This window comes from Odocoileus virginianus, chromosome 31 (assembly GCF_023699985.2).
Source record: "Odocoileus virginianus isolate 20LAN1187 ecotype Illinois chromosome 31, Ovbor_1.2, whole genome shotgun sequence".
In the NCBI taxonomy this organism is placed as follows: Eukaryota; Metazoa; Chordata; class Mammalia; order Artiodactyla; family Cervidae; genus Odocoileus; species Odocoileus virginianus.
In genome coordinates this window covers 26,709,932-27,187,585 of record NC_069704.1, presented here as the reverse complement: position 1 = coordinate 27,187,585, position 477,654 = coordinate 26,709,932, and the positions used below count along the sequence as shown (strand labels likewise).

At 40.3% G+C, this 477,654-nt stretch overlaps 9 protein-coding genes, 3 long non-coding RNA genes, 1 other non-coding gene and 3 pseudogenes across 24 annotated transcripts; 5 read left to right on the top strand and 11 right to left on the bottom strand.

The window, feature by feature from the left end:
- Nucleotides 1–10,904: 10,904 nt before the first annotated feature.
- On the bottom strand, nt 10,905–91,327 carry IARS1 (isoleucyl-tRNA synthetase 1). Of its 5 annotated transcripts, XM_070459463.1 has the most exons (36): nt 91,220–91,312; nt 88,627–88,683; nt 85,811–85,895; nt 84,245–84,371; nt 83,377–83,533; nt 82,997–83,116; nt 81,146–81,228; nt 78,304–78,421; nt 71,842–71,989; nt 63,500–63,587; nt 63,078–63,138; nt 59,859–59,954; nt 53,666–53,788; nt 53,088–53,179; nt 52,393–52,491; nt 50,114–50,240; nt 48,793–48,866; nt 48,191–48,385; nt 45,613–45,699; nt 43,847–43,930; nt 42,598–42,742; nt 41,114–41,234; nt 36,967–37,058; nt 36,104–36,181; nt 35,231–35,352; nt 34,692–34,794; nt 34,374–34,457; nt 31,034–31,208; nt 28,461–28,573; nt 23,598–23,693; nt 22,745–22,921; nt 21,899–22,004; nt 19,811–19,936; nt 17,337–17,480; nt 16,487–16,639; nt 10,905–11,497 (listed from the first exon to the last, which is right to left on the bottom strand). In XM_070459463.1, the coding sequence occupies exons 3-36, from the start codon at nt 85,818–85,820 to the stop codon at nt 11,415–11,417; spliced, it is 3,807 nt and encodes a 1,268-aa protein (XP_070315564.1). In that variant the 5' UTR covers nt 85,821–85,895; nt 88,627–88,683; nt 91,220–91,312; the 3' UTR covers nt 10,905–11,414. The 5 variants fall into 5 exon arrangements, with proteins under 5 accessions (XP_070315564.1, XP_070315567.1, XP_070315566.1 ...); XM_070459466.1 differs by lacking the exon at nt 85,811–85,895; XM_070459465.1 differs by lacking the exons at nt 85,811–85,895; nt 88,627–88,683 and having other exon boundaries at nt 91,220–91,327.
- On the bottom strand, nt 87,789–87,921 carry LOC139032488 (small nucleolar RNA SNORA84). The gene has a single exon (XR_011485041.1). It is a non-coding gene; the product is annotated as a small nucleolar RNA SNORA84 (small nucleolar RNA).
- Nucleotides 91,328–96,709: 5,382 nt separating the features above from the next.
- Nucleotides 96,710–118,488, bottom strand: NOL8 (nucleolar protein 8). 4 transcript variants are annotated; one of them, XM_070459469.1, is made up of 17 exons: nt 118,403–118,488; nt 116,871–117,078; nt 116,153–116,215; nt 114,470–114,548; nt 112,913–113,048; nt 112,402–112,470; nt 109,373–111,244; nt 108,045–108,158; nt 107,448–107,570; nt 107,069–107,159; nt 104,220–104,358; nt 103,510–103,587; nt 100,595–100,866; nt 99,255–99,381; nt 98,628–98,698; nt 97,807–97,886; nt 96,710–97,157 (listed from the first exon to the last, which is right to left on the bottom strand). In XM_070459469.1, the coding sequence occupies exons 2-17, from the start codon at nt 117,007–117,009 to the stop codon at nt 97,107–97,109; spliced, it is 3,504 nt and encodes a 1,167-aa protein (XP_070315570.1). In that variant the 5' UTR covers nt 117,010–117,078; nt 118,403–118,488; the 3' UTR covers nt 96,710–97,106. The 4 variants fall into 4 exon arrangements, with proteins under 4 accessions (XP_070315570.1, XP_070315569.1, XP_070315571.1 ...); XM_070459468.1 differs by lacking the exon at nt 118,403–118,488 and adding an exon at nt 118,149–118,359; XM_070459470.1 differs by lacking the exon at nt 118,403–118,488 and adding an exon at nt 117,877–118,056.
- LOC139032433 (uncharacterized) lies at nt 108,138–113,043 on the top strand. Its single transcript, XR_011484974.1, has 2 exons — nt 108,138–108,214; nt 112,235–113,043. It is a non-coding gene; the product is annotated as an uncharacterized lncRNA (long non-coding RNA).
- Nucleotides 118,489–118,520: 32 nt separating the features above from the next.
- CENPP (centromere protein P) lies at nt 118,521–344,010 on the top strand. Its single transcript, XM_020883150.2, has 8 exons — nt 118,521–118,895; nt 130,678–130,859; nt 133,059–133,147; nt 146,324–146,412; nt 175,143–175,239; nt 341,729–341,808; nt 343,237–343,328; nt 343,681–344,010. The coding sequence occupies exons 1-8, from the start codon at nt 118,789–118,791 to the stop codon at nt 343,809–343,811; spliced, it is 867 nt and encodes a 288-aa protein (XP_020738809.1). The 5' UTR covers nt 118,521–118,788; the 3' UTR covers nt 343,812–344,010.
- OGN (osteoglycin) lies at nt 178,544–194,340 on the bottom strand. Its single transcript, XM_020883147.2, has 7 exons — nt 194,233–194,340; nt 192,970–193,218; nt 191,471–191,567; nt 184,607–184,765; nt 182,573–182,775; nt 180,407–180,502; nt 178,544–179,598 (listed from the first exon to the last, which is right to left on the bottom strand). The coding sequence occupies exons 2-7, from the start codon at nt 193,141–193,143 to the stop codon at nt 179,428–179,430; spliced, it is 900 nt and encodes a 299-aa protein (XP_020738806.1). The 5' UTR covers nt 193,144–193,218; nt 194,233–194,340; the 3' UTR covers nt 178,544–179,427.
- On the bottom strand, nt 199,732–212,067 carry OMD (osteomodulin). The gene is made up of 3 exons (XM_020883145.2): nt 211,850–212,067; nt 205,688–206,641; nt 199,732–204,685 (listed from the first exon to the last, which is right to left on the bottom strand). The coding sequence occupies exons 2-3, from the start codon at nt 206,625–206,627 to the stop codon at nt 204,357–204,359; spliced, it is 1,269 nt and encodes a 422-aa protein (XP_020738804.1). The 5' UTR covers nt 206,628–206,641; nt 211,850–212,067; the 3' UTR covers nt 199,732–204,356.
- On the bottom strand, nt 225,170–251,194 carry ASPN (asporin). The gene is made up of 8 exons (XM_020883146.2): nt 250,937–251,194; nt 243,931–244,197; nt 241,284–241,396; nt 236,884–237,097; nt 235,771–235,881; nt 229,692–229,785; nt 228,823–228,961; nt 225,170–226,467 (listed from the first exon to the last, which is right to left on the bottom strand). Exons 2-8 carry the CDS (start codon nt 244,172–244,174, stop codon nt 226,270–226,272), a joined length of 1,113 nt encoding a protein of 370 aa, XP_020738805.1. The 5' UTR covers nt 244,175–244,197; nt 250,937–251,194; the 3' UTR covers nt 225,170–226,269.
- LOC139032500 (U4 spliceosomal RNA) lies at nt 252,861–252,934 on the top strand (annotated as a pseudogene).
- Nucleotides 265,624–303,957, bottom strand: ECM2 (extracellular matrix protein 2). 3 transcript variants are annotated; one of them, XM_020883137.2, is made up of 10 exons: nt 303,807–303,957; nt 294,294–294,606; nt 291,582–291,770; nt 288,427–289,005; nt 286,084–286,199; nt 283,977–284,112; nt 278,473–278,630; nt 276,157–276,296; nt 272,319–272,645; nt 265,624–268,458 (listed from the first exon to the last, which is right to left on the bottom strand). In XM_020883137.2, exons 2-10 carry the CDS (start codon nt 294,580–294,582, stop codon nt 268,290–268,292), a joined length of 2,103 nt encoding a protein of 700 aa, XP_020738796.1. In that variant the 5' UTR covers nt 294,583–294,606; nt 303,807–303,957; the 3' UTR covers nt 265,624–268,289. The 3 variants fall into 3 exon arrangements, with proteins under 3 accessions (XP_020738796.1, XP_020738797.1, XP_020738798.1); XM_020883138.2 differs by having other exon boundaries at nt 288,427–289,002; nt 303,807–303,956; XM_020883139.2 differs by having other exon boundaries at nt 288,427–288,936; nt 303,807–303,956.
- On the bottom strand, nt 317,470–318,175 carry LOC110130873 (large ribosomal subunit protein mL42 pseudogene; annotated as a pseudogene).
- On the bottom strand, nt 326,377–343,189 carry LOC139032432 (uncharacterized). The gene is made up of 3 exons (XR_011484973.1): nt 341,575–343,189; nt 335,617–335,655; nt 326,377–328,435 (listed from the first exon to the last, which is right to left on the bottom strand). It is a non-coding gene; the product is annotated as an uncharacterized lncRNA (long non-coding RNA).
- On the bottom strand, nt 343,843–392,380 carry IPPK (inositol-pentakisphosphate 2-kinase). 2 transcript variants are annotated; one of them, XM_020883141.2, is made up of 13 exons: nt 392,148–392,380; nt 383,478–383,525; nt 381,316–381,411; nt 377,999–378,065; nt 375,068–375,189; nt 374,091–374,180; nt 368,873–368,931; nt 368,382–368,454; nt 364,758–365,037; nt 362,788–362,938; nt 361,975–362,077; nt 349,137–349,216; nt 343,843–346,499 (listed from the first exon to the last, which is right to left on the bottom strand). In XM_020883141.2, exons 1-13 carry the CDS (start codon nt 392,226–392,228, stop codon nt 346,274–346,276), a joined length of 1,476 nt encoding a protein of 491 aa, XP_020738800.1. In that variant the 5' UTR covers nt 392,229–392,380; the 3' UTR covers nt 343,843–346,273. The 2 variants fall into 2 exon arrangements, with proteins under 2 accessions (XP_020738800.1, XP_020738802.2); XM_020883143.2 differs by having other exon boundaries at nt 362,788–362,876; nt 364,891–365,037.
- On the top strand, nt 349,406–349,814 carry LOC139032337 (jupiter microtubule associated homolog 1 pseudogene; annotated as a pseudogene).
- A 140-nt stretch (nt 392,381–392,520) lies between the features above and the next one.
- On the top strand, nt 392,521–403,331 carry LOC110130876 (uncharacterized). The gene is made up of 3 exons (XR_002312004.2): nt 392,521–392,627; nt 400,852–401,024; nt 402,916–403,331. It is a non-coding gene; the product is annotated as an uncharacterized lncRNA (long non-coding RNA).
- BICD2 (BICD cargo adaptor 2) lies at nt 402,992–457,113 on the bottom strand. 2 transcript variants are annotated; one of them, XM_020883136.2, is made up of 8 exons: nt 456,736–457,113; nt 426,151–426,363; nt 412,912–413,064; nt 410,745–411,179; nt 409,120–410,127; nt 408,720–408,871; nt 406,934–407,144; nt 402,992–405,111 (listed from the first exon to the last, which is right to left on the bottom strand). In XM_020883136.2, the coding sequence occupies exons 1-8, from the start codon at nt 456,973–456,975 to the stop codon at nt 405,106–405,108; spliced, it is 2,418 nt and encodes an 805-aa protein (XP_020738795.1). In that variant the 5' UTR covers nt 456,976–457,113; the 3' UTR covers nt 402,992–405,105. The 2 variants fall into 2 exon arrangements, with proteins under 2 accessions (XP_020738795.1, XP_020738793.1); XM_020883134.2 differs by having other exon boundaries at nt 402,992–407,144.
- Nucleotides 457,114–477,654: the final 20,541 nt, after the last annotated feature.

Below are 477,654 nucleotides of genomic sequence, written 5' to 3'. Positions count from 1 at the left end.
ACAGTGGAAGTGACAAATAGACTTAAGGGAGTAGATAGAGTGCCTGATGAACTGTGGACAGAAGTTCATGATATTGTACAGGAGACAGGGATCAAGACCATCCCCAAGAAAAAGAACTGCAAAAGAGCAAATGGCTGTCTGAGGAGGCCTTAAAAATAGCTGTGAAAAGAAGAGAAGCCAAAAGCAAAGGAGAAAAGGAAAGATATACCCATTTGAATGCAGAGTTCCAAAGAATAGCAAGGAGAGATAAGAAAGTCTTCCTCAGTGATCAATGCAAACAAATAGAAGAAAATAATAGAATGGGAAAGGGTAGAGCTCTCTTTAAGAAAATTAGAGATACCAAGAGAATATTTCATGCAAGATGGGCTGAATAAAGGACATAGTGGTAGGGACCTAACAGAAGCAAAAGATATTAAGAAGAGGTGACAAGAATACACAGAAGAACTGTACAAAAATAAAACTTCATGACCCAGATAATCATGATGGTGTGATCACTGACCTAGAGCCAGACATCCTGGAATGCAAAGTCAGGTGGGCCTTAGGAAGCATCACTATGAACAAAGCTAGTGGATGTGATGGAATTCCAGTTGAGCTATTTCAAATCCTGAAAGATGATGCTGTGAAAGTGCTTCACTCAATATGCCAGCAAGTTTGGAAAACTCAGCAGTGGCCACAGGATTGGAATAGGTCAGTTTTCATTCCAGTTCCAAAGAAAGGCAATGACAAAGAATGTTCAACTCCTGCACAATTGCACTCATCTCACATGTTAGTAAAGTAATGCTTAAAATTCTTCAAGCCAGGTTTCAGCAATACATGAACCATGAACTTCCAGATGTTCAAGCTGGTTTTAGAAAATGTAGAGTAACCTGAGATCAAATTGTCAACATTTGTTGGATCATCGAAAAAGCAAGAGAATTCCAGAAAAACATCTATTTCTGCTTTATTGACTATGTGAAAGCTTTTGACTGTGTGGCTCACAATAAACTGGAAAATTCTGAAAGAGATGGGAATACCAGACCACCTGACCTGCCTCTTGAGAAATCTGTATGCAGGTCAAGAAGCAACAGTTAGAACTGGACATGGAACAACTGACTGGTTCCAAATCGGGAAAGGAGTACATCAAGGCTATATATAGTCACCATGCTTATTTAATTTCTATGCAGCATACATCATGAGAAATGCTGGACTGGAGGAAGCACAAGCTGGAATCAAGATTGCCGGCAGAAATATCAATAACCTCAGATGTGCAGATGACACCACCCTTATGGCAGAAAGTGAAGAAGAACTAAAGTGCCTCTTGATGATAGTGAAAAAGGAGAGTGAAAAAGTTGGCTTAAAGCTCAACATTCAGAAAACTAAGATCTTGGCATCCGGTCCCATCACTTCATGGCAAATAGATGGGAAAACAGTAGAAACAGTGGCTGACTTTATTTTTCTGGGCTCCAAAAATCACTGCAGATGGTGACTGCAGCCATGAAATTAAAAGACGCTTACTCCTTGGAAGGAAAGTTATGGCCAACCTAGACAGCATATTAAAAAGCAGAGACATTACTTTGCCAACAAAGGTCCATCTAGTCAAGGCCATGGTTTTTCCAGTGGTCGTGTATGGATGTGAGAGTTGGACTATAAAGAAAGCTGAGTGCCAAAGAATTGATGCTTTTGAAGTGTGGTGTTGGAGAAGACTCTTGAGAGTCTCTTGGACTGTAAGGAGATCCAACCAGTCCATCCTAAAGGAGATCAGTTCTGGGTGTTCATTGGATGGACTGATGCTGAAGCTGAAACTCCAGTACTTTGGCCACCTGATGTGAAGAGTTGATTTATTTGAAAAGACCCTGATGCTGGGGAAGATTGAGGGCTGGAGGAGAAGGGGACCGACAGAGGATGAGATGGTTGGATGACATCACTGACTCATTGGACATGAGTTTGAGTAAACTCCGGGAGTTAGTGATGGACGGGGAGGCCTGGTGTGCTGCAGTCCATGGGTTGCAAAGAGTTGGACACAACCGAGCAACTGAACTGAACTGAACTGATCCTACTGGAATAGAATATATTTGTGGGTACTAGTGAAATACTGTAGATAATTGGATCTGTTGGCCTAAGAGTGTTACATGTGTGCTTTGAGCACAGGAATTACATATATAGTTTGAACATTATCACAGCACTGTATATAAGGTTACATTGGTTGATTTGTTTGTTTTGGGGAAATGAGAATAAAATTTGAGAAAAGCTTCAGTTTATAATGTCACAGTAAATGTAAGACTTAAGTGCTAAGATTTAACATTAGAGTTAAAGGGAAGTGTAGCTTCAGCTGGGCAAGACAAGTACCTAGGGATGAGCTCAATAGAGGAAGGAAATAATGACCAATACAGATTCAACTAATAGGAGCTTAATAGGATAAGACCCTGATGTTCTTCACAATTGCTTATTAAACACCAACTATGTGCCCAGCTCTAGACAAGCAATCAGAAGAGTAGAACATCTCATTGTGGGCTCTATAGCTTGGTTTCTGTCTGATTTTATATGTCCTGTTCAATCAATTTAATCTCCCTTCTCCTTTCAGATGAAGAATTTAGACTTGAAACCACAAAAATGGGAGTTTCTGAAGAATATTTCTTCCTTTTTGAGATGTTAGATCAGTGCATATATGTCCATTCCAAACTCCCTAAATATCCTTCCTCCCATCCTTCTCCCAAGCAACTAAAAGTTCATTTTCTAAGTCTGTGGTTCTGATTCTGTTTTAAAAGTTCATTTGTATCATTTGTTTTCCAATTCCACATGTAAGGGGTATCACATATTTTTAATTTTTTATTAATTTAATTGGAGGAGTCATATGACATTTCTACTTTTCTGTCTGACTTACCTTACCTGATACCTGTATTTAGAATATAGGAATATAAATGAGCATTCAAGATTGCACTCAGGACTATGGGAAAAAGAAGAGAAGGGAATAGAATGGACAGAGCAAGAGTGAGCATTTGCTTTACAGAGAGTGGCCATGGAGGCCCAGCAGAGGCTGGAAGAAATGAGCAGAGGTGCCAGAAATAGGAACAAAGACTAAATATATGTTGATTATAAATCACAGTATCACGGGCCCCCAGTGACAAAATGGTGGTCAGTTCTTTGGGTTTTCTTTTTAGTCTTGTACATCCTGCACTTAGAACTGAAGAGGCCAATGACCCAGGGATGCCAGGGAGTGCAGACAAAACAAACAAACACACAAAAGCTCTAGCCAAAGGACCAGAAAAGAGAAAGCCTAGCAAGACAGAGAACTTTTAGAGAATAACCTCTCTATTCCAGCAAAATACCATAAAATACCATTACTAGGGGCTTCCCTGGTGGTTCAGATAGTAAAAGCATCTGCCTGCAGTGCAGGAGACCCCGGTTTGATCCCTGGGTCAGGAAGATCCCCTGGAGAAGGAAATGGCTACCCACTCCAGTACTCTTGTCTGGAAAAGTCCTGATGGATGGAGGAGCCTGATGGGCTATATATAGTTCATGGGGTCGCAAAGAGTCGGACTCAACTGAGCGACATCACTTTCACATTACCATGGCTGCATCCCATCACACCAGGAAAGTCTGGACTTCTACCCTCAAATCACTTTGTTATAACAAAGTATTCCCAATCATCCCCTTTCCTTACTTACGAGGATGGTGTCAGAGAAGGCTGAGTAGGGTTAGGGTATATTTCTTTCAACCCTTTGGTAAAATTTATTCTTTTATTTATTCTTCATTTTTTATTGGAATATAGTTGTTTGACAATGTTGTGTTAGTCTTACTATATAGTAAAGCGAATCGGCTATACATATATTTTCTCTTTTTTGGATTTCCTTCCCTTCTAAGCTACCATAGAGCATTGTGCAGAGTTCCCTGTGCTATATAGGTTTTCACTAGTCATCTATTTTATACATAAATTTATTCTTAAATATTTTATTGGTTTTGATACTATTATAAATATGGTGATTTTCTTTATTTCTTTTTCATATAATTCATCATCAGCTTATAGAAATGCTAGCAATTTGTGTATGTTAATGTTGTATCCTGTAACTTTACTGAAGTCATTGATTGGATCTACTAGTGTCTGGGTGGAGTCCTTAGGATTTTCTTGTCAGTAATTCCAACATTTGTTTAAACTTGGTATTGGTGTCAGTGGTTCATTTGTCATGAGTTGTGATTTTCTTAGTTCTTAGAATAAAGATTTTCTGTTGCTAGGAGGCTTAGGTTCCTATTTAAATCTTTTATTTTAGCAGGCAGGTATCCTGTTCTGTTTAATGTGCAGGTTTTAACCTCCTTTTGTAGATAGTGGTTCCACTGACAGTTTAAATTTTAGCAGCTTTGTGGTGTCATTTCAGTCTGCTTTTGAAAAAGGAAATGGCAACCCACGTCAGTACCCTTGCCTAGAAAATTCCATGGATGAAAGGAGCCTGGTGGGCTACAGTCCATGGGGTCACAAAGAGTCGGACACAACTGAGCGACTTCACTTTCTGTCTTCTTTAACTGGTGCCACTGGGGCTTTTTGCTAGTGCTGCCTGAGGGGATAAAAGGAGTCTTCCCAGGTTGGGATGCTGGGTCTCTCTCTGGGATGAGAGGTTTTTGGCCTCAAGGAACTAAGATGCTTCTCTATTCTAGAGCTGCCTTATCTTTGCACTACAGACCACATGCTTATTACTGTGAGACATTCCTCTCCCCCCAAACCCTAGCCCTCTCTCCCTTCCCACACACACTAGTTACCCTAGTCACCCTGGTGTCTCTGGCAAGAGATAGGTTACTCAGGCCAATCAAGACAAGAGGCTGCCTTGTCTGGGTGCTTTGGCAGGATGCCCTCTACTGGTTACCCCTTGAAATGCCAAGGTCTCTGGGAGGAAGTGGGGCTTGTTGTTTACTGCTTAATGTTCCAGAACTCCTTGTTGATGGTGCTGGGTTTGTCTCATACACAGTAAGTCCCCTACATACAAATGAGTTTCATTCAGAGAGCTTGTTCATACGTCCAATTTGTTTTTAAGTGCAACGAAGTTAGGCTGGGTACCTAACTAACACAGTAGGCTATATAGTACTATACCATAATAAGTTTATAATACTTTCCAAACAAATAATTTGGCTGGCATACGGGACCTGTCAACTCATGAAGGATTACTGACTGGAAGGAGAGGAGGTGGGAAATGGTGGAGTTGAAGGATGGTCAACAACAGGAGATGGAGGGCAAGCTACAGTTTCACTCACAGCTGATGTTGCTGGCACAGGTTCTGGTTCCTTGCAGGATTCAATTTTATCTACCCTCTTGAAAAAATGATGCAGTGATGTCTGGGTGGTAGCTCTTTTCCTCATCATCGAGGGCAGGGTAGCATGGGTTGCATTCTGAATGGCTGCTGCAAATTTCATATTCCATCCTATGTTCCTGTGTCTCAAAAACTAACTGCCTCCTCAAGGAGTTAGTAAGCTCCTCATGTTGCACAACAGTACTGTGAAGTACAGAAACGCACAACCACTCGCAGAGTATGCGTGCAAGGGACAATGCACGCCAGACACATGAACTAGCATGGTTGGACGTGCAAATATGTGTCACATCTCTGAAAGTTTACAACTTGAAGCTTTGTATGTAGGGGACTTAGTGTAGTTTGAGGGACTGTTTGATGTGAGAGGAACGGACTACTTGACTCTCTTCTATGGCGAGGGTGGATCACCATCTTCTGTTCAGTGGGGAAATTAAATCCTACCACTTAGGTTGTCCTTCCAGTCATGAGGTTCCAAATCAATTCACCTTTTCTTAACACTTTTGACAGTTTTCCTTTGTTCCTTTGGTTGCCTCCTTAGTTATTCCCATGATTTATAGTTAGAGGAGAAAAAAAAAAAAAAAAAAACCCAAAACCAAACAGGTCTATGCACTCTTGTATGGACCTGAAGTCTGTGTTTAACTTTTAAGAAACTGATATTTTCCAAATTAATGGTATCATTTTATATTCCCAACAACAGTGTATGAGGTCCAGTTTCTTTCACATCCTTGCCAACACATGATATTATCAGACTTTTAACTTTTAATCATTCTAGTGGGTATGTAATGATTCCCATTATAGCTTCAATTTCCAATTACCTGATGACTAATGATGCTGAACAATATTCATGTGCTTATTTGCCATTTGTATCCCTTCTACAGTGAAATGCCTATTCATCTTTAGCCAAATTAAAAAAAAAACTGGGCAGTTTGTCTCACCATTGTTTAAGAGATCCTCACATATTCCAGGTTCAAGTCCTTTTCAGATATATTTTACAAATATTCTCTCAGTCTGTGGTTTGCTTTTTATTATCTATAAAATATCTTTTGGAGAAGTGAAGTCTTTAGTTTTCTAAGTCCTATTTACTCATATTTTCCTTTATAGTTTTTGCTTTTTGTAACCTATTTAAGAAAACTTTTGCCTTGCTCTAATAAATTATCACAAACTTAGGTTAAAACAACACAAATTTATTATTTCATATAAGTTGGTAGGTCAGAAGTCTGGTGGACTTTGATGACTTCTTTGCCTTGAGCCTCACAAAGCCAAAGTGAAGGTGTTGACTGTCTAGCTCTTATCAGGGCCTTCTGGGAAGAATCTATTTCTAAGGTCAGTCAGGCTACTGGAAGATTCTAATTCTTTTCTGCTGCAGGACTGAGGTCTCTGATTCCTTGCTATCATCTGGGACTGACCTTAGCTCCCAGAGGCCCTTCTTCTCCAGTTCTTGCTCATGGACCCCGACATCACTGAGCCACCAACAGCATAGCAAATTCCCATATTTGGATTTTTTTTTATTGGAGGATAATCGCTTTACAATGTTGTGTTGGTTTCTGCTGTATAACATGAATCAGCCATAAGCATACATATACTCCCTCCCTTTTGAGCTTCCCTCCCACCCACACCCATCCCAGCTCAGCATCAGGCCGAGCTCCCTGTTATATACCAGCTTCCCACTAACTATCTATTTTAAACATGGTAATGTATATATTTCAATGCTACTTTCTCAGTTTGTTCCTTCTTCCCCTCCCTGCTATGTCCACAAGTCAGTTCTTTATATCTGTGTCTCTATTCCTGTCGTGGAAATAGGTTCATCAGTACCATTTTTCTAGATTCCATATATATGCCTTGTTAGTTGCTCAGTTGGGTCCGACTCTTTGTGACTCCATAGACTCTAGCCCGCCAGGATCCTGTCCATGGAATTCTCCAGGCAAGTGGAGTGGGTAGCTATTCCTTTCTTCAGGGGATCTTCCCAACCTAGGAATCAAACCTGGGTCTTCTGCATAGCAGACAGATTCTTTACCATCTGACCCACCAGGGAAGCCCCCAATATGCTTAAATATAGATTTGTTTTTCTCTTTCTTCACTTGTCATGTTTGGAAGTTATTACCTCCCCTTCTGTCAATTTCTCTTGCCTCCAGTGAGAGAAAAGTTCTATGCTTTTAAAAGCTGTGATTAGACTGGGCCCACTCAGATAAACTAGGATAATCTCTTTAAAGTCTATTAACCTTAATCACACCTGCAAAGATGTGACCCTGGGCTTGTAATATACTTACAGGTTCCAGAGATTAAGGTGAGGACATCTTTGGGGGACCGTTTTACTTAACCATAAAAAGTCATTAAGGTTTTCTTCTAGTTTTATAATTTCAGCTTTTACTTCTGTTATACACTGTGGTAAAATATATTTTGCCATATTTTATATTTGTTGTATTTATGTTTTGACTTATGGTCCTTTTGCAAGTGGAGAGGTGTATGTGTATGTGTCTATTCAATCCACTTGTTACAGCACCATTTTGGAGAAAACATTACCCCTTTCCCACTGATGTCCTTGGCATCATTAAAAAAAATTAATTGAAAACACATAGATCTATTTCTGGATTCTCTGTTTTGCCCTAATGCTGTATTTCTTATCTTTCTGCCAATTCCAGTCTTAATTATATGGTTTCATAAATCCTATAATCAGATTATTTAAATCCTCCAAGTTTGTACTTCTCTTTGAAAATTTGGGTCTTAAATCCTCTGCATTTCCATATAAAATTTAAAACCAGCTAGTTAATGTTATAAAATTCTTCTGGGATTTTGATTGGTATTACATCAAATCTTTAGATTAACTTGGGATAATTGTCAGCTTAATATTATCTTTGGATCTATGAATATTATTATAAACTGAGTTGTTTTCTTGAAATTCTAATGTTGAAGTTCTAATACCCATGTGATTGCAGATAGAGCTATTATAAAGTAAATTAAGGTCACAGGTGCCAAGTAGCTTCAGTCGTGTCTGACGCTTTGCAACCCTATGGATTGAAGCCCACCAGGTTCCTCTGTCCATGGAATTCTCCAGGCAAGAATGTGGAGTAGGTTGCCATTTCCCACTCCAGCGGATCTTTTTGACCCAGGGGTAGAACTTCGTCTCTTACTTCTGTCTCCTGAATTGGCAGTCTGGCTCTTTACCACTAGCAACAACTAGGAAGCCGGGGTCATGGGGCTGGGTCCCTAAATCCCATAGGACTAGTGTCCTAACAAGAGACACTGGGAGTTCACACACACAAAGAGGCCAGGTGAGGATGCAGTGAAAAGGTAAGACCCTCAGGACAGACTAAACCTGCAGACTTAGTGATACTGGACTTCTAAACTCCAGAACTGTGAGAAAATAAACTTCTGCTGTTTAAGTCACCTGGTCTGTGGTATTTTGTTACGGCAGCGCTACCTGACTAATATGAACATGACATATCTCTTTCAATCATACAGGCTTTATTATCTCTAAGCAATATTTTATAATTTTCAGGATACAGGTACTACACATCTTTGGTCAAATTTGTCCCTGAAGTATTTCACAGTTTTTGATGCTATTACAAATAATTTTAAATTTAATTTTCTTCCACTTATTAACAGAGTTTCCACACACTCTACATCCAGCTTACCCTATTGCTAACTTACATCTTACATTTATCATGGTACATTTTCACACTTGATCTTAGCCAAAAGGCTGAGAAGCGATTATCATGGTACATTTTCACAATTATTGAACCAACAATGATACAATACTGTTAACTAAACTCCATACTTTATTTGGATCTCATGAATTTTCCCCTTCAGATTTTTTTGTTCCTGGATCACATCCAGGATGTCACATCATATTTAGCCTTTGTCTGCTTTGTCCCCTTTGATCTGTGAATATCTCAGATATTCCTTGTTTTTGATGACCTAACAGAGCCAGGTACTGTCTGAATGTCTCTCAGTTTGAGTTTATGGTTTTCTCATGGTTAGTCTGGGGTTCTAAGCACTTTGGAAGACAACAGAAGTAAAGTAACAATCTCATCAAGTCCTATTAAGAGTATATGCTATCATAACTGATGATGCCGACCTGTCCGAGGTGTGTGTGCCAGTTTTCTAACTGCAAAGTTGCTTTTTGTTCCCTTTCCACACTTTATACTCTTTTGATGTAAATCATGAAGTACGGCCCATTCTCAGGGTATGGGAAGTTAAGGTGTACCACCTTGAGAGGGAACATCTATATAAATTATATGGAATTTTACCAAGATCTGTCTTACCTCTCTCATTTATTTACTCAATCATTTATATCAGCATGTACTCACTGATGTTTATTTTATACTTCGGATTTTAATTCAATACTAAATTGCATTTTTGTTCAAACTGTTCCAGCTTTGGCCACTGGAGGCTCTTTCAGGTTGGCTTCTGACCCTCTGACATTCAAAACACAACTTAGCTATTTTTTAAGGATCAAGTTCAGTATGTTAATTATATTCACACGGTGCAAAAGACCCCTAGAACTTTTCAAAACTTGCAAAACTAAAACGATTCCCATTTCTCCTTCTCTGTAGCACGTGGCAGCCATCACTGTGTTAAGTTTCAATGAATCTGACTACTCTAGATAATCTCATACTAGTGGAATCACACAGCATTTCTCTTTTTCTGACTGGCTTATTTCACTTTGCTTACTGTCCTCAAGGCTCGTCCTTCTTTTCCGAGACTGCACAATGTTCAATTGTGCACTGACATTACACGTCCTTGTCCCATTCATCCCTGAGTGGACATCTGAGTTGCTCCCTCTTGGCTACTGTGAATATGTTGCAATGAACCTGGGTACACAAATACTTCTTCAAGACCTTGCTTTTAATTCTTTTGGATATATACCCAGAAGTGGATTGCTGGATCATGGAAATCATACCTGTTCTACTCTTTTCCATAGTGATTGCAACATTTTACATTCCTACCAACAGCGCACAAAGGTTCTCCTTTCTCCAATCCTTGCCAACATTTGTTATCCTGTGTGGTTTCCTCCAACTTTGTGGGTTTGGATTTGAATGCATTTATTCTAGTGGCTAGAGCCACACGATTCACAGTTCCTTTCAGGAGAATCTGATGTAGGGAGTATAGTTGGCTGACAAGCCTCTAGCTACTGGATTTTCAGATCAATGGATACATTTGTGCTGAGGCCACAGTCCCCTTCAGTCACTGACTAAGCAAGACATGGTCCAAAGTCAGGTCATTTCTGCCTAACTCTGGACTTTTTTGAAGGCTCTACCTTTGTCTTAAACCCACCCCTTTATCTTTCATGTATGAGAAAGATACCCTTCTCCCAATAGATTCTTACACATCTAATTTTGTCTTGGCATCTACTTCTTTGACACAGCATTTTTGGGAAGAAGTGAAATTAGATATTTAGTTTACTACCATAATTTAACTATTAGGACAATTGCTTCAAATCACCCTCTTTAGTTTGCTGACGTTAACATGGTCATAGCCCTGGAAATAAATTGGTGCCAAATGTGTTTCAAAAGTAATCTGAAGAGTTTTAGAAATAAATTTCTTTCAATGAAAAGGAAAAAAAGATATTTAGTCTAGTGTCTTAATACAGAAGTAACTATTAAGTTTTGAGTCCTTTAAAGATGGGAGAATGAATTACTTCTAACATATTTATTATCTGAGAGAAAATTTATTGTTCTGATTTACTGAAACTTAAAATATTCCATCAGACTACCCATGAAACTCCAGGCAGCAAAAAATATACAACACTGTCCATTCCTTTAAGAGGTTTCACACAAGTTTTAAAAGGCCACAGAACTATATATAAATATATGAGTGTGTGTGTGTGGACACACACTATACCATTTAAACTACTTCTATATTCTATACGTAAAATTTCAAGTATAGAAGCATACCTTTTAGAGCTGAGGTAACACCAACTTTCTCTCAACATAAATGCATAGGTGTTTAAGGTTAAGTGTGAATACTGTTAAGTGTCAAGTCATTTGATCAATTCCATTTTGATTTTAGATAAAAAACAGTATATTATACATGCATCTGAACGAAACATCTTCAATATGTCTGTGTCCATGTGTGTGTTTCAGTGGCAGAGGGAAGAACAGGTATATCCAGGGACACGCTGACTGAACCACAGATAACTGAATGTTAGAAGTCTGCTGTAGTTGGTAACACAGAAACATACACAGTCTTCGTATTCAAAGTCTTCATAGGGATTTCTTCTGTAATTTCTAGAATGGAAAGAAGAAGTTTTAAGGAAATAATTTTTCTATCTATTTTGGATGAATATTAAAAAAAAATGTTAACTACCTGGATAGCAAGATATTCGGCCTTACCTTAAGGGAAGCCTAAACTTTGTCTCAGCTACTGGGGGGTACTTTTTCCTGAGTGACAGGAGTGTCTTTTATTATATATTTTGTTATATATTGTGAACACACCTGGTAGTTTATGCTAATGAGATGACAATGAGATGACTCAGGGTGGAGTTGGCCACACCAGAAAAAACAATCATATGAGCAATTATACCTATGCATTGAAGTCTTAATATAAACTCTGGACACCAAGACTCAGTTGAGCTTCTCTGGTTGATAATACACTGTACATACTACTGTCATGCTCTGGGGCTAGGAGGAGGTAACACTGTCCCTGACTCCCTGGGGAGAGACATCTGAAGTTACATACTTGGACTCCCTCCCAGATTTGGCCCTGTGCATCTCTTCCCTTTGCCTGATTCTAGTTTTTTTCCCTCCTTTCCCTATAATAAATGTAGTCATGAGTACAACAGCTTCCATAAGTTCTGTGACTCCTGCTTGTAAATTATCAAACCTGAGGGTGAATTTGGGAAACTCTCTGAAATGTGCAGTTGGTGCCAGTGACCAGAGTGTTGTCTGAAGTCTTTTGTCTGCCTAACTCCTAATACATGGGGTTAGAAGTTTTAGGCAGATTTCTGGAGGACTGTGTCCCTTAACTAATCTTAACTCATCTGAGTACTGACCAAGATGTACCTACACCCTCACTCAAACAGTATTTTCTTTCTTTTTTGAATGCATGAACTCCTTTATTGAAAATATTGAGCTAGCATTGAGTAGTGCATTACATACACTCAATATCCATAAATGAAGGGTCACACATGTCTGATTGGACAATATTGTCAAACAGTATTTTCTATGTCTACAGAAAAGGCCTAGACTCAATTCTAAGCAAGTAGCTCAGAGTCGTGGTTTCTAAATACTCACACCTTACAATAGGAAGAAGTGTCAGTTCCAAGTTTAGGGAAAAAAGAGTACATGATAAATGAAGGACACTTACAATGTCAGAAAGCAAAAAGTTATCAAAGACTGAAGGCTCAGGTCAAAAGATACGGGAGAATTTTTATCTTTAGTCATAAAGATAAAAAATTTGAGCATCCAAAAGTATAACACAAATGTTATATATCAAAACACACTGAATACATAAAAGCTCAAAGAAAACGGGGAGAGAAAGGGGACAGAGAAAGAGAGAGAGAGAAAACAAGAAAGCCACAACTACTGAGCCCGTGAGCTCTGGAGCCCACAGGCCACAGTGAAAGAGCCCACGCGCGGCAGCTACTGAGCCTGAGTACCACAACCAGGAAGTCCGCCTGCCGCAACTAAAACCCACCACAGCTAAATCAAAACAAAAACAGTGTCCCTGTATACTGGATAGTTTAGAAAGCCACATGCATGCCCAGAGCAGTATGCATACAGAGACACCTGAGAAGATCCTAGGCGTTCGAATCTGATAAAGATAAAAGGCTTTTGTGGCCAAAGGTGGCTGACTTTCAGGACTGCAGTGCAAAAAGAAAGAGAAGCCTAGGGCAGGGCCTGGCAGAGTTGAAGGAGTGGCCCAGAACAGAGCCAATCTTTAAAGACCAGGAGAAGTGGGTATTTTGTTTTTAAACTTTTAGTTCCTGGAGGTCAAAAAAATCTCTTGTCAAAATATTAATAAAGGACCTATATTAAAACATAGTTTGGAAAAGTCATAAACAGATGCTTATAGCCTTTAACCATCAAAAACAGCAAACCCTGGGGAGGCGAACCTGATTTCCAGAGTTACCACATTCAAATATCCAATTCTCAACAACCAAAAAATTACAAGGCATACAAAATATAGGAAAGTATGGCCCATTCACAGGAAAACATAATTAACAGAATCTGTCCCTGAGAAAGTGCAGATACCTGAACTTAACAGATAGACGGTCTCAATCAACTGTCTTAAATGGAAAACAACAGACTAATGGAAAGGCCAATGGAAGCCACAGACAAAGAACTAAAAAACCAGGAAAACTATCAACAAAATGAGACTATCAATAGAGAAATTATAAAAAGGAATTAAACAGAAATAGTGGAAATGAAAAGTACAATAATTAAAATTAAAAGTCACTTGAGGGACTTCCCTAGCAGGACCCTGGTCCCTTCTGATGCAGTGGGTGAGGGTTCAATTCCTAGTCAGGGAGCTAAGATCCCACATGCCTCATGGCCAAAAAACCCCAGAAAACATAAGACAGAGGTGATACTGTAACAAATCCAATAAAGATTTATAGATGGTTCACATCAAAAAAATATTTTTAAAAAGTCACTAGAGAAGTTTAACAGCATATTTTAGCAGACAGAAGAATCAGTGAACTTGAAGATAGGACATGTGAAATCATCCAGTCTGAAGGAGAAGAAAAGAGAATGAAGAAAGTGGACAGAACCTAAGAAGCCTGTGAGACACAGGCCAGGTGACCAACATACACATTATGGGAGGTTCAGGAAGAAAAGAATATAAAGAATATTTGAAAAAATAAAAACCAAATCATGAAAGCAGCAAAAGAAAGGCAAAATACCAGGGACCTTCAATAAGATTACAAGATTAATTTCTAATCAGAAACCATGGGAGCAACAAGGCAAAGGGGAAACATATTTAACGTGCTAAAAGAAGAAACTATCAACAAAGAATTCTCCATTTAACAAAACAGATTTTTTCTTCTTCTTAATCTTTTCTTCAAAAATTAAGGAACAATTAAGACATTTTCAAGTAAATAAAAATTGAGGGAGGAGTTCATTACTACCAGATCTGACCACAAAAAAATGCTAAATGGATCTTTCAGGTTGAAATAAAAGGATTCTAGACCGTAAATCAAAGTCATATTGCTGTTGCTTTTAATTTTTAAGTCCACTTTTAGTTTTCTACATGATTTAAAAGTAAATACATAAAACACGATTAAGAATTTATGTTTTGGAGCACATAATTAGAAAGATATAACTCCTGACAAGAATACAAGTGGGGACAGAGCTGTATAGAAGCAGAGTTTTTGTATGTTATTAAAGTCAAACTGGCATCAATTCAAACTAGACTATTATAAATTTAAAATGTTAATTGTAATCCCCATGGTAAACACTAGCATCTTAACAGAAAAAAACACAAAAGGAAGTGAGAAAATAGTACAATAAAAAAATCAACTAAACACAAAAGGTGCAATAATGGAGGAAATGAAGATAAAAAAGGTACAAGGCTCCTGGAAAAAATTTTCCAGTAAAATGTGAGGGTTTCTTCCTTATCAGTAACTATTATTTTTCTTTTTAACCAGAGCCTAACTGACCTGGAGAAAGAGAAACACCCATCTCTAGGCCCTTTCAGCCTTCCCATCTCACCTAAAGAGGAAAAATTAAGCTGAGTAAACATCTGCGCAGGTCACAGCTCAGAGGCATAGGCTCACTGAAGACTGAAAACTAACTATAAAATTATAGAACGCTTCTGCCCCTTCTCCTCCCCACATACTCTACTACAACATCGTATGGGCTCCTGTATTACAGCTAAAGGATGTGCAAAGCTCTGACCATATTTAAAAAGGAATCTCCAGGGAAACCATAAAACAAAAGAAGGAAATTGGAGCCTCTGGAGCCTACAGCAACAATAAACAATTATAGCCTAATTCCTAGAAGATAAACATAAAACTTTACAATGAAGGCCTACCTTACCTCAGCTTCCTTTCCTCCAAACATCATGTACTGCTATCAACCAAATATTACAAGTTATTCTAAAAGGGAACACAGTAGGAAGAGATGAAGCAAGCATCACCACTAGACTCAGATGTGGCAGAGATTTTGAAATTATCAGATTGGGAATTGAAAATAACTAGGATTAATGTTAAGGATGCTAATAGAAAGGGTGGACAACGTTGAAGAACAGATGGGTATGTAAGCACAGAGATGGAAATTCTAAGAAAGAATTAAAAGGAAAAGTTAGAAATCAAAACACTGTAACAGAAATGAAGAATGCATTAGACCAAAAAGTTTATACTCAAGAACAGCATATTCAAACTGCGGAAAATAAAAGATATGACTGCTTTGGGAATGACAATGTCTAGCAACTTTCCACCAGTGCTGTGAGACACAAATCTTGATTTAGAAACTTCAATAAATCCCAGGCTATAAGGCTGTAAAAATAAAAGGAGGAAATGACAAAAGGTTTTGGGATAACAAGAAGGATGGCTACTAATCAGAGAAAAACAGATCCCATTAAGGGAAGCTATTTGAGGAAATGATTCCAGTAGCATCAGCATTAAAATGAACACCCATGTGAAACAGCGGATTATAGAACAGAACACAAGGGGAGGGCAAAAATGTCAATAGAGAAATTGTCGGAACAGCCACAGAAGCCGAAATCACAGGAATGAATGATATAAGTGGGAGTAAGAAAGAAAGAGAAAACCTATCTTTAAAGACACTAGCCTGTGTCTTGTCCTGACTCTCTGTCTTCTGAATTATGGAATGGAGAATGTCAACTAATGACCTAACTCTTCCCATTTTTATGCAGCTCACTGAGAAAAGGCATGCTTTATAAGTTGTAAAGGAGGAGGCACAGAGTCAGTTATGTTTCCTTCTAGCTGTTATTTTAAGATACAGTGATCATTTTGATTCTCAGGGAAGAGGACAATTTTGGGATCAGCAAACAAACTAACTTACCTAAAAGCGTATGTTTTTAATAATATACCATTATATATTTTTAGATTATTTCCGAAACAAAAAGTAATCATCCTTTAAATTATTATAACATTCACAGTATGGAAAATTTCTGGAGATAGCAAAAAAGTAAAAGTAAACAATAGCATTATCTCTTACACATATAATCTATAAATGATTGATGGCATCAAAATCTATTTTCAAGAAAGTAAACACAAAAATGAAAGAAATTAGCATGTTCTAAAATCTCCTCACCTTCTGTCTGAGTCTCATTCAGAAACAGCTTTAGCTTCCTGCTCCGGAGGCCAAACATCTTGGCTGCTTCATACAGAAGACCTTGGTGGGTGAGCCCATTCTGCCCAAGTGGATTTTCAAGCAGAAGAGTGCCTACTGTTCCCATTAAACACTCTACAGAAAAATAAAAAAAGATTTAAATCCTGAGAGTTCACCCTCTGGCTGGTGGATCCCTACTGGAGGTGGTGACCAGACAGCTCTACCGGACAGAGCTAAAGGCTTGAAAGCCAGAAGTGGGTACGAGAGTGGGATTAATTGTAGAAACAGAAACAATCTTAAATATTTCACTGGGGGAGAGAAAGGGAAGAAAAAACAATTAGTATAAGAGCCCAGGAGTTTAGGGAAGAGATATTCAGTAAACAGTCAAACGAAGCACGTGAAGACAGTAATAAGCATGCACAATGAGGACCTTAAAATATCAAGGAATAACAATTACCGATCTAGCCTGCTGATTAAGGTGTGGATACTTACAACAGTTCTCAGAACATATTTCAAGAGAAAAGGGGGGAAAATTAAAAATTACAATGGTCTAGCATTTAAACAATTCAGCTTCATTTAGGCATAATTTTTACCTAACCGATTTATCTCATTTCCTAACCATGTTAAGATGGATGGGTGTTCTACATAAACACACCAAAGAAACAAGCCACGTGTCCCCCAAAGAACTGTGGGAGTCTACATTTTAAATTACTAAGTTGAAACTGACTTGAAAAATCCATATAAATCAGAAAGATTGAACATTAAAGGAATCTTAACACCTAGCATTCCATTACCTGCCCGTGGAGTGTTCACAACTGGGGGAGGTACGCACCTTGTGGATCTGCATTCAAGAGCTGTAGGTTGATATATTGACAGAGAAGAGTACTAGGACTGTCAATCACAGACAGCGCTGATCCTGCAGTCACACACAGTGTTTTTCCACTAAGATTCAGTAAGTTGGTTTGGTTTTTTATTTCTAAAAATAACAGCAAAAGTAACACACAAAAAAATCATTCTTTTAGGGAGAACAGTTCAGAGTTGAAGTCATTCACTTTTTCTAACTTAATTATTAAACTATCATGTACCTTTACAGTGATGCTTTCCACTTAATTTATTAAAGAACACTGCCCTTTCTATAAAATTAGACATCAATGATATGCACATAGTAAGAAATCTTAATGTTGCAAAATAGCATAATATTCATAACTTATAAATAAAGCAAACTAATTCCCCCCTTTAGTATTTTTTTCCTCCATACTATGCACGTTCTCAGTCACTCAGTTGTGTCTAACTGTGACCCCATGGGGTGTAGCCTGCCAGGCTCCTCTGTCCATGGACTTTTCCAGGCAAGAATACTGGAGTGGCTGCCATTTCCTACTCCAGAGGATTTTCCCAATCCAGGAATCAAACCCGTTATTCTTGTGTCTCTTGCATCGGTAAGTGGATTTTTTATCACTGTGCCACCTGGGAAGCTCCATACTATAAGTTCCTTTTAAAATTTCTTCCTATATAAACTTACTATGAAAAGAAACCTTATGTCAAAAAAAATTATGGTCAGAAGGTAAACTGACTAATGAATATAGTCAACTATAGCAAGATACACAGAACAGACATAGTGTAATTTCATTTATATACAATTAAATATGGTTTCAATGGTAAAGAACCCGCCTGCCAATGCGGGAGACGCAGGAGACGTGGGTTCAATCCCTGGGTTGGGAAGATCCCTGGAGAAGGAAACTTGTGTCCACAAGAAACTGGACACAACTGAGCCCACCCCTGCTAAACACTGCTTAAGGCAGATTAGTCACAGTTACTATGTTCCTAAAGGTCTCAGCGTTCACAGGCTGCCACCTGCTGGGTCAGAGGGGACAGTAAGCAGCCCACACTAACCCCTCCGGTAACCTTCCAACTTTCGAGCCAGGTACAAGAGCAACTCTCTAAAGCTCTTCTCCAAGTCCACTGACTGTCAGTGTTAGATGTGGCTAGACAGATGTGTGTTCCAGTCTTTTTCTTTCTTATTCTACAATGACTTGAGACAGAGATCCAAGCTGTCCACTGGGTCAGAGATTTTTTTCCCAGATCCTCCAATGAACCATCTGTCTTTCAGACCTTAATTTTCCAAGTTTCCCCCATATCAAGTTTGTGTCCCTTACTCAGCCCTTAAATGATACAACAGCAAATGGTTTTCATGTTGCTTCTATCAATTTACAATCCAACAGTAATGACAGTTCCTATTACATAATATCCCCGACAATATCTGATATTATGAAATTTTTCTAGTTTTTTGCCAATCTGGTTACATGTAACAGAACCTCATTGTGGTTTCTACTATTGAGGTATAGCAGTGTTTTCTTTATTGGCCACTTAGATTTCTTCTTTTAAGCTATTTAGACATTTCAGAAAATGAACAAATTTGTTAATTGAGTGTATTAGTTTCCTATAGCTGTTGTAAGAATCACAAACCGGGGAGGGGAGTGGTGGAGGGTGAGGTAAGCAAGACAGCTTAAAACAACAAAAATGTATTGTCTCACAGTTTCCTGAAGGTGACACGTTCAAAATCTGTCAATAAGGCCATGCTCCCTCTGAAGCCTGTAAAGGAATTCTTTCTTTTCTCTTCCTAACTTCTAGAGGTTCCCAGCAATCTTTGGTGCTTCTTGGCTTGCAGGTTTGCCTAATTCCAATTTCTGCCTCTGTCACCACATAGCCTTCTCCCTGTTTCTGTCTTCACACGGCCCTTTTCTTGTCAGGACACATACTGGGGTAGTGCCCACCTTACTTATTATGTTAACTAATCATAATACATATGCAATGAACCTACTTTTCAAAGGTCACATTTGAGTGCACTGGGGGTAGAGAGGAGGACTTCAACATATGTTTTTTTTGGGTAGAGATGGTGGGGTGGTAGTATCACAGTTAAACCCATGACAGTAGGAGGAAATGTACTTATAATTTTTTAAAATTTTATGTAGGCTTGTCTGATTGAGAACTTGGACTTAAGATACAGATACCATGTTTAATAAAGTTAAAACTCAAGAGGGCAGTCTCTGAAGCCTAGAATATATCACATGGCTAACAGGAAAGACAGCAGGATTAGAATCTTCATCTGTTAAGTTCAGTGTTCTATCAGCCATATTACACAAAGGAGGCCCAGAGACATGGCAAGCAGGAACTACTGTAGAGGCTAGCCCTGACTCAGAGTTAGGAAAAAGGCGAAGGTTATGTACCGTAACTGTTACCAACTTAAGATCTTCACTGATTCACCTCATGTCAAAGGACACAGATGAATACCTTTGACTTTCCACATACCTGTTTCACCATGGAAGACAGCCAGCTCTGTATTTTTTACACCAAAAATGCTAGTAACAACATTCTTCAGTTTTACAAGGTCCAACCTATTATCTCCTTTTGGATTTTCCAGAAGTAATACTCCACCTAAAAAGCCACAAATATAAGTGAAACTGGAAAAAAAAAAAGTTAAATTTGAATGAAAAGTCAAGGGGAACATCATCTGTATATTTTTTTTGGTCAATGTCTATTCATGTCTTCCGATTTTCTAATTAAATTTTTAAAAACTGCTGAGTTTTGAGAGTTCTTTATACATTCTACATACATACATCGTTTATTGTATATGTGGTTTGCAAAGATCTTCTACTAGTCTGTAGCTTTTTTTAAAATTATTATCATTTTCACAGGATTCTGAAGAAGTTTGACTTCCCAGTTTTTCTTTTTATGAATGGGACTTTTGTTACTAAGTCTTAAAAACTCTTTGCCTAGTCCTGAATCCTAAAAATTTTGTTTTCTCCTAATTGTTTCATAGTATTATACTTATGTCTGTAATCCCTTTTAATTTAGTCTCTGGATAAGGTGTAACACTTAGGTCTAGGACAATTTTTGCATATGGATGTCTAACTTCCTGGAACCATATAATGAAAAGACTAGTCAATTAAATCACTTTTGCTGGTCTATTGAGTGCAGCATTATAACAGCATCATCTTTTTGAATTTGAAACACCTCAGCTGGAATTCCATCACTTCCACTAGCTTTGTAGCAATGATTCCTTAGGCCCACTTGACTTCACACTCCAAGATGTCTGGCTCTAGGTGAGTGATCACACTGTTGTGATTATCTGGATCATTAAGACATGTTTTGTACAGTTCTTCTGTGTATTCTTGCCATCTCTTCTTAATGTTTTCTGCATTCTTAGGTCCATACTGTTTCTGTCCTTTATTATGCCCATCTTTGCATGAAATATTCCGTTGGTATCTGTTCACTTAAGAAGGCTTTCTTATTTCTCCTTGTTATTCTTTGGAACTCTGCATTCAGTTGGGTATATCTGTCCTTTTCTCCTTTGCCTTTCACTTCTCTTCTCTTCTCAGATATTTGTAAGGCATCCTCAGACAAGGATTTTGGCTCTTTGCATTTTTCTTGGGGCCAGTTTTGATCAGCACCTACTGTACAATGTTATGATCCTCTGTCCACAGTTCTTCAGGCAGTCTTAACAGGCCCAATCCCTTGAATCTATTTGTCACTTCCACTGTATAATCATAAGGGATTTAATTTAGGTCATACCTGAATGGTTTAGTGGTTTTCCCTACTTCAGTTTGAGCCTGAATTTTGCAACAAGGAGTGTGTGGTAGTGGAGCCTAGTTTATTCTGTTTAATTGGCTGGAGTAGAGCATTTATGGTCTAGAAGTTTTTTGTCTTGCTAGGTTGCCACTCTCCTGGTCCCCCAGTGCAGAGAGAGCACGATTTTCTGTGTGCGTGCGTGCGTAGTCGTTTCAGTCATATCTGACTCTTTGTGACCTCATGGACTGTACCAGAGAGGCTCCTCTGTCCATGGGATTCTCTAGGCAAGAACTGGAGTGGGTTGCCACGCCCTCCTCTAGGGGATCTTCCTGACTCAAGGATCGAACCTGCATCTCTTATATTTCCTGCATTGGCCACAGGGTTCTTTACCACTAGTGTCACCTGTGAACATTTTGTCGGGGTGTTTGTATTCATGCCCATTGGTCTTTCATGGTTGCTAGTTTCTTCAGCTCTGAGTCTGGGATACATGAAGCAAAAAGAAAAACCAGGGAATTCTCCATCTTCTTACTTGATCCCAAGATCCTTAGTTGGTCTGCCTTCTTCCCTCCACCAGTAAGAGTCTTCTTATGCTTGTTTTTATGTATCATGTCTAGGGTGTTTTGCTGTACTTTGTGGGAAGAACAGGGAAAAAGTATGTCTACTTCATCTTCCTAGAAGTGGAAGTTCAATCATTTACTTTTGTGGATTCATTACATGACAATTAGAAAATGGTACTCAATTTTACCAATTCTCTTATAATAGCCTTAAAAACATTCATAGGTTTAACTAAAAGACAAAATACAAGCTATGGAATTCATTTACTCTTACCTTGCTCACTGCCATTTGTACAAATGTTAAGATTGACGTATGCACAAGCAGGACCAGGCGTGGCAGATCCTTTGGTGAGTGTAATTTCCAGGTCAGACCCTTTTAACTAAGCATGTGAAAAAATGTGACTGGGTAACTATAGCACCTGATCACAGTGTCACCAACTGAGATAGCAACTATTCAGCAAGAATAAGAGCTCCACACAATTCTGAGAGCATATTTAATCTAATTACTACAACAGCCAAGAGCTACACTTCCCCCCGCTGTTACCTTGTTCTTTCCCATTGAAAACACAGTCACATTCAGGGCCTGATTGTCTGTTCCATTTGTCCCATACAAAATAGGATCGACACAAGGAACATACGACTGAATGAATGACTAACTGATACAGAAAAGAATTTTTTACTTTGAGACATATTTCTGAATTACTGGCCAATATCTTTCATATCTTGGTCAGATTTTCACAGTTACATCTAACATGTACCAACAAGAAATGAAACTGTAATTCTATGTATAACTTAATACCATAAAAGTAAACTGCTTTTCAAGTCAATTGCTGTTTACACAACACTAATGTTTATAGTTTTAGATAAGACAGCATCATAAAGTCATCTAACAATTCGTATGTATGTCCTGGTTACCTTTTCCAAGAGAATAGCTCTAATTTTCTTTCTTCTCTTTTAGACCTCACTCTCTAATCCTATTCACTATTCTCCAGAGCAATACTTCAAGAATAGTACTATACTAATTGCTACCAGGGGAGAGAACATTAAGATACGACTACAAAAACTTAACATAAAATTTAATCCTAAATCATTTACTAGTTCAACAGAATTCAGAACTTACCTGCATTTTTTCTTGAATAAGTATTTCATCTGATATAGGAACTGGATATGGCTTCAAAGGAGACTTTATGGTGGCAAATATGAAGTCTGTGTGGCTTTCGATAACATTATTCAGATACTTTCCCTCAGAAGTTGCTTTATAATAAACTGTTATTTCATCAGTTGGAACCAGACTGCACTGAAAGCATATAAAGAAAATGTAAAAGGGAAGCACGCTTGTCAATTAAAACACAAAACACTGTTAAACAGAGCTGATGATCCCATACTGAATCATTACGGAAGGGTACAATGTCCTGACAAACTCTCTGGGAAAAAAAGCAAGAATTCACAAAGCTTTTAATTGAGACACAGTTCATCAGCAAACCATCACCTGCTGGAGTGGCTACTCAGTCTCAACAGCCTGACCAGAGGAGGACGACCTGTGGGGGGCCCTCCCTGAGACAGAAACTCTCTGGCTCTCTCACCCAGTAAGGGAAGGCCATGGGTTTTGTGCACCTGCTCTGGCTCTCAGCTTTTTGAATGAGGAAGAACCACCTCATTCCATCCAGATCCAACAATCTCTCTCTCCCCTGAGTTAAGAACCCTTCCACACTGACTGCACTGCTACTCTTCTTCAGAGGTGTTTGCTGTCATCTCTGATAACCGTATGTGCCAGTCAAGAGGACTCTCTATCCAGAAGATGGTTTTGTGGAAGCCCTAAGGAATTGGGCCTAAGAAGTATAATCTGAATGGATCATAGATCAATGACAATCAGTAATAAATTACTGTGGTTTACATTACCTGTGTCTCCTCGCTTTCCCAACAACCAAAACAAAATTCCAAACAATAGCTTATCTTTAATCTCACAAACTGACCTTTTTGCGAAGTTTCTGGATACGATTGATGACTTCCCGAGCCACTCCTTCATCCACCATTGACTGGTCAGGGGTGACATCTAAAAGAACCAAAACCTGTAGGAATGAACAGTGTACACCATGACAATCAAATATAGAAAAAACAGCTCTTTCAAACTCAGCAAAATAGTGTTTAAATTTTTAGAAGTCTATAATGCAGCACCATTCAATCACAAAACTGAGCCAAAGACATGAAATTAGTCTCTTTATAGTTTGAGTCCTCCATTGTAAACAGTTATTTCCACATCTGCAGAAAAAGGTGCAACTTTTCAATTTTCTTCTGAAGGGTGTTGCTCACAGGAGATATCCTCAGATGTCCTGAGACCAACTTAAACCACTTCAGTATTGAGAACTGCCTTGAGAACCCCATGGACAGTATGAAAAGGCAAAAAGATGTAACACCAGAAGATGAGCCCCCCCCGGTCAGTAGGTGTCCAATATACTAATGGGGAAGAACAGAGAAATAGCTCTAGAAAGAATGAAGAGGCTACGCCAAAGAAGAAACAATGCTCAGCTGTGAATGTGTCTGATGGTGAAAATAAAGTCTGATGCTATAAAGAACATATTGCATAGGAATCTGGAAAGTTTGGTCCATAGGTCAAGGTAAATTGGACATGGTAAACAGTAGATGGCAAAAGTGAACGTTGACATCTTAGGAATCAGTGAAGTAAAATAGATGGGACTGGGAGAATTTGATTCAGATGATCATTATATCTATACTGTGGGCAAGAATCCCTTGGAAGAAATGGCATAGACCTCATGGTCAATAGGAGTCCAAAATGCAGTACTTGGGTGCAATCTCAAAAATGGCAGAATGATCGTGGTTCCCTTCTAAGGCAAACCATTCAACATTACAGTAATCCAAGTCTATGCCCCAACCACTAATGTCAAAGAAGCTGAAGTTGACCTCTTCTATGAAGATCTATAAAACCTCTAGAACAAACACCAAAAAAAGAGGTCCTTTTCATCACAGGGGACTGGAAAGCAAAAGTAGGAAGTCAAGAGATACCTAGAGGAACAGGCAAGTTAGGCCTTAGAGTACAAAATGAAGGAGGGCAAAGGCTAACAGAATTTTGTCAACAGAACACACTGGTCATAGCAAATACCCTCTTCTAACAACACAAGAGACAACTCTACACATGGATATCAACAAATTGTCAACATTGAAATCAGATTAATCATATTCTTTGTTGCCAAGGATGGAGAAATTCTATACAGTTAGTAAAAACAAGACCTGAAGTTGACTGTGGTTCAGATCATGAGCTCCTTACTGCCAAATTCAGACTTAAATTGAAGAAAGTAGGAAAAACCACAAGACCATTCAGGTATGACTTAATCAAATCCCTTATGATTATACAGTGGCAGTGACAAGTGGATTGAAGGGACAAGATCTGGTAGACAGAGTGCCTCAAGTACTATGGATGAAGGTTTCTAACACTATACAGGAGGTGGTAACCAAAACCATCCCCAAGAAAAAGAAATGCAAGAAGGCAAGTGGTTGTCTGAGGAGGACTTACAAATAGCTGAGAAAAAGAGAAGCAAAAGGCAAAGGAGAAAGGGAAAGATATACCCAACTGAATGCAGAATTCCAAAGAATAGCAAGGAGTGATAAGAAAGCTTTTAAAAATGAACAATACCATGAAACAAGATGAAAATAACAGAATGGGAAAGACTAGAGAACTCTTTAAAAAATTAGGTACCAAGGGAACATTTCATGCAAAGATGGGTACAATAAAAGACAGAAATGGTAAGGACCTAACTGAAACAGAAGAGATTAGGAAGAGGTGGCAAGAATACACAGAAGGACTATAGAAAAAATATATTAATGACCTGGATAACCATGATGGTGTGATCACTCACCTAGAGCCAGAAATCCTGGAGTGTGAAGTCAAGTGGGTCTTAGGAAGTATCATTATGAACAAAGCTAGTGGAGGTGATGGAATTCCAGTTGGGCTATTTCAAATCCTAAAAGATGAATGCTATGAAAGTGCTGCACTCAGTATGCCAACAAATTTGGAAAACTCAGCAGTGGCCACAAGACTGGAAAAGGTCGGTTTTCATTCCAATACCAAAGAAGGGCAATGCCAAAGAATGTTCAAACTACCATACAATTGTGTTCAATGCTAGCAAGGTAATACTCAAAATCCTGCAAGACAGGCTTCACAGGTTCACAGTATGTGAACCGAGAAATTTCAGATGTACAAGCTGGATTTAGAAAAGGCAGAGGAAGCAGAGATCAAATTGCCTACATATGCTGGATCATAAAGAAAGCAAGGGAATTCCAGGAAACCATCTACTTCTGTTTCATTAACTATGCTAAAGCCTTTGAATGTGTGGATCACAACAAACTGTGAGAAATCTTAAATAGATGAGAATACCAGACCATCTTGGCTGTCTCCTGAAAAACCTGTATGCAGGTCAAAAAGCAGCAGTTAGAACAGGACATGGAACAATGGATTGGTTCCAAATTGGGAAAGGAGTATGGCAAGGCTATATATTGTCAAACTGCTTATTTAACTTATATGCAGAGTACATCATGTGAAATGTTGGGCCAGATGACTCACAAGCTGGAATCAAGATAGCCGGGAGAAATATCAACAACTGCAGATGATGCCACTGTAAAGGCTGAAAAAGAGGAAGTAAAGAACCTCTTGATGGACAAAGAAGAGGGTGAGAAAAAGCTGGCTTAAAACTCAACATTCAAAAAACAAAGACCATAGCATCCGGTCCCATCACTTCCTGGCAAACAGACGAGGAAGAAATGGAAAGCGTGACAGATTTTATTTTTTTGAGCTCCAAAATCACTGTGCATGGTGACAGCAGCCACGAAATTAAGAGACACTTGCTCTTTGGAAGAAAAGCTATGACAAACTGAGACAGCATATTAAAAAGAGACATCACTTGGCTGACAAAGTTCTGTATATGCAAAGCTATGGTTTTTCCAGCAGTCACGTACAGATGTGAGAGTTGGACCATAAAGAAGGCTGAGTGCCAAAGAGTTGATGCTTTTGAATTGTGGTGCTGGAGAAGACTCTTCAGAGTCCTTTGGACAACAAGGAAATCAAACCAGTCAATCCAAAAGGAAATCAACCCTGAATATTCAATGAATGTACTGATGCTGAAGCTCCAGTACTTTGGTCACCTGATAAAGAGCCTACTCATTGGAAAAGACCCTAAATCTGGGAATGATAGAGGGCAGGAGGAGAAATGGGCAACAAAGGATGAGATGGTTGGATGGTATCATTGACTCAATGGAGATGACTTTGGTCAAATTTCAGGAGATAGTGAAGGACAGGGAAAGCTGGTATGCTGCAGTTCATGGGCTGCAAACAATCAGACATGACTTAGCAACTGAGCAACAATAACAACAACATGTAACTCTGCTTTCTGTCTAATAAGTAATATCAACTCTGCTAATAAATAAAATCATCCATCATGAAGCTATTACAGCAGCATAACTTTTCATAATAGATTCACTACAAACAAGTGAACTGAAGACCTCAAAGCAGCCATCTCTTGTTTTCTTTAACCATAACCTATTCTATCCACTGGTTTGTGCAATTCAAGACACAATTTCTATAATGGGCCACAACACTTTTTAAAATTGCCACCTTCTGTCAACTTTATCCACTATTTCATCTTCTCTGTCATAAAGGTTGTCAATGTTGATGTTGTAATAATGACAGTATCACTTCTATTATAGAAGGGAATATATACATATGAATTAGGCACCATCCCCATTTACATTTCTGAGGACACTCAAAGACAACAAACTTGCTCCATTTTATGAAAACACACAGGAGGTAAACTGAAAACCGATGAGTCACGGCAGGGTAACCATGCCCACAACACACAAGTCACACTAAGAAAGTCAGAAGCATCACACGACAACACTTCCGCAAGCATAGCCAAGCTCTTCAGGCCTCTCTTATTTGGCTGTGATCAGAAAAGACGACACCTTCTTGCTGGTTACAAACCTTCCCTGGGCCCAATTCCTTCTTTCGTAGTTTTCTCACTGTCAGCTCCTTACACATGGAGCCCACAGGGAGTTCTGTCTACATCATATTTAAGACTCTGTGTATGGCAGTTCCCCAGCAGTTCAGTGGTTAGAGCTCAGTACTTTCACTGCTGGGGGCCCAGGTTCAATCCCTCGTTGAGGAATTAAGATCCCATAATCTGCACAGTGCGGCCGAAAAAAAGGACCTCGTGTCAAGGTTGACTAGACTCACACGAGGTATTCTCCATCATCCCCCATATGTGCAATATTAAGCACAGAGGAACTCCAGCAGGTCCCTTACTCTCACATTGGAGATCTTACAATCTGTCTGTCTGGAGAAGTCTGGTCAAGAGTGAAGAGAGATGCTGTGATCCATCACAACAAAAAAACCCAGACCCCAGAATCCACAACTGTCTGTACATCCTCTTCAAGGGATGCTCTCTAACCACTCCCACTTCTACCCAGACTTAGCCCTTCTCTGTACTTATTTCTACCAGATAACTTACCAAGTAGAATAATAAGAACAGACTTACTTTTCTATCTCCATGACTGACCCACTCCTTGAAGGGCAGGATTACATCTTTCACATTTTTGTATGACCTGGCACTTATTGGCATGCATAAAGTCACAAAATATCTATTTATACATCCATTAAAGAAATGCATATGTCAAGAAGCTATAATAGAGAAGTTTAATAAGGCCAATCTAAAATAAAAGCTATTTTACCCTAAGAAAAGCTGCCAATACTGTCAGGAGGAGCATAGCTATTTTTTCCTCTGATGTTCGTATTTTTTGTTAAAGAAATGTTCTAGGGAATAGAAAAATACCTGGGCATCCGAGTGTGCTTCAAACTGTGTTGTTCCACCTGTTGCCTGATCAAAGGTGTACATGAGGCGGATATCTTCTTCATGCAATTCATGGCCTTCCACAACAATGGTCCCTAATGGAAAAGCAACTGTCACTGTTACTCAATCAGTAACCCACTCCTCAAGCTGCCCTGCTACCAATATACTGTGCCACTCTCTAATAAAAACTTCAATTCATCAAGCTACAGTCTTTAAGAGGTTATGTCTTTCTGACTCATGTTACTGTTGTAGTCAAGGATGAGATAAACTTTCCTTAGACTACACCATGCTATCTTAAGGCCATTTAAATCACCCATATCTACAGCTGTATATAAGTACCTAGATTCAAAAACATGTGCCAGAGGCAATGAATGAATCCTCATCATAAACATGAGCAGCAAGCTATAATGAAGAAAGCACAGCCTGTAGAGTCAAACCAGACTTAGGCCTACCACTCAAAGGCGGTAAAACCCTGGTGTTCTTCTATCTGCCTATCCGGGTACACTCAGGGTGAAAACAGGTAGACAGTGTGAAGGTCTGAGCATCATGCCTATTCATGGTAGGCAGAACATATAAACAGCTGAGGATGGCAATTCCCATTTCCCATACCGTTTACTATAGTAATTCACAAAACAATCTTCTGGGTCTTTGAGCAATGGGCTTTCATTTTCACTTTATGTCACTGTATTCTAAAAACTGCTTTTCATCAATATGGAACAGTTCATTCAGAAACTGCAGTTTAAAAACTACAGGCTTCAGTTTCAAATAAAGCTTATTTCAGGAATTTTTAATATTTTGGCTAATTGGTGAAATAGCTTGAGATTTATGACCTGAATGCTGATCAAAGATTTTGTTAATTTAACAAATCAAGTTGAATTAGTACTGATTCAACTTTTAGTTGCAAGCCTCTAATGTTTTATAAATTTTATCTAAAAATTTGGGGACTCTTATGGACATTTCCCCCAATTTCCATAACTACTCATCTGAGTTATGAATCCTTAAATCTTTCATGACACTTCCATGCTTATGATTTTCAATTTCAGAAGGAACCCAAACATTCGAACACCTTGTACCCTAGGGTTGCTGCAGGAAGTCAAAAAGCTGTAATTAGACCATATATGATTCTAATCATGGCAGAGGTCAGGACTCCTGGGCACCTGGAACAGCTTCCTAAACATTTCCTTCAGCACGCTTATCAAAAATATGATTATATCCATACATCTTTAGTGTCTACCAGCACCATGAGGGTAAGGACAATGTCTATCTTATTCAACTCTATGTTCTCAGCGTCAACAAAACAGAAGGGCTTTAAAAAATATTTGCTGAATGAATGACTCCACTCTTGCTCAACTGAGAACAAAATATGTATTCCAGATATTTTAGAGAAACATTCTAAGTTCTGACACAGTTTTGCAAGAAGCTCCAAACCTCAATTAAATCCTTTTCATTAAAAATACTTAAGTATTTAAAAATTAAAATTTTGAATTAAAATTAAAATATAACTTTCTTCTTTGAATATCTTCTGGTCTTCATTCTGGCAACTCAACTCATCTTTTTCTCTACAAGCAACATCTAATAAGGGTAACACTCTATACCACTGGCTGGTGAATCTGAAGGGTTTTGCTCTCTCATTAGGGTAGATTTTTCTAGGCCCATATTAGCACTTATAGAATTCAATGCTAACTTACGGTTTACCCATCTGACTCAATGATTTCAAGTAGAAACCTAGCTGAAAGTGAAAGCCGCTCAGTTGTGCCCGACTCTTGCAACCCCATGGACTGTATAATCCATAGAATTCTCCAGGCCAGAATACTAGAGTGAGTAGCCTTTCCCTTCTCAGGGGATCTTTCCAACCCAGGGATCGAGCCCAGGTCTCCTGCGCTGCAGGCCGATTCTTTACCAGCTGAGCCACAAGGGAAACCCAAGAATACTGGAGTGGGTAACCTGTCCCTTCTCCAGCGGATCTTCCTGACCCAGGAATGGAACTGGGGTCCCCTGCACTGCAGGGGCAGATTCTTTAACAACTGAAAGCACCAACAATAAAAGACTTGTTAAAAAAATACCAGGTATCCACAGGAAGGAAAATTTTTGCAACACTTACTGAAATAGCATTTTAAAGACTGACAAAACACAGAAATGTTTATAATGTAAAGTGAAAATGCAAAATAAAAAGGTAAATGAAAACCAAATAATATAAATATTAAAAAGTGAAAAATGTGAAATAAATTATAGACTGATTTCCATTTTGTAAAGCTATAATTATATGACTACATATGTATATAGGATGAACTAAATCAGAATTTTAACAGTGAACTAAATCAGAATTTCAATCTACATTAAAAGGATGGGTGATGGGTTATGGGTCATTTTTATTCTTTTTACTTTACAAAAAAAATAAATTAGCAGAATTATTCATAATAAATATTTTTATGAACAGAAAAAAAAGTTCTAATTTAAGGGAAGGCTCTAACAGTAGAAATCAAAGAGTAGGCTAAGTATGAGATATCCATCAGGTTGAGGACACAAATGGTGACCCCAAGGGAACAGACACCCACCATTCTCCTGGAACTGCTCCAGCTCTTCATTGCTCAGCTGTTTGATGGATGTCATCACCATCTTGAAAGCTCCTTTCAGACGCTTCCCTAGGACCATGTGATCTGGCTCTGCCTTTAGGCGAATGCCATACTTGTTTTTATCTGTAGATAATGTAACTTTTCGAACATTCAATTCCTATATTTCATAGACATGCAAAAACAAAAATGAAACAAATGAAAATATGTCCACAAAAATTTGAATACAAATATTTATAGCAATAACCAAAAAGTGGAAACAACCCAAATGCTGATCGACTACGAAAGGATAAATAAAATGTGGTATATCTACCTAGTGGACTATCATTTAGCAATATAAAGGAAAGAAGCACTAATCCGTGCTATAACATGAATGAACCTTGGTGCCTAAGTCACAGAAGCCAGACATAGAAGCCCACATATTGTATGATTTCATCTACAGAAAATGTCCAGAGTGAGCACACCCAGAGACAGAAAACAGATTTGTGTTTGCCAGAGGACAGTAGAACCCTGAGGGGAAATGATGCATGAATGATAATTTGGGGTTTCTATTTGGGGTGATGAAAATTCTACAAAATTGTGGTGATGACTGCACAACCCTAACTCAATAACAAGAACTGTAGCATTAGAAATATGGACTTCATGTCTCAGGGGTAACCGTTCCTTGAGCAGTTTAACTATCAATTAATTAACCAGAAGAGTCAGTTAATCATAGTATTTCATGTCTCCATCATGCTAGCAAGTTAAAGAATACTAATGTAGTAGGAAATGGTGACTACACAGTAGGAAATAAGAAAATGAAGTATCATGGACCTGTCAACTGAGGCAAATTATATGGAAATGTTTTGCCATTATACATTACTATATTATTTGATCTCAGAGTGCTCAAGATATTTAAGTATATTCTATTTTTATCCATATCTTAAGCATGTTACAGAATTTATATCTTAGTTATAACTTCTTAAATTTCTAGAGTTTTATAAACTCTATTTATCCAGAATTCTCAAGTAATTCAAAACCAAATATAAAAATTATTTTCTATCCTTTTTCTTTTCTTTTTTTTTTTTTAAAGAACAAAACCCCATTCATTTTTCACATTATCTATATGGTGAAATTTTAACTTTTGAACATAAAATGTTATCAATGATGACCCAGGCCGCCTTAAATATTATCTTTGAAAGGAATAAAAATGAAATTTGAAATATATATTTCATTTAAAAACGCCACAGGATAAAGCTTTCTGGGAGTACAACTGACAAGACAGTTTAAACTTCTGCTCCACTTTTAAGAACCTATCCAACATCCACACTGTCAACTAGCAATTGGCACTTGCCATCTACTTATCTGGGCTTTACAGGTGGTACTAGTGGTAAAGAACCTGCCTGTTAACAAAGGAGATGACATAAGAGACAAAGGTTTGATCCCCTTGGGAAGACCCTCTGGAGGAGGGCATGACAACCCACTCCAGTATTCTTGCCTGGAGAACCCCATGGACAGGTGAGCCTGGTGGGCTACAGTCCATATGGTGGCAAGGAGTGGGACATGACTGAAGTGACTTAGCACACATGCCTCTACCTGTACCTGTACGACGATTAAATCGTGCTGCTGACCTTCAATAACTCCCTGAAAGGAGTTCAGGGTGGACAGCAGAAATGAGACATTCTGTGCTTGGGGAAAAACTGGCAGGACAGGTCTTCAGATAACTATTTTTAGGAGCTGATTTTATGAGTCCAGTTCTTGTATCTCCCCATGGAAAGGCCCCAAAATCCTTCATGGTGGTAACTGTTCCTTGTGACTAGCAAAGCTTCCCCAGACTAGCAGAAACCTTCTGGAAAAAAATGTACCTGACTGCATGTATTCCCCCTTTACCAAAATCACATATATACTGACCTTTCCCCACTGCCTCTTAGGAGCAGCTTCTCAGAGCTATCTGAGATGCTGTCTCCTGGACTGCATCCTCATTTTGCCCCAAATAAAACTTAACTCGCAACTCTTATGTTGTGCATTTTTTAAGTCGACAGTTAACGACATATTTGCGCACACACACACACACACACACACACACACACACAAACTTTTATTTATAATCCGAAACATATATTTCCAACAATACTAGAGTAACTAAATAAATAGTGATGCAGCCAGAAAGTGAATACTATGCATCTGGCAAAAAGAATAAATTAGATCTCTAATGTTTTGTTTTTAAAGGGAGAGTTCTTTAAAAATATTTATTTAAAAATTTTATTTATTTATTTGGCTGTGCTGGGTCTTCATTGTGGCATGCAGGATCATTAATTGCAGCACATGGAATCTAGTTCCCTGATTGAACCGGAGCCCCCTGTACTGGGAGTGTGGAGTCGTAGCCACTGGACCACCGGGCAAGTCCTAGCTCTCTGTTTTAGCATGAAATGTTGTTTAAGTAATACTATAAAGTGGAAACAATAAGTAAAAAACTACATATATGATCATCTCTATTCATAAATAAAACCACTGATGTGTGTATCTGATGTTGTTTAGTTGCTGAGTCATACCTGACTCTTTGCAACCCCATGGACTATAGCCTGCCAGGCTCCTCTGTACATAGGAGCATCCTGGCATAGGTTGGGAAAATACGGGAGTAGGTTGCCATTTCCTTATGAAGAGGAATCTTCCCGACCCAGGGATCAAATTCAAGTCTCCTGCAGTGGCAGGTGGATTCTTTAGCACTGGGCCACCTAGGAAGCCTGCATGGGTGTAGATCTATGTACAAATGTGTCTACATGTATGTAAAATGCTAGGAACAACCCAGCAGGAGATACCATAGTGAACATCCCTGCAAGTGGGAAACGAGGCACCAAGGAGTGGCCAGGGTGAGAAGAGACCCTGTCCTGTACCTGATGCTACTGTTTATTTACAACCAGTGTTTACTTGATACTTGGATAATTTGAAGGAACTAAGCTTTTTCTTTTTGTTAATTATCAAAAATTACTTTGGGGAAGAAAAGCAGATGAAGGGATAAATGATCCGATGAAGGTGAAAAATTCATGGACTTCCTTGGTGGTCCACTGGTTAAGACTCTGTGCTTCCAATGCAGGGGGTGTGGGTTTGATCCCTGGCAGGAAGAACTAAGACGCCACATGCCCCCAGCATGGCCAAAAAATAAATACAAATTCATTAAAAAAATTTTTAAATTACATTGCAAAAATTCATGATGAATCAAAAAGCAAACTGTAAAATTCCACAGATGGTTGCATTTTTGTATATACTGATAAAGAATACTAATCAAAATAATCTTCCCAAGGACAGAAGCCTGTTTGGACCAAATCACACAAATCAACTGTCTTACCTCAATGATATATTTCTCCAAAGACTTAATTTCATTAAGAGCTTCCAGATCTTGATGGATAACAACAATTTCTTTCAAAGGATACTAGAAAGAAAAGGGAAGGGAAAGTTCACTAAGCATCCAGTCTTCTAAACTGCAGAAATATAAATGTTACATGTTCTATCTGAATTTCAAGCTCTAGACTAAGCAGGCTTAACTAGTATTAAGTCATTCACAGCCTTACTGCAAAAAAATTTATAAGCCCTTTATATGAAGAAAAGGCTCAAAGACATAATTCTCTAGATCTGTGCAATGTAAAATAGAAATAAAATCTCAAACCTTTATTGGAATAGTTTTGCGGTCTCGAATCACTCGGCCAAGTTCAATCACAGACTGCATTCTAGATACTGCACTCTCAGTTTTCTTGTCGATCAATTCCTCACTGATTGGGAGAGGTAGGAACATAAAAGATATTAGATTTAAAAAGAGAAAATCTCGAAGAAGAAACGTGCTTAGGTGAGGAAGAAAGTTGGACAAGAGGTGAGGGTGTGGTTAGGCTTCCCAAGGGAGGCTCTTGGGAACACAGCGTGACTGCTTTTGGCAGTCATAGTGAGAGGCAAGCTTCAACCTGATGTTCAGTGCATAGCAGCTCCCCAAAACGATACCAAAGGCCTACCCACACCCTGCATGCCACAACTCTACAGGGGATTCCACCCTCAGCATCCCTCTTATACTCATTCTATAGCCTGAGGAACAGCTCAGCTGGAAGGCATGGCATGGGTGAGCTGGAGCAGGGAGCTGGGGCCCCCACATGAGTGCATCTCTAGCAGCTCTCCTTCCCATGGCCCAGGTAAGGCTTGGGTACATTTGATTCTTACCGAACATGGGGCAGCATGAGGTAGTGAATACTGAACGTGTCCTTGTCCTGGACAGAAACAGGGTCAATCAGTGTCTTCAGATTCTGATACATCAATTCAGTAAGAAAAGGGGTATAGGGGGCCTGTATAAGGACAGAAAACATTATGTCATTCATATGTAGCCATCATTAACTGATCTCAGAGTCAGAAACAACTAAAACATTTTAGAGAAATGACATGGGAATATGCACAGAACCGGACATGAGGTTAACAAAACATGCCTATGAAAATGACCTCATTTTGGACTGGGTGAGACAGACACTCAGAAACAAAGAAGTAGGACTACAGACAGAAGTGTCCCAAACATCCTTGAAGATGTCCATAATAAAAATAGGAGCCAATGACCACATGCCAGTTAAGTCAACTGCAGAGGAATGAATACTCCTAAAATCTCAGAAATCTTCATCTGTAAACTGGGGAAACTCTACCTGCTTAATAGGAAGAAGGAATGAGCTGATACATGAGACACCAGGTGGAGGACCTGGTATAAAGCAGGTTCTCATTCCATGTATGTTTAGGAAATAAATAGAAGCTTATAACATTAAGCTGAAAGAGCAGAAATAAGACACAGCAAACTAAAAGTGGAACTTTTACTTATACATCATTTAATGAATATTTCAATTGGTAGGAACATGTCTCAAGTGAAATACTGTTTACAATATATGTATTTGTTTGGTTAGCTATTAGCTCAAGACCTTCCCTGATACTCACAGACAATTACAGAACTTTAAAATACAGAAAAAAATAAAGAACAGATACAGAGGACAGTGCAGCAACTGGGCACCACAAGCAGCCCACAGGACTAGAGTTTTAGAATGGGATCAAGCATCTTACCATAAGTCTGCACAAAGAAAGCAGAACACTAAACAAAGTCTCCAGGGCCATAACACAATCCTCTACCCCATTTTCACCCTAAGAATAAAAAACACACACATTAAACTGTTAAAATCAATAGGACATTGTAGAGGGAAAAAAAATAAAAAGGTAATAAAAAGGGGAAAACTCAGCCATAATTAAGTTATCCAGAGATAACATAACTACTTTAAACATTTTAATGTCCTTCTAAACATATGTGCATACACACACACACACACACACATGCACGTGTATGTAATATATTTTAACAAAACAAAATTACTGTTTTGTTACAGGATTTTATCATTAACACATTTGAAGGTAGTACTGATGGGCAGTGGTCTGGGTGCACCTCACTCCCTGTTATGGAGCATTGCTGTTTATGCATAGCTTAAGTTCTGGGATAGGCTCCATGCTTCACTCATCCTATATCCCCAAAGGCTTAATGAAGAGTCTCGTCAACAAGGAACTGTCCCTCTAGTGATAGAAGCGATGAAGTGCCCATCTGAAGATCACAGCTGTACCAAACAACACTTGCAAAATACATGCATGAATTATTTGATTTTAACAAGTCTGTTCAGTACAGTCCTAAATGGCCTGAGACTTCCCCTCTAATATGTTGTGTATAATTGTGTTTTGAAAACATGTGAGATGACTTTTAAACTTAAGGACTCCCCTATCCAAAAAATGGCAGTACAGTTAATATGCAACATAAGGAAAAAGACAGCTTCAAAATGTGAGAGCATTTGAAAACGCCCTTTTTCCTTTTGGCTGTTCTCATTTTTCCTCAACTCTCATACTTCCTGCACTTTCTGCTATTCCCAATAGAAGCCTGCACTTACCTTTAATCTTCTACGGTTCATCCGAACATACCAATTGGTCAAAATATCCACAAACTTGACCAGGCGAGGAACCACAGTATAGAGCCTGTAAGCTGAAAGTAAGACAACCAATCAGACAGTGAGAACATACAAAAGTCTTGGGAGCTTAAGACAGGGCTGGATACAAGAAAGAGCAAGTAGGCCCTGCCATTCAAGGGCTATCACATCTCTTAGGGAGATAGGTCAGTTTTCATTCCAATCCCAAAGGAAGGCAATGCCAAAGAATGTTCAAACTACCGCACAATTGCACTCATCTCACACGGTAGTAAAGTAATGCTCAAAATTCTCCAAGCCAGGCTTCAACAGAACGTGAACCATGAACTTCCAGATGTTCAAGCTGGACTTAGAAAAGGCAAAGGAACAAGAGACCAATGCCACCATTAGTTGGATCATCGGAAAAGCAAGAGAGTTCCAGAAAAACACCTGCTTTATTGACTGTGTGCAAGTCTTTGACTGTGTGCATCACAACAAACTCTGGAAAATTCTTAGAGATGGGAATACCAAACCACCTGATCTGCGTCTTGAGAAACCTGTATGCAGGTTGAGAAGCAATAGAACTGTACATGGAACAACAGAAGGGTTCCAAATAGGAAAAGGAGTACGTCAAGGCTGTATATTGTCACCCTGCTTATTTAACTTATATGCAGAGTACATTATGTGAAATTCTGGGCTGGAGGAAGCACAAGCTGGAATTAAGATTGCCAGGAGAAATATCAATAACCTCAGATGTACAGATGACACCACCCTTATGGGAGAAAGTGAAAAAAAAGAACTAAAGAGCCTCTTGATGATAGTGAAATAGGAGAGTGAAAAAGTTGGCTTAAAATTCAACATTCAGAAAACTAAGATCATGGCATCTGGTCCCATCACTTCATGGCAAATAGATGGAGAAACAGTGGAAAGAATGACAGACTTTATTTTTTGGGGTTCCAAAATCATTGCAGATGGTGGCTGCAGCCATGAAATTAAAAGATGCTTGCTCCCTGGAAGAAAATCTGTGACCAACCTAGACAACATATTAAAAAGCTGAGACATTACTTTGCCAACAAAAGTCCATCTAGTCAAAGCTATGGTTTTTCCAGTAGTCATGTATGAATGTGAGAGTTGGACTATAAAGAAAGCTGAGTGCCGAAGAATGGATGCTTTTGAACTGTGGTGTTGGAGAAGACTCTTGAGAGTCCCTTGGACTGCAAGGAGATCCAACCAGTCCATCCTAAAGGAGATCAGTCCTGAATATTCATTGGATGGACTGATGTTGAAATTTCCAATACTTTGGCCACCTGATGCGAAGAACTGACACAATTGAAAAGATCCTGATGCTGGGAAAGATTGAAGGCGGGAGAAGGGGACAACAGAGAATGAGATGGCTGGATGGCATCACTGACTCAATGGACATGAGTTTGAGTAAACTCCGGTAGTTGGTGATGGACAGGGAGGCCTGGCGTGCTGAGTCCATGGGATTGCAAAGAGTCGGACACGACTGAGTGACTGAACTAAACTGAACTGAACTGCTGCCCAACTTCTAGTTTCCTGGCAGACCAGGACCCAGTCAGGAGTGTACATCCTCAGGTCATACTAATGCTGCCTAAAGATGGCAAGGGTTCCCTGGCAACAATCCCATTCATTTATATCACTCAAGAGGGAAAAGTGGACATGGCTAATAATACATGTTTCAGGGAGTGTGGTAAGTTGGATTCGCATACTCATTTCCATTTTCACTCATGTCAATCTGTCCAGTAGCTTGACAGTCATATGACCCTTATTGTATATGTTTAAAAGTGGGCAAAGTCCTTTAGGAAGACTGATAAAACATTCAAAATTTCCTGGACAAACCATCCAATTATGCCAAGTACAGAGGCATCAACTGTTCCATGAAGAGCTATGTATCAGCTGAGGAACTGAAGACCCCTCCGAGGAACTGAAGACCCCTCCGTGAACCACCTGACTGCTCTGGCCTCTTAAATCCACTGGAGTGCTGTACCTGAGTAGCAGCACCTGGCAACCACAGGATGCTCTGGGAGGGTGGTTTATGTCACCAGGGTGCACACAGGGATGCCATTTTTTCTCCACTGCCCATCGACTTTATCAGACCCACATACACTCAGACCCATCTCAGGTATCCTGGTTAATAGTTTCTTGAATTTCTCACCTTGACTTACGGTTGTCTATCTCCAACTTTAAGGAAACCAACATAACCTACCTTTTCAACCTGTCTAAAAACAAATTCATTGTTGTTAGGTAACAGAAATGTGGAGAAATGTCAATTTCATTACTGTGTTTCTGAATTTCCTAATTTTTCCAGTCTACTTATTTAATAAAGTGGATCTAAAAATAAATTTAAAACATATTAGTAACAAGTACTACTTATTAAGAACCTGTCATCTGCTAGCTACTGTATATATAGTTTCTATCTAAGTCTTACAAAAACTATTACCAGGCACTTTTTGGAGATAGAAATTGAGGCTCATAGACTAGACGATGCTTCCCCCAGGGAACAAGTAGTGTACAAGTTGGGATCTGAACCCATGGGCATCCACTACTGAAGCCTGTGATTCCTTGGACCTGTGTGGTGTCTGTGGAGGGGTAAGGCCACTAGATATCCCCTCAAGACAATCTCTCAGGCCTGGGAGCAATACATTTCTACAACAAACAAGCCTTAAAATTATATTTGAGAAGTAAAAAGAAACATTTATTTATCTATTGCTCTGCCTCTCTCTCAAAATTTTTATAAAATTTCCTCTATGTTTAGAAAACCACACACCTATGGTCAATTAATCTTCCACAAATGAGACAAGAATACACAATGGAGAAAAGATAAGTCTCTTCAGCAAGCGGTGTTGGAAAAGCTGGAAATCACATGTAAATCAATGAAATCAGACACTCATTTACACCATACACAAAAATAAACTCAAAATGGCATTAAGACTTAAATTAAGATATGATACCATTAAACTCCTACAAGAGAACATAGAAATGGGAATAAATACAAATGGGATGTAATCACACATAAGCTTTTGCACAGCAAAGGAAACTATGAATAAAACAAGACAATCTGTGGACTAGGAGAAAATATTTGCAAACAGTGTGACTAACAAGGGCTTAATTTCCAAAGTATACAAACAGCTCATACGAAAAAAAAAAAGGGGGGGTGTGGAGAATGGGCAGAAGACCTAAATAGATATTTTTCCAAAGAAGACATACAGATGGCCAATAGGCACATCAAACCATGTTCAACATTGCCAATTATCATTTACATCAGTCAGAATGACCATCATTAAAAAAGCCCTCAAATAACCAATGCTGAAGATGATGTGGAGAAAGGGAACCTTCCCCTACACTGTTGGTAGGAATGTAAACTGGTAGAGCCCAATGGAAACTGTATTGAGGTTCCTTAAAAAACTGAAATCCTAACTTGAAAAGATTCATGCACCCCAATGTTCACTGCAGCACTATTAACAACAGCCAAAACAGGGAAGCAACCTAAAAGGCCATCGACAGAAGAACAGATACGGAAGATGTTCGTGTGCACACACACACACAGAGGAATGTTACTCAGCAATAAAAGGAAAGAAATAATATGAAATAAAGCCATTTGCAGCAACATGTATGGACCTAGAGAATATCATACTAAGTCAGGAAGAGAAAAACAAATACCATAAGATATCACTTATACGCGAAATCTAAATAAAATATCATACAAATGAACTTATTTACAAAATGAAACAGACTCACAGACATTTAAAAAAACAAACAAACAAAAAAAAACCTTACAGTTACCAAAGGGGAAATGGGATGGGGAAGGGATAAATTAGGAGTTAGGGATTAACAGATACAAACTGCTATAAATTAAATAAACAACAAAGTCCTATTGTGTAGCATAGGGAACTATAATCAAAATCCTATAATAAACCATAATAGAAAAGAATGCGAAAAAGAAAAAAATATATATATATCTGAATCATTTTGCTATACACCAAAAACTAATGCAACATTGTAAATTGACTATTCTTCAAAAAAAAATTTTTTCCCCATGTTTATAAAGAAAAAAAAATTTTATAATTACTCTAGAAATCTTTATTCCTGGGAGGAAGGCCGAAAAGAGACATACCTGCCATTTCAGTCTCAAAGAACCCAATGAGCGACTGCATAAAGGACAGGATCCACCGGTCTGTGATGTTGGTACTTTCTTTAACCATGTTCTCGTTGTAAAGGAATTCCATTTCTTCTTCCTAGAAGTGACAATTATTGAAACTTTTTGCATACATGGGGGAAACCACTGTAAGGAAACGAACTCTTTAAATGATTTAAACTGAAAGAACTAGCCAAACAACAACAAAAAATCACAAAATACAGACTCTATGGGCAATCTAAATTTCTGATTCTTAGCAGTATTTTCCAAGTAAGTGCTAAATTTGGAATGTTAAGTCCTCAATTAATGAAATACATTTCTGAATGAACTAAAGAGAATTTAGGAACATTTTTTTAGGAAAAAATTTTTCCTATCATCAAAGGGTAATTATGAATTAAGAAATATTTCAAAATGCTGTCAGTAAGTATAGTGTTTAGTTACCTTAAATCTGAGGAAGGATAGACAGTAAAACTGGGTAGGAATGGATAACTATCTATAAGCTGAAAATGAATACTAGGAGTTAATATCTGTGCTTAATTTATTTTACCCAGAATGCTCTACTTACCTGCTGCTTTTTCCTTTGCAAATCCTCCTTGATCCTTAAGGCCCACTTCACCTGTCCCTTCTCAACAGCATCACCATCAGGGTGGCAAGGCAGCAACCACACTGACTCTTGCCCTGATTTAAGCACCCAATGCTGTAGTCTCCATCTTTTTGCTATGCCCAGATGAGCCCCAGGGATCAGTGGTTTAACCCAGTCTGTTTTCTTGAGTTCCACACAGGCAAAGGTCTGCAAAGTAGACCCACTTCATGACTACTGGCCTGAGAGGTGATGGGATCAAAAAGAAGAACAACACTAGGGCCCGGAGAAGACCCTGTTCTTCCTGGGGGTCATTAGCAGACCAAGATGAACCAGAGGCAGCAAAACATATGGGGACTTCTCAGGGGATGCTTCCCAAGTCAGCAGGTAACTGCTCTGAGACACCTTCATGTATATCACAACCATTGTTTTTCATCCCTGCAACTCAATGAGAATTTTTCTTGGAGTCTCAGCCCAAATGCCCTCATGAAGTGGCCTTCCTTGACCACTCAGAGGCAGCAGCCTTTACGAGGCACTCACTATGACAGTAGCTGACTCTTTACTTACTCTCTCATCATGAATTTGGCTGGCTAAATGAATATCAAATGCAACTCATCTTAAACAGGTGAAGCATCTGTGTCTGGCAGAGGTGAGCATCTGCCGAAATGGCAAAGCTCCAGTCCTGTTCTCCTGGGCTCAGCACAGCCCCCAGACAACCGTTGCACCTTCACCTATGGCCTCTCCAATGGCTCCGAGCCGCCCCCCACCATGGGGCCTGCTCAGCCGAGTCTCTCATGGAACTCCACCTCACAGCTCAGCCCCGACTATCTTTTGCAAACCTCTATCACTGGGGCGGCCCCCGCTCCCAGCACTGCAGCCCTACCTTCTGCAGCCTTAGGACGTTCTGGATGAAGAAGCGATAGGCGTTGAACCAAGGGAGCAGGACATCCTTCAGCACATCTCGGACACCCTCCTCCTTAAAGCGGAGGTTTTCTGCTCTCACCACAGGGGAGTTAATCAGGTACAGTCTGGAAGAAGAAAAAACTACACAGAAACGGAATGGAGACAATGAACCAAATGCTACTGACATGTTGATAGGGTAATACCCATATCAGCACTTCTTCTGCAAAATGGGGACATTATAAATACTTTTCAAACAGTCCACTCAAAACTGACAAAGTTCTCACTTTGTGTAAGAGACCTAGAAAATTCTAAAGGGGAGACCAAGAGTGCCGCACCAAAATATGGCACTGGACTGACCTAGAATCATGTCCTGGGCTGGTTTTGGCACAGGCCCCAGAAGCATGGCAGCACCAAGAGGAAGTAACCAGGCCCTCCTCCCAGGACAGTATGTTTAGGCATCACACAAGCATTTTGCCAACATAGAGGGGCTCAGAGGGCAGAGGCCAAGGAGAGTGTTAAACACCCTGCAGGACAGCCTTCAATACAAAGAATAATCAGGCCAAGGTGTCGTCTACGCCAAGATTGAATCTAACAGATAACTGGGGTTGCAGGACACTGAATAAACTGTTCCCAGGCAACATGGGAACTGTGAACATGCTTGCCCAAAGGCCCTGGGTGTGGGTCTCTGTGTTAGTAATAGGAGGATGCAGAACAAGATCTCCGTGGTTCCTTTTAACCTGAGCACTGAAAGTTTATGACTCTATTTCACACAGTATCTTTCTCTAAAAAATTTTCAGTATTAATTTTTATTTGCTCTAGCATAAATGTACCTCATATGGTTATCTGAGGAGTAAGTGCAAATTAGAAATAAATGATATAAGAGAATTTTATTACCAACAAGACAGAGAATCTACAGAAGTGAGGCAGAGGCACCAGCAACTAACTTGGAAGTACCTGTGCTACTCAATAAAATATAACACAGAGTCTCATCTTCCAAAAGACCTCTAGATTTAGAAACATCTTTACAATTTAGAAAACCATCTTGGGGGTTTAAAGTCAATAACATACCATTACAATTCCATGTAACAGATGTGCATTTTTTAAAAACAGCTAACTGTAAACCAAATTAACAGAATGATTAGTATCACTGAAACCATGATTGTATCATGAAATGTCAGATGCTTATGTAAGAGATGACAGATACACACAGATAGAGGACCGGTCTGTACCTGAGGGCATCAGCACCATATTTATGAATGACTGAAAGTGGATCTGGATAATTCTTTTTGCGTTTGCTCATTTTTTGACCATCACTTGAAAAACAAAAGGGAGACATCAATTAAATAAGTCAACATCACAGTTTATATATGGTTACAGATTATCTACAATTTGGAATACGTAAGTGCAAATGGGACACAAGCTACTATTAAGGCACAACAATAAGGCTGTTTTGTTAATATCTGTGTAAGCTTCTTTCAGACTACTGTAGTGAGTAAATGGAGAAGTTTCAAGATAAATGGCAGCAGGACGATATGAGAGTATGACAGTTCAAAAACATAGCTTTTGCATTTATCCCAGAGAAATGAAAACTTCTATTTACACAAAACCTATGCAGAAAAGTTCAGTTTTATTCATAGTTGGCAAACACTGGAAACAACCCCAATGTCTTTCAGCAGGTGAAAGATCAAACTGTGGGTCATCATGGAACACTGCTCAGCAAGGGGAAGGAACTATGGATACATACAACCACCTGAGGGATCTCCAGGGAATTACACTGAGCAAAAAAAGTCAAGCACAAAATTGGATATGAATCCATTTATGTAACATACTTGAAATGACAAAATTACAGAGATGGGCAATAGATTAGTGGTTGCCAAGTGGTGGGGATTAGGGTTGAAGGCTGAACTGGGTGGGGTATGAAGGGGTAGAGTAGGTATGGCTATAAAAGGGCAATAGAGACATCATCCTGTGATGCTGAAACAGGCCCAGTATCTTGACTTGTGCTGGTGGATATAGGAACCTATACACGAAATACTGCATGCAATGGCAAATGAGTGTAACTGGGGAAATCTGATTAAGATTGGTAAACCGAATAACAGCCTGATCTTGACAATGTGCTATGGTTTCAAGAAACATGACCACTGGGGAAACCAGGCAACGCACATACGTGGTCTCTATTAATTTTCACAGCTATAATTCAGTAAGATTTCTATTTTTTTTTTGAAAGCACAGACTGTAGAGGCAGACTGTGTAGGTACAGAACTAGAATTTATCACTCTTTTGCAGTGTAACCTTACTTCTTCTGCACCTCAAATGCCTCAAATGTTGAACCAGACAATTAAAGGACCCTTTTCAAATGGCTCTGGGAGTAAATGAGTAAAGATGTATAAATGCTCAAAACAGGGCCTGGGACAGTGCTAGGTGTCATCCCTCACTTTGAAGGGCACATGAAGCAAGATATCTATGTAAAAGGATTTATTTTCTTGGTTTTGTTTTTACTTTTAATGACTAGAGGCAACAGAAGCAAAGGAAAAAATAAGAGTCCTCCATTATAAGCCTCCAGAACTAATAGCATCTTCATATATTAAAAAGAGGACAACTAAAACTACATTAAAGGACCAGTTCACAGATTAAATAAGAGCTATAAGCAAAAGTACTTTATAAAACTCTAAATGACAAATGTTATTTTATCATTAGTAGTATAATGGGACACATGTCCCCTCCTTGGTCCTCCTCCATTAGGCTTAGTTCTTAATGCAGCCCTTCTCATAAGATAGAGGGATATGTAGAGATAGAATGCTACAGGTGGAGAAGGACAGAAGTTGGATGAAAACAGAAAACAGAAAGAAGTATAAAAGTAGAAGGAAGGAAAGAATAGGAACAAAACTGTGCATTCCTAAATTCCTCTATTCACAGAGAATGGTTAGAGCCAACCAGAAAATGCTGTGAGAACAGAGGAACTGGAACTCATCATTATACAAGGGAGTGCACCTGCCTTGCCAGGACAAGTCCATTCACAATCACATTTTTGAATGGTGGCCGTCCAAAGAGAGATGTGGCTAGCACCAGCAGGGTGTAAAACCTGGGGAAAAAAAAACACACAAAGAAACAGTTTAATAAAATAAGAAACAGAATTCATGCATAGGAAAGAAAACTGTGTTTACTTATTGGACTGAATTTCTATTTTAGGTAAGTAACATTTCTTGATAAGCACTTAAAGCAATGGTTCTTAATCCTGATGATATCAGGATCATCTTGGGAGCAGTAACAATTAAGGACAGGACCCACTGTAGACCAATCATGTTAGAGCTTTTCACTAGGAATTTATTTAAATAAAACTCTGGAGTGAGGTACTGACTCTCTGCTGGGGACAGTACTATCACCTTCCTTGGGGAGCTAGTTGGACAGCCACAGGCAGAGGTGGGCAATGCTGGGTGTTCTCTCAGGACCTCCCAGAAATGCCAGGCTGAAAATCCAGAGACGTATGCTGCCTTTATCACAAGGTCATAGGGGACAGCCTGATGACAAAAGATGCAAAAAGCACTCTTATCCAAAAGTCAAAAGCTAGACTGTAGGAACACAGAAAATGTTTTCATTATATCAGATGTCATTCATGCCATTTATTTGCTAGCTAGATTGTTTCCTAAAAGAACTACATCACACACATGTAAGCTGTCCCAGGGTCATCTAGGACCGGATTTTGCAGCCGAAGAACATCACCAGACACAACTGATGAGGATGGGAGACCAGATGCCTTGAATAAATGATCGGATATCCCCTCCTCTGAGGGCAGGTCAGTAGGACCATAGTTCTTAAGACAGGTTGACCACGCCTGACAGAAGCGGAGGGAGGCAATGTGCACATGTGGACCCATATAACAGCTTTGCACAGTTGCCAGACCTAGAAATTCCTCAGAGAAACAACTTACTGGTGAATCATCTGGCTCTCTCTTTAAGAATAGGAGCTTGTGCGTGATAGCTGTTCCTATAGAAAAATGGACTGAAAGCTAAAAATAGTACATTCCAGAACATTAAGGCTGGAATTCCAACAGTAGAGTAGTAAAGACAGAAAATGACACCAGCATTCCTTAAACACTCCTTCAGAAACATTACTAATAAAAGTATAATAAGAACGTGGGTCAGTCCAAAAACATTGTTTTTTGTTTCTTTTTTACTTCTTAATTTATTTTTATAGAATCTGAGCTGGCTGAAGAGTGTCAGGGTTCAGCAACAGCTCAAGGAAGGATGGAATTATCTGCTGGTCCTCACCTCCCTAGGTCAGGGCGAAGGAGATTTTCTGCCAACAGTTGTAACTCCTCTCAGCTTCCAATCAATGCCCGTGGCTCAGGTAGGGGGATAAGGAGCGAGGAGGGGGAAGCTCCTGAGGCTCCCACATTGCTTGCTTCTCCCTCCTCCCCTTTCTCTTTGCTTCCCAGCAGAGCACAGCTGACCTGAGCCAGCAGTTGGAGGGAGGTGGATGGGACAGAGCACCAAGAGGAAGGGGTCCTCAGCCCAAGGAGGAAGGGACCTAGCGCCCCACAACCCTGCACCTACCCATGGGAGGAGATGACGGGACAACTGGTATTACTGTTAGTGGTCACAACATTTAGTTCCCGCCTGATATCATGGGGCAAACAGGACTTGACCAGGTTATACTGAATCGCAGCCAATTTGCAGTCTTTAGATTATGGCTAAAGACCAAAGTGTGTAAGTCAAAATGATCTATGAGGTCAAATTCATCTCCCAAGCTCTCCCACAGGAGACAGACTGATATCCCCAAAGAGGACAATCTTGTCACCAACAATACAGCAGGGTGGGTAGACAGTCCAGCCAGGCCTCAGACCTCGTGTCAAAGACTCAGATGCAGTTGCAGTATATCTCACTGTTGGAATGGAATGGCTCAAAATGGCTGGCAGGAGCCCCAAAGACATACATGTAACTGTCCAGCATTGTGGCCCACTTTCAGGAAAGCATCAGATAAAACCAGGGTCCTCCTGACCTGCCCTCAGAGGAAGGGGTATTTGTTTGGTCTTAGTTGTAGCACATAGGATCTCTGATCTTCCCTGCAGCATGTGGGTCCTTCAGTTACACAAGCAAACTCTTACTCCCATCATGGGCTTTCTTCCTTTTTTTTTTTTTAATTTTAAATCTGGATCTTTCACAAAGTTAGGAGGCTAGCCTTAATACCTGAGTACATTTTCAACTATTCCTCAATTTTGTAGCAACCTCCCCAATATCTTGTATGTAAATACCCACTAAATATTTCATTAATGATTTGAAGTAAACTAAGAGGGACATATATTGTTTTGTATCACTTAAACTTCCAATATAATAAATCTCTGTATTCAAAAATGTCAAAGAAATAATTCAAACTCTAAAACTACCACAGTAATGTAGTGAGAGATACCTTCTCAAAAGACACTTCTATGGTATGTGGTGGTAAAGCCCAGAGGGCAGGAGCAGAGGCTATCTTATCTGATACAATCTCCCCAGCACCCAGCTGATTAATACAAAGTAAAATACCTGCTAAGTTAAATCAAATCAATAAATCACTTTAAAGAACAAGGAACATACCATCCTCTGGTTTGGTCAATGCCTTCAGCAATGAAGTCTGCAGGAAATGCATCCTCAAACTCCCTCTTGTTTTCAAATGGATAATGAATTTGAGCATATGGCATGCTGCCACTCTCGAACCAACAGTCAAACACTTCAGAGATGCGATGCAACAATCCCTTTCCACAGCGTGAAGGAATGGTCAAATGGTCAATGCTGGTAAACAAAGAAGTAAATGAAGAAGTAGCTGCTTCAATTAATTTTAAGCAAAACAGAACATACAGTTTAATTGCCAAAAGGAAACATAATGCTCTCACAGCTCTCTTATATGCATCTGCAAACAGAAATACTGGCAATTATCACAGGCTTTCAGAAAGTGTCATCAGTGCTCAGTCTGGAAGGTTATATATATTAAAGTCTCCTGATATCTAACTCAAGGACAGACACCACCTTTCCTCAATATGACATGAATCATCAACAGCAAAGTAATTTAGCAAACTAGTGTTTGAATTCTACATGGAGCTCTATGATCTGTAACAGAAACCATGTCTTAACAGGCTAAGACCTAGCCCGATACTCTCTGAATGACAGAACTGAAGTGAATCAAACATGCAGAAACTGACCTCTCTCTGTGGAGATCTGAGATCTTTGTTCCTGATAGTTCTTCCAGTTCTGCTATTGACCCAATACATACTACCTGTCAAAGATAAAAGGCCTCAGAGTCAAAGATCACATGTAGTTAATTTATGTAACATTTATTTTTAGGTTTAGAAACCTTTCATCTTCACAACAGTTATCATCAATGTGGCTCCTAATCAAAGACTGTAGGAAACTGTCTGAATAGGTGAGCAGACTTCAATTCTTTGCTACCTATCCCTATATCACAGAAATTCCCGAAATAAGAGAGCATTTCACAGCCATCATCTCAAGTATTTCTTGAGGATTTACTATGTCCAAATCTCTGCCAAAAATAATAAGCCTAAGTGAAATGCCTAGACTATTGCTCTAAGGCATCTGGGTTTATTCCTGGCACCTGAATTTGGCTTTTTAATCTAAACCTTCTCAAGTCAAAGTTGGAACTAATTTATTGTGTATGAAGTGGACCAAATAGTCAAGATTAAAAGATATTAGGATTATGTTCATGCAAGAAGGCTGGGAAAGGAACCTGGCAGGGGCTATTCATAATGGGGAGTCATCAAACAGGAGTCAAGTTCCTGACTTACACCAGCAGGAGCTGCTGTAGTTCACACCCAGAGGACATCTGCTATCTAATAACACACAAAGCCTTCTCTTTCTCTGCCCTTCCCGCTCAGTTCTGAAAAGCCCTCTGATTCAGTTATTTCACTCTTGCCTTTCAGGTCCCAATCAGAGATTTACTGAGGTCCCTAGGCTGTGGCTCCTCATAACCATTCTAATGCTCTTAGTATTCAACACAGGAAATACATCTATATGTCTGTTATTATTTATTTACACACACACATACAAACATTTGATTTTATAGACTAAAGGTCTGTAATCCTCTGTTAATTTTTTTTAAGTTGTCCTTTTTATCACTAAAAGCTTGTTTCAATATGCTGCCACTTAGAGCAGGGCATGGAGTCTTCTCTGTTCATCAAAAACTCAGAGGAAGAAAAGAATCTAAGTAACACAAGATAAACAATGTGAGGATTTCCCAGAGACAAATACAACTTGCATTCTTTGCTTTTACACAAAGGAAAATTTAAAACTATATTTAATTAAAGTAAATATAACATAAATTAAAAACATATTCTTATTTATGTCATGATTTTAGGAAGGAATAAAGAGAGAAAAAAAAACTGATGAAATAAGAAAGGAATGAAGTAATAAAGAAACCATATTCTTTTACCCCACACTGAGATATATGAACGAGGTGCTTCTGCAAAAATCAAGACAAGGATACACTGCCCTCCTGCCTTGCCTCACCTCCTCGAAGTCACTGCTGACCCACAGTGGGATAGGAGTGCCCCAGTATCTGTTTCTGGAAATTGCCCAGTCACGTGCATCTTTCAGCCAATTTCCAAATCGCTTTTCTCGCACAAACTCTGGAACCCTGCAATAAACAGATCAGATCACATCAAAACATTAGTAAGTAAACTTATAAAATTACATCTGCATAAGTCTTTGTATTATCCTTTGTGAAACTAACACTCTGGAATCTGTGCACTCACTTCTAGGAGAATGTTTTCTACAAGGACAGTACCAAAAAACCCACAGTGCTTGTTTCTGCTGTGAATTCATCCCCGGGAAGATGCTCTGTAATATGAAACTCCACAGCACATAAGCTTCCCAGTCCTGCTCTCCAACTGCAGGACTGCTGCAATTCTTTACCTGATCATCCTGATCCTACTCAGACTAGTCTTCCAGTCAACCACACAATAGTACTTTTACTAAAAGTCACTAGGTAAGGGCTCCTAATCTCCTATAAAGTAAGAGTGCGAACGAGTGGGGCTATTTGCAGTTGGTGGGCAGCTGCCTCTCCAGGCTCACCTGCAGCCCTTCTGCCACTGCACTTCAGGGTCCAGCAATAAGGCAAGTTCCGCAGAATGTAGCTGCTTACCTCACTGCCTCAGCCTGTGCCAGCCCTCCACTTTAACCTTCAACTTGCCACCCTCCTTCCTTTCGTCACCCCCTTCCCCAAGGTTCCTACAGCTTCTGACTGGTAAATGACTCCTTATTCTTTAAGGTTCAGCTTTGCAGAAAATCTTGCCAAGCTCAAGGCTGAGTTAGGGCACCCTTTGGCTCCAAAATATCCTATATGCTCAGGCACTGCAATTAACATCCTAGGTCAGTTTATAGGCCTGTACCCTCTCCCCACAATTCCCAATGAGGCAGCCACACTAATATTCCATACTGAGCACTCCAACAGGAAACTAAAAGGTAAAACATGAAAAAAACTACTTTCTCTTGAGAAATCAGGGTCAAGTTACTAAGAAATATACAATTTCCTCTTACTGCAAAGAGATTCTCTCCATTCTTCCAAAGTCAAATGCACTATTTCTTACTTTCCGCAAGAACTTCTTGGGGGAAGTAAAAAATAGTGACTACCCTCAAAACTCTCAGTGAAAAAATGTTCTTCTGGAATACAAAGATTAAGACTTATATCATTTTTGCACCTACAGTGTACCTGCTCTGTCACCCAGTCACGTCCTACTCTTTGGGACCCCATGGACTGTAGCCTAGCAGGCTCAGTTACCAAGTTAACTGTTGACTACTTCAGTGCCTGTGTTCAGATAACCCTTATTTTTACTTAATAACGGTCCCTAAGTACAAAAGCAGATAACCCTTATTTTTACTTAATAATGGTCCCTAAGTACAAAAGCAGTGATGCTAGCAGTCTGGATACTCTTACTGTGCCTAATTTATAAATTAAACTTCATCACAGGTATGTAAATATGTACAGGAAAAGCACAGTATATAAGGTATAGAGTTCAGTTGTTGTTTCCTCACTAAGTTGTGTCCAACTCATGACCTGTAGCCCGCCAGGCTCCTCTGTCCATGGATTCTCTAGGCAAGAATACTGGACTGGGTTGCACTTCCTTCTCCAGGGGATCTTCCTGACCGAGGGATCAAACCTGTGTCTCTTGCACTGCAAGCAGATTCTTTACCACTGAGCTACCAGAGAAACACATTTAGGATTCAATACTATCTGTGTTTTCAGACATCCACTGGGGTGGTCTTGGAACATACCCTCTATGGCAAAAGGGAAGAACTACTGTAACACCTCTCTGCAGTGTAGATGTTAGCTGAGAACAACAAGGATTCTATCCTTGCAGTGTTTATTTATGGAGCCAGGGTACACAAGCCATCACCGTATTTTAGGAACTCAACAAGGGTCAAAAATAAAGTATTAAATGGCTTCTATAGTACCTCCACTGATAAATTTTTATCTTGAAACTGATTATCACTGAAAGCTAGGGGACCCTGACAGTTTTCCAAAGTCATTCAGATCAAATGAATGGCAACTTCTCATTTTCACTGTGTTAAGAAATATACTCCCCAACATGTCTTATCATGAGAGGGATTCTACTTCTGTTATACAAAATTATTTAAATTATTTTGTGTTCCTGAAGAAACAAAACAACAAATAGCTATTACTGTACAATTAAAGATGGCTTTTAAAATGATTCTAATTTGGAGGAAGTGTAAACCAACACTAACTACATGAGAAAGGACATTGTGAAGACACACATTTAACTGCTCACCAGTAACACAGGGCATTGTTCCTCAGCAGCTGACCCACCATGTGCTCCACCCTAACGAACCAGCTAGGCACTGCTTTGTAAATGAGCGGCGTGTCTGACCTGGGAAAGCGAAAATGCAGAATGTGGCTGGTCAGACTGAGGTATGCAGGGACCCAGAGTAAGACTGATCTTTAGTTTCTTACTCACATCGCCATCATGTATTAGGCCTTCTACTGCAAATACAAGTGTCTATGTCATCTCCCTCCACAATAGGTGGAAGGTAAAACTTAACAAGAGAAGAACTGTAGTTCTGCTTGTGAGACAGCTGTCTAAGAGATGATGTCAACCTCAGCAAAGAGGAAACAGGAATGAAACATGATGCCACTGAACATTCCATTTAACCCACATCTTCACAGTATGATGTCTTATATCACATGACAGTTCTCACAAATTCCATTAGAAAATTTTAGAGATACATCTCATCCTAGAGAAATGTGATCTCAACACAAAAGATAGTGGTATAGATCTATTTTTCTAACACCTAAAGATAAAATAACTATATATGTGAATTCATAAAATTCTCATTAAAACAAAAATGAAGTTTTCAAACATTAACTCGAAAGGATACAAATGAGATAGGAACCATGAAGTGACGAAATGGGTACACATATCAAGTATATTCACAAATCTGAAGCTCTCGCTATATTTCATCTCACCTCCAACAGAAAGGGTAGCTATGGGTGAAGGTGCTGGCAACAAGAAGTCGACCTTGTTCCTTTAGAGTCTTGATGATATTTTTGTCAGCATCCTATTTTTAAAAAATTAAAATCTAGCCATTAAAATATCTCACATACTTACTAATGCAATAAAATTAGGTATATTACTAAAATCTGTTATTTTGTTTCCTTTACTGTGAATAAAACACATAAATAACAAAAGTATTAAAAAAAATACTTGATCTACATTTCAGCTATTGTGTAACATTAAATACTTTTTTAAAGTATGTTCCAGACCATTCAAGGTAATGAAATTTTCAATTAGCAGTGATTACCTCAAGGTCACAAAGCTGCTTCCTTAGTCACAAACTAGAGTTCATTTTTTCTGATTCCTACCCTTGAAATTATAGCATGCATCCTCTGAAGATATTAGACCTTGGAAGCAGCTGATCTAATTTTATATGCTGAAACAAAACAAAACCAACCTCCTGGGGGAAAAAAAATCTCAGATACAAAAGCTATTTAACAAAACGAATTAATAAAAGAAGTAGGATGAAATAAGCCACATAGATACAAACCTTCACATACTGTCCAGCAAAATCTGTCACTTCCGCTGTAAAACAGCCCGAGGCATCCACAGGGCAAATAGGGAGAGAGTCTTTCTGAATGATGTTGAAATCCATACAGACCCGATAATCATCCTAGGGAAAATGAGAAAGTAGGAGGAAGGGAAGTACAAAACAGTTAAGTGTGGATGTGGCAGGAGAGAAGCATGTGAGGCAACAGATTTACAGAATTTTTCAGTATTCTGACTTATAAATGTAACCAACTTTTCTTATCCTCTCAACTGAAGTTAACTCAAGGATCATTCAGAGAATCCAGAGCCCTACAGCAGCATTTTAGATCTGATAGAGTGCCTGAAGAATGATGGATGGAGGTTTGTGACATAATACAGGAGACAGGAATCAAGACCATTCCCAAGAAAAAGAAATGCACAAAGGCAAAATGGCTGTCTGAGGAGGCCTTACAAATAGCTGTGAAAAGAAGAGAAGCAAAAAGCAAAGGAGAAAAGGAAAGATATACCCATTTGAATACAGAGTGTCAAAGAATACCAAGGAGAGATGAGAAAGACTTCCTCAGTGATCAATGCAAAGAAATAGAGGAAAACATCAGAATGGGAAAGACTAGACATCTCTTCAAGAAAATTAGAGATACCAAGGGAACATTTCACGCAAAGATGGGCTTGAAAGGACAGAAATGGTATAGACCTAACAGAAGCAAAAGATATCAAGAAGAGGTGGCAAGAATACACAGAAGAACTATACAAACAAGATCTTCATGACCCAGATAATCACGATGGTGTGATCACTCACCTTGAGCCAGACATCCTGGAATGCAAAGTCAAGTGGGACTTAGGAAGCATCACTACGAACAAAGCTACTGGAGGTGACAGAATTCCAGTTGAGCTATTTCAAATCCTAAAAGATGATGCTGTGAAAGTGCTGCACTCAATATGCCAGCAAATTTGGAAAACTCAGCAGGGCCACAGGACTGGAAAAGGTCAGTTTTCATTCCAATCCCAAAGAAAGGCAACGCCAAAGAATGCTCAAACCACCACACAATTGTACTCATCTCACATGCTAGTAAAGTAATGCCCAAATTTCTCAAAGCCAGGCTTCAACAGTACGTGAACCATGAACTTCCAGATGTTCAAGCTAGATCTAGAAAAGGCAGAGGAACCAGAGATCAAATTGCCAACATCTGCTGGATTATCGAAAAAGCAAGGGAGTTCCAGAAAAGCATCTATTTCTGCTTTATTGACTATGCCAAAGCCTTTGACTGTATGGAAAACAACGAACTGTGGAAAATTCTTCAAGAGAATACCGGACCACCTGACCTGCCTCTTGAGAAACCTGTATGCACGTGAGGAAGCAACAGTTAGAACTGGACATGAAACAACAGACTGGTTCCAAATAAGGAAAGGACTCAAGGCTGCATATTGTCACCCTGCTTATTTAACTTATACGCAGAGTACATCATGAGAAACGCTGGGCTGGATGAAGCACAAGCTGGAATCAAGATTGATGGGAGAAATATCAATAACCTCAGATATGCAGATGACACTACCCTTACGGCAGAAAGCAAAGAAGCCTCTTGATGAAAGTGAAAGAGCTCTAATAAAAATAAATGAAAAAAAAAAGTGAAAGAGGAGAGTGAAAAAGTTGGCTTAAAACTCAACAATCAGAAAGCTAAGATCATGGCATCTGGTCCCATCACTTTGTGGCAAATAGATGGAGAAACAGTGGAAACAGTGAGAGACTTCATTTTGGGGGGGCTCCAAAATCACTGCAGATGATGACTGCAGCCATGAATTAAAAGACGCTCACTCCTTGGAAGAGAAGTTATGACCAACCTAGACAGCATATGAAAAAGCAGAGACATTACTTTGCCAACAAAGGTCCGTCTAGTCAAAGCTATGGTTCTCCCAGTAGTCATGTATGGACGTGAGAGTTGGACTATAAAAAAGCTGAGTGCCAAAGAATGGATGCTTTTGAACCGCGGTGTTGGAGAAGACTCTTGAGAGTCCCATGGACTGCAAGGAGATACAACCAGTCAATCCTAAGGGAAATCAGTCCTGAATACTGTGATGTTGAAGCTGAAACTCCAATTCTCTGGCCACATGATGCAAAGAACTGACTCATCTGAAAGACCCTGATGCTGGGAAAGATTGAAGGTGGGATGAGAAGGGGACGACAGAGGATGAGATGGTTGGATGACATCACCGACTCAACGGACATGAGTTTGAGTAAACTCCGATAGTTGGTGATGGACAGGGAGGCCTGGCGTGCTGTACTCCATGGGGTCGCAAAGAATCAGACACAACTGAGTGACTGAACTGAACTGAACAGCACGGTAGGAAGCGAGATCAGTCGTCCCAGCCATTACCGCACAAACCCCTAATAGAGCAGAGTATCTACTAAGTAAGAAGAAAGATGACATATGTGAATATATTAGAACAAAATCAAATTTGATTTATAAAAGCAGCATGTATACACACATACATGTATACACAAAGCAGAAGAACAAAGAAATATAAGTCATGTTTAGTACTGGACAATGCTTGATGTGCTTCTGGATTTGCATCCTGTCAAGGAGTGCTGAACATATGATAAGACTTACCGAAATTCAGATTATCCACTTTATGGGAATTCCCCAGAAGTTCAGTGGTTAGACCTTGGTACTTTCACTGCTAGGGCCCAGGTTCAATACTTGGTTGGGCCACTAAGATCCTGAAAACTGCAAGGCTCAGCATATATAATTAACTAATTAAAACAACCCCCTGCCCCAAACTATTCACTTTACAAATTAACACGGGTCCCAGCCAGCCTGGGTACACCATGATGCTTTAGAAGTATACTTTGAACAATGTTAACAATAATCCGGGCAAATAGTTATAAGTGCTGTATCAGACAGTGCTCTGAACACCTGACCACATTTACATTAGCTTATTTAAACCTTTACAACAATCCTGTGAGGAAGGCAGATAGCTGTACTAGGTTTTCACCATATGCTCCCCTCAGACAACCTAGGAACTATCTCCATTTTATGAATAAAGAAGCTGAGGCACAAAGAATTAATCCAGCTGCAAACTGGCAATGCTCAGATTCAAAAGCAAATAGCCTGGCTCCAGAGTCCAAGGTCTTTACCTCTTTGCTATGCTGCTTGAAATCTAAAATTAAAGGGATTATCTAGACTAAAAGTAGAACTACACCCTAGTTTGACTCCAAAATAAGCTGGAAAGACAGTATGGTTCCCCCTGGGCCTATGTTCAATTCTCGTTACGCTGAGAGGCTGTCTGGTGTGAAGTGACATGTGAATGTGCTAACAGCAAGGGAAGTGACATCCTGGTCATGAAGAGGACCCTGAAAAAGAAACTAAACAGCACAGACAGGGCAAGCCCCAAAGCCCAGCATTTTAAATCATTTAGTATAGAGCAAACAGTCCTGTACAACTCAACTAGCTAAGAGCAGCATTCCTGAACGGAGCCAGAATGATACTCAACATGGTCATGGAGAAGTCCACAGACTCTGCAGAGAGATTATACAGTACTCTGTCCGGCTAAGTCGCAACATGGAAAGTCTCTTGGAAAACATCTACCAAGTTCAAAGGCTGAAATTTAAAGATCCGATCTTCTATAACATTAACCTGCCTGGCATTTAGAACAGAGAAGACACCAAGCAGTTACCTCTTCATTATTTATTATCAGTGGAATAACCACAACAGTTGACTCTAAAATTATTATGAATAACGGAAATTCGATCAGTTTCCAAAACTCAATAAATAGTATTATCAGGAATGTTTCCTTTCCATTTAATTTGAATACTGACCAAGAATTGGGTAATATTAAGCAACTATTCCTTTCATTTGATATAATGGCACAGTGGCTATGTTAAAAATCAAAGTCATTATAAGTCAGAGATGCATATAGAAGTACTTGCAGATGAAAGATAAACGTGAAGATTTGCTATAAAACCCTCCAACCAAAATAAAAATGGTGTTGGGGGAAGGGAGACGTAATGATAAGTAAAATGGAAATTCCAAACTGTTGATGATTAATTTTAATGATTAAAGCAGCTGGATGACATGAATCTAAGAAATTACTGTATTTTCGTAACTTCTGTGTATGTTTGAACATTTCCATAGTAAAAATCCCAGCAAAGGTTTAGTATGGAAAAAAAAAAAAAAGACCAATAGCGACCAACAAGCTTCACTGCCTCTCTCACTGACAAAATGATCAAGTCAAAAGGAATTTGTTACGTCCCCAGTAGGGCCTACACTCCCTGCAGTGAGTGGACACACTCTTATAAATGTCAGGTACTGTGCTAATGCTCTAAATGGATGATTCCATTTAATCCCCACAAGTTACCCAGATAGGCCGGTACTACCACTGCATGTCACACAGGAAGAAAAGGAACTCAAGACAGGCTAAGTTACTTACCTACAGATGGCCTGTTAGTGGCACAGGTGGCCTGTTAGTGGCAGGGCTGTGAGTTAAAGTGTGGTTTAGTTCTAAATGTGTGCCCTTCATCCCTATGCTCTTTATAGTTTTATTCATACACAAATTACATTAAAAAAAAAAATTACCCTGGGAAAGACTAGAGAGCTCTTCAAGTAAATGAGAGATACCAAGGGAACATTTCATGCAAACATGGGCTCAATAAAGGACAGAAATGGTAGGGACCTAACAGAAGCAGAAGATACTAAGAAGAGGTGGCAAGAATACACAGAAGAACTGTACAAAAAAGATCTTCATGACCCAGATAATCACGATGGTGTGATCACTCACACTTACCTAGAGCCAGACATCCTGGAATGTGAAGTCAAGTGGGCCTTAGGAAGCATCACTATGAACAAAGCTAGTGGAGGTGATGGAATTCCAGTTGAGCTATTTCAAATCCTGAAAGATGATGCTGTGAAAGTGCTGCACTCAATATGCCAAATTTGGAAAACTCAGCAGTGGCCACAGGACTGGGAAAGGTCACTTTTCACTCCAATCCCAACAAAAGGCAAAGAATGCCAAAGAATGCTCAAACTACTGCACAACTGCACTCATCTCACATGCTAGTAAAGTAATGCTCAAAATTCTCCAAGCCAGTCTCCAGCAATACGTGAACAGTGAACTTCCAGATGTTCAAGCTGGTTTTAGAAAAGGCAGAGGAACCAGAGATCAAATTGCCAACATCCAGTGGATCATCAAACAAGCAAGAGAGTTCCAGAAAAACATCTATATCTGCTTTATTGACTATGCGAAAGCCTTTGACTGTGTGAATCACAATGAACTGTGGAAAATTCTGAAGGTGATGGGAATACCAGACCACCTGACCTGCCTCTTGAGAAACCTGTATGCAGGTCAGGAAGCAACAGTTAGAACTGGACATGGAACAACAGACTGGTTCCAGATAGGAAAAGGAGTACATCAAAGCTGTATATTGTCACCCTGCTTATTTAACTTATACGCAGAGGACATCATGAGAAATGCTGGGCTGAAGGAAGCACAAGCTGGAATCAAGATTGCTGGGAGAAATATCAATAACCTCAGATATGCAGATGACACCACCCTTATGGCAGAAAGTGAAGAAGAACTAAAGAGTCTCTTGATGAAAGTGAAAGAGGAGAGTGAAAAAGTTGGCTTAAAGCTCAACATTCAGAAAACTAAGATCATGGCATCTGGTCCCATCACTTCATGACAAATAGATAGGGAAACAGTGGAAACAGTCGCTGACTTTATTTTTCTGGGCTCCAAAATTATTGCAGAGGGTGACTGCAGCCATGAAATTAAAAGATGCTTACTCCTTGGAAGGTAAGTTATGACCAACCTAGACAACATATTAAAAAGCAGAGGATTTAGCCCACTATTTTCAGAAACCAGCTCAGGATGAAAAGGAATTTCAGATGCAATTTTTTTCTCTTTGAGGGGAGGTATCTACACAGTCTGAACAACAGTGAGAAACATCTTTCTGTAGTACACATACACACACACACGACTTAGTGGCCAATGACATTTACTTCTCAAAAATACACTTGCAAGAGTTAAACAACCCAGATGAATCAGGTGGAGAGGGAGGTGGGAAGGGGGATCGGGATGGGGAATACATGTAAATCATGGCTGATTCATGTCAATGTATGACAAAAACCACTACAATACTGTAAAGTAATTAGCCTCCAACTAATAAAAATAAATGGAAAAAAAAAAATAGTTAAACTACTCACAGCACCGAAGTAAGGAGCTTGGTGCACAACCCCAGTGCCTTCTTCCTCTTTCACGTAGTTGTCAACAAGCACAGTAAAAGCACCTCTCTCTTTACACTGGAAAAGAAAGGTTATCGGGCTTGAAGAATAAAATAAAACCATATCCTAATATGAATTTAATAACAGTTTTTGGTAAGACCCTGTAAAAATTTTAACATTTAATTTTTGGAAATAGAATGGACAGAATAATTCAGATTGGGAAGAAACATGCCAATTCAAATCATTTCCATGAATAACAGTTCACCATTTATAAATGAAATAGTTATCTAAAGTTATCTAAATTTTTAGATAAAAATTTCTTCCTTAGTCACAAAACTTCTTTTTCATCAGTTCTTCCAACCTCACCCCTGCCGCAATATGCAGTTTATCTTAAAATGACTCAGAAGATGTGCTCCCTCAACGATTCCCTTCCTCATGCATTTCCAATCATTGAAAACACTTTGCTGCTGCTCCTTCTCCTTTCAGGTCAGCTCAGGTTTTTCAGTAATAAAAGGTAAACTTTGAAAGAATCAGGATAGGAGCCAATTTACAAGTTCTAGATACAGGTACTCCAAGTACTGTAACACTGAGGGGAATTGCTTTCAGTTTAGTTGATTAACAACTAAAGTCAGGTTTATACATATAAGACTATAGACTTACTTTTTCTACCTTCGTCTCTTAGTATTTCTTTTCACATACCCTTTGTTTCAGTAAAGCTGACCCTGTGCTTTCTTATTCCTCTGCCTTTATAAAATGTACTTTCACAAATGATTTTCACATTTAATCCTATAATACTGTGAAAAAGGCATTGGCAGTCCCATGTTTTAAAAATATTCTGGTTGTCATTTCAGTTTCACAGATGAACAAACTGGACAAAGATGGAATTATTTGTCCAGATTATACAACTAAGTAATGATGAAGCCAGGCCTTCAATGATGAAGGCCTTTGGGTTCCAAATACAATTTTATATTCAACTACATCACAGCTCTAATTTTTTGGCATTCACTTAAAATTGAACTTGAAAAATAACTGAATTTTTAATTGCTATACCCAAATCACCTGGAAACATTTTTGGTGTGGTTTGATAGGTGCTTAGAGGTATGTCTTCAATAGTTTAAACTTGTAGAGATAATATGTGTATCCTAAGAATCAGATGTAAGAACAGGGAATACAAAGGATCTTACTGTTTCTAACTGTAGACAAAGAAATGCTGCATTGCGTTCCTATTTCTTGAAGCCCAGTTTAAGGTATTACCCCTGCTGAATCTTAGGGGGCAGGGTATGAACTGGGTTAGCATTCACACAGAGAAGCTATAGAGCTGCCTTTCACAGATAGCATCTATTCTCACGGCTCCCACTTAAAACTTCAGACCATGGCTATTTTTGGTACACACCAGGTGATTTTTGTCTTAAAGAATTTGCAGCATCGTTCTAAAACTCACAAATGTTCTAGAAATTTTATGAAGCTAACTGAACACATATGTATTACTCTTAAAAAACTTAAATCAGTATGAACTGGATGCATATTCCAGAGAGACTTGTGACTTAACCCAAAGTTCCTATCTATTGTGTCCATGTACATTTTCTGAAAGGGCTGAACTTTCCACAGGTTCTCAATAGGGTCTTCCCAATAGGGTCTATAATTCAGAAAGATCACTGATATAGTGCAAGAGTTTTAAGACAAATAAAAACAAATATAAAAAAAAAAAAGCTAAGATACAGAAGAGAAGAATGTAGTAATGGTATTTTTCAGAGGGAGAAATCAAAGAAACGTTTCAGAAAATGCTTTTCCCAGAGGGCATCTGAGTTTACTCTTGAAGAGTGTCAAGTTGATATGACACTAAAGAAAGGTGAAGGTTTTTTAAAAACAGGAGGAAACCTTAATAAAAACAAAGGCAGGGAGGGAGGAAAAGAAAGGACAAGTTTGATGTATGCAAAGGATATGCTTAAATCCACATTAGGAGATATGGTTAGGGAACAGGACTGCCTTTTGTCAAGTGGAGAACGCCTAGTGAAAGACCAGGTAAAGCTTTTGGCAATCCATTAGCAACAACACGCAATGAGGAAGAATGCCTTTAGTTAGGAGATAAGAAATAGGCAAAAACACTCAAGTGCACAAAGGTATAGGCACAGGTGTTGCTGTGGACAAAGCCCAAACTGCAGAGCTCACCTGCATTAGTCAAACTCTTACTATCTCTACACTGAACAAGAATAGAGGTAAGTAAATATTTTATCCCAGGCTGTGATGTAAGGTTTTGCTGGCTAATGCCACGTCCGACTGAATATAATTTCCAATGTGTAAAAGCGGGTCTGACAGTGTGGCTCATTATTTTGCTCCAACACCTATAAATAAGAACCAATACAAGAGGTCTTCCCTGGCGGCTCATATCTGCCAATGCAGGAGACATGGTTTCCATCTCTGGTCCAGGAAGATCCCACAGGCCTCAGTGCAGCTAAGCCACAACTACCGAGGCTGTGCTCTAGAGACCAGGAGTTGAGACTACTGAAGCCTGCACACCTAGGGCCTGCGCTCCTCAACAAGAGGTCCATGTGCTGAAACTACCGAGTGGCCCCAGCTCACGCAACTAGAGAAAAGCCCGTGCATCAGCGAAGACCCAGGAAAACCATAAATACACAGATTAAAGAATCAACAGGAAATTCCTATTGTTTTCATTCTTTTGTTGTTGCTGGAGTTTACAACTACAGCCGTGGATTCTGTTGACAGAAAATGAAAAACCACATAAAATAGTTCTGTGACGCTGATGAAAGTTAAAGTTGCTAAATGTCTGAGCTTAAAGAACTTACCTCACAAATTCCTTGAAATGAAGCCTTACTTTGACACAAAGTTTTATTCTGAGCACTATTTTAAATTTGTAAAAACAAATCCCAAACAACACCTGACCTCAATTACTTTCCTGGGTGATAATAAGCAATACAAAACAGACACATATAAATCTTATCAAACATAACTGATTTTATACATAATTTGAGAAAACTATTTAAAATTTTATATAGTATTTTAGTTATTAAAACAAGAAGGCAATACGAACAGAACTTGATTTTTTAAATACCTAAACAAAATTTTTTTGAATTCAGGCACACTTATATAAACAATATAACCAATGAGACAACATGAATATCACTCCGGTTATCAAACACAGAGGTTGTGGAGAGTGCCTGTGGGAGAGGCCTCTAAGCTTACCTTTAGAAAATAGTCAAATAGGGGCCTGTATTTCTTGCCTCTGAGAGTGGCACCAGGAAATCTAGAAAAAAAGAGAAGCAAGCTCACAATTAAAATTATCAAAGAAAAAAAATAAAACATTCACGTTAATGTATGGCAAAAATCACTACAATATTGGAAAGTAGTTAGCCTCCAACTAATAAAAATAATTGGGAAAAAAATTAATAAAATTATCAAAGAAATGAGGCTGCAGCCACATCAAATTACCATTTCTTTCTGATCTCCTTGTTCCTAAGTCATTAGTGCCAGAACATGTGACTTGAATATATTTGATTAAGCTTGAATCACTTTTTAAAGTTGAAGACAGACACACACACACACACACACACACACACACACACACACCCCACACACACAGATACATCAATGATTTGTATATTCACCTTTCAAGGATCTCATAGTCACTCTCCAACTTATAGAGGGCTGATAATCTGGCTTCCATTAAAATGTATAATTTTCCTCTGACAGCATCTATGAGAGCAAGGGAAAATGTGGACTTCAGTAATATGCATTGATATTTTCTAAATAAAAAACAGAACACAAGGTTCACCAATCAGAAAAGCTGTATACAGGCAGATGAATGATGTGACTGAAATCTTAGCCAAAGGGAATTCAAGGGTGTCAACGTTCACTACACCATGGCCATGACCCACAGGTGCCACCAGTACACTTACAAACAAAATGCACTCGCCTGCAAAAGCAGTAGACACCACAGGTAGGTTCTATGGTGGAAACAGCTCTTTCCTGACAGATATCATTGGAAACCAACTGTTGGTTCTTAGATTCTCCTAAGGCATAGCTAAATAATGGTAAAAGCATTTGTTTTCTGACTACCAATCCTTTTCCATTCCTTTCTCAATATTATTCCCTGATAGTACAAGCTACTGTGAATCAAACTGTCTTGTAAGATGAATTTCTTTCTGGCTGTGAGCTTTTCTTTCTTTCCTTAGTCTCCCCCTGCTCTCCATAAACTGCTGAAACCTGAAGATACCAGTCTGTATGGGAAGGGTCTCATTAGATTATGATTAACATGGTAACAGAATATTCGAAAGGTACAAAGTTTTCAAGTTCTGGTACCAATTCTATGTTATGATGTATTTGTTGTTAGGTTGCTAAGTCATGTTCAACACTCTGCGACACCATGCTACAGCACACCAGGCTCCCCTGTTCTCCACTGTCTTAGAGTTGGCTCAAATTCATGTCCACTGACAAATTTCCAAATATGCTGGCAGCATATTTGTTAAAGTGCAGCACTTTTACAGCATCAGCTTTTAGGATTTGAAATAGCTCAGCTGGAATTCATCACCTCCACTAGCTTTGTTTGTAGTGATGTTTCCTAAGGCCCATTTGACTTCACACCCCAGTATGTCTGGCTCTAGGTGAGACTATCTTGAGAGCCAGACATCTATAGTAGTATTATCTGCATATCTGAGGTTGTTGGTATTTCTTCCAGCAATCTTGATTCCAGCCTGTAATTCATCCAGCCTTGCATCTCACATGATGTACTCTGTGTGCTTATAAGTTAAATAAGCAGGGTGACAATTTACTGCCTTGTTCATACTCCTTCCCCAATTCTGAACCAGTCAATTATTTTATGTCCAGTTCTACCTGTTGCTTCTTGACCCACATACAGTTTTCTCAGGAGAGAGGTATGGTCTGGTACTCCCATCTCTAAGAATTTTCCAAAGTTTGTTGTGATCCATACAGTCAAAGGTTTTAGTGCAGTCAAGGAAGCAGATGTTTTTCTGGAATTCCCTTGCTTTTTCTATGATCCAATGAATGTTGGCAATTCAATCTCTGGCTCCTCTGCCTTTTCTAAACTCAGCTTATACATCTGGAAGCTCTCAGTTCATATATTTCTGAAGCCTAGCTTGAAGGATTTTGAGCACAACCTTACTAACATATGAAATGAGTGCAACTATATGGTAGTTTGAACATTCTTTGGCATTGCCCTTCCTTGGGATTGATAACCGACTTTTTCCAGTTCTGTGGCTGTTGCTGAGTTTTCCAAATTTGTTGACATTCTGTGTAGCACTTTAACACCATCATCTTTCAGGATTTTAAATAACTCAGCTGGAATTCCATCATGTCAACTAACTTTGTTTGTAGTAATGCTTCCTTTTAAGGCCCACTTAACTTCACACTGCAGGATGAATGGCTCTAGGTGAGTGACCACACCATCATGGTTATCTGGGTCATTAAGATCTTTTTTGTGTAGTTCTTCTATGTATTCCTGTCACCTCATCTTAGTCTCTTCTTTCATTATGTCCTATATTTCCTTGATCTTTCCAATTTTCTTGACGAGATCTCTAGTCTTTCCCATTCCATCGTTTTCCCTCTATTTCTCTGCACTGTTCATTTAAGAAGGCCATCTTATCTCTCTGTGCTATTCTCTGGAATTCTGCATTCAGTTGGCTATATCTTTGTTTCCCTTTCTCCCCTGCCTTTCACTTCTCTACTTTCCTTAGCCATTTGTAAAGGCTCCTCAGACAACCATTTTGCCTTCTTGCATTTCTTTTTCTTTGGATGGTTTTGTTCAGTGCCTAGTGTACCGTGTTACAAACCTCCATCCATTAGTTCTTCAGGCATTGTGTCTACCAGATCTAAGAGATCTAATCCCTTGAATCTAGTCATCACCTCCACTATATAATCATATGAGATTTGATTTAGATCATCCATGAATTGCTTAGTGGTTTTCCCTACAACTTAAGCCTGAATTTTGCAATGAGGAGTTCATAATCTGAGCCACAGTCAGCTCCAGGTCTTGTTTTTGTTGACTGTAGAGAACTTCTCTATCTTCAGTTGGAAAGAATATAATCAATCTGATTTTGGTGTTGACCATTTGGTGATGTCCATGTGTAAAGTCATCTCTTGGGTTGTTGGAAAAGGGTGTTTGCTATAACCAGCATGCTCTCCTGACAAAACTGTTAGCCCTTCCCCAGACTGGTTTTGTATGCCAAGAGCAAACTTGCCTGATACTCCAGGTATCTCTTGACTTTCTGCTTTTGCATTCCAATACCCAAAAACGAAAAGGACACCTTTTTTTTTTTTTTGGTGTTAGTTCTAGAAGATGTTGTAGGTCTTCACACAACCAGTCAACTTCAACTTCTTTGGCATCAATTGTTGGGGCACAGATTTGGATTACTGTGATACTGAATGGCTTGTCTTAGAAAAGAACTGAGATCATTCTGTCATTTTTGAGACTGCATCCAAGTACTGCATTTCGGATTCTTTTGTTGACTATGAGAGTTACTCCATTTCTTTTAAGGGATTCCTTCCCACAGCAATAGATATAATGGTCATCTGAATTATATTCTCCCATTCCTGTTCATTTTAGTTCACTGATAATAAGAAATATGCATTTGGTCTTAGTCTCTGTTCTGGCATGGTGCCTGCTCAGTCGCGACGTCAGCTGTGTCAGACTCTTTGAGACTGAAGACAGCAGCCCACCAGGCCTTTCTGCTCATGGGCTTCTCCAGGAGAGAATGCTGGAGTGGGTTGCCGTCTTCTCCTCTACGGGATCTTCCAAACCCACAGCTCAAACTCATGTCTGCCAGTATCTCTTCCACTGCAGGTGGATTCTTCACCTACTGAGCCACCTATTCTGGCAGAGCTCTTAAATCTCTTAGAATTTATTAAATGATGGGAGCCATAAATGTGTCTTTTGTTGATAACAAAACATGCTATGAGGGTAGTATACCCCAGTTCTGGAGACAGAAACTTGAGACCCTTCCAGATCTCTCTATGCACTTCACTTGACCATTTGAGTGTATCCTTTACAATCCCTTTTTATACTTAACTGGTAATCTCAAGAGTACAACGTTCTCTGAGTTCTGTGACTTACTCTTCGGACCCAAGGAGGAGGTCATGGGTTGGTTAGAAATCCAGGTGACAACCAGAACTCATGACTGATATCTGAAGTGTGGGTGCAGTAGCAGAGGGTAGTCTTGTAGGACTAAGCTCTTAAACTGTGATATCCTACTCTTCTCCAGACAGCTAGTGCTTAAATTGATTTAACTGTTTGACAGTGTTGAGAAAACATATATTGGAGCTTCCTAATAGCAATGATGTGCCACTTCGTTGAATCTCAGGTTCCTGGGCATACTGAGTAAAGGTACAATAATCTGAAAATTAAAAGAAATTTTTACTTTTCATCTCTCTGTATAATGTTAATTTTTTTGTGTTAACTTCACCTTGTTAATTTTTTAGTCAGAAAAATGCTCGAGGTTGTTTTTCTGATTATGTCCAATAGTTTTTAAAAAACGTTATTTTTATTCCAAAAAGAAATGTAATTTTTTTTCTTTTTTAACCATTGTGGCAAAAAGAATAAAAAGCTAGGAATAAATCTACCTAAGGATGTAAAAGACCTTTATTCTGAAAACTATTTGACTGATGAAAGACATCGAAGGTGACACAAATAGATGGAAAAATATACCACATTCTGGGACTGGAAGGATCAATATGGTCAAAATGATTACACGACCCAAAGTAATCTACAGATTCAATGCAATCCCTATCAAATTACTAACAGGTATTTTATCAGATCAAAAAATTTTAAGATTTGTATGGAAACACAAAAGATCTCAAATAACCAAGCTATCTCAAAAAACGGAGCTGGAGGAATCAGGCTCACTGACTTCAGACTCTACTATAAAGCTACAGCAATCAAAACAGTATGGTACTGTTATTCTCTATTTATTTTAGAGTAGGGAAATGATGTTAGACAAAAAGCAAATTTGACAGATTTTCTCATTTGAGTTCAAACTGAGTTCAACAAGCAGCAGTTCAAAAGGCAGCACAGACAACTTACAACCTCAACAACAAATCTGGCCCAGGAACTGCTAATGAATGTACAGTGCAGTGGTTGTTCAAGAAGTTTTGCAAAGGAGACAAGAGCCTTGAAGATTAGGAGCATAGTGGCCAATCATCGGAAGTTGACAATGACCAACTGAGAGCAATCATCAAAGCTGATCCTCTTAAGCTGCATGAGAAGCTGTCCAAGAATTCAGAGTTGACCATTCTATGGTCATTCAGCATTTGAAGCAAATTGGAAAAGAGAAAAAGCTCATTAAGTGGGTGCCTCATGAGCTAACTGCCAATAAAAAATTGTCATTTTGAAGGTCCCTCTGCTCAAGAAAGAGTCAAATTATTTCAGTTTTAGAAATATACTGGAAACTAACTGACTTTGTTGTGCTGTTTGAAACTCATTATCAGATTCTCCTTTCAAAATGGATCTTGGTATATAACACCATACCTATGTATTCACCACTAGACAATTATTTCTTAGAGGCTTTCTGGGTTTCTAAGAAATTTTATTGATAGGCAAATTTTCCTGGGGTTATTAGCACATACAAGTGATATAATATACCTAGTACAGATTTCCAAACAATAGATTATAAGACATGTGACCAGAGAGTTCATGCTACCTCCCAGCCCCAGCAGCTTTACTATTTTAGTAAACATTTCTTTCTTATATAACATGCAGTATGTTAATTAAGTTATAACTTTAAATTATGCCCTGATTACTAATAGTGATGTCTATTTAAAAATCAAAGAATATTTTTTAAACTGTAATCCATTTAGGCATGACAAGTAATTTCCTAAAAATATTTTAGACATTATCTAACATTGTATCCAACTCAGTTTTCTTCATGAATTAACTGTGTGCTGTTTCTAGTGTGACCCATCTACTGTCTGTTTATTTACTGAATACTTATCTTGTTCCACATAATGGGGTATTAAGGGCATAGCCCTAAACAATACCTATCCAGGTCCTGCCTTCAACAAACCCCGGCAGTTAGGATTTTTTTTTGCTATTTGCTAGTAACAACATCCTTGGCAATTCCTGGGCAGTACAGTGATTAGGACACGGTGCTTCCACTGCCAGGGCCCAGGTTTGATCCTTGGGTCTGGGATCCTGTAAGCCATTGGCAGGGCCAAAAAACAAACAAACAAAAAAACCTCAACTGTATCATGATAATCTCTCTCTGTAGCTAAATAAAATTACTCTAATAAATGCCTTTTAGAGGGAATAAACCTCAATATAACAAAGGCCATATATGAGAGGTCCACAGCTAACATCACATTTATGGGGAAAAAGTTGAAAGTGTTTCCTCTAATATCAACAAGATAAAGATACCCACTCTCGACATTTTTATTTTAGTACTGAAGTCCTAGCCAGAAGAGTTAAGTAGGAAAAACAAATAAAAGAAATCCAAATTCGAAAGGAAGAGGTAAAGCGCACTATTTTCAGATGACATGATAGTACATATATAAAACCCAAGACTCCCGTCAAAAACTTAGAACTAAAAAATAAATGCTGTAGTTGTAGGATACAAAATCAACATACTGAAATTCACCGCACTTCTACACACCAATAATGAACTATCATAAAGAGAGAAAATAACTGTCATTTACAATTGTATCAGAAAGAATAAAATACCTAGGATAAGCTTAAGAGTAAATGAAAGACCAAGACACTGAAAAGTTTAAGACACTGATGAAAGAAATTGAAGACACAAATAAATGGAAAAGAATTCCGTATTCAGGGACTTGAAGAACTAATAGTGTTAAAATGTCCATACTACTCAAAGAATTCTAGATTCAGTGCAAATCCTGTCAATATTTCAATGGCATTTTTCACAGAAATAGAGTCAACATTCTTAAAATCTGTATCGACCCACAAAAGAGCCTGAAAAGTCTATTCACTCTTGAGAAAGAAGAACAAAGCTGAAGGCAGAACACTTATTTATTTCAAACTATATTACAAAGCTCTAGTAATCACAACAGTATGGAACAAAACAGAGAGTTCAGAAATAAAAACTCACACAGATATAGACAATTCATTTACAACAAAGGAGCCAAGAATATACAATAGGGAAAGGAGAGTCTCTTCAATAAATAGTGTTGGGAGAACTAGATCACTCTCTCATGCCATATACAGAAATTAACACAAATGAATAAAAGACTTGGACATAAGACCTGAAACCCTAAGATTCCTAGATGAAAACATGGCTGACTGGATTTCCCTGGTGGTCCAGTGGTTAAGACTCTGCAATTTCACTGCAGCGGGCACAGGTCTGATTACTGTTCCTAGTTGGGGAAGTTTCACATGCTGCTCAACGTGGGGAAAAAAAACCAAATCCCCACAAAACATATATGATAAACTCCCTGACATTGGTCTTGGCAAAGTTTTTGCTTGTTTTTGACCTGACAACAAAAGAAATCAGAAGCAAAAAAAAAAAAAAAAAGTGGGACGACTTCACACTAAAGCTTCCGCATAGCAAAAGTAATCAACAAAATGAAAACGCAGCCTTGCAAGAAAATGTATGTATATCAAATATCTGATAAAGGGCTAACGTCAAAAATATATAAAGAACTCATGCAATGCAACAGCAAATGAATAAATAAATAAATGGGTAGAAGATCTGAATAGATGTTTTTCCAAAGAAGACATACAGATATCCAACAGGTACATGAAAAGATGCTCAACATCACTAATCATCATGGATACGCAAACCAAAACCCTAATAAGGTATCACCTCATACCTGATGGAATGGCTCTATTCACAAGAGACAAGTGTCGGCAAGGATATGAAGAAGACAGAACCTTTGTATACTGCTGATGGGAATGTAAATTGATGTAGCCACTATGGAAAACAGTATGGCAGTTACTCAACAAAGTTAAAAATACATATGATCCAGTCATTTTACTTTTGGGTATTTATACAAAGAGAATGAAAATACTAACTTGAAAAGATATCTGCAACCCCTGTTCACTGTAGCATTATTTACAATAGCCAAGTTTTAGAAACAACCTGTGTCCATCAGTCAGTGGATGGATGGTGAAGAAAATCTGATATGTATATATATATATATAATGAAAAGCTATTTGGCTATATGAAAGAATGAAATTTTGCTGTTTAAAACATCATGGATAGATGTTAAGGCCATCAGGCTAAGTGAAAGAAGTCTAAAAAAGACACTTATCATCTCACTTTTCTGTGGAATAAAAACAAAATCAAAACAACAAAAATAAACCTCATGGATACAGAGAACAGACTGGTGGTTACCAGAGGCAGGATATAAGGAAGAGAGGGTGACAAAATGAGTAAGGGAAGTCAAAAGGTATAAACCTCCAATTATAAAATAAGGCATGGGGATAAAGTTTATAGCATGGCAACCACAGTTAACACTATATTGCATATTTGAAAGTTACTGAGAGAGCAGATCTTAAAAAGTCTCGCCACAAGAAGACAATTCTGTAAGTATGTCTGGTGATGGAATTAACTAGACTTACTGTGATGTTTATTGTCCAGTGTATACAAACATCTAATTACTTTGCTGTAAACCTGTAACTAATATGTGCTAAGTTGTTTCAGTTGTGTCCGACTGTTTGCAACCCTATGGCAGTAGCCTGCCAGGCTCCTCTGTCCATGGGATTCTCCATGCAGTACTTGAGCGGGTTGTCATTTCCTCCTCCAGGGAATCTTCCTGACCTAGGAATCAAACCCAAGTCTCCTGCATATCCTGCATTGGCAGGCAGGTTCTTTACCTGACAGGGGTGTTCCTTACCACTAGTACAACCTGGGAAGCTTGCAACTAACAATGTATATCAACTATACTTCAATTAAAAAAGTAAAAAAAAAAAGGAAAGAAATGTCAGCTTTCATGCATTAAAATTATTTTATTCATATCAATCATAAAGAACGAGGCTCACACTTACCTTTAATCTTCACATATTGCAAGTCGGGATTAACACACAAGGCAAGGTTACTAGGAAGAGTCCAGGGAGTAGTTGTCCAGGCAACCAGAGAAATATTTTCATCTTCCTCCAAAGGGAAAGTTACAAATATTGAAGGATCTTGAACATCCTGAAATCAAATTAGATAAAATATTCTTTAATAAAATTCATAATAGCAGACTTGCAAGAAAAAGGAACTGATCCTAAAGAATACAATAATTTGATTTTCAGAATAAACTGAGCTTTAAAAAAAAATCTGCCACATTTGTAAGAAGAAAACACAAAGCAGGAAATTCCAAATACATTTTTATATAAAGAAATGCTTTAATAATTACCTTAGTAGTCACAACTAAAATACTTAAAGTTTATCAAGAGGGATATATAATGGAGATTTCACTATTACAATGATCTATTTTATAAAGTCCATAAAGAGTCAATAAAATAACCATTTTGGAAAACAGCTATTATTTATTCAAAAATATATTAATAAAAATTTCACTGAGAATTGTGTTTTCAACTTTTCAGGAAATCTGAAATTATGTCCAAAATAATCCTTAGTACACAATTAAAGCATGACCAAAGCAAAAAAAAAAAAAAGAAAGAAAATACTAAGTGTTGGCAAGGATGCAATGTAATCTTAACAGTCTAGTGGAGGTATAAATCAGTATAACCCCTTTGGAAAAGTCTTTAAGAGTGGGAGACAATGAACTATAGTCCTTGAGTCAAACCTGGCCACTACCAGTTTTGTGTACAGCCCAAGAGCTAAGAATGGTTTTGACAGGACTGACAGACCATGTGGCTTACAAAGTCTAAAATGATTACTATCTGGTCCTTTACAAAGTTTGCCAACTCTATACTAGAGCTAAATGTAAGTATATCTTATGACACAATAATTCCACTCCTGGGAATGTAAGCAATAGAAATGTCTATATATACTCCCCAAAACTCAAGTTCTAGAATATTCATTAACAGCCAATAACTAGATATTACCCAAATGGCAATCAACATTAGAAGGGATAGGGACTTCTCTGGTGGTCCAGTGGCTAAGACTCTGTCCTGCAATGCCAGGGAAGCATGTTCAATCCCTGGTCAGGAACTAAGATCCCACATGTCATGGAACAGCTAAGCCCACTTGGCAACTACTGAAGCCCATGAGCCACAACTAGGTAGTCTGTGAGCCTCAAAAAAAGACCTCACATGCCACAGCCAAGACCTGACACAGCCACATAAATAAATGAATTTAGCCATTAGAATAGATAAGCTAAATACTTGGCAGTAACTAAAATGATCTACAACTACACACAACACGGATGACTTTCAGAAACACAATCTTGAGAAAAAGAAGTCGGACAGACAAAAAAGAACAAACTGTACAACTGTATTCATATTTAGCAAAGAATCAGTGAACAATGAGGTTGGAATGAGGGCAGTAGTAACTACAAAGGAGTAGGGTGACACAAACTAAACTGAAAGGGCCATGAGAAGGGAGAGCTTTTGATAGATTACTTGATCAGGCTCCTTCTTAACTTTATCGGGGCACTGGCTTCAAATATACATTCATTTTGTACAAGTATATGGAATAGAGCAAGGAAATGGAAGAGCAAAAAAAATGCTGTCTTATGAAGTCAGGAAATAGGTACTAAGGTATACAAATATTAATTTTAATAAATATAGTAATGAACATAAAAAACTTAAAAAATAATAAAGCCACTAAAGGAAAACTTAAAATAAAACATTAATGGTGATTTCCTTTGGGTACTGGGATTATAATTTTCTCCTTCTTCTTAATATCTTCTATGGCTTCTAAATTTTCCACAATGAGCATAAGCTTCATAAACAATCACATCAACCAGACTTCTAGAAACTAAAAATTAAGACAATATAAAAAATAAGTATTTTTATATATCATCATTTAGTTTGTGTGTGTATGCTCAGTTATCTTTTGAGAAGTCTGGAAGGATTTTCTTCATTAACTCAATTTACTTCCCTACAGCCTGCTCTTTCCCAATAAGGAAATGTATCTATTTACTTATAGATGAGTATAAACTTTGAAAACTCTAGGACCAAACTACTATAGGAAACTAACATGTAAAAATTTAGTTACCAAAGAAAACTCCAGCACAGTACACAAGGATTTGTATTACAAAATGTTTGGAACAACACTGTTACCATTTGAAAAAAGAAAAAAAAAAAAAACCCTAGCTCTCTGAACAATTCAAACATCTATCAAAAGAATGAATAGATAAACTGTAACCTATTTGTTAGATGAAAGGGTCCAGGAGATGTAAGAGATGGGGGTTTGATCCCCGGGTCCGAATCCTGGATTCCTAAGATTCCCTGGAGGAGGAAATGGCAACCTACTCCAGGATTCTCATCTGGAAAATTCCAGACGGAGGAGCCTGGTGGGCTACAATCCATGGGGTCACAGAGCTGGAAACAAATGAACACACACACACATGCAGCAGAGGTCCCCAACCTCTGGGATCCAATCCCCGATGGTCTGCGGTGGAGGTGATGTAATCAGTTCACTTCAGTTCAGTCGCTCAGTCAGATCTGACTCTGCGACTCCATGGACTGCAGCATACCAGGCTTCCCTGTACATCACCAACTCCCGGAGCCTACTCAAACTCAGGTCTATTGCATTGGTGATGCCATCCAACCATATCATCCTCTGTCATCCCCTTCTCCTCCTGCCTTCAATCTTTCTCAGCACCAGGGTCTTTTCAAATAAGTCAGTTCTTCGCACCAGGTGGCCAAAGTATTGGAGCTTGAGCTTCAGCATCAGTCCTTCCAATATTCAGGACTGATTTCCTTTAGAATGGACTGGTTTGATCTCCTTGTAGTCCAAGGGACTCTCAAGAGTCTTCAACACCACAGCTCAAAAGCATCAATTCTTTAGCACTCAGCTTTCCTTATAGTCCAACTCTCACACACATACATGACTACTGGAAAAACCATAGCTTTGACTAGACAGACCTTTGTTGGTAAAGTAACATCTCTGTCTAGGTTGGTCATAGCTTTTCTTCCAAGGAGCAAGAGTCTTTTAATTTCACAGCTGCAGTCACCATCTGCAGTAATTTTGGAGCCCAGAAAAATAAAGAAAGCCACTGTTTCCAGTGTTTCTCCTTTTATTTGCCATAAAGTGATGGGACTGGATGCCATGATCTTAGTTTTTTGAATGCTGAGTTTTAAGCCAACTTTTTCACTCTTCTCTTTCACTTTCATCGAGGCTCTTTAGTTCTTCTTCACTTTCAGCCGTAAGGGTGGTGTCCTGCATATCTGAGGATATTGATATTTCCCCTGGCAATCTTGATTCCAGTTTGTAGGTCATCCAGCCTGGCATTTTGCATGATGTACTCTGCATATAAGTTAAATAAGCTAAAAACTAAAGGTGATGTAATAATAACAGAAATAATGTGCACAATAAATGTAATGTGCTTGTATCATCCCCAAACCATCCCCTTACTTGGTCTGTGGAAAAACCATCTTCCACAAAACCAAAAGGCTGGGGATCACTGCTACATTGTTGTTCATTCGATAACTTGTGTCTGACTCTTTGTGAGCCCATACAGCACATCAGGTCTCCCTGCCCCCTCTATTTATTACAGTTTGCCCAAGTTCACGTCCATCGAGTCAGTGATGCTATCTAACCAGCTCAAAAAACAGCAGTTAAAATTAAACTTAAAGCTACATGTATAAATAAGAAGGAATTTTAAAAGATAATGTTTATTTTAAAAGGCAAGGTTCCAAATAAGAACAATGGATGATACTCAAAAACATATATAAAAACAGTATATACTGTAAATAAATACTTATGTATCTAGTAAAAACATAAAAATATGCATAATTAAGAAACCCTAAATTCAGCATAGTGGTTACCTATCAGGATATAAAGAAAGAAATGGAAAAGAGAAAGGTGGTATAAATAAACAAACTGTGGTAGATTTAACCTACACAGTATTAGAACAAAAGATCCATAACTCTACAAAACATGGATGACTATCACAAGCAATGCTGAGAGAGAAAAGCCAGAAAGAAAAGAATACATAGTATATCTTCCCATTTCTTCAAAGTACAGAACCAGACAAAACTAATCAACAGTTACCTGTGATATCTGATATATTTGAAAAAAATAGATGCATTTAGTGCAACCAATTTTATTTTTAATTTTTTTGGCCATACCACAGGACTTGCAGGATTTTAGTTCCAAGACCAGGGACAAAACCTGTGCCCTCGGCAGTGAAAGCTCAGAGTCCTAACCACCGATTTGCCAGGGAATTCCCTAATGCAACCCATTACTTGGTATGCTTAAGATCTATGCATGTCCAAATAAAAAAAACAAATACTGACCTCTATTATATACAAAGAAAAAAACAAACACAGAAACAAAGTACTTATATTTATAAAATGCAGAGGACAGAGAAAATGTTAAATCAGATTATGAAGTTGTAATCATTAAAACACAGATCATGGGAAACTCTACAAAGCAACACCAGTTTCCCAGACACTGCAGATTTGTTTCCCAGACTTTCCCAGATTTGCAAAGGTGGGGGGTGGGTGGGGGGCGAGGGAAGCAAAAGAAAAACACAAAAACAGAAATGGAGACCTACACATTAAAAAAGATCTAAGAGACAACTATTACTGAATATGAACTTTCCTCAGGTCTGGATTAAAAAACAAACAACTAGAAATAACCTTAGGGGGAAAAGACGCTATTTATGAGACAAATAGAAATGTGAACACTGATGATATCCAGCAGTTAAACAACTGCAGAATATTTAACATTAAGAATATTCAAAATGATTGATGTGACTTTTTAAGGTGTGACAATAGTACTATGGTAATGTTAAAGAAAGATTAATTTATTAAAGGTACATAATGGATTACTTATCAATAAAATGACATGTCTATAATTTGCTTTTGAAAAAGCATCTGGGAGAAATAAATGAAGTGTGTAGATGGGGCAGGACTGGCTATAGAGACTGTTGGGGATACATGATAGGCACAGGAGAGTTAGCTAATTATTGTCTACTTTTGTGCATGCTTGAAATTCTTCACATTAAAGTGTTTTTAAGAAGGAAGAAAATACAGCAATATATTCAGATCTGAAAAAGTTTAAGTCTTTGGTACTCAACAGTTATTATATTAATCTCTACATTTTTATGTGTTTAATATATTTTATTTAAAAAATATAATAATAGGAGTCCCTATGAACAATCCAATGAGATGTTGAAAGCATTCTCTAAGATGGAAAATGCATCCGAAGTGCAAGTTTTAATAATTTCCAAGCCTAAGTCATGAAATAAGAATTCTGAACAAATCAAAGTCCTTTAAAAACAAAGAGGACAAGATGTTAAGTAACATCAGAAATAAAACCACTACTTGAATACAAACATGTGAGAACAGATACCTCTTATTTCTAAAGACTTACAGTTTTTACTATCTCTCTGGATAAGGTAAAGCAGTACACTGACTCCCTTGGACTGCAAGGAGATCAAACCAGTCAATCCTAAAGGAAACCAATCCTGAATATGCACTTGAAGGACTGATGCTGAAGCTGAAGCTCCAATACTTTGGCCACCTGATGCAAAGAGCTGACTCAGCAGAAAAGACCCCGATGTTGGGACAGATTGAAGGTAGGAGGAGCAGAGGATGACAGAGAGCAAGATGGCTGGATGGCATCACCGACTCAATGGACATGAGTTTGAGCAAGCTCTGGGAAATGGTGAAGGACAGGGAAGCCTGGTGTGCTGTAGTCCTTGGCATCACAAAGAGCTGGACAGGACTAAATGACTGAACAAAGTACACTGTGTAAATATCAGACATGTTTAAATTCTTATACCAAAGACAGCAAGTTATTTCATTCATCAAAGCAAAGATCGTAACACATCACCAATGGCAAATCAGATTTTCTTTCAAATACTTTTAACAAATAAATGATATTACAAGGTCTTAGATGAGGCATAAAATAATCCTAAGCAATAAGCCTTATGAAACAGTGACTTGAGGAAAATAGAGCAGAGCTGGACTTATTAAACAAAGAGAGGCATAAAAACATGGTTAAAATAAGCAAAATCTATCAATCAAAATCTATCCATTAAGACCAGCCGAGGGCTTCTCCAGTGGCTCAGTTCATAAAAATCTGCCTGCCAATGCAGGAGAAGCAAGAGACATGGGTTTGATCCCTAGGTGGGAAGATCCCCTGGAGAAGGAAATGGCAACCCACTCCAATATTTTTGCCTGGAAAATTCCATGAACAGAGGAGCCTGGCAGGACACAGTCCATGAGGTCAGAGAGAGTCAGACAAAAGTAAGAGCACACGTACACACATCACATTAAGATACATCATTTACATCACTCCCCAGGCTTAACATTCCACACTGGGACTAAGTTACCATTTAACTTCTGATTACATAACTTAATGTCCAATGCCATCTCACATACCTTGTAATTCTGGTGAGATTCAAAGTTGGAGAGGGGAGTATTGCACGCAGTGGAGAAGGGCATGACTTTCACACCTCTATAAACAAGGCCTTTATCATAGAGTTGTTTGAAGATCCACCTGACAAGTAAAGAGAAAGAATTTTTCAAAAATTACATCGCCAAAATCCTGTTTTCCCAAATACAAACATCTATGCCAGTTTAGTTTCCATTTGCAGAGTATCTGACAGGCAAAGAAGTAGAAACACAATGTCTCTCAACTGGTGAATAGCTGGTAAATTATAACAGATCAGTATAATGCAATATTATGTAGACATTAAACCTGGAGAGGGAAACAATAATCCACTCCTGTATTCTTGCCTGGTGAATCCCATGGACACAGGAGCCTGGCAGGCTACAGTCCATGGTGTCACAAAGCGTCAGACACCACTTAGAGACTAAACAACAACAACATAGACATTAAAAGTGTTGATACAGAAAGATGCTCATGACTGGATGTTGACTGAGAAAAGCAATTGACACCATATTGTACAATGAGGTACCATTTATGTAAAACTGTGCATATCAGTATACATATTTACATTTTTAGAGATGCTAAAAAAAATAGGTTTCCACCAATGTGTTAACTTATAGTTGGGATTTTAGGTTGTTTTTCTTCATACTTTTCTGGTGTATTGCTTAAATTTCACTATAATGGACAGTTTTACAAAGGCTTAAGTAGAAACAATTGGGATTAGGATCAGATATCTCTCCTATAGTCAGTCAAGAATTTTTATTGAACACTTAAACATGTTGCTTTAAGCTAAGTGCACCAAGACACTGCAAAACAGTCATCCCAGGTTCTCCTGTGGTACTAGTCACCTTTCCTAGACGGATACAAGAATGGATTTGGTGGGAATCCTTACTCAATTCTGCCTTTATTTAACTCATTTTTGTAGTTTGAGTCCTAAGTACTCAGAACAATAAATGAATTAAATTCTCTCCCATATGGTAAAATACATTTTTGTGAAAAAACTATGCACAAATTTTCATGGTATTCCTTGACTTTGAATAAAGTCTGAAAGCCTGGTGTCTTGTAAAAAATTTCCCAAATTCAAACTTTAAATTATAGACTCTGATTCACAGTACATTCATAGGAGACCAGAGGAACTGTCAGATTTGATATTAAGATCCAGATTCAAGCCTAAGAGCCATATAACTCGCTGAGTGATCTCAGCAACAAATCACAGTCACTTGCCTTTACCTCCAACAGGGTCTAACCCCAAGTCACAGGACTTTCTGAATCATCTGGGAAAATTGATATGGAAGTATTTTATATATACTCAAAAGTACCAACTCAATCTACATTATCACCATTAACGCTATCATTTAAAATGTATCACCTACTAGTATTTTTATATTCACGCCAGGTTTATGTGCCTTATTTATATGCCAACATGTTCCTCCGCAATAACTAACATTCTAATACTGAGAGGCTTTGAATGATGTTCCCGATTGAAGTATGTTTTAATATAAATAAAGAAGTATGATGCAAAGCTGCACTGTCTACTATGGTAGCACTAGCCATATGTGTTCATTTAAATTCATTAAAATTAGAAGCTCAGTTTCTCAGTCATACTAACCACATTTAAGTGCTAAATACTTAAATGCTGATCTGGAGCATAAAGAATACCTTCTTTTTCAGATATTTAACAGAAACCCTGCTTTTTTAGAATGCACTAGTCATGAGAACTCCACCTAGTCAGTGAAATAGGAAGAACCTCTTTCCAAAGTTCCTGCCTTGCCAGAGAATTTAATCAACTTCCACCCTTGGATATATGGGTCTGGAGATGCACTCACAGGGGTACATTAGAGTCAGAGGGTCTGAGAACTGCCCTAGATATCTAGCTCCTCAAAGGGCATGTGCCAAGCATGTGCAACAGATATTGACTAACAGAAATGTAATCAGGGAGACAGGAAGACAGTAAGAAGCACAAGGACTTCAGTGCAGGGAACCCCCCCCCCGCCCCCCCCGCTAAAGAAAGAATCCTACAAAAGATCTCTGCAACTCACCTGTAATTATACATAACTTAACAAAAGTAGGACTTCCTCAAGGTCTGAGTTATGTACACAGGGCATTCTGTAGCCATAATAATTGTTTGCAAACTAATGATATGTAATGATTCTCAGACTACTGTAGGAAGCTCCAGTTAAATTACCTATCAAAACTGGCATTGCAACAGTTCTTATTTACAGTTAAAGGAAGCAAAATTAATTTTGAATCTGTTAGGAAACAGTGACTGCATATATAATTTCTCTCAGTAAAAAAGTTCAAGTACACATCAAAAATTCAAGTATCATTAATACCTTCTTAGAATCTAAAATATACTGAATTCAAAGATAAATTCAGGGGTGGAAGGAATGAATAGTACTGTAGAATTTCGGGGAATATAAATACTTTGTATGATACCAGAATTATGGAAGTATGTCGTCACACATCTGTCCAAATCCAAAGAATGTACAGGAAGAGGGAACCCTAATGGAAACTCTGGACTTCAATTGACTATGATCCATCAATACAGGTTCATGAACTGTAACAAAAGTACCACTCTGGTGGGGGATGTTGATAACAGAGGAGGCTCTCTATGTGTGGAGGCACAAAATATGTGGGAAATCTCTGTATCTTCCTCTCTTTATCTTTTTAGAGCATTTTTTAGGTTCCTAGCAAAATTAAGTCTTTAAAAACAAAGAAAAAACAAACCAATTCCCAAAGATTTCAGGTAACTATGAAACAAGCTGATTCATACTAGAGCACCTCTCTACTAATGCAACAAACAGTCATATTTATACCGTCAAATAAACTTACCAGACAGATTCCATGAATTGTGGATACAGAGTTTTATAGTCATTGTCAAAATCAATCCATCGGCCAAGCCTGGTAATAGTAGACTTAAAGCATGTGAATATTAAAAAGATAGGAATATTAGAGTTTTTAGACAACGACATGTTATTACATAGCAATTACCATCATTATATATGATGATTGTGGAAGAACAATCAATGGTTCAAGTAAATCTATATTGTAAACAACACATAAAAGGCTACCAAAGCTACCACATGTCAAACACTGCAGATCTAACTGTTGCTGGCATGAATCATCAATGGTTGCTGAAATTAATGAGTCACAGTATGATAAGAAACAGGGTACTTACTAATTACAAAGGAAAACCCGAAACTTGACAATGGAGAAACTTAACAGAATTGCCTTAGTGAACAACATTAACAACGCCAATGAGACATATCGACACCACGTGCCTTCTGATATGACAGACTAAGAGGGCTTGATGTTACTTCTTAGGCATTTTTGCCCAAAAAGTATAACCTAAACTGAATCATGAAGAAATATCAGACATTGAGGGAATTTCTGTATTCTCTAAAAGGCGACAAGGTCATGAAGACAAAAGACTAAAGGAATGTTCCAGATTGAAGGAGACTGCAGAGATACAACTAAATGAAATCTGTATTCCCAGACTGGATCTTGCATTAGAAATAAGAATTAGTGGCCAACTGGTTAAATCTGAATAGGTGTATAATATTGTATCAATGTTAATTTCCTGATTTTGATAATTATACCATAGTCATTAAAGGTGTTAGCTTTTGGGAAGTGTGTGTTTGCTATAGAGGCTCTTTATACTATTTTGGGGGGAAAAAAACAGCCCACATGTATATTACAACCATCAGGACCTTCCCCTATTAGTGACCAAGCAATAAAGGTAGATTCAGGAAAGTTAGGTTAGGAGAAAATTATGGAGCTTTGATTTTTAGGTTTATGAAATCAAATTTCATTAAACAATAAAAATAAGTTTTGAGCAGAAAAAGCATAATAAACAGTCTTGAGAGAAATAACTTGGCAAGTTAAGTAGAAAGAACATGAGCAAGAGACCAATTATTAGATTGTTATAGAAATGAAGACAATGGTGGCCAAAAGACTAGGTTGTAGGAATGGAAAGAAATGTCTAGATAAGAGATATTAAGAAAGGTTTGTGACATTTGAACAGGTCATGATGACTAAAATTTGAAGTCTGGAAGACTGATACCACTGGTAGGAACAGCAAATTTGAAAAAGTGGTAAGATCATGAAGATGGAAAAAAATAAAAGCCAGATATGTTTTTGCATTGTACAGGAATCTGTACCGTTGTACAACAATCTGAGAGGCAGGGAGGAAAGGGGGAGTTGAAGACCTTTGTTTCTAAGCCCATCAGAATTAAGAGAAGACAAGACCTCTGCCAGACTTGACAGTTATTATACTTAAATGAATCAGCTATGGGAGCTCTCTGACTAGAAAAGCAGCGGGCAAGATGGGAATCAAGCTAATATAACAACCAGTCCAAATGTGAATTATTTTTAACATCTGAATTTTAAAATTGCAACATTCAAGTTAATCTGTTTGCTAGGATAGCATGATTCCTGTCATACACTGTGGGTAGGTAGGAGATTAAATTTGGAAGATCAATCACGAACATAGAAATCAGAAAAAAGAGGGTTCAGCTTAACAGTTTAGGTAATGAAGTTGAAGATGGAAGCTAAACAGTCCTTTAAAGAGGATAGTCAACCTTGGGTGCATGTCATAAAAAGCACAAACGATCATAAAGTATTTCAACTCCATTTTAAAAACTAGTTTCTAAAAAAAATTTTACTTAAAACAGCCAATTATACCTTCCATTCAGTAGAGTATCGCATCACAATTGCTCGGCACTGACTGTTATACTCTGCAATTCCCAATTTGGCTACATCCTCTGGTCCTCTGATTCCCAGGGTCTTATCAATTTCGTATTCCTGAAAATTTGCAATAAGATTGTTAACATCCCTGCCCTATGAAATAAACGCAATTCAACAAAGCTAGAAAATAAAAGGGATTTTAAAAAGTTAGTTCTCAGAAAATCTATAGAGAAAATGAACTATACATAGTATTATTAGAAATAAGGTTGAAGAATATCTGATTATAGCAAAAATTCATAATTTAACATATTATATATTGAAACATAATGCTTATTTTAAAATATCAGAACATAATACAGCTGATAACTCAAACATACCACAGGTAAACCATGACAATCCCAACCAAATCTTCTGTCAACGTGAAACCCACTCTGGTGAGCATATCTTGTAACTATATCTTTAATTGTCCCTGCAAGTATATGCCCATAGTGAGGCAGTCCAGTTGCAAAAGGAGGCCCATCATAGAAGGTAAATCTAAGAGGTAAGAAAAATTTGTTGTTACTTTAAAATAGACAGCAAAAACTAAGACAGCATTTTACTAGAGACAGCTCCGGTAACAGTAGTGTCTTTGGCGAGAAGAAAAGCTGCAAGGCTAGGAAACTCAGACATAACTGATTAGATGTCTACTGGAGGCCTTGTATTCAAAAAGGCTAAATATGACCATTTGGAGAGACCTGCATTAGACCATCCATTCTTCATGTATTAGTTCTATGATCTAAAGGAAACTATTCATCCTGATTGTAAGTTAGATCATCTATAAAATAGGGCAAAAAACACCTATTCTAAGGTTTTTTGAGCAGAAGAGACACATGAGAAAAACAGTAATTAAAAAAAAGACTGGTTTTTAGGTGAATAAAGACTAGAGGTAGGAAGAACCCCAATAGAAAGTTACTACACTACTTGTCTAAATGATTAAATGAGAATGGTGGTGATAAGAAAAGTGGAAAGGAAGAGACTTGACATATAAACTGTTTGGAAGACCTCAATAAGAAATGGAAACTAATTAATAAGATAATTATTAATAATTATTACTAATTGATAATTAATAAACTAATTAATAAGAAACTCTAGTAGTTAAAAGCTCATTCATTCAACATATATCTACTACTGAGATATATAAAGAGGTAGGAGATTCTGAGAAATGATTATTTTTAGACTATACCTTTACCAAAGAAATTCACATACTTTGGCTTATGTTTTGATTGCTTTAAGCACTCCTGGAAACAATTAAAGTCGGACCAAAACTGCAAGATTTTCTCTTCTTCAGCAGGAAAATTGATGTTTTCTGGAACCTGCTGAACCATTTTTGTCACTGCAAGAGAAATCAAATTTTTTATTCTCAAAGAAGAAATCTAGGAATAACAGAGTACCATACATTAAAATGAATGTTCCTATCACTAGCAATGCTACTACATGGTACATTAAACTTTTTAAAGGTAAAGTTCACATACCATAAAGTTCACCCTTTTAAAGTGTACAATTCACTTTTGCCTTTTTCTTTTTAAAGTATATACACAAGACTGTGCAACCACCACCACTCTCTAATTCCAAAACATTTTCATCACTACTCCCTCCTCTTCAGCTTTCCAAAAAACTGTCAACATTAGCAGTCATTCTCCTTCCTCTTCTTCACTATCTGGTGACTGTTCTGCCTCCTCTCTAGATCTTCCTATTTTGGACATTTCACATAAATGAAATTACGTACATACAGACTACTGGGTCTGGCTTCTTTTACTTAGAATTATGTTTTCAAGGTTCATCCATGTTGTAACACGTACTCATACTTCATTTTTCATTTATGGCTGAATAATAATTCATTTTACAGATATGACACTTTTTCTTTATTAATTTCTCAGTTCATGGACATTAGCATTGTTTTCACTTTTGGACAGGGCAGTTTTTATGTGGACATAAGTTTTCAGCTCTTAGGTAAATACCTAGGAGTGCAACTGCTGGGTTATGCTAACTGTGTTCAACTTTTTGAGAAACTGCCAAAATGTGTTCCAAAGCTGCTGTGTCATTTTACATTCTCCTAGCAGAGAATAAGATTCCAGTTTTTCTACATCCTCACTCCTTATTGTCCAACTTTGGATTATATGAAATCCTAGGTGGTATAAAGTAGTATCTTATCATGCTTTTGATTTCCATTTCCCTAATGATTAGTGATGCTGATAGTGATGCTGAGCTTATCGGTCATTTTATACCTTCTTTGGAGAAATGTCTGTTCATCTTTTGCCTACTGTTTAATTGGACTATCTTTTTACTGCTTAATTGTGAGAATTCTTTATACAGTCTAGGTACAAGCCCCTTATCAGTTACAGGATTTGCAAAGAAATTTTCCCATTCCATAGCTTGTTTCTTATTTTCTTCATGGTATATTCTTTGAAGCATGAACACTTTTAATTTTGGTGAAGTTCAGTTTATTTACTGGTTTTGTTACTTGAACTTTTAGTTTCATACCTAAGAAATCACTACAGACAACAAGGTTGTGATGTTTTAGCTCTTACAGTTAGGTCAATGATCCATCTTGAGTTATTTTTGTATATAGTATTAAGTAAAAACATATGGTACTTTTAAATTTCAAAATTTATGTCCAATTCACACTCATTTATTCTTCAACTACAGTATAACATTTAGTAACGGCAGGCAACACATTTCTTAAAAGAAAAGAAAACCTTGCCAATTGTAATGATACTAAAAATTCATTAATAATCTGAAAAAATAAATCTCAAAGTAGGTAAAAATTCTTACCTACATTCATAAGACATAAAGTACTTCTGTTGAATCAACCAAATCTTTCTGAGGCAAACAGGCAAAACCTTAAAAAATGTTAAAGCTAAAAAGATAAGAATTACATTCAAATAATTCCAAGATTATTTTAATTTTACATTTTACCAATTGTGCTACTTACTCATGATTTTTGTAAAGGACAAATCCCATGCCTCTCTGATTTAGTGCCGAGTGAGAGGTCTTAGTGTCTTTTTCAGAAGTTAACAGCCTCATTCAGAAATACCTGATCAGTCTGGGTTTAACTATTTAGTAGTTTAACTATCTAGTGGGCATCCTTGAGCCCATTTCTCCTCAAAGCCTATTTATTCTCACTTTATAATTTTAATAAGGTTGGTGACCAGATTTCCAAGCCAACATCAGATTACAATGGGACAAGAACTCTAATAATGAGAAAAATTTGTTAAGAACTCAAATAACAATCTGAGATAATTGACTCTAGAAGCACAGAAACTGACATACGTCAACCAATTCTGAAAAATCAAAGCCTAAGCACCATAACTGAACTATGTCATAAAAAAAAATTTTTTTATTAAAAAAAAAAAAGCTACATATATAAAGCAATGGTAGAAATTATGGAATTTCAAAGATCTAGCCCTTACTATGTTAACACATTTTTATTCTATTTTATTTGACAGAGAATGTGAAGAGACTAACTAAAGGACTAACCATGAAATGGCAAATACACAAACTGATTAAAAATAAAATTAGGGAATTTAATTAAAATTATATGGAAATTCAAGATCAGGGAAAATTTAAATCATGCAGATCCTTGGTCTAAATTAGCAACACCGATTCAAGATATAACTATGAGCTTCCTGGCAGCCAAGACAAGGGATTAAAAAATCAAAAGGATATTGATTTTGCACATAAGTGAAAATCTATAGAAAATGAGATTTATGCCACAGAGGTCTGAGTCACACACAGAAATGAGTGATCTGTTTAATTAAAGTTTGTTACAAGCAGTATTTCTCCTTTTGCCCCTCTTTCATTCATTTTTGAGACGTGAGCGTGCCTATGAGTTTTATATATATAGGAAAAAAATAAGGAAAGAACATGTGTGCCATTTAACTCAACTATCCATTTTCTGATTAGAGTAAGCCATTTACATGCGTATGTGCGTGCAAAGTCACTTTAGTCATGTCCAACTCTGTGCGACCCTATGGACTGTAGCCTGCCAGGCCTCCTCTGTCCATGGGATTCTCCAGGCAAGAATACTGGAGTGGGCTGCCATGCCCTCCTCCAGGGGATCTTCCCAACCCAGAGACTGAACCTGCATCTCTTATGTATCCTGCATTGGCAGGCAGGATACACACTTACTACTAGTGCCACCTGGGAAACCCCAGATTGTGCCATTACATGTCATCAAACAGAAGTTGAAAGGCACTTTGGATCTTCAGCTCTTGTCATAACTCACAGCCTTTCAAGGATGGAGAGAGGAGTTAAAGTCTGTGCATTTACTGATGTAGTAGGAGTCCTACTGGATCAGTGACAACTTTATTAGAGGCCAGTTGCAACTTAAAGAGGTAATATCTGAAGACTAACAGATCTTCAGATATCAACACATTTACATCCGTCACTCTTAATGCTTGTCAAGGCTGGTCCTATTATTACCAGCATCTATAAAAGTTGACTGGAGTAGACTCACCAGCCCTTCCTCAGATTAAGGAGTCCAAATCTACATTTTAACAAGACCTGAGGGGATTAGCATGCACATCACAATTTAAGTCCTCCTCTTAAACTGTTCTGCTATTTCATTTATCTGAACATTTTTCCTTTTTTTTTTTTTTTTAAAGAAAATGAGTTAAGCTTTCTGTGAAGATGGCTTTAAAGTTTTATAAAATTTCCAGTGAGCCTCTACATCTCCGAAGATTAAGAACCACTGCATTATTAGGCCAAACACAAAGACCCCATGTAATGGCACTGACTATCCCAGGAAGCGTCCTGTATCAGTGACCGGGCTATGGCGGCTGCTGAGGAGAAACAGCCTCCATGCATATATCACAGGATTGCTCTGGCCCCTCACATCCACTGGAGAGCTGTACCTGCACAACAGCATCCAGTAACCACAGGGCTTGTGGGTGAAAGTGGGTGCAGAAAGAGGAGGGGGATTAACCTTACCAGTCATGCTCAGGGAAGCAATCTCCTCTTCTTCCTTTTAACTGTAATTCAAGGTCTCCACTATCTTCCCTAGTCCATGACTCCTTCTGACCTCTTTAGCCTCAACATCCTCTTCAGCAATTTCTAGATACCCTTTTTGACCTTTACTTGTGGTTACCTCAACATATCTTGGAAAAGCACACCAAAAAAATTCAAAAATAAATCTCATGATCTTTACCACACTTGTTCCCATTTTTAATATCACTGTTCTAGTAGTTCCACTATTTCTTCCCCTTACCTGAAATTTCTGAGTCACCTTTAATACTACCAGATGATCCCCACATCCAACAGATCACCAAGTTACATGGGTTTTACTTCTAAGTCTATTTCTCTATTCCATCTTTCTCATTCCCAGATCTTCATAACCTGCTACATTAAGTCAAATTTAACCCCAGTGGTGGGTCCATCTCCAGCCTTTTTAAAAGCAACTTATATCTTATTAACATATAAGCCAGAAAGGCATGCATTGGAGAAGGAAATGGCAGCCCACTCCAGTATTCTGGCCTGGAGAATCCCAGGGACAGAGGAGACCGGTGGGCTGTCGGCTATGAGGTCACAGAGTCAGACACGACTGAAGCAACTTAGCAGCAGCAGCAGCAGCAAGCCAGAGATATACTTACGCAAATGTGTAAAATATGTATAAAGATATCAACAGAAGCACTTCTATAGACAAATATCTGAAAACAATTTAAATACCCATGAATAAGTAATAGACTAAAATAAATTATGGTACATCAATACCATGCAGGCAGTAAAAATAATAAACCAAAATATGTAAGCATACATATTAAACATACTGAAAACCAGTGAGTCACAGCTGCTGATAGTAATTTATACTATATGCATTATTTTCAAGTGATTAGAAAATATACAAATATATACTAAGTCTATGTTTAAGCAATTCTGTACTTAATTTAGAAGGTTACCCACCAAATTTAACAATGGCTACCACCAGAGAATAGGATACAATGAGGAAAGTGTGAAGGAACAGATTTTTATTTACTTCATATTACTCTGTTTTGATTATTTTTGAGTATGTCATTAACTTTATCAGGTTTCCCTGGTGGCTCAGAAACTAAAGAATCTGTCTGCAATATGGGAGACCCAGGTTTGATCCCTGAGTAGGAAAGATCCCCTGGAGGAGGGAATGGCTACCCACTCCAGTACTCTTGCCTGGAGAACTCCATGGACAGAGGAGCCTGGTAAGCTACAGTCTATAAGGTCGCACAGAGTTGGACACGACAAGAGAAAAATAAATACATACATCCTGCACACCATCTTCCTAGTGGAAAAGTTCTGGAAGTACCATTTCTCTACTAAAGTACATTTCTGTATTAAAAAAAAAAAAAAAATCCAGTGGTTCCTTACTCCCAATGGTTTCTGTTCAGGCTTTTCACTGGGGCACGATCTTACCTACAATTCTTGCTCCTGACCTTTCCTTTACTCTTACAAAACTCAAGCTCCGAACTATACCACATTCTTAGACACTGCTGAGAAACAAAACTTCCGGCTGACATAACTGCTTTCCAGTTTCAGGCCTTTTCTCTTAAGTACTCTAGCACTACTTAGCATAAATGTACTCTGCTCTATGGGAATTTACCAATCCACCTTCTTCAAAATTAAATATCCCCCTCCCCAGAATCTGTTCCTCTCCCACACATCAAGGTTTATTTATATTGCATGCCCCATGTCTCTCCAATTCAACTGCAAACTTGTTGCTGGCAAAAGCATTTCACTAACCTCTTACTATTTTGTGTCTCACTGTGTACTTACACAGCATAGGTGCTCAAAAATATTTAAACGAATCCCTTTGTCAGCATCCTTAGTGATACTCCTCCCAACTGATTTTCCAATCTATCCCACTCCATGGGCTCCTCTTGGCAGGAATGATGATTAAGAGGGTTGGCTTTGGAATGTGACAGTTTTGGTGCCACAACTTAGTATGTGGCTTATAGGAAAAGTTATTCAACCTTTAAACCTCAATTCCATCATCTGTAAAATAAAGGTTGTAAATACTCGCAATGCTAATTTAAGATTAAGTGAAATCACAGCCATCACTTGCCACCTATGGAAACTATTACTATTTCTTTGTCCACAAATGCTACTCTTCCTGCCTTTGCCCGGTCACTAAACCATCTTCCCAAAAAGAATTAGAGTGCAATCTACATTGAGCTGCCTCCTGTTCCCTATAATTCACTCTTTAATAATTACTTATGAAAAGGATACTTAGTCCACTATTTTACCGATAATTTTTAAAAGCTCATCTTATTTACTAAAATCTCTCAACCAATTGCTTTGCCTCTAGTTTCATCCTGCCTTTCTTCTCTGCAACTCCTGAAAGAAGGCAAAAACTAATATTGTCCCACCTAATAAAAAAAACTCATCTTCTTTCGTGGATTCATTTGAAACACCACTTCACTAAAGAAGAAAATCATAAATTCATAAGGCTGGAAGTTAAGCATCGTCTCCCACTTGTTCCTCACCACGAAGCTACAGTGAATATAGCAACTCCCCATCTCCTGAATCACGTACAACGTAAAATCCTTTTCTACATTATACTACAGTTCTCTGCACCTACTCCTCCAGTTACTATTCATTTTCAGGGCTAAATCCACTGCGGTTCCTGAGAAGCCTTCTTCTCCCACCGAAGAAGCGGTCCTCATCTGGGCCCTTGGATTACGGTTTTAAAGACTGTTACACGGGAGACGCTGTGCTTACTTCCCTCTAATCACAGACACCCAGCAATACACGCTCATTATGGGAACTTAAGATTTGATGTGTTCTTATGAATACCTAGACTTTCAAGTAATTTCGCCACCATCTGAACTTCTCCAGTAAGCTCGATCACACTAAATTCTCTCAATCACTCAACGGCTCAAATGTTAGCTACCAGGATCCCAGGCTGAAGCTGAGTAACTTGCAAGGTTTGTAATGCTCGGTCGAACCGCTGAGCCAGTACTAGTACCTGGTTGGACTCTTTCGCACCATTTAGACCGTCTCCCAATCTTTTCCTTGGAAACGGATATGCACGTACTAACCCATGGCCCCCAATAAACATTGAAAAAAATTCTGGTGAACCAGAGGGGACCGTGGGTCCCCGTGGGCAGGAAGGGGCGTATCTGAGGGGCCCGTGGGCAGGACAAGGTGACCTGGGGAGCCCCGCGGGCAGGACAGGGAGTACCCGAGGGGCCCCACGAGCAGGACCGACCGTACCTTAGCGGCCTCCAGGACGGCGCAGCTCTGAAAGAAACGAGTCTGCGTCTTGGCCGGGTGATGCAATGTCCAGACAGCGTGAGGCTAAGAGGAAGAGGCCTGGTTTGCCACGGCCAATCAGCGACCGGCATTTGACACCCATCAACAAGCCGGGCGCCGATTGGCAACGTGGTGCCCCAGTCACGCCCACCCGGCCGTTCCTAGGTGTGCACTGGGAAGGTTGCAGTATGATTCCCGGGCGTGACGGCTATGGCTTGCGTTCTTCACGCAGGTAGGGCAATGGTGGAGGACGCGACCGTTTTATAGAATGGACACGGATGCACACAGGAAACATGTTGTGCATTTTGACAGGGCGTTGTTACACAAGATGTTTGCCTTCATCGGTGTTCACCTCACTGTATACAGAATAGATGTGCATTTCCCCACGGGTAAACCAAATGCAACGCCAGGGCCTCAGTTACGGTGTGGAGCCGTGAGTGAGCAGTGTCAAGGCTGCTTTACTAGGTGATATTAAGGAAAGCAAGCCTAGACATTAAGGCAATATTTTTTTTAGTGTAATGGAGACCTGCACCAAAGCACCTTGGAGTCTGCAAAACTGCAGTCTTGGAGCAAAGACCAGGCTTGTTAAGTCTCTGAGATGGGTCACAAATATCTTCCTGTGGAATGTGCTCAGGTCTGTGCAACTCTTTGCGACCCCGTGGGCTGTAGTCTGCCAGGCTCCTCTGCTCATGGGATTTTTCAGCCAGAGGAATACTGGAGTGGGTTACCATTTCCTCCTTAAGGGGATCTTTCCCACCCTGGGATGGAACCTGTGTCTCTTGCATCTCCTGCATCGGCAGAAGATGCACCTGCACTCCTCACTACCACCACCTGGGAAGCCCATTATAACACGCATTCTGGATAATTATGCTCCTCACTAAAATTCTTGACCTGCCTATCTTCAGAGGCCCTCCTATATCTCAGGGAAATACAGAGGCCACAGAACGGTCTGAGAGGAGCTGAAGCACTAGAGGTCAGTGCAGTTCACAGAAACCTTTCCTTTCTCCTGAGTGCCATCTACAGGGTTTTCATGAATTGTATTGCAGAAATAATGGTAAACAAACATACAGAGAGATGTAACGAGAAAGGAAGAAAATGCCTGACAACCAGCTTTATAACTATTACATCTTAATGATTCCTGAATTGAAAACAAAATTATTTGTCTATTAGTCTGCTTACTTATGTATTTAATATCACTGATTTGAGTCTCCCCAAGCACCTTTTGGGTATGTTGATTAAAAACCAAAGGGAATCTAAAGCCATGCAAAGGACAGTTGATCACAGAATTGGAGCCAGACTATGAAGAAAATTTCAGCCCTTGACAAATTGAGAGTAATTCAGTGTATAACTGCTTACTATAGCCAATAATACATCCGGGAGTGGCCTGTGGGTGTCCAGGAGTCTCTGGAGGAGGCATGGTCGGTGGTGGCCTGCTGTAGGGTTGGGGGCACTGAGTACAGCAGTACATGCATGGGATCTTTTGAGGGAGGTCACCATTATCTGTATTACCTCCACCACAGTTTGGCTCCACATAAATAGCAGGGAGGGAACACAGCCCCACCCATCAACAGAAAATTGGATTAACAATTTACTGAGCATGGCCCCACCAATGAAGCAGGACAAAGGCTAAGAGTTTTGCCAAGAGAATTCACTGGTCATAGCAAACACCCTCGTCCAAAAACACGAGAAGTCTCTACACACAGACATCACCAGATGGTCAACACCAAAATCTGGTTATATTCTTTATAGCCAAAGATGGAGAAGCTTTATACAGTCAGCAAAAACAAGACCAGGAGCTGACTGTGGCTCAGATTATGAACTCCTTATTGCCAAATTCAGACATAAATTGAAGAAAGTAGGGAAAACCATTTGACCATTCAAGTATGACCTAAAGCAAATCCGTAACGATTATACAGTGGAAGTAGGAAATAGATTTAAGGGACTAGATCTGGTAGACAGAGTGCCTGATGAACTATGGATGGAGGTTCGTGACTTTGTACAGGAGACAGGGACCAAGACCATCCCCAAGAAAAAAAGATGCAAAAAAGCAAAAAGCAAAGGAGAACAGGAAAGATATGCCTATTTGAATGCAGAGTTCCAAAGAATAGCAAGGAGAGATAAGAAAGCCTTCCTCAGTGACCAGTGCAAAGAAATAGAGGAAAATAACACAATAGGAAAAATTAGAGATTGATTCAAGACAATTAGAGATAGCAAGGGAACATTTCATGTAAAGATGGGCTCGATAAAGTACAAAAATGGTATGGACCTAACAGAAGCAGATATTTAAGAAGAGGTGGCAAGAATAAACAGAACTGTACAAAAAAGATCTTCACGACACAGATAATCACGATGGTATGATCACTCACCTAGAGCCAGACATCCTGGAATATGAACTCAGGTGGGCCTTAGGAAGCATCACTGTGAACAAAGCTAGTGGAGATGATGGAATTCCAGTTGAGCTATTTCAAATCCTAAAAGATGATGCTGTGAAAGTGCTGCACTCAATATGCCAGCAAATTTGGAAAACCCAGCAGTGCCACAGGACTGCAAAAGGTCAGTTTTCATTCTAATCCCAAAGAAAGGCAATGCCAAAGAATGCTCAAACTACCACACAACTGGACTCATCTCACATGCTAGTAAAGTAATACTCAAAATTCTCCAAGCCAGGCTTTAGCAATACGTGAACCGTGAACCTCCAGATGTTCAAGCTGGATTTAGAAAAGGCAGAGGAACCAGAGATCAAATTGCCAACATCAGCTGGCTCATCGAAAAGCAAGGGAGTTCCAGAAAAATATCTACTTCTGCTTTATTGACTATGCCAAAGCCTTTGACTGTGTGGATCACAACAAATTGTAGAGAATTTTTCAAGAGATGGGAATACCAGACCACCTGACCTGCCTGTTGAGAAATCTGTATGCAGATCAGGAAGCAAGTTAGAACCAGACATGAACAACTGAATGGTTCCAAATAGGAAAAGGAGTATGTCAAGGCTGTATATTGTCACCCTGCTTATTTAACTTATATGCAGAGTACATCATGAGAAATGCTGGGCTGGATGAAGCACAAGCTGGAATCAAGATTGCTGGGAGAAATATCAATAACCTGATATGCAGATGACACCACCCTTATGGCAGAAAACAAAGAAGAACTAAAGAGCCTCTTGATGAAAGAGGATAGTGAAAAAGTTGGCTTAAAGCTCAACATTCAGAAAACAAAGATCATGGCATCCAGTCCCATCACTTGATGGGAAATTTATGGGGAAACAGTGGAAACAGTGTCAGACTTTATTTTGGGGGGCTCCAAAATCACTGTAGATGGTGACTGCAGCCATGAAATTAAAAGATGCTTGCTCCTTGGGAGAAAAGTTATGACTAACCTAGAAAGCATATTAAAAAGCAGAGACATTACATTGCCAATAAAGGTCCGTCTAGTCAAGGCTATGGTTTTTCCAGTAGTCGTGTATGGATGTGAGAGTTGGACTATAAAGAAAGTTGAGTGCCGAAGAATTGATACTTTTAAACTATGGTGTTGGAAAAGGCTCTTGAGAGTCCCCTGGACTGCAAGGAGATCCAACCAGTCCATCCTAAAGGAGATCAGTCTTAGGTGTTCATTGGAAGGACTGATGCTGAAGCTGAAACTCCAGTGTTTTGGTCACCTGATGTGAAGAGCTGACTCATTTGAAAAGACCCTGATGCTGGGAAAAGTTGAAGGTAAGAGGAGAAGGGGATGACAGAGGATGAGATGGTTGGATGGCCTCACTGACTCAATGCACATGAGTTTGAGTAAACTCAAGTTTGAGTTGGTGATAGACAGGGAGGCCTGGCGTGCTGCAGTCCATGGGGTCACAAAGAGTCGGACACAACTGAGCGACTGAACTGAACTGATAGCCAATAAAAGGACAGAAAAAAACCTGATCTGAGAATACGTGTAGGGCATTCCTGAGATAGTTTAATTAAGAACATTTAGGTTATTAACTAGAAGTTGGAATGTGTTTTAATTTTCACATTCCTCAAATTGCCACCTTGTTCATTTTATCATCTGTCCAGACAGCCCAGATTAGAGCAGAACAGAGGGTTTCCAGACAGACTTGTTCATGGGGAAAACAGGTGAGGATTATAGGTCTAATTATTTTAAAATGATGTCTAAATTTAATGTCTAAAACTGAAAAACCAAGAAATCACAGCATAAACATTAGGTAGAAATTCAGAAATAATATCAGAGGAAACCAAATTTCTGAAAATGGATATATCTGGGGAGCACAAATTGGTGATGCACAAGGCTACCTGATGCTCCATTTGTCTGCTCTGGAGATGGAGGGTATAACAGATTCAAACATGGCCACAGATTCTGAACACTCTTTGCACTGAGATGTGAGGATCTATGTCCCCGCACTTTTGGGGGCTCAGAGTCTGTTTTACCCTATAAAATATATTGGAAAATAACTGAGCCAGTTTCTGGGCTAGGATTTAAGACATCTGCTTCCTGCTCCTAAAATAGAAACAGGAAGAAAATGACTTGCTATGAAACTGAAAGTTATGTTGCTATGCTGTGAGGAAACTAATGGACAGGCATTGAGTGAACAGGCCATTTTAGAAGTGGATCTTTAGTGCCAGCTGGGCCACTCCCATGACACTATATGGAGTAGAGATGAGCAGTCCCCAAAGTCCTGAAAAAAGTTGCTTATCTGTGAGGAAAATGAACAAGTGTTAATAGGATGACTTGTTATGCAGCAATAGATAAGATGGTACAAATATAATGAACATCAAGAAAAGGTGGAGTTATTTATCTTGCTGAAGGGTGGTTGCCATTTTTCATGAAGTCTGAAGCCTTGGAAACAGGAATTCTGAATGACTCTTCAGTTACTTAGCTCCTTAGACCCTGTTTACTGAGCACCCAGTTTAAAACAGACATAATTCTAGGTCGTACTGACATAACAGTTAACAAACCAGGTGATATCCCAGCTTTCACAGAGTTTATATTTGATGAAGATATAAATCAATAAATATGTAATTTCAGATACACCCATTATGGTTCAATGATAATCCCCTGGGACTTTATTATATAAAGCATAATTTTGTACAGAGCCCAGTTTGATAAGAGGCTTATCTGTCTTGAATCCTAGCCATGTTAATTTAATGAGGTATTAAATCTGTTTCCTTATCTGGACCCAGGGCACTGACTGCTAACTGTTACTATGTTATCTTTCAGGCACCTCGATTTTTCAAAAGCTTCTAATCTAACTAGAATTTGGGACTGACGGGTCTGCCTCCATGAATTCCTGGAGGCTAAGGAAAGGAAAACTCTGCATTTAGCGTTCTTTTCTGGTCCTCACAGAACTCTCCCATAAAGTTGGTCTGAAATGTTCTGCATTTCAGTTAGCTTATTCATCAGGACACAAATACAGAACTGAAGGTTGACTTGTATTCAACCTCTTAGACAAAAACCACAAAATGGAGGTAAGGTGTATTTAATACAATCAGAAATATTTCAAGTATAATTTACATGAAACATAACTTGGAAAATATAAGTGCTCTGATGCATATATTTTAAAACCTCATGTCAAGAAATGTCCATTAGTTATTGAAGATGAGGGCAAATATATACAAAGTATTTTGAGGGACTATCGTATGCTTCATTAAAACAAATGTTCAGGTTGTTTGAAGTAATTAGGTAAGAACAAATTGGAAATCTACAGAAAAAGAAAGCAATCAGAATGATATCCACCAGGTAAGATTTAGAATACTCCTTCAGTCTGAATTCTTTGCCAGCTAAAATCATTTTCTAGATCACTCCAATTTCCATGGTGAGACTTCTTTACATTCAGTATCAAAACTAATGATGACATTTATTATTTTGGCTTCACTCTCCTTTTGGCATCTTTATGTTTCTTCCGACAGTCCTAGAAAAACATAAAATCAAAAGCCCTTGTTAGGTGTGGCATGGCAGGTTCATAAATAAGACAGAATGTGCATATTGTTATTTTGAGAGTAGACTCTGCAGTCAAAGTCTCCAATAATTCCCTCATGTTACTTATATTATTTCTTATACTTCCTCCATTTTTCAATAAATTATTGGAAATTCATGAAGCCATAAAATAAAAAAAAAAAGCCTTTGTTAAAAATAAAATAAGTTTCACAGTGTTCAGTAACTATAGAAAGTAAAATTTAGCTTATTCAGTGACTGGGTTGTAGAAATCATTTTGGAAGTGCTCACATGTATGTGGAATGTTCAGACTTTTGGCTTTATGTGCTTATAATGGAAACTGTAATTCAGTCTTTAAAAAAATTTCATCATTTCCTGTTACTTAAGCATGATGAGAACTCAGATCAGTCACTTAATGGAGCCACTCTTTAGTCTCCTTTCTGCACATGGGTGGATTTAATTAAACAATTAAAACTTCCCTTCCAGCACTATTAATTGTGAGCATTTAAATCATGTTTTCAGTTATCTCAAGTTTCATGCCTTCCTATATTCCTACACCAGGCAAATATTAACACAAAGGTAACATCATATCTATTTCAGGAGACAATTAACATGGCGATACTCACCATACGCAAATTGTTTGTTCTGATCTCCCAAGAATTCCTGCTAATATTACTTCCCACTCCTCTCCAAAATAAGTCAGAACCTAGAAGGGAAAATAAAGAAGGGCAAGGCAGCACAGGATTATTAAAATAGACAATATTTTAGTGCTGGCATTATCAAGGTCTTCAATTCTAGTTAACACGATTCCTCACCCCCAGTTTATGCTAATTTTAAAAAATATTTTATTCTTTTAGAAAATGAAAATGTAGAATTGCTAGGATTTTTACTGTTTATAAACCATTTACTATGATGTAACTTAGTTTCTGTTTGTGTTAGGCTTCAGAAATGAGTTCAACAGCCTCAACATTTTCATGTGAACTTTTTTTCTATTTTTGTTTTACTGAAGTATAGTTAATTCACAATGTTGTGTTAGTTTCAAGTATACAGCAAAGTGATTCAGTTACACACATACAGTCTTTTCAGGTTCTCTCCCATTACAGTTTATTACAAGATATTGAGTATACTCCATGTGAACTTTTTAGGGTACTAAAAACGTACGAATTTTGTATGTCTAGCATCTCAGCAAGCCCCTGGAATAAAACAAGCCCTTGCTGAGGATAGCGAGTAAGTTGAGGTGATGAATGGGAAGCTTTCAGCTTTCCAAAGCTTTATGTCAACAAGCTTCTGTCTAACAAGACGGGGCTAAAGCATATCACATTGCAAAGGATCAGAATTTTTCCCAATCAGTTCTTACTTGGATGCATGTTAGTATTAATATATCAGAATACACTATGTGTAAATAGAGATGTACTATATATACCATTTAATCAAAAAAATGACTTACCATGAAGTCTCTCATCATTCTTAGAGAAAAAGAAAAATCGAGTAGTCTCTTTCTCAGGTAATGATACTTCTCTGAAGTGAGAAAGATAGAATTGGCCACTTAATTTCAACATTTAAGAAATGTTCACACTGTAAATATAAATGAACTATGCCTTAAATATCTGTGCTTTGTGTCTTGCTCATTTTTTCCCTGAGTCAAAGTAATACCACCCTTTCTCTATTCAATATTCTTTGCCGCTACCTGTAACTTCGGTAACAAAGATTTAAGTACAAGCTCTATCTTCCCCATGCTGATTGTTAACACTCTCACCCAACCACTGCTACCCGTTTTGCTAGTGTTTCCTATGGGGTAGCAGCTAACAAGATGAAGCATCCTCTTCCAGACTAGGGACGTCAGTGGCAGGCTTTCTTCCCTCTGCACAGCATATCTTGAGATTTGCTATCCAAACCTCAAGGAAAAGAAACATGCTCCCAATGAAAAAAGACTACAGAACTCTCTTAAGGAGCCAAAAAAAAGAAAACTGTCTTGAAAAGCTAAATTTAAGATACTTCTATAATATCTCTAAAGCATGTCTAACTCAGACTTTATAAATTATGAACTATATCTGGACAGAAACACATTACTTACTCAGGGCTCTGCTTTTTGTCATCTGTTTCTTCAGTAACATCTTCCTCTTCTGAACTGCTGTCTTGGAAACGAGGGTCTCCCTGCCAGGCTATCTTCCCAGGTTTTACTGCTTCAACTCTATAGGTCTCTATGTCATCAAAACAATGAAAGATGATATAACTGTAACCTAAAGCCCATGTATTTTTGGACACATTCACTTGTTTACTTTCACCATGCATACATATTTCTACATTTTGAATATCTTAATCATTAATTCAAAACATGTAATATCTTTTTGATTTTCAAATATTGGGAGAAACTTTTATTTTTTGGCATTGCTAGAGTGATCTCATAAGGAATACAGTAATACTATAAAAAGATATTAAAAACTGAAGGCTTACAAATGAGCAATACAATTTACAAGAAAAAGCAAAATAAGTGTGACACCTGTGCTAGCACTGAGGTGTCTAAGCTACAACATGATGCAGTGAAACCAGTTTGCCTTCCTGCTTATTCATAAAGGAGACAAGGAACATATCTTTAAGTTTTCTATTTCCCAAACTTACTTCTAAAACTGCTGAAAAAGCTGCTGCTAAAAGATGTGGATGGTCACTTCAAAAGTCCTCATAATTTCCAAAGCACATAAAACACATCTCCCAGGTTGCTCAGGTATCTTAGCAATCATTTCAAGGCCAATTTCTCACACTTGGCTCTCAAAGTTAGAAAAATTAAAATATCTATATCATACCAACTCTGTTCAACAGTTTAGGACTGACCTTGGTACTCAGGTGTTTCAAACTTTTAGACTATATGTAGGACTTTGGAGGTAAACCTCTTGAAGTGGGATGGAAAATTATATACTGGTGCTATACTTTTCTCTAGGTTCTGGCAAATCTCCAAGGATAAAGTTTGAAACAGCTGGTATATTGATGACACAGCCTATTTGTTTAGAGCCAGGGTTACATATTTCTTCTCCTAACAAACAGCACTGGCTTTCCTGAAATTATGGCTTCTCCAACTGCATCAAAAATGTAAAGCTATTTAAATATACGACTTCTTAAACATATTTAAATATATGACTATTTCTACTCAACAGAAGAAGGAATGTTGCATATTATTCTCTGGCTTCCCTTCAAATGGCAGCTATCCAGAAGTTTGCTTCCAAATTCAAGAACAATTTCTTACTGTGTTAAACATAGCTCTAGGCACATTACATTTATGGTTATGTAATGCTGACTGAAATACTGTTCGTTTAGATAGAGAATACTGCCTTCGGCTAATGTTAAATCATCACCCTTACAGGAGACTCAATTAAATTCATACTGCATGAAATGAAAAAGTAAAAACAAACAAAAATGTACCTTCCTTTTCATCTTTGGCGTCAGACTCAAAAAAGGAAAATGTGAACCCGCCGGTTTGTTCATCCCGAGTCATCAGAGCTGGAGTGTCCTGGACTACCTCAGCTTTCTCTCCATCAGAGTCCTCATTCCAAGGTGTGTTATCTTCCTTTTCACTAGTATCTTTTACAGTTTGGAATATTTGTTTTAAATCCGTAGCAATGTTATAATACATTTCTTTAGACACCTCAGGGAGTTTCTCAGCTTCCTCCCTTTTCTTCTTTCGTTTTGCTTTACTGCGTTGACATATATAGAGATCACAAAAAAAGTCAATGTTTGGGAAAATTCCAGAAATCAGGAAATAAAAATACCTTATATAACATTAGTCCCATTTTTCCAACCACCAAGAGGATCCACATATACAACTCACAAGGGCAGAATCTTAACCTAAAAAGCTTTTTATAGACAAAATTAATTTCAGACAGCTCCAAGTATTAAACATGAATCACATTCTCCTCTCTTACCCTCTAAACTACACTTCAGAAATTACACCTAAGATATCAGCTATGAGTAAGAAAATTACTTAACTGCAATGGACCTCAGTATCCTCATTTGCAAGATGAACCAGGTTAAACCACATGACTTTTAAGATACTATCAGACTGTAAAACTGTGAGTTTTGACACTGGCATTAAAGGACTTAGCCATAATTCTGTTGTAGAAGCGCATTATGAATATGTCAAGTCTAGTCGGTCTGGGATGAAATCTGTTTCCATCAACCTGCTCTACATTTAGGAATATGTTTTTGTTTTTGGTCTTAACCACAGTTACACAGCAGTCTCCAATACTGAGTTTTTAGATAGTAAAAGATTAAAATCCTTTTTTTCCACTAGAGTCTATTCTATTTATTAGGCCAAATATTCTGTTTTACCTAAAATAATAATGTCGTAAATGATCATCTTACTGGTGGAGACGATCTTATACAGAAAAACTTTTAATACTTCATTAAATAAACCGTAGGCTGTAAGTCAAATATGCCTCCTATGAAACTGAGCTCCAAGATCAATGAAACACAATGTAGTGGTTTTAAAAGTGGTCCAAAGGTCCTTTGATACTTCAAGAAGTGGGAGTTAATTCCTCCATCCCTTTCAGTGTGGTCTGTTCTTAATGACCTCTTCTAAGGAACAGAGTAAGGCAGATGGGATTGTGTCCAGCTACTGAAATAGGGCTATAGAGTGCACTGTGGCGTTCTCCTTGCTATCTCCCCTTTCCTAATCACCGGCTTTGGAAGAAGTCAGATACCATGTTCTGAGGGCACCCAAACACCCAAAAGGAGAGGTCAACAAAGCAAGGAACTGAGGCCCCCTGCCAGCGGTCAAGAGTGTGAACCATCTTGCAAGCAGGCTGCAAACTTTCAGAGACTATAGCCCCAGGTGACATCTTAACTACAACCTCTTGAGAGCCCAAGTCAGAACTACCTGGTGAAGTGCTCCCAAATTCCTGACCCACAGAAATTGGGACCTAATAAATTTTTAGTTTCAAGTTCTTAGTTTTGGGGCAATTTTTTACATAGCAATACCTAATTGATACATATTTTGGTCCCTAGAAGTAGGGTACTGCTATAAAAGTCCAAAATGTAGGAATGACTTCAGAGCCCACACAATAAGCAGAAGTTGGAAGGTCAGTGAGGAGGGTGTTAGCAAAAGCATGAAAATTCCCTGAAAAAACTGTCAGTAGAAACTACATGACAATTGAGGCTTCAAGTAAGGCCTTGCAAAAAAGTGAAGTAAACTCTATTGGAAAATGGAGGAAAGGAGATCATTGTTACATAGTGGCAGTAGGCTTAGCAACACTGTCGCCTCTATTAACTGGGAAATAAAAAATGAACCTAATGAGTGGGTGATCTAGCAATGGAGATGTCCAGGAAGGTGTTGAAGGTATTTTCTGATTTCTTCTTGCTGCTTACAGTAACATATAAGCAGAGAAAGTGAAACTAAAGAAAGAAGTTTTTTTTAATAAGGAGCTAGGACCTCATGGTTTTGAAGACTCCTATTCTCTAGAAGGCAAATAACATAAAATTTAATATCTTCTAAGCAAAGAACAAATCTATTTTCTCAGGAAAATATAGTGTAAAGCAGGTTTTGGCAAAGTACACCCATGGATGAAATCCAAGCCGCTGCCTATTTATGTATGGACTGCAAGTTAAGAATAATTTTTGTAGTTTGAAGTGACTGGAAAACACTATATAAAAAGATGGGCTCATAATATGTACAAATTACATGAAATGCAAATTTCAGTGTCCTCCTAACAGTTTTATTAGAACACAGCCTACCTTATTCGTTTCGTGTATTATGTGTGGCTCCATTTCTGCTGTAAGGACAGAGGAGAGTCACTGCAAGAGAGACCATCTGGCTGCAAAGCCTAACATATTCACTACTGTTATCTGAAGAGAAGAATGTGTACACTAGTCTAATTATTAGTATAAAGCAAAATTCTTTGTTGAGAACCTAGATATAGCTCAGCAACTCCAACTGTTAAAACAAGAGCGCTTCTTATGAGTTTAAAGGTATTATTTCTCAGCAGTCCCGGCAGGTTTTTGGCTTTTGTCTAATGAAGTGAATCCCAAAAAGATTCACAGGAGACCCAAATACTTTTAAGACAATTAAAGGAACAGAAACACCACTAGATTTGACAGGTAGGTACAGAGACATTCCACAATGAGGAGGCTTGTATGGTCTGAATGTGATTCTTTTTAAAAGAAACTTAATTTTGGAATAACTTTAGATTTATAGAAAAACTAGAAACAGATTTATAGAAAAACTAGAAATAACCTTCACCTAGTTTCCCCTCATAGTAGCATCTTACATAGATATGAAACAATTGCCAAATCTAAAAGATTAACACAGATACCTTACTAGTAACTGTAGCAGTTTAATTTACCTTTCTTTTGGTTTATCATCCTGCTTTCTTTCGTAAGTGGCATGGTCATGCCTTGTTGGATCATAATGTATGATGTCCCTATTTAAAAAAGGAGAGTGGTAAGTTGGAAGGGACAAATCAGAGTATAAATCCAAAAAACTAATAGCAAAACATAATGCAAAACCAGGACAATTCCACTTTTGAACAAGACAAAGGCATAAATATCAACTAAGTATATCAGGAGCTCCTTAGAAGCAATTATATTTTAAATTACCCAGTTCTGAGGGGATCTTCGAAAATTTTTTAAATATTATTTTAAAGCAGGAAAATATATATAGATAAAATGATATACTATTGGGATTTATATAAAATACAAATTTTCAGTGGGGAAAGTAGGGGGGAGTGAGTAAAAGTACAGAAGAGAAAACTGGTCACATGTTAGTGATTGGAGAAGTTGGGTGATGGTACACAGGGATTTCATTACACTAGTCTCCCTAAGTTATGTATTCTCCATAATAAACTGTTACATTTATTAATATTTAAACAGTTGTCCGTTTTTCAGTAATAATAAATACAGAAAAAAATTTAGATTAGTTTCTTGAAGTGAATGACTAGGTAAGTATAATATTAAGAGTCTGATACATATGCTAACTGCTCTCCCCAAGAAGTTGAAAATGGCCTAATTTTGTGGCAAAGGAAGAGAGAAGAGTGAGATGAAACATAAGACATACTTAAATTTCTTAGCAGCTACTGATCCTTTGCTTGTAGAATTGCTTAAGCTGATCTGCAAAACACTCTGCACAACATTCAGGGCTTTCAATTTTTCTGCAGCAAGCTCTTCCTCCTCAGCAGTTTTTTTTTCATTTATTTCTTCGAGGGAAGAGGATAATTAGTAATCTTCTGGCAAACATAACTTGAGAAATCTCAATAATCAAATATTTATCAAGCACTTAAACATGTGCAAAGCACATTAAGATAGGAAGAACAAAAGCTAAACCTTGTTTTGCTAACCTCTCTGTCCCTAAGCCCCCGATGTCACAGTGAATCCAGAAATTGCATGACCAGCAAACAAAATTTCCATTTCTACTTATAATTATAAAAATGAAATATGAAATTAATGGCTTTCAGTGGCAAGTCTAAGTTTTTAAGGTAAAGATTGACAAATGTAATAGAGCAAGACAGTAATTACAAAACTAAAGTGAATAAAGATTCTTTGATTTTTTTAACAATCTAGAAATTAATCTAAATTACATGTAAATCTAAAAGTGAAAGACAGTGAAAGGTGGTAATTTTACTGACTATTAACACCATGTTAGCAGACAGTTACTTTAGCTTTTAAACTCAGTAATAAATATCAGAGGAAGAGAGACTACACACAGGGCATTGTGGAATCCTATAAGCTGGCTTTCTTATTTACTAAAAACAGACAAGTATCAGGGAACAAAGTTAAACATTTAACAGCCAGTTTGGATTATAAGAGAAAACATAAAAGAAGTCTGAGCCTTAAAGACCTTTTCAAATTACTGTAGGATATAAACAACTAAATAACAGAAATTAACAGAATAAAACACTGATTTTCATAAATTTTCTATAGAGATGGCCCAAAAGTATCTAAGGGTTCAAAAGAGGTAGGGATTATGTTCAGTTGGATTAAGAAATGTTTTACAAACTGGGTATAGTCTAAGGTAGGAAAGACAAAGTAGTCCCCTGAGGAAGGAAGAGAGCATGCTAGGGAACAAAATGAACATGTACTGAAATAAAAAACTGCACAGAGTTTACACTGCATTAGGCTAAACCATATGAAACTGCTCATGTTCAATGATTTCTGACTTCAAAAAGTGGCAATTTTAATTTTATCCTAATATTGACAATTAGGCAGTAGAACAGAATGTTAGAAGAGCTCAGTGTATTGGTAGGCTGCTTACCTGTAGGACGGTCTTTGTGCAACATACAAAAAATTCAGTCTCAAAAGTTCCCAAGGAACCTCTGATACAGGCTCTTCCCAAGGTTCTGTAAGACCCTATGGCTTTAGCCTTTTTTTATACATGAATATTTTCCAAATGTGGGTAATCTTTGCTCCTGACTTTTCTGCTGAGCTCCCAATTATTCTTTCCTCAATGCCTGATGGATATTTCTCACAGGTCTATCTAAAGTTGAAAAGCAGAACAGTCAGGAGCAAAGATGACCCAGATGTGGAAAATATTCATGTAAAAATGAAGGCTAAAGCCACATGGACTACAGAACCTTGGGAAGAACCTGTATCTCAAAGCAAATGAAAATTTAGGAACCAAGAATTATGAAGAAAACAAGGAAGTTATAGTGCAATAGAAGCAAAGGGAAGAGAACATTTCAAGAAGGATGATCAACAGTAACAAATGCCACAGGCAGGCTGAAGAGTGACGCTTGAGAAGATGCCACTGCATCTGGTAAACCAGTTATTCACAGCTTTGAGGGAACTCACTCTAAAGAGTTATAAATATGAGACAGACAAAAGTGGCAGGAGTTAGAAAGCAACATCTATAGCTTCTTGACTAATCCCAAGATTCTATCCATTCTTACTCAGATGAGTGAAAAGTTCTGAAACAATAAGTTGGTATGGATCCTAGAGAATTTACTCTCAGAATACTTGTTTTCAGAAATGTATAATATACATAATAATCACCTCAAAGAATTCAAAGTATCATATCCAGAGATTGTACTTTCAATAAAATCAACTGCTTCTAAATTAGATGCAATTTATTTTTCATTTCAAACTTAGAACTGAAAAAAAAAAAAGGGAATGGCAACTAAAACTGGCAGGGTTGAAGAAATGGTTTTTTTAACCTATGAGACCTAATTATGTCTGTAGAAAGAGCAGAGAGATAGAAGAAAGTTAAGTGTGAAGATGCAAATGAGAAAGGAGGGAACAGGAGGTATAAATGGAGAAGATCAAGATGCAGATTAGATAAACTCAGGAAAGAAGACAAAAGAAAGGACAGAGTAGTTCTGAGATTGGAAAGGAAAGCTGGGAGCTACTTGAAGTGGCCTCCTCTTGGTCAAATAGGAGATGAGGTCTTTTGCAAAGGATAAGAACAGAAGATCTTGTAAAGAACATTTGGAACCGCTGCTGATGCTTCCGATAGCATCAATGCTGTTAAATATATGCAAATAAGAATGAATTTAAGTAGAGTGACATTCAATGATACATTGCTTTAAAAAATCGGAACCGAGCATGAATTCTTTAAGTAAGCCAAGTGGGATGTACCTGTCTTACACAACCTCACAAGGACCTGTTGACCTATTGCCAGGTAGGGTCCTTGACTTCTAAGACCAGGAACGGGATGAGGGAAGATGGTACCTCTGGCAGATGCTATTATTCCTGTCTTTTCTGGCAGCTTCAGGTAATTAAAATTTTATAAATAAATTAGTATGTAGAAGTGTTACATGTATATATAACACACCATGTACACATAACACTCCGTGTGTTATATATACATAAAACACTTCTCTATGTGTTAAGTGAAGATGCTAGATGAGTTTATTTCTCAAGGTATGCCAGCTCTGACATCAGGACTGTTTGTTTGGACAATGAGTCATTTACCTTCATGTTCGTCTTCACTATCACTTTCTAGAAATCGGGAATCCATGCGAAATCTGTCATCAGTGCCAAAGTGAGACTGCAAATTCATGAGCTAAAGAAAAAACACAAACACAACTGACAGTCGCATTCCCAAGAAATTACTTATAAACAAGACCCTCCAAGTGTACTTCCCACGCTGTGAAATTTACTACATTAATGCTTGCGTAACCTCACCTACCCATGAACCAAACAAAGAGGGCCATGGAGGACTCAATCTCAAAATAAAAACCTTAATGTTAGAGTTTGGGCAAGGTCTGCCTTCATTAACCTAGATTTAAGGACTATGTTGAAAAAATAAAAGAGCATGTTGCAAATTTTTTTATTTTCAGTCTTCACTAACCTTCTGTCCAGCTCTGCCCTCAAACTGAGGTTTAATTCTGAACCTGTTATTGTCATCTTCAGAACAAGATTCCTCATCATCGCTGCTGTCAAAGAGCTTCCCAGAGGCTCTACCCATGGACTCCTGTTGCACAAGGACAGAAATGTTTATCAATAACCAAGACAATCAGTATTTCTCTCATTATGCAATTTTCCTCCTTACACTTAAGAAATGACTCAAAATGATGCATATCCCAGGAAACAGTGTGGTGGTTATAATGGAAACTCTTGACTCAGTGATATTTACATGGCCCCTTGGGTCTCCAGAGGCTCCTAATGCAGCCTGAAACAGGGGCAGTTATTATATGTAAGAACATTTTCTGCATGGTTTCACTAATATTGATGTCACTTTGCAGAGGACAAATTTATGTGGGAGAAAATCTCTAAGGCCCCTGTAGCATCCATGCGTGGTGGTCTGGGGAGTTTTGTGTTTCACTGTGGCTCCCAGAGGAAATTTTATGTTTAGTGCAGCAGTCGTGGGCAGGTTTTGGTATGCAATATGTAGAAATGGATCTGCACAAGTAAAGGCATGCCCATATGGACATTTTAAATTTCTTACTTTTACCAGTTCCTCTCCTGGATGGCTTTGCTCCCGAGTGGATATCTCCTCTGTTTCACTTTCACTATTGGAACCAAAGATGATGTGCGTTGGCTTGTCCTCTGGATGACCATCCTAGAGTGGTTATCAAAAGCATTACCTTTAAGACAACTTCTCATCTCCTTACCCAAGTAAGTCTATTTCCCACCCTATTTTTTCTCTAGTGAATGCCGCCATCATCCCAAGATAGAAACTTCTCACTTCCCATTTCCAGTTGATCACCAAGTCCCATCAGTTGGGCCTTCCTGCTATTTAAAAAATATATTCCCAGTCACTGCCTTGGTTCTGGCTCAAAACCTCCTAAAGACTGTCTATCCCCGTTCCTTTATTTGTCGCATTTGATTTGTTGTTCTCACCACGTCCTGAACCGTTTGCCCCAAACAGAAGTTGGCAAACTTTCTCTGTCAAGGGTCAGAGAATAAATATTTTAGGCTTTGCAAGCCACATATAGTTTCAGTTCTATATTCTTCTTTTAAAAACTCTTTAAAAATGTAAAAACCATTCTTAGCTAGGAGGCTCTTTTAAAACAGGACATGGGCTCATTTGCCAATTCCTGTTCCAACACAACTTATCTTTCCTCCCTTGCTTTCAGTCCTTTAGTCTTTTCCCAGACTTAAGAATAAACTCCAGCCCTGTAGCCTACTTATCTCTCTCACTTCTCACCACCTTGTACTCTATTTAGTCAGTTATTGCAAATATTCACTTTTGTACAAACTGCTGCCTTATCTTATAATGCCTTTCCTCTCTCTTTCTACCCTTTTGCCTCTGCCAGACCAATTTCTACTGAGTTTTTCCCACTAGACTCAGGTCAGCTGGGGAAGTACCCACTCCCTGGCAATGCCAACAAACTGGTCTGCTTCCTGTCAGAGCACGTAGGCATACTTCTTTCCCATTGCATGGAACCAAATTGTGACCCTCTGTTCACCACACTGTGAGCCAATACAGCCTGATAGTGATCTTTTCTATAAATCGAACACTTGCTGTAAAGGCCTGGAACTCTGTAGGAACTTAACAAATTCTTGAAAAAATGAATAAAGTCCCATTATAGTAAATCTTCATAAGACACGACTCACTTGACAGGAGATATATGTGGCAATTGAGATGTATTAGTACACATCACTTAACCATATCAGTAATATTTTCTAAAGCAATATCCAGATATAGTGTACAGACACAAGGACATAAAACACAAACATGCAGCTCTAAAGGGGCCTGCCTACCTTTGTGGGAAAGAAAGAGACCAGACCTGGAGAGTTCTTAGTAAATTCCTAGACTGAAAATATACTCACCAAATTTGCCAGAGCATTGTGAACCAGCTTCTTTTGGACTTCTCTGGCTTTCTGCCTTGCCTCTAAGGCTGCCAAACGTTTCTGATTATCTTCAGCATGTTTATCCTTAGCATTAACATCTGATGAACTATTAACAGGAAGTGGGAAGTCAGGTTTGCTTCCCTGGGAGTCTCTCCTTGAGAAAACCTCTGGTGGTTTCTCAGGGGCCTGGGAGCTGCACAGATCAGGCCTTCTTTCAGAGCCTTCTCCTGACTGCCCAGTCCTGTGGCAACAGTCTTCATCAAGGCCTCTGCTGGGAGTCTTAGCACCACAACTTAGGGATTTCTTATCTTTCAGTGGCAACAGACTAGAAATAGGATTTCTATTTCTCTTTTCTGAACTGTTAGGGGACACTACTTTGTGACTCTGGCTCGCAAAAGACTGTCTCTTTTGAGGCTGAATTTGGTTTGCATCATTTGCCTCCTTTCCATGTTGGAAAGGAGTCTGTTCATTTGATAGGCCATTAGCACACAGGGACCATTTTCCCATGGACATGTTCCTCGGTTCCTCAAGTTTCAAGGAAATTTGATCTTTATTAATATTATTAGAGGCAACACTCTCTTGCAAGGATTTTTTCACTGATTCCTTTCCATAGAGACAGCCCACTCCTTTGAAAGCCTGAAATTTTGGCTTTAAGGTATTTTCCTTTGGTTTCTGTTTTCCACGTGGGTTCTCTCCTCCTTCTAAAAGAGAAGCCACAATCTCCTCAGGGTGAATACACTGCTGGCCTCTGCGGAGGTCACCTGGAGTCCTTTGGCTCTTGGAGGCCTTGTCATGCTTGGCAGTGGTTTCCTGGCCATTGCTCTCAGTCTTTTCTTTTGGAGCCTCCTGGTTACTGCCAGCCAACTGTTCCAAATCAGCCAAAGTCAGATTCACACGGAGACAGTTTCCCATCAAGGTGTTATACTCCTTATCTCCTTCACACTCAGTTGATTCTGATACAGAACCAGCATCTTCACTGCTACTGGACTCAATCAGAGATTTACAACTAAGAGGCTTAACTCTGTGACTGAGGGCTATCTCTACTTTGTTTTTTCTTTTTTGTTCTTTAACACAGCCATCAGAAAGATCATACTTTTTTCTGTTTTTCAAGTAAGTCTTCTTGTCCACAGACTTTTCTCTTTGTGAAAAATCTACACCGTTTTCGATCTTACCAGAGCTTTTTTTCATTGCAACGATTTCATCTGTATCTCCTGAATCAGAGTCACAACCATTTTCCATAACATTATTTTCACTGTTGAGGCAAGAGACACTGTTTTTGAGGCCTAAACCTATTGAAGTATGAAATTTGTGAAAATCAGATTTAAAATCATCCCTTACAACTTCAAAGGGATCATTTTCAAATTCATTTGCGGACCATGTAGTTTTCTCTAAGTTTTCCTCTCTTGCAATCATTAGTCTCAATTCATCTTCAGAATCAATATCATCATCAGATATGCTATTTCTGTTTTTGGTAGTTTCTAAACCAGAAGTCTGAAAAAATATATTTTTAAATTTCTGATGATCAAAATCAGTTATATTGGGTGATTTAGGAGTAATGGAATTATGAGGTGTTTTTTGTGCAACTTGTTGTATTAAATGCGGACTCTCCATTACGCTACTAGGTTTTGATCTCATGGTTAGAAATGCAGTAGAACCCTCATTCTTCTGCACTTTTATTATCTTCTTGGCAGGGCTGTGAAAGTCAGAGAATTCTCCTCGCCGTTTCTTACTCATGGGATCATTCCCTCCTTCCAGTTCCCAGGTGAGGCTGGATATAGGGACAGCATTTGTGAAATCCTCCCCTATCTTCTTTAAGTTGTGGCAGTATTTTGAGGGATCATACTTCATGATGTCACCAACAGTCAAGGAACAAAAAAAGGCACTAGGTTTTAGAAAAACCTATCAATCTGGTGAAGCAAAAGAATACTGTTTAATCTTAAGCAAATCATTGATTCATTTTACCCTCAGTTTCCAATCAAACAAAAAAGGACTTCATTAGGTAACGCAGGGTCTTTGGAACTGACATGTCTATGGCATGTCCAGAGTGAAAACCAACGATCATCAATCACTATTAACTGGAAGAAATTACTTGGGTTGTATATGTATATTACAACAAACTGACTTAAGATTATATTCTAGGTACTTTTCTATATGTCTGAGAAATCTATTCACTGCTAACATCATAAAGCAGAGTATAGAGGGGAAGTCAGAGGGGGAATAACTAGACACTGAGCGTTGGTTATCTCAAACCTGAGAATCAAAGATTCTCCAACATTTTGATCACTCCTGTCTTTTTAATGCAGGCTCATCTTAGACCTGATTCTCTTAGCTCAAACATCTACTTCACATTTTACTCACTCTCTGAATTCTTGCAGGTCTTTCTTAGAAGGCTAATAATTATCAGATCTGTTTTGTGCTAACCCTGTCCAGAAAGATTCTAGTCACTGTCAGGGGCATTGGCTGATTTCCTAAAATATACGAATAGATAAGTATAAGCTGCTTTAATCTCTCACTCCTGAAAAGTTCCTTTGTTCACTTAGTAACTACTGAATACCTGACTAATTATATGTGAAGTGTGTCAAATAGTGTCTATTATCTCTTGGCTTTACACTGTCCTTTCAAATCCTCCTCTCTGCTGTCCAAAGGCTACTTTTATGACTGCACTGTGTTCCCTGGCCCTTCCTTAGTTCCTCTGGAAATGGCTTTGAATCCATGACAAATGAGAGGAATGATATATAAATTAGTAAATAAAATTGCTGGCTTAACAAGCATCATTTGTATCACTTACTTGTATAAAACGTCACTACATTTTCTCATCCTCTAATTGTTTCATACATGTAGGTAAGTGGATCTTACCTTACAGAGAAATTGGGAACATAAAAACTCTTAAACATCTAAAGATTTACTGACAGCAGCAGCGAAACTCCAAAGATACGAAGTTAACTTCTGCAAATATCCATCACTGTAGTCAACAATAATTTCTCTGAAAGGCCAACTGCTAAGGATATTTTACGTTTACGTTCATTCTTCAGATGAAGGACAGGTAAGACTCTTCCAAATTTACTCACAACCCAATTCTAAAAGAAAAAAAAGGATATATTTATTATACTTGTCACAAACAGAAAAGATTAACCATTCTGCATAAATATAACTTACAAAAAAAGAATACAGAAAGAAGGAAAATTGGGGCAGTTGTTGATCCCATATAAATCACATAGGATGGTACAGAAATAACAGCCATTAAAAAGGCAAACTTGGGACCTGATTGGACTCCTCACCACCTCTATTCCCCTCAGGAGACTTGCCTCCATGTGGGTTTTTATTTCTCTTTCTAAAATGGGGGAAACCTGTGCTTTCCCAAGAGCTGTAAAGGCACTTGGAAGATCATAAAGCACTATTCATGTTAACTGCTTCAAAGCAAGAGAGAAGAAAAAAGCAATTGCTTTAAACGTGATGTTCATGGTCATTTGGTCTCAGGAATTGGTTCCTAGGCTACTCAGCCTACCAGGAGTGACATACTTTGTGTCCTGGTACTTCTGTTCCTGGCACAGCTTTCACATGGAAATCCACCGTTTTCATCTTTTCTAACAAGCTGGTGTTGCCTGTTGTTGATTTTCCTTTCTTTGCTTTTGCTTCTTCTCTCTCTTGGGCCAATCTGAATCAAAGAAAAAATACAAATAAGAGAGTTAAAATAACCAATCACACTATTAACCACACTTCTGTCTTGTTTTCTCATACTATAAAGCTGTTTAACTTCATAGGTATCATTTGGGGTCTCTCAGCTTTTCCCTTTCAACTTACGTACTTTTGGCATTTTATCTATTTTTAATCCCTTCTCTTTGTTGTGAGGAAAAGGTCTCTTCTTTCAGAGTCTAATCTGCTAAATCTTGAATATTACTACTCTCATAATGAAGAGAATGCAGAATAGAATGCCAACTCAACCTCCCAATGCAAACTCCCTATCTGATTCAGGCCTGGTCAACTGTGCTGACCGATTCTCATTGGCCTCTTTGCCTCTGGTGTGGCTCTTTTACGTTTCAACTTCCAAGATTCATGCTCCACAGGCAGATGTGCACAGGCACTCAAAGGCAGCAGCACTGCATGCTCACCCTGCTCAGGATGAGAGCCCCAGTTCTTGCCTATAATAGGCACCAACGTACTGCTGAATCAAAGCCGCATCGCTCCCCTGTTCACAGAGGCCGACAGCTGAAGAACAAAATCCTCACCTTCGTCTCCAGGCTAGTTCCACAAAATTTGATTTAGACCTTATTTTTCCTTGTGTCATTTCTTTGCCTGAGAAAAATCTTAAAACTCTCTTGGTCACTTTATTTGTACATTCTGAAAATGTCTCCTATTTTGAAAGCACCCAAACTCATACAATCGTTTCTCCCTAAGGATACTTTTAGAATCTTAAAATGCTTTAATAGTTTTTACATTGCCTTGTTCTTAAATCTTAAGCATAATTAATCTTATGCATCTCTTACAGGGATCCCTATTATCTTTATGTTTTTGTATGACACTTTCATTAACAGTTTAAAGTTAATATAAGCAATTTGGTACCATCTATTAAAATTTTAAGTGTGCTTAACTCCATGAGATAGCAACTCCTTTTGTTGACATACACACCAGAGGGACCCCTGTACATATATAGAAGATATCTTCAAGGGTCATCTGTTATCAAGAGGAAGTGGAAATGGTCTAAAGGTCCATGAGTGGGGGATGATTAACTAGACTGTGGGACATTTTCTAAAATAGTACTAAATAGGTATTACAAAGAAGGGGGAAGACCTACATCATCATAAAAGGTTGTGTCTAAAAAGCTGCAAAGAAGTACATATTTTTATAGGTTAAAATATCCATATATAAGAACATTACATTATCTTCTTTGGTGGGGTCTGGGGTCATAGGGAATCTCAGTTAAGAAGGATTTTAGCTCTACCTATACTGCATAAATTTGCTAAAACTGCAATAATATATGATAGTTTCAAATCAATTAAGTGAACATATAAAATCACTTACAATATTAAGAAATTAGTGTGTTAATGTTTGGATTAAATCAAATACAGCAAACCTTACCTGTGCAAAAAACTTTCCTTTGCTAGCTGAATTTGCAGTGTCCCACCTTTCCATTTTGTTTTATTTAAAACAGACATACCTATAAAGCAAAGAATTAGTACCCAAGTACGTGGCAATGCAAAAATATATTTCAGCATGTGTTTTTACTAATTAGTACGAGAAAAAGAAAACCTGTTTATCACAGACACACAGAGGAAAGAGAATAAGGAAAGTGAGACCGGAAAGAGGCGGCTTAGGTCCCATTCTTATCTTGACCACTTATTAGATTCTTATATTCCCTATTGTCTCATATAACTTGAAGATCTGAATGAGGCAAATGTGCAAACCTTAAAGCAAAATATAAAGTAATGTCAGAAATCTCTGGCAAATGGTTGGTATTTATTTAACATATCATTGTTATTTACCATACTAAAACTATAGATTAATGTAATTTTCTTAGGGAGAATCAGAGGACACTGGAATCCTACAGCTCCTCATTCTTATTTATCACCTCATACTAATTATCACCGCATAACTTGCAAACATACTAGCACAAGCAACTAAACTGTGTTTGAACTACTGTACCACAGTAGCTGATTTTTCTCAGTATCTGCTATCAGCTTCCTTAATAATTATCACTAAGAGAAATTTCTGTGAGACAGGTACTATGCTAAGTACAAAAGTATTATTCAATTTCATATTCATAGTAATATTAAGAGACAAGCAATATCTTGGTCATACATCAGATAAACAAACTGGGTCTTCTACTTTAAATAAAGCTGCTAGGTCACACAGCAGAACTGTGTTCTTAAAACTGCAATGTACTTGTCATGTTTCCAACTGGACAGATGACATTACAAAAGGCCGATGGCCTTCCTTCTCTATGAGCATGCTTCCTACTCAGTGTCTTTTGACCTTTTGGTCTCCAAATAATTAGGATGTATTTCTACATGAGTGGCAGTATGAATTACCTCTCGCTCTTTGTTCACTGAAGGCCACAGCTGGTCCTCAGTTTTCTTAACCTTATTGATAGATAATTCATAATTTCAAGGATTTATAAGGGCATAATGTAAAGCCCTCTTTTTTTTTTTTTGTATTTTTTTTTCATTTATTTTTATTCGTTGGAGGCTAATTACTTTACAACATTGCAGTGGTTTTTGTCATACATTGAAATGAATTAGCCATGGATTTACATGTATTCCCCATCCCGGTCCCCCCTCCCACCTCCCTCTTCACCCGATCCCTTTGGGTCTTCCCAGTGTACCAGGCCCGAGCACTTGTCTCATGCATCCAACCTGGGCTGGTGATCTGTTTCACCCTAGATAATATACATGTTTCGATGTAAAGCCCTCTTCTAATAGCATTTATTAACAAGAATTATTTGCCTGAGAAATGAAGACCCTGAGGAGCAGGGTATGGCATACTATCCAGTGGGATATAGGTAACACATAGTTTCTATTAAAGCGTGGTCCTTTGTCCACAATATTTGAGAATGCCACTTTTGAGCAAACTCATTGGTAATGTGCTACCATAAGTCATGCATTATGGAATGAATGTAAATCTCGAACTGTAGAATATCAGAATTCTATTCATCATGGTTGTCCCTCTCAATGACGTAAAAGTGGCTGTTTAGATTTAGAATCAAAGTTATTCCAAATTACACAGTGACAGGAAATGGCAAATGGTATAGAAAACAGTCATTACATTTTTTCAGGTCTGCTTCTGTTACTCTGATGTTGATATACGCAAACACTTTCTGTGGGTTTCCTAAAAAAGAAAAAAAAAAAACTTTAAATTCTCACCCAGAGAATAATGTAAAAATGACTTCTAAATTTAAAAAAGACCTCTTAGAAACTTACTCTTTCCAAAAAAAACCTTGTTTATTTTTCATTGGCTACAAAGATTGCAAATTTTAAAGCATTATTATCTAAATATTTTAAAAGAAAATATGTACGAGAAAAAGGTCAAGCAGTCAGTTAAGGAAACATTTTGCATGTTTATATGTTAGTGGTATTCTAACAGGACACTTAGTAGTTATTAGAATTTTAGCTCTGAAAATTTAAAGCAACATGTTTCAGAAACTGGATGTTTGGGAATTCCCTGGAGGTCCAGTGGTGAGACTTTGGGCTTTCACTGCAGAGGGCAGATTCAATCCCTAGTCAGGGAACTAAGATCTTGCAAGCTACATGCTCCCTCCCCACCAAAAAAAGGGCCGGGGGATGTTTGGGAATTTAGAATTTTTTTATTTCATACATAATACCTCCAGGGCATATGTGCTGGGATGGGGTTAGTACTATACTATCATAATGAAATAACATCACTTTCAGTGTTCAAGGCTAACATTCATCTTTAGGGGTTCCTTTATTTTGTGATATTTGACTTGATATTTGCTTTAATTACCTATGAAGAACTCTCAATTTACCTTGATCATCTTTCCGAGTGATGATCTCCACATCAGAAACGTCTCCAAATCTGCCGAACTGATTCTGCAAGTCTGCCTCAGAAATATTCTGCCCAAGACCACCCACAAAAAGGCGTTTCATTTCTCTGTTGGCTTTCATCAAGGCTGGACAAACACCCAGGGTGTTCTCGTGGAAAAAAATTTCTACCTAGAGTTCTTTCCCTTAAATCTGAAACAAACAAACAACAACAACAAAATAAAACTCATACCAACCAACAAACCAAAAAACCCTCAACTCCTTTCCCTGAAACTTCTATGCCAACTGGTTGCCTGGATTTGTGCTTCCCTTCCTATTGTATTGTTCCCAACTTTATTCCTGAAGACTGTTCACACACTACATCCTTGTTCTCCATGAATGCATTTTGGAACAGTACACAGACACGGGTGCAGATGGACATCCCTCTCAATGACCACAATATTACACTCTACTCCTCCTGAGTTTACTAATCTATACTGTTAGGTGTTTCTTCTTTATTCACTCACTTTAATAAACTGACAGAAATGGGATGGGACATATTAACCTCTACAGGATCTTCCCAACCAAGGGATGGAATCAAGCTCTCCCAGACTGCAGGCAGATTCTTTACGCTCTCCATCTTCAAGCTTCTCATAGTCAAATGAGAAGTAAGCAAAGGCTACAACTGCAATACTACATTACAACAGAAATACATACAAAGTGGTTTTCAGGCACAAAAAGAACAACGGATATCAAAGCTAATACAGATTTTTTTCTTTTTAACACTATGAGCCAGCGTTGCATGAAGTAGTTTGCAGGCACCTTTTTTCAGATTAGCAGGAGAGGTGAAGTCATTTTCCCAATGCCATTCAGAGAATTAGCGGTGAAGCTAACTCAAATCTAATTTCAGAATCCGTAATTCCTAACACTGTACTAGGGAGCTTGTTGGATTAGAAGGGACTCAGGAAAACTCTTCCAGAGATACTGGGATTTAAGGCCTATAATGCCTACCTTGCTTAGTGCCCAGCTGGTGCTCAGTTCCCAACAAGACCCTCCCCACCAGCTGACAGACTCCGCACACACGGAACCCCAAAACAAACGCCAAAATGCCAGAGCATGGGTCGAGATCTAGGCGTGAGCCACGGCCTATATCTTCCGGGTAGCTTCCTCTGTCCCAAACCTACCCACCCCATCCTTCTTTCTCTGAGAAGACCTGAACACGAGCACGGTGAAGGTAGACCAATTAGCCCCTTCCCATCCCAGGCCCCAAGCCCCGGGCTCACCACTTCTTTTTCTACATCCAGCGCGGCTCACAGGTCTAAATTCTAGTCACGTGTCCCAACAAGTACCCTATCTCTTTCTTCCTACTGGACTTCCAACCCAGCCTCCTGAGGTTCCAATACTACGCTCAGTTTCCCAGTGTTCTTTATTTCGTTTCCAGTCTTCCAGGCAATCGCGATGACCCCGTCCCCTGCCTCTAAGTCCGCAAAAGATCCCAAACTAAAATTTGCTAATTCATACAGAAGAGGGTTATCACCTTATCGCCTGGATACGGTAGGCGGAAATGAGGAAGGGGAAGAAATACAAAGAGGCTCCCTCTTCAGGTGCTCGCGGAACCGCCTCTTCCGTGACTGGGGCTCCAAGCCGCCACCAGGTCGGGGTGGGTAGCTGCGTTCTTGGGCTTCGAGAGGGATTTCAGCTCTCTTGAAGCGTAAGGACTGCTGGAGGACAGCTGTGGAAAAGTGCGCAGGGTTGGCAACGAGCCGGAGACACTTGCGTGACCGAGTTATAGGCGCGGGAATTGCGCGTCGTTCCCTTGCCTCCCCCGCCGAGTTCCGGAATGGTTCGCTCCAGGAGCGCGCGAGGCTTCAAGAACCAGACCTGGCGCGCCCAAGTCAGGCAGCTTCGCGTCAGCACAGCTCCATGGATTCCCAGCGGGCAAAGGCCCGCGCCTTAGAAGCCGAGATAACTGCCTTGAGGCGGGCGTGCATAGAGACACAGGCGCCCGAGGACGACGACTCTCAAGTTCGGTACGTGGCATTCCTCAGACCTGCTGAGGCGGGTGACGATCTCTTTACTAGAGGCGCCCCGGACCTCCCTATAAACTTTTCCGGAGCACTTTACGTGGGCTGGAACTCATCTGTCTGTAACAACAGGGGTGCAAGTGATAAGCCCACGCATGGGCTCCGTTGTAAACGTATTACTATATATTAATTGATTAAACCGCAGTCATTTCATTTTAAAGTATTCTCTTTCTCTTACTAGTAACAATCAGGGTGAAAGTCTTGGTTATCTCCTTAGCAATCTTCCCTTTACTGATGATGAGCAGTATCTAGTTGTTCTTCAGTCGCTCAGTCCTGTCCGACTCTTTGCGACGGCATGGACTGCAGCACGCCAGGCTTTCCTGTCCTTCACCAACTCCTGGAGTTGGTTCATACTCATGTCCACTGAGTCAGTGATGCCACCCAATCATCTCGTCCTGTGTCGTCCCCTTCTCCTGCCTTCAGTCTTTCGCAGCATCACGGTATTTTCTAATGAGTCAGCCTTCTCATCAGGTGGTTAAAGTATTGGAGCTTCAGCCTCAGCATCAGTCCCTCCAATGAATATTAAGGGTTGATTTCCTTTAGGATCGACTGGTTTGATCTCCTTACAGTCTAAGGGAGTCTCAGGAGTCTTCTCCAGCACCACAATTCAAAGACATCAGATCTTCAGCGCTCAGCCTTTTTTATTGTCCAGCTCTCACATCCATACATGACTTCTGGAAAAAACATAGCTTTGACTATATGGACCTTTGTAAGCAAAGTAATGTCTTTGTCTTTTAATATGCTGTCAAGTTTTGTCATAGCTTTTCTTTCAAGGAGCAAGTGTCTTTTAATTACATGGCTACAGTCACTGTGCACAGTGATTTTGGAGCCCAAGAAAATAAAGTCTGTCACGGTTTCCACTGTTTCCCTATCTATTAGCCAAGAAGTGATGGGACCGGATGCCAGGATCTTCATTTTCTGAATGTTGAGTTTTAAGCCAGATTTTTCACTCTTCTCTTTCACCTTCATCAAGAGGCTCTTCAGTTCCTCTTCACTTTCTGCTTTAAGGGTGGTGCCCTCTACATATCTGAGGTTATTGATATTTCTCCTGGCAGTCTTGATTCCAGCTTGTGCTTCATCCCACCTGGCATTTCGCATGATATACTCTGCATATAAGTTAAATAAGCAGGGTGACAATATACAGCCTTGACATACTCCTTTCCCAATGTTGAAAATTGTTGTTTTCAAACAACAGTCTGTTGTTCGATGTCTGGTTTTAACTATTGCTTCTTGACATGTCCAGGTTTCTCAAGAGGCAGGTAAGGTGGTCTGGTGTTCTCATCTCTTGTGATCCACACAGTCAAAGGCTTTAGTGTAGCCAATCAAGCAGAAATAGATGTTTTTCTGTAATTTTCTTGCTTTGTCTATGATCCAGTAGATGTTGCCAGTTTGATCTCTGGTTCCTCTGCCTTTTCTAAATCCAGCTTGAACATTTGGAAGTTCTCGGTTCACTTACTCTTGAAGCCTGGCTTGGAGAATTTTGAGCATTTCCTGGCTAGTGTGTGAAATAAGTGCAATTGTGTGGTAGTTCGAACATTCTTTGAATTGCCCTTCTTTGGGATTGGAATGAAAACTGACCTTTTCCTGTCCTGTGGCCATTGCTGGGTTTTCCATATTTGCTGGCACATTGAGTTCAGCACTTTCACAGCATCATCTTTTGGGATTTGAAATAACTCAACTGAAATTCCCTCACCTCCACTAGCTTTGTTCATAGTGATGCTTCCTAAGGCTGACTTGACTTCACACTCTAAGATATATGGCTCTAGGTGACTGATCACACCATCGTGATTATCTGGGTCATGAAGATCTTTTTTGTATAGTTCTTCTGTGTATTCTTGCCACCTTTTCTTAATATCTTCTGCTTCTGTTAGGTCCATAACATTTCTGTCCTTTATTGAGCCCATGTTTGCATGAAATGGTCCCTTGGTATCTCTAATTTTCTTGAAGAGATCTCTAGTCTTTCCCATTCCATTGTTTTCCTCTATTTCTTTGCATTGATCACTGAGGAAGACTTTCTTATTTCTCCTTGCTGTTCTTTGGAACTCTGCATTTAGATGGATATATCTTTGCTTTTTTCCTTTGCCTTTAGCTTCTCTTCTCTCAGCTATTTGTAAAAGCTCCTCAGACAACCATTTTGCCTGTTTGAATTTCTTTTTCTTGGGAATGGTTTTTTTTTTTTACTCTTTTTTTTTTTTTTTTAATTAGTTGGAGGCTAATTACTTTACATCATTACAGTAGTTTTTGTTATACATTGAAATGAATTAGCCATGGATTTACATGTATTCCCCATCCCAGTCCCCCCTCCCACCTCCCTCTCCACCCGATCCCTCTGGGTCTTCCCAGTGCACCAGGCCCGAGCACTTGTCTCATGTACCCAACCTGGGCTGGTGATCTGTTTCACCCTAGATAATATACATGTTTCAATGCTGTTCTCTTGAAACATCCCACCCTCGCCTTCTCCCAGAGTCCACAAGTCTGTTCTATACATCTGAGTCTCTTTTTCTGTTTTGCATATAGGGTTATCGTTACCATCTTTCTAAAGTCCATATATATGTGTTAGTATACTGTAATGGTCTTTATCTTTCTGGCTTACTTCGCTCTGTATAATGGGCTCCAGTTTCATCCATCTGATTAGAACTGATTCAAATGAATTCTTTTTAATGGCTGAGTAATATTCCATGGTGTATATGTACCACAGCTTCCTCATCCATTCGTCTGCTGATGGGCATCTGGGTTGCTTCCATGTCCTGGCTATTATAAACAGTGCTGTGATGAACATTGGGGTGCACGTGTCTCTTTCTGATCTGGTTTCCTTGGTGTGTATGCCCAGAAGTGGGATTGCTGGGTCATATGGCAGTTCTATTTCCAGCTTTTTAAGAAATCTCCACACTGTTTTCCATAGTGGCTGTACTAATTTGCATTCCCACCAACAGTGTAAGAGGGTTCCCTTTTCTCCACACCCTCTCCAGCATTTATTGCTTGTAGACTTTTGGATAGCAGCCATCCTGACTGGCGTATAATGCTACCTCATTGTGGTTTTGATTTGCATTTCTCTGATAATGAGTGATGTTGAGCATCTCTTCATGTGTTTGTTAGCCATCTGTATGTCTTCCTTGGAGAAATGTCTGTTGAGTTCTTTGGCCCACTTTTTGATTGGGTCATTTATTTTTCTGGAGTTGAGCTGGAGGAGTTGCTTGTATATTTTTGAGATTAATCCTTTGTTGCTTCGTTTGCTATTATTTTCTCCCAATCTGAGGGCTGTCTTTTCACCTTGCTTATAGTTTCCTTTGTTGTGCAAAAGCTTTTAAGTTTCATTAGGTCCCATTTGTTTATTTTTGCTTTTATTTCTGAAATTCTGGGATGTGGGTCATAGAGGATCCTGCTGTGATTTATGTCGGAGAGTGTTTTGCCTATGTTCTCCTCTAGGAGTTTTATAGTTTCTGGTCTTACATTTAGATCTTTAATCCATTTTGAGTTTATTTTTGTGTATGGTGTTAGAAAGTGTTCTAGTTTCATTCTTTTGCAGGTGGTTGACCAGTTTTCCCAGCACCACTTGTTAAAGAGGTTATCTTTTTTCCATTGTATATCCTTGCCTCCTTTGTCGAAGATAAGGTGACCATAGGTTCGTGGATTTATCTCTGGGCTTTCTATTCTGTTCCATTGATCTATATTTCTGTCTTTGTGCCAGTACCATACTGTCTTGATGACTGTGGCTTTGTAGTAGAGTCTGAAGTCAGGCAGATTGATTCCTCCAGTTCCATTCTTCTTTCTCAGGATTACTTTGGCTATTCGAGGTTTTTTGTATTTCCATACAAATTGTGAAATTATTTGTTCTAGTTCTGTGAAAAATACCGTTGGTAGTTTGATAGGGATTGCATTGAATCTATAGATTACTTTGGGTAGTATAGCCATTTTGACAATATTGATTCTTCCAATCCATGAACACGGTATATTTCTCCATCTGTTTGTGTCCTCTTTGATTTCTTTCATCAGTGTTTTATAGTTTTCTATGTATAGGTCTTTTGTTTCTTTAGGTAGATATACTCCTAAGTATTTTATTCTTTTTGTTGCAATGGTGAATGGTATTGTTTCCTTATTTCTCTTTCTGTTTTCTCATTGTTAGTGTATAGGAATGCAAGAGATTTCTGTGTGTTAATTTTATATCCTGCAACTTTACTGTATTCATTGATTAGCTCTAGTAATTTTCTGGTAGAGTCTTTAGGGTTTTCTATGTAGAGGATCATGTCATCCGCAAACAGAGAGAGTTTCACTTCTTCTTTTCCTATCTGGATTCCTTTTACTTCTTTTTCTGCCCTGATTGCTGTGGCCAAAACTTCCAAAACTATGTTGAATAGTAGTGGTGAGAGTGGGCACCCTTGTCTTGTTCCTGATTTCAGGGGAAATGCTTTCAATTTTTCACCATTGAGGGTGATGCTTGCTGTGGGTTTGTCATATATAGCTTTTATTATGTTGAGGTATGTTCCTTCTATTCCTGCTTTCTGGAGAGTTTTAATCATAAATGGATGTTGAATTTTGTCAAAGGCTTTTTCTGCATCTATTGAGATAATCATATGGTTTTTATCTTTCAATTTGTTAATGTGGTGTATTACATTGATTGACTTGCAGATATTAAAGAATCCTTGCATTCCTGGGATAAAGCCCACTTGGTCATGATGAATAATTTTTTTAATATGTTGTTGGATTCTGTTTGCATAGCTTTTCTTACAAGGAGCAAGCATCTTTTAATTTCATGACTGAGGTCACCATCTGCAGTGATTTTTGAGCCCAAGAAAATAAAGTCTCTCACTGTTTCCATCATTCCCATTCTATTATTTTCCTCTGTTTCTTTGCACTGATCACTGAGGAAGGCTTTCTTATCTGTTCTTGCTCTTCTTTGGATCTCTACATTCAGATGAGTATATCTTTCCTTTTCTCCTTTGCCTTTCACTTCTCTTCTTTTCTCGGCTATTTGTAAGACCTCCTCAGATAACCATTTTGCCTTTTTGCATTTCTTTTTCTTGCAGATGGTCTTGATCACTCACTCCTGTATAGTGTCATGAACCTCTGTCCATAGTTCTTCAAGGACTCTGTCTATCAGATCGAATCTCTTGAGTCTATTTGTCACTTCCACTGTGTAATCATAAGGGATTTGATTTAGGTCATACCTGAATCATCTAGTGGTTTTCCCTCCTTTTTTCAGTTTAAGTTTGAATTTGGCGATAGGAGTTCATGATCTGAGTCACAGTCAGTCCTGGTCTTATTTTTGTTGACTGTGTAGAACTTTTCCATCTTTGGCTGCAAAGAATATAATCAGTCTGATTTTAGTATTGACCATCTGGTGATGTCCATGTGTAGAGTCTTGTCTTATGTTGTTGGACAAGAGTGTTTGCTATGACCAGTGCGTTCTCTTGGCAAAACTCTGTTAGGAGCTAAAAAGAACTAAAGAGCCTCTTGATGAAAGTGAAAGAGTGAAAAAGTTGACTTAAAACTCAACATTCAGAAAAGTAAGATCATGGCATCCAGTCCCATGACTTCATGGCAGATAGATGGGGAAACAATGGAAAAAAGAGTATTCACTCTCAAATGACAGTGCTATTTTCCCTCAGAAAAGAAGAGAAAACAAAGGCAGAGAAGAAAGGGAAAGATATACCCAACTTAATGCAGAGTTCTAGAGAATAGTAAGGAGAGATAAGAAAGCCTTCTTAGGTGAACAATGCAAAGAAATAGAGGAAAACAATAGAATAGGAAAGCTAGAGCTCTCCAAGAAAATTGATGATACCAAGGGAACATTTCATGCACATGCCCTGGAATGTGAAGTCAAGAGGTCCTTAGGAAACATTACTATGAACAAAACTAGTGGAGATGCTGGAATTCCAACTGAGCTATTTCAAATCCTGTAAGTATGCTGTTAAAGTGCTGCATTCAGCATGTCATCAAATTTGGAAAGCTCAGCAGTGGCACAGGACTGGTAAAAGTCAGTTTTCTTTCCAATCCCAAAGAAACACAATGCCAAAGAATGTTCAAACTACCATACAATTATGCTCATTTCTCATGCTAGCAAAGTGAAAGTCACTCAGTTGTCCAACTCTTTGCAACCACCGTGCACTGTCGCCTGCCAGTATCCTCTGTCCATGGGATTCTCCAGAGAATACTGAAATGGGTAGCCATGCTCTTCTCTAGATTGGTTGCATAAAAGGATCGTTAACCTAAATTTCTGGTTAACTTCTCCAGGCCACATGATAGAGTAGTAACCATTCCCTTCTCTAGGAGATCTTCTTAATCCAAGGATCCAACCTAGGTCTCCTTTGTTACTGGTGGATTCTTTTCCATCTGAGCTACCAGGGAAGCCCAAGAATACTGCAGTGGGTAGCCTATCTGTTCTCGAAGGGATCTTCCCAACCCAGGAATCAAATCAGAGTCTTCTGCATTGCAGGCAGATTCTTTACCAGCTGAGCTACCACGTAAGCCCACATGCTAGCAAGGTAATGCTCAAAATCCTTCAAGCTAGGCTTCAGCAGTATGTGAACTGAGAACTTCCCGACATACTGGCTGAGTTTAGAAAAGGCAGAGGAACCAATGATCAAATTGCCAACATTCACTGGATCATAGAAAAAGCAAGAGAATTCCAGAAAAACAGCTACTTCTGTTGCCAATACACATAGACGTTACTCAGGTTTGATCCTTGGGTGAGGAAGATCCCTTGGAGAAGGGTATGACAATACACTCCAGTATTCTTGCCTGGATAATTCCATGGGCAGAGGAGCCTGGTGGTGTACAGTCCATAAGGTTGCAAAGAGTCAGACAGGACTGAAGCAACATAGGACTGGAGCACTCTGCTTCATTAACTACACTAAAACCTTTGACTGTGTGGATCACAAGTAACTGGAAAAATTTTAGTGAGTTGGAAATACCAGACCACCTTTACCTGCCTCCTCAGAAACCTGTATGTAGGTCAGGAAGCAACAGTTAGAACCAGACATGGAACAACAGACTCATTCAGAATTGGGAAAGGAGTCTGTCAAGGATGTGTATTGTCGCCCTGCTAATTTAACTTATATGCAGAGTACATCATGCAAAGTGCCGGTCTGGATGAAACACAAGCTAGAATCAAGATTGCTGGGAGAAATATCAATAACCTCAGATATGCAGATGATACCACCCTTATGACAGAAAGCGAAGAGGAACTGAATAGCCTCTTGATGAAAGTGAAAGAGGAGAATGAAAAAGCTGATTTAAAACTCAGCATTCTAAGAATGAAGATCCTGGCTTCTGGGCCCATCACTTCATGGCAAATAGATGGGGGAAACATTGGAAACTGTGAGAGACTTTATTTTCTTGGGCTCCAAAAGCACTGTGAACATTGACTGCAACCATGAAATTGAAAGAGGCTTGTTCCTTGGAAGAGAAGATGTGACTAACCTAGACAGCATGTTTTAAAGCAGAGACATTACTTAAATCAGTCCTTAATATTCATTGGAAGGACAGATTTTCTTTTTTCTTGGGCTCCAAAATCACTGCAACAGATGGGGAGAAAATGCAAGCAGTGACAAGTTTTATTTTTTCTTGGACTCCAAAATCACTGTGAATGGTGCTTGCAGCCATGAAATTAAAAGATGCTTGCTCTTACATAAATCATAGCAAGATCTTTTATGACCCACCTCCTAGAATAGTGGAAATAAAAGCAAAAATATATAACTGGTACCTAATTAAACTTAAAAGCTTCTGCACGGCAAAGGAAACTATAAACAAGGTAAAAAGACAGCCCTCAGAATGGAAGAAAATAATCAATATGAAACAACTAACAAAGAATTAATTTCTAAAATATACTGGGAGCTCATACAACTCAATAGCAGAAAAACAAACAACCCAATCAAAGAGTGGGCAAAAGACCTAAACAGGCATTTCTCCAAAAAAGACATACAGATGGCTAATAAACATATGAAGAGGTGCTCAGCATCACTCATTATTAGAGACATGCAAATCAAAACTATAATGAGATATTAGTTCAGCCCAACACTGGAAAAGACCTTGATGCTGGAAAAGATTGAGGGCAGAAGGAGAAGAGTGTGTTAGAGGGTGATATCACCATCTCAATGGCCATTAGTTTGGGCAAACTCTGGGAGATAGTGAAGGACAGGGAAACCTATTGTACTACAGTCCTTCGGGTCACAGAGAGTCGGACATGAATGAGCAACTGAACGATATCAAGTTCAGTCTACCTTGCAGATAGAAGAGAGATGGTTGAAAGTCTGATTTACAAGTACTGGCCTAAAAGAGCTGAGATTAATTATCAAACATTTTTCTAGAATGAGAGGATGCATATTTCGAAGAGCAGAGGCAAGATTGTCAGGATTTTCTTCTGACATTGGAGACAACATGCATGTACAATGAGAGACCCAAGATGTAAAGTGAGAATCAGGATAATCATGCCCCAGAAGGCAAGGAAAGTATGTTGTAAGACAGTGGAAGTCAACAGTGTAGAAATGTGGCTGAGAGCCTCATGGCAATAAAGGATTACAAAAAATAAAATACAATTTAGCTCAATTATTTGCTGAAATTTTACTCTTTTTCAAGGAAAATAGAGCTATATATTCTCAGTGAAGAATATCTGATTACAGTGTTGTTTAGAGATCATACTGTTTGTATTTCCTCTGTAATTTTCCTCTCCCCATACTCTTCAATGTCCCAAGAATATCTTTCTTAGTATAAAATGCCCAGTGATGCTCCACTTGTTTTAGAAGCTAAAGGTTTATTTTGTTTTTAATTTCAACATATCTTTTTAAATAGTTTGAAATGTCCTGGGATAGCAGATACTTAGGTTGGAACACTTAAAATATTCCAACCTAAACAGACATTTTAATTCTGCAAAGTATTCCTATTATAATTTATTTTATCAGTTCAGTTCAGTCACATAGTTGTGGCCGACTCTTTGTGATCTCATGGACTGCAGCACTCCAGGCTTCCCTGTCTATCATCAACTCCTGGAGGTTATTTAAACTCACGTCCATTGAGTTGATGATGCCATCTAACCATCTCATCCTCTGTCATCCCCTTCTCCTCCCGCCTTCTATCTTTCCCAGCATTAGGGTCTTTTCCAATGAGTCAGGTCTTTGCATCAAGTGGCCAAAGTATTGGCATTTCAGCTTCAGCATCAGTCCTTCCAATGAATATTTAGGACAGATTTCCTTCAGGGTGGACTGGATGGGTCTCCTTACAGTCCAAGGGACTCTCAAGAGTCTTCTCCAGCATCACAATTCGATAGCATCAGTTCTTTGGCGCTAACCCTTCTTTATGATCCCACTCTCACATCCATACATGACTACTGGACAAACCATAGCTTTGACTAGATGGACCTTTGTTGGCAAAGTAATGTCTCTGCTTTTTAATATGCTGTCTAGGTTGGTCATAGTTTTTCTTCCAGGGAGCAAGCATCTTTTAATTTCATGGCTGCAGCCACTGTGCACAGTGATTTTGGAGCCCAAGAAAATAAAGTCTCTCACCATTTTCAATGTTTCCCCATCTCTTTGCTATGAAGTGATGGGACCAGATGCCATAATCTTAGTTTATTTTATAGGTTTTTTAAAAAATATCTTTTAGTATATTTTGTAGTTTTTTTCTAATATGTAGAAATATGATATTATAACTTGGATCAGTTCAGTTCAGTCGCTCAGTTGTGTCCAACTCTTTGCAACCCCATGAACTGCAGCACACCAGGCCTCCCTGTCCCTCACCAACTCCTGGAGTTTACCTGAACTCATGTCCATTGAGTCGGTGACACCATCCAACCATCTCATCCTCTGTTGTCCCCTTCTCCTCCTGCCCTTAATTTTTCCCAGCATCAGGGCCTTTTCCAATAAGTCAGCTCTTCTCATCAGGTAGCCAAAGTTTTGGAGTTTCAGCTTCAACATCAGTCCTTCCAATGAACACCCAGGACTGATCTCCTTTAGGATGGAATGGTTGGATCTCCTTGCAGTCTAAGGGGCTCTCAAGAGTCTTCAACACCACAGTTGAAAAGCATCAATTGTTCTGCACTCAGCTTTGTTTATACTCCAACTCTGACATTCCATGACTACTGGAAAAACCATAGCCTTGACTAGACGGACCTTTGTTGGCAGTGTAATGTCTCTGCTTTTTAATATGCTGTCTAGATTGGTCATAACTTTCCTTCCAAGAAGTAAGTGTCTTTTAATTTCATGGCTGCAATCACCATCTGCAGTGATTTTGGAGCCCAGAAAAATAAAGTCAGCCACTGTTTCACTGTTTCCTCATCTATTTGCCATGAAGTGATGGGACCAGATGCCATGATCTTAGTTTTCTGAATGTTGAACTTTAAGCCAACTTTTTCACTCTCCTCTTTCATTAAGAGGCTGTTTAGTTCTTCTTCACTTTCTGCCGTAAGGGTGGTGTCATCTGCATATCTGATGTTATTGATATTCCTCCCGGCAGTCTTGATTCCAGCTTATACTTCTTCCAGCCCAGCGTTTCTCATGATGTACTGTGCGTATAAGTTAAGTAAGCAGGGTGACAATATACAGCCTTGACATACTCCTTTTCCTATTTGGAACCAGTCTGTTGTTCCATGTCCAGTTCTAACTGTTGCTTCCTGACCTGCATATAGGTTTCTCAAGAGGCAGGTCAGGTGGTTTGGTATTCCTATCTCTTTCAGAATTTTCCACAGTTTATTGTAATCCACACAGTCATAGGCTTTGGCATAGTCAATAAAGCAGAAATAGATGTTTTTCTGGAACTCTCTTGCTTTTTTGATGATCCAGTAGATGTTGGCAATTTGATCTCTGGTTCCTCTGCCTTTTCTAAAACCAACTTGAACATCTGGATGTTCATGGTTCTTGTACTACTGAAACTTGGCTTGGAGAATTTTGAGCATTCCTTTAGTAGTGTTTGAGATGAGTGCAGTTGTGCAGTAGTTTGAGCATTCTTTGGCATTTCCTTGCTTAGGGATTGGAATGAAAACTGACCTTTTGCAGTCCTATGGCCCCTGCTGAGTTTCCAAATTTGCTGATATATTGAGTGCAGCACTTTCACAGCATCATCTTTTAGGATTTGAAATAACTCAGCTGGAATTCCATCACCTCCACTAGCTTTGTTTGTAGTGATACTTCCTAGGCCCACTTGACTTCACATTCCAGGATATCTGACTCTAGGTCAGTGATCACACCATCATGATTATCTGGGTTGTCAAGATCTTTTTTGTACAGTTCTTCTGTGTATTCTTGCCACTTCTGCTTAGTTGCTGCTGCTAAGTCACTTCAGTCGTGTCCAACTCTGTTTGACTCCAGAGATGGCAATCCACCAGGCTCCCGCATTCCTGGCATTCTCCAGGCAAGAACACTGGAATGGGTTGCCATTTCCTTCTCCAATGCATGAAAGTGAAAAGTGAAAGTGAAGTCGCTCAGTCATGTCCGATTCTTAGCAACCCCATGGACTGTAGCCAACCAGGCTCCTCCATTCATGGGATTTTCCAGGCAAGAGTACTGGAGTGGGGTGCCATTGCCTTCTCCATCTGCTTGGTTAGGATGTTTTATATTGAGATTAATGGCTGCAGTGTTAGTAACCACACTAATTTTAAGAAAAATCCTACTAGTGTTTTAATGGGAAGAGAATAAGAAGGGTAAAATGGGAATGATTTGAAGAAATTTATAGATGTTAGTTGAAACACTTGTTAGTAGTTTCTTCATTGGAGTAACTATTTGTGTTTTGTGCTTTTTAGGAAATCATTTCAAGAAACATACCAATCTGATTCTGAAGAATGGAGATCGTCAAAAGATCTGAGAAGTCATCTTGAAAGTTTAGAATCCGAACTTCAGTTTCTAAGTAGACTTACTGGTATCAGTATAAGAAATTACTGCAAGAAGACAGAAGATTTAACTAGCACTGAGATGGCAGAAAAGAGTAAGTTTTTTTCTTTTGGCTGCACCACATGGCTTGCAGAATCTTAATTTTAGTTTTCCAATGAGTGATTGATCCTGGTCTCACAGCAGTGAAAGTGTTGAGTCAACCATTAGACTAGCAGGGCGTTTCCAGAGCAAGCATTAATTTCAATCAGCAAGTAGTGTTGAGGTTTACCTTATTATGCATAGAAAATTAGTTTTCTTATCATTGAAATAAATTGTGCATGGTAACGATTTGCATGTTGTTTGTCAGGTGTCTATTGAACTTTAGAGTGTGTGTAATATTCTTAAAAGCTGCCTGACATAGATATTAAAGAAGAGATGGTCTCTCTTTAAGTACCTGAATAGTCAAGTAACAGAGATAAGTGATTTTAAGGAAAACAGCACTATTAGTTTGTAAATCTTAGCTGTTGTTCACTACTGACATGAGAACTGTGTCACCTCTCATACTAAGATATTTCACGAACTGGATCATTTGGCAGAGGAGGGTTTCTGGTCCCAGTGACTAATGTTATATTACTAAGAATCTGTGATAAACTAACAAGTAAAGAGAAGCTAATTCAGCTCATAGTTGTATGTTGGGGTCTTTGTTTAGAAGAAGGAATCATTTTATGAAATGCTTCCTGATTTTCCTACAAAAATAACCCTCCTGACTGGGGAGAGGAAGAGTGATACTTCGAAGGTCGTGAACAGCTCACTTCAGTGGAATTACATGTAGAAACGAGTAATGAAATGTAGACACTTCAGGTACTTGAATAGTTGGAATACAGAGAGTATGGAGAGTGAAGTTTTACTGTGCAAAAGTCTGTCTTTCTATTTTGAGTCCCAGGTTTACCCTAGAAGATACTTAAGTGGTGGTGCCCATTCAGAATGCCTGTAAAATTTTTTAGCTTGTTTATTTCTTTATTTTTGACTACACTGGGTCTTTGTTGCTGCACGTGGGCTTTCTCCAGTTGTGACCAGCAGGGGCTGCTCTCCACTTGCTGTCCATGGGCTTCTCACTGCAGTGGTTTCTCTTGTGGAGCACAGGCTCTAGAGGGCATCGGCTCAGTAGTTGAGGTGCATGGACTTAGTTGCCCTGTGGCATGTGGAATCTTCCTGGACAGGGGTCAAACCTGTGTCCCCTGCATTGGCAGGTGAATTCTTCACCACTGGACCACTAGAGAATTCCGAGAATGCATTTAGAATGGGCTTGTTTCAGAGCTTTTCCCGTTGCTGGCTTAGATTTCAATTTTCCTGGCTCTGCCAGGTTAGTTTCAATTTTTCATATAATATCTGGCTGATCCATCTGATTTTCAGCTTACAAAATTAGTTTACTCTCATCTTTTTCTCTTTATCCTTGTAGAATTGTGCCCTTCTGGTAGAAAGGCCAATACAGGGGTAGATTAAGAGGTACAAACTATTAGGTATAAAATAAGCTTTAAGGGTATATTGTACAACATGGGGAATATGGCCAATATTTTATAATAACTGTAAAGGAGTATGACCTTTAAATATTGTGAATCACTATATTGTCCACCTGTAACATATACTGTATAGCACCTATACTCCATTGAAAAAAAGAGCAAATTGTGTCCTTCTTAAAATAACTTCATTAGAAAAATATAATAAAGTCAGAATCATGGTTATCTCCTTTCTGAGACATAATGTATAACTTGGAAAAGGCATGAAGGAACTTTATGCGATACATTGAATTTCTGTATCTTGATCTTGGTGGTGGTTACTTGAGAAACACATGTAAACATGTGTTTAAGTATCATGCTGTATACTTAAGAATAGGGCATTTTATGAGTTTGAGTGTATTCATGTTATACCGAAAAAGTACTTTTGCTATTTTAGTAAAGTTTTGAGAGTTAACTGAGATAATTGCGTGGATTTAATTTATTGTCTAACTGGAGCCAGACAATGTTGAAAATATGAAAAATATGAACAGTTATCATAATTCAAATTTGTCTAGGGTTATACTATCATATTTCTATTTCTTACCTTAATCTTTGGTATCATTGAGAACTAGAAAATACAAGTTATCTTTAATCATATTTCTCAAAGGTGTACATCCTTCCAGGTATTTTCAATGCAAATGCTAACACTCTCACACATAAACCCGTGTGTATTATAGATAGCCACACAAAATTAAATAATTGATATTTAAAGAAAATTGTTACTTGCAAACAAAAATTTTTGTTTTTCTGATTTATAGGTATTAAAAAAGTTTTGCAGAGACACAGATTATCAGGAAATTGCCACATGATTACGTTTCAGCTTGAATTTCAGATTCTGGAAATCCAGGTAAATTAAGGAACATGTTGTGGTAGATATCACAGATTCTGCTGCTATGAAATAAAAATACCCCACACCCCAGTCTTCAGCAGTGGCTGAGTTGAGGAGACATTTCTGAGCCAGGACCCCTTGTAGTATGTTTGTACAAAGTGGTACCATTAAAAAATTTTTTTTCTTTTAAATAAGAATACCCCAGCAACTGCATATGGTAGTATTATTGCTGAGAGCATAGTCTTTATTGAAATAGAGGTAATGAGATGTTTGTGGGATTCCAGTGTGAGCCCTGAGGTCGTATGAACAGTCTTGGATGCCCTCAGTAGTCAGCTGATATCTCAGTTATCAGTAATCTGTTAATTATTTATTGCTGCTTAACATTTTCTCCAAATTGAACAGTTTAAAACAACAAAGAGCATTTATTATCTCACCATTTTCTTTGAGACAGGAATTTGTGAGTAGCTCAGTTGGTGTTCTTCCTCTGGCCTCTCCTATAATTGTGGTCGTCTGGGACCACCACAATCTGAAGACTGCTCAGGGCTGGAGGATTAGACTTCAAGATGGTCATGGTTATGCCAACAAGTTATACAGGACTACTGAGGCACAACACTGGAGGAAGATACTCTTGGCTAGGATTTTCACATAAAATCAGAAAGCAGACAGACAGAATGTTAACATGCAACCCCTGGTCAGCATAGGGCAGAACAAGACTCAGACATCTTCAAAGTCTGGCTCCAAGAAAAGTTGGATCCAGGCATAATTTTGAGAACTAACCAAGTCTGGGCATGTGCTTTGATAGCAAAAAAACAATGTCAGTCAGTTTGTTTTATGAGTTTGGGCCTATAGGGAGAATGTATAGAGGAAAGAACAGATAAGGACAGGCAAGTTGCCTTGGCCTCAGTTCATCAGATAACTGAAGTGAATGTAGACCAGTTGTCACAGCCAAGTCATAGGGATAAGCTGCTTGCATGCATTCACAGTAGTGTGCCCGGATTCCTCATGCTTATCTTCAGCTACAGAAATAGCCTCAAGTTGTGCCTTTTTGTATGCGATAGGAATTGCTGCCGGACATTAGAAGTTACCCCCAACTAGTCATGAGTGATTGGGTCAAGGTATCTGCACTAGAGGTTTTGCCTCTTGAGAACTGTTTGCAGTCTATGTCCCTGGTTGTCACCACTGACCCTGGCAGGCTGAGAACTGACTAGGTCTCTCATCTGATGACAGAGTTTCCAACTTGCTCCCACGTCAGAATATCTCTCTTTAGTCTGCCAAAGTGACCTAGAACATCCTCAGTGTGGCATTACCTAAACCAGTTGAGCAGGATGTCAGGTACATGGGTGATGAGTATCCTTTCACTGTTGGCAATTTGGCACCAGGCCTTGGAGCCTTGCAAAGCTCTTAGAATGATACTATACTTCTGCATGACCTCAAAGATCATCTGCTGAAGACTAGAATAAAATATGGACCCAATTGAGTTGATCTCGTTTAGGATGAACAGCCCGTACCAGGACTCCAGACTCCTCAGAATTCCTGGATGTTGTCCCATTTTAGAAGGATGCATAGTTGGACCAACTGCCTTTTCTTTCTGGTTAATATGATCCTAAACTCAGAGTGGTGATATACCAAATGTTTACCTGCATTCTTGCCTCCATTAATGGCCAGGCCTGTAGATTGTGTCAGGTTGGCAGAATCAGAGCTCTGAGATCTAGCTCCATGTCTTAAAACGTCTGCACTATCAGTGTATACGTGTCCAGAAAACTGTTTAGGGGCATCCTGTTAGGTTGGTGCAAAAGTAATCGCAGTTTTCCATTGTTGAACTTTGCCGTTTGATATTGGAATGCATTCTTAAATAAATATGGTTATGGTGTACATCATTTTAATGTGCATTTCTCACTTTATGTTTCTTTGCTAATTGTTACTTGCTGTTTATTTAATATTTATTTTAGACTAGAACAATGATATTAGACAAAAAGCAAATTTGAGGAGTTTTTTTATTTGCGTTCAAAATGGGTCATAAAGCAGAAGAGACAACTCATAACATCAAAAACACATTTGGCCCAGAAACTGCTAACGAGCATACAGTGCAGTGGTGGTTCAAGAAGTTTTGCAAAGGAGACAAGAGCCTTGAAAATGAGGAGCCTAGTAGCCGGCCATCAGAGGTTGACGATGACCAACCGAGAGCAGTCATCGAAGTTGACCCTCTTACAACTACATGAGAAATTGCCAAAGAGCTCAATGTCAACCATTCTATGGTCATTTGGCTTTCAAAGCAAATTGTAAAGGTGAAGAAGCTCAGTAAGTGAATGCCTTATGAGCTGACCGAAAATTTAAAAAACCGTTGTTCTGTAGTGTTGTCTTAGCTTATTCTATGCAACAACATTGAACCATTTCTCAACTAGATTGTGATGTGTGATAAAAAGTGGATTTTATACAACAACCACCAGTGACCAGCTCAGTGGTTGGACTGAAAAGAAGCTCCAAAGCACTTTCCAAAGCAAACTTGCACCAGAAAAAAAGTCATGGTCACTGTTTGGTGGTCTGCTGCCCATCTGATCAACTCCTGCTTTTTAAATCCCAGCAAAACCATTGCATCAGAGAAATATGCTCAGCAAATTAATGAGATGCACCAAAAACTGCAACACCTGAAGCCAGTATTGATCAACAGAATGGGTCCAATTCTGCTCCCCAACAATGCCCAAATCTGTGTTGTACAACCAATGCTTCAAAAGTTGAACGAATCAGACTACGAAGTTTTGCCTCATCTGCCATATTCACCTGACCTCTTGCCAACTGACTACTACCTTCTCAAAGCATCTCAGCAACTTTTGGCAGGGAAAATGTTACCATACCCAGCAGGAGGCAGAAAACGCTTTCTAAGAGTTTGTTGAATCCCGAAGCATAAGTTGTTATGCTACAGGAATAAACAAACTTATTTCTCGTTGGTAAAAATGTGCTGATTGTAATGGTTCCTATTTTGATTAATGAAGATGTGTTTGAGCCTAGTTATAACAATTTAAAATTCACAGTCCAAAACTTCAGTTACTTTTCTATCAACCTAATAGTAGCCTTGGGCTTCTACAGGCTTTTTCTTCCATTGTTGTTCATCTTTTTTATAGTCACTCCCTGGGTTATCTGGAGAGAAGCCAGATTGCTGGTAAAATTAGGCTCATCCTTGGGAAGTTGTTGTTCAGTCACTCAGTCGTGTCCGACTCTCTGCAACCCATGGACTGCAGCACGCTAGACTTCCCTGTCCTTCACCATCTCCCGGAGTTTGCTCAAACTCATGTCTGTTGAGTTGGTGATACCATCCAACCATCTCATCCTCTGTCATCCCCTTCTCCTCCTGCCTTCAACCTTTACCAGCATCAGGGTCTTTTCTAATGAGTAGGCTCTTCACCTCAAGTGGCCAACGTATTGGAACTTCAGCTTCAGCATCAGTCCTTCCAATGAATATATCAATGAATATCAGGGTTGATTTCCTTTAGGATTGACTGGTTTGATCCCCTTGCAGTCCAAGGGACATGTATGGGAAGCTGTACATGAGTCCAGTTGGTAAAAAGACCATACTCTGAAGTTGAGATGAACAACCTACTCAGTGCAGCTGTACATTCCAGAATAGGTTGTGACCAGAAGTTGATTGGTGTGCTCATTAGTGGGGCTTTGGTCTGAGAGATAAAACAAAATAAAATATTTTAATTTCATTTTGTTGAAGTTGCATACTTGTGGTCACTTTAATCCTTTGAAGGAAAGCATCAAGTGGCAGTTTGGTCATATCAGAAGTCAGATCACACTTAAGATTTCAATTTAGGGACATTTTTTAAAATAACGTGATGTGCTTCTGAAGAATGGCTATTACTTGACTAGAGGCATTCCTGGCATGAACTGGGACTGCAGTTCCCACAGTGGCTTGACTTGAATGATCCTGGGAGGCCACCATGAAGTCACATAGACAGGACCAGAGCCCTGTGGGGCCTGCCATACAGGCCTGCTCCCCATGCTATAGTGGCTACACTCCCTACCTCCTACCAGACAGTAGTGACACCAGCCCAGACCGCACCTCCCGATCAACAGTGCTTTAAGCTAATATTCTGGTCCTCATACTACCAAAGCATGATTGAAAATTTTGTAACCATTTTGTAATGGCCTGCAGTTACACTGTTAGCTCATATGCTTAATGAATTAAAATTAGTTGTGCTCCATATAATAGGAAACTTAAAAAAAAAAAAAAAAGGAAGATTCAGAATACTAGAAGTTTATTTTGCTTAAACAAAATTGCAAGATCTGTTTTCAAGGGCTGGTATGGTGGTTTTATGACCCTCAGGCCCTGCCATCACCCACGTGGGTGCTACATTTTGGTGCAGTTATCACTTCAGCATTTCAGACATTGGGAAAGGGCTGGGCAAACAGGGGCTCACCTTTTCCATTGAACAGCATTTTTTAGAAATTGTAATACCCATCATTTTCACCTGCATTCTAATGGCCAATAAATAAATGCAGGGGAGGCTGGAAATTTAGTCTTCATTATGCATGGCCATGTGGCCAATGGACAAATTGGAGCAAGAAAGAAGTCCACATGTTGGGGACTACCAGCAGTTTCTGTCCCATATACTTTAGGGGATGCAGGGAAAAAAATCTAAGGAGAACAGTTTATATAATTTGAAAGACTTAGAACTCAGTAATCACTGAATCTCTAAAGGGACCTAAGTTGTCATTATATATATTTCAAAGTGTGTAGGTGCTTGTGAACTGCTTGGTTTTACCTAATTTGCTACAGAAAGAGCATGCTGTCCCAAGCTATGTTAAGAACACTCTGTTTCTCTCTATACCTTAGAACTATATCTCTAGTGGAATCACCAGGTTAAAGGAGATGTACATGTAAATTTTGATTGATAGTACCAACTGCCTTCTAAAATACTTTTTCCATTTTACATATTGGGCAGATTTTTATAGTTAGACTGATAGAAAAGCAGTGGTAAAGAAATAGCTATATTTTATGTTCTAAAACATTTTTAAAAACAAAATTTCCACTAGAGGGAGATGTTTAGCTATCAGAAAGTTTAAAAGTAACCTAACTAATAAATCTATCTTACTTATAGAATATTGTTATTATAAAATCATGGTAGTACAGTGTTAGAAACCACAGGTGACCTAGAATCGTATAAATAGGATGTTGGGACCAAAAGTAAACTGTTAGATTACCTGGGTCAACCCTGTTACTCTATGGGGAAATGCACCCACAATGTTTGAATGATTATGCACGTTGGCACAGTTCTTGTCATATGCAATTGGAGCATACAACTCTTTTCTCCAGATTTACTGTCTGATGTAGTTAGTGTTGTTGTACTGTTTGTGAGGAGTTGCAAGAATATTAGAATCAACATGTACCAGCATTCATGGTCCATGTAGCACAATAAATCAAATGGGTGGCAGTTTGTGGAGTAAGAGACAAATTGAATGTATTTTTGTAATTACTCTCCCTGAAACCCAACGAACTGGAAAAAATGATCCCCAAAATAGGGAACTTTTGAAACTAAAAAGAATATTTGTCTTGGTACAAGTTCAACTACTGGGAACTATAAAAAATAAAATTGACAACTTGGGTAATCACAAAGGTATGTGAGACAATTAAAAACAATGGCAGGGTTGAACAATAAGGTTCACCTCCTACACAGAGCCAGCCCTTCAAAACTGAAGAGGTGGCTGTTTCATCTAATGCATACAAACCAACAAAGACAATCTGGTAAAATGAAGAAAGAGAGTAATATGTTTGAAACAAGAAAGAACAAGATACAACCTCAGGAAAAAAACCTTAATGAAGCAGAGATAAGTAATTTACCTGATGAAGAGTTCAAAGTAATGGTCACAAAGATGCTAACCAAACTCAGGAAAGGAATGCATGAATACATTGAGAACTTCAACAAAGATACGGAAAATATAAGTTCCAAACAAAAGTCCCGGAGCTGAAGAATACAGTAACTGAATTGAAAAATATGTTAGAGAATTTCAACTGCTGACAACATGAGAGAAAATAAAAGATCAGTAAACTCAAAGACAGGGCACAGGAACTCAACAGATCAAAGCAACAAGGAGGAAAAAGAATGAAAATGAAGGTAGCTTAAGGGATTTATGGGATAAAATGAAGCATGCTAACATTGACATTATAGGCATCCCAGAAGGAGAAGAGAAAGGGTACAAAAACGTACTTGAACAAATAATGGTGGCAATTTAACTTCCCTAAGCTGTAAAAACAGTTCTTCAGATCCAGGAACCCCAGAGAGTTCCATGTTAGAGAAACCCCCCAAAACCCCACGCAGAGACACATTAAAATCAAAATACCAAAATTTGAAACCAAGAAGAGACTCTTAAAAGCAAAAACAAGAGAAAAACAATTGTTATATATAAGGGAACCCCCTAAAAACTTTCAGCAGATTTTTTAGCAGAAACTTTGCAGATCAGAGGAGAGTGGGAGGATGTATTCAACGTGCTGAAAGAAAATAATTCCCCACCAAGATTAAATCTGGCAAAGTTATGATTCAGAATTGAAGGAGAGATAAAATAGTTTTGCAGATAAGCAAAAGCTAAAGGAGTTTATCACCACTAAACCAGCCTTAAGAGAAATGTTAAAGGGATTTCCTTAAGCTGAAAAGAAAGGTCAGTAAATTCTTAACAGGGAAACATGAAAGTATAAATCTCACTGGTAAATGTAAATATATAATTGTTGTTGTTCAATTACTAAGTTGTGTTTGATTCTTTACGACCCCATGAACTGCAGCAGGTCAGGATAGGTAGTGAATTAATCACTTATAAAGCTAGTATGAAGGTTAAAAGACAAAAGTAGTAAAAACAACTAACTACAATAATTATTTATGGGATTATGGCTGAGTTCCTTTGCTCTCCACCTGAAAATACCACAACATTGTTAATCGGCTATATTCCAGTATCAAAGATATGAAACCCAAAAATAACAGAAGGAAGGGAATAAATAACATATATCAGCAGAATTGCCTGGCAGTCTTGTGGTTAGGACTCTGCAGTCTCACTGCAGAGGGCCTGGGTTTGATCCCTGGGAACTAAAACCCCACGAGCCATGTGGTTTGGCCAAAACAAGGAAAACTCGGAACATAGATCAGAGCAGAAGAAAATGAAACTAAAAAGACGTTGGAAAAGATCAATGAAACTAAGAGCTGGTAATTTGAAAGGATAGTCAAAACTGAATAAATAGACTCACCAAGAAAAAGAAAAAAGACTTAAAAATCAGAAATGAAAGAGGAGTCATCACAGCTGCTTCCACAGGAACACATAGGATCATAAGAGACTCCTGTGAACAATTACGCACCAACAAATGGGTAAACAGCTAAAAACAGCCTTCCAAGGCTGAATCAGGAAGAAATAGAAAATCTGAACAGACTGATTACTAATAGGGAGATTGAATCAGTAATTTAAAACCTCCCAACTAACTGAAATCCAGGACCAGAAGGTTTCACTGATGACTGTACCAAACATTTAAAGCATTAATACCAGTGTTTCTAAAATTATTCCAAAAAGCAGAGGAAGAGCACTTTGAACTCACTGTATAATGCCAGTATTACCCTGATACCCCAAACAGACAAGGGCACAAGGAAGAAAATTAAAACCCAATGTCCCTGGTAAACATAGATGCAAAAATCCTTAATAAAATTAAAACTAAATTCAACAATGCATTAAAAGGATCATACATGATGATCAAGTGAAATTTATTTCAGGGATGCAGAGATTGTTCAAAATTTGCAAATCAATTGATGTGTATACCACATTAACAGAAAAATAAGGATAAAAAATTAATATGATTATCTCAATACATGCCAAAAAAGCATTGGATTAATGTCAACAACCATTTAGCAAATTTAATCATTTCAACAAAGTGAGTATAGAGGGAATATACCTCAAAATAATAAAGGATATATATGATAAGCTCTATACAGTCAGCAAAAACAAGACCGGGAGCTGACTGTGGCTCAGATCATGAACTCCTTATTGCCAAATTCAGACTTAAATTGAAGAAAATAGGGAAAACCACTAGATCATTCAGGTATGACCTAAATCAAATCCCTTATGATTATACAGCGGAAGTGAGAAGTAGATTTAAGGGACTAGATCAGGCACTAGAGTGCCTGATGAGCTGTGGATAGAGGTTTGTGGCGTTGTACAGGTGACAGGGATTAAGACCATCCCCATGGAAAAGAAATGAAAAAAAGCAAAATGGCTGTTTGAGGAGACCTTACAAATAACTGTGAAAAGAAGAGAAGCGAAAACCAAAGGAGAAAAGGAAAGGTACTCCCATTTGAATGCAGAGTTCCAAAGAATAGCAAGGAGAGATAAGAAGGACTTCCTCAGTGATCAATGCAAAGAAATAGAGGAAAACAACAGAATGGGAAAGACTAGATATCTCTCCAAGAAAATTAGAGATACCAAGGGAACATTTCATGCAAAGATAGGCTTGATAAAGGACAGAAATGGTAGGGACCTAACACAAGCAGAACATATTAAGAATAGGTGGCAAGAATACACAGAAGAACTGTACACAAAAGATCTTCATGACCCAGATAATCATGATGGTATGATCACTCACCAAGAGCCAGACATCCTGGAATGTGAAGTCAAGCACGCCTTAGAAAGCATCAATATGAACAAATCTAGTGGAGGTGATAGAATTTCAGTTGAGCTATTTCAAATCCTGAAAGATGATGCTGTGAAAGTGCTGCACTCAATATGCCTGCAAATTTGGAAAACTCAGCAGTGGCCACAGAACTGAAAAGGTCAGTTTTCATTCCAATCCCAATGAAAGGCAATGCCAAAGAATGCTGAAACTATCTCACAGTTGCACTCATCTCACACGTTAGTAAAGTAATGCTCAGAATTCTCCAAGCCAGGCTTCAGCAACATGTGAACCATGAACTTCCAGATGGTCAAGCTGCTTTTAGAAAAGGCAGAGGAACCAGAGTTCAAATTGCCAACATCCAGTGGATCATCAAACAAGCAAGAGAGTTCCAGAAAAACATTGTTTCTGCTTTATTGACTATGCCAAAGCCTTTGACTCTGTGGATCACAATAAACTGTGGAAAATTCTGAAAGAGATAGGAATACCAGACCACCTGACCTGCCTCTTGAGAAACCTATATGCAGGTCAGGAAGCAACAGTTAGAACTGGACATGGAACAACAGACTGGTACCAAATCAGAAAACGAGTATGTCAAGGCTGTATATTGTCACCCTGCTTATCCAACTTATATGCAGAGTACATCATGAGAAATGCTGGGTTGGGGGAAGCACAAGCTGGAATCAAGATTGCCGGGAGGAGTATCAATAACCTTAGATATGCAGATGACACCACCCTTATGGCAGAAAGGGAAGAGGAACTAAAAAGCCTCTTGATGAAAGTGAAAGAGGAGAGTGAAAAAGTTGGCTTAAAGCTCAACTTTCAGAAAACTAAGATCATGGCATCTGGTCCTATCATTTGATGGGAAATAGATGGGGAAACAGTGGAAACAGTGTCAGACTTTATTTTCTTGGGCTCCAAAATCACTGCAGATGGTGACTACAGCCATGAAATTAAAAGACGCTTACTCCCAGAGTCCACAAGTCTGTTCTATACATCTGAGTCTCTTTTTCTGTTTTGCATATAGGGTTATCGTTACCATCTTTCTAAAGTCCATATATATGTGTTAGTATACTGTAAGGCGAGGGTGGGATGTTTCAAGAGAACAGCATTGAAACATGTATATTATCTAGGGTGAAACAGATAACCAGCCCAGGTTGGGTACATGAGACAAGTGCTCGGGCCTGGTGCACTGGGAAGACCCAGAGGGATCGGGTGGAGAGGGAGGTGGGAGGGGGTACTGGGATGGGGAGTACATGTAAATCCATGGCTAATTCATTTCAATGTATAACAAAAACTACTGTAATGATGTAAAGTAATTAGCCTCCAACTAATAAAAATAAATGGAAAAAAAAAAGGAACTTAATTAGAAAAAAAATAAATAAATAAAAGACGCTTACTCCTTGGAAGGAAAGTTATGACCAACCTAGACAGCATGTTAAAAAGCAGAGACGTTCTTTTGCCAACAAAGGTCCGTCTAGTCAAGGCTATGGTTTTTCCAGTGGTCATGTATGGATGTGAGAGTTGGACGATGAAGAAAGCTGAGTGCCAAAGAATTGATGCTTTTGAACTGTGGTGTTGGAGAAGACTCTTGAGAGTCCCTTGGACTGCAAGGAGATCCAACCAGTCCATCCTAAAAGAGATCAGTCCTGGGTATTCATTGGAAGGACTGATGTTGAAGCTGATCTCTAATACTTTGGCCACCTCACAAGAAGAGTTAACTCATTGGAAAAGACCCTGATGCTGGGAGGGATTGGGAGCAGGAGGAGAAGGGGACAACAGAGGATGAGATGGTTGGATGGCATCACCGACTCGATGGGCATGGGTTTGGGTGGACTCTGGCAGTTGGTGATGGACAGGAGGCCTGGTGTGCCTCATGGGGTCACAAAGAGTTGGACACGACTGAGCGACTGAACTGAACTGATAGAGTCCATGGGGTCACAAAGAGTCAGACACAACTGAGTGACTTTGACTTTCACTTTATGTCTACAGAGCCAAGACTATAGAATGGGGAAAGAAGAGTTTCTTCAATAAATGGTGTTGGAACAACTGGATAGCCACATGCCAAAGAATGAAACTGGATCACTCTTACATCATACACAAAACCTAACTCAAATTAACAAGTAACAATATTAACTCAAAATAGGTTAAAAATTTGAATGTCAGACCTGAGACCGTAAAAATGCTAGAAGAAAACGTAGATGTTAAGCCTCTTGACATCACTCTGGCAATGACTTTTTAGATTTGACACCAAACGCAAAAATGAACAAGTGGAACTATGTGAAACTAAAAAGTTTCTGCACAACAAGGGAAACCATCAACAAAATGACAAGGCTGAATGGGAGAAAATAGTTGCAAATCATATCTAATAAGGTATTAATATCCAAAACATATAAATTGTAGGCTTTATAATGACAAGATAATTTGGCTATTCTAATGGGTAAAAGGCCAAAATCCAAAACACACACACATACTCAAACAGACAAACTATTCCTCTGAGATTTTTTTCTTTCCTTTCTTTTGTGTGTGTGTGTGTATCGAGGAGGGGGGGGTTATCATAGCTTTATATGAGATGTAGTTCACATAACATAAAATTCATCCATTTAAGGTATACATTCAGCAGTTTTTATTCTGTTCAGATTTGTGCAACCATCACATCCAGTTTAGAACTTTTTTATTACCTCAAAGAGAAACCTCATCTTCTTTATCACCCCTCGTTTTCCCTTCTTCTGCCCAAACCTAACTTATCCATATCTTTTGTCTCTATAGATGTGCCTATTCTGGCATTTCATAAAAAATGGAGTTGCATAATTTTTGGTCTTTTTTTGACCAATTTCTTTTACTTAGCACCAGTGTTTTCAGGACTCATTCATTCATGTTATCACATTTATTGTTACTTCATTCTTTTTTTCTAGCTGTGTTGTGAGGATGTATCAGATTTTGCTTCTTCATTCATCAGCTAAGAAACATTTGGTGGTTTGTTTTTTCCTTTTGGCTGTTATGGATAACACTTCTGAAACTACTCATATATAAGTTTTTCAGTGGACATGTGTTTTAATTTTTCTTGTGTATATCTAGGTAGAGAATTACTATGGGACTTCCTTGGTGGCTCAGTGGTAAAGAATCCACCTGCTAGGCAGGAGACCACCTGCAGTGCAGAAGACTTGGGTTCAGTCCTTGGGTTGAGAAAATTCTCTGGAGAAGGAAATAGCAACTCACTCTAGTATTCTAGCCTTGAAAGCTCATGGACAGAGGAGACTGGTGGGCTTCAGTCCTTAGAGTAACAAGAGTTGGACACAACTTTGCAACTAAACCACCACCACCAGAAAATTACTGGGTCAGATGGAAGTACAGCTATGACTGTATGTTGAGCATTTTTTCATAAGTTTATTGGCCATTTGTATTATCATCTCTGATGAAATGTCTGTTGAGATCCATTGTCCAGTTTTTAATTGGGTTATTTGTCTTTTTATTATTGAGTTGTAAGAGTGTTCTGGAAATTGGTTTCTGATTAGATATGGTAGTAGATGCCCATAGTCTACTTTAACTACAGCTGCTCCTAATAATTCCCACTATATTCTTGAGCAGCTGAAAAACTAAACAGAGATTATAAGCAATTAATATCCATTTCTCCAGCAGCTGAAAATACTGAAAAGTCAGATACACCCAGACAAATGGGGAAGAATCAATCATTTATCTGTTCATCCTGTATCCTTTGGAAATAGCAGAAATTGTTGGATCTACTCCTGTAAACAAAAAAGATCCACAGAGTACACAGCACAAAGATGGTACAGAGTTTGTTCATCATCATTTAGGATTCTTGCCATGAAAGGAATTAGAAAATGGAGTTAAAGTCTCTTTGAAAGAATGAATCCAGGAACTGCAGGAACATGCTATATTGTAACTGTTTACATTCTTAAATGAAAGCATTCAAAGAAAACTGAATAAAAGGGAAAGAGAGCTGAGAGAAAGAAAGGAAGGAAGGGAGAATAAAATGATTATAGTGCTGAGAGCTAAATTAGGAGTAGCTAGGAGTAGAATATGGAGGATAGGCTTGAGAAAAATCACTTACAAGTACAATTGAAAAGATGAAAAATCTGGAAGACAAAATGAAGATGTGTGTCATTTTTCCAAAAACAACCAAAAAAGTGAAACAGAAATGATAGGTAAATATATAGTATGAGAAAACTTGCTAGAGTAAAGGAGAAAACCTTGATTTTACATATAAAATGGATAACTAATAAGGGCTGTAACATGGGGAATTCTACTCAGTACTCTGTAATGATCTATGTGGGGAACGAATCTTAAAAAAACCAAAAAACTGTGGATGTCTGTGTGTGTATAACTGATTCACTTTGCTGTGCATGTGAAATTAGCACAACACTGTAAACCAACTGTACTCCAATAAAAAAAAATTTTTTAAGTAACCCATATTTGCAGTACTTTTTATTGGTTACTATTTGGCGTATTTTGAAAGTAATTTTTTCTCCTTATTTAAAAGTTGACTGTGCTTTGATTTAAAAAAAAAAAAGCTTTATTTTTTGTTCTTATTTTAGGATAAGGAGAGTTTATCTTCTGTTATTACTGACCTCAGCATAATAATGGAACCCAATGAATATTCAGAATTAAGTGAATTTGTGTCTAGGTAAGGTATTTACTTTTTTTAATAAGGATATTTCTTTCAGATTACAATTTTAAGTTTACCTATTCTTTTTGTTGATAAGTAAATATCAAAATACCGCTAAAAGCATAACACCATTTTTGGTCCTGATGTGTAGGCACTGTGCTAAGGGGGAGCATGACATCTGTTAGCAGCTGATAGGAGGCCAGAGTGACTGGGGGTGTGGGATAAGATGCAGTTAGCAATGTCTGTAAGGTCCACATTATGGATTTTGGAACTTGACCATAGTCCTATGACAAATGTAAAGGTACGGAAAGATTTTAAACAGAGCCTAAGGGAGGCAAAATTTTGACATCTGGGAAAAGATTGTTCTCGATGTTGCAGGGAGAAGGGATTTAAGGGGTGCAAAATTGGATACAGGAGGATTGGTGACTAGCCCATTAAAACAGTTCAGGGAAACAGAAATTTGTAGTTTGGACTAGATTAATGGTGGTTGAGATAGAGGACTGGGTGGATGGGGTATATTTAGGAAGCACCATTGAATAGGCGTGATGTTGGTTGAAAAAGAGGGGTCAGGAGTCACTGACAAATGATAATTCCTTTATGATGGTGATTGCATTTGTTGAGATAGGAAAAGTGGCAAGAAGAGCATGTCAAATGAGATTGTGACTTCAGTTTAGACATGTTGAACATAAGTGCCTTTGAAACACTAAAGTAAAAATAAGAAGTAGGCAGCTAAGAAGAGATGTAAGTAGTAGATATAAACACTGGGGTTTTCTACCAGTGGGTAAAGTTAAAACTTTGAGCAAGAATGAGATTGCCTGTGGAGAGAATGTAGAAAATAGGGAAAGGATTGAAACTAAACCTTGAAGAATTCTAAAATGTATGTTGAATAGATTTGAAGGATCCTGCAAAGGATTTAGAAAACTGAAAGATGGGAGGGCAAACCGGGAATTTATTGTTGACCTTTGACAGTTGGATTGACAATTTTTCTTACACATCTTTAAAGAAATCTTTCCAATGTCTACTGGAGTACATAGGTTGTGAAAAGAAGTCTGCTATATTGTTTTTGTGTATGCATGCATTTTTGGGGCTGCTTTCATATCTTTCTATTAATTTTTTTTGACAGTTTGTGCTATTTCTAGAGAGTGTTTATGTGAACATTTCTAACTATATCTTTTGAGATACTTTTTCTTTCCTGTTCTGTTTCTTCTCCAACTCTGATTACTTACATGTTAAAACGTTTGATGTATTACATTATCTTCAAGTTCTGAAGTCTAGTCTGCAATGAGCTCACTGAAGGGATTTGTCATCTCTAAAGTACTTTTTAAAAAATTTCTAGTGTTTTAATTTGATTCTTAATTTTTTTCTTTGCTTAAATTCCCCATTTTTGATGAATATTATCTAGCTTTCTTACTAGATCTTTTAATTTATTAATCATAGTTATTTTTTCCTTTAATGCTTTATTATGGAAATTTTCAAATATAGGTTCCTACTGCTTTCCAAAAATAGAGCATTCCTATGAAACCTTTTGTAAGCCAAAATAGTGTAAAGCAAAGAAGCTGTTACCTCTGGACAGTTTTTGCTAATAGATGTGCAGAATAAGTCAAGATATAGCACAGATAGTCACAGACACAGTTCAAAGTTTGATGCTGAGATTCTGAGTGTGGTTTCTGGGGAAGGAGCTTGGTGGTACCAGTCTTGCTGCTCAGGGTGCATGTTGGCTTACTGCAAAACAAACCCTGAATGCTATTCTTACTTTTCACCTTTTTTTGTAAAAGTGAAGATTCTTTCAGATTTCTTTTGATTATCAAGAAGAGGTAATAATGTAAATCTTTGGTAGAAGTAAAGTGGTGTGAGGCTTCCTTGCTGGCTCAGTGTAAACAGCCTGCCTACCAAAGCAGAGACATGGGTTCTGGTCTGGGAAAACCCCACATGCTGTGTAGCAGCTGAGCTCGTGCACCACAGCTGTTGAGCGTGTGCTCTGGGGCCCGGGAATCACACCTACTGAAGCCATGTGCTCTAGAGCCCGTACTCCACAAGAGAAGCCATTGCAATGAGAAGGCTGCACACTGCAGTGAAGGGTAGCCCTTGATCCCTGCAGCTCGAGAAAAGCCTTCATAGCACGGAAGACCAGGCACAGCCGTAAATAAATGACAAGTGAAGGCGAAAGTCGACCACGTGGACTGTACCGTCCACGGAATTCTCTAGGCCAAAATGCTGGAGTGGGTAGCCATTCCCTTTTCCAGGGGATTTTCCTGACCCAGGAATCGATCCAGTGTCTCCTGCATTGCAGGCATTCTTTACCAGTTGAGCTACCAGGGAAGCCCCATGATTAAATAAATAATTTAAAAATAAAAAGTAAAGTGGATTGACTCAAACTTTTGAGAAGTGGAGAGATACATGGATCTATAAAAATAATATTATAATTAACCTGCAGCTATCCATTAGGCACTTTCAGCAATTATAAATATTTTGTGACTCTTATTTCATCTTTCTTACATGTTTTAAACTTTGAGTTTAGAAATAATTATAGACTCACAAGAAGCTGCAGTAAAAACCATATATAAGGAAGATTCTATATACCCTCATCCAGACTCTGAGAGTGGTAGCATCTTGTATAATTGTAGTATACTATCAAAACCAGAACATTGATATTAGTAAAATTCAGAGAGCTTTTACAGATTTAGATTTATAGTTCAGTGGTATTAAATACATTCATAATGTTATACAGTCATCATCACCATGCATCTCCATGACTCTTTTCATCTTGTAAAATTGAAACTCCATACCCATTAAGCCATAGCTCCCCATTTCCTTCTTTGCCCAACTCCTAGCAGCCACTGCTCTTATTCTTTCTCTGTGATTTTAAATCATAGTTATTTTAAAGCCTATATCTAATATTATCAACATTTGAGTCATCTTTGAGTTCAATTCTGGTGACTACAGAACTATTACTGTTAGTTACCATTAACTAATAGTAATAATATTGCTATCACTATGTTACTGTTGTCACTGTGAACTGTTGTCTACAATAGTTCATCTTTTCTTGAATTTCTGTGTCTCATAATTTTTTTATTGACTGATGTACATCAGTAATTTCAATAGAGACTGAAACAAATAGTATTTATGCCCAGAAATGGGCGCATTTCTCTTATCAGGCTGTGAGTATGGGGTTTAATTCAAGATAGTCAGCAGTTGAGCTGGTTTGGGGTTTTTATTTCTTTTATTAACTTTAGTCACTAAAGATTTCAGATTCTTCCAACAGTGAATTCAAACTCAACTTCAAATTCAGTTCTTCCTTATGTTTGGAATAGAGTTTAGGGAGCTGGAAGGTTTTCATCAGTGTTCTAGCTTTACTCTCAACTTTTAGTAATTCCTTCAATAACCTCAGATATGCAGATGACACCACCCTTATGGCAGAAAGTGAAGAGGAACTAAAAAGCCTCTTGATGAAAGTGAAACAGAGTGAAAAAGTTGGCTTAAAGCTCAACATTCAGAAAACTAAGATCATGGTATCTGGTCCCATCACCTCATGGGAAATAGATGGGGAGACAGTGGAAACAGTGTCAGACTTTATTTTGGGGACCTCCAAAATCACTGCAGATGGTGACTGCAGCCATGAAATTAAAAGACGCTTACTCCTTGGAAGGAAAGGTATGACCAACCTAGATAGCATGTTAAAAAGCAGAGACATTACTTTGCCAACAAAGGTCCATCTAGTCAAGGCTATGGTTTTTCCAGTGGTCATGTATGGATGTGAGAGTTGGACAATGAAGAAAGCTGAGTGCCGAAGAACTGATGCTTCTGAACTGTGGTATTGGAGAAGACTCTTGAGAGTCCCTTGGACTGCAAGAAGATCCAACCAGTCCATCCTAAATGAGATCAGTCCTGGGTGTTCATTGGAAGGACTGATGTTGAAGCTGAAACTCCAATACTTTGGCCACCTCATGCGAAGAACTGACTCATTTGAAAAGACCCTGATGCTGGGAGGGATTGGGGGCAGGAGGAAAAGGGGACGACAGAGGATGAGATGGCTGGATGGCATCACCAACTCGATGGGCATGAGTTTGAGTAAACTCCGGGAGTTGGTGATGGACAGGGAGACCTGGCGTGCTGCGATTCATGGGGTCGCAAAGAGTTGGACACGACTGAGGGACTGAACTGAACTGAACTGATACATCTGTATCTCAGAGGGGAATGTTTCTCCCTGCATTTGACACTCCAGCAGTAGGTGTTGATGCTTGTTACTTGGTGCTAGCCTCATGGTGGGAACAAAGGGAGATCTATGTTCCATGGTTCATCCTTAATATTGGGCAGATCCTATGGACCTACACCTTGGAGATTGAGAACACCAGTTTTCCTTGCTGTTTCCAGTGCAGCCAAACTCAGCCTGAGTCTAGGGTTGGTCTTGGATGGGAGAGAGTTCCTTGTCCTTCCCACCCACTCCTGTGGTGACAGGATTGTGCTTGGTGTTAGTGTAGGATCCTGCACCCAAAAGGTTTTGTACCCCTCCCATGGAACAGTGGTATTTAATTTCTGTCCTCCTTTACAAAGCAATGGATCTTTCTCTTTGTAACCTGAGCATTTTCTGCCCTTCCCCCAGGGTCAAGTGGGTTTGACTTTTATTCCTCTGTTGGAAAAAAGGGATTTTATTCTTGCATTGCTCTCCTGCTGCTTCTTTAGCAATTTAGAGTTTTTGCTTCCTACCAGAGAAAAGTTCTGGCTTCAGTTTGAACCCCAGCAGCAGCTGATCACCTGTTTGTGCCTGTGCCACTGAGGAGAGCTCTTGCTGGGCTCCTGCCATGATCTTTCTGGTGGAGTTCTTTTATGCCTGGGGTTCCCATCTGTTCCAAAATGACATCCACCCCACAATTGTCCTTTGAGAATTCACAGAAATTTTAGCTAATTTCTTGTTACCCACTTCTGTGGTGGCTGCTTCCCTCCCCTGTGTTTAACCAAGGGTGAATAGTATGTGTGTCCTGTTTTCTTCTTTGAGGAAGAAAAATATTAATTTATTTGGTTGCCTTGTGATTCAGATCTTTGATGGGCTCAAAAAGGTTATGATTTTATAGATTATTCAGATTTCCGTGATTGTGGCCCTCTCTGAAAATTTTTACATTTTTAGTAGAAGTGGAACTGCTTCTTAATTTTCTCTGATTCTCAATCTAGAATTTGGGACATACTATCTTTTTATCTTCTGTATCCATCTTACTCTTTTTTTTTTTTTTTTCATTTATTTTTATTAGTTGGAGGCTAATTACTTTACATCATTGCAGTGGTTTTTGTCATACACTGAAATGAATTAGCCATGGATTTACATGTATTCCCTATCCCGGTCCCCCCTCCCACCTCCCTCTCCACCCGATCTGGGTTTTCCCAGTGCACCAGGCCCGAGCCCTTGTCTCATTTATATTTTCTGTCTCTTTATAACTTTGTGCTTATTTCTGATTGTTCCTCAGATATGTATTTTGGTTCAGTAGTTATTTCTTCATTTTCTGACTAAACTCTTTTAAAAAACAATTTATTGGAATGTAGTTGATTTACAATATCAGGCTCCTCTGTCCGTGGGAATCTCCAGGCAAGAATATTAGAGTGGGTTACCATGCCCTCCTCCAGGGAATCTTCCTGACCCAAGGATCAAACCCACATCTCTTACATTTGCTGCATTGGCAGATAGGTTCTTTACCACTAGTATCACCTGGGAAGCCCATTTTATATATAGTAGTGTGTATGTCAATCCCAGTTTCCCATAATCTGCTCTTAAACCCGTGTCCATTGAGTCTTTTTTTTAAATTGAAATATAGTTGATTTACAGTGTTGAGCCAATCTCTGCTGTCCAGCACAGTGACTCATTAAACGCATATATACATTCTTTTTATATTCTTTTCCATTATGGTTTATCACGGGGTATTGAATATAGTTCTCTCTGCTGTGCATCCCTTGTCCTCTGCATTTACTAACCAACTCCTAGTCCATTCTTTTCCCTCCCCTCTCCCACCTGGCAACTGCAAGTCTGTCCTTTATGTTTGTGAGTCTGTTTCTGTTTTGTAAATAGGTTCTTTTGTGCCATATTTTAGTTCCCACATATAAGTGATATCGTGTGGTATTTGTCTTTCTCATTCTGACTTACTACACTTAGTATTATGATAATCTCTAGTTGCATCCATATTGCTGCAAATGGCATTATTTCATAATTTTTTGTGGCTGAGTCGTACTCCCTTGTATATTTTTATCACATCTTTCTCCATCCATCTGTTGATTGGTTTTTACATTGTTTCCATGTTTTGGCTATTGTCAGTAGTGCTGCTATGAGCATAGTGTGCATGTATCTTTTTTTTTTTTTTTAATGCATTCTCATTTATTTATTTTTGGCTGTGCTGTGTCCTCATTGCTGTGTGGGCTTTTCTAGTTGCGGCATGCCCGTCAACTCTATAGTTGTGGTGTGCGAGCTTCTCATTATGGTGGCCTCTCTTGATGTGGAGCACAGACTCTAGGGTGTGCCAACTTCGGCAGTTTTGGCTCTCCCATTTTAGTGCACAGGCTCAATAGTTGTGGCACACAGGCTTAGCTGCTCTGCGGCATGTGGGATCTTCCCAGGTAAGGGATCAAACCCGTGTCTCCTGCATTGGCAGGCAGATTCTTGACCGCTGAGCCCCCAGGGAAACCCCCATGTGTCTTTTTTAATTATAGTTTTGTCCAGGTATATGCTTAGGAATGGGATTGCTCTATCATATGGTAATTCTGTTTTTAGTTTTCTGAGGAAACTCCATGCTGTTTTCCACAGTGGCCGTACCAACTTACATTGTCACCAATGGTGTAAGAAGGTTCCCTTTTCTCCATACCCTCTCTAAGATTTGTTATTTGTATTAGTGATGGCAATACTGTCTGTTGTGAGATGGTACCTCTTAATTTTGATTTGCATTTCTCTAATAATTGATGATGTTTGAGCATCTCTTCATACTCATTTATCCATGTTGTTGTTTAGTCACTAAGTCATATCTGACTCTTTTGCAGCTCTGTAGCCCACCAGGCTCCTCTGTCCATATTCTTGCTGGATTTCCCAGCAAGAATACTGGAGTGGGTTGCCATTTCATTCTCCAGGGGATCTTGCCGGACCCAGGGTTTGAACCCCCGTCTCCTGCAATGACAGATGGATTCTTTACCACTGGGCCACCAGGAAAGCTCTTTGCTTATCCATTGATTCTATAATTTCACTGACAATACTTGTCATTTGTAAAAGTTCTATGTGTCTGATTTTCAAATTTTCTTATCTATTTAAAAAATAATCTTTTTTTAATGATTGTTTTTCCATGTAATTATTCTAGGTGATCTCCTCACATGTATATTCCAGTAAAGGAGATAATTATTGTTTCAAATTGTCTAATCAAATATTAAAGCCGTCCACTCACTAATCTTTTAACCTCACTGTCAGGACCAGTCATTCCTCAAAGTTCTCTGTGTGACTTCTTTCATAATTTTTCTCATTTCTCTTCTTTCTTCCCTTTCTTCCTTTTCTGTCTTTCCTTTCTTCCTCTCCTTTTTGCTTCCTTCCTTCTTTCTTCCCTCCCTCCCTCTCTCGTTCCTTCCCTCCTTTTTTCTCTTCTTTCATAATTTTTTTAGTATATTTCAATTATCATACAACAAAATTGACTTTCTGTCGTAGAAGTCTTGTCAATTTAGCACAAATGTAAATTCATAAAACTGCCACTATAATCAGAATAAGTAACAATTCCATAATACTAAAAAACTCTCAAGCTCACCTTTTTAGATATGACCATTACTCCGCCTTATAGGCATTATCTTTGGTATGTTCTTCATCAGTAGAATTTAGCCTTTTCCAGATGGAATCACATGGTATGTAAACTTTGAAGACTAGTTTATTTCACTCAAGCTAATTCTGTTGAGATTAATTCATATTTTTGTGTGTATCAATAGCTTTTTCTTTTTATTACTGAGTAGTATTGTATTACATGCATATTCCACAGTTTGTTTATCCATTTACTCACTGAAGGACATTTGGGTTGTTTCTAGATTTTGCTGTTATGAATGATGCTCTAAATGTTTGTGTGAAGGGTTTTGTGTGAGCGTAAGTTTTCATTCTTCTTAGGCAGAGATGGGCAAACTTTGATTCACAGATCATTTGCTTTTTCTTTTTTAAGAGTCAGGTCAATTATAATTTATTTGGCTGTACACCATGCAGCATGCAAGATCTTAGTTCCACAACCAGAGGTCAAACCTGTGCCCCCTGCACTGGAAGTGTGGAATCTTAAACCACTGGACCACCAGGGAAGTCCCCAGCTACCTGTTTTTATAAGAGAAGTTTTATTGAAACGCAGTCATGTCCATTTCTTAAGTATTGTCTGTAATTACTTTCATTGTAAATTATCAGAGTGAATTAATTTTACAGTATTATAATACAGACCGCATTGTCTGCAAACTTGATGTAGTAAATTACTATCTGATGTTTTAAGGAAAGTTTATTGATTTCTGCTCTAGGATGAATACTTGGGAGTTGGACTGTTGGGTCATGTGATAAGCACATGTTTTGTTTTGTTTGTTATAAGAAACCGTCAAGCCATTTTCCAGAGGCTTTTACCATTTTGCATTTCCACCAGCAACATATGAGAGTTCCTATTGCTCTGTATGGTCTCCAGGACTTGGTATGCATGTATTTTTTAATTTATCCATTCTAGTAGAAGTGTAGTAGAATCTCATGTTCCTGCACATGTTTTTTTGTTATATTGCTTCTTTAGGTTGTTTTTCACTATTGTTTTGAGAGTTCTTTATATACTCTGCATATCTGCATACAAGTCCTTTATCATATATGAAATTTCTAAATATTTCTCCCATTTCCGTAGCTTGTCTTTTCATTTTTTAACAGTATCTTTCAAAGAGCACAATATTTTGGTTTCAAGATCACAGTTTGCCTTTATTTTTTTTTTTTGCTCATGTTTTGATATGATGTCAGAAAACTTTTTGCCTAACCTCAGGTCGTGAAGGCGCTCTTCAAAATCTTTAGAAATTTTTATAATTTTACCTTTTATACTTAGATCTTTGATTTATTTCCATTTAAGGTAATTGTTGATCTGTTTGGATTGGGATCTACCCAGCAGTTTTTGTTCTCTTTGTTTTTTTCTTATATTTTTCCCCTCTATATCTTTTCTGGATTCTTTGAATATTTTTTAAAATTCCACTTTAATTTGACTTTTTTCTATATCTCTTACATATTATAAGCATATATATTAAAATAATATATCTAAATGTGTATTATGTGTGTATTTTATATATATGTATATATGTATATAACTGGTTGATATAGGGATCACCATCTACTTAGAATAAATATTTTACTACTTCAAATAGAAATTTTGTACTAAATAGGTCCCTTTACACTCCTAGCCATCATATACTCCTACATACATTGTAACCCCATCAGATAATATTATAATTATTACTTTCTGGGTTTTAATATATTTTAACAGTCTGATATAGCTATGCAGATTTTTATGATTTGGGTTGTTTTTATTTATTTCTGATATTACCAGTTTCCCTCTAGCATCATTTCCTTTTGAGTAGGTTGAGTTAGACAAATTCTTTTCATTTTCTTTCAAGAATATCATTATTATACCTTCATTTATTAAAGATATTTGCACTAGATATTGAAATCTGAGTTGACTTCCTTCTGGCCTCCATGGTTTCTGTTGAGAAATCTATTCTCTTTGAATCTTTATTACTCTATATGGCATGTGTCTATTTTCCTCTAACTGATTTATGAAGTTTTCTTTTTAATTTTCAGTAGTTTGGTTATGATACATTTAAGCATGGATTTCTTTGAGTTTATCCTCTCTGTGGTTTTTTTTGAGCTTCTTGAATTTGTAAGTTTGTATCTTTTTACCTAATTTGGCAAGTTTTTAGCCATTATTTTTCCAAATATTTTTTTCAATCAACATTCTTTCTCCTTTTATTCTGGGTCTCTGTCAACATGAATATAAAATCTTTTGGTGTTGTCCTACACGTCCCTGTGGCTCCATTCATTTTATTTAATTTTTTCCTTCTGTATTATTCCGATTAGATTGTTTCTGTGTGCTCACTACAATCAGGATATTAAACACTTCCATCAATGCAAAAATTCCCTTATACCATTAACCCGTGGCAAAACCTGCTCTGATCTTCATTACTACAATTTTTCGTTTTATGAAATGTCAAATAAATGAAATCATGTAACCTTTTGAGATCAGCTTCTTTCCTTAGCATAATGCCCTTGAGATTCATCTATCTTTTCATTTCTGAATAGTATTCCTTTGTATGGATAATATTTTATTTATACATTCATCTACTGGAGGACATTCAGGTTATTTCCAGTTTTGGTGATTATGAATAATACTGCTCAGTAGAGGTTTTTATGTGAATTTAAACTCCTTTTTCTAGAGTAAAAACCAGAAGTGGGGTTACTGGGTCATATGGTAAAAATGTGTTTAAATTTCTAATAAACTGCCAAATTGTTTACAAGAGTAACCATGCCATTTTGCATTCCCACACGGGTATGAAGGTAACTGATAGTATTTTAGTGAATTAAGTTCTGATAATCTAGACCTAGTATTGGCCACCCAAGATGAATGGGTCATGATGGAGAGTTCTGACAAAATGTGGCCCACTGGAGAAGGGAATGGCAAACCACTTCAGTATTTTTGCCTTGAGAACCCCATGAAAAGTATGAAAAGTCAAAAAGATAGGACACTGAAAGATGAACTCCCCAGGTCAGTAGGTGCCCGATATGCTACTGGAGAACAGTGGAGAAATAACTCCAGAAAGAATGAAGAGATGGAGCCAAAGCAAAAACAACACTCCACTGTGGATGTGACTGGTGATGGAAGTAAAGCCCAATGCTGTAAAGAACAATATTGCATAGGAACCTGGAATGTTAGATCTATGAATCAAGGTAAATTGGTAGTGGTCAAATGGGAGATGGCAAGAGTTGACATCAACATTTTAGGAATCAGTGACCTAAAATGGACTGGAATGGCCATTTAACTCAGATGACCATTGTATCTACTACTGTGGGCAAGAATCCCTTAGAAGAAATGGAGCAGCCATAATAGTCAACAAAAGAGTCTGAAATGCAGTACTTGGATGCAGTGTCAAAAACGACAGAATGATCTCTGTCCATTTCCAATGCAAACCATTCGCTATCACAGTAATCCAAGTCTGTGCCCTGACCAGTAATACTAAAAAAGCTGAAGTTGAACAGTTCTATGAAGACCTGCAAGACCTTCTAGAACTAACACCCAAAAAAGATGTCCTTTTCATTATAGGGGACTGGAATGCAAAAGTAGAAAGTCAAGAAACACCTGGAGTAATGGGCAGATTTGGCCTTGCAGTAAAGAATGAAGCAGGGCAAAGGCAGCAGAGTTTTGCCAAGAGAACACACTGGTCATAGCAAACACCCTTTTCCAACAATACAAGATAAGACTCTACACATGGACATCCCCAGATGGTCAGTACAGAAATCAGATTGATTGTATTCTTTGCAGCCAAAGATGCGCTATACAGTCATGGAGCTGACTGTGGCTCAGTTCATGTACTCCTTATTGCCAAATTCAGACTTAAATTGAAAAAACTAGGGAAAACCACTAGACCATTCAGTGATTTGACCTAAATCAAATCCCTTACGACTATACAGTGGAAGTGACAAATAGATTCAAGGGATTAGATCTGATGGACAGAGTGCCTGAAAAACTATGGACAGAGGTTTATGACGTTGTACAGGAGGCAGTGATCAAGACAATCCCCAAGAAAAAGAAATGCAAAAAGGCAAAATGTTTGTCTGAGGAGGCCTTACAAACGGCTATGAAAAGAAGAGAAGCGAAAGGCAAAGTAGAAGAGGAAAGATATACCCATCTGAATGCAAAGTTCCAAAGAATAGCAAGGAGAGATAAGAAAGCTTTCCTCAGTGATCAGTTCAAAGAAACAGAGGAAAGCAATAGAATGGGAAAGACTAGAGATCTCTTCAAGAAAATTAGAGATACCAAGTGAACACTTCATGCAAAGATGAGCACAATAAAGGACAGAAATGGTAGGGACCTAACAGAAGCAGAAGATATTAAGAAGAGGTGGCAAGAATACACAGGAAAACCATTCAAAAAAAGATCTTCATTACACAGATAAACACGATGGTGTGATCACTCACCTAGAGCCAGACATCCTGAAATGCAAAGTCAAGAGGGCCTTAGGAAGCATCACTATGAACAAAGCTAGTGGAGGTGATGGAATTCCAATTGAGTTATTTCAAATCCTAAAAGGTGATGCTGTGAAAATGCCACACAATATGCCCACAAATTTGGAAAACTCAGTGGCCACAGGACTGGAAAAGATCAGTTTTCGTTTCAATCCCAAAGAAAGGCAATGCCAAAGAATGCTCAAACTGCCACACAATTGCACTCATCTCACACATTAGCAAAGTAATGCTCAAAATTCTCCAAGCCAGGCTTACACAATAGATGAACCATGAACTTCAAGCTGGATTTGGAAAAGGCAGAGGAACCAGAAATCAAATTGCCAACATCCACTGGATCATCAGAAAAGCAAGGTTGTTTCAGAAAAACAGCTACTTCTGCTTCATTGACTTGCCAAAGCCTTTGACTGTGTGGATCACAACAAACTGAAAAATTCTTCAAGAGATGGGAATACCAGACCACCTTACCTGCCTCCTGAGAAATCTGGATGCGGATCAAGAAGCAACAGTTAGAACTGGACATGGAACAACAGACTAGTTCCAAATAGGAAAAGGAGTACATTAAGGCTATATATTGTTACCCTGCTTATCATGAGAAATGTGGGACTGGATGAAGCACAAGCTGGAATCAAGAATGCCAGGAAAAATATCGATATGCAGAGGACACCACCCTTATGGCAGAAAGCGAAGAAGAAAGAGCCTCTTGATGAAAGTGAAAGAAGAGAGTGAAAAAGTTGGCTTAAAACTCAACATTCAGAAAACTAAGATCCTGGCATCTGGTCCCATGACTTCATGTCATATAGTGGGGAAACAGTGGAAACAGTGACAGACTTTATTTTTTTGGGCTCAAAAATCACTGCAGATGGTGACTGCAGCCACGAAATTAAAAGACGCTTGCTCCTTGGAAGAAAAGTTATGACCAACCTAGACAGCTTATTAAAAAGCAGAGACATTACTTTGCCAACAAAAGGTCCCTGTAGTCAAAGCTGTGGTTTTTCCAGTAGTCCTGTATGGATGTCAGAGTTGGACTAGAAAGAAAGCTGAGCACCACAGAATTGATGCTTTTGAACTATGGTGTTGGAGAAGACTCTTGAGATTCCCTTGGACAGCAAGGAGATTCAACCAGTCCATCCTAAAGGAAATCAGTCCTGAATATTCCTTGGAAGGACTGATGCCGAAGCTGAAATTCCAATAGTTTGGCCAGCTGTTGCGACAAACTGACTCATTTGAAAAGACCCTGATGCTGGAAAAGATTGAAGGCAAGAGGAGAAGGGGACGAAAGAGGATGAGATGATTAAATGGCATCACTGACTCAATGCACATGAGTTTGAGTAAGCTCCAGGAGTTGGTGATGGACAGGGAGGCCTGGTGTGCTGCAGTTCATGGGGTCACAAAGAGTCAGACACGACTGAGTGACTGAACTGATTCCTAGGATTTTTTTTTTTAAGTTTAAAATTTTTATTCCCAATTTCTCATTGTGCTTACTTTATCCTTGCTTGAGAAAGAGACATTTGGAGTTACTTTACTTTTTTAACTATTGTAGTTGCAATTGAAATGCACCACTGCCAACATTTAGTGAAGGAAGTCCATGACATCTGTTTTACATTTAGTGAAGTTTGAACTGTGCTTGGGAAAATAGATAAATTGCAATAATTCCTACGGCTGTAAGAGCCAACACATGCATGCTCTCTTTGTCTCTCTCTCACCCCCCCCCACACACTTTCTAAAATGGTATACTATGGAGATATAAAATGGGAGTGAGGAAATTGTGACTTAATCCACTTTAAATACAGTTCTTTTTAAAAAGTTATGTAACAGAACTATCTTTTTCTCTCTTTCTTGAGTATCGTGTGTGTGTTCAAACTTTCCTGTTTTATTTCTTGGCTCACTCCAACATCACATGACTGAGCACTTATTTTTTGCTCCCACGCTTGATGAAGATCAAAATGTCGTATCAGTTTGGCCTTGTAAGCTCTAATGAAACAACTACTGCTTTTTATAGGCTTCCTTGATGGTTCAGTGATAAAGAATCCGCCTGACAATGCAGGAGATTCAAGAGACTCAAGTTTAATCCCTGGGTCAGGACGATCCCCTGGAGAAGGAAATGCAGCCCACTCCAGTATTCTTGCCTGAACATTCCCATGGAGAGAGGAGCCTGACGGGCTTCAGTCGACGGGGTCGCCAAAGAGTCAGACCTGACTCCGTGACTAAACAACAACTGCTGTTTATAAGCGTTTGTTCTTTGCAGAGTAATTTCTTCTCTCAGACATTAGAAAATTATTAATAATATTATTTTTATTGTCTTCCCGAGATATTTCAACTACATAAGGTCACTTTTAACCCTCTACTTAGATTTAATACTTCACCACTACAAGTACTGTCTGGAAATACTTATAGCCATATAGATCTCTTTCTCTCTCTTTGTGGTATAGATTTTATAGGAATTACATTCATATCATGCACTGAAAACCCTATCAGACAACGTTATAGTTTTTTACTTTCAACCTTGATATATAACTTAAAGAACTAAAAAGTGGTAGATTGTTATATTTAACCAGGTTTTTACCATTTCTTTTGTTCTCTTAGGTACTTTGGTGTGCAATGTAAGAATAGAGATGTTCTCTTCTGTACTCATAGTGCAGTGAATGACTCTGCAAACTGACTGTTGAGATCCTTTAACAGACTGGAACATGGTGGTCCAGAGTCGACGATAAGAAAGTAAAAGAGAGAAAGAGGCTGATATTCCTTGGTTTATGCAAAAAACCAATAAAGCTTTTGACACAGAGTTTGCACTGCTTCACATAGGCACCAGGCACCCTCTCGAGGGGGTGAAGGCTGAGAAAGTGAACTCAGTGGGCTTCTGCGCTCCAAAGAATTAGCCAGAGAGAGAGAGAGAGGAAAGAAAGACACGGGGAACCAAGCTCTGATGAAGCAAAGGTGTTTTATTCAACATAGTGTGGGTATACATACTGTCTTACAAGGTAGCTATTTTCAGCAAAGATAAAAATCAAAAGTCCCCAAAAAAAAAAATCAAAAGTCCAGACTTACAAATTATCAAGGAAACATAAGGTGATTCATATCAAAGAGAGAGGGTTGTTAATAATCATTTTACCGTATGGTTCATAAAAAGGAAGAGGGTCGTAAATAGTTACTTATCACCATATGGAGAAACTAACGAAGGAAATGCATGCATCCCTCAGCCCCAGGAGTAGCATGCCACTCCTCTAAATTCCTGAATATTCAGGAATTAATAGGGAACAGGGGATTCATGACAGATCCAAAACAGCACACAGGAAGCCTCCTGTTAAATGCTTCCTGACAACTGACGTTTTTAAAAATAATTTCTGCTCTTTGTATTTATTTGTTTGTCTGTATCAGGCCTTAGTTGCGGCACACAGGATCTTTGTTTCTTCATGTGGGATCCTCTGTTGTGGCACACAGACTCTATAGTTGTGGCATGCAGACTCCATAGTTGCAGTGCAGGAGTGCCAGAGTCTGCGGGCTTGGTTGCTCCATGGCATGTGGGATCTTAATTTCCCAACCAGGGATCGAACCCACATCCTCTGCATTGCAAGGTGAGTTCTTAACAACTGGACCACCAGGGAAGTCCTCATAAACTGACATTGATATAGTACTTTTATCTATTTTGCCATCCATATTTCAGTTTAGTTCATTGATCTGATTATGTCCTCTCTTGTGTTTTCTTTTCCTCTGCAGTACATGATCCAGTCTAGGGTCAAGTATTGCATTTAGTTGTCATGTCTTATAGATTTCTTTAATCTGGAGCAATTTAAGAGCACTTTATGACTTTGCCATCTTTACAAAATACAGATCTTTCATCTCCCCCCAGTCCTGCCACATATAGAATGTTTTTAATTTTATCTTGAATTTTTTCTCATCAACTGCTCTTATGTATTCTTAGACAAAATACTGTATAGGTGATGTTTTGTCTTTTTCAGATATCTGTTACTCATAGGTGATGTTAATTTTAATCATCAGCCAAACTGTTACTCAGTTCTCCACTATATCATCACTGCTTTTTTTTTTTGCCTCACAACTAATAGGCAGTCTATGGGGAGACACTTTTTGACCATGCAGATGCTACTCTTCATTAAAATTTCTGCCTATATTTAGCACCACCTGGTGATTCTTATCTGATCTGCTCTTTACTATGATGGTGCAAACTGATGATTTTTCAGTTCCAGCACTTTACTTTACATTTCTCAATAGACATTAGACCTTGCTTAAGAAATAAATCTCCCTTCACCCTGTGTATGTGTACATATGTGTATATATCTATTTATTATAGATATTTTATCATTTTTTTATTTTTCTTAAAGATGTATAATTCCTTACTCCTATATTTTTGAACACTTCCTTACATTTTGGCATTAAAAGACTTTCCAATCTTAAAATATACGTCTTCTGCCCCAGAATGAAAATTTAAAAATAAGTAAATACATGCGTGTTGAATATGTATTATGTACTTTGTACTGTATTAGTCTCTCATAATACAATTGAACAATATTAGATAGTGATAAGTGGTATTAGGGATAATAAACCCGTGCCCTCCTCCAAGTAATCTTCCCAACCCAGGGATTGAACCCAGATGTCCTGCATCGCAGGCAGATTCTTTACTGTCTGAGCCACCAAGGAAGCCAATAATAATATAATTGAACAATATTAGGTAGCAATAAGTGGTATCGGGGAAAATAAAGTGGGATGGGAAATAGGGAATATACATGATAAGTGAGAGCTATTCACTTTTAAATAACATGGTCATGGAAGGCCTTATTTAGAAGGTGCTGGTTTTGTTGTTCAGTTGCTTCATCATGTCCAACTCTTTGCGACCCCATGGACTGCATTGCAGCACACCAGGCTTCCCTGTTCACCATCTCTCGGAGTTTGCTCAAACTCATGTCCAGTGATGCCATCCAGCCATCTCATCCTCTGTCATCTCTTTCTCCTCCTGCCTTCAGTCTTTCCCAGCATCAGGGTCTTTTCTAATGAGTTGGCTCTTATCATCAGGTGGCCAATTATTGGAGCTTCAGCATCAGTCCTTCCAATGAATATTCAGGGCTGATTTCCTTTAGGATTGACTGGTTTGATCTCCTTGCAGTCCAAGGACTCTCAAGAGTCTTCTCCAACACCACAGTTTGAAAGCATCAATTCTTTTACAAGGTGACATATGAGTAAATCAGGGAGCTAACCTTGCCTTATTGTATCTTGCTGGTTATCAACTCTAGGTACGCTCTAAAAATGAATTATATGTTGCCTTGTATTATAATCACTTAGTGTGTATATATATGTTATCTTTAGTTTACAAATATGTGATAACAAGGACAGTGTACTGGTATATAACACATTTTGTTGATTTTAAACTAATGACTAACACCTCTGAATTAGGAAAAATATTTAAACTCTGTGGAGCTCTTTCTTCATCTGCAAAATGAAGGAACTGGATAAAATTATTTGCAAGCTTCTGCCCCATTCCAGAAGTTTGTATGAAGGATAACAAATCAAAGAGTAAAAAATATTTCTGAGAAATAATGGAACTTACTGGAGTTGGAATAATAGAACTATGAGAAGAACATCCTTACGCTATTAATAGGTCTCTTGTTTACAGCATGTGATTGCCAATATTTGGGGAATGCTTCTCAGCAAAACTGAATCTACAGTTTTGTATTCCTCTGGGCCACCCACTCTACATGGAATTACTTCATCTTACAGATCGCCTATTGTTTGATATTACTGTGGCATAGATTCCTAAACTCCTTCAGTAAGAATATGTGCCCACCACAATTTTCAATACACTCAACTGATCTAGTTACAGGGACTCTTTGAGAATGAAATCTATGTGCCAGATGCCTTCTTCACTCTTTTGCTGTTGTTTTTGAAAAAACAAAAACATAAAAAGTTCTAACTGGAAGAGATTTAGCACAAAACTACTCAGATTAATCATTTTACAGGTAAGCTGAATGGTAATTACACAAGCATGCTCTTTTTTCATATGCCTGAGACAATTTTAGGTCATTTTCCAAGAATCAATTCAATTAATCCCCATGCTGACTTCCACAAACTCTGTTTGCTCTATGGAGTTACTTACTATTCCAAATTTTAGTAAGTTCACCAAGATTACTTTAAAAGTAGCTTTCAAAAAAAAAAAAAAAGTAGCTTCAGTGATCAATTTTTACTCAGTGATCAAGTTCAGTTCAGTCCAGTCAGTCAGTCATGTCTGACTCTTTGTGATCCCATGAATCCCAGCACACCAGGCCTCCCTGTCCATCACAAACTCCAGGAATCTACCCAAACCCATCTCCATTGAGTCGGTGATGCCATCCAGCCATCTCATCCTCTGTCGTCCCCTTCTCCTCCTGCCCCTAGTCCTTCCCAGCATCAGGGTCTTTTCAAATGAGTCAACTCTTCACATGAGGTAGCCAAAGTATTGGAGTTTCAGCTTCAACATCAGTCCTTCCAATGAACACCCAGGACTGATCTCCTTTAGGATGGACTGGTTGGATCTCCTTGCAGTCCCAGGGTCTCTCAAGAGTCTTCTCCAACACCACAGTTCAAAAGCATCAATTCTTCAGCACTCAGCTTTCTTCACAGTCCCAACTCTCACATCCATACGTGATCACTGGAAAAACCATAGCCTTGACTAGACAGACCGTTGTTGGCAAAGTAATGTCTCTGCTTTTAAATATGCTATCCAGGTTGGTCATAACTTTCCTTCCAAGGAATAAGCGTCTTTTAATTTAATGGCTGCAAATTTGTCACTTTCATAGACATATCATTGTAGCTTCCATGAAGACTAGTTTGGTGAGATCCCTCTGAGAAGCAGTTCCAATGTGTTCTTTAACTCATGGTTACAGGATTATTTGGCTGAATGAGTGTGGAGAGAATAAACCTCTCTACTGCTGTTTATATTGTCTAGGGTAGTCTTTTCCCTATCTACAGGAATCAACAGCTTACATGTGAAATAAACATCTATGCTCATATATACTACCTGGCTAATGTTTAAAGTTAGTAATAAATGCACAGGAAACTATTTTAAAATATTTTTTAAAATTATTTGAGTATGGTAAGTCCATCAGATCAGAAAGATGATTACCATTGGGAAGATAGTTTGTTTCTCACATTTCCTGCGAGGAGGTGTACATCATGCCACAGGTGCCACTAGAGTAGGTCAGGAGTCAGTGGGAGAGGGGGAAACTGGTCAGCTGTGGTTTCTGAGATAAGGAAAAGGTGAGTCAAGGTGAACAGGCTTACACTGGCTAGTTTGAAAACTTTCAGGAGGCTCTGGGTCATAAGAGCTGTCACTAGATGCCTCTGGTACCGAAGCCTAGGCAAGCGTATAGGGGTATAGCAGATATAAAGGAGGTGGTGAGATGTAAGTTCTGGACTGGTTGGATCATGGTAGAAAAGCACGCTCAGGAGCAAGTTGTTTACTATCTCTCGGAATGGGCTAACCTTGGGAGGTATAGTTTCCTCAGGGTTATCAAGACTTTAGATGTCAAAGCATCAGAATACGGAAAATAAAAAGACATGATTAATGCAGAGCCCTCTCTGAGTCCTTTTAAAATTGAAGGCATAGATGTCAGTGAAACTAACAGTAAGTAAGTACCTTTGAAGAGTCTATCCTCTGTAAAAGCAGCAACAAAACTGGCCAAAACTGTCATGATCAGATTTTTTGGAATTCTGGAAATAGACCATCTTTGCATGCAATGTTTCCAAGAAAATGGTCAGTTTTCTTGAAGATATCTCTAGTCTTCCCCCATCCTATTGCTCTCTGTTTCTTTGTGTTGTTTACTTAAGAAGGTTTTCTTATCGCTCCTTGCTATTCTCTGGAAAGATTAGTCTGAAGTCTGAAGCCAAGAAACCTGATTCCTCTAGCTCCATGTTTCTCTTTCTAGATTGCTTTGGTTGGCTATTTGGGATCTTTTGTGTCTCCATACAAATTTTGAAATTTTTTTGTTCTAATTCTGTGGAAGATGCCATTGGGTAATTTAATAAAGATTGCATTGAATCTGTAGATTGCCTTGGGTAGTATGGTCATTTTGATATTGATTCTTCTAATCCATGAACATGCTATATCTTTCCATCTGTTTATGTCTTCTTTGATTTCTTTCCTCAGCATCCTACAGTTTTTGAAGTATAGGTCTTCTGTCTTAGGTAAGATGCAGCAGTAAATGGAATTTCTTCTTTAATTTCTCTTTCTCATCTTTTGTTGTTAGTGTATAGAAATGCAACAGATTTCTGTGTATTAATTTTGTAACTTGCAGCTTTACCACATTCACTGCTGAGTTCTAGTAGTTTTCTGGTACCATCTTTAGGATCCTCAATATGTACTATCATGTCATCTGCAATCCAATTTGCATTACCTTTACTTCTTTTTCTTCTCTGATTGCTGTACCTAGGATTCCCAAAGTATGTTGAATAACAGTGGTGAGAGTGGACATCCTTGTCTTGTTCTTGATCTGACAGGGAATGCTTTCAACTTTTCACCATTGAGTATAATGCTAGCTATAGGCCTGTTATATATGGCCTTTATTATGTTGAGGTATATACCCTCTATGCCCACTTTCTGGGGATTTTTTTTTTTAATCATAAATTAGTTCTGAATTTTGTCAAGAACTTTTTCCATACCTATTGAGATGTCCCTTGGACTGCAAAGAGATCCAGCCAGTCCATCCTAAAGGAGATCATCCTGGGTGTTCATTGGAGGGATTGATATTGAAGCTGAAACTCCAATATTTTGGCCACCTAATGCAAAGAGCTGACTCATTGGAAAAGACCCTGATGCTGGGAAAGATTGAGGGCAGGAGGAGAAGGGGACAACAGAGGATGAGATGGTTTGATGGCATCATTGACACGGTGGACACGGGTTTGAGTGGACCCTGGGAGTTGTTGATGGACAGGGAGGCCTGGTGTGCTGCAGTTCATGGGGTCACAAAGAGTCAGACACAACTGAGCGACTGAACTGAACTGATTGAGATAATCATATGGTTTTTATTCTTCAATTTGTTGATGTGGTTTATCACATTGATAGATTGGCAGATGTTGAAAAATTCTTGTGTCCCTGGATGAATCACACTTGATCATGGTGTATGATCTTTTTAATGTATTGTTGGAAAAGAATAGCTAGTATTTTGTTGCGGATTTTAAATCAATGGAACAGGATACAAAACCCAGAAATAAGCCCATGCACCTATGTTCACAGTCAGTCTATGACAAAGGAGGCAAGACATTGGAAAGACAGTCTCTTCAACAGTTGGTGCTGGGAAAATTGGTCAGCCACTTATAAGAAAATGAAAATAAGTCATTCCTTAACTCCATACAAAAAAATAATCTCAAAATGGATCAGAGACCTAAATGTAAGATTGCTGCTACTGCTAAGTCACTTCAGTCATGTCCGACTCTGTGCGACCCCATCTCTGGGATTCTCCAGGCAAGAACACTGGAGTGGGTTGCCATTTCCTTCTCCAGTGCATAAAAGTGAAAAGTGAAAGTGAAGTCGCTCAGTCATGTCCGACTCTTCGAGACCCCATGGACTGCAGCCTACCAGGCTCCTCCGTCCATGGGATTTTCCAGGCAAGAGTACTAGAGTGGGGTGCCATTGCCATGTCCGAAATGTAAGATTGGACACTATAAAACCCCTAGAGGAAAACATAGGCAGAAAACTCTCTGATATAAATCACAACATCTTTTTTGATCCATCTTCCCGAATAATGGAAATAAAAGCAAAAATAAGCAAATGGAACCTACTTAAACTCAAAAGGTTTTGCACAACAAATGAAACAAACAGACAAAAAAAAAAGACAACCCACAGATTGGTAGAAAATACTTGCAAATGATGACCAATAAGGGATTAGTCTCAAAAATTTACAAATAACTTACGCTGCTTAATAGCATCAAAACAAACATCCCACTAAAAAAAAATGGGCAGAAGACCTGAATAAACATTCCTCCAAAGAGGACATACAAATGGCCAATAGACACATGAAAAGATGTTCAACATCACTAGTTATTAGAGAAATGCAAGTCAGAGCTACAATGAGATATTACCTCACACCAATCAGAATGGCTGTCATCAAAAAATCCACAAACAACAAATGCTGGAGAGGGTGTGGAGAGAAGGGAACCTTCCTGCACTGTTGGTGGGAATATAAATTGGTTCAGCCACTATGGAGAACAGTATGAAGGTTCCTTAAAAAAGTGAAAATAAAGCTACCGTATTGACTCTGCAGTCCCACTCCTGGGCATATACCTGGAGAAAGACATGATCCATTGGAATACATGCACCCCAATGTTCATTGCAGCACTGTTTACAATAGCCAAGACATGGAAGAAAACTAAATGTCTATCAACAGAGGAACGGGTATGGAAAATGTGGTACATGTATACAATGCAGTATTACTCAGCCATTTAAAAGAGTGAAATAATGCCAGTTTCAGCAAGATAGATGGACCTGGAGAGTGTTACACTGAGTGACGTAAGTCAGACAGAAAAAGAGAAATATCATATGATATTCTTTATATGTGGAATCTAAAAAGGAACGATACAAATGAACTTACAAAGCAGAAAGAGACTTAGTACTTAGAATAGGAACTAATGGACTTATGGTTGCTGGGTGGAAGGGATAGTTAAGGACTTTGGGAAGGTCATGTCTGCATTGCTCTATTTAAAATTAATAACCAACAAAGACCTGTTGTACAGCACATGGAACTCTGCTCAATGTTATGTGCCGGCATGGATGGGAAGGACTTTGGGGGAGAATGGATCCATGTGTGTATATGGCCGAGTCCGTTTACTGTCCACTTGAAACTACGACAGCATTGTTAATTGGCTATACCCCAATACAAAATAGAAAGTTAATGTTTAAAAAAAAATTAAATGTAGGCAACCTCTTTTTTTCTAAACTCCTGTGGCAACTTACCTGCATCTCTCTTATAGCAGTTATCACTTTCTACTCTACATTATATTTATGTTCATACCTGTCTTCCTCACTAGATAATCAGCTTTATAAAGTTAGAAGCAATGTCTGCTCCATATTTCTACCCCTCAAGTACTTAGCACATAGTAGTTCCTCTGCAAATGTTTGTTTGATGAATAAAATATATCAGAGTTGCCATCGTGGGGGAAAAAGTATGGCCCATGCACAGGGAGAAAAAGCAATCAATCAATAGAAATTGTCCCTGAGGAAGCCCAGACTGGATTTACTAGGCAAAGACTTTAAATCAACTGTTTTAAATATACTCTAAGAGTTAGAGGAAACTAAGTGAATGATATCTCTGACAGTAAGTTTTCTTAATTTTCTTTATGTGAGAATGTCTTTACTTTTATTCCTGAAGAAGATTCTTTCTGGACATAGAATTCTAGTTTGACAGTTCTGTTCTTTCAGCACGTAAGAAATGTTGTGCCACTTGCTTCTGGTCTCTATGGTTTTTGATGAGAAATAGTTATTCAAATCATTGTTCCCTTATCTGTAACGCCTCATTTATCTGGGCTTGCTTTTAAGAACTTTTCTTATGATCATCATTTCTCTGTGTTTAGACATCTTTGGGAATCTGTAGGTTTATTTTTTTAGTCAAATTTGGGAAGTATTCAGTCCTCTTTTCTTCAAATTACTTTTTCAGTCCCAGGCCCTTTCCACTGTCCTTCTGAGACTGATGATGTGAAGGTTAAATATTTTGTTATTATTTCACAACTCTGATAATATTTTCTCTTTTTTTTCCTCCAATCTTTTTTCTCTCTGGCATTGGACAATTTCTGTTGATCTAAAGTTTCTTTCCCCTGCCATCTATCTCCATTTTGCTGTGGAACCCTTTTGATGAGATCTGTATTTGTTATTCTGTTTTGCAGTTCTGACTTAATTATTTAATTCCTCTTTTTATTTTTATTTCTTTGTTGATATTTTCTATATATGTATTTCTTTTAACTGTGTTCATGATTTTTATGTTGAATTTTAAGAAGTGACTCATTGGAAAAGACCCTGATGCTGGGTAGGATTGAAGGCAGGAGAAGGGGACAACAGAGGATGAGATGGCTGGATGGCCTCACCAACTCGATGGACATGAGCTTGAGCAGGCTCCGGGAGTTGGTGATGGACAGGGAAGCCTGGCGTGCTGCAGTCTGTGGGGTTTCAAAGAGTCGGACACAACTGAGAGACTGAACTGAGCTGAACTTCATGGTTTCCCTTTTCCCTCTCTTTTTTTTTAACTGCATCAAAAATTTTATTGCCTGCTTTTTGAAAACTTTCTCTTAAGTAATAAACCACAAAAGAAACTTTATCATGTCCAGTAGATTAAATTGCATGATTTTTTCTTCTCATATTAATGCTATTTATTAGTACTTTTATACAAACATTTATTTTTATACAATTCCACTGTCCATAATGCAACACAGTTTTCAACAAAGGTATCTAAATATACAGTTTTATCTCTAACTGAATTTTCCTTTGGCCAAACACTTCTTCCAAGTAAATGACATATCCCAAAATACCCTCAGTTGTGTGTCATTCAATCTCTGAAAAATACTGTTAGTCATAATGAATATAAATATTATATATTTCTATATTCAGACAGATTACTAAATTATTGAAGGTGGATATTTTTATTACTCTGTGACTTTCCTCTCTGCTTCTCAAATCTCTCTTTATATATATATATATATATGTATAAATTTGTTATTGAAGTATAGTTGACTTACAATGTTTCAAGTGCACAGCAAGGTGATTCCGTTATACAAATACACATATATTATTTTTTAAATTATTTGCCATCATAAGTTACTACAGGATATTAACTATAGTTCTCTATGCTATACAGTAAACCTTTTTTGCTTGTTGAATATCTATTTTTTAATTAGAAATCTAGCATTCTAGTCATACTAAGCCAAACAAGTGGAATCAAAATGTCATAGATTTTTTTAGTTAGGCAAAAATTTATAAGTTTTCTAAAATATATATTATACATTTATATATATATATATGTATACAAAAGCTTTTCTGCTATGCTTGATAAAGGCTTGAGAAAGAACATCAAAATTAAAAAAGAGATGGAGAAATTGAATAACATAAACTAAATGAAATGGGAGCACTGAATATGAAATAGAAAAAGTGAAACAAACTAGATAAAAGGAAAAAATCATCATATAGTCCAGTTGTTTTTAAACCTGATTGTTCATTAGAAACATATCTGGAGCTCTGGAGGAAAAAGGTAATACCTGAGCGTTTGCATTTTTCAAAAAATAAGATAATTCTGATATGCATCTGGATTTTAAAAAGTGATTGCAGGGTTTTCTATTAGATCCTAGTTTTGGCAGTCAAACGTGACTGAGCGACTAAGCATAGCATTGGTAGTATAGAGTTCTATTATTTTTCTGTTGACCAAACATAATATAATGGTATTGAGTAGTAGTTACATAGTCACAATAGTAAAAGATGTTTATTAGTTTTCACAATCAATAGCCAGACAAAAAATAAAAGATAATTACAATTGCAAGCCATAATGGAAACATGATTAACTTAACAATATAAAATAATTAACATACAACTTGGGGTAGAGGGTCAAGCAGAGTGATGTGGTAGGTGGAAATGTATACATGCACATGTTTTCATCCACTCTTTTAATCCATTTACATTTAAGGTGATTATCGATGTGTATGATCCTATTACCATTTTCTTAATTGTTTGAGGTTTATTTTCTGTAGGTCTTTTCCCTCTCTTGTGTTCCTTGCCTAGAGAAGCTCCTTTGGCATTTGTTGTAAAGCTGGTTTGGTGATGCTGAATTCTCTTAACTTTTGCTTGTCTGGAAAGCTTTTGATTTATGCATCATATCTGAAGGAGAGTCTTCCTGGGTAGAGTATTCTTGGTTGTGGGTTCTTCTCTTTCATCACTTTAAATATATCATGCCATTCCCTTCCAGTTTGTAGTTTCTGTTGAGAAATCAGCTAATAGCCTGACGGGAGTTCCCTTGTATGATATTTGTCATTTTTCCCTTGTTGCTTTTAATATTTTATCTCTTCTTTAATTTTTGTCAGTTTGATTACTGTGTGTCTCAGTGTGTTCCTCCTTGGGTTTATCCTTTCTGGGACTCTGGACTTCCTGGACTTGGTTGACTATTTCCTTTCCCTTGTTAGGAAAGTTTTCAGCTATTATCTTTTCCAAAATTTTTCTCAGGTCCTTCCTCTCTCTCTTCTCCTTCTGGGACCCCTATAATCGAATGTTGGTGCATTTAATGTTGTCGCGGAGTTCTCTTAGGCTATCTTCATCTCTTTTCATTCTTTTTTCTGTATTCTATTCTGTGGCAGTGATTTCCACCATTCTGTCCTCCCAGTTGTATAGCTGTTCCTCTGCCTCAGTTATTCTGCTGTTGATTCTTTCTAGTATATTATTCATCCCTGTTTGTTTGTTCTTTAGTTCTTTTAGGTCTTTGGTAAACATTTCTTGCATCTTCTCAATCTTTGCCTCCATTCTTTTCCTAAGATCCTGAATCATCTTCACTATCATTATTCTGAATTATTTTTCTGGAAGGTTGCTTATTTCCACTTCATTAATTTTTTTTCTGAGTTTTTATCTTGTCTTTTCATCTGGAACATTAACTTTCTGCTTTTTCATTGTGATTAACTTTCTGTAGTGTGGTTTTTGTTTTAGCTACTGGGAGGCTGTGCTTCTTGTTTCTTCTGTCTGCCTTCTGATGTATGAGGCTAAGAGGCTTATGTCAGCTTCTTGATGAGAGGGATGGGTGATGGGAATAACTGGGTCTTGCTCTGTGGGCAGGGACTTACTCAATAAAGCTTTAATCCAATTATCTGCTGATGGGTGGGGTTGCACTCCCTCCCTGGTAGTTGTCACTCTTTGTGACCCCAAGGACTACAGAGAGCCAGGCGTCCCTGTCCCTAACCATCTCCTGGAGTTCACCCAAGTTCATGTCCTTTGAATCAGTAATGCCATCCAATCTTCTTATCCTCTGCCACCCTCTTCTCCTTTTGCCTTCAGTCTTTCCTGGCATCAGGGTGTTTTCCAATGAGTCAGTTCATCTGCATATCTGACATTGTTGATATTTCTCCCAACAGTCTTGATTTCAACTTGTAATTCATCCTACCCCGAATTTCACATGATGTACTCTGTGTGAAAGTGAAAGTCACTCAGTTGTGTCCGACTCTTTGTGACCCCACAGACTGTCCATGGAATTCTCTAAAGCAGATTACTGGAGTGGGTAGCCTTTCCCTTCTCCAGGGGATCTTCCCAACCCAGGGATCAAACCCAGGGCTCCCACGTTGCAGGCAGATTCTTTACCAGCTGAGCCACAAGTACCCTGTATAGAATTAAATAAACAGAGTGACATTATATAGCCTTGTCATACTCCTTTCCCAGTTTGACCAGTCCATTGTTCCACGTCTCGTTCTAACTGTTGCTTCTTGACTTGCATCATGTTTCTCAGGAAACAGGAAAGGTGGTCTTGTATTACCATCTGTTTAAGAATTTTCCACGAACTTTCCACAGTTTGTTGAGATCCACACGGTCAAAGGCTTTAGCATAGTCAGTGAAGCAGAAGTAGATGTTTTTCTAGAATTCCCTTACTTTCTCTGCAATCCAGTGGATGTTTGCAATTTGATCTCTGTTCCTTTGCCTTTTCTATATCCAGCTTATACATCTGTAAGTTCTCAGTTCATGTGCTGTTGAAACCTAACTTGAAGGATTTTGAGCATTACCTTGCTTAGCACATGAAATGAGCACAATTTGTGCTCATAGATGTCCTCCCCATACAACTACTGTACAGTAGTTTGAATATTCTTTGGCATTATGTCTCTTTGGGATTGGAATGAAAATCAACCTGTTCCAGTCCTGTGGCCACTGCTGAGTTTTCCATATTTGCTGGCATACTGAGTGCAGCACTTTCACAGCATCATCTTTTAGGATTTGAAATAGCTCAGCTGGAATTCCATCACCTTCACTAGCTTTGTTTGCAGTAATACTTCCTAAGGCCCACTTCGGGGCCTTAGGAATATTTCCTAAGCCAGCCAGGATGTCTGGCTCTAGGTGAGTGACCACGCCATAGAGTTTTCCTGGTCGTTAAGACTTTGTTTGTATAGTTCTTCCATGTATCCTTGCCACCTCTTCTTAATCTCTTCTTCTGTTAGGTCTTACCATTTCTGCCCTTTTTTGTGCCCATCCTTGCATGAAATAATGACTAGGAACTAGTGACTAAGACCATATATATTCTTTATTATACCACAGATCATCAAATGAGGTACCAAGGAGGATGTGGCATTTGTGTGATATCTTGAAAGATGGGTAGGATTTAAACATTTGAAAATGGAGAAAAGGGAATTCCAGTCTGAGAAATCACACAGGGGCACATACTCAAAAATGCAGAGTTTGGTATATAGAAGTATATCAAGCAAGTACTTTTTAAGTTTTAGTGTCAGGTCTGTAAAAAGCAATAACAAGATAAAACCAGATTGGGGAGGTTCATTTAATGATATTTATTAATCATAGAACCTTTTATTTCTACAGAGCAGAAGAAAAAAGAGATCTGCTTATGTTTTTCCGAAGTTTACGCTGCTTTGTGGAGTGGTGTGACTATCGTAAGCACACATTTAAACATTTCAAGGTAGAGTCTAAAGTTTTTCAATTTAAACATATATGGAAAGTGAAGCTGATGTCAATTTGGGGATTTAAGATAACATTCTTAAAGTTTTCAAAAAATAGAAAATATTTTTATTGGCTTTTGGAATTTGCATTTATTTGCAATAAATAGAGGAGGAATGCTTCTGTACAAGTCAGTGAACCATTTTCATTGAAAGAAAAGTAATTATAGTCATTTATTTTATAATACACATTTTGAAAAAATTAATCTGTCAAGGATACTTGAAGTAAAATGCCAGATTCTAGTAAAGAATATAAGCATAGAAGCCTTATAATGTCATAATGTAATCTTTACATCCTGAATCACTCTCTGTATTTAAGCTTCTTATTTATTGTATATTTCAAGTTTAAATATGAGGTCTGATTCTTATAAAGTAATGCTTCTTAGGTCTGATGCAGATACATTCAACAACATTTTTAAAACTCCCTGTTTTTGTTTGTCATAACTAGAATTATGTTTGGCTACGTTGTAGTCCTCCAACTCATGCTTAGTTGGATAGGATCAAATTATTGACAGAATTATTGATCAAATTATTGACACAGAAATCAGTTCTGAGAGAGTTCACATGAATAATATGGCAAGGTTCAGGTTTCCTCAAAATCCTGAGTCATGACTTTTGTCATGACTGTTGTTTTTATGACTGGTGCTAACACTCATTTATTTTGGATTCTTTTTTTAAATCATCATCATTTGCATTTTAATTTGGTTGAGCTAATCTGTCAGGCATAATATTTTCTTTAGAATGAATCTTGCCGGTATTTGTACTATGCTGTGGTTCCTTGAGGAGTCCTCAGGATTATGTTGTTTACTTGCAGGTGCTCTTGAACAAGAACAATTAAATAGCTCTTCTTCATCAGAATTGGTAAAATAGAGTAATGATTGAGAAGCATGCTGGCAGTTACAATAAATAATATCATATGGCCATTTACTTCTACATTAGGATGAGTGGTGGGAAATCTGAGCACCAGTTCCATTTTCAAGCTGATTTTCCTCTGCATGTTGTTAAGGCAAGTGTAGAAGTATAATTGGTGTGCTTTTCCTGTAGCAGATAAAGTGCTTATGTGAACTGGTCTTTGCTGGTGACAAGGTTGTTAGAATGGGAAGAACAGTCACGTGGTTGTGCACTCATCACCAGTGTTTATCTACAGAATGTTTTAATCATCCCAAACTGAAAACGTTGTCCCCATTAAACACTTAATTTGTCATTCCTCTGTCCCCCAGCTTCTGGGAACCATCATTCTATTTTCCATTTCTGTGAATTTGACTAAGTATCTTTTTTTTTTTTTGACTAAGTATCTTGTTCAAGCAGAATCATAAAATTTGTTCTTTTTGCCAGAATATTTCATTTAACATACTGTCCTCAAGATTTATTTATATTGTGGCATGTGTCAAAATTTCATTCCTTTTTTAACCCTGGATAGTATTCTGTTATGTGTACTTACCAAATTTTGTTTCATTCATCTGTTAATAGACACTTCATTGTTTTCACCTTTTGGCTATTGTGAATAGTTCTTCTCAAGTCATTGGTGTACAAATATCTATTCAAGTCTCAGTTTTAATTCTTTTAAGTATATACCTGTAAGTGGAATTGCTGCATTGTATGGTAATTCTTTCTTTCAGCTTGCACCACTTTACATCCCCAACAGCAGGGCATGAGGCTTCCAATTTCTTCACATCCTTGCCAACATTCCTTATTGTCTGGGTTTTTGTTTTGTTTTTGTTTTTATTTTGTTTGTTGTAGCCATACTATCGGGTGTAAATTGGTATCTCTTTCTGGCTTTGATTTGCATTTCCTTCCCTAATAATTAGTGACTTTGAGTATCTTTTCATGTGCTAATTGTCCATTTGTATATCTTCTTTGGAGAAATGTCTATTCAAGTTCTTTGTCCCTTTTTGCATCAGGTTTTTTGTTGTTGTTGAGTTGTAGATATTTTTTATGTATTTACCTCATCAAATATGATTGACACATACTTTCTTCCATTCACTGAATTGTCTTTTCATTTTCTTGATAGTGTCCTTTGATGTATAGAAATTTTTAATTTTGAAGTCCAATTTATCTATTTTTTCTTTTTTATCCTGGCTTTTAGTGTCATATCCAGGAAATTGTTGCCAAATTCAGAGTCATACAGAATTTTCTCTTTATTTTTAGTAGGAGTTTTATAGATTAACTCTTTAAGTTTAGGTGTTTAATTCAGGTTGAGTTAATTTTAGTGTATGTTGTGAGCCAGCAGCCCAACTTCATTCTTACACAAGTGAATATCCAGTTTTCCTAGCACCACTTGTTGAAGAGACTGTCCTTTCCTAATTGAGTGGTCTTGATGCCTTTTTCAAAAATCATTTGATTGTACATGCAAAGTTTTGTTTCTGGTCTCACTATTCTATTCCATTGGTCTATATGTCTGTCCTTAGCCAGTATCACACTTTTAATTACTGTAGCTTTGTAGTTACATTTTGAAATGAGGAAGTGTAGAATCCTCCAGTCTTGTTCTTTCTTTCAAATTTCTTTTGACTATTTGGAATCCCTTGAGATTCCATATGAATTTTGGTGGGTTTCTCCAGTTCTTCAAAAAATTACACTGAGATTTTGATAAGGATTGTTTTGAATCTATAAATTGTTTTGGGTAGTGTAGACCTGTTAACTGTTCCATCTTTCATTCATGAACATAAGGTGTTCTATTTATGCGTCTCTTCTTTAGTTTCTTTCAGGAATGTTTGTAGAGTAAAATATTTTACATTTTAATCCTCTGTTTCTTTCATTATCAGTGTCAAGAATAAAGCATTGTCTATTTAAGGTAATGGAGATCAGCATATTTTTTACTTTTATTATTTTATTATGAAATGAAAAAACACCAATAATATTTGTTCTGGAAATAGGATAGAGACCAACTTGATTCTAATTTATAATTGATGTTGGAAACAATGTTGGTAATTTTTATATACACAGTTCAGACTTATTTCTAAAGCACTGGTAATTTTATATGCAACCCCAAAGCAGTGTGGAAGCTAAGAATTTTGAATGGGGTTTGGGCAAGAGGAAAGTAATTTCAGGAACTTCATTCTGGCAGCAGTGCCATTATAAATCATCACTATTAGATTGGAGATTAATTCTTATCTTTAAATATATCAGTTAATCATGGATCTTTAGAAAATGTTGCTGAGATGCTTTCTTACACATGAATGGCTTATTTTCATGAACGTCGATGTGTATGGGTGGTTGGGAAGGTGGTGTGCAGTAGTAATGCCACAGAATTTTCTTTGTTTTCATAGCTTATATTTGGATAAATTTATTGATGAGATTCATTCGTATAGTATAAAAAATATTTTGCAGTTACATCATAATTGAAAGACTTTACGTTGGAGAACTTTATGTCTGTATTCTGAGAAACAGAGTGGACTTTCAGTTTTTTTATAGGCATACTGATTTTGATGTGCTTATAGCTTCCTAAAATGTTTTGTGGTGGACTTAGAATGTTGATTATTTAGATTAAATAAATTTTTGTACTACTTTACTAAAGCTTTTAATTGTGTGACCACAGAACAGAATAATTGAACATTACTATATTAGCTCTTTGTCAAGAGAGTAAAATTATGCTTTATTTGGAAAGTTTTGCTTAGGTATGAGACTATACCCTATTTCTCAGGCTAAGTAAAAATATAGTAGCTGCCTTAAAAGAAAAAAACAGAGTTCCTACTTCATAATGAATAATGTATAAATCATAAAAGAAAGAAAAGTGAGAGATCCTTAGAAATATTCAGCTTTTCAGTTTTTGGAACATATGCTTTAAAAGCTTTAGGGATCCAGTGAAAACCAGGAAAGACAGTTGAAAGTTCCTTGGACCTATCCTTTAACTTTGTGACGCTTCTTAATTTTGGGTATTTATATAAAAACATACCTTTTAAGTGGTACTCTATTACAAACTACAGGGATTTTGTAATTCTGTTCAAATATTTTCACATTTCTGTTTTGAACTTAGTCAATCTTACTTTTTACTTGTTGTTATATATAAGACTTTTTTTTAACATCCTTGCTTAAAACATAAGTTCCTTCAATAGTCAGATACAAAATTAATATTAAATATTTATGCTCCTTTAGACATTGTTGAGACAGATTATAAGTATGTGTGTACTTTAGCTATGCTGCATTGATGGTGGTTAAATGTATGACCCTACAGGCAATCTTTTTAAGCAGATAAAACTGTTGGGATGTTTTCCCAGGATGATGGGGTTGCCCTCCAAGCGTATCTCTTCAATGCGATCCCGAATATAACTGGTGTCATTAGCCTTGCAGAATGTATCATCTGTAATTGAAGTTATGTTGTTAAACTGGAAAACAAAAGGAAAAAATTGTTTATAAATCCTTTGTATGCTGTGTATTGAGGTCTGGCAGAATATTTTATCTGTCGATAAAAGAAGTGATTTTTAAAATACTGTACATACTGTATATCCATCTTCATGATAATAAAAAAACCCTGTCTGAGCAATCTGAGCCTCCCTTTTTAAAGTCTACAGTATCACTTTGGAAGAACAGACTACTTGCTTTTTCTAAGAATAAAACTCAGGTATGTAACAAATTTCTGAGTACAAATAAGATTATACTAGCTGGAAAAAGTATCCTGTTGTAGAGTGTCAACTCAAAATGGGTACTGTGTCCTTAAATATACTTTAAAGAAGTAAAAAGAACAAATGAGAATTCTTGTGATGGTGAAAGACCACTTTTAGTTTCTTTTTATTCCCTCTTTACTTTTCTATTACCTTTGATGTTGGACAATAAAGTCAGCTAGGAAGTCTCCAAAAGCAAGTGTTTACTGCTATTTGGAGAAAGAAACATAAACCACAGGTCTCACTGTCCCCTAACTTTTCAAATCCACATGTCAGATTAACTAGGAGATGCCAGGTGCACACCTGGAGGCAAGCCATACTATAAGAGCAGACCTCATACCTGGTGTTACTGGTCCTTTGGTTTTGCTCTGAATAGAACTGTGGCTTCTGGGCAAGAGAGAGCATTTGACTAAATACTAATGCTTTTGATGGGCAACATTTACATATAAGTAAGTGAATTTCCTAATGAATCGTAAGATTGACCCATAGTAATTTGAATTAAAGTCTGATACTGTGAAAGGAGCAATCATACCTGAAGATGAATTACACGCAGACTTTCTGGTAAATTAAGAGGCACAGATTCCAAAGCATTGTGATCCAAGTAGAGGAAGGAGAGGTTACTCAGTTTCTGTAAGGAAAAGGTGCTTTTGCTTGAGTTGATATCTGAGATCAGTGCATTTCTTCACAATTCAAGCTATATACACATAAGTATAAATACACAGATATAGACATGTAGCAATACTATTAATCATTGGTATGGTAGTTTTTGATTTGGTGGGATTTTTTGTTTGTTGTTTTGTTGTGTTGTTTTGGTTTTACAAGTAGTGTATCTCAGTCCTTTGAAAAGGGCAGTAGAACCCTAATGCATCCCCATGTCTGTCTACTCAATCTCACATCTGAATACCCAGTCATAGCCAGCCTCAGCCTCAGTCAATTTCTGGGGCTCTTTAAATTTGTCTTTGGAATAGGTGATGATGCTAATGCTTATGCAGGATTGTATTTGGATCCTGGCACTGCTATAACCTCTCTTGAACCTCCAGAACTTTCCATTTCAGCTCCACCAACTTGTAGTAGAATGAATATTCCTAAGAGATGTGTGTGCTTGTTAGTAAGATATCTTCCAAAGCAATGTATTAAATACGTGGCTCTGTATGATTTTTTTTACCCCCCCAAGGGATCTACATTAGATTACTCTTCATAATCAATAACCCATTATTGTGTATAATTTTGTAGTTTCAAGATACAGTTTCCCCTGACAGTAATGTTTTACCTTACTTTTGATATACATCCTATGGCAGAATTTGGATTTGTTTTTTTTTTTAGAATTAATTTGTTGTTATTTTAATCCTTTCTTAAGCATCCTACATGTGTGCTTAGTCACTCAGTCATGTCCAGCTCTGTGTGACCCATGGAACCCACCAGTCTCCTCTGTCCATGGGATTTTCCAGGCGAGGAATACTGGAGTGAGTTGCCATTTCTTACACCAGGAGATCTTCCTGAACCAGGGATCCAACCCCAGTCTCCTGCTTTGGCAGGTAGATTCCTTACCACTGCACTACCTAGGAAGCCCTTTTAAGCATCCTGCAATCCGTCATGTAAGAATCAAGCTCCTGTCCTCCACAGTGGACCTCTTTACATGGATTAGAGTGACTTGATTTCACCAGTGGCTTTTGCAGCCTTGGGCATTAAGCAAAACGAGAAAATAGCTGACTTTATCATTTTGTTGCCAATTTGTCATGAATCCCTTCTGTAATCCATGTGTAAAATCCAAAATATTCAAATACTTCTTTTGTAAATGTTGACCAGCTCCTGTAGGTCTTTAACATACCAGTTATTCAAAGGTTTACCTGCTCAAATTGGGTATGTTCAAATTACAAGCATCTTTTTGTTTGTTTTTAAAGTAAGTCCAGTTTCTGAAAGTCCTCTTAAGATTCCTTAACTTCTGAGCAACTGTTAGGAATTGTCAAAAGGAGCTACAATCCTCTATTTTGAGCAAGGTCTTCTGTTGCTAACCAGTAGCATGATTATCAATCTTTTATGTGGGATTTCTTCCAGGACTGGGAATGAATACTTCAGATCAATGGAAGTCCTGGGCTGAGGTGATTACCTCTCTGTAGACTGTGCATCTTGAGACAACCTGGCTAACTAAATCAAAGTAAATCACCTTCCCTTTTTCCTGAACATTTATTTTCTTGAATGACTAAATTAAGAAATATATTTAATTTTTACTACATACAGAATTTTGTTTTAGGTGCCATCATGGAATTCAAAAGAGTATCTTCATACAGAATTCTATGGTCTAATACTTTTAAGTATTAAAAATAAAATTCAGTCTTTAGAGCATGATTTTTCTGGTGTTTATAAATTACTAATACTGTAGGGAAGAAGAAACACAGGAAAATTTCCATTTTGAGGTTTTGGAGACTCTTGGTGCCATGAGTCTTTGTCTATATAAATAAATATTTGCTGTGTAGGGAAAGAGATGTGACACCAGGTAGTCCCGTGAAACAAAATAAAGTTATTTTAAGTGAAGTACAGGCATAAGCTAGACTTGAATAAGCCTAATAATATCACTATTTATTATGTAATAGTTTTAAAACAAAATTCTAGGCTATAGTTTCTTTTTATTTTATCATGTTATTATTGGCTGTATAATGATGATATTATACTGTGCTCAGTCATACTATAAAATACTTACTTTGAATGCATTTGCTTTGATTCCTCTGCTCTTGATTTTGTTATATTTTGCATTAAATAAAGTAAGCTTGGGAGGGAGAACTGGAAGCTTCAGTAGTTGATTTTCAGCTAGTGTAAGTTCTTCTAACAGAGAAAGTTTTGAAAAAGTACCATCTTCTATGTCTTCAATCAAATTTCCCGTAAAATCGAGTCGTCTTAAGTTAGCTTGAAGGAAAAATATGTAAACAATACAGAAAAAAATTTTAAATACATGAAGTTAAATTCTTAATTGTGTGGACTGAGGAAAAGCATTTATTTAACAGGTATTTCAAATTTCTTGTATTTTTAGTGCTTTGCAGAACATGTACAATTAGTAGCTCAGTAAGTGTTATTGAATGAGTACTCCGCATATACTCAGTGCTTGACACTGATAGCGTTTCTCACTGGAGCTCTAGAATTTCAGGCTTGGAAGTGAACTTCTCACTGGGGTTCTAGAATTTCAGGCTTGAGAGGGAACTTCTCACTGGAGTTCTAGAATTTCAGGCTTGGAAGGGAACTTTAAGTTAATAGAGTCTTTCCATCCTTTTTTATTTAAATTCTCAGTATGCTCAAGTAATTTGAAAGAAATTCTTTGTTGCAAATTATGGAAAGCAAACATTATGTTTGATTGAATAGAATCATGTAAATATTTTTGGATTTCTTGCCAACCTGTTGCATTGTGATTATGGGCTTGTTTTGTTTGTATTAGTTGCTCAGTTGTGTCTGACTCTTTGCAACTCCATAAACTGTAGCCCATCAGGCTCCTCTCCTCTGTCCCTGGCATCCTGTCGAGGCAAGAATACTGGAATGGGTTGCCATTCCCTTCTCCAGGAGATCTTCCTGACCTAGGGATTGAACTCAGGTCCTCCTACATTGCAGGCAGATACTTTGCCATCTTAGCCACCAGGGAAACCCCTGTGATTGTGGCTATATTATCTTAATCTCTCCATGCATTATTGGTTAAAAACAACAAAGGCAAAAATGTTCCCTAATTGGTTAACATGGTACATACTGAGAGAGAAATTCAATATGTGTTTGTATGTATGCATCACTTTTGTTCTGTCTAGGATGATTAGGAGATATGGTCACTTCTCACTATTCAAGGTAGTCATCTATAAAGTCGACACAAATGCTGAATTAGTGAATGTGGAACCATTGCTCTTAGGGAATATACAGGATTCGAGCCTTTCATCACACATTTTCATCAGCCAATCAGAAAATTTTATATGTGTTTCTTTTTTAAAGGCATCTTACTTAGTATATACTGTTGCTACATTAATATTAAACTCACAGCCAACAGCACTGTAACTCGCTTAAATGAAGAGTACTTAACACGTATTTTTTCTGGAAGGCACATCACAGCCTTCTTGCGGTTAGGAACAATATACAGCACTTCAGTACTATATTTAGGGAGTGTTTCAAACAGCATAAAAGCCAAAAAATGAAAAGTGAAAAATACTGCACTAAGTAGACCGTAAACAAGGTTCTTGTTTAAAGCTGAAATAAAGGACAAAGCATCTTGTTCCACCTCACCTGGATGACTCAAATTTTTGCCAGTGTGCACATGCCTGTGAATAACCATGAAAGTGCCAGAAGTATTTATTTTGGGGTCACAAATAAATTTTATAAAGTAGGTGAGTTTGAAAACATAAAATCCACAAATAATGAGAAACAGCTGTATTCAATCCATTGGGAACTACCAGTGACAGCATGAATTCAGTATGGTTAATCTTGTAAATGTGTAGTAGAGCCAGTGTGCATTTCTTGGTATAATTTTCTTCAGAAGCCCTTGATGAAATTGGAATATAGAAAATTTTTCTGGGATGAGTGATCCAGGACTTGGATTTGACTGCAGACATAGTTGCTCTGTGTGGCTACCCTCCTGGCAGGATACTTAAAATACCCCAACAGTGACTATCCCACATGTGATAGGCCACAGGTACCTAGGAACTTGTGTTTATATGAGTTAAATAACCAACATGAGTTAACATTAATATTTTATTTAAAATTAACTTACGTATGTCTGCAAAATCTTTGGCAGTCAGCTTTTTAATTCTGTTGAATCGTGCATAAAGATAGGCTGATTCCTTTGGCAAAGGTGGTACAGCATCAATGTCAACTTCTTCACAGTATACAGAGCCACTTAAACAAACACAGAGCAGGCATGTCGGCATTTCTGAATTGGGAAACAAAATCATAAAACTCAATAATTTAAAAATATGTGACCTCTAGTATTAAAATTCTTGCTATCATGAGTGTTACTATTAATTTGAAAAGATACTTTACACAATTATAAATGATAACAGGAAAGATGTGGCCATATTAGCTAGTGATCTATATTACATCTGGTAACTCAGCATAATTTTATTTTAAATTCTGTAATACACCATCTCTTTTATTCTCCTGTCTGTTTTGGCAATGATCATTTAATTGCTGAATTGACTGACAGTTACATTTCTTCATTTGCATATCAAAAACCCATAAAGCTGGATTTAAGGTAAGCACAAGCTTGATTCATCACACTTGGGGTAGTGCAAACACATTTCTAATGAGTTTGTTGTTCAGTTGCTAAGTCATGTCCTCCTCATTGCAACCCCGTGCACTGCAGCATACCAGGCTCCGGTCTCCTTCACTGTCTCCCGTAGTTTGCTCAAATTCATGTCCATTGAGTTGGTGATGCTATCTAACCATCTCATCCTCTGCCACCCCCTTCTCCTTTTGCCTTCAATTTTCCCCTGCATCAGAATCTTTTCCAGTGAGTCAACTCTTCGCATTAGGTGGCCGAAGTATTAGAGGTTCAGCTTCAGCATCAGTCATTTCAATGAAACTAATTAGTAAAATAAACAAAGTATGAACTTGGAGTCATAGAGAATTTTGAGTTTTAGCTTCGTAATAATCTCCTCCAATCTCCCTTAAACTTAGATTCAAGTAAAAGTCATTTCCAGCAACAACAACAGCAACAAAAATTTGGAGTCATTGTAGGTACTTTTAGAATGCCATTGGACTCTGTATCATTCATTGCATTTACTTGTCATGCCTTCAACCTGGAAGAGTTCCTTAGTCTTTGTTTTTAATATCTTTTTACTGTTTTGGAAATTTTTGAATTTTTAAAAAATTTATTTTCAGGGCATTTATTTTGCAGAATGTTTTTCAACTGGGGTTTATAAAAAAGGTTCCTCATTTTTGGCAGGAATACTACAGAAATAATGTTGCATCCTCTGTGTCATGTATCTATCTCATTCCTTACAATGCTGTCTTGGGTAACTTGATTCAGTTGGTGTCTGCCATGGTTCTCACCCTGTAAAATTACTGATTTTTCTTTTGTAATAAGTGTGTACCTTCTAGAGAAGTACTTTGAGATTCTAAACATCAGGTTTGTTATCAAACTTTCATGTTTTAAAACTCTAGTTTTCATCTATCGAAGAGTCTTACTTGAATCATTTATTACTGGGATAGTTGCCAAATAATAATTTTTCTGATTCCATCATTTCTTCTACATTTGTTAGTTCACATTCTGATATGAGCTGGAACGTTCCCTCCTTATTTACTTTTGTCAGTATGAACTTATGAATTCCTTATCCCATGGGTCATATGTCACTGTCATATTTATTTTGATAATCAAATTGCCCCAGATTAGTCAACAAGAACTCCTAAACTCTGTTTTATCATCCCATAGCCTTTTTGTTGTTCAATGTTATACAATAAATTGTACATATTTAACTTGCATAATGTATAAGTTGGATGTCCATCACCACAATCAAGATAATTAACATATCCATCACTCCAAAAGTTTCCTCATGCTCTTTGGTAATCATCTCTCCCTCACAGTAACCACTAATATCCTTTCTGTTATTATCTTAATATGTTAATATTATGAATATATTAAGGACCAGAAACTTAACATATTATTTCTGAAACTTTTATATCAAAAAAATGCAGTATAGACTCTTTTGTCTGGCTTCTTTAACTCTGCATAATTATTTTGAGGGTCATCTATTTTTGCATTATCAGTAATTCATTTCTATTTGTTATTGAGTTCATTCCAGTTTATTCCATTCTGTCAATAGACACACTTTATACAGTCATCTCTTACATATATTTGGGTTGTTTCCAGTTTGCAGATTTCAAAGAGAGCTACTATGAACATTAATGTATGGACTTAATGCTTTCATTTCTCTTCTATAAATACCTAAGCATAGAATGGCTGTGTCTTATCATACATGTATATTTTACCTTTTGGAAAAAGTCCTAAACTGTTTTCCAAAGTCATTGTGCCATTTACATTCTCGTTAGCAGTGCATATAAGTTCTAGTTGCTCCTCATTCTTTCCAACATTTGGTATGTGTGGTTGGACTTTTTTATTTTAGCCTTTCAAGTAAGATGTATTGTGGTATTTCATGTTTGAATTTACATTTGCCTAATAACTAACGTGCTGTTCAGTTCAGTTGCTCAGTTGCGTCAGACTCTTTGCGACCCCATGAACCATAGCACGCCAGGCCTCCCTGTCCATCACCAACTCCCGGAGTCCACCCAAACCCATGTCCATCGAGTCGATGATGCCATCCAACCATCTCATCCTCTGTTGTCCCCTTCTCCTCCTGCCCTCAATCTTTCCCAGCATCAGGGTCTTTTCCAGTGAGTCAGCTGAGCATCTTTTTATATACTTATTTGCCATCCACAGATTTTTTTGTATATAGTGAAGTGTCTACTCATGTCTTTTGCTTGCTTTTTAAATGCATTTTGCATTATTAGTTTTGAATTATATGTGTTGTATAGATATAAGTCATTTGTCAGATTTATGTTTTGGAGAAAATGTTTTCTCCAGTTTCTGGCTTGTTTTTTTTTTTTCTAATCAATGTCTCTTAAAGAGCAAACATTTTTTATCTCAATGAATAATAATTGACTCCCTTATAGTTCATGCTTTTTGTGCTGTGTTTAAGAAATCTTTGCCAACCACCAAGTTTTTATTCTGTTTTCTTTTAAAAGTTGTATAGTAAGTCTTGATATTAGGTAGTATAAATTCTCCAAATTTATTCTTCTTTAATGTTATGTTTCTTCTAGGTTCTTTTCATCTTTATATAAATTTTAAAGTCAGCTTGTTAATTACTTAAAGCCTGCTAGCATTTTAATTGGGACTGCATTGAATCTACAGATGAATTTGGGGGAAATTGACATTTTAAGGATACTGAGTTTTCTGGTCCTTGAATACAATGTATCTCTATCTATATATTTAGGTCTTTTAAAATTTCTCTCAGCATTATTGTCTGAATTTCAGTGAATAAATCATACATCTGTCATATATTTATACATATGTATTTTTTATATTTTGATTAAAAAATTAAATGTCTCTACTATTCTCTGAGAGCTTACTTATTTTCTGGCATGCTGAGATGTCCCGTACCAATCCTTGCCCATTCCCTGCCCCAGGTCTGAAATCAGCTATTACTTCAAGAAGTACTGGTCCATTTCAGTGGAGAATGGTATTTAGAAACCAAGATTTGGGTGTGCATGTGCTCATTGCTGCTGGGATCTCATTGTTTCTAGGATCTTTCAGCAAAGAGGACTGGAAATATATTTATTTTTATTTTGCTCTCTTTTCATATATAATACAGAGAAGGAAATGGTAACCCACTCCAGTATTCTTGCCTAGAGAATCCCGTGGACAGAGGAGCCTGGTGGGCTGCTGTCCATAGGGTTTCACAGAGTTGGGCACAACTGAAGCGACTTAGCATGCATGCATGCATTGGGGAAGGAAATGGCAACCCACTCCAGTATTCTTGCCTGGAGAATCCGAGGGACAGAGGAGCCTGATGGGCTGCCATCTATGGGGTCACACAGAGTCAGACATGACTGAAACAACTTAGCAGCAGCAGCAGCATATATAATACACATATACACATGTATAAGTATTTACACATGAACATACTACACATGTACACACATGTAAACATATATAATATAATGTACCACATTCTCATATAAAAACATAAACATGTCATATGCATATATACACATACATACTCACACAGGGAAGCAAACATGTCTATATCTTTTTCTGTGTATCTGTATACAAACCAGAAGTTGATGCTGATCCCTTTCATTCCAGTCCATTCCACTTCATCTCCATAGTGTTCCTTCTAGCCTTCCCCCTCACTGTATCTTTTAGCACTCTTCTCTGATTGGGAGAAACCTGACTCTCCTGATGCACTTTGCATTTACTTTACTCAGTCCTGGAGCACACATTAAGTAGTTCCGTTGTTGTTAACCTGTAACACTATGGAAAACAAACCTACGCATCGGGATTTTACTATTTGTCTACTGAAAGTATACATCAAAGTACTGAGTTATTTCAGTAGATTTCCCTTCCTGTAATGTGTTATGTTATTCATTTGAAATGCAATTTAAGTTTGTATTTTTCTGTTTGTTTGTCAGTTTGGGTTCTTTTTATCATATCGTTGTTGATTTTATTTATGAATGTACTGTATTTATTTGCTTATGTGAACATAATGTTGTTCTGAAATCAAACATGCACAAAAAGTGTGCTCAGAGAAGTGCTGCCACCTTTTCCCCATACCCGAAGTTCCTGTCTCCCCCTCCTTCCACCCCTAGTCCATCTGTAACCCATAGGTAAATAGTCTCAGCTTAATTGCCCTTCTCGAATTTCTTTCATACAGCTGTATCTTTTCTTATATCCCTTTCATTTTTAGAAGAGATAGCATACTACTGTAGATACTCTTTTGCACTTTAGTTTTTTTCTTCTAGAAATCAGTCCATATTCATTATAGAAATCTTCCTCATTCATTTTTATCACTTCATAGTATTCCCTTGGTAGATGTACCATACTTTATTCAACCACTCTTCAATTTATGGATAATTAGATTGTTTCCAGTATTTTGCTGTTGCAAGCAGTGCTTCAGAGATTTTGCATAGTATTTTCTTACTTTTGAAGGTATATCTCTAGGGTAAATTCCTAGAGGTCAGTTGCTATGTCACAAAGTAAATGTGTATTAGGTTTCATCAGATATTACCAAATTCCTCTCCATTCTACCAATTTGCATTACTATCAGCAACATATGCCAGTGTCTGATACCCCACAGGTTTTGCCAGTGGAATAGATTAATATATTGTCACACTTTTGTCAGATAGGTTAAAAAATTTTATCTCAATTTAAATTTACATGTGAGATTGAACACCTTTTATGTGTTTAAGGGTCATTTTTATGTCATTTTGTGAATTGTCTGTTCATACCTTTTGCCCATTTTACCCATGAATTTTTGATCAATTTCTTTTTCCTGGACTTTTACTTGTTCTTTATAAATTAGAGATATTAACTCTTTACAGTGGTGTATATTGAAAATATTTTTCTCAGTTTTAAGTTGTCTTTGGCCTCATTTATGATGATTTTTGCCATGCAAATGTTTTTCATTTATGGAGTCAAACTTATTGGTCTTTTCTATTATCATCTCTGGGTTTTGAGACATCCCACAGTCAAGTAATCTTCTACTATTTAAATGGTTTCACTTTTTACATTTAGACCCTAATTTATTTGAAGTTTATTTTTCTGTATAAGAGGGATATAATTGTATCCCTTTTCAAGGTTGTCCCAGACTCAGTTTTTAAAAATATCATCTTTGGTACTTGCCTGGTGATCCAGTGGTTAAGAGTCCCATCTGCCAATGCAGGGGACATGGGTTTGATCCCTGGTCTGGGATGATGCCACATGGCACAGAGCAACTAGGCTCATGAGCCACAGCTGCTGAGCCCATATGCTACACCTACTGAAGCCTGAGCACTGCAACAAAGGGTCGCCCCATCTGCAACTGGAGAAAACTCAGAGACAGCAGTGAAGACCCAGAGCAGCCATACACACATAAATAACTATTTTTTAAAAATAAAAACGTCATCTTTGCCTCAGTGATTAAAGTTGCTCCCTTTGTTATTTACCAAATTCCTATATGTATTTCTTTCTGTCTGAGGACATTCATTCATGTACCAATATTATACTTATTTTAAGTATGGAGGCTTTAAAGTATGTTCTGATAGGTATTCATGCAGATCTGATTTTCCATCTGAACTTGAGGATCAACCTTACCCAACTTCTGTTTTGGTTCATTTTAATTTTATTGTAGCACTATAGAAATTAGTGTGTGATTTTTTTTTTCGTATTGTCACGTGAAATAATGGTCTGTGAGAGAGCAATAACAAACCAAATAGAAACTAATAAGTAGTACTTTGTAACTTGTTATTTTTATGTTTTCTATTGTTTTAATTGAAATGTACATTATAATTACTTATATATATAACCATCTCTCCTGTGAATTTCTTAACAGCAAAAATGAGATTTTTATTTACTTTATCCTCAGACTACATGTGAAAGTGAAAATTGCTCAGTTGTGTCCAGCTCTTTGCGACCCCATGGACTATACAATCCATGGAATCCTCCAGGCCAGAATACTGGAGTGGGTAGCCATTCCCTTCTCCAGGGGATCTTCCCAACCTGGGATTGAACCCAGGTCTCCCACATTGCAGGCAGATTCTTTACCAGCTGAACCACCAGGGATTGCAACTAACTGGAATTTGACAAGAATTTCTTGAATTGATTTTATTTAGATAGAAGCACACACTTTAAAGAGGCTAAACCTAAACTGAACTTTGGTTGTTCTTGAATGTTCCTATTCCATGTTTTTCACTTATGATGTGGAATGGCAAATGGTGAAAATTCACAATATACCTGTTTGACTTTATCATTGGAGATAAAATTCCACTGTTTGGAGTTACTGTATCCTGATGCAATTTTGATAACTATAACAAATAAAGTTCCATTGTAAGCTACTTTTTAAAGCTCCTTTTAAAAATAGGATAATAGAGTATTCATACTTACCATCATTTTCTTTCTTGGGGGGTAATGGCGTTATACTCTCATCTTTTTGTAATTGAAAACTTTTCTCATTGGGTACTATTATCATAGTTTCTTTTTCCTATTGGAAAAATAAACGTTTATTTACAATTATTTACAATTTGGTAATTTTGGTATTATTTACAATTTGGACTGTAAAACTGAGGGATTACAGGCAGCGTTCTCCCATAAATGTTCTGGTTGAACGGTCCCTCCACTCTCCATTTGTCTATTAAGTGCTGTTGAATTCTGGTCCACTTCACAAATATCTTGGTCCCTGTGTTTGTAGTTAGACTCCTAAAGCAATGTAAACAGAAGAAGCAGAGAACTTTTTTATTTACTACTTTTTAGGGACCAGGAGATTTTGAAAGTATTCTTTAAACTGATTGATAAGATTGAAATCAGCCATGTGAGCCAACAGCTTGTTATAATAGGCCTTTTTTTTTTCCCCTAAGCACCTGGGAAGCATGACTATATATACATATATTTATATACATATATGATAATAATAATACTAGCATATTAGCCAACTTCATTGAAAGAAATTATAATACTAACATTTGCTCATCTGTACTGAAAAAAAAGAATCTATTGTAACTGTTCACTCTTAAAACACTTATCATCTCATTTATAGTAGAGAACTTTTCAAGGAATCAACATTGTGAAGTATTTGGCTGCATCTCTCATTGTCCATTGTGTGTGTGTGAGAAAGACACATACAGACACACAGTAGGCAGGCAGCAGATCCTTACATGCTGTATTAACTTTGTCTTTCCCCAGTATTCATTTCTGTGTTCCAGTAAAACCACAAGTAATTACTTAGTCCCTGTACAAGCAGAAGATGAAAAATGTGGTATGAGAGTCACCCCTGTAGACAATGACAGTGACAGTTACTTGGTAAAATGATAGAGCCTAAATTGTTGAAATTGATTGAGAATCATGCTCCATATTAGTAGTTTTAATTTTTTGATACTGTGTAGTTGACATACGTGAATTATTATGAAATCCTGTAGATACAAAACAAGCAGTACTCTTCTATTTATGTACTTGAACTACTTCTTCCTAAAATAATAAACCTTAAGCTGGTAATCCATCTGTATTTCTCCTAATACACATTTCTCCTATTTTATTTTAATATGCAAATAAAAGGCACTATGTATCATGACTTAAATGTAAATCTCTGCTGATGAGAGATCATCTTTAAATTGAATTTTCCTTAAATTTTATATTTCAAATTTTAGTTTTCCTTAAATTTTATGTTTTGGTTGTTACAGATACTATTTGGTTATCATAGAGTCTATTAATTTGGGAAGCATGCATACTTGAAAAATATAGTTTTAGGGACAGTTATTTTGAATTGTTTTGAATCATTTCAAGTGCTTTTCCTTTCCTCTTACCTTATCAGACACAGTGAGAAAAAACAAAAACATGCATTTAAATGGGTAACTATTTTAGAAATTAAATTTAGAGTAGAAATAAAATACCTTAGTACTTTTTCCATCCAGGTATTTATCCTCATAATCTTGGCTAAAAACGGTTTCTTCAAGATTATCTGTTCCATAATCATAGATAATGCGTGAATCCTGCTGAGATGGTGGTGCTGGCTTTATCAGAGGCACAAACAGGAACAGGAGAAGTGTAGATTGCAGAGTCTTCATTTTAATAGAAATTAAGGTGACTGAAAACTAATAAGCTAGTGGCCTGCTGACTGTGGGACAATACTCTCTTTTTCCCTGGAAATAAAAATGCAGACCATAGAAGCAATATTTAAAAGCTTAGAGGACTTTTTGGCAGGGTACACGCAGCAGGGGCCAGCGAACAGTGTTTAACCCTTTGTGATCTTTAATTAGATGCTAAAAGTTTTTATGTATCAGTGATATTCTGAAAAATAGTTTCAGAAAATGGTTTTAGTTCTTTTTCTATCAAAAATCCAAGCAACGTTGATAATTTCAGTTTTTTAATAATTAGTTACCTTGAACAAAGGTATACAATTGAAGTCTTCTTAGAATACCTGTGATATAAACAGTTAAAATGAAGACCCATGATCCTGTCTCATGTGAGTTAAAAATATCATATTTCAGCTTTGCTACTTTATAAGAACGCCTGATTTGTATTGGTATGAGCAGAAACAAGTTCCAGGAACAGTTTTAGAACTTAAACTTTAAATTTAATATTATGAAAAATAGTCATTAACACTTTTAGGTGATCCAGAATATTGAAAAAGCCATAATTTCAAATTCCTCAGTTTTATAATTTCCATAGATATAATTATTTTTAGTTAATAGCATTTATTTTAAAATTTAAGGTATGAAAAATACAAAAAATAGTTTTGCAGACTAGAAAAATAATAGAACTTTAATCAAAGATTTCAAGGGAATGAAATAGGAAAGATTCTTTTAGGCTCACCACTGGATTTTATCTGGTGGTGTACATTTTATACTTTTTCTTAAGTAACTTCAGACAAAATCACTCAGAATTGCTGGTGCTGCATTTTAGATACTAGTTTGTCAAAAAAGTCAATGGTTGAAATTAAGCATAACATGGTTTTGTGACTTTTACAGCACGCTGTTCTTGCCTGCATGGACATTCAAGTTATGCGGTGATATACTTAAGTGCTTGTTAAAAAATAGTTGTCCGAGGTAACTGAAACTTACAAAGATTAAAGATTGCCTTTACATTTACTAAGATTGTTAGATGTCACATTTTAACAAACAATATTTAAAATAATAGGTGAGAAAAGAGCCTACCGTTGTAGCTGTTTTGAAGTTTTTTGTGGTTTTCCTCAATAGATGGTCATGGCTCGCATTAGCCCCAAGTGGGAGGGTGAATGAGAAAAGCTGTGGAGTGATTTCAAACTGTTGAATAGAATTTCAGGGCCCAACAGCTTTACAAGCAGTTTCCATGTGGTAGAGGTCTTTGCCAACATTCTTTCTGCAGGGTGAAATGCAGTGTGTTGTACTAGAGAACTAAAATATTTGTAACTGCGGTACTCAGATTGCTTCCACTGATTATCATAAACTTCTGTTATTTTTTACCTTGTGTAGTAAGTACTCATAACACAAATTATTTTTTAGCTTAGTCATTTGAGGCCCACTTCCCCCTTTATTTTGTTACATGTAACAAAAATTCAGCTGTCAGAATCAGCTTTTTAAATATAAATGTTAAAATTTGGGATTTGATAGTCAAATATATTTGTTTGCTGAATGAAGAAAATAGTATTAATTCCCTTACTATTATTTTTTCTGAAGTTGAAGTGGTATTTAGATAACTGTGTGAACATCTTTAAAAATTAATTTTATCACTGGTACTTTTAGCAATCAAAGGAACCTTTCTTTCTCTTCTCAGCTGAAATTTCAGTAAGTGTGGATATGAATATTTGGTTAAAAAAAAAAACTAGAAAGTGAAAGAATACTGGTTTGTTTACTTTTCCATTCAAAATTGACTTTGGAGTTTTTTGAATTAAAGCTTGAATAAAAAAAAAGCTTGAATAAACTAAGACGTGAATACTTACATTTTTACTTGAATGTGAATTAGCTTTAAATTTAGTTGTGATATTCTCTGATATGGGTTGATTTTATGACTTTAAATTATTTGAAAATATCGATTTTATGACTAATATCTAGTAATGAAATAGCAGATATTGATTTGTTTTCTGTTGTGTGGCAGGTTTAATGGGATGTTGAGAAGTGAACTGAAAAGATGTTGAATAAATTTAGAGAATCTTAGAGGTTCATAGTTTACTGTGGTATACAGTTTGGTACTTTGTACTACAGAAAATTATTTTGTGGATTATAACTTTTTTTTTTCCTTGAAAAGTTATGACCAATGTGTATAGTTTTATTGGCATTCATTCATTTGTTGTTATTGTTCAGTCCCCCAGTCATGTCTGACTCTCTGCAACCCCATGGACTGCAGCACACCAGGCCTCCCTATCCCTTACCATCTCCCAAAGTTTGCCCAAGTTCATGTCCATTGCATCAGTGATGCCATCCAGCCATCTCATCCTCTGATGACCTCTTCTCCTTCTGCCCTCAGTCTTTCCCAGTATCAGGGATGTTTCCAGTGAGTCGGCTGTTTGCATAAGGTGACCAAAATACTGCAGCTTCAGCTTCAGCTTTAGTCTTTCTGATGAGTATTCAGGGTTGATTTCCTGTAAGAGTGATTGGTTTGGTCTCCTTGCTGTCCAAGGGACTCTCAGGAGTCTATTCCATTACCACAGTTTTGAAGGCATCAATTCTTCATCTCTCTGCCTTCTTTACCCAGCTCTCAAAACCGTATGTGACCACTGGGAAGGCCATAGCCTTGATTATACGGACCTTTGTCAGCAGAGTAAAATCATTCATTTAGTAGAAGTTTATTGAGTGCCACTTCTCTGCCAGTACTGTAGAAAAATAAACCCAGACAAGCAAAACTCATTTTCTCCCTTCAAGGAGGAAGAGTGTGTAAGTAAGCAAGAATGGCAGCAAACAAGCAATAGAAGGCACAGTGAGCAACCTGCTACACAGAAATATTCTGCAGTGATCTGGGAAAGGGCAAAGCCACTGAGGCGGCCCCAGTCTTACTTCTGTAGAGAAAGTGAGGGGTAGTCAGGGCAGGAGCAGACCAAGGGAGAATTGCTGTAGGAATGGGAACAGCATATAGGTGGGGAGGATAGATCATTAAGATAATTTATGATTAGTTGTATATGGCTGGAGCTTAGAGGGAGAAAGAGAAGTGTTTAGGGGGGTGGTACACATTAAGAGATCAGACAGGGTACTTGAGGTCAGATTAAGGAAAAGTCTTTTGTACCTTGCTGTGGTGTTTGACTTTTATTTGTATTCAGTGAGAGACTACTGAGAATTTTTTTTAAGCCAGAGAGTGACATGATTCTATTTTCATTTTGGAGATAGCCCTCTAATGTTGCATTTCTGAAGAATAAGACTACTTACCTATTTTATTGGTTATTTATTACAGGTATAGTGATCTAAAATAACACACCTTTATTATCCCACAGTTTCTGTGGCTCAGGAGTCCAACTATGGCTTTGCTTGTGCCAAGTTGTTTCAGATGTATCCAACTCTTTGCAACCCTATGGACGGTAGCCCTCCAGGCTCCTCTGTCCATGGCTTTGCTTATATCTCATCTGCAGTCTCTGTTGGCTAGGGCTGTGCCCTCTTTCCACTGGTCAGTAGGTAAAGGTGTATGAGCCCATGTGGTTGTTGGCCACAGCTCCATTCAGAATGTGGGACTAGGGGCCTCAGTTTCTTGCTTGATGTTGTTTGAAGGCCACCCCCAGTTATTTGCAACGTGGCCTCCACCATTGGGCAGCTCATATTATGGCAGATTTCTTCTTCACAGCCAGAAAGGAAAATTAGTGTTCCAACAAGATGAACAGTACCATTTTTGTAGCAATCATGTACCTGTAATCATATATGCTATCTTTTTGTAGTATTTTGAGATCAGAGGTCATATCCACATTGAAGGGGAGATGACTGCACAAGAAAGATTCTAGAAATATTCAGAGTTACACCGAAAAATATGTATGTTCCCTCCCAGAGTTAGCCAAACTAAAGTTTGAGAGCACAGTTCCCAAGACCATCCTCATTTCTTATACCAACTGCAAGTTTGAGAGTTTCCCAAAACCACCCTTACATTTGATAATTTGCTTAAAGGACTCGTGGAACTCATAGAAAGCCATTATTTCATGGTTATGGTTTATCACAGAGAAAAGATGCACATAAATATCACCCCAAGGAAGAGAGACAGTAGTCAGAGTCTAGGAGGGTTCCACATATAGAACTTGTATTGTTCTCAGGATGTTCTCATCAGTGCCCTCCCAGCATTGATGCATGACAAGGAACATGGGTATTGCCAACCAGGAAAGTGCTATTGAACCTCATGGTTCAGCTTTTACTGGGGCTTCATTACATAGGCATGATCAATTGAGTATTCCACATGGTTGAACTCTGCCCCCAGTTTGACTGATACTACATGACCCATCCTAAACCACGTGGTTGTCTTTCTGGCATGGCCAACCTAAGACTGTTGGGTTTGGCCTGTCCCAACCTAAAATCTGTTGTTGTTGTTGTTGTTGATCAGTTGCTAAGTCTTGTCGAGCTCTTTGCACCCCCATGGACTACAGCCCTCCAGGCTTCTCTGTTCTTCACTATCTCCCAGAGTTTGCTCAAACTCATGTTCATTGAGTCAGTAATACCATCCAATCATCCCATCCTCTGTCACTGCCTTCTCCTCCTGCCCTCAGTCTTTCCCAGCATCATTGTCTTTTCCAATGGCTTTTCACATCAGGTGGCCAAAGTATTGGAGCTTCAGCTTCAGCATCAGTCCTTCCAGTGAATATTCAGAGTTGATTTCCTTTAGGATTGACTGGTTTTATCTCCTTGCTATCCATGGGACTCTCAAGAGAATTGTTGTTGTTCAGTCGCTAAGTCATCTTGTGACCCCATGAACTGTAGTACACCAGGCTTCCCTGTTCTTCACTATCTCCCAGAGTTTTCTCAAATTCATGTCCATTAAGTATAACCCCCATTTTAAACGAAGATATAGATAATTCCTAGAAGCTGAACAAGGCCCAGACTGCTCTTTGGAGTCAAATTCTTTACTACTCCATTTCCAGTGTAAAATATGTTTCAAATTTAGATGGTTTTCTACTCCAGAAAGAACTATTTAACTGTCACTGCACAGTAATAAAAGATGAATGCCTTCAAGGCTCAAGAGCAGGCACTTATCCAAAATTGAGAGGGTTATCTCTGTGGAGTTCTTTTTGTTAACCCTACTACATTATCCTTGATATCTTTGTAGGGTTTTATGTCTTTGAAGGTGTATCAGAATTTTACCTTGTGTAATCATTGCTCCTTCAGTGTGTGAAAGACTTCTGACTTGTTTCTAACCAACATTCTGGGCTTTTTGTGGGAAGTCTATGATTTGAATCTCCATCTCAAATACCTGCTTATGCCTAAAGCCTAGTCATTTGGTCAAATGGAATAGAGATGGGAACCCAAGTACTTTCTGCACTAGAAGGCTAAAACTTAAAGGGAGGGGAATTATGACTCAATATAAATAAGGGTTAATGTTTATAATGGATCATATTTGTGATTTTAATTTTTCTGAGTAGTCTATACATAAGTCTCCATATAATAAGTTTGCAACCTAAACATGCAATGACAGACATATCCAGAAATGCTGTGATATTTACTTGCTGGGCATAGCAGGTTATATTTATTTAGGAAATTGGACATAAAAGAAACTGGATTTTTAGCTGTTCTGATTTAATTTTGTTTCCAGCTGCTGTTATTCTTCATTTCCAAGATTTAGAAAAGATGGATTTGGAATCAGGAAATTGGAGTTTTAGTTCTAGCTTTCCTTGGACTTCTTTGCTACAGTAAAAGTATACAGAAGAAACAGGTTTATTTTTTTCAACTTTCATACCATGGAATTGGTTGAGTGTGTTATATGATATGCATATATCTGCATTTTGGTTTAGTGGTTCCACCTTGAGGAATAAAATAAAAAATATAGAGTTTTCAGGTTATACTAAAATACATGCTAAACATTCTCAACCAGTAGATTGTAAGCAAATTTATTGAATATACTTTATTTTTATTTCCTTTTGTAATATATTTGTTAAGCTTGGGTTCGTGGTGTCATTTGAATTTATTCATTAGTGGGCACAAAGACAGAAAGTTCAACCTTAGAGCTAATATAGCTGATATTTTGAAGTGTAATGAGAAAATTGATGAATTTTCATCTTTTTCTTTCCTGATGTATCAGCTGGTTTTGTCTGTAACTCTGGCAGGAGGTAGAACTTTATTCTTCTGCTCTGCAGAAAGCATGGGTGGTTATTTGTTTTGTTTTCTTTTTACTGAGAACTGCTTGGAGTATGAGTTCCTCTGGGTGTTTTTGAGTAATGTAAGATGGTTGTTCATCTGCCTCCCTCTGGGCCCTGCAGCTGGAGGACATTTTGTGACATATTTATATGTACTTGCCTTTAAAGGGAGAGCAGAGTTGGCCTCTTTGATCTCTTCTGTCTAATAGATAGGAAGAGTTTCACCTTACTCTGGCCAGAGGAGCCAGGCAGCCAAATGCCTCGTGAAGGGTCTGGGAAACTCTGCTCCCCATCTTTCTAGGTTATCTAGAGGTGCTTTGGAAAGTTAAACCATCAAATAATGACTTGGAATATGTTTTTTGTGGATATATGATTTTAGATCTCCTCTCTCCCTAACGAAACCTTTAGTAAATGCTCTCTTGTTTACTAATCTTTTGTACAAATAGAACCTTGGAAGGAACCTGAAAGATGCAAGCTCCTTTCTAGAGAGTGCACTGAGGCATGTGAAGCACAGCTAACGGCTCAGGGCACGTAGATGCAGTGGGAGGTTGGGCTGGACGTGCTGCAGTAGTAGTTACTGCTTGTAGGATACCTGTAACTGGCATGCACGTGTGTGTGCTCAGTCGCTCTTTGTGACCCCCCAGGCTGTAGCCTGCCAGCCTCCTCTTTCTGTCGAATTGTCTCGACAAGAGTACTGGAGTAGGTTGCCATTTCCTCCTCCAGGAGATCTTCCCTACCCAGGGATCAAACCTGCATCTCCTTCGTCTCCTGCATTGCAGGCATTCTTTACTGCTGAGCCACAGGAAACCCTTGTAACTGGAATGTGCTTTGTTAAATGCTATGGTATGTATATACTATCTCTACATGTCCTTATAACAGCTCTGTGAGAACCACTTTCCTTACAGAAATGCAGAAAGAGAGACTTCAAGAAGTAACTCACTCAGAGTCATCTTACTTAGCTGCACGAGTGAAGTCAGGCTTCTACCAAGGTATATCTGATTTCAAATTCCATGTTACCATCAAGTTTTTTCTTCGCTAAGCCTGCTCTTAAATGTATCTTCTTTTGTCAGTTTAGGAGGAGATAAAAATAGGTGCTCCAGAATTCTCAAAATTTGGAGTGTTTTAACTGTACAAGAAGCAAAACAACTAATTACCTCATCTTTATGTTAGTCTCACCTTGGAACCTTATTTTCTTCACCCCTGCCAGTCAGTCACTACTCACACATCAAAGCACCACCTCTACCTTGAAGCCTTCAGTTGCTTCACCACATCCTGGCCAGAAGTTAATATATCTGTGTACATATGAAGTAAAGTGTAAAGTTAATATATCTGTGTTCATATCAGTTTTCAGTTACTGCCACATTTTCTTTCTTTCTTTCTTTCTTCCTTTTGTTAGAATAAGTTATTACATCTTATTTTCTTTGTTAAATTTTTAAATAACAGCTTTATTGAAATAATTCACATCTCATACAACTCACTTTTTTAAAGGGTGCAATTCAGTAGATTTTGGTGTGTTCAAACTTGTACAGTCATCACTACAGTCAATTTCAGAATATTTTCATCACCCAAAAAGAAATTCTCTATCCATTCTCAGTCACTGCCTAGTTCCCCTGTTTCTCCTGCTCCCCAACCCCAGGCAGCCAATAATCTTTCTGTGTCTATAGTTTTGCCTGTTTTAGACATTTCATATAAATATAATCATGCAATACATGTTCTTCTGTGACTGACTTTTCACTAACTAGCATAATGTTTTCATGGTTCATCTGTATTATAACATGTATCAATATTCTTCCTTCTTTTGACTGAATAATATTCCATTGTGTGGATATACCACATTTTGTTTATCCTTTCATCAGCTGAAGGACATTTGGGTGTTTTCTACTTTTTGGCTATAAATGGATAATGCTGCTATGAACATTTGTGTACATATTTTTGTGTGACCACATGTGTTCAGTTTTCTTGGTGTATATCTAGGAGTGGAATTGTTGGCTCATAGGTGACTAACTGAAGGACTGCCAGACTACTTTCCAAAGTAGCTGTACAATTTGACTTCGTCACCAGTGGATTCCACTTTCTGTATACTTATTGTTATTCTGCCTTTTTGCTTTCAGCAATCCAGTGAATGTAAACTATCTGGTTGCAGTTTTTTTAAATTTGCATTTTCCTGATAGCGCTCATTAAATTTTAAATAGTCTTCTCTTTCTCATCTCTTAAAACATTCACAATATGTTATCCACAAAATTCCATATGTTAGCTCATAATAAATGTTTACATTTGTAACCCTATTTTTTAAAATGTCAGTAAAGGGGGAGATGGTCCTTAAAGTTTTTTACCTCTTTTGAAAATGTGCTTTACCCACATCACTAACATTTTACTCTTTACTGTCACAGCTGTTGTCTTACAGTGTCACAGATGCACATATCTATTCTGTTTGACCTCTCATTGCTAAGCCCTACATGCCAAATGACTTGATGAATGTTTATTAAGTGAATGAATGGGGTATTGTTCATATTCGTTCTGGATTGTTGAGCTAGCCCCTAGGACACATGGGTAGTCTGTTTCTCCTAAATGTTAATAACCTGCTCAAAGGTATAAATGAACATTAGAGGCTTCATTTTAAACTTGTCATCTCCAGAAAGACTCACTGCTAGAAAACTGCTTTTAAAATATTGTTCTAATTGTCTGATCTTTTTGAATACTGTTTAAAAAAAATTTTTTTTAGTAGTTTCCTATATAGGCAGTCCCAGATTTGTGTTTATTCCTTACCTGAAGAATTCTATAAAATACTAACCTGGTAAATCAAGAAAGTTCATCATAGAAGTTATAGTTCATTACAAAGCATACTTAAAATGCTTCAAAATGATATGTGATTATTAAGGTTTTAAAGAAGATATCAAAACCTGTCACTCAAATTTCAAAGGAATTCTATTCAACTTTAGCACTATGTACATAAACATTGGCTGATATACATATATGTTTCTAATATTTTGTGCTAGGAAAATAGAAGTGTTTAATAATGCTGATATACTTTCTTGTGCTAACATTAACTTAATCTTGTGAATAGAGCAATTATTTATTAGCATATTTTTATGTAATTAAAACCTTTCTCTAGTGACTTTATTATAAAAATACTTATCCCAATTAAAATGAAACATAGAAAAGATTGTGTTGTATAATAGCTGAAATTTGCTAAAATACAAATTGTGGTGTTTTTCTGGCATCCAAATGGGTGTCCCAGGTGGTGTCAGTGGTAAAGAATCCGTCTGCCAATGTGGGAGACATAAGCGATGCGGGTTCTATCCCTAGGTCAGGAAGATCCCATAGAAGAGGGCACGGCAACCCACTCCAGTATTCTTGCCTGGAGAATCTCCGTGGACAGAGGAGCCTGGCCAGCTACAGTCCATAAGGTTGCAAAGAATCAGATACGGCTGAAGCATCTTAGCATGCACACATGCTGCTGCTAAGTTGCTTCAGTCATGTCCGACTCTGTGCGACACGATAGATGGCAGCCCCCCAAGCTCCCCCGTCCTTGGGATTCTCCAGGCAAAAACACTGGAGTGGGTTGCCATTTCCTTCTCCAATGCATGAAAGTGGAAAGTGAAAGTGAAGTTGCTCAGTTGTGTCCAACTCTTCGCAACCCCATGGACTGCAGCCTACCAGGCTCCTCCGTCCATGGGATTTTCCAGGCAAGAGTACTGGAGTGGGTTGCCATTTCCTTCTCCGAGCATGCACGCATGCAGACATCCAAATACAAGGTTTAAGTTTTTGTTGCTTTGGTGCTCTGAGAGAAAAGTAAGACAAGTTGATTTCAAAGGCACATGTATCCCATTTTTCATTGCTGCACTGTTTACAATGGCTAGAACATAGAAGCAAGCTAGATATCCATTAACAGATGAGTTGATAAAGAAGTTGTGGTTCATATACACAATGGAATGTTACTCAGCCATAAAAAGGAACACCTTTAAGTCAGTTCTAGTGCAGTGAGTGAACCTAGAATCTATTATACAGAGTGAAGTAAGTCAGAAAGAGAAAGATAAATATCGTGTTCTAATGCATATATACAGAATCTAGAAAAATGGTATCGAAGAATTTATTCACAGGGCAGCAGTGGAGAAACAGACATAGAGAATAGACTTATGGACACGGGGAGAGGGGAGGAGAGGGTGAGATGTACGGAAAGAGTAACATGGAGTCTTACATTACCATGTGTAAAATAAATGGCTGATGGGAATTTGCTGTGTGGTTTTGGAAACTCAAACAGGGGCTCTGTGTCAGCCTGGAGGGGTGGGATGGGGAGGGAGGTGGGAAGGGGGTTCAGGAGGGAGAGGATATATGTATACCTATGGCTGACTCAGTTTGAGGTTTGACAGAAAACAGCAAAATTCTGTAAAGCAATTATCCTTCAATAAAAAATAAATAAATTTAAAACAAACAACAGAAAAGTAAGACTAGTTGATTTCATGAATTTGTGTGCCTTGAATCCTTAGTTAGGATAACCTCTTTTGAAAATCAAAGCTATCATTCTATGCTATAAGTGGTAGGACCAGGGTGGGTGGCTGTCATGGTGATGATAGCCAAATAAAAGTATGAAAGCTTTTCTGGAGATTAGATCAAAGAAAATAGTCTATTCCTTAAATGAGTTGCTGCCTATTACATTAATATAACCTCTTGGCATTTAAACACTATACTCATAGTGATTTAAAGTGCGTGGTTTACCATTGTTAGCTTCTAATGCTACTTCTTTCATCATTTTTAGAAAAATTACTGTGTAAATAAATGAGCATACCTGTTTTTTTTCTCAGCATGATAATTTTATGTTCAAAGTGTAGTTTTTGATCCTACTTGTCATTCTAATTTATATTTCTACAAGATTTGTATCATTTTGAGTAAGTTCTAATCCTATATAATGATGCAGATGTTATCAACAACCTAAATTCAATCTGATCTTAGTATACTAAGTACTCAATTCTAACTATATTACTATGAGCTATGCATATTTAGCTAAATTTATATTGAATAATAATATCTTATGAAGTTATAAATGTATACCTATATAGTTCCTTGCCATTCTTGACTTCCATAATAGTTAGCATCAATGTTTTCTTCTGTTCCTTCTTCTTCTGGGCCTTCATGATGATCATCATGATCTTCACTATCACCATCATCTGGAAATCTCCTGAAAACTTGGGTCTTCAGTTGTATCGTTTGACCATTAGTGCTTTGTTGTTCACCATAATAAATAGTGTGTATATGAGGGAAGCAGAGGAAAATGTATGAGCTTATTGGTGCTTTCAGCTTATTTTGATCTACGCGAATGTATGTTAAATGGTGGTAATGTAGTGGATCAACTGATGGACACATCACTGTGACATTGATATCTGAAAAATACAAATTAAAAATTAATCCTTCTGTATTATATCCATAATACTATAATGGGCTTTATTAAAATACTTATTAGATTTAATTATTTTTATAGTAATCAAATAATAAAATGAATAAAATGAAACTATAAATGAATTTTATATTATCAAAATAAATGATGGCTTCCTTGGCCATTAAGTAATTATTTAATTACTAAATAAATTATTCAAGTAATAAATTCTTAGCAGAAACAATCTCAGAAAAAAAGTGAAAATCACATATAGTTCTACTATTCAAGATCTCATATTTCTTTGTATACTCTATAGTATTTCATATTTTTTATATACTTTATAGTACATATTCTCAAAGTTCAAAGTAATAACATTTAATAGAAAAGACTATAAACCTTGAAGTACAAATTTCTCTGGGGCCTGTTTCTGCCATTTCCCTAGCCAGCTTCAAAGCAACCATTTGTAATTTGTAGCACCATGTAAAGCATGGGTTTTTAAAGATCTGTTCTTTAAAAGAACAAAATAAGATTTTTTATGTCTTTAAAAGACAATAATGGACTTCCCTGGTGGTTCAGTGGTTAAGAATCTGCCTGCCAATGCTGTGAACACAGATTCGATCCTTGGTCTGGGAAGATTCCACATGTAGCGGGGCGACTAAGCCGCTGCACCACAACTCCTGCACCCACACTAAAGCCTGTGGTGCTCCAGCTAGAGAGTAGCTCCCGTTTGCAGCAGCAAAGACCCAGTACAGCCATAAATAAATAGATAAATCAAATAGGTAACCAACAAGGACCTACTGTCTAGAACAGGCAACATTACTCAATATTTGGTAGTAACCTAAATGAGAAAAGAATTGAAAAAAACAGATATTTGCATATGTATAACTGAATTCCTTTGCTATACACCTGACCCTAACACAACATTGTTATTCATCTATGCTCCAATATAAAATAAAAACTATAAATAAATAGTAAAACACAGACACACACAAAATGAAATTTTACATACTTTCAATTTCATTATTTTCTAGGTATAGGTGTTCTAAATTCCTTGGAATATAGAATGCTTGCTTCAGTTTGTTGTGTCCAACATTGAGCTCTATAAGGTTGGAAAGATTAAAAATATTATGTGGAATGTCTTGTAGTTTGTTGTGTGATATTCTTAGAGCGTGAAGTTTCGGAAGTTCGTTGAAGTAATTTTCTGGTATAGAAGATATTGAATTGTTTTCTAAGGACAGATACATAAGTGAAGAAGGCAAACCAGGAGGCATTGATTCTAATCTGTTATTACACAGGTTGAGCTGCATCAATTTTTCCATTTTGGCAAGTACTTTTGCTTGTAACATAGAATCATCAATTTGATTAAAACAGAGATCAAGCATGGTCAGGTTTACAAGCCCATTCACAGCATTTGTCTGCAGTCTGGAGATTTCATTGTAACCTAGAAAAATCCTTTCCAAAGACTTAGGAAGAGGAAATGGAAAGTCTTCTAAATTGTTATGCTGTAGGTGAAGCTGTAGTAGATTTGACAATTTAGCAAACACACCATGATCAATCTTTTGAGATTTAATTTTATTGTGGCTGAGGTTGATTTCTTTAAGATGAGTGGCATTGATAAATGAATCGGCAGTCACAGCCTCAATTTCATTGAACTGAAGATAGACTTGCTGAATGTGTGCTGGAATATTTGGGATAGTCTTTAATTTGCGATTATCACAGTACATTGATGATGGAAAGTTAGGTGGACAGAAGCATTCACTGGCGCAACCTAAAGTATGCTGATGAAATGGAGCTTCATAGTTTATATTTTGTTGAAATTGGAATTCAGTTTGGTAGACATCATCTGGTTCTTGGTCATAATCTTCATCCCATTGATAACTTTCATATTGGCAATATACTTTGACTCCAAGAAAGAAGAAAAGGACACATACTGAACTTAAAAAGCCCATGTTCCTTTTTTGTCCTATTATAAGACAAAAGGAAATATATAGTGGAAAAAGTGAGTGAAACATGTAGTAATTCTTATATAAATTGACAGTTATATAAAATGCACAATATCTGTGTCTGATTTGAAATATGTAAAAAAATGTCCAGAATTAATGGCTGCTGCTCAGAACAAAATTAATGTTTAAGGTGATATTTTTTTAAAAGCCTCATACTGCATTGAACCAGACTAAGTAATCATCTTTTTAGAGAATCTCGATTTGTCTTGCTTACTAGACTGTGGATTCACAATGATAGCATGACATCTTTCTACCCCAAAGTTGAGTGCTCTTTCCATATGGATGTTAGATGTTCTCATTATTTGGCCCCTTCAGTTATGTTCACTACCTATGAGAAGAGAGACTCTATATTAATTAGGAGATTATTAATACTGACCAAAATTTACCCACTGTAACTCCTGTTTGTTGATGTTTTTTTCTTTTCTTTGGAAAAACATAGAACACTCCATTTTATGTGAAAGCTTGAGATATTAAAAATAAGTATCATGTTTCCTCTTAGTGTTTTCTATCCAAGTCTGATTGTCACTTCAAATTTTCCCTGTGAAATAGTTTCCAGAATCCAATTATTTTGTTTCTGACTCTACTTGAAAAACTGCATCAAATCCTAGATATACACAATATTTACATTCTACAAAGTTTTAGTTTCTAATTGGTTATTCTATACGTTTTTCCAAATTCCCCTCCTAGCTTTTTTCTTTCCACTATTTTTTTTTTTTAGTTAGTTTAGATACACAGGTATTAAAAACACACTCTCCTAATTTCCTAGGAGTTTAGGTCTAGTAGAGAATCAGACATGCAATACAGTGAATAGGAGGGTATGTGTGAGGTAGGATTGTAAAGAAGGGAGCGCTCAGCTTATAAAAGAGAGACAAATGACAGCAGTCGAGCTGAAACTTGAAGTTGTAGTGATTGATGGGATATGTGTACTAGATGAGGAGCCTGAAAACCTTCATTTCAGTCCTATCACTTCTGACAGTCGAGTCACTTATATCTGCCTCTTGCCTCATCAGTAAAATAAGAACTATAATCACTTGCCTGCTTATCTCACTTGGTAGTTGTTATTGTCATAAATGCATATGAGGTATGCATATTAAAGTACTTTGCAAATTAGAAACTGATCCAGATGGAATAAGTATGTTATTTAGGAAAAGTTAAAAAAAATCATACCTCTTATTCTAAGGCCATTTTTCTCTACCCTTCTCATCCAGGATTTCATGAGAAGATTAATATTCTAATAGAATTAATATCTTACATCATTGTATGTAATGAAACAGCTTATGCCCTGTTCATCTAGAATGGTATTATTTTTCATCGTTGGATAAATGAAAAAATCATTTCCTTGAGAAAGGCTGCCCTAGATCCTAACAACTTAAGTTTCTTAGTCTTTTTTCTTTTCTTGTCAGAATCTGAATAGTACAGAATGTAAATATTCCTCTAGTCTCCCAGGTGCCGCTAGTAATGAAGAACCCGCCTGCCAATGCAGGAGATGTAAGACATACACGCTTGATCCCTGGGTTGGGAAGATCCCCTGGAGGAGGGCATACCAACCCACTCCAGTATTCTTGCGTAGAGAATCTTGTGGACAGAGGAGCCTGACAGGCTACAGTCCATGGGGTCGCAAAGAGTTGGACACGACTGAGCAACTTCACTGAATCTTCATAGTCCAACCCTGGTTACTTCAATTCTCCATCCTCCCATAGCCTGACTCATGCAGCTGGCAGCATGAGAGAAAATAGGACAGGGCCAACTGGCTCACTTTAAAGTCATGACCATTAGGTGCTGCCTGTTGTGACATCTCGTTAGTCCATTCCTTTTCCCTTCCTCGTACACAAGCCTCTGAAACCTCACCGTTGGTTTTGGATGGTGACCCTGCTTCCTTTTTCACTCAGAAACTATGATAGATAATCAGTACTCTTGCTTGGAAAATCCCATGGACAGAGGAGCCTGGTGGGCTACAGTCCATGGGGTCGCAAAGAGTCGGACACGACTGAGCGACTTCACTTTCACTACTCTAATGTGTTGTCTTGTGTTTAATCCTATTCCTTCCTACAGAAAATGCCAAAACAGTAATGATTTGATCTTTTTAAACAATTTTGACTTTGAAATTTGTAGTTTCCTTTTGATAATCAGTTAGACTCCATCTGTTGTTCCTTCTTATCCATTTGATCCATGTAGGACATGGCATTTAAATTAGACTTTAAAGGAATATGAGGGTTCTCACAGAGGGAAGTAGAGAAGAAAATAGGCAGATAAAAGAAATGAGCAAAAAACATGTAAAGCAACAAAGGATGAAATGTTTGGGAAGTTGTGGTTAACTGTTGAAATAGCAAAATAAGTTTGTACAACTGATCTGGCCCAGAACCTTGAGGCCTAAATTGTGATCTCAGGAATTTGTACATTGGGAATGAACACCTAGTTTAATTCATTAATATAGTTGAGCCATGGTCTTCACACTGCAGTGTTTATGCATCAAATAAGAGTCCTGGGAGGGGAAGTGAAAGAATATGGTCGTAAGATCTCATCCCAAAGGACAGTGTTCAATGCTGGCTGATCCAGACTGGGAAGCTCCCAGTGGGTATGATTAAGAGTGCTTTTTCACCTGCTAGAATTAGTGACCTTGTACTAGATAATTGTGTGTTGAAATTATTAACAAAGCAGCTCACAAATATTACTAGTGATTTATTTAGTTTGATTTGGTTACTCGATGATTGTCTTGAATTTTAGGGGTGAGACACTGTGATCGGTGAGTAACACAGAATGAAAAAGACATGAAGACATGGCTCCTTCTATAAAGAGCATTCAATTTAGTGGAAAAGAGAGGAACAACACAGTGAACCTATACTCAGACAGAGGGAAATATGGCTTGCAGCAGAGATATCAGTGCTGTGGGAGCCAGTGGCTTAACCCTGCAAGAGTGAGACAGGGAAATCTTTGTAGAAATCATTTGGCCAAGATTTGGGGAGATTAGCAGGAATGGATAATAGAACATTGTATACATATTACTCTCTGGTTGATAATATTTTACATGTTAAATTTGTAGTATTTTATATACTTATTATATCAGTACTATAGCATATCAACTTTTTAAAAAGTACTTATCATACTTCATTTAAAGTACTGCTCCATGGAGTAGAGATGAAAGTAGAAGCTAAGAGGCAGAAACATGCAACTATGCAGGATCAGGTGGTGTGGAGGGTCTCAGAGGTTGACTGTTACACAGTCAGACTTCAAAAACAGCACTACTCATCAGAACTCTGAATTTTACCCTATGTTAAGAACATCAGTAATTATCAATTAGTAACCTTATATTTGAGAATTAAAGTTGTGACTATAAAGTAGTTATGAGAAATTTGGGGGGGAAAAAGGAGACCTGGATGATACTTTTTAGTTCAGCCTTTACCTTTGACTTGGAAGACCTGAAGATGGGGGCCTTTCTGAAAATAAGGAGATTCTTCGTATTATCTGCTTTTGATCTTTTTGGCCAACTAAGAAGAAAGGTTTTTCCCTGAAGACAGTTTATCTTCTGAATCTGAGCTCATCCATTGAACCCTCATTCATTGAAGACCTTGGCTCTATAGCTCAACTTTGTCCCACTCCCTTCTGACTTACTGCAGTTTTCTGCTCAGAAATCCATTCCATCTTCATGGATATAGCCATTATTTTCTATTCCTCTTACTCCTCAACTTCACCCCTGATCATTTTACTTGTTACAGTGATCTTGTTTCTTTTCATCCAAATTTTTCATTCAGCTAATTGTTTACCAGTCATTTGTTAAGCATATTGTTATTACTTCTACCTTTGATGTTCAGCAATTTATGACATGTTTCCTATAGGATAAGTCATAGTGAAACATTATAACTCACTGTCAATCATCTCATATCCCAACTTCTAATTTTTGATAGGATGTAGTACAATGAACATTGTGGAAGTGCTCAAAAATTTGCTGAATGAATGATTGATTGATTAATTACAGATTACATCTTGTTGGTGATATTTATTACTACTAATGTTGATTGTTTCTAGGCATTTATTTCACCACAGTGATTTCTCTAAAAGAACATAGTCACAGAGAACATGGCTGTTTTCTTTTCTATTAAATATTTTTGTCACAATATACTATATTCACTTTTCTATTACCTTGTTTAATGGAAAAACAACAAATGTGATACAGAAAGTTTAAAGCAACGTGAAACATATTACCAGGCTTTTAAAAGTATTTGTTAATGTGTATTTTTCATATTATAGCTTAAAAAGTTGCAATGTCATAACATTTCTCCTACCTGGAAAACACTCGTACTTTCACCAAGAAAGTTCTAATTTAAATTACTAATCAAATTGAGATGGAATTTTGTTCTGGAAAGCTTAAAGTAATTTGAAAGCTTCATAGCATTTAATTATTTTAAATATTTGTCTCATTGGTATGCCATAGAAGCTAAAATGTAATAAGAGACCAACTCTTAGTATATAATTCAGAATTTTTTCCAAAGCAGTTTTAAATTTAAATCTGTAAAATTAAAGTTGTATACATCAGTATCACACCCAAGGCCTAAAGAAGTAAGACTCTTTTGCTGTTAAAAATATGAAAGTCTCAAGATTATTTTTAGCCATAATACATTTGAATCTTAGTTAACTGAAACCCAAGAAACTAGATCCTTTAGAGCTATAGTACTTATATTTTCTCTTTGAGGAAGAAGCAAACACATTGTAATATTTGGTTAATAGAGAAATTTTGAGAAAATGTCCAATGAAATTTATACAAATACCCATTTCTTTGCAATCAGAATCTCTAGCATTGCTCAGATGTATGACTCTAAGGTGTTTGCTGATTTTTTGTCAGCAACTTTTTTGTCAAAGTTGAGAAAGAGAAAGAAAGAGAAACAGAAAATTATTGTATTAACCTGAAAATCTTTCATTCAAAGTAAAAAATAAAAATCTAAACAAAGATTATTTATTGGGTAAACCTTAAGTTAGAAAATTAAATTTCCTGCATTACTTCTTTCCCTGAATATTTTGGCTAATCAAAATTTAATGTAACTTTTACCAGATATTGCTTACCAACATTATGCATTTATGGTGGCTGCAATCTATTTTAATGTTAAATCAAATATACTTTATTTTTAACAGCAGGAATATTTTTTTAAAAATTGAAAATTATTTTATCATCATACCTGTTGAATTTGCTTTAGTTTTCAGGGGCTGATGAATTTGCAAATCCTGTGAATGAATCAGAAATTCCTGAATTCTTAAACTGAGTCTCTTAAAAATCCACAGTAACTGTTGTGTTCAGGCAGGGCTGTCCCTTGAATTGCTATAGCAATTTAAGCAAATATAATCTGCTTGGAAAATACTTGGGTTGAATTAAAATTATGTATTTCTTTTCATTATCCAAAACTTTGTGGACTCTTAATTTAAATGCTTGTGTTCTTGGTCAGATTTATGTGGCTTACTTCTTTCTTTCCCCCTTAATTTTGGTTTGAGGAATGGCAAGAATTTCCTCTAATGTGAAAGGCAAACAGAACTAAATGAAACAGCATGTACTGATTACTGTTTTTATTTTCATTTTCATGCCAAAGAATTCTTCAAATTAAGGTTCACAGTAACATGCAGTTGAGTGTCATGGCATTTTAAGGTGGAACTCAGAGTCATCTTGAGACTTCGGTTATCTGATATCTTGTGTTCTCACCAGTGCTTTCCTTTATTAAGACAGAGAATCAGGATTAGAAATATACAGCATTTCACTTCTAGTTTATTTTAAAAATGAAATAGATTGTCATTTGTGACACAGATTAGATATATTGCTTTTCCATAAAAAGAATTATACCTTCTTTTCTATCAGCTTTCTCACTTACCTCCAAATATATCCACTAGCATAACTTCTAATAAAATATTTGAAATAGAATTATTCTCTTTGTTATGGAATTTACTCAGAAGGTATATCTCTGATTTGTCTACTTTTACTAGTACAAAAAATAATTTTATAATATTAAATAAGATGCAGTTAGGAACTTCTGTTGACCAACCATTTTTGCCTTTATTTTGCAAATGTAGGAAATTTACAAATTTCACTGAACAGTCTCTCCTGAAGAGTAGCAGTTAACTACTTAAATGCTATATTTTTATACTAATGTTTTCATATTTTAAACAGAGAGTTAACTTGTATCTCTTGGCAGTGAATTTTGAGTTCATTCTTTTGGGAGATTCTTTCAAGCTTGCACAAACTAATAAGGTAAAGTGATTCTTGAAATTTGTTTTTGTTTCCTCAAAATAGTATTTTCCATTAAGTTTTTACAAATAGCTCTCAAGATTTATTTTGTTATACTTCAGACTTTTTAAAAAAGTGTACGGTGTTTCAGGAGATGTTTTGGCAGTATTATAAAAATCTTATCTATTATTTGAGACACTGGTATGTAAAACGTGGCAAATCATATTTGGGCCAAGATTTCATCCCGTTACTGATCTTTTCCATATGTTTCCTATTAGTGTTTGTTCTTAAACCTCAGGCTTCCACACTAAGGAAGAGAGAGCAAAGCTGTATACTTTATCCAAAAATGCCTTGATAGTTCTTTTAGAAGATTAATTTAAAATTAGCAGCTTAATTTTTCTTTAATTCTTCATTTAACTCTGAGATTTGAACTTGTGATAGTGATTATGTGGTTCATGTTCTTAACAAATGTGAAAATATTTATCAATAAATAGCTAGAACACTCAGAATTAAAAGTAGTATCTAGGAAATTTAAATAAGGTTGATGATGTCATCGAGTTTTAGTTTGGTAGGGGATGGGAGAGTTGGTTTGAGTCAGACCTTAGAGGAAAAATAGAAGCTGCAAGTAATTGTAATAGTTCACTGTTTCAGTTGGAGTTTATTTTATTTTATTTTTTAATTAGTTGATTTATTTCTGCCGTGGTGTGCAGCTTGCAGGTTCGTAGCTCCTCTACCAAGGATTGAACCCTTACTCTCAGCAGTGAAAGCACAGAGTCCTAACCACTGGACTGCCAGGGAATTCCCTCAGTTGATGGTTATAATTGTAGCAATTAGGGAGAAAAGTTAGTTGAATTGGTGAAAATCTAAATTACATCCTACGATTATAATTTGATTGAAGTAGATTCAATATCTCAGAGCCAAATAATTAGTGCTGGCTAGGACAGGTCTGACTGAGACCTCGTAATTATGGTAATAAACCATAATAAACATTTTCAATTCATTTATTCATCCAGCTAATACTTGTTGAACACCTACTTTATTCAAGGTAATTTTAGTTGCTGAGGACCTAGCAGCTAAAATAGTCTCTTTTTATCATGGAAGAGGAAGATAGAAAATAAACATATATCAAGTGGTATGGAGTGCAATGGAAAAATGAATGAGCACAGAGGTATAAGTCAATAGTTCTGACACTACTGTGATGTATGCTGGAAAGGAATGCTAATGTAACTGTGGCAGAACTGCTGGAGGGAGCTTAACTATCGACAAGTTGAGGTGGTGGGAATGAAAGGCACCAGCTGTTTTAGATCTCATTAACACTTGACATTTTCTGACTGTTTCCCCAATTAATTTGGTATATGAAGGTATTACTTTTGATTTTAATTTCCATTTCCCTTATTACTAAACAGGTTGAACATTTTGTCAAATGTTTTTCAGCCATTTGGATTTTCTCTTCTGAGATATGCCTGTTAATTTTTTTTTTTTTGCTTACTTTTCTATTATGTTATTTGTCTTTCTGATTGATTTTTAGGGTTTCTTTTTTTATATATTATGGATACCTATCTTTTGTTATATTCATGACTGTGTCATTTTTCAGTTGATTCTCCTGGGTTTATCAGGTACATATAAATCATATGCAAATGATATTGTACCTTCTTTCTTATTATTTTTGAAGGGATAGCTTGTATTTCAAGAAGACATTTTGCAAATCTTTACTATTCAGACAACTGGACTGTTGGTTTGTCTTTCTCTCAGTTAACGACTAACTAAACCACATGAGATAAAAAATACAATTCAAATCAATAAACCACACAATAAGAAAACTGGGGGAAAAAAAAAAAAGAAAACTGGGAGACACCATAGAAACCTCATCATATAAGGAAGTATAGAGAGAATAATTTTATTTTTCTTCTAAATTAATTTCTTTATTTTAATTGGAGGCTAATTACTTTACATTATTGTGGTGGGTTTTGCCATACATTGACATGAATCAGCCTTGAGTGTTCATGTGTCCCCCCATCCTGAACCCCGCCCACCCAGAGAATGTAAAATACATATTTCCACAAATCATGAGAAATCCAGAGTCTAAACTGTTTAGCTAGAAATTGGGGGTCAAAATAAACCAAATTCTCACCAAAAAAATAAAGAGGAATTTTTAAAGGCCAGTATACTATTAGCCACAAATGGCAGAGAGTGCAAAGGATCACTCAGAGGCTCATGGAGCATCCAGTACTCTCCACCCTCACACAAATTTCCAAAGTAGTATATACAATTAAAAAGCAGTTGTGATAGTACTGATGAACCTATTTGCAGGGCAGCAGCAGAGATGCAGACATAGAGAACAGACTTATGGGTGTCGGGGTGGGAAGGAAGGAGAGGGTGCGAGGAATAGAGACAGGAGCGTGAAAGCATATGCACGACCAAACAGACAGATAGCCCGTGGCCATTTGCTGTGTGACTTAGGGAGCTCAAACTGGGCCTCCTGTAACAACCTAGAGGGGTGGGAAGAGGGAGGGAGGTTCAAGAGAGAGGAGACATGTATATACCCTTGGCTAGTTCATATTGATGTACAGCAGAAACAAAAGTAATGTTGTAAAGCAATTATCCTTCAATTAAAAATGAATTTTTAAAAAGTTGGCTTGCCAATGCAGGAGAAGCAGAAAAATAAAGTTGTTGTTTATATAAGCCACTCAATGTTTTGTTTTGTCTTTATTTTCACAGACTGGGAATAAAGTACAAAACAATAGCATTTTCAGATTCAGGAAGAAGTGATAAGATGTGTTTCCCTTTGCCAAATTAATGAGAATGTGTTTTATTTTGTTGTTGTTAAAGAGGATGGGATATGTGGATCCAGAATTCCTATTACTTATGTTTACTGAGTTCAGTTCAGTCGCTCAGTCATGTCTGATTCTTTGCGACTCCATGGACTGCAAAACTCCAGGCTTCCCTGTCCATCACCAGTTCCTGGAGCCTACTCAAACTCATGTCCATCAGGTTGGTGATGCCATCCAGCCATCTCATCCTCTGTTGTTCCCTTCTCCTCCCGCCTTCAATCTTTCCCAGCATCAGGGTCTTTTCCAATGAGTCGGTTCTTCACATCAGGTAGGCCAAAGTATTGGAGTTTCAGCTTCATCATCAGTCTTTTTCCAATGAATATTCAAGACTGATTTCCTTTGGGACTGACTGGTTTGATCTCCTTGCAGTCCAAGGGACTCTCAAGAGTCTTTTCTAACACCACAGTTCAAAAGCATCTGTTCTTCAGCCCTTAGCTTTCCTTATAGTCCAACTCTCACATCCATTCATGACTACTGGAAAAACCGTAACTTTAACTACAGGGACCTTTGTTGGAAAAGTAATGTCTCTCCTTTTTAATATGCTGTGTAGGTTGGTCATAGCTTTTCTTCCAAGGAGCAAGCGTCTTTTAATTTCATGGCTGCAGTCATCATCTGCTGTGATTTTGGAACTCCCAAAAATAAAGTCTGTCACTGTTTCCATTGTTTCCCCATCTTTTACCATGAAGTGATGGGACTGGATGCCATGATCTTAGTTTTCTGAATGTTAAATTTTAAGCCAACTTTTTCACTCTTCTCTTTCACTTTCATCAAGGGGCTCTTTAGTTCTTCGATTCCGCCATAAGGGTGGTGAATCTGAGGTTACTGATATTTCTCCCGGCAATCTTGATTCCAGCTTGTGCTTCATCCAGCCCAGCGTTTCTCATGATGTACTCAGCATATAAGTTGAATAAGCACAGTGACAATATACAGCCTTGATGTATTCCTTTCCCAATTTGGAACCAGTCTGTTGTTCCATGTCCAGTTCTAACTGTTGCTTCTTGACCTGCATACAGATTTCTCAGGAGGCAGGTCAAGTGGTCTGGTTCTCCCATCTTTTGAAGAATTTTTCACAGTTTGTTGTGATCCACACAGTCAAAGACTTTGGCATAGTCATTCAAGCAAAAGTAGATGTTTTTCTGGAACTCTCTTGCTTTTTCAATGATCCACCGGATGTTGGCAATTTGATCTCTGGTTCCTCTGCCTTTTCTGAAACCAGCTTGAACATCTGGAAGTTTATGGTTCACATACTGTTGCAGCCTGGCTTGGAGAATTTTGAGCGTTACCTTGCTAGCGTGTGAGATGAGTGCAGTTGTGCAGTAGTTTGAACGTTCTTTGGCATTGCCTTTCTTTGGAATTGGAATGTTTACTCAGGTTGACAATTATCAAGGAAATTTTTAGGAGATGGTTATATTGCCAGTGGCAAAGTTCTGGAATGGGTATGTCTGCTTGGTGCAGTGAGTGAATGAATGGATGTTTGCTATATGAAGTGGGAGTATGAACTAGAAGGGAGCATGGAAGAACCTTCAGGAGTGATAGAAATCTTTTATATCTTGGTCTCCTTTGAACAAATGGTGCTAAGACAACTAGATCACATGCAAAAATTTAGTGAAAATGGAATAAAGATATAAGTTTTAGAGCTGATACTATTACATTTCAGAAGAAAAGTTAGTCATTATGACCTTCGGTTAGGTAGGCATCAATTTCTTAGATGTGACCCTGAAAGCATAAGAAACAGAAGAAAAATAGATAAATTGGGTACCATTAAAATTTTGATTTTTTTTCCTGTACCAAAAGATACCACAAGAGTGGGGGGAAGAAAACAACACCCACACGTGGGGAAAAATTTGCAAATCATATATATGATTAAGAACTTGTATCTAGAATAGTTAAACTCATACAAGTCAATAATAATGATAATGACCAATAGTAAAATGATTGGAGGATCTCAATAAATGTTTCTCCAAAGATAACAAATGATCAATAAATAATGAAAAGATGCTTAACATCACTGATCATCAGGAAAATGCGCATCAGAACCACAGTGAGGTACTACTTCATGTTTTCTAATAGCTGAAGTAAAATATATGGACAACTGCAAGTATTGGTGATAATGTGGAAAAATTAGAATCTATATATATTGCTGATGAAAATTAAAAATGGCACAGCCACTTTGGAAAACAATCTACAGTTCCTCAAGTAATTGAACATAAAGTTGCAATTACTTGACCAATCAGTTTTACTCCTAAGTATATACCCAGGAAAAGTGAAGATATATGTTCACACAAAAACTGTATGTACATATTTATAGCAGCAAGTTTGTAATAGCATGTTTGTAAAAAGTAAAAACAACTTAAATGTCCATCAGCTGATGTATGGATGAATTAAAGTTGTTCATTCGTAAAATGGAGTATTCTTGGCAGTAAAAAGAAGTGAAGTACTGACACGTGCTACAACATGAATGAACCTTGAAAACATTATGATAAGTGAAAAAGCCAGTTACAAAAGACCACATATTACATGATTCCATTCATATGAAATGGATAGAATAGGCAAATTGATTGAAACAGTGGATTTGTGGTTACCTAAGGCTGGGAGTAAATGAAGAGTGATTTTAATCAGGACAGGATTTCCTTTTGAAGTGACAAAAATGTTCTGAAGTTAATTGTGTGATGGCTGCTAACCTTGAATATATTAAAAATCTTTGAACTATATGCTGTTTTTTGAACTGTGCTTTAAATGGTGAATTGTATGATATGTGAATTATACTTCAAAGAATGCTGTTATTAAAAATAGTAATAATGATGAGAGTGTACATGAACATAATTGGCTATAAGAATTCCCAGATTGTTCAGTGGTAAAGAATCCACCTGCCAGTGTAGGAGCTGCAGGAGATGTGGGTTCGATCCCTGGGTCAGGAAGAGCCCCTGGAGAAGGAAATGGCAGCCCACTCCAGTATTCTTGCCTGGAAAGTCCCCTGGACAGAGGAGCCTGGCAATCTACCATGCATGGGGTCACAAAGAGTTAGACATAACTGAACATCCTTACACTCACATAAGTTGGTCATTTTAAAAATTGAGTCAGAAGTACATGAAAGTTCATTGTAGTGTTTTTCTATTTTTGCTTCCATTATAAATTTTCTGTATTAAAAAAGAAATCTCCAAACCATAATTCAAAAAGTCACACACACACACACAAAAAGTCACACATATCCCAGTGTTCATTGCAGCACTATTTATTAGGTTGGTGAGAAAGTAATTGCTGTTTCATATTGTTAATTTTAAATCATTATAACTAGGCTCAGACACATCTTTATTAATCAAAATAGGAACCATTACAATCTACACATTTTTACCAATGAGAAATAGTTTTCATGTAGTGTAAAAATCTATGCTTTAGGATTCGCTGAACTTTTGGAAAGCATTTTGTTGTATGCTGCCAGTTGTGGAAGCATTTTCCCTGCAAAAAGTTTTTGAGAGGCTTGAAGAAGTAGTAGTCGGTTGGCGAGAGGTCAGGTGAATATGGAGGACGAGGCAAAACTCCTTAGCCCAGTTCAAACCAAAGTGTTGATTGTATGATGTGTGGTCAAGTGTTGTCGTGGAGAATTGAGCCTATTGTGTTGACCCATGCCGGCTGCAGGCGTTGCAGTTTTCTGTATATCTCATTGACTTGCTGAGCATATTTCTCAGATATAATGGTTTTGCCAGGATTCAGAAAGCTATAATGGACCACACTGACAGCAGATCACCAGACTTTGACCATGATCTTTTTCTGGTGCTGGTTTGGCTTTGAGAAGTGCTTTGGAACTTCTCAGTTCAGCCACTGAACTAGTCATCACTGGTTGTCGTATAAAATCCACTTTTCGTCAAATGTCACAATCCAATCGAGAAATGGTTCATTGTTGCACAGAATAAGAGAAGCCAACACTTCAAAACAGCAATTTTTTTTAAATTTTCGATCAGCTCGTGAGGCAACACTTACTTTTTTCACCTTTCCAGTTTGCTTCAAGTGCAGGCTGTAGAGTGGTTGACATTGAGTTCTTTGGCAACTTCTGATGTAGTTGTAAGAGGATAAACTTCAGTGATTGCTCTCAATTGCTCTCATTGTCAACTTCTGATGCCAGCCACTGTGCTCTTCATCTTCAAGACTCTCGTCTCCTTTGCAAAACTTCTTGAACCATCAGTGCACTGTACGTTCATTAGCAGTTCCTCGGCCAAATGTGTTGATATTGCAAGTTATCTCTGCTGCTTTATGACCCATTTTGAACGGAATAAGCAAATCACTTGAATTTGCTTTTTGTGTGACATCATTTCCCTAGTCTAAAATATATATAAAACACATTTAATTTATATTATGTGCAATATAAATATAAAGCAAGTAATAAGTAATTAGCAGAAAAACTTAAAATAAGAAATGCACATTAAAATGATGCATAACATAACCACATTTACTTAAGAATGTATTCTAATATAAAACAGCAAAATTCAACAATATAATACCACAATTACTTTTGCACCAACCTAATGCAATAGCCAGGACATGAAGGCAACCTAAATGTCCATTGACAGATGAATGGATAGATAAGTTGTGGTACATATATATGCAATGGAATATTGCTCAGCCATAAAAAGGGATGAATTTGAGTTAGTTGAACTGAGGTGGATAAACCTGAAGCCTGTTATACAGAGTGAAGTAAGTCAGAAAGAGAAAGACAAATATCACATATTAAGGCATATATATGGAATCTAGGAAAATGATACTGATGAAACTATTTGCAGAGCAGGAATAAAGACACAGATGCAAAGAATGGACTTGTGGGCAGAGCAAGGGAAGGAGAGGATGGGACAGACTGAGACAGTAGCACTGAAATATATACATTACCGTATGTAAAATACATAGCTAGTGGGACATTGCAGCGTAACACAGGGAGCTCAGCCTGGTGCTCTGTGATGACTTAGAGGTGTGGGATTCCCCCGACTGTGGAAGGGCTCATTTTAAAGCAGTTGTCTTAGTGCTCGGACCTGGTGCACTGGGAAGACCCAGAGGGACTGGGTGGAGAGGGAGGTGGGGGAGGGGGGATCGGGATGGGGAATACATGTATATCCATGGCTGATTCATGTCAATGTATGACAAAAACCACTACAATATTGTAAAGTAATTAGCCTCCAACTAATAAAAAAAAATTAAAATTAAAGCAGTTGTCTTTATTATCATATTATTTCACCAAGGGAGAGATGTTACTGCTGGGAATGCTTACCTTGTTACAGCACTTTTCAGAGCTAATTGGGTGGGAGGATCTGTTTCATTTAGAGTTCTCCAGAGCCTGTGATAGACGTTATAATAAATCCTTTTGATAATACTGAATGCATTGGGAGAAAATGCCATCTGCCCCTATTTCAGAGTAGTATGGGATACACAATACATCTGCATCAGTAAGTATATGTCTGTGAGAGATCTGCAGATGGGGGGGGGCATCTAGGATGAAAAGAAAGATATGTAGGATAAAAACACATTGCTTTGTTAGAATGAGGATAAGGGCTTTTTATTTCCTTTCAACAAACACCCTTTGTTGATTCCAGAAGTACGTTTTGAGGTAACGAAGTATGCTAGCCTTTGGTAGGAGAGAGAAAAGGGATGCAAACCTAACTAAAACATAACACTGGGCCTTCCTTGGCAGTCAAGTGGTTAAGAGTTTGCCTTCCAATTCAGGGGTTGCTGGTTTGATCCCTGGTTGGGGAACTAAGATCCCATGTGCCTCTTGGCTGAAAAACCAGAACATAAAACAGAAGCAGTGTTGTAACAAATTTAATAAAGACTTTAAAAATGGTCCATATTAAAAAAAAAAAAACTTAAAAAAGAATACAGTACTTACAATCAAGATATCTACAATTCTCTAGAGAATATGAAGGGGAAAAAACCCCATATTTAAATAGCCACAATAAGCTAAGATTGTGATAAGTGCAAAAGAGAAGCATATTAAAATACTGGGAAAAAAATAAATTACTGGGAAGGTTCTGGAGGTGGGGTATGAGAAACCACATCTGTTTGTGGGAGAATCAGGAAGATGAACTGAGAAGGGTGAACTTTGACACAGACAGTTGAAGTTGGAAAAATTTTGATAGATGCACATGATTCGGTATTAATAAAGTCACAGAAGCCAGAAAATACAGAGTATATTTGAGAAATAGCAAATAATTTTCAACTGGAGTATAAAAAGATGTAAACATGAAATAACAATCTCAAAAATCATTACGTAGATGTAAATCATAGATAATCTTGAAAGGTGAATTAAGCATCTTTTGTAATTCTATAGTCAATGGGAACTGTTATAGTCTTTTGATAAAGGACTGACATAATCCAGATAGCACACAGATCTGTTTGGTTAGTCATGATAGAGTTGAATTGGTAAAATGAGGCCAGGAACTTATTTTGATACTCCAAATAGAAAATAAAGTGATTTGCGGTATGGTGAATGAGAATAAAAAAGAAGGAATGGATTCAAGTAACATGGGAGGTAGAGCAGGAATGGCACTTGCTGAAGTTTAGAACCAGAAAGATTGGGGGAAAGAAGAGTTCAAGAGGGTCTGTGTAGGTTTATCAGGAGCAAAGTGAAGAGGCCAAACAGTATTGAGGAGGAACACTAGCCATTAAAGAGCAACTTGAAAGGCTGGTGAATGGAAGCCAATAAGCATAGCATCTCCAGGAGGAAGCACTGGCCACCATTTTATACGGTTGACCTCACTAACTCAAACATTAGTGCCATCATGGTTAAGAGCGTTGAGCTAGACTGCTGGGATCAAATCCTAGATAGGTGAAGGTACCTGCCTTATAGGCTGTTGTGAGGATTAAATGAAGTGCAGGTAAGGCATTTGGAAGAACATCTGAAAATGTTCTTTACACACTAGCCAAGGTAAGACAATTCTTTTACCAAAAAAATGGAATTAGAAAGGAAAGAAAAATAATGTTGTAGTTTAAGGAGAAACTAAATTGATTTTTCAAAAAAGCTTTTAGCAACTTCAGGTGATTTTCTGAAAGTATTATATTTGTTTTGTGAATTCTGTGATCTTCTTTACTGTAGTATTTGGGAGGAAATAAAGGTAGATAGCCTCTGAGATTTTTTTTTCTATCTGGAAGAACTTAGTAAACTCTCAGTAAGTTGCAGTAATTCATTTGCTTTCAGACTTTAACAGATTTTTAGTGGGTAATATTTTGTATTTACCATAAAATATGACTAAGAAAACTTTAATACAGTTTTGGGTGGTTATGCTTTTATTACTGATTTGCTTCTTGCAAATTTGCAACCAAAAATGGTTAACAGCTGTGGGATGAAAAGCACAGACATTAACTACAGGAAATTAATTTTAGTGATTTCAGGAATCATTTCCAGTAGTTAGAATATTCTGCTGTCTTTCCTTTTTAAAAAGAAAAACTTCTTTCTTTTAAGCTTCTCTATTCAGATCATAGGGCTTCCCAGGTGGCTAAGTGGTAGAGTCCTCCTTCCAATGCAGAAGCCACAGGAGACATGGGTTTGATCCCTAGATTGGGAAGATTCCCCTGGAGGAGGAAATGACAACCCGATCCAATATTCTTGCCAGAATAATAGCATGGACAGAGGAGCCTGGTGGACTACAGTCTATGGGGTTCCAAAGAATCAGACATGACTGAGTGACTGAACAAACATGTTCAGATCATAGACTCTTTGTTAAGATGATTCTAGCCTTAGCACTAACCTTATAAATTTAATTATTAATTCCAAAAACTGGATTATTACAATTTCAGTGAATTTCTACTTATGTTCTCATAAGTGGCATGATGTCACATCTTATTTTTATGATATATTGTAGAAAATGAATTTTATTTGTTAAAACTATTAGCACTTTAGAACATTTTAATTTTAAGATGACTGTCATTGTTATATATCCTTTTTTAAAGATTTATTTATTTTTTAGCTCTGTTGGGTCTTCGTTGCATGCAGGCTTTCTCTAGTTGCAGTGAACACAGCCTACTCTTTGTTGCGTTGTGCGGGTTTCTCGTTGCTGTGGACTCTAGAGCATTGGCCAAGTAATTGTGGCGCATGGACTTAGTTGCTCCGTAGCATGTGGGATCTTCCCCGACCAGGGATTGAACCGGTGTCCTCTGCATTGCAAAGCGAATTCTTAACCATTGGATCACCAGGGAAGCCCTGTTATGATTTTTTTTTGCTTTTAGACTTCATAATCTTTAATTTTTCTTGTCAGTAAATTATTGTCCAGTATAATAGGTAAGCATATTTCAGGAATCTTTATGGTTTACAGAGCATTTTTCATAAACTTTTTTCATTCAGTTCTTACAGCAACCTATCAGATCAATAGTGTCATCCCTACCCTTTTTAGATGAGAAGATAGGTTCAAAGAGATGGTGATTAGCTCAAGGCTATAAATGGAACTGGATTTCTGGGTATATATTTTCAACTCAGACCTCTGCATCCCTGGGCTCTTTCTGTTATATCACTACTGGTGGTATTATTTTAATCACACTTTGATCTTGCCCTTACAGTTTTCAGTTCAGTTCAGTCACTCAGTCGTGTCTGACTCTTTGCGACCCCATGGACTGTAGCATGCCAGGCTCCCCTGTCCATCACCAACTCTCAGAGCCTGCTCAAACTCATGTTCATCGAGTTGGTGATGCCATCCAACCATCTGATCCTCTGTCATCCCCTTCTCCTCCTGCCTTCAATCTTTCCCAGCATCAGGGTCTTTTCCAATGAGTCAGGTCTTTGCATCAGGTGGCCAAAGTATTTGAGTTCAGCTTCAGCATCAGTCCTTCCAATGAATATTTAGGACTGATTTCCTTTAGGATTGACTGTTTTACCAAACAAAACTAACTATTTTATTTCAGGTTTGCAAACTTGTGCCAGAATTTAGAAATTAAGTACATTTTCTATAAAGCAGTGGTCTTCAACCAGCTACAGTTTGGCTCCACCCTTTCCCCCTGGCACATTGGCATGTTTTGGAAAAATAGTTGATTGTCACACTGTGGTGCAAGTGCTACTGGCATCTAGTAAGTACAGATCAAGGAGATGCCAGACATTCTGGAAAGGACAGGATAGCACCCCTTCCCTGTCCCCCGACCCCACCCTCCTGCTGCCCAGAATGATCTAGCCTACAGTGTCAGCCGTTGGGAAGCCTCATTGTGAAGAACAGATCTGTTTACTCTTTCTTGACCTGGATATCCCAACTCTCCACCCCTTTTTATGTGTCTGCAATATACGGCTCTCCCCAAAATTATTTGAAGTCTAGTTTTTGAGGTGGTTTACTATAAAGGTGATTAGCTCCCATAGCACAGGTATGATTTGGGTTGTTTCAATACTATTATTAAGAATAAGCATTAACACTGTACTAAAAGTGTTACATAACAAGAGTTTTATGAAAAATAGTTTATGTTTCTGGGTGGGGGGAAGAAAAACCAAAGCACAAATATTTTATTTCAAGCCAATATTTTAATGTTTTCCTTATTTTTTTAGTTTTATTTTTGTTGAACACCAAAAAATACATATGTAAGTACTGTTAATTTTTATACAGAGCTAGTTTCTATTTAATGCTCTGGCTATTCAGTTACACAAGATGTTTTCTTCAGAGTTATCCAGTCTGTGCATATTTAAGGAGACTGTTTGGTGTAGAGTTGATAGTATCCAGTCTCTTCCAACCAAGGTCTTACAAAGGGACAGCTTGAAAATATTCGTTAGCATTGAAGAGACAGTGTTATATAACCTAACAATTGACACACTGTTAAAAGCTTATAATAACTGTAATAATAAAAAAAGTGAGATTTTATATAAACACTCACTATGCATTTCTATAGAGAGTTTATAATCAGGTAATAATTAAAAAGTTTGTGCTACAGCTTGAAAAACATCTGTATGAATGCCATCTGTTTGACTTGGTAATAAACACTTACTGAAGAATATTATAAAGAAGTTTTAAACATAAAGACAGTAAGTCTTGAAGATGTGAGAATTTGAATAAGATTATATCAAATCATACTTCAACATTATTAGAAATATTACAGTAATACCCAAGTTTTTAAAGACAGAATAAGAATAGTATAATGTATTCTTTATTAACCGTACTTGTTGATTTTCTTTTTCTAATAGCAAATGAAAGAAAATAGCAAATGAAAGAACACAAATTTTGCTAAGTCAAGCATTCCATTTACAGTACAGTTCTTTTTTAAATGCACTTGATAACAAAGTGTTAAATACTGAATGTCTTTTATTTTAAATACTGAATGTCTTATTTTTGTTACTGAGAAAGAACGTTCAAGCGTGAAATTTATGCAAAATCATTTACATGTAAAAGGAAACTGCAATAAATGCCTATTTCCTTTAATCCTGATGTATCAATAGTTTTTGCAAAATTCTGTTGAAATTTATTGTCGTACAATAAGTCAGTGGACTTAACCACATGGGAATAGATTTTTGCATTGGTGCACAGTACCACCATTATTAATAGAGTTCAAGTATTCCAAATGTAACAATTTTTGAATTTTATATTAGATGTATACCACTAATTACTAATTATCACTTTCTGAAGTTCCCAAGCTGAACACTCATTCTGCTCAAAACACAACGAAATGTTGCCGGTTGTACCTCCCAATACTTGACCGGGTTGTTGGATAAACTTATTGCACTGTATAAAGATTTCTTCATCTTTGGCACTGTTGGGCAGAAATCATTCACTCCCACTTTTGTAATTGAATTAGAATGAAGAAAGATTATCTGTTGTAATGGGGGAAAGAATGGATTAAAAATTCATGGTAAATGTTAAAAAGAAGATATTCTGTTTGTAGTCAGCATTTGTTCATGGCTTTGTCTCTGTTTTGAACTGATCTGGACATATTTTGCTTAAAATATATGTGCTCATTTATGCCTGTTAAATATTTATTATAAAGACTCAAGCTCCTGTATTATACAGAAATTGCTGTATGTGTGAAGTGCGATGTAGTACTCATGCCGAAGCCCAGGTCAGCCTGGTCAGCACATGCAACTCTCCTGTCCCTGCCTCTCTCTTTCTCTCTCTACATACACACACTCACACACACACATAGATGAAAGCTTTCTGTCGTACAGTAAGTCAGTAGACTTACCACAAAGGAATAGATTTTTGCTTTTATGCATAGTAATACCCAACTTTTATATATGGATGTGTGTGTAGGGTTATTTCAGTACCATATGCAATAATATGTTTTTAAAGTATCAGAAATGAGTGGAAGAATGAAATTTAATGCTCTAAGAATTAGATTTACAATTTGAATGTGAAGAATTTTTAGCTAGCATTTTCTGTGTTCAAAGGAGAAAAGTATAGCTAGAGCTACTTTTTTGTTTTATAGAAAAATATGTCTATCGATATCTTAAATACATATCTGTAATATAGCATCAATAGTTGAATCTTTATTTGTACCAGTGGACAAAATACAATATTATAGGCTATGTATGTGTCTTGTTAAATTATTACTCAAGAGAAAAATTGGAAAATATAAGACCTTCCCTTCATTCCCTTTAGTAGCCCTATAAATTCCTTCTTTGGACTCTTTTGGCAACTGAGATATCTAAGAAGTAAAAGCAATCTACTTAACTAACAATGTTTTGGCGTATTATAAAGAAGGAGCCTTTTGCTGGCAGACTAGGATACCAGTTCTAGTTTTTGTTACCTCTGCATTTTGCTTTGGTGAGATTGATCTGAGCCAGTCCTGAGAACTGTAGGCATTGCTAAAACCTCTACGTTTTGTGTTGGAGTCGCTGCTGCCCTCTATTAATCGTGGGGACTTTGTGGCAGATGCTTTATATGGTTTCCTAGCAGCTCAGCAGCAGTGCAAGGTGTAGTTTACCACAGCATTCACCTCATTCGGAATGGAAAACAGTGCTGGACATGGCTGTGTTTGCTTTGTGGACGTTCGTTGAATGTATCCTTATGACTATATTTGTGTTATAATTCTGTTTAATTTTTTTTAATGCTAGCAATTGTATGGATAGACTTAAGATGCTCAGAATCTAGGATCAGTGTTGTGGAGTAAAGTAGTCAAAGACTGGACAGCTTAAGGGAGGAAAGACCCCACTTGTGCCCACTATTTTTTAAAAAAAAGAGAGATTATACACAACATTTGAAAAAAAAAAAAAGCAGAAGTCATAATCTTAATTGGCAAATTAACACCTGCCAATGTCACATGCATTTTGATGGGTTCTAGGCCAAAGGGTTCTTTTTGTGTAGCGAACAAAGTTTATTTAAAGAAAAATTAGAAAGGAATGTAGAAGCAAGTGGCTCAAGACCCAGTTTTGTTCTCAGTGTGTTTTCCTTGGACGATGAGGATCTTGTACAATATATCAAGGAAAGCACATGAGAAAAATGGACTAAAGGTGATGTGAGATTAAGTAGGGATGCTTAATTTGAGGTCCATGGATGGAAATCAGGAAGATCTGTAACATTCCTAAAATTATGTGAAAAGATTTTCTTCATATTTTTTCTTAGGAGTATCTAAAGCTTTATCAGATTCTCCAACAATTCTGTGGCCCCTTCCGGCTAGTCAAGAGTTGCCAGATTAGACGGGAAAGTTTTTCTAATAATGAAGAACAAGAAATGTGAGCCCTTAATGCTCCAAACACTGAATTTTGATTATATATTCTGGCCTGAGTTTTTTTGAAAAGCATACACACTTCTAATCTGGCACCACATTGATAATGAAAACACCTGGGACTTTATCCACATGCTCTTCCTTCATAAAATGTTTACAGAATGAAAGGTTATATAATCCTGCTTGATTTCCTCCTGACCAGTCCTGCCTTTATATAGTTATTGCCACCCCAGAAACCTGAAATTAGCTGTCAGCACCTTCACTGCAATGACCTTGAAGAAGAAGAAACCAAGAGTTACAAATGGGTTCCTGAGTGTTTTAGCTGATACCTTAATAGAAACTGGCCTTCTGACACTCTTGCTGCATAAAACATGTTGGATAATCTGGAGGGTCATTAGGGTATTAGGAGGATCATTAGGGTGTGAAGCTACTTGCTTCTTTGCTTCAGATACATAAAAACAAAGGAAAGTATTAATATCTGCAAAACACAAGTAGAATGTTTTACCTGGAGGTATTTCAACTCTTGTAATCCCGAAGGCACTTTTTTTAGTTTGTTGTTTTCTAGGTGTATTTCTCTCACACGTGGTATGTTAGCAAGACTTCCATTTTCAATATCTGTGATCCTGTTGTTTCCTAGACCGAGCCTAAAAATGATAATAAAATGCATCAACCCTTGAGCAGATGATATGATTCAGTTAGTTGAAAACACAACTAAGTTAGAAATATTTGTATGTTCAGAAAAAGGTATTCCATGCTTTCTTTTAATAACCTATTTCAGGATGTAATAGCCCTCTCCTCTACTGCTTCCCTGGTGGCGCAGATGGTAAAACGTCTGCTTGCAATGCAGAGACCAGAGTTCGATCCCTGGGTCGGGAAGATCCTCTGGAGAAGGAAATGGCAACCCACTCCAGTATTCTTGCCTAGAGGATCCTGTGGACAGAAGAGCCTAGTGGGCTGCTGTCCATGGAGTCTCACAGAGTCAGACACGACTGAAGCGACTTAGCATGCATGCATGCACTGGAGAAGGAAATGACAACCCACTCCAGTACCCTTGCCTGGAAAATCCCATGGACAGAGAAGCCTGGTAGGCTACATTCCATGGGTTTGCAAAGAGTCAGACACGACTGAGTGACTTCACTTTCACTTTCTTTCTACGTCAGAAGATTTTCTAACCTATGTGCAACAAAAGGAACATTTGGAAAGTGTCCTTTTACTCATTCCCTTTTTCATTTCTGAGACAGAATGATAGCAATCCATTCTAGTTTCCCCTTAATTTTGATTGTGTCCCTCTACACATTCTCTAAGAAGTTTCATTAATATTGTCATCATATGGACTACCACCTACAAGTTGGATAGGATTTGAGAAATGTTTACCTTTGCAGATCCTTGTATCGTTTAAAATCCTCAAGTTCCACAACTGAAATTTTATTATAATCTAAATGTAACTCCAGTAAAGTTGAAGGTAGTTCTAATGATAAGAAAAGAAATATGTATGTTAGATCAGGCTAAGACCAAGCCCTGTTGATTATTTATTTACTTGTTAAGTTTCACATTATAGACTTAGACAGTTTTGGGGGCTTTGCTTTTTATTATTATTATTATTATGGAAAATTTCAAACAAAAATAGAAACTAGAATTATGAGATACCTTGCTGGTTGCTTGGCTTCAACAATTATCTCCATTTTTCCAATTTTGTTTCATCTACGTTAGTAGTTATTTGTTATCGATTTGTTTTTATTAATTTATTTTTTTACTAGAGTATTTAAAATCAAATTTCATATATAATGTCATTTCACTTGTAAACACTAGACATCTCTAACCCCACAAGGTCATCTTTTTTTCCCCTTACATAATCATCATGTCTGTATCACGTCTAACAAAATTAGCAATAATTCTTTACTATCATCTAATAATCATTTCCCTAATAACCTCAAGTGTATTATTTTACAGTTGATTTGTTCAGGTCAGAATCCAAATAAAGTGTACAAAATATATTTGAGTCTTGTATCTCTTTAAATTTCTTCTGTTACATACTACCTCCTCTTTCTCCTTCTATTGATTTGTTTCAGATATTAAATTGTTTGAGATAGTCATTTGTAGATTGGGCTAATGGCCTCCATCTAGGCCCTTTACTTCTTATTACCTAGTAGAAGAGCTGACTCTTTTGAAAAGACCCTGATGTTGGGAAAGATTGAGGGCAGGAGAAGGAATGACAGAGGATGAGATGGTTGGATGGCATCACCAACTCAATGGACATGGATTTGGGTGGACTCTGGGAGTTGGTGGACAGGGAGGCCTGGCGTGCTGCGGTTCATGGGGTCGCAAAGAGTCAGTCACAACTGAGCAACTGAACTGAACTGAGTAGTTAGATCTAGAGACCAGATTAGATTCAGTAAATTATTCTTTCATCTGATAGTCTTCACACTCATTCATTGATTACTGCTACTTAGATTTATTATTTCATTAACAATTGGAAAATGGTGATTTTCTGATTTAATCATTCATTACGCATTTATTAGGTGAGATTCTTCTCTGAAGAATTTTCCTTCATTTATTATTTAGCTACTTTATAATACAGTTTTTATAGAAAAAGCAGCATAAATGTTTGATTTCATTAAAGTAATGAATTGGTACAATACCCAGAGGTGACTGATGAATTTTTTTTCTAATTTTTGGCCACATCCTTCAGCTAGTAATTGGGGACCTTAGTTCCCCAACCAGGGATCAAACCTATGCATCCTACATTGATTGAATGGTGGAGTCTTAACCACTGGACTGCTGGGGAAGTCCAGATGAAATTTTTTTTTTATATCATTATTTTCCTGGGCTCCAAAATCATAGCCGTCAGTTACTGCAGCCACAGAATTAAAAGATGCTTACTTCTTAGAAGAAAAGCTATGACAGACCTAAATAGCATGTTAAAAAGCAGAGACGTCACTTTGCCAACAAAGGTCTGTATAGTCAAAGCTATGGTTTTTCCAGTAGTCATGTACAGATGTGAGTTGGACCATAAAGAAGGCTGAGCGCCAAAGGATTGATGCTATCGAATTGTGGTACTGGAGAACCTCTTGAGAGTGTCTTGGACAGCAAGGAGATTAAACCAGTCAGTCTTAAAGGAAATCAACCTTGAATATTCATTGAATATTCATTGAAGCTGAAGCTCTAATACTTGGCCACCTGATTTGAAGAGAGGATTTCTTGGAAAAGACCCTGATGCTGGGAAAGACTGAGGGCAGGAGGAAAAGGAGACAACAGAGGATAAGATGGTTGGATGGCCTCACCAACTCAATGGACATGAGTTTGAGCAAACTCTGGGTGATAGTGAAGGCAAAGAAAGCCTGGTGTACTGCAGTCCATGGGGTTGCAAAGAGTCAGACAAGACTTAGAGACTGAACAGCATAAACACAAGAATTTTTTTCCTCTGTTTGATATGTTTGATTCACTGCAGTTCTGACCCCAGCTCTCTCCATATTAACTGAAGCTGGAATGAAAGAGACTAACCAGAGCATTCAGTCAGACCTCATCATTTCATTAATCCTACACATAATGTATTATTTTTCAATCAAAATTTCTTGTTGCCTAGCTAGGAAATGCATTCTTTTTTTCAATTCTTGCTAAAACATTTCCTTACTTTATTAGTATTAAGACTGTTAAAGATAATTGACACATCCTTATGAATAGCAATATTTATCATTTATATTGATTTTATAATGTACTTTTATTTTTAAAAACAAATAAATTAGCAGAAAATAATTCTAAACTGAGAGCATTCTAATTTCTTCAATTCTGATCAGTTGAGCTTACTCATATTTAAGGAATTGACTGTATTCACATTTAAAAACATAAAACTGCTTTATGTTTTTTTGCTAATGACATTAGTTGTTTATTTTATATTTATTTTATAGTATGGAAATAATGTTAGACAAAAAGCAAATTCAAGCGATTTTCTTATTTGAGTTCAAAATTGGTTGTAAAGCAGCATAGACAACTCGCAACATCAACAACTCATTTGGCCAAGGAACTGCTAGCAAAGGTGAAGTGCAGTGGTGGTTCAAGAAGTTTTGCAAAGAAGACAAGAGCCTTGAAAATGAAAAGTGTAGTGGCTGGCCATCAGAAGTTGACAGTGACCAATTGAGAGCAATCCTCGAAGCTGATCCTCTTACAACTAGAAGAGAAGTTACCAAAGAATTCAACATTGACCATTCTGGGATCATGCGGCATTCAAAGCGAATAGAAAATGTGAAAAAGCTTAGTAAGCGGCTGCCTCATGAACTAACCGAAAACCAAAAAAATCATTGTTTTGAAGTGTTGTCTTCTCTTATTCTGTGCAAAAACAACGAGTCGTTTCTCAATTAGATTGTGACATGTGATGAAAAGTGGATTTTATATGACAACCAGCTCAGTGGTTGGACTGAGAAGAAGCTCCAAAGCTCTTCTCAAATCCAAACTTGCACCAGAAAAATGTCATGGTCACTATTTGTGGTCTGCTGCCAGTCTAATCCACTATAGTTTTCTGAATCCCAGCAAAACCATTACATCTGAGAAGTATGCTCAGCAAACTGATGAGATGCATAGAAAACTGCAACACCTGCAGCTGGCCTTGGGCAATAGAATGGACCAAATTCTTCTTCATGACAATGCCCAACTGCATATCGCACAACCGTCACTTCAAAATTGATTGAATTGGGCTCCAAAGTTTTGCTTCATCTTCCATATTTACCTGACCTCTCGTCAATCGACTACCAATTCTTCAAACATCTTGACAGCTTTTTGCAGGGAAAATGCTTCCACAACCAGCAGGATACAGAAAATGCTTTCCAAGAGTTCGTCGAATCCTAAAGAATGGATTTTTATACTACAGCCGTAAACAAACTTATTTCTTGTTGGCAAAAAATGTGTAGATTGTAATGGTTCCTATTTTGATTAATAAAGATGTGTTTGACCCTAGTTATAATGAATTAAGATTAACAATATGAAAGCACAATTACTTTTGCACCAACGTAGGATATTTCTGTATCTACTCTATAGTGAAACAGGTCTCTCTTCCACTCCACACAGTTCCATTATGTAACAAAATTTTCCAATTGAATATGAAGGAAAAACAGTTTTCAGTCTACTTTTTTTTTTTTTTTTTTTTGTATGGCCATTTTTATTTTTAAAGTCTTTATAATTAACTACTTCTGTTTTATGTTTTGGTTTTTTTGACTACAAGGCATGTGGCATCTTAGCTCCTCAACCAGGGATCGAACCTGCACCCCTTGCCTTGTAAGGTGAAATCTTAACCACTGGAGACAAGGAAAATCACTTTTCTTTCATCTTACGTTGTCAGGTCTAGTAAGAATCCTCTGGACCTCTGCCTAATTCACCCTGTTGCAATGGGTAGTGATGATTGAATTGTAACATTTAGGCAGTCAGCCTCAACATTTGAGCAAAAATGCATGAAAACAAAAAACTGCCTTTTGAGTGTCATAAGGATTTTAATGTCATAAGCTTCCTTTGTGGCTCAGCTGGTAAAGAATCTACCTGCAATGCAGGAGACCTGGGTTTGACCCCTGGGTTGGGAAGATCCCCTGGAGAAGGGAAAGGCTACCCACTCCAGGATTCTGGCCTGGAGAATCCCATGGACTGTATAGTCTATGGGATTGCAAAGAATCAGACACGACTGAGCGACTCTCACTTATTAAGGATCTTAAAGGAGTAGTTATGTAAATTTAGAGATTTGAAATTTAAATTTCTAAAGATATAAAATGTTCCTTTAGACTTTGGAAAAATCTTGAGAACTACATAAGGAGTTAAAACTTCATTTAAAGATACACTTTGAAAAAAAAATAAAGATACACTTTGAAACTTGAAGAGAATTACTCTCAGCATGTTTTGTAGTATGAGAAAACTGCTAATATAAATATAAAGAGTGATGATAACTGCAAGACCTGTGAGCCACAGCTCTGGGGTGGTACCCTGCTCTTCTGCTCTAGTACATCCTCTTACCATCTGTGTCAGCTTCCAACTTATGAAAGTGATTTTATTTAACTTGTTAGGTAGAATATGTATTTTTGTTGTTGTTCTAAAGATTAGATGGTAAATGTAATATTTTAGCTTTCTTGTAGAAAAACAGCCATCTCCTTGAAAACTAAATTAAGGTTGTTTTTAATTGTGGAAGTTCTGAACTAAACTGATTTTTCCTATACTAAATGAAATTGTCTTTCCACTTTTACTTTAGATGAAATGAAAGATCAGTAATAGCAGCTTTGCTTGATTTTTTAAAATTATCAGCTTATGTTTGTTTTGTTAATCTGGATCTACTGAGTAATATAGAAAAGGAGTTAATGATAAAGTAGAAGAAAAAAAAGATTGTTGTTGATTTTACTATGGATATTGAAAGACAGGGCTGTTTGAAAGGAAAATGTGTTATTAATCATAGGGGTTATTTCTGATCCAGGTATTAGCATAGGAGAGAGACTTTGTCAAGGGGGAAGAAGGTGAGACTTTAAGCATGGGCTTGGAGAAAGGTAAATCCTATCTAGTTAGTCATCAGTTGGGCTTCCCTGGTGGCTCAGATGGTAAAGCATCTGCCTGCAGTGTGGGAGACCCGGGTTCAATCCCTGGGTTGGAAAGATCCCCTGGAGAAGGAAATGGCAACCCACTCTAGTACTCTTGCCTGGAAAATTCCATGGACAGAGGGAGCCTGGGCTACAGTCCATGGGGTCGCAGAGTCAGACACGACTGAGCAACTTCACTTCACTTCACTTCACTTTGGGAATCTTCTAAGTAATGCTTTAGAAAATTGGTCCTGTGGCAGACTTAAGAAACATGTTACTTTGAGGCACCAGCTTCAGGTGACATAATAAAGAGCATGGTGCTCATTCTGGTACTGATATGTCTCTCTTGTAAAAGTGTTTAGCATGTGCCCAACGTTGTCTTCAGACCTTGCTGTTACATTAGCCTATTAATGTACACAGCTCGACTATAAAAAAAAATGAGGTGTAGAGCTCCTTGCCCAGAGTATACACCCACCCCTACCACAGCCAGCATCTGCCAGCCTCTCCTCACAATTCCCACCCTGAACTCCTGCTACAAGCCTGGAGAAAGGTCTCTGACCCCGAGCATTTCCCTCTGCTTTCTTCTCTACAGAATTCTCACCTCTCTGAGACACTTCACAGAATAACAGGTATAGATGAGTAAATGTCAGGAAAGAAAAAATAAAAAGTTCATTGCTTCTTAAGTTTTATTCTCCCTGGGAGTAAAGATTCTGGTTTCATACTGTCAAAAAAAGAAAAAAAAAAAAAACTCTACATATGGTTCTTTTTGTGTACATGAGAAAACACTAAATTTCGTACTATACTGACCAGATATACTGGTAAAAAAGAATTCTGTGGTTTTGACAGTGTTTATAGCATTACATTTAATAGTCATTTTAAGATGACAATTTAAAAAATACTGCATAAATACAAACCTTTTGGAATTGAGGTCAGCTTTGCTTCTGCAATTCTGATATGGAACACTGTTACCCCTTCAAATGCCCCTGGTTCAATCCCATTGTTATCCAGAGGGTTTGCACTCATTTCTGTGGGGGGAGGGGAATTATATAATTTAGCACACATATGTTGTATATGAAGGAAACTCAGAATACAGAGATGCATGTCCCTAGAAGTGCGAGCATTATTGTTCAGACTCTTCTTTGCTCAGTGTATCTGTTTCTGTCAGTCTCAGATGACAGAATTCTTTGTATTACATAGGCTGGACTGTATAAAAGCTTTACTGTTTTGCTTTGAATTACTAAATCAATAACTTACTTATTCTTTTCCAACCATGAGCATGATCAAGATTTTGTTACGGTAATATTACATTAGGAAGAAAGACCACCATTCATATAATTCAAAACCTTTGTGTCTTCCAGTGTACATTTATTTGTCACCTACCTAAACTTTTTAAATTGCAAGTCAATTAAAAATTATTTGTTAACAGAAATATAACTGAGGAAGTACCAGATAGTGAAGCTATTTGGTAAGTGTCTGGCACTTGGTTGAATTAAATGAGTAAATGAATGAGAATATTCGTTAGGAATTTTGAATAGATATTGTGGGGGAAGATGGCATGGTTATACCATGGGTGTTAGAGGTAAAATAGTGTGTAAAATTTAATGTATATAGTAAAAATGCCATAGCTCAATAATCTTAAAGAAATAAAAGTTAGCTGTACATTCTAAATAATATCTGAATTAATTTTGTAGGTTATATTTGAGTAGTTTTTACATTAAAAATGATATCTTTAAATTAAATAAGAATAACAAATATTCACCAGTTAAGGTACAATCAGAAAATAGAAACCATATTAGGGAATTCTTGAGAGTACATGTGTATTTATGTATAAAATATTTCTTTAAGTGCTATAAATTTTGTTTGATACTTTAATTGATTTATGAATGGTTTATCTAGGTAAAGCTTATTAGATTCAAACAATTAATTTTAGAAATTATCAGTCCTAAGTTTTTTAATGATGATAAAGATCTCTATATCTACATATTGCATATAATTTTGAAATGTCCCATTTATTGGCAAAAACTTACCTAGAACATGTAAAGCATTCATTCCTTTGAATGTTTCCTTTTGTATTTTCTTAACTTTATTGTCATGAATTCTGAGTTCTGCTAATGATTTGGGAAGATTAAGTGGTATTTCACTTAGTTGATTGTGGGACAAATATAGCCTTCGCAACTTCTTTGTGGTTAGAAAGGCTTTTGGGTGAATCTTTGTTAGTTTATTGTTGTTCAGAATCAAAGCCTAGATAAAGCATAAAAAATTGTACCAAATCAGGAATTTAATTTACCAATATTTGATTACCAATATTCAGTAGTGATTGGAAATCATGGAAATCAATGCAAATTGTGTCATTCATATACTTTATTAACCATGTAAATAATTCTCCAGTCCAATCTAAGCTAATACGCACGCATGCATGCTCACGCGCGCACAGACACACACACACACACGCACACACACATTTGCCACTGAGTTGAAACAGTGCAAAGCTTTAACAATTGGTTTCATGCCTTTGGTTTATCTTGAGTAGGTGAGGTGTTCCCGTGTTTAAGTTTTCCCTCTCCTATTTCAATTCATGGAAGTAATGAATGGTATTATCTTTATCTTATCTTAAACCTGTTCACTCTACAAAGTTAAGTTCAGTAAACACCAAATACATTTTTGCATGATATTATCTACTCTTAAAACCTCATTTCTGTCTTGTTTACTAATGTTTACTGTTTTCTCCAGAATAGAGACTTGTAAGAATAAATTCCTACAATGTGCCCTCAGCATTCCGGCATACTATAGACACTGGGGAGGTGGTAGAAGGTTCTGAGGAATGACTCAACCCCTTCTCAGTTCTGTGGCTATTTCTTGGTGCAACGTGGCAACACTTTTCAGAAGAGACACAACCCCAGAAAGTGAAAGAACTTATACCAGCCTGAATCTGTGTTACCCACAGTCAAACCCTTTGTGACATGTTGAGGGTCTGAGTGCAGCCATCTAAGTCTCCTGGGGTGCAGAACTTCAGAACCAAAACTGGTAAAGTCCTTGGTACCAGGGCTTGCCTGTCACCTAGTAACTATTTTGAAAACGTGCCAGATTTTGCAGAAAGAATTTTCAATGTTTCCCAAGGGCAATGGCAAGTGGTTTAGCATTCCTAGAATCTACTGGAGCGCAGAACTTCAGAACCAAAACTGGGAAAGTCCTTGGTACCAGGGCTTGCCAGTCACCTAGTAACTATTTTCAAAACATGCCAGATTTTACAGAAAGAATTTTCAATGTTTCCCGAGAGCAATGGCAGGTGGGTTTAGCTTTCCTAGAACCTTTTATTCCTCTCTGCTAATCTGGATTCTCTCATTCTTCTAGGGAGCAGATCTAGATTCTTTCCTTTTGACTTCTGTCTCCAGTACCATTCTACAATAATCTTCCTTGTTTCCAGACTGATTTAATATGCTTTTATACTGTTATTTACATTGTTGTTGTTTCACAGAAGAAATACAAATACTTTGGCAGTTAAAGTCCCTTTATTATCATGTTTACTGGTTTCACTGTGGGCCTTTACTGTCTCCTTTTTCTTACCCTTCTTTCAGACATCACTAATTTTAATAATTTCAACTAAAAAAGGTTAAACTGAGAAGAATTTAAACTACATTTTGTTACCACCTGGTGAAATATACTCCTTTCTGTGTGCTGCCAAATTTAGAATGTGTTCTCTTTTCCTTTGGTTATACTGAAAAAATAAGAGGACAGGGAAGATTGAACAGCTTGGCAAACTGCCTCAACCCCCATGAGGTAAATTTAACGGAAATTATTTCTGTCCTGTTAGTGACGAGGAAATGAGCACAGTGAAGAAAAGTGATTTGCCCCCTGCCTGCCCCCACCCCTCTGCTCTCCATACTTTGCTCTTCCTCTTGTGTGCACTTCCTGTGGGCTGCCACTGTCAGGAGCCCCAAAGGGAATGTGGGCCTCAATTAGATCCAGCCATCACAAATGGGATTTTGTTTGTTTTTTCCCTCTGGTTAAGACATTCAGTTGTCATGCTGCATAAAAGGAAGGATAGTAATACAAAATGGGGTAAGAATTTTTAACCCTCAAATGCTGCCCCAGCAAATTGAGTTAGCACAGTGTCTCCATTTAAGCAGTACTTTCAATGTTGGCTTTCACATGAAAATTCCAAACATAGCAGTCACAGAGCCCCAAACAGTGTGGTTATATGTAAGGACAGAGGATGAGAAAAGTATAGTCTTTCAGCAGTAGGACAATAAGTCTTCATGATGAATGTGTCTGTATAAACAGGCTGGAAGTGAACTTGGAATATGTGCGTGTGTGTGTGTGTAGTGATCTCACTTATTCTCTAATGCTTCATTGTTCTCTGTGCAAGAATCAGAATGCCAAAGAAGCAGCTGAAGCATAATGTAGAGAATTTATAGGATATCTAAAAAAGTAATTTTAATTCTCTTTAAAGACCAATGCCATGTAGATGATGCTATAATTAAATAAGTGTTTTGATATACAATGTGCTAACAATTTAAGTATAATGTGTGCTTTTAAAAGTACTTTACATTCATGCATTGACCAGTCTAGGAACACTAAGCTGGTAGCAGTAGTAGTTGACATTTGAACTATGAGCACCTTATATACATTCACTCGTCTGAAAAACTATTCTGAATTCCATACTATTATCACACTTCTTTTACAACTGAGAGAAGTCAAACTTAGAGAAGTAAGTCACTTTCCCAATGTTTCTAATTCTGTTAGACCGAGATTTTGGCCTTGGACTGCTGAAATCCAGAACCCTCCAATACAATGCCATTTAAAAATTGACTAAAAGAAAGTTAAGGAGGCCTGAGACAGCTCCTGACACCTTTTCAATTCTTATTTCTCAGTGAATAACTGGAGTACATGTAGGTTAAATCCCTGGAATACTCCTAAAATATAAATAATGATGTGACAAATTAAAAACTTACTGATTCAGAATTAAATATGGCATTAATGATTGTGGTTTTATAGATAAATATAGGTTGAAGAAGTGGTAGAAGCATTCACTATATTTCCAACATCTGAGGGCAAAATAATGGCCTTGCTATTCTTTAAAAGTCTCTGTAGACTCGAGTTAGTCGGGTAGACTAGACAGATCCTATTATGCTATTTCTGACTGTCTGTTTAAGTGAGGCCTCAGTTATAAGATATATATGTGTTCTTCTATTTGCTCTTTTCTTTTTAACATGGAAACTTTATTATCCATGGAACCCTAGCAAATCTGCACCGCACATTTGAAAGGGAAAAGAACAGTCAGGGCCCCACAAGCCCAGCCACCAGGCAGTGCAAGGGAGAGTATGGCTTCACAAGGGGTTGACCTGAGCTCTCTCTGGGTGCCATCCTTGCCAGGGCTTACTAAGGGGATTTAGCAAGAGAGTTGAGTAAAACACCCCACGTGGTGTCTCAAACACAATTATCCAGCTGACATTTAAGCACTGGTTTCGTAATGGGATTTGGTAGTCTTCTTTCCCTGCCTGCTAGGGTGGTTCAACAGAGTTCATGTGGTAGGGTGGCCTCAAGCCTCTCAGACATAGGAAGAGAACAGGGCTACATGGATGGCTACATAGCAAGAGACTGCTATGGTCATAATATCTGTCCCATCGCCTCTTAGTGCCTTGCAGGTAACAGGTTTACTTTCTTCTCTCCAGCGTAGCATGAGAATGTGGAAAAACATCCGAGAAGAGCAGCATTGCCTTACCACCACAGCCTGGTGCAAAAAAAGAGGCTGTTCCACTCTAATATTACTCTGAGGGGAAGAGATGACACCCCATGTCTGTGACAGTGTGGAATCAGGTTCTTCCCCCAAACCGAATTTCAAATAGCATTCAAAATTTTACCTACTAAAATCTAGAGGCCCAAAATGTTAAATAGAGAAATAAGAATCTTTTAAATTTTAGAAAGCTAAAATATTAATCAGTATAGTAAGAAAAGTTCTTTTTCACCTTCAGAAGTCTAGAAAAAACCCATATAGATATATTTAATCAATTATGTGTGTTGCACATGCTGCTCTTAGAGCTTTATGGTTTCGTAAGTCAGTGGGTCTGCATACTGCTTTTCTTACATTGTACATTAATAAGTTGCTATAAATAATCATAGTTTCATTATTTTAGTGTGTAATGACTGTGATTACTGAAATAATCTCATCTAAGGACCATTTACTTGAATTCTTAGCCCACTGCCTTTCAATGGTCTATTATTCAGTAAATGTCAGTTGAATCAAATTAATAATTGAATTAAATCTAAAATTTTTCATTAACTAGAACAATGCAAAATAATAGGATTTTGTCATTCATCACACAGAGAAAATAAAGCCTTGTTTATACAAACACAAAAACAAGCAGTCATTTTAGCAGTGATAGAGATTTTCACTTAAATATTTGAAAATATGAACATGTATTCTTACATAAAGTGAAGTGAGTCCTTTAAAGTCATTTTCTTTGATTTCCTTAATTTTATTGTTTTGAAGGTCAACCAATCGAGTATCAAATGGAATATTGCTTGGGACGGAGGACAGACCTGGGAAATAAACACATTGCATACATATTATATGCTAAAGATAAGACTGCTGATATAAGTGTGCTTTTTAAGAAATTCGTGATTGCCATTAAATATTAGATGACTTAACGTGTAGCAGATGACAAAAACATTGGTCTTTGGAATGGCCTAATGATCTTATCAGGTAACTTTATTTTTACAAGGTGTCTTCCTAGGTCTAGCTATCAGTTCAGTCATAGTGACATTAAATGGAGCTAAGTTGAAGTGCTCTAACATGACTATAAGGAGGAGACCTACAGTGGAGGCACAGATTCTGCTCATGCACTTTTGACTAAAGAATATTGACATTCTTTGCAGATTTTCAGGCAGTTGTAGTGCTAAATTGGAGCCTGTGGGTTTTGATCATTTTAAGAAGCATCAATAGGTAGAAAGTTATGCTTAGAAAATAAATAAGTTTATTTTTATGTATACTACTAAAAACCTTACCACCCATTTATTTTAATAATGAGCTCCTCTAATTAGTTGTAAATTATTTGATTTACAAAAATTTATTCATCTGTTTGTGACTCCATGGACTGTAGCCTGCCAGGCTCCTCTGTCCATGGACTTCTCCAGGCAAGAGTGAAGTGGGTAGCCATTCCCTTCTCCAGGGGATCTTCCTGACAGAAATATCAAAACTGGGTCTCCTGCATTGCGAATGGATTCTCTACAATCTGAGCCACCAGGGAAGCCCTAATTAAATTATTTAAAGATGTAAATGTGTTTTTTCTTTTTTAAAGAAGCAGAAAATTAGCAGGAGCAGTATGTGGTACATTTCTTCCTTACTTTCCTTGCTTTCCTTAAATGGCTGAAAATGTGCACCCCTGATTGTTATTAGACATTCCATATGATGTTATGCTTGATGAGCATGGGGCCTTCTTGGTTTTCCTCTATATTTTATTATTAAAACAGTCAAATATACAGAAAAGTTTAAAGAATTTTGCAGTGAAAACTAATATTCCTTTTTCTCCCATCAACATTTTACTGTACTAACTGTCCATCCATCCATCAATTTATCTTTTTTATGTATTTTAAAGTGAGTTTCCGATATTACTACACTTTTAGTGGAGCCATCCTTACTCCTGAAGAGTGTTGTTTTCATTTAGTTGCTAAGTCACGTCTGACTCCTTTGTAACCCCATGGTCTGTAGCCTGCAAGGCTCCTGATGAGTAATATTAATATTATATTTAATAGCCCAAAATTAAAGAATTCAATATTAAAAAATACTATGAATGTCAACATTCCACTTGACAGCCCTCAATACTTTCCCCTTTATACTTTAAAATTGACAATTCTTTGAAGAAGTTTGACATAGTTGGAAAGAGGGAAAAGGGGATAACTTGATGGGTTACCAAGGTAGCAGCAGTTTTGTTAGGAGATTACTTTGATTTTAGAAAATAAGTGGAAGGTCTTGTAGGAAGCTAGAGGTTCTGTAGACAGGACCTGTAACATAAATTTTGACAAACCTTCCCTTACCCTACCCCTGATGAATTTGGAAGCTTCATTTTCCGTGGTCATGGGGTAGGTGACGTTTATGCTGCTAACAGTGCCATGTCATTTTAAGGTATGTGCCTGTATATTCCATTAAGACTTTCACAGTGATTCTAGCTGATAATAATATCCTCTTTTTCTGGATGGTTTTTGTTCACCTTTCTCATTGTATCCCATAATAACACATTTTTAAAGTCTCTGGAATTCACTATAACAAGTTTTGAATATTGCCACAAATGCTGTGACCGTGGGAAATGAATCTAAAGCTTGCAAAGGCATTGTCTGCTCATACATACCCTCCAAGTGGTCTTGATGAGCTCCAGGTCCAGTATGGGAAATGTGAACTATACCTTTGGCTTCCTACAGTGGGTCAGGTCTGAGTCATTCCGTGTTTTGGAAATAGCTGACTACAGTTTCAGTGTGCATTCCTGTTACACCTCTCCCTGAGTATGCCCTTCTGTTTGACAGCACTCTTATTAGAAGTATTAAAATAATAAAATACTCAGCAGAGAATTATACATTTTTAAGAGACTTTAGAAAGTGACTTGCATTTCAGCCACTTCTTTTCTAGATAGTTTTAAACCCAAATCATTCAAAACACATAGAGTATTGTCTTAAAATGTCTAGATTAGAGATTTCACAAACTCTATAACCTATTCATTGTTTTGGACAGACAACTTACTTTGTTATTGTAGAATTTTGCTAGAAAGCACAGTTTAAACCAGTTGACACTCTATAAGATGAAACCTCAGTGACATCCATTCTCTGAAGGAAATTAAAGTACTGATTCAAATTTGGAAAGAGAAGGAAATGTTCTGTTTATGAAATTTCCAGTGCTTCCCTCAGATTTTCTGGATTTTTAAAATAAGTTTGGATGGACTTTGGGGTTTGTTAATACTTTTCAAAAATTTTAATGAAAAAATTCCTTTACCATTAGCTGATTTTTAAAATTTCAGTCTTTCCCTATCCTTTAAATTTTATCAGAACAACATCATTCTTCAAAACAAATTGATGTGTGTTCTTACCTAGATCAGAACAGTGTACAACTCTTGAATAGCATTGGCATCCAAATGGGCATGTTGAAAACAGATCAAATGGGAAGAAGGGGTTAACTGGCTCTCTTGTTGGAAAGAGAGAGTTGTCAGCATCACTGTCACCTTCGTCTTCCATGTCCTTCAGCATCATATTCTTCAGTGTCATGTATGAAGGGTGAAATAATGGTTTGGCAGAGCACAAAGTCAAGAACACTAGAAGTACATACTCCTTCATGTCTTCCTGTGTAGAGGACCAATCTAGAAGTAAGTAGACATTGAGGATTAAGTTCAAGTTTAAATAGATATAGTTCCTGCTGCTATATATTTCTCAGGGCTGGCAAGAATACAATGAAATGGCATTCTTATTTGTTACTAATGTGAGAGTAAGTTTATTAAAAGTTTTTGGAAAGCAGTGCAATAACATGCATTGGATCCTTTATGAATATCTTTTCATCTAGTAATTCTACTTTTGGCATCTAGTCTCAAGAAACAATTCTAATGTGCATAAAGGTGTTCATCACAGAATTATATAATAAAAAAAGATAATTTAAGATTATACTAATGTTAAAGGGAAATAGTAAAATAAAATAGGGTGTATTTATTCCTTGAAATACTTCGGACCTCACAAAGTATTTGCAAATATATTTAAAAATAAGAAATGCTGTTTTTTGAAAGAAAATATAAAAAAATCTATATGTAGTATACTTACACACACACACAAATCCTGGCACAAGTATACCTAATTGATGATATTATCTGGTTTGTAGAGTCGTGTCTTTTTTTCTTCAGTTTCTATACTAAGCAATAAGAACTACATTTATACCTGGGAAACTAATGTTTTGGTTTTTAGAAAAAAAAAACAAAAAACAGGTTATCATATTCCTTTATTCCTAAAATCTTTCCATTGCCTTAATGTCTATGTCACTTTTAAAGTAAAATCCATCATGTCCCATTAGTACATCTGGAAATTTTCTTTAACTTCTTTCCCACCAGCCTCCCTAGCCTCATTCTCAGAGTTAGTTACTTTTTCCACAGTGTTACTGGATTTCTTCCTTCCAATCTGTTCCATTATCCAAAACATCTGATGTCCAGGCTATTCTTTCTCAACTCATCGTTCCACTGAGTTCCTTCTGTTTAGTTTTTAGGGGTTGGGGGTGCTATCATTAGCATTTTCTAAAGCCCACACAGAACTGGAATATACAAGTGAGATACTTGTGAGGATTTATTGTCATGTGATGGCAGATCTTCCCGCAGGTATGTTTATTCGTGGTTTCTTAACCATTAACTGTGAAACATACAGTTTTTTTGTTGTTAATCTTCAAAAAGTAAAACCATTATGATGTCATCTAAAACAGACTAGGCCTGTCTTCCCTTTGGGGCATTCAGTTGGCCGCACATAAATCTACCAGGCTGTAGCCTGGCAGGGGGTAGTCCATACGCAGCCGGGTCACCCAGCAGTGTGGCTGGGCTGCTCTGCCTGAGCATCAGACAGCACCTTAGCCATAGAGGACTGCTAGAGTCACTCAGAATTGACCCAACCTCAGGAAGACCTGGCTCCCTGAATCCTTGAGTTATGCCAGCTTCTTACGTTTTTCCAGAAGTCAGGTTTAATGTCTCTCCACCACCTTACTATTTCTGGACTTGAAAATCAGAAATTAATTAACTAATTTAATTAAAATATTCATATATATGTGTATATGTTTTAATCATCAGAGGAAGATTAAAAAAAAAACCCTACTGTCATCAGTGATTAACCTGATAATTAACATTATTTAACTCTTAGAAACCTATACGGCAATATGCACATTTTGCCCAGTGGATATCACCAGCCTTGTCAGATTTCCCTGTGATAACTCCCTCAGTTGTCCTAGGTAAGGGAGAATATAGGACACAGAACAGTAGAAACTTTTTTAGTTTTATAACCTTATTCTGAATCCCACTTCAGGAGCAGTTCTGCCCTCCCATCTCTGCACTGCCTTGTGGAATTGTCAATTCAGTTTATTCTAGATACATCTCTCAGATTAACTGGGAGGAATGGGAAGTACAAAGAGCTTCAGTGCCTTCCCCAGGACCACATGGCCAAACTGAACTAGAACTCGAGTTAGAGCTCATGTATTCTGACACATCCTTGCATCTTCTGCTACAACCCACACGGGAGCACTCTCTTTTATCTTCTTTTAGCGAGTGGTTTCTGTCATCTCTTCCTTTCCAGCCAGTCCACACATTGCTATTCAGTATACATCTCTGCATAAAGGAGTGCACTCACAGCTTTCAGAGGGTGGAAATGAGGGTGGCTGGGTAGTCAGATTTGTATAGTACAGAGAGAAATTGTTCTGGCAACTCAAGGCCCAGCAGCTTCTGTCAGCAGGTTACCATTCCAGTCACCCTGGAATCCTGGCACTGGCATCTGGTTATGGTCAACTGGGCTTCATTTCCAACATCATTTTTTGGGACTTTGTTTCTGCTTCTTGGCTGCCTGCCTCACTTTGCTCCATTATGTTTCTTGACCACAGGTTTCTCTGTGGTTCCTGGCTCCTTAATGCTTGGTGCCCTGCCTTGTGTTGATTTCTCAAATTCTCATTCTTGAGCTAATTTAGCTTTTGGTCCTTATCAAAACCAAAGCTTGTCCCTATTACCAATTTATTCTTTAAGATTGTTCTGCATTGCAGCTCTATCTTCTAGGTCCATAGCTGCCCCAGCCTTGTTTGACCTTGGTGGAGAAATTAGTGGTGGTGAAGAAATAGCTGTCATTTGATGTCCTGTCTCTAGCTTTCTTTGAGGTTGCTGAGTTTTTCATTGGGCATTTATCAGTACCCATTATGTACTAGGCATATATACAGAATCCATGAAGTAGAACATATTTGGATGCTTTCAATGGACATGTCTCTCCCTATGCACTTCTCCCATGCTTCCTTGCTCAAAAAGCAAAAACATACCTTCTAATCCCCTACTCTCAGGTAAGTGTGGAATTATTTTAAAAGTGAATGCTTAAATGGCAGGTGCACTAATAGAAAAAGTAAAAACTAAATGCTCAAGTTAGTAAATAGAACTAAACTGCAGGTGGTCAGTGCCAGCTGTGTACACTGTTACTCTGATGTTTTGGAAGAATCTCCAGATGTGTAGTTCACAGACTCTGAAAGTAAAATTCTTCACCATAAGTCTCTGTACTTCTCATACCCTTCAGTTTGCTATTTAAGACCAATAGAAGTAAAGACATCAATAAAATATACATACACAAAAAAATGGTTGAAATAGAATATACAAACCTAATAAAAGGGATAGTGGGATTATGAGTTAAAGGCTATTTTCTGTCTATGGTGCATATTTTGTAAATTATTATTTTGCTTTTTAAGTATTTTAAATAGCAGTCTGCAACAAAATTGTCTTTGCTCTGGTCCTCCATATACTTTTACCTTTTCTTATACCACTTCTATAGCATTAGACAGTACAGTTAAAGATTTCCCCTCAAAAGTCAGCCAACAATGCTTCAAAATAGTTTGGAGCTACAATTTTTGGTAGGGCTAGCACTATTTACTCTGGTCCATGGGAGGCAGAAGAATTTTAATAAGGTTATTTTTGAGTTGATTGGTTGTTTGAGTTTCATTGGTTTTTGTTTTTTGTGGGGTTTTTTGGTAGAAACTTAGAGATAAATAGGTTGTAGTTTCCCTGTCTAAACCAGAAAAATCTAATGTATAGTGTCCTAGAAATATAGACCTAAGAAAACCAGAAAACTTAAAAAAAAAAAAAAATACATGTAACAAGAGGAATATGTTAGAGATCCAAAGTGGGAAGCCATACCATGTCTTGGCCTTTCCCTGTAACCTGGCAGCAGGCCAAGGACTTGCCTTCGTTCCTGCAAACCCGATTTCCCGCTGCACTCACGTTGCCCTGTGACATTGAAGAGCCCTGGAGCGGGATGCAGGCTGGGATGAGGACGAGAAAAGCAGTTATGACAGACTTAGAGGTTCGCTAGTGTGAGGAGCAGAGCCGGAATGACGCACAGAAGGGTGGTGTACAGGTGAAGGAGAGGAAGGAGGCCTGGCATGACGTGGGGGTGGGGCTTGTTTCTCTTTGTCTCTCCCAGTGGGCTTTTGATCGGCCTGCTTGCGGAGTCAGAAGGAGCATCAATCAGTTTACTTTCCTTTCTTCTTCTTACACTGATGAGCTACATGAGATCCTCCCTGCCTTAGATGAGATGGCAACTCTGGCTTGCTAGATGAGGCAATGGCTCCTCTGTGGTAGTTGGGAAGCTTTCCTTTGGCTGGCTGGTGGGGGCAGCCACCTGCCATGCCTTCCTGGACCCTTCCCTTGTGAGTGAGAGAGGAGACATGCGGAAGCAGGAAATGTCATTTAGTTGAAACTCCCTCCCAGTGTTGAAGTTTCCTCCAGAACATTGTGGACCAGATGGCGTGTCCGCTCTCTAATTGCACGACTCCAGTGAGAGGACTCAGGGAGCACACCTCCTCAAGAGGCATCCAGTCCCACTGTTGTCCATCTGTGGTTGACAGGAAATTCTTTACAGAGACCAGAATATCTTCTGTCACAGTATTCTCTCTGTGCTCCTTCTGTCTCCTATTAGTCATATGAAATTAATCGGATCTTTTTGCATTCTCTTATCCTGGTTACTTGAAAAGAGAAGTCAGGAGAACCTTGATTCCATGAGGAATTTACCAGTTATTCCCTTCATTTGAAATGACAAAGCCTTGATAAAAAGAAGTGATTACAGACCCTAAACCTCTCCCTATTCTAGTTAAGCATTTTTATCAGTAGGAAAACACTGGAATGTCCAAGAAAGAACACTAAACAGTAGTGTTTTTCTGTTCAGTGTGTAGTGTAGAGAACATTGTTTCTCATTTAAATGATGTGCCTTTTAGTTGTTTATCTTATTTTGAGATGTTGAGCTTATTAATATGGATCAAGCTCTTATTTGTTTAGTTTTGGCATTTAGATTGTTATTTTTAAAATCTTTTAAAGTGTTTATGTCTTGTTCTCAAGAAAACTTAGTATTTCCCTGATTTAAACCAGTTTTGCCAGAGTTTCCTAGTCATCAAAAGCTTTGAATTTTGGTTTCAAGTTTCTCTGAGTAGTATTTGAAATATTATTTCAATGCTACTGCTGTTATTACTAAGCCATAACATATTAGAGCCAGGAGAGGCCTTTGAGACTTTGCTACCGTGCCCTCTTTTAAAGTGGAAGAACCTGAAGCTGGCCTCCTCATTCCTGCATTATCCACCCTTCTGCTTAGCCTCCTCTAAATGGGTCTTACTCTCACAGTGACTTCCAGACAGTAACCAGACTCTCCTCAGAGAGAATGGGGCGAGAGGTTTGGCCAAGTTCTTAGGATTGGAATTGTAGCTAAGAAGTGTCTTTCTGAATTTACATAAGCTCCTATTTTCTGCTTAAATGTTCCACAAACTTAGAATGGAAAATCTGTGTAAGTGAAATGGTATTTCCTCTCAGACACTATTATTAGGAAAATAAGTCAATGTGCTTTTAAATCCTATCCTTAAAGGTCCGCCTGGCTGAAATGTTCCTATCAATTCACATGAACCAATAATAGTTTTCAGTATATAAATGTGATATACCTTTCTTTGTGTATTCACAAAAGGAATCCAGACTAAATTCAGCTGTCATCAAGGTACTTGTAAGTGAACAAGTTAAGTTAAACATCCAAACATGCTTTTGGAAACTTACTCACAGTACCTTTTGGTCATGGAAACAGATACTTTTAAAGCCTATGATTTCCTTAAAGAAATAATTAACTTTACCTCAAAAGTATAAATAGCAGCTGATTGAAGAACTTGCTGGCTGCTTTTCCCTTTATACATTTTGTCCTTCATCAGTTTTGCAATGCATCCAGCAATCTAGCTGCCTTTAAAAACAAAAAATTCCTACCTCTTCATTTTTCTAATTTTTCCTATGCTTCCTTAAAACTTGTACTTGTAAAGTTAATCTGTTCTGTCTCTAACCTCAGGTCAGATATCCGAATATTCTTTTTTTAATGTAGTAGTTGTAACAGAAGACTGCATATCCCATCTTCTTTCCACCAGTAACCTACTTTTCTAAATACTAAAAACATCAAAATGCTTTTATATGTGTGTGGGCTTTTTTTTTTTAAACAACTCAATTCTTAGTGAGATTTTTTAATTCTTTATTTTTAAAGACATATGGACTCCCTCAGATTTCTTTGTAACTTAATCCTATACCATGTGGCTATTGTTTATGGCTGCCACACCTCCAAATAGATTTAACAATAAAGAAAACTGTGATTATGAGGGAGTGGGATATCAAATACATTGTTTAATCTTTTAAGAATTTACTTTTGAGAGGGAATAAAGGATCTTTATTTTACATTCTGACTGGATTTTGTGAAGTCTCTAATCTTTCATATTGAATATAGAGCTTATTAAACTTTACTGATAAATAGTCTTTCTTAGAGTTATATGAATCTCCAGTTTAACTGTCCAGTGCCATTTCATCACATAAGAATAAGGAAGATATTTATCAAGGGAAAACATGAACATTCAAATGTATAAGTAAAAACATTTGAATAACTCATGTTTTTTAAATGCCTTAGAAAATAACATAGTTTCACATTTTGGAAAAAAATTTTTTTTGCTATTTTCACTTAATGTATTTTTAATATCCCCAAGCTTTTTTATCATTAATGTTATTTTTTAAAAGAACATATTCATAAAATATTTGTTTAAATGACTTTAAAAATCATGTTAACTTTTATGGTAAAGCATAATGACAGGTTATCAGCTGTTTTAAGAAGTTATAGTTATGTTGAAAGTAAATCCATTATATATAAAACATAAAAGCTAGAGTAATAGTACATATGTATCTAAGTGCTGTTTTTTTAAGAAATTATACAGATAAACTTTAAACTATATTATATAATTTACAGGCATTTGTGTTAATAACATTAAGGTCCTCTTAGTATTGACTAAGACAATTGTACACTAGTGCATGAAAAAAAGACATGAAAACATACCTTGTAAGAAGAGAGTAAATCCTCTTGAAAGTAGAATTTTCCACCATGTACTACAAATCTATAACGTAAATGTCCTCAGCTACTATTTAAGAAGAAAATATGAGAAGGTATTACATTTAAAAGAAAAACACCCTTCTACAGAGCCTGGTGTGGCTGCACCCTGGGTGACACTGGAATAAGCTGCTTCCACAGATTAGCCCATGTTAGTACTGAGAAGCGAGATTAAAACTTGTTACTGCTCATGTGTTTTCCATCACTGTTTGTATCATAGCCAAGACTTCTAGCTAAACTCTAGACGTCTACTGGAAGATTCTGAAGAAAAAAAAAAGAGTCTAATAATTCATGGCAACTGGCCATTGAAAGTACAGTCAAAGTCATTCAAGAAATACCTGATTTGAAAAAAATACATTATGAAATTCTTAAATGAATGAATACTTATACATTACAGATTTAACTCACTCTATAGACTAACAAAATATTTATCAATTTTAGAAAGGGGTACTGAAAGAGTACATTATTGAAATATAAACCCAATCTCCAGATGTACCTAAGAAAGGAGCCATGCTGTTAATTTTCTTCTGGTGATTGAAACTATTGCAAGCATATGTCTCAAAATTTTCTTTAAAAGCTTTTACTCCTGCCATAGGCATGTCAGTGGAACTGTAAACCAGGCCCTATATAATCCTTCTAGCTTTTATACTGTGATACAAACATAGACTCAAGGATACAGGTGATGCCTCCTTGGACTTTCGCTTTTCAAGAGAATATCACCTATGACCACAAAGCATTTAGGGAGGATGTGGAAGCAGGAAAGCAACATTCTCTGTCACCCTGAAAGAATGCCCAATTCACATCAATTAAGAGACCATCCTTCAAGAGGACTTTTTTCTAAGTCTGGTAATAGGTAACACCAAACCAGCATCTTCATGATGTGCAGATTTGGGGGCCAGCCTGTTTGCAAAGCATGTTTCTAGTAGTTAGCAGAACTTCTTCTCTCCTCCCACAAAGAAAATCTGACTGTTGTTTGTTCCCAATTCCCAGAGAAATGGCACATGTTGAAGCAAGCCATAGCAAGAGTGCTGTGCCTCCGTTGTACAGGGCAGCCAGCCATCAGTTAAATAAAATATCCTTCTGTGGCCCTCACATCAGAGAGTTCCATATGCTGGACCTCCCTCTGCAGAATTTTAGGCCTGTCCTCGGTGCAGCACCTGAGCTTTGGCAAGCCTCCTGTTTGGTTATAATGCTCAAGTCCATATTTATTCAGTTATATTTAGTTCAAAACATTTGTCTGTTACCTTGATGAATTGGGACATTGTAAAGGTTGAACTGGATTTTATTGATCTGAGTTCCGTCAAAGCAGCGACCGTAAATGGGAAGCTCCTTGGGCAGAAATCTGTGTCCTTCACAATGTTTTGTTTTTTTTAACTTTAACTGTAAGTAAAGTTTACATTCCAAAAAAACAAACATCATAATGGTAGAGCTCAATTAATTTTCACAAACACCTAGTCAAGAAATCCCAGCACTCCCAGACCCCTCTTCCGAATCACTGTCTCTTCAGAGGAGGCCGCTGCCTGACTTCCAACACTGTAGGTTCCTGAACTTTCCATGTATATGTCATACATTGCATTCTCTTTTGAGCCTGGATTCCTTCATCCAGTGTTATGTTTTAGAGGTCCATCAAGGTCACTGTGGTTAGCAATAGTTTGTTTATTCTCATTATAAGCATACCTTCTTGTGCTTCACTTCATTACATTTCATAGATCTAGTGTTTTGTTTGTGTTTTTTCATGAACTGAAGGTTTGAGGCAACCCCGTGTCAAGCGAAACTATTGGCCAATAGTTTCTAATAGCATTTGCTCACTTCATGTCTCTGTCACATTTTGGTAATTTTTGCAATATTGCATACTTTTCCAAAGACATAATGAAGCTTTGTGCAGTGGCAGTATCGTAGCCGATGAGGTTTATCCGAGGTGCAATTATTGCCAATTAAAGACATAATGGTATAGCATGGTAACACGTGGCTGGGGCTGGGTGGCAGCTCCTCATCGCAGTGGAACATGTGCTTCCCACCCTCTGCCTTTGCCTCCGTGCACACAGTGCCCCTCTCCCGAGTTACTCTTCCACCCCTTCCTCACCTCGCCTCTCCTCTGTCATGGCGTCTGCCCCACCACCACGCTTCTAAGCTGGTTCTGCCACCTTATCTAGAGAACTGGGAGGCACATCATGTGAGAATGTTTTTCTAAATATATATTGCAGCCTCTCTCCTCTCCCCACTTGTGAGCCCTGAGCTTTGTCTTCCTCCAACATGATATTGTGATCTTTAGTCAGAGGCTTAGGCAAAGAAATAGGCCTTGGAGTATAATGCCAAAATATGAGTGGTCTTTTTGGCTTCTTCTCCCTATTCTGCTGACATTGTGACTGGAGGTACAGCCCAGGGCCCACAACCCCTCACCACAGTCTTGGAGCTGCCAGTGGGAAGATTTACCTCACAACTGCATAGACAGCCCAGCATGCACAGACACACCGTTTGGATATAAACTGGAGTTTTTTCTCCACACCATTGCACATTGTCATTCTAGACATATCAGTGTACTTCCTCTTCCCTAAAGTATTGTGAGGAGAAAATCTTCCATTCTTGGTTCCTATGAGGGTCCTCTGAAGGGCACCTATTTCTTTTCTTTTTTTTTTTTTTTGTGGATCGTGGGCCTGCGTGGAGCCTCTTGGGGTCCCCAGAGGGCCAAGGGCGTGCACACCATGGCCAAGGGGCCAGGCTCGCAGCAGCTTGCTGTCATCTGTCCCCAGAGGACAGAGTATACAGGCGTGAAATGACCCTAAAACCAGACTAGGTCTTCCTACGGTCCCCACTCTTGGTTCTTAGGTACCAAATAGCATCTCTGGGACTTACAAGGGAAGTAGGGCCAGTCCAGCAAAGATGGAATTTGGACAAAGATGGTATCAGGACTGTTCCTTTCCTTCCTGGCAGTTTTCTTTTCTACATGTCTGTTTTTTATTGTTTGGGTTTTGCCTTATCCAAATTTGTCTTGGTCTAAATATTGGAGAATTAGTGTTACTATAAATAGTCTTTAGGAATCGTGAATAATCTGCACATTATTATCTTTTAAACAAGATAAGGTTCAAAATTAGGAAAGCATTATTGGCTTTACTTACATTTTATGAAAAGACACATTGGCTGCATGTATGTATATGTGTATATTCAGTTGCTTCAGTCATGTCCAACTCTTTGCGACCCTTTGGACTGTAGCACACCAGGCTCCTCTGTCCATGGGATTCACCAGGCAAGAATACCGAAGTGGGTAGCCATAGCTTTCTCAATATTGGGGTACTGGAAATGACCTTAGAAATCATTTTATGCAAATTAAGACTCCAAAGGGTGAGGAGCAGGGCTGATTGTGGCCACATAATTAATGAGTTGTATGATGTTTGTCAGCTCATATCTTGTGTCTATGCCTCTGTTTACATTAGTTCAGTCAGTTCAGTTCAGTCACTCAGTCGTGTCCGACTCTTTGCGACCCCATGAACCACAGCACTCCAGGCCTCCCTGTCCATCACCAACTCCCGGAGTTTATCCAAACTCATGTCCATTGAGTCAGTGATGCCATCCAACCATCTCATCCTCTGTCATCCCCTTCTCCTCCTGCCTTCAATCTTACCCAGCATCAGGGTCTTTTCAAATGAGTCAGCTCTTTGCATCAGGCGGCCAAAGTACTGGAGTTTCAGCTTCAACATCAGTCCTTCCAGTGAACACCCAGGACTGATTTCCTTTAGGATGGACTGGTTGGATCTCCTTGCAGTCCAAGGGGCTCTCAGAGACTTCTCCAACACCACACTTCAAAAGCATCAATTCTTCTGCTCTCAGCTTTCTTTGTAGTCCAACTCTCACATCCATACATGACTACTGTATGTATGTATGTACATACTATACATGTACATACTATACATACATACTTATGTATGTACATAAGACTATGTAAAAACCATAGCCTTAACTAGACAGCCTTTACATTAAGTACATTTTAATGGATTGTGTAACAGTCTCTTATAGTAGTAATCACAAGGAAGATTTTGGCCATCCATTTATTCAAAGAATGGTGTGAAACGCAGTGAAAAAAGGCAAAATGGGGTGGAAGATTGTCAGGGAACCCTGAGGAATGTGAGAGGATGTACCTTGTAAACACCTACTTTAAGAATGTTCTAGACCATCAAATACTAGGATGTAAATAATGTATATTATTTATGTGTAACAAAGTTTGTATATAGCTCAGTTCAGTTTAGTCGCTCAGTCGTGCCCAACTCTTTTCAACCCCATGGACTGCAGCACTCCAGACTGCCCCGTCCATCACCAACTCCTGGAGCTTGCTCAAACTCATGTCCATCGTGTTGGTGATGCCATCCAACCATCTCATCTTCTTTCGTCCCCTTCTCCTCCTGCCTTCAATCTTTCCCAGCATCAAGGTCTTCTCCAGTGAGTCAGTTCTTTGCATCAGGTGGCCAAAGTATTGGAGTTTCAGCTTCAACATCAGTCCTTCCAATGAAAATATTCAGGACTGATTTCCTTTAGGATGGACTGGTTGGATCTCCTTTCAGTCCAGGGGACTCTCAAGAGTCTTCTCCAACACCACAGTTCAAAAGCATCAATTCTTCGGCGCTCAACCTTCTTTATGGTCCAGCTCTCACATCCATACATGACTACTGGAAAAATTATAGCTTTGACTATATGGACCTGTGTTGGCAAAGTAATGTCTCTGCTTTTTAATATGCTGAATAGATTGGTCATAGCTTTTCTTCCAAGGAGCAAACATCTTTTAACTTCATGGCTGCAGTCACCATCTGCAGTCATTTGGGAGCCCAGAAAAATAGTCTCTCACTGTTTCCATTGTTACCCCATCTATTTGCCATGAAGTGATTGGACTGGATGCCATGATCTTAGTTTTCTGAATGTTGAGTTTTAAGTCAACTTTTTCACTCTCCTCTTTCACTTTCATCAAGAGGCTCTTTAGTTCTTCTTCACTTTCTGGCATAAGCGTGGTGTATCTGAGGTTATTGATATTTCTCCTGGCAGTCTTGGTTCTAGCTTGTGCTTCATCCAGCCTGGCATTTCTCATGATGTACTCTGCATATAAGTTAAATAAGCAGGGTGACAGTATACAGCCTTGACATAACCCTTTCCCAATTTGGAACCAGTGTGTTGTTCCATGTCCTGTTCTAACTGTTGGTTCTTGACCTGCATACAGATTTCTCAGGAGGCAGATAAGGTGATCTGGTATTCCCATCTCTTTAAGAATTCTCCAGTTTGTTGTGATCCACACAGTCAACGGCTTTGGCATAGTCAATAAAGCAGAAGTAGGTGTTTTTCTGGAGCTCTCTTGCTTTTTTAATGATGCAGAGGATGTTGGCAATTTGATCTCTGTTTCCTCTGTCTTTTCCAAATCCAGCCTGAACATCTGGAAGTTCATGGTTCACATACTGTTGAAGCCTGGCTTAGAGAGTTTTGAGCATTACTTTACTAGCGTGTGAGATGACTGCAAATTGTGTGGTATTTTGAGCATTCTTTGGCATTGCCTTTCTTTGGGATTGGAATGAAAACTGACCTTTTGCAGTCCTGTGGCCACTGCTTAGTTTTCCCAATTTGCTGGCATATTGAGTGCGGCACTTTCACAGCATCATCTTTTAGGATTTGAAATAGCTCAACTGGAATTCCATCACCTCCACTAGCTTTGTTCGTAGTGATGCTTCCTAAGGCCCACTTGACTTCGCATTCTAGGATGTCTGGCTCTAGCTGGATGATCACACCATCATCGTTATCTGGGTCGTAAAGATCTCTTTTGTAAAATTCTTCTGTGTATTTTTGCCACCTCTTCTTAATATCTTCTGCTTCTGTTACATCTATTCCATTTCTGTATATAGTTCAGTTCAGTTCAGTCGCTCAGTCGTGTCCAACTCTGAGACCCCATGAATCGCAGCACGCCAGGCCTCCATGTCTATCACCAACTCCCAGAGTTTACTCAAACTCATGTCCATTGAGTTGGTGATGCCATCCAGCCATCTCATCCTCTGTCATCCCCTTCTCCTCCTGCCCCCAGTCCCTCCCAGCATCAGGATCTTTTCCAATGAATCAACGCTTTGCATGAGGTAGCCAAAGTATTGGAGTTTCAGCTTTAGCATCAGTCCTTCCAATGAACACACAAGACTGATCTCCTTTAGGATGGACTAGTTGGATCTCTTTGCAGTCCAGGGGACTCTCAAGAGTCTTCTCCAACACCACAGTTCAAAAGCATCAATTCTTCAGCACTCAGCTTTCTTCACAGTCCAACTCTCACATCCATACATGACCATGACCATAGCCTTGACTAGGCAGACCTTAGTTGGCAAAGTAATGTCTCTGCTTTTTAATATGCTATCTAGGTTGGTCATAACTAGGTATTCTCAAAGACTTCTGAAAGAGGAGAATTCATGGGTTTGATATGATTTTATGGGCTGTTTTGAATGTTCAGGCCTCTCTCATGGTGGACTAGGGTCTGTGGTGTATGATGAATTGACTTTATGCAGTAGGTCATGACCCATGGACAGTTTCCAGCCCACAGCTGTGGTTTGTTCGGAGCATATCTTATTTTTTAAAAACAGGAAATTTACATCGAAGGCCAGATTTACCATATTTTTAAAGTTCAATTTGGAAAAGACTGCACTGAATTTCTGTGCCATTCCAGCAGATGAGTGAGCTCTTGGCAGTGGTCCTCTTCAGATGGGATTCTGGTCCCTGGCTTTCACCTATCATTCTCCTATACCCCGTGTTGCTCAGGACTCACTTCTACAACCTGCAATCATCCTGTTGAATGTTTTCCTCTAAAAATGAATTAATGCCATAAATAGTCATTTTAAATGAGTTGGATTTATAAAAATGTGGGTATCAAATATTTTCAGATAATGGCTCACAGGTCAGTTTGCTTTCAGGAATGAGTATAAGTAATGATTTTCTTTTAAATAAATTTTCCACCACTTTCCTCTGAGAAGACTGAAAAGCAGTGAGTGCATCTAACTTCCAAATCTGTGTTGCTAAGGTCCACTTTTCATTAGAAGGAGCAAGGCTCCTGAGAAAAATGTCAAGTAACAGATCAGGACCATGGAATTGTCAGGTATGCCTGAAACATCATACCCGCAGGCACAAAAGCACACAGAGATTACTGCGGACTTGTGAACAGAATACGGAAGCTTGAGTAAAGGCATAGTTTGAGTTCACTTCAGTTCAGTCGCTCAGTCGTGTCCGACTCTTTACGAACCTCATAGAATAAGGGTAGCAATGGATTATAACACATCAAATGCAAAATCCTTTTTATTGTAACAAGGAAAGAGGGTCAAAAGGGTCACGGCTTCTTCTGTAGAGGAATGCCAACTAATGAGTACAGAAGGAACCATAGAATTAGAAAGTCACCACTGTGAAACTTATAGTCACTGATTTAGGCAAAGAACTTCAATAGGAGCTAAAAGCCACTAAATGAAATGTTATTGGATGGCATGATATTCACACAGACCTAAAGTCTTACTTTGTAGGATATTTCTTAATTACAAGGAGATGAAGATACCACCTTAACCAAATGCCTCAGCATCACCAATAACAGGCCAGCCCAACATTTTGTGCTTCCTGATGTGATACAAAAGGAAGTACATGATATCACCTATGTGGGATTCTTGCCAAAAATATCCTAAATCTAAACAATCAGACAAATGTATATTAGGGGACATTCTACATGGTAGCTGGCTTGGAATCCCTTCAAAAAGTGAAGGAGTGAAACATATAGACTGGCAGTTGCTACTCTAGATTATTAGAGACTAAAGGCAAATGAACTGTGATTAGATCTTGAGCCATTAAATCTACACCACACACAGCGATTTGGACATTGTTGGTACAGTTGGGGAACTCTGGATATGGACAGGATGTTGATACTAAATCAGTATTAAATTTCTGGGATTTGACAATGTAAGAGAATGTGATCATTGTTTCATGGCTATGTAAGAAAATATCCTTGTTCTTAGGAGACTCATCCTGAAGCACGGGGGCAGCATGTTATATCTGCAGCTCACAATCAAATGGGCCAGCCTCTGTACCCCACAAATACATATATGTGTATAGATGTGAATGTGGGAAGAGTGAGAAAGATAGAGCAAAGGTGACGAAATATTAGTTGGTGAATACAGGTGAAGATATATAGATGTTCATTGTGTTCTTTCAACGTTTCTATGGCCATTAAAAATATGACTAAATAAATGGGGAATAAATGCTAAATAGTTGTGGGAAATAAGGGAATAAGTTGTGGTAAATAAGTTGCCTTAAATTAATTTTAACTCTGATTTATCCTTACCTGCAGTGAAATATTTACATGTAAAATTTATTTTAAGCTAATTAAGGTCTTATTCTACATTTAGGGTGGGTTTTGTGAGTCTGTTGATATATGCGGAGTGTTTGTGTATTTTTCTGCATAGAAGAGCCAACAGAGTTTTGATCATATCTTCAAAGGGTAGGTCCATTCTTCAAATAGTTTAGAACTTAGAACTACTGACCTAGAGTAGATTTACAATTTTCAATGCATTCTTTATTCTGAGTATCACACACTAGTTAATATTTAAGACAGTTCATGTATAAATTTGATAATTGTGAATGTAATTCTCAACTTATGTAAAGCAAATGAACTTTCAGCAGTTTCCAATTTATAAAACGATTTTCTTGTATCTTACATTAATCTGTTAGTTTAATGTAAGTTTATTTGACCACAGAGATTCTGTTACTTAGAAACACACCATGACATTCTAGTAACATGATGTATTCCTTTTCATTTCCAAACTAATATGTGTTTAGTGCAATCACATGTTATTTTTAATACAGTCCACTTTCCCTTGTGTGGATTCACATTCTTCACATTTTGTGCAAAGGGAAAAATACGCTAGACTGTAAGTTTTTTTTAATCCGTTTTCTTGTAGAAAAGGAAACATAATGTCAAAGAAGAAATAATCATGTCATTTATTCTTTAGTTGTGTAATCACTAAGCTCTATTAATCTAATTAGAAATATTCACCTCTTTGCAAATAACAGCCTGTGACAGACCAAATTTCAATGTGACATAGTTTCAACTCTTCCTGTTCATGTTGAAGCAAAGACATGTCAGTAATATTTTATAATATGCCAAAGTGTTGTTTAAGACATATAGGATGAAATGTACACTAACACATAACTACACTATTTACATAGATTTTAGTTCCTCTAAAAGTCTTTCACCAATGCCTCTGGGTCTGTTGCAGTAGGTTTAATCAGAGCTGATGTCACAAGAATAATTAATACTTAAACACCCCAGGACCATCTGCCCAGAGCATGCTGCACCTGGCCAAGGCTTCCATGCAGACTCTTACTATATCCCTGGAGACCCACTTGCGGATTACCTCTGCAGTAGGAATCCATCTGCAGGACAGGTTTATTGATCAAGTAGTCTTCTCGTTTGGCTATTTTTTTTTTTTTTATCTCCATTGTCTTGCCAATACTTTTTTTTTTTTTTTTCCATTTATTTTTATTAGTTGGAGGCTAATTACTTTACATCATTACAGTAGTTTTTGTTATACATTGAAATGAGTTAGCCATGGATTTACATGTATTCCCCATCCCAGTCCCCCCTCCCACCTCCCTCTCCACCCGATCCCTCTGGGTCTTCCCAGTGCACCAGGCCCGAGCACTTGTCTCATGTACCCAACCTGGGCTGGTTATCTGTTTCACCCTAGATAATATACATGTTTCACTGCTGTTCTCTTGAAACATCCCACCCTCGCCTTCTCCCAGAGTCCACAAGTCTGTTCTATACATCTGAGTCTCTTTTTCTGTTTTGCATATAGGGTTATCGTTATCATCTTTCTAAAGTCCATATATATGTGTTAGTATACTGTAATGGTCTTTATCTTTCTGGCTTACTTCGCTCTGTATAATGGGCTCCAGTTTCATCCATCTCATTAGAACTGATTCAAATGAATTCTTTTTAATGGCTGAGTAATATTCCATGGTGTATATGTACCACAGCTTCCTCATCCATTTGTCTGCTGATGGGCATCTGGGTTGCTTCCATGTCCTGGCTATTATAAACAGTGCTGCGATGAACATTGGGGTGCAGGTGTCTCTTTCAGATCTGGTTTCCTTGGTGTGTATGCCCAGAAGTGGGATTGCTGGGTCATATGGCAGTTCTATTTCCAGCTTTTTAAGAAATCTCCACACTGTTTTCCATAGTGGCTGTACTAATTTGCATTCCCACCAACAGTGTAAGAGGGTTCCCTTTTCTCCACACTCGTTTGGCTATTTTAAATACAGTTTTTCTCCCTTTTTTTTTTTTTTTTTTAGTTTTATGTTATTATAGTAAATCACACTTGTAAGTCAAAATTACTTTTCTTTCCTATAATCAGGATTTTTTTAATCTTCTCATCTACTCCCATATCTATGACAATAAGTAGTTTAGATTCTTTGAGTTTTGGTTTCACACTGCATTTATAACATGTTCTAAGCTGGTTTCATTCCACTCTGTGCAATGGATGTTAGCGTGCAGTGACATAGCACAGAGGCCCCCAAGCTCAAGAGAGCTGCTGACGTGGCTGCAGGGTCCCCCATGAGCCCAGCCCTCTATAGAGAGCATTGTCTGACCCCTGCTCTACTGTAAGAGGCCCATTCCCTTCTCCAGTATGTATCACAATCTAAGGAATCGTTTCCTTAAATTACTAATATCTACCATATTATGAGACCTGGCAGCCTTGAATAAGTCACCAAACTTTCCTACCTTCTGGGTTCCCAGCACCTATCCTTGAAGGAATGGAGAGACATCTGACGTCCACCCTGTGCTCAGTACTGTTGTGGACATCACCTTATTTAACCTTCACAGATGCCCTGGGAGGCAGATACTCTCCTCAATTTCATGGGCAAGGAAACTGGAAATCAGAGTCTAAATAACTTGACCATGTCCACAGCTAATAAGGATTCCAGTTTCAGACCCAAGATACTCGTTCTTGTTTTTTCATTGCAAGAGATGAACTTCATTTATCATAGACTTCTAGGGTTTAAGGCCCCCAGGCATCATCTGGTATAGGTGAGAGCTGGCCAGAAACATCTATTTTCATACGTGTGTGTGTGTTACTCTCTCAGTCATGTGCAACTCTTTGCAACTCCAAAATGCTTTTAATATTTTTGAATTTTAAGTTGAATTCATATTAAACTATGGACAGATGAATAATTCAGTCATTACCAATTTGTAAATACTTCTCCTATGAGGAAACTTTCTGTTTTCTAAATAAGGGAAAGAGGTGAAATAGATATCATAGAGGGTTTACCCAGTCCTTTGAGGTTTCACTTAAACAGCAAAACTTGAGTATTTTATTCTTTCATGTCAGCATCTATGAACCTAGTAATTCATGTTGTTTAAATGATGGCTTTGGAAAACATTGTCAGTATTGCTGTTATGGAGAACAATCAGTTGTCAAAGCATGACTTATTTTTTTATAAAATATACTCTGCCTTCTAATGTCCATGTTAGAGAATATTAATAAGAAATTATTCCTTACTAATTATATGACTGTATATAAATCTTTATCACTTTTCCTTTAAAAATCCTTAAATTTTGCACATTTCTTTTTGTTTTGTTTAGGGGTAGTATTAATGTCAACTTTGGACAACTCATGAGCTGATCGTTTAAACTGAGGGATCAACAGTTCTATTAGTACCTACTCTATACACAGAATATAGGGATTCAAGAAATGAATTGTCTCTTATTTTAAGTTTTACAATCTTTTAGGAAAACATGATATACCTTCTACCAATCTACTGTACAACATCCTACATTGTGAATAAATAATCAGTGCAGACCTAACTCATAATACCGCACCTGTCTGTCAGGAGGTTGGTGAGACAGATGCCAAGTACCGAAGGGAGGAGTCACTTCCTGAGGAGCTGGGCTTCTAGACACAGCTTGCCTTGTGCCTTGGAAGCTCCTTGAGGTCAGATCATATGGCTCAAGTCAGATGCAGCCATATAGTAAACTTATTCCCCTTGAAATTGAAAGTTGGTACCCATTAGGGTTCTGCTTCTGCCCTTCTCTTCATCCACTCCTCATTGTAACCTTTCCTTCAGATTCCCCTCCAGCTGAGTGCATTCCCGTCCTCCTGCCTAAATTCCATGGTGACACCTCCAAACTTCAGCATATTCTCACCCAAACTGTCTCTTTCTCAGCAGCATCACTGAGACTCAGAGAAATTCTCCTTTTTATCTTCTTTTCTCTTCTTTGTATCCCTTGCATGGTAGATCACTACTTCCCTTTTCTTTTTTCTTTTCTTCTCTTCCTTTTTACAATCAGTCAGTTCATTTTTTAAAATTTATTTATTTTTATTTGGAGGATAATTGCTTTACAATTTTGAATTGGTTTCTGCCATACATCAACATAATCAGCCATAGGTATGCACATGTCCCCTCCCTTCAATCAGTTCATTTTATTTTTAATATATTCTCTATTGGACTTCCCGGTGGCTCAGTGATAAAGAATCTGCCTATGATGCAGGAGACACAGGTTCAATCCCTGGGTCAGGAAGATCCCCTGGAGGAGTCCATGGCAAGACATTCCAGTATTCTTGCCTGGAGAATCCCATGGACAGAGGAGCCTGGCAGGCTACAGTCCATAGGGTCACAAAGAGTTGGACACGACTGAAGCAACTTGCCATGCACGCATGCATATTCTCAATTATTCATGGTTCATAATGTCCTTCTGAGATTGAGCCCCTCAGAAGATGACAAATATGGCAAGCTTGCCTTCAGACTTAATCTCCAGCAATTTTTTTTTCTTCCTTTCAAGTCTCTGTCATACCTATCCCTGTTTCTGCTTGTTCCTCCTGTCACCTATGCTGAGTGGGTCCCTCTTATTCTATTTCTAGATTATTAGAATGGTGGCTCTTTTCCCTTCATTACTTTCATACACCTCTCTTCAGAGTTTTTTGGTGGTGTCCTATATTTCTCATTGCAGTAAGCATGGTCTCCTCCTATGGGCCTTCCAAGCCATCCCAAGCCTCTTATTTCCTGTATGGTCTCTCCTCCGCTGGTGAACCTCAACTATGCTTGGCTCATGCCTATTTGTTTCAGTCAGTTATTCCTTTCCCCTCAACTGATTCAAATTTCATCCCCAGTTTAAGCCTACAGATCTTTTCTCCTCCAAAGTCAGTACTAGTTATTTCCTATACCATATATACCACCGACTTCTTTATTACTCCTAATCTAAATTTGTCAATTCAGGAAAACCATTTTTGTCTATAGCACTCTGTGGCACCAGTAAAAATTGGGGATTTTATCCTAATTTAGCTATATACCCATCGTCTGTGGCTAAATTTCCGTATACCAAATCTAAAATTATCTTGAGACAAGCATTATAGTTTATTAACACTTTCCAGTGAACTTAAAGGTTTTGACTACACAGTTTGAACAGTTACTCGAATAATCATTCTTCTGTGTGAATGAGGCAATCAACCTTACTGCTCTTAATGGTGTCAATGTGGACTAGAGGCAAATTTCAACTCGTGTTGTGGGTGGTGTTTTCCATGTTAATAGAAGAAGTCATCCCTAGGAATAGTTAACTTTAACCTCTCAAGCCCAATTCCTAAGGGATGTCTGTAGAGTCACTTGACAGTAAAAGCCCAAGGAGACAGTGTTGTATCTTCTCAATCCTGTTGACAGCACCTGCCAAACCAGCCGCCCTGCACCCTCAGATTTATGGGTGCACCTGCCCACTCTCAGGTGTCCAGACTTTCCACTTTCAGGACTGCATTCAGCAGATGCATGTTAAGTCCAGGCTCAGTCACATACTCCCTGTTGTTCCCAAGTGCCGCACATTCACCCTCAGGATGCTGGGGGCTTCCTAACCTGCCTGCTCCATAGGGAGTCACGCAGTCTGGCAGAGACAAAGATGTGATCCCAATCTGTGCATGCAGCAGCACTGCCACGTTGTACCCATCCCATAGAACATGCACTCACGCTAACTGCCTTTCAGGGTGTTTTAGGTCAGAGGTCAGCAGTCTTCAGTTGTGGCAGAGGTGCTCAGGGCTGATTCCCACTATGGTGCTGGAGCTCCAAAGGAACAGACACATCTACTAAGCTTCCTTGTCCTGGCATACCCAGAGGTTGGCTCTGTTCAGGCAGCTGTAATCCTTGTAACAGAAATGTTTCTTCAGGCCAAAGCTCTCCAGTGAAGTTCTCTGAAAAGTATAGGAGGAGCTGAGGAGAGGATAAGGACCAGGAGCTTTGGCTGAATGTTCTTTATGGCTTTTATAACTTGATGTGTGATTTATAGTACCTCGTCTATTGGTTTCAAGACATAAGGGGAGCTGGGGAGGCAGACAGGAACAGTGTCAGCTAACCCTTTCTGATGGTAGCAAAGCTGTTTTGTCTGAAGGGAGTCTGTGTACTTCCTCTCTCAAGGACGCTTCCTCCCCAGGGCACCGTGAAGTCCTAATGAGCCATGCTTGAAAACCATTGATGTGTTCCAAGAATGCTATTTTGCAGTTGAATCAAGTGATCTCAGAAAAGTAAAATGACTGCATAATTACTGAAGACCAAGATGGGTACCCAGATGTCCTGATTCTTGGTGTAATTATTTCCTTATAATTCTAGGCTATAGGTTTCTTTAACTACATCATATCTTTAATGCTTTTTGAAATACCTTAATCTACAATAAGCCAAATCTCAAAATTGAAAGTATAGTTAGTATATCCTGTACATATATGCAAAGATGACACGCTGTTAAATATTTTCAGACCATGAGTGGGCCAGGATTTCCTTAGTATACATCTGTGTTAGTAATTACAGTATACTTCTGAAGCCAAACAGAACACCTCTTTGTTATACATTATATAAACATTATATATCATGAACGGTGTTTGCTATATGGACATTTATCACTTTTAAAAAATGAAATTAAAGCTTCTATCCAGGGCATTATAAAGTTTCAAAGCAAACAAGTTCAATACTAGATATATTTCATATTTTAAGTTATATAATCAGTAGAATTAAAAACATCTTCCAACTTAAGAACAAAGCTTCCATCAGTCATTCTGATTTTTCACCTTTCTAGAGATTCTTCTCCCAACAGGGTGTATCTCAGTGCACATTAGGGTCTCAGTGTGTGCCTGGGTCTAGTGTTACTCCAAGCCTTCTGGGGATTGCAGTGTCTTATTGCAGCTTTTGCTATTTGCACACTCTAGAGACCCACAATCTGGGAATACCCCTAGGCCTAGGCAGAGGGGCCTTGGGACCCCAACATACTTTATTACATCACCACCCTGTTGTACTGATTTCATCACACTTGACTTGTTGATTTGATTGTCTGTTTGATCTCCTGCTTATGGCCGTAAAACACCACACATTCCCAGAGAGCAGAGACCTCATCTGATCTCTTCATCCCTTTCTCTCTAAAACAGCATCTGGGACACATCTGATTAAAATCAGAATGACAAATTAATGCAAGAATGCTTCAGTATTCATCTCTGTTGTCTAGGATTCTGATTCTTTTGACTCACTTTATTTGGTTTGAGTCCCCTCTGACTGTAATCTTGTTTACTGTTTAAGTTGCTTTAAATCATTTACATTGATGCATTTATATTCAAACAGCACAAAGCTTCTTGTTAAGTTAAACAAATACCCATATCTTCCTGTTATTTGTCTCTTTTCATTCAACTTGGCCAGTTTAAGTTAGTAAAGCTCCTACATATCTAAACTGGTTATAAATCTCAACTTTTTGTTCCATAAGATTTTATTTCTCTTCTTAACCACCTGGCTTAAGCCTTTGATGCTTGATTCTAACAGTCTGTATCATATTATTATTCTTGTTCATTTTGTGATCTCAAAAGCCTATATGTTAAGAAAGGGGGCTTAGAAATAACATTATCTTAAATGGGGTAAATCAAACTTCTACATCTTGAAAGCTGCCCAAGTAATAATCAACTTTGATTGAATATGCTGTTTACTATCAATTTTATATGAAAGCTTGGCAATATTAAGTATACTCACTATGCATATCACACTTCCCAAATATTTTATTCTTCTCTGGTTCTCGTAACAGCTCTGTGAAGTGGGGCTGAAAGGCTCTCAGAATTGTGGGAGAACGATTAAAAGATTAAATAACTAAAGTTTGAAAAATTAGAGTAATCTGCCCAACAGGGCCAAGATTAGAAATTAAGTTCCTAATCTGGTGTTTTTTCAGGGTACAAAACTGAGAGTAACAAGAAAAATCAACATGGTTTCTATATGTGTCTTTTACAAATTATTTTAGAAATAAAGGTAAGATATCATTATATAATGAAAATTTTAATATATGATATGATTTTGTTAGGATCTACTACATAATGAATACTGATAGCTATATGTTATATTGAGTAAAAAGATACATTTGAGCAAATTAGGTCAAAGATAAGAGATGTTAACAATGACCAGAGAGGGAAAAGTTTTTTAAATGTATGCATTAGGTTTATATTTACAAGGTTTAGTCAAGGGTAGTTAACTTATATTTTAAGCAAACTCCGCTGCTTTCCATAAATCTTTTGATTGAGCAAATAATTATGAGGGTGATCTTAAAATACTGTTAAACTTTTTAGACTTACAGAGAAATTACAAAAATCATACAGAATTCACATATACCCTTCTCCCAGCTTTCCCTAATGTTAATAAGCACATACTTAACCATAGTATAATTCTCAAGACCAGGAAATTAACTTTATAGTAATTATATTTTAATTCTATTTATCTAATTAATAGAAGGAACTAAAGCTAAGCCAATGATTAAGTTTATTTATATCAATAATTGTATTATAGGGTCTTAATTACTTATAGAAAATTAATAAATTTTTGCTTTAACAGAATAATAAACAGAACATTAGTTCATAAATTCTAGCTATTATTTTTTCCAGCCATCCACTTCTTGGTCTTGAACCATAACACACATACTTTTTTAAGAGACTTAGGGAGTTCTTAGCTAATAGAAATTCTGTGGTCTGTTGTAAAGGGCGTATTTATTTGCAGATTCTCTCCCGTCTACTTCAGCAGCACACAGCATCCTATTCTTGTGAGAAAGGTTTGCAACAAGATGGCTTGTTTCTAGAGTGTGAAACTGAGAGCTTCACTAAAACTGTTAAAGACTAAACCTTGTACATATGTGTTTAGTTGTCCTGTGCAGTGGTGAATCAGGTTGACTAGCATAATGACATTTTAATATGACATTATATCTCTTATTGAGGAAAATGCTACTAAATCAGATATATGAGTATTATTTACAAGTGACAAAAACTTGGAGTTACTTGATATTTTGTGGTTTAAGAACAATACTTGAATATGATCTTATGCATGAAAATGCATAGGATGATATTTCTCTTGTTTTAATGTAGTTGTTTTCAAGATGAAGATGTTCCAGGGTCGAATCATCATCTTCTTCAGCATTGCAGATTTGTTCTGGAAGAATATTCCTAAGGAAAAATAGACATGCAGGTCATAAAGGATTGAAGTAATATTCCACCTTCATAATTTAGGAGTTAAAATAAAATTGGATCCTTGTCTTATTACAAGAAAAAATTCCAAATAATCAAAGATCTACATATGAAAAAATAAAGTCATAGAAGTGATAGAATAAAGCATGGTTATACCCCAGTAGGGAGGGAGAAATCTTCCTATGTGTGACTCAGAAACCAGAAGCACTAGAAGAAAAGATTAAAAAACTGGCTACAGTTTTTTTTTTTAATGCAAAGGTAAAAGACAAATCGCAAAGTAGGAGAAAGTGTTTGCAACTTAAATAAAGGGCTACTTTACAAAGACCTAAAAGTCTAGGAGGCTAGAGAAATCAGAAAACAAAAGATACCTGGTAACCAGTTTACAGATGAGAAAATGAAATGACATGTGAACATAAAAGGATGCTTAATTTCATTTATGACAAGAAAAATTAAATTGAAATGATACTGGCATGCCACTCTCACTTATCAGATTTTTCCACCTCCCCACAGAACAAATCAAAGCTCATTCACATGTTCTGATGATAAAGTTGTATAGGATCAAGCATCACTGAAGGGAATTCATAACTGTTCAGCCCCATGGAAAGGAATCTGGCAGTATGTAGCAAAATTACATATTCGTTTTATTCCTTTCACTCAGCAATTCCGTTTCTAGGGATTTATCCCAAAGTTAGATTGGGAAATACAAAATTATATTTGAACAGAGTTACACATTGTGACATTATTTATAGTATAAAGAAGTGAAAACAATCAAATGTCTATCAGTAAGAAACTGGTTAAATAAAGTTCCCACCTAATAGTACTATTCAGTTGTTAAAAGGAAAGAGGAAATTTTCTACATACTGATATGGAGTGATATTCAGGATATACTGAAAATTTTTTAAAGTAAAGACTAGAAAAGAGAAAAGAATAGTACTTATTCTGCTTATTTCACAGAAGAATAATACTTCTGTATGATAATTTATATAATAATTCTGAGGGGGTATGGAATATGAATGTGTATGCTTAGCAGTTTCAAAAATAACACTGGAATCATCAACAGGAAATTAATTTAAAAATTTAATCAAAGGAGAAGGATGGAATACAGTATAAGGAATAGGCATAGAAAAATATTTTGTAGAAAGTAGCAATTCCTAAAAAACTTTTGAACTGTAGTGTGGGAGAAGGCTCTTGAGAGTCCCTTGGACTGCAAGAGCAAACCAGTCAGTCTTAAAGGAAATCAGTCCTGAATATTCATTGGGAGGACTGATGCTGAAGCTGAAACTCCAGTACTTTGGCCACCTGATGTGAAGAACTGACTCATTAGAAAAGACCCTGATGCTGGGAAAGATTGAAGGCAGGAGGAGAAGGGGATGACAGAGGGTGAGATGGTTGGATGGCATCACTGACTTGATGGATATCAGTTTGAGCAAGCTCCGGGAGTTGGTGATGAACAGGGAAGCCTGGTGTGCTGCAATCCATGGAGTTGCAAAGAGTTGGACACGATTGAGCAACTGAACTGAAAGCAAACTAAAGACCTATCTGAATATTAAATTGTTGACATACTGTTACAGAGAAAACTACTGTGCTTAAGCTATACATACTCCATGGAACATATTCAAAGGACAAATAGAACTACCAAAAACATAATAAACGTAATTAAATACTTTTGCTGTTAGTCGTAATAATGGTATGCATTTATTACCTTACAAAATAGGTTTACATGTTGTAAGGTAATAAATGTAAGTTATTGTTGGAAACCTAGATTTTCAGTTTAAGATAAGTCTACATCAGAAGGATTTCTCTATAATGGTAATTTTTTTTTTGCTTTTGCTTTTTTTTTTTTTCAATTGGAGGATAATTGCTTTACAATAGTGTATTGGCCTCCACCATACATCAGCCTATAATGGTAAATTTGATTTGGGAATATCAGTATGAACTGTTTTTGTTCTTTTTTAACAAAAATGCATATTTCTGGCAGTCCACTGAAAGGCCTTGAGACTAAAAATACATTTAAAAGGAAGATGCCTGGTGCCCAGACTGGGGCCTCTGAACACTATTCCCCAGTGAGAGGAGCTAGGGCTTTTTGGAAGAAGGCTGGCATTGGTCTGTAGTGGGGAATGTAAAAGTGAGCCATCCAAGATCTATGGAGGCCCGTCCAAGGACTCAGGAGCCAGCTCAAAGGAGCTCAGCTGAAGATGAGACAGTTAAGAACAGCAGTTGCAACTGATGGAAACATTCTTAATATATAAAGCCATAAATTCATATTGAGTCTCCAGAGAAAGAGAGAAGGCCAGAAACAAAGTAATAAAACAAAAATATTCAGGCAGCAACTTCTTTTTTTTTTTCCTGAGACAGTCACTATCAAATTTTTTAAGTCTTTTATAGTCTTTTTCATCCATGGTTAATGCATATGTATAATTTTTTACAATTTTATAAAGATAAGATTGGCATGACATTGTATTAGTTTCAAGTATACAACATAATGATTAGATGTATGTGTGTGTGTGTGTGTGTGTGTGTGTGTGTGTATGTGTTTTTGGTTGAAATGATCACCACCATAAGTTAATATGCATCACCTCACATAGTTACAAATTTGTAACCAGCTTCTTACCATGATGGGCAATTTAAAGGAAAGAACTGAGCGTTTATCTTACCTCTCAGAGTAAAGAACTTGCCCTTGCTGATAAGAAAATATTATTTACAGAGGAATGTGCTTAGTCACTCAGTCGTGTCTGATTCTTTGCAACCCATGGACTACAGCCCATCAGGTTCCTTTGTCCATGGGATTCTCCCAGCAAGAATACTGGAGTGGGTTGCCATTCCCTTCTCCAGGTTACAGAGGAATTCCATTTAATAAATGTGGAAAGAATGACAAAAATAGAAATTCACCTTTTTGTTACCCCGAAGGAAATAACAGATGCAAGCAAGTGTCATCATGAGTTAAAAAAAACCATTGGTTCAGTGGTGGAGGAGAAAGGTTATGATGGAGATATCATACCATTGCCACTTGTATCCCACCAGAAGTGGGATATTTTATGCCTCCTGATAAAATACAATAAGAACCATATGGCACAACCTAGGGATTATCTTAGCCAAAAAATTTATACTCTGATTATAAAGCCCTCCCCATCCCCACCACTTCCCCTATAAACTTGACTCTCTGTTTTATCTTTTAGAAGTTTGTGTTTGGAATTTTAGAGTTAGGTAAAAGAATAAAGAATATAATCTTCAAAGACAGGACCACAGAGCTCAAGGATCTGTCGTCCTCATTGGCTGCACTAAGAAAGTGTCCCAGATTAATCTTGAGACATCCATACTTTATAAGCAGAGGGGATGACTCAGTCAGCAAACAGAACACACACAGAAAAATGTGTCCTCAGAAGTGAAGAAACTGAGTTTTAATAAATGTTTTCAGGATTTTGTTTTCAGAAAAATCTAGATAGAAGCAAGCAATTTTAATGTTAGCATACACTTAGGTTTTGTGCTCCACAGATCAGTGTGTTTGAAATCACGTATGGAGGTTGGAACAGCACCATAATCTTCGACCTTGAAGTCTCACTTGAAAATGTCTCTAAGATTCTAGGTATTATGTAGTCATACTCTATTTTTTAAAAATTTTACATGGAAGTTTGCAAACATAGAAAAGTAGGGGAAAAACTATAATGAATCCTTATGTACTTATTATCATCCAACTTCAACAATCATTAAATGTGCCAGTGTTGTTTGATGCAACCTCTTGCCACTTTTTCTTTAAATTCCAGACATTATGTCATGGTCATTTAATCATATTTTGTCACCCGTGACAATTTAAATGGATACTTGAGAAAGTCAAAATTTACCTTATCTTGTTGTTGTTCAGTCTCAGGAAATGTAGTGCTTTCATTTCTTGTACCCCAGGTGGTATAGATTTTAATTCATTATGATCCAGAAACAGCTCTCGCAGAGAATGGTAAGCTCCATAGAAGGAGACTCGGTCTATGCCATCATCCACAAGCTTATTAAATGACAGGTACAGGTATTCCAGGCCTGGTTCCATGTGACCAAACACATAGCCAGGGATGCGTTCGATCTGGTTCCCAATGAGTACGAGGTGCAGCAGCGACTTGGGTAGATAGGAGGGGACATGGTAGAGCTTGTTGTAGGAGAGGTCTATTGATTCTAGATTTCTAGAAGAGAGTAAACAATGTGGGTGCATCAGGGCATGACTGTTAGCTCAAAGTTTTGACAAGCCAGTCAGGATGCTTGTCTGCTTTTGTGCCAGTACTCAGTGTTTAGTAATGGTTCCCAGTGCAAGTGTGGCTATATGGTGATCTACCTGCAAGGATATTGCTGCTTGAGTTCCTGTCTTATGGAGGAGCACCAGAGTTGAGAGAAAAGAATCTCATATCCTAGGGGTAATGCTGAGACCCAAAGAGGGCCCACAAATATCTCTGAGGCATAACTTATATTGGAAATAAAGTCCAAAGTTCTAGCTGACATCAAAACCCTATCCCTACAATCATCCTTGGTTCCAGCAAGGAAGTAGCAGTAAGAGGTTTGTGTATTCTCCTTCCACATTTGATCTGATAACTTGGGATCTGGGACTTGGGGTAAGAATGAGAGATCTAGAAAAAGTTGATAACCAATCAGAAGATATGGGAAATGTGGTGAACTCCCTGGCTTTTTTCAGGAGCCTCACCTGCAGCTTCTGCCCACTGCATGAAGATTTTTCACTTGCTGAAGACTCAGTTGCCCTGCCACTGCCACATCCTGCTAAATCTAAAGGGCCCTCAAGGTCTCTTTCCATCTGTGTCCTGCTTCTGAAACATGCCTAGCCCCACGATGCTACTCAGATCCCTCATTCCCTCATGACATGACTTCAGATCTGCTCTGATGGCACCTGCTCCCTCGGCCTGACCCTGCTTCCCTGTGTAGCTGATCATCTCCCTCCTGGCAAGCAAGGCCTCGACACTTTGCACCTCCCTGAGAGCTACAGCCTGGGACCATTGATTCCTCTCCAGGAAAGTGGGCTCTGTTTTTTGCTTTCTCTGTCAGGTCATGCATTCTTCAGTCTCTTTTGTAAGACTTGAGATAGAGAAATAGTATCAAGGAATGAAGACAGTGTGGTATAGAATCTAATGGTGAGGGAGGAGAAAAAGGGAGAAGGGCAGCTTCCTTCCTAACTGTATTGTTGCTATCGTTGTTCAGTCTCTAAGTCATCTCTGACTCTTTGTGATAACATGGACAGCAGCACACCAGGCTTCCCTGTCCTTCACAATCTCCCAGAGTTGGCTCAAACTCATGTCCATTGAGTCGGTGTTGCCATCCAGTCATCTTATTCTCTGTTGAACCTTCTCCTCTCTCCTTCAGTCTTTCCTAGCATCAGGGTCTTTTCCAATGAGTTGGCTCTCCACATCAGGTGGCCAGAGTATTAGAGCTTCAGCTTCCAATGAATGTTCAGGATTGATTTTCTTTAGGATTGACTGGTTTGATCTCCTTGCTGTCCAAGGGACTCTCAAAAGGCTTCTCTAGTACCATAATTTAAAGTATCAATTCTTTGGCACTCAGCCTTCTTTATGGTCCAACTCTCACATCCATACATGACTACTAGAAAAACCATAGCTTTGACTATACAAATGTTTGTTGACAAAGTACTGTCTCTGCTTTTTAGTACACTGTCTAGGTTTGTCATAACTCTCCTTCCAAGAAGTGTCTTTATTTTCTGTCTTCAGTCACAGTCTGCAGTAATTTTGGAGCCCAAGAAAATAAAATCTGTCATTGTTTCCACTTTTTCCCCTTCTATTTGCCATGAAGTGATGGGACTAGATGCCATGATCTTAGTTTTTCAATTAGAGTTTTAAGCCAGCTTTTTCACTCTGCTCTTTCACCTTCATCAAGAGGCTCTTTAGTTCCTCTTCACTTTCTGCCACTAGAGTTAAATCATCTGTGTATCTGAGGTTGTTATTTCTCCCAGCAATCTTGATTCCAGCTTGTGATTCATCCAGCGTGGCTTTTCACATGATGTACTCTGCATATAAGTTAAATAAGCAGGATGACAGTATACAGCCTTGACATACTCTTTCCTGATTTGGAACCAGTCCATTGTTCCATGTTCAGTTCTAACTGTTACTCCTTGACCTGCATACAGGTTTCTCAGGAGGCAGGTAAGGTGGTCTGGTAGTCCCATCACTTTAAGAATTTTTCAGTTGTGATCCACACAGCCAAAGGCTTTAGTGTAGCCAATGAAGCAGAAGTAGGTGGGGTTTTTGGAATTTCCTTGATTTTTCTATGATCCAACAGATGTTGGCAATTTGATCTCTGGTTACTCTTCCTTTTCTAAATCTAGCTTGTACATCTGGAAGTTCTCAGTTCACATACTGTTGAAGCCGATCTTGAAGGATTTTGAGCATTACCTTGCTAGCATGTGAAATGAGCAAATTGTATGATAGTTTGAACATTCTTTGGTATTGGAATGAAAACTGACCTTTTCCAGTCCTGTGGCCACTGCTGAGTTTTCCAAATTTGCTGGCGTATTGAGTGCAGCACTTTAACAGCATCCTCTTTTAGGATTTGAAATAGCTCAGCTGGAATTCCATCATATCCACTAACTTTGTTTTTTGGTTTTTTTTTTTTACATCCACTAGCTTTGTTTGTAGTAGTGCTTCCTAATGCCCACTTGATATCACATTCCACGATATCTAGCTCCAGGTGAGTCACCACACCATCATGGTTATCTGAATCATTCAGACCTTTTTTGTACAGTTCTGTATATTCTTGGTACCTCTTCTAATCTCTTCTGCTTCTGTTAGGTCCTTGCCATTTCTGTCATTTATTGTGCCCATCTTTCCCTTGGTATCTCCAGTTTTCTTGAAGAGATCTCTAGTATTTCCCATTCTGTTGTTTTCCTCTATTTCTTTTCATTGTTCACTTAAGGCTTTCCTATCTCTCCTTTCTATTCTCTGGGACTCTGCATTCAATTGAGTATATCTTTCCTTTTCTCCTTTGCCTTTTGCTTCTCTTCTCAGCCATTTGTAAGTCCTTTTCAGACAACCACTTTGCCTTCTTGCATTTCTTTTTGAGGGGATGGTTTTGGTCAACACCTCCTGTGCAGTGTTACAAACCTCTGCCCATAGTTCTTCAAGTACTCTGTCTATCAGATCTGATCCCTTGAATCTATTTGTCACCTCCACTGTATAATCATAAAGGATTTAATTTAGGTCATACCCAAATGGCCTAGTGGTTTTCCCTACTTTCTTCAATTTAAACCTGAATTTTGCAATAAGGAACTGATTATCTGAGACATAGTCAGCTCCAGGTCTTGTTTTTGCTGACTGTATAGAGCTTCTCCATCTTCAGCTGCAAAGACTATAATCCTCTCTGTGGGTAGAGGATTATCAAACTTACAGTTCATGACTGCCTGTGAGGTCAGCAGACCAGCACAGTGATCAGACCTTAGGCCATGCTGCTTGCGCTTGGCACTTGTGCATTGCAGGTTATCCACAGCAGCAGTGACCATAGCTATCCTAAAGTCAGTTATTTCATGAACAATTGAACTCTTTGCAAATAGCCAAGTTTTTGGTAGGGGGAGGTTCACTAAGAATGCTGTCATCTTTCTCACTCACCCATTTTCATACCCTGTTGAGTAATGGCAAAGGAAAAGAATTCATCTATGAACATCAAACTGTAGCATGTACTTACTCTTGATTTATCCAGGCTAAAGGAGCAATTCTGTTTTCTTCAATTTTATTATAACGTAATCCAATGACATTGATCTTTCTGGTATGATTAAAAGAAATTTCAGTTATTTCTTCAATTTGGTTATTTTCTAGGTATAATTCCTATAATTAAAAGAAAAGACTTATTTTTCATCATATTACTTGATATAAATATATTCAATTTCACAGAATTAAAATATATTCAGTTTCACAGAATTAAAATCATGTTATAAACTGTTGTCATTAGTGTTAGCTAATGAAAGAGTCTTGCAGCTCTTCCAAATGAGTTAATTTTTTACATTGTCAGATTTTCTAGCTAGCAAAATAAAGTGTACTCTTTGTCATGGTTATGGAACTAAATGAATTTACTTATTTTTAACCATAAAATGATACGATATAGCATATCATGATACTTGTATATAGCTTTCTGATTTACAAAACTTATTCACATAAATTATTTCATTTGGGCTTCAAAGACCTAGAAACTAGAAAATAGGTAGAAATTATCCCCATCTAGTAGTGAAAAAACTCAGGCCTGGAGAGATGGCAAGGTGTTTGCAAAGTTAAACAGCTGATACATGAGGGAAATTCATGCTGGCTGGCCCCAGCTTAGAGTTATCCTGTTTCCTGCCAGTCCGTGCTGTCTGTAATTTTTTTAGGCTCACATTTTTTAGGTTTGTTTGTATTATAATTTCTTTAATTAAAAGTTCATTAGGAGCCTTCATTTAACATCATGGTGAGGTTAGAACTATTAGTAAGTTGTCAATGGTCAGCTGCCTTCAAGTTAAATTCATTTGACTTTACAAGGAATTTGTCACTCAGAGATCTTGTTGGAATTCAGAAGTATGATTTGTGTATATATATTTGGAGTAATTCCTATTATAGTAATTTCCCCCTTTTGTCATTTAATTTTGGTATTGTTGAAAGTATGTAAAGTAAATTTTAGTGTTCTGCTTCATACCTATTTAGGGGTGAACTATATTAGTGGCTCCTAAACTTGATTGTAGGTTATAATCACTCGTCAGCTTTTTAAAGTATAAATTCCAATTTAAATTAACAGAGCACGCTCATTTATATGTTGAAGCTGCAGGTGTGAAGTGGTATGTTGCAAGGGTTCAGAGTGTATGTACATGCATGGACAACAGCTCCCAAGAAGCTAGTAAGAGGGTCTTTGGAAAGGGAAACCAGGGATGGAAGTGTCAGACATGGAATGGAGACACACTGCTCTTTTGTACTATTCAAGTGTTTTGTGTGTGTGTGTGTTTTACTGTGTGCATGCATTATCTATTTAAATTTTTATTTTTAAAAACCCAATAAATTGTTGACCCAATTCTCCAAAGAACCTGATTTAGCATGTCTGGTATAGGCCCCAAAATCTGTATTTGTTTAGAATCCAAGTAGTTCTGAGATAAAGCTAGGTTATGAGTGCAACCTCCATTTTTACAGTATTGGTAAATTCTAAATGTCTGTCTTAATCTACAAATAGGAGAAACAGGAAGCATGGTGGCTGTGTAACAGCAGTATCAGATTGAGAGTGATGGCCCTCTTTTGGCTCACTGGGTTCACAGCCTTGTGAAGCGTCATCCTGCTGGCTGATTGTTTATGGGACAGAAATAGAGCTCAGAGGAAGTGACCTAAGGGTCACCTGGATCTGCTGAACCTCAGTTCTTAATGTGGAAAGTCAGGGTGTACACTTAGCAGGGAAGGCCCCACCAGAGTGCCCCCATAGTTAAGTGTGTTCCGTGTTGTAGCAAGGGAGACCACACACTTGGGCTGCAGGAAATCCATCCAGAGGGGATGGACACAGAACAGTGCTAGTCAAAATTAGTAAGCTGTGAGAAGTGAGTGAGGGGTGGCATGCTGGCACAGTCAGCAGCCTTCTCTGAAAATCTTGTCCATCCTTACAGGGTCACTGCTAGCCCAGGTGGGCCTGTGAGTGGAACAGACTGGGATGAACATCCCATTTCCAGTTTGAGATAGTTTAAACTACTTTGCAAATCAAGGTGCTTTTTGCAAGTTGTACTTTCTGTTTGAACTTTCAGTTCATCTTCCCTATTCTCTCCCCAAGAGCTGTCAGTAAGACCAATTTTCACTTTACCAAGACTCTACTAGTAGTAATAATTCTAATTCATAATTTTGTATTGTTTGAAAACAGTGCTCAAATTATAATAAATTTTATTTATAGCACCAGAACTACTCAGTTTAATATGCATCACGATAATCTTTTTAAATATATTGTTTGTTTTGTTATTGCATGCTATACTTAAAATATAAAACATTATAAGGAAAATATTGGTACCTCAATAGAAGCAGGAAGACCCTGTGGTATAATTCTAAATTTATTTCTTCCCAGACGCAGGTAGGATAGGCTCTTCAAAGGTTTGAAAGCTAAGGAATTGACATTGGTTTCACTGAGATTGTTTCCTTCCAATTCTAAAGTGACCAGTTGATTTAAGTCTATAAAAAAAATTATTGTGATATTATAATTTAAAACCATGCAATTTCTATAGGCTTTCAAAATTTCATGTGAGATGTTCACTTTATTTGGATGACTAATGTTATAGCTTCTTTCTTTGAACCCCCCCCATAGAGCCTTTTCCCAAGTACTCTTCACATTTGCACAACAAATGTTCAGTTCAGCCAGGACTCAGTGCTGAATGCATGGTCCAGGAGAGACAGGCCTGTAGAGAAATCACTGTTGTGTTGTATGATGAAAGTTTGTAACCCTCATACAAAAGCCAAAAAACACCACCCAAAAAAAACATATATGCAAAATAACTTTAACAAAATACTGGGAAACCAAATTCAATGATATATTAAAAGGATCATACACTGTAATCAAGTAGGACTTGTTTCAGGGATGTAAGAATGGCTTAATATCCACAAATAAATGTGGATACACCATATCAACAAACTGACAGATAAAAGTCATATGATTACCTCAATAGAGGCAAAAAAAAAGCTTTTGACAAAATTCAATATCCATTTATGATAAAGACTCAACAAAGTGGGTACAGAGGGAACATCCCTCAACATATATGACAAACCTACAGCCAATATCATACTCAACAGTGAAAAGCTCAAAGCATATCCTCTAAAATCAGGAATAAGACAAGGATGCCCAGTCTTACGGGTTTTATTCAACATAATGCTGGAAGTCCCAGCCATAGCAATCAGACAGGGAAAATAAATGAAAGGAATCCAAGTTGGGAAGGAAGAAGTAAAATTGTCACTGCAGACAACATGATACTATATACATAGAAATTTGTAAAGACTGCCTCCAAAAAACTATTACAACTAGTACATGAATTCAGTAAAGTTTCAGGATACAAAATTAATACACAGAAATCTGTCAAGTTTCTATACACTGACAATAAACTATCAGAAAGAGAAATATTAAGAAGACAGGCCCATTTCCAGTTGCATCAAAAAGAATAAAAACTTAGGAATAAATGTAAACAAGGAAGTAAAAGACCTGTACTCAGAAAACTATGAGACAGTGATTAAAAAAAATGATTGAAGGCAACACAGACAAATGGAATGATATACCATGTGCATAAACCAAAAGACTTAATACTGTTAAAATGACTGTACTGCCTAAAAAGACAGTCTACAGATTCAGTGCAATCCCTATCAAAATAGCAATGGCATTTTTCACAAAACTAGAACAAATAAGTGTAATATTTGTATGGAAATGCAGAAGATCCCAAATAGTCAAAACAATCTTGAGAAAGAAGATATATCTTCTTTCTGGATATATCTGGATATATAAAAGCTGGATATATCACACTCCCTGGTTTTAGGCTATAGTACAAAGCTATAGTAACTGAAACAGTGTGGTACTGCCACAAAAACAGACCCATAGACCAATGGAACAGAATAGAGAGCCCAGAAATAAACCCACACATTTATGGCCAATTAATCTTTGAGAAAGGGAGTTAAGAATGTACAGTATGGAAAGGAACATTTGTATAATGAACAGAAGTCAGAAGAAGGAGGTGGGGGAGCAGGACACCACACAGAGGTGGCAATGAAGTATTTGCAGAGACAGATAGGTATGAAATGGTGGCATAACCAGGGAGGTATGGGGAGTGTAATGCAATGGGTGGTCCCTTTTTTCAGGACACAGAAGGAGCACTCTTGCCTGGTAAACCCTCAGTCTTTGAACAAGGGAGTTACAGCAGTGAATTCCCATTGCAGTGTTCATTTCCTGGCAGAGAGTGAAGCCAGATGGACATTTTGAAAGAATGACTAAAAATTCCACACATTCAGATTGAGCTACCAAGAAAGGCCTTTATAAAAACAAGTCTCTTTCTAAATTGTTTCTTCAGGTCTCTGGAGTGGTATGACCAAATCAGATGGAAACTTAGAGGAGAATGGATAGTTCAGCAGTGATGATACCCACAGGCATCTGAGTCAGACACTCAGGGTGTAACTTTGGAGTTTGCTCAGTGGCCAAAATTTTCAGAATAGAGGATGTTTTCATATTCAATTCGAGTCATGGATATTGCACTGATATGCTCTGTGCAACTTAGATCCTACTCTTAGGCAAAAAGAGAAGTAAGACATAGTCTAAAGTGAAAACAAAAGACACTGTCATCACAAATACCTCATAGGTTCTAGAACATGACAAGGAGAAGATGGCAGTGTAGACTTGAGTGGTACGGAGGTGTGAATGGGGCTAGACTCTCAAGAGAGAAAGACATTGGTAGAAATGGGAGGGTGAGGCAGCCAGGTGAACACATGCAGGTATGAACCCACATAGTTGTGCTCAGGAGTAAGAAAGAGATCAGCCCTAGAGTGGCCCATCTGTAAGAGAGGCTGAAGGTTGTGGAGAAGACAGAGGTGGGCTGGGCAGGGCCTTCGTGCACCAGAAAATAAGGTCTGACCTTCCTTGTGGGCAATGAGAAGCCTCTGGACAGGGAACAGCATAACAAAATACTAATCTGCTGATATTTAACATCAACTGAAGGGCAGAGAGAAAGTATGGAGGCCAATTATTGAATTATGATACATGATTCTATTTCTTTATATAACCATTTCCACAACTAAAGATACTGAGAATCCAAGCATATTTATCTAGAACATAGCTGAGGTTTTGGAATGGAGAATTTTTTTCAGAGAAAAATATATAATAGAAGTAAGTAGACTAGTGGTTATTACGTGACCTCACAAGAGAGAGAAACACAATAATGCAAATTCATGATCTTATGCATTAATTTAGTTATTCTGAGTGGATAACCACACACCATCTTGCTAGAAATGACACCATGATCATGGATTTTGGTTTGTTTTCATCATTAATGAAGACAGGAACATTTTTTAGCATGCCCTGTTTTCTTCTGCTCTCCCCCCTTTCTATCTTCACCTTCCCTTTTGATGTTGTTATTTAGTCACTAAGTCATGTCCAACTCTTTTGCGACCCCATGGACTGTAGCCCACCAGGCTCCTCTGTCCATAGGATTTCCCAAGCAAGAATGCTAGAGTAGGTTGCCATTTCCTTCTCCAGGGGATCTTCCCAACCTGAGGCTGGAACCCATGTCCCCTATATTAGGCAGATTCTTCACCACTCAGCCACCAGGGAAGCCCCACCTTCCCTTTTAAGACCTTCCTTTTCTCTGGAGTGGGTATGCAGGTCTCCCAGTGGATCCTGGATGGCCTCCTAGCACCTCGGCATAGTTTGTATAGCTGTCCGTTGTGTGGTTCTTTCTCATCTTTTCACGTCATCTTTTGTTCTTCACTCGTTATCATAGCCTGCATCTAAGATTTATGAAACCGAATGTTTTTCCCGTAGCACCCAGATTGCTCTGTTTCTTTACACTTTTGCGTGTATTCCTTTCCGTGGAGTGCTGCCTTTCCCGCTTTCCTGGGGCTTAATATAAAACCTGGAAAGGTCACGCGGCAGGTAGCAGCAGTGCTGCGGCCGGGGCTTCCACCCAGAAAAGCAGTGTCTCAGGCTGGCGGTGGCCTTTGTTTGGGGCTTGCTTGCTCACTGCCAGCCTGAACATTCCCAACGGTGGGGCTCACAGGAGCTGAGGTGCTGCAGTGGCTGCAGCAGCTGAAAGAGAACTTGGAACCGAAGGGGCCAACACTGGAGCAGAACTAAGAAGCCAGTACCAAAGGACCAGCACTGGAGTGGGGCTAAGAGCACAGGCTAAGCAGGAGAGGAGCATTCAAGACACAAAGCCTCCAGAGGCTTCTCTGGGCAAGAAGGCAGTGCAGAGCCTCCTCACTGGTCAGCTGCAAAGGGCTGAGGCATATGAGGTACTCACGGTGGAGATGGGCAGGGGAGGCTAGGTCACCCTGGACCACAGTTAGCCCTCTGGGAATATGGAAACTTTTTCATGAGGGAGAGGTGCGTGTGAGTGGAGAAGCAGTTATAGGAATATGAGAGAATACTTTCCAAACAAGGACTTATATAGCATGCCATTTTGACAGCTTGCTCGAAATACCACTTCACATGTAGTTCAGGTGTAGCCCATTAGTACACTTGTCCTAAATTGTGTTCCTTTGGTCTGTTTCACCTAGCAGCTAGAAATGGAACTTTCTAATGTCTGTTCCATATGACAAAAAGCCCTTCAAGTTTTGTTTGTTAATGTTTTTCATGTGTACCCTGAATCCATCTGGAAGTGGAGTATTTCCATAACTCTCATCCTCAGATTTGGCAATTTTCATTATTGTTTTTTTCCTATCACCAGAAGTGTTTTGTCCTTAATGAATTTTTTTGAGGAGTAAATTCTCCATTTTAAAGGAATAAAGGTTTGGTAATCAACACAAACATCGTAAGTATAGTTCAAATCAAATAAACAAAAAATGTTAAGCACTATACCTCAAGAGCTACACTAGACTGTTAGGAAGATAAAAGAAAAATTAGACAATCTTTGTCTTAAAGAAGCATATAATCTAATCAACAACATTAGCTAGAATTCTTGAAAAGGCAAATGTAATACTACCTTATTTACCTTGAATGAGTAATATGACAGCTTCAGTTATTCAGCTCAGTCCAGAAATAGTCTTAAGAAGAGTAAATTCCAGTTGAATCAAATGTACAAAATGTGGGGCACCTTCACTTCAGCCCACCCATGAGGAAGCCAGGCTGACACGGCAACCACACACCCATGCCCATCATTTGTCTTGCCTTGTGGGGCACATGTACCTCGATGACACACAAGTGCCAGAAGTGACAGAGCAACTCTCAGGAGAACAAGACTATTAAAGCCAAAGTGACTGCCACATAGAGTGCATGTGCTCAAGTTTATGTTTACTTTGATTTTAGAATAGCCCCTCAAAGCCTCACATAGTATCCCCATTTACTTATATTTTATATATAATTCTCATGTGCCAAGATAGCAAAATGTTCAGATGTAGTGAAATTGTGGATGGGGTATATTGAGCATCTAAGGGTGATAAAGGAGACCATTTAAACAAGCCATGGTATTGTGTTATCACCAACACCAAAAACATTAGTACAAATATAGTATGAGAACACATGGCTATATGGGGGGTGTTAGTATAACTCTTAAGATATTATGGATTTGTAGTTCAGTTATTGTTATAAATGATGAAAACCTGAAATCATTGAAAGTTTATTTATAGAATACTTTTTAAAGACAACAGGCAGTTTAAAATACATTTTTTAAAGTTTCACCAATCAATAGTTAAAATGTTTTATCAACTTAAATGGTAACATGAACTAAAAAATTTTTATTAGCTATTCATTTAGCAATATTGCAAATAAAATTTCCATACAACTATAGAAGAAAGATGATAAGGACACATGCCATAAAGTCAAATGTTAAGTACCTGATAAACTTTCTTCATCAATAACCTGCAGCTTGTTCTCATTGACTTTGAGTTCTTCTAATGTAGATGGTAGTTCTGAAGGAATCGTTACCAAATTGTTTCCATCCATATTTAAGCGTATTAAATTCTTTAGAAACTTAAATAAAGGCAAATCTCAAAATTACTTTTTTATCTTGTCACAGAAATGCAGTCATATATATTATTTAATAGTCAGTTTGCAGTAGTTACTAAAGTTTCACAAACTTTCAGTTTATTCAGTCTTAGGCATGAATCCCCAATTCTCCCTGGTACATGTTGATCCTGTTAATAGCATTTATTCCCTGGTATTTTCAGCAAACCACATTTGGTGATTTTGCATCATACTCCTCCATATTTTTACTGTGACTTTAGTTATCAGGAGAAAGTTCCTATCACCACTGGACATATTTTCCTAGATCTTAGGTTTTCACCTCAGCAGTAGAGTCAGAATTTATTAAATCATGCAGTAATCTGAATCTGTCATCGATACTAACAAGATAGCAGTTTGAATCCTTTCAATGTGTTTGTAAACCTCAGTTTTCTATCTGTACTAAGCAGAAACAGTCATGAAATAGCACTAACTATTGTGGAAATTCATCAAAATTAAATGCCACAAATATCACAAACTATTTCTATATGGCACCCAAACAGTTTTGACAGTCTGGAGGGTGTATTTTCACATTTGTAGTTACGTGTTTGTTGGCCAAACTAGCCTGCACTACCAAAGTTGCAGAGTGATTTACTTCAAAGATGCTCAAAGTCAATTTCAGCAGTTGGAAATGAGGTAGAGAATCCCAAAACAAACAAAAAAAAAACAAGTTATTTCCTATAGTGTCCTCTTTTTTTTGATCAAATAGAGAAAATGTACAAGTCCCAACTATTTTTCTATCAAAAGGACAACTAGCATGAAGCAGGACTTCAGTCTTTCACATGAATGTGGACACCAAGTATCTGGAACTCTCTTGCCTGCAGCCCAGAATGTAAACAAGAACCAGGAACTGAGCCTGTAAGAGGCCAGTGACTTATCCAAAGAGTAGAAGGAAACCATCCAAGAGGATAAAGTTTGACTTCCTGGAATGTAACATGTTTTACTTGGGCTTCTTTAACCACACACAATTTTGAGTATCTGTTTACACACACAAATTCCTCCTTTCTTCTGCCTTTGTTTTTCGGAAAGTCCTCGATACTCTCTTTTCTCCCTTTTAGAAAATAAATTTTAGTTAAATCTGATTCTTTGCAAAGTTTACTCTATGCTTTTCTCTTTCCCTTTCTGCCCAACCTATCCCCAAGCTCATTTTCTTCTGAGCCTCTTTGTTCTTGCAGAACCCCACCTGCTGAAGTATTCTTTACTAGATTTTGCAGATTGCACAAAATAAGGAAGCTTTGTCTTGCTGGCTTGAACATGTTAACAGTTTCTAAATAAGCTCTCCTTTTTCCCCAGAAATACCTCACGTACTAAGAGACCATATTTCAACATATTTTCAGGTACTTGGGAAGAAACTCTTCCATAAATTCTAAACATTAGTTTTGTCATTGATGCTACTGTGGGTGCATTAAGGACAAAGCATAGAAAAAAACAGAAATTTATAAAACAACAAAGTATATTCAAGATATAACTTGGATACAGTTTAGGGCTATCAGAGGAGAAACTTTCTTTGACAAAAACTCCTTTAAAACATTTTACTGGGACTTCTTTGATGGTGCAATGAGTAAGAATCCACTTGCCGATAAGGGGATCTAGGTTCAGTCTTGGTCCAGGGAGACCCCACATGCTGCAACTAAGCCCATGCACCGTAACTCCTGAGCCTGTGTTCTAGAGCCCTTGAGCCACAACTGCCGAGCCCATGTGCCACAGCTGCTGAAGTTCGCGTGCCTACAGCCTGTGCCCTGCAACCAGAGAAGCCAGCACACCACAACAGAGTAACCCCTGCTCACTGCAACTAGAGAAAGCCTGCATGCAGTAACAAAGACCCAGCGCAACAACAAAAAAGAGCATACTTTTCTTTCCTTCTCCATCTCCACCCATTATCAGTACAATTAATGAGAAAGCCATCCAAGTGGACTCTTAGAAATCATAGTGCATATTTACCTTGAATGCTTTCGGACCTATGCCTGAAGAGGTGATATTATTTTTGCTCAGATCAAGCCTTTCCAAATTCGGTAATCCGTTAAATGCTTCATCCGGAATGGAGGTGATGGAATTGCCTAGGACACACAGCAATTATGTTTTAGGCCTTTGTACCTGTAAATACATATATATATGTACATGCATAGATAGCAAAAGAGAGCTTTACCTGGAGGAAAACACAGTGCTTATAGCAAGGACAATGTTATATAATAAATGAGTATTTATTAAAAAAAAAAAACAAAAAACTGAGACTAGACTATTACCTACAGTCAGAATTTTCACTTTAAGGACCTGTCTTGCTCTAGGACATCATGTTTAGATGAAGCTGCTTAAAACAGCCAGAATGTGGTTTGCTAGACAATTCTGTTAACAATATGCATTTTACAACAAAGATGTGTTATGGAAGGTACTATAGAAACTGAATTTTATAGTTATTCATATTTTCCTATTGACACTTTTTAGACCCTGGACCAGAAATATTACTATTTTTTAATGAAATCTTGGGCATGTAACTTGCCTTCTCCAAGCATCAGTTTGCTCTAAATAAGAAGTTTGGGGAGATAATTTCTCAGATTGCTACCTGGTCTAATGTTAAAATTCTGACTTCAATCTATAGAAGTTCCTGCATGCTTTAATTTATGGGGTTTTGTTTGACATTTAGTTAAGTAGAGTAGTCAGTGATTTTAAACCCAGAGAATGAGCTTAACAGAAATGGTGGTAGTTTAGTGACTAAGTCGTGTCTGACTCTTGCGACCCCATGGACTGTCACCGGCCAGGCTCCTCTGTCCGTGGGATTCTCCAGGCAAGAATACTAGAGTGGGTCGCCATTTCCTTCTCCAGGGGATCTTCCCCACCCAGGAATCAAGCCCATGTCTCCTGTGGCTCCTGCACTGGTTCTTTACCACTGAGCCAATCGGGAAATGGTGAGTACTATAAAAACCATGTGGTAGCTTTCTTATAAAACCAGGAGAGTGTAACTGAGCAGCTGAGCACACATCATCTTTCATAAGATTTTCAACCTTCACAGATTATTTCTTTGTCTAATGGCAGAGCACACCTAGCATGCAGGCTACAGAAGGAGGGGGCATTGCTGAAAAAGGAAGCTCTCAGCGTAATAGTAATTCCTTAGGAGATCAGATAAGCCTGGCATCAGGAAGGCCATAATACCTGACGGGTCCTATTGTAGACTGGCTGTCCTGACTAAGGAGTCAGGCTGTGTCAGTTGAGTATTTATATGATCACTTATTATTTCTGTGGTAGTTTATTTCTGTGACTTCTCCCAAGACACATCTGAAAGCCCACTCAGATTCTCTCACCCCTCCATCTTAAGAGCCATCTGCAGCATGGGCCCTATTCACTGTCCCAGTCTCCACACCAGCCAGCCTCACACGCATATCTGTCCTGCCAGTCCTCTACTCAGAGCTCTTCTTGACCCTTTAAGAACGTGAGCAAACGGTCTGGATCACGTCCTGCCTGCCAAGTAGCTAAAACAAGGGGGAAAGCAATAGTAACGCTGTGATATTGCTGGAAGGAGTCTCACAGCCATTTTAAGGAAGTTTGGCCATTTCTTATAAAGGTAAACCTGCTTTTACTGTATCATTCAGCAATCCACTCCTGGGTATATACCCTAGAAAAAGGAAAACTTAAGTCCACACAAGCATCCATATATGAATGTTTATAGCAACTGTTGCATAATTGCCCCAAACTGGAAATAATCCAGATGTCCTTCACCTGGTACGTGTGGTCCATCCAAACAATGGAATGCCACTCAGAAGTGAGGAGGAGCAAGTTGTTGTTGATAATCACAACTTGAATAGCCCTCAGCAGTTTTATGGTAAGTGAAAGAAGTCCAACTGAAAAGGCTCCACAACTGTATACATTTCTGTGACATCCTAGAAAAGGTACTCTAGAGACGGGAAACATTGGGCTGGTGATAGAAGGGACATGAGAGAATTTGGTGAGGTGATGAAAATGTTATACCTTGAATGTGTGACTGTATGACTGTATGCATTTGCCAAAACTTAAAGAATAACACGCTAACAATTTTTTTACTGAATATAACTTATACCTCATAAAGCTGATTTTAGGGAAAAAGTCAGTGGGACATCATGATTTGATTTGGAGGAATTTGTATTATACCTGATGGTGCTTTTCTGTAGTAAACACCTATCTCTTCTGCAAGTTTTTCTGTTTGAAGATTGTGAAATTAATCTCTTGGGGTCCATTTATATCATGAAATTAAAATATCACATTCATAGGGCAATGAGAGGTAACCACAGAATCAAACAGACATCCACATCTTACCTATGAGCTCCAGACTTGTTATCTCTGGTGCTGTTAGCGGTGGTATTTGTGTGAGGTCAGCGCTGATACAGGAGATGGTTTTGTAGGACAAAGAGCACCTGCTTGGCAGAGACGGTGTGCCTCTGGGGGTCGCCGGGATTGGGAGTCGAGGGGGCATCCTGAACGTGTCTCCTCTGACGGTCTCATCCTCATCTTCCTCCTCATCTTCATCGTCTTCCTCCTCATCTTCACTGTCCTCCTCATTCTCCCTTGCTGGGTTTCTGTGTTGATGGGCCTGCCTCACCTCCTCTCCAGGCCTCTGCTCTCTCCCTTCCCTGTTCTGTCCCTCATTGGGAGGACTCCCCCAGTCTCCACGTCTAGAAGTCTTTTTCTTTTGCTCCCTATTTTCTTCTTGTTTGACTTCTTCTTCATCCTCCTCAAATTGAAGTTCCTCTTTTCCCAGTGCTCGATTCATTTCCACCCAAGGAGGTGACTCTTGCTTATGAGGTAAATTGGTAGGTTCTCCTTGTTCTGAAGAATCACCAGAAAATTCAGTTCTATCATTTAATGCTGTACCACTGAGTAGCAAATAGGAGTCTACTGACCACAGAAGAAGACAGCAAGGGCAAGTTGTGGTATTAATGAAAGGAAAAATCATAGTGAAAATTAGGTTAGTAAATATTATTCCCTCCAGGAACATGAGTACAATTTAAACATGAAATGCATCTTGTAGTTTTTGCTTGAATAACTTTAGTAGAAATAAATAAACTTTATTTGTGTTTTGTAAGATGTGATAGGCAATTCTTGTTTGCTTTGTGAGCCTTATTTTATTAAGGCACCAGGCTATCTGGTGACTAAAGAGGGAATAATATTACCATGTGTTACAAAATGGTAAGCAGTCCTATTGCGAGATTATAAAATAATCAGATGTTATACCTTTATAATAGATACTGTTCAGTTAACTGGGGTTATTGATAATGTAAGAATTTGTACACTGTCAGACATAAAAACATGAAGCAGGTATATATTTTACTTGTTTGTGATAATGAAATCGGCTTTTATTATATTTGTCTGATTTTCTTTCAGCTCCATGTGCCTAAAAGTATCCTCTGAAATTCAGAATTATAGAAAATCCTCTTCTCTTTTCCTCCCAGACTCTGTACTTAAATCATTATTACTGCTTGAGATCTGTGGAAGATGTCCTGCACTTAAATGATATTTTCTTAACCTAGACATATGCACAGAGTATTTTTTATCATTTCATGGTGATAACATAATATATTACAGTAGAAAGTTTATCTACATTTGTATTTAACTGTTATTATCTTTGGCAGAGAGCAGGGAAGACTTGACACAGACCAGACCCTCTGAATGAAGAGTTTTAGGGAAAAATAAGCTCAGTACATAGATTTTCTTTCATCAAAATAATAAAAATTTACTTAATCATTTCCATGATTTTATTTAATACTATACATAAATCACCCCAAAAAAGAACTCAAGATATAATTAGTTGAAAGAATTACTTGAAATTTCAATTCAGTATATATTATAAAGTCTGTGAGTTATTTTTTTCACATCTCTTGACAAACATGCAAAAGGAGAATAGGAAAAAATTAGCAAAAGGAAACTAAAGCTATCATATTGAAACATTTAAAATCTTTCCTGTGTATCCAAGTTTATTTTTCCAAAATAACCACAGTATTTCAAGAATAATAGTTCAAGTCCTTTGAAAAATATCTGAGAATTTCTGGATCTTGCCTTTATAAACCTTGTGTTTCATCTCCCAAGGTATCAGTTTCATTAAACTTTTATTTTCTAACACTTTTTTTAAAGGTTATCTTAGTAAAACAATTGGTGTTTAGTCACTCTGTTGCATCTGACTCTTTGCGACCCTCTGAACTGTAGTCCACCAGGCTCCTCTGTCCGTGGGATTCTCCAGGCAAGAGTACTGGAGTGGGGTGCCATTTCCTCCTCCAGGGGATCTTCCCAACCCAGGGATCAAACCTGCGTCTCCAGTGTCTCCCGCATTGCAGGCGGATTCTTTACCCACTGAGCCATCAGGGATTCTCAAAGCAGTTGGTACTCTACACCAAATACAGTTCCTAAATGTTCTGAAGGTCTTCTTGGAAGGAGACTTCCGTGGATAACCACCCTGTGATCATCCTGTGTGTGGGGGAACAGTCTACCTTAATCATAGGCAACAGAAAACATCTCTGTTCCCTACCCCTTCTCATCAAATTATCTAACACACATTTATTTCATAAGCTACTGACCAGGTTTTTCTTGAAGGAATCCTGAGCCTCCCTCTTGAGAGTCCTCTACCCCATCAGCCTCATAGGATAAGGGACAGTGAGCAGCCAACAAAACCTCATAGCATAGTCTTTCTCTGCACAGCAGTACCACAAAAGAAAGCCACTGCTCTTGGGCCATGGCCTTATTTCCCAAGGATTACCTGAGCAGTAATAACTGCACACAGACTGAGAGAATTGGGCTTTATTCTCTCTAGATGCAAGCCCCCCCTCCCTTTCTTCACCTTGAGTTCTTTATTTGGGTTTATAACTGTAAGTACATGGAATTGAATTGAGACAATGCATATAAGGAACTAAATAGAGTTCTTCACAACTACTAAGATTGTGGGAGCTGTTTACTGTGTAATTCTGTCACTCCATCTGTAATGCTGAGAGTCAAATGTGGAATGTGATCTGGGCTGAGTTCAAATTGAGCTAAAACTCTAAAACACTGTCTTTTATTTCTCTCCTCTGATGTAATCTCCCAAGTAATTTCCTTATCATCACTGTGCCAGTATTTAAGTACCTTACTGACTAGTTTATCATAACTTAAATTTTAAGGTAAAGACTTTTGTGGTGGTCCAGTGGCTAAGACTCTGCACTCCCAGTGCAGGGGGCCCAGGTTTGATCCCTGGTCAGGGAATTAGATCCCACACACCGCAACTAAGAGTTTGCATGCCACGACTGAAAATGATCCCTCATTGCAGGAACAAGGACTAAAGAACCACCTGCTGCAACTAAGACCTGGCGCAGCCAAATAAACAAGCATTTTTTAAAAAAAGAAATATCCTTTAAAAAAATAAAATTAAAGGTAGTGATGAAATAAAAGCAAATGAAAGTTAAAGACTAAATCACGTGTGATATTTTGTTTGGACTAAATAACTGTACCAGTATCAGAGCAGACAGGGCAGCATTCTCCTTCAGGTATAAGTGTTTGGGGGCACATCTGAGGGTGGCACTTGGTCTCATCACAAAGGACTTTTCCATTCAAGCAGAGGCAGGTAGTACAGGGCTCCGGAGACCACACAGCTTTGTTATACATGATCATCCCATTTGCCAAACAGTGTCCTTTCTTTCCTAGAAGAGAACAGTAACATTTGAATTCCTTGTCTGATCACTAGCACCTTTGAATGGAAGTGAGCCCAGTGTGAAGTCCAGAGTGATAGAGCCGCACGAGAATAACATATATGTTCATGCATACATAGGGTAAAACTATCTTACAGATGTAACCCCTTGAAGTGCTTTTCACATGTACTCTCAAGCCCTCTTACTTCTCCAAGTGGACCTGAGTGGACTTCCTCATGGTAACTTGACTCTAAATTGTGCTTTCCATCTTGCATCTGTCAGGATGGCTGAGCTATATAACAGCGACATATAACCCTCAAGTCTGTTATTTCTTGTTCGTGCTGGATATCCAATGTAGATATTGTTTGTCAAGACAAACAATAGGCTTCGTCTCCAAGCAGGCTACCCTGATGGCCACAGCAGTGGGAATGTGGGGTTGCAAATAACACACAAGTTCTAAATGTATCTAATTACATTGAACCAAGGCAAATTATATGACTGCATCTAACTTCAGAAGAGAAAAAGCAGTATAGTCCCATAGCATGCCAGAAAGCAGAGAACCAGAACAGCACTCATGATGAGCCAGCCCACACTGTACCCTTCCCAGGGTGCAGATGCAGAGGTGAGATTAGGCTATATGCTTGTGGTGCTTCTGGCATTGAAGTCTCAATGATGCACTGCAGCTATCTCTGTTTTTAGAATTGTTGTGTTGTTGAAATACGAATCTAATACCCTTTTAAAGTGCACAGTGCAGTGGGTTTTAGTATCTTATTCTCTCTTCATACATGGATAAGTGTGTCAGCTAAGCAGGCCGTTAGACAGCCAGTTTGAATATTAGAGGTGATATTTTCCTTCTAATCCTAATGTTAGTCCTGATAACTCTTCTCCATTTGATGAGCCACTGTCCCCTCAAGTGAGCTCTCACATTTGTCTCCTTCTCTTCCTCACCACTGTATTAGCCCTGTTCATTTCTAGGTATATACCCAAGGGAACAGGAATTCAGATAGAAACTTGTACACAAATATTCGTAGCTGTGCTATTCACAGTAGCCAAAAGGTGGAAACAGCACACAGTTATCCATCAGTGGATGAAAGGATAAACAAAACATGATGTTTCTCTGCGGTGAAATATCATTCAGCCATAAAAAAGAATGAAGTACATACTACATGAGTGAACCTTGAAAACATTAGGCCAAGTGAAAGCAGTCAGACACAAAAGGCCACATATTATAGGATTCCTCTTATATTAGATATACAGAATAGACAAATTCATAGAGACAGAAAGATTAGTGATTGCCAGAGACTTGGGGGGGAGGGGAAGGGTAGGAGAAAATGGGGAGTAAGTGCTTAATATGCATGCACTTCTCTTTTAGGGTGAAGAAAATGTTCAGGAACTAGGTAGTGGTGATGGTTGTACAGTATTGTGAATATACTAAATGTCACTGAATTAATTGTACACTATATAATGGTTAAATGATGTTTTATGTTATGTGTATTTTATCATAATTTTTAAAAAGTCCGTTTTTCAGACCACTGGAAAACATTTTAGGACAATTTAGAAATGTTTAGTATACATTGTCTATACTTTATGCACATCACCCTATATTGTATACTTTTAAAACAGATTTGAGATCACATTATGCCCACTGCTTTTCAGTCTTTTTATTTTCTGTTATTATAGCTTGGATATCTTTCCACATAATTAGAGAAATTGACTTCATCATTCTTTAAGAGTTATGGGTACACTATAATTATCATTTTAGATTCCCTGCCTTGAGACTCTTTCTTCTCTCCAATCATGTTGTAAATATGACCTAAATTGTCTATTTTCATCATAATTGTATGTTATTTCTGTTAGCTTCATGGAAATAACATCTTTTAAAAGTATTTGGTTCTCTTGAGACAAATATGAAGTTTTGGTCACAGAACATTATGTGGTAATATTTTCTTTTGTTTTCTCAGAGTTTTATGTAATGATAACATATGTATAATATAATTAATTTTTCCTTCCAAACCTGGAAAAATGTGGACCATTACATATTAGTGTTTAAAACGCCTAGTTTGAAATCTTTGGAAGACTTTCCAATCTTTTCAAACTTTAAAAAATCAGGAAAAAAATTCTGTAATTTGGTATATAAAATAAATTTAATGGCTTAACTTCATATTTGGTTGAAAATATTTAATAGCCATGAGTTCATAGACTCATCTGAATCATTTATTTCTATATCCTAGATAACCTATCATGATAAATGACATGTATATTACTATAGTATGATTACAACTATTTAAAATACATGGCATAGTAAACAGACTGGAAAGAATAAACCAAATAGTAAGTATGGTTTTATAAATATAGTTGTGGAATAAGTAATGTTTTTCTTTTTTCCAATAATTTTATAAATATATTCTATAAATGATTTTTTAATTATTTCAAAATTTATCTTTGTAGATTAAACTAAAAGATAATAACTTGAATTTTTAAAAATTTTCTTCATGGAGGTTCTCTCTCTCTCCCTCTCTCCTACTATTTTCTTACCTGGTAACACATTATAGCTTGATTCTACTCCAGGAACACTTAAAAAAGATTCAAATTTTTCCTCCATACTGTAATCCAAGTTAATTATGGGAAGTTTTGCTGCAGGTGTAACTGTCTTCATCTGATGAATTCCAAGCTGTCTAACAGATCTGTGGGTGGGCAAGGAACTTTTTCTCAGTCTTCTATAATACATCTTCCTTCTTTGCCTCCTAGAAGTTTCTTCATTTTGTCCAAAGTCAGTTTGAAAAATGAGAAGCAGAAGAAAGCAATACAAGCTTGAAAACTTCATGCTTTCTTTTTCACCATTTGATTCCTAGGATGAAAATGAAACAGAATTTTGAAGTTAGTGACTAAATTTTTACCTCTGAAAATTGGCTTATAACTGCCTGTATCCGCCAGCAGCAGTCTTTGAGAAATAAAACATAGATATATGGGCTGAATGCTATATTATTACTGCCAAGTCAGAATTTAGAATTTTCCTGTCAGAATCAAAGGTTTTGTTCTTGTTTTTGTTTGGCTGCACTGGATCCTCATTGCTACATGCAGGCTTTCTCTAGTTGCAGGTGAGTGGGGGCTAGTGCTCATTACAGTGCACGGGCTTATCACTGCATTGGCTTCTCTTGTTGCGAAGCACAGGCTCTAAGTGCTCAGGCTTCAGTAGTCCCAACACACGGGCTCAGCAGTTGTGGTGTGCAGGCTCTAGGGAAGGCTCTAGGGAAGTTGTGGCTCGTGGGCTCTAGAGCGCCAGCCCAGTAGTTGTGGGTTGCTGGGTTAGTTGCTCCTTGGCATGTGGAATCTTCCTGGTCCAGGGATGTAACCCATGTCCCTTGTATTGGCAGGCAAATTCTTACCCACTGTACCACTATGGAAGTCCAAAGAAGTTTTAGTATTTTATCTTTATCTTTGTAGACCAGGCATGAGCAAACTTCTGTCTATAAAGAACCAGACAGTAAATATTTTAGGTTTTACAGGCCATGCATTCTTGTCATAACTACTCCACTCAACTCTTGTAATATGGAAGTAGACAATATGTATGCAAGTGGGTGTGGCTGTGTTCCTATAGAACTCTATTTACAAAAACAGGCAGTGGGTCAGACTTAGCCCCTAGGCAGTAATTTGTCAGCCCCTTTCTGGACCGCTGTGTTGTAGGTTTCCAGAGGTTACTTGGGAGATTTCTCTCCACCTGTCTGCCAAGTCATTCTGTGACTAATGTCATCCACAGCTTATTTTCCCAGCTCTTCTGTTCTAGTCTTTTATTCTCTAGTGTTATGATTTTCTTTGTTGGGAAGGAAGCAGCAAAATTTCATCATATAAGAATAATAGAAAACTAATACCAGTTAGAAAGAGGTAAGAGAGACAAAGTAACTTTTAATCAACTGGTCTTAAAAGCAGCACATGGCCCAGTACATGATAAAGCTGAAAAACATGTTTGAGAAATGAATACTTTTTCAAACCATAAACATCAGTTCAGTTCAGCATGGAGTAGCACAAAACAAAAATCTCTGAGAGGGGGAAAATCCAATTTAATCTCCTGCACACTGCCTAGAGGGAGTTCGTTCCCAGGTTGAAGCCAAGGGTGAAGACCCCAAGCAGAGCCTCACAATCTCCCAGAGCTGAAGAAACAAAACCTGGGATCCCAGAGAGGCAAGAATTTGCAGAGCAGAGCACAGACAGATGAGAGCAACCCTGAGAAAGCCTTCCAAAGATACCAGTTCTTCAACTGGGTACTGATTAACACATTTGTATGAGTAGACTCCTCAGCAATGAAGAAAGAACTACCATGAATGACAAAAAAAAAAAAAATTCTTTAGGATAGAAAAGACTGGGCAGACTCCATGTGTCCACCAGTCATAGTGGAGAACCTGTCCTGCAAAGGGCATCAGGCAGAATGCTCAGAAGGGCATTGGCACATCAAAGAAGACAGTTTACTCTGGGCTGATGGCTGATCTGATCACATTTAACAGAACTGAACAGCAAGCCTTCTGGAAAGGATCGAACTATATGCAACAACTTAACCATGTCCCAGAGCACTCAGCAAGGGTTGGGAAAGTCAGCAAAAATTTACCAGGCACAAAACAGGAATTGTTGACCCATAGTGATGAGGAAAATCAATCCATTGAAACACATTCATAGCACAGTTGACATAATTACTAAATAGGCCATTAAAAGTTATAAACACTTTAATTTCAAAGTTATTAAAACTATAATTTGTATGTTCAGGAAGATAGAGGAAAGATACTTAACGAAATCCAAATTGAACTTATAAAGGTATAAAATACAATGTGAGAGAGAATAAACTATACTGCAAGGGATGAATAGGACATTGGACACCATAGGAAAAAATTAGTAAAGTGGAAAATATAGTCATAGAAGTTACTCAGAATGAAACACACACGCCCACAAGACCAGTAAAAAAACATGAATGGAGCATTATCAAATTGTTGGGCAACTTTAAGTAGATCAGTTTACATCCAGTTCCAGTCCCTGAAGGAACTGTGTTTGAAGAAATAAAGACTGATCTTTGCCCAAATATGAAGAAAATTATAAAGCCACATATCCAAGATCAATAGACCCCCAAAATAAGAAATATGAAGAAAATTATGTCAAATATTCTTCATAATCAAATTGCTTTTAAGCCAGTAATAAGGAGAACATCTTAAAAGTAACTGGAGAAAAAACATAAGAATAGAATAAAAGACTTCTCATTCAGAATAGTTCAAGCCAGAAGACAATGGAGCAATAGCTTTTAGGTATTGGGGGGAAAAAATAAATAAACTTAGAGTTCTTTATTTTTTTTTTAAGATTTCTTTCTTCTTCTTTTTTTTTTTTTTTTTGATGTGGACCATTTTTAAAGTCATCATTGAATTTATAACAATATTGTTTCTCTTTTATGTTTTGGTTTTTTGGTCAAGAGGCATGTAGGCTCTTAGCTCCCTGACCAGGAATTGAGCCAGCACCTCTTACATTGGAAGGCAAACTCTTAATCACTGGACTGCCAGGGAAGTCCCTACTTAGAGTTGTATACTCAGTGAAAATGTCTTTCAGAAACACAGGCAAAATAAAGACTTTTTCAGACATAAAAAAGCTGAAGAAATTAATCACCAGCAGAAATGCACTACAGAAAATGCTACCATGTAAGGAAAATTATATTAGATGGAATTATGGAGCTACTGTTGTAATATACTTAGAAGTAAAGTGGAATATCAACTGAAGGTAAACTGTAATAAGTTAAAGATACATATTATATGCCCTCAGGTAACCACTAAACAAAAAGAGTTATAGCTAATAAGCCAATAAAGGTGATAAAGTGGAATAATAAAAATAATCCAAAACATTACATGTGCTATGTGTTGTGCTCAGCCACTCAGTCGTGTCCGACTCTTTGCAACCCTATGGACTGTAGCCCACCAGGCTCCTCTATCCTTGGGATATTCCAGTTAATAATGCTAGAGTGGATTGCCATTCTCTTCTCCAGAGGGTCTTCCCAACCCAGAGATCGAACCAGCGTCTCCTGTGCTGGCAGGCGGATTCTTTACCACTGAGGCAACTGTAAATCATATTGAATGTGGATTCATTAACTGCTACAATTAAAAAGGAAGAGGCTATCCAAGTAGAATTTTTAAAAATTAAGACCCAACTCTGTGCTGCCTATAAGAAACTCATGCTAAATAAAAACACAAGTAGGTTAAAATTACAAGGATGGAAAATATACCTCGGTAACACTAATCAAAAAAAAAGTGGATGGAATATTTTAGCAATAAAGTATTTTGCCACCAGGGCTTCCCTGGTGGCTCAGTGGTAAAGAATTCGCCTGCTAATGCAAGAAACACAGGATTGATCCCGCGGTCAGTAGGATCCCCTGGAGAAGAAATTGGTAACCCACTCCAGTATTCTTTCCTGGGAAAGCCCATGGACAGAGGAGCCTGGAGACCGTCCATGGGATCACAAAGAGTCAGACATGATTTAGCAACTAAACAACAGCAATATTTTTTTTACATAATGCTGTTTCACACTTAATAGACTACAGTGTACTGTGAACATAACTTTTATGCACTTGAAAACAAACAAACAAAAAAAATGTGTGACTGCCCTTATTGGTGGTCTAATCAAATCCACAACATCTCTGTATTATGCTTGTATGCTCATTTAATCAGAATTGCATGTTCCTTTATTTATGATCCTACTTTTAGTTCTTGTTTTAATTTTGCTCAGGTAATGCTTCTGTTTCCTTGTAATCTGTATCATTTATAATGGTGCTTCACTCTATAGAACTTAGATTTTGAATGAATCTTTGAAGTTATCTGCTTTTCCATTAATGGGAAATTCTTTATCATCCATGTTCAAACTGCTCTGCCAGAAAAGTCTTCCTTTGATTGAGCTACAATTTATTGTTGATCACATAATGGCTCATAAGAGGTTTAAAAATAAGAGCCACATTTACACAGTTATCTTTCCTCTGAGTTCTTAATCTTTTTTATCAATGCTTTTAAAGATGTATTTAAGTTTCTAAAAATAGTACATAGTTTTTAAAAACTCAAAATGATAATGTAGGCATAAAAGACGAGTTGCCTTAACCATAATTCATAGTTTAGTACAAGGGTAGGCATACTTTTTCTTCAGGGTCCAGAGAGTAAACATTTTCAGCTTTGCAAGACAACAATCTCTGTTGAAATTACTCAACTTTGTTATTGTATCCCAAAATAGCAATGGACAAGAAGTAAATGGATGGCCACAACTATGTTCTGATGGCACTTTGAAAAACAGGATTTGGCCTGTGGGCCATAGTTTCCCAACTGCTAGTTTAAGAGTATCTTTCAAGATGCCTCCTAAACATGTATGAACATATACATTTAAATATAAATGAGCTATTCTATATATGTTTTAGTACAACCTGTTTTCTTTCCATTCAGTAATAAATTGTGGTCATATGGACATATATAGCAATGTTTATAAATACATATGGTCTGTGCACTCTATTTTCATTCCATAGGTTATATAACAATTTAGTGATGGGTACTTAATTTTTTTTCATTTTTCTTTTATTATAAACACTCCTGTGAGAATTCCTTGGCAACCCAGTGGTTCATACTCCACCCTTTCACTGCCCATGGCCCATGTTCAATCCCTGGTTAGTTAATATATTTTTGCATTGTTTTACTTTCAGCCTTTCATATTTTCAATATACTTTCTATTAGCATATCATTTTTAGTGTAATATGACAATTTTTATCTTTGATCTTTTAATTGAATATTTTGTCTATTTGTATTTATTGTAACATGATACTTTTGGATTGAAACGTATTTTCCAGCTATCTGTTTTCTAGTTTTCCTGCCTGTTCTGTGTGGTTTTTTTTTTTTTTCCTTCTCGCTTGCTTGTTTTTATTATTCCATTAGTAATTATATCCTTTTTCCTTTTATGTTTTTTGTAGAGATTACCACATATATCCTTGACTTACCGAGTCTAATATAAATTAGTACCTTTATCTATTCCTGGACGGCTTTAACTTTACTTACCTGATTCTGGCACATCTACTACTTTTGTTACATATTTTAGTTCTTTATTTAAAAGACGATGATAATGATTTTATGCTCACAATTCATTTAGATCAGGCTCTCTCAATCTTAGCACTATTAACATTTGTTTCAGATAATTCTTTTTTGTAGTGGAAGGGGGAGCTGGCCCTTGTATATTTAGTAGCATCCCTAGCTTCTACCCAGTAGATACTACTACCTCTCAGTTATAGCCACCAAAAATATCTTCAAATATTACCATATGTGTCTTGGGAGATGGAAAGGATCAGTCTACCTCCAGTTAAGAAACACTGGTTTAGATCTACGTAAATATTTATCCTTTTCCTTTCTCCTTATTTCTTCCTGCACCTCCAGTCTTCTATCAGGATTATTTTCTTCTTAATTGAAGAACACCTTTTAGTAATTCCTTTGGTGCAGGACTACTGGTGACCAGTTCTTTTTATGTTTGTTTATATGAAAATGTTCATATCTTATGTTCCTTCTGAAGGAATGTATTTACTAAACATGGAATTCTAGGTTAACAAGTGTCTTAGCATTTTGAAGATTTCACTCCAATGTCTTCTTTTCTCCATATTTTGTATTGAGTAGTCATCTGTCAATCTAGTTATTTTTCCTTTAAAGGTAACTTTTTTAGGCTGCTTTTAAGGTATTCTCTATTTGGGATTCATAGCACTTCTTGAATCTGTGATCTTATATTCATCAAATTTGGAAACTTCTTAGCCCTTACCTCTTCAAATAATACTCTCCTGCTTCTTTCTCCTTTTTATTTTTAGAACTACAATGACATGTATGACGTGCTAGTTACTCAGTCGTGTCCACCTCTTTGCTACCCCATGGACTGTAGTTTGCCAGGCTCCTCTGTCCATGGAATTCTCCAGGCAAGAATACTGGAGTGGGTTGCCATTTCCTTCTCCAACATGTATGATAGTCTTCTCATTATGTCTTTAATGTCACTTTCTCTCATATTTTTCATCCTTCTGTCACCCTCTGATTGATCCTGGTTATTACACTAACCTCTGTTCCATTTACTATCTGTTCAGCTGTGGTTTATCCACTATTGAATCCATTCATTGACTTACTTGTTTCTGTTTTTGTGGTTTCTTAGCTTTTCGGGTTTTCAGTAGGTTTTTATTCTTTCTGATTCTCTACTGAAATTTTTAATTTTTCATGTTTTCAAAATGGTAATCACAGTTATTTAAGTCTGACAGCTCCATTTTGGAACCCTTTATATGTCTATTTCTATTGTCTGTTATTTCTTTTTAGATTTTTAGCCATTTTCTTCTGTTTCTTCTTATGCCTGATGGCATTTGACTGCCATCCATTACATATGAAAAATTATGGAAATACTTTGAAGCCTATAATGATGTATTATTTATCCTAAAAGAATTTACATTCAAACATGAAATTAAGTGTACCATCAGTCATAAATACATGATTTGAAGCTGAGTTTCACTATATCTAGATAATAATTATATTTTAGGTCCCAAACCAAAGCCTGGTGATTTCATCAGCATCACTTTTCCCTACCACCCCTGCTACTTGCCTGCTCCTTTCCTTGAGTTTTGTTTTTGTCATAACTTGGAGAGGCTGTTTTAAAGCTATACTAAGCTTCTTAGTCACCTCTTTTGGTTTCACAGATACCTCCAGAAGAAAAGCTCTTTGGATCTTAGTTTTGGCCCTGTTATTTTCCCTACTTTTTAAAAAAAATAATTCTCAGCAGTCTAAATTGCCTAGATTGCAATTATGAGAAGCAGAAATTCCCTCAGATTAGTTATTATTTCGCTGAAAATTTATCCTCTTTCTTTAAGAGAATGTTTTCAGTTGTAAATTTTTTTGAATTCTTTTATGTCAGGAAATGTTACTTTGTTTAGCTGGAAATAGAACTATGATTTTAAAATCATTTTTCTTCAATACTTTATAGGTATTGTTCCATTTGTTTTTTATATCTGCTCTTATTGATGAAAAGTTTAGCTTGAATCTGATTCTCATCTCTTTGTAATAAATCCTTTTTCCTCTCTCTGGAGAGGTTCTTTTCAGATCTTAAACTTATTTTTAATATTCAGAAGTTTTAACATATTGTACAGGGTTTTTTGTTTGTTTTTTCCTTCTTTATGTATCTTTCTTGGGATCTTTTACTCCCAAGTAAAAGATATCTTTCTTTTCCACATACATTCTTTTAATTCAGTTCTTTGCTATACCTATTCAAGGCTGTGTTTTTCCTCTTTAAATTCATTCAAATCTCCTTGTATTTGAAAGATTCCTCATGGTTTCTGTCTCACCAAAGGTTTCCCTTTTTATTTCCTACATAGCTATATATCCATGTGTGTATTTATTTGTAATATATCTTCTCTTATTTCTAGGTATTTGGTGAGAGGAAAGAAGTGATATCTGCTTAGCTTGCCCTCTTGAGTCTTGGTAGTTCTTTTTATAACTTCATCCAACAGAATTATCCTCCTCTAGTCAGATTGTACTTGGGTCATACGCTGACTTATCACCACTTTACCTTAGCTCAACAAATAGCAGCCTCTAAGGTATTTTCATGTCAACTAACCTCAGCATGCAATCTTTTTTTCAGTATATATGTACATTAATTACTGCATTTCAAACCCTTTACTGTAGGTCATTGAGATGAAACTATATTAGAACAATGTTTTGTAATCTACATTAGTTTTTTAAAAAACTAACTTGCAAAATGTGAGGGAGGAGCAAATTCCCTAGCTGATTGGCAGCTGAAATTGTAAAAGTCAATTCAGAGAGCAAGCTAATATGTTGGGAAGAAATGATAACAGCAGCAGGGGAAAGCAATATGAAAAGTTGGCCCATGAGACAGGGTAGAAGTAGAATTTGCCAAGTGGCAGGGGAGGTGAACTGTGATAGTGTGAATTCTGTGTTCTACATAAAATCTGTATGTGGAGATTTTCTTGCTTTGACAGTTGACAGTTGGATATGTAGCTCTCCATTCTGTGGTAGGTAAGAGTTATGAGGAGTCAGGCCTCTGGATCTAAGGGCTCTGGAGGTAAACTTAATGAGTGTCTCAGGCATCATGTTGTCCCTGAGCCTCTTAACAAGAGTACTGCCCAAACTCACCCTCCTCCCATTATCCCTACCTCTCTCTCTTTGTCTCCCCCACCCCAAATTGGCTCATTTTTGCTTATACAGAAGTCTAAATAGATACATACAGAGATAAATTTACAGAGCTATCTTAATTTTAACAAAATCAGACTCTAAATAGTCTCACTGAAATGTTTAAATAATTTTTATGAAATGGCCTCTCAATACTAATTTTACCATTGATGCCTAGGCCTTTGTTATTTTCAGTGATTTATAAAATTTCACATTGCATTTAATATTCACTTTATAATTGAGTGAATATGTTTCTAGAGGTAAACTTTTATGACACAGGTCCAACCACTGTAGGCATTATTTTGATCAAGTAAAATTGCCTTTCTTTTTGGTATTTTTTGTGTTTATCCCAACATTAAATATCATCTGTAAATCCTGATTAACTTGTTTTTGTTTTTTCATTAAAGTTGTTCATCAGCTGTCTTAAGTAAGCTTTAGAAGGGTTTAAATTCAGTTTTAATCTTCTACACAAAGCCACAAGATACCTATTATCCTTTTTAACTTCACTTAGTAGGCTTAAAATGAAAAACATTTTTACTTAATGCTTTATGCTCTTTAGGACTTTAAAATAGAAAAGAATGAAATTTTCAAACCAACTTATACTTCTATTGAACAAGTAATCCTATTTAAACATATAAAAATATATTTAATCCTAATTTCATAAAGTTTTAAATAGTTCAGAAGTAGTCATCCTGAAAAAAGAAAACAAGTAAACAAAATAATGTACGCTTTAAACTTTAAAAATCTATTAGTAAGAGCTAATTTCCTCAAGTGCTAAACATATTTGCAATACAAAACACCCAAATATTAAAACCATTCCACACGCTTTAGTAGAAACTTAAAATTTAAAACATTTTACCTGGAAATCTAAACTAAGTAGGTTTTGCTTGGTGTCATTTAAGTCTCCAGATGAAAATGAAACAAAACCAGAGCTTTCTTTAAGACAAAGAAGGGAGTATTGAAAAATGTTAACTGACTTCTTTGTAAAATCTAAAATAACTGCCTCCCTTGGGGTTACATGCCTTTCAGTTCTTTGTGCAGAAAATCAGCCAACAGTAACTAGGGAAAATGGTTACCAAGGCAAATATTTGTTCTAAATCACGGGAAAATGGAAAACAGCAGGGGGTGGGGAGGAAAGCATTAGTTGTAGGCTGAGAAAGTAGAGTTGGAAGCACAAAAGTGGGGCTTAAGAAATGTGTGATTTTCACAGACTAATTGCATTAAAAATGTTAACACTCATACTAGCCTTCATGTCACTTGAGCTTTATCAGACAGCAGAGATACTATTGTTGCCAAGTTAGAGGACCATACATTCTTGGGATGCCTTTAATTGGGTTAATGTTATTTAAATCTCTAATCAGCTCCCTACCAGCCATACCAATCTCTCACACAATATTGTTAACAAATCAGGGCTTCCCTGGTGGCTCAGTGGTAAAGAATTCGCCTACAGGCGGATACGGGTTTGATCCCTAATCCTGGAAGACCCCACATGCGGCAGAGCAACTAAGCCCTCTGTAATGAGAAGCCTGCACGCTGCAACTGAGAGTAGCACACACAGTAACAAAGACCAAGAACAGCCAAAAATAAATTTTTAAAAAGCTGTTATATATTAGTGTCACTGAAATTATATAACCTCCAACCTTAAGCAATAATAAAGTAGGCAGGAGAGCCGTGAGGCTTCTGATTAGGGCAAATTGGTTATCTAGTTCAGCCTGTTTCTTCATCTGCAGATGAGCAGGTCACAGTCAGATCAAGGTTCCTGGCCTGTAGTGCTGCTTATGGGGGACCTTGGATGCATCACTGCTGTTTGTAACCAACATTTATTCTCTATACAGCTGGGATGGCAATACCTACCTTTCAAATTTTTGTGCAAGTAGAATGAATAGCATATATAAAATTCCTGTCATAGACTAGGTAATTTTAATATCTGCTTTTTAAAATTCTTACTTTACCTCAGGGGTCTAAATTGCTTGACAGAGAAGAGCTACATTTTTGTCTTTCCAAAATCTTAATGTGACTTGGATAGACCAGATCAAGATGATAGATTGAGCACATGGGCCACCCAAATTCCTAAAACTAAAAACTACATTTTCTTTTAAAAATGTAGTACTACACCACAACATGATTAGTACTATTAGAAGACAAAATTTTTGATAAATTCCTTAAAGACTGAAAGCATATAGGCTCTGTCTGACAGATGACACTATAGCCCAAACAGGTGTAAGACAGGATAATATTGTGGGTGTTCCAAGTTTAAAAATTATAGATCTTAGGAATGGTGAAATACATTCAGAAACAGCACTCAGCAGAAGCAGGGTACATGACCCCAATCCTCCTGATGTCTCCATCATTTGTTCCAAGTATTATACATTTACCTCCAAATTGAACCCGTGTTCTCATCTACTTGGTCTTCCTTGTCTAATTGAAAAGGGAGCTCCCATGTTCAGAATCCAAACTAGCTCAACTGAGTACAAACACTAAGTTGACTATCTCTACCCACACATTCTTTTTTTTTTCATAAAATTCACAAAATTCATAAATTTAATAAAATTCATAAAATTCACAAAATCCATAAATTTAATAAATTAATAAAATTCACAAAATTCATAAATTTAATAAAATTCACAAAATTCATAATATTCACAAAATTCATAAAATTAATAAAATTCACAAAATTCATAATATTCACAAAATTCATAAATTTAATAAAATTCATAAAATTAATAAAATTCACAAAATTCATAATATTCATAAATTTAATAAAATTAATAAAATTCATAAATTTAATAAAATTAATAAAATTCACAAAATTAATAAAATTCACAAAATTCATAATATTCACAAAATTCATAAATTTAATAAAATTCATAAATTTAATAAAATTAATAAAATTCATAAATTTAATAAAATTCATAAATTTAATAAAATTAATAAAATTCATAAATTTAATAAAATTAATAAAATTCACAAAATTTGTAAATTTCACAAAATTCATAAATTTCATAAATTTCATAAATTCATAAAATTATAAATTTATAAAGTTCATAAATTCCATAAATTCATAAAATTCCATAAATTCCAATAAATCCATATTAATAAATGAATTCCATAAATGGAATTCCAAAAAGGAATTCTTGTTTTGCAGTGGAATTTTAACAGATGATAAATGAGATTTGAAGCAAGACTGAATTTCTTTAAAATGACTCCTAGATAAGGAACAAAGAAACAACAATGAGGAGATTCAAAAATTAAGATTCAACTTATATTTTAAAAATAACTACTTGTTGGGTTATATTTGACTACCATGTTAAAGTACCATTATTTTATAAAATACTGATTGCTAGTCAGTACCAGTAAGGAATTATATGATTGTAAATCAAAATACTTAAGATACTCAAACTAACTATATTTTAGTGAAATTAATTAAAGACTGCTATAAAACAGAAATACTTCCAATTTGCAAATATACATTTATAATTGATGAAAAGTATGGTAGTAATAAATCTTATAGTATGTTCTACTTAGAGGATATTAGCCAAAATTGCTTTTAGCTAATATAAATAGCATGAGTTTTTTTTAGAGACAGAAAGATACAAGTTCCAGTTCTAAGTTTAACACTTTCTAAATGGAACTTTGAACAATTTACTTGGCTTGTCTGAGACTAGTTCCCTCACCAATAAAATGGAATAATAATAATACTTTACCATTTGTAAAACTTAAATGACTTTTCTCACTTCTGATGAAGGCAAACTAAGAAATTCAAACCAACCTCCCCAAACAAACAACTAGAAGGTAGTTTGGGGTTTTTTTTTTTTTTTTAAGTATTCTGCTTGAATGTTCTGGAGAACCAATAAGACAATGAAGAATTAGAGGGACAGCATGACAGAAAAGAAAGGTTTAAGGTTAACAGAAGTAAGTTCACCTTGGGGACTCTTTCCCCACCAGTATCTGCTAGTTCTGAAAGAAGATACTGAGGAGCCTAAAAATAAGCAAAATTTTCAACTGACTCTCATGAGAAAACAGTTGGAGTTTTCAATAGAGACTCCTGAGGAACAATGGTGTCAGAAGTAGAGAGTCATCACAGGGACTAAAGCCTAGCTTCAGGTCATCTTACTAAGGTAAGAAGGGTGACAATTCCAGAGATTTAAACTCAAATATTTCAGTGGCACTAGTGGTAAAGAACCCGCCAGCCAATGCAGGGGACATAAGAGATGTGGGTTCAATCCCTCGATCAGAAAGATCCTATGCAGAAGGAAATGTAACCCACTCCAGTAATCTTGCTTGGAGAATCCCATGGACAGAGGAGCCTGACCGGCTTGAGTCCATGGGGTCGCAGAGTCGGACATGACTGAAGTGACTTAGCACTCAGGCATGTCAATAATTACATTGAATAAAAATTAAATAAGTGCTCCAATTGAAATTCAAAGGATGATATAGTGGCATATGATATCTGTGTTTTTTGCTTACTATGAGCCAAACCTAAAATATAAGAAAATGTGAAGTCTTGATGTAAAAGTATGAAAAAAGTGTACCATGCAAATACTAATTGTGATTGTTTTAAAGTAGGTCCACAAATTCTTTGATACTTCTCCCTTCAAACACAGAGCCTAATTTCCCTCTTCTTGAGAGTGGGTTGCACTTAGTGACTCACTCTTTTTTTATTAATTTATTTATTTTTAATTAAAGGATAATTGCTTTACAATACTGTATTGGTTTCTGCCATACATCAGCATGAATCATTTCTAATGCATAGAATGTGGCAGAAGTGTGAGACTTCTGAAAGTTGGTCATAAATACTTTGTGGCTTCCTCCTTGATCTCTCTCTGTCAGATTGCTTTCTCCGTAGGAAGCTATCTTCCTCATCTTGAGGACACTCAGGCAGCGTTATGGAGAGGTCCATGTAGTGAGGAACCTATGCTTCTTATCAATAGCCAATAAGAAACTGAGGCCTCCAGCCAACAACGATGTGAGTGAGCCATCTTGGAAGTAGATTATCCAGTTCCATTCAAACTTCTCATGAAGTTACAACCCCACTAGACATTACTGTAATCTCATAAGAGACTAGGCTGCTCCTATTTTCCTGACTCCCTTAAACTATTAGAAACGATAAATTGTGTTTTTTAAACTACTAAGTTTTGGGAATACTGAGCAGTGGTAGTGAAATATATATATATATATATTAATATATTAATATATATATACCTTAAAGCAAAAAAGAGAGACAAAAAAGAGAAGAAAATAGTTTAATTTGATAGATGTAATTATTTTTTTTTCTTTTTTAGCTTTATTGATATATATTCACATACCATACTATTTGCCTTTATATAGGGTAAAAGTCAATGTTTAGTAAGTTTACAGGTTTGAGCAAACATCACCACAATCTAATTTTAGACATTTTCATTCTCCTCCAAAGAAATACTGTACTCATTAGCAGTCACCCAGGTTGCCCCCAGGCAACCACAAATCTACTTTAACTCTATAGATTTACCTATTCTGGACATTTGATATAATATAATTGTAAATGTAACATGTGGTCTTTTGCAATTGATTTCTTTTTTTTTTTTTTTTTTAATTTTTATTAGTTGGAGGCTAATTACTTTACATCATTACAGTAGTTTTTGTTATACATTGAAATGAATTAGCCATGAATTTACATGTATTCCCCATCCCAGTCCCCCCTCCCACCTCCCTCTCCACCCGATCCCTCTGGGTCTTCCCAGTGCACCAGGCCCGAGCACTTGTCTCATGTACCCAACCTGAGCTGCTTATCTGTTTCACCCTAGATAATATACATGTTTCAATGCTGTTCTTTTGAAACATCCCACCCTCGCCTTCTCCCAGAGTCCACAAGTCTGTTCTATACATCAGAGTCTTTTTTTCTGTTTTGCATATAGGGTTATCGTTATCATCTTTCTAAAGTCCATATATATGTGTTAGTATACTGTAATGGTCTTTATCTTTCTGGCTTACTTCACTCTGTATAATGGGCTCCAGTTTCATCCATCTGATTAGAACTGATTCAAATGAATTCTTTTTAATGGCTGAGTAATATTCCATGGTGTATATGTACCACAGCTTCCTCATCCATTCGTCTGCTGATGGGCATCTAGGTTGCTTCCATGTCCTGGCTATTATAAACAGTGCTGCGATGAACATTGGGGTGCACGTGTCTCTTTCAGATCTGGTTTCCTTGGTGTGTATGCCCAGAAGTGGGATTGCTGGGTCATAAGGCAGTTCTATTTCCAGCTTTTTAAGAAATCTCCACACTGTTTTCCATAGTGGCTGTACTAATTTGCATTCCCACCAACAGTGAAGAGGGTTCCCTTTTCTCCACACCCTCTCCAGCATTTATTGCTTGTAGACTTTTGGATAGCAGCCATCCTGACTGGCATATAATGGTACCTCATTGTGGTTTTGATTTGCATTTCTCTGATAATGAGTGATGTTGAGCATCTTTTCATGTGTTTGTTAGCCATCTGTATGTCTTCCTTGGAGAAATGTCTGTTGAGTTCTTTGGCCCATTTTTTGATTGGGTCATTTATTTTTCTGGAGTTGAGCTGGAGAAGTTGCTTGTATATTTTTGAGATTAATCCTTTGTCTGTTGCTTCGTTTGCTATTATTTTCTCCCAATCTGAGGGCTGTCTTTTCACCTTGCTTATAGTTTCCTTTGTTGTGCAAAAGCTTTTAAGTTTCATTAGGTCCCATTTGTTTATTTTTGCTTTTATTTCTGAAATTCTGGGATGTGGGTCATAGAGGATCCTGCTGTGATTTATGTCGGAGAGTGTTTTGCCTATGTTCTCCTCTAGGAGTTTTATAGTTTCTGGTCTTACATTTAGATCTTTAATCCATTTTGAGTTTATTTTTGTGTATCTCTACCCACACATTCTGAGCTTTTTGTCAGTGTTTCTAACATAAGTAGATAGCCCAGGATTATCAAATATTTGGGAAGATACTAACATTAGAGATAGGAGTTCCCCTCGTCTCTTCCCCCAGAATACCTGCACACAATCCGAAAAGAGCTTTGGAGATTAAATCAAGAATGAGATACCACTAGACACCTATTAGAATTGCAAAAACCAAAACAGTGAGGATACCAAATGCAAGTGAGAATGTGGGGCAGTAGGAATTCTCGTTCATTGCTGGTGGGAATACTAAATGATACAAACTCTTTTGAAGGTAGTTTGGAGGTTTTCTAGAAAAATTCTACAGTCACACTCCTTGATATTTACCCAAATAAGTTGAAACCACAAAACCTGCACACAGATGTTGACAGCAGCTTTATTCATAATTGCTAGAACTTGGAAGCAACCTTTAATAGGTGAATGGATAAACTGTGGTACATCCTACAATGGAAAATCATTTAGTGCTAAAAAGAAATAGGCTACTAAGCCATGAAAAGACATGGAGGCACTATAAATGCATATTGATTAGTGGTTCCAGCTATGTGACATTCTGGAAAAAAATAAATCTGTCAAGACAATGAAAAGGTCAGTGGTTGCCAGGGGTTGTTGGGGGGGTGGGTCAGAGAGAAATGAATAGGTGAAATCACAGAGGATTTTTAAGTCAGTGGAAATACTCTATATGATATCATAATGATGAATACATGTCTTTGTACAATTATGTAAACTCAGAATGTGCACACCAAGAGTGAACCCTAATGTAACTTATAAACCTGAGTAATTATGTTGTATATAGGTTCATCAGATGTAACAAATGCACCACTCTACTAGAGGATGTTGATAATCAGGGAGGCTGTGTGATGAGAGTACTAAGGATACATGGAAAACTTGTGTACTTTCCTCTCAGTTTTTCTGTGCATCTGAAACTGCTCTTAAAAAAAAGAGTCTTTAGGCCTTCCCTAGGAACTTCCCTCAATCAATAACCTCAGATATGCAGATGACACCACCCTTATAGCAGAAAGTGAAGAGGAACTAAAATGCCTCTTGATGAAAGTGAAAGAGGAGAGTGGAAAAGTTGGCTTAAAGCTCAACATTCAGAAAACTAAGATCATGGCATCTGGTCTCATCACTTCATGGGAAATAGATGGGGAAACAGTGTCAGACTTTATTTTTTGGGGCTCCAATATCACTGCAGATGGTGATTGCAGCCATGAAATTAACAGACTCTTACTCCTTGGAAGGAAAGTTATGACCAACCTAGATAGCATATTAAAAAGCAGAGACATTACCTTGTCAACAAAACTCCGTCTAATCAAGGCTATGGTTTTTCCAGTAGTCATGTATGGATGTGAGAGTTGGACTGTGAAGAAAGCTGAGCACAGAAAAATTGATGCTTTTGAACTGTGGTGTTGGAGAAGACTCTTGAGAGTCCCTTGGACTGCAAGGAGATCCAATCAGTCCATCCTAAAGGAGATCAGTCCTGGGTGTTCATTGGAAGGACAGATGCTAAAGCTTGTGGCAACATCTGATGAACCTATATAAAGTACTTTGGCCACTGATGCGAAGAGTTGACTCATTGGAAAAGACCCTGATGCTGGAAGGGATTGGGGGCAGGAGGAGAAGGGGACGAAAGAGGATGAGATGGCTGGATGGCATCACCGACTCGATGGACATGAGTTTGAGTAAACTCCGGAGTTGGTTATGGACAGGGAGGCCTGGTGTGCTGTGATTCATGGGGTTGCAAAGAGTCGGACATGACTGAGCAACTGAACTGAACTGAGGAACTTCCCTATAGCTCAGATGGTAAAGAATCTTCCTGTAATGCAAGAGACCCAGGTTCGATCTCTGGGTCAGGAAGATCCCCTGCAGAAGGAAATGGCAACCTACTCTAGTATTCTTGCCTGGAGCATTCCATGGACAGAGGAGCCTGCTGGGCTACAGTTCATAGGGTCGCAAAGAGCAGACGTGGCTGAGTGACACGCACACACACCCAGGCCTTCCCTGGTGGTCCAGTGATTAAGAATCTCCCTGTCAATGCAGGAGACACAGGTTCAATCCCTGACCTGGGAAGATTCCACATGCCGTGGAACAAATAAATCCTTGTGCCACAACTACTACAGCCTGTGAGCCACAACTACGGAAGCCCACACACCTAGAGTCCATGTTCTGCAAGGAAGAGTAGCCCCTGCTTGCTGCAACTAGAGAGAGTCCATGCAGTCAAAAATAATAAAATAAAATAAATTTTTTTAATAGTCTTTAAAAGAGAATGTGGCCTGATTTGAAATATATACATTGTTTTCAGAAGAAAAAAATGTGGATAACATGCAGTATTAGACACATTGGACACATTGCTTAGAGGAAAAGGAAACTCATTCTTTTGAGAACAAGTTAGCAATAGCTATATTCTTTCCCAGCCTTCCACTTCTAGGAATCCATTGTAGAAACTTGTCTTTCTCTGCACAAGTGTACCTCCAGGAAAGTACTTTGAAGCATTGTACCCAAGTGTAGAGGGTAATTAAACAGTTGTATACTGATAAGGAACAGTAGACTGTTATAAAGTTACATGGAGAGACTGAAGTAACTATTATACAGACAGGCATAGTTGTCCACAATATTACCCAAGAAGAAGAAAGAAACTTTAAAGCAGCGCATGTGCTATTATGTTACCTTCTTTTAACCTATACAATTTAGTATCTTCCTAGAGAAAAAATTGGAAGAAATAAATAACAAAAGGTTAGTTATCTTTGGGTGATGGAATTATGAGAGGATTTTTAGTATGTCATTCTGTATTCTTATAATGTTTTGAGCTTTTCATAACCAAGTCAGATAAAAGGAATCTTTTTTAAAAAAATTTAACCAATCAGAAAAAGAAATAATTTAAATAGCAACATAGAAGAGTAGCCAAGACTGGTAAAGTTGCAGGGAACCAGATTATACAGTTTCTGAGGTCCCTGCTCTAAAATCTTGTGAGTTAATGGACTGTTACATGAGTCCTTCTGCAGAAACTGTTTTAACCACAGTAGTATCAACACATGGAAAATGCTGGTATTAGTGTTCTCCTCCCGTTTATTATTGCAGCCATAACTATGTTCTAAAGTTTGGCTCTGACGGCTGCTCTGCAGTTTGGTGTTGGTCACCAAACAGGATGTCAACAGGTCCTTCAGCACCCAGGCTATAAGCACAGCCAGTGCAGGTTCCAGCTCCAAAACATATTTTTGAGTAAAGTCTCCTTTTCGGTATTTTTACCTCTGTGGTAGAAAGTGCCAATGAGTTAGTTTTTCTTTTAAGGTTGCAGTTGCTTATGACAACTTTGTAGATAACACTCAGATAAAGCTAAATTTTGAAAGTTTTAAGTAAGGGTCCTCTCAGAAATGGGAGTCTTATCTTATCTCAAATCTATTCTATATCCCTTCTTAGTGTCACAGTCAAATGCCTTTTCAGCTAACTCGTACTGAAATTGCTTCATCTTCCCACAAAGAATACTACACACATCTTTTGGCCACATCACATGTGGGAACACAATCCCTGGGCATTTGAAGTGCAGAATCTCAACCAGTGGACCACCAGGGAAGTCCCTACTACAGGCCTATATTAGTCAACACATTCTACTAAACAGTTCTTTAAGATCAGCGTAACCATATTATAACCTGAGAAGGAAATTATTAAAAAAGGGTAATTATAAATGAGCCTCACTAATGAACATAGATTTAAAAAAACTAAAATATTAGCAAACCAAATCTACTAGTATATAAATAGGATAATATATCATGACTATACTAGGTTTATTCAACAAATACTTGGTTGATTTAAGGATAAAATCCAAACAATATATGATCATCTTAATGTTTAAAGAAGGAAGAGAGAGGAAAAAAGCTTTTACATACTAGAAATAGAAGAGAACTCATTAGTTGTCAGAGTATCTACAGAAAATAACTTCTTCCACTCATAGCTATATACCCAAGAGAAGTGGAAACATAAACCCACATGAAAACTGTACACCAGTTTTTAAACTACACTCTTCATAACAGCCAAAATGTGGGAACAACTGAAATATCCAGCTGATGAATGGAGAAAGTAAGTATATTCTGTTTCTACAATGGAATATTATTCAGCAATGAAAAGGAATGCTATGATACATGCTACAACATGGATGAACCTCAAACACATTATGTTGAGTGCAAGAAGCCAATCACAAGAGGCCACATATATGCCTCTTTTATATGAAATGTCCACAGTTGACAGATCCACTAGGCAGAAAGTAGATGAGTGGTTGTTGGGGTGAGGAGACTTAGAGTGGGGTGACAGAATGGGGAGTGACTGCTAATGAGTACAGTGTTTCTTCATAAAGTGAAAGTTTCTTCATAAAGTTTCTTCAAATGTTCCAAAAGTAGGTATCACAGTGATATCTCCCAAATAAGAAAGTGAAATTGCTCAGTCGTGTCCAACTCTTTGTGACCCCATGGACTGTAGCCTACCAGGCTCCTCCATCCATGGGATTTTCCAGGCAAGAATACTGGAGTGGGTTGCCATTTCCGCCTCCAGGAGATCTTCCCGACCCAGGGATTGAACCCGGGTCTCCCACATTGTAGGCAGACGCTTTACCATCTGAGCCACCAGGGAAATCCATAGAAAGTAAAAGAAAGGGAAGTCGCTCAGTCTCTCTCAAATATGAAAACACTAAAAACTACTAAACTGTATACTCTAAAAGGGTGAATTTAATGATATGTAAATTATATCTCAGCAAAGCTACTATTAAAAAATACTCAATGTTGTAATACTGAAATTTTTCCCTTTTTGGGAACAAGACAGGCAGGCTCACTGAAAGTTCTGGCCAGTGCAGTAAAACAAGAAAGGGGGGAAGGTGGGAAATTTAAGTAGAAAAGTAGAAAATTGGGACTTCTCTGGTGGTTCAGTGGTTGGTACTTTTGCTGCCAGGGGCCTAGGTTCAATCCTTGGTCAGGAAACTTGAGATCCAGCAGAACATGTAATGCAGCCCCCCAAAAAGTGTAAGAAAATTAAGGAATATTACACAGGTGAAATGCTTTCTTTGCGTAGGACATCTGAAATGAGGGGGTGGTGAAATGAGTAAAGGGACTCAACTGTATGGTGAGTGATGGAAAATAAATTTTTTTCTGGTGAGCATATTACAAGTGCTTAGGAAGCATCACTACAAACAAAGATAGTGGAGGTGGTGGAATTCCAGTTGAGCTATTTCAAATCCTAAAAGATGATGCTGTGAAAGTGCTGCACTCAATATGCCAGCAAATTTGGAAAACTCAGCAGTGGCCCTAGGACTAGAAAAGATCAGTTTTCATTCCAATCCCAAAGAAAGGCAATGCCAAAGAATGTTCAAACTACCACACAATTGTACTCATCTCACACACTGGCAAAGGAATACTCAAAATTCTCCAAGTTAGGCTTCAACAGTACATGAATCAAGAAATTCCAGATGTTCAAGCTGGATTTAGAAAAGGCAGAGGAACCAGAGATCAAATTGCCAACATCCGTTGGATTGTAGAAAAAGCAAGAGAATTCCAGAAAAACATCTACTTCTGCTTCATTGACTCTGCTAAAACCTTTGTGTGTATCACAGCAAACTGTGGAAAATTCTTAAAGAGAAGGGAACACCAGACCACCTTACCTGCCTCCTGAGAAATCTGTATGCATGTCAAGAAGCAGCAGTTAGCACCAGACTTGGAACAATGGACTGGTTCCAAATTGGGAAAGGAGTATATCAAGGATGCATATTGTCACCCAGCTTATTTAACTTATACACAGAGTACATCATACAGAATTCTGGGCTGGATGAAGCACAAGCTGGAATCAAGATTGCCAGGAGAAATACCAATAACCTCAGATTTGCAGATAACGCCACCCTTATATCAGAAAGCAAAGAGGAACTAAAGAGCCTCTTGATGAAAGTGAAAGATGTATCTAGTCAATCATAAAGGAAATCAATCCTGAATATTCATTGGAAGGACTGATGCTGAAGCTTAAGCTCCAATACTTTGGCCACCTGATGTGAAGAACTGACTCATTGGAAAAGACCCTGATGCTGGGAAAGATTGAAAGCAAAAGGAGAAGAGGGCAACAGAGGATGAGATGTTTAAATAAATAGCATCACCAACTCAATGGACATGAATTTGAACAGACTCTGGGAAATAGTGAAGGGCAGGGAAGCCTGGCATGCTACAGTCCATGGGTTGCAAAGAGTAGGAAACTACTTAGCAACTGAACAACAATATTCCATTGTATATATGTACTACATGTTCTTTATACATTCCTCTGTCAACAAACATTTATGTTGCTTCCATGTCTTGGCTCTTGTAAACAGAATTGCAATGAATATTGGGGTGCCTGTATCCTTTTGAACCATGGATTTCTCTGGATATATGCCCAGGAGTGGGATTGTTGGGTCATATAATAGCTATTTGTAGTTTCTTAAGGAACTTCCAGATTGTCCTCCATAGTGGCTGTACTATTTTACATTCCCACCAACAGTGTAAGAGGGCTCCCTTTTCTCCATACCCTCTCCAACATTTATTGTTTATAGACTTTTTTGTGATGGCCATTCTCACTGGCATGAGGTGGTATTTCATTGTAGTTTTGATTTGCATTTCTCTAATAATTAGTGATATTAAGCATCTTTTCATGCATCTCTTGGCCATCTACATGTCTTCTCTGGAGAAATGTCTGTTTAGGTCTTCTGCCCATTTTTTGACAGTGTTGTTTGTTTTCTGGATGTTGAGCCACATGAGTTCTTTGTAAATTTTGGAGACTAATCCCTTATCAGTTGCACTGTTTGCAAGTATTTTCTCCCATTCCATGGGTTGTTTTTTGTTTTGTTTGTGGTTTCCTTTGCTGTGCAAAAGCTTTTGAGTTTAATGAGATCCCATTTGTTTATTTTGGTTTTATTTCCACAACTCCACTCAGAAAATGGCTCAGAAAAGATATTGCTGTGTTTTATGTCAAAGAGTGTTCTGCCTATGTTTTCCTCTAAGAGTTTTATCCAGTTTTCCCAGCACCATTTATTGAAGACACCATCTTTTCTTCATTGTATAGTCTAGCCTCCTTTGTCGTGTTAGTCACTTAGTCGTGTCCGACTCTTTACGATCCCATGGGCTGTAGACCACCAGGCTCCTCCATCCATGGGATTCTCCAGGCAAGAATACTGGAGTGCGTTGTCATTCCCTTCTCAAGGTGATCTTCCCGCCCCAGGGGTTGAACCCAGGACTCCCACATTGCAGGCAGATGCTTTACCGCCTGACCCACCTGAGAATGCCTTCTTTGTTGTAGATTTATTGACCATAGGTGTGTGAGTTTATTTCTTGACTTTATATCCTGTTCCATTGATCTATATTTCTGTTTTTGTGCCAGTACTGTACTATTTTGATGACTGTAGCTGTGTAGTATAAAGTCAGGGAATGTGATTCCTCCAGCTCCGTTTTCCTTTCTTAAGATTGCTTTGTTTATTCAGGGTCTTTGTGTCTCCCTACAAATTTTAAGGGTTTTTTGTCTTTTTCTCTTGTTCTAGTTCTGTGGGAAATGCCTTTGTTGATTTGATAGGGATTGCATTCAATCTGTAGATTGCCTTGGGCAGTATAGTCATTTTGATAGTATTGATTCTTTCTTTTTTTTTTATATGAAAAGATGTTTTATTATTATTTTACTATATAACATATTAGTGAATACACCCAATTGTATCTTCTCAAAAGGCAAATGAGATCCAGGGTAACATTCCTCTTTGATTCCTAAAAACATCATCTGTCTTTTGGAGGATTCAGTTTCCTACGACGTCTATGATACTGTCCACGAGGATACCAACAGTGCTTAGTAGTAAAGAACATTTTACTGAGTTGTTCTATCATGGGTCCTTGCTCTAAGTGTTCACTTTTTTCTTCTAATATGGTTTTCAGTACTAGATCATGTGTTTCTTCATTGTGCACTGGATCTGGCTGAGGGATAGGTTTTGTGTGTTCATATGGAATGTCCACAGAAGGGTGATAGCAAACTATTGTCCTGGCATCAGATGTCAGAGCAAGCTCTACTTTGCAATTATAGTCATCTGGAAGAGAAGAATACGTAGATTTGTGACCAATACAATATAAGGCTCCGTTTTGAATTGGAAATAAATGTTTCAAGATAGTTCTGCTTGATATTGCCCATTTTACTGCTGCCAATGCCATGGTGAATCAAAATGCTTATCAGGTGGTATAAAGATGATTTGAAAAGAAACTGCTTTTAAAATCGGCTTCTAGATATAACAATCTTCACCCCTGGACTGCAGCTCACCGCGAACCCGCCATCTTGCTTCCAGTATTGATTCTTTCAATTGAAGAACATGGTATGTCTTCCCAGCTGTTTGTATCTTCTTCAGTTTCTTTCATCTTAGAGTTTTCAGTGTAGAGATCTTTTGTCTCCTGTGGTATGCTTATTCCAAGACCAGACTTTAACATCACTTAACACTTGGACTTGAATGTCACACTCTGGAGATAGTTGAGTCATTCAGGCTTAGATCATGAACACAAAAGAATGGATAGGTGGGAGCTGACTCTTAATATTCACACCTCCCAGCTATCCATTCTTTTGTGTTCATGACCTAAGCCTAAATGGCTCAGCTATCTCCAGAATGTGACATTCAAGTCCAAGTGTTAAGTGATGGCACTGACTGTGTCTCAGTGGAATCAGGGAGCCCTTGAATCAACAGCATGGCATTTTGCATAACTGTAATTTGTTCTTCTTTACTTACTAATATATTCAGTTTCTGTCAGTCAGAAAGAATCTTCCTATATCCTGTCTAGATGTCCTCAAACTACCATCTATTCCATCTTCCCATTCTCTCCTTGATTTCTTGAAATAATATCTACAGAAAACACCTCCATGTGTTCGGCCTCCCATTTGTTCCTTAATCTACTGTGATTCAGCTGTGGCATTTATGGTTGGTGTAAAAGTGCCCTCTCAAACATTCAGTGGCCCACAGAAGCCATCTATCAGCCTTCTTTTTTGTTACTGTTTTATTGATCGCCCTATTCTTGGAAGTCTATCTGTCCTTCCCTCTATCCATCTTTCTTTCTCTTCATCTTTTACTGACTTCATCCCACCCACTTCCACATCATAAATATTCATGTTCTCCATCCTCCATAGCCCTCTTCTATATCTGTCCTTGCTCGCCCTCATAATATTGTTCATCCAGTAAGCAAACATAAAGGAGCACTAATAACATTGCGTTAACATATGCCAATGAGCTACAGATCTATTCTAAGCTCTTAACTGTTTCCTGAGCTTTATATTCAAGTTGCCAACTTTGATTTGTTCAAGTTGGTTTGGATCGCTCCCACGAGTTGTATCAGTACATACAGAAGAACAAGATGTACCATCTGCTCCAAAACTTGTTATTCCTCCTGTATTCCTTATTGTGGATAACTCATGGAAATTCAGAAATGCAAGATTTACCTAATTACTGGTTTTACTGCTCAGAGGGGTTTTAAATTTTGGTTCCATCTCTCCCTTTTATAGCTGTTTATTTAAGTTTAGGCTTGAAAGGAGATGTGAGTTTATATCATGTCTGCATAGCTAGGATATAGTTTTGTTTATCCAAGCCAACTTATTTTAACACTTGTAATATTCAGACAAGTGTTTCAAGAGGTTTAGGTTAAATTTTATGGAGGAGAAATTTTGTGCAAAGAAAATCACATTTGGTACTTATGGTTTAATTTCCATTCCTAAAAACTATAGTGATTTTTTTTTTGGGGGGGGGCCATAAGAATGTGCATTCAAGGGTAAAAGTATAATGCATATTACTTTAGCAGTTGGTTTTATAGAATCTTCAAAATAACCTAGGAACAGACATTTTTTGTATGTCCTTTGGCAGAATCAGGTCCTCACTTTTTCCTACATACCCTATACATGATGGGGATAGAAGAGAAACAAAGAAACTGGCAGCATTAGCTTGCTCCACTATGTGCCAGATGTTCTCTGCTAGGACAGTACTCAATAAATCCTTCAACCCAAAAATGTACCTTGTTATACTTCAGTTTTCAGAGGAAGAACACTGAAGTATTATAGTCTAAATGAGGAAACTAAAGCTTCAGAGAGTTAAATAATTTGCCTGACTTGCTGAGAAATGGAAGAACTGAGTGTAACTTCAAGTTAGTCTGATTTCTTTCTTTTCACAACAGTCAGGCTACACACTTTTCAGCTCACCCCTACAGTGCTCCTTCTCCCAGCAGAAATGGAAGGATGGGTAGAATATATTCTGCAGCCCACATCAGCAGAAACTGACTCTTATCACCATTATGGCTCCACATGCCTGTAAACCATAGGAGTCAGATGCCTTCAAGATGAAAACCAGATTGCCTGAGTGTTTGGGGAGCAGACGTGATGAAAGTCACTGCAGAGGCATCAGGGCCAGAATTCATCTTGGCCTTTTGCCTGCCAGGGAGAACTGGATGAGTCACACCCTCCCCTGGGACTAGGTTCTTATCTTTAAAAAAGACCACTGTTGACAACCCAGGTGTTTCTCTTTGGCATTCTGGATGTGTCCTTCCCACTTTGGGATGAACCACCATAGCCACAACCTCCAGAACTGCTCTTTCCCTGTAATTTTCCTCCTGCCAACTCTGAAACCTACACTTAGCGTGAGGTTTGTGAGATGATTACACATATGGTAGTTTTAACATTTGTTGGGAATGGGATTCTTTTCTACTGATACACTGTCTGAAGGCAATGGCTATAAATCAGAGCAACCACAATATTTACAAAGGTATTTTGTGAAAAAGAAGACTTTGGCAACTGGTTAAGCCATCACTCATGGGGGATAAAGTGAAGCTTGCTTGCAGTTTAATAAATCAAAACATAGTGTGTTTGTCCATGGCCTCATTTTTTCCCCATTACTGGTGGGTGATATCATCTTTTTCATTTCCATTAGAATCTTTCAGCATCCAAGAGTAGGAAAAAAATGTTAACTTCATTTATTCCATTTTTAAACAAATTTAATTTTAATTCTAGCAGATTTGTAAATGCGATTTTCAAACTCTTCTAGGGTTTATGGAATTTTTATGAATAGTATTCTGGAAATTACTGACTTTTTTCTGTATGCGCAAAGATACTGTTTTTGAATTAAGTTCTTTTCTCAATTTGCCCAGATGAAACTCTGATCTAAAAAGAATAAAGCTAAACTCCTCCCTCCAAATTACAGTAGAATAGTAAATACAGAAATTAATAAAACAGTGTGTAAGGAAGATTAAAATTATCCATGATCATACCGTGTTGAGACGACTAATGGATAAATAATAGTATTTTAAACACAGTGCTCATCTTTACTCTGCGTTCCTCTGCCAGAGTGAAAAGTTTGAATGTTGCCACTCACATGCATATAGGTATTGAAAGCAAACAGGTATTATTGTTTTAAAAACTCAAGACTCCACCTTCTGATAGCCTGATCTTTTCTTTAGTCCCTAACTTTGATATCATCTTTTCCAAGAAACTGTCTATAGTTCCGCAGTTCACCCATAGTAGCACATTGGCTTTACTACTTTGCCAGCACTGATTAATTGTTTTATATTATAAATAGTGGTTTCCATATGTTTTCCCCAAATGTATATAAATTCTTTGAGGACTTATACACATTTGTGCTGCTAATTAAGTCATTTAAGTTTTTTCCTACTGTGTGCATTTTCAGCTCATTGCTAAAATCTGTAAAAATAAATAAGGTTGACAGAGGTCTTACTCACATTTGATTAGAGTCAATTTTTAGTTCAGTTCAGTTCAGTCGCTCAGTCATTACCAACTCTTTTTCGAATCCATGGTCTGCAGTATGCCAGGCTTCCCTGTCCATCACCAACTCCTGGAACTTAGTCAAACTCTTGTCCATTGAGTCGGTGATGCCATCCAACCATCTCATCCTCTGTCATCCCCTTCTCCCGCCTTCAATCATTCCCAGCATCAGGGTCTTTTCAGACGAGTCAGTTCTTAACATCAGGTGACCAAAGTATTGGAGTTTCAACTTCAGCATCAGTCCTTCCAATGAATATTCAGGACTGATTTCCCTTAGGATGGACTGGTTGAATCTTCTTGCAGTCCAAGGGACTCTCAAGAGTCTTCTCCAACACCACAGTTGAAAAGCATCAATTCTTTGGCTCTCAGCTTTCTTTATAGTCCAACTCGCACATCCATACACGACTACTGAAAAAACCATTGTATGATTAGACACACCTTTGTTGGCAAAGTAATGTCTCTGTTTTTTAATATGATGTCTAGGTTGATCATAGCCTTCCTTCCAAGGAGTAAGCATCTTTTAATTTCATGGCTGCAGTCACCATCTGCAGTGATTTTGAAGCCCAGAAGAATAAAGTCTGTCACTGTTTCCATTGTTTCCCCATCTATTTGCCATGAAGTGATTGGACTGGATGTCATGATCTTAGTTTTCTGAATGTTGAGTTTAAGCCAGTTTATTCACTCTGCTCTTTCACTTTCATCAAGGGCTCTTTAGCTTTGAGATGTAATAAGGAACAAAGAATATGGTAAATACAGAAAACAGTTTCCATATAATAAAATCGTAATAATGTCAAGTGAGGTTTTTTCTTTTTAAGCTAGAATTCAGACTGAAATTAAAACATCATAAAGCCCTTTGTTCATGAGGAGCATTGAGACATGGATTAATTTGGACTTTGATGAGTATGTGTGATAAAATATCTAAGGTAATCATTTGACATATAGGAATAGATCATGTGACATCCACCTAGTATAAGGGAAAGCAAAATTTTAAAAAGCTAATAAAAAGGAAGGCAAAGAGACAAAAAAAAGATGTTTAAGAAAGTTGTAAAAATCAGTTGTGGCGGAACTTCCGGCTGTGGCAGAATGATGAGATCACTGAATCTTCTCCACAAAAAAATACATGTAAAGCTAGGAAAATTGTTCAAAAGAACCATTTCAGAACTAAGGAGATTGATCAAGGCAAAGAACAAGTAATTCAGAGCTTAATTCTCCCCTCTCTTTTAATATCTATGTTCACTCATGATGTCCTAGATAGTCTTTCTACAAAAATATCTCCCTTATCCATCCCATAATTTTTATTGTCAGTAATGGAATTGAAATGGCCATTTTGTTTGTGAAGACATTTTGATTGCAAGTAATAGAAACTCACTTCAACGAGGGTATATTGGAAGGACACTGAGAATACCCTCTTATTGAAGGGCTTTATTGAAGATTTCCAAGGGCCTGGGACCAGGAATGAGGTGGTTCTCATGGTCCAGGCAGCCCTCAAGGACTTTGATCTTGCTTTCTTTTTCTGAGTTGTTTCATGCTTATCATTTTCTGCGTGTTCACTTCATTCTTCTCTCAGTAGGTCTTGCCTTCTGCAGGACAACTTCTGTGTTGACACACATGTGGCCAATGGCCCATCTCCAGAAACACAAACCTGTTTACTTTCAGTTCAAGCTACTTCACACAGATGGGTGGTATGGCCCTCAATTTCAGATTTCTCCAAAGAACCTGATTTAACCAGCTGGGATCATGTGCTTACCCACTGGTCCTATCAACTATGATCTCTAGAGGAAGGAAGCAAGATCATAAAAGTTTTCCTGGGTATTGGTGATAAAATGTAGTACAGAGGTAAACATATTCAACAAAAAAATTTTCATATTGACTATCACATGTAAAACTTTTGTGAGAAAGAGAAAAGTCATTAATTTTAATATATTCTTCTTCAATCAGCCTGTATTTATCTTCACTTCCTGAAGAGAACATCTATACTGTTGGAATACTCTATTATGTAGCCTAGGGCAAGCTTCTTACCTATTAATCTGTCAGTAAATATTTACTGATTATTTCTTTTTAGACTGTTTCATTTATACAATACTTATAAGTGAGTGTTGAGATTTTATACAATTTGTAGATATTTCTCATGAGAATTGTCCTTTACTTAGTATATACGAATTTCAAAGACTATGGCTGCTTTATTTTTTTAATTTTTTATTGCTTTTTTTTAATTGCTTAATTTTTTGAATATATACTTAAATTATAGAGAGGTTTCTCTTTTTCTTTTTTAGAGGGAGGTTAAAAACCATTTGTTGTACAAAAAGCAAAGTCCTCTCTGGCTAAGGAGTTTTTTTACTTTTCAGTTCAGTTCAGTCACGCAGTCATATCTGACTCTTTGTGACCCCATGGACTGCAGCATGCCAGGCTTCGTGTCCATCACCAACTCTCGGAGCCTACTCAAACTCATGTCCATTGAGTCGGTGATGCCCTCAAACCATCTCATCCTCTGTCGTCCCCTTCTCCTCCCAACTTCAATCTTTCCCAGCACCAGGGTCTTTTCAAATGAGTGAATTCTTCACATCAGGTGGCCAAAGTAATGGAGTTTCAGCTTCACCATCAGTCCTTCCAAGGAATATTCAGGACTGATCTCCCTTAGGATGGACAGGTTGGATCTCCTTGCAGTCCAAGGGACTCTCAAGAGTCTTCTCCAACACCACAGTTCAAAAGCATCAATTCTTCAGCTCTCAGCTTTTTTTATAGTCCAACTCTCACCTCCATACATGACTACTGGAAAAACCATAGCTTTGACTATGGACCTTTGTTGGCAAAGTAATGTCTCTGCTTTTTAACATACTGTCTAGGTTGGTCATATCTTTTCTTCCAAGGAGTAAGCGTCTTTTAATTTCATGGCTGCAGTCACCATCTGCAGTGATTTGGGAGCCTAAAAAAATAAAGTCTGTCACTGTTTCCATTATTTCCCCATCTATTTACCATGAAGTGATGGGACCGGATGCCATGATCTTAGTTTTTCACTTTCTGCCATAAGGGTGGTGTCATCTGCATATCTGATGTTTTTGCTTTTAAACCGAATTTCAAGCAGGCTTTAGTGAAACAAACAATATTTTCACTGTGAAATCACCAGTACAAGGGGGAGGAGCCATGCCGTCATCTATTTATGATGGTATGCCATTTGGTATCTGTGATTCAGAGTAGTGAAAGTAAATTTTAAGTGTTTTCATGCTGAAAATGGTTTATTTATGTCTTTTGAAGGGAGAATTAGCAATGATCAAGCACTTGGCAGTGATCATGTTTTCTGTCTAAAATTTGATGGCTCTCCTTAGTTCAGTTTATTTATTTAATACAATTTTTAAAGGTTACCTTCCATTTATAGTTATTGCAAAATACTGGTTGTATACCTCATGTTGTGCAATATATCCTTGAGCCAATCTTACTTACATCCAAAATTTGTACTTCCCACCCCCCACCCCTGTATTACTCCCTCCACCCACCCTCACTGGTAACCCCTCATTTGTTCTCTGCTTCTGTGAATCTGCTTCTTTTTTGTTATATTCACTAGTCTGTTATATTTTTTAGATTCCACATGTAAGTGATATTATATAGTATTTGTCTCTCTTTGTCTGGTTCTTTCCCTTAGTGTAATGCCTTCCAACTCCATCCATCTTACTGCAGTTTCTTTCTTTTTTTTTTTTTTATTACTGCAGTTTCTTGAACCATCACAAGACCTATGCAAGCATTATGCTCCATGTCAAATAGGAATAAAAGACCAAATCAGACCACTGTAATTAATCTTGCTTCCTCATATTTTCTCAGAGACTCTTTCTCAGCACACCATCACCCCTCCTCAGTACCATCTTGGCCCATTTCATGACTGTAATGCACAACTGGATGCTAGTTCCTTCTAAACAGGCTGCTAGCGGTGACTCCTAGCATGCATCTGCTTTGTTCCAATTACTCTTTGCCTCTCAAAATCAGATGAGGGTCTTGCCTAAGTATGTGTTTCACATACTTTTGGCACAGAGTTAGGTGCTCAGCATTTTATTTTTCGGTTTCTGTTTTAACCAACTAGTCATATTGTTTGTCCACCAGGCATTTATGTGCCAGGAATTACAGTAGTTGCTTCTGTCTCGGACCAAGTGTCTTTCCTGAAATTCTTCAGATTTTATACTAAAACATCTAAGAACTTCTCTGTATTTACTTTCTTATTTAAAGCTTTGTTTTTCAATCATTCTCCTATAATTCCCAGTTTCACTAAATTACTTTTGTTTCCTTTAGCTTTTTTACTTCTAGGTCATGTGCCTTCAATGAATCCAACAGATGTTTGTTAAGGACCTACTGTATGCCTCGATACATACGCTCTTGCAGTGTGTGGAGCCATCGGTGTCAACATCTGACCCAAAGTTTTGTAGGGGTGTCCATCATATTCTGTGGAATGGTCCTAACACCATACTTAGAGTATGTAGCAATGAGTGCCTGGTCGAACGTGGTGGTGGAGGGTGGACATCGGTTGTGTGGTGCCCAATAACTTCCCTTCCTTCCGCTACAAGCATTCGTCTCCTTTGAGGAAATTTTCCTCAAGGGCTGACACACCCTTGAAAATTATTCACAGTGGAATACTACACAGCGATTAAATACTACACAGCAATTAAATACACAATGGAATACTACACAGCGACCCCCAGATAGAAACTCAATCTTCATTGAGAAAGCTCTTCAATACACATTGTTGAATAAAGAAAAGAAATGAGAAAACAATATGGTATAATATGATTTTATTCACTAAATTTTCTCTTATTGAGGTATTTTTCATTGAGATGTAATTTCGTATCTTCTGTGGGTCCATAGAGATCTGTAATATGGGAAGAGATCTGCAAGATACCTGGGGAGAGAGGGGTGGAGACTAGAATTGGGGTTATGTCAAAGAAGACTTTAGCCTAGCTTTTACCATTTAATATTTATTTATTTATTTATGGCTGCACTGGGTCTTTGTTGCTGCACGCAGACTTTCTCTAGTTGTGGCGAATAGGTGCTACTCTTTGTTGGGGTGTGCCAGCTTCTCAGTGTGATGATTTCTCTTGTGGAACACAGACTCTAGGAGAGCAGATTTCAGTAATTGCAGCACATGGCCTTAGTTGCACCACGGCATGTGGGACCTTCCTGGATCAGAGATCAAACCCATATCCCCTGCTACGGCAGGCAGATTCTTAACCACTGGACCACCAAGAAAGTTCCTTTAACCATGAAATTTTCATAAAGAGAATGCATGTGTTAATTATTTGTATAATTAAAGAGAAATGAAAATGTGATATTTCTCACCAAAAAGAAAGCAAGTGGAGCTGTAAATATATCAGGAACTTCCCTGGTGGTTAAGATTACATAATTCCACTGCAGGCAGCACAGGTTCCATTTCTGCTTGGGGAACTACGATCCTGCATGCCTCAGCTCAGCCAAAATGAAAAAGAAAATAAAAAAATAAGAAAATAAAAATTTAAAGAAAAAGAAAATAAATGTGGCAAGCTAATTTACCATGTGTACCCTTTCCCAGCATTTTAATTGTTCAGAAATTCTGGATTAAGTACAACATGTCTTAAGTATATAGTCAAGCTCAAAAGAAAGAAGTAGAAATGTCCCAAGATCCTTAAATAAGGAGGCAAAGCAAGAGCAGGAGCTGGTGTGGGTAGAACGCAGATCTGGGCCCTTGGTCTGAAGACAGCCTGGACCGCATCAGATGCTAGGGGAGTCCTCCTCCCAGGCCTGGGGCCTCAAGGATTTCTGTTAGGTGACAGAGGAAGAGGAAATCTGCCAGCCAGGCCAAAGAAACTGCAGGGAACTTAGTAGGTAGAGAAACTCACATCTCCAGATCCCTGGCATAGATATATACTGGATCTCAGTTTATGCTGCCTGTGTGGTCTAGGTAGAACCCCAAATCTGGAAAGGAATATAAATTGTAGATACAGGGACTTCTCCAGGCTCTGGGAAAAGCCACCTTGAAACTGCCCGAGAGGGAAATTCTCACACAATTTCACAGAACTGTTTCAGAAAAAAATGACCCCAGATGAAACTGTGTTAGTCGCTCAGTCATGTCCAACTCTTTGCGACCCCTTGGACTGTAGCCTGCCAAGCTCCTCTGTCCATGGAATTCTCCAGGCAAGAATACTGGAGTGGGTAGCCATTCCCTTCTCCAGGGTATCTTCCCAACCCAGGGATCGAACCCAGGTCTCCTGCTTTACAGGCAGATTCTTTACCATCTGAGCCACCAGGAAAGCTTGTAGATGAAGCAAGTATACATTAAAAAATTATACATTAATTGCATAAAACAAATTTCTATAAGTGAGAATTATAAAACAATCTAGACAAAAACTGCAAAGTACAAGGTTAAAGATCAAAGAAGTAACTAAAATATAAACCTAATTTAAAAATAAGGGACAGTTTCTTAAAATTTATTTATTTACTTATTTTTGGTTGCACTGGGTCTTTTTTGCTGCATGTGGACTTTCTCTAGTCATGGTGAGCGGGAGCTAATCTTGGCTGCAGTGTGCAGGCTTCTATTGCAATGGCTTTTCTTATTGGGGAGCACAGGCTCTTGGAGCACAGTTTCAGTAGTTGTCATACCCAGGTTCAGTAATTGCAGCTCTCAGGCCCTAGAGTGCGGGCTTAGGCTCAGAAGTTGTGGCACATGGGCTTAGTTGCTCTGCATCATGTGGGATCTTCCTGGACCAGGTGATCCTTGCATTGGCAGGCAGATTCCTATCCACTGTGCCACCAGGCAAGCCTCAGAGCAATTTTTTTTCTTTTTTTCTTTTTTCCCAAAAACCTATTGGAAAAAGAAACAAATTGACATCTATACATTTTTTAAATGTGATTAGAATTTTAAGAATTTAGAAACCAGTGGATAAGTCAAACAACAGGTTAAATATTATTAAAGAGAAAATTAGAAGATGTATTTGAAGAAGACAAAGAAATTCTAGAAAGATAATTAGATGGAAAATACATGAGTTCATTTAAGCATAGAATTAGGTGGTTTAATGTAATCCAATAAGAGCACCAGAAAGATAGAATGAAATAGATGCTATATTTAAAGAGAAGAATGTTGTTTTGTCAGATATCCTCAGGTGTTTGTTCCAGTGCAGAAAAATTTGGATGACAGGATGCTGTGTGAAAATATGGACTAGGTTTAAAGGAACAATTAAAACTTCATACATGAATGTATCATCTCAGAATTTATCAGTTCAATTCAGTCGCTCAGTCGTGACCGACTCTGAGACCCCATGAACCGCAGCACGCCAGGCCTCCTGGAGTCCAACTCCCGGAGTCCACCCACGTCCATCGAGTGGGTGATGCCATCCAACAGTCTCATCCTCTGTCATCCCCTTCTCCTCCTGCCCTCAATCTTTCCCAGCATCAGGGTCTTTTCAGCTCTTCGCATCAGGTGGCCAAAGTACTGGAGTTTCAGCTTCAACATCAGTCCTTCCAGTGAACACCCAGGACTGATCTCCTTTAGGATGGACTGGTTGGATCTCCTTGCAGTCCAAGGGACTCTCAAGAGTCTTTGCCAACACCACAGTTCAAAAGCATCAATTCTTCGGTGCTCAGCTTTCTTTATAGTCCAACTCTCACATCCATATATGACCACTGGAAAAACCATAGCCTTGACTAGACGGACCTTTGTTGGCAAAGTAATGTCTCTCTGCTTTTTAATATGCTGCCTAGGTTGGTCATAACTTTCCTTCCAAGGAGTAAGCATCTTTTAGTTTCATGGCTGCCATCACCATCTGCAGTGATTTTGGAGCCCCCCAAAACTAAAGTCAGCCACTGTTTCCACTGTTTCCCCATCTATTTGCCATGAAGTGATGGGACCAGATGCCATGATCTTAGTTTTCTAAATGTTGAGTTTAAGCCAACGTTTTCACTCTCCTTTTTCACTTTCATCAAGAGGCTCTTTAGTTCTTCACTTTCTGCCATATGGGTGGTGTCATCTGCATATCTGAGGTTATTGATATTTCTCCCAGCAGTCTTGATTCCAGTTTGCGCTTCTTCCAGCCCAGCGTTTCTCATGATGTACTCTGCATATAAGTTAAATAAGCAGGGTGACAATATACAGCCTTGACATACTCCTTTTCCTATTTGGAACCACTTTGTTCCATGTCCAGTTCTAACTGTTGCTTCCTGACCTGCATACAGGTTTCTCAAGAGGCAGGTCAGGTGGTCTGGTATTCCTATCTCTTTCAGAATTTTCCACAGTTTATTGTGATCCACACATTCAAAGGCTTTGGCATAGTCAATAAAGCAGAAATAGATTTTTTTCTGGAACTCTCTTGCTTTTTCAATGATCCAGTGGATGTTGGCAATTTGATCTCTGGTTCCTCTGCCTTTTCTGAAACCAACTTGAACATCTGGAAGTTCACAGTTCATGTATTGCTGAAGCCTGGCTTGGAGAATTTTAAGCATCACTTTACTAGCGTGTGAGATAAGTGCAATTGTGCAGTAATTTGAGCATTCTTTGGCATTGCCTTTCTTTGAGACTGGAATGAAAACTGACCTTTTGCAGTCCTGTGGCCATTGCTGAGTTTTCCAAATTTGCAGGCATATTGAGTGCAGCACTTTCACAGCATCATTTAGGATTTGAAAGAGCTCAACTGGAATTCCATCACCTCCACTAGCTTTGTTCATAGTGATGCTTCCTAAGGCCCACTTGACTTCACATTCCAGGATGTCTGGCTCTAGGTGAGTGATCACACCGTCGTCATTATCTGAGTCGTGAAGATCTTTTTTGTACAGTTCTTCTGTGTATTCTTGCCACCTCTTCTTAATATCTTAATTAAGATATCTTAATATCTTCTTAATATCTTCTGCTTCTGTCCCTACCATTTCTGTCCTTTATCGAGCCCATCTTTGCATGAAATGTTCCCTTGGTATCTCATTTTCTTGAAGAGTTCTCTAGTCTTTCCCATTCTATTGTTTTCCTCTATTTCTTTGCATTGATCACTGAAGAAGGCTTTCTTATCTCTCCTTGCTATTCTTTGGAACTCTGCATTCAAATGGATATATCTTTCCTTTTCTCCTTTGCTTTTTGCTTCCCTTCTTTTCACAGCTATTTGTAAGGCCTCCTCAGACAGGCATTTTGCTTTTTTGCATAAAGGACATTAAAAAGTGTGGGGGGTACGGGAGGGAAATAGCCAGACTCTTAAGTGGCTATACCATTTTACATCTCACCAGCAATGTCTGAGGTTTGCACTTGTCACATTCTCACCAACACTTGTCTTTTTATTGTCTTTTTTATTTTTTTTTTCATTTATTTTTATTAGTTGAATGTCTTTTTTGTAATGGATATTCTAGTGGGTCTGAAGTGTTTCTGTATGCTTTTAAGGTAGATTTCAAACTAAGCATCCTGCAAATCTATTTTTCACACAAAACTATTACATTCAAGCTATTTATGATAGTTCAAATTGTTGTTGAATGCCTTTTTAAACTATCTTACAAAGTCTAGTTGTAATTTAAATAGAAAATAATATGTCACATTTCCTCTTTATTCAGTCTTTTATAGTCTTTATCCAGTCTTTCATTACAATAATTTTAATGTGTTTAAAATAGTGTATTTTTCTGATAAACACAAACTGTTGTAGCCACGCGTTCTGGGAAACAAACTCACTCAGAAGGACAATGCAGATAGTGGAGTGCAGCTTATTACAGCGCGGGCCCAAGGCAGAGTCTCCTCTTAGCCACGGACCCTGACTAGTTTTTCTGAAAACTTTATATACCCTAAGTGTACGTGCCCAAACCCACTTCCCCAAATTCCCTGAAACTAGTCTGAACAAAGAAAAAGAAAGATACAATCAAAGTTAACCCAAGATTCATATGCCTTAAATCTAGGTAGTTAACAGTGGACAGTTATCAATAGGCCTGTGGTCATACCCCAATAAGCATAATAGAATGTATGATTCTATTTGGTTACACAGATAATTAGGGTATTCTTTTAGGCAACAGAGGCACAAGCCCTGGGGCTCTTCCATCCAGGGGGCCTGACTTTCCAGTTGGTATGTCGTTTCCATAGATACTGGGCATAAAGCTCAAAGTCCACAGTCCAGCCCAAGATGGAGTCCTGCTTTCAAGATGGAGCCTGTTCTGTCTGTTTCCTCCTTCAACACCAGACAGTATTACCATCACTCCCCACCCCACCCCCAATACCCACCCAAAAGAAGACTGATTATATTTTTGCCTCAAGAACTTAAAAGATTGGTTACTTAGGGAGAGCATGAAGTAATAATCACCTTCCTCTTGTAAGTAGTTAAATGATTTCAGACATCCATAATGATGTTTGCATAAATCAGGGTCTGCAGGCCAGTCTTTTAGGAGCATCTTACCAGAACATTATTATCACTTTCATGTAGAAAGGTGTGGCAGAAAAGCCCAGCTATTTGCAAGTGCTCTTGGAAGAAACAGGAGGGCCTTGCTTAAGCAAGTTCACTAGTAGTATTTCAGTGGAGGCATGCTTCAGCAAAGGGCTTTCAGCTACTCAGTTCTGTTAGTAGGACAAATTGTTTTAATTGTTTTATACTTGTTTTAAGATTTTTTTTTTAACTCCAACTGTTGTTTCTTCTCTGTATGTTTTCTTGCTTTGTAAGAGGCAGTAAACCACATCTGGTTAGTATTCAGTGCTTTTGGCACTTATAAATAAAGGACCCTGAGGGGTGGGTGATAAATAAATAAATAAAGGACCCTCTTTCTGTTGCAAATGTATAAATACTGTGCTTTCAGCTTTTGATATTTAAAACAGCATGGAATTTATATTTATATGAGGCTGAAGTATGACCTTTAGGGAAATGGAATCTGTCCTTCGACTGTCTTATCTTTTAAAAAAAAAACCGCTTGACTTTGTTGGCTCACATCGTCTGTTTCCGTTTCTCTTGTTGCTGGGCCACATAATCCACCTTGGACTGTTGTTGGGCAAGCCTCTGGGGTCCTGGGGCCTGAGTTCCTCCCCAGCCCTTCAGCATGATGTCTTTCTGTTCCCAAATAAAGATAAGTTTGTACAGGCCCTTTCCATTTCTTTGGTCAGCCTCAGCCTCTGGAAATTAGTATGCTTCTTCAAGTATTATTTAAATGTACAAATTGGCTGAAGTTTAATATAAGGAGATGAGGAAAGATAAGTAGAAAGTTTACAAACATTCAGGACTTCCCTGGCGGTCCAGTAGTTGAGAGTCTGCCTGCCAGTGCAGGGGGCATGGGCTCTGTCCCTGGTCCAGGAAGATCCCATGCGCCGTGGGCAACTAAGCCCATGCACCACAACTCCCCAGCCCATGCTCTACAAGAGAAGCCACTGCAGTGAGAAGCCTGGGCACCACACCTAGAGAGTAGCCCCCGCCTGCCGCAACAAGAGAAAGCCCACGCACAGCAACAAAGACCCAGTGCAGCCAGAAAGAAAGTTTACAAACATTCAAACAAATGTCTTTACGAGTAAAATTTTCATGTAACAAAAAAATTTTAGGCTGCAGCTTTTGGCCCACTCATCTCAAATGTGATTCAACTAATTCCAGTTTAACAAAGTCACGTGGACCATATTTTCAGAATAGAGAAATGTTAAGCAGTTGAACTGTTATATATAAATGAGCCAAGAAGAAGTCAACAGTAAAATCTCCATATTTTCGGACAACTTTAAGCCTTTCCACATATTGAAATACCAAGAGAATGGGAATGCAGTGAAAACATTAGTTAGAGGGCACAAAAAAATAATAAAAATTTATTGTGCATAAGATAAGACCTTCAAGGAAAAAGAAATCCAGAAAATACCTATCAAAAGGTGGGCCCTTGGGGACTTCCCTGGCAGTCCAGTGGTTAGGACTCCATGCTTCCACTGCAAAGGGCGTGCATTTGATTGCTGGTCAGGGAATAAGATCCCACATTGCAGTGCAGCATGGCCAGAAAAAAAATGTGCCTTTGGCTATCAGTAGTGACCCAAGAAAAGGCATATTGACTACTTCTCAAAACAGTATTTCAGATACCTCAGCATCAAGAAAGGCTTACAGATTGGTAGGCTTAATTCAGGATGATCAGGTAAAAGAAAATAGATTTTATGTTCTTTGTCCCAAATCCTAGAACATCTGTACATATTTCATGCAGTTAGGGTCGGCTCTTCAGGACAGATATGATAGAGCTGGAGAAGACCCAAAAAAGATAGTAAAGTAATTGAGATGGCTACTGGGCTTCTGGATGAGAAAAAGAACACAGCATTCTCCACCCTGGATGGCAGAGGCAGAGGGGAAGCATTTCTGTGTTTACTTGCTTACTGTCTGTCTTCACTAGCTTATATACTTCATGGGCTGGGGGATGCTGTCTTTTGTATTTTAATTTTTTGTTGAAATCTATAGGTACAGGACAGGGCACACACGTCATAAATGCACACTTGGATGATTTTTCACAAAATTACAAAACCATTCATTCCCTGGAAGAGGAAGCAGAGCAGGAGCAGCCCCCAGGGCCCACCCACCTGCCACAGGTGCTACAAGACAGGGTTGGTGCTTGCCACTGCATACACTATCCCTGAGATCCGTCCATGTGGAGTGTAACTGGTGATCATCCGTCTCACAGCCCTTGAGCCTTCTGTCACATGGATGAGCCACACAGCATTCACCCAGGGTTCTGGGCCTGGCCCTTTGCAGGTCCTGGCAGTTGTGAACAGTGCTGCTGTGTGCCTGTCTTTTGGTGATACAGATGCATGTTTATGTTGGATAGAATTGCTGAATCTTAGGGTAGACGTATGTTCAGCTTTTGGAGGGGTTGTCAAAATCACTGTGCCAATTTATACTCTCACCAGCGGGGTGTGAGGGTAACAGCTGCTCATATCAGTTTCAACCCTGGTTTTGTCAGTTGTTGGTAGCCATTCAGGTGTGTATGTTGTGGTATTCCATTGTAGTTTTTATTTTTACTTTCCTGATGCTCAGTGTTATTTTGTTCCAGGACATACCCAGCATTTAACAAAGTACCCAGTGTTTTTATTGGAGCTCTTTCAACACAGACAGAAATATAAATTCACATTGGCTTAACAAAAAGGAAAGTTAGTCACTCCAGTTGTAGCAGAGGGCTGTAGTAGTTCAGACAATTAAAGAAAGAAAGGGTAGCCTGCATGTGCAGATCACATCAAGATAGAGGATTTTCCCTCCTGTTGTGAGGCCCTCATTTCTGCACGATTCTCTGCTGGTTGTCTATCAGGGTAACACACAGGCCTCCCATAGCCTGGAAGAGGCTGCCCACTGAACAGTCCCTGCTGGAAAAGGTTTTGTCCTCCCAGCATCTGTCAGTTGGCCCAGGATACATTATATGCGTTCGTGAGGAGCTAACAGTCTATGATGACCTGAGCCAATCCTGTGAAAGGGACAGGTCTGTTGCCAGAGTAAGGGTAATAAGAAAGCTTGCCAGGCAAAGAAAAACAGGTCCGACAGCCCACAATAGTTCCACACAATAGCCACGCTGCAAATCATTTTGAGTGATGAATTAGTCAGTCCAAGTTCATCATGTGTGTAGGTCTCATTGTGTGTGAGAGGATGAATTTGAAATACTTTTACTTAAGAATTTCTCTAGGAAAATAAAGCAGTTTCAGGACAAGGCAGCAAAGAAAATCCTCTGCCCTCAATCAATTCAAGAGCTAGTGCATGCTGAAAATTTGAATTATTGTAAGATGCGTTTTGCTAGTTCATGGGTGGTCTGTAGACAGATGCATATGTGAAAGCATCTTCATGTTTGCCCCTCTCTTGTTACCTGTTTTGAGTCTCAAGTCAAGCCCAGGATCAGCTGACTCCTTCTTCCGGCCTGGCCCTAAGGGCGCTGCCAGATGGCAAGATGTGTTATTCTAAGACCCAAAGAACAACTATGCATTTTCTCTTAAGAGTCTTTAGGTAAAAAAATGGGAGCCCCTTATAAAATAAATAAGCATAATACTTAAACCCATGGCAGAACATAAGAAGGGATATATAGAGTAAGGATCTAGGTGAATTTTCCTACCTCTCACAAATATGTCATGTGGGATCCTGAGTGGGAATTCTGAAACAGAAAATGGACATTAAGTAAAAACTAAGATAGCTAAATAAAATATAGACTTCAATTGTAAAAGCAATATCCCAATATTGGTTCATTGATTGTAACAAATATACCACACCAATATTAGATGTTAATAATATAGGAACTCTCTACTATCCTTCCAATTTTTATCAATCTAAAACTGTTCTAAAAAATTATTTGTTTTAAATTCAGTAGAGGGGCTTGAAAGGAGCCCATGTACAGGGAGGGAGTTTTTGGTCCCTGAAGTGTAAGCCTTATTGGTTTCAGGGTGAGTTTACTCTGAGCTGGACCATGGGTCACCTGAAATTTGCTTCAAGAAAGGCATTAGAGTTAGGAAGCCAGCTCAGCTTGGCTTCTTTACTTGGGCTCAGGGTCATTGGAGCAGCCTTGCAAATCTCTGAGCCTTTATTTCCTTATTTTTAAAGTGTGCATAATTATATATCCCTGATTCATAAAGGTATCCTGTGGATAAACATGTAAAGAACTGGCAAAGTTAGAACTGTTGTGCAAATAGAATACATTATTATTGTCCTTTGGATTATTTCACCAAGACTTGTTTCGTCTCTCACATTTTAATTCTCTTGCCAAATATTCATTTTATGAAAATAAAGCTATCAGGACTTGATATAGTATAAGATTTGAACCATTAAAAAGTTTATTTACAAACATTATTTATGCCCTCTTTTATTTTGTCCCAGGGTGGGGATTTCCTCTGTTTCCAAGGACATGAGTTGACTTAACTATTTTTTTCCATTTTTAAAAACTGAAAGCATTTTTTTTTTATTTTAGTTGGAGGCTAATTACTTTACAATATTATAGTGGTTTTTGCCATACACTGATATGAATCAGCCATGGGTTTACATGTGTTCCCCATCCTGAGCCCCCCTCCCACCTCCCTCCTCATCCCATCCCTTTGGGTCATCCCAGTGCTCCAGCCCTGAAAGCATTTTAACATAGGACTCTAGAATACAAGTTTGGACATATATCATTAGCTTTATATATAAAATAATTTAAATACTATTTAAACCTTAAATTCTATACCCAAAATATTCATCAAGTATGAGGGGAAATTGAAAATATAAATGTAAAAGGCCTCAAAAGTGGACAATTGAAATATACCACCTTCATCAGCCACTCTGCTAAAATTCTTCAGAAATGACAGTAGAGAGAGTTTTAAAAGACATAATACACAAAGATGAAGACTAGGCCAGAGGAAGGCAGCAGTACATTCAGGAAGCAGATAATTATAGTTTGATGAGGCCCAGACAAAGCTGAGACCTAACCCCTGAAGGGAACATGCCGTGCCGGAACAGGGAACAGTCGTTTGGAGGTTGCTTTGACTTTCCCTGGGAATATGGGAACTGACCCTGGGGGCAGGGCCTCAGGGGCCATTGCCACTGAAAAATGGCCTCCAAGCCAGAGCTTTCCAGCCGTGTGTGACTCTCAGCACGCAGGAGACTGAGAAAGCTATCTTCCTTGGAGGAAGGAACAAATCAACCAATTTGTTCTGTGGAACCTCTGAAAGAGAGACTGTGGGTAGGAGGAGAATTAGTAGGAAGTCTATATGAGAGGCAGTCCATCCTCGCCCTGACAGAGGCCTATGTGAAGAAGCTTGGCACTACTAAAGGGGGCCTGGACTCTGCAATACAACCTCACGCCTCTGGAGAGAAAACTAAACCTCTAATAAAAAACAGGCACAGGGGAATTCCTTGCTAGCCTAGTGGATAGGATTCTGGGCTTTCACTGCCATGGCGTGGGTTCAATCCGTGGTCCAGGAATGAGACCTAGCAAGCCACATAGTGCAGCCAAAAAATATACACACAGCAAGTTGCTTGCACTAGATCAGGAGCCCATTACCATTAGGGACCTAATAAGTCTTATACCATATGGAATATGTGAACAAACCTTTAGGGGCTATTATGTTTCCCAATAAAAATGGTTTTGTTTCTGCCTTCAAAATCAGTTGCCAGCATGAATTATGTTACAAGTTGATTGTAATCACACTTGGCCTCTGTATTACAACTATAGTTGAATTTAGAAATGTGAAATGGTAGTGTTATTTCTGAGCTCAGGTTTTGGAATCTGATTGCCTTAGGTTTGAATCAGTTTACTAGTTGTGTAATCTTGAGCAAGTATCTTAATTTTTTCAAGCCTCAGTTTCATTTAAATGGGCATTATACCAATGGCTTCACATGACTGCTGTCATCTTTGAATGAGCTAGTGCCTATTAAGGACATGGGGCCTATAACTGTTAAGAGGTCAATAAATTGTATGTGGCAGTGTGGACGTGTAATGTCTTTTGAAAGAGAAAACACCTTTAAAGCTCAAAAAGTCTGTGACTCTATGAAAAAATTTAGATTAGACCATAATAACTTCTCTTTTTTTAACTTTTAAAAAAGTATTTTTTATTTGGCTGTGCCGGCTCTTAGCTGTGGCATGTGCAGTCTTTAGGTGCAGCGCGTGGGATCTAGTTCCCTGACCAGGGATTGAACCCAAGCCCCCTTCATTGGGACCACAGAGTCTTAGCCACTGGGCCACTAGGAAAGTCCCCAGACCATAGTAACTTTAAATTATAATCAGTTTCAATGCTTTGCACATTACTTTGAGATATATAAAATAATGAGAGTTTTATTGGTAACAATAAAATTGCCAGTGAATATCTGAATATTACTTTCATCATCTGCCTGCATTTCATTATTTTGCTGGCACAATTACATTTTAAAAACTGTATGAAGACAAAGTTGTGAAATTACCTCTAAAAAGTTTCTAGCATTGATTATTACATGTATGTGTGTGTGTGTATTCAGCTTCTTAAGTATCATTTCTGACTATTGTAAAAGAAACCAACTTGCCTTGCTTTTTAATTATTAGTCTAGAAGGGAACAGACTACATATAAAAGTGTACAATTGCTACCCAATTAGTTAGAATGAAAATGACAATCTTAAAAATCTTAAGAACTACTTCTTGGACTTATATCCCCACCTGAAGTGATGTTTATTGTCTAGTGTTCTTAATGGAGTAGATCTTTTAAGGGTACACTTGCCTTCAGATTTATTGCAGGGTGTATGTTTCTTGGCTATATATTTGACTGCTTTTGCTTGCCTAACTTTCCCCTTTCCATTCTAAACAGGGAAAGTATAAAGGGATTATTTGTGTAAGCTCTTTTCCTGCCTAGGAGTAGAGTGATTTTATAGCTGCAGAACAAGAAGGCTAGATAGAGAATTCTGGGGGGTGGACAGAGGTATTGAGGTCATCGCCTGCTCGTTTGTTAGTATGTGTGTGCAGAAGGATTCCCAGGGGGCTGTGATATGTGCATGCTTGTGCATGTGTCACACCAACCTGTCTTACCAAGTGCTTTCCCCTGAGAGAGCCCTAAGCCACCAAAGCCCCAGGAGCGGTGAGCCTAGGTCTTGGTTTCTAAATACCATCAGCTTCCTAAAGAAACACTGATATACGTTGAATAAATCAGTGATCTGTGAGTCAGTGCCAATAGAAAATAAATAAGGGAGAAGTAAAAGCTCGTTTTTCTGGTGAAAATCTACTTGCCAGTGTGGAAGGAATGATGGAGACAGTCACCCTTTGGCACCCCTCGTGTGGTTGACTCAGCTCTGAGGCACCAGCAGGCCCAGGCTGGTGAGTGGATGTCTGACTGAGGAGCCAGACAGTGGTCTGGTCTCATGATGTCCCCTTGGAAAATTCCAATAACAGAGGGGAAAGGGTGGCTTTTGGGTCACCCCAGAAGCGCAGCAGCATTTCTGGAGCACTCCCAATGTGGCATCATGAGGAGACATCAGACCTGGACTAAGGCCCAAGAGGCCTCATTTTCCAAACTGCCCAAACTGCCTGGGGGAATGTGAGGGTCACAGGAGGGAGCTGGGAACATCTGAAAATTTCTGGTTGGAATGCTATGTTTTGGTAAAGCAGGAAGATGGCCCTGTTTGGAGAAATGCCACTGAGTGTCCAGGGATGAGGGGTATCATGACTACCACTCACTCTAGATATCTGTGAACACTCAAGGATACATTTAAACTCAAGATTCAAGGTTTCCCATTCATTTAAGTGGCAGGGGGGAGTGAACTGGGATAGTATGACTGATCCGTAACACATGGTTGGTTTTCTCTAAAGTTCTGTTTAAAATTCTCTTCCCTTTGGACCAGCATCCAGCAGCCATTCCAACAGTAAAGTGGGTCTCAGGTAGAAAACTGGGATGAATAACAAATTCCCAGCTTTCTTAAAGCTACCATTTTTTTCTATCATAAACACCAGGAGAGTTCTTGACTGCAGGCTCCAGGCACATGGCAAGCAGCTAAGTAAACACACACACAATCCACACCCCTTTTTTTGGCTGCACTGTGTATCATGCAGCTTCCCTGGTGGCTCAGATGCTAAAGCGTCTGCCTACAATGCGGGAGACCTGGGTTCGATCCCTAGGTAGGGAAGGTCCCCCTGGAAAATTCCATGGACAGAGGAGCCTGGTATCATGCAGGATCTTAATTTGATCAGGGATCGAACTCATGCCCCAACATCGGGAGTTTTTAATCACTGGACCACAAGGCAAGTTCTAAACATCCATTTTGAATCACCACTTAGGACAGACTTCCTGTGAAAGACTGACAGGCCCAGTGTATGCACAGGATCAGCACAACGCAGCCTGTTCCCAGCCTTCCCAACACACAGTGAAGCATAAGGCTCCCATTTGCTCCCTTTAGGTACCAGGCCTGGACCTTAGTTTTACTAGTGGCAGAATGTGAAATGTCTAATGTGATTTCCAAGTCAGGCTGATAACTTTCCTGTCAACCTTTTTTTTGTGTGTGTAGCTATTTTTCATGTTAAATATTGTAAAACACACTGGCCAGATGGCTGCCTTATCTGAGTACATCTTCTCAATCCTTTCTTGGTGATTCTGTTGTCTTTTTTGAATGTCAAACACAGTAATATGGAGAACTTTTAATTGCTTTTGAAATGTACTGATATTTGGCTGTGACCTCAGACCCACTTTGCATTTAGTTGTATCACTTTTTCCAACTTTTCTGTCTTCTCCCTCCAGGCCACTTGTATACGTACACCCTATCGATGAGACCCATGCTTTGTATTTCTATCAGCGATAGTATCTAGACTTTGCTGTTTACGTTGTGTCTCTGGGCTGCTCTTCAGCCTTTAGTTGCTTTCTTCCTGTCAGCTTTGAATATTTGAGGTCACCAGGCAAGTGAATGAAGCTGGATAAATGGGGCAATATTATTAACTTGTATAAAAGGAAACTTGCCACACAAGTCCCGAAGAGCTCTCCAGAAATGCCCGATCTCTTCCTAATGTCAGCATTTTTACTTTTGGTTTTTATTTTAAAAATTAAAAGGAGTATGTTTTATTCTTTTTTTAGTGAAAGCTTCTAATCTAAAGCCTCCTTTTGCTCATGAGAAGAAGGCTTAGAGAGGCTGAGGTCTGCCTGGAGGCAGACCAAGCCCTTGGGCCTCACGCTGGAACTGGCCCAAGCCACGTGCTTTCAGCTCAGCCTGGAAGTTACACTGCCACAGTCACATGTTCTCCTTTACATTCCTCATACAGTTGTTATTAATTTAGAAGAGCCTGAGGTTTAAAAACCAGCCAGCACTTTCCATTTAAAAAATTTAGGTATACATTTTCTCATAAAAACTGTTTCCCTGAAATTAGAAATCATCTGTAAGTTTAAACCAGGCCCACGCCAGCCTTTGGTCAGAATGGCTTGGTGTTTGGATGTGTTCTTGCTCCATCAGCACCTTTCACACACGGGTCTGAGAGCGCTGGCCTCACACGCTGGCAGCAAGCTCACTGATCTGTGGGCTGGTCCTTTAAAAGCTGTGACACATGTTTGTCCCCACAAGACCTCATTTGAGGGAGCTTATTTTGTTCAGCCCATCAACTACCTGTGGCCTCAGGAAGACCCCATCCTCTGAAGCCCATAGGTTCTGCCAGGATTCCATGATGCCTAGATGAGAAAGTGGCACGCCTGATAATTAGACTTTCAGGGAATGCAAGACACATCCCACAGATTTTGCTAACCATTTCTTCTCCCCACAGGAAAAGTACCCAGAGGCTGTGCAGCTCTCAGAGGGGGCCTCCTCCAGCTACATGGGCATTAGGAACCCCAGTCAACCTGGGTGAGTACACAGGCCCCACCAAGTCGCTCCCCATCCCAGACAGGTCTTTCCTGTTAAAAACGATTACAAATAGTAGAAAACAAATGTAAACCACCTAACTGACATCTTGAGATGTGTCTGTGGAGTGATAACAGATAGCAGCGATGGCAGGAGAGCACCAGGGGGAGCTTGCTGGGTGAGGGAGGAGGGGAATGTGGGGACTGTAAACACAAATGGGATCTATAAGGAAAAGTCCAGCAGGTGCCGGTCTCACTGCACTGCTGGTGTCCTTAGGGACGGGAGGCCAGAGGGGTGGAGTTCTATTTTCATCAACTTATTTCAAGAAAGGTGGGGAGTCTGCAAGTACTGAGTGAGGGGAGAAGTCATCCAGGTCTCCTCCCACCCACTGTGGGTACCTTTATGTGCACGTGGGCAGGATGTGCTTCTGTGACCTGCGCCTAAAGATGTTTTGTTCCAAGCCTTAAAATGGTGTAGTTATGTAAGTCTCTGGAACATGCGTTGTTATTCAACCTTATTTCCAAAATTCACCTATAGTGGTGCCTATGCTGCTGCTAAGTCACGTCAGTCGTGCCCGACTCTGTGCGACCCCATAGAAGGCAGCCTACCAGGATCCCATCCCTGGGATTCTCCAGGCAAGAACACTGGAGTGGGTTGCCATTTCCTTCTCCAGTGCATGAAAGTGAAGAGTGAAAGTGAAGTCGCTCAGTCGTGCCCGACTCTTAGCGACCCCATGGACTGTACCTTACCAGGCTCCTCCGTCCATGGGATTTCCCAGGCAAGAGCACTGGAGTGGGGTGCCATTGCCTTCTCCGAGTGGTGCCTATAACTATAGCTAATTCATTTTCACTGCTTACACTCAATTAGGTGAATATATGTATTTCTGCATTCTTCAAGTCTTGGGCCTTTGGGTTATCATTATCTTCCACTATTTCTAACATTCCTGTTTATGTCCTTGGGCACACAGTACATAGGCTTCTCTTGAGCATATACTTAGAAACAAAATTCCTGGGTCATAGGGCAGATTCAGCTATCACTGCCAAATTCCTTTTAAAGTAGTTTATCGATTTGTATTTCCCACCAGTAATCTTTTAAGTTCTCATTGCTGGATATCCTGTACTTCACTTGTACTGTCACACTAACATGTAGTGGGCACAAAACAGCATCTCACTATGGTCATTTTCCTGTATGTTAATGATGTTGAATATCTTCTCATGTTTAACTGGCCATACTCTCTCTTCAGCTGTGGGTCTTTGAGATCAAGGGAGTCTGAGCACAGCCTTGGGGAAGGGCAGCAATGCCAAGGGTGGTTGGGAAGAGAGCGACGTTCTTGCCCACGTAGGCATCCTCTGCTCTAGAGAGAGAGTCAGGTGCCGCATACAGTTTAGTCTGATTTTAAAAGCACTCAGCAATGCATCTTACCTCTTTCAGGTTTGAACTAGTCATTGTTTGGAGGATACAAATAGATGAGCAAGGGAAGGTTTTGCCGAAGCTGGATCTTCTCACCAAAGTGCCGCTGCAAGGTAGGGATGTTCTGGTGATTTCTCACTGTGCTCAACACAAACACCTACTCATTTCATCTGGTTTTATATGGCAAGAATAAAAAGTAAAAAATGTCACTGATGTATTTTTAAAATAGGTTCTCAAAATATTTTTTGTCCATAATCACTCAAAAAGCACATGCATGTGGGATTGCCCCTTTGAGGCCCACTTAGGCTATGAATGCCTGATGTCTCTGCCTCAGGCATGTGGGGAGGTGCTTGGTTCAAGGTTGTGATTCAGTTGTCCTGGCTTCCCTTCATTTCGGCCAGTTGAGAATGAGGGAAGTGTCTTGGTGAAGTGTCTTACCCGATATGTGATTTGTTTTCTTTACAGCCCTGGAACTGGACAAGAACAGAGTCATAGAAACTGCTCCTCTCAGCTTCCGAACCCTACTGGGCGTGCTGGGCATTGAAGCCACTCTAGAAAGCCTGATTAAATCACTTTGCACAGAGGAAAGCAGCTAATTTCCAAACAGTGAACAACTACACATAGGAGTAAGATGCTGCACCTGGAGGTGTGTGATTTTATTGAATATAAACATTTGCTCTTTTCCACTTAGAAACCTTACCTTTAGAACATGTTTATGCAATTATGGCACATTATATGTAAGTTGTCAGGACATGAAAAATAAATACAGTTATTTAAATTCAAAATACCAAACAAGTGACACATATAGTGTATTTTTTAAAAGTAAACTCAACATCCGAGAAAGTACAGAAGTGGCTATCCATCCTGGGACACGGGGAGCCACCGTGCCCCTACCTTGGTATGAATCTAAGCGCAGAGGCGGCACCAGCCCATCTCAAAGGTTGGCCCTCCTCCTACCATCCACCCCGGAGGGACTCCTGCAGGGCTTACCAGCGCCGCCTCATTCTTTCACATTCCTCAGACACCCCAGGGGAGCCACGCCGCCCTCCTCACCTCCGGGCTCTAGAAGCAGCACTGGAGGCTTTCACAGCACCTCAGCAAGTCCTCTGACATTCACTCTTCATGGTCTTTCACGAAAAAGTAGAGTGGTTAACATTAACAAATGCAGTAAGACAGCAAGACGGCATTGTCCCTTCACACAGGGCCTTAGCCCCCCGGCCCCTCTGCACAGAAGAAGCAGTGTTTTCATTAAAGTCCCCCAGAGTCCTAAGTGCTGCACTGACCTGAGTCGCCAGTTTAAAGTAGAATGGGTGAAAACACTGTTTCCATCAAATGAAAGCCTCAGGGATGGGGCTGAGGTGGAGTGTGAGAAGTGCAAAGGGTTCAGTCAAGACCTTCTAGATACTCATCTTTAATTTTTTTTCCCCCAAATAGAGGGTGATTGTTTTCAGACCGTTCACTCCAATTAGAATAAGCAACAGGAGGCTGCCCAGCCCACCTCCTTGAGGGGCTGGGGTTTCAGAGCTCCACACACAAGAGATTCCGGGTCCCCTGCATACCCTGGTGCTGGGCAAGACCATCCTCACCCCAGGCCAGCAACAAGGAACAACCTCAGGCCTAAACAACTCTGATAGCTACCTACTTCCATGCACTCTGGAGCCTGCAACTTGATCATGAGAACAGGGCTCCATGCACACCCCTATGTGTGGAATCTCCACAGCCCTGTACCCCAGCATCCCACATGAATGACAGGCATGTGTTAATATCTTTTGGAACCTCTGAGTGAAGAAGTAAGAAGTAAATAGTAGGACAGGACTGAAGAATAAATTCTAGAAGAGCTGGCTTGATTCAAATAAGCATAATTCTCAATTTATCACAAAATTCCCCACAAAAATTATAATCAGCAAAATATTCTCATTTTTTGTGTAGTATTTTCATACAATCTCATGGTTTCACTATTATATTACAATAAGCCTTCATTAGTCCCTCAAAATGATGATATAAATAATCTATACAACCTACCATAGAATAAAAAACCGAAGCTAAGATTCCCAACAGTTTTCATAGCAGCTGGGCACACTTTTGGTGACCCCAACAAGAACCCTCTTGGTGCCAGCCAGGAGTTGCTCATCATGCAGAAGCAGGGCCTTGGGCAGCCCCGATGGGGAGGTGGTCCAGAATTACTCAAGGCCATCAACACCACACATCCTAGTGAAACCCGAATCAGGATGCTGGCCCTGGCAGAAGTAGCTGAGGTTTCCCGAACATCCAAAAATGTCAGAACACAGAACTGGCAGAAGCACAGGCACCCCATGACACCCACCCTGGGCATAGCAGCTCAGAGTTACAGCTCTGCTTTCAGCTTCCACAGCAGCAATTTCAGGTGGGAAAGAATACCTTGTTTCCCCTAAAGTTAAAGATAAATCATTCAACACAAAATAGAAAGTCAGTGCTCGCATGAGTGGTGTCTGCCCCTGCCCTGAGTCCCACGCTGCCTGCTGACCCTGAGCAGAGCAGTGGGTATGGCACCTCCACACGGGCTGTGAGCCCACTGATGGGAACTGGCGCGCACATCGGCAACTCTGCTCTCCACAGCAGGGAGCTGCTAAACCCGCGCTGACACGAGGCTTGTGCTGGAAGAGTGACCAGGTAACTCAGCTGGGAACGTTCCAGTAGTATCTGTGTTTTCTTCAAAGTCCAAACTGTAAGGTCTATGTGACAATTCAAGTTTTCTATGTTAGGATTCTGGTGGTAGGAGATCCAAACCTTGGGTCTTATAAGGCTTTTTAGAGATTAGATGTGAACCCTGGATGGAAAGGGAGAACTGCCCAGGGGGGCCTCCAGGGACACAGCACACTGCTGGGTTCATATCCAACATTCCTTGTCCTGGAAGCTATCTCTAAGGGCATTCGATGTCTCCCAGAGGCAGTCCCACCTGAACAGGGGTTGAAAAGCAAAAACATTCACAGCCAGAAGTCACCCAACACAACAGAAAATAGCTGTATCATTCAACCTTCACATTCTGTGTTCAAGTGTCAAAGCCACTGCAAGAAAAAGGTTAGACCTTATGGAGAACTAACGTGCAGTCTTCACTCTCCTTGAACCTCGTCGACATCACAGTAGCATCTTTGGCATGTACGGTCTTTAAATAGTAGTTGACTATCTTGCCATCCAGTTTATACTGATGAGGAATGCTCTCGTAGGGCTTGAGGTCAAGGTCCAGCACAGACACAGAGAAGGCAAACCGAGATCTCGATGAAGGGACAACAGGCCTCTGATCGGAGCTGGAAGCAAAAGAGCAATTTCAGAATACACAAACCTCCCAAATCCTCTCAACGCAACTCACAAAGAGCACCCATTCTGTGCATCTGTGTGCATTCCATCTCTATCTGTGCCAGCTGTACGCCTTGTGCTTGAAGCTCCTGCAAGAGAGGCACCTATTGTGACACCTACCAGCACACCAGATAAGAAAGAGTTAAAGTGCAGAAAGATGGAAAAGCAATTAAGTAGACTAGGCAACTGATACTCCCCATATCCCAGGAGTATAAACAAATGCTAAAAATGTTACTTATCATGAGCCAAGTATTACAAAACCTAAGAAAAAGAAAGTAGATCTAGCCATACAACAGCCAAATGCATAAAATGTTAAGAACAGACTTCTCTTTACGTATCTTTTCCCATGTCTGGTGAGAAACTCTTGCTCCTCTATGCTTTTTCACATTAGGAAAGAGAGATCTGGCTTCATGTTTTGTTCTCAAATGGTTTCATGTTTTATTCTCAAATTGTGTCTGTAGTGTTTTCTATTTTGTTTCTTAGGGTTTAGCTTTGTGGTTTTTCTAAATATTGGAATAGTTGTATGCTTAAAACAAAATGTAAACAATTACTTGTACTTAAAAACACTTGATGCAAAGAGCTGACTCACTGGGAAAAAACCCTGATGCTGGAAAAGACTGAGGGCAGAAGGAGAAGGGGACGGCAGGGTGAGACGGCTGGATAGCATCACCGACTCAATGGACGTGAATCTGAGCAAACTCCAGGAGTTAGTGAAGGACCAGGAAGCCTGGAGTGCTGCAGTCCATGGGGTCACCAAGAGTCGGACATGACTTAGAACAACAGCAACAACCAAAACACTTCCAGGCTAGTTCTGAATTTTGTACTAACATTTCTGTACATACCTTTTAGCTCTCAAAGTGCTCTCAGTATGCATCCAAATGATTGGTTAAATACATTACACGAGCTCGGTTTAGCCCAAGAGAGAGTATTAAGGAGTTCTGGTTTCTCCATGCATACTATACTAGATTTAGACATTATTGAAAACAAATGAAATACCAATTTCTAAAGGTCCTGCCTGGGAGAGGGAGGGCAGATAAAAACACTCCTATCTAATCACCTACTTAAGGCCTGGGCTCCCGTTCAGTCCCTGCTGAGAAGTGCTGTTTACGGGAAAAATGAGTCCCTGGCTCAGCTGCTGGGGTCTTAGCTACTCCCGCCTGAACAGCAGAGAACATGTATACAAATTAAGGTCTTACTTCTGAGTTTCACTCTCAGGGCCTGAAACCCAAGCTTCATGCAGCTGGGCTAGGACAGTGAACATCTCTGGCCCTCACCGGGGCTGCACATTTTATAGGAAACCACACATCACATCAGAACCAACACCCGATAAGATGACGTGAATCAAGAAAGGAATCCATCACATAGAGTCTGGTGAGAGCATGGCGCAAGGGCCACTCCTGAGGAGCCTACTGGTCAGCCTCAAGCTCCCAGTGAGCCCAGATCTGAGTCTTCTGATACCTAAAATGCTTCTCTACCCTGTGGATGACATAGGTGCCCACATGGGCACACATCCTGGACACACGTCCTCACTCCTTTCCCAACATGTCAATTTCTGTTGAGCAGCTGGTCAAGGGTGTCAGGACTCCTGGCCCCGACCCCATCACATTTCTGTGTCCTGACTACTTCCTTCCTTCAGGAAGGGCAATAGATAATAACATTTGTGTGGTTTTCTCTCATCTAACAACACTAGCTTAATCCAAATGAATTCCTGCTGCTAAGAACTGGGAGCATTTTCTTAGGGGATAAGGAGAGATTTCAACTAAACAATTCTTTTAAAAATATTTCAGTTATGCCCTATAAATGTCCCTCCGTGTTTCCTATCAGAAAGTGGACAATCCTATGCCTGCCAAGAAGCAGGACTCCTAGGAATGTTTAGTTCAAAAGCATCAGAAAACCGAATGGCTGGCAGCCAGTGACACAAGGTCATCTTGACCCAGGAACACATATCAGAAGATTATGGAACATTCCACAAAACCGTGTGTGGGGTTTGGCACCCTGAAGATTAATGCTAAAGATGCCATCTAATCAATGAGAGAAGATTATCAGGTTCATCCTGAATTCCTAAAAAAGGCAGAGATAGGATTGGATAATGATGTCCTGGGAGAGATGCTGCAAAGAGGAAACAGAACAATGGAATGTTGTTTTAAAGGCTTTGAAATGACTATAAAGGTTGGCACATCAGGACCTGGAAAAAGGAGGGAAAATAAGACCTAGAGTAACCTACAGCTTCTTGGGCCTCTGAGCCATGATGGAAACTTGGGGTTTTCTTTGACAGAAAGGTATTTGCATGACAACATCTAAACTGCTTCTAAAGTCCTTGAGATATTTTCTTAGAAAATAGTAGTAATCTTGAATTTAATAGAACAAGCTTTTAAAATTATTCTCAAAAATGTCTATTTGACTTGTTACAAACTTCTAAAGAGCAAGAGTTAATAATCCCCATTGTATTAAGTAGGCCTTGGAAATTGGCCTTTGTTTATAGACATGATCTTCCAAGGGCCTCTCTAAATATAAAGACACCAACTCTCTTGCCAAGCCACAAAACCTTACTAGACCAAGGATACGTGACACAGCAGACGGTGCCTCACCTTGCATCCTGCAGACAAGGAGAGAGCGCGATCATAATGGAGCAGTCCTTCGCAGTCATGGCAACCCGGTACTGCTGAACCTGCAGGGAAGGAGAAGTCAGTTCCACGGCATCCCCACACATACCTTTCCCAACTGGAGAGGTCCGGGAACTGATCCCAGATCAGGGGTGGGTTAGGAAGACCCAGGCCCAAAGGGCTCATTAGAGGCCAGTCCCGCCCTCTGACCTCTCACTGTAGGCAATGTATGGACCCTGATTCCGGAGACCTAGGACTTCAGCAAGAAATCTAGTGGGGGCAGGGAAGATTCTGAGTCATCTGGACCCCAGAGAAGGAATTCTTCTGAAGCGAACTCTGGAGACTTCTTAGATCTGAAGGGAGAAGGTGACATTCATGAAAACGTGGACACAGACTTGCAGGCCAGCCTGGGGCAGAGCGAGGAGAAGCCTGTGCCTGCCGCCCCTGTACCCAGCCCAGTGGCGCCGGCGCCCGTGCCATCCCGGAGGAACCCCCCTGGCGGCAAGTCCAGCCTCGTCCTGGGTTAGCTCTGTCTGCCCGGAACCCTGTCGTTTTGTTTCTTTGTTTTTTTCCATGCTTGTGAACTGCACAACTTGAGCCTGACTGTACATCTTTTGGATTTGTTTCATTAAAAAAGAAGCACTTTAAAAAAAAAAAAAGAAATCACAATCCACCTTGTAAGAAAAAACAACAGCCACACTGACAGCAGTGAGTATCACCTGGTCTTTGGTGCTGCATGTCGGCTTTCTCTAGTTGCAAAGAGTGGGGGCTACTCTCTAGCTGCGATGCACAGGCTTCGGTAGTTGCAGCGCAGGGCTCACTAGTTGTGGCCTGTGAGTCTGAGAGCGTGCAGGCTTTAGTAATTGGCACGCAGGCTCAGTAGTTGTAGCTCTCGGGCACTAGATCATGAATTTAGTTGCTCCATGGCAGGTGGAATCTTCCTGGACCAAGGATCAAACCCATGCTGTCTGCAATGGCAGGAGGATTCTTATCCACTGCGCCACCAAGGGAAGTCTCATTTGAATTTTTTAGATTGAACTGCTCTCACTTTTACAAAAATAAACTAGTTACCAAAAAGTGGGCCCTACACATTATCACTGGCCTCAACATCTGTGTGATGGAAGATCATAACTTGTCTCCTTTTCAGTCATTTCCTTCAATGAAACACATCAAGAGAACTGCCCTGAGACAACATTCAAGCTTCATTCCACAAGGCAGGAATGTGTGGGAAAGAGGGGAGAACCCCAAGTGTGGGTTACAAAAGTGTGGCCTGCAAAAATCTTTACAGTAGGAGGAAAAAGAAGCTCTTCTCCTAATATCCATTTAGCTAAGAAATCAAGTATTTTACAATATATACACACACAAAAATCCAGTCTAAAAGAAGAGATAAATATTAAAAACAAAATATAAAATATTACATCCTAATCTGCAAGACTTAAAACATAAAAGCCATGAAAGACAAAGACATCTGAATACCTAAAAATAAAAAGCTTTTATTTGATACAATTATAATCCAAATATAAAAGACTTGTTGAAGAACAGGAGAAAATATCCGCAACATATAATAATCAACATCAAGAATATATACAAGATCTCCCTGGTGGTTCAGTGGTTAAGAATCCACTGTCCAATGCAGGAGGTTTGGTCCCTGGTCAGGGAACTAAGAGCCCACATGCTGAGGGTCAGCTACTGAGCCTGTGCCCTCTGGAGCCTGCGTACCACAAGTAGAGAGCCCATGAACCACGATGAAGATCCTCTGTGCTGCAGCTAAGACCCTACACAGCCAAGTAAATACATTTTAAAAAAATATATAAAGTGCTACCTATTCACAATACCTGAGACAGGCAAACAACCTGCAAGTCCACTGACGAATGGATAAAGATGTGGCACACACACACAGGGGGATACCACTCGGCCATAAAAAAGAGCAACGAAATAATGCCATCTGCAGCAACGTGGATGCAACTAGAGATTATCATACTAAGTATGGTAAATCAGAAAGAGACAAATACTATATGGTTTATTATCGAACACATGGAGTCTAAAATATGACACAAATTTACCTATAAAACAAAGAGATTCACAGACATACTGAACAGACTTGCTGTTGCTAAAGGAGTAGGGGTTGGGAGAAGGGTGGATTGACAGTTTGGGATTAGCAGATGCAAACTATTATATATAGAATGGATAAACAACAATGTATATCACAGGGAACTATAGTCAATATCCCTAATAAGCCATAATGGAAAAAAAATGTGAAAAAGAAGCTATATACATGTATAACTGAATCACTCTGCTGTATAGCAGAAATTAACACAATATAAATCAACTATACTTCAATAAATTTTTTTTTAAAAATACATAAAATGCTAGACCAATATGTAAAAAGAAAATGAATCAAATATGGACCAAAGAAATTGACAAGATAAAAAATAGCCAATACATATATAAGATGTTCAAACATACTACTAATCAAGGGAGTGCAAATTATAATAGTGAAAATTTTTGTTTTCATCACAAGTGTGTTTTTTATATATACATAAATATGAATATAAATATATATACATATATATATGAAACGGCTAGACTTTCACTTCAAGCAATGCTTGGAGTATAATCGGGGCCAACCCAACTGCTGAAGTAGAAAAAGCTAAATAAAATATCAAAAACACCTGCTTGAAGGCAGAGGTCACAAGACCGGCGAGAACTGCTTAACCAGGGGGAGGACAAAGACCTTTTCTGCCTAGGGAGTGGATGACAATTCTGGAAGGCCAGCCAAGAGACACTTTAACCTCCAGGGCTACGGGGACAGGAACCACGATGAATCCCTGCTCTGGGTTAGTATCCAAATGTTGCAGCTTTAGACAGGGTGAGCCAGAAGTCAACAGGCCTTCCCAGGAACTGCAACTCTGCTTCAAAGAGAGCAGTCACCAAAGCTGGATTAAGATGGCCCCAGCTTGCTAATGCTCCCCAGGTCACTGACAGAGGCAACCCTAACATTCCTTCTCGAAGAAGATAACGTCCTAGGCCTCAGACGATCTCTAAACTAACTATACAAATACAGTTGCTGACACACTAGCAAAACTACCCAGGCACAAAAGATGATGCCGAGAGAAAACCAGCCAAAAAAAAAAAAACCCCACAAATGAACCCCACAAAACCCCGCAATGGTAGAAAGAGGTACACTTGGACGCCAGGTACCAAAGATACCAGACACACATGCTGCTCAGCTCAAAGAAAAAAACCAAATTGACAACTTCAGAGAACTGGAGACTATGGGGTCTCCCTGGTATGTTACTTGTCGCTTGTCCCTTGCTGCTTGTAATATTCTTTGTGTTTAGTCTTTGTTAGTTTGATCAGTATGTGTCTTGGTGTGTTTCTCCTTTGGTTTATCCTGAATGGGACTCTCTAGGCCTCTTGGACTTGATTGACTATTTCCTTTTCCATGTTGGAGAAATTTTCAACTATAATCTCTTCAAAAATTTTCTCATAGCCTTTCTTTTCTTCTTCTGGGACCCCTATAATTCGAATGTTGGTGCGTTTGATATTGTCCCAGAGGTCTCTGAGACTATCCTCAGTTCTTTTCATTCTTTTTTACTTTATTCTGCTCTTCAGAAGTTATTTCCACCATTTTATCTTCCAGCTCACTGGTACATTCTTCTGCTTCAGATATTCTGCTATTGATTCCTTCTAGAGTATTTTTAATTTCAATACTTGTATTGTTTGTCTCTGTATGTTTATTCTTTAATTCTTCTAGGTCTTTGTTAATTGATTCTTGCATTTTCTCCATTTTGTTTTCAAGGTTTTTGATCATCTTTACTATCATTATTCTGAATTCTTTTTCAGGTACTTTGCCTATTTCCTCTTCATTTATTTGGACTTTGGTGTTTCTAGTTTGTATCTTCATTTGTGTAGTATTTCTCTGCCTTTTCATTATTTTTTTTAACTTACTGTGTTTGAGGTCTCTTTTTCCCAGGTTTCAAGGTTGAATCCTTTCTTCCTTTTGGTTTCTGCCCTTCTAAGGTTTGCCCAGTGGTTTGTGTAAGCTTCATATAGGGTGAGATTTGTGCTGAGTTTTTGTTTGCTTGTTTGTTTTTCCTCTGATGGACAAGGCTGAGTGAGGTGTAATCCTGTCTGCTGATGATCGGGTTTGTATTTTTGTTTTGTTTGTTGTTTACATGAGGAGTCCTGCACAGGTGCTACTGGTGATTGGGTGATGCCCAACCTTGTATTCAAGTGGTTTCCTTTGTGTGAGTTCTCACTATCTGATACTCCCCATGGTTAGTTCTCTGGTAGCCTAGGATCTTGGAGTCAATGCTCCCACTTCAAAGGCTCAGGGCTTGATCTCTGCTGCTGGCACCACATCAGAGCTGGAGCCAGAGGGGGCCAGAAGGAGCTGGGACCCAGTGAGCAAGCCTGAGGGGCAGGACGCAGGGCACAGATGTGTTTTTTCACAAATTGGTTTGTGGCAACCCTGCATCAAGCAAGTCCATTGGCACCATTTTGCCAATAGCATTTGTTCACTTCATGTCTCTGTGTTACACTTTGGTAATTCTCACACTATTTCAAACTTTGTTATATTATATTTGTTATAATGATCTGTAATCAGTGACCTTTGATGTTGTTACTATAATTGTTTTGGAGCACCAGGAACTGGAACCACATAAAATGACAATCAGCAAATGTATGTTCTGACTGCTCTATACTGACTGGCCATCCCCCCATCTCTCTTTCTTCCTCAGGCTCCCCATTCCCTTAGGCCAAATTAGGCCAATTAATAACCACAAATGGCCTCTAAGTGTTCAAGTGATAGGAAGAATCACCGGTCTCTTACTTCTAAATCAAAGGCTGGAAATAATCACGCTTAGTGAGGAAGGCATGTTGAAAGCTGTGACAGGCCAAAAGCTAGGCCTCTTGCAACAAATAGCCAAGTTGTGAAAGCAAGGGAAATGTTCTTGAAGGAAATTAAAAGTATTGCTCCAGTGAACACACAAATGCTAACAAAACAACTTATTGCTGATATAAAGTTTTAGTGGTCTAGATAGAAGATCAAACCAATCACAAAGCGTGAAAGCGTTAGTTGCTCAGTCATGTCCAACTCTTTGAGAACCCTGCCATGGACTGTACCCTGCCAGGCTCCTCTGTCCATGGAGTTTTCCAGGCAAGAATACTGAAGCAGGTTGCCATTTCCTTCTCTAGGGGATCTTCCCAACCCAGAGGTCGAACTTGCATCTCTTATGTCTCCTGCATTGGTAGGCAGGATCTTTACCACTAGTGCCACCTGGGAAGCCCAAACCAATTACAACATTTCCTTAAACCAAAGTCTAATCCAGAGCAAGGTCATAACTCTCTTCAGTTCTATTAAGGACGAGAGAGGTAAGGAAGCTGCAAGAAAAATTTGAAGCTACCAGAGATTAGTTCATGAGGTTTAAGGAAAGAAGCCATCTCCATAACATAAAAGTGAAAGATGAAGCAATAAGGGCTGATGTAGAAGCTGCAGCTAGTTATTCAAAAGATATAGCTAAGATAATCCATGACAGTTAGGCTACACTAAACAACAGATTTTCACTGTGGATGAAACAGACGTATCAGAAGAAAATGCCATCTAGGACTTTCGTAGCTAAAGAGAAGTCCATGTCTGGCTTCAAAGGACAGGTTGACTTTTGTTAGGGGCTAATGCCACTGGTGACTTTAAATTGAAGCCAGTGTTCACTTACATTCCAAAATTCCTAGGGCCCTTGAGAATTATGCTCCATCTACTCTGCCTTTGCTCTATAAATGGAACAACAAAGCCTGGATGATAGCACATCTGTTTACAACATAGTTTACTAAATATTTTAAGCCCACTATTGGGGACTACTGCTTAGAAAAAAAAGATTCCTTTCAAAATATTATGGCTCATTGACATCCAAGAGCTCTGATGGGAGATGTACAATGAGATTACAATGTTTTCATGCCAGCTAACACAACATCCATTTCATAGCCCATGAATCAAGGAGTGATCTCAGCTTTTAAGTCTTACCAGTTAAGAAATACATTTTGTAAGGCTGGAGCTGCTACAGATAGTGAATTCTTCTGATGGATCTGGGCAGTCAACTAAAAACCTTCTGGAAAGGATACCCCATTCCAGATGCCTTTAAGAACATTCATGACTAATGAGATGAAGTGAAAAGATCAAGATTAACAGTTTAGAAGAAGCTGATTCCAGCTGTCATGGATGACTTTGAGAGCTCAAGACTTCAGTGGAAGATGTAACTGTCAATGTGGTAGAAATAGCAAGAGATCTAGAATTAGAAATGAAGCCTCAAGATGACTGCACTGCACATCATAAAAACTTTATTTTTATGATAAAATTTTACTGGATAAGGATTTGTTTCTTATGGATGAGCAAAAAGAAACGGTTTTCTTGAGATGGAATCTACACGGAAAGATGCAGTGAAGATTGCTGAAACAAGGAAATATTTCAGTTCAGTTCAGTCACTCAGTCATGTCCAACTCTTTGCAACCCCATGAATCGCAGCACGCCAGGCCTCCTTGTCCATCACAAACTCCCAGAGTTTACTCAAATTCATGTCCATCGAGTCAGAGATGCCATCCAACCATCTCATCCTCTGTCGTCCCCTGCTCCTCCTGCCCCAAATCCCTCCCAGCATCAGGGTCTTTTCCAATGAGTCAACTCTTCGCATGAGGTGGCCAAAGTATTGGAGTTTCAGCTTCAGCATCAGTCCTTCCAATGAACACCCAGGACTGATCTCCTTTAGGACGGACTGGTTGGATCTCCTTGCAGTCCAAGGGACTCTCAAGAGTCTTCTCCAACACCACAGTTCAAAAGCATCAATTCTTCGGCGCTCAGCTTTCTTCACAGTCCAACTCTCACATCCATACATGACCACTGGAAAAACCATAGCCTTGACTAGATGGAGGTTTGTTGGCAAGGTAATGTCTCTTTTTAATATGCTATCTAGGTTGGTCATAACTTTCCTTCCAAGGAGTAAGCATCTTTTAATTTCATGGCTGCAATCACCATCTGCAGTGATTCTGGAGCTCAGAAAAATAAAAGTCAGCCACTGCTTCCCCATCTATTTGCCATTAAGTGATGGGACCAGATGCCATGATCTTAGTTTCCTGAATGTTGAGCTTTAAGCCAACTTTTTCACTCTGCTCTTTCACTTTCATCAAGAGGCTCTTTAGTGCTTCTTCACTTTCTGCCATAAGGGTGGTGTCATCTGCATATCTGAGGTTATTGATATTTCTCCCAGCAATCTTGATTCCAGCTTGTGCTTCCTCCAGCCCAGCATTTCCATAATGTACTCTGCATATAAGTTAAATAAGCCTTGACGTACTCATTTTCCTATCTGGAACCAGTTTGTTGTTCCATGTCCAGTTCTAACTGTTGCTTCCTGACCTGCATACAGGCTTCTCAAGAGGCAGGTCAGGTGGTCTGGTATTCCCATCTCCTTCAGGATTTTCCAAAGTTTATTGTGATCCACACAGTCAAAGGCTTTGGCATAGTCAATAAAGCAGAAATAGATGATTTCCTGAAACTCTCTTGCTTTTTTGATGAACCAACAGACGTTGGCAATTTGATCTCTGGTTCCTCTGCCTTTTCTAAAACCAGCTTGAACATCTGGAAGTTAACGATTCACATATTGCTGAAGCCTGGCTTGGAGAATTTTGAGCATTACTTTACTAGCATGTGCTGCTGCTGCTGCTGCTGCTACTAAGTCACTTCAGTCGTGTCCAACTCTGTGCTACCCCATAGACGGCAGCCCACCAGGATCCACCGTCCCGGGGATTCTCCAGGCAAGAACACTGGAGCAGGTTGCCATTTCCTTTTCCAATTCATGAAACTGAAAAGTGAAAGTGAAGTCCCTCAGTTGTGCCCGAGATGAATGCAATTGTGCAGTAGTTTGAGCATTCTTTGTCATTGCCTTTCTTTGAGACTGGAACAAAAACTGACCTTTTCCAGTTCTGTGGCCATTGTTGAGTTTTCCAAATTTGCTGACATATTGAGTGCAGCACTTTCACAGCATCATCTTTTAGGATTTGAAGTAGCTCAACTGGAATTCCATCACCTTCACTAGCTTTGTTTGTAGTGAAGCTTCCTAAGGCCCACTTGACTTCACATTCCAGATGTCTGGCTCTAGATGAGCATGAGTGATCACACCATCATGATTATCTGGGTCGTGAAGATCTTTTTTGTACAGTTCTTCTGTGTATTCTTGCCACCTCTTCTTAATATCTTCTGCTTCTGTTAGGTCCCTACCATTTCTTCCTTTATTGAGCCCATCTTTGCATGAAATGTTCCCTTGGTATCTCTAATTTTCTTGAAGAGATCTCTAGTCTTTCCCATTCTATTGTTTTCCTCTATTTCTTTGCATTGATCGCTGAGGAAGGCTTTCTTAAAAGTAGATTAGTAGTTGCTTAGTGGGGTAAGGAGATAAGATATTGGCTAAATGGTACAGAATTCTAAAACTGACTATGATACTGCTTACACATCTGTGAACATAGTAAAAACCATTAAATTGAATACTTTAAGTGGGTAAATTGTATGATATGTAAATTATATCACAATAAAACTTTTAGAGAAAAAGGTAAGAGTGGAGCTGTCAGAATATTCAGCAAAGATATAGGAACATGTGACAGATCTAAACAAATATCTGTATAAAATAATACTGTAAATTGTGATTTTTTTTTTTAATAAGAAAAAAGAACAAGACAAATAGAATACCTGGCAAAAACTGCATATAAGTTGGGAACATAAATGGAATTAAAGTAACCCAATTTCTTATATGTTTGTGTGGCAGGGGGTGAGGTGGGAGTAGGGGTTAAATTATTAATTTTAGTCTTTAAATATACATGGTCAAATTGGACAAATAACCCAAAAAATGCAGTAGCAGAATGTCTAACTTCCAAACCAACAGGAAAAAGAAATGGAATATTAAAATTAACAAACAAAAGTGAACAGAAGTCAGCAAACTATGGGCCAAGGACCAAATCCAGCCCACCAGCTGTTTTTGTAAATAACGTTTTTCTGGAGCACAGCCACGCTCACTGATATTTGTCTCTGCTGCTTCTGAGCTATAATGGCAGTGCTGAGTAGACAGAACAGAGACCAGATGGCCTACAAAGCCTAAAGCATTTACTGTCTGGTTCTTTACAGAAAACGTTTGCTGACACCTACAATGGAATACTAAACAACAGTCAGAAAGCAAGAATTACTCTCAGCTGCAGCTTCCTGAGCTTTGAAATAAATATAATAATCTCTCCTCTCTCATTTCATCAGAGGTACAAAGCTCAATTAGATAAACAATATTTGTGAAAGAACTTTTTAATCATCTGTGGCCTAGTAATGCTCTCAACCTGTTCTATAGCTTCAGCTTCACATACACCATTTTCAGATTCCAACTAACAGAACCTAAATCCCTAAAACAACAAAAAGATAGACCCTTACATTCCAACACAGAGAGATGTCAAGACACCTTAGTTTAAAGGCAAGCTAGTAACACATTAATGTGAATAACCCCTCAAATAGGATGAGTTAGTGAGTGAGTGAGTGCATATGTGTTACTGTGAAGTTCTGAAAAGATAACAGTGGATATCTATTTCTTGGGCAGAAATAACATTTTATGAAGTATACTCACTACTTGAATCCTTTTCATTAAATTATTTGTTTTGAGATAATTGCGGGTTCTGAATACACTTTACCCAGTCTCCCTCAATGGTGACATCTTACAAAACTATATAGTACAATATCACAGCCAGGATAGCGACATTAATACACTCCATGATTTTATTCCAGTCTGCCCTGGACCCCTTGATACAGCTGTCCCGGTCCTGACAATGTCTGTGGTTCTCTCTTGTTAAGAGTCCTCACTCCTGTCCCTGGCCAGGGCTGTGTGTACCCTCTTCTGTGGCTGTGTGCTGTGTATGTGTACATATTTCATCACACATGTAGGTTCATGCATCATCTACCACCACAGTTAAAATACAGAGCAGCTGCATCATCATAAATTTCCACTTGTTGACCTTTTATAACCACAGCCCCTTCCTTCCATCTCCTCCTCATCCCACAGCACCCATTCATTCATCTTTGTCATTTCAAGAATGTCATATAAACAGAATCGTGGTGTCTGATCTTTTGAGATTGGCTTTTGTCACTCAGCACATTTCTCCAGAGATTCACGCAGGCTGTTATGTGTATCCAGGCTTTGCTCAACAGTTCCAGCTTGTGTAACCTACAGTAGGTCACCTGCTGACAGGCACCTGAGTTGTGCCCAGTTTCCAACAATTATAATAACAACAGTTACAAACCAGGCTGCAGCGAACACTTCTGCATAGGGTTTTGGGTGAGCCTAAGTCTTCCCTTCTCTGCAACAAATGCCCAGGATTGCAGGTGCTGGGTTATAGTGCCTGTGCATGTTTAGTTCCACAAAACTAGTTTCTCGGCACCAGCGTTCAGCGTTGTCTCAATGTACTTAGTTTAGTCATTCTTAGAGTTGTGTAATGATCACTTGAATCTCTTATAAGATTCCATTTACATATGAAGTAAGAAACTGCAATAAAGTTAAAAAGTAATCCATCCTTATTACAATTTTGAAAAATACAGAAGTGTGTAAAAAAGGAAGTAAACTTCTATGCTTCTTCTCTCGATAAAAGGAATACTGAAAAAAAAAAAAAGGAAAAAAAAAAAATACTGATACTTATTCCTAAATCAATGTACCCAATTTGCAGACAATGTAGGGCAGTCCATCACTTTATTCTGATCGAGGCTCCCTTTTGGATTTCTCCCCACCATGAGGACAGCTCCACCCCCAGACATTTCAGTTAATTCCCTCTGGGCTCTTAGTTTTGAAGGGGACCTCCTCAAAAGCCAAACGGCCACAGAGGAGGGTACACTCAGCCTTGGCCAGAGACAGGAGTGAGGACTCTTTTTCTTCTTTTTTAATTTATTTATTTTAGTTGGAGGCTAATAAGAGTGAGGACTCTTAACAAGAGAGAACCACAGACACATTGTCAGGACCAGGACAGCTTAATCAAGGGCTCCAGGGCAGCCGCCCAGAGGAGGCAGAGATCATTCTGTTTTGTTCCTGTCTTTTCATCAGTTCACTCCCACTAGAACAGTGTTCCTTAACCATTTCAGCATCTTGCGAAACCTCTGACAGCCTAGTGAAGCCTATGGATCCTTCTCAGAAAAACATTTTTTTTTTTCCATTTATTTTTATTACTACAATATTGTAGAGTGGTTAGCCTCCAACTAATAAAAATAAATAGAAAAACATTTTTAAATGCAGAAAAAAAAGAGGGTGACCATGTCAAATACCAAAATATTTTTAAGACAAATATATTACATAGCATTACATAATAAAATCTCAGGAGTGACAAATATAAGGATATCATGAGATATCTATAGGAACTACGGTGTGAAATCAAAAGGTCAGATTTCTCTTAATGGGAAAGTTGGGGGTCCTGTTGACCCTACAGTGGTTGTTGCCACATTTTTAATGGAAGGAAACACTAAACTCAGTCAGAGGTTATGAAAACAAACATGTAAGTTTTTTTTTCCTATCCAAGCTCATGGAGGCCCTGAATGCCCTGATTTCATAGAATCAGAAAGAATAGGATCAGGCCTCTTCCCTAAGAGATTCTCCCAGGGTGCCACTTGGCCTTAAGTAGGAGAAGGAAGGAAGCCAGACACACACAACCACAGGCGGGGGCCTGGGCCCAGAATCCCCCTGAGGGCTGTAGGAGAGATGGTCAGCAGGGTCTGCTCTATGGCTGCTAAGAAGGAAGCACAGGGCAGTGGCGTCAGGTCCTAGACCCCAGCAAAGGCAGGGTGGACAGAAGGCTCGGCTCAGGGTGGCCTGGAGCCGACTGAATGAAGGGGGCTCCTCCCTAGAAGCCAAAGTGACATGTCATCACCTGGCCCAGTCTATCTGGGGGAAACTTTAGCCACTTTTTAAAAAAAATTTTTTAATTGGAGAAAAATTGCTTTACAGTGTCGTGTTGGTTTCTGCTGTGAAAGAAAGTGAATTCACTCAGTCGTGTCCAACTCTTCGCGACCCCATGGACTGCAGCCTCCCAGGCTCCTCCGTCCATGGGATTTTCCAGGCAAGAATACTGGAGAGGGTTGCCACTTCCTTCTCCAGGGGATCTTCCCGACCTGGGTCTCCCGCACTGCAGGCGGACGCTTTACCCTCTGAGCCACCAGGGAAGCCCGGTTTCTGTTGTACAACAATGCAAATCAGTCATAATTATGTGTCTCCTCTCTCTGGGGAGCCTCCCTGCCCTCCCTACATCCTACCCCTCTAAGCTGTCATAGAGCACTAGGCTGGACTCCCTGCATTATAAAGTAGCTTCCCACTAGCTAGTTGTTTTACACATGGTAGTGTATATATATAAACTGGCTCCAGGCCACCCTGGGCCCTACCCTCCCTGCTACCTTCTCAATTTGTCCCACCTTCTCCACCCCTCCACCTCCCGCTCTGTCCACAAGTCTGTTCTCTATATTTGTGTCTTCATTCTTTTCCTGCAAATAGGTTCATCAGTACCATTTTTCTAGATTTCATATGCTGCATTAATATACAATATTTGTTTTTCTCTTTCTGACTTACTCCACTCTGTTTAACAGGCTATAGATTCATCCACCTCACTACAAGTAACTCAAATCTGTTCCTTTTCATTAGCCCCCTTTTTTTTTAATCCATAATTTTTCTGCTTTAACCATCAGGAGTAGGTACTGGAAAACACTTCTTATGAAAATTCTGAGTTAGTGTTAAGAGCCTAAGGAGCACACAGTATGTTTCTGGAAGAGTCTACCCACCTTTGTCAGTGCAAAAGCCACTGTACCATCATCCTCAGTGGAAAGATCAAGCAGCCTCTGGTAAAATGCTTCATCATAAGGCCCATCTATTTGCAATGTTTTTCTGAAGAACAAAGCACAAAAAAACGGGATAGCAAAGCTCCCTGGAAATCATCTGTTAAACTGTTTTCAGTTTAAGAATCATACATCTGTTTTTAAAGAACATTAGCGGATTCATCTCTTCTTAATGCTAAACTGTTATGAAGCGTGAAACTTTTAAACACAGCTTGCAAGACCAGAAACCAGCAGAGCCTGAATGTCTCTTGTTTATGCCAAATGGTGTCGAGGTCAGAGATTCTAGTGAAGAGGTGACAGGAAGGAAGCCAGACCAGGCCACAGCTGCAGCCCCCACCGCAGCCACAGGTGTGGGTCCTTGCAACCCCCTTCAAGACAGACAGGAAATGGACAAGGAAGCGCCTGGAGGCCGAAGCCCAGCTGGGGCCGAGTGAAAGCGGCTCCCTGGTGTGGAGCGGCACTGCCCCCTGCAGGCTCAGCTCCAACTCAGGACATAGAACTGCCTAACACAGGGCCATCAGGACATACTCTCCTTTCTAGAAATGGGAAAGTGATCTCTGATCTGACAGGACCTTGGTCCTCCTTCACATGGCACTGAATCTCCGGGCTGGCCCTGCATCTGGGGGCAGGGAGGGGGTAGCTGGGGTGAGTCATCCTCCTGGGAGGCCTATGCAGTTCTCCCACTGGGTCAACCTCAGGGCTGCTCGGGACCCCACACAGGCCCAGAAAGGGCAGGGGAGCACTGGGTCTAGGCCTCACCTCTCCTCAGGAAACTCCTCCAGGTACCGCTCAACCCGCCGGTACAGAGGGTAGAGGCCTTCGATGTCCAGCAGGTCCAACATCTGCACCTGGAGGGTTTTGTACAGAAGACAGCCCTTCGGTAACCCTGAGCGCTCCGGGGTGTTTTTTCCTACCAAGAACATCAGGGGAAAACGAGAAGTTTACTGTCAAGGACCGAAGAAGGTGGCGGGCACAGGCCGCACCCTGCCTCACGGAGCTGCTGGGGCTGGGCCGAGTGCACGTTCTGGGTCAGGCACAGAAGAGAGGCAGGTCCCACAGCTTCCTGTGTGCGTCTCCCTCCTCTCAACATCCTTCAACCTCCACACCAGCCCAGTCAGAGAGATAACCCTCAGTCTAAAGAAGACTAGGCACAAAATGTAAAACGACCTTGGTAACGTTCTCACATCTGCAAGATGGCATCTGCAGAGCCCAGGGTCGCAGCCTGTGTTGAGAGGTGTAGCCGCGCTGAGCAGGGAGCCATCAGGGCAGGCCCAGTGCAGAAACAAGGTCCATTCCACACTCGAGTGTTCTCAGGGCCTCAAGGGCTGGGGAGACAGAGTCCTAGCTCATGTACCCCACCCTTCAAGGAAACAGCCATGTCCGATGAACGAACAAACATCACCAAGCATGGGTCCAAGCCACAGGGGGCAGCTGTGGCCATGTCCAGTTCTGACACTCTGGCCTCTGACTTCCCACTTCTGGCAAAACACGCTCAGTCACGCAAGACAGAGTGAAAATGCACAGGTCCAGCTAGAAGGGATTTGTTACAATTACAGGTTATTCATACAGTAGAGTATCTAACTTATGGTCAAAAAATAAATTAAAAAAAATAACACGTAGAATATATCGTACATCCCATGGGTCAGACGTGTGTCTGTGTTCGTATGCAGGGAAGGTCTGGAAGAAAAGTCCACAGGGATCTCAGTGACCAGTGTCCACCTGTGTGTCCTTCCAAACAAGTTCTGTCTACTTAAGAGCAGTTAAGTACCCAAACGCATGCATGAGTTTACAAAAATTGTCTGAAATGACTAGGCATCACTTTTGCAAAAAGAAAAATACCCACAAAATTCATCTGTGCAGAACAACATGGCATCGGGGACAAAAGAAGGGTGACTTGTGGCCAGGTAGCTGCATGGCAAAACAACCGCGCCTAAAATCCATGCAGGAGCAAAGCTGCCGTCTTCCTGCGTCACACCCCTACGGCATCCTCAGAGGCTCCAAGAGACTACAGGAATTGTCAGCACAAAAACTGAATAATCTGAATCCTCCTAGTCAGCCCCTCAAAATAAGATCCTGGTTATGGTTCTGCATGCTACATACTTGAGTGTGCTGGTGAGCCCACCAGCAGATGACAAAGGTGGCAAATGAGGAGCCCATGAACCTTCATGGCAAAACCCAAATCAGTCACAAAGTCACCTTGAAGTCTGGATGCCCACTAAGTCAAAGCCAGCCCACGGCAAGTCTGTGAGGAATGGGGCCTTGAGTAGGAGACACCCAGAGTTACAGGTCTCATACATCTGTGTTCACAACCTATCTGCAAATTGCCACCCACTGAGGCCACCCGCCCGCCCTAAAGGGCCTTGCACTGCGCGAGTCCAATATTCTGGGCCTCATTTCTCTCCATCTAAGAGAAAGGCCAAGGAAAACCTACCTCCAGAGTTGCAATGAGATGGAACAATGTAGAGAAACCACAGAGGATGTGCAGACATGTCGGACAACATTTAGGGAAAATCTTATCGCCCAAATATATGCTGCAATTTATAAACCCAGATAAGAGATGGGAAAGGTAATGTCCCCACCTGGGGCTGAGATGATAGGGAGGCCCAGCTTTGGGAGCCCTGACAGGACCAAGGCTGCTCCCACAGAAGCTCCGTGAGGCCAGGCAGGACCCTTGCAGGCCATGCCACGGGCTCTGCTTCCCCTGCGCCCAGCCCGCCAACCAGGCCTACCTTGGCAGCGCAGGCTCCTGCTGAAAGGGCTGGCTTCACAGACGGGTGGGCCCCGCAGCCCAGGCCCCGACCTGAGGGCACCCGCCCGGCCCTTGTCCGAGCCACTCAGTAGCACCCGTGTGATGACACGCACCAGCTCCCGGATCACAGCCCTTGTGCAGTGGGGTCCACTGGCCAGGCCATTGGACGGGAAGAAGAATGGCTTCAGGTGGTGCGCAAGCTCACTCCAGTCAGTCATGGGGCTGCGGGCATCTTTGCAGCCATAAATCAGCTCACCGTTCTTCAGGAAGGGAAAGAGACAGGGAAATGTCAAGTCCAACAGGTTGATAGAAAAATACCTCCGTCCCCACCCACTAGGCAGGCAAAGGTACTTGTTTATACATGCCCCCATTTAGGGTCTCTACCCACCCTCGTGTACCACATTAACTAACCAAGTGGAAAATCCCACTGGGACATGAAAAAGAAGAAAAGTTCTCAAAAACCAAATACCAGAAAGGCCCCAGACCTGAGATACAAACCCTCAGACAGGAACACATGGTAGGCTGGCAACCTCAAACAAACTCAGCCCAAAGCACAAACTCCCAAAGACCCCAGCCTGTTACTGAAGACGCCAGGTGACACTGCGCTACTGAGGGACACACAGTGTCAGCCTGGCCCTGAGCAGGCAAACTGCCAACCACTGTGGGCGCACATTGGCAGCCCGCATCCCAGAGGCCTTCTGTCCTCTGTGAAAGACTAAGCCAGGCTCCAGCCAGGGTGGTTAAGGCCATCAGCATCACTAATACAGAAGTCTTCATTTTGGAGGCCAATCCTGCCTTTTAAAACAAAGTCCAGCAAAGAAACTCCTCATGGCACCAATGATCCTAGGGCTACAGAAAGGGATGCTCAGTAGGTGCAACCCCATGACTTTTTACAGGGGTGTGCAATGTCCAGGAGAAAAGCCCATAAGGGTATCCCTACACCCCTGATCAGCAGTCAATCCCAGGGGAGAGACATTTTCTAGTCTGTGAGAGTGTGGTCAGCACCCTCCAGTAGGTCCCCAGTGGCCTTCATCCCTTGCTGCTCACACCCCATAGTTCTCTCTCCATACCGTGGAGGTTTAGTCTGTGTGACAGAATACAAGTAAAGCCAACAGCATACCCCTGGCAAGATTAAGTTATAAAACAATGCTGTGGATTCTGTCCTGATGATCCTCTTCTCAGATCACAGTAGCCGCACTGAGCCACCATGGAGCTGTGGGGCTGCCTGCCAATGGCTGTGGGGGCACCCTCCGAGCAGCAGAGCCTCTGCCCACCCCCAGCTGAGCCCTCAGATGAGATGCAGCCTTCAGAGGGACCCTGAGCCAGAACCAGCTAGGCTGCTCCTTCTGGCCACAGAAACTGAGATGATAAGCGGCTGTTATGCAGTAGTAGATGATACCATGAGGACGATCCCAGCTCTGCCCCCAGGCTGCAGATAGGGGTCAGTTCAATCCACTAAGAAGCAAGGACGGGGATTCAGCAGTGTGATGCCTCCGTAGGAGTCCCCAGTCAGCGCTGTCAGAGGGCACAGATCTGGGTGCCCAGGGAAATAGGAACACAACTGAGGCCGCTGCTGACCAAAGGACCAGGAGAAACCAACAAGAGATGCTGCCCCTTGACATGGGCCTTACAGAGGGAGGGGGGTGTGCCAGGCAAACGAAAAGCAGGAGCTTCTGGGAGGAAAGCAGGGGAGATGACGTATGGAGCCAAAACCACTCAACGTGAGCTGTGGCCAGGAGGCAGGGCCAGGGCTCAGCCTGCCGTCCAGTGCAGGGGAAGCCTTGGCCCACCATGAAGCTCTCTCCTCCAAGACCATGAGCAGCTGAGTGACCCTGGACAGTAGAAGGCCTCCTCTCCCCAGTGTCTGGAATCCAGGCAGACAGGCATCTTACATATACAAATATGGTTGCTCAAGAACCTCATGTGACATTTGCAGAGAGCTATCGTCCCAGTCTCTATGACAGTCCCACATGGCCCCCACCACATCTCACAAGTGTCCAGCATTAGGGTGGACAGAGCCACAGGCTTGGAGTCTGTGAATAGCATTCAGACAGAAAGGAGAAGGTTCCAACGGCAGAGAATACGGTGTCAGCACGGATCATGATCCAGGAGACCCCTCCACACCCGGAACTTCCCAACAAGGGAGAGCTTGCCAGCACTGCAAAATGTACTGCATTGCTCCTGGTGTTATTTTAAAAAGCCATTCCATGTCACTTCTTTTAATCCATCTCTTTTGAAACTATTATCTTAATCTCTGGATTTCCTCCCAAGCTGAGTTCAACAGAAGCAGCAGATAGCCAGGGTTCTCAGTCCCAGTCCCAGGTCAACTGATCCAAGGGCCAAGTCAGACTCACCACTCAGCTTATGTTGGCCTGACAGGCCAGCCTAAGTGAGGGCAGTCAGAAAAGGGTCCACTTGAGACAAAATGCCAGCCTTACTATAGGTTCCAAATAAATCCCCAGAAGAGAGGGAACTTATCTTTGGCATTTAAATATAAAATTCCTAAAGTCTTTATAAGAGTTGAAAACAAAAACTGATTTTAAAATATGTCCTCTTTTTCTTGATTTGGAAAGGTGGAAGGAGACAAGGTAACGCTGATTCAATACGACCAGATTTTGGAACCACATGGGGAGAAGTGAGTCAAGAACAGGCTTCACTCCCTCATTCCCCAGGCTCACTTCCGAGGCTACCAGTATGCAGAGCAGCACTATCCACACGGAGCAGAATGCAGAGGGCCCCAGGCTGTCCAGACCCAGCAGCCCTGCCACGCCACACAGACCCTCCGCCTGTGAACCTGGAGCCCGTCGCGAGCTCTTGCTTATATGTCACACCTAATAACATAACCAGGGCTGGGAGCAGTTAGTGGTGAGCAGAAAAGATGACAAGGGGGACCCCAGGGGACATATCTCCAACACAAACCGTTTCCCAGATCTGCCCCCTCTTCCTGCACCCCCTCTGCCCACTCCTCTGCCCCTCAGCATCTTGCCCATGTATGCCTGACAGCAGCAGGTCAGGGACCACAGGGCCTGAGCAAGTCCAGTCAGAGTGCCTGAAGCAGGTGGTCATGAGGAAGCAGAAGGTGCCAGTGCCAGATGGTGAGTATGCTGCATGCAGAACCCTTCCCCTACACAATCAGGATGCAGGACAATCGGAGCTGCAGGACTTTGAGAACTCACTAACAGACGAGGAGATCCCCTAATTGTAAGCTCCCTAAGTTAACCGGAAGGGAAGGCACAGGTGTGGCCACCCTTTAGGCTGTCCCGCCCCAGGTCCTACTCCCATCTCAACCACAGAGGACACGTGAGACGCAGTCAGGGCCATGCTTACCCAAGGACCAGAGTCAGGGTCTGTGCCTCGAGTCCGAGGCCACCCAGTGGGCAAGGAGTTACCATTACACACCCCAGGAGTCCCAGGATGACACGTGCTTATGAAATAAGGCTTGGACAAAGGACCCAAAGGATCACACTGAGGCAGCCCCAGTGCAGATGCCCTTGTCTGCAGGTCACAGAGCCCTGTCAGGGACAAGAGCACCAGGGCTTCATCCAGCTCAGCTCAGACACCCACTGGACCCACCCAAAAGCCATAAAATAGAAGCAACTTTTACCTTAAAGATCTTTAAGTTGTTCTGTGCCTCCTGTAACAAGCTTTTCAAAGCAAAGTACATTCTCTGTTTATTTCTAAAAAGAGAAAGTATTATTGACAGTTAGAGCAGACTTTGCATTTGCCTGCCTGTGGCTCAGGGGACATGACCAAGAGTTGCCACTTGAGGTCTCCAAGCTTTGCAGATTAAGGAGCTGTATTCTCCCCAGCCCTCTTCAGAGAGGCGCCCCCGTCACCGCCCCTAACCCCCACCCTTCTCTCTGCCCCTTCCTCTGGCAACAACTCCCCAGCCACTGGCAATCTGCAGGAACCTATTGAGGCAATGCTGACCCCAGGCAAGAACCCTGAGCCCTGCCCAGGGCCCTGCTTTCTGCAAGCAAGTAGCCCCTACCTGGCAGAATGCACCCTCCACCCCCCACTACACAGAATGCCACACACCCCACCACCACCACCAAGAAAGGCAGCACTAGGGACAAAGGAGAAGTATTCTCTTACCCTGAGTAGAGATCGAGAGGACAGTATTTACTTATCTGCTTCCACTTCCCAGTTGCTACCTGTTAAGAGATCACCACAGGGTGTCAGTGATTGGATTGGGGAAGCACATTGGGCTAACTCTCACACAGAAAAGAGCTCAAGTGGCTGTGAGAGAACCAAGGCAGCTGAGGGCCCAGCAGGTGACACCACCTCCAGGTGCGTATCACTAGCCGGCGCAGGGAGCTTGACTCTGACTCCAAGAAACCTCGGCCCTCCTCTGAGAGCCTCACATAGCTGCCAGCCCTCCACATGAGCAGAGAAATGGCAGCAGGCACCTTTGTAAGATGCCATGGCTAAATTTTGCTAATCAGAGAACAAATCTTTACAATTATAATATCCAGGAAAGGTAGGTTGCACCCAACTAGCAATTTCATGTTGTAGGTGAGAAGACAAATTGGCACAACCTTTGAAAGGCAGCTTGCTGGTTTCCATCAAAATTTTAAAGATGGATGCCCCCTGGTTTGGCAAATCTATGAGGAATCACTGGGTCAGGGATGTTCACTGCGACATGTGAAACAACCTGTGAAACACAGCAAGACCTAGAAACATCTAAATAAATCAAAGCACATCTGCTCTTATGGACTAGGACACAGCAAGCCACATGTTGAATGAAAGAATCGATAAATAATATGCAGCCAGTAACAGACAGAGACAAAATCACAAATATTTATTCAAAGAGAAAAGCAAATGGCAGAACAATGCATATGAAATAACTTGCTTTAAAAAGAAAAAAAGGATATGTGCATCTATACATGCATTATCCAAATATGCAACAAAAAACCTTGACAGATATGTGAGAAACAATCTTCAAGGATTATTCAAGTGAAAAAAATCAATTAGCAGAATAATTGCTTATGGCAAGAAAAAAAAGACAGGACTCAAATGACTAAGAATGAAAGAAAATAAAGTACTATCAATCTTGCAGGAATAAAAATAAGTTTAAAGGAATGCTGTGAACAGTTATATGCCAACAAATTATGTGAAATGAACAAATTCTTTAGAAACATACAGCTACCAAAACTGACTCAAGAAGAAATAGAGAATCTAAACAGACATAACAAAAGACTGAATCAGTAATCAAAAATTTTTCAACAAAGAAAACCCCAGGGCCAGATGGCTTTGCTACTGAATTCCACTAAATGTTTAAAGAAAAATCAACACCAATACTCAAAACTCTTCCAAAAAACTGAAGAGTAAAAGATGGAAAATCTTCCGAATTCATTCTATCAAGCCAATTATCATCCTGGTACCAAAACTAGACAAAAACATCACTAGAAAAAAACTACAAATATCCCTCAAGAAAAAATCCTCAACAAAAACTAACAAACCAAAATAAGTAGCATACTAAAGAGATTACACACCTTCATCAAGTGGCATTTATCTACCAAATACAAGGGTGGTTCAACATATGAAAATCAATCAACATAATACACTATATTAATAGAAAGAGGAAAATACCTCATGATCATCTCAACAGATGCAAGACAAGCATGTGACAAAATCTAACATTCTTTCATGATTTAAAAAGCAAACTCTAAAAAAAAAAAAAAAATTGACAAACTTACAGTGAGAACATTACATTCCACAGTGAAAAACCAAAAGCTTTACCCCTCAAGACCAGGAACAAGATAAGGATAACCACTCTTACTACTTCTATATAATATTGTACTTATAATTAAAATCAGAATTACCATATGACTCAGTACTACTACTTCTGGGTTTATACCAAAAAAAACTGAAAGCACAGTCTCAAAGAAATATTTGTACAACCATGTTCACAGAAGTATTATTCACAATAGGCAAGAAATGGGAGCAGCCCAAGTGACCATCAATGGATGAATGGGATAAACCAAATATATTATACACATTCAATGGGTATTATGCAGCCTTAAGAAGGAAGAAACTTCTGATACAAGCTACAGTATGGATGAATCTTGAGGACATTATGGTAAGTGAAATAAATCAGTCACAAAAGGACAAATACTGTATGATTCCACATATATGAAGTACCTACAGTAGTCAAATTCACAGAGATAGTAACTACAATGGTGGGTGCCAGGGGCCTGAGAAAGGAAGAAATGTGTTATTTTATGGATGTAGAGTTTCAGTTTTACAAAACAAAAAACATTCTGGAAATGGACGGTAATGACAGTTGTACAACAATGTAAATGTACTTAATACCTCTTAATTGTACACTTAATGGTTAAGATGGTAAATTTTATGTCATGTATATTTCATTACAATTAAATACACATATTTATTTCAAAAAATTAACTGTATTTCTATGCAATAAACAACTTGAAAATGACATTTTTAAAAATTCTATTTACAATGCTTAGTCACTCAGTCATGTCCAACTCTCTGTGACCCCACAGACTGTAGCCCGTCAGGCTCCCCTGCCCATGGGATTCTTCAGGTAAGAGTACTGGAGTGGGTTGCCATTTCCTTCTCCAGCGGATCTTCCTGACCCAGGGAACCCAGGTCTCCTGCATTGCAGGCTGCTTCCCTACCATCTGAGCCATCAGGAAAGCCCCTACTTACAATGGCATCTCCAAGAACAAAACATTTAGGATAAGTTCAACAAAGGAAATGTAAGACCTATATGCTGAAAACTTTATAACATTTCTGAAAGAAACTAAAGACCTAAATAAATGAAAAAACCCTGCATTCACAGAGTACTAATACTGGTAAGGGAGCAACACTTCCCACACAAATGTGCAGCACAATGATTCCCTGTCAAAATCTCAGCTGGTCTCTTGGAAATCATGAAGCTTAAAGACATCTATATTGGCAAGGAAAAAGGAAAACTCTATTCACAGATGACACAATTCCATACATAGAAGATTCCAAAGAATTTACAAAGAAAGCTACCAGAGCTCATAAATAAATGCAGCAAAGTTGTAGGGTACAACACACATATTAGTTGTGTTTCTATACTCCAGCAACAAACAAACCAAAAAGGAAATTAAGGAAGCAGTTCTATTTATAACATTTACATTATAACATTTATAATATTCCAAAAGAATAAAATACCTAGATAAAAATTTAACCAAAGTGGCAAAAGACTGGTACACTGAAAACTATAAAATGTTGCTGAAAGAAAAAGAAAACCTAAATGAATGGAAAGACAGCTGTGTTCATGGATTATAAGACTTAGTATTATTAAGATGGCAAGGCTTCCCTGGTGGCTCAGACGGTTAGAATCTGCCTGCAATGCAGGAGGCACAGGTTTGATCCCTGGGTTGGGAAGATCCCAAGGGAATGGCCACCCAGTCCAGTATTCTTGCCTGGAGAATTCCACAGACAGAGGTTCCTGGCAGGCTATACAATACCATGGGGTCATAAAGAGTAGGACACAACTGAGTGACTAACACTTATACACTATCCAAAGTGATCTATAGCTTCCTGTAATTTCTGTTAAAATTCCAACTGCAATTTTCTGCAGTTACAAAAAATCCAACTCTCAAAATCATATGTAATTGTAAGGAGCCTCAAATAGCCAAAACAATCTTGAAAAAGAAAACAAAGCTAGAAGACTAATACTTCCTGATATCAACAAGAGTGGCCTAAGGACAGACCAATAGAAAGAAGGTCAGAATTAATATAAGAATTAATATAAAGCCAATAAATCCACCAACACCAATCAATGGAGAAATGACAGTCTTTTCACAAGTGGTGCTGGAAAAACTGGATATCACATGTAAAAGAATGAAGCTGGACCCTTAGCTAACACCAAATATAAAAACTAACTCAAAACAGATCAAAGACCAAAACAAAAGAGCTAAAACGATAAAACTCTTAGAAGAAAACATATGGGAAAAGCATATGACCTTAGTTTAGGTAACGATTTCTTGAATATGAAAGCAAAGGCATTAGGCAACAAAAGTAAAAAAAGACAAACTAGACTTTATCAAAATTTAAAACTTTTGTGCAACTCTGTCAACAGAGTAAAAAGGCAACTGACAGAATCAGAGAAAATATTTGCAAATCACATATCTGATAAAGAGATTAATATCCAAAATATACAAAGGACCCCTAAAACAAATAAAAAAATCACAACTCATTTCAAAAGTGGGTGAGGAATTTGAATACACATTTCTCCAAAGAAGACATACAAATGGCCAATAAGCACACGAACAGATGTTCAACATCACTAACAGTTAGAGAAATGCAAATAAAAATCACTTGAGATACTACTTTGTATCCATTAGGATGACTATAATCACAAACAGGGATAATAATTAGTGCTGGTGAAGCGAGGATGTGCAGAAACTGGAGCCCTCATACATTTGTTGCTGATGTTGTTCACTTGCTAAGTCATGTCAGACTTTTTGCAACCCTATGAACTACAGCATGCCAGGCTTCCCTGTCCTTCACTATCTCCCAAAATTTGCATTTATGGTCTTTCTTTATGATCCAGCTCTCACATTCGTTCACTGCTGGGGGGAATACAGAACTGTGCTACAGCTATGCAAAACAGTCTACCATTTCCTCAAAACTTTAAACAGAATTTCCCCCAAGACCCAGCAATTCCACTCCTAGGAATATACCCAAGAGAACTGAAAAGAGTGACTCAAACATTTACATGTACACATACATTTATAGCAACATTACTCACAGTAGCCAAAATGAAAAAGCCATATGTCCATCAATAGATGAATGGATAAACAAGATGTTCCCATACAATGGAGGATTATTCAGTCATAAAAAGAATGCAGTGCTGATAAATGCCACAGCATGTATTAACCTCAAAAATATTATGTTAACTAAAAGAAGACAGTCACAAATAGCCATAATTTGTGTGATTCCATTTGTATGAAATGTCCAGAATAAGCAAATCCACAGATTCGGTAGTTGCCAAGGGTTGGCAGGACAACAAGTGACTAATGATGGGCACAGGACTTCTTTTTGAGGTGATGAAATGTTCTGGAATTAGATAGTGGTAATGGTTGTACAATCTTATGAATAGACTAAAATCTGCAGGATTATACACTTTAAAAGGGTAAACCTTAGGATATATATAACTATCTCAATTAAGAAGAAAAAGATGAACTACTTTTGAAATAAAAAGTAAACAGTATCTCCATTTTATTTCATTCCTCTAAAAACTCTAGATGACCCAGCCATTTACCCCAAGGCTCTGTGCAGTGAGAGAACCCAGCTGGCCAACTCTTCCTACCTTGAGGTGCTGGTGCATGCAGTAACGACACACCTTATGCTTCATTTCATGTGTAACATCACTGGAGAAGGGAATAAACCCACATTTGGGCTGCAAAACAGATAAGGAAGAAAAAATGCTTAGGGAGAAAACACATACCTTCAGGTAGACATATAACTACAGGATAATGAAGTGCAATTCCCAGGAGAATCAGGAAATGTTAGCTCTAAACATTCCCAAAAGTTGCTTTTATCATCAGTCCCCAGTGGGAATTGATGCCGCCCTTGTTGTATCCTATAAATATCTCTTTGCCACTGGAGAATCCACCCAGAACTCTCACTGGAGAAGAACAACGAGGCCTCAGTTGCTGGCTTGACAAAGTGGAACACAGAGTAACCCTGTGTTTTCATCGTAGAACAAGACTGGAAAGACTCTATGAGTGCAGATCTGTCCCACACTCTCAGCTCCAAGAAGCGGAGTCTCTCTGATAAGACTGCGTGAACAGAATGACAGAATGGTGCTCATCTGGTTCCTGGGATCCCAGAATGTCTGAAATTCTGGTTGGCTTTTAAAATCCAGAGTTTTCACATACAGTATGTAAGACCACTGCCTAGTGTCAGGGCACTGAATCATTTGTGACGTCTGAGACATTCGCCTCTGTTTAGAGAAGCAGAACATCGTCCACACTGAACACCCTGAGCGTGAACGCTCAGGGCCAAGAGCATGACCCAGAAGTCACCACCAGGGGTCTGGAGAAAGGAAACAACGAGATACCGGGAAGGCTTCCTGAGGGAGACTCAGGCGGCCACTCTGTACAGGGAGCCATGAGGTGAGGCAGGGGAGTGACCCTTATCCAGTAGTCACTGACCTCCACAAGACAAGCAACATCCTTTGGAGCCCCACCTCAAGGTGGGGAAAGCGCACTCCAGGCAGATGACCCATGGATTTACAAGTTCTCCTTTCTCCCCAATACCATTTCCCCTTTAACAAATATTCACCTTGATCTCCACACACAGAATCGGCCGGTGCTCTGCAAAACGGTAGGTCTGAAGTCTGGCTAAGTTGGGAAGGCACAGAGCATAGCCACTGAGAGTGTCCAGGTCCTTGTCACAGCGAGATTCTGGAAAACAGAGCAAGGAAAATAACTGAGCGTCAGTACAAGAGTGACGAACAACTCCATGGCAACCTGGACTCCTGTTGCGGGAAGCATCAACTCGGCCTCAGCTTTTGGGAGGTCACCTCTAAAACTTGGGTTATCCTGCCTGACGAGTCTACGTAAGGACCTAGAGTCACACAAGTATAATCTGTGATTCCTGGTAGGAGTTTGGACCTCGTAGTTAACCAGCTCCACCTCCAGAGGGGCTGGAGGTTGAGGGCAGCCACACAACACAGGTGGCCAGCTGTGTCTACATGCCCAAGTCCCAGCAAAAACCTTGACCCCTCTTCTCTCAGCTGGTTTTAATTTGTGTCCCTAAGCCATAACCATGAGAATAACAGTGAGTTCTGTGGGTCCTCCTAGCAAATTATCAGACCTCAGGTTGGTCCTGGGGACCCCCAAATATGCTGCTGCCATCAAAAGTGAGAGTGATCTTGGGAACTGCCCCCCAATTCTGTTGATTCCCTTAACCCAGAAGTTCAGAGAGGACGGTGGCAACAGCCACTACCTTCCTTTTAAAGCTTCCTTCAGAATATTCAAACACTAACATTTCCTCAGCACTGACTACTAGAAGTTATACTGTGGACAGTCACATAAGATGTGGCCTCTAGATCCCAGAGAAGTCACCTTCCTCCTTCCCCACAACAAGGCTGAGTATGAATCACTGTTACACCAAGGGACAGTCTTATTACTGTTAAGCAGTATAACCGCTGATTGTAAAACCAATGATGCTCCATGGCACTAGTAACTAGAAGGCAGAATCACAGCAGGCCTCAGTCTGTCTAGATGAGGAAACCAGAGCCAAGACACAGTCCAGGTTTTGAACAAGGCTGCTGTCTCCTTCCCCTTCATTGGCCGTTTCCACCCATGAAGCCCTGCTCCTCACTGCTCCCCAAACCAGGGGCTCCAGGGCACAGTATCCTGTTTTCTTTCATTTTCCTAATCAAATAGAGAAAAAATTTCATATTGGCTTACTACACACTCTGACTGCCTGGCTGTGATTTAGGAAGAGACATGTCACTCCTTAACAACATAAATTTTGCATCCCTGTCTCTTGACTATGAAAGGAAAAGCTTTAACATGGTTAGTGTCATTACTGTGACGAATAAGTGTAGGGGAAGTACCTGAGGTGTGGAGGGAAAATACCTGAGCTGATGGGGGAGAAGTTATGTGAGGTGATGGGAAGGGGCAGTTATGAGAGGTGATGGGGTGATATATGAGGTGATGGGAGGGAGGGTATGTGAGGTAATGAGGGAAGATATGTGAGGTGATGGGGGAGGTATATGAGGAGATGAGGGTATGTAAGGGGTATGATAGGGAGAGGGTATGGGAGATGGTAGGATGGTAGGAGAGGATGTGAGGTCTTAGGGGAAAGTATGGCAGGTGATGGGGAGAGTATGGGAGGTGATGGGGGAGGGTGTGTGAGGGGATGGGGAAAATATATGAGGTGATGGGGGATGTATGTGAGGAGATAGAAAGTATGTGAGGTGATGGGGAGAGGGTACAGGACATAATGGGCAGAGAACACCTAAGATAATAGGGGAAGGTATGGGAGGTGATGGGGGGGTATGTGAGGTGATAGGGAGAGGATATGGGAGATGATGGGAGGTATGCAAGGTGACGGGTGAAGGTATGGGAGGTGATGGGGCTATGTGAGGTGATGAGGGAAGGTATGGGAGGTGATGTGGGGAGGTATGAGGAGATGAGGGGTATGTGATATAATGGGGAGAGGGTATGGGAAATGATGAGGGGAGGGTATGGGAGATGATGAGGGAAGGGTATGGGAAGTGATGGGGGAAGACAGGTGATTGGGGAAGGTATGTGAGGTGATGGGGGAAAGTATGTGAGGTGATGGGGGAAAGTATGTGAGGTGATGGGGGAAGACAGGTAATTGGGGGAAGGTATGGGACGTGATGCGGGAGGTATGTGAGGTGATTGGGGAAGGTGATGGGGGTGGTCTGTGAGATGATGGGGGGTATGTGAGGTGATGGAAGAAGGTACTGGAGGTGATGGGGGGTGCTATGTGTGGTAATTGGTTTGATAGGGGAACATATTAGTGATGATGGGGAAGGTATGGCCAGTGGGGAAAGGTACAGAAGGTGAAGGGGGAAAGTCTGGGAGATGAGGAGAAGCAAGTATATATGGGGGGAGGGGTACATTTCTACTGCTGGGTAGAATCATGTGTGGTGATGGAGGAAGCTATGTATGGTGATCCAGTTCCAGTTCTGTCCCTCAGTCGTGTCTGACTCTTTATGACCCCATGAACCAAAGCACACCAGGCCTCCCTGTCCATCACCAACTCCCGGAATTCAGGGAAGTAAGTGAGGTGTGGTGGGAGGTACAAAAACTCAAGTCTCCCAGCTTACCTCAAGAGGCTAAGCAGATTGGGTGGTGCTGGCTTCTGAAAGAAGGGCCTCAGGACTGCCCTCCTCTAGGGCCTGGCCCACCCTCCACAGCTCAGGTCTGCTCTGGTTTTCTTTTGGACTCCTCCAGACCACCCTAGAGCCCACCTTCCTTTCCCTAACTCTCCTCCATCTCCTTCAGCTATCTTTTGCCCCTCAAAGGCATTTTTATTTTTATGAATTAGTTCTTGGTCATATACTCCCTGCAGTGATCTGCATATTTGACACCCAGAATTGTATTCACAAACTCCTAGGATTTCTACCCCTGATAATGAAGTTCCTGGCAAAAGAGTTGCTAAAAACTGTATCTATCTAACATCAAACACTTTTCAAATGGAATATTATAAATTTTGTAAGTTAGAAACCCTTACCTGGTCTTTCACATTGTATCTTTAAACAAAGCTGTTTCACAAAATCTAAAGGCAGCTGAACAACTTCCTGTAAGAGCAAATAAGAAATACTCAGTGTGTGTTACACAACAAGGGAAACGTACTTAATGCCACAGAACCACAAACTTTAAAATGGTTAAAATGGTAAGCTTTATGTTATGTATATTTTACCACATTAAAAAAACACTCAGTATGTAAGTTTTGGGAATAAAAGCTGCTCTGTTATTTTAAGGACATGTCCAGATTATGTCCAACTCTTTGGGACCCCATGGACTGTAGCCCACCATGCTCCTCTGTCCATGGAATTTTCCAGGCAAGAAATACTGGAGTGGGCTGCCATTTCCTTCTCCAGGGGATCTTCCCGACCCAAGGATCGAACCTACATCTCCTGTGTCTCCTGCGCTGATTGGTGGGTTCTTCACCACTAACGTCTCTGTACACTAACAGGAAGAGGCCCTCCTCAGGGTGGCTGGTGTCCACAGTGGCAGTGGCTAGCAGTGTACCCAATGTCACCCACAATCAGTCTCCAGAGAACGCTCCTCAGGCAGCTCTGTGTTCTCACAGAGACCTCATCCTCATTCTTCAGGGGTCTGTGGATGGCAGGATAGGGGCCCGAGACAGCCCTCTGCCTGCAAAAACATCCTCACCAGTGGTCTCCTCGGGCGACCTGAGGCTTCTCACATTCCCATCTGAGAAGCAGCTCAAGGAACAGGGTCTGATCAAATATTAATCTCTGGGTAAGGGATTTCCCTCATGGCCCAGTGGCTTAGACTCCCCACTCCCACATGCAGGGGGCCAGGGTTCGAGCCCTGGTCAGGAAACTAGATCCCACATGCCACAACTGAAAAGATCCTGCAAGGTGCAGCTAAGGATCCCACATGCCACAGCAAAGATCAAAGATCCCATGTGCTACAACTAAATCCCAGCGTAGCCTAATAAAATAAACTTTAAAAAAAATAAAATCCCAGGTGAGACGTCCTGTGCCCCCGTCAGCTACAGGATGGCCAATATTTGGTGCATTTGGGCAAAAAACAAAGAAGCAACTTCTTTCTGCTTTGCTGTTTCTTTGCAATCTCCCAAACTAAGAGTTTCTATTTAATCCACATTGCTCACAATTTTCCCTGTATTTCCAGGGTGGCAGAATTCTGACTTCTAAAGAATCCCAAGGGAATGGAAGAGACTGGCCTAGAAAGAAGATGCTGGAATCCTGTCCATTTACATGCCACACCTTCTCCATCACGCCCTGTCCCACCTAACCTCCAACTCACAGGAAGACAGGCCCAGATCAGTCCCCAAACCAGCCAGGCAGGGTTGGAGGCAGCACGGCACAAGGGGTGTGTCTGTCTCTCTATCTGAGCCTTGCTCTCACCACTGGGCTAGTCATTTCTCATCTCAAGACACAGAAGAGGGAAACACTATTAACAGGGCTCCCCTCTAACCTAGCTCATGTCATCAGGAGGAGAAAACCATATCGTTTACAAATGCTGATTCTGCCTTAATATGGTCCTATTCGGACCAGAGACGTGCTCTGTATCCCACGTTCAACAGTGCTGGGCCTGAGAGGCGGTCCTCTCACTACCACAGCCACCTGGAGGAAAAGCAGGTTGTGCTTCACTCTGGCAGTGTCTTCGTGCGAAGGAGGTATGTCAACAGGGTGAATATTCCCAAAATGGGACCTTGGGAATCCACCTCACAGGCCCAGAGCGTTGTCCACTGTGGACAAACAGAATCAAACTTGGGAGTCAGAGCATGCCCGAGGCCCTGAAGGGACATCCCAGTGCTATTCCCACCTGCCAGGCTGCCGCTGGCTGGACCCGCAAGCTCCTCACCACTCTTCTTCACCACTGGCCCTTCCTGGAAGAAAGGTCTAGAGCTCCTGAGTGAGACAGAGAAACACTCCCACTTGGTCAGATGAGCATCCTCTTGCCCCAAGAAGGACACTGATAGTCGGCACACCTGCATTCTCTCAGACACCGTTCAGGCCAAGAAGTAGGTGGCGCCCAGCACACACTTACTCAGGCTCTCACAGGCAGTCGGTTTCAGGCTTTCACAATTTAACAGGACAGCTGGGGAGGGGTGGTGCCGGCCCCCAGGATGGCCTCAGTGGCCTTTGCCTCTGTGTAGTCCCATACTGCCTAGAATTGATCTGTGGAGACCCCAGGATTCTGTGGAAATGACAGACACAACTTCTCGACAGGTCATCTCAGACTGCGCACTGGGAGAGTCAGGACCGAGCCACAAGGATGCTCAGAGCCCTGCAGAGAGTCCACATGGGGAGCTGCTGAGCCCAGCCAACAGGTCAGCAGCCAGCACCACACTGCAAGCTCCATGGCTCTGGGCCACCCTGGAAGAGGATCCTCAGCCCCAGTCTTCAGAGAAGACCACAGCCCTAAGGACCCCAGAGAAGCACCACCCACAGTAGATCCTAAGCTGTCCAAGGAGGACACTTTGCTGTCAGAGCCATTTAAAATTCTACTTTGCCAGGTGATCCTTAAGCTTCAAAGAAACATTCACTGAACCTTCTTGGTATCATTTTTCTCAAGATGCACACAAGGTACAGAACGCGCAAAGCAGGCAGCATTACTCCCCCTGTTCAAAACGACAAATCTGATCATCTGTTCAGGGTTCTGATCTAAGACAAACAGAAGGCCAGCAGAAGCAGAGGAGCAGCAGGGATCAAAGCCAAGGCGTAAGAATGACTGTCCCAGACACGGACCACGGCCATCTGCTCTGAGGGTTGCCAGGATCACAGGGCCACTCCACTGAGGCTTCTTATGCTGCCCTCACCATGAGCATCCAAACAGCAGACCTTGCCTGAAACAAGTACTCCTCTCCGTGAGTGAGACCACCTGCAGGCAGGTGGACGCCATCACCCCACCTGAGCTTCAGCTGGGGTCTCCCACGAGACCAGGTCACACCTCCCAGTATGGGGGCCCGCTTTTCTCCCTACCTTGCTCTGAGGGGCCCATCAAAGATCCAGGCTGCTGCCTGCACCTCACTCAAGAGCTCTCACCAACTTGAGTGCCCCCCTGAGGGTGGAGTGGTGGAGTCCCAGGGGCCCCAGCAAGTTAAAGTCTGACAAAGTATCTCAGAATCCCATGCTTCTCAGCTAGCAAATGAAAATAGCAGGATCTGCTCTGCTACCTCATGGGGCAAAAATGAGAAAAGCACTTGGAAACTTTGTAACTAACATAAGAGGTTACTGTGAAGCACAAACTTTCAAACTATAATTGAGGAGTTGGTATTTTGATACAGAATGTGCCCATGAATTTAGACTACATTTAAAAAAGATCACTTACCCCACAATGAACATAGTTCTCACCCAAAAACTCTTTCATGACATTTTTGCCAAAGTCCACTATGTTCTGTAGGTGCTGAAATATTTCTTCCGAGGTCTGTAAAAGAGAACGACAAGAAGGCCTCAATGCCCAGGAGCTCCTAGAAAGCAGACTCTGATACCACCATGAGCCCCTGTCACATACAGGGCTGCCAAATACGTGGCCACAAAAAACCACCAGTGGCCCTGGACCCAGAGGAAGGTAAGCCCCACCATGAAGACTACCATACTCAATGGAGTGTCTGTCCCCAAGGGCCCCTGGACCACCTCTGCATTCTACTCAGGGCCCCATGTGATTCTGAAGCTGTAAGAGTAAGAACTCTATCTGTGGCCCTGCCTTCCTCACACCAGGAACATAGGTGAATTCCACCTGTGGCCTGTGCACACCTTCTGAGGAATTTGACTTTAAAAATCTTTCCCATCCAAAAATTACTAGACATTTAGATTTTATTCTTCACCCTCTAAATGTAGAAATAAAACACTTTCACCCCAGAGGTTCTTAAAGAGTTGATGAGCTGTGAGATTTAAGTGAGCTAGAAAATCGATCTTGTACCCCTCACTCTGACCCAAGGCAAGGAGAAAGGGTTGATCACAGGTCTCCCTCAGGAGCGAGAGGGCTGTCTTCATCAACAGCGGGCTGAGAGGTGCCTGACACATGGCTCAAGCTCTGAGAAGGTCTTGGTCTGAGCTGCTACGCATGCACCATAACACAGGCAGACCACAGCCTGCATCCCAAGGAACTACTGCGTTAGGATGAAGCCTGGCAAAAAACTCCATAACACATCCAGTGGTTCTGTAGAGCTGTGGCCACAGGCTTCTGACAAAAAGGTCTTATTGTTGACAGAATTAACAGACACAATTTCCCACAAATTATGCAGCTGGCATCACATAGAGCCAGTTATATATCAACAACAACAAAAAAAACAGCAAACTGTTGCCTTGAAAGACATTACCTTAATCAATGTAAAGAGGAAGAACTGAAAATAAAGGCATCCAGAGAACTCTGACCCTTCACCAAGGCCAGGCTCCACAGACCCCGAGTGGGGAAAGGGGCGAGGGGAGAGGACTGAGGCAGCCTCAGAAATGTTTCTCCTCTCCACCGGATTCCACAGAGACAGAACCTCCCTCACGATTCTCTTCAGCAGCTGCACCCCCCCATCCTGAGCCATCCTTCTCTGCACTGACCACACCAGCCCCGGACCTCACTGCAGTCAGTCCCACTGTGACAACAGTCCTCAGCTTTCTCCCCTGGTCCCCGCTTCTCATTCTATGAAACTAACCCCCAAGAGTGCCTTTCATTTGCACAATCAGCCACCGTTGGCACCCGTAAGCCATCCACCTCACCATCTTTTCTGGCTGTTTCGCCATAATTCAAATGAGGTGAGGTGGTGACTCATGTCTCTGACACCCTGATCTTGAGCCCAATTTCCACTCACCATCCAGAACCACGGCCCTGCCCCCACCGTGTGGGTGTGACCTGCAACTCCGGCCTTTTCTCCCTTTTTAAGGTAAGAATATATGCTCATATCATGCCCTCCCCACTGACCATGAAAGAGGGCTACTGCATATTGACCTCTGTGACCACTTAGATACACAGCTCAAGGTAGATAGACACTGCAACTCGGGGGTCAGCAGGCATGTGGCAGAACAACAGTGGTTTTCTAAGGGTGCCCACAGTACTTTGCTTGGGTGACTCAGAGAACAGAAACCCAGCACTCCATCTGAACTGCCAGCTGTGACTTGTAACACTGACTGTCTACCACAGCATTACAGACTTCATTTTCATAGCTAGACCTCCTCACAGATAGGGAAACTGAGGCAGCAGGGTGTACGGAAATCACCACGGCAAAACCAAGGCCTGGCCCTGGGTTTCCCAGTCATAAGCAGAGCTCTCTGAACTAGTCTGGGAGGCTCCTGACTCAGTACCCAGGGACTAACCATGATGACCCAGCAGGTCAAAGCACTGGGTCCTGTAGGAATGATGGGCACACGGCTTTCAGGAGTGAATGCTTGTATCGTATTCAAATTTCTAAAATTAGCATTAATACTTTTGCATCAGAAAAATAATCAAAGTTTTCTTAAATAATTATTTTAATGATGGGGTGGCAAATCCACTGACCTTACCTTCTTCCTATTAGGAGGAAACTTCAGAAAACGAAGCACCACACAACGCTGTTGGAAAATAAGAGAGTCTGATTAGTACCCACACACAGCCTGGGGATAAGGGTAGGAGAAGGAGCTGGCCTCAGCAGTGCCTCGGACACCCAGTGACCCCGGGAGGAAGTGAGGGCCATTACTGGGCCACGTGTCTGAGGACACTGAGCAACCAGGAAAACCTATGCTCTTTGACCTAGTCAGGCCACGCCCAGTGATTTATCTGAAGGAAAAAAGATGCACAGAAGATTTTAGCTACTGCATATAAAAGTACTGTTTACAATTCCAAATAAAATGTAAACAACCTAAATGTTCAACAACAGTAGGATGGTTAAATAGAGAGGGACATATTCCAGACCCTGGAATACTATGTAGTCATTAACCAGAAAATATGGAAGATCCATATTTACAGACACAGAGGGATAGCCATCATCACTGATAAGTGAAAAAGATTACAAAATGGGGCTTTCAGAGTGAACCTATTTTTATAAATATGTGTGTGTGTATATATATATATATATATATATATATATGTGTGTGTGTGTGTGTATGTGTCTGTGTGTAACCAAGAATAATGTATGGATACAGTGCTATTTATGTAAAGCTCAAAAACAGGTGAGACTAAGATCTCTGACACCTGGGATGGTCCCTGAGAAAGGTTCTAGAAGGAGCTGGTCATGAGAATACAGGTCCATGTACTTTATCATAATCAAGCTGTATACCCACATATGATGTTATCCCTTGTTTAATATAAAGTATGTGCAAGCTGAGTTTGTATGAACTGTCTGAAAAAAACTTCAGAACAAATAACCATGTGTCCAGGTATCAACAACTGGGGAACTTAATTTTTTCAAGTTCTGTTTATTTGGATTTTCCAATTTTTTACAATGTTAATATAACATACATTTCAAAAAAATACATGCAAAAAAATATAACATTTCAAAAATTTTTTACAATGCTAACATTACATGTCAAAAATGTAAAAAAAAATAACTTTTTAAACAAGTACAGCCTTTGAAAACAGCCATTCTTCAAGGAAATAACCTGGATGTGTTATGGAGTCTGGGTAATGGGGGAGATTAATTCCATTTGGACAACTTCAGAAACCATTCCCATGGAGACAGAGAGCTCCAGGCAGAAGGGCTTGGCTGGGAACCTGGGCTGTGGAGCAGTGAACAGCAGGAGGAGGGCGAGGAGGAGCAGTCTGGGTGCTGTCTAGGGCACTGGGATCCAGGCGGGGCAGGAGGGGCTGGTGACTGAAGAGGCTCAGAAAGTAAAGGTTTAGCACTCAAAACATGGCCGCGAGCAAGCAAGGCCCATAGAGACCAGATCCATTTCCCCAGCCCACGGCCCCCTGACACTTCCCACCCAACTCTGATGACACATACTCCTCTCAAAACCCCAGACAACCATCACCTCCCTGAGCCCCAAGCCCAGACTTGGGGAAGCCAAGGTCAAGGGCATGTACCAGCCCCTCAGTTCAGTTCAGTTCAGTCGCTCAGTTGTGTCCGACTCTGCGACCCCACAGACTGAGGCACACCAGGCTTCCCTGTCCATCACCAACTCCTGGAGCTTGCTCAAACTCATGTCCACTGAGTCCAGTGATGCCAGCCAGCCATCTCTGCCCCCTCCCAAATCCAGGCAGACATTAGTATTCAATCATGGGAATCAACTGGTCAAGGATTCCATCAAAATTCAAGGAAAAACAAAAGTTGATAATGCAGAAACCCTAATTCTAGCCAACTTCCCAGAAACTCAGGCCCCTAAAAGTACACTCACTTTTTACCTGGATTCCACTATTTCTCAAGACCTACTAAGAAATTCTGAGTGTCATGTTGTGTCTGCTTCAAGGAAAACTGCTTTCTCTACTGACCTGTTTATCATTCCAAACTGTTACCAGAAACGGCCCCACAGGAGCTGCAGTGTCCGCCTTGAAGGCCAGTCTCCACAAATGCCAGCACTCAGCGGCACACCTGTTTTGGACAGCAAGCACTAACTGCCCCCTCTGGGGCTCTGACTGGGCTGAGCTGGTGGCCCTGTGACGCCCCAAGGCCAGCCGTGGGACCAGGAGACACCCATTCAGGTGGACAAAAGAGAAAAGATGAGAAATCAACCCTACCAGCCCTGGTTGGCATAAAGACATGGTTAGTTCAAGGGCCACCCGTGGTGTGTAGCAAGACTGATGCAACCGCCCACAGGGAGATTCCCATGAAGGAGCCCAAATGCACACCTGATCTGGTAAGCACCAGGGCCCTGCTAGCTCACAAAGTTCTAACCAGGTGTGAAGCAAACAACTCCTTCCCTTTTAAACATCTGAAACCAGATGTTTAAAATATATCTCCTTCACAGTGTCTAGGATAAATGTTAAGAACATGAAGAGAAAGGGATGAGACTAAGAAGACAGGCTTAAGAAGAGTTTCTGCATGGTCCGGGGCAGAGGCAGCTCTTCCCTGTTCCAAAGCAGGACAGGGAATCTTAGGTGGGACCTACACCTCTTCTGTCCTTTAGGATAGAAAAGTGTGGTGTGCTCTCTTATGCCTTGAAACACTAGATGAAAACCAAAGGTTTCAACAAGACTGAAAAAGTCAGTGAATGGAAAAATGACACTAATAAATACACACACACACTAAACAATCTCAAAATGTATATAAAAGGAGATGGACTTGCCAGGTGGTCCAGTGGTTAAGAACCTGCCTGCCAATGCAGGGGAAACAGGTCTGATCCCAGCTCGGCGAAGATCCCACATGCAATGGGGCAACTTCGCCCAGGTGCCACAACCATGGAGCCCAGGCTCTAGAACTTGCTCTAGAACCCATGGGCCGCCACTATTGAGCCTGCGTGCTGCCAACGACTGAAGCCTACGGGCCCCAGAGCCTGCGTTCTGCAAGGAAGAGTAGGCCCCACTCCTTACAACTAGAGAAAGCCCACACGCAGCAACAAAGAGCCAGTGCAAACAAAAATAAATAAATTTAAAAAGAGTAGAAAGCATTCAGTGAGGGTCCCAGGCTGTGGTGGGGGAGGACCGGCATGTTATGTGCCAGAACCTAGGACGTGCTCTTTGATCCCCCCTGAAAACCCATCCAAATCATCCGAATACCAAGACATCAGCAAAGTCTGGCTCATAACAGCCCTAAAAGCACAGCCACGTGACTGTCTGACAGCACAGGAACCCTGGCTGCCCAGTGCTCGGTAGCCTTGTGTGTGTGTGTGTGTGTGTGTGTGTGTGTGTGTGAAGAAGTATCTACAGATTTACGCTGCAGAGTTGAGAGAAAAGGCAGAAAACAAAAACAGACAGATACCATTCTTAAGCATTCAATAAAAACATGTTATAGAAGGAAGTGCCATCAGGTGTTAACAAAAATTATTTCTACTAGCAGGGAAATGCTGGATGCTTTTTACTTTCTTCCTTCTAATAGTCTGTATTTTCTGGGGCGGTGAAAGGAACTAATGATTGGCATTAAATAGAAATAAAAGAACACAGAAACAATATATCAAGAGGGTCACCTACCCATGTGAAGCCCAAGGGAGGAAATTCATGGGTGGAATTAAGACTCAAGGACCTCTCAGCTGCTGAGCTGAGCTGCTGAGATGATGAGCTGCTGAAGCCTCGCTGCTGGAGGACAAACCTAAGTCAAGTGAGGATATTACCTCCAGAAGGAGGATACTACCCAGGACAGGACCCCAGGAAAATCCCAGGGAAGCAGAGATTAGGCAACTTTCAAGGGAAAAGGAGACAGATAAACCCAGCAACAGAAGAACAGAGCCTCAGGGTGGTGCCCCAGGCACCCCAAAATGGCTCAGCCCTGCTTTTTGGTGAGGTCATCACTCAGACACCACCACCCCCCCCCAAGCCATTGTCCAGATCTTCCACCAGAACACCTGTGCCAGAACATCAGGCCAGGCCACGTGCGTCCACTGAAACCACCAGAAGCACAGCTCAGTTCCAGAAGAGGGATGAGGGGGATGAGGTGTGGGACAGGGTGGGGCTGACAGCCTCAGACAGAACAGACGGAGGGGGAGGGGAGACACTTCACAGACAGGAGCCCAAGACTCTGAAGGGAGGCCAGACAGCAAGTGGTGACAGCAGGTGCCTGGGCTGGGAAGGGCACTTTCCTTCCCAAGTTTCACCTGTCTGTGTGGACCCACAGCTGCCACAGGCCAGAAGCAGACACAGATGCCAGTTACGAGGTGGGAGACAGGACAGAGGTGGTGTAAGCCCAGCTGGCATTTACAGGCAGGACGCTCAGGGACCGCAGCAGAAGAGGTGCTCAGAAGGATTCTAAAGGATGGAAAATCCAACAGCAGGAAGAGAAGCAGGATGTTTTGTAAAGACAAACCACAAGGGCATGAAAAGTACAGTGAGGGTGACAGAGAAGCACGCAAGTCCAAGGGGAGGCTTCAGAGCCCAGGCCCTCCAAGGCCACATGATGGCCACAGAGCCAGTGTCCAAACAAACCAAGGGGTGGGTGACCCAGAGCTGTGGTCTTGTCCTTCTGCAGCACAGAGAGGCTTTGCTTACCTTCCTGGTAAAAGGGGCAGGTGCTGTCCTGACTGAGTTCTGACTGAGGAGGAAGAAGGTTATCATCAGGGTGGGGGAAGTGACCATGCCACCTTAGGATACCAGGCCTAGACTGGCAGACCTCCAAATGCCAGAAAGGCAGACCACAGCACTCACCAAGGCCAGGACTGAAAACCACCAAAGAGAGAATGTCTTGGAAGAACCAAATCCTAACCATTCAACTGCAGGTGATCCCAGGAATAAAGACAGGGCTACATGCAGAGTTCCTCAATGAGACGTCACCAGGAAAGAACTCTCATCAGCTTTATCCACCTGTATGAATACCATTAAAAACCTCAAATACAGAATAAGTTACTTGTTTAAAAAAAATACTATAGGCAACAGAACATTAACATATCTAACTTTCTACTAGATTCAGGAGAAAATTAAGCCCAGGATTTGGGAATGTCTTTAAAAAAAGAAAGAACAACTCTTATTAGCTTCCAATATCTCCATTAAGAAGTATGATCTACAAATCAGAAATCCTAAAACACAATAGAGAAACACACAGCCCCTGACTGCTTGAACCCCACATCTTCGGGGCCCACCCAAACATCCCAGGGCATCAGAATGACTGCAGAAACAATCTGAAGCCCGATCAGAATCTTACGAAGAACATAAGTCCTGAAAGATCGGAATAAACCTCTGATAAAAGATCTCGGTTGCCAAGTCTTTCGTGTTACCTCCATCAATGAGGAGGAAAACATCACAACAGCTGAGTGTGATAACAGGAGCGGGCCCCTACTTCCCCTGCAGCCCAGAGGTGAGGGGAGCTGGGGGGCAGCTCAGTGCTGGGTGGGGAACCTCTGCCTGGCCTGCCCTGGGTGACTTCCCCCACTGAAGGCACTTAAGAGATCAAGTGACAAACCAGTCTTACAGTGACCTTCACAGGACAGGCCACCAAGCCAAAACCAACAAGACCAAGGTGAAGAAGGGTCACTGCAGATGTAAAAGCAACACCACCTGGAGAGAAATCCAACGTGGCAGCAGCGCACTTGAGGGTTGCCCAGGGCTTCACAACCACAACTCAGCGTGAGCAGAGGTAGGGTGGACTCTCTAGAACAAGTGCCAGCAGCCTCAGGCTGCAGTGAGGAAAGGAAAGTATGTGCCCACAGTGGAAATGCCCTTGCCCAAGACCCCCACAGGGTCAGTGCCAGGGACCCCAGGCACTAGCGTACACAGCCAAGTTGACCATAGCCTTTGAGCACTGCAGAGGGCTGGTGCCAGGGCCAAGGGCCAGTGCCTGGGAAAAGGTTAAATTGCACAGCTGGTCCCAAGGATGCTGAGCACGGGGCCATGGGAAAGTTGACAGCAACCTGTCAAGAACTGGCCTACCGTTCAGTCATCTCTTACTGCCCAACCCTGAATACATCCTCACACTACAGCCCTCCTTGGGCCTGCACGTAACTCCTCCATATCCAGGTCCCATTTTCTGCAAGTCCTGTGCTCCCAGAAGCCTTCCAACCCACCAGGCTGGAAGACTGTGTCTCATCCTACGTTCCTTCAGTACAGATGCCAGACCTTAGGACTGGCTGGCTGAAGGTATGTCAGGCTTTGACACTGGAAGGGACAAGGGATAGACTCATCACTTTTCAGTTCAGTTCAGTCGCTCAGTTGTGTCCAACTCTTTGTGATCCCATGGACCGCAGAACGCCAGGCTTCCCTGACCGTCACCAAGTCACGGAGCTTGCTCAAACTCATGTCCATTGAGTTGGTGATGCCATCCAACCATCTCATCCTCTATCACCCCCTTCTCCTCTTGCCCTCAACCTTTCCCAGCTTCAGGGTCTTTTCCAAGGAGCTAGTTCTTCGCAGCAGGTGGCCAAAGTATTGGAGCATCAGCTTCAGCATCAGTCCTTCCTGTGATATTCAGGACTGATTTCCTTTAGGATTGAGTGTCTCATCACTTTTTAAGGAACTTTCAATTCTGAAAGTAGATGATGCCCTCTCTGAGGAAATGACCATCTCCCAGTCTGAATGAAGCCTGATAAAGGTCACACTCTACTTCAGAATGAATGAGGTGGGTCTGCAGAGTCCACCCATGGCAGCAGGAATACATGTTCTCACTCATCCACCTTCTTCTATCCCACTCACACACACACCCCCTCTCCTTGGGCACAGTGGACCCTGAAAGCTGCCTTCAAGGGCTCTCCTTCCTTCCTGGTCCTCAAGGCCCAAGTAAAGCCTAAAGGCTTCTCAATCCACGAGGGGCATAATTCTCCCTTTATTCAGCACCTTCACTTAATGGGAACGTTTTCTTACGAGACCGCTTGTGATCATAATCTTCAAATGATAAAAACCACCAAGTAGGAATGAGCACAGTAACAAAGATTCAGATTTAAAATAAAGAATGAAGAGAACAGGTAACAGAGAAGCCTGATGACTCAGTCTAAAGGAATAGGATACACGACCTTGACAACTGGAGCTGGGCAACAAGGGAAGGGGCAGCTGCCCTAGAGAATGGACACGTGTTTGTCAGGGACAATGGAGAAGGCGTCTGAGGGCCCAAGGCCTGCTGTCCTTTTACTCTTGAGTCTGGAAATGGCTCCTTCATCTGATGCTATTTTTGAAACTCAGTTCATTAGCTAAAAGAAGTCTTAATTAGCTTTACATAAAATGAAGATATACCATGTAGTCTTACTGAGGAATTGGAATATGAGTATTTGAGTTGTGAAAGGATGCAGGGGGTCACACAATATTCAAACAACAAAAGGGACTCATGCTGGAACATCCGGTGCTTTGCCCAACCCTGAAACACAATGAGGCCCAGCAGACTGCACAGAGAAGACCGGCTTCAGGTTAAGCCTTGTCAATTATTAATTATCCTAAAGATCTTGAGCAAAGCCTGCAGTCTCACGTTTTCAGTTTCCCAACAGTGCTAATGGGTAACAAAATGCAGAACACAGGGGCCACCTGGGTGACTGCAGCTTACCCTACAGCTGCCCCAGTGCACCCAGCTCAGGAACAACAGGGCAGGCCATCACTCAGCCCCTGCGCCAATCACCCTGTAGGAGCTGTTGGGCTGGGTCAGAGCGCCTAACCACTGAGCCAAGTGGGGATGATAGTTATCACTTGCATAACTTGTCCAGCTCATCTTTCTAGCAATTCCGCAAAGGGGATTCTGTTACCAGTTCCACTGGGCAAGTGCAGAAACTGAACCTAAGCCAGGCAGTGGTAGAACCGGGATTCCACCCAGCTCTGTGTAAATGCAACTCCCATTCTCTTAAGCCCTCAATGACACCTACTGGTTCCTCCCCCAGCCCATCACATTCCTGCCTGGTTGAATCAGACAGCAAGATGTCAGAGAGATCCGGGCCTTAACACAAACCCACAAGCTTCTCTTCCTGGATTCAACTCACTGAGAGTCCTTACTGCGCTCTCTGAAACTCATCCTTACTGAATAAAGAAAGGGAACTTTTTTTAATTCTAAAAGATTCTGGAGAAGAACGTGTAGACAATGCTCCACTAATATTAACAACAGCAGTAGGAGAACAGCAATTCCCTGCATTTCAGAGGCTGAACTCCCTCGGTGCTTGGGGAGTTCAAGCACTCCAAGCACTTTGCTTCTTCCTCCGGAGCTTGCCCGTAACCTCTATCTTGCCTAAGACTACCCCGGGCGTCCTCACCGCGGCTGGGCAGTCGGAGGCGGTTCCGTGTGAGACCAGGATGGGGGCGTTGGGAGGACACGGAACAGACCCAGGGGGAGGAGATAACACTGAAGGAACAGGGAACCGATCTGGATGGAGGGGAATGCTGGGGAGACACGGCACCAACCTAGGGGGAGGAGGAGAGCGCTGGGGAGACGCGGAACTGATCTGGGGGAAGGCGGTGACACAAAGCGGAGGCAGAACAGACCCGACAGGGTAGTGATGCTGGAGAGAGGCGAAACTTATCTATCCGAGAGGCAGTGACACTCGGGGAACGCGCAACCGATCGGGAGAAGGGCTGCTGGAGAACCGATCCGGGGGTAGTCGGTGCTGAGGGGATGCAGAACCGACCTGAGCTGAAGGGGCTCTGGGACACGCGTAACCCCCAGGGAGTAGGGTGAGGGCCCTGAACCTCGCCGACAGGCCACCGCTCACCTGCGCATGGGCCACCACTAGGCTCTTGTTGCCTTCACCGTGGTACCGCCATTCATTCTCGTCCATCTTCCCCTCGTCCATCCCACGGTGCGGCCGTGGAGCCTTGCGGGGCCGCAAGCTGGAGGCCGCTGGTTTGCCTAGGCACCAGCCGCCGCCGACCGGGCAGCAGCGCCTGTCACCCGCCACCTCCACTAGATCCAGCGCCGGGACTCGCAGGCGCGGGCCACCGGAAGCCACGCCCCCGAAGCTACCACTGCCTGGCCGGGCAACTTCCAGGTTCCGGCCGGCTTCCCATCTATCATCCACTGAGGCAGATGGGCTGGCGGCCATCTTAGGTACTGGCACAGTGACTCACTTCCGGAGCGCGATCATAAGAAGCTGAAGGAAGGTTTCCGGCCTGGGCACCGGAAGTGAGGCAAGCGGGAGAAGCCGGCGGCTCACGGGCGTCCAGAGGTGGCCAGCTGGTGAACCGGGGTCCAGGCAGGTTGTGGGTGGAGTTGTACTGGCGGGCTAGCAGCCAAGGGGGTCCCAGCAGGGGCAAGAGCTGGGGAGGGGGCGGTCCAGGTGGGCCTGGGGTGGGTGGTCTCTAAAGCTGGAGACCACTGGATCATGAGCCTCAGCCTTCTTTTCTGTAGAATGGGATAAATTTCTCACTCATCGGATTGTTAGTATCATCTGATGCAGAGTCACACCAGTAGTCCCAGGAAGTAGAAACATTGTGGTCCACACCTTACAAATAAGGATACGTGGTTTAAAGAGGCAAATGGACTCCTAAATGGCGTTCTTGCCAAAGAGTTACCTGAAAACCTGGGTTTGCCTTTTGGTGGGTGTCAAGCCAAAAAGTGGGAGAAGGAAGGATTCATTACTTGCAACAAGTAAGGAGATCCACGGGGATCTTTCCCAAACCACTGTCTCCCCAAATCGGACAACTGAGGAAGTTTTAAGCATAAAGGAGCTTTGGGAAGTCAGACTGCAAACTTCCGCTGGATGAACTCATGAGAGGCAGAAAAGATCTACATCATCCCTTGAACAGCAGCATGCCAGGCTTCCCTCTCCTTCATTATCTCGCAGGGTTCCTTCAAACTCATGTCCATTGAGTCAGTGATGCCGTCCATCTCATCCTTTGTTGCCCCCTTCTCCTCTTGCCCTCAATCTTTCCCAGCATCAAGGTCTTTTCCAATGAGTCTTTGCATGAGGTGACAAAAATATTGGAGCTTCAGCATCAGTCCTTCTGGTGAATATTCAGGATTGACTTCCTTTAGGATTTACTCTCACAATCATACATGACCACTGGAAAAACCATAGCCTTGACTAGACGGACCTTTGTTGGCAAAGTAATGTCTCTGATTTTTAATATGCTATCTAGGTTGTTCATAACTTTTCTTCCAAGGAGTGTCTTTTAATTTCATGGCTGCAATCACCATCTGCAGTGATTTTGAAGCCCAAAAGTATAAAGTCTCTCACTGTTTCCCCATCTATTTGCCATGAAGTGATGGGACCACATGCCATGATCTTAGTTTTCTGAATGTTGAGCTTTAAGCCAACTTTTTCACTCTCCTCTTTCATCAAGAGGCTTTTTAGTTCCTCTTCACTTTCTGCCATAAGGTTACCTACATATCTAAGGTTACTGATATTTCTCCAGGCAATCTTGATTCCAGCTTGTGCTTCTTCCAGCCCAGCGTTTCTCATGATGTACTCTGCTGCATAGATGTTAAATAAGTATGTATGATGTGAGAGTTGGACTGTGAAGAAAGCTGAGCGCCAAAAAATTGATGCTTTTGAACTGTGGTGTTGGAAAGACTCTTGTGAGTCCTGTGGACTTCAAGGAGATCCAACCAGTCCATCCTAAAGGAGATCAGTCCTGGGTGTTCATTGGAAGGACTGATGCTAAAGCTGAAACACCAATACTTTGGCCACCTCATGTGAAGAGTTGACTCATTGGAAAAGACCCTGATGCTGGGAGGGATTGGGGGCAGGAGGAGAAGGAGACAACAGAGGATGAGATGGCTGGATGGCATCACCGATTCGATGGACATGAGTTTGAGTAAACTCCAAGAGTTGGTGATAGACAGGGAGGCCTGGTGTGCTGCGATTCATGGGGTCGCAAAGGGTCAGACACGACTGAGTGACTAAACTGAACTGAACTGAGGATTGACTGGTTTGATACCCTTGCTGTCCAAATGACTCTCGAGAGTCTTCTCCAGCACCACAGTTTGAAACCATCAATTCTTCAGCACTCAGTCTTCTTTATGGTCCAACTCTCATGTCCATGCATGACTACTGGAAAAACCATAGCTTTGACTATATGGACCTTTGTCGGGAAAGTAATGTCAAGGCTGTATATTATCACCTTGCTTATTTAACTTATATGCAGAGTACATCATGTGAAATGCAGGGCTGGATGACTCATATCATCCCTTTGGTCCCAACTTACCTGGCATTTCAGACTAATCTTTACCGCTGAAACAGAACTGAGAGTCTTTAATACTGATAAAGTATCTTTTCTATTGTTACTTTTCATGCCTGATGACATTATTACCTTAAGATCATTATTACTGAGACCTGTTCAAGGGCAAGAGTTGTGGTCAGGCTTAGACAAAGAGATGGCTTATGCCAAAAATGGCTTCTTCTATGTCAAGAAAGCCACGCTTGGTTTTCTTTCTTTGGGGACCCCCTACCCCATCTGCCTACAGGAGGAGTAGGTTTCACTGAACCTTGAGGCATACACTTTAAGCACGAGGTTTGAATTCTACCCTTGCCGCTTAATGGCAGTGAAACAAAAGGCAGATCTCTTCCCTCTCCAGGCCTCAGTTTATTCCCTGTTGACATGGGACTGAAGATCTCATAGAGGTGCTATGAGGATTAAATTAGATAAGTGAGTCTCAAATTCTCTCTCTCCAGACCATTTTAAACTCTAAAAAAATTATGGACAAGAATTCCCTGGTGTGGTGCAGTAGTTAGGACTCTACACTCTCACTGCCAAGGGCCGAAATATAATTCCTGGTCAGGGAACTAAGTCCCACAAGTCATGTTTTGTTGTTCAGTCACCCAGTTGTGTCCAACTCTTTGGAACCCCATGGACTGCAGCATGTCAGGCCTCCCTGTCCGTCACCGTCTCCTGAAGTTTGCCCAAGTTCATGTCCATTGCATCAGTGATGCCATCCAGCCATCACATCTTCTGACACCCTCTTCTCCTTCTGCCCTCGATCTTTCCCAGCATCAGGGACTTTTCCAATGAATCGACTGTTCACATCAGGTGACCAAAATACTAGAGCTTCAGCTTCAGCATCAGTCCTCCCAATGAATATTCAGTCGATTGCCCTTAACATTGACTGGTTTGATCTCCATGCTGTCCAAGGTACTCTCACGAGTCTTCTCCAGCACTGCAGTTTACCATATTACAAATTTATATTATAATATGTTTATCATAAATTAAAACAAAGCTCTAAAAATTATTTTCATTTTAAAGCAATAAACAGTACCTTTTTATTTATTTTTTATGGAGGAGAAAGAAAGTGTGGCTTTATTACTTTGCCAGGGAAAGGGGGAACACAGTAGGCTAGCCCCTCAAGAACTGTGCCCCCAACCTCCCCTGGTTAGTAGGGAGAGGTTGCATAGTCAGGTAAGGCTATGTGATAAGGATCAAGGAACATTACCTTTTTAAAAAGTGATATTTCCCCAAAATACAAAGAAGAGTGGCAACAGTTTTACAATTTTGTTGCAAATCTCTTTCAAGTCTGGCCCCCTAGAGGACAGCCATAGTCTCACATCTGCTTCTGCACTGAATCTGTTGCTAGAGTCGAAGTGAAGTGAAGGGAAGATCCCCTGGAGGAGCGCATTATCAACCCACTCCAGTATCCTCGGGTGGAGAATCCTGTGGGCAGAGGAGCCTGGCAGGCTACAGTCCATGGGTCACAAAAAGCAGGACATGACTGAAGCAACCTAGCACTAGCAAGCACGAGGTGAAGTGAAAGTTGCTCAGTCGTGTCCAACTTTTTTTGACCCCATGTGTAGCAGGAGGCAAAGGGGCAGGGCACAACTTTTGAAAGAAATAACATAGCCCAAGGACACAACATAAACCGATTGGAATCAAACGGGTCCAAGATGGCAGACAAGCCAACTAGACCTTGATCCTCAATCAGCAAGCTAAATGAAACACACAGAGGGGCCCTGATAGTTCCAAGACACTGTCAGAAAACCAAGGAGTGGGCAGTGGCTCAATCCCTGGCAATCTCCAACCCTTCCTCAAAAATGGATGGAATAAACCAAACCTCCCACTCATTAACATATGAAATTCAATTCAGTCGCTCAGTCATGTCCAACTCTTTGCGACCCCATGGATTGCAGCATGCCAGGCTTCCCTGTCCATCACCAACTTCCAGAGTTGCTCAAACTGAAGTCCACCAAGTCGGTGATGCCATCCAACCATCTCATCCTGTCACCCTCTTCTCATCCTGCCTTCAATGTTTCCCAGAATCAGGCTTTTTTCTAATAAGTTGGCTTTGCATCAGGTGGCCAAAGTATTAGAGCTTCAGCTTCAGTATTAGACCTTCCAATGAATATTCATGACTAATTTCCTTTAAAATTGACTGGTTTGACCTCCTTGCAGTCCAAGGGACTCTCAAGAGTCTCCTCCAACACCACAGTTTGAAAGCATCAATTTCAAAAGTATCAATCCACTGCTGTTTTCCAAATTTGCTGACATACTGAGTGCAGCACTTTCACAGCATCATCTTTCAGGATTTGAAATAGCTCAACTGGAATTCCATCACCTCCACTAGCTTTATTTGTAGTGGTTTCCTAAGGCCCACTTGACTTCAGATTCCAGAATGTGTGGCTCTAGGTGAGTGATCACACCATGTGTTTATATGGGTCATTAAGATCTTTTTTGTATAGTTCTTCTGTGTTCTTGCCACCTTTTCTTAGTATCTTCTGCTTTTGTTAGGTCCATGCCATTTCTGTCCTCTATTGTGCTCACCTTTCCATGAAATGTTCCCTTGGTATCTCTAATTTTTTTGAAGAGATCGCTAGTCTTTCCCATTCTGTTGTTTTCCTCTATTTCTTTGCATTGATCACTTAGAAACTTAGGAAGGCTTTTGTATCTCTCCTTGCTGTTCTTTGGAACTCTGTATTCAGATGGATGTATCTTTGCTTTTCTCCTTTGCCTTTTGACTCATCTATTTGTAAGGCCTCCTCAGACAAGCATTTTGCTATTTTGCATTTCTTTTTCTTGGAGATGGCTTTGACCACCTCCTGTACAATGTTACAAACCTCTGTCCATAGTTCTTTAGGCATTCTATCAAATCTAATCCCTTGAATGTATTTATCACTTCCACTGTATAGTCATAAGGGATTTGATTTAGGTCATACCTGAATGGTCTAAAGGTTTTCCCTACTTTCTTCAATTTAAGTCTGAATTTGGCAATAAGGAGTTCATGATCTGAGCCACAATCAGCTCCTAGTCTTGTTTTTGCTGGGTGTATAGAGCTTCTCCATCTTCGGCTGCAAAGAATATAATCAATTTGATTTCAATATTGACCACCTGGTGATGTCCATGTGTAGAGCTGTCTCCTGTGTTGTTGGAAGAGGGTGTTTGCTACGACTGGTGCATTCTCTTGACAAAACTGTTAGCCTCTGCCCTGCTTCATTTCATACTCCAAGGCCAAACTCGCCTGTTACTCCAGGTATCTCTTGACTTCCTACTTTTGCATTCCAGTCCCCTATGATAAAAAGGACATCTTTCTTGGTGTGAAGTCTTGTAGGTCCCCATAGAACCGTTCAGCTTCAGCTTATCCTACATTAGTGGTTGGGCATAGACTTGGATGACTGTGATGCTGAATGGTTTGCCTTGGAAATGAACAGAGATCAATCTGTCATTTCTGAGACTGCACCCAAGTACTGCATTTCAGACTCTTCTGTTGACTGTGAGGGCTACTCCATTTCTCCTAAGGGATTCTTGCCTACAGTAGTAGATATAATGGTCATCTCAATTAAATTCACCCATTCCAGTCCATTTTAGTTCACTGATTCCCAAAATGTCGATGTTCACTCTTGCCATCTCCTGTTTGACCACTTCCAATTTACCTTGATTCATGACCTAACATTCCAGGTTCCTATGCAATACCACTCTTTACAGCATCGGACTTTACATCCATCACCAGTCACATCCACAACTGGGCTTTTTTTTCACTTTTGCTCAGCCTCTTCATTCTTTCTGGAGCTATTTGTCCACTCTTCTCCAGGATCATATCGGGCACTTACCAACCTAGGGAATTCATCTTTCAGTGTCATATCTTTTTGACATTGTGGGTTTTCTAATGAAACAGAGTTCCATTAATCAGTGTCTGTTTATGACAGAAGCATACTAATTTTTTGTTTCTTCTTTTGCCATGCTGCCCAGCATGTGGGATCTTAGTTCTCCAACCAGGGATCAAACCCACATCCCTCACAGTGAAAGTGTGCAGTCTTAACCACTGGATCACCAGAGAAGTCCTAGTATCATGTCATTTTATCTTTGTAATGTAGTTTGAAATCAGGAAGTATTAGTCCTCCAGCTTTGTTCTTCTTTCTCAAAAATACTTTGGGTACACAGGGTTTATTGTGGTTTGATACAAATTTCAGATTTTGTGTTTGTGCATGTATGTGTGTGTGTGCATGTGTATGTATGTGAAAAATGGACTGGAACTTTAATAAGAGATTTCACTGAACCTATAGTCTGCTATGAGTAGTATGGATACCTTAAGAATAATTAGTACAATCATAAAACAGGATTTTCTTTCCACTTATTTGTGCCTTCTTCAATTTCTTTCATCGGTGATTTATATTTTTTAGTGTACAGGTCTTTCACCTCCTTGGTTAAGTTTATTTGTAGGTATTTATTTTTATAGTTTTGTTGTTTTTGGGGTGTGCTGGGTCCTAATTGCTGCACGTTGGTTTTCTCCAGTGGTGGCAAGTGAGGTCTACTCCCTAGATGCAGTGTGTGGGCTTCTCATTGTGGTGGCTTCTTGTTGCAGAGCATGGGCTCCAGGGTGTGTGGGCTTCAGTGCTTGCAGCACGTGGGCTCAGCATTTGTGGCATTCAGGCTCCAGAGCACAGGCTCAGTAATTGTGGTTCACAGCCTTAGTTGCCCCCATGGCATATGGAATCTTCTCAGACCAGGGATCAAACCTCTCTCCTGCAGTAGCAGGCAGATTCTTAACCACTGGACCACCAGGGAAGTCCAATATTTATTATCTTTGATGCTACTGTAAATGGGATTTCTTTCTCAATTTCCTTTTCATATTATTCATTGTTAGTGTATGGACACAAAACTGATTTTTGTGTATTGACTTTTTATCCGTTTTGCTGAATTTATTAATTGTAACAGTATTTTCTGTGAAAGTTTTCAGTTTTTTACATATGAGATCATCTGCAAACGGAGAAAATTTTACTTTATCCAATTTGGATGGCTTTTCTTCTGCTGTAACTTCCAATTCTGTTGAATAAAAGTGGTGAAAGCAGGCTTCCTTGCCTTGTTCCTGCTCTTAGAGGGAAAGCTTTCAAGTCTTAACACCACCGCATATGTTATTTGCTGTGGATTTCATATGGCTTTTTATTATAATGAGGTAGTTCCCTCGTGTTCCAGGTTGGCTGTTTTTATTGTAAAAGGATATTGAATTTTGTCAAAAGCTTTTTCTGCTTCAATTGAGATGATTGTGTGTTCTTTACCTTCATCCTGTTAATGTGGTATATCACATTTACTGATTATGTAAGCTGAACGGTTCTTACTTCCCAGGGATAAATCCCAATTGAACTTGATGAACTTTTAATGCACTCTTGAATTTGCTTTGCTAGCATTCTGTTGAGAATGTTTGCATCCATCTTCATCAGGGATATTGGCTTATAATTTTCCTTTATAGTGTCCTTGTCAGGCTTTAGTATCATGGTAATACTGGCCCTTAAGAATGTGTGCCACAAAGGAAGTCTTAAGTTGACTCTTTGATCATTACATGTTCTTCTTTGTCTCCTGTAATAATTCCTGTCTTACTTAGTCTATTTGGTCTGATGCTGGTAGTCACTCCTGTTCCTTTATGGCTACTGTTTGCATGGAATATATTTTCCCATTATTTTAAACAAACAAACCAGTATTTATCTAATTTGGCTGTGTCAGGTCTTAAAATTGTGACCTGCAGGGCCTTCATAGTGGCACGCAAGCTTCTCTCTAGTTGGTGCATGTGCTCAGTTGTTGCAGCACACAAGCTTAACTGCCCCTCAGCATGTGGGATCTTAGTTCTCCAACCAGGGACTGAACCCATGTCCCCTGGGTTGCAAGGCAGATTCTTAGCCACTGCACCACCAGGGAAGACCCTTTTCCCATTATTTTACATTCCACTGATTTTATATCTTTGATGATGGTGTGAGAAATAATGCAGTTAGGTAAGCAAGTGTATTATAGGTCTGGGTCTCTATCATGTGCTTCCATTTCTCTAAAGTGGGCTTCCCTGGTGGCTCAGATGGTAAAGAATCTGCCTTCAATGCAGGAGACCCAAGCTCAATCCCTGGGTCAGGAAGATCCCCTGGAGAAGAGAATCACTACCCACTCTAGTATTCTCATGTGGACAGTTCCATGGACTGAGGAGCCTGGCAGGCTACAGTCCATGGGGTAGTGAAGAGTCAAACACAACTGAGCAACTAATGCTTTCAACTTCATTTATGTGAAGTACAGAAAAAGGCACAGATGGCGTGCACTGAGGCTCGGCGTTCCCCCCGGGAGTGGGCACAGGAAGCAGAAGGGCTTTGGGAGACAGCCTGCCTGCACCTGTTTCTCGTCTGGATGGCGCCCGCACAGCATGTCCACTTCGGACATATGCAGCCAACGGACACTCACTTCACTCTCACGTATGTATACTGTACTTCACAGACACTTTAGGGTAAATAAAACAAACTCGATTCCTTAAGAGTGAGATGAACAAAGGAATTCTGGTGTGTGTGTGTGTGTGTGTGTGTCTGTCTGTGTGTGTGTCTGTGTGTGTGTGTGTCTGTGTGTGTGTGTCTGTGTGCGCGTGCGCGATCAGTGATGTCTGTTGTTCTCATGGAGGCCCATGAGGTGGGTAAATAAAACAAACTCGATTCCTTAAGAGTGAGATGAACAAAGGAATTCTGGTTGTGTGTGTGTGTGTGTGTGTCTGTGTGTGTGTCTGTGTGTGTGTGTCTGTGTGCACATGCGCGATCAGTGATGTCTGTTGTTCTCATGGAGGCCCATGAGGTGGTATGCTCACAGCGTCCATGCAGGCAGCCTTTTTTTCTGTGGATAAGGTACCGTGGCATTACCTTTCACCCAGAAGGAGGAGCTCTGTATGCGTTTCAGGGAGGCAGGGGGGTTCCACTCCAGGGACCTGAGCTTATAAAGGATCCAGTTCATGGATGACTGAGGTGAACTCACAAGGGTCAGTTTACTTTCCCACAAAATGGTAACACACAGCTCTGCAGCTCTTCCAGCTCTGCTGTTTGAACACAACGGAAAGGTAAGCACAGAGGCAAACCTGAGGGCATCTGGTCCCTGCCAAAATTTCATGCCAAGTGATGTCAGAATGTAGGCACCTCTGTTTCCCCAGGAGCCTCCCAAAGGTAGGAGGCACAGTCTCAAAGCTGGTGCTGTTGTTTATAGCTCTGGTAACATGCTGGGTGTGAGGGTGCAAACCACTGTAGGGAGATGGAGGAGGTGGTGGCAACAGGGACATTCCCTCTTGGAAAACACAACCAAATGGAAAGCCTTTCAGCTCCAACTGCCCTCTCCCACAGGATCCACGGGACCCCACACACTCAGGAGGCTGCCACTCCACCTGTGAAATGAACAAGCACATGTGCAAGGACCCGAAGCACATTGAGGAGTAGGGAAGACCTCAGCATCTGCACTTGTGCATATGAAACACCCCAACAAGCAAGACTGGCCCAAGGGCCAAGTGAAAGGGCTTGCTCTGCTTAGCCCAGTGTCAATACCCCCTCCTCCAGATCTGTTGCAGGCTTTCTTCCCAACCTCTTCCAGAGGCCTGTTGGGATGACAGGCCAGGAGGGAAAGAAGATTTCTTCTATCTACTGAGAAAAACAAGTCTCTTTTGAAAGAAAGTTTCAAACTGAACATGGGTGCACACTAGCAAAGTAGGACAGATGGGGACTGTCAAGGGGAGGGTCCTCTCAGTGACCATGAGGCCAAGGGAGACTTCAGGTGCAGGGTGTGGTCATGGGGAGATGCCAGGGCAGCAGGACCCTGACTTCAGACAGCTTCCCAGAGGGAAGCCCTGAAGTTTGGGTGAAATCACTTAGGTCTGACTGGGACTGTCAGAAGGAGAGGTGGCAAAGTGTCCTAAGACTTTCTGTGTCCTCAGACATGATTTGTACCCTACACTCACAGTCACAAGCAATCGCTGGGATGGGCTCAGTGTGCCTTGAACACATTCCTGCAGATGAAGATGGTTTTGTTCATCAAACAAGTTTGTTTGTTACAAACAAGTAACCCCTGTTGCCTGTACCCATTCATTCCTGGGGTACAAAGACCAAGAGTTTGGACAGCAGAAGACCCCCTTGTCATGTAAATCTCTTTGCTTCCTGATCAGGACAGTACAAAGGCAATGTGTTCTCACTGCCACACTGCTGGGTGTTCACAATACCTGATGCCCATCACAGGAGGCAAGCCACATCTTCCCTCCCTCCCACGCTTCCTGAGAGAGGTCTCCGGGTGCCTCCAGTTCCCACCACCAGGGTTACTGACTGTCTATTTTTCTTGTTTCAGGTGCTGGAATTACAGTGCATTGCTGCACCCACAGTCATCTGGAGCAGGGGGTCAGAGCAGCCACAGAGAACAAGTCTTGTGCTTTGTCTTTTTATTATTTTTTATTTATTGGTCCTACCAAAATGACCCTTTACCCAGGCCCACTGTTCCTATGTGCACTGGCTTTATAGACACTTGTGCCATATGTCTGTGTCCCAACTGGTGACTGATTTCCCCTTCCTATTCCTTTTCCATGCAGTGCCTCATTTTCTCATAATCTGAAAGCCATTTTTGTTTGTTTGGGTCTGTGTAAAAGTTCCTTGGCAGGAGAACATGCATATGATCTTAAAATAAAGACAACATTCTGACACTAAGGTAATGCACAGAAAAATACAGTACTCAGACATCATTGCAAATAAATACCCCATACAGATGAAGTTTTTGTAAATGTAACATTATTTCTTATGAATCAACACTGTAAGAGAAGGTAAAAATAGGGGTCCCTACAACTAGGAATAAAAATGCTTATTCCAGGAAACAGAATTCTTTTATCCTTGCTACTTATATTATTATAATTTGTCCTGTATTTTGGAGAAGAGAGGACACTTTTTCTCATTCCTCCTCCTCGAGTACCAATTTGACCATTTGTACAACCTCACTTAGCAAATCAGGACAGGACAAAGATCTGGTTTGCTAAGGAGCTTCAGTGACTTCTGTTTCCTGAAATTAACAGTGATTAGTTACACCAAGCAAGAGAATATATAATGTCTTTTTCTCACATTTGCAAAGAATACTATGGCTAACCCTCACCCCAGTGCACGAGGCCGACGATGCCAGCTCCCCTGCCACCCACCCCACTCTTCACAAACGTGGCGTGTTGTTCACATAGCTTGCTTAGCTTGTCCCATAAAGTCCATTTGGTTCCCAAAGCACGCTCAAGGTTTGTATTCACTTTCACTTTTTCAGCCCCTGAATTTGCAAGGATCTGCACAGTAAAGAATCACTGACTAACAGAATTTTGCACAATTGCTGTTTTCTTTCCCTCAATGAAGATGCCCAGGTTTAGGTTCAAAGGTGTGTGCCTGTTCACACCAACTGGTCCACACCAGCCTTCAACATTTCCAAATAGCTCTTTACTGTCTGTTTTAGAAAACAGACTACACTGGGACACCTCCCTAAACTGATGAAGGCACTACTGGCAGTGATTACTAACAAAAAGGCGTTGAAATAGAACACCCTAAAAATCGAAGACTGTAGGATTTTCTAAGTGTACCACAATTTGGCACAACAACCAGAGTAACAAAACAATTCCAATTTGGAATTTCACTGGTACAGTTGTATAAAATTCTGTTAATCAGTCATGCTTCACAATATCCTAAAACCCAGAAAATTCTGGAATTTGTAGGTAATACTACTCGTTCAATAATTTATCTTTTTGTTTTCAAGTGCCTTTTACTGTTTAACCAGAGCAAAGGTCAAGTTTTCTTCTTGTTACACTGAACTATTCCTAAGAATAATAATAATACAATATGAAAAACCCCAGAATCGGAATACCCTGGATTTCTTAATGAACATGGCATTTAAAATCTGTAATTTCAAACGTGAACCACAATGCCGGATAATCTAAAAGGCCGCTGAACCACAGTGTGGATACATCAGGCCGGGCTCCTTACCGGGTTGAAGCCTTCACCTAAACAGTCTAGAGCTACACACTAGGAAGACACACCTGTGCCATGTGCTGATGTCAGACCAACACAGTGTTGGGAGCTACAGGACCACGAGACAGACTACGGCATCTGAGACCATCTCTATGCCAGGGATTAAGGAAGCAAATATAATATCAAAATATCAAAAGTGCACAGATTGACTGGGTAAAAAAGGAGTATCTGTAATAGGGAGACCCCAGTGGTGAGTGTTTCTAGAGGGTTCCTAAGCAAGCCTGGTGGTCGCTGTCCAAGCAGGTTCTTCAGCGCCTGTACAAAGGCCTTTCCAAGCAGCAGCTGGCGGTATTCTCAACATTAAAGCTTTTATTTCCTCTGCCATCAAAAACTTGGGGAATGCTATTTTGAAAAGAATTGCAGTGGCATATCCAAAAACGTTTCTAAGTGGACTTTTAGGCTGCCCTTCCTTCCTCTGCGTGGGCCCATGGGAGAGGAAGGGAGGGGGCTGCAGTGTGACAGGGCCGGCGGCCGAGTCCTCCCAGAAGCTACTCTACAGCTGAAAATGGGAGAAAACAAGACAGCGTTAGAACTGGTCACCTGTCAGACAACTATGCTCTCACCGAGCTGTGAGGGCATGGGTGTGTTAGTTGGCAGCAGAGAAGACCTGCATGTGTTAGGGGGGCCGCTGGCCCCGAGTGCCTCATGAAAACCCTTTACAAGTATGGAGAAGGTATGTGCCAGGTTTGGCGAGGAGGCAGAAGCAGTATGCGGGGCCAGCAGGCAGTCATGCCCCTGGGAGTCCAGCTTGCAGAGGGGAGATGGCCTGACATCTTAAGTGGGAGGGGCATCAAGACCTGACATCCCCTCTGCAAAGCAGCCTGGAGCTGAAGACAGGTACACGGAAGAGACAGGTGTGGTCTATCCTGTGTATCTTCCATCTGGCAGTTTGGAAAACCCATACTGGCATCTGGTGGGAACTGAGACACACGTGGGAACTAATGGAAAGAGTGGAATGGGGCAAAAAGACGTGTGCAGGGGAAACACAAACTCCCCCTCCTGGCCACAGAGAGAGAAGCAAGGAGCTATCGAAGGTCTGCAGCCTCACGGCTGGTGGCCCCCAGGGATGACAGGGAGGGAAACACTGAGAGAAGTCCAGCTGCCAAAGCTCTGGTGTGGATGCAGCTCCTGAGAATGGGGGAAGTCCTCTGACTGCCTTTCTGGTCTGTTACCACCCCTTCAAATGCACTGACGATGAAGAACCATATTCCTCCTACCGTGACTCCTGAACCTTGCCCTGTCTCCACACAAAGCTCCCTTCCCACACCAGGCAGGGCTTCAGCTATAGCTGTGGGACCGAGTCCCACTGTTCAGCCTGGTCTGCTGGTGACTCAGACTCAGCTTAGGGGTTTCCATAGCCCTGTTTCTTAGAGTCTGAAGCCCTGTGGGAGGAAGGCCTGATAATGGGCAGAGGGTAAAAAAATCCACCTGAAAGCTGGGGACACCGTAAGTTCAAAAAGATGGGCTTCCTGTGAGGACAGAAGTCTAGCCAGGCACTTGGGAAGTTTTTCTTATTGGAAAAAACCCAAGCCTTTGGCCCACCAATTTGTCACCTTGTTGGCCACCAGACAAGCATACAAATCTCAGAAAGAGAAGCTGAGACTGCTGGGCTCTGGTCTGGGATGTGGCTAGGCATGCCTGTGCCTCTTGGGCATGACTGGTCCCTGGGCTGGAGAACGTGGGGCTGCTCTTCCTCTGGGTTTAGGGGAAGGAATTCTTTAATTCTGTCCCAAATATAAACTGCAACGAGATGCTGCACAAACTTCATAATCTGCCAAGTGCAGAGTGTCCTCCAAGGCTGCACCTGGGACTCAGGCTGGAACCTTTAACACTGGTTTCTGGGTGCTGGGGCAGTATAACTGCATTAGACACATGCAGGGAACATGCAAGTTTCAATGCAAGTTCTGCCCCTCCCAGTGGGAGCCAACAGCAACTGGGCCCTGGAAAGCCACATTTTTGCAAGGATGTGTGGCTCCAACCCCACCTTGACCACCCAACCAAGAGAGCAGCTGCTGTGAAGGGTGGTCCCAAGGGATGAGAAACAGACACAAAGCTCGCAGCGTCCAGGTGGAGTGGCAGGCTGCCTCTGCTAAATTCTTCCCTCTGTGCATTAGTCACAGTTAAGACCAGCCTAGCACCACAGTCCCGCTGCTGCCAGGTTAGTTGAGGTGAAGCGACAGGTGACGTGCGGCAGGTTAGCTGCAGCGTGTGACCCTGCGGCCCTAATCGCAGTAAATGTTATACTTCTCGCCACAGAGCACCTGGGCAGCAAGCCCAGCGCCCTCAGCCCTGTCACTAGCACAGGCGCAGGTATGACTTACACTCGGGGGGCCAGGCTTGGCCTTGGAGGTGGCCTTGGCGCGGCCCCTCCGGGTCTGCTCGTGGTCCAGCTCGAGCAGCTCCAGCCGCTGGGTCAGTGCCAGCTTCTGCTGGATGGCCATGCGCAGCAGTGAGTTGAGTGTCTTCTTCTCGTCCTCGGCAGCTGCCAGCTGCCGCTGCATCTCATCCAACTGTGTAATATACTCGTCACACCTGTGGGGAGGCGAGAGGCAGAGCGTGGCTGAAGGACCTGGGAGAGCCAGCAGAGCACGTGACCATGGGCCCCTGCGGAGAGCTCCAGGTGCACGCAAGCATGCATGCCAAGTCGTTTCAGTCGTGTCCGACTCTGTGTGACCCCAGGGACTGGAGCCCACCAGGCTCCTCTGTCCAAGGGATTCTCCAGGTAAGAATACTGGAGTGGGTTGCCATGCCCTCCTCCAGGGGATCTTCCCAACCCAGGGATCAGACTAGCATCTCTTAAGTCTCCTGCATCGGCAGGCAGGTTCTTTACCACTAGTGCAACCTGGGAAGCCAAGCTCCAGGTGAGGACTGCAACAGGATTCATCAGCTTACTGAGCTACAGACAAAGCAGATGGGCCTTTCTGAGGTTTGGCTTTCTCTGGGAGGGACTCTCTAAAGCCAGTTTTCACTAAACGAGGCAGTGGATGCCCTTGAAGGCCTCCAGCTGGCCCAGGGGAGCAAGTTAGAGATGTGATGTCACTTGGCTCTCAGGATGTGGGGATAAACCCGAGGGCAGGAATCTGTTTGTTCCTGGAACAGCCCAGGCACACAGCATGTGCTTAGTTAAGTCTGGGACAAACAGCCAACCAGGGACTGGGAAAAGCATCTGCCAACTGTGACACGGGCCTTCTACCTGTGTAAGGATCTGGGCGAGAAATGCCCACTCTGAGTCTGTCCCTGAGGGAGAGAGTATGACTGGGATAAGGGGGTAGTGGGCACACCCACCCTGCACCCCCATCCACCAAGGCCAAGGACAGTCAGCAAGCTTCAACCTTTGCCCAGAGGTTTGCCATCTGGGCCCCATCTGAAAAGTCACACTTTTAAACAACACAAGTTGAGGAAGCAAAGGTCAACACTGAACTCTTTCCCAAACACTCTGCCCACAAGCAGGGAGCTTGTCCCTCCGCTCCCACATCGCTGAAGCTCGGGGAATGCCCAGCGCCCTGACACAGAGCAGAGCAGACCCTGAGCTCAGCCCCCACCTATGTGACCAGGATTCTCAGCCTCCCCGCCCTGAGGACACACCAGGCCTATCCAGAGAGCACGCCCCGGGTGCTTGACTGACTGTGGCCAGCAGATGGCACCAGGCCTCTCTGAACAGGAAGACACCCAGAACCAGGCCCCAGAGCAGCCTCCAGCTTGGCCCTTGCCCAGGGTTCCTGGCCTCAGGACTGGCCTCAACAAAGATGCTGCCCACCACCCCCAACAAACCCCAACTGGTAGGGTCAGAGTGGGAGCACTGTGGCCTCACCACTGCTGGGAGGGGAACCTTTCTTCTAAAATAGACGAACTTTACACCAAGTTCTGGAAAGCAAGCTCCTCATTTTTTATCAGTGACTTGCCCACTTGCCTGCTTCTCTTTTAAAGCTCAAGCCTCCAGCCTGGCCACTAAGGACCCGCACTCTTAGCCTCTGGCTTCCAACTTCTTCATTTTACACAAAGTAGAGAAAAAACTTGGGCCCCTGGGTTTTCACAAATGGCAGAAATGGAAATTTCCCACAGGGCCAGGTTCCTGGGCTGCTGAGCAGTGACAACAGTAAGCATTACCTGGTGGCAAACATAGCACGCAGTGAGGAGAAGGTGGCCGCGTCCTCCTTGAGGGCCTTGAGCTCATTGCGCAGCTTCATCATGGTCTCAGTCACCATGGCCTTCTCGTTCTCGTACTTGCTCTTTAGGTTGGCGAGGGCCACCTCTGCCGTCTGCGGGGTCAGAGTTGTAAAAGACAGGCAGACAAGGTGTCAGGAGGGGTCCGCTGCCCTGGTCAGCACTACAGATCAAGGCCCCAGCCAGCCCTGGGCCCCTGAGACCCAGCCCCTCCCCACAGCACCGAGGTGAGGTTTTCGCTCATCTTTTCTTCAAGCTGGGGCAGGACCAGATGGGAAGCCAGGGAGGCTGAGAAAGCCCCCACCCACCTCCCCGCCCCCGCTGGACCCGCGCGCCGGCACACCTGCTTGTTGGCCTTGAGCACCGTGCGCAGTGTGGTGATCTGCTCCCGCTTGGTGCTCAGCAGCGACTTCAGCTTCAGGATCTCCTCCATGAGTGCCTCCCGGTCCTTGTCGGCAGCCGGGCCCAGCTCCTGGGAGGCCAGGCGCTGCCGAGACAGCTCCGTGGTGCGGTCCACGGCTGCCTGCAGGTGCCTGATCTGATCACGGATGATGGCAATCAGATTGTAGATGTTCATGGGCTCTCGGCGGGGGTCGCTCAGGGGTGAGGGCAGAGAGGAGCCAGGCGAGGGGCTGCTGTCCCTGGCCCTACCCTCTGCGGGTGGTGGGCCCTTGGGCAGGACAGGTGAGCGGCGCTCACGGGTCTCAGGGCTGCAGCTGCCGGTGCCAGCCGGGCCCTCACGGTAGTAGTCCAGCACCACACGGGTGGGTGTCTCATTGTTGCACATGCACACGTGGTGGTAGAGATTGGCCAGTTCCTCGCTAAAGGTCACCAGCTCATCCTGGGCCACGCTCAAGCTGCCTTGTGTCTCACCTGCAACGTCGCTCACCTTCTTCAGCTCCATCTGCAGCCGGGCCAGGAGCTCACGGTCCTGGCAGCTGGCTTTCTCCAACAGGGAGACCTTCTCGGTGAGCGCCTGGCTCTCAGCCTCATGCCGGCCCTTCTCCTCAGCGTGCTGGGCTTCGCTGGCCTCGTGAGCACTGCGCAGGGCCTTCAGCTGCTCCCGGAGGTCACCAGCCTCTGCCAGGGCCACACGGTACTTGCAAGCCAAGATCTCAGGCCCGTTGATGTCCACCTCATAGTAGTCACCATCCTCGTGGCTGTCTCGCTCCTTTTCACTGTCCAGGGCTGTCCGCCGCTCCTTGCTGGCCTGCAGGCGCCGCAGAGCGCTCAGGTTCTCCGTGAGGCGGCTCACCTCCTCATGCTGCTCTGACAGGGCCCCTCGTGCTTGCTCCAGCTGCTTCTGTGTGTCCTGCAGTGTTGCCAGCAAGCCCACCTTCTCCCGCTCCACCTGCAAAGGCAGAGCAAGGGACCGTCAACAGCCCACAGGAGTCTCTGCCCTCAGAGAACCCCTGGACAGTCCGGACCACATTCATCACCCTGCTGAGCTCTCTGTGATAAATTCGGGTCGCGGTGTCAAGTGTGGGGCTATGATGGCTCCTCCCCCTGCCCAGCTGTGGGGCCAAGTGAGTCCCTCCTTAGAGACATGCAGCAAACCAAGAGGCAGACCCTGGGGTTCTGTTCTGTTGGGGCAGGAAACCCTGACGTGTCTAAAGGACACAGCATAGGAAACCATATGTGGAGACCTCAGAGAGATGTTAAACCTCTGGCGGTGCCCAAACTCATAACCAGAAAACTACTTCTCTGGGCATCTTCCACCTATGATGCTGCAGTTCCAATTAGGTAACAATACAGAATTACCTACGTAAAAGAGATGTAAGTAAAATACAGTGCATAGCATTTAAAAAATTTACAAAGTGTCAGGCAAGCACTGTCCTGGTGAACAGCAGGTCTGGCCAACACCACTGGAGACAGCAGTGGAGGTGGGGATGGCGCACACGGGCCCAAGGCCCAGGGCTGTGGCACAAACCGGATGGGGTGGGGTCCCAGCACCATCTACCCGCTCACCTGCATTAGCTGCTGCTTAAGCTTCTGGATCTCAGAGATGTTGAGCTCGCTGAGCAGGTCAGAAACGAGGCTGGGAGGGGGTGGAGTGAGGCCGTCCTTGGTGGGCGTGGAGGTCTTGTTGTCCAGCGGCACCTTGCCCAGGCCACCGTGCTCGAAGCCATTGGCCAGGGCCTCGGCGTCGTCACCAAGCTTGAGGCCGTCCAAGGAGACGTGCAGGTGGCTGGTGTACAGAGAGTCGTTGATGCTCATGTAGTGCGACAGCTCCTTGCGCAGGCTGTTCTTCTGCTCCCGCTCTGTCTTCAGAGTTTCCAGAGCTTCCTCCAGCTGCCGCTCCGAGATCTCCTTGAGCCGAATGGCATCCTCCAGCTGGCTGTTGAGATATTCGGTCTCTTCCTCTAGACGCTTGATCTCATGCTTGAGGCCCTCAAACTCCACCTGTGAAAGAGAGGTTGACACTCTTCTATCCCCGCGGGATGGGGAAGAAGCACCATCGTGGTGACTGAACAGCTGGGACAACATGGATACTCAGAGGGTTGCAGGCATGAGGTGCACACAGGAAATGCTGAGCTCGCGCCTGGGACACGTGTGCACGTGGTGTGAGCAGTGCGAAAGCATGAGACTTGCTCAGCACCAAAGATGCCCTGGAAATCAGAACACACCCACACTGCAAATCTGTTAGGTAACTTAAAATGCTACCAAGTATATATTGATTTTAAATTCTACAAAACGATTTCATTATCGCTAAGAGTTGATTAAATACTTTTAAGATATATAAAATATGTATCTAGATGTGCAATGTGACCATCACTTCTAATCACATTTCAAAATGAAGGAACTAAAGCTCCCACTGGAGTGGGATGTGCCTCCACTGTACACACCACCCTGACTGAGGCGCCCAGGTACAAGGGGGAGAGGCAGAGTCCAAAGCTGTACGTGCTAAAACAGTATTTGCAGGCGGACAAGGAAGGAACAGACAGAAACCAATGTTTGGTGTGGGTACTCAGGGTCTATGAGCAACTTTTGAAAAATGGGTATTATTCTGCAACATCTGTGCAAGAAACGAGGAGTAAATCACTCAAGAGGCAGGTGGATGAGGGTCTCTGTGAGCTGATGACTGGAGCAGGGGAACCCCAAGGGGAGAGGCCAGACTCCACCATGTGCCACTCATGGTCTGGTTTCCCACTCCTCGGGATGCCTGACCCACAGATGAGCACAGCGTCACAGAGGGTCTGCCGAGCAGCCAGAGGCGCAGCTCCGGTGCCTGTGATCCTGGGAGGAGATCCACTTGCTCCAGCTCCAAGGGTCAGAAGGTCTGCTACCAGCTTAAACACACAGGCCCACACTTCCTTATGCAGGATTTAAATACCCAGGTCCCCAATTTGGGGATTTGTGGGATAAAGGTCCCCCTAGTCCCCAACCTGTGAAGCTGTGGTTCTTGGACAGTTAGGTGACAAGGGCAGGCCTTGAGGGGCCTGAGTGCCCAGGACCCCCTGGGTGTCCTGTCCCAGGTAGAAGTGACCCTCTTGTCCTCTCACAGGTGGAGGCGACCCTTCTGTCCCCATTCTGTCACAGGTGGGGAGAGGAGATCTCCTGTCCCTGTCCTGTCCCAGGTGGAAGTGCTCCTACTCGTCCCACCCATTTTTATGTTACTTGAGAACATCATATGACAGCTTGGACATCTCCACACTGCTCAAGGGTCACTACGCTTCACCCCAGGGTCCAGGACCATATGGGGTTCAAAGGAGGCTAGAAAACATGATACAGCAGGAGGAGTGGGTACACTGATAGCTCTAGGGTTCCACAGGGCATACGGACAACGCTGGTCTCCTGTTGGCACCTGAAATGAGACAGAGCCAGACACCCAGCCTCTGGGGTCTTTTGGTATCACCTCTTCATCACCTCCATTCTTCCTCCCATTTTTTGCTGGCTGGAACACCTTGGTCAGTCTAATTGCCAGCCAACAATATAGCCGGAGGCTTTGTTTTTCTGTTCTTGAAGGGGCGGGGCCCTGCTGCCCCTTGAACCACAGTGGCATATAACCCCCAGCCTGAGTGTGGAAGGAGGGAGGGAATGTCTTCTGACCATGGAGACAACAAAGTCAGGGTTAGGCCAGGGCTGTGGCCCAGAGCTAACCCACCTATCCCACCTGCCTGGCCCAGATACTTACCTGATTCTGCCTGAGCACAGACACCTGCTTTTGCAGGCTGATATTTTCCTCCTCCAACTCCGAGTAGTCCTGCAGCAGGCGTGCCTCCCGGAACTTGTACTCCTTGATGTCATCCCGAAGGCGGCCGCGCTGAATCTCTACGTTCTGATTGATCTGCCAGGAGGAAGGTGGATGTGAGAAGCCTGCTCTAGTTGGTCTCACCACTCCTAAGGCAGAAAGGGCTCAGTGCAGCCAGGCCCATCATGGTAGCCACACAGCCAGGACGTGGAAGCCCAGGCTTGCCGTGGTGTCCAAGGCAGCCACCTGACAGTGCTGGGGCCGTGAGCTGTGTGGTGTGCGGGTGGACAGCACAGTCTCAGCAGCTCTGACCCTTGCTTTCTTCGTGTGTAAAAGGGGGTTAAAAGCAGTTCCTCTGTCACACGCTGCTGGCAGCATGTACACTGGGGCAGTGCTGTGGAAACAGTCTGCAGACACTCAAACAGCTCAGCACAGGGTTAAAGCTGACCCAGTGGTGGGCGTCGGCATGCACTCCAAAGACAGAAAAACACATGTCCACGCAAAATCTTGTGAGTGAATGTTTAGACACTGTTCATAACAGCAAAGGCAGAAACAACCCAAATGTCCACCAACTGAAGAGATAAACAACATACGGTATATTTATACAACTGGACATTACTATACATGCTGTAACACAAATGGACCTTGGAAACATGAGCACAAGAAGAGGTATTAGTGGTCATGTGCTGTATGACGTCACTTATATGAAATATTGAGAATAAGCAAACCCACAAGACTGAAAAAGCAGATCAGTGGTTGCTGGTGGTGGGGTGGGGCAAGGGGAAGATGGGAAGGAGAGTGACTGTTAATGGGGTTTCTTCTTGGAGTGATGAAATGTTCTAAAATTGATTTGGGATGGTGCATGAATCTGTAAATGTACTAGAATCACTGACTGCATACTTCCAAATGGGTGATTTGTAAGGGATATGAATTATCTCAATAATTCTATTAAAAAAGTCCCTGCCTCCAAGTTGTCTGGGGGATTCAAACATGCATGGAGAAAGGCAAGTGCAGACCTGGCATGAACTGTGCCATCTAGACCGCTGGGGATTCTCAACTGGCTACTACTCTGTGCCAAGGGCCAGGACCTGGGTCCCCTGGCCAACATTCTGGAGCCATTGTATACATTGTAGGATGTTTAGCAGCAGCCCCCACACCTGCTGTGACCACAGAAACTGCCTCCAGACACAGTTGGTGCCCCTGGAGACAGAATCGTCTCTAAGGCAAACTCTCCATCTCTCCCCACATTCTTGGCCCCAACATTCTAAGCAGCCTCCCCTACATACCTGCAAAGATCTAACGCCCACTGCCTTGGCTAGAAGCACCATCACCCACTGGGCCCCAGAACTCACTCTGTCCTTCTCTCCTAGCACAGCAGCCTCTCTGCTGGTGCTGAGGTTTCTTGTGAAAACATTCATGCATACACTTTGCAGACAAGATTCTACAATTCCACATAGGTATGCATGGAAAAGCAATGTCAGATTGATAAAATGAAATAGGACCAATAAGAAAAGAAGAACCCAACAAAAAGGGGAACGAGTTATTACATTTATCAAGTACTCCTGACAAATGCTTACTACCAAAATCTCCAGCAAATGGACCGATGCAGTCCCCTCATTAAGTGACACAAGGAGGTACCCAACAGATGACATGGGAAAAAAACAGACACCAAATTACTGACTGCAGTGCTGGCGGAGTGGCAGCTGTGCAGCGCTGGCATCTGAGGAGGCCTTACAAATAGCTGTGAAAAGACGAAGAGTGAAAAGCAAAGGAGAAAAGGAAAGATATTCCCATTTGAATGCAGAGTTCCAAAGAATAGCAAGAAGAGATAAGAAAGCCTTCCTCAGTCATCAGTGCAAAGAAACAGAACAAAACAATAGAATAGGAAAGACTAGAGATCTCTTCAAGGAAATCAGAGATACCAAGGAAACATTTCATATAAAGATGATCTCTAAAGGACAGAAATGGTATGGACCTAACAAAAGCAGAAGATATTAACAGGTAGCAAGAATACACAGAAGAACAATACAGAAAAGATCTTCACGACCCAGATAATCATGATGGTATAATCACTCACTTAGAGCCAGGCATCCTGGAATGAGAAGTCAAACAGACCTTAGGAAGCATCACTACAAACAAAGCTAGTGGAGGTGATGGAATTCTAGTTGAGCTATTTCAAATCCTGAAAGATGATGCTGTGAAAGTGCTGCACTCAACATGCCAGCAAATTTGGAAAACTCAGCAGCGGCCATAGGACTGGAAAAGATCAGTTTTCATTCCAATCCCAAAAAAGGTAATGCCAAAGAATGCTCAAACTACCACACAATTGCACTCATCTCACACGCTAGTAAGATGATGCTTAAAATTCTCCAAGCCATGCGTCAACAGTATATGAACCCTGAACTTACAGATGGTCAAGCTGGATTTAGAAAAGGCAGAGGAAACAGACATCAAACTGCCAACATCCGTTGGATTACTGAAAAAGCAAGAGAGATCCAGAAAAACATCTACTTCTGCTTTATTGACTATGCCAAAGCCTTTGACTGTGTGGATCACCACAAACTGTGGAAAATTCTTAAAGAGATGGGAATACCAGACCACTTGACCTGCCTCTTGAGAAATCTATATGCAGGTCAGGAAGCAAGTTAGAACTGGACATGGAACAACAGACTGGTTCCAAATAGAGAAAGGAGTATGTCAAGGCTATATACTGTCATCCTGCTTATTTAACTTATATGCAGAGTACATCATGAGAAACGCTGGGCTGGAGTAAGCACAAGCTGGAATGAAGATTGCCAGGAGAAATATCAATAACTTCAGACATGCAGATGACACCACCCTTATGGCAGAAAGCAGAGAAGAACCAAAGAGCTTGTTGATGAAAGTAAAAGAGCAGAGTGAAAAAGTTGGCTTAAAACTCAACATTCAGAAAACTAAGATCATGGCATCTGGTCCCATCACTTCATGGCAAATAGATAGGGAAACAGTGGAAACAGTGGCAGACTTTATTTTGGGTGGCTCCAAAATCACTGCAGATAGTGACTGCAGCCATTAAACTAAAAGACACTTACTCCTTGGAAGAAAAGTTATGACCAACATAGACAGCATATTAAAAAGCAGAGACATTACTTTGTCAACAAAGGTCCATCTAGTCAAGGCTATGATTTTTCCAGTGGTCATGTATGGATGTGAGAGTTCGACTATAAAGAAAGTGGAGCGCTGAAGAATTGATGCTTTTGAACTGTGGTGTTGGAGAAGACTCTTAAGAGTCCCTTGGACTGCAAGGAGATCCAACCAGTCCATCCTAAAGGAAATCAGTCCTGAATATTCATTGGAAGGACTGATGTTGAATCTGAAACTCCAATACTCTGGCCACCAGATGCGAAGAACTGACTCACCAGAAAAGACCCTGATGCTGGGAAAGATTGAAGGTGGGAGAAGAAGGGGACGACAGAGGATGAGATGGTTGGATGGTATCACTGACTCAATGGACATGAGTTTGAGTAAACTCCAGGAAATGGTGATGGACAGGGAGGCCTTACGTGCTGCAGTCCATGGGGTCGCAAAGAGTCGGACATGATTGAGCAACTGAACTGAACTGAAATTACTAACTGGCATGCAAGGCTTATCAGGAAAGCAAAACTCCTGAGAGGCAAAAATAAACAAAATAACACAGTGTGAGTGGCAATCTGAGGAAACATATACTTATCTGCTTCCTAACAAAGTTCTACATACACCTTGACTCTGGCCATTTCCCTCGCTTACCACCCAACTGATTGTTACAGTTAATTTTAATGTCAGCTTATCTAGGCCCTGGCATCCAGATATTTGGTCAAACACCAGTCTAGATGTCACCATTCAGGTATATTTTCAGATGAGATTAACATTTAAATTCACAGACCCACTGAGTAAAAATGTGGATCCAGTCAGTCAAAGGCTTAAAAAAAAAAAAAAAAGACAGCCTTCAGACTGAAGCCGCAACATCAGCTCTTTCCTGAGTCTCCAGCCAGATGGCATAACCTGCAGATTTTGGATCTGCCAGCCACCACAACTGAGTGAGCCAATTCCCTACAATAAATCTCTGCCCCCCACCCCTCGACCCAGCACCCTGCAAAACACATACCCCTATCGATCTGTTTCTCTAGAGAGTCCTCGTTAACTCAATGATTGATATATAAGAATTGTGCTTTGGATATCAGAGAAGAAAAAGAAATAAAAGGAATCCAGATTGGAAAAGAAGTAAAACTCTCCCTGTTTGCAGATGACATGAGCATGATACCATACACAGAAAATCCAAAAGATGCTACCAGAAAATTACTAGAGCTAATCAAAGAGACATAAGACCTGTATGCAGAAAACGGTAAGATACTGATGAAAGAAATTAAAGACCATACAAATAGATGGAGAGATATACTATGTTCTTGAATTGGAAGAATCAATATTATGAAAATGACTATACTACCCAAAGCAATATACAGATTCAATACAGTCCCTGTCAAACTGCTAATGGTATTTTTCACAGAACTAAGACAAAAAATTTCACAATTTGTATGGAAACACAAAAGACCCCAAATAGCCAAAGCAGTCTTAAGAAAGAAGAAGGGAGCTGGAGGAATCAATCTTCTGACCTCAGACTGTGCTACAAACCTACAATCATCAAGACAGAAATACACAAATGTATTTCCATACATAGAAAACAGAAATATAAGCCAATGGAACCGGGTGAAAACCCAGAGATTAACCCACGCACTTATGGGCACCTTATCTTTGACAAAGGAGGCAAGACTATACAATGGAGAAAAGACAGCCTCTTCAGTAAGTGGTGCTGGGAAAACTGGACAGCTACATGTAAAAGAATAAAGTGAGAACATGTCCTAACACCATACACAAAAACAAATTCAAAATGGATTAAAGACTTAAATATAAGGCCAGAAACTATAAAGCTCTTAGAGGAAAACATAGGCAGTACAATCTTTGACATAAATCACAGCAAGATCCTCTTTGACCCACCTCCTACAGTAATGGAAATAGAAACAAAAATAAACAGATAGACCTAAATAAACTTAAAAGCAACTGACAAATGATTAATCTCTAAAATATATAAGCAGCTCATACAGCTCAATATCAGAAAAACAAACAGTCCAATCAAAAAAATGGGCAGAAGACCTAAACAGACATTTCTCCAAAAAAGACATTCTCCAAGTTGTTCAGTTGCCAAGTCTGTCTGACTCCTTGCAGTCCCATGAACTGCAGCATGCCAGGCTCCCCTGTCCTTCATAGTATCCCTGAGAGTAATGCTATCTAACCATCTCATCCTCTGGGCCCCTTCTTCTTTTTCCGTCAGTTTTTCCCAGCATCAGGGTCTTTCCCATTAAGTTGGCTCTTCGCATCAGGTGGCCAAAGTACAGGAGCCTCAGCTTCAGCATCAATCCATCCAATGAATATTCAGGATTGATTTCCTTTAAAATTGAATGGTTTGATCTCCCTGCTGATGGCCAATAATGAAAAGATGTTGAACATCGCTCATCATTAGAGAAATGCAAATGACAACTATAATAATGTATATCACCTCACACCAATTAGAATGGCCATCATCAGAAAAACTACAAACAATAAATGCTGGAGAAAAAGGAACCCTACTGCACTGCTAGGAATGTAAACTGATACAGCCACTATGGAGAACAGTGTGGCGATTCCTCAACAAACTAGGAATAAAACTACCCTATGACCCAGCAAGCCCACTACTGGGCATATACTCTTAGAAAAAGACAACTCAAAAAGACACGTGTACCCTAATGATCACTGCAGCACTATTTATAACAGCCAGGACATGGAAGCAACCTGGATGTCCATCAACAGATGAATGAATAGAAAAGATGTGGTACATATATATGCAATGGAGTATCACTCGGAGATAAAAAGGAACACATTTGGGTCAGTTGTAGAGGTAGATGACCCTAGAACCTGTTACACAAAGTGAAGTCAATCAGAAAAACAAATATTGTATATTAATACACATACACGGAATCTAGAAAAATAATAATGATGGACCTATTTACAGAGAAGAAATGGAGATGCAGACGCAGAGAACAGACTCACGGACACAGCAGGGGAAATAGAAGGTAAGACAAGTTGAGAAAGCAGCATTGAGATACCTACAGTATCATGTGTAAAACAGGCAACTGGTGGGGAGGCTGCTGCGTATCACAGGGAGCCCAGCCTGGTGCTCTGTGACAGCCCAGAAGAGTGGAACGGGGAGGGAGGCTCAGCAGGAAGGGGATAGATATATAATTATGACTGAGTCATGCCTTTGTACAGCAGAGGCCAGCACAGCACTATAAAGCAATTATGCTCCAATTAAAAAAAAAAATGCCCACTCAGTATGGGAAGACACAGGAGTTAAGGTAGTGAAACAGGGGCTGGAAGTGGGAGCTGTTGGTCAATGAAAAATGTAAATGGACTTCACTTAAAACGTAACAGCTCTCCTCAATGAAACGAGTGGTCCTAAGGTGGACAGAAAAAGGACAGAGGAAGAGCCTAGGCCAGCTTGACTGCCGAGTCACAGCCCTCTGCACCCCAGAGCCTGTGTGCCCAGGCTGCACCAGAAACCTCTGTTGAGCTGCACCCTAGCAGAGTCTGCCTGCACAGGAACCATTTTTGTTTTTATTGAGATATAATTCACATACCACAGAGTTCAGCCACTGACAGTGTACAATTCAGTGGTTACAGTTTATTCACAGTTGTGCACCATTACCTATTCTAGAACATTTTCACTACCCTAGAAAGAAACCACACACCAATCAGCAACCACCAATATGCTTTCAGTCTGTGAACCTGCCTTTTCTTGACACTCACAGAAATGAACCTGAACAACGTGTGGTCTCTCTGCATGGCTCACAACACCTTCCACTGGCGCTGTCTCCATACTGGATGGCTCTGGCAGCCCTAGGGGCATGACCCATTCCTTCACTACTGGGTACCGGCTGTGCCGGGTGCTGGCCCTGTTGTTCACGGAGGCTCCCTAAGTTGCCCACGTACAGCACACACATCGCCAGCTGGTGTCAGCTGCTGCTGACGGAGGCCCTGATGAGGCAAGGAGGGGAGCTACACTGAAGTCAGGTCTGGGAATCTGGACTGCAGAGGAGTCAGCACTCTACACTGCAGAAGCCCCATCACAGTGGGGCTGGAGCTCAGGCACAGGGAGGGAGCACCGCCCTGCGCCGGAGTGCTCCAAGGCTGGTCTATATCGCCCCCCAGAGGAAGGGGCAAGACATTTAGCCAGGAGGTCACAGCCCAATCTCCGGGAAAGGCCTGCGGCCCCAAGGAAGGCCAGGGTGGACACGGGAGTAAGGCCCCAGTCCTGTCAGCCCTGCAGGGCCTGCACAGGAGGAGGTGATGACACAGGCAGAGACTGGAGCCACGTGGACACAAGACAAGGGCCTGAGGGTTGCTGCCACCCAGAAGCTGGAGAGGTTCCACATGGAACACGGTACTGATGGAACCTTTATTTCAGATACAGAAAATTTAAGAGAATAAAATCTTGTTGCTGTGGCAATCTACTATGGTGGCCCCAAAAACCAAATATAGGTTTAATACCAGGAAAAAGACACCACTGTAACAAATACATGAAAATGTGGACGTGGCCATGGAATTGGGGGTGGCCACAAGCTGGAAGAGCTTAGAGGAGCAGGACAGGAAAAGGCCAGACTGCCTTGAGACTATTGGTAAAAAAAAAAAAAGAAATTGTTTTAGGTGACTCTGGTGAGGGTCAGAGAAGAATCATAGAGAAATCTTCCATTTTCTCAGGGAATGCATGGACTATCATAACACTAGGAGAGAGCTGAATGCTAGTGGTGCTCCCAGTAAGGCTTTAGGAGGGAATGAGGAATGGCACAAAGGCTTGCTGTAAAGTGACAGAAAATCCAGGTGAGCTGTATTCCAGTGCTGGGTAGAAAGCAGAATTAGTAAGTGAGGAAGGTGGATGAATAGCCTGGGAGATTTTGAAGCAAAATGTTAGAAGTATAGCCTGGTTTTTCCTTGTTGCTTATAGCAAAGTGGGAGAAGAGATAAAAACCGAAGAAATAATTGTAAACAAAACAGAACTGGAACTTGAAGATTTGGAAAATGCTCAGCTTGTCCTTACTGCAAAAAAAATGAGAAAGCATTTTTCTGGAGACAGCACCAAGGGTATAGCTTACATCTCAGCCACCAGGCTGGGAGGCCAGCAGGCTCACTGCTTCCTGGGTTCCAGAAGTCAGAGGAGAGGGCCAACAAAGACTGTTCTCAGGCCTTGAAATGCCTTCTTACTTTCTGGGACCTGCAGCCCCTTTATTCTTTCCTCTTCTCACTTCTGGAATGAGAGTAGCTCTCCTTTCCCTATCCTAACATTGTATTCTGGAAGCACATAATTTGCACAAGGAGGAATTTCACCCCAGGATGGACCATCGCAAAGTATCAGCCTTTCCTAACTAGCGAATTTGAGATGTGATAAGGGATTTGAAGAGTTGAAGCTGGAATGGGCTAAGACTTCTGGGAATGAGATGAATATATTTCACCTGGAAAGTATATGAATTCTGAAGGCCAGAGGGTAGAATGTTATGGGTTTTAACTGTGTTCCCTCAAAAGATATGCTGAAGTGATAAGCCCTGGAAGTAGTGAATGGGATCTGACTTGGAAATAGGGTCTTCGCAGATATACCCAAGTTAAGACAAGGTAATAGGAGATTAGAGTGGGCACAAATCCAAGGGCTGGTGTCCTTCCAAGATGGAGAGCTGGAGACACCCAGGGAGAAGGCCACAGGAAGATGGAGGCAAGACTGGACCACAAGGATTGCCAGAGGCTGCCAGGTGCTGGCGGAGGCACAGGAAGGACTCTCCTGCACAGCCTCCAGAAGCAGCCATCCCTGCTGACGCCTTAATTTTCTGTTGTCTACAGCCCTCAGTTTGTGGCAATTTGTCACAGCAGTCACAGGAAATGAACACGGGTTTTGGTCTTATCCCAGTGAAAGCTGGGGTTGGGCATGGGAGGATGAACCCTGAAGACATGGGGAGAGCCCAGAGCACCAGGACAGAGCTAAGAGAAGTGGCAGAGGCACCCCCAGCGCTGTCAATACTGTGCAGCACCCTCCCAGCACCTCTCCTGGGAGGGTGCTGCGGTGGCCCCCACAGGAAAGCTGCCACGGGGCTGGGGATGTGTCCAGACAGGTGACCTCACTCACTTGGCACGTATGCTCTTGGGGAGCCACCAACCACCTGTATTGCAAGTGTGCTGTCACCCGGACAGAACCACACCTGGAGAAGCAGCGAGGAATCAGCAGTGAAGATGGCTCAGACTGGTTCAGGCAGGGGTAGGGCCGAGGGCCCGGTGTGGGAGGCTGCGCTGAGGAAGCAGTGACTCAGCCTTGCCTCCACATGGGGGCGCTGTGTGAGGCGCTCAGGAAAGCGAATGGCCTCGAGGGGCAGCCATCCGTCGGCTCACCTCCCAGGGCCTTGTCTCCCCTCTGAGAAGAGAAGGGAGGGGCTGGTAACTGGAGGAGAAGCTGTGGCCCCTGTGCATCCCTCCGCAGCACCAACCCACCCTGCTGCAGGTCCCACAGGCTGGCCACAGCTAACCAGCCCACCTGCTCTTCCTGCCTCCAGTCGGATGGGACATGCTCCCACAACAATTAGCTTTTGCTCTCTCATCCTGTCTGTCCCCTGCTTCAACGCTGAACTGCATCCCCTCACTGGCCCCCACTGCTCTTGGTGTGCTGTGCTGTGAGCCCCTCGCCTTGCCCAAGCCCCTGTCCCAGCGCTTCCCGCTGCTGTGCAGAGCCTTCTGCCTTCTGTGAACACACTAGTGGGTGCACGCGCACTCCTCTGCCAGAAATGCTCTGCTACTCCTCCCTCTTTCCCTGCTAAGTCACACTGCTTGGGGAGGTGCTCAAACATGTGTGGCTTGATTTCACGTGACCACCCAACAGAGTGGAAGCCAAGAGGAGGGTCTAAAACTCACCAGCTCCCCACAGGTTTGCACATCAGGACTAACAGACCTAGAAAGCCCTCCAGGCTGTGGTGGAGAAACTCAGGTCAGCTTCCCCCACGGCCTGGGCAGATTCCGCCTTCTCAACTCAGAACTGGAACACAGCCTCCTGTCATAGCAGTGGAGCTGACAAAAGAAGTATGGGCCCTTACAGGTCTGTAGGAGAGCTTTTGGACAGCAAGGCGAGGTGCACCCAGGTTACAAGCTGGCCTGGCAGGTGAGGGCACTGCTGCTGCCCTCAGGGGAACCTTTGCCTGGCACACACCCAACTACCAAGGGCTCAACAAGCTCCCACTGGCCACTGTGGGGTTTGATTTCCCCCAGGTAAGCACCTTCTCTCAGGTGAGCCTGACAAGAGCAGCCTTGATGATGCATAGCGACCAGGGACACAGGAGGCCTTGGTCCAACAGGGTATAAACCAGATAGTATGTGGGGTACCATCTTAGCATCCCCTGTAGACCCTCCCTCATCAATCTGCCCTCCTAGGGGGCTACTGGCTGCCACACCCAAACCAGCTGGATCCAGCTCTGCTCCCTGGGAGGAATTTCCACTTCCCTGTGGAGTCCATTCCCTCGGGACTCATATGGGAACCCCCTCCAGCTCCTCACCCAAGGGGCTCACCCCGACCTTACCCCTTACCCTTGCTGCTTTCTCTACACACCCAGGGCCCTTTCTCTTGACTCTGGACTGCCACCGTGACATTCTCCGCTCAGTCCCCTGGATCTGGAGGGCAGGTGTCCATCTGTCCAGGCTGCCCACGCCACAGTGGAGAGCCCCCCTGGCGCCTGGGGCTGCTGCCCCTGATCTAGCACCCACCACTTCAGCTTGTGGCCAAAAACCTTTCAGCCGTTCCTAGGGGCCCAGATGCCACCATAGCAAGGAACAAGTATTTCTGGCTCCTAGCCAGGACAAAGGAGATAACAGATACCATTTCTCCTGGCACATCTTTGCCACTCTTAAGCCTGTGAAGGGCCTGATACATGTAGAGTCCACCAAGAGAGCAAGGCCAGGGTCCACTGGGACAGTAATTTTACCTAAGGGGGTCACCCCCGGGCAGATGATGCCCACCCCCTCCTCAACTCACAGTTCTGCTTCTCAAGGCACCCCTCATCACCCCTCTCAACCCTTTCCCAAGGCAAATCTGAGGAATGTGCAAGACTTGACTCTGTCACCAGTCAGCTGGGTCTGATCCTTGGGTCTCTGCTTCTCTATGTGCAAAATGGGCCCTCAGGCCATGCCCCAGGGCAGAAGCTGGCAGGGCCCATTCATGCACAGTGCAGAGGTCAGGACCCAGTGACCCTGGGTGTGCAGTCAAACCTTCTTCACCTTGATCTCCCAACCTGTGAGATGAAGGAAATAACTGTATGCCCATAAGGTTACCCAAAAGACAAGTCACAGGGTAGCTGGAACTGTCCCACAAGCTAAGCATGATAGTTATACGTGTCACATGACAGAGGCCTCAAGTTCCTCCTGGAGAGCTGGGCATGGGATAAGCCCCTAAGCCAGACACCACTGGGTGAAGGACGGGGGTGGGTCAGAGGGCACAGCACAGCTGGCCCATCAGCCACTGCACTGGACAGCAGCGGGACCAGGCACCAGCAGGGACATGCCGCATGTGGAGGGGGCACTTCCTGTGGAGACTGTGCAGAGCCCGTGTGCCTGATCACACCAAGGCCGGTACAGGCTGGTGCTCCCCGGGGACAGCGCTCAGCACTGAGCTCTCAGGACCCAGGCTCCTCGGCCTCGGCACAAGCCCCTGTAGGAGTGGGCCTCCGGGGCACAGCCATGGAGGAACTTGGCACAGCAGCTCAGGCAGAAGTGGCAGGACCAGGACGAGCAGAATACCAACCAGACTGGGATGGCAGCAGGGCAAAGGCAGAGCCAGCAGTGGTGGGGACACTGAGCAGGGCTCTAGTCTGAGCAGGCAGGGATGGAGAGCCTCCACTCCAACCAAGAACCTGGCACAGCTCCACAGTGCCTGCCTCACAGTGATCAGGGGCACAGAGGCAGGGCCTCAGGAGAAATCATACTGAGGATGTATGGGGGTGGGGAGGCGAAGGCTTCCTTCAGAAGCACCAGCAGGAACAGCAGGAAACCTGACCCCACCAGACCTGTTCTTCAATAGCAGCATGTGGGACTGGCTCAGTTCATTTCCTGGCGCCAAAGTCAGTAGTCAGCAAGTGCCCTGCCACTCCTCTGAGGAAGAGGGACGTTGCAGAATGAGCCTGGGCTGGGGAGAGCACCTGCGTTGACTCTTTCGGAAAAGGGCTCTTGGCTGGCCATGAGGCTAGCCTCCCCCTTGGGTGGTCAAATCTACAGCTCTGATAGTCCCTTCTCCCCACCCTGACCAGAGAGCTCCTGTGGGAAGACATGAGATCATGCGCTTCTCCTGGATCCAAGCCAAGCTCCTCCCAGCCCACAAGTCTTGGTGACCTCTGATCCCAAACTAGGATGGGTGACCACTTCCCACTGCGGCCAGTTCCTGGGCTCCATCCCAAACCTTGCCAGTGTCCCTCCCACCCCTGTGGAACCCTGACTGCCATATACCATCCCATCTGAGGTGTCGACCTCAGAGCTGACCACCACTCAGAACCATCTGCTGTTCTGGTCAACCCCTCCCCACCTCTATGGAGATCAGAGGCTACAGAGAGTGTCTCCCCATAGCCCAGAACAAGGCCCTTCCTGATGAGAACTTGGGGATTCTGACCGTAAGGTATCCTAAAGCCACGGCCAGGACGACAGCTCATGTAGACTTCTGGTCATGCCTGCTCCACTGCTGCTGGCCCACCCCATCTTGGGAACACTGGCCCAGCCTCCCACCTCTCTCAGAGGGGACTGGCTGCCTTCCCCCTCCACCTGCCCAGGCCTCTGATAGCCAGGCCCCTGTTAGGGGCCAAAATGATTCTCAGAGCTGTTTGTGGGGGCCTCCCTCTGTTGTACCAAGCTGGCAGGTGGACACTGTAATGAGACTGCTCACATGAGGAACCCAGGATTCACATTGCCCCAAGTGCAGAGCTGGGACCCTGCCATCCCCAGACCTTTCTGGACCAGCATGGACCACACAAAGTTGGGGCAAAACAATCTGTGGGGGCGGGGGGTGGGGGGGGCGGTTTCCCACCGCCCACCTAGAGTCAAGCACACTGCCCCAGTCCCACTGGTTACCTCCTTCAGCTCCTGAGCCACGGAGGCCAGACGCTCATTCTCTGACTGCGTGTTGGCGAGCACGTTGCGCAGTTGCTTCAGCTCCGTCTGCAGCTCTAGCACCTTGCGTACATAGTACTGCTCCTTGGAAGCTGACTCCTGGATCAGACTCTCCTCTCGGCTCTCACCATCTGCAGCCACCTTCTTATGGTTCGTGTGGGCCTGTCCAAATGCCTGTAGAGGATGAGATGCTCTTGAGAGGGAGCCTGGAGGCAATCCTGTGACCAGACATGCAGGGGAAAGTGGGGGGACTTTTCCCACAGGAGAAGTAAGATACCTAAGCGTGACATGCATGAGGGCTGTGAGGTTACAGAAAATCTGGGGGTGGGGCTAATGAGGAGCCCTGGAGGGATAGGATGGTGGGAGTGGCTGGAGGAACTGGGGCAAGGCAAGGATAGGAGGTCCCAGCCACAGTCTCTGCCAGTGTGGCCCCCATCAGCAAACAGACCCCTGTCCTGGATCCCGGCAGGGAAGCCCCCAGCACTAGGGTGGGTCTGAGGTTCTCCTCCAGATATGGAAACCAAGGTTCAGGGCAGTGCCCTTCCCTTGACTGATCCTGACTCACTCATCTTGGAAGACACCGTACCAGGGGAGGCCTGAGAAGGTGAAAGCCCAAGCCTGGGACAAGTGAAGCTTGTGCCAACTGATCCCCACGTGTGTCCCAGTTGGGAGACCCTGCCCACCTGCCCAGAACCTGGGCACAGAGCTGAAAATACCCGAGGGGAGAGGTCCCACCATCCCCAGACCCAGCAAGGGCTTTGGGCTCTAAGAGCAAAGGATCTTGCAGTGCCTCAGGGAGGAGCCCCTATAAGCAAGTACAACCAGAAGTGGCGCTGATCTGCCCAAGTCCGTGCCCCCGGTCCCGGCCAGCCTGGACACACCACCATGTCCTGTTCATCAGGTGTCACAGCCCCAAGTAAGCACCTTTGCTTCTTTCCCTCCCACCCTGCATCATCATAGTAGCCAGGACACGACCCACACAGGCCTCTAGTGTGCCTCCTCCCCAGGGACCCCCCTCCTCACTGGCCACCCCATGCAGACCTCTGAGGGGGAGACCCTGTCTCTTTACAGGGCTACTGGCTCACAGAAGGAAAATAAAAGAGAGAGGGCTATTAAAAAGCAAGGAAAATGATGCCTTTATTTCTTGAGAGAAATACAAGCATTTTCATTAATTTATTACTTAATATGAACTCTAGAATCTAGTCTAAAAAAACAATTGGGAAAACATGCAAAGCTATGTATATGAGCAAAGCTCATATGTATATGAGCAGGACTATTTGTAATATAAAAAATTAAAATGTAGAAAGCGACTTGATTCTCTATCCAAACAAAGTAGGGTAGGGTCAGGTCAGGGTATCTGTTCCCCCTCCCAAGAGTGGGCCTTGTTCATCTGCTCCCAGCCACTGACAACTTGCTCTGTGAAGACACCGGTTCCTTTTTAAATCAAGTCAGCTCAGCTCTCTCTCTGATTTCTGTTGCTGTCCTCTACTTCCTCCATCCTTGTCCCAGGGAAAGACCAAAGCACAAATCCATGTTTAGGCAGGACCTTCCGCATCCTGGGTGGCAGCCGGGACTACCAGTTTGCATGCCACAACTGAAGATCCTGCATGCCACAACTGAAGATCCTGCATGCCACAACAAAGATTGAAGATTCCGCACGCCTCAACTAAGTCCTGGTGCAGCTAAGCAAACAAATAAGTAATTAGGGGGGCAAAAAAAGAAAAAAAGGAATAGGTTTTCAACAAATTGTGCTAGAACTGATGGAAACCCACGTGCAAAAGAATGAAGTTGAAGCCCTTTCTTACACCATATATAACAATTAACTCAAAATGGATGAGAGATCTAAATGGAAGACCTAAAACTACAACTCTCAAAAGAAAATGTGGGTAAATCCTCATGACCGTGTTGCCAACAGGATTGTCCTTGTGACTCCAAAAGCACAAATAACGTAAGAAAAAAACAGATAAACTTTACTTCATCAAAATTCTAAAATTTGTGTATCAAAGAATACTATCACATGTGAAGACAACCTATACAACAGTAGAAAATATTTTCAAATTTTGTATTTGATAAGTGTCTAGTATCCAGAACATAGAAAGAACTCCTATAACTCAACAATAAAAAGATAAACAAATCAAAGATTTTAAAAAATGGCCAATCAGCTCATTAAAAGACACTCACCAACAGTAGATATGGAAATGAAAGTCAAAATCACAATAAGATAGCACCTCACACCCACTAGGATGGGTATAATTAAAAATTTTTTTAAAAAGAAAATAACAAGTGCTGGTGAAGGTATGGACAAACTGGAACCCACTGCTAGTGGGAATACAAAATGGTATTGTGAAAAACATCCTGGTAGATCCTCAGAAAGTTAAACATAGAATCACCATATGATTCTGCAATTTCACTCCTAGGTACAGACTCAAGAAAAATGATAATATACATTCACACAAAAACTTGTACACAAATCTTCATAATAGCCAGTAAGTAGAAAAAACCCAAATGGCCACCAACTGATGAAGGGATAAATAAAACTGGTCTACACATACAATGGAGTATTATTTGGTAATAAAAAGAAATGAATTACTGAAACAGAACAACATACATGAACCTTGAAAATATTCTGCTATGTGAAAAGAGCAAGTTGCAAAGGGCCACGTATTGTATGATTCCATGTATATGAAATATCCAAAATAGGCAAATCTATAGAGATAGAAAGCATATGAATGGTTGCCCATGGCAGGGGGTGGAGTTGGGAGGTTGGAGGGGGTGACAGTTAAAGGGGTATGTTTTGGGGCTAATGAAAATATTCCAAAGTTAGTTGTGGAGACAAATGCACAACTCTGAATATACTAAAAGTCAATGAATTGTACATTTTGAGTGAACTGTATGGTAAATTGAATTATACTAATAAATTGTTACAGTTGTTTTAAGCTAAAGAATCGAAGAAGACAAAGCACACTAATACTCCTCAAAAGAAAGCTGGAATGTCTCTATTAATATCAGATAAAGTAGGCATTTTATATATCTTTTATATATTTTTCAGTGCAAAGAATATCACCAGAGACAAAGAGGATCATTTCATAATAATGAATCTAAGTCACAAAGAGAACCTTACAATTCTAAACATTTATGCACTCAATAACAGAGCTTCAAAATATATGAATAAAAAACTGATAGAACTACAAACAAAAATAAGACAAATCCAAAATTATAGTTGGGAGAGTTCAACACCCAACTCTCATTATTCCTCTCAGTATTTCACAGGACAAGTAGACAGGACATCAATAAGGACACAGTAGACATGAACAGCACAATTAACTAACTTGACCTAACTGGCATGTCTAGAATTTCCCGCCCAACAGCAGCAGCACATACATTCTTTACAAGGACACATGGAACATTTACCCAGACAGACTATATTGTGGGTAAATGAAACACACCCCAAAAGGATTCAGGCCATACAAAGATTTGTTTTGACCACAGGAAATTAAATAAGAAATCAATAATAGAAAGATTCCTAGAAAATCCCCAAATGTTTGTCTGGCAACTAACCAACATATCAAAGAAGAAACCAAAAGTGTAACGAAGCATTTTTAACTACATGAAAATGAAATGAGTATGAGAATTGGTGGGACACCATTATGGCAAGGACTTAGGAGAACATTTATAGCATTAAATGACTATGTTTAAAAAAAACTACCAATCTAATCAATAACCTCAGCTTCCATCTTAAAAACTACACCAGGTATTGGGCACAAAGTTCATGGTGCAGCTAAAAGCCCTGTGAGGCTAAGCCCTTTTAAGAGAGAAGATTGAGGCTCACAAGGCTAAGAGCTTAGGCCCCATGTACACAGCTGGTAAGAAACCCATGTTCACCCCAGCTCACCATGCCATGGTCTTCTCCAGACAACACTCCTCCAGGCCTTTGCCCAAATGGTCTCCAGGCACTCTACAGGCCAAGTCCTACCTGCAGGCTACTGTGTTCCTCACCTCCCAGACACAAGTTCTGTACTGAAGACTGACCCTATAAACCCCACTGGAGCATGGTTTTAAACCCTCCTTATAGGCTGTGTGTTACTGAAGGAAGGAGCTGTTTCTTGTATTTGGCTAGTCTTGGGCCCACATGGTATCTGATGAGCATTCAGTCAACCCCAGGGAGAACTGTCTCTCTTTTCGGCTGTGCGCCTGTGTATTCACTCACTCAGCTGCTCAACAAACACTGGATAGCACGACGATGGTCTGGAACACACATTGCTTCCACCTGCCTGAAACCCTCACAAACGCTCATCTTCTGGTAGCGGAGCGTGACTGGCACAGCCACTTAGGGAAGCTACTATCCCCTAAGACCAAGCACACATCTGCTCTGCGACCCTGCATTTTACAGGAGCGTTATTTACAAAAAGACTCAAGCCAGAAAGCCCTCCACGCCCCCTCAACAGAAGGAAACATTACGATATAGTCACGTTACAAATACTAAACAGAAATGAAAATGAGTAAATTACTGTTATTTAAACAACAGAGATGAATCTCATACAATATTGGGAGAGAGAAGTCAGACACAAGAGATATACTGTATGATTCCATTTATATATACAACTCAGCTGGTAAAAAGGCACTGGCGATCCCCTGGGTTGGGGGAGGACCCTTGAAAGAGGCTTCTGGAGCTGATGATGTTCTGATTCTTGTTCTGGGTGCTCATTATGTGGGTGTGTTCAGCATGTGTAAGTTCACACTTATGATTTGTGCTCTATATGTTTCTCCTCAGTAAAAAGTAAAAGCAGAAACAAGAAACAAGGAGTATATGAAATTCAAAGGAAAAAAGAGAAATAATAATGATCAGAGTAGAAATCAATGAAATAGAAAAAAATAGATAAAATAAATCAAAAGCAAGTTCTTTGAAAACATTAATCAAATTGATACACTTCTAGCCAGAATAACTGAGGTAGGGGTAGGTGGAGGGAGCACCACAGGTATTAAGAAGAATAAGGGATATCATGAGCAGTTTCATGCCAATAAATATGACAGAAGAAATGGACAAATTCATTGAAAGATAAAAATTACCAAAGCCCACTCAAGAAGAAATGGATAACCTGAATAATCCCAAATCTACTAAGGCAAGTGAATTTGTAGTTTAAAACCACAGAAAGAACATTCTGGGCTTCACTGGTGAATTCTACCAAACGTTTAAGAAAGACATAAATCCAACTGTACACAGATTCATCCAGAAAACTGAAAAGCAAGGAATACTTCCCACCTAATTTTATGAGACCAGCGTTAAACCAAAGACAGTACAAAAATCCACCAATATATAAAAAGGGTAAGGAATTATGATACAGAGGGGCTTATCCAAAGAATGTAATATTGATTGACAATCATTAGAAGAAGAAAAAAATCAGTATACTTGAGTATATTAAGACAAAAAAAAAATCTATGTGATCATCTCGAAAGATGCAGGAAAATCTGACAAAATTTGACATTCATCCCTGTAAGTACTCTCAGCAAACAAAAGGGAGCATCCTCAACCTGATGACATCTTCTAAACATCTGTCAGCTAATATTATTTAATGATGAAAAACAGTCACCTTGCTTCTGGACAACACTGCATTTTTTAAGTTCTCAGCCTACAGTGCAATGAAACAACAAAAATCAAAGGCATCTAGACTGGAAAGGAAGAAGTAAAACTGTCTTTACTTACAAGTCACACAACAGTCTGTATAGAAAATCCAAAGAAATCTACAAAGTCACTAGAATGAATAAGTGAGTTCAGCTAGGCTGCAAGACACAAGAGTACTATATAAAAATCAAACCTTATTTCTGTATTTGTTTAGGACTAAACAATCGGAAAATGAAAAAATTTAAACACTACTTACAATAGCATCAACTGTATTAAATGTTTATGCTTAAGTCTGACAAGATATGCAAGACCTATACATTAAAATCCACAGAATACTGCTGAGAGAAATTAAAAAATAGAGATATATCTATTCATGGGTCAAAAGACTCAATATTGTTAAGATATCAATTCTCCACAAATGGATCTTTTAATTCAACACGATGACAATCAAAATTCCAGCATTTCTCTTTTTGGTGGAAATTGACCATCTAATTCGAAAATTCGTATGGAAAGCTAAGGGACCTAGAACAATCAGAATCACTTTGAAAAAGAAAAACAAAGTAGGACTAACTAACTGATGTCAGTATATAAAGCTATAGTAATTCAGAGGACATTGCTGTTGTCAGTTGCCCAGTCGTGTCCCGCTCTTTGTGACCTCATGGACTGCAGCGTGCCAGACCTCCCTGTCCCTGAACATGCCTGAAGTGTGCCCAAGTTCATGTCCATTGTATTGGTGATGCCATCCTGCCATCTCATCCTCTAATGCCCTCTTCTCCTTCTGCCCTCAATCTTTCCCAGCATCAGGAACTTTTCCAATGAGTCACCGGTTCACATGAGATGACCAAAATACCAGGAATACTACCAGCATAAAGACAGACAAACAGAGGTACTGAACCAAATAGAGAATCCAGAAATAGACTCTCATGTATGGCCAACTGACTTGACAAAGGTACAAAGGCAATTTGGTGCAGAAGGAATAATCTTTTAATACATGGTGCTGAAATAAATGAATATCTTTATATTAAAAAAATGAACTACCACCCATACCTTACAGCATATATGAAAATTAATTTAAAACGGATCATAGGTTTAAACATTAGAAGTATAAGATTTCCAGGGGAAAACAAAGAAAATGTCTGTGACTTTTTTTTTTTCCTGTCTGTGACTTTGGACATGACCTACAGATGGAGAAACTGGTAATCTGGACTCCAAAACTATAAGTTTATGCTGTTAGACAAGGTAAGAGAATGACATGATAGACTGGGAAAAAGTGTTTGCAAATCACACTTCTTTTATAAAGGACTTATATCCAGAATATAAGCTCAGTAAGAAAAATAATCCAATTAAAAATGGGCAACAGAAAGTTTATGCCTCTTTTTGTCTTAACATGACAGAAGAATACCATGTTCAGGGGCTGCTGATAAATGAGTGGGTCACAAATCTCATGACGACGAGATTTGTCCTAATAGTCCTATATTCCTCTACTCGTTAAAAAATGTTACATCCCAAATACTAACCACATTTATTTAAGCCACTTGTGACAGAAGTACTTAATAAAATGTACAATAAACTCTGATGCTTAAAAATGTAACTGACTTTTCTTTCAAAAAAAAAGTGGGCAAACAACTATACTCCAATGAAAATTAATTTTAAAAAATGGGCAGAAGAACTGAACAAATACATTACCTGAGAAGATACACGTATGAGAAAGAATCACATGAAAAGGTGCTGAACATATTAAGTGACAGTTCAGTTCAGTTCAGTCGCTCAGTCATGTCCGACTCTTTGCAACCCCATGAACCGCAGCTCGCCAGGCCTCCCTGTCCATCACCAACTCCTGGAGTTCACCCAAACTCATGTCCATTGAGTCGGTGATGCCATCCAATGATCTCATCCTCTGTCATCCCCTTTTCCTCCTGCCCTCAATCTTTCCCAGCATCAGGGTCTTTTCAAATGAGTCAGCTCTTCGCATCAGGTGGCCAAAGTATTGAAGTTTCAGCTTCAACATCAGTCCTTCCAATGAACACCCAGGATTGATCTCAAGGGAAATACAAATGATAACTAAATGAGTTAACCACTACATATCTACTAGAACACTGAAGATTAAAATGTCTGATCCTACCTCCCAAGGTTGGCATGAGTAGGAAGCAATTAGAATTCTCCTACACTGCTGATGGGCAATGTAAATGGTACAACCACTTTGGCAAAGAATCTGGCATATTCTTAAAAAGTTAAGCATATAGCTGACATACGGCACAGCCATCCACTCTTAGGTATTTACCCAAGAGAAATGCAAGTATGTATCTTTGTATAGATAAATACAGGAATCTATATATCTGTAACAACCAAAAAAAAAAAACAACACCCAATGACCATCAATAGGAAAGTGGATTTTTAAAAAAATGTGGTTTAGCCACACAATGGAATACTACTCCACAACCAAAAGGGACAGCTACTGATATGCACATTAACACAGACACATCTCAGACCAAAAATACAGTATGTGTTGCATGATTCCATTTATGTAAAACTAGAAAACGGAAACAAATGTATATATCATTGTTGCCTGTGGATGAGGAGGAAAGAAATTATAAACAGGGATGAGAAAACATGCAGGGATAATGAATACTGTCATTATTTCAATTACACTGTGGACTTGAGTATTCACCCATATGAAAACTTGTCTAGAGCACAGATTCAAGAGTTGTGGCACACAGGCGTAGCTGCTCTGTGGTACGTCAGATCTTCCTGGACCAAGGACTGAACCTGTGTCTCCTGCATTAGCAGGCAAATTCTTTACCATTGAGCCACCAGGGAAAACTTGAATACTTTAAATATATTCAATTTATTGTATTTCACTTATACTTCAATAAAGCTAAGAAAACAACTTGGATGTTTTTGAAGCATTCAACCTGGAGACCTCACCCTTGCGCTCACTGCCCCAGCTCACAAGCCAGGAAGCTGAGGGTTGGAGAAGTGGAGACAATCTATGGCCCTGGTCACTCAGCCCACCTGTCCTTCTTCTGACCAAAGCATCCTTACTCCCACCTCGCAACATCCTGTGTGGCTTGAGTCTATTTCAAAACCTGCCCCCCCAACCCAGGAAGTCCTCAGAGCAGCTAAATGTGCCATCTGACTGCAATGTCCAGCTGTGGATATGCTCGTTTTTGCCTCTCTGCACACCTCCCAGGCTGGTGCTTCCTGGAGGGCCTCAGAAGCTCCTGGGCAGCTTGGGGACCCAACTCTGGTCCCCACCCCAGGCCTGCCCACAACACTCCCTGACCACTGCCCTCCTGGATCACAGGGTGCCTGTATGGGCTCTGAGGTGGTGGTGGCAGTGCCCTTGTGATGTCCCCACAGGGCTATGCCAGCTATAAGCAGGCTAACGCTGTTTAGACATAGGATTGCAGACCACACCCTGCCCACTGCTGTGAACCTTCCCAGGTCCAGTGAGTACAGATATGAGGTCATGCCTGGCCTTGCTTCAAGTACATCCGCACTCATGTGGACACTTGGAGCCAGAAGCAGACACAGTAGGGGAGGTTACAGGTGCTAAATGGGGAGGGTGCCCAGGGCAAGCTTCAGGCCAGGAAGGGACGTTACCGGCCTCCAGGGGCAGATTTCAAAGCCAAATCTGGTGGGAAGAGGTCACAGCTCAGGAAGTAGTGTGAGCACATGCCAGGCAGGAAGTCCCAGGCTCTCCGGCAAGCATCAAGAGCCGCTTTCCGAGAAGGGGGCAGCTGGGAGACTCAGAGACCATGGGCACAGCCTGGGCAGGAAGACCCAAGTGGGGAGCAGAGAAGCTGGGTGGGATGGGAGTCAGGTCTGGGGGCCTCCCCAAGTGACGTGGCACACCACCTAGTTTCTGTGGAATGGGAACAGCGGTGAGAGCTCAGAGATCAGGGCACCTGCACACTTTGGTAAATGAGACCTGGGTCACCCTGACCCTCCCGTCCTCAGGCCTGAAGTCTCACTGCAGGAGACCTCAGAGACAAGACAGGATGAGTTCCTGTCACAAAGTGCTGGCTCTGGGTCGACCCATCTTGCTGCCCAGGGCAGCCACCCACCTCAGTATGTTGAGGGCGGCATGGTTCAGTCACCCAAAGAATAGGACACAGAGGGGTAGAACAGGTGCAGGGCCCCCGAGCAGCAGTTTCCACTAGGGGCGTGCCGGAAGCGAGACAACTAGGGGACCATTTATGAGGGTGGGGTCTTGCCAGGGATGAGACTCCCATGAGGACATTCAAACAACAAGCCAAACCTTTGCTTACACTAAGGGCTGGGACGCACTGGTGGTCAGGTAGCCCCCCTCCTGCCTCAAGAGGAACCAACACCTCCAGAGACAGCACTTCTGACTAGCGTCAACATGCTGAGATGCCCGTCAACCCCTGGCCCCATGCTATGCTATCCAGGAACAGGTCCAAGCCTCCACCAGATACTCAGGCCCCCACTACCTCAACAAGGCCAAGATTCAGAGACAGAAGCAGGACAAAGAAGCAGAGATAACAATTACAGATAACGGGTTTCCACTAACCACCTGATGAGAAGAAGAGGTCAGCACAATGTAGCCCTGTGGCCCATGTCTGGTCCAAGTCTCATTCTGCTACTAAAGTCGTCTTGGAACAGAGCTAAATGGGAAAGCTGAAGCAGGCTAGCACGATGCTGGGCCTCTGCCTTGAGTCCACGGGTGTGAGGTCCTCACAGCAGCCCTCATGGCCTACACCAGGGTCAGCAACTAACGCGGACTGAGTCTGGTGCCTACGGGGAGTTCATGGACTTTCCAGGCAAAAGGCTCCATCTGCTTCTCTCTAACCTGCCTGGCTAAGGGCACAGGTCCCACAACACTGCTTTGGCAAAGATCTATGGTGTTCTACTTAACTTACTGCAAGTGATAAATCCTTCCTTTCCCATTCTTTGGCCTGGCCATGTCTTTTGGCCCAACATCCACCAAGAGTTACCAGTTTTTCAGGTAACAATCTGATGTAGCAGATGCAACACATGCCAAGCTAGGAGAACCAGACTGAGCATTTCCAGGATGTTAGGTGTCCTTCCAGGAAGCAGTTTTCACAATGAAGCTGGGGTTTGGGATTCTCAACTTCCTTGTTGTTGGAATTCCTGGGCTGATCCAGCCTCACCCTCCCAGAGCAGTTCCCACAGCTTCCGGAAGAGCTACCAGCCTGCAACAGGGTGGGGGCATCCCGGAAATTCCCAACTCCTATCAGCTGCCCATCCTGGCCCCTCTGCTGGGCTTCCTGCCTAATCCTTTTCCTGGGATCAGGGACTGGGGACCATCATTATGTGCCCACCCCACAATGTCTTCCTGTGCCACCAGCAGCTTCACAAGGACCTTTCAAGAGCATGCTTTCTGAGTGTCTGGCCTTGGGAGGGTGCCGCTGGTACCAGGAGAGCCCACCCTGTCAGGCCCTCAGGACCCAATTCTGTCCCAGCTAGGACTACAAACCTTGACATACTTAGGAACCACATGAATGTACAGAATCACCTCCGACCCTCAGCTCATCAATGGTCTTGGTTACTGTAACCAGTGATTGTCAGCACAACATCCTCTCTATCCCCCAACCAGAATCAGGGGCCCCTAAAACACCCCTCACTTCTTTTCTGGTTCAAAGTGGTGTCCCTACCAGAACCTCACCCTGGGAAGCAGTTCCCCAGAGCGAGTATGGGCTGAGTACCCCAAAGGGCAGAGTGCCAGCCTGGGGCAGAGCTGGGCCACCAACAACCGGTGCTCAGGGAGGGAGGAGTCCCTCCAGTCAGCACTCCACATGGTCACCATCTGCTGGCACACTTGGGCCTGCTGAACCTGCCAGCCCAGGCTCAGCCCCACCTCAGCCCAGAGCACTTACTAATGAGTTGAAAGCTGCAATTGTCTGCTGATCTGAGAAAGGGAAGAGCAGCCTTGGGAACTGGCCTCTCTCCCAAACCTTATTCAGGGAGTTAGGTAGAGAAGAGGAACCAGTAACTCAAGTTCAGTGCAGGCTGTTGCAGACAATATGCAACAGATATCGACTGTTGATGGCTTCCTCTCTACCCCAAAACTAGTACATACAAACCACAGGGCTTAAGCCCTTGCTTGAGTTAAAAGAGAATCTGGCAACTCTGAGGACTAGAAAGAAGGGGAGACCTGCGAGACGGGGCCACATGTAGGCATTACCCTATGGCCCGCTCCCTCTGTGACGCTGTCAGCCCCAAAAAACCACACCGGCCTCACTCATCAACCTCAAAATGGGACTCAAGTCTGTGAATTGTATAGAGATAACAAGCTCTAAGATATTATCATGAGATAAAGATTTTACAGCACCAACCAAAAAACACAAGACTGGCTGGGCAGATGAAAACAGATGAAAAATGCATGTGCTCCAGTTAACACATCACTCTGCTTGACACCTCCCCAAATTGTATGTAATTATGTCATATTGTTAGGTTATTCATGCTCCCATTATAGATTGCAATTGTAATTTTTTGTCTGGCGATTGGTTATGAAAACCGATAAACATCTTTTACTACTGTGATTATGTAACTATTACTTAACACCACTGAATCATGACTGGTCAACAGAAAAAAACAGAACTCTATATTACCAAAACAATGACTTAATAGAAAAACCTGTAATCACTTTTTAAAATCCAGATGCTTATCAGAATTATCTTGAAAATTTTTTGAAAAATACAAATGGCCATGTATTGCTTTTTTCCTCCAGAGCTCCAGATACGTTTCTAATGAGCAGCCATGTTTAAAAACAACTCGACTATATGAGGTTCTTTTACTTTTATCTAGTTTGTTTCACTTTTTCTATTTCATATTCAGTGCTCCCATCTCATTTAGCTTATGTTTTCCAATTTCTCCATCTCTTTTTTTTAAATGTTCTATCTCAAGCCTTTATCATGTATAGTAGAAAAACTCTTGCATACATATATATAAGTAGTATGTATATGTATTTCAGAAAACTTATGAATTTTTGCCCAACTAAAAAACATATGACATTTTGATTCTACTTGTCTAAGTTAGTATGAATAGAATGCTAGATTCCTAATTTTTAAAAAACAGATGTACCAACAAGCAACAAAGGTTTACTGTACACCACAGGGAACTAACAGTCAATATCCTGTAATAATCTATAATGGAAAATAATTTCAAAATATATGAATATGTGTATAACTGAATCACCGTGCAGTGCATCTGAAACACTGTAAGTCAACTATATGTCAATAAAATACATGTATTAAGAAAAAAATACACATCGGTAAGCACCCAAACACATGGAATATGATCTCTTAAATAATGTCTGTATCAGAGAGGGTATACAAAACAAACAACAGGAAACCAAGTAAAAAAAAGGTAGAAACATTTGATATCAGAACTTGAGGATCACTGCCAAAGCATTATTGTGTTGGGGGAGGGATTATACTATAAATACATATTAATGATAAAAACAGAAACTGAACAAAGAGATGAGGCAAAAGTCTCATAAAGAGGAAGTGACATAACAAAATCCCCAAAGAAAAAAAGCCACTAAGTTAGTGTATTTTCTCAACCTGATGATGATTATATTCATATGCAAAAGCACAAGCCCCTAAATCAAGGAGCTGCAAGCCAGTCCCTTACCTCCACCACCATCACAACTTCCCCCACCCCCACCGGCTGCCGCACCCCACAGGACCTTGCACTGTGGCAGGGCTGGAAGCCAGAACTTCTCTCTCCACTCAGGGCACAAGACAGGATGTGGAGAGGGAAGGGCGCTCAACAGATACCCTGTAACTCATACGGGATCTCCACAAATTCTTCCTTCAAAAGCTGGGGGTGGGGGAGTGTTCCAGGTCACCTGAGCTGACTATGCATGCAGAAACCTGGTGAGATCTCAGCAAACAGAAGTCAAGAGTTCGCCTGGAGAATCATTCACTTTCTCCAGGAACACAAATCCAAAGGCACTAACTTAATTCAACTTAATAATATTGATTTGGCATCTACCTGCATAGTAGGTAAACCATACATATGTCAGAAAGTGAACTATCAACATTCCTGCCACAAACTAATGTTAAGAAAGGATGTAAGAATGTCATTTGCACTAAGATGCTTTCAACCTGCTCCTCAACATGAGTCTTAGAAAAATGGTTGTGTGATAACCCTATATGCAAAACAGAAAAAGAGACTCAGATGTAGAGAACAGACTTGTGGACTCTGGGAGAAGGCGAGGGTGGGATGTTTCAAGAGAACAACATCGAAACATGTATATTATTTAGGGTGAAACAGATCACCAGCCCAGGTTGGGTGCATGAGACAAGTGCTCGGGCCTGGTGCACTGGGAAGACCCAGAGGGATCGGGTGGAGAGGGAGGTGGGAGGAGGGACCGGGATGGGGAATACATGTAAATCCATGGCTAATTCATTTCAATGTATGACAAAAACTACTGCAATGATGTAAAGTAATTAGCCTCCAACTAATAAAAATAAATGGGAAAAAAAAGAAAAATGGTTGTGTAACTTACTTTCTTGATGTCATAGAAAGAGCAGCTACAGTAAATCTACCTAAACAGATTTAAAATGAGAGCTAACAAAGAATAGAATGCATTAATAAAAAATGGAAAAGCACTGGAGTCACTCCTTTTCAAGGCAAGATAACCTCAACTTCTTACCACACTTCAGAGACTGGAAGAAAGAGAAGACAGGATTAATTCCACATTGTCTATAGGTGATGATTTTATCCAGGGGACTTACCTGGCAGTCCAGGGGTTAGGACATCGCCTTTCAATGCAGGAGGTGCAGGTTTGATCTCTGGTCAGACAGCTAAGATCCTAACATGCCTTGTGGCCAAAAAACACAAAACAGCAATACTGCAACCACTTAAAGACTTTAACCTTAAATACTAATTTAACCAGAAACCCAAGACTTATTCAAAGAAAATGATAAATAAGCTAATGAAAAGGGCTGAACCCAAGCAGGAGGGTAAGGTGCCTGAGCTGTCACTTGTAGCTCACATGTTAGGGACCGCACAGCTATCAAGCTAAAGGAACCTGCCCCAAATCCTCTGGGATTACGTAAGAGCAATAGTGCAGTTTATCCCTATGATTTAGCAAGCAAAGAGAGTCTCCCCTTTCCTTCCACTGAAAAAAACTTTAAGATATAATTCACATGCCGTAACATTCACCCATTTAACATGTACAATTCCATTCAGTATTTTAATAGATTCACAAGATTGAGCAACCATTATCATCATCTAATTTCACATTTTCATAACCCACACTTTCATTCCCCATTATTATTCATTCCCCAGCTCCCTTTCTCCAGACCCAAAAACCACCAGTGTACTTTCTATCTCTATGGCTTTGTCTATTCAGGATATTTCATATAAAGGGAACCATACAATATGTTATCTTCTGTGACTTGCTTCTCTCACTGATCATAATGCGTCCAAGGTTCATCCATGTTATAGTGTGTACCAGCACTTCACTTCTTTTTATTGCCAAATACTATCCCATTGTATGCATGGACCACAAGTGTTTATCCATTCATCAGCTGATGGACATTTGGGTTGTTCCCCCTTTTGGGTTGTCATGAATACTACTACTATGAACACGTACGTATTAGTTGTGTGGACACATATTTTCAATTCCCTGGGTGTGTATGTAGGAGTGAACTAATGGTACATATATATGATAACTTTATGTCTGACAGTTTGAGAAATTGCCAAATGATTTGCCAAAGCAGCATACCATTTTCCTTTCAAGTGTGGGTTTTGATTTCTCCACATTCTTGTCAATGCTTGTTATCACTGGTCTTTCTATTTCAGCCATTATAGTAGGTAGAAGGTCTCCTACTATTTAAAATAATTTAGTATTAGCAACAATAGCTACCACTCTTAAAATTCTCCTTAAATCGATTATTTCACTTACTGCCTAGCTTAAAGTTCTCAGGAGAATTCTGGTTCCCAGCTGATGAAGGAAGAAACTGAGTCCAAGAGGCCAAAGCCACATTAAGGCCTCATCTACCCTGGGTAGAGGCAGAGCTGTAACTCTGGGCCATCCCTAACCCTCTCACGCCAGCTCCTTCTATCACACCAGTGGTAGACCTACTGCTGGAGGGCAGGAGGATCCACATCTAAACTACATCACGACCTCTGACACATCAGAAAGAAAAAACTAGACAGCCCACAGAAAAACTGGTAAAGATCCTGAATAGGCTCCTCACAAAGAGGGTCAACACAGGAGAGGTCCACTGGTAAGAGAAAGCTAGCACCAGGCTGGCAACTAGGACACATGGACCAGAAAGCCTGGAATTTAACGTGGACAACACCAGTGCCCACCCTGGGGGCTGCCTACATGCATGTGCGGAGGGTCAGAATCTAACAGCCCAAACCTGGGGAAGCGAGCATGGTGTGTCCACATGCAACCCTACCAGCAATGAGGGCTATCAATCTGCAAATTCATGTCTCTACATACGAAATTCAGAGTGAACACACAAAACCCAAAGTCTGTGGGACTGCCTACTGTAAGTTGAAAATGGGCATGATCAATTTATGGGGCAGAGGCTGAACAATTACCTCTGGACAAGCATCACAGAACAGTCCCTGGGATGTGGACAACATGCTCCTTGCTCCATCTGTAGAGCTGCATGGGGACATCAAGCTGTATAAATATGATCTGTGTAGTTTCTGTACTTTAATAAAACTAATTTTAATTTTAAAAGAGTAATGTATGACCATTATCAAAACTATGATAAACAGAGTTCACTGGGTTGGCCAAAAGCTTTAGTCAGTTCCTTAACATCTATGGAAAAACCCAAATGAATCTTTTGGCCAACCCAACAAAATCAAATCATCGAAAAGGAAGCAGTATCTGAAATGTTATCTAAATGTAAAGTGCTAGAGGTGAGATGCTCAGTACCTTAGCTACCACCGCTCTTGGTGAGGAGAAATCACCAGAAGCGGGGTGCAGATGTGCCCAGGAATCCTGTGTACATGACTTAAAAGTCTCCGTGTTACTGCACGTGATTACAGCTGTAAGATTAACCGCTGCTGCTCAGCTGCTCAGTTGTGTCCGACTCTTTGTGACCCCTGGACTGTAGCCTGCCAGGCTCCTCTGTCCATGGATCTTCCAGACAAGAATACTGCAGTGGGTTTCCATTTCCTCCTCCAGGGGATCTTCCTGACCCAGGGATTGGACCCAGGGTACCTGCACTGGCAGGCGGATTTCATCAACTGTGCCACCTGGGAAGCCCCATAACCCAAACCAAATGTATCCCAGATCTGAATATAACCCAGGGAGATCAATTACTCTTTCCGAATGAAACAGAAGTTATCAGAGACACAATGGGAGATCAACTTTCCATAACTGCACTTCAGCAAAAACCTGATATAAGAATGTAAGGTCTAGCCAGAAAATAGAACCAAAAAACTGGACTGCAGGCTCACTCTGGGCCATACGCTTCCTATCACCCCACACAGGCACACAGCCTTGTTGGTAACTGGAGAGAAACAAGTTACAACAGCTACAAAGTACAGGTTGGACCAGGGATGGGGTAGGGAGAGAGGGGAATAAAAAGGGCTACAGATGGCAATCAATGAGGATGTATCCAGGACAGATGTCCTGGAAAAAGATGCTGCGGCTCACATAGCACTCAGAAACAGAGTGGCTCCAAGGCCCATTTTCTCGGGCCCTGCTTTCCAGCTTTGATGGGGGCCAAGGGAAGAGAGAAAACAGTTGGGAGAGGCCCAGGAGGGTTGGCAATAACGTGAGGCCTATGCACTTCACAGTCTGCACCAACATGAGCCCATGAGCTTCTCTCACAGGAGGGATCTTCTTTCCCAGGTGAGAAACTGAACTCTGGGAAAAAGCAACTCCACATGACTTCCCAGGTGGAACTGCCACAGAAGACAGGAAGAAGTGTAACAGGTTGGAAGGCAGAACCGGCATGGGACCCACAGCTCTGATGTTCCGTTGCCCACACCTGAGAATCACACCAGGAGCCAGAACCGTCCCTTCCCAGGTGCAGGCCCACCTGCCAGTCATTCCTGTGGTCTCAGGCCTAGAATCTGAAGTGTTCCGGCTTACTGGGGCAGTGCTTATTAATTCCCAGATCTGGCTGAGACTGGTTATGCTGGTTCCTGCTCCTACTTCACACGACTTACAGAGATTATCTCCCTCCTGGCAGAGCCCGGCCACCCTCAAGCATTAGGGTGAAGTGCAGAAGGGGCAGAGGCTGCAGAGGAGCTGGCCTTTTAGCCAGGGAACCAGGGTGGCTATCTGTGCGTATCTGTCCTGGACAAAGGGAGATGAGTTCTGTTTATGGGTATCACCGAGGACCCTGAGAAGGCAGGTCCACACAGAGCCCTGGACAGGTGTCTCTGGCATCCTCCAAAGGGAGGTGACCCAGGCACTACTGCTCAGAGAGAAAAGCAAGCACCAACACTCACAGCTCTGATGCCTCCTCTGGCTCACAGCAGCCAGACAAAAAGGCCACCTGGGTGTAGCCCATCAACATGTAAGTCTAAAACAGAACCTGCTGCAGCAGGCCAGCAGGGCTGTACTGGATGACGTGAGCTGGAAGGTATGTGAGGATGACCCTCAGGCAGGGCAGCCACAGGAGTGCAAACAACTGTGTCTTGTAATAAGTAAATGATGCCTCAATTTTAAAATGAGAGCTAATTATAGATAGAATCATCTTGACAGCAGCCAGATTTGTTGCTCCAAAACATCTGTCAGAGGTGGACCTGAACAATACCTTCTGCCACTAGAAGAGAAGCTCAGCTTCACTCCCAGTGAATCAGCCAAATTCCAACAGCTGGGTAAGACCTAACTGGCCAGGAGGAGCAACTTCCAGGAAAAGAAACCATGGGTGGAGGGGACACACGCCCAAGCTCCCACTCAAGGACAGAACCCTCTGGAAGGCTGGACAGAGCCCTGTGACATCTCTGCTGGGTCCTCATCAAGCCATATTTCAGACTGGGGTGTCACCAGCCGTCAAGGGAGCCATCAAGGGAGCAGGGCATGAACTCAGGGCAATCAGTCCCGGGGATAGTAGGGAACAGGTAGGAAAATAAAGTGCTGGGGCTACCCTGAGACTTGCAACCTTCCCCACAGAAAACCACCCTAGGGCTGGTGCTCTGTCTTTTCAGTTCACAGATGCAGAGAGCTGGGCTGGGGAAGGCAGGGTTCAAACCCCTGGGGAAGGCAGGGTTCAAACCCCTTGAACACATTAGTGCAGGCCAGGGTGGTGGGGGTGAGGTGGCTTCTCACACAGGGAAAGTGGGTGTGGCAAGTGGGAATGCAAGCAGGGGTGCACACAGGGCAGCCCATGCCTGGCAACTGAGTCTCTGCCTCCTCAATGGGGTATAGGCCTAGAGCCGGCAATCCCAAGCCCGGCAAATGACTGGTGCTCAGTAAATATACGTGAAATGACTGGAGAATAGGGAGGATGTGGGGGCACTGCAGAGGGTGACAAGCCCACATCAGCAATGGGTGGACAGGGACAGCAGTCCAGTGAATGGACAGGTAGTAGGGATGCTGGGTGAGGCTTGGTGCTTGCGGGAGCTGGGAAACGGGCCTTGCAGGCATCTCCTCTCTATCTCCCCTCCCCAGCCAGCAGGAGACACACCCCCAGTGACTTGGCAGCAGGAATCGCTCTGAGGCTCACCCCTCTCCCTGGGTCTGCCTGTGGCTTATGCACATTTTCCAGGACCAGCCCAGGGCAGCTGGTGGCCCACCACCTAGCCATGGGAAGCAAAGAGGCAGGCTTTCCCGCCAGCACATGAACACAGCCAAGGGCTTTCCTGGGCTCTGACTGTGTACCAAGGTAGAGAGATGCAATTAAATTCTGCAACCACAAAAGTGCAGAATGACAGTCCACCCACGTGACCAGGGAAAGTTCAGATCCCTAACATAAGCTGCAGTGACACGATGGGTTTCTTAAACTCATCGTCCCACTGGGATCCTTCCAGAAGTATGAAAACTTCTGATGGCATGTCCCACCCTGTTTTGATCTTTCTGGGTGTGGTCAATGCTTTGGAATTTCTGAACGTTCCCAGGTGACCCTGGCATGCAGGAAATTCAATACACCACACCGGCTCCACATGGGCCTCCACTGGAACCAAGTCAGCTGAGACACCAGAAACAGACCCATTCCCCACACAGGCCCTCACAGATCTGCAAACCTGCACAAAAGGACCCCATGTGTGCTCCATGAGAGACCTCAACTCACCTCCCTCAGCCAGCTTTTCCTATCTGCTCTTACCTTCCACTCCAAGAAGGACCTATCCCAGACCCACTCCCTCTTCTCTAGCTCACAGGTTTCCAGAACAGACAGGTGGTGGCAGGCATGGCCCCAGGCCCCTAAGCATTTTGGGAGGCAGCCTGGGAAGGCCTGGCTACCACCCAAAAGAGACAGAGATGGGTGTGAATCTCATCTGATCTTCACAAAGCCATGCAAAGCATAAACTTAACACTCACATCTCACAGGTGAGCAAACCATGGTTATGCTAAGTCAGATCATTCCCCCGAGTGGCACCACAGGGCTTCTCACTCCAAAACCCACTTTACTTCTTTGCAGCAAAGTAGTTCCCAGAACTGGGGTGTCCTGGGAAAAGCAAGATGTGCTGGAGAAGGGCTGGTTTGAGGGTGGAGCTGGGTTCCAAATTGGCCCAACAGCCTCATCTGGCAGGAAGGCAGTAAGGCACCTGGTAAGGCTGCACAAATCCCCCTGCAGGAGAGAGTGGGGCCTCCTGGACATGGGGGCTCCACCTGGGAACTGCAGTGGAACAGATGCTGCAAGCACACCTGTATACACCCTGTCCGGCAGACAATTCTCATCCATCAGATCAGCATGCCATGGCCCACCCTTGTCCTAGATCCCCTCCAAAGGCCTAGGAGGGGCACGTGTGTGACAGCTGTTCTCCAATGGCCCGCCCTCCCCACTGTGTGGCTTCCGGTCTCAGTTTCTCATCAGAGCATCTGCACACTGGCTGTAGGGATCAGAAGAACTGGACTCAAGGATCGGTGCCCACATAGGGAACACCCCCACTCCCCACGTCCGTCCCCCCGGCCACATCCATCCCGTCACCAACCACAAACCCCAGCTGCCCTGGGCAGTGTCCAAACACTAAGCTGCTTTTAGAAAACTGAGAATCCACTCCTGGGCAGGAGGGATTTAGCCAGAATTGGGTGTCATTTAGAGAAGATTACACCCTAATTGCCCCAATGTCAGCAGACAGGCTTCTGGCCAGCTGAGCCCTGTAGTTGGTGGCAGTCCCTATAGACCCTGGTTCATCTGCCAATCCTGGGTCCTGGACAAGCTCTTGTCTTCCACGGCAGCTGGCTGCCAGACACAAACCTCTACTGAATGGCTTGCAGTTGGGGGGAGCTGTCCAGCTGCCATCTGTCCCACGCCTCAGAAGACACTCAGCGTGCAGCACAGCCAGGACTATACTGGGCTGGAAACACCAGGAGAGTTGAATGGGGTTTCTTACCTCATCTCTAATCTCAACATGTCTTCATATTATTAGCGCCATTTAGGAAGAGACATCCAACAAGGCTCACAGTCAGCAAGCAGCCAGAGACCCTGTAACTCAAGTCGTGTTCCTGCCAAGAACCCAGAGGTCTGCAGCTCTGGGGACGAGAGTGGAGCCTATGGAACCGTGGGCATGGCTATAATGATGATTCGATGCTCATATCTGCCCTGGAAGGTAGATGGGCCTGTTAGTAGCTGCAGCAAGATAAGATGAAAGGTCTTGGCCAAGTGTCCCCCATGTCCAGCATTCCATCACAATCACCCTTGCAGGGTAAATCTCAGATACCCTGAGGACCAATGCCACTAAGGACTAACACACCCTGAGGAACTGAGGATGCTGACTGCTCATGAAAAGAGGTGAGAACCGGAGGCTGAGCTGGCAGCTGAGACCCTATACTGAAGCCAGGTACCTTTTCCCTCAGCCTTGCCCCTCCACCTTCCACATATCGAGGTCACCCAAAGAGTGAGGCTGCAGAGATTCTTCCTGTGCTGTGACGCACACACACACATGAACACACGCACATACATGCACACACAGTTCACTTCATCATAGTTCAGGCACGAGAGCTCACTGTCTTACACAAGTGACTCATCCTGGACACCATCCAGTAGATTACCTGGGGCCACTGCTCAGCCCAATCACAACAGCACCAACATTGTTTCAGGTTGCAGCAGCCACTGTGCAAACTGCAGCCAAAGAAAGTGCCATGTCAGACCCTGACCCTCCGCCTGTGCCTCTGGCCCAGGCACTCTCCCTTCTCCAAAGCCTCACAGCCTTCTGTGGGTCGTGAAAAGAGAGATGTGATCCAGACTTCAACCAACACAGGCACAAAGGGCCATCCCACAGTGGAAGTGAGACGGATGCTGAGAGAACAGGAAGGAAAAGAGGTGTACTTGGCAGTGAGTCTGCGGGAGATGTAGACTTGGCAGCCTGGCATGTGGAGCACCACTCACACCAACCATAAATCTATCATGGGTCCCGAAGACCTGTCCTAAAGATGGTGAAGAGGGGGAGCGGGCATGGGGAAAGCCTGGCATCTTTAGGGTGGAGTTTGGCCCTAGCACCACAGGAAGGGCCAGACCTAGAGGCCTGGCAGGCTAGAAAGGGGCTTACACAGGTGGTGAACACCTGAGATAACAGAGAAGGCATCTGAAGCCCAGAAAGGAACACATCTGTCACACTTTTGGAGGGACCTGGCAGCCAGCTTCTGCCTGTGGGGCAAGCAGCTAGTAAATGCCCAAGTGGGACTCAATCCCACTGGTCTGAGCAGTGACTGAGTCCACACCTCTCCCCTAACTCCTGAGTCAAATGCATAAGGCTAGTAGGTTAGGCAACTCTCCAGGTGGATTCTCAGGGGTAAAGACAGCCCCAGCTGAACTGCTCAAACAGAAGGGAACGTGGACCATCTTAAAAAGACACAGAGATGTCTCACTTCTCATCTTCTATCAAAAACATAACCAACTGTACTAGTGATTTTTGTTTTTAACAATTTGCACTCTATTACTTTTCCTCAAGATTAAAAAAAAAAAAAAAAAAAAGACTATCGATTGATGATGACCAGACCAGCCCTGCCAAGGCAGGACTGAAGACCCAGGCCAGCAGACGCCATCCAGTTGTGCTGAGTCACACAACAAAAAACACAGGCCTTAAGGGGAAGATTCGCCACTAACATACAAAGGACACAAACCTAACAAAATCAGCAACATACAATCAAGAGAGTAGAGTATTGGAAAAAGGATAATTGCACAGATCAAGAAAACAGAATAGAACTCCCAGGAGTAGACCCACACACATAATAGGCAACTGATCTTTGACAGAGGAGCAAAAGCAACTTCATAAAGAAACTACAGTCTCATCAACAAATGGTGCTGGAACTTGTACATCCATGCGCAAAAAAAAAGAATCCTGGACAAAGACTATATACTCTTACAAAAACCAACCTGAAATGAACCAGAGATTTAAGATCTAAATAAAAAAGGCAAAAATTATCAAACCTCTAGACAGAAACATAGGAAAAGATCTACATGACATTAGGTTTGATGAGGACAATCTTAATATGAAAGCAAAATGGCACTCAAATTAAAAACTGCTCTGTGAAAGACACTGTTAAGGGAATGAAAAGTCAAATCACTAGGTTACAAATTTGAAAAGTAGGACTTGTATCCAAAATAGATAAAAGAACTCTTAAAATCTATAATAAGAAAACAAATATTTCAATTTTAAAATGAGCAAAAGATCAGAACAGACACCTCAACAAAGAAGATATACAAACAGCAAGCAAGCACATGAAAACATGCTCCACATCATATGTCAGCAGAGAAATGCAAATGAGAACTACGAGATGCCTCCATACACCTACTCTAGTAGATAAAAGTCAAAACACTGGCAACGCCGAACGCAGGTGAGGAGACAGAACAACAGGAACTCTCATTCACTGCTGGCAGGAATACAGACTAGTACAGCATCTGCAAGGCGACTTCTTACAAAACTAAACATACTCTTACCCTATGATCCAAAAAGTTGCATACTCTTTGGTGTCTGCCTAAAAGAGTTAATAATTTATGTCCACACAAAACCTGCACATGGATACTTTATAACAGCTTTGTCAGCAAACACCCCCAACTGGAAGTAACCAAGATGCCCAGTTTGAATGGATAAACAAACTAAGGTATATCTAAACAATTCTGTGACTTTTTTAAATAAAAGGAGCTATCAGGCCATGAAAACACATGGATCAATTTTAAACGCATGTCGCTAAGTGAAAGAACCCAATGTGAAAAGGCTACATGCTGTATGATTTCAATTATATGACATTCTAGAAAAGGGAAAACTACAGAAAAAGTAAAGGATCAATGGCTGCCATGGGTTCTTTTTGGGGGGTGGAGCAGTGCTGAATAGGTAAAGTACAGGGATTTTATAATGCAGTACAACAATTCAGTAAAGCAACTATGAACCGAACAGGGAAATCCAAACGCTGACCAGATAAAAGACAACATTAAGGCATCACTGTTAATCCTGTGAGGTGTAAAAATTAATCTGTGACTATGTTTTATTTTTTTAAAAAAAGTTATCTTCTCAGCACAACACATCAATGTACTTACAGAGGAAGGCACAGAATGGAGACTGCCAAAGCTGGAGGTGCCAAAGTGGGTAGGAAAACATGCAGGCCAATGTCTCTGCTCTAGTTGTGCATAAAACATCCCCTCAAGATGGAAACCCTTTAGGAGGGGAACTGCTTTCAAAAAGCAAACCCATAAAACTCAAACCACAACCATTATTTCACATGATATAATAGACTGGACGTGCATAGCAGCTTCCAAACCCATGGAAATCTTCATTATCTTCATCCAGTTGAATGAAACATACTTTACTGTAACTCAGAGACTAACCCCAAACCCTGTGTCTCCTTAAAAACAACTGTTATAGATGCCCAAAGCACTTTCTGGTTTTTATAATACCATATGTATCTCAAATACACATATAGGAAGAAAAAGCTGGCAAGTAGAAATACCCAGTAGTCCTCCATACATATTCCATAATTTCTATAGAGACATGCTCATTTCTACTTTTTGATCTTGATGAAAGTGAAAGAGGATGTATCATGTGAAACTGATGTTTTTGAGTGAAAAAGCTGGCTTAAAACTCAACATTCAAATAACTAAGACCATGGGACCTAGTCTCATCACTTCATGGCAAATAGATGGGGAGAAAATGGAAACAGTGACAGATTTTATTTTCTTGGGCTCCAAAATCACTGCAGACAGTGACTGCAGCCATGAAATTAGAAGACTCTTGCTCCTTAGAAGAAAAGTTATGACAAACCTAGACAGCATATTAAAAAGCAGAGACATCACTTTGCCAACAAAGGCCATCTAGTCAAAGCTATGGTTTTTCCAGTAGTCATGTATGGATGTGAGAGTTGGACCATAAAGAAGGCTGAGCACTGAAGAACTGATGCTTTCAAATTATGGTGCTGGAGAAGACTCTTTAGAGTCCCATGGACAACAAGGAGATCAAACCAGTCAATCCTAAAGGAAATCAACCCTGAATATTCATTGGAAGGAGGAAAGCTGAAGTTGAAGCTCCAATATTTTGGCCACCTAATGGGAAGAGCCAACTCACTGGAAAAGACCTTGATGCTGGGAAAAATTGACGGCAAGGGAAGGGGACAACAGAGGATGAGATGGTTGGATGGTATCACCAACTCAATAGACATGAGTTTGAGCAAACTCCAGGAGACAGCAAAGGATAGGGAAACCTGGCATGCTACAGTCCATGGTGTCGCAGAGTCAGTCACAACTGAGGGACTGAACAACAGCAAAAGTAAAGGAATAACTTTTTAAAACATACTAAGCTCTAAAGAAAGCAGTCTTCTCCTCCTTAATGCCATCAACTACCTGATGCCAGACTGTCCGTTCAGCCACATGTCCCTGACACCCACCCTGCTCCTACAGCCCCATCTGTCAGCCCATCTCCCTGGGCAGAGCAGAGCCAAAACCAAAAGGTTTGATGCCCAGAACAGCAGCTAGAAGGTCACACTGGGCACTCCTGGCTCTGGGGAGTAGCTCAAGGGGCCACACTCCAACAGTGGACAATATGGGGCCTGAGGCCCAGGAGGGTCTCATCTAGCCTCTGCCCACTAGCCACTTTCACTTCACTAAGAAACCAAATCTTTCTTTACCTTCAATGTGTGTACCGGCCCTTTATCCAGTGCACAAATGTGGAGAAGCGGGTCTGACTGAAGAGTGGCTGCCCCAGGCTGACAAGGGTAAATTGATCTCCCACTTCACAGGAAGGGGCTGGGCTCCCTGAGCGGGAAGGCCCAGAAGGAGTCTGTGTCCGCCTTGCCATAGCTCTCTCGGAGGCAGCTGCTCAAACACAAGGAGCCTCAGCCACTACCTGCCAAGTGCCCCGGGGACACTGGCCTGAGGGCAGAGCCATTCCTCTGGGGCCTCATAGCTCCTGAGGGCCCAGGCAGGGTGCAGTTGCCCCCTTGGAGCCAGAGTGCGGAAACCACAGCCCTCGACAGCACATGGAGCAGCTCCTCGCCTGCCCAGGCAGCGCCACTCTCAGGCCTGGCCTCCCTCCTGCACCAGTCATGGAAAAGCAGCTCCTTCTAAGTGCGTCCATCCACCTGCCCAAAGCCACGCCCCACAAGGCTGAGGGACACAGCTGCTCACCCACCACGGCCTGAAGGAAAACAGATTGCCAGGTGACATGGTCTCACGAGTTTTTAGAAGTGGCAGAGCCCTCAGGATTGCTCCACAATGCCCACCAGGCTCAAGCTCTACAGGCAGGCAAGTGGGGAGTGCCCAGCGATGTAGACACAGCGGGCCACGCGGTCACTGCCTTTGGATGCTGGAAGCTGCCTCTCCCAACAGTCAGATCCCTGGGGGCAGGGCCACCACAGCACCTCCAGGACTCCCTGGAACTTAACTTCTATCCCAAGTCAGGCTTCTCCATGCCAAAGCAGACTGCCACAGAGCTGGCCCTGAGAGGCCCACGGGACTGCCAGAGCCTCCCAATCCCCAACGGCTCTCTGCTCCAAGTTCTAGGGTGGTATCAGATAAGTGGGATCCTCACAGGGTTTGGCCCAAATCAGGACTTTTCCTGTCCCAAGATAAACACGTGAGGAGGTTGAGCCTTGCACAGAGGATTCCCATTACCTTCCTGCCTCCGCATGTTTCCACTCTCTTGGGGACAGGTTGCCTGGGCTCACAGTCTCGAGTCAAAGTCAACTTCTTGGTACCTTGGTTTCCACAGGAGTACAACAGACATAATAGGGTAGTGACCCCAAAAGTCAGAATGAGGACTGCAGGAGTTGGTGGGGCACAGGGAGGCGAGAGCCACTCATCAACAGGTGTGAAGCCTGGGCAGCAGCCCTCACATCACCCTCCTCTGGAGCCAGCTCACGGCTGGAACTTCTACAGACTTAGAGAGGAATCTGGTGCCCAAGGACCACTTCCAATTTGGTCTGAGCTACTGGACCTTCCTCAGACACTCACACCCATCCCTACCTTGGTTTCCCCATCCTCTGAGAGAGGAAATTATGATACAAGAGAGATGGGAAGAAGGAAGCAAAGAGGACAGTGCAGCTGCTCTCACCAGCTCTGCCACAGTTTTCATGCGGCTGCTGAGCCTACAGGATGAGAGGGATACCCAGGTGGGCTCACCTGGGAGCTGGGCTCAGACAAGTCCAGAGGAGGCTCTGAAAAGCATCCAGGCCTTGAAGGGCAGGCAGGACTTCCAAGATCCAAGACTGGGAAGAGGCAGGGATAGTGAGGGCCACGAAGGCAATCAGGAGGCAGGGGAGCAGTGCAGGCTGAGCAGGCCAGAGGCTCAGGCTGCCCTCCAGGAGATGCAGTGGGGCCACTCCAGACCCTGCAACGAGTAGGGACAAGGTGATGACAGGGACAGCAGGGAGGGTATCCAGGCTTGGGTGAGGCAGACGGAAGAGAGAAGCTGAAGATACCAGCCAGCACACACTTACTGTGTGTGCTTACTGAGTAAGCACTTACTTTGTGCCAGGCACCAGTCCCAGCCTGTGACAGGCTGCAGCTCACCAAATTCCACCCCTGGGTTCCCTGGGACATAAGTATACTGCACAGTCAAGATCCTGAGGTAGCACAGAAGCCAGCAAGGACACCCAGACCTTATCTTCCTGCTCTCTCTGGAAGTCGAACGAGGATGGGGCTGAGACTGCGCTAGGATCCCCACCACTGGCCCTCACATTCCAAACCAAACCCTCACATTCCAAAGAGCTACCCACTCCCGGTACCTACCTGAGCCCTGCAGGCAGCAACTGTCAGTCCAGTACCCCTGCCCTCCTCAAACTGCAGCTGAGGACACAGAGCAAGATGTTCCATGGCCACTAAGGACAGGAAACACCACATGGCTGACCAAAATTTATCCGATTCTCTTCCCCACCATGGTGGGGAAGGGACACAGCAGAACTTGGGACAGACAGGGCCCTTACTAAGCCAGGCTCAATCACCAGCAAAATGGGCCATTGGTACCCCTCCTCCCTAATACCATGTTGTCAGCAGGACATGGACACACATACACTTACCAAATGAGAAAGGCCAGCACCACTGCCCTGCACAGGACACTCTTCAGGTCTGGTCACAAACCCAGTCACCTGGGATAGGCCAGTCAGCTTTCCTCCCTCAAGCCAATATTATCTACAAATGCTAAACAGGAATACAGGTACCTCTGTGGCACGATTTGTTAGTAACTGAACCCACTTTAGTTAAAGATATAAAACTTTAAAAAGAATGAAGATGGCTCATCTCTCTACAGGAGAAAAAAATAAAATTAAAAAAAGATCCAATTGATATTGTCGCCTTAAATTTTTATTTTTATTTTTTTCAAATTATCTTTATTTATTTAGCTGCACTGGGTCTCTCTGAAGCAGCATTTGGGATCTAGTTCCCTGATCAGGGATCGAACCTACACCCCCTGCACTGAGAATGAGGCGTCTTAGCCACTGTACCACCAGGGAAGTCCCTAAATCTTTATTTTTTAAAATAAGAGTTAATACTTTGAAGTATAACAATACAATGACTTAGAGAGGCTGACAAGAGCCTAGGCTGACATGACTTTGAGTAAACTGATGTGAGCTTTCTGGCAATATCTACTGAGGCTCTAACGCACCTTCCTCTAGCTTCGGCTGAGACTTCCATCTGAACAGACTCTGAGGGGAGGGGCTGGGGAAGGCCAGGCTCCCCTCTGAGCTGCAGAGAAGGTGAACGAACCTAAGATGCTCCCACTTCATTTTCTCAAGACCCCTAAGCCTCCCTCCATCATTTCCCTACCCCATACACCAAGATGAGGTTTTGCCAGAGGGATTACATATCACCTCTCTAGTAGATTTAGTGCCAGATAAGGCTGGCTTGGAAGAGGTATCAATACCTGCTGACACATACAAGACCTTGAGTTGAAGGAGCTACACAACCATCCTCCTCGGGCACCCTATCTGTCTTCTACAGGTACTAACAGGGCACTTGTTCCACTAAGCAGATTTAAGTACGTTCATGCATTAACTCCCTTCACTATCAGAAGAGGACCTGACTGGTCTCCTGAGTGAGGCATGTAGACTCAAAACACTCCAGGGACCTGCCTGAGGCCATCAGGAGCAGGCTGCTGGGAGGTGGGCAGCTGGAGAAGCAGCAAATGTGGTGGATCCTGAGACCAAGGGCCAAGAGCCCACCTGGACAAGGGAAGAATCAAGTAGGGAAGGAGAAGACTATCTCAGACACTGACAGGCTAAATATCTGACACCTTCTCTAGCCTTTTAAAATATCTCTCAGATGAACCCTTTCTGGGTGAGATGGTGCGGTGGGAGAAGGTTCATACTCATAGCCCCATCACCAGTAAGGGGCTAGACCTGGGTCCAAACCTGGGTGTCCACCCAGAAAGCAACTTCTCCCTTCCCACCCCTACAACAAGGCTGGGGAGTCAAGAAGGACTGAGATATGAAATGGTGTTTAAAATCATCTAAGAGAACCACTTCAGGGAAGGACTGCCCAGTTTTACCACTGCAAGATTTCTTGGTAGCCGAGTGATCCAACCTGTTCATCCCAGAGTAAAAATATCACAGGAGAGATAAGCCTACACCTGCGACAAAAATCTACAGACGTGTCCCTCAACTTTGGGAAAGGGCCTGGATGGGCAACTAGGAGAGGAAGGGGACAGAACACTGTATCCCAGAGAAGTAACCAGCAGGGTGGTCAGAGAGCCGAGCATGGGGAAGGCCTGTGGGATACCCCCGCCAGCTGTGATGGCCACATGCAAGGCAAGACCCCAACTTGACCCTTTCCTGGTGTCCCGGCGCTCACACAAGACGCTGAAACCGCTGAAGGCAGCTGCGCCCAGAGACCGGAGATGATATACATAGAAATGTTGGAGACACAAGCCTGGTGTTTCCTAGTCGGCCACCTGCATCCATCCCACGTTCCCATCCCCCCTACCCGAAAAGTCAAACGCCGCAGAGGACAACACCCCCACCGTGCCCGAGACCTGCGATCAAGAGCAGAAAGGCTGACCACCAAGCTCCACCGCAGCCCTTGACGCGGAGGCCAGGGTTTCTAGAACCCAAATCGCCCACCGCACCTAAGGCCCTTCATCCACCGCAGGGCCGCCTCCGGGACGGCCAAGCACAGTGACCCTGGGTGCCCCGGTGTTGGTCTGGTCGGCCCGGAGTCAGCAGTCGGCTGGTGGTCGACCTAACTCGGGGTAAGTGGTCAGTTTGGCCTGGGTCGGCGGCTGCCTCGGGGGGCGCCTTCTTGGCTCGGGTCAAGGGCCGATTCTGGGGTCGGCGCGGAGGTCAGCTACGTGGGACGAGGGATCGGATCCCGCGTCGGAAACGGCCGGGGGGCGCGGAGGGCGTGGCGCCAGCCGCCCTTGCTCCTTACCTCCTTGAGCTGCTCCATCTCGCCGCGGATGGCCTCGTAGTCCACCTCGAGCTCTTCGAACTGCAGTTTGAGTTGGTGCTTCTCCTCGAGGACTGCCAGCCCGTACTCGGCCGCCTGGATCTTCTCACGCGTGGTCTCGGCCAGTTCGTGCGACAGCCGCTTCACCTCCGCGCGCAGCCACTCCGGCTGCGCCTCCATCACGAGCCGCGCGTACTCTTCTTCCTCGGACGGCGCGGACATGGTGGCTACGGCCCGAGTCGCACCACTCGGTCCGTCGGAGGCTCAGAGAAGACTCCTGTCCGCCGCCGCCGCCCCGCCCGACGGCAACCCGGCCGCAGCCGCCGCCGCCGCCGTCGCCGCCGCGCAGCCGCAGTGAGCTCGCGGTCGCGCGGGGCACTGTGGGGGCCATAGTCCCGCCTGCGGCAACTACAAGGCCGGTCGTGCCCCGCGCCCGTCTTCCCCCGCCCGTGATTGGCCCGGGCCGGGTCGGGCGGCCCCTTCCAATTCCGTAGTCTCCGCCGCCGCCGCGCGGAGCATTGTGGGGGTCGTAGTCCAGTCGCTGCGCCGACTACAAGGTCCGTAGTTCCCCACGCCCTCCCGCCCCCGCCCGTGATTGGTCGGCGCGTCAGCCGTCGCGGAGCCGGAAACGTGTTTTCCGGTGCCAGCCCCAGGGCCTGGGAGACGGGGGTCGGTGGCTAGGTGGGTCGCTGGGGAGGGTTCGCACTGCGCTGGGCAGGGGATGGGTGGAGCGGGCCACCGGTATGAGCTACCAGAGGTGGAGCGCCCGGAGCGTCGGGGAAACCGCGGGCCGGGTGGCGGTGAGGACTGTAACCTGCTGGTTCGGGCCTTAGCCAGTGGTAGAAATGGTCAAACCACTAGCAGAAGAGGCGCCTTCCATCCAGCTAAATACGGAATGCCGCGTGCGTGTTTCCTAAGAATTAGGCATCTCCATTCGCTCTACAGTGATCCAATTCAGGACCGTCGACACGGACGCTGCCTCGAATCCAGCATAGAGTCCTTGCGCTTGTAGCATGGTTCCAGCCCAGGACCTGGTCCTGGGTCTCTCAAACGACAGTCAACTGTCTTTGCTCTTTGTCTTCATGACCTTGACCTTTCGAGGCTTGTAAGCCAGAGATGTACACACGGATGCATCCTCCAGGGTTAGAGTAGGTTATGCCCTTTGGCTGGAATATCACGAAATGGTGCTAAATTTTCAAAGAATTCTATCAGGAAGCTCGTAAACCCATCGCCCAGATGCTGCTGGGCACTCTTTTGTAATCACTATCCTATAAGACAATTTACAGATATTCCATCACTCCTCAAGCTTTTTTAATATTTTGTTGCAGTAGATGTGATTTATGAGTTTCAGGTGTACAAAATAGTGATTCACAATTTTTAAAAATTATACTCCATTTATAGTTATACAATATTGACTATATTCCTTGTCCTCTACAATATATTGTAGCTTTATTTTATACATAGTGGTTTGTATCTCTTGATCCCTTACCCCTGTCCAGCCCCTCCGCATTTCCTTCTCCCCACTAGTAACCACTAGTTTGTTCTCTTTATCTGTGAGTGCTTGCTTTGTTGCTATATTCACTAGTTTGTTTCATTTTTTAGTTTCCACATAAAAGTTATACAGTATTTGTCTTTGTGTCATTTCACTTAGCATAATATATAGGTCTATCCATGTTGTTGCAGGTGGCAAAATTTAATTTTTTTTAATGACAGTACTATTTCATACCACATAGTCTTTTTTTTTTTTTAAGTTTGCTTTCATGTTTTTTTTGTTTGTTTTCTTTTTTTTTTTTTTTACATGTATTCCCCATCCCGATCCCCCCTCCCACCTCCCTCTCCACCTGATCCCTCTGGGTCTTCCCAGTGCAGCAGGTCCAAGCACTTGTCTCATGCATCCAACCTGGGCTGGTGATGTTTCACCCTAGACAATATACATGTTTCGATGCTGTTCTCTTGAAACATCCCACCCTCGCCTTCTCCCAGAGTCCAAAAGTCTGTTCTATACATCTAAGTCTCTTTTTCTGTTTTGCATATAGGGTTATTGTTACCATCTTTCTAAATTCCATATATATGTGTTAGTATACTGTAATGGTCTTTATCTTTCTGGCTTACTTCACTCTGTATGATGGGCTCCAGTTTCATCCATCTCATTAGAACTGATTCAAAAGAATTCTTTTTAATGGCTGAGTGATATTCCATGGTGTATATGTACCACAGCTTCCTTATCCATTCGTCTGCTGATGGGCATCTAGGTTGCTTCCATGTCCTGGCTATGATAAACAGTGCTGTGATGAACATTGGGATGCACGTGTCTCTTTCAGATCTGGTTTCCTCGGTGTGTATGCCCAGAAGTGGGATTGCTGGGTCATATGGCAGTTCTAATTCCAGTTTTTTAAGAAATCTCCACACTGTTCTCCATAGTGGCTATACTAGTTTGCATTCCCACCAACAGTGTAAGAGGGTTCCCTTTTCTCCACACCCTCTCCAGCATTTATTGCTTGTAGACTTTTGGATAGCAGCCATCCTGACTGGCGTGTAATGGTACCTCATTGCATACCACATAGTCTTTATCCACTTACCTGTTGTTAGACATTTAGGCTGTTTGCATATCTTGTCTACTGTAAATAATGCTGCTATGAACTTTGGGTGGAGAAGGAAATGGCAACCCACTCTAGTACTCTTGCCTAGAGAATTCCGTGGACAGAGGAGCCTGGTGGGCTGCTGTCTATGGGGTTGCATAGAGTCCGACACGACTGAAGCGACTTAGCATGCATGCATGCATTATAGAAGGAAATGGCAGCCCTCTCCAGTATTCTTGCCTGGAGAATCCCAGGGACAGAGGAGCCTAGTGGACTGCCATCTATACGGTCGCACTGAGTTGGACACGACTAAAGCAACTTAGCAGCAGCAGCATACTAATTCTTTTTTTTTTTTTTTTTGGTTTTTTGAGGAACTTCCATACTGTTTTTCCACAGTGGCTGCACCAATTTACATTCCTAACAACAGTTTACAAGAGTTCTCTTTTCTCTATATACTCACCAACATTTGTTGTTTGTAGTCTTGATGATAGCGACTCTTTGCAACCCTGTGGACTATAGCCTGCCAGGCTTCTCTGTCCATGGGATTCTCCAGGCAAGAATACTGGAGTGGGTTGCCATGCCCTCCTCCAGGGTATCTTCCTAACCCAGGGATCTAAACCCACATTTCTTATGTCTTTTGTATTGGCAGGTGGGTTCTTTACCACTAGTGCCACCTGGGAAGCCCATTCTTACAGGTGTGAGATGATAGCTTATTATGGTTTTGATTTGCATTTTTCTAATAATTAATAGTGTTGAGCATCTTTTCATGTGCCTATTAGCCATCCACATGTCTTTCTTGGAAAAATGTCTGTTCAGGTTTCTAGCCCATTTTTTTAATTGTATTGTTTGGTTTTTTTATATTGACTTATACGAGCTCTTCAAACTTTCAGCTCACTAGTTTTCATTGATATTTCTTCCCTAAAGAGATTAGATTATTAACCAGACTATTCTATTTCCCTCATTCCTGCTCCACTTAGTAACTTGGTACTTTAGAGAAGATATTTCATTCGTTAGTGGTATGAATCTGTGGATTCTTATTTTACTTAATGAGTTATAATCCATTATTCTCCATATTCACTTAGACGCTCCAATGCAGCAGATCTGGCTAGTGGAAACTGCTCAGCTGAGTCTGTGTCCTTTCAACATGTCATGATTTTTGAGAATTTTCTTTGATTATAGCAAAGTTGTTTCAGGATCATCTTGTACTCTATGTCCCAGACCTGGAATCACCCATTTCTCTAAGGAGCCCTGATTCCTTTTAGTGGTTTAGCGGTTTATTTGTCTGAGGAGACTATGTCATAATTTTACTTGTGAAAATAAAAAATTACTTTTAGGGCATTCAACCACAGTAGGAGTATGATGCCCAAACAGCCAGTCTATCCTGGTCTTAGCACCAAGAGTCCCAAGTCCTGAAAAGCCATAAGGCCTGTGTTCACCATTCAGTCTCAGTGGGAGAGATGTTCCGGAAGAGAAGAGAGGAGGAACAGGCCTTATTTGAGTTTGATTAACATAAGATGAAAGGCTGATACTCTGAGAATTGATGGTCCTTTCTGACCCAAGGGAAAGGAGTACATCAAGGCTGTATATTGTCACCCTGCTTATTTAACTTATATGCAGAGTACATCATGAGAAACCCTGGGCTGGAAGAAGCACAAGCTGGAATCAAGATTGCCGGGAGAAATATCAATAACCTCAGATATGCAGATGACACCACCCTTATGGCAGAAAGTGAAGAGGAACTAAAAAGCCTCTTGATGAAAGTGAAAGAGGAAAGTCAAAAAGTTGGCTTAAAGCTTAACATTCAGAAAACTAAGATCATGGCATCTGGTCCCATCACCTCATGGGAAATAGATGGGGAGACAGTGGAAACAGTGTCAGACTTTATATTTTTGAGCTCCAAAATCACTGCAGATGGTGACTGCAGCCATGAAATTAAAAGACGCTTACTCTTGGAAGGAAAGTTATGACCAACATAAATAGCATATTAAAAAGCAGAGACATTACTTTGCCAACAAAGGTCCATCTGGTCATGGCTATGGTTTTTCCAGTGGTCATGTATGGATGTGAGAGTTGGACTGTGAAGAAAGCTGAGCACCAAAAAATTGATGCTTTTGAACTGTGGTGTTGGAGAAGACTCTTGAGAGTCCCTTGGACTGCAAGGAGATCCAATCAGTCCATCCTAAAGGAGATCAGTCCTTTTGGAAGGAGTGATGCTGAGGATGAAACTCCAATACTTTGGCCACCTCATGTGAAGAGTTGACTCATTGGAAAAGACCCTGATGCTGGGAGGGATTGGGGGCAGGAGGAGAAGGGGACAACAGAGGATGAGATGGCTGGATGGCATCATTGACTCGATGGGCATGGGTTTGAGCAAACTCTGGGAGTTTGTGATGGACAGGGAGGCCTGGCGTGCTGCGATTCATGGGGTCACAAAGAGTCGGACATGACTGAGCGACTGAACTGAACTGAACTCTGACCCAAGCTGTCCGAACTCCAAACCCCTACCCAACTCCACACCTTCGTATGAGGCTGGCCTGAGGGAGGGAGAGAATAAAAGGTGGGAATCTGGTGCAGGCATTGACAACAAAGCTTAGGGTGGCAGTAGAAGGGGACAGGCAAAGACTCTTACAGGTGTTGGGGACAGAGTGCCTGTCCCTGGAAGAGTCATGATATGTAACAATATCGGGGCAGGTTATTGCCCTGGGGCAATATCGGGGGGGAGGGGGAGGAATAGGCATCAGGGGAAGATTCCCTGCAGAGGTGACACCCAAGCGGACACCCAGAAAGTGCACAGGAAGTGGCCAGTCAGACTGGTGGAATAGGGGATTGGCAAAGATAAGAGAGGCGGGGCCGCTGCTTGTTGGGCTCCAACTGGGTCTCCCTGGTTGCCAGATACTTTACTTCCATTATCTCTGAATGCTTCCAACACCCCAGGGTGTGGGGATTATACTCTGTGTTTTACGAATGAGAAAGGAAGCTCAGGGTAAAACCCTCAGTGTCACCTTTGACTTTTTACGCCCTTCATCTGATTTGTCAATCTCTAAGCAGATGACAGACCCAGAACTTGCCTTGGCCTCCTGCCTTCCTGACTGCTCCCTCTCTGAGCGCTAGCATGAATCTCCTGATGAGCTTCTCTGGGTTCTTTAATCTGGCCTCAGGTGGCCTCCTCTGGAATGCTAACATCTACTTGGAGGTTTTAGTCCTGCAAAGAACTCAAAGATATTGCTATGTGTATCTACCTTGAGGTAGAACCAGGAACCCTGCTCAAGGCTGCACTGTTGTTTCTTGGCTGCTCCTCCCTCATCTCTGCATCCCCTCCTTTCCCTGGTTAGCAGTTGTTCAAATCTGAGGGTCTATTCCCTACAGGAAGTGGAGGATTCAAAATGTTCTGTGCTCAGGAGCCCCATGGGGTCAGTAAATCATGGAACTCAGATTGGGACTTGAACCCACAGTTTTTTTTGTTCTTTTTTTTTTTTTTGAACCCACAGTTTTTTAATTGAGATCACACACAGGACTTAATGAAGTTCAGGTTCCTGATATCTTATCACAGAAAGAATTCAGTGAGAGACAAAGTGATTTTCGGCGCTCAGCTTTCTTCACAGTCCAACTCTCACATCCATACATGACCACTGGGAAAACCATAGCCTTGACTAGACGGACCTTTGTTGGCAAAGTAATGTCTCTGCTTTTTAATATGATGTCCAGGTTGGTTATAACTTTTCTTCCAAGGAGTAAGCGTCTTTTAATTTCATGGCTGCAGTCACCATCTGCAGTAATTTTGGAGAGAATGAGTATTTCCTGCCACATCCGTAAAGAAAGATGTCCAGCCCTCCAAATGTGAACTTCTGAGCCCTGAGGGCACTCAGGAAGGAAAACAATACTTGTGATTTGGCAGCCATTAGACTGCAACAATCCCTACTGTAAGCCCTGAGAAACTTAGACTGAAAAACAGGATACTGGCCCCAGAGAGCTTAGATACGCATGAAAGGAATGATTTCAGTGAGCCCAGACCCTTGGATCTTCCCACACATAGAAAAGTGCTAAATTCCTTAACTTGCGATATCTGGTTTTCTTTAATTCACAAAAATACTTTCCACGTTCAGACTACCCATCCTTTGTTGCAAACTTCTAAGTAACCTGGCTTCCCCCCTCCCCTCCCCCCAGCTCCTCAACCCCACCCCACCCCTACTTCCTCAGAGCAGTTCTCTCAGGGTTACTTGAGATGCTCTCTCCCAGGCTCGAAGTCCTAAAAATTCCCACCAAATAAAACATGTCTCAGCTTAGGTTGTGATTATTTTTTAAGTGGACACAATGAGTATATAATGACCCTCAAGATCTGGTGGAATGGAACCTTGTCTGCCATCTTGGACCTTTTGGTTCTAATCAGTTTATGTTGTACCCTCAAGCTATGGCATTCTTTTATCTTTTAAAAAATATTTATTTATTTGGCTACATTGGATCTTAGTTGTGGCATACAAGATTTTCATCGCAGCATGCAGGCTCGCTCTTGTGGTTTGCGAGCGTATCTAGTTGTGGTGTGTGGACTTAGTTGCCCCATGACATGTGGGATCTTAGTTCCTTGACCACGGATCAAGCCCATGTCCCCTGCATTGGAAGGCAGATTCTTAACCACTGGACAAACAGGGAGGTCCCTGTGTCATTCTTTTTTTTTTTTTTTGGTCTGTGTCATTCTTTTAAAGGTTGTACCCTGCTCTCTACTCTCTTGTTTCAGGTACTGCCTTGTTTCAAAAATGTTTGGTGATTTTCTTTTTAGATATCTTTCTAATATTTATCTCTAATGTAATTCTGTTGTAGTCAGAGAATATACTTTGTATTGTTTAAATTATTTTAAATTGTTTTATAGCCCAGATATGGCCTGTCTTGGTAATCATTCCATGTGCACTTGAAAAAAAATACATATTCTGCTCTTCTTGGGTGGAGTATTTTCTTAATAACAATTAGGTCATTGATAATATTGTTCAAGTCTTCTCTGTCTTTCCTGATTTTTCTGCCTACTCATTCTTTCAGTTGTTCAGAGGAGTGTTAGAATCTCTTGTGATTTGTCTATTTCTCCTTGCAGATTTCAACCTGGTATAATTTTTTATTCCTGAAGAACTTTAAAAAATATGTCCTGTACTACAAATCTACTGAAGGTGAATTCTTCACTAAAGTCTTTGTTTTGCCTTAGTTTTCTAAAAATTTTCTAACTGTATTTCTGTATATGTAGGTTTACAGCCCCACACTTAGACCCCGGTCCTTTAAAAATGTTATTGCACTACTTTCTGGCTTACACTGCTCCTGAAGAGAAGTTCATTATCATTCTTATCATTGTTGTTGTGACATAACATGCCTTTTTGTTCTGGCTACTTTTAAGATTTCTCTTTATCATAGATTCAGGCAGTGCAATTACGACATGCCTTGATGCTGTTTTTTCCTTCTCTCTCTCTTTCTCGCTCTCTTTGTGCTCGGGGCCGATTTGGCTTCTTGGACCTGCATGTTTAGAGCTGACTTTCTCAGTCTCAGGACTATGGGGTCTGGTGGAGGCTGGATATGCATATAGAATGATCAGCAGTATTCCTGGCTTCTACCCACTAGATCCCAGTATAACTCTCCTCTTGTGACAAGCAATATGACTCCAGACATTGTCATATTTCCTCAAGGGCAGAATCATCCCCAGCTGAGCACTACTGGTTTAGATTTTTTTATCAGGATTTGGGGAATTGAGGGATGTTATTTTTTCAATAATGTTCACCTTCTCTCTTTCTCCCACAGGGATTCCAATTACATGTGTTTTAGTCTGACTGAATTTGTTCCACAGCTCACTGGTGATTCATTAATTTTTTCGATCTTTTTTCTCTGTGTTTAACTTTGGATAGTTTCTGTTGCTGTTTCTTCAAGTTGACCTATCTTTTCTTCTTCATTGTCTAATCTGCTGTGAATCTCATCCAGTATTTTTAATCTCAGAAATTGTATTTGCATTTCAGATAGCTTGATTTTGGTGTTTTTCATGTTTTCCTTATCCGTAATAACCTGTGCAATCTTTCTTGAACAGTGAACATGAAATACAGCTGTGATAATTATTCCAGTTTCCTTATCTTATAATCCTAATGACTGTATCATTTCTGGGTTTATTTTTATTAGTTGATTTTTTTCTTCTCATTATGGGTCAGATTTTCCTAACATTTTGCCTGCCAGACACTCTGGGTTTTACCTTTTGGGTGCTGGCTAATTTGAATTCCTGTGAACATTAGTGAGTCCCTTGGACTGCAAGGAGATCCAACCAGTCCATCCTAAAGGAAATCAGTCCTGAATATTCATTGAAAGGACTGATGTTAAAGCTGAAACTCCAATACTTTGGCCACCTGATGCAAAGAACTGACTCATTTGAAAAGACCATGATGCTGGGAAAGATTGAGGGTGGGAGGAGAAGGGAATGACAGAGGATGAGATGGTTGGATGGCATCACCAACTCAGTGGACATGAGTTTGAGCAAACTCCATGAGTTAGTGATGGACAAGGAGGCATGGCATGATACAAGTCCATGGGGTTGCAAAGAGTCGGGCACAAGTGAGTGACTGAACTGAACCGAACATTAGTGAACATTGTTTTGGCATTCAGCTAAATTACTTGGAAACAGATCTTTCAAGTCTTGCTTTTGAGAGGTGTTATGTAGGACCATGAAATGGAGCAAGACCGTGTGGGACTCTCCCTGGTAAAATACCTTATGTGCCCCCATTTCTTATTTGATTAAAAAAGGCTTCAGCCTTCTTTCCTTCCTTGAATTCTAAAGAGCAGATTCAAATAGATTCAAAGCTAATCAGGCAAGGGAGATAATGCAGAAAGAAAGGCGGAGCAGTCAAGAATCAATAGTGTAGCCTTGGGGCAGGCTTCAGGTTCCTCACAATGAATATACATAATACTATCTTTGAGTTCTTCAAAAGAACTAAGGCCCCCACCCAGGTGGAGCGTGGTAATTCAGTTCAGTTGCTCAGTCATGTTGAACTCTGCAACTGCAACACACCTGGCTTCCCTGTCCATCAAAAACTCCCAGAGCTTGCTCAAGCTCCTGTCCATAGAGTTGATGATGCCTTCCAACCATTTCATCCTCTGTGATCCCCTTCTCCTGCCTTCCATCTTTCCCAGAATCAGGGTCTTTTCCAGTGAGTCAATTCTTCCTATCAGGTGGCCAAAGTATTGCAGTTTCAGCTTCAGCATCAGTCCTTCCAGTGAATATTTAAGACTGATTCCCTTTAGGACTGACTAGTTTGATCTCCTTGTAGTTCAAGAGACTCTCAAGAGTCTCCCCCAACACCACAGTTCAAAAGCATCAATTCTTCAGGGCTCAGCTTTCTTTATAGTCCAACTCTCACATCCATACATGACTACTGGAAAAACCGTAGCTTTGACTAGATGGACCTTTGTCGACCAAATAATGTCTCTGCTTTTTAATATGCTATCTAGGTTGGTCATAACTTTTCTTCCAAGGAGTATGTGTCTTTTAATTTCATGTCTGCAGTCACCATCTACAGTGATTTTGGAGCCCCCAAAACTAAAGTCGGCCACTGTTTCCACTATTTCCCCATTTTATTTCCCATGAAGTGATGGGACCAGATGCCATGATGTTAGTATTTTGAATGTTGAGTTTTAAGCCAGCTTTTTCACTCTCCTCTTTCACTTTTCATCGAGAGGTTCTTCAGTTCCTCTTCACTTTCTGCTATAAAGGTGGTGTCATCTGCATGTCTGAAGTTATTGATATTTCTCCTAGCAATCTTGATTCCAGTTTGTGATTCATCCAACCCAGCGTTTCTCATGATGTACTCCGCATATAAGTTAACTAAGCAGGGTGACAATATACAACCTTGATGTACTCCTTTCCCAATTTTGAATGAGTCTGTTGTTCCATGTCTGCTTCTAACTGTTGCTTCTTGACCTGCATACAGATTTCTCAGGAGGCAGGTAAGGTGGTCTGGTATTCCCATCTCTTGAAGAATTTTCCACAGTTTGCTGTGATCCATACAGTCAAAGGCTTTAGCGTAATCAGTAAAGCAGAAGTAGATGTTTTTCTGGAACTCTCTTGCTTTTTCGATGATCCAGTGGATGTTGGCAATTTGATCTCTGTTTCCTCTGCCTTTTCTAAATCAAGCTTGAACATCTGGAAGTTCACGGTTCACATACTGGTGAAGCCTGGCTTGGAGAATTTTGTGCATTACTTTGCTAGTATGTTAGATGACTGCAATTGTGCAGTAGTTGGAACATTCTTTGGCGTTGCCTTTCTTTGGGATTGGAATGAAAACTGAGCATTGTAACTTCAGTCTAAACTCAAGATTCCTGGAACACTGCCCTGTTACCTCACCACCAACCGATCAGAAGAAAGTCCCACACCCTGCAACCCTCACCCCAGATTTTGCCTATAAAACTTCTTCCTGAAAGTCATCAGAGAGTTCAGGGATTCTGAACATTAGCCACCCATTCTCCTTGCTTGGCCTCGCAATAAAGTTTTCCCTGCTCTGAACACCAATGTTGTGGCTTGTTTGGCCTCACTGTAAGGCACAAGAACTTGCATTTGGTAACAATCAGAGCAACCTTTGTTCTACGGCCGATTCCACTATACCACTGAGGGAGTACCCTCCTGAGTACTCTGATGGCCTGAGTATTGCAAAGTTTTGTCTTGACTGGTAGAGCAGGAAATAGTCCCAGACTTGCAAAGATCTGCTGATTGTCCTCTTTCTTCTCACTCGTGGTTCTTTCCCTAGCCTTGAGTGGCACCTCCAGATTCACACACTGCCTGATAGTCAGTACTCTAAGGGGACCTTCTGAAATGCTCTTTCTCCACATAGTTCTCTCCCCACCAGCACCCTGCTCTGTGAACTCCAGTGACTTGGTTCTCCTCTGAATCTCAGTCCTTCTCCTCAACTCACCTGGACCACTGTTCCCCCTGCAATCACCTCTTCCCACTACACCCGGGATGATCTCCCCAGGTGGTGAGCTGGGGACAGTGATAGCTCTCTCCTCATTTGCTTCTCCTCTCTCAGGGGTCACTGTCCTTCACCTCTGAGAGCTGATATTAGAAAATAATTGTTTCATATACTTCATCTGTTTCTGGGTTACTCCATCTTAGAAGCAGAAATAATTCTTAGAACACTTAATTTTAGCTTTAATTTCAATATTGTTTTTCAAAAGTTTTCAATTTCTACTTTTAAAAGTGTTTCAGAGATGAGCTTCTAAGCACACTTTAAAAATAATTTTCTATTTTATTTATTTTTTTAATTTTCCATTTTAAAAATCTGACAACTTTAGTATTTTTGTATAAATGCCTAGAAACAGTAGGAGGAGAGTATCTAATTAGGATTTGACATTCCTTAGTATAGGAGATAAATTGTAAGTATTCATAGGTTAAATAATCTTTCTATGGATTAATATATCCCATTTTCAATGTCTCACTTCTGTGAAAGAATTATAAATGAATTCTGTGGTAATGTGCACCTTCTTTCTGAGATGCACACATTTAACTTCTATTTCTCTAACATTCTGAAAATTAAAATTGTTTTTCTATGACCTGACCTCTCACTCAGGTCACACAGGTAGCTTCACACAGAAGCTACCACATCATATTTGGCTTTGAAGTGGATCACAAAGGGAGAAAATATGACTTGGTTCTGTTTTACTTTAAAACTCCAAACCACATGTTTACTTTCAAGCTAAAATGCAGTGTCTTTGTGTGGGTTTTAATATGTATGGCTGAAGTATGACTCACTTCTGAAGACCACAGAAATTATATAAGGAAACAAAAATAAAGGAAAAGGGCTGGTCAGATCATTCTAGGATGGTTGATAGTGTTCTCTCTCTCTCTTCCTCCTCCCCACTTCCTTTTCCCCTGTCTCTCTCTTCCAGTTACTTAGTTCTTACATTTTACAAGTTATCTTTTCTGCTTAGATTTTGAGTAGTAGAGAAAAGAGTAAAGTTTCTAATTGTGAAGGAACTCTCAAGATGTTCCATTTGCTGAATATTAATAAAAATAATAATGTACAACATGGGCCAAAAACAAACTTTAATTCAGATGCTGGATATTTTGTTTAATAAGAGCTGTTGACAGACCTTAACAGAAAAATAGTCTTTAAGTTGGTGGTATGAGTAGTCTTATCAGCGCCCTCTGATGGCCAGGTGTTGTAAGTAAAACCTGGAGGACTGCCCCTCATGGGGGTGCTGTCTCCCAAAATTCAGATGTAAGAACTGTAGGAGCTTAGGCTTTTCCTGACACATAATGAAGCAGGATTTTTTTTAATACACCCCTAAGAGTTAAACTCATCAAGGAATTTAGATTTTATATTCTGCTTCCCCCCTCCCCCAACTTAGTTCCAATTGATAGATTTGTTATTATGGAGTCAACAAAAACCTCCATTGAATGATTATTCACTAAGAAAGTAGGTTGTGTTTTATAAATACAGTATTTTAGTCAGTAAATCTTTTGAAGGGAGAGCAAGATCTCATTTACTTTGTACATTGTAGTTCACATTCAGTGAATGTGTGTTGAGAGCAAGTAAGCATTGTGCAAATAAATACTCTGCTTTCCATGTGAGTGATCCCTCTCTACCTTTCTTTATAGTATCAGTGTTCTCTGTCTTTGACCTCTGTCCTATCCATTATCACTTATTAATTTCTTTTCCAACTTTAACACTAAATTCGTTCACTTTGTTGTCGTTGTTCAGTTGCTCCATTGTGTCTCTTTGCAACCGCAGGGACTGCAGCACACCAAGCTTCCCTGTCCTTCATTGTCTCCTGGAGTTTGCGCAAACTCATGTCCATTGAGTCGATTATGCCATCCAACCAGTTCGTCCTCTGTCACCCCTTTTTCTGTCTGTCCTCAATCTTTCCCAGCATTAGTTGGCTCTTCACATCAGGTGGCCAAAGTATTTGAGCTTCAGCTTCAGCATCAGTTCTTCCAATGAATATTCAGGGTTGATTTCCTTTAGGATTGATTGTTTTGATCTTGCTGTCCAAGGGACTCTCAAGAGTCTTATCCAGAACCATAGTTCAAAAGCATCAATTCTTCAGTGTTGAACTTTCTTTATGGTCCAACACTCACATCCATACCTGAGTACTGGAAAAACCATAGCTTTGACTATACGGACCTTTGTCAGCAAAGTGATGTCTCTGCTTTTTAATATGCTGTCTAGGTTTGTCATAGCTTTTCTTTCAAGGAGCAAGCATCTTTTAATTTCATGGCTATAGTCACTGTCCACAGTGATTTTGGAGCCCAAGGAAATAAAATCTGTCACTGTTTCCATTTTTTCTCCATCTATTTGCCATGAAGTGATGGAACAGCATACCATGATTTAGTTTTTTGAACCCTGAGTTTTAAGCCAGCTTTTTCACTCTCCTCTTTCACCTTTATCAAGAGGCTCTTTAGTTCCTTTTCACTTTCTGCCATTAGGGTGGTGTCATCTGCATATCTGAGGTTATTGACATTCTCCCGGCAATTTTGATTCCTGCTTGTGCTTCATCCAGCCCAGCATTTCACATTATGTACTCTGCAAATAAGTAAATATAATTTAAGATTACCCTGTTTGATTTGAAAACTTTAGGGAAAAAGTAATAAACCTGGCATATGTTTTATTTATTCATCTTAGGTCTAGTAAAATTGGATTCTTAATTATTCATTGTTCAACTTTCATCTCTTTCAGTTATTTTCTTATGAAAGTCTAAAATATGTTATAGCATGACTTTAATCTTTTTCTTAGTAACAAAGGCTCTAATCTCTTGTTTTGTTTTGTTTTTCTCCTCTGCTGTGAGATATTAGACTACAACTTTAACTTTTCACTTATTTAACTTTAATATTCTTTTCACACACATACATTCATGTTGGTCATTTCCCCCTTACTTTCCTCCATGTGCCATCGTTGGTCATGACTATCTACCTCCATATTTTATGGTCCACCTCCTCACACTTATTGCAAGGTGTTGACAGGAATTCTTTCCTGTGGGATGCCTTCTGCCCTCTACAGAGAGTCCTTCTAGCCCTTTCTTGAGGGTCTCTGCATCTGTGGTATGGTAATGTCCAGATTCTCTAGTCTATGCTTCTTCTCTTTCCTCCCATGGTTTTTCCCTCTAACCCCCATACAGAAGCAAGGGCTTGTTCTGTGGCTTTCCTTGCTTCAAGTTCTTGCCCTGGAGCCTGCATTTATTTCTGAATTGATGGCTGCCTAACATTTCATCTAGACTCTTTGTCTTGACTTATAGTTCATGTCTGCCTAAAGGACTTTTTAAATCATCTCACTGTAATCTCACATCTCCTCTGTAACCAAACCAGATTTATTTCTCCTGTCTGGTACATTCTTTTTGCCCAGTTCAAATTTTTGAACCTGGACTCAGTTTGTCTCAATACTTTCTTTCCCTTTATCCAGTTAGTTACCAATTCTTACAGCTTCCACTTTTGGACACATCTTTCATCTGCCCCTTTAGGATCTGACAACTTGCTAGAATGACATATAGCCCACCTGAAAGTTTTTGTGGCTTGGCTTCCACTTTAAGCCTGTAGTTCAGATTGCAAATGGTACCACAACATTGCCTTCTTTTGCCCATTCCTGACAAGACACGGCCCGCTCACCCCATCTACTCTCATTCCCTCATCCATAGGAGCCTTTCTTACAGAGTGGGCTCTTGGTATGTGTGGACACTGACCTCATACCCATATCCTTGCCTTTGTGCGTGTTATCCTTTGCACCACTGTGTTCTTTCTTTATGTTCACCTCTGGTCGTTACTAAGTGGGAAGTAAAGATTCGCCTTCTCTCAGGGTTTTAGACCAGTATTGACAAACTTTCTATAAGGGGCCAGGTAGTAAATAATTAGAATTGTGGACCACAAATTACTCTACTTGTCCTTTCAGCACCAAGTGGCATAGACAACATATCCATGAATGGGTGTGGCTTTGTTCAAATAAAACTTAATTTTTTCCAATCATTCTAAAATGTAAGAATCATTTTACATCACAGGTAGAAGCAAAACAGGTGGCAGGCTGGCTCTGATCCTGGACTGTGCTTTGTCAACCTCTATTTTGGAGGAAGAAGCATCTGAGAGAGTACTGAAAATCGGAATATATAGCTACCTGCCCAGCTTAGAAAGAAAGTCTACACAGGGAGAAATACTTGATGGCTCTGACCCACTGCAATCCACAAGTACTTGTGGCACCCACAGTGTGCTAACCACAGGATTCCTTCTCCTTCTTTAGTCTCCACTGCCACCTCTTCAGCCAACTCACCATCAAGGTCTCCTGTTCTGGCCCTCCATGCTTTCTCCACCAGGAGCTACCATGATCCACAACAAATACAGCAGGTGGAAGGCCTGCAGCTTCACATCCCTCAGAGTCCTCACTGCTCTTAGAAGGAGCTCCAGGGTCTTACCCTCACATAGAGGTCCTGCCTGGCTCAGGCAGGGGCCCTCTCCTTCCGAATGCCCCACTTCACCAGTTGCCACTCACTTAGACGATCAGGATGCTCATCCCAACCCTTCTGATGGCTCCTTCTCCCTGTCCTCTTGTCCGGGCTTCATGGGACTCTTTGTTGCTGCCTTGTTCTCCCCTCCCCCTGCATGGCTTAGAGCGAGGTCGCACTGCACTTACTATGCTTTCTTGTTTATTGATTTTTCTTTCCTCTCTCTTCTCATTGACCTGAAGCTGGCCCCTTTGAGAACACAGGCCCCATGAGAGCAGGACCTTCATCATCTTGCTGACTGCTGCGTGCCCATACCTAGCACAGAGCCTGGCTCATGAAGCAAAGGACAGGGCCAGACCCACAGAGGAACCCAGTCAGGGGACACATCTCTTGCCAAACAGAACGAGTCTGGAGAGAGCTTGGGTGCACAGCCAAAGGAGCCAAGTGGAGGGTATGATGTAAGCATGTGATGGCTACAGCTAGGTGAACCGGGCTTTGGAGACTGCCTGAGAGCTACTTCAAGCAGAACTTACTTTAAACATGAAACTTGCTTCAAACGCAGAAGACAGCGTCTTCAGGAAAATACCAGTGACCTAGGAGTCCTATAATTATTCCTTCTTATCTGTGCTACTTCCCCCACATTGGCCAACCACTTAGCTAAAAATGATGGCATGGAAGGAAAGGGGAAGACATGGCAACCCACAGATGCTTTTCTTAAAGTTTTCCCTCACTAGAAAGATGAAGGTGTTGATAGAAAGTGAGTATATTTTTTAAAAAAAGAGTATATCAAGAAGTGAAATAAAAACAGTTGACCCAGCTTTGTGCAGCATTTCCTCTGCCCAAGTAAGAATGGAATCTGTATGCATGTATGAGCAATGAATTGTGCAATTTCAGTGATTCTACATATAAGCTGAATGTTCTTATGTTTGCATTTAAAATTGGCATCATGGTCTTCCCAGATGGTGCTAGTGGTAAAGAATTTGCCTGCCAATGCAGGAGACACAAGAGATTCAGGTTCAATCCCTGGGTCAAGAAGATGGCTTGGAGGAGGCCATGGTAGCCCACTCCAGTATTTTTGCCTGGAGAATCCCATGGACAGAGAAGCCTGGCAGGCTACAGTCCGTGGGATCGCAAAGACTCAGATATGACTGAAGCAACTGAGCATGCAATATAATATAAAGGTAAATGGTAAAATTCTTATGATAACTTTAAAATTTTTTAAAAATTATTAATTGATTTGGCTGTGCCAGGTCTTAGTTGTGGCACATGAGGTCTTCAATCTTTGTTGAGGCATGTGATGTCTTTAGTTGTGGCATGTGGGAACTAGTTCCCTGACCAGGGATTGAACCTGGCACCCTGCATGGGAATGTGGAGTCCTAGCCACTGGACTCCCAGGAAAGTCCCTATAATTTTAAATTTTAATTTTTCTCTCCTCAGAATTACTTTAAGTGGCAAATAAAAGCAAGAGAGAGAAAGCAAAAGAAAGAAAAACACTTTCTGTAGTAGTACCTTTCACAGCACTTTTTTGCTGCTTGCTGAGTAAGGCGTCTTGCATTTTTATTTGTCCTGGGCCACAGTTATGTGACAGACATGTGTGTGGGGGAGGAATAATATAATTAGGAAAGCTACATTGTGGAGGTAACATTTGACCTGGGTCTTGAAAATGAATAGGTCTCTCCAGGCAGAAGTAAGCAGAAGAAACAGCAGAAACTCCTGCCAGGGAATAAAAACACATGTCCTGGTCAGCTTCAACTGTGCACTATTGTGATTTATAAGAAAAGAAAAAAGCCAATGGCCAACAATTGAATCATTCATGCCTATATAAGGAAGATTTCATATAAACCCAAAAGGAGGGGGTTTGGAGAATTGAGTTTGGGGAACCAGAATGATTGCATATGCCACCATGCCAGATCCCACACTCCATAGGGACAGAAACTTCATTTGGCTATTGATTTATATCCTTTAATATCCTTCATAATAGGCTGGTAAGTGAGTAAGCAGGTTTCTTGAGTTCTGTGAACTACTCCAGCAAATTAATCAAACCTTATGAGGGAGTAATAGGAACCTCCAATCTGTACCCAGATGGTCAGAAGTATGGGTGACAACGTGGGCTTATAATTGACATCTTAACTAGAGGGCAGTCTTGTGACGCTGAGCTCCTAAACTGTGGAATCTGATGCTTTCTCCAGGTACTATTTACCTGACACTATTTGTCAGAATTGGATTGAATTGTAGGTCACCCAATTGGTGTCTTGAGATTTGCTTGTTGGTGGGGAAACCTCTCCCCCCTCCACACACATACTCATTGGAACTGTTTCAGAATTATTAGGCCCTTATAACAAAATACCATATAAAAGGTGACTTAAACAGCAGAAATTTATTTCTTTACAGTTCTGAAGGCTAGAAGTCCAAAATCAAAGTACAGCATAGTTACTCTCTGGTGAGACCTCTGTTCCTGTTTTGTAGGTGGTTGCCTTTTCACTGTATCCTCACATGGCAGAGAGAGAATGCTCTGGTGTCTCTTTTTGTAAAGGCACTAATTCCATTATGAGGGTCCTACTTATGAGCTCATCTAAATTTACTTATTTCCCAGAGGCCCTGTCTCCAAAACCATCATTTTGGAGGTTAGGGTGTCAATATATGAATATGGAAGAAGGCACAATCTAGTTATAGCAACATGCATGAAATGTTTGGGGAATATCAAATAGGTTTTTACGATAAGAGTAGGTACTGGATATAGGTAGAAGCTGGGACAAAGCTAGTATCAGGTTTCAAAATTCTTCTGTATTGTGCTAAGAGTTAAACTTTACATAGGAAATAGGGAATTTGGAGCATAAACAGATGTGTGTTTTAGATGATGCTCTGGCAATGCACGTAGGCTACAGCTTTGTTCTGTTCAGTTGCTCAGTCGTATCCAACTCTGCGACCCCATGGACTGCAGCACACCAGGCTTCCCTGTCCTTCACCAACTCCCAGAGCTTGCTCAAATTCATGTCCATTGAGTTGGTGATGCCATGCAACCATCTCACCATCTGTCGTCCCCTTCTCCTCCTTCCTTCAATCTTTCCCAGCATCAGGGTCTTTTCTAATGAGTCGGCTCTTCACATCAGGTAGCCAAAGTATTGGACCTTCAGCTTCAGCATCAGTCCTTCCAATGAATGTTCAGGATTGATTTCCTTTAGGATTGACTGGTTTTATCTCCTTGCAGTCCAAGGGACTCTTAAGCGTTTTCCCCAGCACCACATTTCAAAAGCATCAATTTGGAGAAGGAGATGGCAACCCACTCAAGTATTCTTGCCTGGAAAAGTCCATGGACAGAGGAGCCTGGAGGGCTGCAGTCCATAGGGTTACGTGACTAAGCACGCATGCATGAGGGTGGAGGGAGATAGGTTGGAGCAATAAAATGGTAGAACTTTAAAAAAAAAAATTCTTCAGTGCTCAGCTTTCTTTATGGTCCAACTCATATCTGTACATGACTATTGGAAAAACCATAGCTTTGGCTAGACGAACCTTTGTCGGCAAAGTAATATCTCTGATTTTTAATACACTGTCTAGGTTGGTCATAGTTTTTCTTCCAAGGAGTAAGCGTCTTTTAATTTCATGGCTGCAGTCACCATCCTCAGTGATTTTGGAGCCCAAGAAAATAAAGTCTCTCACTGTTTCCATTGTTTCCCCATCTACTTCCCATGAAGTGATAGGACCGGATGCCATGATCTTCATTTTTTGAATGTTGAGTTTTAAGCCAGCTTTTTCACCCTCCTCTTTCACCTTTGTTAAGAAGCTCTTTAGTTCCTCTTCACTTTCTGCCATAAGAGTGGTGTCATCTGCATATCTGAAGTTATTGATATTTCTCCCAGAAATCTTGCTTCCAGCTTGTACTTCATCCAGTCCGGCATTGTGCATGATGTACTCTGCATATAAGTTAAATAAGCAGGGTAACAATATACAGCCTTGATGTACTCCTCCCCTAATTTTGAACCAATATGTTGTTCCATGTCTGTTTCTAATTGTTGCTTTTTTACTGTATACAGGTATTGCAGGAAGCAGGTAAAGTGGTCTGGTAGTCCCATTGTTGTAGCCACGAGTTCTGGGAAACAAACTCACTCAGAAGGACAATGCAGATAGTGGAGTGCAGTTTATTACACTGGCGGGCCCAAGGCAGAGTCTCCTCTTAGCCAAGGACCCCGACCAGCATTTGTGAAAACCTTTTATACCCCATGTGTACATGTCTGAACCCGCCACCCCAAATTCCTTGAGACTTACATAAACAAAGGAAGGGTAAATATAATCCCAATAACCCCATCATTCATATGCCATGTGCTTAGACAGTTAAACAATTAGCCAATAATCAATAAGCCTGAGGTTACACTCCGATAGGTACAGAAAATTTATGGCCTGTCTGGAGGAAGACATAATTAGTGTATGTTTTCTCTTAGGTGAGGAGTAACCTGGATATGATCTTCAAGGTTCCCCTGTCCGGAGGGGTCTTATCCTTCTATTGTTGTTTCCACAGGCACTAAACACAGAGTTCAGAGTTCAGAGGTGGCCGAGCATGATCAGCATGAACAGGCCTGAGATGGAGTCCAGGCCCTATGAATTCCTTCTTCACCATCTTTTAAGAATTTTCCAGTTTGTTGTGATCCGCAGTCAAAGGCTTTGGTGTAGTCAGTGAAACAGAAGTAAATGTTTTTCTGGAATTCTCTTGCTTTTTCTAGGATACAGCATAATGTGTATTATTTAGATGTAAAGGCTCAGAGAAATAGAAGCAGAAAAGGCTATGATTTGGTTTCCTGGAAGGGGATGAACCAAAATATTGAAGGACACTAGGATTCAGATGGCATGATCAAATCATCTGTGTATTTTGAATAGTCTTCTGTAATTTAGATTTTATTAT

Coding starts and splice junctions, on each gene's coding strand:
- IPPK (XM_020883141.2), bottom strand. CDS start 392,228: ATGGACGAGGGGAAGATGGACGAGAATGAATGGCGGTACCACGGTGAA. Junction 374,181..375,067: donor TTCTGTGTGTGGAGATCAAG/GTGAATATTTGT, acceptor TCTGTTTTGCAG/CCCAAATGTGGGTTTATTCC. Junction 368,932..374,090: donor GCATGCACCAGCACCTCAAG/GTAGGAAGAGTT, acceptor ATCTCTTAACAG/GTAGCAACTGGGAAGTGGAA.
- OMD (XM_020883145.2), bottom strand. CDS start 206,627: ATGGGCTTTTTAAGTTCAGTATGTGTCCTTTTCTTCTTTCTTGGAGTC. Junction 204,686..205,687: donor AGAAAATAATGAAATTGAAA/GTATGTAAAATT, acceptor TGTATTTTTCAG/ATATCAATGTCACAGTGATG.
- ASPN (XM_020883146.2), bottom strand. CDS start 244,174: ATGAAGGAGTATGTACTTCTAGTGTTCTTGACTTTGTGCTCTGCCAAA. Junction 237,098..241,283: donor AAGGACTCACTTCACTTTAT/GTAAGAATACAT, acceptor TGCTTTATCTAG/GCTTTGATTCTGAACAACAA. Junction 235,882..236,883: donor GAATGCTTTACATGTTCTAG/GTAAGTTTTTGC, acceptor CTCCCCCCACAG/AAATGAGTGCAAACCCTCTG.
- IARS1 (XM_070459463.1), bottom strand. Junction 63,588..71,841: donor GCAATATGTGAAGATTAAAG/GTAAGTGTGAGC, acceptor TTGCTCTCATAG/ATGCTGTCAGAGGAAAATTA. Junction 48,386..48,792: donor TCAGATCTCCACAGAGAGAG/GTCAGTTTCTGC, acceptor TTTGTTTACCAG/CATTGACCATTTGACCATTC.
- CENPP (XM_020883150.2), top strand. CDS start 118,789: ATGGATTCCCAGCGGGCAAAGGCCCGCGCCTTAGAAGCCGAGATAACT. Junction 133,148..146,323: donor TTCAGATTCTGGAAATCCAG/GTAAATTAAGGA, acceptor TTCTTATTTTAG/GATAAGGAGAGTTTATCTTC. Junction 146,413..175,142: donor TTAAGTGAATTTGTGTCTAG/GTAAGGTATTTA, acceptor TTATTTCTACAG/AGCAGAAGAAAAAAGAGATC.
- ECM2 (XM_020883137.2), bottom strand. CDS start 294,582: ATGAAGTTTTCAAGCTTGTATTGCTTTCTTCTGCTTCTCATTTTTCAA. Junction 278,631..283,976: donor TGATGAAGAAAGTTTATCAG/GTACTTAACATT, acceptor TTTTTTTTATAG/ACTTAAATCAACTGGTCACT. Junction 276,297..278,472: donor GTCTTCCTGCTTCTATTGAG/GTACCAATATTT, acceptor TTTTAATTATAG/GAATTATACCTAGAAAATAA.
- OGN (XM_020883147.2), bottom strand. CDS start 193,143: ATGAAGACTCTGCAATCTACACTTCTCCTGTTCCTGTTTGTGCCTCTG. Junction 191,568..192,969: donor TGGATGGAAAAAGTACTAAG/GTATTTTATTTC, acceptor TTTTTCCAATAG/GAAAAAGAAACTATGATAAT. Junction 182,776..184,606: donor CAAAGATTTTGCAGACATAC/GTAAGTTAATTT, acceptor TTTTCCTTCAAG/CTAACTTAAGACGACTCGAT.
- NOL8 (XM_070459469.1), bottom strand. CDS start 117,009: ATGAAAGCCAACAGAGAAATGAAACGCCTTTTTGTGGGTGGTCTTGGG. Junction 104,359..107,068: donor TAGTGAAGACGAACATGAAG/GTAAATGACTCA, acceptor CTTCCCTCGAAG/AAATAAATGAAAAAAAAACT. Junction 100,867..103,509: donor GATGATAAACCAAAAGAAAG/GTAAATTAAACT, acceptor ATGTCAACGCAG/TAAAGCAAAACGAAAGAAGA.
- BICD2 (XM_020883134.2), bottom strand. CDS start 456,975: ATGTCCGCGCCGTCCGAGGAAGAAGAGTACGCGCGGCTCGTGATGGAG. Junction 411,180..412,911: donor CTGTGCTCAGGCAGAATCAG/GTAAGTATCTGG, acceptor TCTCTTTCACAG/GTGGAGTTTGAGGGCCTCAA. Junction 410,128..410,744: donor TTAAGCAGCAGCTAATGCAG/GTGAGCGGGTAG, acceptor CTGCCTTTGCAG/GTGGAGCGGGAGAAGGTGGG.